Source organism: Arvicola amphibius, chromosome 4 (assembly GCF_903992535.2).
Source record: "Arvicola amphibius chromosome 4, mArvAmp1.2, whole genome shotgun sequence".
NCBI classification, from domain to species: domain Eukaryota; kingdom Metazoa; phylum Chordata; class Mammalia; order Rodentia; family Cricetidae; genus Arvicola; species Arvicola amphibius.
Window position 1 is genome coordinate 85,723,484 of NC_052050.1, and position 525,114 is coordinate 86,248,597.

The following is a 525,114-nucleotide window of genomic DNA, read 5'->3' on the forward strand; positions in this document are numbered from 1 at the left end:
TGATCAAGAAAATACAATGCCCGTCTGAGTCCTGGTATAGGCAGCACAGAGGCTTATAGACCCTGGGGCCACGCCGCCTGAATTGGAATGCCAACCCTGACCTGGGCGTAGCTCCCTGAACCTCAGTTTTCTCAGTTGGGATATGGAGTCATTATATATCACATCCTGATGAGGGTCATTGGAAATCAAATGGAATTAGTGGGGACAAACCTAAAGCATGGAGCAAGTACCGTGTAGGCCTTTAGCACATACTATTTAGGATTTTCATGAAATAGGCAATGATTTGAGTTAACATAGCAAACTTTATTTGAGGCCCTTGAGAGACCCATGAAACTGCTAAAGATGATTTGTGCCTAGCACAACAGCTAATCTCAGAGGAAGAGATGTTACTTAATTTCCCGTAGTGTTTACTGTGTTTTGTGTTTCATAACTCAATGCCACTTCACATTTCCTGGGAATTTTTATTTGGCTTACTCGGCTCCGATTTCATAATGCTTGTCCTAGGGAGCCCACAACATGGCAAGGGCTGGGGGTAGGATAAGCCCAAGCTTGACCAGCAGACCAGAGGCTCTCAGCTGGTGACCCTGGGGAAAATGCACATCCCGTGATCTCACCAAAACCTCCCACTCAGACCTCAGGTGGATCTCAGGTCTCTAAAGCAAGCATCAGAAGACTTGCCAGGCAATTTTTATAGAAAGGTGGGCCCGAGACTGCAGGTGGACACTGGAAATGCTAGATTTACCATAAATTGGCTATTTGAGGACTTTTAGAATAAAAGGGAACGTTTGTGTCAGGCTCGAAGTGATCCCACATAGCACACAGCATCAGGATGTGGTAACTCTTCATAATTGTGACCCATCTCCCCTCCCCCACCTTAGCTCTTATCTTGCTCCCACACAGCCCAGTCTTGCGGAGCTATGTGTGAGTCAGAGCACATTCTCCCAGCTCTGGGCTTCTGAATGAACTGTGGCTTTTCATTTGTTTTTCATTTTATTTTGGACATTCTGAGTCCTTCCCTATGCCAACCACTCTGTTAAACATCACCTTATTCTTAATTACTACTGCTAAATTTTCCAAGCATCCTAAAAGATGATGAACAGCAATGCACACCCATTTCTGTCCTAGCTGAGGTAAATATTCTGCGTCTCTTTGTTTCAGATCTCTTTGTTCTAAGAAATAAAACTTTATAGATATGGTAGAATTTCTTTCCTTACAATTTTTGCTAAACCTTAGCGGACCTTTGTCCCCTCCCATTTTGATCCATTTTCTACAAATGTGGATCTTCATCAAGCACATATATAGAAAGGTTTGCTTTATCCTTTTCTCTATGGTGAAAAACACAGTATGCAATCTGTGTCCTTCGCAAACGTGTGTATGTACCATACTGTTTGCCATCGGCACTCGGCTGGATGGTGGATGTCTAGGAGGGTTTCTCTTTGATGCTGAAATTTCATGTCCCCCCCCCCCCCGACAGGAATTCATTCCCCCTCCAGCTCCAGGCAGCTGTCAGTCACTCCAGCGTTTGTTCCTATGAGTGTCTGACTATGTTGGGTAACTCATCTGTGTAAACTGTTCGGCGCCTGTCCTTCTGAAACAGGCCTGTTTCACTTATCACCAGGTCCTCAGCACGACACATGGGACAGAGTCTCCACTTTGTAAGGCTGAGTCACATCCGCCCATGTCCACTGCAGTTTCATTCTCAACAGCCAAGGGCTGGAAGAAATCAAACTGTCTCTTGACCGATGAAAGGCTAAAGATCAGATCACACACACAGTGTGTATATAGGATTATTGTTTCCCCTTTCTCTTTAAGTTTAGTATCTGTCTATAGAGGTGCTATTGTTTGCCGTTCATAGATAAAGGCAAGTTGTCTGAACAGTAACTTCTTGGCTTAAATAAAGTCTTTGAAACCCTGTCTAACCATCGCAGTTCCACTTCCCGGCAAACCAGAGTCCCTTCCCCACTCCTTTGGCCCACATGATGACCAATGTCACTGTATCAACCCTGCTGGTGACCTGTCTGTCTCATTCTGCAGGGTAGAATTGACTCCTTGCCCAGCCTGGTTGCTAGCACTAGCACAGCGACTGGTACCTCACAAGAGAGCTGGGAGATGTTTTCGGCGAATGCTGGAAGCAAAGGGCATATCCACAGAAGGGGACTCTGGTAGCGCTCCTGCAAAGCCACCTGTGTCTGCTTGGGTACAAATAATTTTATAAGCATTTTACTGCACTTGCATTTTGACTGCGACTCATCACACAAGCTCAGTGTCAGATCAGTTTTTCACAAGTTTTAGATTTTGGAGCATTTTGCATTGGAGGTTTTCAGATTAGAGAGGCCCAGCCTGGACAATGTGTCTGATTTGTGTGTTAGGTACCCTACTAATTCTATGAAGTGGAAGGATAGGGGAGTGAGAAATAGGAGCTTCAGTGCAAGATAACACAGCATGAAATAATCGTTATGTCTCCAGGAGGACTTGAAGAAGCTGCCCTGCACTTTGAAAGCCCCCTCTCTTCTAAACCAGGCTGCCAGTTGCAGCATGGCTTCTGCAGACAAAACGAGCTCAGTGCCTACTCTTGGAGGCAGCGTGTTTATTACTGAAGGACATTTAAATGGAAAACAGCCCAGCAACCGGAATCAAATGTGTCCTTGGGGAAGAAAGTGGAATTCTGGGCTATGCCACACCAGTAAGGCCATGAACCAAAGCCTCAATTTCATGGGCTCCTGAAGGGCTGCTCATGGAGAAAAGAGGAAATTATAAAGTCACAACAGAAGGCTGAAACTGAAGATTAGCCTCGCCAGAAGACCCAAAATCTGTCCAGAGCTAGTAAAAACAACTCTTGGTGCTTTGCAAAGTCCTTAAGACGAGGAGTAGAACTGCCCTGTCTTTCAGCGTGGGATGCATACTGCTTTCTTTCCAGACCACACATGTGGAAAGGGAGAGGGCCACTTGAAGAACTATAACAAGCACTACTTTCATGAGGTGCTCAAGATCACTAGCAACAGTAACAGAGCATCACCGGAAGTACCTGCTGCCGGCAGGGGAGGAGGCCACTTTCCCTTTGTGGCCTTTCTTTCCCAACCCTAACCTTCAGCCTAATTGAAAAACCCATGCAGATAAATCCCAGTTCAGAAACATTGTACACAATACTGTGTAAGTGCTCCTTGACCTGTCAAGGTCATCAGACACAGGGGAGCCCAGGAGATTTCTTCGTTCACATCTCTATTACTGTGATTAGCACCCAGGCCAACAGTAACTTGTCAGAGGAAAGGGTTTATTTCAGCTCACAGCTCACATTCCATCATCAAAGGAAACTAGGGCAGATCCCAAAGCAGAAACCTGAGGCAGGAACTGAAGCAGAGACCACAAAGGAACTCTGCTTACAGCTTGTTTCATTTGAGTTGCTCAGTAACGTTTTTATACAGTTCAGGACTGTCTGCCTAGGGATGGTACCACCCACAGTGGGCTGGACTCTCTTACATCAATTAGCAATCAAGAAAATGCCCACCACCACACCCACACACCAACCCAATGGAAGCATCCCTCCAGATGACTCCAGTTGGTGTCAAGCTGACAGAGGCTAGCCAGCAGAGTGATGAGGACATGGGATGTAGCACCCGGGAGCCGAAAAGGGAAGGTGGGTAAAAGCTAGAGAAATCTGAGTAAAGTGTGGATTTCAGGTAATATTAATCTACTAATACTAACTAATCTAGGTGTTGTAAAGGGTGCTGATAATGAGGGAAAGTGGTGGCTGGACAATGCACACCCTTCACAAATTCCACGCATTTTTAAAAAATATTATTTATTTATTTATTATGTATACAATATTCTGTCTGTATATATGCCTTCAGGTCAGAAGAAAGCACCAGACTTCATTACAGATGGTTGTGAGCCACCATGTGGTTGCTGGGAATTGAACTTAAGACCTTTGAAAGAGCAAGCAATGCCCTTAACCACTGAGCCATCTCTCCAGCCCAATTCCACGCATTTTTAAAACAGAAAGTTTCTTTTAATGAACAAGCTGAGGTGGTAAAACTCTATTGGTCTTTGCTATAATATTCTTTCAAGTTTGTTGTAGACTCAAATGACACCACAGAGCTCTGGTCTTCTAATCCTGCCCATGTCTCCTTTCCAAGGCCAAGGTTCTCTACAGGATAGACCACAGGTGCTGTCTGTAGACTCAGGGAAAGCCCACTGGCGAGATCATTGTGACTCCATAGTCACCTTTGTATTGCTAATGTGCCTCCAGCTTCTCCTAGAGCTCAGAGCACCTACTACACCTCCATACACCTGACTGTGAAACATGCCTCTTGCTCTTTATAATGGACTCTTTGATCAGAAGGCAGCACTTTATTTATTACTACCCTCCCATTGGGACTGGTACATAGCAGACACTAACCATCGTCCATCCATCCATCCATCCATCCATCCATCTATTTTCCACCAATAGATCCACCCATCATTTTATCTCTTCATTCATCTACCCAACACTTACCTATGTGTCCATCTATGCATTCGTACACATACCCATCTGTCTTCTTACCACCTATCCATCAACACACCCATCCATCCATCCATCCATCCACCCACCTACCAGATAACAAATACTTCCTAGGGTCTTCACCATCACCTTTCTCTAGGCTCTGTGGATTGAAAAGGAAGCTATACACTAGCTATACGTTCTAGTGGGAATCATGGACAGTGGCAATAAGCAAGCTGGTGAGTGAGAGCCACTGACAAGCTACTCCGTGAGGTTTCCCCAGGGAGACAGGAACAAGCGTCTATCCACCACAGACAGGGTACCACAGTAAGGAGTCCACCCAAGTCCTGAATGGAGGAGCAGTGAGTTTACTGGGCTTCTTGGAAACGCTTAGGTGAGAGGTCACTCACTGGGGTGGATGACCCCAAAGCAGCTGCACCACCTGAAGGTTTCACCCCCAGTGAATGAGAACTTCCCTGCAACTGTAGATATGGCATCTCCCCTTTGGTGACCTTTTCAGATTCTATACTCTATCAACTCCTAAGACCATACGCAACTAGGGAAAGGAATATCCAGCTATCTGGAGGGTGCTGGAGATAGTGACTGTAATCTCAGGTGTGGGGCTGATGACTCCCCTTGTCTGGGGGAAAGCCAACAGGTTGACTCTGAAGGCTCTCTGCCAGCAGTCCCAGTACTGGGACAGAGATGGCCCTGGGTGCTATGCTTAGGGGACAGTGTTCCACAGTAAAGGTAAACAGAATGGTATCCCAGAGGGCTGCTTTAAAGGGAATATCCAGATCAACTCACAAGAAGGTGGTATTTGTTGTTTTTGTTTGTTTGCTTGCATTGTTGTTTGTTTTGTTGTTAGTGGCGCTGGTTGTTCTTTTTTTTTTAAATTAGGAAAATTTTTTAAATTTCTTTATTTTTTGAGACAAAATAATCCCATCATTTCCCTATGCCCTTTCCCCCAAGCCTTCCCATATTTCTCTCCCTTGCTCTCTCTCTTTCTCAAATTTATGGCCTCTTTATTCATTAATTATTGTGACATGTATGTATATATGTGCATATATTTATTTATTTATTTATTCATAAATACAGTATGCTCAGTCTGTGTAGTGTTACTTGTATGCGTGTTCGTATTTGAAAAGGGCTGACCATTTGGAATTGGGTAACCAAGGGGTGTCCTTAGGTTTTTTTCACAATTTTATTGGTTAATTTTGTTATTTGACAATTTCTTACATAATATACATATACATATACATATACTGTATTCTGACTGCTCTCCCCCTTTGTTCCTATCAATCCCTCCCCATACATTCTTTTCCTGGATTCCTGAGTTTGGGCTTGGGTTTGTGACTCATTTCATTTAATCTGGACTATCTGTGTGGCCACCGAATTGGAGCTGCCCACGGAAGCCTAGAGAAGTTATTGGCAGCTACACAACCAAAGGAAATGCATTCCTCTCTCCCTGGATGAATCAGTAGCGAGCAGTTCATCCCTGGGTGGGTGGGCCTCCTGAGGCCTTCCTCCATCCTGACTGTTAGCAGGCCCATTTTGTGCAGCCCCAGAGCAGGCATCCCCAGCTCCCATGGGTCTGTGATGACAATGGCTGTCTTCCCACGGAGCTGACAACCCACAGTCCTCCCTGTCTCCCAGCTGTCGCGTTATTTTTTTCTGCTCCTCCTCCACAGTGTTCCCTGAGCCTTACAGGAAAGGATATGAACACCTTGCTTAGGACCAAACACTCAATTGTCAGGTATTCTCAGAACTTTGTGCACCTTGTGTGTGAGTAGATCTTACCCAAGGACTCCCTGTAGACACTTGCCTCATGTATTCATTTATTTATTTATTCAATGTATTTATTGGCTGTCTGCTTTCTGTTGGGTACTGTTCACATCTCTCAGCAAGGCTAAACACAGCTTATTTTTGCACTAGTTAACATTTCTTTCCTATATTGAAAACAGATTTTTTTAATACAATATATCGATTACAGTTTCCCCTCACCTAACCCTTCCCAGATCCTCCGCACCTGCCCTTCCATCTGAATCCATAAACTGTTTCTCTCTCTTTAGAAAACACAGACACCTAAAGAATAATAATAAAAATAAGAGAAAGCAAAACCAAACCTGAATAGGACAAAACAAACAAACAGACAAGAGGCAAATGCTAGAAATAAGAATCCCAGCCACACAGGAGGAGGCAGGAAGGCCTAAAGTGAAAATCATCTTAGAGTGTTTTGAGGAACAGAAAAGAGCAGAGCCAGCAGGACCAGATTGGGGTGAGAGTGGGGGTTTGGGAGATGGTGAGGATGTGGTGAACTCAAGACGTTTGGTGATGGTCACATCAGATTTGGACTATCAGTTCCTTATCTCAGATTTGAGGATAAGAAACTGCTTATCCTCAGTTTCCCTACCAGGAAATGGAGAGGGAAGCAAGTCTGAGTTTGACAGAGGAAGATCAGATAAAGTGATTCAGTAAGATTCTTGTTACAAGACAGAAGCTGGTGAACATGACTCCCTTTCTTTTCTTATATTCAATTAAGAAGTATGATGACATTAGGTTAACCCATCAGAAAGCTCTCTTGCTCACCAGTGTTTGAAAATGTCCTTAGTAGGCACAGACTAGTGACTGTCTGTGAGTGTGAGGCTAGCCCGGTCTACACAGTGAGTTCCAGGCCAGTCAGGGTTACATAGGGCAGGCAAGAATCGTGTGGTGAGTCTCAGTTCCTCATCTTGTTTATCTACACATTGACATTTCCCTCTTACAACAATAACAATATGCAAAACAAAAACTAAAACAGCTTCACCCTTGATGCTCTCAGAAAGCACCTTGGCTACCCTGACCACCCTTCAGGCGAGCTGACGCCTAAGCAAGCAGCAATGTCCCCACAATGGCTCCTCTGGCTTCCCCACTGGGCGTAGAATCCAAGGCTGGTGAGGGAGCTGAAGACTGACAGGGACTGAGGACAAGGCCAAGTCTTGCAGTGCAGGATGCCTTATAGACATCTTTCTATCCCCCACACACTTGGGGAGGAGCCTGCTTCGGGAACACGTGGCTCACTTCTCTGTTTTCGCGTACTTCTATTTTGTTTTTCTTTTCCTTAAGGAAAAAAATAAAAAGAGATGGAAGGGCTAGACAGGTGGCTCAGCCATCAAGAGGACTCACTGCTTTTGCAGAGGACCTGAGTTCAAATCCCTAGAACCCACTTAGCAGTTCACGGTCATCTGTAAGTCTATAACTCCAGTTCCAGGAGATCTGACACCCTCTTCTGGCCTCCACGGGTACGCACGCACACACACACACGCGCACACACACACACACACACACACACACGCACACACACACCACACACACACGCACGCACGCACACACACACACACACAGAGTGCACATATATACACGAGGGAAAAACATTCCTACACATAAAATAGAAAATAAATAAACAAACAGAGGGCCAGTGAGATAGCTCAGCTAGTAAAGGGGCTTGCTGCCAAGCCTGATGACCTGAATTCAATCCCCAGGACTCACTTGGTGGAAGGAGAAAACCGACAAGCTGTCCGCTGACCTTCACATTTGTGCTGACATGTGCCTGCACATCTACATACATGCACTCACGTGCACACACACGTGCACACATCTGTGAATCTACACATACATTAACATAATTACACAGCACCAAAATATGTAAATAAGTATATAATAAAAAGAAAGATAAAATGTCTAAACGGGTTTGAGGGGTGCCAGAGTGCTATGTGGTAAGGAGGTGGATGGCTCAGAGCTAGTTTTTGCTGGCCTAGAACCCAGATTGCTGCTGCATTTCACTGGAAGGCCACCAGAGCAAGCCTCTTTTCCACTCACACACATCACACATGCTCTTGCACTCCCAGCAGGCCATAGTTTCACTTCACACCCAGCCGGCAACCTCAAGAAATCGATTTCTCAAAAGCTAGGGCTGGATATGAGTCACAGGCAATTCCGTTTTGTTTGGGGTGCAAGACTTCCTACTAGTTGGCACTAGAGAGGATTAGTGAGAAGATGTGGTCCTAACCCCAAGGGAAATCCCCCACAATTGTATGACATCTTGGGAAGAACATGGTCCCTGTTCCCAGAAAGGATGTTGTGCCCCCAGCCAAAGGTTTGAAATGTGGGGGCCCGGGGCTTATGGTGTGCAGCTGAGGTAGTAGGGGGGGGGTGTGAGCAGCATGGATCCTTTAGAAGAGTCTGCAGGGTCACAGCAGAAGGGGGTACTAGCATCTACATTCAAAGTCAGGACACGGGAAGGAAGCAGGCCATTAACCTTTGGTGTCACACTTGATCCGAGGCTTCCAGACTTTCCCTGGGAGTAGCAGGCTTTGAAGAAAGGGCAGGAGAACCCCACAGCACCTTCCAGCTCTCCTGCCACCCCCTCCGTCCCCTCCCGTAGAACCTCAGGCCTTGGAGGAAAGGGTAGGGACTGTCACTCCATGCTCTCCTTTGTCCCCCATCACAACAGTCATGCCTGGAAGAGAATGGAGCAGACATCCTCTCCTCCATGCATCATGGTAGAGGAGGATATGGGGCCTGCTGGGGAGGTGAGCAGCCATAGGGGCTGATCCTAAGATTCCCTGGGAGACGTGGACTGCCATGAAGGCTCTGACCAGACCTCCTCTGCTCTCCTTCCTTCTCAAGCAGAAATGCTTCCCTCTGCCTCCCGCCATCCTGATTCCTCAACTCACAGTGTGGAATGGAGGGCAGAGGAACAAGGAAGGTCAAGGAGTTTAGAAAGCAGCCGCAGCTCTGGCCATGCTCGCTGCACCCAGGGGTCAAGTCTGTTGGCAGCATCCCTCCTAGGCCACCACAGAGGCACTCTCTGGTGATAGTGAGGCCGACCTACCTGCCCAGCACCTCTTTGAGGAAGCAGAGCCCTGCCTGTCTCCACCACTGAGTCACAGGGTGGGCCGAGAGCATTGCACCAATCCTGGCAACAGGATAACGCAAAACAACACCCCTGTCTGGTGAAACCACAGGAAGACAGAAATTCAAACAGTCACCCGTCAACACAAGAGGCCTTCCTGGGCCCAGAGATCAGACAGACACCTGGGTCTAATTGGAAGGGGCAAAGAAACATTGAAAATAGATATTCTTAGCCAAAGGTTTGCAAGAAAGAACTTCTCCCAGCTGTATCCTAGGGTAGACACACACAGTCTTGCTCAGTGATAGACACCCTCCATTTTACAAGGACAGCTGGTTACTTACAGCAGAGTGCTGAACCCCAGAGTGCACTGGCCACTATGTATTCTAGGAGGCTTCTGAAGGGGAAAAAAGGGAAGAAGAAGGTACACACAGTAGACATTATAATATAAACCACTTTTGCCATGGGAATTAATAGTCAGGATGATGGGAGCCTGTGGGTGACAGGAAGTGGCTGAGCAGATATCTCTGAAGAAACTTTCTTGTACAGGGGTCGTGGTGGCCCTTGAGCAGAGCTGCGGTCTGACAGTCTTGGGGGTAGCCACTTTTTCCTTACAGCTGCCTACTTCGCTCCCTTTTGTCTGAGGGCTGGCAAAAGGTACTTGGTTTTGATTCCGACAAAGCTCACGGTGAAAAAGACGAAGCACGATGTCTTAGGAAGGCATTTCTAGAACAAGGCTTAGCCGCAGCAGTTTATCCGCTCAGATAACCTGCGAGAGCCCGGCACCTCGGCTGTTATTAACAGAGGCGATGTCATTTCTTCCCAGCAGAGGGCAGAGCAGCTTCTCCGTTCTCCTCACCGCTCGGCCCCACAGCTGAAGGAAATGCTATGGAGGGAAGAAAGGTTGCAAAGCTGAAAGAGCAGTTAGCCTACGAGCCTTCAGCTGGTCGGAGTGTGATAAAGACCTCAGTGTTTCTTTTTGGACTACACCATCACATCACGGATTGTACTCAGAGACTGTAGGGATGTTCTCTGGGGCTGAAGCATCTTGAAGGGCCCCCGTGGCCGTCTCTCATCGATGAGCCTAGGGAAGTGGCATCAGGCATCTCTGAAACCCTGACTCCCCACTCCTGCCCCAGGTTAAAGCTTATTTGTTCATGCACTGTGGAGATGCTTGTGTCGCTGTGTGATCTTTGGTTAAAGCGGAGTGGGCTTCTGCCCATGTTGTGGATCCCAGCGCGGACTGTGGAAGCACCGCTTCCGGCACCATGTGCTGCTGTTTGGACCACTCGTGCAGGACCACACAGTAGTCTCCGTCTCAGCGACTAAGTCAGTTCCACTACAGGAAGGAAGAGGAGAGGACTCTGGATTTCACTTCCAGGATTCAGAAAGCACCCAAGTACTGTGTCTGCCTTCCCGTTTTAGAAAAACCCTGCCTTCTAGGGTCGCCTTCAAACCTCAGTTCATCTGTGCTGGGAACAGAAAGGCTCCTGCCAAACTCTTTACCCTATGGGATAAGAAAGACATCCTCTGTGGCCCTGCTTTTCCCTGTGTTAATATCTCTTCTCCCCTGCTTTCTGCCCGCTGTCTCTCTCTTTCTCTAACCTTCAGGTTGGTTCCTGTTAGTCCCAAAGACGGGAGGGGTAAGACCACCACCCCAAATCATCATGGCTAAATCAATTAAAGAAAACAGTTCATTAAAGCAGGCTTTAAAATTCTTGTACACGGGCTGTCCCCCTCCTCCCCAAGACAGGGTTTGAGAGGTCAGCTTTGGATGTGAGGAAGACAGTGTTTTTATAGTGCAGGAATAGGGGGTTTCCAAATGGGGAATTTGGAGGGCAAGTTAGCAGAACCTTAACGTACCAACTTAGTCATAACAGCCTTCTGAAACAAAGACGTGATTTCAAGATGGTCATAGCTAGGTAGTGATAACAACCTTTTGGAACAAAGGTAGGGCTGCAGGATGGCTATAAACAACTTTTTGAAACAGAGCTATGGCTGCCATTTCTTGAAACGGGGAGTTCAGAACCATTTGTAGTTAGGTTACAGGTGGGGCATAGCCCAATCCTCGAGAAACAGAGGTTTAATCATAATCGGGAGCAAACCTAGTTTGTCCTTGCTCTCAGATGGCTTTGAAGCCTAAGATGGAGGCAGGCTGGCTCATCAGTTCCCTCCCCTTATTTACTTCTTGCTCCCTCCAGGTTTTGAGATAGCACAAGCGTGTCTCTCGAGTAAGAGGTTCCGCTCAGCAGAAACTCGGTTGATTCATGGTTGGTCCTGCTCTTCTCAGCTAGTCAGTGTTTAATTACATCTAGGACACCAGTAGACTGACTTAGTTAGGCATTCCCAAGAATGGGGAAATTACAATGATAAACGGTAGTGTTACTTTCTCCCAGGCACTGAACTGGCACCCAGGTAGCTTCTGATCTCACAGCAGGCGCAGAGAGGGGACCCTCAGGAAGTCTCCAGGGTGGTGTCACTGACTGAGGTGTCTTTTAGCCTGTTCTATAGAGTGAGTTCCAGGTTAGCCAGAACCAAACAATCTCCTCCCCTCTGTCTCTTTCTCTCTCCCTCTCTCTCTCTCGTGTGTATTCCATATTTGAATCTGGCTTGCTCTACTTCACATAATCTCTAGCTCCATCTATTTTCCTGTGAATGTTGACACAAAAGCAGAAGGAAGAATTGTTTGGGGGCTGGAGAAATGGCTCTGTGGTTAAGAGCACTGACTGTTCTTCCAGAGGACCCAGGTTCAATTCCCAGCACCCACATGGCAACTCACAACTGTCTGAAGATCCAGTTGCAGGGGATCTGACACCTTCACACTAATGCACATAAAATAAAGTTAAATAAACCATAAAAATAAAAAAGAATTGTTTGTAGGGAGTGGGGAGAGACGACCAACAAAGGAGATGACAAGGGAGGGCAATGGGAGTCCAACAAGAATAAAGTATAATGATAACTGTATTATAAAATGTTTCAATGCCATTTCTCTGTATGCTAACCAAAATTAATTAAAATACCAGCAGCAGCAACAAAAAAGTCACAGCTCCAGGGACAGCTGCAGGGTCTTTTTCCTCTCCCCCAGTCCCTCTAGGGGTCCTCACTTTGATTTGTGGATCCTGGAATCTCAAGGGAGAAGCCAAGCCCACCCTGTGGCACCTATCTGACACCCTCCATAAAGGAACGAAGAATGCACACATAACTTGGAATGTCCACAAGTCTGAAGCCATGATGCCCATTTCCTGGGAAAGGGAGTAACATTTCAAACTAAACCACAGACACTTAGGTCTCATTTGCATGGGACCTCAGGTCCCTGCCCTGTCATTCAGCCAGTGGGTATCTATGGACAAGTCACTATCTCTCTTGATTCTGTGTTTATTTGTCTGCAGAATGGAAATAAATTAGTGTCTTCCTGCAAGCATGGATGGAATAGGAGCCTAGTGAGAACACAGCTTAGCTGTGGCCAGTGGCCAGTGTATAGCCATGTTACTGTCACTCCTGACCATTACAGACAGCCCAGGGCTGCTCTCTCTACCTCAAAGCCTGCACATGAGACTTTGGGTGTCTTTACCCAAATCAAATATGAGTGACATTCTCAGGGTGCCTTTAAGACACGAAAGGTCTATGCCACTCATAGATTTCCAACTTAAATGCACTGATCCCTCATTATTATTCCAGCAAAATCAAACTGCTGTGGACAAGCAGGGCTTGTCAAGGAGCAATTGCTTGGCGATTTTCCTTTTGTTTCCGAAGCAGAAGCAGAGTGAGATGGAGAAGGGAGACATAGGGAAGATAGGGAAGAGCTCACACTCCCCACCCTTTTCCCTTTTCTGGGTGTAATGTTCTCTGCAGAGTTGGGTGGCTGCCTCAGAGCCAACTCAGCACTGTCCTTGGAGGGCAGGCCACAGGGATGGCACCTGAAGGCTGGGGGAGGGAGAAATGGAGTCAAACTGTTCTAGGCAGAGGATTTTGGAAGCCACAGGGCCTACGATCCACTGCTAAATAATTCTACAAAAGGGGTCTGTCTGAGAGAGAGAGAAAGAGAGAGAAAATATGAACTTCCAAAGTGGGGCGAGCACTTGCATTAGAATTATCCAAGGGCTTCTTAGAGACGCAGGTCTCCATCATCCACAGAAAAGAACACGCTCCTGTGATGAAGCTGGGGGACAGGACAGCACGCTAAGTGAAATAAGCCAGGCCCAGGAATATAAACCCTGAATTAGCTTTCTCACACGTGGAATCCTGAAAGTCAGTCTAGTGGTTGAGGGTAGAATGGTGGGTTCTGTAGGCTGGGGATGGAAAGGGGAAGCAGAAGTTGCTCAGATCTAGCTAAGGGGAATACATCTAGTGTTCTGCTGCCCAGCGGGGTGGTGAAGGTTAACAGTAACACTTTCCTTTGTTCAAAACAGCTAAGAGAGAGGCTATTGATGTCCTAATCCCAAAGAAATGATGAATGCTGGTGACAGGCATGCTAGTCACCCTGGTTTGGACATTACATAAATTGGATGTGTATCAACATCACATTTCATGCCAGGAACACAGATATTAGGATGTGTCATAACTCAATAAAGATGCAGATCCCAAAGTCTCAGACCCATGGAACTCAGCATCTGAACATGCCATGGGCTGGGGTGATGCTGGCACCTACACTTGACTGGTAGACCAGGTGCCTATGCTGGCAGGCATCAGCAGATGCAGAAATGGCTGACAGGAAATCTACACGAGACAACCAGAAACCATGCGTTGTCATTTATTGGCTACAGTATCCAAAAGAGCCCTATGCAAGCCATCTCTAGTCATAGGAACACTGCCACAGAGTCCACCCGCCTGGCTCTTAAACCTTGATTTAATTCATCACCACTCGCTGACAAGATAAAGTTGAGCACATCACTCAGCCTCTCTGGCCTCAGTTTCCTCAACTGTGAAATAAGCTAGCAATAGGCTTGTGTCCCTAGAAGGATCACCTTAGACCTCAGACACACACACATGAATGGCTGCTTAGATCGCCACCACTGAAGCCTGCCTGGCTGTTGACTCAGAGCAGGGACCTCTGCTGGGTTGTCCTTTGCCCTTCACCAGTCTGTCCCCTAGTATTCTTTGTTCCCCTTCACAAGGGAACCAGACACAATGTAACTAGTCCAAGGTTAAAGAAAAACACTGGAGATCCGGAGTTCTTGGTTTTTCATAAAATATTTAATGTCCTCCAGTGTCAGGCTCTATTCTAGGCATTGGGGGTTTTGTGGTACAGAGGGTAGACAGTTTCTGGACCCGGGGCAGTTCTGTGTAGTTTGGGACGGGTTGGAAGCAAAATTGTCTGCACCCAATGCCCATAGATCTAATCACTCTGTGTGCTGTCTCCTTGATGAATGGTGGGCTTATTGTTATCGTTGGGCACATAGCTCAGCCAAAGAAATCCAGAGGCTAGAGTGGCCAGGAAAACCTGAGAGACCCAATGAATCTTGCTTTTCTATAGCTTTCCTCTCCCCTTTCCAGAGAGGCAGATCTTTTCCAAATGGACCTGGCCCTGTGGAGTGACTTCTTCTGCTTCTTCTATCTAAGTCCCCTGCCTATGGGGTCCCCAGACCCTGCCTTTGGTGGTGAGAAGAGACTGAATTCAGGGATGAGGTGCTAAGTTCATCGTGGAATTATTGCTCTGACTTGGAATTGCAGGGTCTCACAACATAAGTTAGAAACTGCAATCACTTTACAGACGCATCTGCTGCTCGATTCCCTACATTCTGTTGAGAGGTTGGAAAGAAAGTCAACTTCTCTCTCAAGCCCACATCTCTGGAGTAGAAAGGAGTGGGAACATGGGCTCCCTCTAGTGACGAAGTGCAGCATTTCAGCAAATGTCCACAAGACCACCTCTGTAGTCCAGAGAGGTGATTGCAATTTACAAAATGGCTACCCTGTGGTCTTCAGGGGCAGAAGCCAACCTATCTTAGAATACTCAGTCTTCTGAGGACCGTGACTCTAAACTCCATCTGTATACATCTGGTGTCTGGCTGTATGTGGTTCCTCCGAGCCCACCTAAGAAGACTCAATCTCCTCACCAACCTTCCTCTGGCAAGTAAAACACACATCACTCCATTTGCTGGTCTGATGGGCTGATCTTTGCTCTACTCACCCCTCACCCTGTCCAGAGTCAAGACAGAATTGGGTCGTTAACCCCATCTCCAGGCTCAGTTTCACCTTCTAGAAGGCATCTCATTGTATTTTTGGAACCACTTTTTTTGGAAACTCTTACCAACAGATGCCTCTCTGCTGAGTCAACAGACATCCAACGGTCGTGGGCACAGACCCCGGAAGGTGTCACTTTGAGGCAGTCTTGTGACCTCCTAAGTCTGTGCTCTCCTTTGTAAGTTGAGACTCAGAATTCTGTGGTTAAACAGACAAATATAGGGAAGTCCTTTTGGAAAGGACAATGTACAAGATGTACAAGCTGACGTTAGTGTTTTTTATTAGTTTCATAGCTCAGAAACCAGCAAGATGTTGTGTTATTTAGATCTAAATTAATTTCAAGAGAATGTGACCCCACCGTGTATGGGTGCCTTCTCTCCCAGTCATTCTGCAGTTGTGTCTCTGTGTGCACGTGTGTGCGTGTGTGTCTGGGTGCATGTATTTGTGTGTATTAGGGTATGAGTGTTCGGGGGACATGGTACATGGGTAGGTAGGATTAAGGGCTGTCCAGTCACCTACATCTCTGAGCCCCTGCTTCCACTGCTTGGCAGTTTCCTGGCTTTCTGTATATACTACTCTGTTCTCCATCAAGACATTCCTTATTTTCCACGTTGAAAATGGAAAACCTGACATGTCCATCATGTGTGGCCTGCTTCATGGGAGGTCTAAGGGAAAGGTTGTCATGCAGCCAATTTCAAGTCCAGTATTAGATAGACTGTTCTGCAAGGCCCTCCAGCTGCTTCCCGTGGTTTAAGGGCAGTCTCTATCACCTCTCTCTTCGACTCTTTCCCATGAAAAAAAATTTTATGAGATTCTAAAACAGGAGAAGTTACTTCTGCTGTATCTTTTGACACTCGTTGCTTATGAAGTGGATGTTCAGGACCCATACTTCAACCAAGACAACATTTCCCAAAGATCAGTTCAGACACAGCTTTCTCTAGCCCTTCTACCTTTTAAAGAAATATGTTTTTAGGGGCAGCAGAGATGTCTCAGCTGTTAACAGCACATGCTACTCTTGCAAAAGACCTGAGCTTGCTTCCCAGAACCCACACAGTGGCTCACGGTTCTCTGTCAGCTCCAGTTCCAGGTGATCCAGCACCCTCTCTGGCCTGCGTAGGCACTGTATGTATGTGGTGTGATTACATACATGAAGGCAGTCCTGCGTACATGTGGTATACTTACACACATGAAGGCAAAGCACTCATACAGATAACCTAAATATATCTTTTAAAAGTCTATTTCTCATCCTCCTATTCATGCATGTAATAGCCATAAGGGGTGAAAACGGACGACTGACAAATCCAGGAAGCCCTGCAGCAGCCTGTGTTGTACACATACTGGGAGAGGAACGTCACGGCCTCTCTTATTTCTGAATCATAGTGATTTCTAAAAGGCATTAGTTCCCTAGATGAAGAATAAGGAAACAGACTCAAGAAAAGTCTCAGTAAAGGTGTGTTATCTGAAGTCCTAGCTCACGTCTCTCTCTATCCATGCCGAAGCCAGAGGCAAGAGAAGTCTGGAGAATCCTTCAGATGCAATTGTGTATAGCCCCTTTGCCTATTCTGGAGCTCTAAAGTCCAAGGACATCCAGTTCTGGGGCTCCTGTCCAGAGATAGCTTATGTGTAAGTGTTGCAATTTATAATAAAATAGCCACACACTAGCCCAGAACAGAGTATAATCGAGATTTATTTAATAGGGGTTGAACTCACAGAAAGGGTAGCGATCCAAAATCCTCTGCATACGCTGGGAACTGGGAATGAATTCAGCAGCCAAGAGGTCCACACTTGCATTTATAGTACACGAGACCACACCCAAAGTGGGCTGGTATCTTAAAGGCTATTTGCTGAAGGAATTTTCACAGTATCTCCCCCTTTTGTCTAAAAAAGAAAGTTCCAAACCCAATACAAAACTATATAAATAAGACCAATTATCAAGTATAAAAATTAGAATTACAACCAACATAAACAATATCAAGCAAGAGACATATGCTAGAGTTTTAATAGTTATCCTATAAGAAGTCTAAGTCTTATATTAGAAATGGTTTGGTTAAGTCATGAAAGGAAAGTACTATGACTATCTAGTCTTCAACCCCATCAAAGACCTGAGAAGGGAAGTAATATTACTTGAGTAAACAGGAAGTGCAATCAAGCAACTTCCAAAAGGTGCAAGAAATGACAGAGACAACCTGCTGCCTGGTCAGTCACCCAAAGTTCTTCTGTAACATTAGGGCATCCATCTTCAGCTTACAGGCCCATAGTATCTGGCAGATTTTTCCATGAAGCAGAAAATTTGAAAGACTGTTTTGCCTCTATTGGTAGTTTGTCAGTCACTTTCTTTTGTATCCTACAGAATGTCTGGCAGACTCTTTCATGAAGCAGGGACACTGAAGGACTGTTTCACCTTCCTTAGGTAAGTTCGGCAGTCATTTTTCTGTGGGTCCTGCATGCCCAGTTCATACAGCATACCATCAAGAAGTTCAAGCAAGAGCAGTTTCTTGCCCAAATGAATAACAAACTCTATAAGGAGTCTCTTCAATGCCCATCATCCTCTTGAAGTAGACTGGTGCAGCCAGGAACAGATGAGTCTCATTGTCATAAAAAGTCCTAAGTTCTTAAAACATTTTAAATGCCATACTCTGTTAGTCTTTAAAATGTTTGAAGAATACATATCCATCTGAAATATATCTCTATACATCTAGAAAACCTAACTAATATGACCATAAGCTTGAATATTATAGATGACTATCTACTAACCTGTGTTTCTCAGTTATACGTTACATTTTAAGTGAGCTGCACAAACACAATATGTTAAGAGCAGAAATATACATATAGTAAAATTTACCTTAAATTTGTATCAATAAACCAAGATCCATAAGTATTCATCTTTATAGTATATCCCCCTTTAAATGTAAACAAACATTTATAAACAATCATTTAAAGAATTTGGGCATTGTTCTCTAGACTACTTCCTGCTGTTGATCAGGTCTTTCATGAGGTATCCTGTGTGGTAGGTCCATCTCAGCCAGCAGTTCTGAAGCTGTCATATGTTGGACCATCTAGGCCATTGTTTCAGGGAGCCTTGTATGATCAAACCATATTATCTGGTATGGAATCCACAGTTTTCTATCCTCTGTGGAAACAAAAGCAGAACCTCTTTTCCAAAGCAGCATATCCTTAGACCCAAATTTTGAAGTCAAGATATCATTAATATATATTAGTAGCTATTACCACCTTCATTTTACAGACGGGGAAGCTGAGACTTATGAGAGCTGTCTGAACTCACAGGGATAGAAGGTCAAGAAAGTGAGCTGCCTGCCATCCCCAGGAACCACCTTTTAATGTATGTATAACAATTTACCTTTAGAAATCAAATTTCTGTGTGCTGGATTTATTTCTCACTGGGTAGACAAGCCTATCCATGAAGAGGAAACAAGACTTGCCTGGATGACCAGTTCTGCCTTGGTTAATACAGAAACAGGAGCTGTCTGTATTCTGCAGGGAAGACCGTGTATCTGCAATCACTCAGGACGAGTCCTTTGTGATCAGCAAGGCTACAGGCTGGGTGGAGAAAACTGACATGATGTCACTACGAGCCCCTCCCACCTCTGAATCTGGCCCTTCCTGACACACATCAGTTTGGCGCTGGGCTTGAATTCTACTAATCATTTAGTTAATTTCACCATCTGAGGCACTGGGCACCATGACAAGGGGCTGGTTTCTCAAATCTGTAGTGGGCAATCAACCAGAGTCTGGGAAATTGGCAGTGCCTGCCTAGCATCCTACTCCATGGGACCCATGTAAACTCTGACTGTCTCTAGCTGCCCATCAGTTGTCCAGGACTCTGAGGCCCTCCAACCCCTGATGTAATTTTCAGAATGAGATGGATATTTAAAGGACTCTTAGTCATCTGATGAATAAGCAAACCCCCTTTGTCGGGTTTCCAGAGCAATGTTCTGATGAAGGGTTTGAGCTGCCTGTGCCTGGACCTTGTTCACATAACCATTACCCCCACCCCAACCCTATCCCCCACCCCCGTGAACCTTTCCTGGCAAGTGGCCTTGAGGGTGGAGAAACACAATCAGTCTGACCTGAGCACCTACCGTCATTACTCCTTAGAAATCTCTGGCACCACAGAAGATCTAGGGCCATTTGTGACAGGGTATGCAGAAAAACATAAAACTCAAATGGCCAAAACATCTGCACGCAGAGGGAAATGAGGCAGTTACTTGAAGGTACTCTGTTCAGGGCACCATCCATGTACTGCCACACCGTGACTCAGGACTGTTCTCATTTCAGCACTGGAAGTCCCTTGTCTTTGGATCCACCAGCCATTAGGAAACCAGAAGAGTTGGTCATGCCTGCTCTAGATTATTATTATTATTATTATTATTATTATTATTATTATTATTATTAGCATATAACGTAATGGGTTTCACTGTCATGACATCCTATGTGTCTACTATCACTACACTTCGTTATTTACTACTGTCCTTCTCTGTCCCCCATTTCTCCCTCTTGCTGGTTGCCTCCCTGTCTCAAATAGCGCCTCTTCTGTTTGCATGCTTGAAATAAGAAATTAAAAGTTTAAAAAAACTAGAGTAACTGAGCTATGTGAATGTAGATAATGAATGGTCTTCAGCTGTTTTCTGGTTTTGTATCGATAGGTTTGAGCCAAAGTCATCTTTAAAGGACAGAAGTCTATTTAGATCATGGTTCTGGAGGCTGGAAACCCAGGAACATAGCTCCATCATCTCTCTGACATGTGGTGAGGGCCTCAGGTTATCCTGCCATGGCAGAGGGTACTCCATGGTGAGAGCCGTGCCAAGTCAGGTAGCTCGTTGTTTTTTCTTTTAAAACCACTTGGTATAGCCCCTTTTGATATCAGTGTGGCAATTCCTCAGAAAATTAGGAAATAACCTTCCTCAATACCCAGCAATACCACTTTTGGGTATATACCCAAAGGATGCTCAATCGTGCCACAAGGACATGTGCTCAACTATGTTTATAACAGCATTCATTGTTTGTCATAGCCAGAACCTAGAAACAACCTAAATGCCCCTCGCCTTAAGAATAGATAAGGAAAATGTGGTACATTTACACAATGGAGTACTACACAGCAGAAAAAATAACATCTTGAAATTTGCAGGCAAATGGATGGAGCTAGAAAACATCATTTTGAGTGAGGTAACACAGACCCAGAAAGACAATTATCATAAGTACTCACACATAAAGCAAAGAAAATCAGCCTGCAAATCACAATCCCAGAGAACCTAGACAAAAATGAGGACCCTAAGAGAGACATACATGGATATAATCTACATGGGAAGTAGAAAAAGACAAGATCTCCTGAGTAAATTGGGAACATAAGGATTTTGGGAGAGGGTTAAGGGGAGGGGAGAGGCAGGGAGGGGACCAGAGAAAAATGTAGAGCTCAATAAAAATCAATATAAATAAATAAATAAATAAATAAATAAATAAATCACTTATCCTTACAGAGCCCCTTCTTGACCTCATCAAAATCTAATTACCTCCCAATGCCCCCCCCCACAAATTATTATTAGCAGTGAATTTGGGGCTTGAGGTTCTTTGGGGAGACACATGTAAACCACAGCACAGTGGCAAGTTGATTCACTTCTCAGGGGTGCCAAGTCCTTTGTGATCTGTGCTTGGCGTTGCTCTAACTGAGCCAGCCCCACAGATGATCAACACGTCAAGCACATTCCCATGAAGTTGTTTATATCTAGGCTGTGGGGACACCTGAAACTCAGGCAGAGGATGCTGAGAGAGATCTATTAACACAGGGTCGCTTATGCCAGCTTTACCAAATCCACTCACCTCCCTCTCAACTGGTTCCAAATGAGGTCCTACATCAAGGGTTCAATTAACCACACAATAACTTGTGAAATGATGGATCCATGGATAAAGACACTTGCCACCAAGTATTGGGATGGAGAGGTCAGAAACTAAAAGAACAAATCTGTAAAGATGGAACCTCACCCCATTTGGTAGGGGAAAGGCATTGGAAGGCAGAGGATCTTCCTGGAAGACCACTATTGGCTGTTTTACTGATGGCGACTTTCCAGAACCTACTGCCAGAGGCTGGGAGCCGTTGCTGCCTGTCCTGTCATTGGTTTGCTGGCAGGGACTTTACTCTGCCTATGTTTCCCTGGCTTCTTCTTTGCTCCACATGGAGTCTTCGCTCTCTTTTATTGGTTTCTCTAAACCCTATACCCATGCTTCACTGTGTGCAGCTCCAGATGTGTTGGATCTATTAAGGAAAGGGATAAAAAATGAGAGGTCATGTTCATCAGGGGGAGAAGACTGTTTTCTTTGGACATTACTACCCCAAAGCCAAAGGAACCATCTGAAAATTGATACTTAAATCAGACCTTTAATTAGTGAATGGGTGTGAGCATGCCTCTGGAGAAGGAAGCAGGTAGGCTGGTGGCTGTGGTCCAGCCGTGTGGTATTACATGTCATGTCAACTGTCAGGACTCAATTTCCTCTTCTGTAAAATGGGACCAGTGTGGCTTCAGTGAGACTTTACAGAGTATAAAGCCACAATGTCATAATCTCACAGACTGGGTAAGCTATGAAGAGGAGAGAGACTTATTTTGACTAATGGTTCTGGAGCATCTATTAAGGGGCCACATATGATGATGGCCATTTTGTTGGTAACATCTCTGTGATGCAGAGTATCATATGGTAAGAAGGGAGAGTGTGCACATGTTCTGTAGGGCTTCTCTCTTCCTTTACAAAGCCATTGATAATCAATAGTGGGGGCTCCACTCTGGTTTCCTTCTCAGATCACACCTTTAAACACCAAATATAGATTGATTCCCTGCTTCAGTTCACAGTGGGGACTCAGTTCCAACATGCGCTGTTAGGAAACAAACCACACCAGACCACAGCATTAGGCACGGATGAGGGCCAGACACCACTCCATTATTCCACGGTTCCATGGGTTGACTGATCCTGCTGGTCAGGGGACCATGGAAGGCATCATTTCAGGAAGGGAGCAGGGAGCATGAGTGTGGCAGCCTAATGAGTTGTGTGATTACAAGCGCCATCCATCCATCCAGATGCCAGCTCGGCATCTCTTCCGCCCTCAGCTTGTGCCAAGCACAGGGGATCCAGGCCGCAGAGGCTATAAGCCCACACCCTAGAATGACCGAAGGGGGTTCTTAAAGTTCTGATTTCAGAGCCCATGCCAGACACTCTGTGCACACTCGGCAGACAGCTCATCCCAGGTGACTGGGACGTCTGCTAGAGCAGGCCACCATGAGTGTGACTCTCAGAATTCACACATTTCTTAATTCTTGCGGTAAATTTTGCTTTAGATGGGCTGCGTTCGTTTCTTGTGGTGGCTGTGATGAATCCTTCCAAACTGAGTGACTTCAAATGACAAAGTGCTCTCTCTCTCTCTCTCTCTCTCTCTCTCTCTCTCTCTCTCTCTCTCTCTCTCTCTCTCTCTCTCTCCATCCCTCAATACTGAAGGACAGATGTCCAAAATCAAGTTTCCTTATCTCCACAGGATGCAGGACAATCTCTCTTGCTGAAGGCCTTGAAGTTCACGGACTCAGGCTGCATCACTTCCGTCTCTGCCCGATGCTCCACTACCTCCTCTCTCTACCTTCTCCTGTCAATCATGAAAACACTTGCCAATGGATTTAGGAGTTACCTGTATACTTAAACATGATCTCTTCCCGAACTGCTTCATTGAGGTTCACTCGCAAAGACTCCTTTCCCAGTACGTCTCCACTTTCACAGGCTCTAAGACATGTACACCATCTTTTGGGGGTACAATCCAGTGAGTGGAATGTGGGATTTCCTTGGAGATGTTTGCACACATGCATGGAGCTAGTGAGATGTGGGCAGGTCCATGGGCTCCTAAGGAGGTAGGTATATCAGGAACTGGTGTGGGCTGGCTGAGTTAGACAGGAAAAGGAGGAGGGGAGAGGCTACCGGTATTGTGTTCTAGACACACTGGCAGACCGCTGTGAATGTTGAACAAGATACAAGAAGAATATGGGAATAAACAACACGGTCATTCAGGAAGAGCAGGCTTCCAAGCGCCTGGGACACAGGACACATTGGTTTAATAGGAAAATATGAAGTGGCATCCAGAATCAAACTTTATTCAGGGAATTTGGACCTTGTATTTGTGTGACTTGCTGTCTGTCCAGTGGCTGAAGAAAATGGGGGAAATTAGTCTGCCCTATTAGGCTAATAGTGATAGAATCAGTCAACACCCAAATTGGTAGCCTTTGGTACCCTGTTTAAACCAAGGTTTCCCCATCTATGGTTGCACAATGAACCGCCACAGTGGGTCCATTCTTGGCACAGCATGCAAATGTGTATGGGAGAATACAGGATTGGACAGGACATGCCATTGATAGCAGTGTGGGGCTTAGAGACTCTCAGCATCTAGGGGCAATAGGAAGAGAAAGAGAAGCTTCATGGGGCATTTGTCTCTTTCCATCTCTGCCTGGCAGCTCCTGCAGTAGCATCCATCATTCGGGGGCTTAGTGGAGGTACAGACTTGCTGAGAGCCAAAAGCAGAGTGCATGTAGATCCCAAGATGAGATGCCTTGCTCTCAATGCAATGAGCCCTTAAAAACTCTGCAAACAGTGCTGATGAATTGCCCTTGGCTTCTAAGGCATCATTTGCTCACAATTATAACACGGAGAAGCTGCAAACTCCCATGGAGAAGGTGGAGCTGGTCCACCCTGGAGCAAGCAAAATCCCTCTCAGAGGCCCACACTCAAGCAGAACTGATTTTTCTGAAGCTTGGAAGAAAAAAATAAAATCAGATTTAAATCTCAGGAAATTGTTGCTGCTTTTTTAAAAAAAATTCACCTATGTAAGCCCATATTTTAAATGCTAATATTTGGAGCCTACTGGGATGCTACATTTATTTTCTCAGCACCTATGAGAATTTATTTATGAGAATTCTGGTCCTCACCTACTCTTCTCAGCTCCTACTCCCATTCGCACCCACCAGGGATGGTGCTGTACCCTAAGACATTTAGAACCTACAGCACAGCACACTCTCTCCCCACATCTCACTCTCCAAAGGCTTCTGCCATTTTTGCTTCTAGAGCTCCTGGAGGCTTTCTCCTCCCCCTAGCCTCCCCATCAGTCTCTAGCCGCATTGATTCCATCTTTTTTGGTCCTCCATGAAGTAATCACTGAGCCCCATGTAAGCCTCCACTTGCTTCTCTATCTATAAACGAGTATAATAAACAATGGTATCCAAATGCTTCATGAGTTTATAATATGATTAGGGTGAGATACCCCAAATCCAATACTGAGGGCTACATTGGGCCAGAGGGGGGGGGATATCCTGCTGATGTTTGTATTATGATCATGACTACCACAGAATTCACCCTTTCCTTCCTCTCAGTTCTTCTCTTAGGAGCTGGCCAGCAAGTCCTGGAGGTTCCTGTCCTGCTGACTCTAAAGCACAGAATATTTTCACTCCAGAATTACCCAGTTTTTCATTGGTTTGTGATACTAACACCCCCATTCCCTTCAAACTCTACAACACAAGATCCATATACGAAGGGGTTCTGTGGTGAGGATCCTTACTCCCTGGCTTATAGAAGGTGTTGAATAAATAAATGTTTATTGAGTGAACAAATGAGGGTAAAGGGATTGTGGGGTGTTAGAAAAGAAAGTATCTAGACCATGCTGGTTGTTAAGGGTTTGATCAAGTCATGGATTCCTCCTTCCCTTCTGGTCCTGGGATGTGCAAGCTATAACTGAGAACCTAACAGAGATGCACATATCTGCTAGGCCAGTGGCCGGCACCATGCCAGCTGCCAACAGAGCATGAGAAGTACTGGCTGGAGGGAGGAACATGCTTCTTGCAGGCTGTCCTCTCTTGCCAACATCCCCTCAGCAGGAGCAGAGATTCCTGCTTCTAGGAGATGAATCATTGTGATTATGAAAAAAATAACGCCATGCTCATCATTCTTGAACAGAGACCTCAAAACCCCACAGCAGCACCCTCTAGGAGGATTGTGTCTCGCCTTCTAGGGCCCTTCTGCCAACCTTCGAGATCCAGGGGATCTCATTCTCTTTCTTTTAGGTCCTGTCTCTGGTCCATCTCTAGAGGTCTTTTCACCTTTGTGACTCCTCCATGTTCCCATCGGTTTGCTGATTCCCACAGCCTCAGCTTCCCAAATCCCTACATAAGATGCTCTGTTGGGCAGACCCTGTGTTTAGCTTCCTGGCTGAATAGCAGCGGCACCACCACCCTGGCCTCCTCTCCCAACCCTGCAACTGTGACCATGGGGAAAGTGTTTTTTCAGGGAACATGCTTTCTCCTTGAGTTCACAACTGTGATGGGCAAATGCTTGCTTCTTCTTTTAGCAAGGCAAACATAGCTCACTAAAGGTGCTCTTCACTTAAATTTGGAACCCTAGTAAGACATGAAATAAAGGTGCATGCCTTTAATCCCAGCACCCAGGAGACTGGAAGACAAGGCAGGTGGATCTCTATGAGTTCAAGGCCAGCCTGGTCTATATAAGAATTCTAGGCCAGCCAGGAATACCCAGATACCCTGTGAGGAGACACACACACACTCTCTCTCCTTCCCTGACCCTCATCATATTCCATCTCTATTCCATCTCTAGACTATAGAACAAGCGATAATAATGCTGTCTCACATAGTTCTGATAAGGATTTGAGTTATGGGAAGTGAATACTCAGGGCATTTGCTCCGAGGAGGACTTCAGGGCATGGTGGTACCATTAAAACCCTCTGGAGGACAGCCTTGCTGCTCTTTTCATGTGGAAGGCACGTCCACCCTCTTAAACTCGCACTCAGAACCAGAGACTGCCTAGAGTCCCCATCTGCCTGTCCCACTTCCTCCTGGAGCCAGTGAATGAAGATTCCCATGGGTGGAGTCAGGTGGAGGGTAAGTCTGACTTCCTGTGTTCCCCTGGTAATGCACACCTGCCATGCAGAGGCTAATCTCAAGCCTGCTGGTGAGCTGGTTTCCCTTATGCTACCTGAGTCCTTGGCTCTGCTTCTGTCTGTCTTTCCTTCCTTCCTTCCTTCCTTCCTTCCTTCCTTCCTTCCTTCCTTCCTTCCTCCCTCCCTCCCTCCCTCCCTCCCTCCCTTCCTTCCTTCCTTCCTTCCTTTCTTTTTTCTTTCTTTTTGTGGTGGTGGTGGTGGTGCTCACATGCACAGGGGATCCAGTGGAGGAGGTTGTGTCCTGCTTGATCACTCTCTGCCTTATCCCCCTGAGATAGGATCTCTCAGGGGACCTGGAACTAGGCAGTAGCCAGCAAATCCCAGTGGTCCTCCTGTCTCTGTCCACCAAGGCTGGGGTAACAGGTGCACATGTGACCACGCCCAGCATTTTATTTGTGTGCTGGAAACCAAGCTCAGATCCTCTACTTTGTCCAACAAGTGTTTTTGGCCTCTTTGTCTCCAATTTCTTGCAGAATAATATAGTCCTTAAACATGATTTTTGTCCTGTTTTCTCCTACCATGAACTTAATGCTTCCTTCTCTACTAATGTTCTTGGCACAGGGAACACACAGTTTGCTTGTGGGACACCGCTGTGTGGGACTTTGGACATTGCTGACCTTTTCCGGGCCTGCCTCATTTATCTAAGACAGAGATCAAATGCATGATGCGTTGCAGAGAACAGAGAAGAGTCCAACTGCTGGAGTCTGAGCTGCCATTAGGAAAGATAAAATCCTGAGCTTGGCGATGCCCAGAAATTCTTGGGCTCTGCCTCTACACCCTGTATCTATTTTCTTCCTCTTCTCCCCACAACGGCTTTGTTTCTGTGTCCATTAACTCTTCCCACTCACCAAGCCCTCACTGTCTTCAGGGTTCTCTCTCTTCTGTAATTCTCTTACCCTTACTTAAAATAAACAGTGATTCTTGTAGTGGGTTTGTATGTGGACAGAGATTTCATCTAATACCTGCTTCCCACAGCATTCCCACAGGGTGCTGACTTGAACAGCATTCTTGTCCAGTGGTGAAGACATTATGGAGACATTCTGGGGAGAGGAGTGGGAGCGGTAGCAGTGGCAGAAACAGGCTGGTCAATGAAAACAACAGAAACAGCCCTGCAATTGGCACAGTAACCTTCACCATGTAATGTGGCAGACACTCCAACGAGCGTGTTTATTTTATTTAAACCTCAGAGCCCAAGCAGTAAGGACTAAGCATGGTAGTGAATCTCAGTTGTTGGCCTGTCTGTCTTGAGAGACATATGGAGAACTGGAAAAGCACACATCAGAGTGTATATAGGGTGCTTCCAGAAATGACTGGAATGTGGATAGGCCAAGGGCAGGGAAAGACTTGCTGTGCACCTAGGTGACACTATAGACTGGGTGACCCAGATAGAAATATAAGTAGAAGAAAAAGGATGCTTAATGGCACGTGCGAGCTCAAGTCTTCCTCAGAAGGAGTGTTTTCGTGGCTGACATCAGATACCGACTTCAGCTTCTGAATGGAGACTCCCACCAGCTCTTTCCTGCATGCCGGGAGCTCAGTAAATATTGGACAAGTGAATAAGTGAACAAAAGATTAAGTATCATTTACATTCCCAAATACTACATGTGCTATAACAAGGGTGTTTAATGCCTAAAGGTAAGGGGTAGATAATTAAGCTGCCAGGCACCAAAGTGTAAATGGTGGCATAGCATGCTAGCAAAGCCGGAGATACTGAGGGCTTAGAGAAAAGTTTGCAGACTGCCTCCCTGGCCTCTTCTTGGGGCCAAACTTTGTTGGTGACCACCCTAGGGGTTGAGGTCTGTTTCTTTAAGATTTACTTCCCTGTTACTCCCAGGAGAGAGAGACGAGGACAGTGACACAGAGCCTGCATTCTAGGTTCCGGTTTCTCTGGCATTCGGGTGCCCATTCATAAGGTCTTATCCAGCCTAGCCCATTCATAAGGTCTTATCCAGCCTATTGCTCTGGATCACCTTGCACAGGAAGGTCACACAGAGGAGGGGCCAGTACAGAGGATAAGGTTTTCCCAGGCCTGATTCAGAGGAGGTGGACTTTGTAACTGCTGTGCACATGTAGGTGCAAAGCATCTATAGATGATGCTCGTGGCCATGGTCTACCATAGTGACCTTCTGAGTCACCAAGAAAGTGAAGGGGAGCCACTGTGGAGCCAGGAGATGTCCCCTGAAGCCCCTTCTATCTCACACAGTCTTCTGATACAAAACATCACCCAAGCGTTTATTAAACAATGGTTCGACTTTTCGTAAAGCCTGCAGTTTCTGCTCGTAATATTGCATTGTCATCACCTTACTTAAATCTCTGCCGCCCTTTTGTGTTTTCCTGAGGTGAGGTGTGCCACTCTCCCAGCCCTGTAAGGCTGCAGGTACTCACGCATGCTCCGCAGCGGCAGAGGCTAAAATCCAGCTGATCTTTTTCAGATGGGGCCCCTGAAGCCCGGAAATGAAGCCACGGACCATTCTGAGTCAGGGAAGCACATAGCACCTGCTATCGATGGTCCTTCCATCAAAGGTGTAGCAATCAGCTGCGGGGGGGTGGGGCGGTGCTGCTCTGGCTCTCCACTTAGCCTGGCCTCTCTGCGATACAAATCAGACTGTTCCCAAGCTGCCTGCAAACTTTCCACTGAGCGCCTGGGGCAGCTGCAGCTTCCTGCTCTGTGGGGCATTCTCCTAGATCCAAATCAAGGCTCCAAGAATTGATCTATTAGCTTAACTGGGAAGGACAAAGTGGAAGAGTGAGCGAGCTAGCCTGTGAGCCTGCGGAGCGCAGGAGCTGTGGGGCCGTATTTTCTGCGTAGCCGTCCCTCCTTTCTGACTAGAGTATTAATTGCTACATTACCGCTGCCATGTAGGCAAGACAGTCAGCAAAGCCTGGGAGGGCTCCAGCTCCTCCCTCCCTGCTCTGCTCAATTTCACTCGCATCTCCGTCGTCTCCGAGTCCTAGGTACCCTGGCAGTGCCGTCCCAGACCTGGCATCCCGAGGTGCTCCTGTGGTGAGGACTTGAGTGGACAGAAGGAGGGGGTGGAGAGAGAGAGGGAGGGCTTGCCCTGCAGGCTCTCTGGATGCAAGAACAGGACTCGCTGCAGAGGCAGCTGTGCCGTTCCCGGAGACTGATTTCTGGGGTGCCTCCATCTCTCAGGGTTCGTCTAGACAGGCTCCAAGGTCCAGAGGCACACAAGCTGGGTGCCATTCCTTCTGGGCGCTGTCTGAAGAGCCTGCCTCACCTTTGCCATTATGAGTGGCTGCTCCAAAAGATGTAGACTCGGGTTCGTGAAATTTGCCCAAACCATCTTTAAACTCATCACCGGGACCCTCAGCAAAGGTAGGGAGACTGACTTCCACCATTGCGTCCTGCCTTGATGTGACGTGACTGGTCACTTTGCCTCAGTGTGCTGAGTGTGTCACACCTGGTGTGTCACTCCTGGTGTGCAGGAGTCTTGAGTCTCTCAGGAAACTGGGGAATAAGCGCCTGGGACCCGAGGCTGCTGGCAGCCTAATCTGGCCCTGGGCAGGTAGGCGCCCAGCCAGGGAGCTCAGGAGGCTGTAATTGCCTGGGACTTTAGAAATGGAGTTGGCGGGATGTGTGGCTGATTGGTTATAGATGGGCAGAGAAACGGAACCCTTCCCACAGTCTGGGAAGCGGCTTGGCTTGGCGTGACTGGAGTTTTAAAAACTTATCCTGGGAGTGTTGTGTTTTGTTGATAAGAGAGAGGTTTGATGCAGTGGCTTGCGAGTAATTCTGCACAGCAGAGATGCTCTAGGGGGACAGCAGGAGGTGGCCCTCTGGCTGGAGTAATTCTGCACTGGCAAACTCAGAATCCTGATCAGCCCGGCAGTCAGTGCCAAGGTTGCCGAGGTTGCTCTGTGGGGGGGGGGGGGGGGGGCTGTGCTCCTGGATTTATCTGCTGATCCACTATCTCTGATGACTGTTCCTCCCCATGTCTGATTTCCTTGCTTCTCCAAGTACCAAAGTGTCAGGAGGTGTGCTGATTAATTCTATGTGTGGCCGTGGAGAAGAATCAGGACTACACACACATCTTCAATCCCCAAACGCGGCTAGCCACACTGGTAACCCTCTTGACAAAAGGGAGGCTAATTTCTCAGGGACTCCATTTGATAGTTTGTGCTCGGGAGAGTGGGACGTGGAAGGGAATTCGGGCAAACTTTCTGGGCATAAAAATCTAAAGGGAGAACAGCAGTGTGGTGTGGTTCCACTGGCTGGAAAAATGTCTTTAAATATTCATGCTCTCTCACTGGAAAAATAAGTCTTTTGGTGGGGCGGGAGGGACACTGGAAGCTGCAAACTCCATATCAGGGAAGAAAGCCCGCAAACCCTAGGATTCGAGGAGGCAAAAGCTGTGGGTGGCCATGTCTCACGATGTTGCAGGTTCTCAGCTGCACAGGGTTGGCTGGTGTCGACTGTGTGGCCGTTATGGCGAGGATTGCAAGAGCCTCTTACCATCTCCTCTGGCTCTTTAATGACTCCCATCCTTTCCATGGCCCCTTCCTGAACTAGGACATTGTCCTCCCAGGATATCCCAGGGGGGCCGAGCATCTAGTGTTGGGGGTTAGGAGACCTTGGGCAGAGAACGGGACATGAGCAGAGCAGAGCTGCTGCGATGTTCCGTGGCTTCCCATCCAGGAGGAGAAAGCAGGGGGAAGAAACAAAGTTCTCCCTTTGTCCTAGGACAAGTAGGGGTGTTCTGGGGCCTCTGGGACCAAGGAACTGACAGGTGAGATAGCATCCTACCCCACCTCCACTCCCCGAAGTGCCCCAGAAACAACTCCAGCCCAGATAGAAGAAGCCTGTGTCTCTGGTGTTGCCACCTGGGAAAGCCACGGCCTCTCTGTGGCTGGTTTTTTTTTTTTTTTTCCATCTGTAAAATGAATTCATTACCTCCTGCTGAATGTTGTTACAAGGGTCCAGGAAATCTACACGTGGAATCCCTTCATGGAGTGCATGGCTGCATCCAGATATAAAGAAGTGGGTCAGAGGCTGTGATGGGTACACAAGTATATGATGAAGGAGCCAGCCCCAGGCCTTTCCAGGACCAACGTCAGAAAGCCTTTAGGTAACTGCAAGCGGGTCTATATATCCTAGACAGACACTGTGCAACAGAAGATAAACAGGAGAAGGTGAGTCAGCAGAGGAAAGAGTGTGTCAAAAGGACGTGTGTGTGTGTGTGTGTGTGTGTGTGTGTGTGTGTCACAGGCTTTTGGAGAGAGGAAAGATTAATATTTGAATAAGTGACTATGTAGATAGTCTCTCAATATTGATGTACTAAACACCTACCTCCCATGTGCCATGCTCAGACACTACACATGATTTCATGGATACAAATGCCCCTGCAAAGAAGCTGAGTCTGATGGGATGCAGATCCCTCATGGATCCAACCTAGACATCACACTGAGTGCTGAGCTGAACAGAAATGGGGGGTCGGGGTGAGCCTGTAACAGTAAACACAGAAGACAGATCCCGAGGCAGACTGGGGGGGGGGGGTCTTCTCTAAAATGTAGCTTCTAAACTGAGGTGGGAAAGAAGCAGGGTGTCATGGGAGAGGAGGGTCAGTGTTGGCAGAGAGTTGGTGGGTCTAGAATGGTGATTGCTGCAGAGAGGCCCGCTGTGCAGTGCAGAGACAGCACACACACACACACACACACACACACACACACACACGCACGCACGCATGCACACACACACCTGGTCAGAATCCCCCAAAATAAGATCCACCTGAGGTAGAAAGGACTTGGTTGGAACTTACACTGAGTCCCAAATGACTGCCTGGGCTTCCTCTGAGTTGCTTTAATAGCAAGTTTCCAATAGCTAAGACTCAGGGAGGCAGCACACAGCAGGCAGGGGGCATTGTGACTGATTTTTTACCTATACCCTTGGTCTCAGCTCTGCAGAAAGGGCCAAATGTTTACACAGCCCTGGCTCTGAGCCAGACATGTGCGGAGAGAGTAGCACTGCAGAACCCAGGTGTCGGTTAAATATTTGTTAAATAAGTGATGACAATGGGAACTGAGCCAGACCTGGAGCTGGATAGCTGAGAAGGGTCCTCACTGAGTACAGAATAAAGGCTTTCCAATGTGGAGACAATGTTACGATTCAGACTGCATCCTGTGTGGACACATTTTGTTTGCATCATGGTTTCCGGTCTTCATTCTGGTTTCAGAGGTCTATCACTCATAGCACTGAGTTCTAGATTTGCAACAACCCAACCGTCTGGAGTAGAATTAACCTCTGTCTTTTTCTGAATTGGGAAATGGATACATCTCTCATGCTCTGTGCTAGGGAGCCTCTCCCTGCTCCATGTCATTGGGAATGCCTGGGGAATGCAGAAGGAACAAACCCAGTCCCTCTGCCAGTTCCTGGCCTTGATCACCTTCCCTTGATGCCAACACCGACTTTTGCAACTGATCTAAGGTACCAAGAGGCCCAGATTTCCTACCTGCTGTGGAGACGACTCCTCAGGTCTCCCTACACATGTATCTATCTCACTGTTACGAGTTTTGCCCTCACAGTTCTGTCCACAATGTGTAATCTGTGTCCCTCTTAGTAGCATTTGAAAGGCTGCCTTCCCCACTAGCTTTACACTCTAGGAGGGCAAACCACACTCTCTCCATTCCTGCCGTAGCCAGGGCGACTGCAGAGCCTGGCTCATCAGCAGAATGGAGTGAGCGCAGTGTACTATATACTGCAGAGCCACCAGTCTGTGGTCTGGGGGATGCCTCACATGGGCACTTTCTGAGTGTCCCTGTGCATCACCTGCCCCACACTAGCTGAACTCTGTGCAGAGGCAGGGGCCTGGGCCACACAAAGCCTTCAGAGCTTTGCCTGGACTTTCATGTGGTCTCAAATGTCCTCAGAGACGAGCTGGGCAGGCAGACTTTTGGCACTCCCCCGCTTCAGCTCTGTTTAGATTTGTTTTAGATCTCTCTTCCATGATTTGCTTTTGCCTAAAAAACAACAACAACAACAACAACAAAAAAAAAAACCCAAGTTCTCCAGATGGGTATGATGGTATGTGTCCAATGACCCTGACTATTAGAGAGCCTGAGACAGGGGGATGGCTTGACCATAGGGATTGGAGATCAATCCAGGCAACTTAAGAAAACGCTGCATCAAAGTAACTCAGTAAAAAAAAATCACAAGTCACAAATGCAATGGGAGGCACCAGACAGGGACATTCTAGGACTCTCCACAGGGGCATAGAAGCTTTGGACTAGATCCCTCACTTCTGGCCTCAGTTTCTCAGTCAATAAAATGGAATCCGTACCCTCTGTTACTACATTTAGTTAATGTGGGTGAATATGGCTCTTATTAGCTGCCTGTACCCTTAGGGCTGTGAGTGCTCAGGGCAGTTTTCTCTCTTCTCTTTCTCTCTCTCTGTCTCTGTCTCTGTCTCTCTCTCTGTCTCTCTGTCTCTCTGTCTCTGTCTCTGTCTCTCTCTGTCTCTCTCTCTCTCTCTGTCTCTCTCTCTCTCTCCCCCCCTCTCTCTCTCGATCCCTAGGTCACTGGTGTCCAAACCAGACTGACTACAGTCCCCTGAGAACAGTCTGTGATGGCATCAGCCTGTCGCTTAAGCACCAATGATGTTTAATCTCTGTCCAGCTTGCTCTCCAAAGGGCCTTCCCTGAGCAAAATTCATACTTTTTTTGAAATTTTTTCCAGTACTTAGTGGTGTGTGTGTGTGTGTGTGTGTGTGTTATGTATGTATGTATGTATGTGTATGTGTTCATGTGCACATATGTGTATGCCACTGCATGTGTGTGGAGGTCAGAAGACAACTTGCATGAGTCAGCTCTCTCTTTTCATCATAGGGACCAGGGAATCAAACTCAGGTCTTTAGGAACCTCAGCAAATGTCTTTTCCTGCAAAGACATCTCACTATCCCATCAAACGGTATCGGAGCACCTCTGACCTTCACCCCTTTCTAGGAGTTCAGAACCTAACTCTCGGGCTGAAGAGATGGTTCAGTGGGTAAAGTACTTGACACCCAAGCATGAGGCCCTGAGTTTGGATCCCTGTGAATGTTGGGCATGGTGGCTTATGTCTGTAATCACAGCCCCAGGGAGATGGAGACAGGAAGATCCTTGGGCTTGAACCAGTCTAGTTGAATGGGTAAGCTCCAGATTCTTTGAGAGAAATTGGTCCTAATAATAAAGTGGCAAACAATTGAAAAAGACATTGGTTGCCAGTCAACTTTTGACACACACACACACATACACATACACACACACACACACACACACACACACACACACACACACACACACACACACACACACACACACACGGGGGCAGTTGTGTGACTCCCACAGCCTGGCCATCACCTACTGTATAAACCTAACCTCTGGCTGCATGCCAGGACAGACTCGAGGTCTGCGGCCCCTGCCTCTCTTTCTTCATTTCCAGCCTTGACAAAGAGCTAGAAATAGGGCAGGCTATACTCTGACTAGGGAGGCTCAGAGCCTCTTCTTTTGTGCATTGGAACTGATTTGCCCGCCAAAGCACAGACAACCAAGCCATGGTAAGCAGAAAGAAGGAATCTAATCCAGGAGAGTGTGTAGTAGGGCCCAGGCCACCCACGAGGCAATGGGACCAGAGGAGTCTGTGGGAACTGAGATCTGTGTCAAGGACAAAGCCTTGGTGTCAACTCCTCTCTCTTCCCACTTAGTCCAGGATGTTCCTGTCTACGCCAGGAGAGACTTTACTATAGATCCCCTGAAGACACGCTGTTCTTCCCTGTCTCCTCCCCACTGCTCTTCCATGTCCTCACAAGCTTGACCTTGGACCTGGCATGGGTTCTGCCTTAAGCCAGCTGGGCTTGTGTCCCAACTCTGTTGTCTACCATCTGTGTGAGTGAATGGCCCAAGGTCCCTGAGTGGGGAAGGTCCTTGCTTTTGATCTGAGAATAGCAAGGCCAACTGAGCATAGATCTTTTTTTTTTTTTTTTTTTTTAATTTACTGAGGATTGTGGAGTAAGGACAGCAGTTAGTAGGGAAGTGGCCTCCTTGCGGCTGCAGAGAATGAAGAATGAGTCCTCCCTTTGCTCTTGTGAATCTCCCTTGGCTGGCTCTAGCCCCAACCCTGGAAGTAGAAATTGCCATCGCTGTTTTATGGGGTAAGGAAGCTGATTAGTTAGGACACGTGGCCCAGGTGGGATTTGACAGTGGCAGAGCTGGCATTAGGCACCGGGTCCCATGTGGCCAAGAGCAGGCACATTCTTCTTCACTTATGGAGCTGCAGAAGGTGCTCCCAACCTGTGCCACTTCCCACCTTGTCCAGAAGACAGTCCCCCACCCCAGTTTCCTACCCGCTGTGTTAGTGAAGGTGTGGAGAATTATTGTAGCAGCTGGATCTCTTCAGGGCAGCCACCTTCATATTCACATTCAGGAGTTGTGATAAATTCAGGAGACATGACCTGAGTTAAAGAACAAGCTTGACAGGAAAAGGGACCACTTGCAGGTCAAGGACAGAAGATAGCCACGCCCATGCTCCTCAGCATCTCTGTTGCCTCTTGGAGAAGTGGGCGGGGCTAAGGCATGTGCCAGATGTTAGATGGGCTTTACACCAATGAGGGCTCTTCCCCACAACTTTATCTACAGAGAAATCATGAAAAGTACTCTTATCTGTTGAGGAACAGGCATGGCTTGGTGCTGTCGGTCATCTGGCAGTGAGGTGGTAGCTAGAGGTGGTAGCTAGAACTTGTCTGGGAAGCCCCTGGCCTTCACACTTGGGATCTGTGAAATATGAGAATGACCTCGACAAAGAAAAGACATTCTCCCTTCCTGAGGAAGCTCAGCCCCCTTACTAGGGAAAGGGAGTCCCTCCCACCGCTCCCCTGTTAGCTCACTGTCCCAGCAGTGTAGAAACCAGCACTAGAACCATGTTCAATAGCCCCACTCCCTGTGTCCTAGGAGCCCCAGTGTTGGTGCCTTGCCATGGGCAGAAAGCTCAACCACTGGGTTCCTGGATTTACTTATCTGCCAGGCCCCAGGCCAGAATGACCACACTGAGATCTGTACTTGCTTTGACTCTGTCTGCATCCAGTAGCTTTCGTTCTAACTGTCAGGTCTCCCATCCTTGCTCCTCTATAACAGGCCCATCACTCCACTGACCCATTTCTGCCGACCAGCTGCTTTCTTGGGTCCCTACAGTCAGATAAAAGTCAAACTCCCACCACTTGCCAATGCTGTCTCTTCTATGTTTTCTGGCCTCCCTCCCAAAGTACCCTAAAACAAGCAAGAATAATCTGCCCAGGGATGCTTAGCCTGGCAATGCCGTACAGACATCCTATTAACTTCAGGACCACGGGGGAGCGGCTAGTTTGTTGCAAATTAAAAGTAGCTGGAAATGGCCCTTATATAGCAGGAGGGCACTGTGGGCTGCTATGCCATGATACAATGAAGAATGGAGCAAACCAGGTCTTGTTTGACTCTCTAAGGCCAGAGGCCCCCAAAACCCCATTCCCTTCATTATAACCCTCACCTTCTCCAATCTTCTTAAGGTTGCAGCATCTTCCCTGAATGCTTCTGTCAACCCAGATCCTAAGTTCCCTAAAACAGTTGATTCCTAAGGGCAGAGTAGCACTGATACAATCCTGGATGGAAGCAATGTACAAGAAGGAAGCACAGATAAGATGCCAGAGACTGTGTTCAAATCTGCCAGGTCTGGCAGGCTTCCCTGGGGCAAGCCAACTTCCCATTTTGAACTCCTTCATTTATACCATGAGGTGAAGGACGTTCATGTCCTGGAGCTACTGAGACCGGATGAGATAACATAGAACACACACACACAGTGCCTGGCAAATAGCAGTGGCCTGATAAATCTCAAGATGCCACTTTTCTTTCCTCCTGTACTTCAGCTGTGGCCGATAGCAAGGAGATGTGAGGCCAAGCTGGCAGAAACAATGGCACATGGTTGAGGCTCTCCTTCTGGCTGCTAGATTAGCACTACCGAAGCCATTTCAGCTGCTCTCAATCACCTCACTGGCAAGTTCCGTAACTGAGAGTTGTCAGTAGCTGAGAAGATTCCTTTTACCTGGATGCCTGTGTGCTGACTGGCCACCCGCTGTGAGAGAATTAGATCCCCCCCCCCACACACACACACACTCGACTTGTGGTGCCTGGTGCCTCAGGTATCCACACCCCGTGAGAGTTGAACAAATGGTAACTAGATAGTGGCAGTATCAAGACCTGTACAGAAGGCCCTTTTGGGGATCTGGTCTTTGTCTGTGTCTTGGTACTCCAACTGCACAGGCTTCCTAGCTTCTGTGTTGCTTTGACAGAGAGATGGACCTGCGTGTTGTTGATGAACTAGGGTGTCAAGACCCTGGACCCGGCCTTGTACCCACCTCAGTTTTCTCGTGCTTGGCGCTACTGCTAGCCTCCTGGCAGCAGTCAGGACCACTTGTCCACGTGGCTGTCTATTGTTGTGCCTGCAGAGATGTTCGTGACAACTCAGGTGGGGTCAGGGTGGAGGAACCAAGGTTGCACCTTGTGTCCTTTGACATACAAAGAGCAACAACTTTGGAGCCGGGCATGGCCTTGAATCCAAACTGTCGTATTTTCTCAGTTCGTTATTGCTGCTCTACTGAATGCCACCAGTGGAGTGGCTGTAAGCCATTTAATTCTCCATTCTGGAGCTAATATCTGAGAATCGGGGTGACAGGATGATCCACGGTTCTATTGGGATCTCTCTGCAGTTGTCTGTGCTCCAACATCAGTGAGTGGGAGCTGGATGCCTGGCTTCTTTTATAAAGGCCCCACTGTCATAATCTAGTTGCCTCCTAAAGACCTACCTAAAGTTCTACCTTCTTCTCTGCAAGTGAAGTGATTTCACTCTTTATGCTCAATAAAACTCGTGTGTGTGTGCATGTAGTGTAGACATATATATGACATGAAGTTATATGTGTATCTATCTGATCAAAAGAAAGGGACTAGCAAGGGAGAGGAGAAAGTAGAGCATACAGGAGGAGTGAATATAACCAATGTACATAACATAACTATAATGTCAGCGTAAAACTCACTACTATGTAGAACACATATGCTAATAAAAATAAACCAATAATTATTTAGAATACTCACCACTAAATACCATCACAATGGATGAGTAGAGCAACAATTATGGTTTTTTTTAAAATGAGCTAAACCTTCAATTCATTTCACTAAATAATGACTTCCCTTCCTTGGGCCTCTGTGTGTTCATCTCCCAAATGAGGGAACTGCTGGTTTTAAAGATCTGTTCCAGCTTTGGAATTTAGCATTTAATACTTACACTTTAAGCAAAGACTGTTCGTGAGCTATCTGCCCAACATGCCCTGTGCGTCCTGCACCCATCCTTCCCCCTACCGTGCAGAATCTTACCATGCACAAAAACCGCAAAGGTGGAGAACTCACCTGAGCCCCATTTACAGAAATGGAGACCTAAGCTGCAGAGAAAAGAACATAAAATGCTCCCCTAAAGGCTCCAGGTTTGAAGTCTCGGTCCACAGCTAGCGTATGCAGCCATTGGGAAGTGGCTGGGTCATGAACTGTTAGCAGCCGTGATGGATTAAACCATGGATAGGGTCATAATTTAAAAGAATTAGTAAGGGGGTAACGGAAATGAGATTCATTTGGCTCAAGGAATGAGGTCAATGGGGACACTATCTGAAAGGTTTGTCTTGTTCCAGCCCGTTTTGTCTCTCTGCTTTCTGATCGCCTTGACATGAGTAGCTTCCTCTTCTACACCCTTCTGCCATGATGTTTTCTGCCTTATCACAGGGCATGAAGCCAGCTGGCCATGGATTGAAACCTCTGCCACCAGGAGTCAAAATAAATCTCGGCTTTAGATTGTTTTTCTCTGGCATTTTGTCACAGCAATAGAAAGCTGGAACCCAAAAGAGCTGCCTGTCGGTAAGGGGTGGAGTCAGACCTGGAACTCAGGGTTGTCTGTCTCCTAGTTCCAGTAAGTACCCCCCAATCTCTATCATGCATGCACACACACACACACACACATCTTAGAGAAGAAAGCAAGAGGCAACACATACTCTTACTTTAGAAATCGAGTTGTCAAAAGCTTTATTCAGACTAGAGAAGCACATTTCTAGGGAAGGCTGCCACCCTCAAAACCTGAGCTCCCCAAAGTACCTACTGGTTAGCTTCTGTGGTCAAATAACAGAAAGTGGAGGAGAACTGGCTGAGCAGCCAAGATGTCCAGGAGAGGGGAGAAAACACCACCCAGCAAGTACATTCAGCTCTGAGTCTAGTCTCACCGATTTCATTTCTTGCTTGGATGAAGTTGTTTGGAGGGAGAGAACTGAACACGAGTCAGTAAAGAGGTACAACCCGGGGGCTTCTCACCAGGAGGCTGGGGTTAGCCTACCCCGATTTTCCTTATGTAATCTTGTGATCAAACTGGGTCAGTTTGAGTGACAGTTTTCAAGCCACCTGTGCTTAGGAGGTCAAGCCAAGCCCAGGCTTCTTTCTCAGGATCTGCACCTATGGTCTTGGGACTAAAGGTCACTCAGAGCTGGGGATGTCTCTAAGCTCTGAGGCATATTGGATTTGTAGAGATTCACCAACTGGCGCTGGTGAGTTCTGCCCACAATTCCCAGGAACTGAACTGGTGGCCTGCCATCCCAAATGTGACAAAAATAAGAGGGAAAGGGATTGCCATCTTCCTCTGAGTGTTGTGGCTTTTAGGAGGAACTCTACACTTATCCCAGTTCCCCCTCAGGAGTTTTCTGCTCATATCCCCAAGGCTCAAGGTGCTTGAAGCATTTGCCAGAGTCTCGTAGATCAAAGCTGTGATTGTTTTAGAGGAACAATCCCCCAATCAAGCTTCTCAGCAGAGTCACCTCCTGTTGTCTCCATTAAACTGTGCCTCCATTAAAACTAACAGGCTGAAGTCCTAACCTTCAATGTGGTTATTTTTGGAGACAGGACCTTGAACGAGGTAGTTTAATGAGGTCACTCGGGCGGGGCCCTGATCCCAGGAGACTGCTGTCCTTATCAAAAGAGGAAGACACAGCAGGGCTGTGATGAAGTGGCCACCTACAAGCTGGGGAGAGAGACCTCATCACACACCAACTCCTCCGGCTTGATCTTGACCTTTGCCCTCCAGAATTGGAAAAATGTCGATTTGTTATTGAAGGCATCCCTGATTGGTGGTATTCTGTTAAGGTGGCTCAAGCAGATTAAATGCCGTTTTCTTACATTCTCTATTGTGATAAATATCCATAAAAATACATTTAATAAGCTACTTTGATGTGTACAGTTCAGTGGTTTGGGGTACATTCAAGCTGACACCACCACTGATGCCCAGAACGTTCTTCACTTTTGTAACACAGACTTCCATTCTCCCGGGCCCCGACCATCAACCATTCTACTGTTTGTCTTAGGATTCTTGTCTATGCTAAGTACTTTGTGTAAGCAGACTAGTATTCTTTTGTGTCTAACTTGGTACACTTAACATGTTTTCAGGATTCATTCATCAAAACACGTGGCCTGGGTTAGCATGTCATTCCTTTTGAGTAATGGAGTATTGTTTCATCGTGTGGCTGGGTCAGAATGGGCTTATCCACTCATCCGTCAGTGCACCATTCTAGTATTTAAAAATACAAAGCAGAGACTGCCTCCAATGGATTCTTGACAAACCTTTAAAGGGTTTATTTACTTTATTTTGCATATGAATGCCTGGATATATGTAGGCACACACCATGTGTGTAGGTACCCAAGTACAAAGTACCAAGACAGAGAGGGCACTGGGTTCCCCCTGGAACTAGAGTTACAGGTGACTGGAAGCCTTGTGATTTGGTGCTTGGGGCAGAACCCAGTCCTCTGTAAGAGCAGCAATCGCTCTTGACTCCTAAGCCATCTCCTCCAGCCCCCGGTTCTTGACATCGTTTGGGTGGAAGGCAGACTTCTTGCAACGGTATTTTGTGATTTGTTCTGTAGACCCTGAGTGATGCACCCTAGAAACTGAGCCATACCGCTCCTGCTGGAGTATCAACCAGCTTCTTCAGCCCCAGGGACCCCATGGTGACTGTTCTCCTGGCTGGGCTCTGGCCTTTCCGGAAACCCTCCCCACGCTTCATTCAGCCCTCTTCTGCCTCCCGTCATGCAATGCGGCCTCATTTGCCAGCACAGAGCATCTAAATACATTTCAAAACTAGGTATTAAAACTATATGCGCTTATGGTATAGAGTGATATCCTGAGGTTGGGTTGTGTATTCATAGTGAAGTGGTTGGTATAGTCTAGCTAATTACAATGTTTTTTTCTCACTGCACCATCAGCTTTGTGTGTTCAGGTCATCGAGTCTCTTCCGTAGCATACGAGACAATGTGACTCCCCATACTCCACACTACTAAGTAGATCCCCAGAACTTGCCCATTCCCACAAACCACAATACTCCCTTCATTTGCATTTCCCTACCACCCATGCTTGTCCACCAGAGACCAGTTCTGTAGGGTAGAGACTGTGTGGTGGCCAGCACTGTTTCCCCAGCACTTGGCCAACATAGCAGGTCCTAAGTGGAAGCTGAGATTGTCCAGACAGTTTAGAAGCCCAAGGCCCTGAGGATGTTACCCAGCCAGCTGGCTTTCTGCTGTCAGCAAAGCTGACCCTGGAGTCTATACCTCCAAATCTACCATCCATTCCCTGCAGGTTCTGCCCACCATACTGTTTAAAGGCTCCAGTCTCATTTCCTTGCCTTCCCATGTCCATGGGAGGAAGAAGAGAGGAGTCATGGAGACACCACAGAACCGCCATGGGAGATAGACATGAGGAAACTTTGTTGGTAGGCCACGACCTTGTGTTGATACATACATTAATGGAGATGGGTTAAATTAATATGTAAGAGTTAGTCAATAGGAAGCGAGAGCTAAGGAGGCAAGCAGTGTTTTAATTAATAGAGTTTCATGTGGTTATTTTGGTTCTGGTTGGTCAGGATGAACAAGCGGCTCCCTACTCCAACACATTGGCAAAACTGCCTGCCCTCTGGCTTTTAAGCCCATCAACCTGAGAGCCATCACTCCCTTAGTTACTGTAGCTGGGGGCAGTTTGATTGACTTCACTTTGAAAAGAGGCAGCCTCTGAACCAGGGGTGGAATGACATGATATCTACTCTGCTCTCTGCTCCATTTGGGTGAGAAGATCATCTCTGGAGATGTGAAGTCATGTGCAAATGTTTATGGAAGCTACAGGCACAGAATGTCCCTGCTCAGGTTTCCCTTTAATCCGCTGAATATCCAGGACCTTCAGGAAGCATGATTTTGGAATTCACTAGACTCCAGATCACACACCACCGTTTTTATTACACAATATTTGTATTACACCATTTGTAATACACAGCTTGTATTACATAGGGATGTCTCAGGAACCCACTCCTCCGTTCTGTCATCTACACAACGGGTACAGAGAGGACCATTCTGAAGGTCGGCTGAAGGAATGCACAAAAGTACTGAGTGCAAGGCTTGTGCCTTATTAGGGTTCATAAACAACAGTGTGTTCTTGTTTTTATATCTTGCTGCTGTTTGTGAGAACTAAGTATAAGTCTCCTGATGCTGTATTACTGTCAAATCAGGGGTTCTCTGGTCCCGGAAAATGACTGATTCACCAAAATGACACATGTGGGTCAGAAATTGGTCAGAGATTTGTCCACCATTCTCTTTGCCTTCCCTTTCTCTACATGGAAGTAGAGTCTCGTCCTTGGTTCGTAGAGCAGGAGAACTAATGATCCTTTCAGAGTGGTGTTAGCATCCAGAGCCTAACGGTTGGTCAACTCAGTGTGACGTTAGCATCCAGCACCATCCCTGTCTCCTGCACAGCCTTCAGCTAGCCTTCTTTCACTCTTTCAGCAGAGGAAGGGAAAGAAGAGTAAAGCCCCCACTTTGCATCATCCTCCTGGGGCTCAGAGATGCAGGTGGAAGAGTTCTGAGAGGTAATGCTAGGTCAGTCACCTGTAGCTTGGGTAATGTTCCCCTGGGGACTCTTTCCACAGGAAACAGGGAAATCAGCCTCAAATCGTACAGTCTCCTGGGCAGGGACACTCTGACAGAACAATCTCCCTTTGCAAACTGAAGGCTGGACCTGGAAGAGTTTCTGCTACTCCCTGTGGGCCTCTGACTTCCAGGGCAGCAGGATATAGGCAAAAAGCAGGTGTGAGACATTGTCCCCATGATCATTATGTCTTAGAGTTCAAAGCACAACCGTCGCATGCCTCTGAGAGCCTAAACTGGCCATGAGAGTGGGGTCAAGGCCAGAACAGCACAGTCAAGGAGAGTTCTGCTATCAGCCTCCTAGGTAGAGGTGAAGAAATTGAGGACAAAATGGGCAAGATCCTGGAGCTCTGTACCCTCAAAGCAGGGCCTTCTCTGCAAGGTGACTGGGACACAGGGACAGTGTGCTCTGACTCCTCCCACAGGTGGGAGCTCTCCAGTAGATGGCTCTTCACACCTCAGGCTCAGCAGGACCCCTCCCTCTTCAGCATCACTCTGTGAGCTTACCTGGGAAGGGACTCCCAAGTCCCATTTTCCTGGGCTCTTTTCTCCAGGCCTACACGTGACTCGCTGATTGAACTCAAAGCTTATGTCGTGTCTTAGTTATCTAAGAATGGTCAGCATGAAGCACAAGCTCTGGCACAGGGGTGCTCAAAGGATAAGGAGAGGGAGGAAGAAAGAGGAGGAGGGAGAAACAGAGGAAAGAGGAGAAAAGCATTAGCTCCTTCTACTCGAGTGGCTGCCTATAACCTCCACTGAACCCTTAGATAACCATAGCCAATCTTTCTCTCTTCCAACTATTTTTCTTAGATGTTCCTGACTGGAACTGTGAATCATCTTCTGTCCGTGACTTCAGTGTTATTCCCAGAATTACCCCTGAGCTCCAGCCCTTATCACTTCTTCCCCACCGCGGCCAGACAGGAGACTGTCCATCCAGCCCTAATGGAGAGATCTCTTCTAGGCTTATGGAAGACGTGTGTACTGCATGCTTTCATTCACAAGTATCTGCCGTGGAATTTTCTCAGTGTTTACTAAAGTGAAAGTTGGAAACTGGGAGGTGGTGGCACGTGCCTTTAATTTCAGCAGTTGGGAAGCAGAGGCAGGTGGATCTCTGTGAGTTTGAGGCCAGCGCGGTCTACAGAGCGAGTTCCAGGACAGACTCAAAAAGTTACAGAGAAACCCTGTCTCAAACATTCCCTCCCAATAAAAGAAAGTTGGAGATGATGATCTAAATGTCAGTAAAATAAATAGAAGCAGAATACATACATTTTCTTTCATCTACTGATAGAACCTCTGAACATTGACTTTGACTACACAGTACTTAGAAACGCTGAGTAAAGAGCTACAGGTATGTGCCTCATGTTTCCAATCCGTGAACAGATGTGCATGTGGAAAATGTAAATCAAAAAAGAAACAAACAACTCTCCTAGGTTTTAGTTGGGAGTAGGAGCGATCTAGGATTCATTCTTACATCATCTGAGTTCCTTCCTCTGGGTGCTCCAGTATTCACATCTATTGTCTTATTACTCTAGCTAAGATTTCAAGGGCTGTGTTGAATAAGAGAGAAGAAAGTGGATAATCTGTCACAGTCTTGATTTTGGGGAAATGCTGTGAGTTTTTTCACATTTAGTGTGATGTTGGATGTAGGTCCATTACATCATATAGCCTTCACTGTGTTGAGATAGGATCCTTATAGCCTTAGTTTCCTCAGGGTGTTTATCATGAAAGGATATTGGACTTTGTCCAAGGCATTTCTTTTCCTATCAATATAATCATATCATGTCTATTCTTTAGTGTATTCTGTGATGCAGTAGTGTATTCTGTGATGCAGTACATCTATTGATCTGAATACATTGAAGCAATCTTTGATCCCCAGAATAAATGGAACTTGAACATGGTAAATAATCTTTTGATGTATCATTGAATTTGATTTGTAAGAATCTTATTAATAGTTATTACTCCCATGTTCTTCAGGTAGATTTGTTAATAATTTTCCTTTTTGTTACATCCATATTCATATGGTTATCAGAGTAATTGTGGTTTTTGTAATATGAACTTGGTGGCATTCCCTACCATTCTGTTTTGTGGAATAGTTTGAAAATATTGGTGCTAATTTTTCTTTAAAAGTTTTATAGAATTTAGCTGTGAACTGCCTCCCCCACCCCTATAGGCTTGTTTTTTTTAGTTGGGAGACTATTTTATCACTGATTAAAACTTGCAGCTTGCTTTAAATCTGTTGAAGTACTTTAAGTCCTCTTGGCTGGTATTGGTGGGTTAATCTAGAAATGTGCTCATCTCTTTTAGGTCTTCAGTGTTTTGGAAGATAGATTTCCAGAGTAGACTAATGGGCCTCTAAGCATCACTGGTATTTGTTATAATGTCCCCCTTTTCATCTCTTTAATTAATTTGGGTCTTCACTCTCTCTATTTGGGTTGGTTTAACTAAAGGTTTGCGAGTCTTGCTTGTTTGTTCAAGAACAAACTCTTTGTTTCTTTGGGGTTTTGGACTGTTGTTCTCATTTATATTCCATTCATTTCTGGTCTGGTGTCTCTGTTGTCTTTCCATATGCATAGTTGGAGGTTTGAGCTCTAGGTTTTCTCAGATGTTGGGATGCGTCATCGAGTTACTTATCTGAGATCTTTCTGATTTTTTAAAAAAATACAGCTACAAATTTTATCTCATAGGACTGTTTTCATTGTATCCAATGGGTTTTGGTATATTGTGTTTTCATCTTCATTTGATTCTAAAAGTTTTATGTTTTCTTTCCTTATTTTTTTTTAACAATCCATTAATTAATTTTAAATAGTATCTTTTTAAGCCTCCATGGATTGAACATTTTCTGTAGTTTCTCTTCCAGTTGATTTCTTGTCTTGTTCCATTTTGATCAGATAAAATGCACAAAATTATTTTAACCTTCTTCTGTTAGGAAATTCTTTGTGTTCTAAAACATGGTCCATTTTAGAGAAAATTCTGTGGGCTGCAGGAAATAATGTATATTCTGTAATATTTGGGTGTAACATTTTGTAGGTGCCTATTAAATTCATTTAATCTGTGATGCCATTTAACTCTGGTAGGTTTTTTTTTGTTTGTTTTCTGTCTGACCTGGTATAAGTGGTTGTGGTCACCCATAAATATTCTGTGGAGATCAACCTGTGCCTTTATAACTAGCAGTGTTTGTTTTATAAAACTGAGTACATTTGCTTTGGTTGGTGTGTGTATTTTTAGGGGATTTCCTCCTTAAATTATCTTTTTTAACATAATATTTTTATTGATTATTTGGGAATTTCACATAATGCATCCCGATCATACTCACTTCCCAGTCCTCCCAGGTCGACCCCCCCCCCTTGTGATTTCCTCCCAGAAAAAAAAAAGAACAGAAAAAAAGAAAAGAGGAAAAGGAAAAGGTACCTAGTCCATTTTGTGTTGCCCATATACTCACTGGAGCATGGTCAAACTCCCAGTGGCCAGCCCCTTAAAGAAAATTGAATCCCTTCCCACTCATCCTGACCAGAAGCCATCAACTGTAAAGAGCTACACTTTGGCATCCTTGTTACAATTTGTTGTTGGTTTTGTTTGTTTGTTTGTTTGTTTTTGTAGGGGTTGCTCTTTCTAGACAAAAATCTCTCTCTATAGACCAGGCTAGCCTGATTTCTGAGTTCTGCCTCCGAGTGCTGTGATTAAAGGCATGAGCCACCATGCCTGGCTCCCTGTCACAAGTTTTAAGAGTTCTTTTCAATGGTTTCCTGTCTAGATTGATTTTTATTTGGGGGGGGGAGGGCGTTTGCAGAGTCCTTCTGTCTCTCATTCTCAACTGTGAGTCTGCAGACATCAGTATCACTGCAAAATAAGCTTCCCGGCATTTTATATGCAGCGGCAGCATGGAGCATAGACTTCCACATGGTTTCGGGTGACAGCAGGGACCACGGACATCCACACAACTTCCAGCGTCAGCACAGACAATAGACTTCAGCCTGGTCTCTAGAGGCAGTACAGACCATGGATATCAACACACAGATCATGGATACCATGATGGCCTTCAACAACAGCCCAGGCCACAGATATCAACATGGCCTCCAGAGGCATCCCAGCCCACAGACATCCACACGACCTTTGGTGGTAACCTGGACTATGGGTATCAACGTGGGCTCCTTTGAGAGTATAGACCTCAGACATCCATACAGCCTCCAGTGGCAGCATGGACCATACATATCAACATGGTCATTGGTGGCTGCATGGATCTTAAACTTCAACATGGCTTCAAGAGGTAGCACAGAGCATATGCATCCATCTGGTCTCAAAGGCAGCCCAGACCACAGACATTCACAAGGGCCTCAGGCCTTGACATGGTCTGGGGAAGCAGCATGGACCATGGACACCAGCATGTCCCTGAGTTGTAGCACAGACCACAGATACCAATATGGCCTCTGGGGTCAGTAGGGAGGGATCATGGAGGTCTTTTGAGGAGGCCCATTCCAGAGAATGTGCCTTTCTCTATCTAAGACATCTTGTAGTTAGTTGCTCAGAGTCAGGGCATTCATGTGGCTAGGGAGCATGTTTGGGGCAGAGCCCATGAGAGTTCCAGGCAGCTGTATATCACCCTCACAGCCCTACTTAGCAGCGGCAAGCTCCCCTGTCCACAGCAGCCTTCTTTTGTGCCTACCATCGCCATTATATCTCTAGTTCTGCCCCTCCAACACCAACACGCCTTTACAGTCTTCTATCTTTCCCACGTCTTCGTTACATATGTGTTCATCAAAGTGGCATTGCAAACTTTCAGTGTGCCATGAAATATGTGTGTGTGTGTATTTGCCCAAACACCTTTATATGCAAATACTCATCACGTTGATTCATTGGTCTGGCTCAAGGTTTCTGATTTCTGAAGCACCATAAATACTGGACAATTGCCAAAACTTATCTTGGAGATCCTGCTGTTGCCTGGAGTCGGGGTGATGCTGCAGCTAGGCAGGGTGTTTGGAGGCAGCATCTGAGCAAGCTTCATACCACCACATACTTCCCTACTCTCAATGTGGACCACCCCGAGAGACAGACACCAGGCATGACCACTATGCTTGCAGCCTGCAGGCAGTGCCGCATCCCTGAACTCTAGTTCTCCCAACATGGGAAGCAACCCAGAAGCTCCATGTTGCGGGCTGGCCCTCTGGCCAAAGGCTGGCCTTATTCAGTCACGGTGTGTCTTCTGTCCACTGTGACAAGGCTCCCACATCGCTTCTGTACCATCTATTGCCACACCTGTAGTTTCGTCATTCTCTCCCGAGGGCTTGAGGCTCTGTTCCACAATCTTTCCTTTCAATTTCATGAGTCTAAATTTTAAAAAAATAGGACCTTCATTTTTTTCTTCCTTTTTTTTTTTGAGACAGGGTTTCTCTGTGTATCTCTGGCTGTCCTGGAACGCACTCTCTAGACCAGGCTGGCCTTGAACTCACAGAGATCCTCCTGCCTCTGCCTCCCTGAGTGGTGGGGTTAAAGGTGTGCGCCACCACCACCTGGCTGACCTTCATTTTTTCAGTTGTTCCAGGGACAGATACTGTGGGTTCTGTAGATGCCTCCTCTGCTGCCACCTTGCTATCTCCTCTCAGAGACTCCACTGGACTCTCGGACCCCTCAGAGCTGCCATGAGGTTTGTGGTGGTTGCCGGTGGCTGTCGTCATCTGCAACCACAGCCGTGCTTCCTCGGGTTTTCATCCTCAGAGGTAATGAAGTGCTCCCGGGTCTGCTTCTGCATCCCCAGCTCCTTCACACGGTCCAGCAGCTCGTAGATTGAGTAGATATTAGAGTGGGCTGCCTCAAAGCACTGGATGTGGGCCCTGATAGCAGTTGAGTTGGTCAGCCTGTGCCTTAAATTATCTTCTTCATCTCTTCTAATTTTGACTTGATGTCTATTTTGTGAAATATTAGTATAACTATACCTACATTTTTCCTGTTCCATTTGATGACTAGAATTTCTTTTTCTATCTTTTCACCCCAAGTCTTCTTTGTCTTTGCCAGTAAGGTACAGTTCTTGAAGAAACCAACTGCTGGGCCCTATTTTCTATCCAATCTGCTGTTCTGTATCTTTTGATCAGAGAACTGATGTCATTGAGTTGTTATTGAAAGCTAGGTATTAATTTCTATCATTTTGTTATTTTTATGATGGTTGGTACTTTCCAAACCCTCAGTTGCTTATCTCTCTTGGTGTCTTGTGTGTTTATCACAGAAAGTCTTTCCTCTTTCTTCCATTATTAACGGTAACTTTGCTTGATTTAGTCATCGAGGCTGAAGGCTATTGCCTTTCAGATCTTGACATACATCATTTCATGCCCTCCTGACTTTTGAGAGTTTTTCTTGAGAAATCTCTCTTATTTTGATGGGGTTGTCTCTGTATGCGACCTTGAGTTTCTCTCCTGTCACGTTCTGTATTCTTCCTTCCTTCGGCATCTTTGGTACTTTAACAATAACATGAGCTGATGCTCTGATCATGCTGTCTGTTTGGAGTTCTAAGACTCTTAAGGCTAGATAACCATCTCTCCTTAGATCTGAGATATCCTCTGCTATGATCTTGTTGAACATATGCTGTCCACTCTGTATGACAGTGGCCTGGTCCTTCCAGCCCAACCCCATGAAGTCAGTCACCGTCTGTCCCTGTTTGTCCCTCTCACATTCATATTCTTGACCAGCTAAACTGGTCTCTGTGTCCTATGCTTTATGTTTCTGAATCTAATTCTCAAATGGTATACACACACATAAACATACATGGGGTGGGGAGATGCACAGAGGGAAAGAGAGACACAGAAAGACAGGGAGTGCGATTCTAGCGAAGTGTTGATAATCCTCAGTTAATCAGGGTGAACACTGCATATACTAATGACTGCAGCTATAGTCAGACATTTTCAAATCTAAGTGTTGATGGAAATGAGAGAGCACTAGAGTGTAGGGTCCAAAGACAAAGACTCTGTAAAGTTACCCAAGTTTCAGTTCCGGTTCTGTGATTGTTAGATACAAAGTGGTAACCTCAGGCAAGTGACTCACCTTCTAAGCCCTGGGCTCTTAATCAGTAAATATACCAGAGATGATAAAAAAAAAAACCCTCTGGCATATTCATTTCCTGCCCTGATGATGGAATGACTAGTTCAGAATTTTGCGAAGAGGCTGGCTGGCACAGCACCTCCCCCCCATCACTGCAAACTGTCTGCCTCAGTGTTCAAGACAAAAATCAAATCCTTCACCTGAGCCCTGTACTCTCTCTATCTCCCTGTGCTCTCTATCTCCCTGTACTCTCTATCTCCTTGTACTCTCTATTTCCCTGTACTCTCTATCTCCCTGTACTCTCTAGCTCTCTGTGCTCTCTATCTCCCTGTGCTCTCTATCTCCCTGTACTCTCTATCTCCCTGTACTCTCTATCTCCCTGTGCTCTCTATCTCCCTGTGCTCTCTATCTCCCTGTACTCTCTATCTCCTTGTACTCTCTATTTCCCTGTACTCTCTATCTCCCTGTACTCTCTAGCTCTCTGTGCTCTCTATCTCCCTGTGCTCTCTTATCTCCCTGTACTCTCTATCTCCCTGTGCTCTCTATCTCCCTATGCTCTCTATCTCCGTGTACTCTCTATCTCCGTGTACTCTCTATCTCCCTGTGATACTCAGCCCCAGATGACTAAATGCTGTGACTTTGGAATCTTTTGCCTAATGACTCTTCTGCCCCTGGTGGGTGAACACCGGAACATGGAAGCAGGTTCCCTTGATAGCCTTATTTCTAGGTCCTGCCATAGCACCTGGCAGGGAAGTGGTTAATGGGAACACAGAGCTCCAAATGAGAAACTTGAGGAGTTCAAACTAAATGGTTAGGAGAGTTCCTTCATCGGGTACGAGCTTGCAGTTTTGCTGAGGCAGCCACTCCATTCCCGCGGGTTTCCTCCAGGTGAGGCATCACCTTGATAAATTAGCTGTGGGAATAGGCATCCTGCAGGTGGCATGGAAATGCAATTTAATTTCCAATTAAGCCCAATTTCTGGGACAAGGGATTTGGCTGCCTCACACCGGGAAGATTATTTTGTCCAGACCTATCATTATTATGGATAATGATTCTGCCACAAAGTGGACTCTCAAAGAAAAAGTCCTTTGATTCTTGAGGTGGCGTGACAAGACAGCGGTAAGGGTCCCAAGGGCAAGATGGCCTTCCTTCAAGATCTCAGTTTGTCTGGAGATCGTCAAGAACTTTCAAGCAAAGACAGTCCATTGCTATGTGACTGACATTTTTAAGATGAACAGGGAAAGGAAGATGAGCAGGGCAGTGCTCGGCCATAGTCTCCAGAAGGAAGCTGGAAAGTAGCCAGCGAGACAAGGTGTGGCAATAGAGCATCCTCAGAGTGCTCAACAGAAAAGAATCTGTGTGGTTGGAGTGGGGAGGCTGACTTGCTGGGAAGGAGCAGGCATGTGTAGGGCATCTTCAATGCACTGGGGACTCTGCTGAATATTTGCACTCAGTCACCCTAAGCATGCTATAAAACAAATAAAGTGTCTTTCATTTCCCAGTTGAGAAAACTGTGCCTCGGGGAAGTGAAATGAACTGCCCAAGGCCGTAGACAAGCCACTCTGAATTCCTGGTTTCCCAAATTTTCTTCCCTACAAGCTCTATCACCAGAGACAAACACAAAAATATAGTTGGGGGCCCTACAAGTAATGTCACAGCGAGCTGGCGCTTGGCGCTGAAATTGTAGGGAGAACCATGCCTTGAAGAGACGCCCTGTGAGGGAGAAAAGAAGTGCTGTCTGCACCTTCTTGGTGCAATGGCCTGAGAGCAGGGCACCCAAGACCCAGGTCTGTTTGGATGTGTTCCCAATTTCCACACAAGAAGTAAGATCCAAGAGCTGACTGGAGCGGGCCAGCATGGCTGCAAACCTCAGATGGTGCCAGGAGCTTCATCGAGGATCCTGACTGTTCCCCACTAGTGTTTTTCCTGGTGACGGGAAATGCACTTTCAAGGGTTGGAAAAGAAATGCAAGAGCCTGAAGGACCATGGCTGGCATATTCGCAAAAAATTTAGTTGGATGCCGAGAAGATGTCTCCTAGCCAATTTTTTATTAATGATAGAGATAAGTATAAGTGATTATGCTGTCGACGACTGGGGAAATTCTAGAGGCGATTATTAAGTCTGTGGTTTGTGAACACTGACTAAATGAGGGAAGGGTCGCTGAGAGAAGAGCGGGGTCACTGAGGAAGTCCCATCAGATGCTGGCCCTCTGTTCTGCTTTGTAATAGTGGCCAGGAATGCAAGAATTCAGGAGATTGGAAAATGCCTAGGTTTCAAGTGGCCAAATGGGCCAGAAATTGTGGCTTCTGGTAGACTGTAGGCAGCCCCAGTTATTCTTGGCAGCACCCACCTTTTAAGTATTCATACTTGCGAAATATTCTCAAGTATTTCCTCTTTAGAAGAATAGGGGAGGGAAGCTGTGAGAGCCTGGGCCCTGTGGGGGCACCATGGAGGCAGCACACAGGCTCTCAACATCCGGCCTTGGCACACTTGGTAAGCGAAGAGATGGAAGAACAAGGCTCAGTAAAGCTATGCTGTCTAGTTTATTTTTTATCTCAGCTCTTCTACTTGCTAACTTCTAGGGCCAGTTAATAAATGTCTTCCTCGTGCCTCAGTTATCCCATCTGTGAAATGGAGATACCAATAGTAACCTGAAAGGTTCTGTTAGCGTTAAATGAGGCATATGCGGAAAGGCTTGCCGCCCCCCATCCCGGCACACAGGTGCTCCACAAATGTTAGTCCTTATTACTATTAGGGATGATAGATTGCCGCCTGGGGGAGTGGTTAGCTAAATATATCCCAGAATGGAAGGGCGGCAGCTTGGTCCAGTGAGTTATTCATCAGAAGTGTTGATATAGGACTGTCACTGAAGAGAAATGTGGAACTATGAGGGCTTTCTCCCTGGCGATGCTGCTGACAGAAGATGGGAGAGTTATTTCTCCTCTGACACTATGGGAGCTTCCTGCGGTGTAGGGAAGCTCTGGTGCTACACAGAGTTAGCAGGAGACTCCACAGGTTGCCCGTGCACTCACTCAAGATTGCCCTTTACAGTGCCTAGGAGAAGAAGACCCGTTCTGAGGACGCCTATGTTTAGTGAGCCTCTGATTTTATTCCATGTGCATCCTGTCAGGAGTGTGGGTTGCGTGGAATGATGGGGGTTATAGGGAATCAAAGTCTCGGTAATCCTCCTTTGACTGCAGCTTGGGAGAAGGAACAAGCCTGGGGATATTTCACACACTTGATTCTCATTCAGTCTGGAGTTCGCTGCTCCTCTAAAAACTCCCCCTCCACATCTCCCAACCCTTTAGCGAAACTAGCTGATGACACTGTATTTTATATTAGTAGGGAGGCTGGAGAGTTGGGTTGCCCAGGAAGGCCCTGAATTTTGCATTAAATGCATTAAATCTCATATGCAAATAAATGATCCAGGAAATTGCTTGTTGGTAAGGAGATAATCCAGCCATTGACCCTTCTGTAGTATCATGAACTGAGACACAGGCAATCCAGAAAACTAAAACCTCCCTCTGTGCCTCTGTAGGAGTCTGAAGCACTGTACAGAGGACAACTTTATATCTCCACGGTGGGGAGAGACATCATCCTTGTCTCTAGATGCACTAACCCAACCCCCTAAAGCTGTCTGTGCTCAGGACCTACTACACTTTTGAAAACTATTGAAGATCCAAGGAGTGTTGGTGTGGACTTGTTATAGCTCTTAGTAGTTGCCGTCTTACAAAGTGAAACTGAGAACTATAAAATATCCCGTTTCAATTTCTTCATTTAAAAATAATAATAAATCTATGCATATTACAAAAACATTTTATGAAAAATAATTTTATCTTATAAAATCTTATCAAGAGAAATCTCATAGTTTTACATTTAGAATATTTATTTTTGCTTTTAATTTTGTGTGTGTGTGTGTGTGTGTGTGTGTGTGTGTGTGTGTGTCTGAGTGTAGGCATGTATATCTGGATGCAGGTACCCTTGGATCCCAGAGGTGCTAGATCCCTCTAGAACTGGAGTTACAGGCAGATGTGAGCTTCTTGATGTGGGTGCTTGGAAACAAACCCCAGTCCTCTACAAGGGAAACACACGCCCTTAGCCACTGAGCCATCTCTCACACTTGTGTATTTTTTGAAGATATCTTTAATATCTAGTTAACCAAGCAGCTGGACACCAATCAAAGTTCTATATTTGATCGGTAGTGATAGGCATATCTTACTATCTTGATCTGGAACTTCTGACCACATGTCTTTAGGAGAACAAGTAAAAAAAAGATGTAATTTCTGTCTCAGTGTTCTTACCAAAGGGTCATGGTCCCATGTGTCTCCGGGTGTTTAAGGACTGCTGCCTTGTACTCTGGCAGGGGGGGGAACTCCATGCCTCTACCTCCAACATGCATTTGCTGCCTCTCTTCCACCTGCCTGTGAAGGGACCTCGGCTGGTAAGGATCTGGACAGCTTCACTTACTCAAGCAGCCTCTTCCCAAATGTTTCATAGAATTCAAATCCCTACAAATACAAAAGGGACTAAAAGGGCACTGGACAGTATAAGCAAATACCTATTTGCAACTGGCTGACCCAAGGGGGTTGACAGCAGAAGAAACTGGGGCTGAAATTCGTTGATTTAGAGAGAAACAGGAATTATTTCCCCAAATCACAAAAGTTAAGATTTCTACATTACACGATTTTAAATGTACTCAATTCAGGTTTCTTACCACCCTTAATAATGGTGGTGATGGGGCTGGGGGTGGAGCAAGAAGAAAGACAGCTCCTTGAAGGCAAGGATGTATCAGACTCAACTCTCTGTCCTCCCTGCCTTCCAGTTTTATAGAAAGCAGAGGAAGCTTTTCCCTCAAGAGCCTTCAGAAATGGAGGAGACTCACTTTCTTCTAGTAATGTCCTTGGCTGGAAAGCGGAAGCCGTCTGAGGCCTGGCACTACTAGGGTGCCTCACAAGGACTCTTTCTTCTTCAAATCAGAAGCTCGGGAGTCCTATTGCCTCTGATCTCCGTGAGGTATCTGATTTAGGAGAAAGGCCACCTGAAGAAGGGATCAGGCACACCTCTGCAGGTATAAGTCATGGCCCGTGAGAAACAGCGCAAAAATACAGGAAGCCCCCAATGCCCATTAGTAGCCACTCACTCAGGGTAGGTGAGGGCCCTCCGTTTCTCGGCCACCCATCGTTGCCAAGATCATCTTTCCTCTTCACCTAACTCTGCCACACTCAAATATCCATTATTTCACACACACCCTGGCCATGCAGTTCTGTGAGCAGATGGGTGTGTCTTTTGCTGGAAGAGGCCAGTCCCAAGGAAGTAAAGGCCATCATCACTAATGCACGGGGCAGGGGAAGCTAGGCATGCCTGCTTACTGATTCTATTGGAAAACTGCATAAAGCAACCCCTTAAAGTCAGACTCCTTGTTGGGACTTTGCTTTCTTTTTTTGAATTGAATTTGAATTTGGGAGTAATTATAGATTCCCATGTAGTTGTGAGAAATAATACAGAGAGATTCCTCCTAGCCGTTCGTGACTCTCCCCCAGGGGTAGCATCTCGTAAACTCTACCACAGTATCTGAATGTGAACTTTCCCGAGGACTCCCAAGACATTGCTGACCCCCAGACCAAGATGCTCAGGGTAATGACAGATGCTTGTCCTTGAAAGGAAGGGTCACAGCTAAGAAACTGGAGGGTGACAGTGGATGTCAGGGCAGCCCAGGCAGAACTATCGGATTGGATACAAGGATATAATGGTGCTGTTCACCTGCCTACTAGGCACCTATGTTGTAAGAGCATCCAAAGGGACAATGGAGCAACATGCTACACCTCGGGTCTCTCTTCCTGTTCTTTGAAAGCCCATGGTGCCATCTTGGGGGGCGGTGCTCTAACTCTGATCACCTTCAAGTATCGTTAACATTAAATGTGTTAAGTATCTAGCGCCTGTGTTCATGGGGGACATGTTGAAGCCATCTGCTCTATGGACTGCAAATTCTCATCCTGCTAATAATAGCCTTTCTTTTGTCCAGGGAGCCTACCTAATATTGTCTTTCAGCTCGACTCTGACAGGAGAAACATCCCCTCCCAGCCCACCCTCGTCTCCCTGAGAGTGGCCCCCTTCCAACATTCTCCAACATAGCAGTTCTGTATTGCTTTTCCGATTAACATCAACAAAACAGCATATAATCTTCCTATTACTCAGAAGTGAAAAGAACAAAAATGGGTGGAGGTAAGGAAGAAAATTAAAATCAGCCACCACGCCGCAGTTAATATTCGATGTGTTTGTGTTTATTTCCTCGCTGACTTGTGTTGTAGTGTGAATGAATATTCTTGGACTCTGTATCAGCGGGTTCTGCCCCATTGGATTCAATCAACTGCAGATTGAAAGTATTTGGGGGGAAATTGTGTCTGTAGTGAACATGGACGGACCCCTTCCTCATCATTATTCCCTGAACAATAGAGGATGAAAACCATTTGCAGCGTTGACATTGGTGTGGGTGTTATAAGTCATCCAGAGATGAAGTGAGGCACAGGGAAGGTGTGCAGAGGTTACACACACACACACACACACACACACACACACACACACACCGCTTTATATAAGGGGATTTCGGCATCTGAGGGAGTCCCAGACCTAGTCCCTGTAGTTATTAAAGGGCAGCAGTCATTTTGAATTTTAGAATACAATGTGTGTGACTTAATGTCCTTAACAAAAAGCAATACACCGAGTTGCTCTATGAATGAGAGCTCTTGTTTTGGTGACAACTTAAGCTGAATTTGACCAAGGACGACATTCTGGGTGCCATAGGCAGGCGTTTGAATGAAGAGAGAACTTAGGAACAGAGGCGACACTATTCTCCATCTGGGGAGTTAGTAGTGGCCTAGCAGATGACAGACATGAACTAATTGAGGACAGGGAGAGGGGAGTTGTAACTGGCTGTCCCTTTGTCCTCCGATGGCATCAGACTTCCCAAAGACATTGAACAAACAAAAGAGGAGACAAGAGGAAGAGAGTGTTGAGCAGCCCTGCCCATGACCCCTGCTGTGCCTGGTGACTTCCGCACAGACTGGATTGGTCTACCTCTGAGCAGCCAAGATGGATAGGGACCTGTTGAGTTTCACCATGGCAATAATGAGGAGGCCACCAGTCAGCAGGAAGGTGGGCCAGAAGAAGGAGAAGAGCAGGGTTTGGGGCCCATAGAGGCGCCGATACACAACGCTGGTCTCGACTTGAGGTGCAGAGAAGCAGTAGAAGGCATGGTGCTCATGGAAATTGGCTCTGACCTTCTCCACATCAGCCAGGGCCATCTGGTAGTTGTCCAGGTTGCTAGGGATATAGGAGCACTGTTGGGGGAAAGCAAGGATGCTTAGGTTCTCAGACACTCACTTCCAAGAGGCTCAGGTTAAGGCTCTGGGGTATGAGGGGAAAAAACCCAAACAAACCAAAAAACTTGGACTTGGGAGTCAGCCCCTGTAGAGCATGGTTGGTGTCTGTGTGTGGGTGGTGGTTTTGGAGCCGCTCAACATGATACTGCACACTTAGATGCCGGGCTCAATTGGAGTTCTGGTTCTGTTTGCTGTGAAATCGTAGGCAAATTCTCGTCCTCTCTGACCCTTTATGATTTCATTACTGAGATGTATCAATAGTGTCACAGTGATGGTCTAGAGAATCATGACTTAACACAAGTCCAGGGACAAGGGGTTTCTATAAGCGAGCTGGCGCAGGTAACAGCGAGGAGTGAAGCTAGGCAGGTAGCGTCAAGGCCCGGTGGAAGGGAGTGAGCCAGCTACACCCAGAAGGGAAGTCATCATCGCTCCTGTGGACCAGAGACACCACACCATCCACCAACACATCCAGAGAAGCCAGAAAACCCTATTTGATTGCAAACTCCCAGGATTTCAACGCCCTGGCTAAGATCCAAACAGAAGACTCTTTGAAGTCTAATCCTGTGCGAACCAAAGAAAATATGTTGGCAAGTAGCTCTGTGACAGACTCCAAAGAAATGAGAGAAAGTGCAAAAAAGAGCTCCAGGCGGGCAGAGCACAGCACACAGTTAAGTTCTGGCACTGATGGTTGCTATTAGGAACCTTCTGGCCTGTTGAGATGATGAGACCCAGCTGCAGAGACAGCTCAGCGTGGAGACCTGGCTTTTATCTTTCTGTGCCAGAAGAACTGGATATCGCCTGGATGAACCTCAAGAGATACTTTGCAAGGACCTCTCTACAGACCTGCAGGAGAATACCTCTGGGGTGCCCTTCAGCATAAACTCCTACCCTGTGGGGTACGGGCTCAGGGGAAGTAGAGATTTTGAGGGCCATGTTCTAGTAAAGTCATATCCAAGGTCAAATATGTAAACCTGAGGCCCAAGGGGCAAGTGTTGAGCTAGCATCTTCCCTAGGACCCTTACCTCCCAAGCCACATGCTCTGTGGGCACCTGGTCCAGCAGCATGGAGATGCTTCAGCGTGCTGCTAATGTCAGATAGGGAAGTTGCAAGCAGGTACAAGTCCTGAGCCAGGGAGCGCCAAAACTTCTGGGGAATCTGGCCCTCAGAGGTGCTGGGCACTGCAGGGTGTTTAGTAGCAGGACTGTCACTGGCTAACCTTGCCCACTGAGCACAGATTTCTTTGTAGAGACAGATAGGCCCAGGTTCAACCACAGCTTTCGAGATGTGTGACCTTGGCAACTGGTACAATCTCTTAAACCTTGTGAAGTCATTTTTAGTGGTGTCTGCTGAGGACATCCCTAGGGATTAAACTAGGAAACTTATGTAAAGCACTTAGTGAGAGCCCACATCTTGTAAGTTCAAAAAGTGGAATTACTATTATTATTATTATTATTATTATATTTATATTTATAATATTATAATTTTCTTGCCTTACCTATGAATTAGAGTAACTGAGCATCTTTTGCCTGCTCGCGGTTCCTCCAGGTTCTACACTCTTGATCTGTTTGTCAAGACCCTCACCAGCGGTTCCCTCTCCAGGCCAAGGCAAGGCCTGGGACCTTTTACCCTGTTCTGCCTGCCCTGGTACAACCATCACTGAGTTATCTCCATGAGTTGAAATGATGCATCCCTGTCTCTAATCTGAGGCTTCACTTTTGTTAGCGTGGACTGCAAAGAGCCCCCTCTCCTTTGGCTGAGATTCAGGGAAGGAGACAGAGCAGGTTGTGAGGAGGAATGAGAGAGAGCCTGGCATGTCCAGAGGCACGCTATCAACCCAGAGCATCAGCCAGTCACATTTCCTGATGCTGGGCCCGAGAATGAAATGTGCTTGGCCGTCCCAGCAGGGTAGGCTGCTCTTCACTCTCTAGTTGTGGTTTGTGGGTGCTATGGTTCAACAAGCCCCTCATTTCCTCACTGGCAAAGAAGTCATACACACTGTTCACAATCCCAGCAAGGTTTGGACTAACTTCTGGCTCATCTGGGCTGGCAGCCTTAATCCAGTGTGCCAGGAGAATGGTGCCATAGCCTTAATTTCTCATCTTTGAAAATGTTTTTCTCACTCCTGGAATAAATTAGAGTTTCTATGGAGGCCAAAGAGACAGCAGGAACCATTGGTGGAAGCTAGTCCTGGTGGGGCTCCAGGTTCTTGTCCCACACAGCCATGCTAACAATGGCTACAAGTCTGACTTCTGTGCGCTGCCACCCCTAGCTTCTGTGCTGGTAGCTGACCCAACATGGCTGCTGGCTGTCTTTCCAGGATCTCTTGAACAGTGACCTTGGGCCTGAAGTAGCTCATAGCAATAACATCTAACCTTAGATCATCTGGGGAGCTCCTCCGACTGATTATACTCAGGGGTTCTGTCTCGGCTGGTCTGGTATAGAACTCTGACTTCTTTTAAGTCTAGATGGTTCTCATACATAATCAAAATTGAGATGCCCAAATATATGCTAATATTAATTTCATAGTTATACAGGAGAGGTTCTCAGGAAACAGACCTTAGTCCCTTTCAGCCACTCCTGGTCACATGTCCCACTCCATCAGGTAGCATTTCTGGAATCAGTCTTCCAATCACTTCCTTTGCCTAGCCTTCTCCCCTATGCCTATGCCAGGTCCCACCACTGCTGGGCCTCCCTCCTCCCTGTTTCTGTCGCTACAGGAACTGCCTGTTTTGAAAAGTCTGACACCCATCACTACTCTGTTCCGGTCCTCACTGCCAGCTGGAAATATCACCCGCTTCCTTGAGCCCCATTTCTCTCTGCTGCTCTCTGTGGCACCCCACCCCTCACACAAACACCCACAACCCCCCCCACACACACACACAATTAATGTTCCTACATATGCTCTCTCCTCTTGAGACCCATGAGCCTGATGTGGGAAGGCTCATGGTTGTTGAATGAACAGGAAAGTGAAAGAAAGGGAGGGAGGGAAGGGAACCAACTTGCCTGTTCAGTAGAGAGGGTTGTGGTGGTGATGGGGGCTACAGGTTTGAGGGAAACTCTCTTAAATGTTTGTTATGGGAGTTGCTGTAGTCCAGGCTCCAAGGCGGCCCTGGGATTTATTCAGCTCCACTGTTGGACTCAGTTGGTAGAAGAAGTGACTTCTAGTGACTGCTTCTCCTCTCTGAGGGCCCTCCATTTGCCAACACAGGACTTTGCACATTTGCACACAGCACTGAACCTTAGTGCAGCAGTTCTGGGTATGACATTAGCACCCACCAACAAGGGTGGAAACTCAGACTCACAGGGCCTCAGCAACCTTCCCCCAGCTGTCAATGAGGGGCAAATTCAAACCACCCACATCTGTCTGATTCCAAGGCTGGCTTCTCATGCCAGCAATAAGACCCCATTCAGGTGGGTTAATATATCTTGGCTTTAGAAACATGGGCAGCTGGGGACAGCTCACAGATCTGTCAGGGCTGGTACCCAATCCCCTTTCATTACCTGTTGGTTTTGATCCTGAGTGTCCTCTGTGTGGTACAAAATGGCCCACTGGCCCACAACTGATACGTTGACCCAAAGGCATGGATACCGGGGCACCTTCTTGCCCTCCAGCTCATCGTGGTCCTTGACGTTGGCTTCAATCAGGTGACAGGTAGACTCTTGGGTCCACACACTGGGGAGACAACACACACACAAACACACACCTCAGAACAAGGGTGACACATACCCACTGAGAATCCTTTAGAGTATTTGGAAAGGCCCAGGGCTGGTACCTTCATCCTGCCACCAGCATGTAACGCTGTCTAGGTCCATGGCCCCAGAGTCCTGGACTATGGCGTGAATCACAACAATTTCAGACGAGTTGGCTCTTGGGATTTTTTTCTACATAATGGTTCTCTGCCCTTGCTACCCACCCCATGCCTAAGAACTTTTTAAAAAAGATCTCATGACTAAATCCCATTCTAGAGAAAGCAAGGCAGAATTTCTCAGGAGCTTGGGGCTGAGCTCTGGCATTGTTTAACATATTCATCACGGGACCATGAAGAGCAGCCAAGTCTGAGACCCTCTTCCCCATATCCTCTCCAAGTCACAGGTGTAGATGAAAACCTCAGATGGGATAGGTGACTTTTGTGGGGGAAACACATCACCTGAGGCAAGGACTGAGTAGCTCAGAATCTCTGCCCTTTCCCCTTGAAAACAAGGAACTGTGTGAGGGGCTTGATATAGTTGGGGCTGGGGGGCGACAGGCCTGCTCAGCAGCCCCTCATTCGGGTGGCATTAGGGCCTGGCCTGACGGTGACATTGTAAAGCAGGAAGGCAGAACAGGCCCAGGAGAGGTCAATAGGCTCTTCAACGCCTAAGCAAATGGATTGTGACTTAGCTGCCTGTATCCTGTGGGAGACCCGCTGCCGGACAGGAGAGGGTTGTTGGCAGCCAGAGTATGCCCAGAGGCCTCCTCAGCCAAGGCTGAGCTGAGAGAGCACTCAGGGACTTCACAGCTCTTCTTTAAAAGCTGAAGGGATGGCATGCCAGGGAGTGGGATGCAAGGGTATGGAGCACTCTCCAAGATTCCTGCCTAGAGTTAGGGGAACCAGATGTCAGTTGAGCAGAAACTCCCTATTTGTTGGAAAAACCCAGGCAAGTGGAGGTGTGCCCAGCAAAGAGGGAGTCCATCTAGGAGTCATGTGTGCAGACGGCTGCCAGTCTGCCGTGCCCATTCTCCCCAATGTGCCACACTCTCACTAGAGGGTTGTATCCTGTAGCTGTCACCACCAGGTCCGGGACCAGCAAGGCTCTTACTTGTTTGCTTCTCCAGCACTGGAACCTGTAAGCTGAAGGATGCGAACTGCCCTGTCTGTCCAGCTTGCTGAGAGGGGTCAAAGGTAGAGCAGGTAGAAAAGGATGGGGTTCCTCTAGGCAGTGGGGAGGTTCCTACCTTTTCTGGTAGAGAGGTAGCACAGTGGTACCCAGGATATAGTAGGTGATGGCAGCACACACTACCATTGTCACCCCCAGGCAGAGGGCTCGCGTCTCTCCGCGCTTCTGGGCCATCACCAGCTTCTTCCCCATAGCCACTGGGGGCAGCAGTCATTTTTGGCACCACGGAGGCAAAGAGAAATGAGAATAGAAGGAAGGTCAGGTGAGAGGGAGGTGTTCAAACACCGGCATCGCTCTTATTCCGCATGGAGCTTGGCAACTTCCACAGGGCAGCACCCTGTGGTGCAGGCCCCACCCTGGCCCCCAGGCCATCTGCTAACACCCTATGATTAGTTTTTCAATACTCAGAACCCATTATCACCAATTATCTCTCTGGAAAACTGGGCACACTTGTCAGGGATTCCCCATGGTGATTTCTTCCAGTGAGCCCTCCGAGACTGCCGGGCGTTAAGGTTAGAGCGTGGGAGTTCAGAAGGGCGGGAAAGGGAAGCACCTGTTCCAGCAGGGTCCAACCCTGTGATTTGCCCCAGTCCCACCGCCTGCGATGTCCTGATGGCTCACCAGCCTCCTGGAGTGAGTTCTAAAAGAAACACCAGCTCCTGTGCTCAACCACGGATTCTGTTTAAATATAAAACGTAAGTGGGGATCTGGGATTCTGTAAGCTTAATGAGAATCTCCAACAGGAAGGAGGATGCGGACCTTTGACGTCCCTCATGGTCTAGACGGGAAGAAGTGTGTTTCTGTGATTTAAAAAAAAGGGATTTCAGTTAGACTGTAGAGAGAGCGTCCCAGTGAGATGCTAAGTGTGTCTCAGGACACCCTAGATGGAACTTTCTATGGAGAAAATTCACCCTAGATCTGGGCTGGATTTAGGAACATTGGAAAAGAGTTAAAGAAGAGCCTTGTGTGGCTTAACCATTGGGGTGACAGCCTCTTCCTTAGAAGGACCGAGGATAGAGTTTATTTGGGGGAGGGTGCATAGAAGAGAGGGTCTGAGGTCATCAGACATGAGATCAAGTCCTGGCTTCGCTGCTTAGCAACCACGTGACTGTAAAAACAAGAAAAATGGTACCCACCTCAGAGTGCCAGTGTGACCTACCAATAATGTCGAGCGTCACAAATTTGCCACAGTGGAACCCTTCATAAACGGTAGCTGTCATTAACTGGGGAGTCAAAAAAGCATGGAGCACTTTGCCAGGCCTATCTGTTGTCCCTCTACTGATGGACAAGTGACAAGACCGCTCCTGGTCCCCGAGCTGGCCACCGAAGTGACTCTCAGAACTGAGTCAACATGCCAGGTCCTCTGGTGCCAGAACTCAGAAGGGCGTCAGGGGAGGTAGGAGTTCCACCTCCCTATCCGTGCCATTGCAGGCTGCCCTCTGTCTCCCACCATCGCCCCTCAGCCCTGGCTTCCAGAAGCCCTTGTAAACTCTCTGGGATGCAGTACTCACAGTTCACTGGGTCTCCACTGGCAGATGGTTTCTCTCCACCCGGTTCCCCGCCCCCACCCCAAGTCAGGCTTTAGCAGGAAGTTTGGTCTCCCAGTTGGTCTCCAGGGAAGCAGTCTTCAGTTCCCGGCTGGGTCGAGCCTCCATGCCCAAACATGGTCAGGTCTGAGCACACAGCATGCCTCCGGGACAAAAACTCCACAAGCAGGTACAGAGCCCTGAAGCCCTCAGCTGCTGCTGCTGGGGACTCTGCCCCTGCATTTCCCTGAGTCTCCTGGGAAACAGATGTCAAGCAGCAAAACCCATTGCCCTCCTCATCAAGACCTTCCTTATATATACAGAAACGTTTCTTATACGCTTCATCTTCCATCTCTCCGGGTAGCAGGGAGTCCAGGAATAGGAAATGATCTTCCTCGTGTGGTGCAGGGGAGGGAGGTATAGGGGTTGGGCTTGTCACTAACTCTGGTCTATCCAACCCAGAGTAGCCAAAGCTTCCCTGCCTTTGTCACTGACATCCTGTGTGGCTCTGAACAAGTCAGCCTCTCTGGGCCTCCGTTTTCTCACTTCTATTATTAACGTTTTGAAAACTTAACTTTGTTCAGGATTGTGGTGCAGGTAGAAATGGAGGAATCCAGAGACGGGAGGACACCCCACCTTTTAAGGACCACTGGCACTGAGGCTGGGAGTAGGGAGCCCCCTGACTGCTTCCAGCCAACTATCCAGGTTCAGGATCAGTGCCGTGTTGGGAACCTCCTACAGACTGCCTTGGTCTCATAGGCAGACACTTGTTGCAACCCAAAAGACAACTGAACATCGGTACTGGGAGCAGACCTGCTTCTGCACCCCAGGACCTCACGAATAAAGACTAGAGTTAAAAGTTGAGAGCCAGGCAGTGATGGCACATGCCTTTCATCCCAGCGCTAGGGAGGCAGTAGCAGGTGGGTCTCTGTGAGTTCGAGGCCAGCCTAATGTACATAACTAGTTTTAGAATAGCCAAGACTACACAAAGAAACTGCCTTGAAATTTTTTAAAAAATAAGTAGAGTTGAAAAAGCAAGAAAAACAAGCCACACACACACACACACACACACACACACACACACACACACACACACACCGTGATGCCCTGATAGGCATCTGCATGGGACTGAGGACTGCAGACTAAATGGCTAGTCGGAAGCTAGCCCTCCCAGTGGCAAACCCCAGCCATCCCTGCCCAACAGGAGGCTGCTCCAACACCTGATATCGTACCTGTGATGATATGTTCCCAGGCAACTGAAGTTCTGTAGGTCACCTCTGGTGTCCCCAGCCCCAGTGCAGTGTGTGCAGCTGAGATGTTCCTGCCCAGTGAGTGCTCTCACTTCTCACAGAAGCCTGCTGCCTGATGATGATGAGGTGACCTGGGGCCCAGAAGGAAAGCTGTCACTCAGGACTCCTTGATGCTCTGGTGGCGAGCACCATCCCATCCTCCCTTTCTCAATGACTCTAACAGGAGAGCTAATCATCTGTTTCATGGGCCTCGTACCAAATGGAGATGTACTCGTGTGTATGTGAATGCATGTAGGGGGTTCCTGTGTGGTTTATGCATAAGTATGTGCTATGTATGTGTGGATGGATGTGTGTGGTGTGTGTGTTACATGTTTGGTATGTGTGTGGTGTGTGATATATTCATTCATGTGTGAATGCATGGAGTCTGAACACTGGATGTTCTGCTCTATCACACGCCACCTTACACAGGAAATTTCACAGAGCCTAGAGCTAGGAGGATGGGCAGCATTTTCCAGCAAGCCCGTGTCCCTGCTGCTTACGGTGCTAGGTTTACAGGTATGCACCTAGCTATGCCCAGGTTTTTACATGGGTACTGGGGATTTGAACTCAGTCCTTATGCAGGTGAGACTTCTTACCCGCTCAGTCCTACAGACAGGGATCTCTTAAAGTATAGGGGACAGAAAAATTAACAATGAGGGGGAAATAAGAATATGAGGTAAATCCTTAGGAGAAGATTTTTCCAATGATGGGCCATTGTCCCTTCAAGGACCAAAAGCTTTTTCCTGGAACCTACAAAATAACTCAGAAACTTCTCCCTTGGGAGAGAGATGTGGGCAGTAGATGGTTCCTTTATGAATGTCATTGAAGGGCCTGTTAATAATCCATGCAGTGGGTGAGGAAACTTTACACAGTTGGGATTTATAAACACTGTGGAGCTTCCCAATGGGTTTTTTTTTTTCCTTTTGGGAATAGAACAAATCAATGACAGCACCTGCTGCCCTCAGCTGCACCACAACCAAAGCACAAGGGCAAGCCTCGCTCCCCCTCTACAATAAGCTAGTGAAAATCTCGGATCCTAGCTGAGTTTGGGAGGGTCAGGGTTAGTATGTGTGACAGGCGGCCACAGGTGAAGGAGACAATGGTACCACGCCTAGAAAGTTTGATGGCTCTTGGAATGTCAGTGTGGTGAAATGTTGGAAATAAAATGGCCCCCATAGGGGGTGGAATTATTAGGAGGTGTGACCTTGTTGGGGTAGGTGTGGCCGTGTTGGAGGAAGTGTGTCACTGTGGGAGTGGGCTTTGAGGTCTCCTGTGCTCAAGCTGCACCCACTGTGACAGTTCACTTCCTGTTGCCTGTGGATCAAGACATAGGCCACTCAACTCCTTCTCCAGCATCATGTCTACCTGCATGCTGCCATATCTCACCTCATGGACTAAACCTCTGAAATCGTAAGCCAGCCCCAGGTAAATGTTTTCCTTTGTAAGAGATGCCGTAGTCACAGTGTCCCTTCACAGCAATAAAACCCTAACTAAGACGACCAGAAACCACGAAACAGCTCCAAATGTATCCTTCCAACAAACTCTGTGAGAGTAAGTACGAGGCTCACAGCAGTACTCTGAGGTAGAGGCTTTCTACCCATTTTTAGGGATGTAGCTGAGGCTCATTGGGTTAAGTTGCTCAAGACAAGTCACCTGGAACCTTGTTCTGTCCTTCTCCGGGAGAGAGATACTTGTGCCATCCACCCTGCATGACTTTAAAGACTGGGAGCTCATCTAAGAGCCTGGCACACAGTGTTGAGAGTGTGCTTTCCAGAGACAGCCACTCTGCATACCATCTATGCTCCCTACAGAGCAGTACTCATGGCTCTGCTTTAGCCTGGGTGGACCTCTGTCACTGCCCGCTCAGACAACAGAATATGCTGATGGGTGCACTCCCTGATCACCAAGGCTGAGTTTTGCTTAGGGCTACAGCATCCCCTGGGCACCCATACCTTAGGAAGTTGAAGACAAGTTGCCGGTAGTTAACATCTCTTTCCAGGCATGAAGAGTGATCACACTCAAAGAGGGCTGCAGTCCTACACTGGAGTGGAGTCAAGTCTGCTTGCTGAAAGCCTTGGACCACAGAGCAGGGACAAACTAACCCTCTGGCTCTCTCAACTCCAGATCTACAAATCCAAGAGCAGAGGAAAAGCATGGCTCATGCCTCTGGGTATGCTTTGAGGTGATTTGCTGCACAGTTGTCATAGCAAGCACATAGTCAGGGATTTCAAATGGGGTGGTCCCTGTTGCTGGTGGCGGAAGGACCATGCCAGTAGGGGTCAAAGTCTGAGATGACTGCACTGATGGCAATGCAGAGCTAGGAAACTCCAGTTCTACCCTCCCATTCACTCCCACCGCTGCATGTTTGGAACCAAAGGGCAGCCAGGAAAGGGTGTTTCTATTTACCGAGCATCTACAATGGGCCATGGTACAGGCTATTGGTCAGCTCTTCATGGCTGATAGGTTTGTTTTGACTCCTGTGTTCAGAGGCTTCAGCTCTGGTAGACTGGCTCTGTGGCCTGCAGGACTGTGGTGAGGATGCGGTGCAGACAGAAGCATGTGGTGGGAGGGGGCCGCTCACCTCATGAGGGACGGGATGAGGGATGGGATGCAAACAGAGGAAGGATCCAGGAGCATGGGGATGATACACCCTTCCAAAGCACGTTCCCAAAGGTCTAGCTCCCTAACATTTCCACCACCTCCCTGTAGCGCCATCTGCTGGTGACCAGGCCTTCAAACCATGACAAACATTCAAGAATCCAACCAGAATATAAACCTGTGTGGATCACAGTCCTCCCTTCTCTGAAGATCTGCTTTGTGCTGCTTTAGATATCCATTGTATAAACATGAACAGAAAATATTTAATAGAATGTTCCAGAAATAAACTATTAGTAAGTTTTAAATAGCTTTCATTCTGGTATACTGCTTTAATTACTAGTAGTTATTATCTCTGGCTGTGCCTAATTTATAAATTATTAACTTTGTCATAGGTGTGCAGGTATAGCGAAACCCATTCTCCATGGAGTTTGCTGGTCTCTGTGGTCTCAGGTGTCCAGGGAAAGTCTTGCAAAGTACACAAATACACATCCATTCCTCTCAACAATCCCCACAAAGACCTGTGTTTTCTGTCAACACACAAACCCGGTGATTTTCCAGGAGCCATGCCCCAGAATGGGATGTAATGGGACCTGGGTCTGAATCTATGCCCACTGACTCAACGGCCCCTCTGTCAGCCATGACTCCCATGAGAACGCTTGCCAAGGGGATCAATGTGTCTCTATGGCAGTGGCTCTCAACCTTCCTAATGCCGTGACCCTCTACTACAGTTCCTCATGTTGTGGTGACCTCCAACCATAGAATTACTTTCATCGTTACTTCGTAACTGTAATTTTGATACTGTTATGAATCATAAAATAAATATCTGATATGCAGGATGCTTGATATTCGAACCCTTTCATAGGTTTGACGTTCCCCCCCCCCCCAAAAAAAACAGTTGCAATCCCCAGGTTGAGCACTGCAGCTGGTGTGCAGTCCCCCTCGGTCTCTTTTCTAATTTGGCATCCGCTTATTTATATAAGTGTCTTTGAAGCATCTAGCTTCCACCAACCTTGGTGAGTGAGTCCCATAAACCAGCCAGGTCTGGAGCCTCTGCCCAGTGTGCATCATTTTCTTAGTGCAGCAAGCAGAGGGAAGCCAGTGGCCCCAGGACAGACATCTCAGGGTACCCTGTGCCTAGGCTCTGAGGACATTTTTGCTGCTCCAAATATGATCAGTCTCATCCTTTGTAGGAAGTCAGATTATTAAAACTACAAAAAAAGAAAAGAAAAAGAAAAAAATCATGTACTTAAAAGAGAGCACAGTGGTCTCCCCTTAGCCATGGTTTTGGTCTTGGCAGCTCCTCTTCCCCATGGCCAACAGCAGACTGAAAATACAACATGGAAATTTCCAGAGATAAATAATTCATAAGTTTTAAATTACTTTCATTGCCTTACATCATCATAATTGTCCTATTTTATTGTTAGTTATGGTTAATTTTTTTCTGTACCTAATTTACAAATTAAACTTTATCTTAGATATGTGTATATAGAAAATATTTCGGCATGCATAGAATTTGGTACTGTTTGCCATTGCGGATATCCACTGGGGTCTTGCAATTCATTCTCCACAAATAAGGGCAACAATTGCAAAATAAAAAATTGTAGAGGAAATAACTAGGGGAGAATGTTTGTAGCACTGGAAAGACAAAATACCACAGCTACAAAATTAAATGTCAATATAAGAATTAAACATTATGACAAGGCATGGCAAGCAGCCTGGGGTGGTTGCTCCCTAGGAAGAGGAACCTCTTTTTCCACCTTGTTTAACCATATATCCCTCAGCCCCATTTTCCTTCCTTCATGACCAGGTGTTTTAGCCTGTGGTGCTATTAACATAATGTTGTTCAACACCTTGAACACCTTCTTTGGGACAGGAAGAGCATGGCCAAATTCAGGTAGGCTGACTTGTAGTAATGGCTGTTCCCTGTTACAAAATCTCCCGTCTTTGTGGGAAAGTTGGACAACAAAGAGTGCAGGAAGAAGAACAGTGGCATGTGTCGATCCATGCACGTATGAAGGACTCATGTGCCCTCCCCTTCCATGGCATATGCTTTGGGTAGTGTCACATTGACCAGGACACGTCCTCCACCATGTCTCCACCAGAGCACAAATTCACTAAGACCAGAGGCTGTCACTTTTCTTATTCTGTATCAGATCTTGAACTCCTAGGAAAATACACCAAGCTCCCTGGAACTTTGAATGGCGGTAGTTAACTGATTGGAGAAAAATCCTCTTTCTTCGTGTTACAGAACGTTGTCATCATTTTTTGTGTGTACAGCAAAAACATCTTCCTAAGGATGTTGCAGTTTCCATTACGTGACTAGCTTAGGATAGGTGTCTTTTATGCTGCGCTGGTGGCTGTTTAAGGATACAGGAGTTGGAAGCAGTAACTTAAGGGTTTTGTTTTGGCTCACAGTTTGGGAGATTACAGCCCATCACAATAAAGAAAGCATGGCATCAGAAGTGACAGGCAGATGGTCACATAGAGGGCTCTGTCAGGGAACTGGAGAGAGATGAATGCTGGCACTCAGTTTTGTTCATCCTGAGACCCTAGGCTATGGGATGTTGCTCCATATATTAGGTGTGGGTCTTCCCCACTCTGTTTCTCATAGTACGCTACTAAGGTGATTCTAAATGAAGTCAAATTAACTATGAAGAGGATTCATCCCGGGAACAATGGTGATTTATTTCTTGTTAATGTCTAGTGGAACTCAGCAGGCACATTTAACCCTATACACCCAGGCCACACTCACACATATATGTCATTTCTCATGATTTGACGAACACAAAGTACAATGGATTACTTTATTACAGGACCCAACTCGGGGATAGAAATGAAACTACCATAGAGGGATAAGAAGTCAACACAGTGGTATCTTAGTCCATTTTTTAAATGTTCTATCAAAGCACCTGAGGGTGGGAAGTTATAAAGAAGAGATACATATCACTGAACGCTGAAAGCCTAAGACTGGGTGGCCCCACCTATGGGTCTATGACCAAGGCCTCCTTGCCTACATTGTAACATGGTGGATAGCATCATTGTAACATGGTGACATCATGACAGCAACGAGAAAGAGATGGAGAGGAAGAGGGGAAAAGAGAGAGATGGGGCCAGGCTTACTTTTTAAAAGTAAGATCCTGCCCTTGTGAGGTCTGTCTGAGGTTTGAAGAGAAAAGCGTGTGTGTGACCCCTGGTGACTTAATAACCTCCCACTAGACTGTATCTCCTACAAACTCCACCACCTTGGCATCTGCATTGAGGACTAGGTTTCCAATACCTTTGAGGGAATACACAGAACATACATCCAAGTTGCAACAGGTGGAACCTAAACAAACAAACAAACAAATAAATAAATAAAATGGATGACATGCCTGCTTCTAAGGAGTTGAAGCTTTTATTGCACATTTAAGAAAGAATACAGTAGACACAGAGACACCTGGAAGGATCCAGAGTGGACATGACCAGCAAGCTGACACAGGCCATTTGAGAGGGAATAGAGAGGGGAGAGCCAGGAGCCAAGAGGCCAGCAGGCAAAGAGGCATAAAGATAAAAGAACTCGCGTAGCCAAGATGGCTGAGCACCTGGGGATAGGGCAGCCCAGTCCTTGAAATGGAGAAGTTTAGGGTAGGGGGCCCCAGCCTAGTGTGAGCCACAGTGGGTGGGGCATGAACTTGCTGGAAATTGAGGAATTCATCTGTTATGATGACTTGCAGGGCTCCAAACACAAGCAATACCATGTTGGGACTCAGACAACAAAGTGGTTCTCTCCTCTTCTGCTCAGCAGTGGCCTCGGGCAGTGCCTCCCATTGACAGGGAACCCTGCTGGCCCCTTAAACCAGCCACTCCGTGGTGGCACTGGCTGGAGGTTCCTGCATCATGCTGATCCCCTGAGAGTCTCTGTGAGGCAGGGTTAGAGTCTAACAGATCATCGGGAGCTGAAAATCTAGGATGGGGAGAGTTTATACCCTTGCAGCATGGAAATACACAAACAGCACAAATGGAAGCCATTTCCTTCCTCTTTTCTCTTTCCTGTCTTTGGGGAGATGGTTCATCGTCACAGCACATGGTGAGCTTGATCTTGATCTTAACAGATACCTCAAGGATGATGTGGTCTTTGGGCAATGCTGAGGCTAAGTGCGGAGGGAAACCCAGAGGAGAGTGGAGGGACCCATGTGCCAGTCAGACCAGCATAGGGGACGGGGGAAGGAGAACTAAGTCTAGAATTAGTAGGAGCTTCTTGAGAGGGTTCTGCCTGATCTTACCCTCCTGAGGCCTTTCTCTGTCTCACCTGATCCCTGAGTTAGCTATTCCTGAATCTCCTCTCCCAGTCACTTGATCCTACTAGCTAGATGTAACTGGTCAGTAGATAGCAGATTTCTTCTGTAGCCTCTCTCTCTGCTCGGCTTCCAGGACTGAGAGACTGTGGGGGTGTGGAGCAGATCTGCAGGGCACACACATCTAACAGCCAGACTTCCCTGTGAGCTTTGGCATCATGAAAACCTACAAGCAGGATAGATCAAAGAGCCTGAGCCCATGGGGAATCTGCAGCCCCCAGAGACAGAGGTAAAGGTTGCAAGTTCTACAGGCTTGCATATCAATATTAAAGTTGTTCCTTTGTAGCCTCAAGCAGGTAACAACTAAGGAAACCTAGGTTACATAGCCAGGGCTTCATTGATATCTGCATAATATGTTTACACACCCCAGGTTATTTCTCTGTTAATAAAGACCAGGTCAGCAAAGCCAAGATTCCAGGACAAAGGGTTTCTACCGTTTTCAGATTATGGCATGTACCATGTGTTCTTTTGAATATACTTATATCAATTTATGTCCTTACAGTGTGGATGTGAGATGGGCCGATGTCACATCTTTGTCCCAAGGGTGGTCTCTGTACCCTCAGGTTCTACATTCAGGGACCCGGGCTGATAAATACTTTGAGGGTAGATATCCTTGTGTATGAACTTTGCATGGGCAGACTTGTTTCTTGTTATTATTCCCAAGTCCTGCAGTGCAACACCCTGGCAGAGCATGTACAATGTGCAGTAGGAGCCATGCAGGCAGGAAGCAGGGCCATTGCATAAGAGGACTGTGGGCATTTGCAGATTTGGCTCTCTGTGTGAGGTCCTGGAGCTAATCCCCCACAGACACTGAAGGATGGCTCTGCTTGACACTATTGCGCTTAGAAGAACCACAGATACTTCATGCCAGACTTAACTTGCTTTCTTTAAGCCACTAGCATCCATCCCTCTTATGCATATCAATAGAAAAATGTTTCATCTGTCCCCAAATTTCCTTTTTTAAAGGTTTAAAGGAAAAAAAAAACAAAGACAGTTTCCTCACCCCCTGTCAATCAGCAGGTCATTCTGCAGATCTATTCATTACCTACTCGTGGAAGGTCAGTCCCTGGCAGGTCCTTCAAGAGCACGCAGGCTGACCACTTTCTCTATGTATAGTGTTTGCACTCAGAGCTAACAGGTGCACATTTCAGGGAAGCTGGTGAACACAGAACAAAAAGAATATAAAAGCTGATCAAGTTCAATCAAGGATACCATTGTCAATGTCGGTGGAATATAGTCTAAAGATACAAAGCCTTTCTAGAAACAAATTCAGGAACATGTTGTATGCAGTAGACTGTGTAATTGTACATGTGTTCTCGGTTTAGAGGCACACTCATGCAATACTATCTTACAAAATAGTATTTCATGCTTCTGGAAAAGTCCATCTTCTGTGTATGCCTACAATATTCTCTTGTTTTCCTCTGTGAGACACGGTGACTGTTTTCAGTTCTACTTTGTAAACTACTCCTCGGTGACAATCTTCGAATGCCAAGCAGTTGCTCTGATCATTTCTGTCTGACAGATTCCTAACAGCAGGGATCAGGGGCAAAGAATACTGGTTTCTAAAAGGTTGCTGGCCCCTTGTCTTTTTCCAGAAGTACAGGTTCCAGTAAGACATGCGTTCTACTCTACCAGCGATCTAATAGAGCCTGGAGAGAATGGGGTAATTCAAAGCCGCTCATCTTTGAAGCATGGGCTGGAACTCAAGTCTGACTCTGCAGCCTCTCGGGACTATCAGAAGCCAACCGGGACTCCAGGCTGACTCTTAGATTGTGCCCTCACTTCTCTTCTGTAGATTCCTCTGTCACTTGATCTCTGAGCATTGATGTGGGTGTGGCAGGCTCTGCCCTAAATGCTGGACCGAGGCCACATCACTCAATCTGACCCCATGAAGTCAGCTCTTCAACAGTCCTCCTTTTCAAGTTGGGGACACTGAGGTAGAGGCAAATCCTTTCATGTCTGAGGGCATACTAGCTGGTGGCATACAGAACTCCTGGCTTTTGCTGTCTGAGAAGTCCGATAGAACATTCTTTGTTCAAATTTGCTGTGGATACAAGCTTTCCAATGCAGTAGCCACTACTGAGCCTTGATGTGTACGGAGGGAATAAATTGCATTTTAGCTCAGCTCAGTGGAAACAGCCACATGTGGCTAACGATTAAGACAGACTCTTCCGAAGCCAGGCCTTGGAGCCCCACCGAACCTCTGTCTGAAGTAGGATTGAGCTGACCTGATAGTTCTCACCAAGCTTTGAACCAGGCTCTATGCCCCAGGGCCGTATCTGGGGTGGGTGGTGCTGGCATGTTTCCCAGGATTATCAAAAGAGACACTCCAAAGAGACTTTTTAATCCCTTTTGTTATACATTAATGAAAACTTCTGTCTGTGATCCATAAGTCATAAAAATCACTCAGCAAGCTCCAGGCCTCACCCCCTCATCGTAAATACTGTTCTGATTTCCCTGAACATTTCTCTGGGAGTTCACAAAGCAAACTGGAGTCCTGCCTCCCCTCTGGGACCTTCTCTAAGGAGGCCAGTGGACAGGTATTGGAATCTGTTTCTTAAAAGTCGTCATTTCCTGAGTGCTTTCCTCATGCTGGGCACTGCGCTAGGCCAAGGACACTCTCACTATAGCCCTAGAACAAATGACCACACACCAAGAGGTTTAACCACAGAGAAGAGTCCTCTCTCAGGTCTACAGGCCAAAAGCCAAGATCACAGTGTGAAAGCTGTCCTGAGCTCTGCTGGGCGCTGGAGGATCCTTCCTGCCTATTCAAGCTTCTGGTGGCTCCTCTGCTTCCTTGGCTTGTGTCTGTGTCACCTCAACCTGCACCTCCATCTTCTCTTCTCACGGCTTTCTACTCTCGGTCACTGTCATCTGTAATGGTTTCAGCCACATGAGGCTGAACTTCCGGGTTCAGACCCTCAGGCGGAGGTGCCTGAATGTTCAAGCCCCGCTCCCCGACCCCCAAGACCCACGTGCGAGCATGCGTGGTTTACATCCACTATGACACAGCTAAGCCCTTGTGCGCATGTGAGATTACGTCCACTATGACTCAACCAAGCCCTTGTGCGCACGTGTGTGAGCCAGTCATCTGTGTTATCTGCACATGACATAGTCACACCAGCCTCCTGTGCGCATGCGCTAGGCAGCTTTTAAAAACCTGGACGGGCCGGCCGGAGGTGGCGCGCACGCCTTTAATCCCAGCACTCGGGAGGCAGAGGCAGGCGGATCTCTGTGAGTTCGAGACCAGCCTGGTCTACAAGAGCTAGTTCCAGGACAGGCTCCAAAGCTACAGAGAAACCCTGTCTCGAAAAAAAAAAAACCTGGACGGTCCATCTTTCTCTCTCTGCACATCGATTCCCCAGGCCTGTATGCAACCCCTCTAATAAACTCTTAAGTGGGTTTGTTGTGTGTTTCATGTTTCCTTCTTGCTCACGCCAGGTAATTTCATCATCTACTGGTTAGTCTCTTACACAAACACTTAGCATGAGACTAAAGATCCACCCATATCAACCAAGATGATCTCAGAGGACTAAAGGTGTGGCTCAGGTGTGTGCAATGCTTGTCTAGCATGCAAAGGCCTGGATTCAATTCTCATCATAGGAAAAAAAACCACTCAAAAATCCCTAACTATATCAGATGAGATATATATTAAGGTCTCATGGCTTTGAACATAATATGGGCTACCATTTGAAGGGTCACCATTCAAGCCACTACAGTCACCAATCCTAGGCTAGAGGTAATTTAGCCAGGTCAACAAATCACTGCAACCTCTTTCTGATTTTATGGCTTTGCTGAGTTGTCCTTCATATCTCACTCCTGAGAAGTCCAGGTTAGAGAATCCTGCCTAATCCCCCCAGAGGAGGGACCAAACTCCTTCCATCTTGTAGCTGCTGTATTGCATGGCCTTGAGGTCACTCTGGAGCTATCCAGCAGTTGACTAGAGCCAAGAGAGTCAGAGAAATAATGTGGGCCATTAAAGGTTTGGCACACACATTGACCAGCAAGTAGGAAACAGTATTTATCCTCATCTACCATTGGCAGGCCCTGGTCATGTGATTCCCATTGAGCTGCAAGGGGAACTGGGTAATGTAGGCCCTGCTGACAGTTGTTTCTCACAGGAATGGCTCTTGCAGATGTTCCAAGGAAAAGATGTCAGCTTTCATTGGCCAGTCAGCACAGTTGCATTTATCTCTTTCTTCCCTGTGTCTGCAAACCATTCTTTCATTCCTTCATTTCTGGAAGAGAAACTACAGGTCCAGAAAAGTTAAATGGTTTAACTAAGGCCACTGAGCACATCTCATGGGCTGGAATCCCAGACTAAACAAACAGAGAACATGGAGGACGCACTCTTATTCTGATCTTTAGTTCTGTTTCCTAACCAGCACCAAGAACCATGTGGCTTGTGCTGCTGTGTTGGACTTGGATTGTATCCCTTTGAACTGTGAGCCAAAATAACCCTTTCCTTTCTTAAGTTGTCTTTTGTCAATCATGTGGCCATAGCAACAAAAGAGTGACTAGGGTCTGGAGCAGTGGCTCCACAATGAAGAGGGCTTGCCGCTCTTGAAGAAGACTGCAGCTCCAGGACACCAGATGTTCTCTTTGGGGTTCCACAGATATTCCCACTTACAGCCACACACAGCTACACACAGCCACACACACACACATAGCCACACACAGCCACACACACACACACACACACATACACACACAGGTGCACATGCACATATATAATTTTAAAATAGAATACATCTAAACAAGAAAGAAATGTATTGACATGGACCTCTTGGCTTCTCCTATTCCAAATACACTGCCTCCAGTTTCTCCTCCTGCTCTCAGTTGTCCCTCTGGGAAGGAATGGGGAGCTGGAGCTGAAGAGGCAGGAGGCAGAAAGGTAATGCAGATCGAAGAGGGGGCAGCCGAAAGAGAATAAGAAATCCACACGGGCCCTATGTCCTAGAAAATTTTCTTGTAGTTGACACGTGAAAGTTTTGGAGCAGTTTTCACTAGGAAAAAAAATAGCAGAGGAGAAATACAAGGTGCGTAATTGTGAATTACGATGTTGTCTTCTTTTTTTGTGTGTCTATGGGAAAGCAAGCCCTTCATCTCTCCTCTGTTTAAACTCCTCTGGCAGGCTGAACTGTGCTTCTCGGCTCTTAATCCATACAGAGAAACTGGGCGAGGGGTAGAGTGACCACAGCCTCCCATAGTCCCTTCTGGTTCCATATCTTCATAGTGTGCTGTCTCAGTCACCCATAGTCACGTGATGACAAACTCCAAGATTTAGTAACAAAAATGGTTTGTGATTTTTCGGGTGGTTCTTCAGGTTGGTCTCCCCTTAGCAGGCTTTTGCCTTCAAATCTGCCCCACTTTCAATGAAAAGCAAATGATGCACAAGGACTATATTCCAGTGCTGACAGCACCGCAGGGAGACTCGCAGTTTAAATGGTACATCATCTATTCTATGAAAAACTAGCAAGAGGCTGATGGCTCCCAACACACACACACACACACACACACACACACACACACACACAGAGAGAGAGAGAGAGAGAGAGAGAGAGAGAGAGAGAGAGAGAGAGCTGATTATTCAAGGGCACAGAGGTGCCTGTCACCCTGAACTGCTCATTCTACACTGTAAACATACACAAATACTGTGACGAAGCACACACTCCAACTTTGGGGACTCTGTTGCATTGTGTGTCTCATATATGAGGCCAGGAGAAAAGAGGTAGCGGCTAGTTCATCTCCAAATATCTAAGGACACGAAGAACCAACGGAATAGGCTGAATGCCAGGCGCATCCTCCTTTGCTGGTTCTGTTTTAGGGCTCTCAAACGCAATGAGGAAATAGGAGCATGCCTCTAGGAGTGGGTTTCTTGCACTGCTCGGTCTCTGAATGCCGTAGGAATTGAGTGGGGAGAGGTAAGGGAGACTGTTGAAAACAGCTCTGAGCTGTGGCCCTATCCTGGGTGGAAGGCACCACTCAGCTCCCTCTACCCAGTGTTTGTCGTAGTGCGGGATTGATGATGAGGTCCTGAGCCTGACCACAAACATGCCAGAAAGGTTTGAATTAAAGCTCTCTAAAGAAGAAAACTCAGCTTCCCTTTGCGCTTTTTAAAACCTGCGTTTATTTTTCATTATAAATAGTTAAGTGTAGTCTCAAACTTTGACACAAATTAAAAATCATCTATAATGCCACTATTTAGTAAATGTGCTGTGTGCCTTTTAGAATCTTCCCTTCTGGAATAGTCTCCCACTTATAAATGGTTCTGTTCCGCATGGCTGCCATGGCAGAATATATCTGTCATCCATTGCTGCATGACAGAGCACCCCAAAACTTAGCAGCAACAATGGCTCATCAATCTGCTGGGATCAACCCAGCCAAGATGAACTACCCTACTGTACCAGCTACCTCCCTACCCATTATTTTCTCCTTTTTCTAGTCATATCGCTAGTGCTCTGCTGACCTCCCTTCCTTAAACGTCCTTCCCCCATGCTCCCTGACAGGGGTAAATATTTCTGTATTTGGGAGCAATGAGCAGGGAGGTGGACGGGACGGGATGGTAGCGCAGTTCATCTGGGCGAGGCTGATGCCCAGTGGGCTCACTCACACTCCTGCAGTCATTGCACGGGGGTCAGCCTCTTCTATGAGGGTGGGCTGGCTGCTTTCGGCTGGGCTAGGCCGTGGGTTTCCTGTTGGACTAAACAAGGCTGTCCTCATAGTGACAGGATCCAGAGGCAGTAGGAGAAGAGGCTAAACGTCCCTTCGAGGCCAACAAGCAGATCACGAAGCCAGCCCAGGAAGATCACCTGCGGGCAGAAAACCTGCACAGGGCAGCAGCTGTTTTTACCATCCCCCCCCCCACCCCGAATCAGTGCCACAAGTTCCGTGTTTGTTTTTAGAACAGATCTTCCTTATCAGCGCAAAGCCTTGGTGTCATGATTTTTAACACTTATATAATGATCGGGAGGCAAGCAGGCTACTGCTTATTTAAACATCTCTCTATTCTTTAAGCAAAGAGGAAAAATTACTTCCAATTTTCTGCTTATAGGTAGGACTGCAAAGAAAACCTGACATCGTTGTTTCTGTGGTTCTGATTGTTCCCCTGGAACTGGCTCTAAAAGCAGAGGCAGAAAGAGCAAATGGTATTGTCATTGTCGCTTATTTATTGGAATTTATTTATGCCCCGTGCATAAAAAGAATATATCTGTGGGCTCAATGATTTTTTTTTTCAGATTCTCCGTGCATTTTGTCTACCTGTGCTGGGACACTTTTCCTGGCAGCCTGGGCATGAGTATTGCTGCAGACTTTCCAGATTCCCTGCTTCCTCCTGCTGGCCTGATGCCTCTGGCCAGGGAACTGGAAGGAAGCAAACTAATGGACCCTACGGTCAGAATTGTGACCCGTATACCCTGACCCAAAAGTAGGGGACCCTACAAAGATGGGATATCTTAGGGTGGCTCTGGCATTCCTCCCAGCTGTTCATGAAGCTCCTGCCCAATCAAGATTCCAAGTGAGTTCATGGAAACCCCACACAATCAATAACCACAGGAAAGGGGTGCCCCCCTTCAGATGCTCACTTGGGTCTGAAGCATGGCTTACTCCCCACGTCCCGTGGCATCGACTACCAACAGCCAAAGATACTTCCTCAAAGATGATCTGTCCCCTACTTCCTTGGGTTTTAAAACACTAACTCATCAGAAGAGTGTCATGCTGTGTTCATGATTATTATGTCTTCCTCTTGGATAGCAAACTTCAAGGTTTTTTCGGATGATGGCTAGAAGATGGGCAGGTCGGGCACCACAAGTGAAATGAATGGTGGGAGAGAGATCTGAGTATTTCAGAAAACACTATCTGAGTGTTTTAGAAAACACTGGTTCAAATTCTAGGTGCTGGAGGCTTCTCTACCTTTGGGCCCAAGACACCTGGTTCCTTTGGCTGATGCAGACTTACTGAGTGGCTTAGCTTCTCCATGTTATTTTTCTCATTTCTAAACAATCATCAGAGCCACAAAGGGCTATTGTGAGGACAATGGCAACTTAGGACAGATAGTGATAATTGCAACAATTGAGTTTTTTAAAAGTCACTTGGATACAAAGGGCAAGTGGTCCGTTCAAGGTAGAATAGCTGGAAAGCGTTCAGTAAGGGCCAGACCCACCCATCCAGCCTGGTATCCAGAGAAAATGATACCCATCCCTTCCCTGGTCCATTCTTCCTGCTTGGCTGCAGAAGGTTATCTCATAATCTGTCTCCTTCCTCATCCCAAGGGCCATGCCTCATCAGGAGCATCCTGACCCAACAAGGATGCTGCTACCACCCATGTGCGGAGAAGCTTAGGCGCTACACATCAGTGAGGCCAGAAAGGAGACATGACTTCTTGCCTAAGTCTCTGGTGTGATCCTCCTTGGGAACCAGCTGCGGAGGATTCCTGGACTGGAGACCACAAACAAAGCTGCATGAACAGGGAACCAGCATAGCAACCTGAGCCAGGTGCCACCTTAAAGCATCCCTTGTTTGGTCCTGTATACTGAGAAACCTGTGTTGTTTCCTAGATCATGACAAACCTAGCCTGTGACAAAACCCAGTGAAGAAATCCTCAGGGTAGCTCAGCTCTGAGGGGAAGCAGGTGAAACAGCCTGGGGTCTGAGGGTTGCTAAGTGGGAAGCAAACAACTAGGGAAGAAAAGTCATAAGTTCTGCAATGAGAAATGCCAGGCCCAGGTCCCTATAAGACCTCTTCACTCCAGTGACAACCAATGCCTGTGCTTAACAAGGGACATGGATTTGTAGAGAGTAAGGACCATACCCACTTTTGTTGATATGTTTACTTTTCTTCTGTTGGGAAATAGAAAACTGTTGTCATTTTAAAAATACTGCAGAGGGGTTGAGAGACGAAGCAACTACCTATGACCTGCCCTTTGGGCATAGTAACTGCTTCCATATCTGAGGTTCTCCTCTAGCCCCACCCCTTCTCTTGCAGTTCTGTTGCTTTCAATGATCCTTTTTGGTTTTCTTAATTGAAAGGAGAAGGGGCCATCTCCTTTGACCATGTGACACATGGAGGCCAGATGGGGTGCAGAGGGGTGTCTCAATTGGTGTGTGTAATATCCAAGCTATACTACTTCAAGGCCAGTGCCCTTCAGTAATGACACTTAGCTCCAGGGCAGGCGTTCTGTACCTCTGATGCTGAGGCTCGCTCTGGGAAGTTACTTAACCGGGGTCTTGCAATGAGACAGCAGAGGTTGGGAAACAGGCTGACCTGGCTGCGGAGCCCATGGTCTTAATCCGCCTTAATCTCTATGTCTCCATGGGCTCTTGTGGTCTTCTTTTCCATCAGGCCCCTCAACTCTCTCAAAACTAATCTTCTACCCGTTCTTCTTCCACCATCCCATTCTCTGTCTGATATCAGAATGACTCTCTCTCTCTCTCTCTCTCTCTCTCTCTCTCTCTCTCTCTCTCTCTCTCTCTCTCTCTCTCTCTCTCTCTCTCTCTCTCGTCTTCCTGCTATCCGTAGTTCCACTTAAAGGCAGCTTCCTCTGAGAAGCCATTACTGGTTTACCCCCAGCCTGGAGGAGTGCCCTCTTGTGGCCCAGAGCTGAAGTTGTCTTTTTTCCTTTGTTTTCAGTAAAAGACTGTGGCGGCAGGTGGTGGCCAGGCTGCTTGTTTTCTGCTATCTCCAAACTCCTGCACAGTACCTGGGACGCCACAGAGACTCCATTTTTGTACAGACAATGACACTGGCCAGAAGGCATTAAGAGAGCAGGTCTTGAGAGTGTTCCCCCCCATTTTCCCGCTGCTTTTCTGGAGGGTGCAGAGTCATGATCTGCTCTCACCACCTCCTCCCATCTCCTTCAGCCTCTCCTGCCCTATTTGACGACCCAATCCAGGTTACCGCCATATCTGTGAGGGAGCCTGCTCCTCCAGCCCATGGTTTCCAAAGACTGCCCTGGCGTGCCCCAGTACTGAGAAAGAAGGGTCTCTGGCCACAGTTTCAGGGAGATAGCACCTGGAACAAAGGTGTTGACTTGCATGTGTTAATGCTTTGGGAATCAGCGCTCTTTACTTTTCACAGATATAGAACCACGCATTGCTTCATGATGTGATGAGAATCGCTCCAAGGAACTCACTAGTTTTGTTACAGGGAAACTCACCAAAGAAGAACACTTATACATAGTTTATAGCCCATTGAAAGTCTTTATTCCAGCCAGCTGGAACCACACCCAAGTGTTCAGAACACGGGGTTCTTTTTGTAAGGCAAAAAAAAGCCCCTCATCTTGACATCTCACTTGGCAACTTGGGGTGAGATACAGGGGGAGATGCTTTGCAGAGTAAGCAGTAGGTTTTACAGAGCCCAGGATAAGAGAATAGCTGGAGGGCATTCCACATTAATGGGCAATTTTAACAAAAATTAAGTTGGCTAGGACATCCTGACCTTTGGTTCCTAGAATAGAGTTGGTTTTCCATGGGATTCTCCAGCAAGGAGATCAGATTCTAGTTACACCTGAAATGGCCTCAGCAAGAATACAAGATGGAGGATCCTCTGCACTGTCTTACCTGCCCCCCCCCCCCACACACACATTCCACACTTATCCTATGGGCATTAGTCAAATCATTGACTGGTTCTGGTCTAGAGGGCATAGTTGGTCCTAAGGACCATTAGCTTAACTGGGTTTATTCTCTGTCTGATGTAGTTGGCCCTGCAGCTAAAGATGCAGGGTCTGACTGTTAGCGCATCAGGATAAGAATCAATGGTCCAGTTAATGCAGTAAAGTGGTCAGCCAAGGGGACCAGGTAAACAGAGACTGATACCAATTATCTGATCTATGCCTCCCTTCTTCCTTTTCTTTAACCACGGCAAGGTTTTCCCCAATTACAACTGATTGGTTGGCATGGAAAGAGCAGATTTCTCCTAAATCCACACACAATCTTCCTTGTTTCATCAAGAGAAGATCTAAGCTGCTTCAATTTTGCAGAACCATTTCACTAAGCAGTCTACTTGATTCTCTGGTCTGGATACAGAGTCCCCTAACATCCTTTAGTCCTGGTCGACTTGTTTACTTACTTCTCTAAAGTTTTTATCACTAACCATCAGAGTTGATGTCCTTATGTCTGTTATCCCTGTTACAGCAGCTCCATCCAGGAGTGGAGCAAGAATGGGCACTTTCCTGATGCAGCCTGGGGTCCATGCTAATGTGCGCTCTCCTTCCCCATTGTATAAGTCCATCTGGGGAGGACATGAACTAGCTCACATAGAAAGGACTTGTGTTTTGGAATGCCGTTGAGGAGGCACATTTAGTTAATCCATCTGAGCATGTGCACCAAGTGGTCTCAGGGGCCACAAATATCTCTGCCAATGAGAGGAGCTTCCCTGGAGAATGGAATAGTAAGCATTGGAGTAGTGAGGAGGCTTCTAGGTCAAAAGTCCTGGACACCAGGAAGATCCCACCTTCCTGTAGGTCCCCCAGTGTTAGCTTAGACCAATGAATGTATATGAACATAACCAGAAAAGAATGAGTCACAGTAGCTTGCCCCCAGGTTTATGGTTCAGGAGGTTGCCTATGGAAAGTAGGCAGTTTGGCCTGTGGCCCCTGGGATGCTGTCTTTCTGTCTAGACTGAACGCACTGCTCTGGTGCCCATTAGAAAGTTAATGAGTTTGCCTTTTACTCTTGTTGTTATCCTGGGCTCCAAGGGGCAGAACCATATGGAGCCCAGGTCCCGTCGATTTTTGGCTAGTTGGAGAGAAGGAAAACTTTCCTCTTTTTTCTTTCCAGCCTGGACATTCATTCTTCCAATGCTCCTTCTGCCTACAATAGGCACATTGGTCTTTTTCTAGACTTCCCCCCCCCCCATTTCTCCTAGTCTATTTCTCTTATTTCCTCTCTTGTCCATTTCTCTAGGCGCAGCAATTATTGCATGGAAGAATTTATTTCCCTGACTGTCTTCAACTGAATCTCAGCAATCATAAACTTTCTAAGCAATTTCTGAAAGTTGAGACCTACTCAGCCCATCACATCCCTTTGTAGCTACAAATACTCTCCAGTATGCTGGTCCCCTAGACTGGGTTCTCTCCACCCACCAGGTCGTGGTTGCTAGCTCCTGAAGTCACTTATGAAATAACTACTCTGAGCCTTAATATTAATTACATGCTCTTTGGACTATTAGCTCAGGCTTCTTATTAACTAACTCTTACATATTGAATTAACCCATTTTTATTAATCTATGTATAATTGTGAGGCTGTGGCCTACCAGTAAGATTCCAGCATCTTTCTCCTTCAGTAGCTACATGGTGCCTCCTTAACTCTGCCTACTCTCTTTCCATATTTATGTTTGGATTTCCTGCCTGGCTTTATTCTGCCCTTCCATAGGCCAAAGCAGTTTCTTTATTAGCCAAAAATAATAAACATATTCACAGCACACAGAGGGTAATTCCACATAATCCCTCCAATCTCTGGAGCTTTTTCCTTATGTCTGAGGATGACTATATGACAACGACAATATTAGTGGCTTGCTAGTTTGGGGGGCATCTGGGTCTATGAAAACAAACACCCAGAATGTCTGACAGATCCTTTCCAGAAACCTAGGGGGCAATTCATTGGGTCCTTGATGTTGGCCAAGATGGTAGGTTTGCTTAGTCTTTCTGATAATGTGTTTGGTGAAAAGTGTTCAATGACCTCTTAACTACATCATATTGGGATCCCAGTTGGGTTGGGTAAATGGGAAAGTGTGCTCTACTCTGGCCTCTGCATCAGGAAGTGTTTTGCTGCCAACTCAGAGCCAACTTCCTACTTCCCAGCCAGATTTGGTCTTATACCTTGGCTTTAAACAAGGGGACCAGGGATACCAATCATCCCAAAATCGACTGGTGTATATAGAAAACAGTTTCCAACAGGATGATAAAGGCCTGAGGCTTCTCTGAAAATATGAGTGTTTTGGGTATCTTCCAATTACATAAGTCACTGATGGTGAAAGAGACATATATCATAAATGGGGGTGGAGGACCGCCATTTCCTCTGGCCCCTCTAGTGTATTCTGTTAACCCAGTCAGAACATAAGGAGGAGGAATTTCTATCTCTTCTGACAGAGCAAGGAAACCTGTGGCACTCTTCAGCCTTTCCAAATGGACTAAGAAAACCCTAAATCCTAAAAAAGAACACAAGTTTTCAACCATGGGGATGGATGAAGGGCAAGGGTTAGTCAATGATCAGCATAAAAAAATTGATCAGGGTGGCTAGGAGAGCCTGTCACAATACTCCAGACTGTACTGACTGCCTGAAAGATCTCTGGATCTCTAGCCATCCTACCTTAAAAGAGGGCCACTCATTTTCACAGAATACAGAGTCTTACTGGAGAAATGAATACCATAATCATCCTGACCTAAGTTGTCTTTCTGAAAGTGTTTTAACATACACTTTAGAGGGGTTCTCAGGCAGCTTGCCTTTCCTCCCATCACAAGGGCAAGTAACAGACTGACTTAGAGAGCAAAGACAAACAATGCAGACACAGACAATAACAACCAGACAAGTCATGGGTGGCCACCAAGCATTCACTCATTTAACAAACCAGGGGATTAGCTCTGGGGATGTCTCACATAGAGCATGGGCACAGAATCTACAGTCTCTGACCTCCCATTTGGGTCCTATTTAAATGACACATTTTACAGACCAAACTTACCTTCAGAGGTGCTCAGAACAGATGGCTTTTAATTTACTTTTTTGGGTGGCCATGTTGGGGTGTCTCTGGAAAATTCAGCAGCAATTGTTGAGAAAGTATTTTCTTGAGGCCCTGGGTCATCCTCAGACCACATGTCCTCTAACACATATCACTGCCCAGAGCACTCTTCCCTGCTTCTGGGGGTTCCAAGGTCCCTACATGTTTGGGTCTAGTCTCTGGGATCTTGGTGGGACCTCCAAACTGTGACAGGGAGCTCGCCAGAGATGATCTCTCAGACACAATCCATAGTCAATTGAAGGTCTTTATTCCAGAAGACTGGAACCACACCCAAGTGTTTAGGAACCTTGCTGGGGCCCCCAAGTGTCCAGAGCATGATTTTTTTTCTTGAAAGCAAAAACCTCCAGAGGGAAGGGAATGGGAGGAGTGGAGGGAGGAGAAACTGTAGTTGTTATGTAAAATAAATTTTTTAAAAAAATCATGAATTTAAAAAAACAAAAGCAAAAGCCTCATCCTGGTATCTTGCTTGGCAGCTGCAGGGAGCAGAGGGGAAGGGAGGGTGCTTCAAGGAGTAAGCAGTTCAAAGCAAGCAGTTTTAACAGACATTAAGATAAGAGATTAGCTGGGGTAGGTTCTACACAAACAGGCAGTTTTAACAAAAGTTGATGAAGTTAGTTGTCCTTTGGTTCCTAGAATAGATTTGGGTAGTTTGCTATAGGATTCTCTGACAAGGAGATCATATTCTAGTTAAATATAGAATGGCCTGAGCAGGAATGCAAGATGGAGGATCCTCTGCACTGTCTTGTCCAGCCACGGTTTCCTCCTCACACAAGTGTGTTGTATACCAACCCAAGCTACAGCAGGTATTGGTCACTGGATGAATCAATCTATCAGGTTATCAAATAACCTCAAGTGAGCCTAACTATTCACCAAGTGTGATGTGCCTCTTTCCTGGAAAAGTAGTTATTAGATAAATAACATGGCATCTCATAATTAAGGAAAAGTAACTTGGAGAGCCTCAAGGCAATCAGGGGAATCAAGGCTTTGAGAAATCTCGTAGTAAGGAAACAAAACTAACCACTTAGTTGAGTGTTACCTCAGGGTGTGTGTGACCAATGGATATTTTTTTTAAAGACACCAACACGCTAGTGAGCCATGCTTCTTTGAAATACAGTTTTGAAAGCTCTGCCCTATGATACTGACAATTTACAGAACCTGCCTGTCTATCTCTGGGCTAACACTGTCCTGTCTCACGCTCTCCAGCAAGACCGCATACTTTCTGAGGGCAGAGCAAACTTCACAGAGACACTGAGAGGACCAGAACCTACTCTGTCACCGCATCCCTCTCCTGCAGAGATTCCTGACAAGCAGCTGCAGATCGAAGAGAGTAGATCATACGAGTGTTCAAAACACAGCCTCATCCTCAGCAGGATGGTGATGGTGACCTTCCCAGTGACGTCCCAATTAAGGAGTTGGCCCTCCATGGTGTGAGTATGGTTGACTCACAAGTGGCTCATCTGTGTGGCTTCAGGCAAGCTGCTTAATGTCGCTGAGCCTGAGCCAGCTTTATTTTCCTCTGTAGGAGGGGGAGAGCAAGCATTTCCTACTGCAGATAAACTGAGAGGGAGACCATGAACACAGAGCAAGTAGACATGAGCAAAAGAACACCGAACACCAGCTGTTGCTGATGTCACCTGGTTGAAATCAACTTGAAATCCCAGCAGAGAACATCGATCAGAGGAAGAGTTGGGGGTGGGGGATGGGGGGAATGTGAAGAAAGGATAGCAAAGATACGACTGTGGCTGCTGGTGGAAGTCACTGGTCCTGAGGGCCTGGCTTAAAGCAGGGCTCTGTGGTGTGGGAGACGCTTGCTGTGAGCCCAATGATCCTTGGGGACTCTCTAGAATTTAGTCAGACCCCGTTCTGTAATCTGTTACCCCCCCCCAAAAAAAAAATGCTTACCGAGGTGCTCTTTGTCAACTAATTCCTCAGAAGTCAAGTAGCTGGGATCTTTTGAGGGCACAAACAGAAGTATTCAGCACTCCACACATAAAGGGTGGAGAACATCACATCAGAACCACAATGGTGTTCTGAAGTCCCAGCAGATCCTGCAGGGTGGCCAGACTGAAAGCAAGCATCACACTCCCAATGGAGGCCTCCTCTCCCCCTCTGCCCACAGAGAATGCAATCGGGATAATTTTGTAGGGAGTTTTGTTTCATTTGCTTTGGTTGGCTTTCTGGGAAGGAGAATTTTTTTAAATGCCTCCTGGTTTTACAGAATACCTGCCCAGCTGGCCCTGAAGTCTTGACAAAAAGGTCTCCTCTGAAAAGTAAAACTGAAAGCTCAAGACAAGTAGAAAAATTGTGTGGGCTGTGGCTTTCTGTGTGGGTGATAAAAAAAAGATGGGGGGTTGTCCAGATGGGGAAGCAGGTCCAAGTGCTCTGTACGTGGCTCACTTAAACTCTGGAGGCACACTCACAGTCGGGAATGGTTATATTCAAGGAGCCGCGCCGTCTCCTCTATCACAGGCTGCAGGCCTCGTAAGTGAAAGGGGAGACCACTGAAGAGGGTGGACTTTGGAGCTGCAGAAGCAGGAGGGGCTGCGACACAAGACACTGTTCTAGGCACCCAGCAATCTTTACTGGTGCAGTCTCAGCCTGGCTACCAATGCAGCCAGGGCCACACGGGCGGTAAGAGGAGGATCTGTACTGTCGATGCTCCAGTCGGTGTATGTAGCACTGAGGTGACTGCCCGTGCCCACCACTGCATCTCCTAGACTGGCCTCCCACGCCGGGATGTCTCACTCACACCTTGCTTGGCCAGGCTTTGTTGTAGATGTACTCGGATTCACATGGGAACTCCCTAGGACTTGCCCTCCAGGGAGTTGAAACCTCACAACGCTGACCCCCAGTCTTTACCCACGCTCCGCTCCATCTTTTGTTTGGGAGCTTGCCTGATCTACTGCTGCTGGCAACCCCGCAAGCTGGAGCCACTCTTCCACCTGGCCTAGTTCTCAGCCCAGACCCTCAAGGGAGAGAGAGCCTATGAGCAAGTTGTGAGTCAGTCTGTATTCCCGCCTCACCTGGGCCACAGAACGGGCTGCCAGGCTGGGTGGGTACAGCTCTGAGTGATGACTCCATGCTGAGCAGAGGATGTCTGGCATCCACCCTGGGTCCCTTTCACTTTTCCCTTTGGGGCCTTCACTGCAAATAGAGTGTCATATTGTTACCCCACAAAAGGTTCACACGGGTTAGTCATGGACTGTCTGCTGTGTAGAGCTGGGAGATTGGTGACTTGCTTAAGTTGCGTACTTTATTGTGCCTCAATATTTCTCCCTGGAAATGGAAAAATAATGGGCCCTCCTTTGGGTGGCTGTGAGGCTTCAGAGGACTGCTATACAGAAAGCACTTTGACCAGTAGCTGCAGCATCAGCCACACTGCAGTGTAAGAACTACAGAAAGAAGGGCTTTTCTAGTGATATGTGCCTGACTGACTGCTTCCCTCCCTCCCTCCCTCCCTCCCTCCCTCCCTCCCTCCCTCCCTTCTTCCCTCCCTCCCTTCCTCTTTAGTCCCTCCTTTTCCTCTCCCCTCTTCTTCCCATCTTATCCCTTCCCCCACCTCTGCTGTGTATACACATGTGAGGATGGAGCCCAGGACCCAGTACATGTTAGACAAGCTCTCTACCACTGAGCTCCATCCCCAGCCCTTGCCTATCAGTTTTAAAAGCTGGTTTTGCTAATGGCTATATTTAAGTTCATGCTGCCTGCTGGTTCTGCGGGTCTTGTCCCAAGCTCCAGAGCAGCCCTGAAGAATTCAAACACATAATAGGATCACAGCCTCCTATTGATCACCTACTTTACCAGCCTACTGGGTGCAGGGTGAGGTGGGCCTTTCTCAAGGGATTATAGGTGTCATGTGGGTGCACCTGTGTGTCCTCCTTAGACCCTGCTCTGTGTGTGTGTGTGTGTGTGTGTGTGTGTGTGCTTCCTTCCTTTCTTTCTAGCTCATCTTCTCTTTGGACCAATTAAAAGACTGGCGTTTTAATAGGCCCTGTGGAGAGGCACTGCAGCTGTTTCCCCAGGCTGAGCTTGCAGCTCAGAGGTCAGGGCAGGATTAATCAGGCTGCTATAAATGCAAACAGTGGCCCACATCTCCTGGGTGAAGTGCTCCGGTTTGGGAGGAAGGGAGTAAATTCAATTATAATGGGAAGATACAATATGTTCAGATCAAGAAGAAAAGGGAGAGGCTGATGGTGTCAGAGGGCACGTGCCTGAGGATTTGGGGTTGGTTGGCTGGGTGTGGTATGGGGCACAAGTGAAACAGGCTTCACAGTGGGTAGGTGTGGCTTCCCAGTTAAGTATTTGAATTTTTTCCTGTGTGTGTGTGTTTGTGCATATATGTGTGTGCATGTGTCTTTTTGTATGTGTATGGCATGCGTGTGTGCGTGTGTCTGTGTGTGTGTGTTTGTGCATGTGTGTGTATGTGTGCGTGTGTCTATTTGTATGTGTGTGCATGTGTCTGTGTGTGTGTTTGTGCATGTATGTGTGTATGTGTGCATGTGTCTATTTGTGTGTGTATGTGTGTGTGTTTGTCCATGTGTGTGTATGTGTGCATGTGTCTATTTTTGTGTGTATTTGTGTGTTGGCATGCGTCTGTGTGTGTATGTGTGTTTAGGTGTAGTGCCCATGTGTTCACATGTATAGACCATGTAGAGACCGGAAGTTGACTTTGGATGTCTTCCTCCATCTCTCTCCACCTTATTTATTGAGACAGGGTCTCTAGCTGAACCCTGAGAACACCGATTCAGCTAGCCAGCCAGCTTGTCCCAAAGATTCTACATGTCTACCTCTCAGGTGTTGAGACTGTATTTTATGTGAATGATGAGGGTCCAAACTCTGGTTCCCTGTGTGGCAAATGCTTCATCTACTGAGCCACCTCCCTTGACTGTGCCACCAGGAACTTCCAAGTGCCGCATTGGGTGCTACATCGCTGGGTCTGTCAGGTTTTCCCTCAGAGCCAATGTGGATGGTCACTCCCCTAAAACCAAATGGTGGGAGACCCTGTTGATTCTGTGAAGAGCAAAGCCAACTCCTCTGCCTTAGCTAAGCACGCAGACATGTCACTTGGCCAAGAAGAAGGCAGCGAGCTCTTTCTGCTCCCCACAGGCCTCAAGTTTGTCTGTGCTTCTTACCTCCTCCCCCAAGAGGCAAATACAACCATGATGCCCATTTTACAGGGTGGGAAAGTGTGGTACACAGAGGAAGGAGAACAGCCACACAGCTTCCATTCAAACCCAGGGTTTGTGACTTCAAAGACCAGGATATCATTCACAGGGCAGACAGCCTGGGAGGAGTCAGTGTCTTTGTCTGTCTGTCTGTCTGTCTGTCTGTCTGTTTCTCTCTCTCTCTCTCTCTCTCTCTCTCTCTCTCTCTCTCTCTCTCTCTCTCTCTCTTGCTCTCTCTCTCGCTCTCTCTCTCTCTCTCTCTCTCTCTCTCTCTCTCTCTGTGTGTGTGTGTGTGTGTATGTGTGTGTGTATGTGCATGCACACATGCATGTGCAGGGTGGTGGTTCTGAGTCAACTTGAGATCAGCCTTTCTGGAAGGCTTCCAGAAGAAGGTGATTCTAACAGAAGGAAAAGTTCTGAAGGAAAGTCCCATGTGCCAAGTTAAGGAATTCAAACTCTATCCATCTTGCTTGAACTAAAGTAACAATCAGATTCACAAGAAGTTAACGCTTAATGGCTACCTGATAAGCAATTACTGTGCTCTAGATAATTTCTAGAGGATATAGAACTTCAAAAACTGACAAAAATGTCATCTCTGGTTTCTCCCAATTTCAGCCAAGGCAGACAGAAGAAACACGGATTATTAAAAATAAATATCAAATAATACTTGGTGTCAGTAAACAAATACCAAGCATCAAAACCAAGTACTGGAGAGCTGATGGGGACTCTGGATGGACAGAAAAGCCTCCTGTGACAGGTGGGACCATAGGAAAATGACAATGTCTCTAGGCAGAGTAGCCAAGGGTCAGAGCCCAAACCTCGCACCATGGGGCCTCTTTCTCAGCAGAGAGTTGATCCATGGGAGACACTGGGTTATGCTTATCGGATGAGCACAGGAGGGAGGGGAGGGAAAGAACACATGGCCAAAAAGCGAGATGTGAAGGGAAACTGGGCCCTAGGAACAGCCAGGCTCTCACCAGCCACCATGTACAGTATACTTGACTTGGTCCCCACCCCCACATTCGCTTCTTTCAGGTTTTAGCATTCTGGGGTTACACATGAGTCGGCTAAGCAAGCAGATGCTGTCCAGTGGGGTACTAGGAGAAAAAAAATAAGAGTCACCTTCAGGGGAGATGAAGGAAGCCTTGAATGCCAAGTCAAACAATTTGAGGCAACCATGATGCCTCTGAATGTCCCAGTGATAGTGTAAAGAATTTGGGAAAAGGACTGAAAAGATGGCTCAGCTGTTAAGGGCATTGACTGCTCTTCCAAAGGACCTGGGTTCAAATATGCCAGCGCCTATATGGCAGCTCACAACTGCCTGTAACTCTAAGATCTGACACTTTCACACAGACTTACCTGCTGGCAAAGCACCAATGTACAGAAAGTAAATAAATTTAAAACAAAAAAATTGAGAAAGGTTGATCTAGTATTTGAAGAGCAAAGGCCAGTGCTGTGGTGGGAAAGGCTGCGAAAAGATTCCTATTGCTTCAGTGTTCAGACCTTTTGGTCCAGAATTGGGTTTCTAGACTACTGATCCAAGTAGATCACAGATCTAGTGAGGGGGGGCAGAGATACAGACAGAGACAGAGACAGAGACAGAGACAGAGAGAGACAGAGAGAGAGGAGAAACAAAGAAATCCAAACACTTCCCAGTACCTATGGCTGCTGTCTAGAACAGAGAGAACTGAAGTGCAGCGCCCTCTAGTGGCCCAGAGCCTGACCTCTTACCCTTGCTCCCTTGCTCCCTTGCTCTCACCTTAGGGCCTACAGAGCTGTTTCCTCTGTAATGCTTTCTGCCCATTCAGTCACAGACCCATGGCTCAATGCTTCTCAGCTGCCTCCCTGGGGAGATCTGACCACCCTAAGTAAATATTCCTCCACCCCCTCTTGCAGTGCCCCTTCTCAGCCCCACACACCCTCGGCCTCACACCTCACATAACAAGTACCCGCACAGCCCTCCACACCTCCATAACCCTTGCACACTTGGCACACTTCAAACAGCGCCTCCAGCGTCCCCACACCCCACACTGTCACACCCCCACACAGCCCCCCACACACACACACCACAGCCCCACTTGCCCACACACCTCTACTTTCTTTTTGAGGACTCTCTACATTTCGCTGACAGTAATGTCCCCTTGTCCTTGTGAGATGAACCATAAGATCGTAGCTTAGATGTCGGAAGACATGCACGTCAGGCACCTGAGTGCTGTCCTGTGTAAACACACATGTGACACAGCTTAACTTAGGTGAGAGAATAGCAAAAATGTCTTATCACAGGAGATCTTAGCAATCTCATTGTTATTTTTTTCTTTCCTATTAAAAACTTTCACCTTTACACTTAAAAAAAAAAAAAGGTGCTATATCAAGTGTGAATTAGTAGCATTGCTTCCCTTTGAGGCCATGTGCTAGATGAATAAAGGTTACTTAACCACAAACAATACCAGGACCTGAAAGCAAGATGCATGCTAGGTAACTAGTAGGCGGGCATGCTGGTTAGTGTTTGTCAACTTGGCACAAGTTCCTGTCATCTGGGCAAGTCTGTGGGGCATTTTCATGATTAATGACTGAGTTGGGAAAAGCCTGTCCCATTGAGGGTGGTGCCACCCTGTGCAGGGGGTCCTGGGGTGCATTAAAAATCAAACTGAGCAAGCCATGGAAAGCAAGCCAGTAAACATCACTCCTCCATGGTCTGGGTTAGTTCCTGCCTTGCTTGAGTCCCTGCCTTGGCTTCCCTTGGTGAAGGACGGTGATCAGGGCATTCTTTCCTCCCTACGTTTCTTTCCATGGGAGTGTTTTATCAAAGCAATAGAAATCTCAATGTCACCGTTGGCAACACATACAACATGGATACACTTGGCAAAGAAACGATTTATCTTGGAGTAGAATGGCACAAAACCCTCATCCTGTTCCTTGGAATGGGACATAGTTTAATACCGAAGTTGTTTCTAAAGACCCAGGGAGCAAGCTAGGCCAGGTCCCCTTGTTCCTTGCGGGCCTGCACGTGTCCGGACTGGCTGGAGACAGGAGGCAGGGCTACAATGGACACTTGCAGATTGATCATGCCTTACTTTGTCACTCAATGGGGTCATTTCCTGTCATAATGAAACCTTTCTAAACATAGCTATGCACAATTAAAATGTCACAAGGCTTACGGTGCAGCTGTGCCATTACGGACAGAGCTCCCACCCTTAAGTCGGGATAGATGCAGCTCCCAACAGCCTGCCCATATCTCAGTCTCAGGCACGGCCCTTGGATTCCCTGAGCTTCAGCACCTTTGGAAGGTAGGATCAGTTGTGTCAGGAGCCTTGTTGCAAGGTCCTGCGAGTGTAAGAGCTGTTTAAAAGCCAGAAAATATCACTCAGTTCCTGGTGTAATTATCACACAAGCGAAGGCACCAGAGAAAGTGGGGTGTTGCTTACCAGACAACACAACAGGGGGAACTCTACCTGACTCCACCCACCCTGGGCCCCACCCCTGTTCAGAGTCACCACAGTGAATTGCCTTGGCCTCCATTTCCTTCTTTGCCTGCAGGATCCAAATCCAAACATAGCCAAACTGTCTTGGACTTTTCTAGAAGAAGAAAAAACTTTTAAGGTGGTGAGGGGGTGTGGAATGCAAGAGGAGGGAGAGACAGAGGAGGGGGGAGAGATCATTATCTATAACTCCCTCTCATAATCCACTTGAGCCCTTGATCCGGATGTGTGGTGTCTCCTCTTGGAGTAGGAATCATTGTTTTGTGTCTCTGACTTCTGCGAGTGTATGTGTGTATGTGTGAGTGTGTGTGTGTGTGTGTGTGTGTGTGTGTGTGTGTGTGTCAGGAAGACAGGTAGACATGAGGCAAATCTCCGATAAGGGCTTCTGGCACATAACAGGTGCTCAGCAAACAGTTTTGAATGACATATTCTATCTCTGCCCCTGCGTGTGGTTTGTAAATATCTTTTCTTTAGCAGACTATGATGTGACCATTCATCTGCTGCCATCGCTTCCCTTTCTTCCTGAGCAGATGCTGGTTGTTATGAGCAAGCAGTATGGGCCTTCAGTTGTCCTTCTGAGCACCAAGTAGGCCTGCTGCAGGAGAGTTGCGAGAAAGGCCCTCCCGCTAACCAGCTCATATTTTTGCATTTACCGTGTTTTCTAAATCCCACCAGGACTTTTGACAGTGGTCCTCAGGGATGTTAGAAGCGGCTCTGCTGTCCATCCCCAGACAAACTACCCAGGGTATAGCACTGTGGGAGGCATAGCTCCATCCTTCTGAACCCAGCTTGAGGATCCTCTGCCCAGGCTTCCAGGTTCTTTCTCTGTGGTGCACCCATTTATGTCTGGCTTAGATTTGTTTATTTCCCCCCCCCCCCTCCCTGATAAAATGTCCCCTGACTCCGTGAAGGACCGTTCCTATCTCGATAGTCCCTCTGTCCAGAAAGCTGATGTTGTGTGCCTTCTTTCTATAGTGGAGGAGATGAGGAGAGGCGGGGATCCTTCCTATAGAGGTGGGCAACTCCCCTCTTTCAGGATGGTGACAGCAGGGAGTTTAGGAAGAGCACTCCAGACAGAGGAACAGCCTCTGTGAAGTTCAAGGGCCAGAATGGACTCAGCTTGTGAGCGGCTACCCTACGTGTGTATGGTAGCAGAAGGGCCAAGAGCCGATAAAGCTTGTTTGGGAAACTTGGGAGGAGGCCAAGGTGAGAGGGAGGGCATTATTCTTAGAGAGACACAGCCTCCAGACACCTAAATGTCCTCACGTCCGTTCCCTCTCCCTTCCTGCTGTCCTGTTTCCCTATGACATAGCTTCTCTGTGGGAGGCTGGGGCAGGTTCCTAAGATCCAGGTTAAACTTTTGAGGCTGAAGACAGAGATGGAGCAGACCCGGACCCTTGACACATTGCAGATGGGGACAGTTGTCTGTTGGAGGTAAAGGTATCTGGCAGCTTAGATCTCAGTAACAGAGGTCCCTTTCCAGCTTGAGCAGGTTGGCCCATAGCTAGCTACACCATGAGCCCTGGATCAGGCAAGAGACCTGAATTTGCTGTGTCCTCCTAAAACTCAGTTAGGAAGATCCTGAAAGAGACTAGCCATTCTCAGCTAAGACATCCCGGGAGCCTAGGGACAGATGCAGCCCTGTCAAAACAGCTTCCCTCTTCTCGGTTTCGTCCTACAACCAGATGCCGTGGGAGCCCTGTGGGAGAGCCAGCTTTCTACGTTTAACATGGAGAACATTCAGCTGGCTCCTGAGTAAGCGTTTTTTGACAGTAGTAACACGTGTATTTTTGGAGTACTTCCCTATGTGTAAGATTGATTCTAGGTACCCAGAGCCTAGTAGTAATTCAATCCAAACCACAAACCCATGAAGTACCTGGAAGAAAGAGAAGAAGGGGGGGGGCAGAGTGGGAGGTGTGTCTCAAGAGGTATAAAATTTTGGTCATAAGCTTGTAGGACAGTTTCAAATACAGACTACAAAGAATGCCACTAATAAAGGTTACTTTAAATTATATCTATTCATACACACCAGAAGAAAAAGATACCTGAATTATGGTTCTCAGCAGGAAGGTCCAGAAAAAAAAATGGTACGTTCATAAAAATCCATTTTCTCTGGAGAGCAAGATTGTTCCTGACTTTTAATTTCTTCTCCCCACTTGTCCACGGCCTCCTCTTTCTCTACAATGAACATGTACTACATTTGTAACAAGAAAGAAACTCAATAAAAGTTATTGGATAAAAGAATAAACTGCCAGCACACATGATCTCCCGAGGAATCAGCGGGCCTATTCTTCTAGGTGACAGAGGACTTCTCAGGGCCCACAGTCAGCCAGTGTGAAACAGCTCTTGACCCATGGGTCACCTTTACAGAGGGCCACTGCCCCTTCAGGTGTCAGCTCCACCCAACCTCCATTCTCTGCCTTCTGGTGGCCCTGCCTCCCCTCCCCCTCATCTACTTTAGTAGAAGCACAGTCAGAGTTCTGAGCACAGTTACTCAAGCCTTTCCCCTAGCAAACCATCCTTGAGGGTAGCGTGGACTCAGCTTCTCGTGGACAAGCGATGATGAGCTCATTGGAGTTACCCACCCGCTGGAGCCTTCCTGTGTGAACCCCCTAGAACAGTAACATTCACCCCTGACCTCTCCTGCCTGGCCTATACACTGATTATACGTACACTGTCTTCTAGCTGACCCGGCCACTCAGCCATTATAAGACTTCTCATTTTCTCTGCCAGCCTAAACTCTCTCCTTTCCACCCTTCCTATTCCAGACACCCCAACTCTCAAAAACATTCTTATCTGTCCCTCTTCCTTTAATTTCTCACGTGCTATTCGTGTTCCCGTGACTCTAATTTCCTGCTTGGTGGCATCGCTTTCAAACAACCCCGTTCCTGCCTTTTTTCTACTCCTCTGGGCTGGTGTCTTTGTGTCCTATCTGCTTCTCCTTATTTTCTGTTCTGTGTAATAGAAGTCATACGACTTCTACTGGGGTCTTTAAAGTCTAGTTCCAAATCTAGTCGTCCTCCTATTTTAGAATATAGCACCCCCAAATTCTCTTTCCATCCAGAAAGTCCTCTAAGCCTGAAGGTGACTAGGCTGTTTTCTGCTTCGCGCTGAAATGGGGTTGAAGTTAGATGTCCCGTGAAATGAACAAAACGAAGTCCCTGCCTTCCGCATGGGAGTTGTGTGATATTTTCCTAAAGCTGTGAGCTTGTCATTGGTATGTGTGAGCTTAGTACGTATTAGCATAATTAACATGGGAGACCATATAATTTACTGTTTCCCCTGGGAAACTCTTCCCAGAAGAGGGTCTGTTCAGAGTCACAGTGCAATGGAGGCCTGAGCACTCAGGATTTGTGGCTCTGCTTTTCCCTTCACAGCATCCGGATGAACCCCACGGTACATTTTTATGTCCACTGATAGACGGGGGAGCCAACACTTAACACGGTTAAATCACAACTGCAAAATATACGAAATAAGCACCAGAGCTTAAGCCCAGGCAGATTTGCAAAGCTTCATCCTCTCTGTCTCACAGGACTGGGGCCACTGGCTGCAGAAGCTCGGCCTCTGACACCTTCCCCTACCCACATTATCTCAAGCCGACAGGGAGATGTGAGGCCACACTCAGCATAGTAGACTTTTCTAGTAGCCATGTTACAGAAGAAAAGACATGTCATTCTTTTAACATCATTTATCTAATCCAATAGATTTTAAAATAGTATCATTTAATCTGTAATCCATACGGAATAATAATCTGTGAGCTATTTCGCTGCTGACACTCCTGCTGTCTCCTCCTCTGCATCCCTTTCTCCTCTGTCCCTCCTCCTCCTCCTCCTCTTGGAATCCTGAAGCTGTGTCCTCTCTAGCGGGCATCTCAACCCAGTCTAGCTGTGTTCCAGGCCCCACCAGGCGGCTCCTACAGGGCCGCTCTAGCCTCCACCTGCTCCAAGCGAATTTTGTGCCTGCTTTCACAGTCACACTGCCCCCTGGTGGGCAGATGTCCCTCACCTGGAAAACAACAGATGAATTGTGTCTGGAATCCATAGATCGGCCTGGAAACTTGCCCCCACCCCCAGAAAAGAGACCCTGGGGTGGGAAGCACTGGTGTCAGGGGTCAGGCACACAGCCAGGCAATTCAAGTCAGTGACTCTACTGCAAACCTTGTCACACACAGTGTGCTTTTGTTTGCTGGTGACAAAGGATTTGATAGAAAGTGAAGTTTTCAGAGGTTTTTCTATCCGCTTACACCAGTCATGTAAAAAAGTGAGTTCCCATCCCCTGTTCCCTCCTTTGCTGCATGGTTGTGGGAAAGTTTTGTCCCCAGAAATGACAAAAACTCTTTTCACTTTTGGTTTTTTTTTTTTTTAAATGACTTCTTTCTGGTTTTGTCTCTTTAGCAGCTGACATAAGTATCTTAGGGGCGGGGGCATGTAGACACTACTGGTTTACTTCTTGTAATTCTAGACGCTGGAATTTGGTGTTTGGCCAGGGCTTGTTCTGGTTCATGACAGGGCCATCCTGCTTCACCCTGGTGCAGGTAGGTACCTGGGGCTCTTTGGTAGGATGTTAGCCACACTCCCCAAATGACAAAGGAGACCTCAGCATCCAGACTATTGCACCTACCAAGTTACCGCTCCCTCACTTGCCATCATTCATGAGGGGTGGGCCAAGCATTCTGGGTGAGCTGGAGTTGGGGGGCTGATCAGTAATTCAGGGGTCCAATTCACCAAGGCCCTCTTCCCATGTGGATGATTGACAGAGAACCCTTGTTAGAGATGGCTTGATTCTAGACCGCTGACTTACCCCACACTGAAAAGAGTTTAAACACAGTTTTCATCAGGATGACTGACTACATCACTCCAGAGAGTGTGATGATTGGCTTGGAGGGCTGGCAGAGGGAAGGAGAGACAGCAGGGCATTCACTGGCCTGGCTGTGGACGTGTTTTCAGCATCGTGCTGTCCTCTGGTCAGAGCTGAGACTTGCATAGACAAATGCTCCTTTAAAGACAATGTAATCTTTCCTGGAGTGGTTAAACATTTTAAACAGTAAGAAAGGGGCTTCATAACATGAAAATATGGAGTAATGTAAAACACACACACACACACACACACACACACACACATCTGAGGGCTGCTTTGCTGTCCATCGCTGTGTGCTGGTGTCTCAACCACACGACTTCTCTGGTCCTTAGCTTTATCATCTCAAACAGAGCAACGAACAGTCTACAGTTTCTTTGACTAGGGTGGGAAGCCAAGAGAAAGGAAAAATGGGCATCTAAGCATTTTAGCAGCTAGCTCTGGAGGGTTCCGCAGCTAAAGGGCCGTGAGCCCAGGCACAGGAGGAGGAAGACACACAACAGGAAGAGAGCTAGCTAAGCTACTAATCTGGAGGGGGCTGTGCAGCCGGGATTTATTCCAAAGGTGGTTAGTAAGCCTCCTGTTCAGAGCCAGGAAGCTGGCCTAAGCTGACTTGAAAGATTGGAAAGCGGAAGGACCTTGGAGATAATCCAGCCTGACGGTTCTCAAGACCAATATTGGTAGGAACACATGATATTGATGATATTCAACAAAACAGGCTTCTTGGCTGCAGGCTTCTCAGAATCTTTAATATTCTATGTCTTTCCCAGATGCCAAAGCAAACAGCGTTCCCCAAACTCACTTAATCATGGAACCTTTTCTTATCTGTTTTCTTCACACTATGTGGTGTGCACATGTGTGTTCACCATGTGAACTTCATGGAGGCTGGAGTTTGGCATGGCTATCTTCCTCTGTGTTTCCACTTTATTTTTCCATTGTATTTTATTTATTAGAACTGTGCGTGATTGTGTGACGATGGGGGGATGACGCCTGGGTCGTGATGGTGTGCACGGGTCAGAGGACAGCTTGTTGAGTCCATTCTACCCTTTCACCTTTCTGTGCGTTCCAGGGATTGAACTCAGGTTGTCAGGAATGTGTGGGCATGCCATTTCCCCACCTTTCCAACTTGTCTTTTGAGATAAGGTCTCTCCCTGAACCTGGAGACTTTTGCTGTGGCTGTCTGTCTGTCTGCCAAGCCCAAAGGACCCACCGTTCTCTGCCTTCCCAGAGCTGCAGTTGCAGACTGCACCGTATTGTCTGTTTCTCACATGGGTGCTGGGAATCGAACCCAGGACCTCACACTTGTGCAGCAGACACTTGATCTGCTCAGCCCCCTCCCCAGTTCTTTAATTTGAGATGAGCTTCAGGAAGCACATTTAAGAAATACTTTTACATCTCTGGCTTTTTACAGCTAGAGAAACTGAGGCTCAGAAAGGGCCACAGATGGGTTGGAAGTCTGCAAGGGCCATGGCAAAGTAAAGATGGAATTTTGACTTCATTATTCCCGTACCCAGGAAGACTAAGTCACACATCTTTGGAGGCTCCTCTGAGCCACCGCCCATGGGTTCTAAGTTGTGACAGATTCGAATTTAAATTGAAAACAGATAATCCCACTTGGCTCAGAAGAGCGAAGAAGGAGAGTGGAGAGGAGCAGCTTCTCTTGGATGGAGCATTTTCTCTTGGATGCCTCCAGCTTCGGCACCAGAGAAGTGGGAGGACCGATGGACTGCTTCCTTCTCTGGCATGCCCTTCAAATGGTGTGTTCACTCTGGCTTTCTTCTCCAAGAGCTTCCTCTAACGCGAATTCATTGCATCTCCCCTTTCATCCACAGGCCAGATGGGGAGCCGGGTGCTCCATAAATGTTTAATTGTCGCGCAGTGAAAATATTTGCTTTCTGTAGCCGTAAGCTGCTGAGCGGAGGTAGGGCTGTGGACCGGAGCTGTCAGGCTCCATTCTAATGAGAGCAGAAGCGCAGGCTGATTAAATCACATTCCCAGGAGGACGGGGGCACTCGAATAAATGTTTCATGTTGTTTGCATCATGCCATCAACGGTAACAGCTGCTTATGTAACCGTTACCAGGACAGCACACCACACCTTTCCCTGCATGGCCGCTATTTTGCATGACACTGGAACTTCTCAGATGTGCTGCATGGGTTTCTACTGCACTGACATGCTAGGCAGTGGAGACATGAGTGAGGGGCAGGGGAGAGCAAGACAGGTAGAGCCTTTTCTTTATAAGCAGTCCCTTTGGAGGTGTCCTTTTGGGCTGGTATACTGCACCTCAACTCACCACCAGAAGAGAGAGGCATTACCATTCCCATTTTACAGATGGGGAAGCTGAGGCCTCTGTAAATGAAGTAACCTACCTGAGGCCCAACTGTGCGTCTTTCATCAGCAAGCCACACAAGTCTGACTGAGAACAAAGAGTCATGTTCATGGGCTCCACACAACTCCTACCTGCTGGCAACAATGGGTACCAAAGCAGGTCAAGATAAGAGCCAGAGGGTTGCCAGGTCTTTCCAACTGGGCAAGGATAGCTGACAGTGAATCAAACTCTAGTCCTGACTCAGCACACTCTCGCTCTTCTCTTCAGATTACGAATCAGCTTCTAGTGTCCCTGCATCTCTCTAGATAGATCACAGCCCCTCTCATGACAGTAATGCCAACAGGCCAGAGAGCCTCCTGGGCCACTTACCCAGCTCTGGCGTTTGTAAGCTGCTCTTTCTAGGCTGCAGTGAGGCCCTTCCTTCTTAAAGATCCAAGGGTGCCTCTATGTTGTATGGTACTCTGGTACAGAGCCTCACCCGGGTAGGTGGGTCTCTCGCCCTCAGAGTCCAGCGTGCCTGAAGTGTCTGTTATTGCTGTTCTTGTTAGTATTGTTTGTATTTCAGAACTGAAGAGGAGTTACTTGCATTGCACGCACACACACACACACACACAGAAAGAGAGAGAGAGAGGAGAGAGAGAGAGTTTTAATATCATCAGTTGCATTAGTACAGTAATACAGCTGCTCTTTCCCTACCATTAATAACACTGTCATTTTCTAGCTCAATTTGGAAGTGCGACCCTTCTCCTCTTTCTCTTGCTTTGTCTCTACAGAAGTTAATAGTAGGACAAAATGAAGGGCGCCAGTTGAGTCACAGGGTCACATGCATTACTCCTGGATCTAAAAGTCACTGTGCGCTTTGACTTGAACCAGACAATGGCACTGAGACTCGGTATTAGCAGTCTGTGAAATGGAACGATTAACAGCATCTAGCACTTGGGTATCAGTATGCCTGAACCTGAGTCTTCAGGGCCTGGTGTGTGTGGAGCCTGGACACATGGGTGCTGATGTTTGCCAGTGTCTGGCTTTCTAGCAGGAAATGTTTCTCTATCTAGAGGTCCAGTGCTGCAGCAGGGAGCACTAGAAGGCACTTGCTTGCCCGGGCTCTGAGGAAGTTGAAACTGAGAGCTATCCCTCTATCCCAGCTCGCATAAAGAAATGCTCCTCTTTGCCTCCGGGAGCAGGGATCTGGGTGGAACTCACACATGTTCAGCTTTTAGGAAGAAGGAAGAGTCCTCCTTTTGGTCAGGACATGCACCGTAAAGCCAATGAGTGTCCTGGAAAGTAGGCTCCACGCTCCCTGTGGGCGATGCAGAAAGCAAGACCCCACAGCTCCAGGGAACTGGTGCACCTGCCAAAGGCTGCAGCAGCAGCAGCACAGCAGCAACAACAACAACAACAACACTTCTTCTGAAAGTCATGGCCTCAGTGAGGTTCTGAGAGACAACTCTAGGGCATGGTGCCTTATGACTGAACTGAGCTCCTACCTTCCCAGCCTTTCCTGTGGCCTCCAAGGAATAGGACAGAAAATCACCAGATGCAGGACTTGGACCAGGCACAATTTGCGTAGTTACCCTCAACCTCTTCTCTCTAGCTACAAGGACTTCATTAAATACCCATGACTTCCTATGGAAGTCATCTGTTCTCCCAACTAGGAGATGACCACAGAACTGAATGGACAGGTTTGTGTTTGTCAACTTGACACAGGCTAGAGTCATCTTAGAAGAGGGGACCTCAACTGAGGAAATGTCTCCATCACATCAGCCTGTGGGCAAGTCTGTGGGGGCATCTTCTTGACTAATGATTGATGTGGGAAGACCGGGTCCACTGTGAATGGTGCCACCCTTGGGCTGGTGATCCTGGACCATGTGAGAAAGCAGACTCAGCATACTCTGGAGAACAAGTTAGTAAACAGCATTCCTCCATGGTCTCTGCTTCAGTTCCTGCCTCCAGGTTCCTTTCTTGACCTGACCTGCCCTGACCTCTCTTCGGGCTGAATTGTAAGCTTTAAGATGACATAGACCCTCTCCTCCCCAGGTTGCTTTTGCTCATGGAGTTTTAGCACAGGACCGAAAGCAAACTGGACCTGTGGTGATAGTAGACTCTCAGTGCAGCCTGGACAGACCAAGGGCCTGCAAGAGAATTAACTCCTCCCCAGCTCAGAAAACTCACACCTAAGCCTGGGAGTTCCCAGCAGGGACACACAGGGATGTGCAGTTCCCCCGTGCCAGGTCTTCACCTGGCCAGTTGATGCTAGGCACTGGGGCTATGCTCAGGCCTCATCCAGGGAGCCCACACCCTTCCTATACTCCTATATGATCCCTACTCTTTACCCTCCTCATTCCCCATAAAGCATCCCCAGATGACTTTCCCTCACCCACCCCCTCACATCAGGGTCTAATCTCTAAGCCTGGAGCTGCAGGAGCCTCCCAAATAAGGCTGATGGTTTGATTTGGAATTCAACATTTCAGGGCACGGTAGAAGAAAGAAAGTAGATACATTAGGCTTACAAATGTTGCTCCTTTTTGAAAGTCCCACCTTCCTTTTCCACCTGAAGACTCCTGATGCTCCAAGCCATGTTCAAAACTGCCTTTCCCATGCATGTCCTCACACCATTGGCAGCTTCTCAGTTCTTCAGTGGAGAAGGTGGTGAAGCTCCAACAGCCCCACATAAGGATACTAGGCATTGAAAGGCACGTAACGGAAGCATCTGAGGAGGTGGGGCTAGGAGAGTGAGGATCCCAGGGCCAAGGACAGGAATGAAGAAGAGTTGTCAGGTATCTTCAGTGTGGTAGTTTGAATGGAAACGGCCCCATAGGGTCATAAGGATTGGCACTATTAGGAGGTGTGTCCTTGTTAGAGTGGGTGTGGCTTTGTTGGAGGAATTTGTCACTGGGGGCAGGCTTTGAGGTTTTAGATGCTCAAGCCAGGCCCAGTATGACGTTCTCATCAGGCTCTCTTTGGATCCAGATGTAGAATTCTCAGCTCTCTCTCCAGCCTACATTCTGGCATGCTTCCCATCATGATGATAATGGACTGAACCTCTGAAACTGTAAGCCAGGCCCAGTTAAATGTTTTCCTTTACAAGAGTTGCCTTGGTCATGGTGTCTCTTCACAGGAATAGAAATCCTAAAGAAGGCATCGGGTGTGAGATCCTGCTTCATCTTCCTCCTGAAACCTCACAGGGCACACCACTCAGTCATGCTTCCTGCATGTGTGCCTCTCCACTGTGACAAATACCTGAGATAGCCCCAGAGGGAGAGAGGCTGACTTCAGATATGGTTTCAGAGGGGTTTATAAGCCTATGATTAACTGTTTTATTTTTTTATCAGCGTTGAGGCTTTTGGAGAGATAGAGCACGTGCTGGGGAGTAAGAGAGACAGGAAGGGGCTGGGGTCTGCAAGTTTTGTCAAAGACACATCTCGAGTGATCTACTTTCTTACCACCAAGCCCTATCCTCCAAAAGCTCTGCCGTCTCTCTCTCTCTCAATAGCCCCTTGGACTGGACGGACATTCAGTCCTCCCACACAGGGGTCTTTGGGGGCTACTCTAGGTCTAAACAATAATGTGTGTAAAACTGGACCCATGTACAATGTGGTCTTTGGGAATTTTCAAATTCTTTTTACCCCCAGTTTTGAGTATGGTACTACAGGCCTGAAACACCCTCAGCAATTGGCCTCCCACTGAGCTGTATCTCCAATTCTGCTTTTTATTTTTATAAAAACAGTATGCTGTACCAACAAAGAACAAACAATCTGATTTGAGCCTGGTAACAGCTCCACCATGTCAAGGCTCCGCGATTCTGTCTGCAGTCACATCAGCAGTCACAGGCTGGCTGTGTCGGCTGCAGGCATCACAGCCTCAAACAGCCATCTATAAATCCAAGGGGGAAATGGACAGATGTCTCTCTCAGAACTGGGATTGACAGAACCCAGGATCTGACATATCCTGAACCAAAGGCTTATCTTAGGAAGCCTAGATCCCTGTTGAGTGGGCCCTAGTGGAGAATCGAGTTTTAAGGAGAGAGAGAGAGAGAGAGAGAGAGAGAGAGAGAGAGAGAGAGAGAGAGAGGTGGTCAAAAGAGTTATGAGAGAAAATGTGCAGATTCTGTTATATTCTGGGAATAGCAGCTGAAGCTATATTCTGTGTTTGGGCTGGGTGATGCTGTTATCACAGGATCTTGGTCTTTCCATTAACAATCTGTGCATTGTCCCAGAGGGTCTGGATTTAAGTCGTCTCTGCCTCTCCCTCCCAGGCTGGCTGAGCTCCTGCAAGCAGGCTTTTTTCCCACTCCTGGTCCCTCCATATCCCACCAGAAAAAAAAAAATGGATTCCAATTAAGGCACTTGAGGAAGGCAGCCTTCTTTCACGGGCAGTTGGGCTGGGAAGTGAAGCGTGATGCTTTCCAGTTCAGTGCAAGCCAGGAGGTTCCTCCACAGCTGCCGCTGCTGCTGCTGGTACCTAAGTTGCCTCCTTTCAGTGCTCTATACACTTGGGGGGAGCGTGGGGGGGTTAGATATCCACTCAAGTCCTTGCAGACCCCTAGCTGGGACTCCAGAAAGCACAGCACGACCAGAACACAGCTTGACCTTCCTTTCCTCTCCAGTTGTGTGGTGCAGCAATCCCAGGAAGGAGGTAGAGGAGCAAGCTGAGGTAGTCTTTCCTCTACCCGCCGACTCAACTCTCCCTCAGAAGAGAGGTGTCCATCAAGTCACCTCAGGCCAGGACGGAACACCTCACCTCTACCCCATCCCCAGTGGGGACGGTCTGTGAGCACAGATGGTGACTCCCTTCTCATACAAGCTTGAACACAAATGGTCTAAGCATCCCCTTCTCATACAAGCTTGAACACAAATGGTCCAAGCATCCCCTTCTCATTCAAGCTTGAACACAAATGGTCCAAGCATCCCCTTCTCATACAAGCTCCCAGGGTAGGGACCCTGGACGTCTGAAGCTCTGCTTGAGTTTCCTTAGTGTCAACCAAGGTTGGGTTCCTGGTCTTTGAGGCATCTGAGCCAGGCATTCCTGCCTGGTTTTGCCACTTGCCCGCAGAGCTCAGAGTTCTGTATCTATCCTCTCTGGTCCACCAGTTTCTTCCCTCTCCTTTCTTTCCATGTGATGCCTTGCTTTCCACTTCTACCCTGGGTCCCCTCACCCTGCTTCCTCCTGGACAGCTGTCCACTCCCTTCTGAGGCTTCTGCCTGGCAGGTTGGTGAGTACATATTCCACCACACAGTACAGAATCTTGCCTAAATCCTTTTCTTTTCTTTAAAAGATTTAAACCTATTCTACACAGCGAGGTACTGCGAATATAGGGTTTCTTCGCATGTAAGGTATGCAGGGAGTTCTGTGGAAACAGCAATATAGCTTGAGATCCAGATCTATCTTGAACCCAAGTTCTAGCAGTCGAGAGGTTCTCTCCTTCCTTTCCAAAAACCAGAATCCTTCCTACACTCATATATATGAATCCCATCTGTCCCAGCAGGCATTGATTTCAGGCTTTTCCTAGGAAAAGTCTAGTTGTGGCAAAACCACTCAGAGGAGATGATATATGCAAAGTATTTGGAGGATGCCTGGCACCTGACTGCTCCTCACTACATATTTGGTGAGTGAGTCATCTGGTTATTCAGAAAGGAAAACTCAGTGGATACGCTAAGCTCAGGGGGACAGCTGGAGGACTCCTTCCACTCCCCCCTCTTTCCTGTGACCTCTGCATCTCCATCAGACATGCCATCCACTGGTCTCATTACTTATACCTGCCTGGCTGACTGGTGGTGGATTCTAGGGTTTTGATCTGTAGATTGTCAGCCTTAAGCAGGGTAATTCAGTGGAGGAGGGACTAAAGAGTCGTGCTGTCTAAATTCAAACCCTGCTTGTGTGCTGTGGATTCTCAAACTATTTGCGGTATTTGAATTTATTTTTGTCTCCCCATGTTGTATGGGGATAATACATCAGAGCCTCTGGAGGCTTCCTGCAGTGAACTAACAGTGGATAGGTTAGAGAGAGGAGAGAGCATGCAGGTTTATCCAGCACACATAAAGTCACAGGAGAACAGCTACCAAATGCCCCAGTGAGGCTCAAATGCCATGCTGGTTAGTGTTCGCTTCACCATAACCACAGCAACTAGCAGAAAAGGTGTACTTTGGCTCACTATTTCAGAGGACTCCAGTCCGTCATGGCAGATACATCATGTGGAACAGTTTAGTACACCAGGCTTTCTTTTGAGTCACCAACTAGCTACCAAATCATGACACAGAAACTTATTATTAGTTATGAATGCTCAGCCTTATCTTAGCTCTTATTTCAATCTGTTTCTCATTGTCTACATTTTGCCTTGGGGCCTTTTAACCTTTCTTTCTGTATATCCGACTTTCTTGCTGTCTCCATGGCTGGCTGGCTAGCTGGCTGGTGGCTTGCCTGGTTTCTTCCCCCCTGGCATGTCCCTCTCTTTCTCCCTTGTCCTCTTCTTCTCCTTTCTCAAATCTAGATTTCTCCTCCTACTTATTCTCTCTGCCCACCAGCCTCACCTTTTTCTCTCCTGCCTTGCTATTGACTGTTCAGCTTTTTAGGAGACCAATTAGGTGCCTTAGGCAGGCAAGGCACACATATTTACATAATTAAACAAATGTAGCACATCTTTACATTTTTAACAAAGGCAACAGAAACAAATGTAACACACCTCCACACAATTAAAGTAATATTCCTCAGAATAAACAAATGTAACACATCTTTGCCTAGTTAAAATATAATATTCCACAACAGCTTAGCCCATGGTGACAGGGGCATATGGCAGAGGCTATTCACATCACTGTGGACTGGGAAGCAGAGAAGGCTATGGGAAACATGGCCAGCATAAACCCCAGTGACTCTCTTCACCAGCTCAGCCCCACCTTGTGAAGGTTCCAGAGCCTTCAGCACCATCCACTGGAAGACATTTCAGATCCACACCAGAGCAGGTGTTTATACAGAGCATCCTATGTAGGCGAGAACACTAGAGGAACATGGACCACAGCAGGTGTTATATATAGCATCCTGTGTAGGTTAGATCCGTAGAGGAACATGAACCACAGCAGGTGTTATATAGAGCATCCTGTGTAGGTGAGAACACTAGAGGAACATGGACCACAGCAGGTGTTATATAGAGCATCCTGTGTAAGTGAGAGCCCTAAAGGAACATGGACCACAGCAGGTGTTTATACAGCGCATCCTGTGTAGGCGAGAACACTAGAGGAACATGGACCACAGCAGGTGTTATATAGAGCATCCTGTGTAGGTGAGAGCCCTAGAGGAACATGGACCACAGCAGCTAATGGACAAGGCAGCATTGCTATGTGAATGACTAGACTGAGACAGGCCAGTCTGTGAACAAACAAGGGAAGGTAAGAGGTAGAATTTCCCCTTGAATGAAGATTGATTTCTGTCATTGTGCTTTATTCTTTGACAACTCCATAACTTCATACAATGAATTTTGTTCATTTACATCCCCATTACCTTCTTATTCCCTCTTTCTTCTGCCGAAGCCCTTTGTCTTCCTAAGAAATTCCTTCCTGCCTTTATGTGTGGTCTCTCTGTATGTGTGGTCTGCTGAGGTTAATTAGGGTTGCTTACATGAGCATGGTAAGGGGGTGGGGTGGGATGTTTACTGGGGCGTGGGCCATTTGTCAGGGGCTACACCACTGAAGAAAATGACTCCCCCCTCCCCACCAACTGTTAACTGCCAATAGACGGTGGTGCCTCTTGACTCACCCTCACCTATGATGTGAACAGAAGTTGACCTTTGGCATATATGGAGTGTCTCAGGTTTGCATTCAGGGTTGGCCTTGAAGAATAGTTGGAATATCTGCCTGTGTGTCTTAGTAGGGTTTCTATTGCTGTAATGAAACACTATGACCAAAATGCAAGTCGGGAGGAAAGGGTTTATTTGGCTTGGAGGAAGTCAGGGCAGGAACTCAAGCAAGGCTGGAATGGGGAGGCAGGTGTTGATGCAGAGGCCATGGAGGGGAGATGCTCACTGGCTTGCTTGCTCTGACTTGTTCAGCCTGCTTTCTTATAGAACTCAGGACCACCAGCACAAGGATGGCACCACCCATCAAGGGCTGGACCCTCCTGCATGGGTCACTAATGGAGAAGATGCCCTACAGCTGGATCTCGCGGAGGCGTTTCCTCCACTCTGATGACTCTTGCTTGTGTCAAGTTGACACAAAACCAGGCAGTACAGTGAGTGTGAGGGACAACTTCTGGTTCTCTGGAATCTTTCCTGTGTTCAATACAAGATTCCTAGGAAGGGTTTAAGATATCTGTGTTTCTTTTCAGGGTCTTTATGTGAGTCATACAAGAAAGTCTGTCTCTGTGCCTATCAAGAGAGAGAGAATAAAGAGGTGGCAGAGGAGGGGGGAAGAAGGCAGGAGACCCCGACTCTAAGACCTAAGATCCTCCTGGCAGCTCAGCACATCAAAGGCTGAACTTCGGATATTGCTTTGAGGGCCCAACATAGGAGACTCGAGTATCATAATTGTTCAATTAGTGTTGCCCAAGGTCTGAAACCAACTCCCAAATCATGTGGTCACCCAGACAGAGCCCATCATGTCTCTTCCCAAGGGCCCAAGGCTGAAAATTCTAAGAAGGAAGCCTCAGGTGTGATGTTGACCTGCATGGTCAGGCATGAACTGACCTACAGGCAGGAATCTTTGTCATGGCTGGTCCCTGAGGATAGAAGGACCAGCAAACAGAAACATGGGGTGACCAAGAAATTAAAATGACAAACCTCCTCCAAGAACAGACTAGAAAGAAGTGCCCAGCTCCTAGTACTCCCTACACTCCATGCAGTGGGAGCCTGTCTGGGCGAAGAGCCAACAACGGCCAGTTCCACTGATGACCAGCAGAGGGAGGCACAGGCCACGCGCTGGCCAAGGTCTACACACCAGCCTAGCTTTTTCCTGGAGGAATTTTACTGAAGTGTAGACTCCTGCTTTCTGTGTCTCCTTGTTCTGCCTACAGGGGAAGAGTCTTGGATTAACCATAGACAGATGCCACCCTTCCCCACCCCTAGGTGTTGTTCCAGAGTGACACCAACAGAGTCTAGCATTAATTGAACACTGATGATACTCAAGGCACCGTTCAAAACACGTGCTCATGTGTGCATGTACGTGTGTGTGGTGTGTGCGTGCGTGCGTGCGTGCGTGCGTGCGTGCGTGTGTGTGTGTGTGTGTGTGTGTGTGTGTGTGTGTGCGTGTGTTTACAGCAAACACAGTTGGAGGTTTCTAACACCTACCCCTCGAGGTGGGTAACTTTTAGCCTGCTTTAAAACTTTCCTTCGAACCAGATTGGAGCCTTGAACAGACAACTCTTGCTTCCATGTTCCTGTGGCCTCATATGAGAGGTGGACTAGAAGAGGTCACTGCTCCTGTTGATAAGTTTGTGAGGCCAGGAGTTGATTTGGGTGCACCGTGCAGAAAGAGGAAGTGTCAGGCTCGCTGAAAGTTCCGGTTCTGACTGGTTATGCCTTGATGCTTCTTACCTACTGCCTGTAGACTTGGAGATGAGAAGCCTTCCCCATCTGTCCTGCCTGCGCGTCTCTAGGAGAACTAAGCAAGGACCCCTATGCATGAGCAGGGCCCAGTGCTCAGAGGTTGTGGTCCACAGAGAATACTTGGAAGGCATATGTGCTTTCAAGAATTGGTACCCAGAAGGCTCCTTCATCTCTACATCTCCTAACTGCTTCTCCCTCCAGGGAGCACCATTGTCTGAGCTAGGCTACCTACACTTCCTGGGTGCATGCATGCACACACACACATACACTAAGCCAGACACACCATGCCAGACTCTGGGGCTAGGGCTTTCCCTCCACCTCACTCTTGCACCTGCTCTGTCCTCACTCCCCACAGATAGTCACTGGTGAAGCCCTGGCTGAACCCCAATTTTATATAAAGTAAGAATCGAGCTTCTGGCTGCACTGCAGAATTCCGAAGTGAGCACAGGGTAGGTATGAGTTCCTGCATTTCCCCAAGCTTCCCCTGGTAGGAATGAAAGCCCAAGTTATAGAGTCACTGCTGTAGACAAAGAGAAGGGGAAACAGAATTCTGCAACAATCAATTAAAGTAAGTGGGAGGGAAGGGTGATCCATTATGCAAATAAGCCTTGTCATTCAAGACTTAATTGACAGGCGGTAATGTCTGAAGCAGGTGAAGAATGTTCAATACTGGGCAAAGGCCTCATTCTCAAAGGTCAGCAGGCTTCCTACTGGGTCACAGGAGCAGTCACTAGGCTTGGGGCCAGAACTGTGGAGTCCACCTTTCCTACTCAGTGATTCTCAATCTCCTTGGGACTCCAAAGGCTCTGAAGGGCAGGTGACCAGGTTGCACCTTGGCACTGATTCAGTACAACATCTGGTGAGAAGGCAGAGAGTCTGTGTATGCCAACACATGCCCGGGCATGTAAGGCATGCACAAATGTGAATGTGAGCATACAGATATGTTCACATACATTAGTGTGAGCGTGTAGATGTGCTGGAAGACGTCCAGATCATGAATTTGCCTATAGGGCTTTTCCTTCACAGCCAGAGGACCAGACCAAAAAAATGGTCACCTGGCCAGCTCCCTAGAACCCACAAGCTTCCCAGAGCCTTTGTTCCTTCAAAACACACACACACACACACACACACACACACACACACACACACACACACCTGCTTTCAAGGTGCATCTCCAGGAGGGAAAAGATGCTTCCTCACCCTTGGCTAGGCTCACAGCTGAGGCATCAGACAGAGTAAAAGGAGAAAATCACAGCTTCTTAATATTGTTTCAAGAGTCAAGACCTAAAGCAGCAGGGAAAGCAGAATGTCCTTATAACAATCATGATGTGAAGACTCGTGACTTAAAAGGGTGGGCTATAATTTAGTGGTTTTAAAGAGGACTCATCAAGGCCTGTTTGGCCAAGTACTCCTGTGTCTCTGCATCTTCAGTGATGGAGACCCTTTCCTGGGGGTTGCAAAGAGAGGTTGACTCTTCAGAAAGAATATTAAGACTCACCTCCCAGTAAAGAGCTGACAGTCCTTTCATGGCCAGCTTCCAAGGAGGAGGTTGGGAGAAGGCTGCAGGGTGGCTTCACTTCTGGCGTTTTCTCAAATGCCAAGGGCTAAGGCATCCTGCTGCCCCGTGTTTGGGCCTCCCACATGCCAGCTCTTCATAGCTGTAAGTATCTGTTCAATAAGACTATCCTCCAAACAGATGCAGAAGCCTCTGTAGAACCCTGATCAAGAGCTCAGAGTCAGAGTATGGAGAGGAAGTTCACATAACCAAGCCGAGGAAAAAAGAGCCCAGATGTGAAGCCAGATGGACGACTTGAAAGCATTGACAGATGTCAAACCTCAGCAAACTAACTCAGGCGGAGGGAGGGCTGGAAAGACCACAGTCCTTCAGCATTGGCTCTGGAGTGAGACCTAAGTGACCACTCTGGACAGGGACCATGGCAGGAGGTGGTCCCTTATCCCTGGCCCTTGCTCTGTCTCTTCTCACTCTTAGCTGTGTCAAAAGGAGAGTGAGGCTCTTACCCACTCGGACTATATGGCACCCCTCCTCCCCAGTCCTCTGCTACTCTGCCAGCTCCGAAATTGCTTCCTTTGATCTCTGAGAGAACTTCTTTCGTTTGTTTTCCAGTGTTCTTGGATCTGCCCAGCTTAAAGGATGCCTTTACTCCCTTATGAGCCCCAGCCCTTCCTCGCCCTGGTGATGCCTGTTGATGATGTTGCAATCCCACTGGTCCCTGAGTGCTCTCTCTCATCCTCTTCCCTTGAGAGGAGGTTCATAACATCCCAAAGCCACCCACACCCCTTCCTACCCCAGGTCTTTGCACAGCCAGCCCCTCGCTCTTGAGCACCCCTGCCCCTCACTCCCACCTGTTTCTTCTTCCCATCTGTGGGAGGGCTGCCACAGGTGCCTCTGCTGCCTGCTCCCATCAGCATCTGGCACTGAGCAGAACACCATGGGGTCTCACGTGTCCGCAGTGTACTTCTGCACACCCTTTGACACAGTCCATACTGCACTGACCCCTTGGGTCCCTTTCACCATGCCCAGAACGCCTACTTTGTCGTCTATGTCCTTCTAGTATTCTATCTGGAGGGAAACTTTTGGTCCACCTAGGTTCTAGCAATGGGATGAAATGTGGTGAATTAATTGGCCATAGATGGATGAACACAAGGGGAACTAGTTTTGTTCACATGCATTGCGGAGTTTGAAGAGCTCGGATGGGGGCTTATAGATCAATGAGATGAAAAGGAAGTGGGTTAGGATTTCAGTGGGATAGTTGAAGGCTTGGTTACCCAAGTTTCTTGGAAGGTCAAGGTATTTAAAAAAAAACTTTCCTTCTGCAGATGTCCTGGGAGAGGAATTATGGCATATTAAACCAAAATGCGTGAAGCTGGCTACTGTAGGAAGAAAAAGCATTTTAACTAGCTATCAGTTTTAGAAATGGAAGGTCCCGCATGACCCTGGTTCTGATGAAGGTCCTTGACCCTGTCACTTCGGGGAGAACATGCAGCAAAGAAGAGAGAGAGAGAGAGGGAGAGAGAGAGAGAGAGAGAGAGAGAGAGAGAGAGAGAGAGAGAGAGAGAGAGAGAGAGAGATCATAAGGCAAGACAGACAGACAGAGGGATTGTTGGTCTTGTTCCCTTTAAGCCAACCCTCATTAGAGAATAAACTTAGGGTCCCATGAGAACTACCTCAATCTTTCAAGAGCAGAACACTGACTCTGAACGACCCAGTTAACACACCTTGAAGGTCCCACCAGGTCTCACATCGTCACATGGGGACAAAGCTTCCACCACATGAAGTCACTGGGGAACAGCCACATCTAAAGAACAGCAGCAACCGAGTTCCAGAAACACCACCCTGGACAGAAAGGAGAACCTCAGGGGAGAGGCTCACCCACAGCTCCTGTACCTCTGAGCCCTCACCTTAAAACAACCTCCATGCCACCTCGGTGTCTTCTCCCTGTCATTGTCACACCCGGGCATTCTGTCCTGGGATAGGAAGCTGCCTTTTCACTGCTTAGCACCTGGAGTCTTGAGAGCTCACACCGCTCCCCCTGGGGACCACAGCCACCCTTCAAGAGTGGGAGAGCAGGCATCCTTTGCCTTGAGGTGAGCCAATGAGCCAAACCCTGAGGTGCTACCAAGCCTCCTGGAGGCTCCAGAGTCAGGCTCTAGCCTCACACACAGCACACGTCGCATGCCCCATGTCCTTTCATACACCTCAGTGGCTTCTGCTGAAAGCTCTCTGTCCATGTACCATTGCCCAGTGTCTCTACTCAGGGTCTGTACTAGGACTCCAGTGTGGTTTGTCTCCTGCAAAATGCACATGAAGCCTAATTCCCATTATGACATATCGAGAGCCAGGATCAGGTGAGGCCATTAAGAGGTGATTAGAAAAAGGTTCTCATGAGTGGTCTAATCATTCTTGGGATTGATGGGCCATGTGGGGCTGCTATGCAGTCTGGTCAATTCCCTCCATCACTCTGTCTCTCCCCATGTGGTGCTTGGTCACAGGGCACTATCAGCGAGAAGGCTGTCACTGGATAAGGTCCTTTGGCCTTTGAATCATCAGACAAAATAAGCCTCTTGCCTTTATAACAGTCTGTGGTGGTGTGTTATCAACAGAAGAAAACGAACTCAGAGAACCCAGATCCAAGGCAGGGAGTGTGTCACTGCTGGAACTGCCTAGATCCCTTTGTCCCCTTCACCCTCAAGGTGCACAGACCAGAGAGCAGCAGCCCTGAAGCGACATGAAGCAATTGCAGTGATTTCTGGAGCATTGGGTCCCTTCCACTGCCACCACCACTTCCTCTTGTGTTTCTCTGCCTCCTGTGGTTCTCTTTCCACTTCTTTTGTCCCTTTCAGGAGCCATGGGAGCTGGAGAAAAGGTATTTGGTGTCTTCACTGTAGACCCAAGAACCTATCGGGAGCCCTGAATCCCCCCTCCCCTTCCTTTGCTCCCTGCTCCCTACCCCCTGCTACCAGATGGAAGTAAGAAGGAATTTTAATCTCACAAACTGAAGCTCTGTGAAGCTCAGAAATCAGGTGGGTGCAGGTGAAGGATGAAGCTGCAGCCTTGGCCACATGCCCAGGCCCTGGGCTGCCTTTGAAGAAGGTTCCTGTGCCACCTGCCACTACAGCTCACTCCCAGACCATGTCAGGGAAGCCTGGCATGATATGTGAGGGCAAGGGCCACTTGGCTTCTGTCCATCTGTCGCTTCTGGCTGTTTCTCAATAAGAGGCTTGCTGCTTGCTCATGTGAGAGGCAGGAAGTCAGGTTTGACTGCCTCGAGAGGTCTGCCTAAGCTAAGCTTACAGTGTGAGCAGTGCAGGCTGCTCAGGGGATGCTGGGTCTGGAAGGAAGTACCCCTCAGTGTTTCTGGGCTGGATCACCTGCAATGACAAGACAAGCTCCGGAGACTTACAGCTGCTTTCCCCTTGCAGGCTTTCAGCTCCAATCCATAGTTCTCTCATACAAGGGTACCCACCTGGGGCAGTCTCCCAGGTGACTAGGCCAACAGCCAGCCCACCCAGTCTGCAGGTGGGACTGCAGAACCTGGAGGGTTTATAGTGCTGGGAGTATCCCCTCCATTCTTCCACATGGCTAGGGTTTGCCTGACTACTCATAGAGAACAATTAGGGTGTCACAGGTCACTGTGTATCTCCCCTACATGTCTTCTGTTGACATCGTAATCCCAATTCTAAAACTTCAGAATGTGACCATGCTAATAGTGTTGATGAAGAGATAATTAGGCATGGGGCACATAGCTCAGTTGATAGCTCAGACCCAAATTCAATCCCCAGAAACCGTGGGAAGAAGGGGGAATCTGGGTGTTGACAACTGTGCTTGTAATTCCATCACTAGAGAGGTGAAGACAGGTGGATCCCTGGGTCTCACTGGCCAGTCTGCCCATCCTTTTTGTAGAATTTCAGGTCAATGAGAGACTCTGTCTCAGAGAACACAGTGAATGACATCTGAGTAACAACACCCTTTATTGCCCTATGGCCTCCACATGCACACACATGTGTACCTGCAACAAGAGCACATATGCACATGCTCACATGCACATATGCACGCATGCGCAAAAGGCAGTCAAGTTAAAATGAAGTCATTAGGGTGGGACTAGTACTGGTTTCCTTTTCAAATAGAGTAGAAAGACAATACACATACAGCATGAAGAAACCCTGAGACTCCAAGAGAGTGTTATCTGTAAGCTGGAAAAAAGGCCCGAGAAAGGAATCACCCACACACTGAACTGCCTCATACCGCAGAACTGTGAGCCAAGGTGACGGCTGTTGGTAAGCCATCCTGCAGTGGTATTTGTGATGTTAACAACCTATTACAAAGGATCAGATAACATAGAAAACAAAGAAAACTGTTCTACATCAAGGCTCAGTTATTTTACAGATTAGTGCACTGGGGGCTGGCCTGGACCCTCCCCCAAAGTCACATAGCATCTTAAAAGAAAAGAGAAACTAAAGTAAACTGACTTCTGGATGAGCCCACTTCCTCCGGGGGTCCCATGGGTATCAGGATGCTGAGCAGACAGACGGATGCGGCTTCCTAGAGAGTTTGTTTTTGTTCAAATGGCAAAACTGCAGCTGAGTGTGTATAACGTTAAAACAAGACAGTTAATTTCTGTCGGAGATGAAATTATCCCCTCACTATTTAGAAAACACTGCCCATAGCATTGTTGAAAGATGGTAAAGAGACTGCCTCTGAAACAGGGCTGCGTGCTCCAAGGCCCCCTTCTGGGTTTCTAAACTACAGGTGGAATGGGGTCCTAGGTGTGCTGTGTTTTTTTCATGTACATACATATGTACATATCACAAAGTTCAATTCATACATTAGGCACGGTAGGAGATTAGCTATAATTATTAATAAGAACATCCAGGTAGTGTTGTTTCCTGCCTTAGTCCCAGCACTCAGAAGGTCTCTGGCAGGCAGATCTCTGTGAGTTCAAAGCCAGCCTGGTCTATAGAACAAGTTCCAGGACAGACAAGGCTACACAGACAAACCGTGTCCCCAAACAAACAAACAAACAAGAAGAACAATTATAACAATATATTGTAATATAAGTTGTGTAAAGATATATAGATAGATAGATAGATAGATAGATAGATAGATAGATAGATAGATAGATATATGTATGTATATATGGTCTCGTTCAAAATTTCTTATTAGCTTAACCATTTAACCTAAAGCACTTTTAAAGTTTTCTTTGTGTATCTGAATAGCAGAAATCAGCACTCTTATTCTTTGGGGTTATTATTAGGTCAGACCATTGCACAAGTACTGTGATACCATATCAGTAAATCTGATAGCAAAATAATGCTTCTAGATGACGAATAGATAAGTAGCATATAATCCATGGAGACTATGGATAAATGAACAGAGAAAGCAACAAGAGATTTCACACTGTAGTTCATAAAATGTCGTGAAATGCTAAATTTGTACGTTATTTCTGGAATCTTCCATTTAATATTCTTAGACTAGGGTCTACTGTAACCATAAAAAGTAGAAGTGGGATTCCCCTCTGTATGCTGTGAATACCACTGGTTAATAAAGAAGCTGCTTTGGGCTTATTGCACCACAGACTAGGGCAAGGCAGGAGTTCCAAGCAGATAGAGGAGGAGAGAGTAAGTGAAGTCAATGAGAATGAATGAATGAAGCCATGTAGCCACTGCGGGAGACAGATGCCAGATGGAACCTTACTGGTAGGTTACAACCATGTGGCAATACACAAAATAATAGAAATGGACTAATTGAAGATATAGAGCTAGCTAGCAATACAGTTTAGTGATTGGCTAAGCAGTGTTTTAATTAATACAGTTTCTGTGTGGTTATTTTGCATCTGGGTGGCCAGGAACTAACTAGCAGCTTCTGCCTACATAGAAGTGCAGGTAAAACGGTATTACTATATTCAAGGGTCATAGTGTTTTTTTCATTTTTTATTAAAATTTTCCATCTCCTCCCCTCCTCCCACTTCCCTCCCCTCCCCTCCACCCATACCCCCACTCCCTCCCTCTCCAGGCCAAAGAGCCATCAGGGTTCCCTACTCTATGTTAAGTCCAAGGTCCTCCCAACTCCCCCCAGGTCCAGGAAGGTGATCAACCAAACTGACAAGGCTCACACAGAGCCCGTCCATGCCGTAGAATCAAAGCCCATCGCCAATGTCCTTGGCTTCTCAGTCAGCCTCCATGTCAGCCACATTCAAAGAGTCCGGTTTGATCGCATGTTCCATCAGTCCCATTCCAACTGGTCTTGGTGATCTCCCGTTTGTTCTGTCCCACCATCTCAGTGGGTGAATGCACCCCTCAGGGTCCTGACTTTCTTGCTCATATTCTCCCTCCTTCTGCTCCTCATTAGGACCTTGGGAGCTCAGTCCAGTGCTCCAATGTGGGTCTCTGTCTCTATCTCCATCCATCACCAGATGAAGGTTCCGCCTGGATGAAACTCCTCAGCATGGAAACAGGGATACGTGGTATTCCAAGGCCACCTCAGACACACAGGCAGACGTGGGGGGTCATAGTGGTTTGAATGAAAATGGTTCCCTTAAACTCATATGCTCATATACTTGTTCTCAGTCAGTGGAACTATTTGGGAAGGATTAGGAGGCGTGGCCTTGTTGAGGGATACATGTCACAGAGTGGAACTTTGAAGCTTTAAATTCCTCCTGCCATTTCCACTGTACTATCTGCTTTCTGTTCATTGATCCAGATGTGAGCTTTTTGGCTCTTAATTCAGCACCATGCCTGCCTGCCTGTTGCCATGTTCCCCCCTCATAATGGGATAGGTTCCTATCTCTCTGGAGCCATAAGCCCCAATCAAATGCTTCCTTCGCTAAGTTTGCCCAAGCCATGGTGTTTTATTACAACAATAGACAGGTAAACCAAGACAAGGAGGTCTGAGAAAGCTACAGACACAACCACAGTGGGCCCTGGGTACAGCATGGACAAGTTGGGGTTTGGCAGCCAAGATGCAAGGGTCTGTGGGTAAAAAATTGAAAATTACCAAGAGGAAGTTGTGACCATAGAGAGATTTTATTTGGTTGAGTGATGGGAAAAGATACAAAGGATTAGCATTCAAGTTCTGCTGCCACCTTAGATTTGTGGTGAAACTTGGACCTTACCTTGCTCACTTCCTCTGATATGGAGAAATTACCAATGTCTCAAGGAGAGTTAGCAGAACTAACTGAAATCACTTTGGGAAGCTCTAAACTCCAAAATAACAGGAAGTGGCAGGGCTTGTCCTTGGAACAGACTCCCCAAGGATGGTAAAAATGGTCCCATGAGACAGACCATTTTTTGTTCTTAAAAACTTGTGAGCTGATGCAGCTACGCCAGCCCCTGGCGTAGCTGCACGGAGACTCACGGAACACGTGTGACCAAGGCTGCGGTGAACAGGCGGTGTGGTGGCAGGTTAAAGGCACAGACACAGAAAATAGACATAAAGCTTTATTAAAGGAGAGAGAGAGAGAGAAACAGAAAAGGGGGAGAGACAGGCACGTGTGCACACGCGAAAAGGAGACAGTGAGAAGAGGGAAGATAAAAGAATTCAGGATGACTCTGAGAGACCAGAGGTCGCTGGGTGTGGGCGTGGAAAGGGGCGGGGACCAAAAGAATAACACCATTGGCAATTTGATATTTGGTAAAGAACCTGGGTTCCCCTGTCCCAAGCTCCATTCCACCTCTCAGGGTATGGGCATCCACTCCTCTGATGCCAGTGCCCAATCTTCAACCAGCCTCCTCCAGCCTGGGCCCCTCATTCCCAAGCCTGTCAAGGACTCCTTCCCCCCACTCCTGCCTCCCCTTCCTCATCAGAAATGGCACACCTGCCTTCTGCATGATTTCAGCCTGCAGCCTCCATTGTGTAAGAAAGGTGACTTACTTTATTTCCTGCACCTGAACATTAGCCTCCATAACTGTTCCTTCAGGTGCCATCCTGGACCAGCGGTGGCCTGAGGATACTGGTGGGGATGCCATATTCTAGTTCCTCTGTGCCTCTGAGGCTAGCTACACACAGGCCTGTGTGAAATCTGTAAGAGGCAGAGAGAACAGGGCACCTCAGCAGGGAAGCTTTGTAATTCAGACAACAGTCTGGCTCTGGGAAGCGAGAGCAAAGGAGACCTCTGATGGAGAGAAAGCTCTGTGCATACCCCTGCTGGGAGCCACAAAGCTGCCTCTGAGCCTGGGGCTGGTGAAGCCAACATGCATGGAATTTGTATCTGAATTCACTTTGGTGATAATGGCAGGCCATCAGTGATTTTTCTCTTCCTGGCTAAGGACTCACAGGAGGCAGAAGCATCTGCATCCCTTAGAGCCCCACTTGACCCTCCCCAAGGGATGGATGCCTGAAGCCGATCATAGGCTTGTTTCAAGGAGAAAATGAGATCTCCAAATGAACAGTACGGATTGTCATGGGTTACAGCAAGCCTTGCCGCTGCTCTGTCTTGACAGAGGAAGCAGCTCATCAGAGCTGGAGCTCTTGTCCTTTTTCCAAACCTTCCTTGAGTCCTGGTCAGGGTGGGCATGCAGAGTAAGGTGGTATATTCCATCCTAGTTTGGTTGCATGCAGGCTATGTGATCCTTCTTTTGATTCTTTCTGTTTCTGGGAGTGTCTAGCAGAACAAACAGCAAGAGAAGATCTTAGGGAATGAGCCTCAGTCTCTGCTGAGACTAGAAAGGAGGTCATAATCCCATCAGCCTTAAGGAAGATGGAGAAGTCATCAGAGCCAGGTCTCCAGGGTTCAGGAGCCTGATGATGGCTCTTGCTCCTAGAAGGGGTGCACTAACATTGTCAATGATGACATTGATCAAGTCGGTGTCCTATTCAGCTGAAGCTTTCTCTTCTATAAAGGACTCAGGGGTTGATCTTCCAGAACTCAGCCTGAACTTGGGCCTACATATCCAGTTAACAAAAGGCCTCCCTCACCTTTCTCATGTGTAGGAAGAATGCCTCCAAGGAGCGATCATCAAGCTTGGCCAAGTTGGGTTGTGGATACTCAGGATCCTTGCTCACTGTACCCAGCAGCTACTTATTTCTGCTTAGATTATCTAGAACTGACATCTCCCATTTGAGTCCTGTGATGTCCTCAATAGCACCCAGAGGCTGGAGATCTTTGTACTCAGAGAGACAGGCAGATTTCAGGTGAGATTTTCAGCCCAAACAGGGATCATGAGAAGCCAGAGTAGAGAACGAGTAGACAGAGGCTGGTCTGTGAGTACAGGCTTTCTGATATGATCATACTGTAGGGGACATGGACCCTTATGTCTTTGCATGTAGGAATCCTTTCTCAAAACCCCTGGGAAATAGTCATTTGTCCTATTCTTGGATACGGCTTCCCATAGGAGGTTCAACTGCTTTACACAGTCACGTGTCTAATGGTGAAAAATGTCCAGGCCAAATCTACTTTCTCCATATGCCCAAAATTCAACCTGACCCTTGACCTTTGCAGTACCTTCTTCTATGATCCATTTAGTTTCCAAGCCCTCACCATGAATTTGAACTGTGGGCCCATTTCAGCCCACTTTCTGTTGCTGTAACAATATCAGATGCTTGATAGCTTATAAAGAAACATATTTTGGCTCATGCTTCTGGATAAAGAGACTCCCTGGAGTGACTTACATCTGTTTAGAGTCCAGTAAGACCTTTGGCTGCTTTAAGTCATGATCAATGGCAGAAGGACAAGTGGACATGTGTAGAAGGGCAGCCTTACTGTATAGTGACTGATGAAATCCCAGAAGACTAGGCTGGGCATGCACATTATGAAAATTAACTAAGTCTTAAAAGACAGGCGTTGGTTCCTAATACGAGCTAATGACTTTTGGCAGGCCCACCATCTCTCAACACCATTGTATTGGGGAATGAAGGATCAGCACAGGACTTTGGGTCAACTTACTCACTACAAGGCTATCTACTTGGAATACTAGGCTAAGGCTCACTGGGATTTTTCCTAAAGGTAACAGAAAGGCTACTTGAGAGTTGTTTGGAAAAATCAGGTATTTTTATGTGGCAACAAAGCTCTCTGTCCCCAGCATTCTCAGGGTGGTCAATAGGACAACCCTTAGGCCTGGGCAGAGGTGCTCCTTCTGATGACCACATTGACCCTCTGTAGATGGAATGGCGGGCTGTGTCCTGCCACCCGGCTAGCTTTACCCAAAATAATTACACGGAAACTGTATTCATTTAAACACTGCCTGGCCCATTAGTTTCAGCCTCTTATTGGTTAATTCCTCACATCTTGCTTTAACCCATATTTAGTAATCTATATAGCACCATGAGGTGGTCACTTACCAGGAGAGATCTTAACCTGCATCTGTCTTGGAGAGGAGAAGCATGGCAACTGCCTGAAGCGTCTGCCTTCTTTCTCCCAGCATCCTGTTCTGTCTACTCCACCCACCTATATTCTGACCTATTGGGCCAAGCAGTTTCTTTATTAATTAACCAATGAAAGTCCTCCATCAACCCTCTGCCAGCTCCCTGTGCACTGGAGAAACAGTAGAAAGAACTAAGGGGTATTTTTTGCCCACGTGAAAGCCATGTATCCCTTTTATCTAGAACATACTCTGGGCACCAAGACACCTAGACCTGCTTAGATTGGTTTTCTGCATGTGTCTGGGTTTGTCTTTCTGATAATTAGCTGTTCCCATTGAGCCATGGAGGGGAGTGGATCTCAATATGGAATGTTATAACCACATACAGAAGGGACCTCTGGTAATGAGAGGAAGTGGAAAGAATGGACAGGGATCTAGCCAAATAAAAGAGGGAGGAGGGAGAGGGAGAGGAGGAGAGGAAGAGAGAGAGACAGAGACAGAGAGAAAGAGGGAGAGACAGACAGACAGACAGACAGACAGACAGACAGACAGACAGAGCTAGCTCCAAGTCACTCTCTACTCTCTGTACTACTATGTTCCAGTTGAGAAAATGCCCAGGAATAAAAAATCTCATGACCCCAAATATTGTTAGTGTAATAGTTTGTTCTGATTATCAGCTAGACCGGGTTGAGGATGGCCTAACTGATCAGCGAGGCAGGACTATGACTGTGTTGATAAGGGCATTTCTAGAGGATTGACTAAGGAGAGGGAAACCAACCCTGAATGTTGGCAGAACCATCCTCTAGACTGAGGACTGGATGGAATAAAAGAGAAAAAAAAGAAGGGCTCGATGATTTAGGCCATTTTTTTCTTCATTTACTTCCTGGCTGCCATAAGGAGAGCAGCTCAGCCCACTGAAGGATTGAATTGTCTGGGACCCTGGGCTTCCTACACCAACACTTCCTCCCGTAAGCTTTTGGTGTCAGGTGTTTGTCACAGTGACGAGTCTGACTTAGACACGCATAGCACGTCCTGTTTAACGAGCATTGTAATTGACTTCGTTTATAACTTCAGCCATTTAGACGTGTGGGGAGTGAGCTTCGCGACTCTTCTCTGCCGCTCTAGGAATGTATCAGAAACACCACTGGCTTGACACAAACACGAATTCACCCCTTGACAGAGGTGAGCAAGCTAACCTTCCTTCTGGAGGCTCTGGGGTAGAATCTGCATCCTGCCTTTTCTTGCTTTGGGAGGCTTCCCACCCTACATAGTGGGGACATCCTTGGTCTGTGGTCCCTTCTTCCACCTTCCTGGCCAAAGTCTTTTCATACTGCCTTCTCTGTGGTTCTCTCTCCTGCCTTTTGTGTCCACATTTTAGGACCCTTGCGGTAACGCTGGGCTCATACACAGCACTTTAAACACTCTTCTAAGGGAAACAGTCAGCATGTTATCAACCTTAGCTCCTTACAAACCCACCAGACCCTTTGCCCTGTCACCTAACATAGTCACGGGATCTGAGAATTGGGATGTCTACATATTTAAAGAGTGATTGTGCCTACCACGGCTTCCATATGTATTCTTGTACTATGCCCTGATGAAGCTAGGGAAATGTTAGGATTTAGATATTAAATGTCGCCAGAGGCTCATGTGCTTAAGGCTTGGTGACTAGCCTGTCGCCCTAACAATAAGTAATACAACTTTCAGGAGGTGGAGCCTGATGGGAGAAAGTTATCCATTGGAGAAATGCCTTTGAAGGGGCTACTGATATCTGGTTTTCATTTTTCTCTTGGTTCTCAGCAACCTCCTTGACACACGCTCCTGTCTGATGTGTTTCCTAGCCAAAGGTCTACAGATATTAGAGGCAACTGAGCGACGACTGGAGCCTTTGAAAATATAAGGCAAAATAAATCAATACACAAAAAACAGATCTCACCACAAAGGGGGTAAGAGATAGTTTATTCTGAAGCAAATAGAAATGACCATGACCTAAATACAGGGTTAGGTTATTCCAAATTCCATATTTCCACATGGATGCAATTCGAAGAGGTTTTTATAGTAACAGAAAAAAAAAGTAGAGAGATCAAGGCACTTTTCAAATACATTGGGGAATATTAAGCAGGCATCAAAGAGGGGAATCTCAGCTATAGGCCTTAATGCTATTTGATGACAACTTAGCCTTTGGGTTGATGGGACCACAGGTTTTGTTAAGCTAATGTATTCCAAAAGATTTGACCTGTTACTTACAGGCTGTTAGGTCAGACCCAGAGGTTGACAGGGAATGGCTAGTTGAGATATATAATCATCTTGAGATAGCTCAAGTTCCAGACCTGCATCAACCCAGCCTCTTCACCATCATTGACGTTTTAAGCAGTAAATCAGCCTGGCAGAAGGTTCGGTGGTAAGCGCAGCTTCAGCCTGGGAATTTTCCTCAAAGGATCTGATTATTGGAGCCATTTTCTCACAATAAAAGGAAGCTATGGTTAGTAAATATAGCTCAGATGATAAAATAGTTGTCGCATGTCTTAGGCTTTCTATGGTTCTGAAGAGACACCTTTGGGGAACTCTTACAAAGGAAAGCATTTAATTGGGGCTGGTTTACAGTTTCAGAGGTTTAGTCTGTTATCATCCTGGCTGGAAGCATGGCAGATGTGGTGCTGGAGAAGGAGCTGAGAGTTCTACATCCTGATCTACAGGCAACAGGAAGCAGCTGTGTCACTGAGCACAGCCTGAGCATAAGAGACCTCAAAGCCCACCCCACAGTGACACACCTCCTCCAATAAGGCCATACCTGCTCAACCACAAAGCCGTACCTCTTAACAGTGTCACTTCCTATGGGGACCATTCTTTTTTCAAACAATCATATCACACTAGCATGAGGACCTGAATCCAGAACCCACATGAGAAAGCTGGTCACCAGCACATGCTTGTCATCTCGGCTCTGGGGAAATGGAGATGGGTGGATCCCTGAGACTCTCTTATCTGTCAGCCTCACCTAATCAGGTGAAAACCCAAGCCAGGCAGAGGCCCTGTCTCAAAAATCAAGGTGGATGGTGCCTGAGGAGGAATGGTACTTGATACATGTGTGCGCACAACATGCACACACTCTCGCGCTCGCTCTCTCTCTCTCTCTCTCTCTCTCTCTCTCTCTCTCTCTCTCTCTCTCTCTCTCTCTTTCTCTCTCTCACACACACACACTTTTAATTGACTAAAAGAATTAAAAGCTGACTAACCACATTAAACTCTTTAAGGAATATCACTGGAGTCTGAGAATTGCATCTTCTTAAGAGAAAACAAAACAGCAACCTTCTCCTCAGAGTCCGCTTCCCTTATGCTTCAGGGCTGTCTGTGTGAGATGAGAGCAAGCCTGGGCACGGAAAATTGCATTTCTGATTGACGTCGTTATGTGGCTTTGGCTCCAGATGTAATATTCTTGGAGAAGAAATGAAGCCCGTTGCAGCATCCTCCACCCATCCTTTGCAGAGAAAAAACTGAATTGGGGTCACATAGTGGACAGACTGACCTTATCCCTTACAAATCCTCACTTCCCAATCATTTTTAGGAAGGTCATAGCTAGAACGATGCACGGCTGGGCATTATTAATTCACTTACTCATCAATTTAACAAACAAAAGTGTAGCCTCTATCCTGCATCAGGCATAGTATGTGAGCTTGGAGACAGAGTTGGTGACTAAGAAGCGGTAGTATTGTCTGTGCGAACATGACCCAAGACCCTGAGTAGACTCCTGAAACGATGGATTGTACTGGACCCAGAAGATACTGTTTTCCCTAGCTGCACCTATTATAAGCTTTAATTTACAAATTAGGGATAGTAACAAATTAACAGCCACCGCTAACGATAAAATGGAACAAATACAACAATCGACTGGGAGATAGCTCTATAAATGAGCTGTCCCTTCTTTGTCTGAATGTATTTAATTGTGTGGCCCTCGTCCTTTCTCTTGGTGGTGTGAGACGATACCATGACTAGAAACTAGATGATGTGATACCATGCCTAGAAACGAGATGATGCGATACCATGCCTAGTAACGAGATGATGCGATACCATGCCTAGTAACGAGATGATGCGATACCATGCCTAGTAACGAGATGATGCGATACCATGCCTAGTAACGAGATGACACGAGGCAAATGATGCTGGCAGAGTGACAGCTTCAGCTCTCACCTAAGGCTCACTCGAAGACAAGCACTCTGATACTGCAGTGGCCAATCTGATAACCGAGATGTGATAGCAATCACCAGTCAGCAGGAAGCAGACACAACCACACATGCTCAGCCACAGGATGATTCATTCTGGCGAGGATGAAGTGGACTGTGGAGAATTTCCATCACGCTTCTCATAATAACATGAGCCTATATACACAGGGCTTCCTTCTTTGGGGCGATTTTCCTCTTTATGTTTTCAGAACTTGGGCAGCTGTGTGGTAGCTGAAACTAGAGAGTAGACTCTTGGATAACTGCTTGACACTAGCTGCCATTAGCTAGCTCTGCCGCAGTCTGCAGAGGCCTTCCTCCCTCTAAATCTTGAGTTATATTTTCTTAATAATCACATATGCAATAGGGCCAGGAAAGAACCCTATTACAAGGAGAAGGCCTTGGCCTATCCTATTTCCTTTTGTATGTCTCTGTGCTCCATTCCTTGTGACAGTCAGGAAGCAAAGAGCAAGGGGGAGGGGCTAGGATCAACACAAAACAGATGCGCCCACACTGAGCTACTTCCTCCAACTAGACCACGACTCCTACAGTTTCCACCCAATAGCACCACCAACTGGGTACCAAGCCTTTGAAACAGGACTCAAAGGGAGGCTTATCATATTCAAACCTGACACACATAAAGAGAAGAAGGATTTGGGGCTGCACTGCTGCTGCTGCCCGCTGCCACCGCTGTTACTCCTTCCTAAGATCATTGCTGGTATTCATTGCCCACCCAAATCTCCACTTCCCCATCCATCCCAACACTATTTCTATTGACTCCCATCATCACCCCCACTCTACAAATGAATGAACATAGTTACAAACTGAGATGACATTTCCTTAAGACCACATAGGTCATAAGTGTTTGAACTTGAACACACAGAGACGCGTAAACCACTGGCTTCCTTACTCACGGGTGCATCATGCCATTGTGCACTCCCAGGCCCTGATCTGCTACCATTAAGTTCTCCCATCCCACTTTCTTCTGCTCCCTACACTCTTGAGTTTCTCGAGCCTAATTTGCAAGGCTTCAAGGCAGCTTATACTAAGATGAAGCAAATGAACGGACTGGGAGGAGGAGACAATGCTTGAGTCTGATGCTGCTAACTCAGCTCCTTTGCTGCACATTCCCACCTTCCCTAGACAAGGGAAGAAGTGTTTGATTTATCCAGCATCTGGGAAAGTGATGCCAATACCAGAATGCTGCCACCCAGCCATCTGTCCTGTTCAGTTCTGCATGAGCATGCAGGATTACTGGAGAAACTGACACTTAGCAATGCTGCAGCATACACACACACACACACACACACACACATGCATGCACATAATACAGACATACACACACATACATACACACAAACACACAGAGAAACACATATATACATACAGACAGGCAGGCAGAGACACACAGACACAAACCCTTTATTATCTTTGAACACACATCATAGTAAAGACAAGTGAGTCTCCCTGAAGCTCAACCATTCTTCACTGATGCGCAGGGGAAAGGAACTTTGGGGTTTTCTTCTCCTTTCTTTTGTCTGATGAGGCCTAGGAACCTTTAACTGGCATAACTATTTCTGAAGCTAACGCTGTTGAGGGGTGCAAGAAGCCCAGGACGGAGAAGACTGCGAAGGCTGCGGGAACTTAGGCACATGTCATACTCTTTATGTATTCCTGGAGCCCAAGTCTTGCTGTGTAATGTCTGTATCTCAGCCGTTGGTCTGTGCAGCTCAGGGCACAGCTCCTGAGTGTTGCCTTTTTAACTTCGGTCTTACCTACGGGTCTGGGTGAGATGGAACCTGACACATGTCCAGTCTCCATTTTTTCTCAGTGCTCCACGAAGAGGTGGAAATGAGTCCTCTCATGTCCTTCCCTGAGGATTATACACACACACACACACACACACACACACACACACACACACACACACATATGTATGTATATATATATATATATATATATATATATATATATATATGCCTTTCCAAATCTCAATCTCTGAATACCCAGGTATAAGGGCTCCCATGTTAAACTATGGTTTGACTTAGATTTGCTTTTATTCTTGACAAAGTTTTATGTTCCATCTTCTAATGCTATCCCTCCGTGCCTAGCATGGCATCTTCTCATAACATAGGAACTCAAAATTTGTGGAATTTCTCTGTGGTCTCCAACTCCAATGTCAGGAGAGCTAAACCTACCCCAAAGTGAACAAAGGGCAAGAATGGATTGGGGGGAGCATTGATTGCACCCAAGTGACTGACTAGATGTTGCTGAGGGTTCAAAGAGTGCCTGGAAATCTGTTTTCTGTTGCTGCTATCTCCATTGGTGGCCTTGCTGTCCTGAAGGCTGCTAACAATGCAGTCATTAGCAGCCCCCAGACTAGCTTCAGTGTTTTGCCATCCCAATGATATTTCACATGGCCACCTCCGGACATGTACCCAACCATAAGCCAATTATTATGACCACAAAAATAGATGCTATGATTGGCCATTTATAAGTTATGTCTGGAATAAGGGGATTCATTAAATTTCATCTTAGCCCAAAGGATAGAGAGGTGGTGGGACAGCCTCTTGAAGAACTGGAGAAGCATTTCTTACCTAAAGGAAAAAATATTGCGCATATACATATAATTCAGTTCTCATCAAATGTCCAAGGAAGGGTCCTTTAATTTTTCCTACATTATTAATTAGGGTCTATTTTAATCTGCAAACCCCACTCTCTTTTGTTCTCATCCTCCAAGACCAAGCTTGGAGGAGCCCTGTGGCAGCAGCCGCCATAAACACTGGCACCACGCTGTAGATAAGCATCAAAATCTGAGTTTCTATACAGAGAAGTTACTCTTCCCAATCCCCTCACCTCTAGCATCCGTGCTTATCAATGCTGTTACCAGAGCAGCAGATGTGACTGTAATGGCTGGTTTGTGACAACTCGACACAAGCTAGAGTCATCAGAAAAGAAGGAGTCTCAGTTGAAGAAATGCCTCCCTGAGATTCAGCTATAAGATGTTTTCTCATTTATTGATCAGTGGGGAAGGGCCCAGTCCATGGTGGGTGGTGCCATCCCTGGGATGGTGGTCCTGGGTTCTATAAAAAAGCAGGCTGAGCAAGTCAGAGCAAGTAGGTCAGTAAGCAGCTCTCTTCTGTAGCATCTGCACCAACTCCTGCCTCCAGGATCCTGCCCTTCTTGAGTTCCTGCCCTGACTTCCTTCAAAATTAGACAGCAATGTGGAAGAATAAACCAAATAAATGCTTTTCTCCCCAATTTGCTTTTTAGTCGTGGAGTTTTGCGGCAGCATTAGAAACCCTAACTAAGACATGACCGTTGGAGAACAGAAATCAGAAGCCCATCTGACAGACAAAATCCCAGGGGACCTCCTGAGTCCGCGATGTTGGAGTAATACAGCATCGCCAGACCCAGTCAAAGGAACATGAGTTTTAAAAATTCTCTTCCTGTATTATAAAAATATCTTCTTCCCATTCAGATCAACTCTATCCCATCACCTCAGCAACCTAATACTCCGCGACAAGACGCTGTGATCATTCAGCCGGCAGAGCTTCTACCAATGAGGCATTGTTCTCCATTCAGACCTCTGTGTTCTCAGGGCCTTGGTCCTTGCCCTTTCTGGGTTTCTTGTTCTTTATTAAAGTTGCGGAAATTCAGAAGATATCCTTTACCTGCTGCCGCTGTCACAAACTATGACTCAGTGATGGGCTTATATAACACGGCTCTATTATCTTAGTGATGCGGAGGTCGGAAGTCCAAAATGTGTCTCCCTGAATTAAAGTCAAGGTTTCAGCGGGGCTGAATGCCCTTAGGAGGTTCTGGAGAAGAATCCTTTTGTATAAGCCAATTTTTTTTTCTGTCGTGACAAAATTCCTCACAAAAGACAACTTAAGAATGGATGGTTTGTTCTGGTTTCCGGTTCATGGTAAAGAGGGTATGGCAGACAGTAGAAGGCTAGGACATCAGCCATACATCATTTAGTCAGAAGCAGAACGAGATGAATTCATTTTATCTCTTCCTTTCCATTTAATTAACTCCAGAACCCTGTCCATGAATGGTGCTACCCACTATGAGGAAGTACCCTCATAGGCACACCCAGAGGCATGTCTTCTGAGGGACTTTAAATCCCATCTAGTTAACAATCAAGATTTACCATCATGAGTCAATCATTTGTCAATCTGACCCCCAGACAGATCACATTTAAACATAATATTCTACTCACGGTCCTCAATGGCTCATGAGTATCTCCGAAGTGAAAAGTCTATTTAATTCATATCTAAGATTCCTTAAAGTCTTAACAGTTCTAACACTGATGAAAAGTTCAAATTGCCTTTGAAGACTGAAGGCAAACTCTTCACTGTGAGCCCCAGTAGAATCAAAACACAACTTGTATACTTCTAGCGTACGGTGGCACAAAATAAACAAACCCTTTCCAACCGGGGAAAAATGGAGAACAGCAGGAAAAGATTGGACCAAAGTCAAATGGAAACCCAGCAGGGCAAGCGCCAAATCCTGAATCTTTATGTTCAGCTCCTGGAGCTTTAGATGGTCTCATCTAGGTTCTTTGGGACTTGGCTAGCTTCACCCTTCCAATTCTGCTACATGCAGCATCTGTATGTAGCCTCTCTCTTGGGTCAGCTTCCCTCAGTGCCTGCAGCTTTCCTCAAGAGATGTCCCATGAGCCTGTTGTCTTCAGCATCCTAGGGTAGCCATGGCAAACTAAGCTTTATCTTCACAGCCTTTCAGGACCTCCCAGTAGAGAATCCGGCCCTGCTACAAATTTCCTGATCTAAAAGTTGTTTCAGAACAACTTCCTGACACCCGTTGGAAGCCCCTATAGCCCCTCGCTCTTGGATTTCGCATGTCTGCAAAACCACGTGGATGATGCTGCCGAGTTCTGCTATCACCTTGAGATGTAGCCTGCCTCTCTTGCATCGTAACTATAGGACCTCTGAGGGCTTTGGCAATCGAAGCTGGGAAAATGCTTCCCTACGTTGCTGTTTACGTATCCAGCTGCATTCCTAGATCAAGTCCACACCTTGCAATGAGTGTGCATCTTCAAAACTTGGAGCATTTAAAGGACGAGTTCTTGCTTTTAGGGCATCTTTCCTATTGTCTCAATATGGAATAGGAGGTTTCTGTTTAGTGGTGCTAATATATTTAATAATTACAGCTGCTTTCTTCACAACAGCCTGGTCTAAAGCTAAAACCTCTTACCCACTTTTTCTCCCCAAACTGCATTATTCTGTTTCACTGCAGATCTGTTTGCCAGTCATGAACAGTAACCATGCTATAGCCTATGCTCACATAACTGTAACTTAGTCTGTTACTTTGGAATGTAGCCTCACTCAGATTTCCAAGACAGAATGTAGAACTTCCAGGCAGAAAGTAGCTAGAAATGTATTTATCATTTGCAGGATGTAACATGATGTTTTTTTTTAATGGAGTTCCTTTTTCCAACATAATATTTTAATTGACTATTGGAGGATTTCACATAATGCAACCCTGCTCACATCCATGTTCCAGTCTTTCCAGGTCCAGCTTCCCTCCCTTGTCATCTTCTCCAAAGAAAGGAAGAAGAAAAGGAAAAAAAAAAACGAAACAAAAAGTACCAAGTCTTGTTTGTGTTGCCCATATACTCACGGAAGCATGGTCAAATATCCAGTGGCCAAGCCCTTAAAGAAAACTGAGTCCTTTCCCACCCCGCCCCAGCCGGAGCCATCACCTGTGAAGAGCTACACTTTGGGAACCCTATAAATCACAATTTTAAGGAGTTCTCTTCAATGGCTTGCTGTCTAGACTATTTTTCTTTTTGCAGGGTTGGGGTGTTGTCACAGAAGGCTTCCATGTCTCTAATCATAAACTGTGAGTCTGCAGACATCGCTACCACTGCAGAAGAGCCTGGTTGCACTTCGCAGTCAGTGACAGCACGGATCATGGATCATGGACTTTACCTGGTTTCTGGCAGCCATACCGACCATGGACATTAACACGGCCTCCGGCAGCAACATAGACCACAGACACAAACCTGGCTTCAGGAGGCAGCCCAGACCACAGACATCTACACGGCCTTGCGTGGTAACACAGACTACGAGCATCAGCATGGTCCCCTGCAGGAGCATAGACCACGGACATCCGCCTGACCTCTGGTGGTAGCACAGGCCGTGGACACTGACATGGCCTCCTGCAGCAGTGCAGACCATGGACGTCTATATGGACCTCAGACACCAACAAAGCCTGGGGCAGCAGCATGGACCCCAGCACATCCCCCAGCTGTACCATGGATCCCAGATACCAACGTGGTCTCCAGGGGCAGCATGGATCCTGGATGTTGTCTTTGGAGGAGTCTCCAAAATGAGCTGTTCTTCATCTCAGACATCCTGCTGCTGCTCAGAGCCTGGGTGACCATGCAGCTGGGCAGTGTATTTGGGGGCAGAGCTCCAGGCAGCTGTACACCACCCTGCTAGCCCTACTCAGCTCTCCCGGCCGGCTGCTGCAGTCTCTTCCCACACCTGAAAATACTGTTTTATCTCTACTTCTACCTTTTTCCACCACCAACCTTCCCACCTCTCCATCATGTATTTGACATGGCATTACAGCCTGCAATGTGTCACATAGTACATATTATTTTTTTGCCACAATAGCTTTACATGTAGATACTCATTGCAAAAAGTCATTGGTTTGGTTCCAGGTTTCTGGTTTCTGAAGTACTCTATATACCAGACCATCACTGAGACTCCTCTCAGAAGTCTTGCTGTTGCCCAGAGTCAGGGTGATCTGAGGACAGGACCCATGTGAGGTCCCGGCCACTGCACACTTCCCTGCTCATGGTGCTGGCCGTCCCAAGGCTCATCTGGCATGACTACGGCGCTTGCAGCCTGTGGGCAGTGATGAGGCCCCATGCTCCCCATTTCCTCAGAGCTGTGGGAGCATCATGGGCAGGCAGTTCCATGCTGCTGGCCAGCCTGCAGGTGGAAAGCCAGCCCTATTCAGTAGACACGTTTCTGAGGAAGCGTCTCTCTCCTACTTCCAGCAAGGCTTGCTCCATGCTGAGGTCCTACATTCAGTAATACCGCGTTCTTTGCAGCTGCTGTGCTCTCTGATATTGCTCCCAAATCCTTCCCCGTGGTGTCTCTAGTTTTGCCATTCTCTGTCAAGCATGCACGGGAACACTGGCTCTGCTCTGCCATCTTTCTTTCTGATTTCATGAAACCGCTTTTTAAAAGCATCTCTCCATCAGATCTTTCTATTTTTTCGTAGTTTCAGAGATACTGCGTGCTCTGCAGACTCCTTCTTGCAGCAGGGGCAGTGCTTGAGCTCCGGCTTGAGTTCAGCCACTATGGCTCCTCCATGGCACCTTCAGGGCTGATGGCAAGAGTGGGAAAGGGCACCGGCTTGGCAGTGGCATCTCTCACCTGAGCACAGAGCCCAACATGGCCACTGCGGATCATCAACTGCAGCCTGGAACAGGATATCTGGAGCTGGGATGTCCAGGAGAAATTCTACTAGGTTTCCACCTCTTCCTGACTGCAGGAGCCTTTTTGACTCCGCCTCTCCTCTTTAATGGAGTTCTTATTCCCTTTTGAAACCTCATGAGCCTGGCCTCTACGATTAGCATTTTCCCTCAGCTTTCTGATCTTTCAGTTTCCCATAAGAATGGTCTGTTCGCAGAGCGATGGTGGTGCACGCCTTTAATCCCAGCTCTCGAGAGGCAGAGGAAGGTGGATCTCTGAGAGTTCGAGGACAGTCTGGTCTACAGAGTGAATTCCAGGACATCCAGGACTGTTACCCAGAGAAATCCTGTCTCGAAAAACAAACAAACAAACAAACAAACAAACAAACAGTCTGTTCAGCTCTCCTTACAGCAGCCTACGGTTTCTGTAGCCTGCTCCTCCAACCTCTTCCATAGTCTTCCCACGAAACAGTTCCAAAGTCCTACAACCACACCCCCTGAGTTCTGTTAACAGTCTACCCTCTTGGTACTAACTTTCTATTAGCTGCTTTGCTCACTGCTGTGATGAAATGCTTGGCAAATGGCCACTTAAGGAAGGAAGGAAGGGTTTGTTTCAGCACATAATGTGAAGGTGTGAAATTTGAAAGCATGGGCAGCTGGTCATACTGCATCCACTGGCAGAAAGAAGGAGGAGGAAACTGAGGCCATTGCTTTGCTGGCTCCTCCTGTCCCCATTTTTATTTGTTCTAGGATTTGTTTTAATCCGTGTGGTAATAATGACTACTTTGAGGGAAGGCTTCCTCCTCAGTTAAACCTCTCTGGTGTTAACCTTTACAGACACACCCAGAGGTATGTCTCCTACGTGATTTTAAGTCCTGCTAAGTTGTCAATCAAGACAAACCACACAGATTTTTTTTATTTGATTTGCTTTGCTTGTTACAGCTTTCAGGAGTCACCTGTAGGTTATGACCCCGTTCCTCCATCTTCAAAAATAAGCATAGAAACTTGAAACTCTGGACCTCAGATTTAGAGAAGCTGTCTGTCTTCCTTTCCACATGTAAAGGGTTGTGATGAGGACACGGAAGAGCATGGGTAACCCAGAATGACCCCTCAGGTTCAAGTGGACTAGTCAGCATCATTAGTCCTATTGACAAGTCTAGTCCCCTAGTTCTCCCATGATAGCTACCATAGGTTCTGCAGACTGTAACGCTGGCATCTTACAAAAGATTCTATATAAGATTGTAAGATTCTATATACCATGAGCACTGAGAGAATTTTAAAGGAATCTGGATGTTCTCCAAAACCTATGCTGACACCAATAAAGCAGAAGTACAGAATTATATCAACAAAAAAGTAGAAAGTTGAAGTAAAGTATAAGGATGTTAGGGGAAAAAAATAAATATAACATTCCCTGGGGCCTATGTGACAAACAAAGGGCTTAAAGGGATTTGTGTGCCCAGTCCTTAGGAAGAGAGATTTAAAGAAGCTGTAACCTGAATGTTCCGTCCTCTACATGGGGCCTCCATTAGTGCTCCTATTCTACTGGGGCATTAAGATTCTCCTCTTCCCATCCCCTCAGCACTCTCTAAGACACAGATCATTGAAGACTCCCAAATCTATCAGGATTTAAGCAGTTGTGTCAGATTCATTATGGCAGAGCCTGAAATATTGGAAGGGATGTTGGGGACTTTGGGGAAATTAATTTTGAAACTGTAGCCCTGAATGTAGAGAGCTGACATGTCATTACAAACGAAGCAGTAGGTGTTCCTGGAAGGGCTAGACTAATGGCTGATGGAGAGAAAGTAGCGGCTGGAGGAAAGCCCCACCAAGTTATATTACCTCAGAGAGACAGCGAGGTATCAGGGTTGGCATTATTCTCACAGGTAACAGTGTAGCTCCCTTCCACACCATAAGCTATGTGCCTAATGCTTGCACATTCTATTTCTTACCTATCTTCTCTGCTGCTCAGTCTTGCATTTTCTGCACTGTGTTGTATTATTTTCAGTTAACCCTGTGGCTTCTGTTAGTTTCAAATACCTTTGAAGGTAATCATTGTGTCTTACTTCATGGGTGGAAGGATTTTTCCATAATTGCATTTCTCTAGGGTTTTACCACCATGGTTTATGAGTCAGGGCCCATTCTCACCATAAAGCTAGAAATGTCAAATTTTCTCCATGTCAGCCTCCCTTGGAGCTACAGTGAGCATTAATGAGCTAGGCTAGTTGATCAAGGTTTGAACTGGAAACAATGACCCCCCAAAATTAGGGCCTGTGTTTGTGAAAGAGGTAGCAGAGTATCTTCCACATTCTCAGGAGCAACACCCAGAATCAGCCTCAGCAATGTCGGCCATGCAGCTACCATAAACAGTGCCAGCTGCCAGGTGGGAATGTCTTCACGGGTCCTGTGGTAATATTTCATGAACTTTTCCTGACTCACAGACTTGTTGATTAGAGTGTCTCCCAGAGATCAGTGAGCTGAGTCACCTTACCTAATCAATCCCCTTTCTGCTGAGATGAGTCAGCATTTGCCTTTGTTGCTTTAAATGAAGACCCGGACTGAGCCAGACGGTCTCAGTTTTCCTTTGGAGTTAACTAGATTCACCTCACTTTGAAACCTTTAACACTTGTCACTTATTCTACCTGGGACAGCCGCTCCCCTTCCTTTTTCTCTTCTGCAATGTCTACCCAACCAACCAAATGTCAAGCTTGACCCCTCTTCCCATGAGAACTCTCCCAGATTACCTCAAATCTATATGCACCTCACAGGAATACCTGGCCCACGATTCTATGACCCTAATTAAAGACAGAAACTGCATTTATATTATGTCTTGTCTATTAATTTTGATGAGTGAATGATTGGATGGGTGGGTGGGTGGATGTATGGGTGGATAGAGGAATGGATGGGTTGAGCTATTTCAGAACAAAACAGTTTCCAGGGAAATCTCTACTATTAACACCTGGCGACAGTGGGGCATCTTACAAGTTTGTTCTCAGGAAGATCATTCTGGTCCAGAACCCACAGCATTGTGCTAACTTATTTTAATCAATTTTCATCTATTATGCGTCTCCCAAATGCCCAGGTCCTACATCATCTTAGACCCATATTTCAGACCTCCAGGGAAAAGAACTTCCTTGGCTGTCCTCCCCTATCGCTGCCCAGTCACCGAGACCCCTGGGCATTTAGAGGAACAGCTGTCTGCTTCTTGGGAGAAGAGTGGGCCACCTGCAAGCCCCTTGAATGGGCAGGTTGCTATGGCAACTCCTTAAGCGAAAGACCACCATGGGGAATAATTCTCAAGGCAACACCCATTCCTTTGGTAGTTTTTCAAGAAAAGGCAAGATGTAAATCTGCAAGGGAAAGGCCACTGCACACAAATCATAGCCAGAACGTGTGAGCAACTCTGCAACCAACGCAAGGCCTGGGCCCATTCTCTTCCGAAATTGGGGAGATAGAGCTGAGTCATGTAGTGATTCATAATACCAACGTGCCTGGTTTTGATACAAGCTGTCCTTTGCCCAGCATCTATTATCCATGATGTACCTTCACAGACATTTAAAATGAACTTCCTAGGGCTCAGGATGTAATTCAGTTTGTAGAGTGCCCTGTATTTGATCTCAAGCTTGGTGTCACAGGCCTCTAATTATAGTATTGGAAGAGTGAGGCAGGAGGATCAAAAGTCCACGTATACTGTGCTCAGCTATGGCTATGTGGTGAGTCCTGGCTATAAAATACACAAACAAAGCAGTGGCTAGAGAGCTGGTTCAGGGTTTAAGAGCACTTGCTGCTCTTATAGAGAACCTGAGCTTGGTTCCAGCATCAACATGATGACTTACAGCCATCTGTAACTCCAGTTCTTGTGGATCTGATGCCCTATTCTGGCCTCCTCTGACACTGCACACATGTGATAAACAGACACACATGCTGAAAAAGTACCAACACATGTAACAATTAAAATATATAAGCTTTAAAAAGATGAACACACACACATTTTATGAAACGAGCATTGTTGTTTCCACCCTACAGATGGGGATGCTGAAGTTCATAGCATTTTAGTGACCTAGTATAGTGATATTTCATTTGTATTTTTATAAGTAAAGCTTGCCGGAAGTTCAAAAAGTAAAACAGCCACACTGATTAGCATTATAGACCAGGTAGTGATGACACACATCTTTAATCCCAGTAGTCCCACTAGTTTGTCATAGAAACCTGTTGGTAGTGGCACATGCCTTTAATCCCAGCACTAGAGAGGAATATAAGATAGGAGGAGACAGCTCTCAGTCACTGTCTCATTCTGAGATTCCTGGAGGCAGGACTGCCATTACAGGCTAAGGTAGAGGTAAGAGCAAGTGGCTGTTTTGCTTTTCTGACCTTCAGATTGAACCCCAATTTCTGTCTCTGGCTTTTTATTAATCGTGCTGCGACCTAGCAAGCCACTTGTCCACCTTGTGGACTGTGCACATGTCCATGATTAGGTCAAGGCAGCAATTTCTCTCTGTGCTACTAACATACTAGTTGACAGTCACAGCATTCTATCAGAAGGCTTCCGTAGAGGTGAGACTCCAGCCTCTCGGACTTGGCTCCACGGTGTTTCTGTTGCCATCTATTTAAAAGGGAGATAAATTGTTGGTTGATCAGCTCATCCATTTACAGCAATTATGAACATCTACTGCAAATCCTGCACTTTGGACCCAAGTTTGGCACACTTGCAAAGTTACAGAACAGTTCTGCTGATCCCTTTGGGTTTCATGTAGTTTGTTGTCAGCAAAGGGTCCATGGAGGCTCAAATCCTCAGTTTGACAGTGTTGAGAGGGGGTCTGCAGGGCTGGGTCTATGAATCCTGGTGTGGAGCCTTCATGGATGAGTGAATGCCTTTCTCATCGGATCTAACTGCCTAAGTCAAGAGTTTTGCATGTGCTCATTTTCTCTTATTCCAACACGTGTTGAAGCTTCAGGTGGCCCACATCAGTTGCAACCATTTGACCTTGGACTTCCTAGTCCCCAGGACTGAGAACCAAACAAATCCTGTTTTTGTTGTTTGTTTCTTTATTTGCAAACCATTCCGATTCATGTATTCTATGACTGCGGCAGAAAACAGACGAACTCACCAAACTTCCAATCCTTTCCCAACTCCAAAATAGCCCTTCCTCTTCCCAAAAACACTTAGGCCTGCCTGCCTGCCTGCACCACCCCAGGCTGTGTGCATCCCTGAACACAGCTGAGACCAAGACGGACCACACAGTACACAGGACTTAGAACAGAACCAGGCATTTGAGGCTCCCAGGAATGCCTAGAGAGAAATAACAGGTTCCTTCTCCAGTTCTCACAGTGCTTAGTTGAACCACAGGGCAAAAACTGTTTAACCCCTTTGGGTTTCAGTTTCTCCATCTGTAACTTAGAAGCAAAAAGCACTGATTCCATTGTAATATAGTAATCCACTAAGAGGTTAGGGCTGGGTGCCTGTCAAGTGCCAAGTGGGCACAGCCAATGCAAGAAGAAGCAGTGTGCCAGGGGCTCTGGAATGAGAAAGCTCTTTCTACTTCCGTGTGAATTCTTCTGCAGATCCCAGAGCTAGAAGCAGTTGTGTGCCCTAGGGTCTCTGATCCCAGCTCAAAAGTGTTCAGTTAGGCTACCAGTGCTAGCTAGCCTTCCTTTCTCTTAGTCACCTGTGAGCACATCTTCTCATAATGATTGTAACATATTTGCTGGACCATGACTCTCTACCTCACCCCTTAGCTATTTTCTGCCCTCACTCCTGCTTCCACCAAGCCACTTACAGCTTTCTCTACAGTGAGCATCCCCTGAGGGAAGCGCTTGCCCCTTCTTTTCCTTGGGCCACTCTGAGTTGGTGTTCAGGCTATGTGAGGCTTACCTCTTGTAGGAATTCTCCCTTGGCTGTGCTGAGTCCCATCCAGTTGTAGCTGAGAACATCTTGTGATTCTTTACTAAACATCCACCATCGTGGCCATAGTTGTCTCCCCTTAAGGCCAGGGGATTTGGAAAATAGGACCACAGGGACTTCATCTTGTGACTACTGTCCCATCACCTGGCAATTGGCAAAGAGTAGGTGCCCAATCATTTTGAGAAGAGAGTAATATTACTGAGAACATGGTTAGGAAGATGCTTTTATGGCCTTAAAAATGTCTGTTTTTAAGAAAGAGCCTCATGGCCCCTACAGATAGGAGACAGCTCGGTCCCTGTAGTGGCATATCAGCTGTATTTTAATAAATAAAGACTGCCTGAAGATCTGAGAGCAAAACAATTCCACTGGTGAGCCTTACAGATCACATTATGGTAACACACACCTTTAATCCTAGTAGCCATATGACACACACTTTTAATCCTAGTAGCCACACTAGTTGCCATAGAAACTGGGTGGTGCCCACCTTTAATCCCAGCCCTAGAGAGGAACCTAAGAGGGAGGAAGACAGCTCTCAGACACAGTCTAATTCTGAGATTCCAGGAGGCGGGATCGCTATTTCAGACAGAGGTCGAGGTAAGAGCCAGTGGCTGGTTGTTTTTACTTTTCGGATCTTCAGGTTAAACCCTAATTTCTGACCCTGAAGTTTATTAATTGCGCTTCAGGTCCCCACAGCTGTACCCTGTGCTCTTCTGTTGAACACAAATGTTTCGCAGAAAGTAACATCGGACAAGGCCAAGACTGTGAGAGAAACAAGAGCATTGTAAAGTCGTATTTGAGAACAGGGGGACTGTCTCATCCTGAATCTGTGCTTGCTTCTGGCTATGTCCATGATGTGGACCTGGATGGAGAAGGGCAACTCTTCAGTCTTGAGTGTCTGTGACTATGTTTTATCTAAAGGAACCATCAGCTAAAATACCACAAAAAAAAAAAAAAAAGAATGTTCTAGTTGGGTGGCGACATGTTTTCCAAGGTCTATAAAGAGAATGCTATCTCTATCCCAGCAACTTCCCTGCCCAAATTTTAAGCAGTAGTCATGAACATGGATCAGCAATGGTACTCAGGCTGTCCTTTCAACCCAACAGACACCACTATGGTGCAAGAGGTCACCATCCTTCCCTTGTTTTCCCATGGAAAGATTCTTGGGGCCCCTGGTTGATGGCACTTGGGGCTGAGACCCCCACAGAGTTGGAGTCTGAATGTGGACCGGAGACTGTGGGGACTGGCTCTCCTCTGACAGTCGTTGGCTAATGGACCAAATCATTCTGACAGAACGCCAACAGATGTTAGCTGTGAAGAGTGATAAATTTTTTCCCCTCTCAGAGAATCTTTATTGACAAGATTAAAGTCCAGGGAAGGCCTCTCGTCAGCCACCAGAAGTTGCTGGTGTGTGGCAGCGGACACGTGCCAGGAATCCCAGGTGATAAAGGGGGCAATAAGAATCTCTAATCTCCCATAATTAGTTTCTTCTTGGAATGAAGACCAGACCATCACAGATGCTGTTGAGGGCCACTGACAGCTCTGAGGAGGCTCTTTAAGCCAGGTCTGATCAATGATGACTCCTGCCGCATCCTCTGCCCAGGCTGAGCTGACACTCAAGGCTCTAACTGTCACTCTTCCCCTTCAGTTCTCAGGACATCAAGACTGCTTTATGACTTGTTTTTTGATCAAATTTGTCCTCTCCTGCTTCTTCTTGCCCCTTCCCTGGCCCTCGAATGATAGCCTACGAGTAAGTGACCTGCTACTCTGTCAGTCCTTCATCTGCGTACTTTCTTGATGGCATTGCAAATATAATTGAATTTTCTGAAGGCTGTGCATTCCAATGAGGTGACAATCGAGGAAACAGCATGATTAAGGAACATCACTGCCACCCAGAATTCATCATTGCGTCGCTCACAGATGGAGTCGCTGAACTCTGATTATATTTTAGGAAATGAAAGGCGACAGATCTAAAACGGCCATAAAACAAATTAGGAGCTTTCTTGAGGGGCAGGATTATTAATGATTAAGTATATTTGGCATCAAAAATGTGTGAGTACTTTGGCGGCTTAAATTACACATTCACGCAGTCAACGTTTTTGCTGGTCTGAAAATTCTTTATTATTTTGGTCTTCCAATCACGCTCCCCTTCTTCCTCCAAGTTGATGATTTCAAAGAGCATTGGAAATAATCTTTTCTGACAGAGCGTTTTCTTTCAAAAGACATTTACATTCAGCTGCCATTAAAAGGGTATCACCCAGTTGCTTAGTTCTCAATTTCGTTTTAAAACAAAGTACTGTATTAAGGGAAGTGGCCTCTATTTCCATGTAATGGTCTTTGTCACTTCCTACATGTCGTTTAGTGCTGAGAGATGAAGGGAGACAACGTGCAATTATCTGAAACCTCCACACCACATGGGGGACAGATCTGCTTCCAAGTGCCGGTTGGGAAGGCAGTTGCCTCCTGGGCCTATTTGCTTTTTAAAGGACCTTAAGGTAGCCTTTGATACATTTCTCTTGAAGACAATAAGACCATTCTAGTCCAACAAGTAGACAGATTGTGGATTAGCTGTCTGCGACCTCTGCCATATAACATCCATATCTCCATGTGATCCTCTCCAGCTGGAGGTAGCTGAGATCCATGGCTTGCTTTTGACCGACAGAACATGACCAAAGTGATAGCGTGTCACTTCCATGGTCACTTGGAATGACCCCTATGCTAGATGATGCGTGCTAGAGAGGCTCCCTCTGTTGGTTGATAAAGTATGCAAGCCATGGTAAGAAGCTGTGGGCAGCTGCCCGGCACTGATTGTGCCCTCCAGCAAACAGTCAGTAAGAAACTGAAGACCTCAGTTGAACATCAAAGATAATGAGCTCTGCCAACATCCGGGGAAGCTTAGCACCTCAGCACCCCCAAATAGAGTCTATCAAATAGAATATAGATAGACCAGTTAGTACTGGATTATTATCTTGAGACTTAAGAAAACATATCTAAACTGTACCCCAAATCCTGGCACACAGAAACTATGAAATGACTTAGATTCGGCCAGGCATGGAGGCAGTGCGTCCCTTCGATCTCGGCACTTGAGAGGTGGAAAAAGGCAGATCTCTGTGAGTTTGTGGCCATCCTGGCTTACACAGTAAATCCAAGGCCAACCAGGGCTATACAGTGATACCCTGTCTTGCTCGGGAATAGCTAACCAATACAAATCAAACTGTAATTTTTAGTGGATTTTTCTTTTGTTTGTTATTGTCATTGTTTGAAGAGAAAGAATGTGAGGCTGGGAATATAATCTGTGAGGAACTGGGTGATGGGAAGAATATAATGAAGATATTTATGATAGCATAGGAAGGTTGGCTGGCCCTTCAGTCAAATCCTGGGGAAGCTGTCTTTCTTCCTAAAAGAAGAGTTCGTGTGTTTTGAAAAGGGAAGAGTATATGTTTCTCACCATACTCATTTATCTGTCTGTCTGTCTGTTTGCTTGTTTTTAATCATGGTTGACTCAGGGAACTGAATTGATTAACTAAAAGAAAAGGAGAGAAAGAAACAACTTTTTGTATATATATACATGAGACTTTACCAAGTTACATTAAGTTACTTCTTATTTTCCAAGTTACATTAAGTGTGTCGTTCTATTTTTGCTGCTGAATCATGATATCCTGGACTAATTACGAAGTTTACTTGGGTCACAGTTCTGGTTCGAGGAGCCACACCTGCGGATGGGTTCATTGTGAGCAGAGTCTTGAGGCAGTACAGGGTGTTATAGAGTGAGAGGCAAAGAAAGAACACGCCTGCGCCCTCTGGTCTCTCTACTACAGCCACAGGGGTCTAATCTCAGTCTCCAGTACTGTGACCTTGTCTGATTCCCATCACTTCTTAAAACTCTGACCTCCAGATACATAACCTGATTAAGTTCCTCTCCCTGATGCTGGGCATCAAGCCCCAGTGTGAGCCCTGGAGAGAACAAATTGTACCCGCAAAACAGGGATGAGTCATTTCAGAAGCCGTGGACAAGCCTAAGAAAAGAATAAAGCTTGTACCCCAAACCTAGTAGATTCCAAGTGACTTTGAGCAGAGATTACTGAATTTCATCATAAAGCTTTACCTGTGAGGCAGGAGACGTCTGGGACCCATCTGAACTGTTTCCTGGGAGCTGCCTTACATAAATTAAGAAGCAAGGACTCAGGTCAAAAGTTTAGAAAACTTCCCAGTGCCTGTTAGAGAAAGATACTAAATTTTACCTGATAAAAGTCATGATATCTTGTCTGTGGATTTCTTTTAAAAAAAAAAAAAAAAAAAAAAAAAAAAAAAAAAAAAAAAAAAAAAAAAAAACATGGTGAGCAGCTGGAAGCATTTCAGAATTGTGAATGTTTCCGTAGGTTTAGAAATCTTTAAGCTACACAATCCTGGAATCTCTACAACATAATTTTCAGGAAGCATTAGGAATTGATTGTTTTTATAGATCTTCTAATCTTCACCTTCCATTGATGTCTCTATTACCTTTCTCCTCTCTATACACTCCAGTAATAGACAAGACGATGCCAGTGTTGACAGAATCAAATGAAACTGCTCCAACAAACAAAAGAGAAGAAAAAGCTGTCAAAATATCAGAAAGTGTTGACTGTTGAAATACGTATAACCTTTCAGTAATATGACTTCTATAATATATAAACAAAAACTGAAAATAATGAAGAGATAATGGAAAGTTCAATAATGTTTTGAAACTTTAGTGCCCTACTTTCAAAAATTGGCATGACAGCAGGCAAGAAATAGGTTATTTAGACAACACTCAAAATATCTAGGCTGAACATTGATCTGTAGAATAGTATGCTCAACATTGGAAGCATACATGTTGTTCTTAAGCACACATCAAACATTTTATACATTATATCTAAACCGACCAAGAACGAAAATCTAAAGGTCAAGTGCAAGTGAACAGAGATGATTTCTGTCCTTGAGGGAAAGTAGGCACCATGAGCGACTGTGGGACAAGAATTAAACAGGAGATGAGCTAGAAATATTCTTAGAAATGGACTTATGAAGATGCACAAAATCTAAGCAGGCATTTAAAAGTATTAATAATTCTGAGTCTTCCTAAAGGAAAACTTCCAATACAGCTGGCTTCACTATAGAATTCTCCCAAACAGTTGAGAAAAAATTAGCACTTATTCTTCACAGACTCTTTTTATTCCTATTTAAAAATGAAAAAGGGAATATTTTCCAACTCTTACGAGGTCAGTAATGCCCTAATATCAAAGGCACAAAAAATTATGAAAAAAAATCCCACTACAACCAATATTGCTTATGAGCATCAAGGACCTAAAAATCCTTAACAAAATACTATCAAACTGAATCTAATAATCCTTTAGAGAGTGTAACACCATGACATAATAAATTTTATACCAAAAAATGCAAAGTTAAACATAAAAGTTAGTTACAACAACATTTAAGTGCTGTAGGGGATGGAGGAAATAGAAGAAACCTTCCAGGTTGTCATCTCAATAGCTATAGAAAACCATTTATTAGGTCAAATTCAACCTCCCTCTTTGATGACAACAAACACCAACAGTAGAGACAGGAGGACCCAGAGGCTCACTGTTCAGCTAGCTCAACCGAAGTGGTCATTACCAAGATGAGAGACCCTGTCTCAAACACACAGGTAGTAGGACATCAAAGGAACAAGAAACAGGGCTGGTTTCTGACCTGCACATGCATGTGGACACATGCACATCTGCACCATGTGTATATACACGTGCACTTGTGCATGTGCACGCACACACACACACACACACACACACACGAGTGAATTACTTGAGACAACTTGCATAGGCTAACAATTCTGGTGATTTGAAGTTATATGTCTGGTAAGAGTGACAATGAGAGGAGCAAGTGTCCAGATGAGTGGTTACATCCTGAGCCAGGAAGCAGAGAAAGAAGACTGAGTCCTGTGATAAGCTTTGAGGACATCCCCTTTTCCCTAGTGATCTTATGACCATTTCCAGGGTCTATAGCACATAGCACCTTCCAACATCACCCCAAGAAATGAGTCTTCAGTTTTTAGGCCCTGGAGTACTTTCCTTAAGACTCACATATAGACAAGTCTGAAGATTTCATTATCATAATTATCAGGACCAAGAAAGCTCATTAAGTTATATGACATGAAATTAATATATAATCAGTTGTATCCTAATATTTTAGTAACAAATAGCCAAATGTAAAATTGTAAAAGTGATTTCAGACAGAATAGTATAAAAAGAATAAAATCCTTATAGATAATCTTTTTTGCTCATTTATTTGATTTTGGTCTCATTAAGACAGGATCTCATGTTGTAGTTCAAGCTGCCTCCAAGTCACTGTGTAACCAAGGATGACTTCTTTCCTTCACTTCCTGTGTGCCAGGAATTGAGCCTGGGGTTTTATGCATGCTAGGCAAGCATCCTACTCAATGAGCCCCCAGCCCTAATGAATAATCTTGACAGAAATACAGATTGTAGACTCTAAAACTGATGGTTGAGGGAGGCATTAGGCTCTGAATTTAATCCTTAATACAAAACAAAAGGGAAAAAAGACAAGGGTGAGGGAAAAATGTGTGGAAGGAAGGAGAAATGGGAGGGAGAAAGGAAGGAAGGAAGAAAGGTAGGTAGGTAGGCAGGCAGGCAGGCAGGCAGGCAGGAAGAAAAGAAAGAAAGAAAGAAAGAAAGAAAGAAAGAAAGAAAGAAAGAAAGAAAGAAAGAAAGAAAGAAAGAAAGAAAGAAAGAAAGAAAGTTAAATGGAAGGGAGGGAGGGAGGAGGAAAGAAGGAATGGGGAGAAAGAAGAAGAGAAGAAAGAAAGAATTTTCTTCCAGAGACTGGGCGAGGCAAACAGGATGTGGTTTACCTTCCTGGGGAGGCATGAACAAATGAAACCCAGATAGGACACCAAAGACAGACAAAGAGAAAAATCAATCCAAGTTAAATGTGGTGAGCAAATCTGTTTATTTGGGGTCCCTCAGGAGCACAGGTGGGGGTTCCTTCTAGGCACACAGGTGAGGGATTGCTCCCAGGAGCATGGATGACTAACTGGCAGCTGCAGCACTGTAAAGTCCAGTGAGCATGGGTGATGACCTACCAAGAGACATATTCCTGGGGTCCCCTTCAGTTCACTTTCTTCCTTCCATGTGTTCTAGCCCCTCCTAGGATCATGTGCAGTGAGTGGCCAGGGGTACAGGGGAGGGAGAGGCAGTGGCTGGAATCTTAGGGGGGGACCTCCTGTGGATACACTCAGTGCCTCTGATTTCAACACAATAATGCCGGTGGGCAAAGGTCCATGACATGGGGTGGCTGCAAATTCAAGGCCAAACTGGGCTACATAGCAAGGGCTCAGAAAAGGAAACAAAATTGCATCGTTAATATGGCAATACCTAACATAACAACTGATTTATAAGTTCAATACTATCCCTACTAAAACCCCATGGCCTGTGTCTTTTTTCTTCTGTAACAGAAAGGGAAAAGCCATTGCTGGGGTGCATGTATGTTACAAGAGACTCTGCTACAGTCTGAGCTGGGTCTGTTGACCTGTGTTATATTAAAGGTCTAATCTCAAATGTTGTAATGTTGAACAGTGTTGGGCCCCTTCAGAGGGAATTAGGTCATGAGGCACCACCCTCCGGAAGAGATCTGTGCTGTTCCGTGAGAGCCCGTCATGTGTACCTGGGTCCTGCCCTCGCTCTCACCCACACAGCTCTCCGAGCTCTTTGCAGCAAGAGGCTCTCAGCAGACACACAGCAGATGTAGCCACCACGTTCTTAGACCTTCAAACCTGGGAGCCAAATAATCCTTTACCTTCATGTGCTGTGCAGTCATGTTGCCTATGGTAGCAAATAAAAGGGGACAAAGAATGACTGCAAAGAGCCACAGTAATCTTGACAAAAAGCAAAACTGCACCATCTCTGTGTCAGGTGTACTGACGTCAAACCGAGTGTGCAGTGTTCATCATCCTGAGCTCTCCCGGTGCTGCAATCAGGTGGGATAGCTACCCTGGTGTTTCAAACATAGAATCCAGGCTGGAAGTCTGGGTGAGTTATTCAAGGCCAAAGACCCCAGGAAGCCCAAATAGGGGTGCATATTCACCATTGCATGCGCTGACCCTCTGCCTGGAGCACTCCTGAGCTTTGTCAACACAGGCAGGAAGTAAAAAAAAAGCCAGGGACTCTGGAAACCTAACCTCAGAGGGGCAATAGTAGAGTCTTCATCCACCTTCATCTCCTGCACAGATCTCATGGAGGGGCATATCAAGCCTTAGTCATGTGTCTGGAAGTGCCTACTCCATGAATGGTGTCCTTTTCTGTTTAGCTGGTGTAGATATGACTGTCTAGATATATGTACCATGGGAAGCCCCAGGGCTCCATATTTGAGGGCCTTCCAAAACCAACCAGTGTGGTATTAGTGCCTGGACACATGTTCCATCTTGATGATCTGCTCTGTAGCCTTTGAGAGTGGCCCGTGTGACATGTAAGCACTGGGAGGTGCTGGAAACAGATGTAAAGCAGCCAGCAGAACCATCTGAGCCAACATGCTAACACTTGTCAGGGTGCTCATGGGAGGGGGACAAAGGATAAATTTTTTCTGCACAACAAGCCCTCAGGAGCTATCTAACAGAACACACCTTAGTTCTTATTACTATATGAACATAACTGCATAGTCCTGCGGAAAATATTTGAAAAACAGCTGCCTCTGGTTTAAGGCTATAAACCACCTCCAGCTATTCCTCTTCCCCTCCTCCTTACCCCATTTCCCTCACATACCAGTTATATAGAGAAGATGCTTATTCGCTCACCATTCGCTCCTCAGAGAAATTCCTTTATCTAGCAACCCAAGTGCCTGGGATGGGTCTCCTCATCATGTGCCATTTAATTCATAGAACACCTACCACAGACGAAGTACTATGGGGTTTGTAGAAGCTGAAGAGACAAGAAATGCATGCTCTCTGACTTCAAGGGGATTACAATTCACTGAGGGAAACAAGCTTTACATAGACACAAGTGTGGTATGGGAGAATGGTCTGTATTTTGTCAATTATATTTTAAATAAACACTGGTTGGCCAGTAGCCAGGGAGGAAGTATAGGCAGGACAATCAGATAGGAAGTAGAGGCAGGTCAATGAGAACAGAAGAATTCTGGGAAGGAGGAAGCCCATTCCTCCCCAGTCCTGTCCCAAACCACAGATGAAGGAAAATTACCCTGCTGAAAATGGTACCGAGTCATGTTGATGACATAGATAAGAATAATGGGCTAATGTAAGTTATAAGAGTTAATAAGAAGCCTGTGCTAATGGGCCAATCAGTTTATAGCTAATGTAGACCTCTGTGTGATTTGCTTTGGGACCTAACAACTGTGGGAACTGGGCATGAAAGAAACCCAGTCAACACAAGTGCGCGTATGCATGCACGCACGCACGCTAACACACACACACACACACACACACACACACACACACACACGAGTCAGCAATGAAGGTGATGCTCTCAATCTCATCAGCCCAGCAAAGCAGAAAGATGTTCTGAACTTGGATCTGGAAAAAACAATAAGTAAGAATTTGCTACTCATCCAGGTATGAGAGGCTAAAGAGAACATTCTACACTCTAGAAGTAGAGCATAGGCAAGGTTCCAGGAGTGACCCTTTCTTGGGAATGAAAGACCAATGCCTCTAGGCTACGAGATGAAGGAAGAAGAAAGAAGATGAGCAAAACGGTTGTTATGAACTCTAATTTTCCTAAAAACCACACGCACCATGGAGGGGTCTTAGAAGTTGATAGAGTTCCCATCTTAGAAGCTGTTGTTTGGAGAATAGTGGGGATATAACGGAAATGCAGAACAGGGTGAGATGGAGACTTCAGTGTTCTCAATAGAAATGACTGGGAGTGTCCAGTTGAGGTGACACATAGGGCAGAAAGAGAAGAAAGTGCCAAGGATGCACAGACTACGGCCTGCGTAACTGTAATGTAAGTCACCAAGAGGAGGCCCCAAGAGGAGGACTTAAGTTCAAATTCAGACTGACATCCAAAAGGATATGCCCTGTCATAGGGGACACATCAGTCTGGGACTTAGAGGGAAGGTCTAGAGTGGAAATTTAAATAGAGGTGTCATCTGCAAAGACATGGTGGTTGAATTTGAAGAGCAGGTGAGATTCTAAACACGACTGTGGAGTGGAAATATAAGACCTAGGAGAAAGATTTGAAAAAAAAAAACAGGCTTTGAAGCATAGAAGTTATCTCCGCTTCTATAGTATTCTATAGAATACTATAGACTGGTCAGTTAGAATAGAAATTAATTCTTACAGTTCTGAAGGCTTGAAGTCCAAGGTCAGAGTGTTGGAAAATTTTGTGCCTGCTCTGCATTCTGTCCACTAATAGTTACTTCTTGATAGGTCTTTGTACGGTGTAAAGGACAAAGCAACTGTATAGGGTCATTTAGAGGCATGCTAATGTCATGTATGAGACTCCATTGTAATCAGCTCCCAAGGGCTCACTTCAGGGTACCATCACCTTAGGAGGTAGTTTTTCAGTGTGTGGAGGTGGGAGGTGGAGGAACAACCATTTATCTATCCTCTATCCCACAGCCAGGAAGGAAGTATGAGAATTGGGCAAGGCAAAGAAGTTCAATGTTCCAAACAGAGTCATGTGCCCAGTGCTGCTGGGAAGTTGAATAAAACCAAGACTCAAAAATTGTTGGTGGACACCACAATACAAATGTCATCAGGAACATTAGAGAAGTTTTTCTGAGATGTGTTAATGAGCAGAGCTTAAGAAATGACTCCAATGTCCATCACTCCTTAAATATCTAATGCTGGTGGGAAGTTGAAATTTTAAATTTTCCTTTTAATAAAGGGATAGATTAAAATGCCGATGTGACATCTTAAAACATAGGACAAGAAAGAATAATGCACTGCGGGCACTTAAAAACACAAAAGGACCAAAGCTAAACCCTTAGCCAGTGCTGGGGAAGCTCGGAGACCAGGTAGAAAGAAAGCAGGTGCAGAGGCAGAGGTGGCATGCATAGTGCAAAGCATGCAGAATAAGATCCTGCCCATAGCACATGTCTCAAGATAAAGGAGACGTGTGGTGGGGGCCTGGGTGATCGTTCTTCAGAATAAGCAGAAATGTGAGATAGTCAAGCCTCTCACTAAGACGTGTGCTTTGGAAAGTAACTATGCACAGAGCCTGTGGTTTATTTAGATGTGGGCTTTCTGAGCTTTAAAGCAACCTTTCCATTCTAGAGCAGGGTGTTTGAGAGACTGACTTTGGCACTAGATTTTAAGTTGAAGCTTTACTGTACTTAAGCATTAGAACCTAGGAAAAAATATAAGCTTTTCATAAGTATTTGTAAGTTCGACAGATTAGATTTGCTGCAGTTACTTTAATTACTTGAGGAGATTTTTAAGCATTTGAAAAAAAGAATCCAAATATATTAAGTGTTTACAAATGCAGTTTACAATCTTTATAGCAATTAAATTAAGGACATTTGTAAATGAGTAGCAACATTCCTCAAAGGTCCCCTTAAAAATGACTGTTAAGATTTGCTGCACTTATAAATAAATGATAAGACTTGTAAGCTAAATTTCAAAGCTTATGGAAGAACTTAGGTCTGAATAAATTTGTAACATTAATAAATTGAAGATTAATTTTAAAAGCCAGGGAAACCTTTAATCAATTCTTTTGGTGTCTAAGAAATGCCCTTGAGGGCATCAAATTAATAGTTTTCATTATTTAAAAAACATATGCTTATGTTGAAAAAAATCCAGGGAAGAAATACAGTGAACCCTTTGACCCACTTCTTAGCAGGAGCATTGTTATAAGCTTCTAGGGTATCTTCCCAGAATTCTTTTTGCATGCACACATAACCGCTAATCTACTTTTACAGATGCTTGTTCTGCGTCAGATACTCTAGAGCTTCTCTGCCTAATAAGATGCTTACTAACATGTCCATGTCGTTCACAAAAATAAATATTAAAATTCCTCCCTCTTCACACCAGATGGGGCTCCCAGCCTCATCCCTGCCATTGGTCATGATCAGCCTCTCAGGTTACTGGTCACACTACCACTCTGTCTTCCCACAAACACTCTCAGCATAAGTGCATACAAACACACACACACACACACACACACGCACACACGCACACACGCGCACACACGCGCACACACACTGGTGACTTGTGCCTTCATCAATGTTCTAGTTTAATTTTTGTTGCTGTGGTGATTAAATCCCCTGGCACACAACAAACTGGGGGAGAAGAGTTTCTTTTTAGCTCTCAATTCCAGGTTAGGGTCCATCAGAGCAGGGGAAGTCAAGACAGCATGGCAGGAACTTGAACAGCTGGTTACATCACATCCATCCTCAGTTAAGAGCTGAGAGAAAGAGCATATGCATACTTGGTGCTCAGCTCACTCCATTCTCATACAGTTCAGGACTCCAGCAGCAAGGGACTGTGCTGCCCACAGTAGGCAGACCTTCTCATTCCTGTAATTAAGACAGTTCCCTAGAGACATTCTCACAAGCCAACCTGACTTAGACCGTATCCAATTGAGATGCTCTTCTCAGGTGGCTCCACATTGAGTCAAGCTGCCATGAAAACTAACCATTACACTTGCCCACTAGGCTTTTTTCTCTGACACTGGTCTAGTGCAGTGAAGATACACCATGTCCAAAGCAACTCTTATAACAGAAAGCATTTAATTGGGTGTTTGTTTACAGTCTCAGAGGCTTAATCCATTATCATCATGGCAAGGAGCATGGCAGCAAGTATGGTGCTAGAGCAGAAACTGAGAGCTACATCCTAGGCTTCTGTGTTTGTGAGAGAGAGGGGGGGTTGGGCCTGGCTTGGATTTTTGAAACTTTAAAGCCCATTTTCTGTGACGCACTTCCTCCAATGAAGCCACACTTCCTAATCCTTCTAATCCTTTCAAATAGTGCTACTCCAAGGAGACTAAGCATTCAACTATAGGAGCCTTTGGGGGCCATGCTGACTATTTTACCTATGTACCCCCTTCCACAGGCTTTCTGCATTATCCTGTCTTCTGCCACTTTATGAACACTCAGATTCTTACAGATACAGACAAGGATTCCAGGCTTGATCCTTTGTTATCCTCTTATCATCTTAGGTGCTTTTTGGATGTGATGACCTCCATCCCAGGAAGGACCTTAGAGTTCCTGCCAGATCCATACCACTGTTGATCAGTATCTCCTCACAAATCACTCAGAGAAGGACAGGCCACATGGTTAGCTGAGCTCAGTATGCAAAGAAAACACAAGTCACTTTGATTTGAAGCTATAAAGGATTTTAAGAGGTGACAGGAGATTAAACCAAGAATGGGACTCTGTGGACAGCTCAAGCCACTGGTTCATGAGGCTCGCCTTGATCAAAAGCATCTCAAGCTCTGAATGCTAAAAGAAAATATAGACCTGCCACTCGTACCACTCAGTCTCTCTCTCTCTCTCTCTCTCTCTCTCTCTCTCTCTCTCTCTCTCTCTCTCTCTCTCTCTGTGTGTGTGTGTGTGTGTGTGTGTGTGTGTGTGTGTATGTGTGTGTGTGTGTGTGTGTGTTCCCATGGATAGTGCCCCATTAGCCAGCTACGTAATCCTGGAAGCCAGGAGTCATCTGTCCCTCTGGCCCCTTGATCCAGTGCACCGCTAATTCCTTGGGTATGTCTCTGCTCCCAGATATCACTCACTCGCAATTATGCTAGTTATCACATGCCTGGCCTCCAGTGGCCATGGTCTCCTTCTGATCTATGGCCAGGAGTCTTTCTCTGGTTCCCACCAACTCCACCTTCCTCTCACTTTCAGTACAAGCTCTCTAATTCGGTAATCCCCAATGGGTCCAGAGACATTTGTGTTCTTACTACACCCAGAGAAGCTGGGATAACAGGTATGTGCCATGACACTCAGCATTGTTTTTCAAACTAGAAAACTATAACAATTATCCACTCTGCTTAAACTATTTCTGTCTTAGTTACATTTTTTCTACTGTGATAAGGTACCATGGTCAGGGCAGCTAGAGCAGTAAGGGTTTAATTTGGGTTTATGTTCTAGAGGGAAAAATCAGGCACTATCATGATCGGAAGCCTGGCAGCAGGCAGGCGGGTATGGTTCTGGAGCAACTGAGAGTTCACATTTCCAACCATGAACAGGAAGCCAAGAGGGTCTTTTGACTGCCCCCAATGACACCCCTGCTCCAACATGGCTACACCTCCTAACCCTCTCCAAATATCCTTGAATACTTGGGGACCGAGTACTCAAACGCCTAAGACTTAGGAGAGACGTCTCATTCAAACCTCTGCACCAGCACCAGTCTACCGTTGAATGTCTCCCCTCTCCTCCCACCCTACCTCCCTCCACCCTTGTTTTAACTTTGTGATGGTTGTTTCTGGCAATAGGAACGTCTCTGTTTTTATAATCTTGTCTTTGTTTCTTTTGTGGCTTTTGCGATTGCTCTTCTTAGGAGATTTCCCCCTACTCAATTGTAAAAGTACTATCCATTGTTTCCTTTCTATATTTTGAAGTCTCTGTCTTACTCTTTCTCCCCTCCCCGCCCCGTGTGTGTTTGGTCAGGCATGCTGATGAGCCAGTTACATGGCTTCACTTTTATTTTCCTCCAGATGACTAGGGAGCTCCCCCTCGTAGCATCCCTGGCTGATGCCCATTCGCCCTGAGGGCTATTTTGGTCTCGTCCATTGGGTTCCATTGATTTCTCTTTCCTTGAGTACAGTTTTCTGACTTGATTCAAGGGTAAAATGCAGAGTCCTGGGAAATGAATGTCCTTCAGTCAATCCTCCACAAACACGAATTCCATCAGGAGAGATTTTCTTTCTCTCCTAATGGGAGAAGGAGCTGACAGAGGCTCACGACTGTATTCTGGCAAGGTCCTGACTGTCATTATTTTAGGCTATTGACTGAGGACAGGGTTATCTGCCGAGCTGCTTAGAATCTTTAGTCTCCGAGTGTGGAAATTGAAGAGCCCAACAAAGGCTGCCCCATCCCTCACAGCTTGCTGAGAGACTGCGCTCATGGTGCTTATTCAAGCCTGTGGGCTCAGGGGTCCCCTCCTGCCTTCTTCATACTAAAGAGTCCCACATAGGCAAAACTCAACTCAGGGGTCTGTTTGCTCGGGAGACTGGAGGTCCTCTCTGTGCCCTTTGACAACCGCCCCCGGGCTCACCCCAGCTGCAGCACTTAGAACACATAGGCAAAGACTTAACCCCATTACACAATGACTCCTAGCCCCTTCCCACCCCAGACAGCCGTGTGCTGGGATCCCATTGGCTAGTGGGGTCATCTCTTAGTAGACTTGAATCTTCCACCTTGCACTGATCTTCACTCAAGGTCTCTTAAAGGAGCAGGTAAAAAAAAAAAAATGCTCATTCGTTTGCTGTACAAAAAGCAATCAAGACTGGCTGTAGAATATCCAAATGATGGAGTTGCTCTAGCTAGCCCTGTCTCCACACACAGGGCCTTCTCTGAAGAAAGCAGTGCCAGTTGAATGCCTCCTCAGTGTCTACAGAAGAGGGAACCTGCTTGCCCACCAAGGGTAGCTGATTTTTCCAGCACAAGGAAGGCAGAGGTGGGGCCGTGAGGCATAAGTGGTGGTTGGGCCAGGATGGAAAGACAGAGCTGATTAAAAGGCTACAGTCAACAGCCACTCTGCAAGGCTGCCTGCCTTGGCTATAATCCAGAGGAAAACCCCATGCGCAGTAGCTGGTCAGGACTATCCCTTTGCGCGGAGCTCCTGAGTCTCCTCCTCCCTCCTCCCAGCTTCCCCACAGAGGTCTCTTTCCCCATCCCCACGTCTCACTCAGGATCCCCCCGTGTCTCTGCAACCCACTCATTTATCACCTTTTGATGGGCTCCGCCAGGCAGGCCATGTCAGGAAATTTCTTGGTGTTCATTTTAATAAAACTTAATTATTAAGACAGGCTCACGAGTCATAATACATTTAGTGGCTCATTTTTCACTTCTCTGTTGGAGGCCTCCTGGCAGCCAGGTGGGAGAGAACAGGCTGTGGGGTGGGGGAGTGTCAGAACTCTTTCTGGGCTTTACCGGAGCAAGGCTGGGGAAGCAGCTTCACCAGGTTCACCAGGCCCTTTCCCTGCCAGCCCTACCCCCCTGCTCTTCCCTCCCAAGGGCTGGAACACAAACTGCACCGAACACAGGTCAGGAGACCTGGCACAAAGCCACTTTCTTCAGCAAACAGCTACATGGAGTTTAGGGGGTGATGTACATCCCCTAGGCTCCAGTGTCCCAGTCTGCAAAATGGGACTAGTTTCAATTCAAACCTGACAGGTCACAGACAGGTGGAAGAAAGCCCTGGGGACGAGAGAAGCACCCGGCAGGCTGACAGAAGCCAAATGACAGGTGAGATATAATTAGGAGCCCCACAGGCCTGAGGGGCTGCTCTTTTGGATAACGGAGGGATCCCCAATAATCACAATAAATAATAGCTAATACTTCCTAAATGCTTGCAAGAACAGGCTCTGCACCAAGGGCTTGACGTGCACAGATGGTTTTGGTAAACATCTCGGCTTCCCTGATCATTACTAGTATTATAAAATCAGCTCTAGTGTTAACCTCCCTCATAAATAAAAGCTTGAAGGCCCAGGAAAGGGAGAGGGATGTTTTTAAAGTTACAGAGCTGGGCCAACTCCAGACTCCCTCGGCTTATTGATGAGATCATGACCCTGGAAAAACCAGCGTGGGAAGCAGGGCTTTCTCCATCCTAGGCAGCCTTTCTCTGAAACCAAAGGAATGCAGCACTTGAATGAAGCGTGAGGCTCCAGCAGCCTGACATGAGGTTTGGAAGGGACACTTAATCCTGACACAGCCGTGCTTCTGAAAATCCGCAAGAGGTGGGTTTTCTATTGCTGCCACATTCACAAATCCTCAGACGGCATTACAGTCCTCGAATCTCTCTTGATGTCATGTCCTCAGCCCTGTGCCAAAAGGTACGAAAGGAACCAGGATGGTGTCAGCTGGCACAGGGCTGAGCAGGCCATATTCAGTTTTAAAATACTTGGAATGCACAGGCCCAGGACAGAAGGGGTGGCTTCTGCCCCTTGAGCACCTGGTAAGTGCCAGGCCCATCCAGTACCTGTCACATTGAATTATGGCTTCCACAGCAATCCGTGCCATTACCTCCATCCTGCAGAGGAGGAAACTCAAACTCAGAAGACATCGGGGACTTGCCCGAAGGCATGCAACCAGGAACCAGCAGGGTTGGGAGCAGAACCCAGGTCTGATCAACCCCCAAGCCTTTCCACCCCTCTCTGGCTTCTCTAAAGCATTCATCCTACATCTTCAGCGTAGCAGCACACTGACCAGCTACCTCATGGCTGGATTGTTGAGCCAGGTTGTTGAGAACTTACATGCCTTCTTGGTCCAAAGAGGGTCCCTGCTACATAGAGCCTCTAACTTCGTCTGCAATTGCAGGGAGATGATCTTCCATACCCCTGTTCCAGGAGCAAGCACACAGCTTCTCTTTCCTTCTTATTTTTTTTTTCTTTTTCTAAGTTAAGGGTTCTCACTGTTAGTAAGACAAGGACACAGAGAAGATAAAAATAACAAAACAAAGGAGAAAGTCACAAAGTTACAAGAAGTCCCAAAATATCTCTCTTTTCTGGATATTTCTCCCCACACAACTGGAGCAAGAGCTCCTTTGAGGGGCTCTTGCCTGTAGATCTTCCATAGCTCCCCCAAATGTCAGTTGTGATCATCTTGCCCAGCAGTTCTCAACCTGTGGGTTACAACCCCTCAGAGGTCAACTGACTCTTTCTTAGAGGTTGCCTAACACCATTGGACAGCACAGATATTAACATTACAATTCAGAACTGGTGAGGGAGACTGCTCTTTCGTTTCCCCGACTGCTCAGACCCGAATAATCACACAGAAGCTATATTAATTACAACTCTGCTTGGCCAATAGCTTAGGCATATTCCTGGCTAACTCTTATATCTTAAATTGACCCATTTCTATTATATCATATTTTGTCACGAGACTTGTGGTTTACTGGTAAGGTTCAGGATGGGCATCTTTCTCCTTCAGCAGCTACATGGCATCTCCTCGACTCCACCTACTTTTCTCCTCTATCTCTGTCTGGAATTCCCACTTGGCTATATTCTGCCCTGCCATAGGCCAAATCAGCTTTATTCATTAACCAATAAAAGCAACATATATACAAAAGGACATACCACATCACATAACACTAGCAGAACTACAGTTATGAAGTAGCAATGAAAATAATGTTATGGTTGTGGGTCGAGCATCACGGCATGAGGAACGGTATTAAAGGGTCACAGCATTAGGAAGGTTGAGGACCACTCATCTAGCCTGTTTCTACTTGCTTCCCTCCCCCTCTTCCTTGATGACAAACCCGGTTTTATTCAGGAATCAACTCCCCATGGAAGCAGACCTGACTGTCACCTCAGGACCAGATCCTGAGTGGTTCAGTCAGTGATGGGTTAAGAGGTGGCAAGTGGATCCATGCCTTGAGGACCAGGAGAAAAAAAAAACACAGAGGATTAGAACGTTACTAATGCAAGCTTGTTTTTGATATGAAATTTCAGACTGATAGATACTCTCATCTCCGATTAATGACACCAGTAGGTGGTGAAGCCTAGGGGCCGTGCTCTGCCTTTGATTCCGACATTCAGACTTGGGGTCTTGGAATCCATCCTACATTGATACAGACTTGCCCTCCAATCTGCAGCCCAGCCCCTGTCTTTTAAAACTAGTTTAGTTGCAGACACATAGTTAGTAACTGCAATATGAATCAAAACAACCCGTGTGTGTTTTCAGAAGCAGGCATCCTTTAACTTTGTTCATTTATCTTGTTAGGCTTTTGCTTTGTTTCACTTTTAACTTTTGGTCTCTGTACATGTGTCAAATCTCAGGTGGTAAAATGGTTCCCTGATATGTCTACTAGCCAGGAATTCTGACTGCTAAGGCAAATTCCGGTAAGATAAACTATTTCTGCTGACTTTGGCTTTGGGGATCCGGATTTGGCTTTTTTTTTTTTTCTCACGGAAAAACATTGTTATTTCACACACAGCGCTCTCCGCCACCCAGGAAGCAGAAGCACTGAAGGTGCTCAGAAGGGTGAAAATATTCTCCCTCCCTTGACAGCGACAACCAGCGTAAACACAGCTCACAAAGAGACCTTTAAAATGTGAGCTGTTTAATTAGAAGTAGCCTCTCTACAACACCCAGAACAAACTCTAAAGTAACCTGCTAACACCAAGCGATAATAATGTGCAAATGTAAAATCATAGATGGTAGAAATAAGTCGCCTGGTGTAGGGATGGCATCTGTGCGGGGACAGGGGGTATGCAAATGCCCTGTTTATTCCCCGTTCTATTTTCCTACAAACTGAGCGCTGCTTAATGAAACAAATTGGTAGCATGACATCACCTGACCAGAGATGAAGTCATTTCCTGTAAGTCCGCGGGATCTGGAAATTCAGTCTACAGTTTAATATCTCTCAAAAAGTAGCATTTCCTTCTAAAAGTCAGAGTGGAAGATGCCTTCTATGACCTTTGTTCCATGGTTTGGCTCTCAACTGTTTCCTAGATGGCCTAAATCAGAATCAATCACTCTCAGTTATTGGTCACTTCTTATTCCTTGATCAATGTTGAGTGCTGCCCTCTACAGGCCACTAGGAGACACAGCAACGGATCTGACAGCTGGTTCCTGAGCATTTCCATCCTCAACATCACAGCTTTGTAAAGTAACACTTGGAACAAAGGGTGACAAAAAAATGTCAAACGCACAGTTAGGTGTCTGTGGAGGTGATGTGCTTGGGGGCTTCCTGCGGGGACAGATTATGGAACTGGAGCTGCTGGGGTCGTCAAGCCTCCTGGCAGGTTGAGTCTAGTGCAGGCAGCACATCAGGAGAGCTCTTCAAGAAGGACAGAAAGGCGGCAGAGGCCAGATGACAGACGTCCTGGTGGGCCGGGGGACAATAGGCCTTTGTTCAAGCATGCCTTTGGAAGCTGTGATCTTTAGATACTTTTTGTGAGTTCTTTGCTACTCATGGTGCTACTGTAAGAAAGTTTGGTGGCCTGCGGGTCAGGAACAGATCATAGCGAGATGCAGGAGATATGAGTTCCTTTAATTTGACTCCTTTTGATAGACTAGAAAACCCAGAAACACTCAGCTGTCCCGGTCCAAGTCCCGTGAGGGTAACCACTCAGGACTTCCGTTCCGAAGCTGGTTTGGACCCCTAGGCGAAGGGATCCTCCCTTGGCCATTCTCACCAGGGCGTCTCACTCCCGGTGGCCCTGGACACTGAACACAGCCTGAGTTGACTGTTTCCTACAAAGCTGCGGGACTCTTGGGTCTACTCTTGCGGCATCTCCATATCAATTTCCCGTTACAAGACAAAATGCCGGTGTGTCTGAGACTGCCAGCACCTTGGGTTTCTTTTAACTAGGGCACAGTTATAAGCTCTGAAGTCCAGAGGAAAAGGTTCCCTGCCAGGTGTTAACTTTCAAGATTGCAGTGCATGGGGGCATCGGAGGTGCGGAAGGTGAACAGAAATGGCACGGACAGCTGAATGCTGCCTGCAAAAGAAACACCAGAGTGGAGATGAGAGTCTGGGTTTTATTTGTGCCTTTCAGTGCAGTTGATAAAAAGGGGAGGACGAGGAAGGGTTGGCAGCATTTTTAGGGCATTTGCTCCCAACGATTTTAGTCCTAATTTCTTTGGAGTGAAGAGTGCAGGCCACCTGTAAGGAAGACAGCAAAGCAGAGGAGGCACCATTGTGAGTGGGTGTCCCACTGGAAGCCAGCTCTCAGGGGCTCCTTGTGTTTGCTGCCTAGGGAAAGAAGTCACTAGTCGGGTACTGAGATAGTGATTGCATATTGCTTCCTGTATACTGCTTTATTTTCTTCCTTTTCCTTTCTTTTTTTATTTTTTTTTTTGGCTGAAAAGAAAACCCACAGGTGTTATAGTTTGAATATGAAGTATTTGCCTAAAGCAGTGATTCTCAATCTGTGGGTCACAACCTCTTTGGGGTTGAATGACCCTTTCATAGGGGTCACCTAAGGCCATAGGAAAACAGATAATTACATTATGGTTCATAACAGTAGCAAAATTGTAGAGATGGAGTGGCAACAAAATAATTTTATGGCTGGGGGTCATTACAACATTAGGAACTGTATTAAAGGGCTGAAGCGTTAGGAAGTCGAGAACCACTGCCTTAAAGGCTCTTATAATCTCCATCTGGTGGTATTATTCTGGAAGGTTCTGAAACCTTTGGTAGGTGGGATGTTGCTCAACAAAGGAGCTCACTGGAGGAGCTCTCTTGTGGGGTCCTGGCCCCTGTGCCCCATGAAGTGAATAGCTCTCGTCTGCCTGCCAACTATTCTGCCATCACTGTGCTCCACAAAAGTGTGTGGGACCGAGTGTCCACAAATTGAATGCTCTAAAACCTTCAACCAAAACAACCCTCTTCCTCTTTTAAGTTGTTTGTCGGAGGAATTTCCTCATGGTGAGACAGAATTAACTAATACAAAGATATTAGAGTTCCACTGGGAGTGAATTTGGGGTCTGGGATGACTTGCAGAAAGCACCGGATTCAGTAGTGTGGGAGATCAGGTGGCCTGACTCCTCTCCATCTCTCTTATCTTTTGCATAGGATCTGGATAAATTCCCTGGATCAAATCCTTTAAGATGTGCATACATTTTCCATTTGAATGTCCAGGGTAATATGCACATAAAATAGTAGAACAAACAGAGAAGCTAACGTAAGCATGTTTCCCTCCCACTTGTAGTATAGACCCGTGAATCATATCTCTTCTTGTTCATTCAGAAGCCCACCCAAGAGTTTGCACTGGGATGCATTGATGGATCCTTTAAATTTCCAGAACATTTATTGCGAGAAACACTCTGTTTGCACTTTAATGTTCAACTTCCCAACCTTACGGAGCTATTAAGCAGTTTTCTTCTTGACATTCAGACACTGTGTGCATAATTGATAAAGTCAAGACATTAAAAATTGAACCAACTAAAATCTCACAAACTTACAAGCATTGCTTACAAAATTATTTAACAACACTCCCCAACACTTTTAATTAAAATAATAAATTTAGTGTGTCAAGCCTCTCTTAAATGCTTCCAACACTTAAAAACCATCCAAGTGCACACAAAACATCACAGTGATTAAAAACTACATGTTTCTACTTAACGCTGAGAGCGCCCAGGCACGTGGGAAGATCATGACTGTGTATTAAGGGTGGGTTACTCTCAAGTTACTATTTTACATTCCATGTGATTGCTTCCCAGGATTAGGATGTCAAAACATGCAATCCTACAAATACAGATTACTTCTTGGAAAGGGCAAGTAATATCATCTGTAGGCTAGGGGTTGCTTATCCTTGTTTGGGATCCTGAAAAGTCTCTCCACATGATTGTATTTAAGCTGCAATGTGGTCTGACTAAAAATGCATCATCTCTTTCACATGGGTCTGTCTTCTTTTCCGTGAACAGAGGTTTTCTTTGAACGCATTTCATCTCCTAGGAAACCAGCAGTTTGCGGTACTCATGAGGACATTTGACTGCTTCTCCTGCAGCGTTATTGGTTCCTTTTTGTGCCATTGGGCAGAACTACTCTTTTTCTATTTTGTCCCAAACTATTAGATGTATTCAAAATGCACTCTTCCTTACAAGACAGAGCATAGAACCCTCCCAGGCGTAACACGCTAACACATATTTAATAGAGGGACTAGCATCATCTATGTATACAGAGATGATATTACAGTGGTAGAAAATGAAATCTTATCATGTTCATCATCTATAGCAACTGCTCTCTTGGGAACCGGTTGGGAATTTATGGTCCCTCACAGATTACACGTGTTTTAATTGATTAAGTTATCATTGATACTCTGTGAGTTCGGTCAGGAAAAACCGCCTCAGTCCAGTTTCTGAATACTTTCATAGCTTCTCTGGGTACTCCTGAGATCACTTTTGCTTCTGGTTACAGAATAACATCCCAGGTCTGATCTGATTTGACCCTGTGTATATCTCCCCTGTTTCTTTTGGTAGAGAAAAGTATTAGACACAAAATCTTGGCATTAGAGGCACATGGAGATAGGTAATGGACTCGGATACCATTGCCATTGATGCTGCGCTCACTCAGTAACAGAGATGGGAAAATAGTTAACTTGAGGAGTTCATATTAGTGACTGTAATTTAACTTCAACATTGCTCAATTAATGCTTCTCTACCATAAATATTTCTGATCTGTATTACCAGCAACCTACTCGAACAGCATCTTAACCCCTCATCCCAACTCCTCATTGTGTTCCACTTTTCTTGAAATAAAAGAAATAAAGATGCTTACCATAGTCACCATTTCTCATCAATCCTCAGGCCTTTTGAGTGGTCTGACGTGGCCAAGGCAGCCTGCATTAGCTGTATCTCATAACCCTCCCACCCACTAAAGGGGTAGATAGTTATTTTACGGTGACAGAAAGACTCAGTCCGTAGCGGATGTTTTCCAGAATGAACTAGACAGGCGTGTCAGGACTGAAATAGCTGCTCTTGTCTCTGAGTTCTTAAAGATAACTTTATTCTTTGTTTCTGTATAGTGTGAATTCCTTGAATCCGCGTCCCTTATTTACTGATAATTCGTTTTGCTTCCTGCTGATTCGATTACCAGAATGTAGCTGGGTGACAGGCTGTGAAACAATCTCTCTCTTTTAGCATTCCGTCTGGAATGGTGCATCAGGCCAGCTGAGAACAAACCTAGGAGATAGAAACCCCCTTAAGAGACCTGTTAGAAAAAAAAATAAAATAAAACAAACAAACAAAAAAAATCTTGAACTACCAGGAAACTCTCCCAGATGGTAAGCTTCCACAGTGAGGGAGAGCGCCATGCAGACTTCTGGGCAAGACAGGGTATCGGTGATGATATCTCATGCCAGTCCCTTCCTTCTATAATACCTACCTCCTAGACAAGATGCCCACTGGTGTGGTACTGCAACAACATTCCAGGGCTGGGGGCAACCAAAAGCTCTCTTGATTGGGTTTAAGGTAATCCACCACCCTAAAGCCACAGTCTCCAGACATTCCTATGTAATTTTTCTTTGGTGGGATTTGGGCATTGATGGTTTTAGTCCTCTGAGGGTTTCATATATGTTTGATCATATTCACCCCTTCCTCTATCTCTTCCCAGATCCACCCCCTTCTCTACCCACCCAACTGTGAGTCCTTAGTTTTTCTTTTTTTAAAAAGTCCTTCAAGACCAATTTGTGCTGCTCAAATATTCTTAGAGAAAACCGCATCTCCTCTCCCAGCAGCTAACAATTCTCAGTAACTCCAAAGCTAAAGGTGGGTGTGTGCCAAATGCCCCTCTGCTTTTGGGTTTTCCTCTGACTTTGGCTTGCCCAGGTTTTGTGCATTTCCCTTTTTTTCAGCCACTGTGAGCTCATATGTGCAACCCCTCTGCTGGGCCCAGATGTGTCTTGTTGTCACCCACTGTCTCTGGCTCTTACACTCTTTCCATCTCTCTTCTGCAATGACTCTTGGGCCCTGTGAGGCCAGGTGTAGCATACGAACATTGATAGCTTAAATCTCCAGCACCCGTATTCCATCTACTACACGGTGAAATTCAAGCAAGGTACAAGGCCAGGCTGAGAGTTGGGTGGCTTTTAATTACCTCAAAGTTATAGTAACATCTAAAGTCTTTTTTAAAAAATATTTTATTTATATGTTTAGATTATGTGTATATGTGTGTATGAATATGGGTTTGTGCACTTGTGTCCAGATGCCAATGAAGGCTAGAAGAGGGCATTAGATCCCCTGTTGTTGATATGTTGGCAATGGCCACTGATGACAGCGGCAATCCCAGCTTGACTGACAAACTCACTCCTCTGGTTCTCCCTGTCCATGCACTCTCAGCCCCCCTGACCCATCCCTGCTGTCTTGTGGTCTTCTGAAGGTGAACGCCTGAGAAGCATTCTGCCTCAGATCTCTAGGGGTTGTGGCAGCCAGGATGAGTCACTTCACAAACACAGTGTATTTTCTCCCAGGGAGTGGAGGTGGGTGGAGGCATTCTCTGCTCTAATAGATCATTTAGAGCCTGTCACACATCAGAGAGTCAAGAGACACTAACTAGGCACTGGCTTCCTCCTTAAGTCCAGGCCAGGATTCTCCCTGTTTCTTGTTTTGGTGGTGGCTGCTCACAGATTCTCCTGATCTGCGATCCCTGCATGACTATCCTGTTCCTCTCTTCCCCCCCCCCCCCCCCTTTGTTTCTTTTCTTCCTTGTCTCCTTTCTGTTTAAAACTAGTTCCCTTCTCTCCCTCTTCTTCCTCCAAGGTCTTTCTCTCTACCCTTCTCCCTCCCCACTCGCTCCTTCTCCTTCTTTCTTCTCTCTTTCCCCCTCTCTTCTTTTTCTAACTCTCCCTCCACCAGGGTTATTCTTCCTATGGACCCTTGCATCTTCCTTCTGCCTTCCTGCTCTCTATGCATCTCCTTCTCTCTGTCTCTTCTGTGCTCCCGCTCTCTGGCTCTGACTCATTTTACTTCTTCATCCACATCTGCTGCCACCTCGCCCTCCTTTGAAGTCATGTAGTGGAGTGGGGGACACCTGAGTTGGGTCCTCACACCCCCATAATAGTCTGATAGAACCTTCAGCCAAGTCTAGAAGAGTCCTGCCATCCCACCTTCCTTCACCATGAAGGCCTTGCTATTTCACTCAGCCTCCATCTTCTGCATTCCAAACTCCAGCCTACAGAACCTAGCTTGGGGCCCAACATGTAGACAAGCCTGGGGTTGATGTCCAGGAGTGAGATCTGCCAGGCAGTATACACACACTCACACACACACAGTCTCACACACACCACACACACACATACACACACACACATACACACACACATACACACACACTCACACACACACACATACACACACACTCACGCACACACACATACACACACACTCACACACACACACATACACAATACCCACCTTCAGGGTGGTGTGGGTTTGCGGGGACTATTCTGGAAACCACCTCCAGGAATATACAAAGGAGCTAGGAAAAGTCTGCTTCTCCACGGGACCCACCCTCCGCCTCTCAGGGGCTGAGCTTCTGTTCTCTTCTCATGGGCCTAGTAGGGGGGGCAACTGAGAACACAGTTCTACAGGGGATGGGGAACAGCTTGGGCACTGTCTCTGTGCCTTCTACATGCAGGGAGAGGAGAAAGTAGGGAACCCAAGGGAAGAGCAGCTCAACCCAGTCCAAGGACCCACATTCTGGGCCCCAGCTCCAGCCTCAGCTCTCAGGTCACAGGCATAGCTTGCTCAATGCTAGGATGTCCCCTGAGGACGACGTCATTACAGAAGTTCATCATTGTGTGAACATAACAGCACGTGCTTGAACAGACCTGGATGGGGTAGGGTTGTCATCTGATGTGGCCTCTTGATGCCGTCGAAAGATACGATAAAGAAGATGAAGGAGGCCACTCCTGCTGTAACTCAGAACACTGATTCCCATAGACTGTTTTATAAGTAGAGGGAGTCCATGCTAAAGTCATGATTAAAAGTGCAGTTCAGTAAATGCACAAGACAGACATGATCATTTATTATGACTAGCACGTGTTATGCACTGTACATAACTATGGGCACTATGCGGTTACATGTACATAACCATGTGGTTACATGTACATAACCATGTGGTTACATGTACATAACTATGCGGTTACATGTACATAACCATGTGGTTACATGTACATAACTATGCAGTTACATGTACATAACTATGCGGTTACATGTACATAACTATGGGCACTATGCAGTTACATGTACATAACTATGTGGTTACATGTACATAACTATGGGTACTATGTGGTTACATGTACATAACCATGTGGTTACATGTACATAACTATGGACACTATGCAGTTACATGTACATAACTATGTGGTTACATGTATATAACTATGGGCACTATGCGGTTACATGTACATAACTGTGGTTACATGTACATAACTATGGGTACTATGTGGTTACATGTATATAACCATGTGGTTACATGTACATAACTATGTGGTTGTATGTGCATAACTATGGGCACTAAGCTGTTACATGGTGAGCGGTATTACTGGTTTGTTGACACCGGTGTCACCACACACATGTGAGCAATAGGTTTCATGATGATGCTGGCCCCAGGTCTCTGATGGTCTTATTTTATACACGGTCCACAATTAACAGAAGCATCCTCATGCAGCTCACACCTATAATAGAGAACAGGCTGGAAAAGAGACCTCACTCCCTTCTTCCAGATTCAGTAGTATTGCCGAGACTGGAGACCTTCCAGTCTAGAAGAAAGGAGCAGAAGATGTGATTGGAATGCAGCAGACCCTGAGCTAGGCACATTTCCTCTGTCTTTTTATTGCATTCTTCCAGAAAAAAAAATGAAGCAGGCAAGGTTGATGAAGTTCAGAGAAGCTAAGTGATAGATCAAGATCACACAACATAAAGTGTGAAAGAGCTGTCCAGCTTGCTTTAGTCCTCTGGGGCTTTGAGTCCTAGCAAGGCAGCCTGTGGCCCTGACACACTAGAGGTGAAGCCAATATCCTTACTGTGATGCAGATGCAATCATCTATCCCAGTGGCTCCCAGGCCTACACTCACCGGCTGGCTGGCTAAAATGTCAACGTTGTTCCACGGAGTGCGTTTTTATGGCTCCCCTGCCAGCTTTCACCCCCATTTGCCCAGTAAAGCCACTGAGTATCCTTCCAGGGCACTATGTCTTTATAGGAAGGTGGAAGAGCAGGTCCCACCTTTCTCTCTGGCCCGAAGGTTGAGCAGCTCGTGGACTTGCTCTCTTTGTGACTAGAGTGTGCTTTGTGTAGAGCTAAAGGTGATGGCGGCTGGTCTGCCCCTCAGAAATGCAGCTGGCAAGTACCTGCCACCAAGATGTTTAGCTGTGCTGGCAGCTCGGGGATTTGATTGTTATGCATTTTCTGATATGTGATTCTGCCCCCCCCAACACACACACACTTAAAAAATTCTTCCCATCATTTCTAGACTTAATTTATGTTGCTTGCAATTAAATATTTTTTAAATAAGCCCAATTTATAAGCATTTTAAATAAGCAGCTGCATCGGACTGTCTTGCTAGGGTCTGAGTGAGCCAGACTAGGGTCACTCTGTGCCCTTGGCTTGCTGGCGTTTCTAAGTCCCCACTGACGAGCATTTCCAAACAGAGATACAAACTGCAATTTAGAAGTTGGTCAAGGTGAGACACGGAGCCGGGGAATAGAGAGAGACAGAGTCACAGGGTGGAGGACAGAGAGAGACAGAGTCACAGGGTGGGGAGATAGAGAGACAGAGAGAGCAGAGGCAGAGACAGAAAACTGAGCAGGAGTGGAAGGTAGATGTTTCTCTTCAACCTTCCTACCCTACATGGTGTCCCAGAAGCACACTCAGAAACTCTGCTGGGCAAATCGTGGTGAAAGCTGGCAGAGGGAACCTTAGGAGCACACAGCATGGGACCAGCATTGAAATCTTGGCCAGAGAGAGGCGGCAGGGCGGGGGGGGAGGGGAGAGGTTTCTTTTGATGGTAGCCTGGAGACAGATCTCAGTCTCATCTCAGGAGCCCTGCAGATGTTCACATCCGTCTATATTATGGAGGGTGACCTGCTTTGCTCAGAGACTCCTGATTAATTGCATCTAAACACATTACCCTCGACATATAGCCTGGTATAAGACCAGATGGCTGTGCTTCAACTTGTGCCAAGTTGGCACAAAAAATGAACCAACCCAGTCTACATGCCACAGGATAAAATTCACCATTTAACATACACAGCTGCATGTGCACAGGGTTGTGCAACATTGATCACCGTCAAGTCATAGGAAGCTTCTGTCACTCACGGAGGCGCTGGCCCTTCAGAACCCTGTCCCCACCATTCCTGTGTATTGTGCCTGCTGTGGCCCCTCTGTGCTTGCTGTGTTCTCCCTCTGCCTGAACACTGTTAATCTCTACCACTCCCCAAAAGTCACTCTTCTGTACTGGAGTCCCACATCCCAAGATACCCAGTCCCATGCAAAGTGAGTTAATCTTCCTACATTGTGTGGCCTCTGCTGCCAGCAGCATCTGCCTCCTAGCACACCCCTCAACAAGCAAAAAACAAAGAACAAGTCACCTTTTAATAGCGTCTGTTATTCGCTGTTATTTGTTTTTCTTTCTCCAACTGGAGACCCCGGGGATGACATAGACTCTTGAAATTGACATCGTAGTTTACTAGCCTGTGTGTGTTTCTGGGGACACAGTTCACAGACTTCATCAACTTTTCAGAGGGATTTGGTAAGTGTCAAGAACCATGACATGAGGAAGGGCTTCCCTTGGGGTAGAGAGGACTTTATTATCTTCCTGATACAGATGGGAGTTTGCTGAACAAACCTTGGGTTTGTCGGGGGCAGGGGGATAGGAAAATGGCACCAAAGAAAGCTTCCTTCATTCAAGAGTTTCCAATGTTTCCTTGTGAAACAGTAAAACAAAGCAAAACAAAAACAACATATTGTGTGTACAAGAAGGTGGACTGTAGGTGCACACATCCATCCATCCTTCTATCCATTCATCCATCATCCATCCATCCATCCATCTATCCATCATCCATCCATCCATCCATCCACCATCCATCCATCCATCATCCATCCATCCATCCATCAATCTATCATCCATCCATCCATCTATCCATCCATCCATCATCCATCCATCATCATCATCATCCATCCATCCATCCATCCATCCACCCATCCATCCACCCATCCATCCACCCATCCATCCCTTCACAGCTTACTGTATGCAGCCCAGGAGACACCAAGCCCAGGAGTCCACTACTTACTACATTACTTACTACAGCTCAGTAGTAAGCAGTCATTGCAGGCATCACGTGTCTCTGATTGGAGAGGAAGGTATTATAAAACAGGGAAAGGCTTCCAGGTGGAGGTGTGGGGGAGGTGCACCAGAATGTGCAGAATCCAGGACCAGAAAAAAATATTTGGTAGAAAGCAAGAAAAGGTGTGTTGAGTGTGTAGCCTGGGGGCGGGAGAGCATCCGTGTGAGCAGAAATGCCTTTAAGAACCCACACCATCAGGCCCCACAGCTCACTGAGGATTTCTCATTCTTCTCTGTGGACAGTGTGTCGAGGAGCCAACCAAGCCAGCATGGCTGTGCCAAGGCTCACAATCACAGTAGCTTAGCAGGAGACTCTCACTAGCAATGAAGAGGAGGCCTGTGTCTGCTCCCCTGAGCCTGAAGGGCACTGGTAGGGCAGATGGAAGACTGATCACCAGGCTCCACCATAGTGACTGAGCAGCCTGGGAATTCAGAAGCATAAGAAGAGGCTAAGACAGTTCGATCCATCACCTCAGCAGTGCCCCCGACAAATAAGACTGCTTGCCAGAAACAGCAGAGTTGCCCCGTGAGAAGGAAAGCCAAAATCGTGTGTCTTATGAGCTGAAAAGAAATGAGGTTGTCTGGTGGCTGCCAGAATCTGGTCAGGGCATGGTAGGGGTGGCCATCCTGGGCTAATGGCTGCTGTAAGGACAAAGGCCCCAAGCTGCTGGATCTTCTTCTTTCCATCTTGCCCTAGCCTGCACATTATATCCTGATCTTCTATCCCATATAGTATCCCACCCCAGGGTGGTTCTGAACAGACCACTACATAAACTGTCCATTATCTGGGACAGGGACTCCAGACCCAGCCCTGTGCTTGTCCCTGGAACATTCCCGAACATGCCTCTCTTGTGAATCACTTGGGAGATATATAGGCTCAAACATGGAGGAAGGTGCCTCAGAACTGCTGGAGCTGGAGCCCAAGACCAGACCCAGTCTCAGAAAGCTGGGTTAGTTACTGGGTCTCCATGAACCTTGGGAGGACCAGGGTCTTCTCTCTTCCTGTGCCAGAGCCATGCCAGGAGTCCTGAGACATCTACAACAGTCAGGAAGTATAAGCCAGGCTGTTACACACAGAAGAAGACAGGGCTCTGAGAGCCCTTGGCCCATTACTGAGGAGTTCAGCTACCCCTTACCCCTTGCTGGTGGAGGGAGTGAAGGGGATAGTTTTTCTAAATCACCTTTAGGCCAACACCAACATGTGAGAAGTGAATTTCTTCTTCTTCTTCTTCTTCTTCTTCTTCTTCTTCTTCTTCTTCTTCTTCTTCTTCTTCTTCTTCTTCTTCTTCTTCTTCTTCTTCTTCTTCTTCTTCTTCCACTTGGCATTTCCCAAGTGTTTGCCAATCAATTCCTTACCATGGCTGTTTGAGGCAGGTGACCAGCCATTCTTCTACTCTGAGGTCATGGCATTTGGCAGATGTTAGAAACCTCTAAATTGATACATCAGGAGCCATGATTAGTACTGCATGGCCGTGGGTCAGCTGATGAGTCTCTCCATTCACACTCTGGCTGCAGAGTGAAGATTTCCAAACAAACTCACACTAATGGGGAAGGTATTTGTTCAAAGACCTCTTAAGGCAACCAAAGTTGAGGAGATCAATGGCATTGACCAAGGGGGTGCTCTTGAACCTCAACCAGGCTTCTCTTCTGAGCATTCTACTTCTGTGAAGGGATAGAGGAAGCTCTAACCAAGTGGCACAGGGATCCTTTTGTGCTCAGAAAGTCATATGTAGCATGATTAATAAAAACCCAGACTGTTGGGTTCAACCTGAAGATCAGAAAAGGATAACAGTCAGTCACTGGCTCCTACCTCTACTTCAGTCTGAAATGGTGATTCTGCCTCCAAGAATCCTCAGAATGAGACTATCTGAGAGCTGTCTCCTCCAGTTTTATAATCTATTCTAGTGCTGAGGTTAAAGGCGTGCACCACTACCTCCTGGTTTCTGTGGCAAACTAGTGTGGCTACTAGGATTAAAGGTGTGTGTCACCACCACCTGGTCTGTAAGGTTGACCAGGATGGCTCTTTTACTTTCTGATCTTCCGGCAAGCTTTACTTATTAAGATAAAAATGAAGTATCACTACATAACATACATACCATACCATTTCATACCATACCATACCATACCATACATCTTAACTGATGTTGGTTACACAAATCCACAGGGAGACATGGCTCAGAACTATATGCACAACCAAGTGGGAACCAGCATCAGTGAGAGCTGAGCCTGGCTTGTGGTTGGTGCCAATGACAGGTCCTGATTTGACTTAACTACAGTATGCAAGATGCCATTACTCAGCAGCATTGCCTTTGAGTCTATAATCCTTTCAAAACAAAAATACTACTTAGAAAACTGCACAGGGCTTCTCGCTACTCCAAAAACTGAGATCCCAACCCTACCCTAAGGACTTCGGACTTTGTGCCTCCTGGCCTCTCTGCCTCCTCTTATCATTGTGGCCCTGCTCCATTACCCTTCTCTCTGCACCTGCATATATCAAACCCACCTCTTCACACTGCCTGGGTCACTGCTCCCCCAACCATCTGCCAACTTAACATACCCCAAATACTGTATTCGAAGGAAATTAATCCTTTTCAGGTTCTCGGGCTCCAGAAAACAGGAAAAATGTCAGGGCTGGTCATTGATGTGTGCCGATGCCAACAACACAAACAGGTGTGTGCGGGTGTGTAGTAGAAGCAATCAATAGTTAATGGGTGAATGAATGAATGGTTGGATGAATGAATGAATATATTGCACAATGGAAGATGACATTCCAACAGAAGTTAAGAGAAAGTTGTCTGGTATAAATCCCCAGCCAGATTTATGTTTCTGGTTACATGTGGAAACCTCCCTCATTACTAATGGCCTTTGGATTTTGTTATGAGTTGGGTCTCCCACCTTGAAGCGACCTCTGTGTGCTGACGCTAGAAATACACTTCCCTAGATAATTGTGAATCACTACTCTGGACAATCTGGCTCGTGATACAATATCAGTCATTTGTATTCTAGCTTGAATTCTGCATTAGTGCCAACTTTCTCAAAAAAAAAGTTAATCAAGGGAAAAAAGGAACATTCTGGGACAGAAGCCTTTTCGTGTACCCATGGTGTTGTACCTCATGGAAAATGAAGAGTAAATTTAGTCCAGCTCTAGAGGGAAAGTCATAGATGTGAAATATCTCAGTACTCTAAATCATGCCAGAGTCTTCCCAGATCCTCGAGTACAGTCCCAACTCTATTCCTCTCCCTGCTCACTCCAGAGCAACTGTGAAACAAGAGACCCAGTGTGACATCCCAAGTCCCTTTCAGCATTGGGCAAGGTAGCGCCATGAGAGACCTTGTTTTCCAGGGTTGAAAAATTAACTCTTTCTCTCTTAAGTTGCTTTGAGCCAGACAATTCATTCTATCAATAGAGAAAGTAATATAATATAGAAAATGGCACACAGAGTGGGGCTGTTGCTGTGATAAACCTGACTGGGTGGTTCTTCGGAAATATTTGCGACCGCAATGTAGAAGTGTTTGATACTTTAGGCTAGCATGTTGGAAGCAGAGCTTAAGGAACCATCCTGTTGAGAGCTTGGAATACAAAAATGCTGGGAGAAACATGGAAATCAAGACGTCTGGATCAAGATGTTTGGTAATGGAACACTAGCTCTATTGGAAAGTGAGCGGGTTAAAGACCACTATGTGATGTTTTGGCAAATGTGTATGTATTGACATTATTCTGTCCATGTTCTGAGAACTTGCATGAAGTTGAATTTAAAGTTGATGGACTAATTAATTTGTTCGATGGGGGAAATTTTCAAGACAGGGAAACATTCAGGCTGTGATATGGCTCCTGTTTACTGCTCTTATTCAAGTCTATAGTGAAAATAGCATAAAGGTTAGCTCACTAAAAATGTGCAGTTTGTAGAATCAACTAACCTGGGCTCACAGGGCTCACAGTTACAGAGACTGAACCAGCAATCAGAGAGCCTGCATGGGTCTGACCTAAGTTCTCCGTTATATTTTATGGTTGTGTAGTTTGGTGTGCTTGTGGGACTCCTAACAGTGGAAGCAGGGGGAGGGGGGGCTAACTCTTTGGCCTGCTTTAGAGACCATTTTTCTCTTACTAGGTTATCTCATCTAGCCTCAATATGAGGGAATGTGCCTAGTCTTATTGCAACTTGATATGCCATGTTTGGTTGATATCCCTGGGAGGCCTGCCCTTTTCCGATCTGGGGGAGAGGGGTGGGAGTTGCTGAAAGGCGAGGAGAGATAAGAAACTTGGGACAGGATGTAATATATGAAAGAAGAATAAATAAAAATTAAATGTGCAGTTTGTTGAGGATAAGAACCTGAGCAAGTTAAAAATTATAACCACGAGAGCTGCAAAGGACGCTGTAATTGTTAAAGAGAGCCGAGAAAGAGGCTCTAATTGTTAATGATCGATATCCTGTTCTGTCTTGGGACAGTACAAGTGTGGCTGGGGACAGGGTGTAAAATGGTACCCATCAAAGGCTCTAACTTTGAAAAATGCAAATTTATTTCAATAGAGAGAACTTGAACAGAGAATTCAGCTGAAGGGGTTCTCTGCTCCTTGAAAGCAATTGCCGAGGGAAGTGTTTTCCTAAGATCAGAACACAAAGCTACTAACTTGTGGTTCATTAGAATCAGGCTTCATCGCCCTCCTCTCTGTACCAATCCCTATTCTTCACACTCCTGAGAACCTAGCGGAGGTTGGCTGCATCACCTTTATGGTACTGGCATCACCATAAAATATTCAAGATTATAGGGAGGGTCACAGAGGGTTTTCTTAGAGGTATCAGACAGCAGCTGGGGTCAGGCAATGTATGTCAGAGTCGGAGTCTCTACAAGAAGTCCCTCAAAGGCCACCATGAGAAGCTGTGGGGGGAGTGTACCACAGAGACCCCAGGATGCTGGAGATGCTGGAGATGCTGGAACTGTAGAACATCTACCGGGCAAGCGGTGGGCATGTAGTGAAGCTTATCCAGGAACAAGGCTGTGTGTGCTACAAGTGGCAGTTCTGGAAGTAGAGGATATAGCTAAGCCATTTGGAGCCCAGGAGATTTCATCTGGAGTCCCGGCCAGATGCGATGGTTATGGAACTGCAAGATTCAGTGTTGTACCAGCTGGGTTTTGGTGTTGCATTGCTCTAACTAGACCTTGCTATAGCCTTCCATTTTTGGAAGAGAATGTTTACTCTGTGCCATTGTATAGTTGTACAATGTTACTTGTTTTTGATTGTATAGGAGCTCATAGTTAAGAGATTGCTTGTGTCTCAGGAGAGACTCTGCGTTTATACTTTCAGCATTAAACAATGCTGAAACTGTTGAAGGATGTAGATGATTTTGAAGCTGGACTGAAATGCAGTTTGCATTATGAGATGGTCATGGGCCTCTGAGAACAAAGGATGGGGATGAATGTTATAATTTTTCAAGTGATTTGTTTGAGTATCAAGTGGACAAGCGGTAGACTTGTGTTTTTCATTGCTGTCAAGTCGATGGGACCTAAAATCGTCCAGGAAATAAAACTTGGGGCATGCTTATGAGGACTTTTTCCACTTAAGATAAGCAAGGTAAGAGAAGATGAGCTGCCCTAAATGTAGGAAGCAACATGTCATGGACTGGATCCTGGCCTGAATAAAAGTAAGCTGAGTGATGGCATTCATCTCCCTCTGCTTCCTGACTGCAAGTGTGTTGGGACCAACTGCCTCAAGCTGTGTCACCATGATGGGCTAGTACCAATAGCCCAAATAAAACCTTCCACCCTTAAGTTGCCTTCGTTGGGGTGTTTTACAACAACAGGAAAAATAAGAAGGCAGTGTGCCACCACAGGCCCAAGGCACGGTAAATCTTTTGTCTTCGTAAATTGATTCCCTCAGGCATTGTTGTGACAGAGCCGACTAACACATACAGAAGCTGAGAAGGGTCCATCCCCAGAGCTTTCAGATGATCCAGTTGCTTCTTGCTGACTCAGACCCTTGTTTCAATCATGAACCACAGGCTTTATTAAGCCACTCATAATGTTTGTATCTGCATTCTCCAGCTTTAGGTTTGGGAAATCCATAAATGGGATTAGTGATGCACTGTTGCCTGGCCCAATAGGCTCTTTCTATGAGTTTGAATTAGTCTGACTCATTTGGTGCTGGGGAAAAGGGAGGTCCATGAATGAAATCAGCTGTTGGCAATGGCCTCTGGTTGGTGAATTCTTACTGTCTTTCTTTCTTTTTTTTTAAGATTTATTTATGCCGGGTGGTGGTGGCACATGCCTTTAATCCCAGCACTCGGGAGGCAGAGGCAGGTAGATCTCTGAGTTCGAGGCCAGCCTGGTCTATAAGAGCTAGTTCCAGGAAAGGCTCTAGAAACTACAGGGAAACCCTGTCTCGAAAAACCAAAAAAAAAAAAAAAAAAGAAAATAAGATTTATTTATTTATTATGTACACAACATTCTGCCTCCATGTATGCCCACACACCAGAGGAGGGCACCAGATCTCATTACAGATGCTTGTGAGCCACCATGTGGTTGTTGGGAATTGAACTCAGGACCCCTGGAAGAGCAGCCAGTGCTCTTAACCACTGAGCCATCTCTCCAACTCCCTTACTGTCTTTCAAGGCTCAACTCAGACAATTCTTTGGGAGAGCCTTGCCTAGTCCATTTGCCTTCTCATTTTTCTTTCCTAAATTAAATTATATGCCCCTCCTCTAAGCGGATGTCCCTTCCTATCTGAATGCCATTGACCTATCTCTGTCTTCAAATGTTCTCCTCAGGACCGTGAGCTTCTTGAGAGAAAGACTCATGCCTATCTTACCTCTCTCTGCATCTTTGGTTGGGGCCATCCCAGGACAAGTGAGGTCAAACAGGACCCTGAGCGGGACCCCAAGCTGAATGCTGGAGGAGGAAGTGGTTAAGAGATTATACACCACAGATGGCAGATGCCCCAGAAACTGCAGTGTGGGAAGCTGGTTGTAGGGATCTGGACTCAGGTCGTTTGCCTTCTTAAGCCTCCTCTCATCCCGGATCATTAATTCTTCATGAACTGTATCTCTTCTGCACTGCACACCAAGCTGAATGTGAGGCTCCTCTGCCTAGCATTCCTCCATCTGAAACAGCCCTGTGCTGTGGATATGAATACTAACGCACCACCAACATTCCAGCCCAGAAGTGAGCCCAGGACTATCAATTAGCAACTTCAGCACCAGGATGAACCTAACACACTCGGATGTTGTGGGTCAGCTCAGTGCAAGACGAGACAACAGAAACCAGAAAGAGCCCAATGGGCAACCATTGCCAAGGCCATCTTGTGGAAACAAGGAAGACTTCATATAGAGCACACAGAGGGGAGAAGCAGCCTGGATTTCCATGCTTTCTACTTTCTCCCTCGGTTCATGGGGGAAAAGGATGGCAGCAATTACTCAGCACTGGTAGCAGGTAGCAATTCTTCCTGGATCATTACTGCTGCTGGAGCTGCTGAATTCTCCTCATACCCCCCAAGTCCCGCCCATGGAAGTGCCTGGGCCATATGCACAGATTCTATGTTGTCAGCCAAGACAAAGGCTTTCCCCAGCTACTCTTCTGCGATGCAGGGGAGCCATTCTCAAGAACGGGAAGGCAAGCGAATGCCTTTGTCACCCCACTACTTCATGGTGATGCAGTTACCTCCTTCTTTTTCTCTAACTCTTTGTTCCCCTCTGGCTTCCTTCCCATATGCATGGAGAAGAGCTTGGGCCTCGAAGGCAGATAGAGCTGAGCTCAGAGCCTCACTCTGTAGATCACGTCAAGTTTGTGTCCAGGACAAATGCCATAATCAACCTGCATCTCATTTGCTAACCTACAAAATGGTGAAGAGAGCATTACCTGCCACGGGGACACTGCTGAGATCTCTGATTACTCTGGTGTGTGCCAGCAATGTTCCTTTGCCTATTTCACAAACGGCTGAACTTTAATTTCTGTTCCATGGTCCTATTTCTCTCAGTCATAGAGAAACCACAGTTAGTTTAAGATACCTGGTCTCCAACATTGCCTGTATATTTGGAGTACTGCAGTAGAGTTGGACTTCAACCAGACCTTTGCTATCTCTCTGTGACTTCTGAGCCAGCCAGTCTCTGGCTTAGGGGCATGATTCTTCTCCTTGCCAGATTTACCCAGAAGGGGCAGATCAAGACTTTCTTGCTTCATGCAGGCATGAAGCCAGCATCTGTGCAGTATTTCTACAGAGAGAGGGCTGTAGCTGGGAAATCACTCTAGCCAAATCCAGTCTTCGGGGTTCTTCTCTCAGCTTCCATATCCCACTGGAGGCTGTGCTTCCAATGTGCTAAGCAGACATCAACCCCCAGGCTCCTCAGACAGTCAGCAATGTAATCTCCCTCTGCTACTTTCATACTAACTGATAAGAGACTGTTCCAGGATTTTTATATCATGCTAAGTTTCCATGAGTCAAAACCCAAGAAAGTGACCCACTGTTTCTATGTCATGTCAGCTCAAGCAGTAGAAGCTATAGGTCTCAAGCATGGATCTGGGTAATTGGTTATAGGAAATATCAAATTCAATGAATACCTCCCAGCTTTATATTCCTTTGTTTGCACAGACCTCGTCCCAGGGTCAGGCCTCAGCACAATGGTGGTAGGAGTCCTACCATCTCTTGGCTGGGGCTGCTTTACTCCTGGGTAGCTGGGTGCACTGGGAACTGGAGCCTGCTGACAGTTTTAGTGCCCCGGTAGAGTGCTGTACACTCATCCACTTATAGCTGGCCTTATTACTAATCATCAGGTCCCCTGACTGCCTCTCCATCCTTCCTTCTGTGATCTCTTCCTCCTGGGTCTCCATTTGTAGAAGCCGTGGAAGCAAATACATCCTGCATTTGCCCTCTCAGGCTGTGGACATGGCTGCAGCCCCAGAACCCTAGGAATGTCCTGAGAGTGGGATCTGTCAATCAAAGGGTCCTGGACCCTGTGCCCTCGCTTGATTTCTATCCTTCAGCTCTGAGAAAATGCAGCATGTCTGCCAGTCCCCAGCATGCTTCTGCCTTCCAAGAGAAAAATCCAGTTGCCAGAGTGGCAGGAGGGGGAATTGGGGGCCCCAGAAACAGAGGGACTGAACTGCAGGGCAGCTCCACCACTCACGTCTTGTGTGACACTGGGCAGGCTAGCACCCTCTCTGCGTCTTAGGTACCTCATATACTAAATGCAAGCTAATGAAAGTGCTGGCCACATGGGGCTATTGAGATGATTAAGTGAGGTTAGGCATGTGACTAGAACATGGTAAGAACTCCAAGGAGGATGGCTGCCCTCATTAACGTAATGATTACATAACCAGGGAAGAATGATGCCAGGAAGTGAACACACTTGCCCGAGATGATGAGAGGGAGTGCACACACTTGGGGAAGACAAGAGCACACTGATTGTCTGCCATCAACACCACAGTCAGGGAAGGGAAGATGACCCGTGGCCTCCCTCACCTTTGCCCCATCCCTACTCAGAGTCTCATCCCCTGGCTCCTCACTTCCTCTGATGCTCAGCCTTTTTGTGCGACTCCTCTACCCTGGTTCTCACCTTTCTTCGCTGACCTAGACTCTGACTTCGGTGGTCTCAACTTTGACTTAACCATAGGATTCTGAGTAGGGCTGGCCAGTGGCCAGAGTTCGGCCATGTGTCCTGGATTCTGAGCGTTCCCAGGGGATGGCTGGGAGGTGACAGTTCTTTGTCAGCTTTTCACCCCCTGAGACCATGAGCAGCACAGTAAAGCACAGACCTGTCAGCCCCGAAGCAGGCTTGGCGGTGACAAGCAGAAGGCACCCACTAAGCATCCTCACTCGTATGTGACCAATGACTGCAGAAGGTTAGCACCAAGGTTATGATAACCTTAAGCCTTGACACCCTCCGAACCTTCCATAGAAGCCCTTGCATGCTGCCCTTGGTTAACCCTAGGAGTTATCATGTCTATTTTATACATGTGCAAACTGGGCTTTATAAAGTTGAAAAAGTCACATAGCTCAGAGACAAATGAATCGTGTACCGTCCTTCTTCCATGAGTGGAGTTTCTTGACCCAGATGTCCACAAATGTGTTTCGTGGGAGAGCCGTGGATTCTGTGCAGTGTGCATGTGTGTGTGCTCATGCACACATGGTTGTCCTAGGGGGAAGTATTTACAGTGTTTCCTGACACTTGATTGTTTGAACAGATTTTAATCTACCCATTTTCCCTCACCCATCCCTGGAGAGCCACCCTGTCAAGGCCCGTGAAGTGTCTACCCTGTTCCTAGTGTAGTGTGGGCACCAAGCCTCTGGGATCCAGGAATACCCCTCCCCCGCAGGATCTGGGTAACTCAGCAGTCTGCTGCCAGAGTCTCAGCTGCGTGGGTGGCTGCACTCTGTCTGAACTCAGCCGGCCTCAGTGGAGGCTGTGCTAGAGCATGAAGGGGGATCCCTTGGGGCAGTGCAGCCATCAGGACACGTGGCAGAGCCTGTGAGTCTGGGTGTCCCCAACTCCCTCTGCTTTTCCCTTGCAGTGCACATTAGTCCTGCTCCCAAGAGAACGTGATCAGCTTCAACAGATGAGGCCATGCTTGATGCGCAGGGACGCTGCCTATGAGGATGCTCGTCCTTATCCCAAGTGCTGTTCAAAGGTCCCTTCTTTTTCCTGCAGGAGACAGGAGGAATATATGCAAAGGGACCAGCAGGGTAAACTGAGGCATGGGGAGATGCTTTCTAAGTCAGGACTGCCATATAGCTCCAGGGATTCTCACCAGGCACTTTGATAATCTTAGTCAATTTCAGCTTCATCCTGTTCCTGCCAATGAAAGGTGGGGGATGGGGGACTCCCAGAGGTTAGATACTTTGCCCAAGGTCACACAGCAAATCTGAAACTCACACCCTGACTTGAACGTTGCATTCACTTCCCCGACCTGTGAAGGTCCACGGCAGCTGTACCATCAGTCTGCACAGGCGTATCCTGTTTTGATCCTCTGATCCCCTGCCACCCCAAACATCCTTCTTTCTTTCCAGCATGACCTGAGATTGTGAGGAGCTGATCTGCTGGATGGACAGCCTAGTCCTCAGCCATACACTGGCAGCTCTCTGGGTTTGGGGATTCTTGCTTTTGCTTACCCAATGTGAACTCATGCGATCAGGAGTGACGGGCAAATGATGTTCAGTGAACATGTGCAAAGTCAATGGCTGAATAACTCAATGAGCCCTCAGGTAAATGACAACATACCCACTGAGCGCTTTAAGAAGGGGACCAATGCTCTGTCTCTTATCGGTCTTGACCCGTCCTCATGCCAACCCATATGTCAGATGAGGACATGGACACCCAGAGACACATTGAGTAGAAAGGACTCAAGTGAGAAAGTCATCTTTCCATCTTGAGTGGTGTCGGGTTGAATAGAGGAGGCTCTGGACCAGGTTTAGCTTCATGGGTGGAGTAGGGATGGGGATGTATGCAAAGAAGGAGCCTCGGCCTTTGCTTTCTAAATCTCCCAGTCTATTTGAGGAGGCCTGACTTATGCATGCAGAACATTTGGGAAATGGCACAAGACAGCAGTGAACAGGCACTGAACCGCACATGATCAGGTGCCAACCTCATTCTCTGCCTTCACTAATCTCAGTCTTAATACCAGATGGGGACCCCAAGAATAGATTCTCCTACCCGACAGATGAAGAGCAAAGATGGAAGCCACGGGGAAAGCTGAGGCTTCCTCTGTTCTGTGCGTGGTCCACAGTGGCAGGAGCAGCAGGTGTCTACCCTCAGTCACAGGCTCAGCCATGTCTCAGACACCTCCTGAGGGCCTTGTGAGAAGCATCTCACCAACCTCACAGCAGCAGGGTGAGGGACATGTCCATATAATGTACAAGATGGAAGTAAGGCTCAAAGAAAGAATTCATCATGCCCAGAGTCACACAGCAAGGGGCGGGGTGGATCCAAGCCCAGTCCTACCTGCTTCCCCACTCCAGACACCTTGTTACTTCTGTTTGTGGTGGGAGGAACTGTTGCTGACCTGATGGACGGGAAGATGTGAGGTTGAGGGAAGAATGAGTAGGAAGGAAAGGAGAAGGGGACAAAGAGAGGCAAGGCAGACAACAGAGGAATGAAGTAAGAAAGGGAAGAGAGCAGGAGAGTGGGCAGAGGAGGGGAGAAGAAGGGGCTTGACGTTAAATATGCTCAGACAAGCAGTCACATGTTTTCCTAAGATCCCTATAGACCTCTGGCCACCCCACCCCTTCTCCCCATCCCAATAGCCTCCAGGAAATCCCCTAACGGAACACTGTTGGAAGCTCGTGTCTGAAGGTAAGCCTTGTTTCCAGAGCATACTGAGGATGTTGTCTGGACATGCTCAGTGTGACTTGGACATTAGGGACTTGTCCCTTGCAGTTCCAGCTACATGAAGTCCACAGTCAAGAGGTAAAGTCAGGGGAGTCTCCATCTTTGATCGCAAATTGACACTGTATGCGCACCCATCTTTTTGTGCAGGGAGCCTGGAGTGGATCTGAAATTTTTCTGAAAGAGGGAGAGAAGATAAAGAGAGAACCAGTGTTCTACCTTTATGCCTCATTTAACCTGAATTATTATCCTTGAGACATAGTCTCTGAATGCAGCCAGGCTAGGGGTTATAGCTTTAATTTGATGAATGGGGGCACACAAAAATTTAGTTCATACTAGGACAGCTGAGAGGAGAGTCAGAGCTGGAAATGGGGTATGAACAGGCGAGCTCACCTGAAGAGTAGAGGGACATGCAGACCTGAGATTCAAGTGAGATCAACAGGATGAAGCTGTCATGGTAGCCAGTACTTCTAGTCAGAGACTGCAAGATAGGTAACTCCTGCAGGCGGAGTGACTGATGGCCTGCTCCTTTGGCAGCCCCTCCTCTCCCCACATAGTCTGCTGTTGTGCTGCAAGTTCACAAGGGGCAGGAATGGGGGCTGCTTTTGCCTCCCTTCTCTCTAGTTCCTCATGTTCTTCTCCATGCGTTCCTCAGACTTCCTTGTGAACATCTTCCATGTGATATCTGCTCTTCTGTTGCACAGGAGGGTGCTGTGTGTGTGTGTGTGTGTGTGTGTGTGTGTGTGTGTGCATGTGCACGTGCGTGTATGTGGTGCTTATCTGCAGATACTACCTGCTCCTTACAGTAATATCAATAATTCATGGGCTATTGTGAGCATAGCTATTTGGTTGAGGGTAAATATGTCACAAACAGTTGTCAAATGAGTGAGTGAGAGGGAGGGAGCGAATCATCACTTGAGAAAGTGTACTTCTTCAAGTGGTCAAGAATAATCTAAAAATCGTCCATTTTCATTAATTAATTGATCACTGAGTGTGGTCGTTTGAATGAGAATGACCCTCATAGATTCTTATATTTGATTTCTTGGTACCTAGTTGGTAGAATTGTCAAGGTTTAGTTGGTCTGTTTTTGTTGGAGGAGGTGTGTTACATGGATTGGGCTTCCAGGGTTCAAAAGTTCACACCACTCCCAGTTTGCTCTCTCTCTCTGGTGCTTGTGCATAAGAATGTAGCTCTGCTACCTGTCTGTCTCCTTGCCTCCCTGCTGCCCTGCTCCCTGCCTCCCTGCTTCCCTCCCTGCTGCCCTACTCCCTGTCATGAAGGGCATAGACTCACCCTCTGAAACTCTAAGCAAGTCCCCAGTAAAGTTAGATAGGGAATAAGACAATGAGATCAAGGGCTTTAAGGTGGGAAAAGAAGCCTCAAGTGCCTGGAAACTCCCTGGGGCCAGGAGAGGCTCTTTCTAGGGCCCTGGAGAGGCCACTGCTAGGGACAGGGAGAGGCCCCTGATGGGGACCAGGAGAGGCCCCTGGTGGAGATGTGGAATCAAACAAAGGTAGGCTGTGGATTACCAGACAGAGAAAGGGATGAGGAATAGTCTAGGCAGAGGCTATGCAAAGGCCCTAGGGCAGGGCCCTAGAGGACACTTTGGGGGAATAGTGAGAGCTTGTGTGGCTAGATTCCCCAAAGGATGACCAATAGAGAGGGAGAATTAGTGGAAGAAGCCAAGCTATAAAAGGCTCAGGGTGTGACTTCATGTTATTCTCATGACCTAGAAGCAACCAAATGCAATACCTGTGGAAGAACTTAGCCATGGCTGGCCTGTAAAATGAATCCTCTGTAGGCTGCTTCTTCAGAGGGTTATATGGGGGAAATGAGAGAGGGCCTTTGGCAATCTCTCAAATTCTGCCCTGCTTATGGGCATTCAGGTCATATGACTGGCAGAGCCCCAAGGAGCAGTCTGGCATGTCTCCACGTGGCATCCCTGAAAAACTGGCTAAGACCCCTAAGAAGTACCATGCTCTCCTCAGCAGAGAGCCCCCCCCCCGTTTTTTGTGTCACACTAGACTAGTTGTCTTCTGGGAGCCCTCACTCCAGTCCTTCTTCTCTTTCCCCAGAGGATGGGCAAGAGGCAGGAACCAGTTCCTACATCCATCATTATCCAGTACCCCAGGGGAAGAAGCTCGGGCGAGTCTGAGACATGTGGAGGAGAACTGAGGCTTTGAATGGGGTGGAAGCCAGATGTGGCCTTTTCAGCCCAGAATCCTTGTGCCCTGGTCTGCCAACATGAATGACCCTAGAGACTACGAGACAGCCCTGGATAATAAATCCTAACCCCAAGTTCTGGCTGGAGGACTTCAGTCAAGTTCCTCATTAGAGACAAGCCTCAGTTTCTCTGCATGGTGATGGCAGGCCCGACCTAACTAGCCTGTGGGGCTTTTGTGGGTGCCACACGGGTCATGTGATTCCACAGCAAGGGGCATTGCAAACAAAAGGAGCATATAGTTCTGAGTGCACTGTCCCTGCTGTCAAAATAGGACACAGTTTGGAATCTGAGCAAGAGTTAAGTGCCGTGGAGGTGAAGCATGCTATTCCAAGTCCCTGGGCCAAGGTGCAGACCATGTGTGGCCCTGAAAGGCAGCTGATGGTCTGGGTGATGGGAGGTAGCTCTCCTTATTGTCATATATGCCTGGAGTCAGACTGCCTTCTGGTATGTGTGAGTTTATGTGTGTGTGTGAGAGAGCTGATGGCTTTTTGCACCGTGTGCACATGAGGATCTTGGCTGGGGTCTTACAGATGCACCCCCATGGGTGTATTATGGCTTGGAGTCTGTCTGTGTGCAGCATAGCAATGTCTGTGTAGGCCTGAGGGACCTGTGTCCATATGTTCAGGGTAGTATATATGTGTACGTGTTTATGAAGCCATATGTTGAGGGACTCTGTGGGCTCCAAACACAGCATGCGTCTGTGTGAAGCAGAGGAAATGACTGGACAGGGATCTGGGGAGCAGCCTGGGTTGGGGAATCTCACTGCAAATGCACACGGAATTCTCAGGGGAAGCCCAGACAGACAAGACGGACAGGCAGCTGGGCTGGAGAAGAGGAAATTCCTGAGTTTTCTAAAGAGACACACCTGCCATCAGTTGCCACCAGGAGGTGAGGCCGCAGGTCCCCAATCATTGCCTTTTCATTGGAAATCTGCGGTGAGGCTAGAGGAATCCTGTCACTCGAAGGGGGAGGTCATGGAAGAGAGACTGCTTTCTAAATCCTAGGGCACTAACTCAAGTGTCACCCTGCTTTTCTAACTGCAGGTGAGAGGGCAAACAGAAAGGAAGAGGAGACTTAGAAAAGGGGGAGGGGCAGCAAGGGCCTAAGGGGATCCGCAGTTACTTCCCTCTCCCTATTTCCTGTCACTAGAAATGAGCCAAGGACTTGGAGGGAACTCAGCAGAACCCAACACCTCCTAGAGAGTTTAGGGGAGTCCTTTTTAATGGGTGGGGTAGACTTTCCCTACCCCAGAAAGGCAAGCAGTGGTTAACTGATTTTTCTCTCAAGTCAAATGAAATCTCAACGCTCTCCGAGACACACACACACCCCTCTCACACATACTGGGGGACACCTGACCCCTTCCCAAACTGCACCCACCAGCCTGGGCCCTGACCGTGTCTGTCTGCCCAGGAGGGCATTCCCGGTGTCCCGCACAACGAGGGGCAGTGCAGTGCAAGCAGCAGGACTGGGTCCCCACCCCGCCCCTCCGCGGGTCCCCGAGGATGCCTCTACCACCCCAATCGCCCGGTGCGCACCCCGGCTCCGCTCCGCGCCAGTCCCCGGCGCCGTTCATTCATGATTGGTACTCGGCCCCTTGAGACCCAGCCCGAGAGCGGGGCGGAGCGGCCGGGCGGCAGCAGGGGCGGGCGGAGCGCGGCTCCCGCACCGCACGCGGCGCGGGCTCGGCAGCCTCGGCCGGGCGGGCACGCCGGCCCCGTGTCCAGCACCAGGCAGGCTTCGGGGCTCAGGGCTCTGCCCTCGCCGAGGCCAGAGGTCCGGTGGGGTGCCCGCACTGGGGGGCGCCAGCGAAGGCTCCCGCTAGCCGCTGGCTCTGGGAGTCAGTGCATGTGCCGGGCTGAAGACAGCAGCAGCCAGAAGCTCCCGGCACCCCGGCCCCACGCTCTCTGAATACCAAGCTGCAGGCGAGCTGCCCGGGGCTTTTTGCTCTCTTGCTTTTCCTCTCCTCAAATTCAGAGTGGGCAATCCACACCGATTTCTTTTCAGGGAAGGGGAGAGACAGGGCCTGGGGTCCCAAGTCACACACAAGTCTTCGCTGCCATGGGGGCCGTCATGGGCACCTTCTCATCCCTGCAGACCAAACAAAGGCGACCCTCTAAAGGTAAGTTCTCTGTCCTCCGTTTTCTCCTCTGGATAGGTCCGGGGGTACTGGGTGTTGTGTTGGGATGCAACGTCTGTCTCCTTTAGTTCCAAATCCCCTAATCCCCTAGCAGTAAAGGTTCTGGACAGCCTCTTGTATCCAAAGGAGTAAGAACCTCGTGGGAAGGTTGGTGTGAACACCCAGGGACAGCAGTCAGGGTGGGCACTGGCCCCCCTCCAGGGGCCGCTGGACCCTTCTATTCTGGGAAATATACGGAAGCAGTACGAGGCAGATTCACAGGTGGAGGAAGCTTCGTTCTCTGGGCTGGGCGGAAATGTTGGGAGGTTCTTCGTGCTCCCATGAGGGCTGATGTTGGTGCAACCTCGGGCATCCTGCAAGGGTGCTTATACTCATGAATGCCTCCTTGGGAATGGCCATGCTTTGCCAGGTGCTGACCTGAGAGCCTCACCATGAGGGAAGACAGTGATTTGCCTGTCCACCCTTAAAACCTCTGCAAGCCAAAAGGAATCAGCTACATCTAGGTGGCAGAACCCCCAGGCATGGTCCTGGGACACGGGGAGTCTACAGGAAGGAACACAACTCGGCTAGGATAAGGTGTATGTACTGCTGAGGTCTGAGGACTTCGGGTGGGGGAGGCAGAGATGGAGAAAACTGTGAAGAGGTTACTGGGGAGGTGCGGCTGGGGGGACAACACAAAGTTCACATAACCTGGGACCTTCCTGTCAGGAGCCTACTCCACAACTGCCTTTCTCCAGCTGTGGCATGCCCATCAGCCCTGGGACAGTCGTCAAATGTCCATGTGGAGTTGGGTGACCTTGTTGGGCCAAGGCTCACAATGCAGGCCTCTTTTTCAACAGACAGAAAGTTGTTTATAGGGATAAAAGAGACTGCAAACAATCAAGATAATGATGGGCTTGGTTTGTTTAATGCTCAAACGCCATTGCAGACAGCAGAAGGATTCTAAGCAGTCTCACACTCAAATGTCCAAGTTCTCATACTTAGCATATTCTGACTACAGGTGGGGGCACAGTGCCCACCTTGTGCTAGCTAGTGACCAGAGCTGTCTTGGGTGATAGCAGGCCCCAGCACACAGTGAGTCTCCTCGCCAGACCCGTTTCCTCTCATCTTGGTTGGGTTCACAGATAGAGCTATCCAGGAAGAAAGGGTCAGACGAGCTGGCTGAGCATCAGGGAAAGACAACCGCAGGTGCAGATCCCAGGTGAATGAGCCCAGGCTGGCATGGCAGCCCAGAATCGGAAGGGGCTTCTGCTTATTTGCTGGCATCTTCACCCTGTAGGGAAGGCAGTGATGCTATTCAGCAGCCCAGAGAAAGGCAGACCTTGGCGGAGGGTCTACGTGCTCTGAGCTCTGCCTCTCCTGGATCCCAAGGTGCTGCTTCACTGGGATGGTATTCAACACCAAACCCAAGCCTCCTCTCCCATAATGAAGGAGATGATGGGCAAGGACATGAGGTCCCGCCGGCCATGTAGGGGACTGTAGGGCACAGTTAACTTAGGTTTGTTTTTTTCCTTAAAAAAAAAAAATCTACAATGTCTGTATCTCTTAGAGAGGCAGGCAGGCATCACATTAGAGATCTGTGGCTACAATCCAGTGTAGTGTAAGTGCGAATCTCAGTCCTGCCACTTCAGTCTTGGACCATGGGAAAAATCTCACTTCCTTTAAGTCTCAGTTTTCACATACATCAACGGGACGAGAATGCTAGCTTCCCCGAGAAGCTGAAGGAGGTGGAAGGAGGGAGCGCCTCGTCTCACACGCTGTGCTTTCTGAAGCCACTAGAAGAGACTGTAGTAAGAGCAAAAGCATGGACGAGCGATGGCCAAGGAGACGCATCGAGTCATAGGGCTCTAATGTTATCCTCCACCAATTCCAGTCTCGCAGTCCTAAATCCAGGTCGCCTGGGGTCAGCGCCTGCAGGATTCCAGAGGGCACAGCACTTTCTTCTCTTTCCTAGGAACTAAAGAAAGAGGAGAGTGTATCAACACTCCCTGTGTGTGCCGCCATGGAGTGCCTGGCACTGTGTTTTATTTGAACATTCTCATCTGATCTTTATAAGAGCGGCAGTGGCTCCTGGAAAGTCCAGGCTCACTGAGTGGGTCCCCAAGCTAGCCCTTCTCTTCACAGCAGTAGACATCAGCTTGAACTGTCCACAAGTGCAACCATACACTTGTCCCCCAGGCATTTGCCCCCAGGACAGAGTCCAATCTCACTGTCCTGTACATCAGAATGAAAATCAGCACAAGACCTGTCTAGGGAAAGAGGCTTAAGAATATGAATATGAACAGGGTTCCACTGGGAGGCTTGTGAACAGGAATCCTATCTTGCCCTGGTCACTTTCTCCTTTAGTGTTTTGATCTCTGCAAATGGGAGGCATTCTCCTGGACATTTTTTTAGGTTCCATTTGGCTCTCAGATTCTAAAGGTTTTATTGTCGGTGCAGTCACTGGAGCCACCACTCTGATCTCCGAATTGCCAGACTCAGATCTAATTAGATGCAGTCAGGACAGAGTGGTGGCGACTTTCAACAGAAGAACCTGTCTCCCTGCTGGGTTCAAATCCAGGCTCCACCACGGACTAGCTGCATGACTAAGCCTTGTTTTCTTCCTCTGTGAATCAGGGACAGTAGTGGTTGCCCTCTGAAAATAGCTGTTGGTTTGCCTGTGTGTGTGTGTGTGTGTGTGTGTGTGTTTCAAGGGTGATGGAAGGCAAGACCCTGCACAGACCCTGCTACATGATCAATGGTCAGCAATGTCTAGGTCCTGTTCAGTGTGTGGATGCGCTGCTTAGGCATCTCAATGCCCAGAATAAGGCTATCCTACAAGCAGTCTTTCAAGCCCTTTCAAGCCCTGTACAGATAAGCAGGACCAGAAGCCGGGCACCAGGATGCTGAGCCTCTGCTAGGGCCCACTAACCTCTGCACTGTGGCTGATCATGGAAACACCACAGTTAACTCAGCCACAGCTCCAAGTGCTTAAAAACAACTTGGAAATACATGTGCGACTTTAAAACAGGGCAGCAATCCAGTGTGGTTAGTGCTGGGAAAAGAAAGTACCTAGCCTGACCTTGTGCTCGGAAAACATTCCCCCAAAGCAGCCGAAATCTGAAGTAATTTAAGAGCTTTGCCACTGAAGGAAAGCATAGCATTCGTTTTTCTGTCCTGTTTGGGATTTTGGTGTGTCTTTAATTGAAAATGGGAAAAACCTTGCCTGGGGGTTTCAGGCCTTGTCCCCAGTCCTAGGTAGAGTTTTTTTTTTTTTTTTTTGCCAGCAGTATCAAGAATGCTCACACACACACACACACAGACTCCACTGATATGTCTGAATGTATGAGCAAGGCTGGCCAGAGTGAGGGGCTAAGCACAGGACCATGCAGGTACAGCTGCAGTCTCTGTGGGAATCAGGAGACCCCACAAAACACTGGATAAGCCACATTGACAGAAACTGGCCTGTCTGCAGATAACTCCATGTTGCTCAGGTGACTGGTTTCCAATTCATCCATCCAAGTTCAAGTACAACATTCAGAACTTTGAGAGTCTGAACCGTGGTGCCCACTGAGTCACTGAGAAAAATTCACGACTATCAGATGATTTTTATAGACAGAGCCAAATACGAGAGTGGTCTTGTGGGTCCTAAATCAGAGATCCCTTTGGAGAATTGTAGAGGCACAGGATTCCTGATGAGCCTGGTTTTGAAGTGGTGGATGAGGTGGTGTGTTAATTCTAGAGAGCCCTGGAAGGCAACAATTGGCATGGTTATGAAGAGGCAGTGATCCCAAACCACACCAGCCTGGGCTCAGAAACCATTGCCAGAACACTTTGCCTTGGAAATACCCTTTTCTTCATCTCTGAAAGAGGAGTACCAAGCAATAGACCTGAGTGCGCCCCTGGGTCTTCTCATCTCAGCATCTCTCTCCAACACTTAAGTTCCATAAGACTCTGACCCCCAGTCCCTATTGCATTTATTGATTCATGTTTCACCCAGATTCCAAGAACTCACTCAGCTGTTTTTATATTCAACTATCCTTCTCTAAGCCACATAGAGAAGTGACTTCTCCCATCTGAATTCCCAACATTTGAAAGGTATGTGCTCTCCTGACTCACAAGTCGTGCTTGGAATCAGTCGATGGAGGTGCTAACCCTCCCCTCGTCACCACAGTACAGACTCCTTGGGTGCCAGAAATGTGTCTGACTCCTTCTTCACAGCCCCTGGCTCTGCACATAGTAGGTACTCAGCAAATGTTTTCCAGTGAAAGTTACTACCGAGGAGATGGTTGGTCTCTCATTATTTCTAAGAACTGCAGACTTCACAGAAAAAAAAAAAAAGTTAGCTTACCACTGGAATTTCAGTTACCAGTCCTTCTGCTTGAATGAATTCTGTTATTTGGTCTGTTGGCTTCGAATTAGCTTTGTCCATAGAGTGTACTGAATCTGTTTACCATTCAGCAAGCAAGCGCTGAGAACAGTGTTTCCACTCCGCAACTCCTGATATCCATAGAAGGATTGGGCAAAGAGACACGCTACCTAAATCTAGAGGTGCTTTCAGTCCAGTTCCAGGAACCTGGCAAAAACTAAGACCCCTTTGTCTACCTAGAAGGGCTTTGCCCCGTAAATGCTTTATAATTGTGTGAGTGAGTGTGCTCCTTAGCAGGTGAGGGAGTGATGGATGGCTGCACAAATAAGAGACTCAATAAACGAGAAAAATGAATGAAGGAGCAAGTAAATAATCAAATGAGCGGCGGAGGATGATGGAATAAGTATGTGATTAAATGACCGTATCCGTAAATGAATGAGTGAGTGCATGGTGAAGGATGACGTCCTGGGAACTGCAGCAGAAGACTGTCTCTTTATGAAGGACAGTAACGATTGTGCTACATCGTTTCTGTTCCTCAGCATCTCTCTCAGTTCATGGCGGCTGCTAACAACACAAGACCATAGGCTGAGTAATTTAAGGGAAAAAAAGAAGTTTATTTGGGTCCACAGCTCTAAAGATCAGAGGTGAAAATAGCCCATTGGTGACTAGTAGCCTCCTTGCTGGCCGAGTCCTGAAACACACAGTGGTACCAATGGGGTTTCTTCTCTTCCTTTAAAGCCTCCAGCCCTCAGGGATGGGGCTCCACTCCGAAGACCTTATTGGATCCTAATCATGAACCTCCCCAAAACTCTAAATACTAGAATTTAACTTCCCACCCTCTTAATACTTCATGATGGAAATTAAGCTCTTAACGTCAGCTCCAAGGAGGATGAACCATAGCAACTCCACAGGAAAATGTGAAGGAATAAAGGCACAGGAGACTTTAGTGCTGAGAGTCAGTAGCAAAACTTATAGGAAATACCTCCTAGAACACAGCTTAGAAGGGCCTGGGAGGTGTTGCTTACGGGTGGGTATGTAGTGTCTGGAGGGAAAGTGGAGGGAGAATAGGCATGTCTCTTGGCTTCAGACTTCTGCTGGAAGAAAGGCAGGGATTCTTCTCCAACGTCACCTTTTCCAGGTCCATCATTACCTGGTCTGTTTGTCCACTTGGCCAATCCCATAATTCTGCTCTAACACTGCTCCCTGGTGTCATTTCTGCCTAAGATCAACTCCAGCTCCTGCACCTCCCTCTTGTTTGGTTTCCAACCTGGGACAAATGGCTGCTGTGTCTATTTAGCATATCAAAGCAGACCCGGCCTCCAGATTCTTTCTGAGTCCCTCAGTCTCTACCAGTTCCATGGTCCTCTTGGCTAGCATGCCGGGCACATCCCCAATCTTCGCCTTCTCCAGGGCTTGGGCTGCCCTTCCCTATATGATCTAACTATTTCTGTTCTCTACTCTTTTTGTACCTTTGGGCCTCCTGGCTGCTGCACCTGGTCCTCCTCTCTTCCTTCTCCTCACATAGCACAGCTCGGTCTGGCCATGTCCACTCTGGACTTTGCCAGATATCCCTACCTCCCGCTGTGCTCTCCCACATAGCCATAATAAACCTTCCCCTCCATCAACCTAGGACGAGTCTCGTCCTCTCCTTTCCTTTGCTTTCTTCCCCCTCCCCCAATCTGGTGCTGAAATCCAGGACCAGTCATGTCCCTTTTCCTTTTTATTTCTTTATTTTTCATTCTCTTCCACCTCTATCCCCCAGTCATCTGGTAAACTCTTATATATTCTTCAAGGCCCCATCCAACATCACCCTACACTCCTGAAGACAGAGCACATATCCTCCTTCTCTTATCCCCCATGGCTATTGATGCTGCACCACACACACACACACACACACACACACACACACACACACACACATGCATGCACGCACGCACACACCCATGCACATACCCATGTGCACACACCCCATGAGTGCACACACGCATGCACACATGCACACATACACCCATACATATACCCATGTGCACAGACACCCATGAGCACACACACGCACGCACACATGCACACATACACCCGTATACATACCCATGAGCGCTCACACACACACACACATGCACGCACACACATACACCCATGCACATACCTATGCACACACACGCACACATACAAACACAAACACACACGCTTACACACACATACACACACACTATCTTGTACACATCAAGGCTATTATTATGGGTTTACACAGTTATCCCTCTGCCTGGCTCTCGGGGGCTGATTCTTATTCCAGAATCCCTGTCAAGCCTGACACCTGGTCTAGACTTGATGGATGTTGGCTGTGCGGAGGAAAGAATGGATGGGTTGGAGTGTGTGTGTGTGTGTGTGTGTGTGTGTGTGTGTGTGTGTGTGTGATGACTAAGGAGCACAGGAGTACTTCAGTGCAGAGCAGAAATCCAAGACCCAAGTCTGTGCCTGGGGAGAAGCCTGCAACATTCTGCATAATTGCCCCTGGAGTGGATGCTCCCATCCATCAGTCAGGGAAGGGACACAATTAGAAAGGAAAGAGGGAGAACAAGAGACCAAGGGTCCTGGAGCTTTCAGAGAAACTAGTTTCTGCTCTTCAGCTCCCTCCAGGTGTTATCTTAAGTAGGTCACCTTCTAGAAGTAGCCATAGTCAGGTGGGATATTGCTCTTTTCCCATGTGCTGGCTAGCCATGGCAGTAATATTTTGGATTAATTCTTACTATTCTGGTTCCTATTAAAAGCCTGTTCAGAAGCAGGAATAAGACCTCATTAGAATCAGAGTGCTGAGAGAGAGTTGCGTGACAGTTTGGACCACTGGGTCAAGGTCACAGTCTCCTCTTGAGTCGCTCTATTTGTAGGGATGCTGTACTCTATTCAACTGTGGCCTCGGACTTTATGCCCCAGGGACCTAGAGCCATTACAGCCATGGTCACTGACATTCTGGGTCATTTCATAGCCATTCCTACCTATGTGAAGTTGTCAAGTTCAGTCAGTAACAGAAATTCCCAGCCACAAGGTCTGAAAACATAGATCAGCTTTCAGGGCCAACACTAATACCCCAAACTGGGCCAGCCTCCACCAGATACCAGCACCTTGCTCTTCCCATTGTTAGGGTGCTTGGCCTTAACCCTGCAGGACAAGATGCTGTGGTAGTCCCCATTTTACAGGTGAGGAAACTGAGGCTCTAAGAAGGGGAGTGCTTCACTGAGGCCCAAGGGCCAGAAGACAGCAGAACCTGGGTCTGGCCAGTGGTAGAGTCCAAGCTTAGAAGCTCCATGTCAGTCTCCTCCCTCCTGGTCTCATAGCAGGAGCCCGGGGAACATGGGGGGCCGTCAGCATGGGAGTGTGGGTGTAGGAAGTAGCATTCAAGGATAGGCTGAAGTGTTTCATTAGCCATACTGAGCAAGTGAACTGCCTGCAGGCACCAAGAAAAATACTCTTAGCGTGTCTCAAACCACCCCTGGATCTGCTTCCATTTTCTCTGACACCGTGAAAGCTGGAGTTTGAAATGATTGGGGGCAGAAGGCCAATTAGCAAATTCATTAATAAGATTAAACCTCTCTCCTCTAATCATTTATGTGAGCTAGATTTTTTTCTCCCTTTGTTGCAGCCATCATGGCCTGTCAGGGAAGGAATCGAGGAACTATTTAAGCATCTTCAAGTCTGTGAGGATCTCAGACCTCCAGTGCAAGGCAGCCAATTTGGGGTTTCCCCATGGTCTAGGTGGGCAGGAGGGTTCAAACAGTTTCTGAGTGGTATCCATGTAGAACAGGCAGACGCAAGAGGCTGCTGTACATTTGCAAACACACAGCGTCCTTCTCTTCTGAACTTCGCTCAAGCCTGATCACATATATGTATGTGGCACAGACACCATGAGCACATACTTATGGTTTTATACTTAGACAGATCTGAATTCTCTGCCATGCACTTGCTTCATGACTCTGGCCAGGTCACGTTGTATACATAAGCCTTCATCACCACATAATCTAGAAAGCCGGGGCACTGATAGTAATTCCCTTCAATATTCAGAATTAAGTGGAATAATATGTTCAAGGTGTGATCAGCACACAGGAAGAATACAATCAAAGTAGCTCATTATTGTGCTGGTCAAAGTATGGCCTCAGATCAGCAACTTCACCCCAGATGGGAATTTTGTAGGAATGCGGAATCTCAGGCGCCATCTCAACCCTAGAAAATCCTAAGCTGTGTGTTAGCAAGATTCCCAGATGGTTTGTAAGTCCACTGAGCTTTGAGAAGCAGTGGGCCAGAACACGCATTGTAAAAATACATACATTACATGACCTAAGGGGATGCATCAAGCTGGAAGGGACCTCTGGAATCCTCTGGCTCAAGCTTCTTATTATGGCTGATAAAGATGAAGAAGGAAAATGTGCTGTCCTTAGTCTCATGACTTGACTGTCAGCCCGGCTGACGACCCTGGGTCTGCTCGTCTTCATATGGATCATTTCATTCCTGTGGCCCGAGATCAGCATTTCTGCAACTGAGAGTTTCTTGCTTTTTAATAAAGCAGGAGAGGAGAACTAGGCATACCCACTCATTTTTAGAACTTTATGCACATGTGTGTACCTGCATGATTTATGTGTTCCATGTGCATGGAAGAGACTGGGGAGGGCAGAAGAGGGTGTTGGAACCCCTGGAACTGGAGTTACAGCGGTTGGTAAGCCACCATGTGGGTGCCAGGAACTGAGCCTGTTAGTCCAGCCAAACAAGAGAATAGATCCTGATTCTACCAGCCATCCATGAGCTTTATCCCCATGTTTTCTGCCACCTGAAGATGCGATGCAGAGAGAGTCTGAGCTTCCATCTACCCTGTTTCTAAAACAGAGATCACAACAGAGCCTGGTGGCTTGCAACTAGAGATGGCATTGAGAATACGCAGAACCTCCACGTAGGCTGGCAAGATGGATGTATGTGCTAAGCCTTTGAGTTGGGATGTGAAGCCAGAAAACTTAATAGAAGTTAGTGGAGTCTGAGTGGATAAAGAAATGCCCTGGAGCATGAGAGTCAAATTCCTTTTGCAGGGCCCTGGACAGCCTCTCTCTGGGGGTAGGAACCACGTCTCTCCACAGTTTTGCTCTCTGTTACAGTCATGGTATTATCCTTTGTAGACAGGAAACAAGGGGCTTGGAGGGGGGCTCCTGAATGGCTGGTGATTAAGACACTAAGTCATCTTAAACCAGGACAGATTCCAAGGCAACATATTCCAGCCTCCGATCCTAAGGAGAGGCTAAGCACCGTGTTGCATGCTCAGTAGGCATCTCTCAGAGTGGTTTCAGGGGGCCCACTGCCTCCCTTCTTTCCTCATACACGATGAGAACTGGATTGGATTAGAACTCCAAGCCCCGTAGACCCTAATGTAAAATGATGTCATCTCTTAACTGCCCACTAACAGCTATTGAGACGATTCAAGACAAAAACAATTTTTTAAAAAAAGTCAATGAATATTTGAATTTCTTCCCATGATGACTACATTGGTAATAAATTTTGAATATAATGTGTTGTCAAAACACATTTATTCGGTGTCTGGTGCCTCTGCTTTGATGCTGTAGGAACATCTTGAATGTGACTTTTGTCATCTCCGTATTGGAACTGGATCAGACAACAAGAAGAAAGGTGCTCTGGACACCTGCTGTGTACCAGAGGCCGTGCAAAGTGTGGACAGAATAACAACAAGAGTAAAAATGGGCTAAATAGTCATTAGAGTAGAAAGCAGAGGAGCCGGGCAAGATGTTTACATGGCTCATTGTGCTCTGTACTAGACTAAGTACTTCTGATGCTGTAAACCACTTGAACCCTTAGGGCAGGGGTTCTCAACCTCCCTCGTACTGCTGTGACCCTTTAATACAGTTACTTATGTTGGGGTAACCCCCCAATGATAAAACTATCATTGTTGTTACTTCATAACTACAATTTTGCTATTTATGAGTCATAGATGTCTGTGTTTTCTGGTGGTCTTGGGTGACCGCAGTGAAAGAATTGTTTGACCCCAAAAGATTTAGGATTCACAGGTTGAGAACCACTGCCTTATAGCATCCTGAGGAGAGAAGTACTTTGTGCAGATACAATCGCATATACAGTAAATGCATGTAGATAAGGAGGCTCTGGAAGAAGTGACTTGCCCAAGTTCCCCAGGTGCCAGCAGAAGGACTAGGAGTTGCCACCAGATCTGAGTAAATCTGAAGCCTTTATCCTTGAGGTTCTTCACTCTGGTAGTAACAGAGGGGAGAGAAGCCATAGGTTGTCACTTAATACTACAGCAGTTTGGTTCTCTTTAAGCCTTGCAGTACCAGAGGTTGTAAACGCTAGTTCCAGACAAGAGGAGAATAAAGAGCATGGGTAGATGAGTTTTCCCTGTGTATCTGTGAGCTCTGTCTCCTCAGATTCATCCAACCTCATGTGGGAAACAGTCAGATATGAAAGTTCAAAAGGTAAAACCTAAATTGATAACACACTGAGCACTATGCCCAAGTACCAAGTATACATACAAATAGACGTGTAGATGCTTTCGAGGTAGCAGTAGTCACCCTGAAATGTTTTAAGGCACATAGAAGGATGTGTGGAGGCTGCATAAAATACTGCATGTTTTATATAAGACACATGAGCATTCCCAGGTCATTTCTATCCCTGGGTCCTGGAACCATTCCGCCAAGGCATGAAGAGTCAAGGGTATTCAGTTCACTCTTTTCTCATGAGTGGCTGAGTTAGGACTTGGACCCAATGCTTGGACTCAAGTACCTGTATGTTTAGTCACAGGGCTAGGCTGCATATCATGTGTCACACGTTTGCTCTATAGAATGGATGCCACTATGGGGATCCGCAGGAGGGAGGGAGCATTTCTACTCGAGAGGCAGAGCATGGAGAACCCAAAGATGCCCAAAAGGAGGTGGCAAGAAAGTTGAACAAAAGAGCTAGGATTCAACCCAGAAGGTGGGTAGGTTAGTGACGTCCTGAGAAGAAGGAACAATGTAAGCAAAGTGGTGGAGGCAACAGGGAAAAAGAAGGCATTGAAACCAAATGAGCTATCTTATGCTTTGGGGACTCAGAGGCTGATAATGGAATGACTGTCAGAAATAGATGGGAAGAGAATGGAAGCAAAGACCAGAATTAAGCTTCTCATATTCAAAAAGCCAGGTCCTGGAGCGTAGCAGACAGCAAGGGAGAAGAAAGGACTGTAGGAGGGGAGGATGGGGTTGTCTTTTCATCCACCCAAGACATTTCCCCATGATCACATTTACTCTGTCCTCCTCCCCTTTTTCTTCCCCCTCCTCTCCTCTAAGCTATTTATTTGTTGGTTATCTACTTGACTTAGCCACTGGCTGTCTTGACCTCTTGTATGACGATTCCTGTGAACATGCTTGTCTCTCTAATTCCAGCATCCTTCTTTCAAAACCTGGGCCTTCTTTCTGCCATTCTGAGCCTCTTGAAGCCTAGTCCGGTTCTAGGCACAGAGTTGGCACTTAGTGACTTGAAGTCGTATCTCAGAGTGATACACAAGGACCACGTTTCTAATTGCAATCATACGGCAATGACATTCAGCATCCCTTTGAGCCCCCATAGCATATACATAGTTAAAGACACCACAGAGCATTGTATAGAGCAGTGCTTCTCAATCTTTCTAATGTTGCGACCCTTTAATACAGCTCCTTATGCTGTGGTGACCCCCAACCATAAACCATAAATGAAAATAACATTGTTACTTCCTAACTGTAGTTTTGAACTGTTATGCATTGCAATGTAAATATCTGTGTTTTCTGATGGACTTAGGTGACCCCTGTGAAAGGGTCATGGCCCACAGGTTGAAAACTGCTGGTCTAGAACAATATAGCATATTGGAGGCCACATCAAATAGCTGAGAGTTGGTCCAGCCTTTTGGGTGAGGCAGAACTGAAGGCCCGTCCTTGTTAATTGAGTTGTTGGGTTCTTCCTTGTACATCAGTCTCTTTGTCTGTGATTCACAGTAATCATGGGACTCACGTAGCAGCTTGTTTCATGGACTGATGTAAATGCTTATGAAGCTGTAAGACAAGTGGTGATTGTTGATATCAGAGTAACAGTCATAGTGGTTGGAATGATTTTCAAGACGGTCATGATGCTTGTGGCTAGCCGTTGTTAATGATGGCTGTAGTTGTGATATTGGTAAAAACAGTAGTAATAGAGGTAGTGATGATGGTGGTGATGGAGGTGGTGTTATCAGAGAGAGGGATGAGTATTATAGGGATAATGTTACTGACGACGGTATAAGTGTTGGTGACAATGATATTATTAATGGAACTGGTGATGAGATGTGTGCTGTTTGTGTTGACGCAAGATGGCAATGTCAATAGTAATGGTGATAACTGTAGCAGGGTCAGTGCTGCTGACAATGAGGTGGTGGTAGGTGACGGTGATGGTGGTGGCTACACTGGTGATGTGGGAAGTAAGCAAGTATGAGTCATGGTGTTGTTGGTGGAGTGACATTAGTGGTGATGGTGGTGGCTACACTGGTGATGTGGGAAGTAAGCAAGTATGAGTCATGGTGTTGTTGGTGGAGTGACATTAGTGGTGATAGTGGTAATGGTGGATTTGGGGACAATCATTACCTTTGTACTGCGCTGTCTTGGGCTTCACAGGGTTGTTTGCAGCTCCCACATCTTGAGCCCCTCCTCCATATGTGTTTGTCAGAAGGAGGAGATAGTAAGACAAATATCTCATGCCTTGAGATTTCTTCCCTTACGCAGTTGTACTTCAGGATAGATGTCATCTTGACCGTCTTCTTGACACTCGCATTCCAACACACAGCACGACACCGTGCCCAGTACGCAGTCATGTCTGCAGTAAATATTTGTGCATTGACAGAAGATACTTGCAGAAGGACCCAGGCCGTGTTCTTCGACATCCTTACCAAAGTGAAGTGTCTCATTCCTGAGCACTATACAGTGGTTATTTTCTATCAGTTCCCCATCACCTCAAAATACACTTGCATTAGCACCAAGGCAGTCTGGGCCCTGCAACCACTCTTTTCTGGCAAGTCTGGAAAGCTATGCCCTGGGAACCCTTAGGTGTCAGCCTGGCCTGACTCCTTGGACCTCCCCCAACCCCACCGTAGCTCTGCACTAATTCTTTGATAGTTTATTACAAGGACCTGTGGAGAGATGGCACCCCATACCAGCCACTTCTGGAGTATCACTGGCTCCCTCCTTGTAACCTTGCTGTGCACCGGGAACAAGAGGTATACACTGATGGGAGATGTTTTTGGCATTCAGTCCCCACCCACCCTAGGAGACACTGCAGAAGTGCCTTCAAGTGCCAGTGGCTCCACAGTCCACCCTGTAGGCAAGTTAGAGGCACCAAAACACTACATTAATTGTGTATAGAAAAGAAAACAGGTCCTCAAGTGTATGATAAAGCTATGCCCCGATAACCTGTTTTAAACCAAAAATGTTATAAACATCAAAATGTATTGAATCCACTCAGCCTGTCTAACATCTCAGCTCAGCCACACAGCTCACTGCAGGGAGCTGGTGGTTTCCTCCCATGATCCGGAGCTGGCTGGGAGCATCTTGAGCTTGAGAGAGTGGTTTTTTTTTTTTTTTTTTTGCATCTCACTGGCTCATGAAAGATCCAAACTCAAAATATGGTTTCTACTGAATGTGTGTCACTGCCACCCTATAGCCAAGCTGACGAAGCACTGAGTCAAGCTGTTATAAACCGGGGTCTGCCTGTAACCACATGCTCATAGTATAGCATTTTCATGGGGTTTGGGGCACATAGTAAGGGCACAAGAAAGTGTAGCCATTGGGAATTATCATTTCTATTCTTACTGGAGAGATTGAAGTACCAACTTGTAAATCAAACCAGACCTTTGTGTCTCTAGTGCCATTGGCATGGCTGTCATTTGTCTTGGGTATCTGGCCCCATAATTCTGAACCCATGGGACCCTTCAAATAGATCCCATGTTATGAAGAAAGATGAGAATAAGCCTAGGCCTTTGGACAAGGGCTATTCTGCAAAACAAGGATTTGGCTACCGACTGGTCTTAGATGGAAACCATGCTGTGTCTTTCTATGCCTGTGTGGCCTTAGCTTACTACTTTGGATGAGTTTTGGTTTCTCCACGAGTCCCGTGAGGTTGGTAATACTGACCACATGGGCTCCTTGGGAAAATAAGGGAAAATGAAGTGTAAAATGGAGCTAGGGTGAGAATTCGTCTCTCAGGCAGCCCCGAACAGGAGGAAATGGAAAGACCAAAGTGGCTTGGGGACTAGAGCTGCCTGCAGCCTTTATATGTCCCTGGAATTGATTTACAGTTCCCCTAAAATCTTGGAACAAAACCAGGAAGGAAAGAAAGAAAAGGAGGAGGAGGGGAAGGAAGAGTCTGAAAGAGAAATTGTAAACACGGGGAGCGCGCATAACCGTTATCCACCCCAAGGAAGTGGTCCACATGGGAGAGATAATTGCTGAGTTTTTTATTTTACATGTTAGGAATGTACATGTTAACAGATGTAGAAAAAGGGAGCCAGGTAGACAGAACTCCAGCAAAGACATGGTGCAGGAGAGAAGAAGAGTGATGGACAGCTTACAAAGCACCAGTACACCTGCTGCAAAGGGTGGAAACTGAGGCAGGGCAAACCCTCGCATTTTTAATACCACACAGGGGCTCCATGCATAGTCATTCTTTAAAGGGCATTTGATGTGTGCACATGTGCGGAGAGACAACACATGCTACTGCGTGTCTAACAACAGACCCTGTGCTGGGCACTTCCCCTACATCGTCTCACTTAATGGCAGTGCTACCCCACGAGGCAGAGAGTGTTGCCATCTGTATTTCAGAGGTAAGAAATTGGAATCTCAGAATAGAGATGTGAGGAACAGTCTGAGGTCACATACCTGGGGAGGGAAGGAACAATGTTTGCCCCCTTAGATCTGAGATTCTGTACCTACCACCAAATACTTGGCATTTTGGGAAGATGAGGCTTGGGAATGGTGTTTCCTACCCAACCTGAAGGACTGGGAGGTCAAACACCAGCTCTGATTGCCAGATCTCCAGTTCCTTCCCTTTCCCTGGGCCCTCACATATCATTTAAATTGACAAGGCAAGAATCTTCTTTCTCTCCTATTCCCTCCTTTTCTGGCTGACTTCCAAAATTTTCAGGGAACCACAAACCAGCTCAAAAGATAAAGGCTTCATGAATCTCCCTGCCTAAGCCTGGCATCTTCATGCTCTCTCCATTGTTGTCCTGTCCCCACCATTGCTCTACCATGCCAGGAGACAGATGACAGATGCCACTATTGCCCCACCCCCTGATTCAGAGTCTCTCCATGTGATGACACGCACAGACTCAGAAGGCAGGAAGCTTTCATAGACTGTATGATCTTGGGTAAAAGCCTGCTATATTTGAGCCTCAGATTCATCATTTGTAAGATAAGGATGCAACCTCCCTCCTTGGAATGCTGCCATGGAGGATACCTCTTCGATAGTAGGCATGCATTTGAGGGTTAAGAATTATTTGTGTTGCTGAGGTTTGACCAGACTCTGAACTTGACACAGTCAGATTCCTCTACAATCACAAGTCTAACGACTGTAACAAATATGACAATTCTTGGCTTGTGTTGTCACCCCCTCATCCATTACTCATGGCAGATATTGAACAGCCATCACAGAACCTTTTCTTTCTGTATACAGTGTGACCTCAGGATCTTTCTTGACAGGGCTCCACGCAGATGCTACCAACTGGAAGAGAGGGCAACGTTATCTGTGTTACAGTCCTGATTAAGTACACATTCCCAATTCCTTCAACTCTGTACAAGCTGTCCTGTTGCTCTCTGCAACCCATGCTCCCTTGTGCATATGTACGTGCATGCATGTGTGCATGTGTGCATGTGTGTGGTGTGTAGAACTGCCCTTCAATGTTGTAAGAGCATTCTAGTCATGTGTGAATTGGTCCATTTGTACAAATTTCCCGCCTTTCAGAATCCCACCAACCACATCCTATTTGTGACTCGGGACCCGCAAGGAGTATCAGTTCACATCTGGGAGAGAGAGGCAGGTGGAAAGAGTGAAATCCGCACACAACACCCACCCTCAATCACCTCTGGGAGTGAGATAAGAGGTGGTGTGTGAATGCGAATCTGAACTCTTTCAAAATATTTAATGCTCAGATTGGCTGACAACTATACTCTCAGGAGGGAGGCGTAGAGTAATTTATACTTTAGACCCAACAGCCCTGGCTGCCATAACGAATAAACCTCAAAGTTTCAGTGGCTTAATTAGCAAAATTTTACTGACCATTCCCTAGGACAATGTCTGTGTCTTTCTAAAGCATGCAACTTTCTTCCACAAAGTGCCGATTCCCAGCCTCTTTCCATCTGTCATTCCATCAGCCCAGGGCCTCCTTCATGTTGAAGAAAAAGTGGGGAAATGGCACCCCATTTTATAACCACTTTTGTAGCCTAAAAGAGGCAAACATTACTTGGGCTCACATTCCACTAAGGGATTACACTTCCCAGCTCCATCTAGTTGCAGTGAGGGAGAAGAAGGCTGATCCATGCCCAGCCCTAGAACAACCCACCTCAGAGAAGCATATAGTGGGAGAGGTGAGCGAGACCACACACGCAGGTCTGCCGCAAACATTAGTTGAGGAAAGACCACTAAATCAGCTGGGTCCTGTTGGGGCTTTCCAGAACATGAGTTCAGATGTCATTTGGTCAGCCTGGATATCTCAGGAAGCAGAAGTCAACAGAAAAAGATTTACATCAAACCTCGTGGGACAAAAGGCCTATGTGATCTTACTGTTGAATGCCTCCATCCACAGAAGGAGAAGCAGCAGACGGCTATAGCCCAGCACCATTAAGCATCCCAGTGGTTCACCCAGCATCCCCATAAGTCTAAGACTGCACATTGCCTCAGAGAGAGGCAATGCTGGTCCTGGCAGCTTTGGCATCCTGGTTCTGTACGCTGTGTTTTCTAGCATGGTCTCATGATCTGAGTTAACGGGAGTATTCTCCTAACAGATGGGACCCTGCTGGATGTGCCAGCAAAATCAGGCTTCTGAATCTCCCGGCTGTCTGCCAGAGGCTGGGGAATTCGCCAAGGTAAATGCCACCTTGCGAGGTCTCTGGGAAGTGGCCAGGAGCATCTCCTGTGTAACACTCAAGCCCCTCACGAGGCTGTTCTGGCCTGCTATACACACTCAGGAGCCACATCCATGGCTCAACTCTGCTTCCAGCTGTAAGCTCTGGGAAGGAAGAAAGCAGGAAGGGGAGGAAACAAGAGAAACGCAACCCAGTCTTGGAGTTTCCCTCCAAAGCAGATCTCGTGAGAACCTCTCCGTACAAGACTTGGAACAAAGGAATGCTGGCGCTTTGATTATCGTATACGCGGCAGTTGTTGAAATGCCTCTGACACCCGCCAGCGCCTTAGTAAGAATTATAATTACATTGGAAGACCCCAGGCGACCGAGTAAACTGATTAGCTGCTTGTGCAGAGTTGATGGATTTTTTTTCCTCCCTCTGGGTCATAAATAGGACTGTGGGAGATGGTGGGAACCCTGTAGGTGGGAGTCGTCCAGAATGGAGCTGTGTACATCCAGGAAGTCAAATTGACTGGTGCTGACAGGTTCCCCTGGAGCCTCTGACACGTGCCCACCTGCCCCCAGAACAGGCTGCCTGGGCTCCCTTCCACCCAGGTTGTTGGTTGATCCTGTGCAGATCAAGAAGAGCCAGGTAAAATAGGCTGCTGGTGGCTGGGAAGCCCTCCCCCAGGAAAGTTGAAGCTTTCTGCCAGGCATAATTATTGTATGGATAATTACACAATTCAGAGCCTGCTGAAAAACCCTGGGCTGCAGCCAGAGTAGAGAGACAGGGTTTGGGGACTATGGCCGCTTGCTGTGTCTCAGAGTTGAGTCTGAAAGAAGAGAATAATCCCTCCCCCCTCCTAGGTATCCTACCTGCCAGGACTGCGGCTTGCAGAGTAGAAGAGAGGTAGAGGGTGGATGAGTTCCATCTTCCTCTGCCCATTCTCACCAGAGGTGGTGCCCAGAAAGACAACCCCAAACCTCAATCTCTCTTCTGTCCTCTCTTCGGGCACCCTCTTCCTGGGACACCTCATCCTGCCTGAATGCTAATGATACCAAATGCTAGCGCAGCACCTACCCGAATGCTAATGATACCGAATACTTGAGCACCAATTTTGCCCCTGGGCTTCAGCCACGCATCACTAGTGATGACTAGGTGTCTGCTGCTGAGGGTCTCAGGTTCACCAGGCCATGTCTGTCCTCCCTATCTTCTCATCAAGGAGCATCCATCCTCCCAGAACCCCAGCTAGGACTCAAGAATCTTTCTTACCTTCTCTGGCACCTGAAACCAAGCCACTATAGCTCTGTATCACACCTCCTTCTCCCTCCCTCCCTCCTTCTCTCTCTGTCTGTCTCTCTCCATATATATGTGTATGTGTGTTTGTGTGTGTGTGTGTGTGTGTAGATAGATAGACAGATAGATAGATATGGCTATATTAGATAAATAGATGATAGAAATTAGATAGATATAGATATATAATATTCTGTGTCTATAGCTATAAATCACAACCTGCCTTTTCTCTTCAGCTCCACCTACAAAGTCACCTTCAGGCTTCTTGGGCATCCATGGCTTTCTTGAAGTATTCCCTCTTCATTTTTTTCCATATTTTCTTAGAGATCAGCCTCCCAGTGACTCCAGGTCCGTTTTGCTGAATGCAAATCTGCTGTCTGTTCCTGTACCTGGCATCCTTTACCACCTGTCACCTGCAGCACCTGCTTTACCTCTTTAGGCTGTGCCTAAGGCCCTCCCCAATCTGCCTATGTGCCAGCTCAGCTGCTACATGCATTTCAGCTCACGCTATTGGATGCTACTTACCTCAGATTCTCATGAATGTTTTAGCCGTGCCTGAAAATTCAACGATGGAGTAGAAGACTCTAAGAGTGAACATCCTAGGCTCTGAAGCTTCCTACTATTGCTAGCCTTGTTGACCTGGGCCACCCTGTACTTCTTTCTTATGTTCTGTCACATAGAAATTGCAGCGATGAAAGAACCTATCACATACGGCTGTTGGGAAGCTTCAGTAACATAACTCCCATTAAGCACTCAGAACATAATTAGTGCATGGTAACTATGTCTTCGAGTGTTTGCCGCATATCCTGAATAGATGCTCGAGAAATGTCAAGCCCAGAGGAAATTAGATTCCAGTCAGTCTGCTTAACTTCTTTTCATGGCCATCCCAGGTGGTGACTCCCCATCCTAGTCCAGTGTAGGCCACCTGAGGCTTGGTGGACCCGATACAGTGAAGGCTTCTGTCTCCAGGTGGCCCCATTCTCTGAATTTGCCAAGGGGGCAGGGATTCCTCTCCTCCAGAACCCATGGCTTGGAGAAGTAGATCGTGGAAAGAAGGGATCGTCTACACCTCAGTTGGCTCCGTCTTATAGCAATAAAGGGCCTTCTGTTGGCAAGAGTGGTTGGGAAAGTTTCTGTCCATGATCTTTGCTGGACACTGAGGACCTGCACCCGCTCTGACCTGCCCAATGTGCTGAGTATCCACTGTGTGTACAAGATTGGGTTAAGACTCCAAGGACAAGAACCAAGCTTCTGGGTGTTATTAGTGGCTCCCGGTCTCCAATCCAAGGGTCTCAGAAGAGGGTGTAAGAGCCCACATCAGCAGGCTGCCTGCTACTAAGCCCATTGCCATCACTAAACAGTCAGGTGACCCCGAACAAACTCCTTAACCGTAACCTTGCTAAACCTGTTTCCTCTTCTGTAAAATGAAGAGATTCCTAAGACCCTTCCCTGATGGTTGGCACGAGGAAGGAGCCTGCAAAAAGCACCTGCACTTTAGCAAGGTTTCATGGTAGGAAACACTGCAGTGGATGTTGGAGGCCAGTCTCTGAGCAGGATGCATGCACGTTTCCCCACCTCAGATGCAGAGGCAGGAAGAAATACCTCCCTGCAAACTAGGCGTGCATCTTTGCTGATTGGCAGTTTTTCCTCGAGTTAATTTGGGAGCCTGTGACCTTTCCTGTCGTGTGCGTCTCTGACTCAGACTGCAATATTGCAGTGCCAGCCAAACATGTGACAAGCCCCTTCTCCTCAGGCAACTGAGGAGGAGCAGGGGTGTTCTGGTAGCTTCTTCTGGGGTGGGAGTGGGGCAGAGACAGCCGTCTGACTCCATGGAGTCTGTCATGGGAACAATTATGAAATGTATACCACGTCTTCTCAGCCAGGGGAGAAAGTGATAGTTCAGGCTATACGGGCTGGGTCTCTCTCCTGAGTCCATTAATTAGAAACCCACACTCCCGTACCCTGCTTCCGTGTCAGAGTCTCTAGGGAAATGGGATGGCTGAGAATCAGAACCAGCAGGGGTGCTTCTCTGGAGTGACACATTTCACATGCTTGATGATCCCCATGCACCACATCTCAGCTCAATCTGCAGTTTCCTACGAGTGGTCCCACGGAGGTGTAGATCTTAGCTACAGCTAGGGGCAAAAGCTGCCAGTGCAGCTCAGCTGTTCTGGGTCAATTGCTAGGGACTCTGTGTCCTAATTTGTTAATCTCAGTGGCTGCAAAGTGGGAAGATTCCTTCAGGACTGAGAACAGAGCCTAGCCATACTCACTCAGTTAGTCAAACCCGTTGTCTCTATCCATCCTCCCTGGCAACATGGCTTCTACAGTTGAATACTGTAGAATAACAGGCCTCCGCTGGTTATGTAACAGTGGTACCCTCTGAGAGCGTGCCCCCTGGAGACCTGGTGTGCGCGGGATGTTGCACTGTAAGTTTGCATTATTCAGACACACTCACAAACTCACCCCGTTCATGCACATCTCAGGACAACTGTATTCCATCTATTTGTTCTTGGGTTCCTAGTAACTCTGAGAGTTTTTTTTTAAAGCAAATGTGTTTATTTTAAGAGTCATGATGTAACTAATGTCACATAGCGTTCATTTTGGGGGGACAAAGTTGATATTAATAGATTTATAAATGAGCATCATCTTGCAATTATTTACATGAACATTTAAAAGGGTCATTCTTCTTTTCAGTTGCCCTTTATTGCACATCAGGAGGGTCAGGGCATGATATTTGTGAAATGGAGGATTTGAAATGGCTTGAGAGTCCTCTGGGAGTTGCAGGGTTTGACTGCCCAGAGATAGTAGATGATTTTGCCGGAGGACTGCCCCAGAGGACACCTACATCCTGCTAGACAATTCCACCCCGAGTGGCTCTGGAAACCAAGGCTCAGGATCCCTACTCTCTTTTCCCAACTATCCCTCCTGGCCTCGCATTGTTGTGCCCAGTCAACAGGTCCCGTGTGTTCAAGATAAGCTATATGTGTGAGCGGCTTCCCCAGGGAGTTGGATAGTGTTTGGAAAGCCTGCGAGAGCCTCACAGCATCCCCCAGTACCAACTAGATTGAAGCAGGGAGCTTCTGGCCACACTGCAGCTCAGCTGAAACCTTCCTTTTCTGTAGGGATAGGGCTGCCCTTCCTGTCTGGTACGAATGGTAAATGAGACATGTTGTATTGAGTGTTGGGGCACAATGTAGGCTCAGGAAAACTAGTTCCTCCCAGGACGGCTCAAAAACGTAACTACCAAGAAATACCTAAGTGGTTGATGTTGCTGGGCCTTGGAGAAGTAAGGCCTCTTGCTAGAAGAGCAATGGATGCTGGGCCGGCAGAAACTAAATGTGTCACTGCCTTCAAGGACATGAGGTTTCTCCAATCTGAATAATCATTATTAGCTGTCACTTCCATTCACATGATGCCTGCTTCTGTCATCAGTGCACCCCTGTGTTCTCTTAGGGACCCCTGCAATTGTTCGGTGGTTACCCTCGTTGTGTGGGTGGCAAACCTCAGACTTTTGCAGGAGATTAGCAATGCTGCCCAGAGTTACAGCTCATAAATGGTAGACACGGGATTTGAACTCATGCCTTAGGACTCTAGACTGAAGACTCTTGGCCTCCCAACCATATAGTCTTGCACTTCACCTGTCCACTCTTTTGTTCTTCCGAACTCAAAGCTTTCAGTGTCCTTTAACCTACTCCTTGGTCATTTGGCACCCTTCCTTGAATAGTTCTCCTGGGACTCCTGCTGGGTGAGACCCATGCATCACCAATGTCACTAGCTCAATGTGCAGTACTACAGGTACACTGAATCATGGGCTGGCACCTGGTACCCAGCACTTCCATCAAAATCTTGTCTTCCTCACTCCAGGTTTTTCTGATGTTAGTGAAGTGAGGACCACCTGAGGTGGCGAGGTTCCCGGGACGCTCAGGCCTCAGGCAAAACTTGGCACATTTCAGAAATGCCTACTTCAATTCATGACATAATGAGACCAAATTGTCCCCTGGCAAGTCCGCTAGTAACAATTATTCCTGTCTTTGGAGAGCCATCCTAAGGCAATGGGAGCTTCTGATCTCACAATCAGCACACTTTGTGATGCCGGCCTCCTCCTAACCAGACATTTTAATCATTTGCTTTGTGAAGAAGCAGGATCAGTTCCATTACCCTGGAGAGCGGGAGGATAGGAATGCAGCTTGTTTTCTCTGCCCATAGCTCAGCTCAGAAGAGCCAACAATATATGAGGCCCCCAGCTCCCCAGCCCCACTCCTCACAGAGGAAGCAGGCCCCTAAAGTAGATTCATCCCCCGGAAACCTCTCCAGTTACAAGCAACCCCACACTGCCCTGGCTCTCTCTGGATCCAACTCACACCATTTGCCACAGCCTCCTGGCCCCAGGCCACTCTCTGATGCCTCACTGCCAAGCCTGTGCACAGGCAGTTCTCCAGCCTGGAACATCCGTGCCACCTCCACCCTTCCCCATCTGCTCCTCTGTGGTGTTAGGGTTGAGTTCCTGGGTCACCTGCTGTAGGAAGCATTCCTTGATCTTGCTTTTTCTGGTCCTTAAGTGACCCTGATCCTAGGAACTGGCACCTCATTTTTCTTTGCTCATAGTCTGCACACTCAGATCTGGGTATACAAGCAATTTTGTTTTCTTTATTGCTAACAACTGACCTTAATTTCAGCATCAGGTATGTGTTCTTGTCAAAACAAGCGTGGAATCCTAGCAACTCAAGAGCCTCCCCTTCCTCCCTGGAGCCATACTTCCAGATGAGACAATGTCTTGCCATCTCAGGCACTGACAAAACATGGTACATGTAGGTGTTGGCATCTCCAGAGATGCCGCTTGTTCTGTGCCCATAGCTCAGCTCAGGAGAGCCAACAATATATGATGACCCATATCATCATAGACCCCTGGGGAAGTCTCATCATTTCAACTCAAGACCCCTTCAATCTGTTTATATATCTCATACTCTGACCCTTTTGGACTTAAGGAGATTCTGAGCTTTTGCAAGACAGTCCGCTGGTACCTCTCAGACCTGTTGGCATAGATACCGGTGTAGACACCACAGTGCTGTTAAGTGATGCCCCTCCTTTCTCAGACCCACACTCTATGCCACTATAGAGGTTATCTGCATTGTCCTGTCATGAGGACGCAGCTGGAGAGAAAAGTCATTCACTCTTCCAGTAATCCCAACACATAGCCTTCTTTTTTCTCTTCTTCCTTCCCCTTCCTTTCTCTCCCTTCCTCTTCATCTTCCTTCTCTTCTTTCCCTTCCACCTCTCTTTGTCTTTTCTCTTCCCTGCTCTCCCTTTCCCTTCTCTTCTTCCCAACCCCCAACTTAGGTGCATTTCTGTTGAGGGTCAGGGAGGGAATGGTGAGTTGGAAGTTTCTTCCACCACAATGCTTTCTAGAATCCGTTGCTTTTACACAAGTCCTTCAAATCCTGGGTCTTGGAATGCAGAGAACCGAGGAAATCAAAAGCCTCTCTAGCTTTGGTCTAGGCCTGCAGTTGTCCAGGTCTGTTCAGAAGTCAATAGGCACCTTCTGTGCTCTCTACTTTCTGAAGGTAGTCAGCGTAGAACTCCCTGCCATTGCCCAGGGAAACGGTGGGGGTGGGTGTCAGGTACCAAAGTCAAGTTCAAGCAGAAGGGCTTCTAGTGCTGGCAGCAATTTGGCTTTGTATTTGACACACTTATTGTAGTACCTGGACCTTGTGAGATGCCGATCTATCACCTTGTGTGGTGGATCAGTCACGCCATACCGCTAAGCCCAGATTTTCTCATCTCTAAAGTGGGAGTTAGAAGCCATCTACACAAGTCTGCAGTGACCGTGACCTGGAGCCACTCAAGTCTTAGCTCTTGGTCAGATAGAGCCCAGACTTTGAACCCCAAGATTGCTGTGCAGCAAGTTCACATTTCAGCTCCTGGACTGCGGGTCTGAGAAGCCACACAGCTCTCCCCAAAGCCAGGCTCCTCTAGAACAGGGCACATGCAAACACTCTGATAAAGAGTAAATAACTGTGATTCCAGCAGGGAGAGTTGGCGGGAGGGTGCTTCACTAGGCTGGATAGGCTAGCTGGGTTCAGACCCTCCAGTGTTTTCCAATTTATATGTTGGTTCAGAAGCACCAGGAGGAGCCTAGCCCTGTCCTGCCGTAGTGCCTCAGAGAGGCCACAGAGATGAAGTAGAGGTGGCTTGAGCCTGCAGGGCGAGGCAGGATTTTCTGGAAGTCAGGTCTCAGGTGTCACCCTCCCACCAGCCCACACTGGTGCCCCAGAGCCCAGTGGCACCTGTGTACAGTGGCTGTACTGATTGCCTCCGTTTCTCTGCAGTCTGATGAATGTGTTTCCCCCCTCGGGCAGTAGCTGCTTCATTTGTTTGTTCTTGTTCCTGTTTCTCATTAGCTGCTAAATCATCCCGATGGCTCAGCCAGCAGGGGCTGCAAAGACTGCAGTCCCAGTGCGGTCCCAGACACTTGGCAGGGGTCAGGAGCAGGGGTGCCTGTCCAGCTCTGCCTTGGATGCTGTCCCCATGCAAAGTCCCGGCCTGGGCTGCCTACTGCATTGAGCATTTGGGATTTCTGTGATGGATACTTGAGGAGGGATGCACTGTATAAGCAGAAGAGATTATTTAGCCCACAGTTCTGAAGATGGCCTGCTTGCTGGTAGAGTCCCAAGGTGGCACAAGCAATCACACAGAGAGGCAAGGGGTCTATATGTGTGTGTCCTCTGATCTCTCTCTCTCCTTATTCAATCAGGAGGCTCCATCCCGATGACTTATCTAGTCTCGATTTCCCACACAGGACTCACCACTGAGCGCCCCAATCAGATTATATTTCCATTCTCCCAGAGCTTCATAATGGGGAGTTTCGGAGGGAACAGATCACATCCAAACCCTTAATGCTGTCTTCCCCAGAGGCCCATTGAGGGGAAAATGTGTTATTAGAAAAAGGGCCAAACCTCCACTCTCGGGAACAAACAGAGCTCCGTCCCATCCTCCCTCAAGAGCTGTCTATTTCTGCCCAGGCTATGGCAACAGTCTTTCTTCCACTCCTCGGGTTGGGCAGGCTGGAATCTGACCCTGCCTCTCTTGTTTCCCTCAGTGACTGTCACCCTCGATGAACCCAAAGGACACACTAGCACGCCAGCCCTCCCTTGCCCCTTGCACTTGCAAAGGCCTTACTCAAATTAAACACCTGCTTTCCATGTTTATTCAAGAAGTGGGAATTAATATCTTGCTAAATCTAACTCAAACATAATTAAGAAGGTAAATCTATTTTTGAGGGGGAAAAAAATCTCATCGCTCATCTGCAGACCAAATAAATAAGATTCCACCACTCCCAGATCTGCAGCTGTGGGTTTGGGGTCAGGGTAGCAGGGCTGCTTCTCATAGAGGACAGACCCCCAGGGTGAGAGGGAGCCCAAGCAATCATCGCAGTTCCTACCCACCAATATCCCATGTAGGCATGAAATGAGATTAATAATAGAGACCTCATGTGTTGTCTCAGGCTTGCTCACAGCTCGGAATATAAACCGCGCAAAGGCAGGATCTGTCTCGTTCCCTGCTGCGTCACTGCCCTTCACACACATCAGACAGGAGCTAAGCCTTCGGTGAGGATGACGCAAGCCAGAGAGCGGCCGTGGCTTGTCCAGGGGGAAGGCTTGACTCAAGCTGAGGTCTCCTGGGTTCTCATCTACATGTTCTCTCTCCCAGATTCTGGCAAGATATTGGCTGACCATCTCATCCCACCAACATCCAAGGTCTGTGTGGCTTTGGACACAGCCTTACCTTCCCTACATCAGTTTTCCCAGCAGCAGGATGGGTATGTCGTTAGACAAAGGCCCAGTGAGCTACACTTGGGAAAAAAACAGAGCCCGGTTCCATCTTCCTCAAGAGCTGACAATGTCCTGCAAGAGCCTTTCCTCCCCCACCTTCAACATCTCCCTCTCCTTCAGATCCTCCCCTCCTCCGCTCTACCAAGGGATCAGTGGGGCTAAGCATGTCCCTGCTGTTAGCCCAAGTCCCTCTGACCCCAGTCAAGCTGAAGTGAAGAGAGGAAAGGGGCACAGCGTCCCTTCCTGCCCCCACACACTTGCGAGACCCTAAGGTGTACGCTGCCCCTGCGGTTTGGTCTGTGATTTAAGTCTCCTCTCCTCACCTGCAGTGCGCAGAGTTAAAAATGACCTTGGCAGGCAGCCTTGTGTAGCATCTGTCTAGAGCAGAGAGCAGTCTGAGGAAACCCACTCTGAAGTCTGAACGGCTGCTGGGGTGGGGAGGGCAGCCAAGGAGCGGGTGGCTTCAGAGATATGTCTCCAGGGCTATCAGCAGGATGGATTGAGGAAAGTCACACCGGGGCAGCCCTGCCGCGGGAAAATCATTGCTGGAGGAGAGACCATATCCCGCGGTTTCCCTGGAAGGTGGCTTTGCGAACTGAAATGAGGGTTCATTCCTAGGCCAGTGCTACCAGGGAAGATAGATTCCCAGGGCCACCTGTGCGCCACATGCTACCTCACTTGGATTCACTCAGAGATGCCACCTCTAGGCTAATTTGCATGTGTTCCTGTCCTAAGAAGGCAAGATGGTGCTGAGGGAAAGAAACAGCCTGGATTTGGGGACATTTGGCGTGGTGACTAGACGTCTGGTTCTGGCTTCTGTGTGTGACTTTGAATAGGTCATTTTACCTCTTCCTGTGTACATGATACATTAGCTATAAAATGAAGAAAATCAGTCCTAGCAGAGGGTACAGCTCAGTGAGTGAAATTAGGCTAATGAGTCAAGCCAGCAAGTTCTATCCTGGGCAACCAATGTCACCCCACTGAGCCTCAGTTCCCCTGTGTATGACACAGGCATCCCTTAAGTGCCTGCTTTCCCCTCTTCCCCCTCGGATTGAACATTCTCTGCTTGTCCTTGGGATCTGTTCTATGCTACCTTTCTACTGGCTGAGCTTGGAAGCCCAAGCTGGGAGGGCCCTGGCAATGAGCCCTCTGTCTCCTACAGCTGTTTGCTAAACAAAAACACCAGCAGCAGTGTAGAGACAGGAGTGTGCCATTGTCTGCTCCTCTGAGGGCTCCAGGGGGCTTGTCATGTTCCTGGGCTCCTTCAGTCCATCCTCTGTTGCTGGTTCTTTGTGGAAAGCCTGCCACCACTGCTGATGTATTGGGGTGCTCAGGCGCCCACTCTTTCTATCCTGGGGCAACTGCACTCTATGTGCTTTGTCTATACATCCCCTCCTCTGCATGGTCCCTTCATTACACTGTCCTCAAATTATCCACCATGAGTAGGTCATTGTGTCTTGCTGAGACCCTAACTAAACGAGCTGTCGCCCCTGGCCCCAGACTTAGCACCATTACTGAATAACTAACAGTGTTGAGTTCAGCTCTGTGGTTACCTCTCCTGGCCAGACAGCCCCCAAGCAACCACTATTATGGCCCGTCCCATTTACTGGGTAAAGAAACCTAGGCTTTGAGAATGGTTCTCAGTCGGGACTATCACCTCATGATGCGTGACCCCACGACAGGGTGAAACGGCTGTCCTCAGTCCCTCCTCTGGGAGAGCAGAGAAGCTAATGAGACCCTGTGCTTGAACCCCCAGGGCATGAACCTTCACTTCTAAGTGACCTTTCCACAGCCATTCTGAGGCACTTGTCAGACCAGAGCTTGACTTCATAGTTAAACAGGGGTTATAAAGAATTTTGCTTTGGTTACTGTTTGGAGGCTAAAACCCCGACAGTGTGGTACTGACTCTGAGGAAGCCCCGCCCCCGAGCTGTATCACCTCATGATGAGCGGCACCATGATAGGAGTGTATGAGAGATGGAAGGAGTTCGTGGCAAGGTAGGAAGCCAGAGGAGGAAACTCGGGGGTGGGGAAGAACTATGTTAATTCCTTCTAAGGACAGACCCTCAGTGACCTAATGCCCTCCCACCAGGCTCACCTCTTAAAGGTACCACCAAAGTCTTATCATCACCACTCCAGGGATAAAGCTTTGAACCCATGAATCCTGGGGACAAACTGGAGTTGTGTTTTCGTCTCTGCGGCCTCATCCTCCTCTGTTCTTACTGCTCCAGTGCACTGACCCTGACATTAGCATCCTCTGGGTTGAGAACCATAGGTCTTTCCACAACAGTTGCTGCTCCTCAGTCATCTCTTCCTCCACCTTTACCTGTACCCATACTGTCCTACTAGGGACAACCTCAGCTTGAGTTTTTGGTGAAGACAAACCATATTGAAATTAGAGGGCTCAGGAGCTTGACTAGCACATGGCTTTCCCAGCCTACACCCTGCACACAGACTAGATGCTGGTCTTCCTGGATAGCATAGAATCTGCTCCAAATGCTCTCCCCATACCCTGCAAAATTCCAGAAAGGTACTCCGAGGTACAGGAGGGAAGTTGCGAGGACCTGCACACAGTCCCAGTCTTGGAAATGGCAAACCGTGAAGGACTCCATCCTCAGACGGCAGTGCTGTGGGTGGCCTCCACTCCCATGATTCTACCTGGCCCTGCTATGTATCTACCAGGGCTGCAATTTACCCATGGTCTCACCAGCAGTCAGGATGCTCTTCAGATAATAATGGATGGGAAATTCAAAACATGAAGTCTTGCCTCCCCTCCTCAGGAAACCAAACAGTTCCCCCTCAGTCATTTGTTATGAATGGGGCCTGTTCATGGGCATCCTGAGGATCTAAACTAGCCCTCACTGAGTTCTGACTCCCACTGCACTTCATAGGTGTTCTTTCAAACCGGCCCTCTCTCAACCTAAGAAGAAAATGGAGTCCCAGAAAAGCCCAAGTGGACTAGCAGGCAAAAAAAAAAAAAAAAAAAACAAAACCATGAGCTGTATGGTTGAGACATGTGCACAGACACTTGTTGGCTCTGGTAAGACAGAACGTGGTGGTAACACCAAAAGAAGGATGGAACTGGGAGATCTAATGCTGCTTACTGAGCCATTTCTGTGTCCACCTTGAAATTCTCCCCCTGGACTCTGTCTGCCTCAGTGATCCCACCTATAGAATGGACTGTGGGACTAGATAATGCCACAGGTAATCGTAGGCAAATCCTTCAGCATGGTTCTTTTGGCTGTGTCCTTATAAGTCCTTATACCTCTCTGAGCCTTAATTTCTCCATCCATCACCAGCTGAATAGTGGTAGAACAAATCTTCTCTGAATCCCTTTTCTATTGCTGTAAGTGATTCTAGTTTGCATGTGACCTAATGCTCCCCATGACCCATGTCCCTCTTCTGGTGGGCAAGGCCAGAGACTTTCTTCTCAGGCTGATCTGCTTGCGCCCTGACCGTCTCAATCATTTCCCCAGCCTCCTGACTGTAAGACTTCCATCTAAACTCACAATAAGCTTTTAACCAGCCCCAGACAGCCAGTGATACCGGCTTCATCAATCCCCTGGGAGGGATTCATCTTTCTTAGCTGGATGAGTGATGTTCAGACTTGCCCGGGAATGGAGGATGAGCTACCCTGTGCCTGTCACCAGAGAGTTCTCTGCCTGAGACTTCACACCCCAGCCAGGCAGGTGATTGAGAGACTCTGTCATCTTCACAGAGCGGTGACAATGTCCTCCCAGTGAAGCCCCTCCCACGCGGTCTGAGGTCCTCTGGATGCTGCCACCACAGTGATGAAGTGGCAGTGACACTGGGAAGGGGGAAGAGGCTCGCAGCAGGGTAATCTGCCTGGCTCTGCCATTTCAGGTGTTTGGCCTTGGGGCAGCCTTCACCTGTCTGAGATGCACTTGGTTCATCACCCCAAAGCGAGATGGTCACGCCTACGCAATTCTAGGAGATGCAGCATGGAAAGTGCCTCAGACAGTGCCTGGCTGTGTGAGGCGTCCAGTAGCCCCTGACTCCCTTCAGTCCCCCAGCCCAGCGATACTGACTACATATCAGGCTGAGAAGAAGAGCTGGAGGAAGGGTCACCACCTCAGACTTACAGCCCCTGGGCTCCTCGCCACACACCCAAATCAGGCTGAGTGATGCTAACAGCGTATTTAGCCGTATCACACTGAACCAAGGCCCAAGCTTGAGGAACAGTGCAGTCTTGACAGCATTTATTAAACACCTACTATGCAGTAGGCTCATCTATGGCCCCATAGGGAGAAAAACAAATTTTGACATGTAGCATCAAAACTTTAAGCTTGTTTGGAAATCCAGCCCACGTGGGTTGTATAGCGGGACTGAGTTAGAAGCTCCCTGTGAGGCACCAGAAAAATCCATCATGTGAACTTTCCAGACTCAGTCTCTCCATCTAGATGTCTGATAGAGTTGCTTGGAGGGTGGCCTGAGAGACAAGGGTTTAGCTAAGTGCCCAGCTCACAGCTGTCAAATGTTGAGATTTAGTTTTGCAAAGGAAAGAAAATATACACAAGCAATCTTAGGCCATTCACGTTGTTATAACAAAATACTTCAGACCAGATAATTTATAAAATGCAGGTATCTATTGCTTGTAGTTCTGAAGCTGGAAAATCCATAATCAAGGCACTGGCAATGTCTGGAGAGTGCCTGGTCTCAGTGCAATGGACATTAATGTACCTCTGCTGTAAGGGCACTAATCATTTGTAAGGGCTACATCATCATCTCCCAGGTGACCCACATGACAACACAGCTTCAGTTGCAGTGTATGCATGGGAGGATACAAACATATCAGACCAAGATATTCTTGTATTCTGAGGTAAGAAAAGAAGAAAAGAAACAGGCAGTATTCATAGTTCTCCGAACAACCTAGTCCAGTAAATATCATTTGGGGCTGGGGAAATGGCTCAGTGGTAAGGCGTTTGCCTCAAAAGCATAGGGAACTGAATTCGATTCCCAAGAACCCTCACAATAAGCCAAGCCTAGTTGCATGCACAAGTTATCCCAGGGGTGGAGTAATGGGAGATGGAAGCAGAAGGATCCCTGAAGTTCACTGCACAGCTAGCCCCGCCCTCTTGGTGGAGATCCGAGCCAATGAGACACCCGGTGTGAAACAAAAGAAGTGTGAGGACCCTAAGGAACAACACCTGAAATTGTCCCCTGACTTCCTGCTGCACACATGTGAATGAATGCATGCATACACATACTAAATTTAAAACAATCGCAATGAAACACCACCTAAAGATTCATCTTAAAACAAGAGTTAAATATTCATTCTTAAGTAGCATGGGGGAAAGGTTTGAATCAAGCCATACCTCATTTGGCTTGACTTCTGCAGCATGATTAATAGGGCTACTGGGATGGATGTTTAAGAACCTTGTCACCGTCCCCTGTACGTCCCCCATCATTAGATGTTAATAGGGTTCTCTTCTGAAGCTTCTGGCATTTTTGCTACTCTCCTCTCCTTGAGTTAACTATCTTAGTGTGGCCAGCTACTCATCTGTCTGTGGTTTCCATCTGAGTAGAGAAGTCACCCAACAACATGTGACTGACTTGATGGAATTATGAGTGGGACATAGACCTTTCTCCATAAATTTCCTTTGAATCCCCACTGCTTCCTCATATGGTCCCAGAAACCAACAAGGAGAAAACAACAACAAAGCCATAGGTGAGATGAATAGGGATAAAAGCCAGTGCTAGCAGGGAGTGACACTTGAGTAGAGGCTACCTTCTTACTGGGACAGCTCTTTAGTGAATCATCAAATACAACAAGGAGTTTTTCTTCCCCTGCAAGTCTTATGTAGTGATGAGGCGAGCAGGCCTGCTTTTCATCCTGCCCGGCTCTCGCATGGCTAGCTTTACACACAAATTGTATTCTTTTAAACACTGCCTGGCCCATTAGCTTCAGCCTTTTATTGGATAATTCTCACATCTTGCTTAACCCATTTCTATTAATGTATGTAGTGCCACGAGGTGGTGGCTTACCGAGAAGATTCAGCATGTCTGACCTGGCGGCTGGCTCCATGCGTCTCTCTTGAGAGGAGAGGCATGGCGTCTGACCTCACTTCCCTTCTTCCCAGCATTCTGTACTGTCTACTCCACCCACCGAAGGGCTAGCCTATCAAGTGGCCAAGGCAGTTTCTTTATTAACCAATGAAATCAACACAGAACAGAAGACCCTCCCATATCAGTCTTATAGTTGCAGACTTAAAAATGATACTAATTGTCAGATTGAGGATTATAGTAGGAGGCTGCTTGTTTGTTCCCGGCTGCCCAGACCCAAAATAATCACACAGAAATTATATTATTTATGATACTGTTTGGCCAATCATGTATTGCTAGCTAAAATTAACCCATTTCCCATTTGAAATGGCCGTGACCTACTGGTAAAACTCCAGCCTGTCTGTCTCCTACAGCAGCTCCATGGCATGGCTTCTCCCTGACTCTGCCTTCTTTCTCCCAGCATTCAGTTTAGTTTTCCCTGCCTAGTTCTGTTCTGCTCTTTTATAGGCTCAAAGAAGTTCTTTGTTAATTAATGGTAATTGCAGCATACAGAGGGGAATCCCACATCACAGGATGAGTGACCAGACTTCCTAACATAGCTCAGAATAGAGATGTACATATACATTTAAACACTTAAAATATTGACCTTATTGATAACTTTACCCTTTTCTAATACAGATGTACATGTACACTTAAAATATCGACTTTATTGATAACTTTATTATCTGTGATTACCTCCTTCCAGATTTACAGACTATTTATTGTTTGCTAGTTTTGTTTTTATGTTATTATATTTAGTCCATTTATATTTAATGTGTTTACTGACATTATTGAATTTGATCCTACCACCTTGCTATTTTGCTTTCATTGTGCCAGGAATAGAACACAGGGCCTTGCACCTGCTAGGAAAGAGCCCAATCATGAAACTATATCCAAGAAATGACTGAATTGCAGGGGGAATGTTTTGCAGGGCTGGGGACTGACCCCAGGAGCCTTAAACATCCAGGCAAGCCAATGAGCCACATCATCACTTGCTGTTTGTTTCCTGTTCATACTACCTCTTCTCACACCATCTCATCTTTCATATATTTGTATTTAATTAAGCAAACATCTTTGTTATTATATTTTCCCCATGTTAGCTTTTCATTCACATTCTTGAATTACTTTCAGGGGTGAGCTTAGAAGTTACACTGTATGTCTTTAGCTCATTACAGTGTTCTGTTTTAAAATTTAAGGCAGAGTCTTGCACGGTTCAGTCTGACTTGGAACGCATGCTCCTCTGCCTCAGCTCCTGAGTGTTGGATTGTTAAGCTGGCCCTCTTATTGAAGAATGCAATAGCCTCCAATAGTTGCATGTCAGTGCTCCCCTTTTGATTTCTGTGCTATTGCTAAACATTTGGCACTAAGTCACTAGCATTGTCGTTTTTAATAGTCAATATTCTCTTACATTAACTCAGATATTTACCTTGTCTCCTTCCCTTCTTGTAATCTTCTGCTCTGGCTGAAATCCTTTTTGCCTGGAAATTCCTCGACGGCTTGTTTTCTACTGTTATCATCATGGCATTCATTGTTTTTCTTAGTTTTCAGCTCTCATTGTCTAAAACTTATATTGTAAACTATTTAATTGCAATTAAATAGTAATACTGGTGGGGAGATATTCCTTTCAGTTTAAGTATTCTACACTGCTTGTAGATCCCATACAAGTTAGCTGGAAAGTCAGAGCTAATAACTTTAGTCCCTCATTGAAATACTTTCTCTTTTCTCCATGTGATTTTTTAAAATTATTCTTTGTCTTTGGTATTGGACATTTTGCCTAGGGAGTGTTTAGTGGTGATTTTCTTTGTGTTTCTCTTTGGAAGGACTGGGTGTCCCAAATTGGCAGGTTGATGTTCTTTACTAGTTCAGAAACTCCAGGGGATGATTTTTCCAATGTTACTTGTGCTTGGCTTCTCTGTCTGCCCAAAGGACGACAGTCCTGCCTACGCTGGTCCCTTGCTGTGTCCCACATGGTGCTCACACTAACCATTTTAGCATTCCCCCTCTTTTCTCTTTGGTTTACTTTGCCGTTCATTGCTCTGACTCCAAATCACTGATGTTCCATACTCTTCTTATCCAGTTTGCTCTGAAACCCTTCCAGTAAGTTTGTACTCCCCCTCCGTTAAGAATAACTGCCAGCAGTTGAGTAGAAAGCTGTACTTCCATTCACTTTGTCTATCTTTTCTCTTTGACACAGTAATCATAGCTTGAAGTCCTTCTCTGGTGATTATCATTTGGGGGATTATCTGTGTGTCTGCTTTCATTGTTTGCTTCCTTTTCTCTTCCTCTCCCTGCCCTTTGAAGGCCTGGGAATTATGATGGCATACTAGATCTTGTGTCCATATGAGCTTCATGAGCTTTTGTGCTAATTCTCCAGGGGATCTTGGCTTTTCATCTGCTAGGAATACAAGTGACAGGGCAGTTACTGCAGTCCAGACTGCAAAGGGAATGGGCCGCCATTTCAGAGAGACGGAAGGCTAGCCCTTCATGTAGGTGGCTCTTCACAACTTTTCACCAAAGGCCTGGCTGGCTTCCGTTTCAAACTCAGTCTAAAAGATAGAAGGTTCAGTTCGGCCCTGTGTCAGCCATCCTTTTACCTCTAATGAAAGACAGAAGATAATTACGTTATAAACAGCTAAGGTTTGCTGTGACTCCGTTTTGGATGTTGCAGCATATGCAGGATTGGGTCTTTTGTTTGGCACTCCAATGAAGCAGCATATCATGACAAGAGCTTGTAGTTAAACAAAGCTGCACCACCAGCCAGGGAGTTATGGAGAAAGACGGACTTGGCTAGGTTCAATCCCCAGTGACCTGAAGACCTCCCGCTTAGCTCCATTTTGCTACTTCCTACTTGTGTCAGGCAGGGACCAACATAGGCTTCTGGAGAACACTTAGGATCCAAACTATAATGTGTCCTTGTGACATTTGAGCTTTGGTGGCTTCAAGATCCATTAAAATGTCTTAAGGGACAAACGGTCAAGTATGTAAGTCTACTGAGATTCTGTCTCCCACAGCCTGCCCCATGAAGTCAGAGGAGACCATTCTAGTCTCTTCCTCTAGATTCCCAGCAACCTGTGCAGCCTCAGTGCCCAGCTTTGGCCTGTGGGTCCCAACCACCATTGCTAGGCCACTGGGATTTGGCTCCCTAACTTCCTTCAGTCCATCTTGCCAACCCTGTTCAACTGCCAAAAGCTTCACTCCTCCTCCAGTGGTCAACCTCTGGCCTGGCCAGCATCAACCTTCAGAAAATATCTTATAGAGGAACATTTTTTCTAGCTATCAGAATTTTGAGAGGATACTTCTGCTGTTGTGGCCCATTTGATCAGCACTTCCACTGTCTCCCCAAACTTCTATTCTTAAAGGTTTTCTTTTTCCTTTACTTACAGCCACCGTGAGGGAGTTGGCCAGCCACCCCCTTCTGAATCACATGTGAGCTTAATACCTTATCTCATTTTTAACTCAGAAAGTTGGGCTTTCACATCATTAATTTCTGCATTGACCCCAGGTTATAGCTACATTCTTATTAATAACATATTTGTGTTTTGAATCACAAACCTCTGGTCTGGCTTAATTTTCCTCCTGACTAAGCAGCATCTTATAGAATTTTCTTTGTTGAAAGCCAGTTGGTAGTCAACCTTCAGTTCCATTTTGTGTAAAAAAAAGTGTCTTTAGTTTATTCTTATTTTTTAGCTCTGTCTTTACTAGTATACATTTGCTGGTAGTCAATTATTTTCTCTTGACATGTGGACAAACTATCTCCCATCTTCTGGGTTCCACTGTTATTGCTGAGCTGACAGCTGTTAGCCTACCTGCTGTTTATTTTAGTTAGCTTGGATTTCTTCTCTGTCACAGACTGTGGGAGTTCCTGGGCCTTCAGAACTGTGGTCTGTTGGTGCTGCTGGCTCACTCTCATGGTGTGCTATCCCCCTGGATGTGAGAACTTCACACAGAGAATGATTCTTGGATCCCTATCTTTGAGAATAACATGGACATTGAGTTAAGCTCCCACTTTTCCATAAGAGATTATGTTGGGATTGTTCAGTGACTTAACAGGATTGGAGCTACCAACTCAAATCCATTTTCAATTATTTTTTTTTTATTTTTGATTCCTTAGACAACAAACCCATGTAGTGTTTGCAACCAATTGCAAATTCCAGGAAATACAAATATCCTCTCTTCCACCACCTACCTGATTTCCAGAGTTTTCAGGATCAGAACCTGGGCCCTGGCAGTCCTAATGAACCAGGCCCACCTACCCATCTTCAATGAGTCAATGAAAGAGACAAATTGGTGGGGGGGGGGACAGAAAAAGTGGATTTATTCAATGTGGGAGGAAAGACAAAGAGGTCCAGTGAGATCCTCTCCATGTCCATCTTCAGGGGTCGTGACATGAGGTTTGCATTTAAGTAGGAGGCCAGAGGTATGCGCAGCTTAGCAGTCTGAGTCAAGCTGTGATCTTGCTATCACTGCTACCTCATCATCTCTGCTTCCATCTCTCCCTACTTGGTAGTCTGACAAGTTGTCAGCACTGAGAGAAAATTTTGGAAAACAAGATCCCCTTCTGGCTGGTATCAGACTTCAGCTGTCTCCTTCTCCCAACATGACACTCCTGGGGGAAATTCATGGAGACTGTCATTTCAATAGTCTAATAGCCAAAGAGAGGGCATAGGCATCTCTTTAGACAATCCCTGTTTCTCTAGGATGTTATAGGATCAAAGTTAGGGCAGCCAGATTTTCTGTGAGAGTTTGTGTGTAATTATTCATTCACCTTTAACATAAAGATCTAACACACAGAGATCTCTGTGGAACAGGTAGGGGGTATACCTACCTGATAGGACATAGATGTCACATCCGGGTTTCCAAGCAGCATAATCTCAGGCAGGACTAGAGGCGACCAGTGAATGAGTCAGCAATCCTTCCCAGCTCGCTATGTCCAGACAGTGGGTCTTCTGCACAAGTTCACCATCTTCAGAGTCACCCTTTTGCCCCGTACCTCTAGAGAAGGGACCTGATGCTCGTACGTCTGTCATCGTGACTGGGGCTAGAGACGCAAGCCATTCCCTGGGGGACTCACACTCCTGGGAACCAGCCCTCTGCCTCTGCTCCAATTCTGCTAGAGCCAGAAATCCTGTCATCATTAGTTCTATTCGCTCTAATGAAAAGAAATCCCACACGGGCTTTAAAAGCTTGTGCCACATCCCAGCCTGATTCGCCTCAACTTTCATGCACTTTTCAAAGAATCGGATCCCTTGATTCTTTTTCAGCGTGGTGATTTTAGACTCTGCATTAGACAGTGATAATGTTCAGAGAACATCTCTTCTCACAAACTATTTGTGAAACTAGTTGATAAAATCATTATCTACCTCTTAACCACAGTAAGAATATACTTAAGCATTTGGCCTGGTAACCCAAGTCTGTGGTCCCATCTAATCAGAAGGCTGATGCAGCAGGATCAATGATTTAGAGCCTGCCCGGATTGTGGAGCAAGTTCAAGGGTAGCCTGGCAACTTAATGAGATTCTAGCTCAAACAATAATAATAATAATTGAAAGGTTGGGGTGTGGCTCAATGCCTAGCATGTATGAAGCCTCTGGTACTTAGGAGGAAAAGACAACTGGTCTACCCTTAGCAGAATCACTGAACATTCAATTTAACAGTAGCAGTCCAGAAAGGGTGCCTTAAAACACTATGAGAATGCTTAAATATGCTCATGCTATGTTATTGTTTTGAAACATCTCTTGAATGATGAGACTTTCACAAAGTATACATACTACACACTGAAGGCTCAGGGGAATCTTGCAATAGGAAAACTCTATTTACCTTCATCTGAGATGATGTCTCCAAAACATCTATGACCACAGAGATATGAGACCTCAGAACAGTGATCATCCATAGCTGTCACTGGTGGTTTTTATTATCAGTGAACGCCAACAAGTGCTTTATAGCTAAAGTATCATTTATTCAGCAAATGCCCATCGAAAGCCCGTTTGTGCCTGTGAGAGTCTGTTGAGATGTATGGTAGGTATTGTTTCTGTCTGATTGAAACTCTGGGAGCTCTGGGCTTTCATGGAAGGCACTAAAAAGTGCTGTGAACACTGAAGCACCCCGGGTTTGGGGCACAGTTAAAGAATAGGCCCATAGCTGAGCCATAGCTATTTGGTCTCTCAGAAGAATGTATTATGTAAGTGTGCCGTTCTCTAAGACCGTAAGGAAGGTTAAGCAGAAACACCCTTGGTTACGGAAGAGAATCTGGGAAAAGCAGTCTGAGAAAGATGGTTAGGTAAGCTGTGGTGGTTGGAACAGGAGTGTTCCTCATAGGCTCATTTATCGGAATGCTTGGTGACCAGTTAGGTAAAGTGTCTGGGAAGGATTAGGAGGCGTGGCCTTGTTGGAGGAGGCGTGTCACTGGGGGCGGGTTTTGAGGTTTCAGAAGTTCATTCTGGGCCCAGTCTCACCATCTCTGCTTCCATCTTGTGGATCATATGTAAGATCTGGGCTCCTGCTACAGTGTCGTGCCTGCCTGCTGCCAAGCTCCCTGCCGTGATGATAATGGACTAAGCCTCTGAGACTGAAAGCGAGCCCTCAATTAAATTATTTCTTTTCTAAGTTGCCTTGGTCGTGGTATTTCTTCACAGCAGCAAAATAGACATAAAAGCAAATAGGTGGGTTTTAAGGATTACAGAACCTTTGTGGATCTGAGGGTTCTTCCTCAGACAATCTGTGCAACAGTGTCTGATGAGGTCCAGTTCCAGTAAATATTACCTGAAATGATATAAATGGTGGTGTGATCGCGGTAGTGGTGGCGACGGTGAAGGTGGTGACAGTGAACATGACGGTGATGACGGTGATGGTGATGATCTTAAAGATGGTGATCGTGGTGATAATCTTAAAGATGGTGATCATGGTGATGGCAATGATGGTGGTGGTCATGGCAATGATGGTGGTAGTCATGGCAGTGATGGTGGTGGTCATGGCAGTGATGGTGGTAGTCATGGCAGTGATGGTGGTGGTCATGGCAGTGATGGTGGTGGTCATGGCAGTGATGGTGGTGGTCATGGCAGTGATGATGGTGGTGGTCATGGCAATGATGGTGGTGGTCATGGCAGTGATGGTGGTGGTGATGGCAGTGATGGTGGTGGTCATGGCAGTGATGGTGGTGGTCATGGCAGTGATGGTGGTGCTGATGGTTATAATAGTCTGTCATGCTTTCTTTTCCTCACTTATCTCTGCTTGCCTTTGCTTTTGTTGTCTTTTAGCAGCATGTGTACATACTTACCCTTTGGGTTCATTATCTGAACCTCTCTGGCGCTTTGGCTAGGTTCCTCCCTAGGAAAGACTGTAACGTTCATTGCCTGGGCTTCTGCGATGCTTTCTGCGCCTGTCTGTCTAATCTCCACCACACCCAAGATCCCGTTATCATCTGCGTCTCCATCGGGAGGTGCTGCCGGAGTAGCCGTACACTCAGTTTGTTCCTAACCCCCTTCCAGAGCAGATACCATAGACACTTGGGTAACCACTGCAAATACACCATGTAAATATGGTTCCCTATCCCTCTAAAATAGCCACCATGTGACACCCGGGGCAGCATCAGCCTTGCCCTTCATCTCCCAGCTTCTCAGGTCAGGATTCAGTTCTTCATCTCTGGAATCCTACACAGCCCAAGACCAGACTCCACTGCCTTCCCAGTCATCCGCACACTCTCTCATGCTTGGAAAGGGAATTGCATATGCACATGCGCATGTGCTCATGACAGTCATGATAGGCTGGAGAGTGGCCCAGGCAGGCCTCTCTGCTATATTGAGCAAGGACATCGCCTTTTCTCTGCCTTTAGGAAGTTAGTAAAATTAGAACCATTTGTCAAAAGAAATCTCTGCACAGCATCAGGCCTGGGCGGGATCAGGCTGCAGCTCTTGGCACTGGAAAGAAATGAATCCATTAATTCACATATTGATTCCTAAAATATTTATTGAGAGTTTGCCGTGTGCCAGGCACTGTGCTGGCAGCCGGGATACAGATCTAAACGTAACCGAGGAAAATCAAGCTCTCGTTTCCATGGAACTAATACTCCACTGCTCTAATAGTTGGGGGAGGGCAGGCAAGCTAAGCAAACCAGTCAGTCAGATAATTTCAGCCAAATGATAAGCACGGTAAAGGAAGTGAAACCAGAGCACACAGAGAAGGAAGACGCAGGCCAAGCAAGGAGCTGCTACTACCACAACTGGCTAGGAGTGAGAATATGAGCAAAGAAATCAAGACCATGATGGGAACAGCCACTGAGACAATTTTCCTGAGCCAATGGGAACTCACCGACTCCAGACAGACAGAGAAAGAACCAGCATAGGATCAAACTAGACTCTCTGAACGTGGGTGACAGTTGTATGGCTGGGGCAAACTGTGGGGCCATTGGCAGTGGCACCAGGATTTATCCCTACTGCTTTTACTGCCTTTTTGGAACCCATTCTCTTTGGATGGATCCCTTTCTCAGCCTAGATATAGTAGGGAGGGCCTTGGAACTTCCTCAAAGTAATGTACCTTACCCTCTCTGAAGAGTGGATGGCGGGTGGGGTGCAGGGGAAGGTGGAGGAAACGGGAGGAGGAAGGGATCAGGAACTGGGATTGGTATCTAAAATAAAAAAAAAATGTTTTCTTTTAAAAAAAATAAAATTAAAAAAGGAGCTGCTTCTAATGTGGCAATCCTGGCAGACTCTCAGAGGAGGTTTCAGTGACAGGGAAGACCATGAATATAGTACATCTGGGAGAGGATTGAGGGTTTCTCCAGGATAGGCAGGGAAAGGAGAAGGGAGGGTTCGGCAGTGGTTGAACCACAGTAAACAGGGGTAGGGCATCCTGCAGGACCTTCTGGAGCTAAAGGAGTGGGGCAGGGTTCACAAGTGCAGCAGGAATCTGGTAGAGGACGCTCAGCATGGATAACAAGCTCCAGTTGAAAGTTTTCACTCTCCAGCTGTGTGGGAAAGGGCAGCAGCGCCTGAGAAGGTCTAGTGAGGCAATCAGGAGCTGTAAGGGACAGGGCAATGCTGGCCAGGAACAGGGCCAGCACTCAGATGTGCTGAGATTCAAGACACTCAGATCAACTGGTCTTGGAGGGCTCCCAGGAATGATGTCATCCTCAAATCTAGGTTGTTAGATATGCAGGGGATTCCTTCCAAGGGTATGCAGAGACCGAATGTTTCAACATGAAGCTGTTTGCCTATAGTGTAGAGGAAGAAGTTAAGATGAACACTCCACCCCACCATGGTCCTGACACCAGACAGCTATGGCGTGATGCACACATCAGATGCCTCACTAAATCCTGAACAGAGAAGGTACCTGGAACTTCTGTGATCTGCTCCCAGCCTAGAGGCTGCACACCTCTGCCTCACAACGACTCACTAATCACATCCCCAGCTAGAATGCTTACTCTGCTTGCTCACTTCGCAGTTATTGATGCTTTTTGTACAGGGGGAAGGATCACTGGGCCCCAGAGCTGCTGAGTCACTTGTCGTAGGTTATAGTGAATCCGGATTTAAGCCTAGGCTAGCCTAGGAGGGCTATTATTTAACACTCTTCTTCATAGCCTGCCCCCTATTGTCCATGAGCCAGCTCGCTAGAATGCTAGCTGTCCTCCAGGAGTGCGGTGGTGCAGGAGAGTTCACTGGTCCATGTCATGGGTTTCATCGTAGGATGTGTGAGGGTACCACACACTCAGAAGGATGGGGTAACCAGCCATTCCCAGTTACAAGTAAGCAAGGCTGTGGGAAGGGTGAGGTCCGGGAAGTCTGACTTGGTTAATCGTCTACCATCAGCTGGAACCTAGGAAGTCCTCTTGATGTTTATCAAAGGAATACCTGGCCGGGTAGATGGAGGAGCATGAGGTGACTTGCTTCAGAGAGAGTTTGGGCAGAGATTTTTACACTCAATACAATGCTTGCCTCAGTACAGGAGGGCAGCACAGGGGGACAGTGCCATGTCCCTTGCTCTCATATTCAAGTGTCTGGACTTGTAGGATAATGTCAGGTGCTAAGCAGAGCAAGTGTTGACTAAAGAAAGCAGTTCCACTAATCACACCTGTGGAAATGTCACCTGATGAGGCCAGGTCCTCTGATTGGTTGTGAACGCCCAAGTACGCAGATGCCATTCAAAGTGTTGATTTGTTTTGTTTTGTAGTCTGTGTATTAAGGCCACAGGTATCCAATATACTATATCTAGAACATGGGGCAAGCCTACAGGACGAGAGTTTGAGGCCCTTAGTCTAGGTAGAACGAGTAATGGAGGAGGGTGACATGGCACTGGCCCTGGGCTGGAAAACATTAGAAACCTAGGAAGGAAAGGATGGTCCCAGGAGCCTCCAAAAGGAAATTGCATTTTGTGTGCCCGCTTATCTGGATTGGAGATGTGCTCACTGCGTATTTTGTGGTTGTCACCTCAGGATTTTCGTTAAGTCTTGTCTAATGTTGCAGCCAGGCTTGCCATTCTGCGAGGGGATTAAAGGACGTGTCTTGTGTACCAAGTCCGATTAGGGCAATGCAGAGAGAGCCCTGAGGGCGGAGGGGGCCTGGAAGAGGAAAGGACCCGAGGAGCATCAGCACCAAGGCCATGGCCACGAGGCTCAGCCTCCTTCCCTGTGTGGAGATTTACCATCCTCAGCCAATTGCCAGGGTGTGCATTTGGTTTTTCTTAATCAAGACAGAGATTTTTCTTTGCAGGCAGGCTTCCCAGTTGGGAAATTCTTTTTATGTCCCGCTTAATTCCTTCTCTGCAGACAGAAGCCTCGTTTGACTCTGTTTGTTTCTTTCCAGTGTTGATCATTTTTCTCCCTCTTCTCCCCTCTCCTTTCACCCCACCCCTTCCTCCTCACCGTCCCACAGAGTTGGTGCTCACTGCTGTTTGGGGTGGACATTTAATCCAGGCGTGTTGCCCACACCCAGCACTGAGCCGGCATTTGCACCAGGTATTTAATTAAACCAGGGATTCCCGGGGGATCTGCGAAGCCGGCTGGCGAGGAGCAGGCTCCATCTCCACGTCTTATTTTGACAAGCACTGTAATTATCCTTCAGCACTGGCTGGCATAGGCAGAGTAACTTTCCTTCTGTGTCCCATCTTCTGTGAACAAGAATGCTAGGGTTCCTTGTGACCCTTTCTATAAGCGACTTGTGCTCCTCGACTCACTGATCAAGTGGGACCGAGACCCGTGCAGGACTTAGACGAGTGCGCATGTGCATGTGCGCTGGTGACCAGCAGCATCTCTGTCCCGCATTTCAGTACCTGAGCCAAGCAGCTTCCCACCAGGGCAGGATGGAGGGAGGGGTCCCCCAACCTCCAAGACTGTTATTTCTCCTCCAGTAGCCAACATATATGCAGCACCTACTGTATGCCTGCCAAGCATTGAACTTAACCATCTCAATAAATGCCAGATTATCATCCTATGTGATAAACAGGAAAATTGAGGTCTTGGGGGAAGAAGCCACGGGGTCTTTTGAGATGGCTTTGAGATTCTTAAAGAGGCCCACCATGAGGCAAGGCTGGTGTAGGCACAACCCACCCGAACCATAAAAACAGTTTGATTGCTCAATGCATACCAGACAGTGTGTGGTGCACACAAAGAGAACAATTAGCCCATGTAACTCTCAAGAGCCTGTGAAGTAGATGATGTTATCCCCATTTAATAGGAGAGCAGAGTGGACCTCACCACACCGTGTTCACCAGGCTAAGCAGCAAACACAGGGTCCCCAAAATGGGTGGGCACAGCACCGTCTAAGCCAGTGCTTCTCGAGCTTCCTAATCCTCCAACCCTTTAATATGTCTGTAGTGACTCCCCAACCATAAAATTATTCTCTTTACTACTTTATAGCTTAATTTTGCCACTGTTATAAATCATAACATAAATATCTGCTATGCAGATGGCCTCATGCAACCCCTGTGAAAGGGTCATTGGACCCCCAATGAGACCCATAGGTTGGGAGCCACTGGGCTAAACCAACATGCCAAAACTTTCCTCTGCACTTTTTGCTCAAGGACCCCAACTCCATTTTTCAAGAAGATTTGAGACTCCTAAAGAGTGTTTAACTTCTACCTTCCCTACTGTGTAGATCCTGTCCCCCTAGATGGAATTTCTTTTGCAGGAGTAAAGACAAAGGAATGGGACAGAGCTAGCAGTGTGGGGCCATGGTAGAGGACGCTGCAGACATCGCTAGGCAGTTCCCCGGCTCCAGCAGTCTGAATCCTGTCTTCATCTGTCTCCATTTAGTCCCATCTGTGGAAGACACAGCTTGTGAATGAAGTCTTGGGTGGTTTTGGTTTTGTTTTTTTCCCTCAAAGTCTTCCCCCAAAGTCTTAGCAACAAAGACCAGACCCAGCTCCAGCTAGTCCAGCACCTGCTGGCTGCATGACCTTGACCAAGAAGACTTGGACCCCAGAAGCCTCTCTTCCCTGCTGTAAAATCAGACTGGTACTGTAATCCATCACATAAGGCTGACAGGACAGAGCAAATGCATTCATTTCATGACCAGACTCTCAAGAAATGCTCAGACATGTTAGCTGCTGTCAGGTCACGTGACTGTTTCCAAGCCGGTCGACTCCGGTCAAACACATATTCTGTGAACTTGTGTCCATTGTGAGGTTCGATCAATGAGGACGTGGCCTCTCTCACTTCTCAGTTCCTTCCTGGCTTCCTCTAGCATCCTTCTTGTTTTATGGCGTAAGCATTGCCTGAACTGCCTGTTGAAAGGTTACAGGTCTGTGCTCAAGAGGTACATGGAGGTGGGTTGTCCTTTGGAGTCAGTAAGATATTTATACAGACGAGTTACTGATGCCACAAACAGGCAGACAAACAGCAGCACGGTGGGGGATCTAAGGAGGCTTCGGCGGCCATTGACTGATGGTCCCTGCTCAAGGGTTTCAGAGGAAGCAGGAAGGGTCTGTACCGTGTGATTGGTGAGGAATCCATGGTTCTAGTCCCTAGGAGTCCAGCAGTGCTCATCTCTGAGTGTCTGAGCCGATCTTCAAGATCCTTGTGAAAGATCCATGCAGCCTCTCCCTCTTCCTGCTTCAAACCCCTCTGCTAAACTTAATGTTAAAGAAGTAGTTCACAGTGGGGAAGTGGTGACTCACACCTAAAATCCCAACACTTGGGTGGCAGGAGGATCCCTGTGAGTTTGAGGCCAGCCTGATCTACACAGCGAAACCTTGTCTTTCAGATAAAGTGGCAAACAAACAAACAGAAAATCAGTTCAGTTGTTCATTGATACCAGGCTGTCTCGGATCCTGGAGGCAGAGGGGAGGAAAGGAGTCTGTTCATCTGAGGCCTGTGCACAGAATCAGCTATGGGAATCGGCAAGACAGACCTGCAGATAGGAATGACCTGGGCAGTTGCTGGTCTGGCATCTAACACCTGCTGTGCCAAGTCTTGAACTGTGGGTTAGGTACACAGCAATGAATGACAGCAACAAGGGTCCTATCTTCTCAGAGATGGGCATGGGTCCCAGTCGTTCCTCATAAACAACCAGGATGGTGGCAGAATGCCAAGAGGGAACCAGAGAAGGCCTCTCTGAGGACATATTTGAATCATCAGTAGGAAGGCGAAGTGAATGCAAAGACCTTGAGGAGGAAGCAAGTTTCTAGGGATAAGAAGGAGACTGGACAGGCTAGGATAGAGGGATGGAGAATGCAGTAGAAATAAAGAGGAAAAGTCGTCAGGGGTCCAGCCATAGAGGGCATGGAGCCTCAGTGAGATGTGTGGGTTAAACTGGGTTTCTAGCATAGGGCTCTATGAAGATTGGGCGGAGACAGATCTCTTCAGTGAGACAGTGTTTAAAGCAGACCTTCCATGTGAGTGGGTCTCAGAGGTCAGCTAGTCTTTGCCATGGCTGCTCCTCTCTGTCCCACACTCAGTTCTGGGTCTCCTAGGAAGGTTACAGACTTTCTGACATAGGAGGGGAGACGTCTTCAAGTTTGAAAGACTTGAATACCAAGCCTCAACTTCACCCACTCCTGGTGGTGTGGCTTATCCAGGTCAACTTCCTTCTCTGCATTTCTACAAAGTCGCTGCAGCACAACCCAGGCAGCTCTGACAGTAAAGATGAAGCTCAGCGGTTAGGTTCTTATCATCGAAACTGTTCTTGCCAGTCAAGGCAGGATGATGGCTTGGAATTCCAGAAGGTCCCTTCCTGCTTCTCCATTGGACAGGCACATCACCAGACTCACTTCTAAAAAAAAAAAAAACAAAAGGCTGGGATGTAGGTAGGCAAAGCAGCTCCTACTCCATCCAAGGTCTGGAAGACTCAAAGTCTTCAGAGCTGTTAGGGAAGCTACAACTAGCATCTCGCAGGCCCGGGGGCCAGCTGGGAACAGCCGAGCTTCCATCCAGCCCACCTGCACGTCTTTAAGAAGAGGCACTGGAGTGCTGACTCAGGGAGCCGCAACCCAAATGGTCCCAAGCCTGTGGTTATATTTTAATGAGCTGGAAAAGTACAGAGATCCTTGTGGACATCAGCCATGACATGCAAATCTAATAAAATAAAGCAAAATGTTTATAAACCTAAAAGTTGCTTAAAACCCAGGAAATGCAGATTGACAGAAAAGGCTGTAACTCATTATTCCTGGAAACCGTGGTCATGAATGACTTCCCATCTTCTCTCAGGGTTCAGTTTCCCCATTGATAATATACTAGGATTAAAGGAAATTATCTTGGACGGGGGAGATGGCTGAGTGGGTAATCCCCAACACCCATGTAAAAAGCCAGCAGGGCTGCATATGCTGTAACTCCAGCATTGGGGGCAGGGGTGAAGACAGGTGGATCCAGAGAGATTGCTGGCCAACTGGCCTGGCAAAATAGTGTACTCTGGTTCAGTGAGAGACCGCTTATAGGCAGTTAGGCAGAGAACATTAGAGGGAGATACCCGATGTCTTGTTCTGGCCTCTGTATGTAAGTATACACACACACACACACACACACACACACACACACAAAATCATATGCATGCACCATATTTAGGAAGGGAGGCAGGGAAGAGCAGAAGGAGGGAGGGAAAAGGCATTCCTTTTTCATCTGTCCTGACAGGATCAACTCTCAATTTATCCTGGTTGAGTCTACTCTGAGCAGCATTGTAGTCTTGAAATCCTAGAGACCATCTCTGTGAACCTTCTTCCTGGGCCCTGTTTAAGCATCATCTCTCAAGACAGCATCTACTTTCCTGCTAGACTGCATTAATTCCCTTCATTCCCTTCTAAACTTTCTGCAAATTTGATAGCATTATAGAAAAAAAAAAGCATTCTGTTCCAGAATTCCACTTCTTTAGTCCTAAACTAATGTTCATCATTCTTATCCAAGAAAAGAAGCCATTCAGAAATAGATGCCATTCAGCTTTGGTCCCTTTCCAAATCCTAGTGTTGAAATTATTTATAAATACTCTCTAATTTCTTAAACTTAACCGTTTTGTGCCTTCTCTACTCCTATAGATGATTCCATCCTGCCCTTGACCTCTAGGTAGACTTCTCCTTCAAAGCCTGACTCCAAAGTTTCACCCTGCATTAATCATCGTCTCTTCTGGGCTCAGTGAGCTTTGTGGGCAATACTCTTCACAGCCAGCGGCTCATCAGTGGCCTCTTGGGTCCTTCTCTCGGCTTCTGGGCTTCCAGAAAATACAAGAGAATCCTCTACTCATTTGCCACAGGCTGACCCAGCAAGGTCAGCAAGGTGTGCATTACCCCAAAATCTGCTACCTACATCCTAGAACCTAAGCACCCTGGATCAAATTGCAGACTGACAAGGAAGATGAGCAGGGGTGGGGGTGGAAGGTGTGAACAGGGGCTGGGCAGCAGTGATCTGTAAAAGACGTTCAAGCATGTTCATCTTCTGTTGCCTTCTCTGTCTGCTGTTTTGAGCTCTGTCCCCTGCATCCTGGTCCTCAGACCCTTTCTGACTCTCGGTGGTTGTGACTTTAGGGGCTTCTTCTCTTTTATTTTCTCCCTTCTCTCTTTCTGACCATTCTTTCTTCTGCCTCTTCCTCCCCCAAGCCTTCCCTTCTAGTAATCCACCCCTCTCTCTGGAGCCCAGAGGCCAGTACAAAGTCCTGAGTGAGATGGGCACACACCCACCATGTCAGCAGGACTCAGACTCCCGGCCAGAGCACGACCCTACAGTGGGTTTGTTTCCACTTAGCAAAGGGCGTCTGTAATGAATGTGGGCAGTGATTAAAGAGTGGGCGACGTGTTTATGCTCCTCAAGGGCTGAGATGAAACACCCATAACATTTAATGCGGCGTGTTGACATTTAAATGTCAATTAAAAATTCCTCGTTCTGCTTGGTTGGCCCCAGATTCTTAGACGAGCATTATCTGTGCCTGCCTCGCCAGCCCTACTGGGGGCTTTTGGCAAGCAGATGACACAATAGCCCCCGTGACTTTGACAACAGAAATAAGCAAAGTCTGAGCTGGTTGTGTTGCTGGGAGAGTACCAGGCAGGTACAAGGGGCACTAGATGGGACTGGGGGTGTGTGGGTGGGGCTGGTTGGGGCCTGTAGGAGTTTAGAGGCAGCAGGGGCCTTGAACCCTTCCTTCCACCCTTCAGAGCTTTGGCTAAGTAAGACTCATCTGTGCACTTAACTGCCGTGGCGTTTAATCTCGATTGCCAACTCAGCAGGATTTAAAATCACCTTGGCAACAAACTTCCAGGTGCTTCTGAGAGTGTTTCCAGGGCAGTTTAACTGAGAAGGCTTCCCCAAGGTGTGAGCAGCATGGTCTGTGGGCTGCGATCCTGGACTGGATAAGAAGAACAGAGGCAGAGCAGAACTGTGGCTGACTGTCTCACACTCCTGACATGCCTGCCCCTTTGTGGCAGACTGTATCCTCAAACCCTGGTCCCTCGAAACCCCTTTCTACTATAATAAGCTCTTTCTGTCTGATAGGTCACCATAGCAAGGAGAATAGTAGTTTAACTTACTGCCAGTAGCCAGGACCAGTAAGCGTGGAAAACTAGCTGGAGCACATGGGAGATGAATCTAAAGGTAGCCGTGACATTTAGTCTCTCTTCCTGCAGCCCAGACCCATCTCAGTCCATTCCCTGTTGCCAGGGACACCATATAACCGAGTGGTTGAGCTACAGAGGAAAGAGGTCTGCTTTGGCTAATGGTCTGGGTCCACGGTTAAAAGCCTGGCATGGTGTTTATCACAACAATGATAATCCTAACTAAGACATAGTGAGAGACGGAGATCATGAGAGGAACCTAGCTTGACTGGCTTTTACACCAAACCTTCTCTTGAAGTAACCCCATTAATCAGTAATATCTACAAATCACATGAAAAGATGAATAAACTCCTAAGGGCAGAGACTTAATCACCTCCTAAAGGCCCCACTTTCCAGCATCTTGTAATAAATATTAAATGGCCCTGTAGTGTGCGTGTGAGGAACAAATTACACTCACCCTAGCAAGTGCTGTCTGTGACTAGTCATCCCTCAATACACTGGCAATTTCCTGGGGTTCCATCAATCTCTGGACCACCCAGGTGCCTGGGTTCTAATAACCACCAGAATCCCAGAAGTGGTGCGTTATTTGCTTGCATTCAATATGTAGATGGATATTTATAAAGTGTCTCGGTGTGCCAGGGTTATCCTAGAAACAGGCTGCAAATTTGGAAGATGCCCTGAGACAAACAGAAAAATAGATCAGTGCAAAACACTAAATGAGATATAAGCAAAGAGAAGAGATGGGTCCAGCTCAGCTTCCAGGGCAGCATCCTTGGGGAAGGTGAATGATGCTGAGACATCCTCCGAATGAATATGCATTTGTAAGTCAGAAAACAGGCTGAGGGGTTTCTAGACAGGGGACTCACCAGTGTGGAGGCAGAGTGAGCCTTGGTGGACTCAGGGATACCTGGAGCACAGCAGCTTCTTTGCTTTGCCTGAGAACCTCATGGCCACACAAGGTTCTGCAGTCAACACAGGAGCTTCGTGCAGGTTAAGGCTTTCCCTGTTCTATGCTGTGGTGTTCCAGGGCTCTGACTTGCTTGATGCATGGAAGGTGCTTGGTAAATGTTTGTCCAGCAAGTATATGAATGATCTCTTGTCTGGCCTCATTTCCTTTGCCCAGTTCCCCAAGTCCATGATTCCCTGCAAGGGGTCCTTTTTTTGTAAGAGTACTCCTCAAGGCCTGGCATCCTATGAGTGCACTGAACCTCAGTCCCCTGCACACAGTCTCCCAGCCCCTGTACCAGTCTCATGTCTGAACATGACATGTTCCATTTTCTTATAAAAGCCCTTCCAACCAGGGGCACATTTGCATTACAAGTTTCCTGGAATTGTAATACAGAAAGATCTGTCTTCCAGAGCCCAGAGCTGTAAGCTGCAGCTGGAGAGCTAAGCCCCAGAAAGTGGAACACTGTCCCAGAATGGGGTTCAGGCTCTATAACAGCATAGAGGGGCCCAGACCTATGATGGTCCCTGCAATCCCAGTCACATCAGCAAAGAGGTAGTCATCTTCCTCCCCAGGAGTGAGGAGTCCAGCAGGTCTGATATCCAGATCTCTCTCTCTCTCTCTCTCTCTCTCTCTCTCTCTCTCTCTCTCTCTCTCTCTCTCTCTCTCTCTCTCACACACACACACACACACACACACACACACACACACACACACACACACACCTAGTTCCCTTTACACTCTGCCTTTCCAGTCTTAGACACTTCGGGGAACCTGTTAGGATGGCCAAGGAAAACCAGAGCCTCCCCTCCCCTCTTCCATCCACTGGTCGATCATGTCCTTATCCCTACTCCTAATGAGTCGCCTCCTCTGAGTGCAGTGCCTCACCTATTGATTTGGAAGGTACTGCTGCTTTCCACCTCATCTGGGACACAGTTTATACCACCCAGCCCCACAAGCTCAGCATGAAGTAGAAGAGGCTTGGGATTATTCTGACTTTGGATCAATTAGTTGCTCAGTTGATCGGAATTACACCCCATAGGCTGCTATTGATGGAACTACATGGCCTGGTACCCAGAACCTGCTGGAATCAAGCTCACCACCCTTGTCACAGCTTTATAGAATAGTATCTTCTTCCATAGAGGGCTTTCTGCCTTGCCCTGGTCCTCACCTTGCACTCTAGCTCCTGGCTTCACAGTGAAGGATTCCATGTGGATTCGAAGGACCCACGGTGTGGGTATTTGGCATGAATTATGTGATAAAAAATTATCTTTTGTGTCCCTGTTTGTTTGTTTTTGGTGCTGCAGGTGAACCCAGAAGAGCCACACACTTGCTGGGTTAGGACTCTTCCACTGAGCTATGCTTGCAAGTCGCTCACTGTTCCCTCTATCGTCCTTTTGTATAAAAGGCAAAGGCAGATGCACACATCTTAAGAAGGGATGTGTGTGCTAGTTCTGACATTTCAAAACTTGGGCACACTCAGAAGAATCCCAAACCATGTTCCTGCCACACATATGTATACCCACACAGAGATCCCTGACCCTCTTTTGATTTTTCCCCTTACTATGTGGCCTGCACTCAGAAGACTTCAGTTGTGTAAAAAGAAACTTATGCTGGACTTCACAGATTCAGGAAGACACCACTGTATCTCTTAGTAGCAAATTTTCATTTTATAATTTTAGATTTCTGTAGTTATATATATACCATAGATATAGTGTGCTTTCTATGACATAGTATGCTAGGAGTATTCAAATATTGTAGCCTTACACATATTATCTTACCCGTGATGTCTGGGAAGGTAACCTTGGCCAAACAACACTTATTTGAACAGCATCCATCCTCTGGTACGCCATCAATCTTCCTGTTGATCAGAGAAAGGTGTTGGCAGGAAAGAACCAAACTATGGTGCTGGCCATGGTCCTGAACTGGCATAGTGTCTAGAATTGTTGCAGACTAAACAGAAAACCTCTTAAGTCTGGCTCTTGCCTGCCCTCTAAACTAGTAAGCCATACTCTATTCAAAGTTGTGGCCTGTAGATCTGGATTCTTAAAAAGCATCCCAACCCCCACCCAGGCATGGACATCAGTCTGCTGTGCACCGTGCTCCTCCTTAAAGGGGGTAGATCTTGTCTGATCCTCTCCAGAAACCTGCATGTGGTTTGTCAGGATTTGTGAAGTTTATGATACTTTAATATCTGCTCACGTTCTTGCAGAACAATTTTCATAACTATTACTGTGTCCTTTTGAGAAATATATCAAGTTTCCCCAATTTATTCAACAAATATTTGTACCAGTTGCACCGGTTTTATTTCCACTTAACAGACTCAAAGCTGTGGGCAAGAAGGCTACAAGGTTTGTTTCTGACTGAGCTGGCAAGAAAGAGATTTGAGAGCTTGCTCTAGGTTACCAGTTCCTGACTTCTGAGCCCCCTCCATTTCTCTTTAGGACACTGTCATGAAATGACCATGAATGTGTGTGCATGTAGCTGGGTCAGGAACATGGAATGGGACTTCTCATTCTGCACTACATGTAGAACATGAGAGCTGTGTGTGTGTGTGTGTGTGTGTGTGTGTGTGTGTGTGTGTGTGGTCTCTGTTGTCCCTCTGCCTTTTCCCTCTCCCCTTCTCTCTCCTGCCCCCGAGTGCAGGCTGATGAAGAGATTAACATTCGAGGCACGTTTGGCTCCTTTCTGATTCCCATAGAGAGAACACAGCCTCTGCCTGCCAATTAGTGACGTTCGGATCTCTATTAGAGATGGGGACAGCTCGTTCCAGATACACAAATGTCCTTGTCTGAGAGCAGCAGAGGGCCAAAGCACCAGCCCCTTCTCTCCGCAGAGCCACAGTGGAGGTGACTTGGTCTCTCCAGTGTCGCTTTAACTAATATCAGAATCAATACCTATTTGTTAAAGCCTGTCCCTAGTCCTTCACGAAGCTCAGGGACAGACACTGCTTCAGCTTAAAGGAAATCAGATCCCAATAGAGAGTGACTGGGAAGAGGGGGGAAAAAAGTCCCAAACATGGCTCTTCTCTTGGCACTTTAAAATATGTTTATTTCCCCTCCCAAAAAAGTGGAAAGAAAAGGGACTAATATTTGATAAGCACCTACTGTGGGCCAGATACATCTCCCTTCCTACATTGCCATTCATATATAGTTGTATTCAAGTCTGTTAGTTTCATATAAGGATCAATGTGATATGCAAAGCAAGTATTCTAAGTAGAGAAAATTAAAATGTAAAAGTCTAACCCCATGTCTTTCTCCTGGTGGGACTGCGCAACCTCAAGATCTTCATCTGGAAAATGGAAAGAAATCACATCTGCTTCTGAAGATGGTGTCAGACGTCATCAGATAATGCATTTAAACCTACTGCCCCATCCGCACCTGACACAGTGACGTGTGAAGGTGTCTAATGTGTCAGGATGTGAGAAAAAATGGAACAGATACAGAGTGCAGTAAGCATATGGGTGGAGCACAGAAGAGGAGAAGCCTGGGAGAACTCCTCCTCCTCCGGGTCATGAACTGTTTGTAGTCATGTGTGTTTTCACTTGAGCTTATCATGGAGAAGGGGTCATCGAATTCTGTGGAGTCCCAGAAGCATTCGATGACTTCCCAAAGGCCACATAATAAGGAGTAGGCCTCGTACAGGGCTGAAGCCACATGTTTGTCATGCCCTGGGAAATCTCTCATGATAAAGAAACAACATTTGCTTCTCTTGGAGACCTGACTGTAAGACAGCAGAAAACAAGGCAGAGGAAGGGGGGCAGAGGTTAATGGGCCCCTGATTGTCAGGGCCAAAGCTCTTAATGAGAGTGGAACACCGTGAAATCAATGACCCATCCAGAGTCCCTAAGAAATTGAGATGGTTATTAAAATGCAAAATCATAAACTAGAAGAAGGATGAAAACAAGCACAAAGAATCAGCAAGGAGCGAGATGTGACATAGAGTACCAAGGGCAGAGTCAGCAGCCTCATGTTAAGAAAAGAACCTGATCCAGGGCTCTGTAACATGGGGCCTGGGAATAGCTGGTACCCAGAAGATCTGGAAACACAAATACCTGAGTTCCAGCTGTTCTTGAGAATGGGATTGAGACATTGTCCAGGATCACACACTGTGCAGCATACAGTGTAGCCGTATCTGAAGATGTATTAACTGTCTTGGCTAGGGTGTCCTTTGCCATTGATATCTACTACCTAGATACCCAAGACACTGTTAGTCACCCACCAGGAACTGCAAAAGATTATTCCAAGTGCCCAGTGTCACTGATTTATGAATGAATTGAGACTGGTATAGTGATACACACCTTTAATCTTAGCACCTGGGAGGCTGAGGCAGGAGGATCTTGAATCTGAGGTCAGCTTGGGTTACATGCTTCCAGGACTGACTGACTGTAATAGTAAAAAAAACAAACAAACAAAAATCAAAACAAAACAAAAAAGCTAGCATCATCAACAACAACCAAAAAAAAAATTGAGAAAAGGGATACAGGAAGTCAGAAGATCAGTGATCAGAACAAACATCCAATAGGAAGTCAGTTAACCATTAAACCAGGGAGTCCTAGGCTAAACCAGGCAGAAATTCAGAAAGTAGAAACAAACACTGAGCTTAGTTACAAGGTCAGAATCCTGTCCCTAAAGAAGAGAAGACCTAGATGCAATGGAGGACAGCTGGAGCCAGAGCCAGGAAGAAAAGCCTTTGGTGATGAGCTTGGATGGGGAATATCTGCGACAGATGTGGTTCAAGATGATGGTGTTCTGGGCAGATAAATTTGTAGGCCTTCCCTACCAGGAACTAACAATGAATTCAGGTGTTAAAATTTCTACCCTAGGTTCTAAGGGTCAGGGCAGGGTCACTTGGCAATGGTCACCTACGGTGAATGAGAGCTCCCTGAGACAGAAGGATAAAGGAATAAGGTGAGGGAGAGGGTGCTGGTAGGATAGCAGGGATCTGGCCGATCATTGCCAAGCAGTAAAAAGTAAGCCTTTCAGGCAAAACGACTGGAAGTCATTGCTTCCTGCACGGTTCCTAACTGCACAGTGTGGTCCTAACAACACCCCACTGTGAACCCAGCGGCCCCTAGAAGAGCCTTGCCCTCATCAAAGTGAGAAACTGAGTCAAGGTCAAACTAGACTTGGTGTGTGGAGCATGGGCCAAAGTCAGATCCATGAAGTTCTCCTAGGTTCATAGCCTACAACAGGTGCCACCTTCTACAGGTGTCTGCCTCCCTCACCTGTGAACTGGGAGCAATAGGGATTGGAGAGATGACTCAAATATGTAATATGTAATACGCTTCTGCAGAGGACCTGAATTTTGTTCCCAGTACCTATGTGGTGCCTCACAACTACCTATAATTATAGTTCCAGGGCATCCAATATCTCTTCTTGCCTCCATAGGCTCCTAAATGCATATGGTACACATTATACATACACATAAAAAATCAAAAAATAAAATTAATATTTAAAAAAGGAGCAACAGAGATCACCTTGGTGGAGCACTTAAACTTTAGAGGACTTAGCAAATCCTGTCATTATTCCCTTAGAACACTACTGTGTGTCTGCTGCAAGAGACCATTGATTGATTGATTCATTCATTCATTCATTCATCCATCCAGTCAGTCAATCAGTCAGCAGTCAGTCAGACAACAGCATTTGGGGGCATCTAGTGTATCTCAAACACCATGCTGAATAGAGATTTACTTCTCTTCTTTGTTTACTGAGTTCCTAGAGTTTGAAAGACATGTTGAAATTCAAGAACTTTATTCTGATACTAAAGTCCATCTCCTATTGGTGCCAAGGCTCATGCAGTTCCAGTGGCCCCAAGCTCACCCTCTCTGGAGACACACAACTGCTTTAACAGACCACTTAGACTGGGAGAGAGTTGGCAGACACCTGTGTTACGCTAACAACTTTTGTTCCCTTCTTTCTCCCTCTCTCCCTCTCCCCCCTCTCTGAAATTGTCTAATCTTGCTGATTTTTCTTTCCCATCCTGTATGGATTTGCAATGCTCCATCTCCCACCCCTCCTTTTCTGTTATCAGGATGGATTTTTAATTTCTACATAATTGGGTGAGCCTCCCCAGAAAAGACTGTGATACATCCCTTGCTTTCAAAGTGGGAAGCATCAAACTGCTACCATACTGGCACCCCTCCCTCAACATCCAAATTCTTCAGGGGACCTAGAGTGACCTCAGGAAGAGGTAGAGACAGTTCTTCAGAGGTGACTTGGGAGCTAGCATTACCTTCCTAAGATCAAGAGACCTTCTCAGGCTGACTTGTGTGGATGAGCTGCCTGGAATCTGAGCCTGGGGCACAGCAGGAGAGGAGCTGTTCTCTTTTCTCCGACACTTTCAGACCCTGCTCTGGGAAGCTTCCAGATCACTTCTGTTTCAGATGGCATGGTGGTGGGTGGGTGGGGGAGCTAAAATGACTTCTCAACATTTCTGAGTCCTGTTCTCTTCAGGTGCCAAATGGATGGTGATGGTGGTGATGCTCGAGTCAGCAGGTGGTTAGGCAAAACCTAGAGGGCACCAGAGGTGAGGGGTGGGTTAACAGTGCCTGCCACTTATTAGATCACTCTGATTCACACGAGGACACCGTCCCCAGTGAGTCTAGATTCCTGAAAGATGCTGGAAATGGGTAGAAAGAAGGAAATTAGAATGCAGGGCTGATTGCTCTTGTCAGGGCAGTAAAACACCTGGGCATTTGCATCCGTGGGAGCTGTTGGCTCCTGAGATAACCACTGTGGGTGACAGCAGAAGGGCTCTCTGGGGGCCCTGTTTCTCTCTTTCCAGTGTATACCTTGATGCTCTATTCTTCCCTGTGAGGCATGATGAAGCTGGGGGTCCACTCCCTTTTACCCCTCTGCTGCCAGTATGGACTTAGCTTTCCTTGCAACTGGCTGAATGATACTACAAAAGTCACTCTATCTCTCTGAGCCTCTCTAGAGTCTAAGAAACACCAAGCTCCCTTCTATGGCTATTGTACGAGAAAATTAAAGGAGATATATTCCTAATGCTAGTGCCAGGCAAGTTTTGGGTCCTTGATAAGTGACTGCTATTATAGTTTTCTTATTATTATTTCCATAATAACAATTTTAATTGTTGTCGGAATTTAAATCCACCCACAGCTTGGAAGAACAAGGCTCTCCTTTCCTTTCTAGGATTTTCTCCTTTGGAGAAAAGAATATACCATTGCTTCCCTACTCTCTCTCTCTCTCTCTCTCTCTCTCTCTTTCCCTGCCTCCCTCCCTGCCTCCCTCCCTGCCTCCCTCCCTCCCTCCCTTCCTCCCTCCTCTCCCATTCTGTTTTCCTGTTTGGAATGACTCCATAGGTTACAGACCCGGTTACAGACCCAGCTACAGCTGGGATTGTAAGCCTCCAGACCTCCCGCCTTGCCCCTTATCCCTCGCTCCCTCCAAAATCTTATCAAATATTAAAAGCTGTGAACGAGGAGGCCAGTTTTAAATCATTTTAATCACAGCATTCCTCAGCCTTCTCCAAAGGGCTCGGAGGAATCGATTCAGAAGTGGTAATTATGACTACAGCCCTGTGCCAGGCAGCAGGTCGGCATCGGAACACCAGCGACAGATGGCAGGCGCAACTAGGGAGGGCTCCTCCCAGTGGGGGCTCACGCAGGAGGTGCCTCATGGGAGGAAATGAAGCTATGTTGTCCCAGGTTAGGTGTCAAGTTTGGAAATGCACACCCAAATCTGCTGAAAATTAGCTTACTCTTCTTAGTTTTCCCTAGCGTAAGGGCTTTATACTACATCTAACCTCATAGCGATTATGAGAGGCATGTGCCATTATCCTGATGATAAGAGAGGGAACTGAAGCTGGAAAGTGTCCAGTGGTGTCCTAAAGACAGGCCCCAGCTCTGTTGTGCTTGGAAGCCTTCTAATTTGTTTCCCGAGACTTGGTCAGCCTCACATTCGAAGGTTTCCTGCAGTGTGCTAGAGGGGACACTGTCCGTAAGGCCATGCATACCTTGTCAGCCCAATTCATGTGTGTCTATGTGTGTATGTATGCATATATGTGTGTGTCTGTGTATGTGTATCTATCTGTAAGTGTGTTGTGTGCACATTGTATGCCTGTGTATACATATGCCTGTTCATGCATGCATGTTCAAAGGCCAGGCCAATTTCGGGTACCTTCCTTGCTCTCTCTCAAACTTACCTTTTGAGATAGTCCCTGGAGTCTGCCAGTCTCCATCCAATCCCGCCTTCCCATGAGGGTTACGGGTAAGTGTTGCTATGCCAGCTGAGGATCGAGACTCAGGTCCTCCAGCATGCACTTCACCCGCAGAGCCATCCTCAGCCCTATGTCCAGTCTTTACTCAGTCCTTCGTTGAAATCTCACTCTTTGTGATGACTCATCTCCCCCTTCACAAGATTGTCTTTGGGGCTCTAGCTAACTCTCGCTCTTCTCTGGCCTTAGGACTTATCCATTCTTTCCTGAACCCCCTTGGGTCACCAGCCCTTTCTAATAGCCACCACCGCTAGATGTCCCTCACCTTGCTGGACTCGGCTGTTGGCATCTCACGGACAACCCCGGCTTCCTCCAGTTCCTCAGATCCTCAAGCTGTTCCCTCTTGCCCCTCTGCTTTACCCCATCTTTCCTCATCTGGAACAGCTGGCACGGCCCCATGGAGACAGCTCTTTTTCCTGGAAAGATGGTGGCTCCTGATCCTCTGCTCTCCACTCCCACCCCTCCCTCCACTCCACCAATTCATACCGTATGCCTGCAGCTTTCCACCAATATAACTATCACCCCTTTGTAGGGGAAGCTGTTGAAATTCCTTACACCGGCTAACCTGGACGAGGACAAAAAAGGAACCCAATCCACTCATCAGAGTGGGAGCCCAGAACTTAGCCCGCAGCTGAGTGAGTTCTGCCATGCCCATGCCTCCTGGCAGAGGTTTCTGGAAACTTGGGGAACAGCTCTAGGTCAGAAGCTAGAGAATGGAGAAGGCCATTTGCATATAAAATACCCACGAAAATTATTCAATATCACAAGAAAGTGTATGTTCCATGACTTTTCTTGAAAAATGTACCTTTCTTGATGTATCTTTCATTTCCCCACATTTAATAGAGAAGTGAATACAGAGTGAATACAGAGAGGAGTTCACTTCGACTTTCAAGACAAATAGATCCTGTGTTCGGTGATAAATGGCAAGCAGACAGGGACCTGTGCCTGCTGGAAGGAGTCAAGGAGTGGAGGTTGGAGGCTCAGACTCACACACCCTCCACAGGCATGCCTGCTGCTCGGTGCCAGCCTGTGTGCCCTGGGGAGTGCAGAGTTGTGTGGCCAGATTTCCTGATTCTCAAGAGAAGCTAGAAACAGACCATATGTATAATGCCCCAAAATTTTAAAGAGTTGTCTTCACTAAACACACACACACGTACACACACATGTAAAAATCAAATAAGCAATCAAACATCTGTTGAGGTGTTTGGCTTCTTAGATTACAACTTCTACATAAATTCTCCCAAGGAGAAGAGAAAAATCACCTTGCAGGTGGATTCAAGAGGTACCCTTGACTCCCAGAATCCACCAGGTTCTGTGTACTTGTTTGAACCCCATGCCATCCTTTCTCAGACGCCCAGCGATTTCCCGAAGCCTTGACAAACCCACACCAAAGGAAAACCATTTCTAAGCCTAACAAACAGCCTTTAAAAGATCACAGAGAGCCGAACTCGCTAGCAAGTCATGCCTGTTTCCTCTCTGCCGAGGGATCAAATGCTTCCCATTCCAATGATTAATCGCCTCTTGGTTTTCGCAAGTTGTACAGTGTTATTGACTGAACAGATATATTCATTGTGCAGCTTCACTGCTGGAACACGGAAGCTCTGGGGTGAGGCGATGCTTGCCTGGGGCTTGCAAACTGCACACTATTTCTGTGCTGCCCAATTCAGCCCTTTCCAGATTACCTTAACCTCTGGCGCTAATGGAACTCAGCCACTCCACAACAACCATTAATATGGCTTCATTAATGGTTACGCTGCTGAATGCTCTGTGTATCATTATTATCATACCAAGCACACCACACACACACACACACACACACACACACACACACACACACACAGAGCTGTCCCTCGCTACCCAAAAATTACCTCTAGAATCCTCAAGGGTTCCAAATCCTGCAGATGTTCAAGTCCCTGTCAAAAAAAAAAAAAAAATGGTACATTATCCGCACATCCTCCTGGGTACTTTACATCATCTCTAGATGACTTCTAATTCCCACTCTCGATGCAAATGCTGGGTAAATAGTAGTTACACTGTATTGTTAAAGGAATAAAGACAAGAAAAGTCCATCTGTGCTCAGGACATATGCAATTTCTTTCTTTTCTTTTTTTTTTTTTTTTTCAGCCAGCAGTTGTTGCATCTGAGGGCTAGGAACCAGCAGATACTAAAGTCAACCGTCCTAGTGAGGCCTCTAATGCCCACTGACATATGTGGGAAGTCCCTGCCTTGGCTCCCTTTAGTGATGGACTGTGACCTCTTAAGGCAAATAAACCCTTTCCACCTTCGAGGTGGTGTTTTTTTTTTTTTTTTTTTGGCCATGGTGTTTATCACAGCAGCGATAACCAAACTAGACAGCAAGTGATGGGTTTTTGCCTTCATTCATTTGGTTTTTCAGAAACTTAAGTTAATTATAGTCTTCCATGAATCGTCTAGGATTCTGTTTGCGTGTGTGTGTGTGTGTGTGTGTGTGTGTGTGAGAGAGAGAGAGAGAGAGAGAGAGAGAGAGAGAGAGAGAGAGAGAGAGAGAGTAGTACCCTCATCGTTTTGTGCTCATGATGGAGAGGGAGATGGGGGTTGACTTTCGGCATCTTTGTCTATTTCTCCCCCACCTTAAATTTTGAGACAGAGTCTCTCACTCAACCTAGATCTCACTGTTTTGAGTAGGCTGGATGACAAGGGAGCCCCCAGAGACTTCCCTATATCCATTACCCTCAACACAGCATTGAGTTACAGGTGTGTGCCTCCATGCCTGACTGCTGCATGGGCGCTGTGGGTCTGAACTGGGGTCCTCACCCTTGTGCCACAAGCGCTTTACCCACTGAGCCATATCTAGGCCCGTTAGTGTTTTTCTAATGTGTGGCTTGTGCTGGAGTTGGGGCAGCAGATTCAGTGGTCATCTAAAGACACCCCCTCTTTCTGGAGCCTTCGAATATTCCTCTGGGTCCCTGTTGAACACTGCTCTGTGGGCTGCCCCGGATAGTGCTGCTCACACTCAATCCCGAGAGAGTCCCAAAGTCTTCAGAGTGACCGCTGCCTTTAGTTTAAAACTCTCAGTGACCTGACCGTTTGCAGTCTGATTCTATGTCAACTCTCTCTTCCTAGCTGTCTACATTAGGCGTCCACACACTCCAGGCCGAGGACTACTCAACCACTCCCCCATCTGTTTTTATATCTCCTACACACTGGGAATAGTTTTGCAATTTAAATCATTGAGGTTTTTTTTAAAAATCAAAAGAAATGGGGCTTCTTTTCATGTTTTACTATTCAATAAAATGCGGGAGTCAAATATTAGGGAATAAACCTGATTGATCCAGGGAGCAACAGAGTTGAGATCACTTCACACCCTTCTCCAGCTCTCCCATCTGGGCCAGGAATGTATCTTTTCAGCCTGCCTTATTCTCTGCATCCTTCTTTCTCCTCAGAGTCCACCAAAACAAAAACTCTATGGTCCACTTCATGGGCGGTCTCATGAGTGAAAACACAAACAAATCTCTCACAACAGAGTGCTTCATCACACTCTAAAAGTCCAAGTTGAGTTGAGTTCCAGGGTCCCTAAAATTTTAACCCCACAGCCCTCTTTCATCTACATGCAGCTATTCCTCTGACTTATACTCAATTCAGCAAGCCTTCACTGAACACCTACAGACTTTTCTTTCTTATTATCCCCTAAGCCAAGGTTTATTCAGCTTTTCCACTCATTACTACTCTTTGCCAAAGAAAATTTTATGGGACCCTGAGTATATAAATAGATAAACAAATTAAACATTTAATGATAACAAACCATAAAGAAGTTTATTTTAAAACACATATATGTTATCATTTATTTTATATGGAAGTATACTTGGGTACTAAAGACATGGATGTAGTTGTTTATTTTTACGTGAACATTTTACTCTTGGCTGGGTATTTGACACTGGGATGTGGAGCATCTTCCACAGTTTTCAAAATTATCAGCTTTTCAATTTTAGAATCAACAGTGCTGAGAATGACCCTCACATAAAGGCATAGCACAAAATGCAGAAGTACATTTAGAGAGACATTTCAAAAATTGATAAAAAGCTTATCCTAAATCTCAAATCAAAATTCACAGAGTATTTTCATGGAACTCTCTAGCAGCAGCCCAAACATCAATTTTCAAAATCAAACATTCCAGGGCAATCCAATCCAAAGGCATATTGACAAGACTTACCTGTTGAGGAATGACAGTGGGGAAATATTTAAAATACTTATTTTCCATAATTCATTCATTACATTTCTCCTGGAAGGGCAGACAACTCCATGTGTACAGTAAAAACACCGTGTCCATAACACGCAGTCTCGAGTCGGGCAGCGTTTGTGGCATTGCATGGTATGACAGCCTACACTATGGGGGGGGTGTGTGCTGTGTGTGCAGAAACCGTTGGTAAAGACGCACACTGCACCTCAGGTGGCTGCAACCAGACACACCTCACATCCATCAGACATTTCATTTTGAATATTTTTTGTTGTTTCACACTCAGAAAACGTTCACCATTGCCATTTTTTTTTACCCTATCTCAACTATTTACACAGTGCTTTCGGGGTTTTATGAGTCATATAGAGATGGCTAAAGCGTGCTTGAGGATCTGCTCACAAGCAAACACTGTAGCATTTTGTGTGAAGGACTTGAGCATCCAAAGATGTTGGTACCCGCAAGTTGTCCTCAAACCAATGCCCTGTGAATATGGACGACCCACTGACACATCTGAAACTGCGCATGGAAATAGGACAGAAAAATTGGGTAACTGCAGCAGAGACTGTGTGGTCCACTAGTTAGAAGTGTTTACTGTTTGGTGTTTGACAAACTTTGCTGAGCCCTGCCCTATGGGATGTGATTTTTAGCATCCCGCATTTATGCTTCCTGTGGAAGGGGACCAGATGTCTTTTTTACAGTTATGTTTACTGCTGTTAGGGCTAACGAGACAAGAGAGAGAGGAAAGAGGAAGAGAAATGGGAAGGGAAAGGAAGGGGGAAGGAGGGAGAGGAGGAGGCAGAGAGGGAGGGGGAGGCTCCAGTACCAGAGCCTTTGTGGCAAAAGGATTGTTACTCCCTGAGACCTTGCGGAGTGGGACCACAGATCTCTCAGGCAAGCTGAAGCAGGGATGAGACCATGAGCCCTGCACTGTGGCCACACCGAGAGCTGCAGTCCATTCCCCCAACCAACCTCATATTAAACTAATGCTGTTAATTTGAAGTTTATTGGTTTTACAGTCTTATTGGTATTTAATTTAGAAATTTGTTTCAGCTTTATAGCTGAATAGCACTAAAAGCATAAGGATTTTATACCTACGCTTTATGTTTGTACATATTAAGTAACATTAGGATAAAAAGTAATTTAAATCAATGCTCAGTGATGCTCAGTGAAATTTTCCTCTTTCATAAAGCATATGTTACTTACATTTAAGGAGGAAAAACAGGTATAAGACACATTAGCTCCATTTAGTCTTTATCTAGGTGACCTGAGTTACCCTGGCAGAAAAATCAATGTCTGCTATTTGGGTCTCTGCTCCGGTCTCAGGTGGGGGCTTGTCTAATAAGAAGCCAAAGCTTCAGTTGAGACTGAGTTCTCTGATGGGTTGAGGGCCACTTCATGTTAAGGTAACTAGACTTCCTCTGCTCCCATGTTATGCCACCTCACCACAGGCCCCCAAACACCAAGCCAAAGTGTCCACGTCTGTGAGACAGACACTGACTCAAACCTCTCTTCCTTATAAGCTGGTTTGTCCTAGGTAATGTGTCATAGTCACAGGAAGCTAACTAGCTCACGCTTCTATACAGCCTTCGTGTCTGCAGAACTGTCCATTCTGTAAGCGCCGGCATGCCGAGGAGGCGCAAGTTGTCCCCACTTCGTCTTTCTGTCTGTCTCCCTTCTCACGTGTTCTCTCCCTCTCCCTTTCTGGCTGAAGGAGGTGCAGCTTTTCCTAGTAAGTGTTTGGTAGCAAAATGCCGGCTTGACTTTTCATCCTGCCAGCAGACGAAGCTGCTAATGGCACTGGGCTATTCTCAGGAGCAATGTATCTTATTGCAACTTTTACATAGTTTGCGACGTCGTTTTTAACTGGAAAGCTTTATCTGGGTACCAAGCTCCTCGGTGTTAGCAGTTGCAGTATAACAAATCACCCCAAACGCAATGCCTTAAAACTGCAAGAATCAATTCTTTTGCTCACTGGCCTACAATACGTGCAGGGGTTGCCCGTAGTGGTTTGCATCTGCTCCATGTGAAACAGTTTGATGCAGTGCAAGTGGTATGGAACAAGATCCACTTTCAGCGTGGCTGGTGGTGTGTTCAAACAATAGAGCACATGCCTAACCTGCACAAGGCTCTAGATCCCTTCCCAAGCACTGAAAAAAAAAATGATGTTAATCGCAGGGCTTTCTGCAGAAGCTTGGTTCCTGTCTGCATACCCATCACCATAGTCTCTTAATTGAGCGTCGGAATTGATAGAGATCTCACGTCATGCAAAGCACTTACACAGTAGCTGCAATCTTCTACAGCCAGTACTGCAGGAAGCAAAGGAGGATCTGCATTCCATGGTGGCCTCGCATCAGAAGCCTCACATCTGCGCCTCCTCTCGTAGCTCGTTTCTGTTGCTAAAACAAGTGCCAAGGCTGGGTCCTGCACGAAGTTCTAGGGGTCCGAGACCACGATGCCGAAGCCAGACTCCACTGGCTCTGAAAGCAAGGGCTTTGTGGCAGAAAGAACGTTTGAAAATGAATGAAAATACCAGAGATCATTCTACTTCATATCATCCTGCTCTTATAATTAATCCAGGTCCAAGAGCTCTAATCCAGTCTTGAGAGACATAACCTAGTCTCTCTGGGAAGACATTAATCCATTCATAAAAGTGGAGCTCCTGAGGCTTAATTGTCTTAAAATTCCCACTACCTCTCAACACCATTACACTAGGAGTCAAATTGCAACATGAGTATTGGTGGAACTAAACCATATCCAAACCATAACACCTCGCTCTACCTATTGGTTCATGTAAGGGTACAGGTCTGTTCTCTCTCTCTCTCTCTCTCTCTCTCTCTCTCCTCTCTCTCTCTCTCTCTCTCTCTCTCTCTCTCTCTCTCTGTGTGTGTGTGTGTGTGTGTGTGTGTGTGTGTGTGTGTAGATGTGCATACATGTGCATGTGGAGACCAGAGGCAACTTTGGGTATTATTCCTCAGGTGATGTCTACTTTTTCTCATTGAGGCAGGGTCTTTCACCAGTCTGAAACCAGCCAAGTAGTCAAGACTATCCAGCTGGTGAGCTCCAAGGCTCTGCCCCCATCTCTGTCTACTCACTACTGGGATTGCAAGCATGTTCTACCATGCCTGGATAGTTTTACTTGGACCCTAAGGATCAAACTCAAAAAAAAAAAAATGCAAGCACTTTACCTTAAGCTATGCCTTTAAAACCCTGGAGTCAGATTAGATCTTAATGAAGTGTTGAGGTTCCAAGATCATAAGGGAGATACTATTTTAAGCATCTGTGTAAAATGCAGTTGGCTACAGGCAATGTCAGCACAGGTTTGAACCCTCTCCCTTTTCCCCACAGCCCATAATTTATTAGCTGATCAAACAAGTGACTACAGTTCTCCAGTCCTTTATCTTGCCTCAGATGTAACAAAAGAGTGTTAGCTCAGACGAATGCTATGATCACTGAATGAGACAATATATAGTAACCTGGCCTGCTGTTTGGCACATAGTACAGTTGTCTCTGAATACCAGAGGAGAAGTGGATCCAGAATCCCCCACAGATGTCAATTTGCAGATGCTGGGATTCCCTACATAAAATGGCATAGTACTTGTGTAGAATTTGAACGTATTTTCTCATGTGCTCCAAATCATCATCAGACATCTTGTGATGGCTAAAGCCCCGAAAATGCAATGTAAAGAACTGTAACCCTGTGTTGTTTATACAGTAATGAAGAGAAAAGGACTCTGTCCACATTCAGTATTGATTCAATTTTTTTTCAATTAGTTTTGACCTTCTGTTGGTTGAATCTGTGGATGCTTGCAGATAGGGAGGCTGAGAGACCATCCTGAACTAATATGGCCTGCTTTTCCTCTCTGCGATTTTGTCTCTTTCTGCCTAGACCAACTTGAAACAGCATTCCTAGGTGACTGACGTTGTAACATTTGACCCTAGAAATCATATCATTGTAGTCATAAACATCCAAGGTGTCACACAGGGAGTCAAGCATTGCTGGAGGACTGGTCTTTCCCAGAGAGACTTGTTTCAAAGTCTAGAAACCCTTATCTATGGAGGAGCCCAGCTGGGGTCTCGGGGCGGGGGGCAGACCTCCCTCTGCTGGGGTTGATTGAAGTGAAAAGGCCACCATATGTCTTTCCCAGAAGGTGACTGACTTCTTGTGTCCATCCCAGGTTCCCTGAGAATTTCCTGAAAGCCCTTCCGGCTAGCCCAGTTGGGAGTGTTAGCACATCGGATCCCATGCTTTCGTGAAAAATGTAAACACAGACCTGATTTTTCATTTTAAATGAAGCCAAGCATATTGCTCCCAGCAGATGCCGAGTGACTCAATCTGTCCTCTCAGCTTTGAAGAGAACTGAAGAACAACATGGTAAAATAAAGCAAACAGCACATTTATTGGTTGATAAAATGCTGTTTTAGTCTACCCTGGCATTACATGGTGATTGCTATGCAGCGAACATCTGTTATTAAATCCTGGCTTCTGTTGCCTGGATACATCGAGTCAAAAGCTGGAGCCTATGAGAAACCCATTTGTGTGTCTCTTGCATGTAAGTGTCAGAGCTCACATGATGCTGCCTTTGTCTTCATCCTAACTGAGTCTTTTAATCCGGGATGCCTCACTTGTTAATTCTCACTCCAGGGCAGTACTGTTTTTGTTTGATTAAAATGGGCTGAAGAAACAAACAAACAAAAACCCCAGTGTAATCTCAGGGACTCAAAGTAACCTGCTGTTGAATTTGGGGAGAAAGATGTGTGAATTTGGAAAGGGAAGGCTTTTTTTTTAACAAGTTTATATTAAATGACGCAATAATTCAACTCCTAGGGTCCTACCCTAAAATCAAAAGAGAGATAAATATATGTAGAAAGTGAAGGGTGGTCAATACAGTGCTATTTAAGGACAACAGAAAAGCAAAACTTTGAAAGTTACCTGGATGCATCCAAGTCAACCGTCGGCCATATGAGTTCATAGAACATATCAGTCCATCTCTTTTCCTATTTGACACACTATGGTTGCACATATTTATGAGGTGCACTGAGATAATTAATACATATATGCAGTACATAATGATTTGTTAGATTCAGTTAATTAGCATTTCTGTTCCCTCATGCATTCATCATCTTTTGGTATCTAGGACTTTCAAACTCTTCCCTTCTTGTTTTTCATAAGACACCGCATAAGCTGTGGTACACTGTCGTCACCCCTGCTATGCACAGGACACTAGAATCCATTGTTCTATCTATCTTTGTTTGGATACCTGTCATCTGACCTTCCTCCTTCTCCTTTCCTCGCTCCCTTTTCTAGTGCATCTAATCCCCTCTCTGCTGCTCAAAAACTCAACGTTTTGAGCTTCCATTTATGAGTAACAACACTCAGCATCTGTCTTCCCATTCCTGGCTTATTTCATTTAACATAATGTTCTCCAGTTCCAAGTACATCACCACAAATAACAGGACTTCATTGTTTTTATGGCTGAAAAATTTCCACTGTGTATCTACATCACATTTTCTTTATCTAATCTCTTATTGATTGATTTTAAATTGTTTACAGTGTGATGCTATCCTAAAAAAATTTGTCAGTGAACAACTTCGCTCAAGTCTGAATCCCTCTTTCCAATAAACTGCTAGACATGGAATTATCGGGGCTCAGCATGGGGTATGTTTGTTTTCTGCATCGCAGATGTGGCCTGAAGACTCAGCACATGCCTGGAGGGAAGCTCTCTAAACACGGGGAGCTACATGGTTGATGAAACCGTCTCAGTTTTATAGAACAGAAAGCTAGAGGAGTTGAGCAGACAACAGCAGAGCCGAGGGGCCTACACAGGAGTCTTGGGCACTGTCGTTCTGACGATATTGATTGAGGTGGCACTCAAGAGCTCACAAAACAGTCTGGCAGAAGGGGACAGCTGGCTCTTAAGGGACAAAAGAGGAGGGCAGGAGCTGAGAGAACTGGCTGGCTGAGTGTCTTGGAGCAAGCCAAAGCCATCTCTCTGGGAAACCTATCCATGAATTTAGACTACGGACTCTGTGACCCTGAACTGTTATGAAGCTTACTGTGCACATTAGGGGCTATAGGAGGAGACTTCTTGGGGGAAAACCCACAAAAAATAGGGGGTCATCAGGAGTGGAGAAAGACTCACCTCAGATCCCACAGTGGCCACCTAGGCTGTAGCCAGATTTGTCCCGCTCTGCCCAAGCTCTGATGACCCTGCAATGAATGTACTCAAGGAAAGATAGAAGTGGATCGGCCATGAGCAGGCAAACACCAGACAAACCCCAGACAAAAACAGATGTGCTGTCCACTGAGATAGTCACCCAAGAGTGAGCACCCTCAGCAGGAAGGAGGCTTGAGCTGAGACATGAATACTGAGGATGACTCAGTCGGGATTTAGACTAGGGAAAGAGGATAAAAGGGAGGCAGAACAGAGGGAACAGGGACTCTGCAATGGGAGCACCGTGGGTATGGGGCAATAATACTTTGCCAGGTGAAGTGAGCAATTTTGAAAAAAAAAAAAGTTGGGGTAAAAAACAGTACTTGTCACGCATTCTGTGCAGCAAGTGGTCACCAAATAGCAGGATGCAAGTAGCGGAGTTGACACCAGAGTCATCTCTGTCCTCAGTGTACTCACGCTTACCCTCCCGCCTTGGGCAGCTATTCCTAAAGCCTCAGCCACCTCAGAGGAAGAATGCACAGGCCTGTGCCTGGACTCAAGGCTCACTGGCTCTGTCACCTTGAGAAGCACCTGTTGCTGCACCTTGAACTCAGACAGTGACTCAACACCGTCGGGACAGGGCTGCATTTTAATCATTTAAAAATTCACCTCCACTCGTCATGGAGAGGGTGGTCTGTGGGTGTCACTTGGAGAAATCATGATGGAACATTTGCCAAGGACAGCTCCAGGCAGGCCAGACAATGGTCTTGTGTCTTTCCATTCAGTGTTAAGAAAGAACCCCAACCCCCACTCCGCGGTGCCAGTATTGCCAAGACATTTCAGGAGAGTTCTCATGCCTTCAGATACACAGGGCTGAAAGGCCATGAGTTAACCTCATCTCCTGGCTGTAGCATGCGTCTTCCCCTGAGGATCTGCTCCCCGCTGAGAGCTACTAAATCCTGAGACACCATGGAGTGAAGGCAGAGATTCTTCAAACAGCCCTGAGGGGTCCCTTAGGACCCAAAGGCTCCTTATTCCTAGCTCAGAGAAGGAATCGACTTTGCTTGGGAGGCAGGAAAGACTGCTGTGCTGGAGCTTAAGGTAGCTCAGAAAGAATCAAAGCTAGCCTCTCTACCCTTCTCCCACAACCCTGCATGCGGCTTCTCTGATCCCTGTCTGACAGGGAGGAGGCATTCCAAAAGCTCATTATTGGCTTATATACTTTGCCCCAAATCAGCACTTAAACACCCTGGGATGAATAGTCCTAAACGGGGAAGAATAAAAATAAAAAATGAAAATAATGAGTTTTCTTGCAAGTTCATAGATGTGCTTTTTTGCCTGGCTGGGATTTAGCCTTCTCTACTTTAAATTTGATTCTCTGAGTCTTTAAGGAAAAAAAAGCTCAATCTGCTGGTCATTAATCACTTGGATGTCCTACTTCCTTCACCCCGTGCCCTGGGCCGCCACCCAATCGTCCTTGCCTGATTGTGGGTGACATGAAGCTGTTCCCAGGGTTCAAGCCTTCTTAGAGACTCAGCTGCAAAGCTGCTTCTTTTGGCACATTAGCAGAATTGCCATCTCTAGCAAGTCTGAGTGATTAGAGCTCGCTCACATTAATTGGGCACCGCCTGGATGCACTCCGGATGCCTCGCTCAGCCTAATCCTTCTAAAAACCTCACAAGTCAGGAACTGTTAATGGCTCTGATTTCCAGGTAAAGCCTGGGCATGTTTCCACAGAACTGAGATCCAAATCCAAGCCATTTGATGCCAGGAGTCAACCAGTTCTCTGCTCCTGTGATGTGCTACACGGAGTAGACCAGAATCCTAGAGCTCTGTTGAGGTTGATGTCGACACAGGCAGTCCTAGGACTACGCGTGGCATGGAGACTTAGAACCACATCATGTCAGGCCCAGCTGAAAGAGCTGAAAGGTTGGTTTAGTGTGGAGAAAAGGGAGGTGATAGCAGGAATTGGGCAGGATAAGGAGGCATAGGACACTGACATTATAAAAGCTGACCCTCTTGGGTCTGGAATTCAAAGTCCAATGAGGTAAATTAATACCTATCTATGAGAGAAAGCTTTTACTTCCTCCAGAGATGTCCAAACAAGGATAGCGCTGTCTTGAGAAGTAGGAACCTCCCTGGAGACATTCAAGCAGAAGTTAGGCATCTTCTTGTGAAGATGGAATGGAGGGGTTCTCAAGGGTCAGGTGCAGATAAACCTTAAAGACCCCTTTGATCCTGAGACTAGGCAATTCTCTCATGATTCGTTTGAGTTGTAGCTCAATTAGCTCTATGCACATCATGAAAATGCCGGAGGCTGCGTCTCCTGCACAACCTCCAAATTCAGCCCTATGACTCCAAGTTGATGTTTCTCTGGTACCAAAACACAAAACTCATGGAAGCAAGTGATAGCCAGCTTTCGGTCACCATAACAAATGCCTGAGATCATCCTCTCATCTGCTCACCGAGTAATAAGGTTTATTTCAGCTTACAGTTAGAGCAATTTCAGTTTGTGGTCAGTCAGCCCTGTTGCTTTGGATGAGCCTCTCTCAGAAGGAAAGAGGGGAATCAGGGAGGCCTGAGATCTCAAAACCCCTTTGACTTCCTTGCTCATGTTCTCTCTCCTTCTGCTCCTCATTTGGACCTTGGAAGCTCAGTAAAGTGCTCCAGTGTGGGTCTCTGTCTCTATCTCCATCCATCGCCAGATGAAGGTTCTATGGTGATATGCAAGATATTCATCAGAGTGGCTATAGTATAGGGCCAGTTCAGGCGCCCTCTCCTCAGCTGCTCAAGGGCTGACTGAGAAGCCAAGGACAATGGCACTGGGTTTTGATTCTACTCCATGTACTGGCTTTGTGGGAACCTAGTCTGTTTGGATGCTCACCTTCCTAGACCTGGATGGAGGGGGGAGGACCTTGGACTTCCCACAGGGCAGGGAACCCTGACTGCTCTTTGGACTGGGACTGGAAAGGGAGGGGAAGGGGAGATGGGGGAGGGGGAGGGAAGTGGGAGGAGGTGAGGAGGTGAAATTTTGTAATAATAATAATAATAATAATAATAATAATAATAAGAAGAAGAAGAAGAAGAAGAAGAAGAAGAAGAAGAAGAAGAAGAAGAAGAAGAAGAAGAAGAAAAGAAAAAACCCTTTGAGGGTATTGAGGGTATTGTCCAATGATCTAAAACCCTCCCTGAAGCCCCACCTCTCCCAATCGTGCACAGTAGGGACCAGGCCTTCACCACCACAGGAGCCTGCACGCAACACTTACCCAAACCACATCAGATCACTCTGGATCCATCCTTATCAGGTGATATGCTTGAACTGCTGGCTAATAAAGCTAATGCGGTTCTGAGCTAAAGGATATAGATAGAAACTAACTCGTCCAAGATAGCAGAGCTAGTCAGTGGCCAAGTCATGTGAGCTTTGGGCTCCCATGTCTGAAATTGCCAGTGGTCCCCTCTTTCCCCAACCCCTAACCTCATAGAGTATCAGAACAGAATCATTCTTTGGTGGGTAGTCTTTCATCCAGCAGGCAATAGGATTCGCTTACTGTTATGGTTTCCTCCTTTCCCTTCTCTCCCCGCCCCTCCCTGGCTAGAGGCTTAGAGTTAGGGTTAGAGCTAGAGTTAGGTAGGGTAAGGCCTCCCCTCCCCTCCCCTGCCCTTCCCTTCCCTTCTATGGACACAAGACTTTGCTCTGTTGCCCAAGCTGGGCGGGATTTCACTAGCCACCTCGAACTCAGAGTCGATGCTCCTGCTCTGCATCCTAGGTCCGAGGCTGCTGCTGTAGCTGTGCTCTGTCGTGCCCTATCTGGTTATGGCTTTCTAACAGGCACTTTCCAAACAGATTGTGAGACCCATCTAGACCCAGGGGAAATGAGTTCCGTGACTCACTTGTGAATCACCAGTGTGGAAAGACTTGTCTTCTGGGAGGGAGTCTATCTCAGTGACTTTCCAGATGTGCAACTAGAGCTCTGTAGATATGACATTAATATTACTGAAAAGATTATGATGTGAGATCAGGTCTTAGCCATTTCCTTTATTAATAAAAAAAAAACAAACAAACGCAAGGATCCATGTGTGATGTGTATTATACACACCAGTGGGATGTGGTATGTGCTGTGTAGATGGATTGAATGACTGCTTATGAGGCTAACAGATGGTCCTCTCGCTCATTTCATTGGCATAGTGGTCATGAGCCGGTGCTTCTCTGAGGTCCTTTGCTAGTCTCTAAATTGAGAGAAATGTCTTCCCTACTAAGGCCGCCAGGAGAATGAGAGAAAATATAAGCAAGCAGGGCAGTGCAGGCTACTTCTTACTCCCTCAGTGAGCCTTGTCTGCCCCCTCCTCCATGTGCTGGAGCTGTTTTCAGGGTGCCCAGAAGTTACAGCTACCCAAAGAGACAGTTCTAGAACACTGGTCATCAACTCCAGACTGTTGGAATGTGGCCAATCATGGGAACCCGAAAAGAGCAGCTTTGCAGCGGACAGAGGAGAGGAGGTTCAGGAGGAAAGCCAGAAGCTAATAGCAGCCTCTTTCACCTTCCAGCCCTTGTTCATGTAGTTACAGGGCTGCACACTGCCTCCCAGGCCTGCTATGCCCCAGTTTATCAAAGCACAAAACAGCTTTTAGAGTAACCAGCAAACGTATTTGACAACCGACTTGGAGAGCTGTCAGCTCACATATCTTCTTAACTCCTGAGAAGTTATGAAGTGAGAAGGACCGAGAAAACGGTACAGTGGCCAGGAAGGTTCTGACTGTGGGTGGCAGTCTCCGCTGTCCTACTGGAGAACGAGACACAGTACACAGGCTGGAGGCCACCCCTGCCTGCCTCCAGGAGTTTCCCTGCAAGTTCAACACTGCTAAGCACATAGAATCTCTGGAGCTTAGGTTGCTTTTCTTGCACATTCATCTCCAAGCTAATTAGTGTGTGCACACACACGCACGCACACGCGCGCGCGCGCACACACATACACACACACACACACACACACACACACACACGACCATCAGCATCCAAATTCTCTCCCTGTCCACTGAATGACTTAAAGGGGATTTGTCTGACCTAAGGGGAGCCTGCCTCCTCCTCTGTGTTTAAATCTATTGTTCGAGACACAAAAAAGGATCTTCAGAGATGGGGCTCTTGAGACTCAATAACCTGGAAATCTTTCTCCAGCTTTCCCATTGCCTCACATCATCCCTGAGGCAAGGAACTCTGCTGAGCTGTTGGAGGAGGGCAGCAGAAAAGAAAAAAAGCAAACAAACAAATACTATCTGGCAGCGCTCATTAACGCTAATCCCACAGCCCTGCAGGGTAAAGATAAGTTTCCCTATTTTAACTTGAGGACACAGGTACTAAAAATGAATGTGTATATTGTCTGGGGTCACGACGGGCAGGTGGTGGACTGGAAAACCCCTCCCATCTACCCAAAAGATGTGCTCAAGGCTGAGTCAGCCCAGTGGGTGGAGAAAGGGTGCCTGAGGAATGGATGACTTTGGGGTGGATTCGGAGGAGAATCTGGAACTGGGGAGAAGAGAAGTGCTGCATGATATATTAGCGGTGTCTGCCATGGGCATTAGACCAAGGAGATCTATTTATGGGCTATCGGTGCTGTGCCACACTTCCGAGACACTGTGCTTCTTAGACATTGGGTTGTCATTCGCTGAACAGATAAACCAATGAATGGGTGAACAGTTACTTCTGTTATTTTATTTGAGAGACAAGGTGTCAGTCTGCAGACCAGAATGGCCTGGAACTTGCTAGTTAGTCCCTGCTGGCCTCAAACTGACAGGGATCCTCCTGTCTCAGCCTCCCAAGTGTTGGGATTAAGGGTGTCAGCCCCCACTCTCCACTGTGAATTGTTTCTTTAATGCAGAGTTTAGAGGAAGGATTTGAAGCAGGAAGAGAGAGGGGCTACTTGACCCTTTCCACGGGGATCCTGACGGTCAGAGATAAGGAGTGTGGGGTACCCTGGGACTAGAACCTGGAAACTCTTACAATGGTTAACCCTTTCAGAAGCCTGAGAGTCAGGAAAGGTTAGGGGTCCTGGGAATAATGGTAGATGCCTACATTTATCAGGGACCTGTATTTAGAACAGGTGAGCTGAAAAGATCAGCTTGAGGAGTCTGAGTGAGGCCTGGAGGAGCTGCTCGGGACAAGCCATAGACTGACAGCTCCTGGGACTCAGTAGTGGGAGGGGTCTCTTTCCCTGACTCGCAGGCGCCCTCCATTCCAGCTGACTTGCACATTTATTTTCAGCTCCAATCAGCAAAAATAGGAAAAGCCAGGTGTTGCCTTCCTTTGCTCCCCAGCGTCTGGTAACACGCAGAGACAGACGTTCTACCCCCATGGGAAGAACTGACACCACAGCAGAGTAGTCCTGGCTTTGTGGCCATTATCACCGTGGCTGCATTTGCCCCATGCTCTCAAGGCCCAGTGCTGACTTTACCCTTGGCTGGCATGAGCCTCTTAAGAGCTCTACAAGGTTGGTGTTTGTGGTTCTCATCGTGTACAGGGAAGGAGATGGATTCAGAACCAGTAAGTTAAAAATCCAGAATTCTAAATTACCTAAAAAAAAATCTGAGGTCAACTCTGGCTGTCTTAACTATGTACCTATTCTAAAAAAGCCGTATTATTTCCCATATGTGTAGGAACATCTGACTCAGTCCTTTTTCAATTGTTCATGTGTGCGCGTGTGCATATGTGTGTGTGTGTGTGTGTGAGAGAGAGAGAGAGAGAGAGAGAGAGAGAGAGAGAGAGAGAGAGAGACAGAGAGAGAGAGAGAGAGAGAGAGAGAGAGAGAGAGAGAGAGCATGTGTGTGATATGTGGTATGGGCATGTGTACCATGTGTTTAATGCAAATGTGTTCCCATGTACATGCAGGTGTGTGTAGAGGTCAGAGGTCAGGTGTCTCTCTATCATAAGCTCTCTCACTGAGCCTGGAGTTCACCGACTGGCTGTCCTGCAAACCTCGGGGACCTGCCTGTCTCTGCTCCCTGAATGCTGCACCCATCATTTATATGGGTGCTGGGAATCTGAACTCAGGTCCTCACCCTTGCGTGACAAGTACTGTACTGACTGAGTCATCTCCCCAAAGCTGATTCTTTGGGTTTTCAGAGAGAGGCAGAGAGGGACAGTGGTCCACCCAAGGTGAACGGTGTTAGAGGATGAACTAGGCCTGGAGCCCGATGGTTTAACAAGTGTGAGCCTTACAGCTTCCTGCACACTCCCTGATCACATCCCCTGACACCTTCCACTGCACTTCTACCCCTAGGCATGCTCAGTGCAGCTCCTCGGCCGAGTCTTCCCGATGACTAAATCTGTGAGTGTGTCACACCCCATCCTCCCAGCCTGTCACCTCCTCAGATGAAGCGGCTTAGCTCTGCTTGCTAGCGTCCCCTAGCCTCATTTCTGCCTATTACCAGACCCACCACGACAGTTGTGAGCCTTCTAGTCTGTGCCTCAACCCCAATGCAAAGATGATTCTGTCATTACGGAAGCAATCGGTACCCCCGGGAGCTTCCAGAACTCAGCTCGTGGTAGCATAGTGAACAGAGGGGATTAGAACTGAATTCATTCACCGGATGTGTATCCTTCCAGGCAGATAGGGTCTTTCTCCAGGTGGCCCATGGCTGATGCTCACGTGGGCCACTTTCCTCCCACACCATATCGTGGAAGTCTCTCAGTCTCGCTGTGCATCAGAGAGCTCTACATCCCAGCCTTCCCAAAGCCGGTACTTCCACATATCTCTTATAGAGTCTCTCAGATGCCTGGCCTTGACCCTGCTCTGCTGGAAAATGGAGAGCACACGGATGGTCAATTTACAGTCTTTGACGTCAGGTGTAGCTGCCTCGGTATTGGCCTTTCCCCTCACTGTTGGGCAAGCTGAGCAATGTGTGAAGATCTTTGGACTCTCATCTATAAAGTGGGGATGATACCTACCCTGTAGAACTGCTCTGGGAATAGTTCTGTGGATGTAAATGTAGCACAGTGCCTGGTACGTAGTAGGTGCTTAGTAAATCGTGGCTATTTACATCGCTTCTCTGTGACCTGCTGTGGCATGGCCCACACTCTGAAACTCCTCTGCCAAGACCTCACGAAAGGATGCTCCTCTGAGCCTGAATGGAACCTTGTGAGATGTTGCAGGAGGATGGCATGACTGTGGTGATGATGATGATGATGATGATGATGATGATGATGAGGAGGAGGAGGAGGAGGATGTGGGAGAAGAGGAGGAACGGGAGAACAGGTAAAAGTACAGAATCCTTAGTGAGTCTCAGTAGTCACAGAGCAGCAGTTTGTTGAAGCAGAAATGGAGTTAACTTCAGAGCCCAGCAAGGGTAATAAACTTGCCACTGTCTGCATGATGAGACCACTGCTTCATCCCTCTGGGTCTGGACCACAGCCCCTCATTTTCTTAAGGACTGTTGAGGGAGTAAATAAAGCTGTAAAGTGATTGGAGCAGCACTGTGCAGCAGAACCGACGTCATTACTTCCTAGAGGATGCCCACCTAGTCTTAAAGCCTCTTTCTCCATCATTAGAACCCTTCACACCTCCCTTGCTCTGCCATCATGTCTCCTTGACTCTGGCCCCCATCTTTCTCTCTGTCTCTCTCATGAAGGCCTGATGATTACAGAAGTCCGATTGCATAACCCGTGGGCAGAGCCTCCTCCCAGAGTCCTTCCAGTTGGCACTCCTGGCCTCTGACTGCATACGGTACCTTGTCTAGAGGTGCCAGGGGTTAGCGCCTGGACATCCATGGGAGCAGGGGTAGGAAGTGTTGAGGTCACCAAACTTATTGTTTATAGTATCAGAGACTGGGAAAGGCTCAGACAGAAAAGTGACAAACACCAGCCTGACAAAGAAACAGAGACTTTTCATGGGCTCCAGTGCTCCCTGGAGACCTGTTTCTTTGCCCATCAATGTGCCCTCAATCTTCAAGGGTCACACCTGCCAAGAGTTAAACTTTTCAGGGCCATAAAACAAAAGAGTGAGTGCCATAAAACCAAAAGTCATGAGGGACCTGAGAAGGCAGCCTGACATTGAGCCCAAATGAGACTGCTTCACCTATTACACAATAGTCGCTTCTCAGATGAGGTACAGAGGGGGCTGTGTAGTCACACAACTAATGTAAATCCTTTCTGCCCTCTGAATGGCCAGCATTCCTATGCTCACCATACACATTTAATAAACCCACTTCAGGGGCCACCCAGCCCACCCTCAGGGGAGCTTCCCATTCCCCTGTGGATTGCATGCACAATTTGTAGTCTTGCAAGATTTCACACGAAGCAAGTATCATCTTATGTTTGTGCCCATGGGATGCTGTACTCTTGTTTAATGTGACGGAGTGAGGGACAAGGCAGCCAAGCCATTCAGATCTTATTGTGGCAATGATTTGCATTTCCCTGGGGGTTAATGGTGTTGGGATTCCTTATACTTACTATATATATATATATATATATATATATATATGTGTGTGTGTGTGTGTGTGTGTGTGTGTGTGTGTGTGTGTGTCAGGAAAAAAGTGGCTATTCAACACCCCTCACTTCTTCATAGGTATTTTTCCTAACTCTGGAACAGTCCAGCAAGAGGAAACAGTACCTCCATATCACAGTAAAGTAAACTGAGGCCTAAAGTGAACAAGTTATTTCCAAATCCTCCAAAACCATGTAGCAAGAAGGTGCTAGAGCTTGTTTTAAGACCATGCTTCCTCCTTTTGATACTAAGCGCACCCCACCAACGCCATCATTGCACCTTATCATGGTGACATGCTTACCTGCCCTCTCCCTGTCCTACTCCGTGCATAGTGCTCTGGGAGCAGAGACTATGTCCTGGTAGCTGGCAGACACGTGACTCTATTAAGTCTTGAATGCATAGGGGCAAGGCCAAGGCTACTCCGAAAGGCACCTGGCATGAGTGGCTAGGAACACTTGATCCGGGCTAGCCCTCTGGACTGCCTTTCCTATGGTAGGGGAGTAGAAATGGGCTCCCCATTGAGTCGTGTGGAGGATTTGAACTGAGATTCTGCAGACCGTGCTGCATGTGTCTGGCAGGAAACTACACTGCAGCGTTATTAATGCCACATTCTATGAGCTATGGGCCAACACCAGGGAAGCTTCCAACATAATTCATGCCTTCTGCTTGCTTCCCTCCTAGTTGGGGAGATAAAATATGCTAGTGAGAACCAAAGTAGAAAACTGAAGAGAACGTAGACTACAAATGTTCTGTGTATATGTGTGTGTGTGTGTGTGTGTGTGTGTGTGTGTGTGTGTGTGTGTGTGGCCTATTCAGGAGAATCGAAACAGGTGGGTTGCCTTGGAGAAGGAGAACCAGGGTCAAAGCAGTCAAGGAAACGGGCTCATTCACTACAAGTGACTTAATTTGGACCACATACACTTGTGCACAGTGGAATTTGCCATGCATTTATTTTACTTCTTAACAGTGTCAAGCCAGATCAGTGTGGGCAGGAGAGTTGTCCCACAGGTAAGCTGGGGAGAAGGCACCTGCCAGCGACATCTGGCTCCTGCCTGCCAACTCATCATCTCCTGGAGATCCCACACTTAGGCATGAAGCAGACACTTCCGCAGGGACTCACTTCATCCTGTCTCAGAAATATTTCCCGTAAAACCTGCCACAGGCTTCCTGTGTTTCCAGCACCTAATGGACGTATCGTGAAAGGGGGACTCTTTTTAATTTACCCTGGGGAGTGTGGAGGCCGGGAAACACCACCCTTCCATCTCGGTGACAACAAACTCATTCTTCACTATAATTAAAATGTCACTTTGATAAATAATTCCATCAGCCCCCTTCCACCTATGAATAGCTTCCTGCTATAATTGTTCACATTCTGCTGAATTAGAAGTATTCAACAGAGAATTTAAGAGGTATTTAGGCAACAGAGATAAATCGGGTGTGTTCTCCTCTCTCCTACAGTCCCTCATTAAGTGAGACTTCATCCCTGGCTGGGATGTCCCTCCTCCCTGAGCTCTCAATCACTATCTCCCTGAGCAGAGAGCAGTGACGGGGGTGGGGGGAGACTCTGTGGAAGCATGGGCCTCTGGAGAAGGCAGGATTTGGGGATGCGTGATTGAGTCCTTCTCTTCCCAGACATTCCTATAGAAAAGAGAAAGGAGACAGGAACTGATGGAGAAAATGATCCCTGAACCAGACATGTGGGGAAAATGGTCCCTGAACCAGACACGTGGAACAGGCCTGTAGTCCCTGGTATGCAGGAGACTGAGGCAGGAAGGTTTCAAACTCTCATGGTCTGCCTGGGCTGTAGAGTGAATGCAAGACCAGCCTGAATATCTTCATGAAGTCCTGTACCACAATAAGAACTAAAAGAGGGAATGGGGATGTAGGTGAGTGATAGACACTTGCCTAGGCTGTGAGCCTAAAACATCCCATTAGCCTTTCTAGGCATCTGATCCATAGCAGAAATCAAGGTGCCCCTTGGGGAGTTTGAGTATCATTCCAGCCCAGTATCATTCCAGCCCAGTAAGGAGACATTGTAACGTTGTTTGAGGGGCTCCCCACCTTATGTATCAGGGATCTAAGAATCCTCAGAATGAATTCCCTTTCATGGGAATAGCTAAGAGTCCTTGAATACGCACCAGTAACCAGCATGGTATGGGGGATCCAGTGGGAGGGCTGTGTATACCTCGCTCTTCTCATTCCTGCTGGTTCTTCCTCCTTCCTGTTTGGCTTTTGCAAGAAACACAGAGCTGGCCACGGTGCACTAAGTACCACAGAAAGGATCACAGTCCAGTCCCTGAGTCAAGGAGAAAAAGCTGGCATTTAATCCTATACATCCTGAGGAAGGGAAGAGTCATACAGTTAAAACTGTCAGAAAGCCAGGGTTCAAAGGCAGCCTGCTCCTCAGATATAATGACTGTCACCATGACTACACGTGCTAAACCTAAACCTTAGCAACTGTTCACATTGGATGTGTCCGGAAGCATGTGGAGAGCACAGCCAGGTACCACATCATCATACGTTTTTCTTTTTTTTTTTTTATACACCCTCATGCGCAGCTGGGTCAACCCTAGTACCCAGCAGTCTGTCCAAGGTAGATACGAGTCAGGGGACTCTTGAAAGACTCCAAAGTCCAACCAGACATAACCCTAGACCTGTGGCTTCCAAAGGGTCCCGAGTGCCAGGTGTTCATGACAGTGACTGCTGGTGAATAGGAAGACTGGGGAACCAGGGTGGCAGTGCGGATGGAGGGGAGGAGCGCGGGCAGAGGAGGGAGGTGGATTTAGAAAGAGTGGGATTTCTGCTTAAAGGTGGAGTACACAGGATGATCCTCCCACCCCGATCATGTTGTCTGTAATGGGCCAGAGTGTATGGGTATTAGAAGTGGGAGGGAGAAACTAGGGTCTGTGACACAGCAGGATCAGCCACTCCATTGCTGCAGCCACTCAACCAGGCATTTGTATCCTGTCTTTTCAGAAGGGCAAGATGAGACAAATAGACAGAAGGCAATGTTGCTGATTGACACTGCTAACAAACTAGGAGGTTGAACCAGCTCTCTCTCGCTCTCTCTCTCTCTCTCTCTCTCTCTCTCTCTCTCTCTCTCTCTCTCTCTCTCCTTCCTTCCTTTGTTTATTTTGTTTATTTGTTTGTGTTTTGTTTTTGCTTCTCGAGACAGGGATACTCTGTATAACGACCCTGTCTGTCCTGGAACTCGTTCTGTAGACCAGGCTGGCCTCGAACTCACAGAGATCCACCCACCTCTGCCTCCCGAGTGCTGGGTTTAAAGGCGTGCGCCGCCACCACCTGGCAAACCAGATCTTTCATTCCAAGCAACCAGGCTCTCCGTGGCATCTCTTCTGGTGGTCCCTCTACATTTTGCAAATTTTGCAGCTTTGCACTGTGGAATTAGACAATCTATCTGACACGGGGAAGGGGGCTGTCCCCTGACCTAAAATCAGAGTATGCTCCTGAGAATGAGGTGGGAGGGATGCTACAGCAAGCAGCTTCAGCCAAGCTCATTCAGAGCCTACCTGAGATCCTGGGCTGCCTACAGAATAAATGCCAAGCTCCTCCAGGCTCCCTTCGCCATTGAAATGGGCTGCTCCTGAGGTCCCACAGTTCTGTACGTGAGCAAAGGAAGCAACATACAAAGGTTTCATTCATTCTCTTATGAGCAACAAAGAACCCATAACCCACACAACTTGTTCTAGAAGATGAAAATTCCCTCTGGCCCACTTCAGAACTTGTATGCTCCTCTATCCATCGGAATGCCAGCACACATCTCTGTGCAGATACCAACATGCTGTGCTCTGCCTAAGCCCAACACTGGCTACGAGGACTGCTCCCCGGGGGGAGGTCCAGTCACAGTTTGCAGCTAACTCCTGGACCAATGGCTGAGGGAAAAAGAAGCGACCGCACACTGCCAAACACTCGTTGTGGTCCACTGTTGAATCTGCCTCCATTTCCCTCAGCTACACAAGTTCCATGGGGAAACTGAGGCCCAGAGAATTCAAGTGGTGTGTCCAGACTCATAAAGCTGCTGAAAGAAAAAGCCAGCTAGGTTTTTTGAACCTAGCTGAGCCGATACCAGCACCAAAGCTCCTAAGTACTGGTCCATCCTGCCTCTGTTGGGGATTCATCCAAGGTCATCATTTGGACCCCCAAGTATGACCTGTTCAGTCCTATTTAAAGACCGGGTGCAGGACAGTCCTTTGCAGCATTGACAATCCTGACTCAAACCGAGGTAGAGTGACAAATAGGGACAGTGTTGCTCTGGCAGGTCTCCTGGGGAGGGTGGAGCTGTCTCTACTGTGGGTGGAGCCAGTCATGCAGCAGACCGTCTAATTGAAACGCTGCTAAGCAATGCCCCCCAAGTGAGCTCCCTTCATCTTTGTCTGCACAAAGTCTTCCCCCTGACACTGACCCACCCCTCCACTCTTTCTCGCAGGAAAGACAATCATGGATTTTTGAAATGAGAACAATCTGGAAGATAAATGTATTCATGAGCCCATAAATGGGCCATGAATCACTGGCCCCAATTACCGCCTTCACTCCTGACAGGATGAAATCCCCCTAGCACATTCTTCCTGTCAGAGAGACACAGGAGGCAAGGGCTCAGGCCACAGATAACATCATTATTCCACACCAGGCTGGTTTTCCGGTTCCCAAGCCACCTCCACTTCATTTGCAGTGCACTCCTAATACTGGCAAGAAGGGAAAAAGAAAGAATAAAGGAATAAAAGGGAGTGGGGGGGGGAGACAGAAGCTTCTATGCCAAGTGGTAAAGAAACTAGATAAGCACACTGAATCTGATTTCAAAAAAAGCTATTTGGAAACTCTGTCCAGAATCGCCTGGAATGGCCTGGCCTCCTCAGAGACATATCATCAACACCGGCCGCGCTGCTGCTCTCGCGCCCACTCCTGCCTCCCGGTGACTTGTTTAGAAGTACTTCAGCTCGGAACAAATCACAGCCAACTACACTCTCCCTCTCTCCAGCCCTTCAATCACTCCTAATCAGACCGTGTATTTTAGCAACAGAATCTTCCCTGGCTGACGAGCTCATTCATCTGCCTTCTGCCAGCTTGATGCCCTCTGCATGGGAGATGAGGGGGAGCCACCTGCTTCTTAGGCAGCCTGGGAGAGCTGAGAGGAGGAAGGCGCTGCAGCTCTCCCCTGCCCAGGACAGTGCTGAGCACTAATAGGAGTCCAGAGCAGCAGGAGGCCGAGGAGAAGACATGCTGTCGGGGGTCCCTGCGTGCTACGTTTCATGAACACCTGTACTGCGCAGGTGCCTGCCCAGTTCTGAGTTCAGATTCTCTCCCTGACACTCTCTAGCCAAATGGCCCCAGATGACTGACCTGGTCATGGGAGTTCAATACCATGCCCCTCCAAAAGGAGCAGATAGAAGATGCAAGGACCAGAGAAGAGAAGACTTGGCTGTAAGATTTCACCACAGCCCATATTGACTAGTCGTATCACCCTTCCCAAACCCCTAGTTTTCTAATCTGTAAAATGGTAGCAAGAGCACCTGCCTGTGTGGCCTCTCTCTCTCATGGGACTGTATGAGGATCAAAAGAGTAAAAAACATGTGGAAACTCCCTCTCAGGACTTGGCATGACATTTCATGATTAACAATCTTGTGTGCCTAGCATTCTACAGACCAGTTACACAAATCTGGTGCATACTCAGAACCAGGCTGGGGTCACCACCTGCTTCTCTCTCAAGCACCACCCACAGGCAAAGACACCTGCAGAGAAGACAGGCTCAAGAGACTTGAAGCAAAGGCTCAAGAGGAGCTGGTTGCAGAAGTAGAGGCTCTGCTCTTGTTCAGCTAAGAGCCCAGAGATGCCCCAGGAGTGCCTCATCTCTCAAGTGCTGTCTTCAGAATAGGGGGCCACTGTGCTATGCCTGGGATCACTAGACAGAATCACTCTGCAGGCGCTGAGGCTGAAACTGGAGAAGGAAGGCAACAGCGCCAAGGAGCACTATCTGAGTGCTCCCTCTGTTACCCTCCCTGTGAGCATCGGAGGCAAAAGTGAGGGAGAGAAGCAGAAAGCTGCAGTGTTAGCCATGCAAAGGTTGTCTGCAGATCCCCAGGGACGCCCAGCTTCTGAGGGCTACCAACAGCTCTGAACCACTCCAGAGGTGCAATGGTCCCCCAAGCAGGAGCCTAGCGGGACTGGGTCCCCTCCTTCTCCTGCCACACTTCTCTTCTGGATATTTTCTAAACATATGTGGGTAGAGATAAAATAGTGAAAATGAGCTTGCACAAGAGCCAGGCATACAGCAAGGGTTCAACAAATGTTAACGATGACATTTACTAAACGTTCTTGCATCCATCTCTGCACTAGCTGTGGCCCAGATGCTAAGCAGGCCCTTCTTCCCCAGGAATCCCTCCCATTGGTTTGTGTCTTCTACATCTCAAGGGAGATCAAAGCAACTGGTTTACCACTGCCAACATTTTTCCCTTAAGTAACAAATCTCCCATAATTGGAGGCAACCAGTAGAGCCTTTCTTGTCATAGGTGAAAGAGAAGGCCAAGGGCAACTCAGAGGTGCCCCTCCAGCAGATGCTATGCTGCTCTCCCAGCTATGGGCTGGGCGGGCATGTGGTGGTGTTGGGAGATGACGGCATTGGGAAGTCCCAGTGAGTGAGCTCAGGAAAAGCTGGAAGGCCAAGAAGGCTGAGCGCCTGAGCTCCCCATGGACATACTCTCCAGCCTGACCTGAATGAGAACACAGAAGATTTAGCCAGATACAGACTTGCCATATGAATATATATCAGCACATACCTGTCTTCGGAGCCATCTGCTTCTCCCCAAGCCTGCTCTGTCCAGGAGAAAATGAAAGCTCTTTAACTTGGTTCTCTGGGTCCTCGGGAATCCTGGGCTAACATTTGCTGGGAGTGTACTATGTTCCAGGCATGTTACAGACTCCAGCTCATGCCATCCTTATAAAACCACACTGTAAAGTGCTGTAATTGTTGCCACTGTAGATGAACAGACTGTGTCCCGGAGAGGCCAGTTAGCTTGCCCTAATTAGTTAGTGTTAGAACTGGGACTTGAACTCAGGATAACTAGTTCTTGACCTCAGACTTTGCTTACTTTGGTCCTGGCTGAGGCCTCTTTACCCACACTTTATGCTGCTCACCGTCTGAAATTTAGGGCAAATCCTATAAAGAATGACTTGTGTTTCCTTAAATGCTTTGCATACTGTATTTTGTTCCAGGGCCTAAACAGATACTGTTCCTTCTCCCTTCCCCTTTTAGATTTCGGGGCTAGTTTAGTTAGTTGATTTGTTAAGTTTATCCAAATCCTTTAAGATCCAGCTGAAATTTCCCCTACTCTTGGGAACACTTTGGCAACCCTAATCCTATAGACCGAGTTAGCCAATGACCCATCCGCTGCACACCATGCTCCTACCACCCGGACGGACAGGTGGGGTCACTACACTGCCCAAGATCTCCACTACACCACCATTCTCTGACGTCACACTCACTGCAGCCAGCTGAGGGCCCGGCTCGGTGCCCTGCATTCAACAGATGTGTATTATTGAAAGGACAGGATCAGAAAATGGGCAGAGCCTAAGCCTTGGAATTCAAAGTGCCTGGATTCAGGTCTCAACCCAGCTGCATGTTGGCTGTGAGAGCCAGAGAAGTTCTGCTGCCCAAAGCTCTCCTCCCTTCCCACGTTCCATTTCATATTGAACGGTACACTTCCCAAGGCCACTGATTGAATGAGGGAGGAAACTATGAGCTGCCAAGAGGTTCAGGATGCAGTAGGCAGACAGTCAGTGCTGGACACAGGTCCCTTCCAAATAAGACTCTAGCTTAGACCGTTTCCAACCCAGCTCTCCGTTCTCCAGCTGTGTGGCCTTACACTAGCCACTCGGTCTCTCTCTCTCTCTCTCTCTCTCTCTCTCTCTCTCTCTCTCTCTCTCTCTCTCATTCTTTATCTAGAAAACAGATTTGTTGTGTTCTTAGCTTCAGTTAGTATGTGAAATAATTGGTTTATTATCTTTATTAGGAATTGTTGATATATGGGTATCATTGTATATTGCTTGTATTTATTGCCCTCCCTTACCCTCTTTTACCCCTCTCCCTCCCTGCTGGTCCCTCTTCCTCCCCACAAATAGTTTTCTTTCTCTCGTGCAAGATTAACTGGTAGATAGATAGATAGATAGACAGACAGACAGATAGATGAATGATAGATAGATGAGAGAGTAGATAGATGGTAGCTAGATAGTTGACAATGGATAGATGGGCAGTTGATAAGTTTCACATATAAGAGTAAACATTCCATATTTGACTCCCCGACCCCACTGCCTTCTCTCGATCTTCTTTCTCCCTCCCTTTGGCCGTCTTTCTGCACATAGTCCTCCTATCTACTTTCTTGTCCTGTGTGTATAGTTGCCTTACTCTTTTAAGGATAACAAAGATTTATGGAAGTTGCCGAGAATAGACTTTAATTATTCCCACCACACACAGAGTACAAACCGTGAGTGAGAACGCATTAGCAAGGCTGGCTCAGCCATCAGACAGTACATCCGAGCGACATCATGGTTACCGTACTCTACGCCTGCTTTACCTGTCAATCAAAAGATAAATTGTAAAAGGTTACAAAGATTTTAAAGAGCACAAAGATGTCAGCTCCAGACATGCCATAGGTGACGTCTAAAAGCCCTTCCCCATGCACCCTCCAGATGAGCCCGTCCACAGGCCCAGGCTGTACTCTAGCTGCTCTGTCTTCTAAGCACACCAGCTTTCGATCCTGAGCTAATGGGGAACGTGGCAGCCACGGCTGGGAGTCACAGGCGTGTAGCAAAGAATATGGCTTCATGAAAATAACATTTGGAAGTAATTATGGGTGCGCTGGATCAGAACCATGGTCAGCTGCCAGGCCTCGCCGGAGACAGAATGGGGAGGGAGGCCAAGGGCCTGAAACAGCCACAGAAAGTCGCTCCCACAGTCAGGGCGGCCGCTCTCAGGCCCTATCTCCAGACCGGGTAGTTTGTCTGCTCTGGGCTTCTTTCCGTTTTCACACCCAGTAGGATGCTGGTTGCATTTAAAAGGCAAATGAGATGGATGGAGAGGGAATGAAATTTGAAGGCGAGGAGGGGGGCAGAAACAATAAATTCTTGAACAGTAGAGAAAGTGGAGCGGGGCGCGTTTACTCCTCCCTTCTGAACTGTTCTCTTAAACAGAGATGGGGACCTAGCCTCTGCCTAGGAAGCTCCATGGCACTGGCAAAACCACGGGGACGTGAGCTTTGCCCTTGAATAAGTTTATTTTGCCTCAAAAAGGATGCCTCAGTGATGTCAGTGGACATGGGCAGAGGAGCACCCTGTCTGGAGTCTGACATCAGACTTGTCCCTGGCAGAGATCAATGGAGCAGGCGGGAGATGGCAGCTGACATCGAGCCTCCAGTTATACCTAGAGAACTGAGCTGAGGCTCAAACCAGGTGATCCCCAGGGCCACCTGACCTCTTTCAGAAAGCAGGCAGCTGCCTGTGTGTGCATCTCAGAGCCCCAGGGAACCCAGAAGCTCCATCACCACCTGCCCATGATCTCCTGGTGCCTTTGGTTTATGTTGCTGTGTGAGCTGATGGTCTACCCTGCTTTGCTTTTATTCAGTTAGCCAGATGTAAGGGGAGGACCGAATGCATAGGCAGTGATCCAGGCCCACGGCAGGAGTCCTAGCCCCACTGTCCTTCTGTAGCAGGAGGACCTTCAGCCCAGCATCCACTCCGGGTCATGGAAGGAGAGCAGGTACACTGCAGGGTGTCAGAGAGGAGCAGGATGGATGGGATCCCGGACACAGAGGAAGCCCAGTAAACAGCAGTTTGGAGGTTTGATTTTGGACGGGATCTTTTAAGTTGAGCATCTACCCATCTGCTCTGCAGGCTGTGACTAGGAATGGGTGACAAAATACTTTCAAAGGGGACACAGTAGCAATTTAGGGTTTTTTTTTTTTAATTTCCATCTGGTGACTCCATGTCATTGCTATGAGTAAGCCTGACAAACAAGGCCAAGTTGTCCCTAAACTCAGGGTGGCATCATACCTGGAGTGCTCTGTGACTATAGCCACACCTGCACTGCTCCCAGGTGAGGGTCCTCACAATGGAGTCCTTGCTGCCTTTATTCATCTTAACCCCCTACAGCAAATGGATCCTAGCATTACCCTGACTAGAGAAGATGCCAACACACCAAGGAAAAGGGCTCTTCCTAGGCATGAAGCTGGGTACTGATTCTGGGATATGAGTTCTAACCTTCCTTATCCCAAAGCCAAGCTTCTACATTAGGTCCTGGGACCATTGAGCTTATGGTCCCTCAGCCCTGGAATGAGCCAGTCAGAGGGTGTTTGAGTGGGACATATCCAGTACTCCAGACAGACAGCTCTTTTCAGGGCCAGGGGTCAGCCCCAGACCGAAGAGGTGGTGACCTGTTCTAGGAAACTCTTCCAGCATATCACATGTAGATGTGGTTCTTTGATAAGGACCAAATCCCCTCTTGTTGCTTGGCAACGTGGCTTACAAGTCATAGCAGGGAAGCAGTTTATGGGAATTCAAAGTGTCCCTGGAGGTTCTGCTGAGCAGAAATGGTGCAAAAAGGAGCTGCTATGGGCCACATCGTGCCTCTGGTGGTGGTGAGGGCCACTAAAGCGACAACTTCTACTTGCTTTTACCTGGCAGTTGGTGGCTTTAAGTCCAGGCTCAGTGATTTCCATTCATCTCTTAACTGGCTTCACATGGAGCCCGTACTATGGAGCAAGGTCTGTGGTGTGTGCAGGGACCCAATGACAAATGAAATGGGCATCAACTCACAACATACCAAACTCACAGGGACAGACACTTCATAGGGTCACAACACATGCAACGGGACAGGATGCTCATGGGGCTGAGCTGACATCAAGGAAGAGATGTGCCTAAGTCATACAGGGCCAGAGGTCATGCAGGTGACAAGTAGCCAGACAGAAGGAGGAGGACGGTGTCAGGAAGGGGCAACTAAGCAAAGTGGTTGGGAGCAGTCCCAACTGGCACTGGGGCTAAGTGGAACTCCAACCCAGCCCTACTCATCCTGGCTTTGAATGCCCGGCAAGCAGACACTGGGCTCAGGAACATAGCCGTGCAAGGTAATGACCAAAAGATGAGAGTAGGAAAACATTGTGCTGTTGGAGGCGAGATGGGAAGATATGGAGAACAGGAAGTCAGCTGGAAAACTATTAAAAGAAGAGATGGTGAGGCTGGGAATGAGATGGAGAGAAAGGGTCACATCCAACTGGACACAATGGTGTGCTAGAATGAGGGCAGGCAATGGCACAGGTGACCTGCTCTGATGGACAGGGGGCACCGTCTGCTAAGATGGGGTGGTGGGAAGGGCAAGTCTAGAGAAATTCCTATCAGTGATAGAAACCCACTGAGATGGAGATTGTGGGATAGGTTGATCCATGGTATTTAGTGAAGATAGACTCTGGGTTCCCTGGAGTCATCAAAGCCCAAGCTAATGCCAAAGCCCACCGGGTAGCAATGCACAGGCCAGAGAAGAATGTCCACGGAGGAGATCTGGAGCAACAGGAGAGAAAGGCACCTGCAGCTTGGAGGCCAAGCAGAATGATGAAGATCCGGGTCCAGAGCCACCTTGATTTTCATTATACTGCATCTTACACTTGCAGAGAGAAAACAGAGAACAGCTGTGAAGGGCAAGGCATTGCATGATGGTGAGCCACTGTGGCCATTTTGTTCCCTAAAAGCCCAAGAGGTGAGCATCAGCACCTTAGGGAGATGAAGGAAGCCACAGAAAGATAGGCACACCACACACACACACACACACACACACACACACAGCCTTCCTCGTACCTCAGGAATTCCATGCTGGAGACCTTAACATCCCCTGCCCAGATATACACACTTTCCCAGCTACCCATCTGTGGGAATTGGATTCACAGCCCTGCCTCACAAGAATGACAGGGAATTGCAACACACATAGGTTCAGCCCCAGGAATGAACCTCTGTCTGGTCTTAGAGCCACCACAGTGATGAAGAAGTCCTTGGCAAACAAGTCTTAAAGAAAAGATGCTGTTTCCTTGTTTGCCTGCAGCTCCTCCTTCCTGATCACACTCGCTCCTCCTAGTCACTAGTCCCCTTCTCTCCATCTCCAGCTCAAGAAGCCACCAGGGCAGAGAGGGGTGCATGGGGCTAGGAGGAAAAGCTCAGGCATCTCAGGAAGACCTGGGTTTCATTTGAAGCTGTCGGGGGGGCAGCATTAGATGGACCCATCACTCAGCTTTCCGCTGGTCAGATGGGCATGAGAGTCTGCCACACGCTCAGCCCTCAGCCCAGAGGTCACTCTCTCCCCCCTGCCTCTTCTCCAACTCTGGACTCTGCTTACCCAAGCCCCCGCATCCTCCGATGGCAGCTGGCACAAGAGGCTTCTGGGTCCATCCTCCTTCAGGATTTTCAGTCCCTGCCCCCACATGATTTCGTCATATTTCCCAGTTTTCAATTTATTTGAGAGAAAGAAACAGAGTCTGCCACACCCAGCTTATTTTTATTTTTTTTATTGTGATAAGATCACAAGACAAGATGAGCTCATTTCAGAGGGTCCCTGACTTATGGGCGTTTGGGTTCTTCTTTTCTGACTATGATGTTTGAAAGCATCACCACGCAGTCACTCCACTTTGGACATGCTTTGTAACATCATGTCTGTGCCTCACAAGGTCTTCAGCCCTTGAAGAGGAAGAAGGTTTTGTGCTGGATGTTTTTGTATCACTGTAGGCTAGCGTAAGAGTTCCGGGTAGGTGTGTGGAGGCTGGGCTAAGCAAGGACACTTGGTAAGTTGGGTGTATTGAATGTATTTTCGACCTGTGAGTTTCCATTTGCAATGGTTTATTGAGCTGTTATCCTACTGTAAACCAAAGTACACATGTATTTTGAGTGTCAATTTCCATGGCATTGATGGCATCCAGTGTCCTCTAGCCACTACCATGACCCATTTTCAGGACTTTGTCACCTTGAATAGAAGCCCCATTCCCAGAAAGCTGTGATCTCCCTCCCTCCCTTCCCCCAGCCTCTCTGTCTTTACGAATTTATCTGCTCTTGATAGTTTATCTGCGTGAAATCACATGTCATGTACCTTCTGTGCCCAGCTCTTTTCACTTACCATAATGTGTTCAAGGTTCATCTGTTGTGTGGCATGTGCTAGTTCATCATTCATTTTTTTATGGCTGAATGGTACCCCAATGTGTGGGCATATCACATGTCTCTTATTTATTAATTGATGAGCATTTGAATTGTTTTGATCTTTTGATGACTGTACATAATGCTGCTATAAACATTCACACTCGTGTCTTTGTTTAACATCTCTCTAGTTCTTTAGGTAAAAACCTAGAAATGGTATTGCTGGCCATATGGCAACTCTATGTCTAACTTAATGAAGACCTGCTGGACCATCTTGCATTCCCACTAGGGGAGCATGAGTGTTCCTCCATTGCAAGCATGCTTGTGTTTTCATGGCCACTGTAGGTGATGTGAAGCCCAGCTCTTTGTTCTTGTTTAACATTACCAGGTAGTGGTCTCTTGAGAATCCATAAAATGAAATGATTGACAGCTTTAGTCATCCAATCAGTTCAACTAAAGAACAGGAGCGTGGGAGGAGCTTGAATTCCCATGACCCAGAAGTTGGCCAATTCCATTTCCTCGTTGTTCTGGAGCTACAGGCTGGATAGAGAGAGAAAAGTGGGTTTGGCGAGCCATGTGGCATGTCTCATATACACACATGGCCTCACTTAGTCCTCCTAACAGCACTTAGTGAAATTAATAGTTCCTCTTGCCAGCCAACAGTGAGGTCACATTCGCTGCAGCAGCCCCAGCCTCCTGGACTCATCTGCCCATTCCTCTGCAGCACTCAGCCGGGAATCCTGCTGTGTCAGCTGTTTCTACTTCCTCGCGTCTCCCACTTCCCTCTGCTAAAGAAAGCATGGCTGTCCAAGAAACCGCTCCTTCCCTCCACACAGTTCCTGGACTGAATCAGGTGCCCATGTCAGCCACTTGCTGCCATATTGTGGGCTCAGATTCCTCTCTGCCCAGCTACTCTTGGGATCTCCCTCCCCAGAACACACCTCAAGATCTTCTTGAAGGGGCCACTTGGGCTCCCTAACATGGCCAGGATGACCAAATCCCCCTTTAGAGTCTCCAAGGATCCTCATGACCCCCAGTGACAATGGGAGCTGGGTTTTTGTCCAGGGAAGGATCCACTTATCAGCCGTGCCTGCTCAGCCTGCTATCAGCTGTTGTGCCCCAGCTTTCTCTTGGCAGAATGGGATTGTGTCCCTAGTTCCTGTGTCATAGTGTAGCCACGAGGAGTGAAACAGGTCTCTCCCATTTAGTCAGGGTGAGCTTGTTCATCTCAGTAGTGTGTCTAAGATGAACATTTAGGGAGTGGGCAACTGGCCAATTAGGGATGATCAGTAGTCCACCCTGTCCTGGGGTGGAACTCCATCTTGCAGCAGGGTCTAGAGAGGAAGACAGATTCCATTGCGTCTAAAGTTCATTTCATTCACGGAAAAGAAAGTCTTCTGCTGGCTCCAATTCAGAGGGGCTCTTTTGTTCGCTGAGTAAGCTGTTCAACTTAAGATGACCGTGGAAGAATGCGCCAGGGATCCATATGGTCAGAGAGAGGGTTGCGGAGGTGAAGTGAAGGCCTCCACTAGGGGAGAAGACAGAGGTCCCTAACATGAAGACTTTCCAACTCTGCCCCATCAGCAAGGGTGTCCCTCTCCTCTCCCCAAGGAAACCTTGGGACCTTTGTCTTAGAAAAGAGAGTGCTTATGACTGCATTCACCTCGTTTTATGATTAGAGCCAGTTTCCACAAGGCGAATGTATTTAAAACAACAATCTGTCCAGCTGTCTCAGCAGCTGGAAGTCCTCGCTGGTATCATAGAACTGAAGCCACAGCATCTGCAGATTTGCATGTCATCTTCAGGCCACCGGCTGCTGGAGAGTTGCATCCTGGTTTCCTCCAGTGTCTGGTGCCAGCATCCCTGACTTGTGGCCATGTCACGGTCCTGGTACCTGCCTCTGTGGTCACAGTGCCTTCCCTCCATCCCAGTCTCCTCCCAAGGACTCTTTTTTACCTCCTGTTCTTGTCTAAATCATCTCTCATCTTAACTCCATCTGAAAAGTCCTTGCCACTGAATGTTCTGTTAGGTGGCGCTGGATCAGGACCTGGTACAGGGCCATAGTTCAGCCCATTATGGAGAAGGTGTAATGGAGAGAGGGTACATATGAACATAGAGAGCAGGCTGTCCATAGAGGCTGTGTCGGACGCAGGCCACACTCAGTATCACACCAGTACTGACACATGGCAGAGCTAGGACCACCCTCTTGGCCCAGACTAGAGCTCTCTCCACTGTAACACACGCCCCCAAGCTGCTTTGTTGACTTTCCGCGGCAATGGCCTATGATGTGGGACCAGATACTTTCTGGGGGCTTTTACTCCAAAGAGAATGCCGTAATGAGTAGGATGTCTTAGTCTTCTATGGGTTGCTATGACAAAATGCCTGATATGGGGTGAAGTACTTTTTTAAAAAAAGTACAGAGGTTTACTTGGCTCATGATCTGGTAACCAGAAATATCACACAGGGTAGCATCAGTAAGTGGCCCCGGCTGCTGTAACACGGTGGATGACAGCATATGATGGGGTGTAAGTACAAGCGATCACACAATACATGAAGGAAGAGAAGCCGGGAAGGCCAAGCATCTTGGGGAATGGGTTAGGTCTCTGGGGTCTCATTGATGCTAGGCCAGTCTTGGATCCAACCCAGTCCCACGAACTGGATGTCCATCCCTTCTGCAGGCAATACCTGCCCTGGGCCTACCTCCTTGCATTGTTCCACTGAGGTGTTAAGGCCCAGCCTGAGCTTTCCGGGGTTACAAACCATATGTGAGCCACAGTAAGGCATAAGGACAGAGACAGGACCAAGAGGAGCTGGGGAGAAGTCGTGAAGAATGACACACTTGGGGAAGTTTCATGGGTCCCTCTGTGAAGAACTGCTGGGGGTCACCGCGTGCTCACACCACCATGGCTGGGGGTCACCACGTGCTCACACCACCACGGCTGGGGGTCACCGCGTGCTCACACCACCATGGCTGGGGGTTTCTGTGTACTCAAATCTCAACTGCCTTGCCCAGTGACGGAACTCTCTGTGGATCCAGGGGGATGGACAGGGTTTGTGCTCTGGGCAGTGTTAATCACTGGGCCACCTGAGGCTTCTGTGGTTGCCCATTCCGTGGTTCTACCTCACCTATAGAGCCTTCCACCCCTCCTCTCTCAGGCCCCAATCACACTAAACCAAGAAGTCAGGGGTGTCTTAGCAGAGGGGTTCTATTTGTGGGTCAGATCCCTTTCTGTGCCACAGTGATTCAGGGTGCATAGTCAAACCGCCTCTCCTGTCTATAGAAAAAGTTGTTTCGGGGAGTATAGAAGTTTATTCCTCTCACACATAAAGGGGGTTCAGAGACAGTTGGTCCTGCTCTTCTGGGGGCCACTGTGTCATGCTGTAAGAATGGACATGAAGTCCATTGGCATAGTTGTAGGATCTCAGAAATTTACTGTACTCAGCTCCTCAGTTTGCCCATCCATAAAATGGAAAGAATTGTCCCCCGATTGGCTCCCAGTGTAATGGGATTCGTATACAGATGAAATTGGTATGTGGGAGAATTTTGCTCTGAGCAATGGCGGCTGCAACCATGCTGCCCACACTGCCCGCACTGCAGCTGATGTAAATGTGCCCTGCTGAAGGAAGCGGTTACATTTCAATGGGGACATGCCATCGCTGTGTTCCATCTTGAGTGGAGGCAGGTCAGCTTGCTCTGTCTGCCTGAATTTTCTAGTTAACATTCCTCATCTTTCCTCATCCACATGGAAGATGCCTGCATCCTCCTGTGCGGTGGCATTGTAACAGGGTATCCTGGGGATCCCCCACAATGCCACGGTCTGGGCAGGAGGTTGTTAACCGCGGTGTGTGTTTGCTGTATCACCTGCCGAATATGATACAGCCAAGACTGGAAGAGAGAGCTCTTGTCCCCACTGTGGCTTCTCATAGAGCAAAGCCAGAAAGAGCTCCCTGTTTTCCCATCACGTGGGGAGTTGACAGGCCACAAGCTGCAGGAACAGCACGAGGCCGTTTGTTTACGCTCTGCCTGGTAGCAGCTGAAATGTTTGCTCCTGTGAATTGCGCTGCCAGTTGCAGGCACAGGACAGGCATGTCTCTGAGTGGCCATCTAGACACCCCTCAAGGACCTGTGCAGCAGCCATGGGCACGTCACCTATGTGAAGAGCAGTCACATTGGCACCCTGTGTCACCGTCGTCAGAACTAAGGAGCCCAACTACTTGCTGGATTTCATCAGCATCTTCCCATGCAGTTTCACAGATGTGGGATGATGTGTTTGCTTTTAAAAGACTAGCTTCTTTTTATTTAAATGAAAAAACCTCTGACAACAGAAGAAGCCGAGTCACAAACTCTCACCGCAGTAGCTTTGTCTTGTGCAACTCCGTAGCAGCCCTGTCAAAGCGGCAAGCAGATCTGCAAGGCAAAGCTCTGCAGGAGTGCTCCTCAAGATGTGCTCCTCAAGGAGTGCTCCTCAAAATGTGCTCCTCAAGATGTACTCCTCAAGGAGTGCTCCTCAAGATGTGCTCCTCAAGGAGTGCTCCTCAAGATGTGCTCCTCAAGATGTGCTCCTCAAGATGTGCTCCTCGGCTGCTTCTGGAATTTTTCCTCAGCATGGACCTGTAGGACCTGTCAAGGCACTGTTTACTGAAAGCTGTTCCAGAGAAGCCGATGGCATCCTCCAGACATGCAGTGCACTGGCCCAAACAGCAACAGGACTGTAGGACAGTCTTGCAGAGTCACTGGAAGCCAGGCTTTGCAGGGCCCATCATACATTAATCAGTGACCTGTGATTACACGCTGGCTATCAATGACTACAGATGAATCTCAAGCCCCACCATGTTGACTTCATCCCACCTCTCCTGAGGATTATCTCCAGAGGGGATGTTCTGAACTCCTGGGCAGGCTCATTACCAAACATCTCTCCTCTTCTCCACAGCTTTGCCTGTGGTTCTTGTCTCCTGTGTCAGGAAAGCCCCCCACCCACTCCCATGAGTCGACATCTCTAAAGTCACACACACACACACACACACACACACACACACGTAATAGGTCACAAAGCCGGGTTTGATTCCAGGACTTCTGCAGCTCATCTCATTACCAACCATGGCTTGAAGGTCTCTCTACAGCAGCAATGTCAGCCTTTGCTTTGGGGGAGGTCATTCTCATTCTTGCTAGCAGAAGCGGGGTGATAGAGGGGTGGGGGTAGAAAGGGAGGTCCAGTTTTTGGAACAGTCACACCCAGACTTGCAGCATGAAAGTCTAGATTCCTAGATTGCTGCTCCATCCGGGCTAACTCACTGATACTCATTCTCTGTCCCAAGCCCTGGGACGTCTATGAAAGGTGAGGTAAGTCTCCATGGAAAACACAGTACCACAAAGTATGGAGAAACTGGGCGGGGCAGAAAGCTAGGGGCAGGGTGGGTAAGAATCATACATCTAACCCTTTCAAGCAGGCATCATTGGGACCCATTGAGTGTCACCAAAGGATGACAGCTGGCCACTCCCTTCTCTCCAGGAGCCATTAGCCATATGTCTCTCTTGAACCTTACCCACTCACCTCCCCAGGCTGGTCATCTTTCTTTCCCTCAACTCCAGTGTAAGTCCTTCAGTGACCAGCAGCTTTCAGAGAAAAGAGCTGCAACTTTGAAGCTAGGCTTTCTCAATTATATTGGCCAAAGCAAGTCATGTGACCAAGCACAAATTCACCGGGGCTTGCAAGGGGCAAGAGGTAATGACTAATGACCCATGAGTGATATGCCCATTTTAGGAATATTGGGAAGATCAATAATGGTGATCCATTGAGCATGTAGTCACAGCCCCAGCTGCTATGTAACAGAGAAGACAGACAAACTAAATCCCTCAGAAGGCTCAATCCAGGGAATTAACAGACCCTGAGCCAGCCACAGGCCTGGACTGAGTAGCTGCCCGGGCTTTGTCAAGCACAGAGACTAAGATACAGAGAGATCTCTGCACCGCAAGCTCAGGTAGCCAGGCAGATGCAGAGCCACAGCATGGATGGGTAGCAAGGGAGGAAGTACTGGCTGTCCCTGGAAAGCACCTCGTACAATAGGCCCTCAACTGCACCGCCCCCTGCATCCTTTCCCGTCTCCCAATCTCCTACTCAGTGGCAAGCTCAGGTCTTGAGTGGCCTGGGCCAGCCAGCTTTGCAGAATACCCAGTGAGCTCTCCGTGGGCTCCTGCTGGGCACAGCACAGGAAAATTAAGTGCAATTAGCGGAATGCAGCCATCACAAGCCAGAAGCACCATTCTCCCAGCCGGGCTCCATTTCGGCGACTAATGGAGAGATAGGAGGAAGATGCACGTCCCAGGCTGCAGAGCTGGGAGCCAGGGACAGCAGATGTATCCTCTGCACAGAGCTGAAGAAGCAACAGCTCCCCCAGGGAGCCCAAGGTCAGGGCCAGGCCAGGCCTCCCCAAAAATCACTCCCATTTTCCCCGAGTCTGAGGAGACGGAGACAGTCGGTTTAATGGAGGGGACTTCTGTTGTCATGGTGGCGGGAGAGGAGCGGGTGAATACCCAGACCCACATAACGACGTTAGCTTTGACTCTGAGCGAATGTGGCCTGTGTCACCGCTCGATCTGATTCTCACTGCCTCTTTGTTCATATTATAGCTGTAAGTTGTGCCTGGCCGGCTGCAAGCACATAGTTGACTCTCCTTCCCCAAAGGTTCGCCAAACTGCAGGACCTGCCAAACTCCCCCCGCTGGATTGCTGAAGGAACCTTGGCTTCCTCCAGGTTCCTCTGCCCCCAGGCTGGGTTCGGATCCACTCAATCTCCAAGCTACATAGAGATTTTTCTAAAAATTCACACCCAAACGTGTTTCTTCCCTGCTGAAGACTTCTTCAGAGACCCATCGAGTTCTCATTTTGCTGTGACAGAGTCTGGCCCCTTCCATCCCGTCCATACCTGGAAAATCCCTAAATTATCCCTTGTCCCACCTGCCCCGAGCCAGCACCTATTACTCCCACCCCAATATGCATCTCAGACTGGGGACATGAAACCAATTTAGTTCATTTTTGTTTCTCTCCTGCAAAGTCATAATATTCTAGCTAATAATTAGACAAAACACTAATTATGCATCTATTTTATGTCAGGTGTGATTTGAAGACTCTCTATGTGCTAATTTGTTTAATTTCTCAACATCCCATTAAGCAGATAATGTTATTGTCCCCCACTTCAGACAAGCAAGGCGGGAAGTCAAGTAACAAGCACAGAGCTAGCTGGCTGTGAGAGCCGGCCTTGAACCCCACAGAGATGGGAAAGATGAAAGATTAAGAGAACTGGAGGAAGGAAAAGGGCTAGAAATGACCCTTTGCTTCTCTGGGTTTGTAAAGTCATTCATAGATACATAGCAAGATGTTCCTGTTAGATTAGGAGCTAGGAGAAGACTCAGTGGACAAAGAACCTGCTCAGAATATGTGAGGTTCTGGGTTTGGGTCCCTAGCACTCACATGAAGGCTAACTATAGTGGCATGCATCTGGAACCCCAGTGCTCAAGAGGCAGAGACAGGCTGATAGGGTCCAGCTAGTCAGCCAGTCTATCTAGCTAGCCCATAGAGCTCAAGGTTCAATGAGAAACCCCTGTTGAAAAAAACAGAAGGTAAAGAAGAATATAGGAAGGCCTTGACCTCTGGCCTTCACATATGCAGATACAGGACAGAACACACACACACACACACACACACACACACACAGATATATACCCCCTGCATACACAGATGCATACTTAGACACACAAAGATGCATACCTACACACAGAGATGCATACTCCCCCGACACACAGATGCATACCTACACACACAAACAGATGCATACCCACTTACCCACATAAACAGATGTATATCTCCACACATACACACAAATGCATATCTCATGCACACAAAATAGATGCATACCCCCCCCACACAAACAGATGCATATCCCCACTCATACAAGCAGATGTATATCTCTACACATACACAGAGATGCATATCCCCCACACAAAACAAATGCATACCTCTCCCACACAGATACATCTGCCCACATACACAGAGATACATACCTACACACACACACACCACAAAGAGATGCGCACACCCCCCTACACACACACAAACGAAGGAAGGAGGAGGAATAAAGATGACAGACAAGCTCTGTGAAAGATGTCTTGGGGGAGGGATGAGGAATATGCCAAGTCAGCCCTTAACAGGGCCACTTATTGGTGTCACTGGCTCTTGGTGGCCCCAGAAAGAAAATAAGCTCCGTTCCTCAACAAAGCGCACTCCACCTGCCCGCTGGCCAGATGAGTTGTCAGATTTCTAAGCCATCATCAAATCCCCAGACAGCAGGCTTGGGAACATGTTCCCGTGGGAAACATGGCTCATCTGGCTAGGTCACACCAGATGGGGACAGGTGCTGACACAGGTGACTCATCCCGGGAATTCCCACAATCAAGAGGAAGGCTGGGACCCTGCTTGTGGGGCCTCAGACCCCATGGACACACTGTAGAGGTGGGCACTGGATTCCATGGGTCCAGCCGCAACACTGGTAGCCTCGAGTCATTTTCCGCTGAGGCTGTAACTTATAACGCCTGATCAGCCACACTGTTCATGCTCACCTCATACAGCTGGGCATCGTCATCATCATCATCATCATCATCATCATCAATGCCCCAGCAATGCTTAAACATGCATGGGCAGTCGTTTATGGCGATTCCCCAGTTGCTCTTATCCTGGGCAGTCATAGATGCTTGTATTATTGTCATACCCAGGGTCCCACAGTCTTCCTTTATGCTGTCTATGTTGTGTTTGGGGGGCCTTCCTCTTTGCTTTATCCCGCGCACTCCTCCAAGCAGTGCTATCGTCAGGCATCTGCTGTCAGTCATTCTCATAACACGGCCGGAATATCTCAAGTGCTGTTGCATCTCAAGCGCGGTTGCCGTATCCTGTAGTTTACTTCCTTCTGTAAACATCTCCGTTTACAGCAGGAAATAAGGAGCAGGCTACATACTACACTGGAAACCTAGTGCTCATTATTGCCTTCCTGGCCATTTTCCCTAATCCCAGACTCTGTTAAAGGACCAGATACATATTCTGCAGCTACTTACGCCCTGTATACATATCTGTGCTTAAACACAAGGCTTTCCCATGCTTAGTATCTCCCCCACTGGGAGGTTCCTGTCCTTATTCAAAATGGTGTTGGACACTAGGCCTTCAGATAGCTGGCTTCTTCTTCAGATTGGAGGGCAAGAAGCAACTCAGCAGGGAGGAACTTATTTTGTGATCACCCCTCCCCACCCAGGAAGCCTTCTGTGTGTCATTGGTCAGAGCTAGTCTTTCTGATTCCACTGCATGCCTGCTCTCATGGTCACATCTGTACCATATGTGGTCCTTCTGGAAGTTTCTAAGCCCCACGAGGGCAGTGCCTGCATCATCTCTGTTGGTTGTGTCTCCTCTCTGTGCCTGGTGGAACCCTCTGGGCACCAGCCTAGGCACACAGTCATGGTCAGTCACCCTTCCCGGCAGGACACACTAGACTTCATCTGTTCAGAGAGCACTAAACAATTGCACTCCAGCATGGCTCTTCTCTGACAAGCCTATAATGACATTTTAATGGCCTGAGCTCAATTCCCAATAAATTACTTAAGTTTCTGCAATCGTGGAGCTGGCGTTTTCATTAATACTCCTGATTAATTGCCTGTCCTAGAAAAGACCCATCGCTGTCCCAGCCGGGATCTCGTGAGTTCCTGGCACAGGGAATCCCAGTGGCCTGGGGTTTTCTACCGGGTTCAAACTTACCCAGTGGCAAAAGGAGACTGCTGTCACCTGGTGCCCTCTGCTTGCCGTGAAAACAGGGAAGCTCAAGCTCCAAGCCCAAATGCCATTCTGGAATTCAGACCTTGCCCTGCACATGCAAGGACCTTGAGCTACTCAGCCTGCCCAGGGGACCAGAGCGTCCATCTGTTGCAGTACTGAGCACCACGTTGGCACAAGCCCTTCCACACAGCCACGCAGATCAAGTGCCTGACGCGTGGTATCCTCGTTGAGCTTGCTGCACTGTTACTCTAGGAGCTTCCTCGGCCCTAAAAGAGACAAGACTGGGGTGTTTGGGGACAGGAACAGAGCAGTGGAGAGCTTCCAGTCTGCACTTGAACCTGGTTCTGCCGATGGCTGGATATGGAAGCTTTACGAGCCACTCACTTCTCTGAACCTTCCTCCCAAAGAGAACAATATATAGGATTCTGTTGGGTAGTCTGGGAAGCTCCTAGGACTCTTCAGTGTCCTTTTGTTTATTTATTCAGTCAATGTCCTCCTCAGGCCCCTGCCCGGCGGGGACAGAGCTGGCACTGGGAGTCTGTGGCAGTGAAGGCAAGGCCCAGTCTCCAGAGCTGAGTGTGGTAGCGGCTCCAGCCGGTGGGGACAGAAAGGGGAGAGGACAGACACATGTAGAAAGTCAGTCAGCATGAGCACAGGGCACAGAAGAGCCTGGGGTCTTCTTAGAGGCCAGAAAGAGTGTCTTCTTAATGGACATGAAAGACAAGAATCAGGCACAGTACCCAGACATGGTGGTGTACACCTGTGATTTCAGCACCCAGAAGTGGGGGCAGGAGGATCAAGAGTTCAAGACCAGCTTAGGTTACACAAGACTTAGCCTCAAAACAGAAAAAAAAAATCATTAAAACAGATTCATAGCTATGACTCATTAGAGAGAGGATGACCAAAGAGAACATGCAGAGTCAGGGGAGTCTGGTCGCCTGGAAAGGTGGTGTCTAAGGACATTTCTCATATACGGTGGGATTGGGGATAGGAGATCACTGAACTGAGGACCTGTGTATGGAAATATGTTCCAATCAGATGGGACAGTAGAGGTAAAGACAGAGGCCATAGGAATCTGGCTTAAGATGGTGGATGAAGATGTAGCATGACCCCGGGTGAGCATGGAGACAAAGTCCTGCTGAAGAGAGGGTACCAAGCCCTGCTGATTTCACACAGAGACACGTGGGACTGCCCCTTGTACTCGAACCTCCTGGGAGGAGCACTCACGCGTGCGCAGCACCATCCTGAGTATGAGTGTGAAGCCTCCTGAAATTACTCCAACTTTTAAATTATCATGACAAGGAAATGGCCATGGGTGGGGGCACACTGTAGCTGAAGAGCTGCCTCTGCCATTCCCGCGTCGGGGCTCATCTGGTCACCCGTCACCTGGTCTACTCTGTCACTTTGGTCTGACCATTCAGAGCTCAGAGGGCACCCTGTCAAGACCCCCTCTCCCTGTAGGAGCCCCCACAGAGAACAGACAACAAGCTAAACCAATGGCTTCTAAGGTCAACACCCTGCCTGGGCCTCTGTAGCCACAACAGTGTCCAGGGAGTAAGGATGTCCCAGGCAGAGGATGCAGCCAGAGCCACGCGGGATGCCTCATGAATTGGTTCTTCTGAGGTCAGCGGGCCAGGGGGAGTAGAAAATAAGGCTGAGGTTAAATGGTAGCATCCCAGGCCTCCTGAACACCATGACCCCTAGGGTGCCATGGGGTGCTGACTGCCTGCTCAGGAACACTATCCTCCACAGCCTGAGTTACAACTGCCAGCCTCCAAATTGTGTGGGCCAGAGGGGCTCCTAGTCCTGCTGGAGACAGTGCTTGTCTTACTTCTGCAAGACTGGACCAGCTTCTGGAGAGAACCCCGTGTAACATGGTCCTATCAGCCAGAGAGGCTGTAGAAGGGCAGAATGGCTCCTTAACCTACCCCAGACTCTGAAAAGTCCTGGAAGGAAGGCCGTGTTAACCGTTGTGGCCCCCTTCCCTAAGCTTAACCAAGAAAAGAATCCTTGTTTTGACTCATTGAACAATGCACTCTGGGAAATGCAGAGCGAATCTGTTTTCTAGGCAGGGAACAAAAGGAGGAGAGGGTCTCCAGAATATAAAGTCCTTCCTTCTTAGAGTGGCCCCTCGGGAGAAAAGGAAGGGAAAGCAAAGACAAGCTCGGGCCGGCAGAAGAAAAGCGAACATCTCCGCTGGTTTCATTTACATAAGTGTCCTTGGCAATTTGTCCCAATTTGTCTCATTACAAATGATGTAAACATCCGGCATAATCACAGACAAAACAGGACCAGTCAGTGCTGTCTAGCTATAAGCCCTGTGGCTGCGGGGACACACATGCAAGCCCTTTCCCTGAGGACCCCCGGTCCTGGGAGCAGGAGGACCCCAGGTCCACACAGTGTCCCCACTATCCCACCACTGTGTAGTCACAGAAGAGTGTGTTGAAGAAAGGAAAAGAAGGGAGAAGGGGGCAGGGTAGGGAGCTGGCGACATCCTCTCTCTTGTGTCTCCTTGGCCTCTGGCGCAATGTGGCCCAGACACTGGCAATTGAAGTTCTAATTCTAGTAATGTCACTCAATTTGTGTGATCTCAGCCCTGCGCTGTCTTTTGACTGAACCTGTTTCCCGGTCTGTGTGACATGACGTCTGGCCTGCCTCATACTACTGAGACATTACAAAACTGTTTTACTGGGACAGAAAACCTGTCCTGTCTCTCTTTGTAATCTCAGTACCTGGCACACAGTAGGTGCTCAATAATGAGCTGCTGACAGCAAAGATGGATGACAGAATTAGCAAGTGGTTCCGTGGGCAGTGACAGCTACCTACATCTCCTCTGTCCATAGCGAGACTGACATCTCATCCTTCAGAGCAGAGGGAGACCTTTGCCCCTGCAAACCCAGTCCCAGTGCCATGACCAGGAGAAGCATACTATGAACAAGCTGCTGGAGGGGATTATAGCCTGGCTCTGATTATGGGTCATGTGACCTATCCAGGTGGCCAAATGCTCAAAGGTCTCCTTCAGAGTCTCAGCCCCACTCCTTGTCTGTGGCCACCAGGTGGAAAGAGCTGAGGTATGGCAGAGCCTGCAGGTCAGCGGCATGTCAGGACACCCGTCAGACTAAAAGCATGAGAGTCTGACGGGAACCACTGAGCTCACAGCCAGCTGCGAGGTTGAGAGTCAGCCAAGGCTGGCTCTGCCTGAGGTTCCAGCTGAAGGTCCGAGCCCTGAGCACAGCATTGCCAGGTGAATATGGTTCTGTAGCCAGCTCACTAGGCAATCTTCCCAGGCTCCGAGAGACCGTGCGAGCACATCGTGTATGATTCCCTTGCTCCTCAGTCGTTCACTCTGTGGTCTCAGGAGATGCCATGTCTCTCTGCATTTGCTGAGGGATCTCTGAGAAGAGTTTCAGGCTGTGGTACTGACAACAGGAGAAAATTCTGCAAGCGTTTGACAACACACCATTAATACTGGCTTCTGCCCTTTATTTATTTACCTGTAAATCTTCGGCCCTCTAAGTCAGTGGTCTCATTTCATAGTCCTCTAATGGGGAGAGGGGCTGAGGGGTCTGGGAGGGACAGAGAGGAGGGGTGACCACAGGACCAGAAATACATCTTCAGAGAGCACAGCAAAGCCAAGCAAGCAACCAAATTCTTCCACCACTACAGCAAGGCCTCGTGAGCTGAGGTCTCCAGGCCTCTGTTTACTCCTCTCTAAGATGGAGCCAACACGCTCATGTTAGCCCAGGATCTGCCTCTTCCCTGGCGCATGAAGAATATGAACTGCGTTGTCCTTGGCCTCTTCTGACACCCATGCCACCTGTCCCCATCCTACAGCAGCTGGGATGGATGGTCCCATTCATGGCTCCGTGAGTAGGCTCTGGACTTTGGTGGACAGTACTCCCTTGACACTGATTGTTACCACAGGAAGGATACATTGTCTAAATTGATTCCATGAGACTTAAGCTCGGAAAGCTGGCTCATTGGCTGCAGGAAAAGCTTTCTCTTTTCTTGCTGAGATCATGTTGCTGTGCTATCCATTATGGTGGAGAGGAATCAGTCATCCCAGAAGAACACCAAAGTCCTGATCAAACTGTGCCTGAAGCCTTCTCTATGCCTGAACTGCCTGCTTCCGGGAGCAGTTCTCTGATGAATTCTCTCCTGATCAGATGGATTGTCCAGAGAAATAAAACTAATAATTATTACTAATACTAAAATCGACAAGAATTCAGCCTCCTGAACCCACTCCTTTGTCCACTGGGAGTTTGCTACAATGTTTCAAGAACTCATTTACATATGTAAATTTCCTGGCATAAGTTGACTCTCCGGGAAATATCTCTGACTCTCTCAAGACATTTAAATCTCAGAAGTCTAGGTGCATCAACGTGGATCAAGGGAAGCAGTAACCTGCATACTCTACTTCCTATAGCCTTCTGTTCCATCCATCCATACACTGCCCCACTCCCCACTTAACCAAGGGTGTAGGGGGAAAACAGATGTAGCTGCGTTGCCACCCTGCATGGTTTGAGTAGGTGCTAACCACCTGGGCAGCAACCATGAGGTTCAGCATGGTGACCGGTGACACTCCTCCCCCCTTCCTTGTCATGAATTGCAGAGTTCACCGAACACACACTGGGCTCCTGATGGACAACCCAAGGGCAAATGTGAACAAGACAGTAGCTCCTGTCCCCACTCTGTTCCTAAGCCAGGGGATTTGGGTTCTGATTCTGAAACTTCTATCCCTGGCCCCTGCAAAGGTCGGTTCCCCACGTCTCTGCTGGGCATGATGGAGAGCAGGGAGGCTCTCAAACCGAGTCCACTCAGAACCTCAGAATGCAACCGGGTTTAGAAGCAGAGCGCGGCAGGTGTGAGCGATTGAGAATCTCGGGAAGCATTCCTACTGACTGACGGTGGGCTCCGATCCAGTGAGCAGTGACTTACAAGACGTGAAGACATGGGACAGCTGAGAAAATGAATGCAGGGACTGCGGTGGCAACATCATCGAGCCGAGGATCACTTGAGGCCACCAGCTGGACAAGGCAAGCGTGCCTCTCCCCAGAGCAGGCAGAGAGAGGACAGAGTCCCGCCAACACTCAGATTTCAAACTCCTAATCCCCAAGACTGAGAATCAATGGATTTGTTATTTGGCAGCTTTGTTTTGGTTATTGGTGGTGGTGGTGGTGGTGGTGGTGGTGTTTGTGTATTCGTTTGTTTGCTTTTTAAACGAACCCAGGTCTCCATCCATAAACAAGAAAGAGGATCTTTGCCAGGGAACCACAATTCCCTAGTCCAAATGACTGTCGTTTGACGTTCGTGGTACTCAGGTTTTTGCATTGGAAGCTAGCGCACTCCTCTTTCCCCAGCTCTCTCAAAGACGGAAAAAAAAAAAAAAAAAAAAAAAAAAAAAAAAAAAAAACCTGAAACCCAAACTGCAACCAAGGTTGCAGGAGGACTGAACCTTGGACCAGCGCTGCAGGGTCCTCCAAACTGGGATGAGAGCGCCACCTTCTGGTGACTTTCAGAATAACACGGACCAAATGCCACAGGTTCTTGGCATAAGAAGGATTCCCAACAAGAGCTCTGAGCCTCTGTTTCCAGCTCTCCTGGATCTGGCCAGCTTTCAATATGCACCGGTCTCAAGGGGCCAACTCCCTGAAGCTCGTGCTGCCTGCCTCCATGACTCAGGTCCTAGGAACAGTAGCCCAGACCTAAGGCATCAATCGTGTTGGGTGATTAGTCATTTGGTCCCTCTCGTTTTCTGGACTGCCTTACCAAGTCTAATGCAGGCCCCAAATGGTACACAATAGAGTTGAAGAACTGAATGAAGCCATAGGTCCTGACTACCGACGACGCATCTTAGGCTGATGTCTCCTTCTTTCGCACATTCAAAATACCCTGGGCATCTGAGATGTGTAGCCATAAGTGACTGTCCTAGATGCTGGGGATTCAGAAAGGGCATGTCCTAGCTGTAACATTGTTACCAAGCTAAACGTGCCCCATCCAGTACCTCCTTTAACCTTCACCTCGGCAAAGTGGAAAGCCGAGGCTCGGAGGCATCATCCTCTGTCTGAGCCCCCCAGAGGTCTTCGGTACAGGGACTGACTATCAATCCCACTCCCTTGGCTTTTCTACTGACAGTATTCTGGCTTTCCAATGGGTAGGCTGGAGGCTGTTCTGTCCTCATCCACACCACCTGGACAACATCACTGCTCTAGCTAGGGCATCTAGGCACAAGCTACCACTGTGAGAGGGGAGCAGCTATGAGGGGTAATTGGGGGGGTTAACTATTTCTAGATAAAAAAAATTCCAATAGGAAAACTCCTGGGTACCCATAGGCATGGATGTTACCTTTAATAGACATGTCTCTGCCTTAGTCAGTCATTGGCTGCTGTAACAGAGTCCTTCCTATCTCTTGGGTATTTGTACTTAACGAAGTGTATTTGGATTATGGTTCTGAAGGTTGGGGAGTGTAAAAGCATGGTGCTGGATCTAGCAAGGAACCCTTCCTTGTTTTTTCTTCTTCTTCTTCTTCTTCTTCTTCTTCTTCTTCTTCTTCTTCTTCTTCTTCTTCTTCTTCTTCTTCTTTTTCTCCTCCTCCTCCTCCTCCTCCTCCTCCTCCTCCTCCTCCTCCTCCTCCTTTTTTTTTGCTTTTTTTAAAGACAGTTTCTCTGTAGCTTTGGAACCTGTCTTAGAACTAGCTCTTGTAGACCAGGCTGGCCTCAGACTCACAAAAATCCACCTGCCTTTGCCTCCCAAGTGCTGGGATTAAAGACGTGCACCACCACCACCACACAGCTTCTTGCTGCTTCTTAACCTCAGAAGGCATCACATGAACACACAAAGCAAGTGTCCCAAGTCAGGTCTCAATTCTTGTTCTTACCAAGATACTCTTGTCATGGAAACCCCACATTAATGACTGCATCTAACTCTAATTATCTCTCAAATAATTTGGGAATTAAGTTTAAAACACATGAGATTTAAGAGGCACATGCAAACTCTCCTAGTGGGTGTAGGAATGAGGACACTGCTGGATGTCCTTGTGCCTAAGGCCCCAGGGAAACTAATTCACTGGCCTCAGTTCCCAGTTGCTGCACCAGAAGGAGGAAATACTAGATCTAGATAGTCTTAGGATGAGAAGTCTGGGTGGGCACTGCAGTAAGGTAGCCACAAGCATTGCATGTGGTGACATTTATGTTTGAGGGGTAGTCCAGTGACCACTGCAGAACACCCACCTGACCTTCTGAGTATAGGTGGGAACAGGCCCACCTGCCTCTTGAGCAGACAAGGAGGCCAGACATTCCTCACCAGCTTCCCTTGTAGGCAGTCATTTTTGCCAGCCTCTCTTGTAGCTAGGATGTCTGTGTGTGTCTGAGACGTGAGGGCTTAGAAACTGGTGGCAGAGAATGGTAGGAGCAGGAAAATGGCAACCACAACCTTCCTGGGGGGTAATACGGGCTGCATTCCTGACTCTGGGCTTTGTTTCTTTTTTTTTTTTTCTGGCATTGGTAAGAACAGGAGCCGAGTCTCTGTCACTTCCCCACCACCCACTTTCATTTGTTCAAAGAAGGTAGTTGTTTCAAAGAAGATAGTTGGGACACAGCTGCCATTGACCCTGAACAGAATGGATGAGCAATTTATTCATCACTGAGCAAGGTCCCTTGCTGGGCTTCTCCCATCCAAGACTATTTAGACAATAGCAGAGACTCTGTAGAAGAAGCTGACCCCACCTCATGTAGCGCACCCCAGTGCCTTGTGTTTGTTCCTCCTAATGGGTGCAGCCAAGGGTGGGGGGTCTCAAGAGCTAGTTATTGTCAATGTTGCCCTATTTGGGCCCAGGAAGGGGCAGGGAGCCAGGAGCCAGAATAGGTGGGATCCTCTGCAAACATGAAAGAGTCCATGGGATTATTGGGGTGACAGGCTTTGATGGGTAGGTTGCCAGCTCCAAGGAACAGGAATGGTTTAGACAATGTCACTTCCTAATAGGAAACTCATTACTACAGAGAAAATAACTAGCATGTGACTTGCAAGAAGGCCTATTCAGTACTGTCTGACTAGAGGGACTGGATGGGTGGATGGATGGATGGATGGATGGATGGATGGATGGATGGATGGATGATGGATATGGATGGATGGATGGAGATGGATGGATGGATGGATGGAAATGGATGGATGGATGGTGGATGGATGGATGGAAATGGATGGATGGATGGTGGATGGATGGATGGATGGATGGATATGGATGGATGGATATGGATGGATGGATATGGATGGATGGAGATGGATGGATGGTTGGATGGATGATGGATAGAAATGGATGGATGGATGGTGGATGGAGGGCCAATGGTCGGATAGAGTGCTGAGTGCTCATCAGTATGTTCTCGTTCTCCTCTTCAGTGCAGTGAGACTTATGGACTGGTTTAAGTTCCGTAAGTACCTCCACTCAGCCCAGGTCAGAGAAGCAGGGGGCAGGTGAACTCTGCCTAGCTTAGAGCTACTGTAAGTCTTGAAACTGAGATGAGATATGGCCTAGGAGACAAGAAGTCTCTAATCAGAGAGGCAAGTGTGAAGTATGAACAGGCTCATAGGGAGTGGAGGCATGTCCCATGGTCAGGGGACCCATCCTGGAAAACATCTGTACTATGAAGGGGCAAACAGCTTCACGGTAAGGAAGGAAGTATGGTGAAGAGGTAGGAGGAGAGAAAAAGACTCCAAGACTGTCTTAGAATGTCATTCCCGAGTCTGATCTTGCCCCCACAGGCCCAGAAACTGAGGCTTGGAGGACACCATTCTGACTGGTGCTGGAGTCAGACAAGAGCATCCCTGGAGGATGCTTCCTTTCCCTGTCCAGGGTAGGACATGAGCAAAGACAGCTGCTAGTGTGGGTGAGAGGCTGAGACGCTGAGTTAGGATCAAATACGGGCTCCAGTAGTGTGTGCCTGTGGTCAAATGGCTTCCCTCTGTGAGCTTCTCGTCTATGAGCAGGGCAGGTGCTCGGCTTAGTGCGACAATGGCTGTCAACTTGCACATACAGAAGACAGCAGCTCAGTCTGTAGCAGACTCCAGTCCTAGCTGGCCAGCAACCTGGCTAAGCAGCTGCATCATGTGCAGTGAGGTCAGAGCTCCCAGGAGGGAGATCAAGTCCCTGGTACACAGCAGGCACTTAGTAGATGGTAATGGGGGGGGGGGTGCTGTCCCTACACAAAACCCTATGACACCATAATGGTCACCAGGTCTTGGCGACTGACCTTTGACATTCTCTTTATCAAAACTTTCAACAAAACTGGTTTTGGATAGCATGTACTACACACGCATTAGTATGTCTTAGTGAGGTACTCAGAACGTGACTGGAGGGTGCGCAGGTTCTGTTTGCCCTCCTTTCATGCGCCCTGTTCCTGTCTCCAGTAACCACTCTTCTCTGCTCAGGTGGACGGGCCACCTCTTTTTAGTCTGCACAGGTGAGCAAAGGCAGGTGGCATTATTACTTACCTTTCCTCACCTGCACAGGCTAATGGAGCGAGCAGCAGAGACTGGCAGAAGTAGATGACCCCACCTCCAGTTCTACCCACCTTGCTCCGATGAGATAATTGCATTCCTCTTTATGGCTGAGGAATTTCATTATGTACATATAGCTCGTTGTATTTACCCCCCTAAAGGTTGACAGGCACCTGAGCTGGTAACATTGCCTTAGCTGTGAAGTGTGGGCATGAGCACGAGCACCCTTCACAAGTGTCTGGCACACTGCTGACTTTCCTCAGGATGCAGCTCGTAGTGGGGTAGCTGGGTCATGGTAGATGCACCTTTAGGTTTTGCAGGAACCTTCAGCTCGTCGACCGTGATGGCTGTGTCCACTTCCATTCCATTCAACAGTGTGTGGGGTTTCTCAGAAACAGCTACAGTTCCAGAGAGAAGGCTGAGGAGACACAGGGCTTCCCAGCTAGAACAAACAGAACCATCTCCAGAGATGTCATTGTCCTCCCTCAGCACTCCAGGCCTCCACCTTGTGCCTCACGGGGCTGATTACAGAGCAGTAGCAAGGAGCAGGCTCACATTAGGGATGCAGTTCCTCCATCTTCCTCAGTGCTCAGCGCAGTCTGATGTCGCTCTATGCTCCAGAACGTCCCCTCCTGGGCCTGGAGACCACCTCTCCATTGTCTGGGCAATTCCAGTGATAGCTGGTACCTCGGCAGCTGGCCACAGCTGTGTGCCCTACCCATCATCTTTTGGGACATTCCGACAGGCCACAGTGTGCCGCCCCTTCCCAGCCCACCCTCAGGTCCCTGGCTAGTCAGCAGTGAGGTACAGTGAAGGCAGCCAGCCCCCTCCCCTGGAGTCCAGCCCAGCTCAGAGCCCAACCCTGCCTCACAAGAGCATCTACATTGAGAGCACACGATATACACCTGTACCGGGGGTCCTGGAGCCTGTGTCAGCTTCTAGAGGGGGAGGGGAATAAATGCAAGGGGTACAGACTCACGTGTTCCCCAAGTACCTGGCTGCAGAACGCAGTGACCAGCACTTCCCCCTCTCTGTGTCTCCCCTGAGTCTCTCCCTGGGTCTGCCCTGTCTTGCAAAGCTTAAGGCTTGGCCTGCAGGGAGGCCTGGGAAGTTTGAGGAGGAGGGAGCCGGTTCTGTTCTGTTGCAGCCTGAGCAAGCTCCCTCTTCCACTGGGCTCCTCTCATTGCAAAGACTCTGTCTGTTACACTAGCACCCGGGATGTGACCTGAAGTAATGACCACACCTGAGTGACAGAAACCAAAACCAGTAAACGTCAAGCCCCTCCCTCGAGCCCTAGCCCACAGAGGGTCCAGCTTCAGAGATGCCGTCCCTCCGGATCACCAGGGTGGTGATGGTAGGCGGTCAGTGGGGCCGACTAGCGGGTACAGAGGAAGAAATCCCTCAGGCTGATGTTAGAACCCCATCACTGCACTTCACAGCTCTGTGGCCTCAGGCAGGTCACATGACCTCTGTGAAATGACAAATGGAAACCGTGTCACTGATGCCACAGTGACGACCACAATGGCGGTTCAATGGGTCAACCAAAGAAGCAGCAGCTGCACAGGACAGCCCTCCACAGCGTCCCCGGCATGGGATGGAAGCTGCTTGGAGTCTGTGCCTGGATTCAGTCTGGTAGAGGCCATTCTGCTCCCTCTTCTTCTGTGAGTTCTGTGGAGTCATTCTCCATTGAAATCAGGAAAGCCAAAGCCCCGTCCTCCTGGAGGGGAAGTCACTTGCAGATCAGGCCTCCCCCACCCACCCCCCCAACACGCTCTAACAAGGAAAAAAAGGGAACAATGAACTTGGGGTGGTGTGGGGCGCCACCTGGTGCCCAAAGAGGGCATGGCAGGTTTGAGCAGACTAATTCTAAACTTTTGGAAAGCTTATAGAGTCACCTCTGATAATACCTCATAAAATACATAGATCGGAAAACAAGAGTGTAACCGAATCTGTCAGAAACCTTCCTGAGCAGGGCCAGCAGAAACCCAAAGACGCCAGGCTCCACAGTCAGGTCTTCAGGAAAGTGTTTCGGACCTTAGGGAGTGAGCGTTTCAGGCGGATCAGCCAGTGCAGAGGCCAGAACAGAATCACCATCTCCTCAACAATGCAGCACCATGACTGCTGACAGAGCATGCCTGTTCTGTCCTGAGTGACAAGTAACCTAGGTTATGTGTGAGCACCATGCCGCTACTGCCTTGGATACTGAGGAAACAGTGTGTGTGGGGGGGGTGTGGGTGTGGGTGGTGTGGGTGGTGTGTGAGTGTGGTATGTGTGTGTGTGTGGTGTGTGGTGTGTGGTGTGGGTGTGGTGTGTGAGGTATATACATGCTGTGTGTGTGGTGTGTTGTGTGCATGGTGCGACTGCAGTGTATGTGTGTGTGTGTGTGTGTGTGTGTGTGTGTGAGTACAGTGTGTGTGTGTGTGGTGTGTCTGTAGTGTGGGTGGTGTGGGTGGTGTGGGTGTGGTGTGTGAGGTATATACATGCTGTGTGTGTGGTGTGTTGTGTGCATGGTGCGACTGCAGTGTGTGTGTGTGTGAGTACAGTGTGTGTGTGTGTGTGTGTGTGTGGTGTGTCTGTAGTGTGGGTGGTGTGGGTGGTGTGGGTGTGGTGTGTGCAGTCTGTACATGCTGTGTGTGTGGTGTGTATGTGTGGTGTGTGTGTATGGTGTGACTGCGGTGTGTGTGTGTGTGGTGTATGTGAGTTCAGTGTGTGTGTATGTGGTTGTGTGTGTGGTGTATTGTGGTGAGTGTGTGTGTGCCTGTGTATGTATATGGTGTGAGTGTGTTTATGTGGTTTGTGTGGTGTGTGTGTGTTAATGTGGTTTGTATGTTGTGTGTGTGTTTATGTGATTTGTGTGTGTGTGTTTATGTGGTTTGTGTGTGGGGTGTGACATGTTACTTCCTCAGGCATCTCTGTTAGGAATTGCAGCTCTGATCGGTCATCTGTAAGCCACAAACTAGACTGTCAGATAACCTGCTTGGAATCCAGCTCTGTGATATGCTGTGTGGCCTTAAGCATGTTGCTTCATCCCTCTGACATTTATTATTATTATTATTATTATTATTATTATTATTATTATTATTATCTTCCTTCTCTTTCTTCTGTTCTTTCTGCTTTTGCTTCTGCTTCTTCTTTTTTAATATAAAAGGATCTGGAAGACTTATTAAGGTTGATATTTCAAGAGCTCCAAGTCTCTTAGATATCTTTACACTACCTCTTCAGAGGTGACCCCCTTACCTTCTGTGCAAACAGGCCCATGCCCATGTCAGCACCTGGAACACCCCCTCCACACAGCCATTTTTCTCCTTGTAGTCCGAACCCTCCAAGAGGAAGAAGGGGCACCCCAGCTTCTCAGCTTGGAACAGGGGCTATCCCCAATGCTCCCCTAATATGGTGGCTCCGGGGTCATGCTGGCAGGGTCTCTAACCCGCATTCCAGACCTCCAAGTGAGTGTTTTCCATCTTGGGTTTATCTATATTTGTTCGGGAGGACCGACTGCTGGTCCTCCCATGTCCTGTGCTAGCCAGAGCGCAGGCAAGAGGAGAAAACAGTGTTTAGGGGGCGGAAGGTGAGGTGTGAGCATTTCCCAGAGCCTTACTGCTCTGCAAACATTCTTGACACACACACCCCATCACCTCACTTTGACCATAGGAAAACTGAAGCTCACAGGTATGCGGCCACCCATCTGACATCAAGGCTTAAAGGGACAGAGCCAGGATGGTACAACCACCACATATACTCAGAGTGAAATGAGCAGAAATGAAAACACAACGAATCAGAACCCTTTTACGTGTGTCCCAGCCACATCCCGTGCACACGTACTTAGTGAAAACGGGTGTTGTTCTCTCGGGAACCACCAGCCCAGCTGTGACACTCCAGAGCTGTCCCTTCCTCCCAGCTCTCAGCACCCAGCAAGGCTTCCCATCCAGAAGCAACCACCAAAGTGCACAGGTCCCCTGACTCTCCCCCTAGATCAATTGCTCTGCCCTGGTGCCTACCCAACTCCATTTCATCCTGGGGCTTCTTGAAATCCTTCAAGCATTACTCCTTTTCACCCAAGAGTTTCACAATCACACTATGACATCGCTATAGAACTCATTGACTGATAATTGTACAAATCTCTGCTATACATTTCCCTTTACCATGTATTATAAAGGGAAATCAAGTTTGCATGCTAATGAGATGGACGTGCGCCTTTGTTTTCACGTGAAGAATTGAATCATGGTTGAGTAGTCAAGACTGCAGGACACTGCATTAGAGATGTGAGAGGCACATTTTATTTTATAATCGTGAGTGCAGAGGACATCCGTTAGCGTAAACATATATACGGTGGAGAAGTCTGGGTAGGGTCCTTTCAAAAAACTGTTGAGAATTCTCTCCTAAGCGTAAGCCAAAATTCACTGAATGCTTTTTGTTATAGATACTCCAGCCGCAACTCGTACAGCAGGTTTTGAAGTCAAGCACTCTAACACCACACAATCAAAAGATAATTCCAAATTGATACTTATATGCTGAGGAATGACAGTAGGAAAATATTAAGTCTTTTTTTCCTGTAATCAAACAATTATGTTTCTATGAAGCAGAACCTGCATATGAAAGATCCCATTGCAATTCGCAGCAGGCAATAATCTTGGAGGCACGCTGCATGCGCAGAGCAAGCGTATGTTAACAGGCCTCTACATAGCTTCTGCTTCTCCCTGCACCACACATGGATGAGGCCTGCTTGGAATAACCAGATCCATTACCTGTTGGATTTTGAATGCGTCTTTGGTCATTCTGTGCTCAGAAACATATATATATATATGGGCAATCCCCTCACTCACCAATAGCACTCCACATGGGGCCACAAGTCACAGTTTAAGAAGCTCGGGTGTAGTCTAACTTCAATAGACAATGGGGTGTCTGCCAAGCAAGAAAACCCATGCCCATCTCTGCTCAGGATCCTTCTATTGCTCTCTCTCACTCAGAGTGAAAGGCCCAGGCCCCAGGTTCTCCTCAACACCCACACTCCCCTGACCTCCTCTCCACAGCTCACTGCTTTCACCCCGTCCACCTTGGCCTCCTTGACAGCCCAGAAATGTAAATCCGTACCCCTACCACGGGGCCTCTTCAGATGCTGGAGCCGTGGCCAGTGCATTCTTCAAATAGGTGGACTTCTCTCCCCACACTCTTGATGCCCCCTGGATTTCACAATATTTAACGTAATATCTCCTTCCCCGTTGGCATAGTTCCTTTCAGCCCCCTCCCTTGCCCTTTCCTAGATGAACACGCTCTGCCAGGGCTATCAGGCCACCCAGTTTGTCCTCCTGACTGTCAGCCCCTGAATGGTGGGCTCAGAACAGGCATCCCATGAGTATTTGTCGAACACATCGATCCTCATATACCAGCCTGGGACTCTGGGAAAGAGCTACGTGTTCTTGCTCATCTTGGTTGAACTCAAAGCAGAGAGAAGTATCTGGGAGGTAAAGAAGGTTCCAGGGGGAGAAGTCCTTCCCTGAGGGATGCAGGCTGGGCTCAGAGGTCTCCCAGATTACAGTGTGCACGTCATAGAGCAGACAACCACTAACAGGCCTCAAAGACCAAGGCCACCTGTTCTGTGAGAGGCAGCCAGGTGACTTCAGGTCAGGAGAGTGGGGCGGAGGGTCTAGGCTTCCCTGGTCTGCTGGTGGCTTTATGCAATCCTGGTGCCGATGCTCAATTATGCCTTAGCCCACATGCCTAGCGTCTGGAGTCCTCTCTTTCACAGCTGCCAGCTGGAGTGGTCCAAGTGCACACGGGATGAGCGATGCCTCCAGAAGCACCTGGTAGAGCTTCCAAACTCACACCTTTGATGTTAGAGGCCCAGATCCGTCAGGCAGTTTGGCTTGGCAGTAATGGGAAAGAGGCTATTTTGTCATTTGAGTGGCAGATTCTGAAACCCTTATTAGCAACCATTGCTCTGGGTGTAGAGGATGAGGTTAAAGGTGACAATGAAGTGCTCTGGGCGCCTCTCCTATGCCTCCCTCCTCCTCCCATTGGTCAACCCCTCCAGTATCCTCGTCCTGGCGCCCAAAGTAGTAGTTCCTGGAGACAGACTGTACATAAACCGCCCTCTTCCTTCAGCCCCTGACATCTCACACAACTGTTTGTCATACTAGGATGTCAGTAGGTGTCGTATCCCCTAAGGAAGCATCCTGGGAGACTCCAAGAAACCTGTCCCTTGGCTTCCAACACCCTGCTCTCAGCTAGACATGTGCCGAGTCCAGTAATGACCAGCAGAGGGCAGCAGCAGCCTGGAGAAAGTGCTGAGGCTCGGGCACAGAGGATCACGGTCAGGACCAAGCCAGGTTTCTCTGGGGTCCAACACCTATGCGGCAGCTGCAGGCTCCCGTCCTTCTGTTTCTTCAAAAGATTCCACCCGAGATTCTGTTCAGCTGAGGTCTGTGTCCATGGTTGATGCTGCTACTGACATCATAAGAAACCCAGAGCCTTCTGCTCAGACGATCCTTCCAAACTGACAGCCAACTGTGTTTCTCCAGCAATGACTGGTGACAGCCGTCTAGGGTCCACTTGGGTAACCTCATCCACACTACACCAAAAACAAAAGCTTAAGAGTTGGCCCTATTAGGAGTTCTGTCTTGTAAATGAGAGTCAATTTTGAAATAGAATTGGCACTTCATAAATCACTGCTACATATAAAACATCCATCTGTTGGAGTCCTCTTAAATGTTTGGCTGTTATTAGTGAGGGGGAGCTGTTGCCATGGCACCCATATGGAGACCAGAGCACAAATTTTGACAGCTTTTTCTCTCCTTCCACAGTGATTTCTGGGGCTTAAACTCAGGTGCTCAGGCACACATCGCAAGTGCTTTTACACACAGAACCATCTCCCAGGCCCCAGAAGGAAAAAAAATAATTCAAAAAAACACTCCCAGGTTGTTAGCAGTTGAAGGCAGGATTTGGGAGCCAGACTTCTTCCTGCGTATGGATCCTATCTCCTCCACTATCTAAGCTGCTGTCTTCATCCGTGTTCTGTTGCTATGAAGAGACACCCGTGACTGAGGCAACTCTTATAAAGGAAAACAGCTGTTTGGGGCTGGCTTACAGTTTCAGTCATTATCATCATGGCCGGAAGTAAGGCAGCGTGCGGGCAGACATGGTGCTGGAGAAGTAGCTGAGAGTTCTACATCTAGATCCATAAGCAGCAGGAAAAGAGACTGACTTGGGTTTTTGAAACCCGAAAGCCCACCCCCCACCCCCAGTGACATACTTCCTCCCTCAAGGCCACACCTCTTCATCATTTCAGGAGTGCTACTCCCCGATGACTAAGCATTCAAATCTGTCTTGAGACTATGGGGGTCATTCTTGCTCAAACCCCCTCCGTTGCCTCGAGCAGTGATGGAACTCTCTAGGCATCCAGGCGGATGGACAGGGTTTGTGCTCTGGGCAGTGTTAATCACTGGGCCACCTGAGGCTTCTGAGGTTGCTCATCCCATGGTTCTATCTCACCTGTGGAGCCTTCCACCCCTCCTCTCTCAGGCCCCCAGTCACACTAAACCAAGAAGTCAGGCGTGTCTTAGCAGAGGGGTCCTATTTGTGGGTCGGATCCCTTTCTGTGCCTCAGTGACTGGGGGGGGGGGGGAACGTGTTTAGCAGTGCATAGTCAAACCTCCTCTCCCATCTATAGACAAAGTTGTTTCAGGGAGTATAGAAGTTTATTCTTCTCACACATAGAAGGGTTAGGAGGTGGTTGGTGCTGATCTGGTGTGGCAACTTCTTAAGATCTTGGGTTCTTCTGTCATCTGCTGGCATCATCCGTGGCTGCCTTTCATGGTTCAAGATGGTTGCTAGGCAGCCATTTCCCCAGTCAGGAGCTGGAGTAAAGCTAGCAGTGGTCCATTCCAGAGAATTCCAGGAAATGGGATCAACATGACTCGTTATGGAACTGGGGAACAGAGCGGTGTCAAAAGAGACTCATGTCATTGGTATGAGAACCAGGTTCATCACATGAGACACAGACCATGGTCCAAGAGCCAAGGCGTGGTGGGCAGAGAATCATGATGCTTATTAATCTATCAACAGTGTAAGGAGGCATTCAGGAAAGAGCACTGCCTAAGCCAGCATGGTGTAAGAGAGACATTGACAAGTTGTGGGACTGTGATTAAATAGAAGTGACTGTGTACCAGAGCCGCCATCTTGAATTGAGGGCATTTGTCTTACAGTTTTGACTCTGTGTCCCTGCATGAGGGATGGTGTTCCCAAATTCCAGACAGCTGTGTTGACTTAAAGTGAGTCCCATAGAGCAGACTGTGGACAGAGAACTTTTTCTACCAGCTCTCAGAGGTTGTGACAACAGAAGAGAGTCATTATTCCACATACACACAAGGACAGGGACTATAACACGAGGGACACAGTTTGCTAAAATCTCCCAGTGTGCACCAAGGAGAGGTTTGTTATGGAGAATCCCCAGCTCCATCTTTTGTAGCATCCCAACACACTCTCTAAGCTGGAGAACTGTGACGCTCAGCCTGGGGACCTCAGACAAGAGGAAACAAAGGAAAAGGTAAGCCTGGCATAGGAAGGATTGAGACTGTTTCTGAACAAGTGGGGCAAGGACTGTCTTTCAAAGGAAGGCTAAATGTCACCCAGTGATGCTCATTCCTTTTGGCTGGTACTTATGCAGAGGATTTTTAAAACTCAGCAATGGCTTGTTACTAAACAGTGAATATACCTTGATATTGATATTCCCTCACTCCCCCCCAAATCAAGCCAGATGCATCCCTACCTCTTAGCTCTCTAGAAACACCTTCTTGCTGTGGTTGTGTGGTTCCCTCTACCCAATGACTGTTGCCCTGTACCCTGGGGAGAGCCTCTTCTCTGACCCTGCCCTGGTGTCTCATGATATCTCTCTCAGGCTGTTGACTTGGTCAAGGTCAAGACTTAGAGAAACATGAGACAGCCCCTGCTTGGCCCCTGCCCTGATGGGAAGAGCTCTGCCAGATCCAAATTAGCTTAGATTCAAGGGGTTGCACCAACTCAACTCCAGAGGCTATGCTGGTCCCAGAGGGATGTGGCTGTCACCCTTCTGTGTTCTCTCTTGCAGGTAAGTCAGGTTCGAGCAGTCGAGGGGGCTGTACGATGCCACATTTGGCGGTGTGGGAGCCCAAGTCACCACAGTAAGACACCATGGCTTCATAGTATCTCATCTTTGCTGGGGCTTCTGTTCCAGGGGAGATTTTGCTGGACCTGGAAGGTGATGCTGAGCCTAGGGAGTCCCACTGAGGGTCCCTGGCCTTGGCTTGGGGAGAAAGAGGGATGGCTGGTGGCCTCTAGTACTTGGCCCCGATGTCTGTGCATGTGGCTTGCACTGGGCTGCCTGCTCCACTGGGGGTACGGCATCTACTCACAATCCACCACATTGACTCTGAGGAGCTTCTTTGGGCAGCTGCAGGTGGCTGAAACCTCCTGGCATGGGACAGAGGGGACAGGACATTGTCGGAGGCCTCGTCAGCCCTGCTCTGGAAGGCCCTCATCCTCAATGGCATGCAGCCTCAGCCATTTCCAAAATCATGGCATCCACTAGCCATGTCACTCCCTCCGGGTTCTGTCTCCCTCTCCACCACCTCTCTCACCCATCACCTCACGCCAAGGTTCCAATCAGTTGGGACAAGCTTTAGGCTCCAGTTACCAGTGTGGAAGGGGGAGAGAGGGTTGAACCGTGGCGTATTTTGTAGGGCCAAGTTTCCGTGTGACATTTGATCGCTGATACTGAAATGTCAGAGGCATAGGGTGCACCTTCTAGGCACAAGGAATATCCAGATGTGTGCGTGTGTGTGACCCAGGCTTTCTCCAACTTTCCAGAAGTGGATTTAACCCATCTTTCAACCTATGTTCTTTCTGAACATAGTTCATGACCCTGGTGTGGACCAGAGGCAGACCAGAGATGCATTTTGCATAAACGGGAAGGGAAACTTCCTTAAAGCACTGTGCAGATTCTTTTCCTCATATTTGAAAGGAAGAGGACACGTCCATCACTGTTCCCAAGGGCTCTTTAAAGCCTACAGTTTGGGATGTTGCCTTTAAACCTTAAACAGTTCTTTGGGAGCCTCTCAGCAGTGATTATAGATTAACAGGATCTAACGTTGGGGGTAGGGGGTAAAAGAGCTCAGGTCTCAGGTGTGAACAGGGTCTCTAAGCATTAGGGGTTGGCTATGAAGACCTGCGTCAAGCCCAGTCCTTCTGCGCAGCTCCCTTGGGAAGAAGCAGCAGTGGTCTTTCCGGCTGCAAGGCCATTGCAATTGTTACGTTTGACCCAAGGCTTCTATCATTGACTCTAGTGACATGAAGCCATGGGCCAGCATTCCTCAGGTGTGGGCATTAGACCATCAAACATTAGGCCCTGGGGTCCTCATGGGACATTCAGAGCTCTGAGAGCATGTTAGGGAGGACCCTTTCCATGACCAGGTCACAAACAAGCCTCCAACATGGCTTTGAATGGAAATCGAAGAGGACAAAGAGCGAAGGGGGCATCCCATCAACAGTGGTCCAAGAAAGCAGTGGTGGCTAACAGAGATTTCAGACCAGCTAGGAGAAGTTATCAGAGATAAGAGGCAGCGTGCCACGATGATGAAGGCTCGACAGACGAAGAAGACAAAGACAGATACTCATTGAGGAAGTGTGCCTAACAACAGAGCACCAAAATGCGTGAGGTGGGAGTGGATAACACGAGAAGCAGCAAACCCACTATTCCAGTTGGAAACTTTAACACCTGTCTCCCACAAATGGCCAGATCCCTTAAGAGAAACCAGAGAGGGGCGCAGTTGAATTGAATGATGCTGTCACCCAGCTGGGTGCAATGGGCTGCCGGGGACCACTCGCCTCACACAAACAGACTTCATGCTCTTCCCACTCACATGAAACAGGCATGAGGTCACATTCTGGGCCTTAAGACACATCTTGACACATTTAAAAGAAGATAAATCATATCACGTCTGTTCCCAGACCAGCCTAGAATTAAACTAAAAATCAATAGCAGAGAAATCCTGGAAGATCCCTAAATGCTCAGAGATTAAACAACACTTCGTCGAATAACACATGGGTCCAAAAGCAAAGTCTCAAGAGAAATCTACCGCTGTTTTGAACTAACGTGAGATGAAAACACAAGTTATAAAATGCTCACGGCACAGCAAAGGTGATGATTTGAAGAGAATTTGTAACACTGAGTGTGGCTTAGGAAAAATAAATTAAATATCAATAATCTAAAAAAGCAGAAAGAGATAATAAAAATTAGATCATACATCAGGTAAATTGGAAACAGGAAGTCAACATGAGAAAATTAATAAAATCCAAAGCTGATTCTTTGAAGAGGTTAGTAAAATCAGTAAGCCGATAGATAGCCCGGGAAGCAAGGAAGAAGAGAGGAGAGACAATGGTTGATAACATCAGAAGGGATTCCCTACAGATCTCATCGTATACTAAAGATGAAAGTATTGTAAATAGCTCCATGCCCACAGATTGTATAAACTATTTGAAATGGACTGCTTCTTTAAAAGATACAAGTCAAAACTTGTGTACAAAGATAAGCACAATATGACATTTAACTGTCAAGAAATTGAATCAAAAAGTAACTTTGCAAAACAAAAAACAGTCAGCCTAGATGGATTGTCTGGCTAATTCCACCATTTCAGGGAGAAATTAAGATCCTCTGGTCCTTTTCAGAATATGAAATAAAGGAAAAACATTTCTTGTTGTCACCATCACCTTAACATCAAAACCAGACAGGGGCATTAGCAGAAAACTACAGTCCAGTATCTTTCAGGCAGGTAAATAACAAAACATTAATAAAATGAATCTCAGAAAGTATAGGAAATATACACTTCAATAAAATGAGACTTACTCCTGGTGTGTAAAACTGATTCAGCTATCAAAAATCATTAATACAATCCATCACATCTACATAACAAAAGTATATCAATAGATGTGAAAAAGTATTTGACAAAAATTTAACATCTATTCATGATAAAGCTCAACAGGCTAAGGATAGAAGGAAGATAAAGAAAATCTATTTAAATAATATAACATGCTTACTATCATATTCGTATTGAGAAGCTAGATGCTCTCCTGCCATGGTTGAGAGCAACCTAAAAATGTCCCCCCCCCCTCACCACTCCTTTCCCATGCTATGTTGGAAACCTGGTCAATGCAATGGGGGAGGGGATAAGAAAAGGGAGGGTACAAAGGAGAAGTCGCAGCCATCATTACTCATAGAGGATGTGGTTATCTTTGGAACAGAATCTGAAGGAAGAAACAAAAATGGCGATAGCAAAGTTGCAAGTCAACAGACAAAGACCTCAAAGACAATTTGCTTGTCTATGCACCAAGAATGAACACGTGGGACCCCTTACCCCCCAAAAATGGAAGTGTAAATCTGACACAGTCTACATGAGGAAAGCCCTCAAATGCTGAATTAATGAGGAGACATGCTGTGTTTATGAGTGAGAAGATGTTAATTCTTCACAGCTGAGTGGGTAGGCGCTGTACAAGCGCAACAAGCTATTCTGTGAACATCAACAGACTTGTGAGGGTTTTTGTGTAAAAATAAAAGACTCAGAGCTCTCAACTCAGTATTAAAGAGCAACAGAATTGAAGAGGGACTCTAAGAGGGGCCAGGATGTACTACAAAGCTTCAATAATGAAGACACTAAGGTACTGGTGAGAAAAAAAAAAGAGAACTAGCTCAATGAACAAAAGAGAACACCAAGAAAAAGAAGTACATAAATGTCTATGGAGCAAGGGCAATGGGTGGAAAAGAGTCATTTCTGCAAATAATACTGGAGCCATTGAACTTCTACATGCAGAAAAAAATGAATCTAGACACAGATTTCATTCATTCCACAACAATTAATTCCAAATGGATCACAGACTTAGAGACCTAAATGTGAAGTTCAGAACAAAAATCTCCCAGAAGGTAACAACAGAGGAAATGTTGGTGACCTTGAGCACAGCAGTGTCTTTCTAGCCACAAAACCAGAGCAAAATCTAAGAAAGGGTTTGTAAGTGGGACGCCATTAACATTGAAGAGCTTCTGAGAAGACACAAGAAGACCAAGCATAGACTGGGAGAAGACATCTGCAGAAAACACATCTAATTAAAAACCATTTCCAACATACAAAGAACTCTTCAAACTCAACAACAAAAGAGACACTTAATTCAAATGCAAATGAAAGATCTAGACAGCTCGCCAGAGAAGGTCTACAGATGAGAGCAACCCCGAGACAAGAGTTTCAATCTCTTACATCACTAAGGGATTCACTGAGACAACTGAGGTCCCAACACAGTTCTTAGGATGCCCGAACTTCTGACAGTCTCAAGCTCTGATGAGAATGTGAGGTGACAGGAAGTCAATCACTGACAGAGATGCAGACCTGCATAGCTACTTTGGAAGGCAATTTCCAGTTCCCTACAAAGTTCAACACCCCCTTCCCATACATCCCAGCAAACCATCTCCTTAATGTTTACCCCCAGTGAACTTAAAACGTGTAACACTGCCTCGACCATGAATAAAGCCTGCTCGGAACTACTTAACAGCAGCTTTATACATAACTGAAACCAGCCGGGCGGTGGTGGTGCACGCCTTTAATCCCAGCACTCAGGAGGCAGAGGCAGGAGAATCTCTGTGAGTTCAAGGCTAGCCTGATCTACCGGAGCTAGTTCCAGGACAGGCTTCAAAGCTACAGAGAAACCCTGTCTTGAAAAACAAAACAAAATATATAACTGAAACCCTTTGAAAGTCTCCAAATGTCCTTCTGTGAGTGAGTGGATGGATGAACTATGGGTGACCCCAACACGGGAACATTCAGCACAAAATGATATGAGTTGCTGAGCCTGAAAAGACGTAGAAGACTCTTAACTGCATGTTGTAAGCAAAGGGAGCCAGTCAGAAGAGACACACTCTCCAACTACAACTACATGGCACCCTGAAAAAGACAAGACAGAGACAATAGAAAGACTAGATCATCAGAGTATTGGGAAGGAGGGGAGAATCGGCAGAGCATGAGAGATGAAGAGGCAAGAAAACCCTGCTCTGTGTCATCACAGTGGCGGTCCACAGAGTGTGACACACTGAGAAAGAGCTGCTGCAAACCATGACTTTGGTAGGGGTGCTTACAGGCTCAATTGTAGCAGAAGCACCTCTCTGATACAGAGTGTAATGTGGGTGTGGGTGTGCAGGGACTAGGGAACAGGGCACTTCATGCTCAGTTTTGCTACGAACCTAAAAATACTCTAAAATATTAACACATTAGTGAGTCACAGTTTTACAGTCATCCTCCTGATAAGAACTAAGAAATTTAATGAAGAGTCATTAAGAATATAGAATCAGAGCATATACATACACACACACACACACACACACACACACACACACATATATATATATAAGAAAGAAAATTGGTATGTGCCTTTTGTAAAATATTTTAACAATGCCTAGAAAAGTTGAACATGACCCAAGGTGAGCCAACAATATCACTGTCAAGTACTTACCCTAGGTAAATTCCTGAGAATATCCATTAAGAAGCAATAGGCTGAGGGTGTGGTTTAGTGGTAGAGCACTTACCTGGTGTGTGGGTGAACCCGGGTTCAAAGAGGGTGAAGGGCAACAGAGGGGAAGAGGGATGGAGAGGGGAAGGAAGCCTCAGTACCAGAGCATCCACACTGTGACACTGATTGTGTTTGTGAATGCCCTGCCTTGCTGAGCATACACCCCTCCCTCACCCCAGTAGCATCCTGTCATAACTGATGGGTACAACTGCTTCCAGGAAGCAGGGAAGTTAGAGAGAGCCAGGAGGAAGGTGAAGAGATGTTTCTGCATTTCTTTTCTGGTGGGCAAACCAGGAAAGGGATGGGTGGAATGAAGGAAGCCTGAGACAGAAAACACAGAGGCACAGTTAGTCTCGAGAGTAAGAAGGAGGAGCTGTCAACTTCACCAAGGTGTGACTATCACTTGATGCATAAAAGTCACTCAGACTGCCCCCCTGCCTACATTCCTAACACATCTGGGTGGAAATGCTATCTATCTCTAATCAGTTCATTGTAAAGAGAATCAGACTTCAAAGTACTGCTGATGATGGGCAGGGATGGGGTGGTGATGATGTTGATGGCAATGGTGTTGATGATAATGATGATGATGGTGATGATTATGATGAAAATGATGGTGATGATTATGATGGTACTGTTGCTGGTGGTGTTGCTGGTGGTGGTGGTGATGATAATGATGGTGATGATTATAATGAAGATGCTGGTGTTGATGGTGGTGATGATAATGATGGTGATGATTATGATGAAGATGCTGGTGTTGATGGTGGTGGTGGTATTATTGGTGGTGGTGGTCATGGTGGCCTTGGTGACAGTATTGGCGGGAGGAGATGAGAGTGAGGGGAAGAGCCAGAAGAGGCTCAGAGGCTGAGAATTTGGAGCACACTTTGTGCTCATGGCTCCAAGGTAGCTGGAAAATTGAATAAAATCAAAGGAGAGAAAATGGGATTTTAAGAACTCCTAAAAGTTATAAATTGAAGAACCTTTCCTGTAACGATTCAAAGTCCTAGGACTGGAGAGTGGCTTAGAGATTAATGGTGCGGGAGAATTGTCTGTAACATGTCAATCATGTTTTAAATAAAACGCTGATTGGTCAGGCAGAAAGTATAAGCGGGAAAACCAGAAAGGAAGTAGAAATGATGTAATGAGAACAGGAGAACTCTGGGAAGGAAGTTGATTCCTCCCACTCCTGCCCAGACCACCAAAGCAGCAGGATGTGATCTGAACCACTGAAAAAAGGTACTGAGCCACATGGCTAACACAGATCAGAAAAATGGGTTAATCAAGAAGTGAGAGTTAGCCAGTGAGAGGCTAGAGCTAATGGGCCAATCAGCTTTATAACTTACAGAGATCTTTGTGTTATTTCTTTGGGGCTTGCCGGCTGTGGGGTACCAGGGCGGGACAGAAACCCAAACAAGCAGGCCTGGCCCCCTCATGTTACAGAATGGAGCCCACGTGGATAACTACATCCACATAAAGCCTGAGAAATCTTTAAAAAAAAAAAAAGACTAGAGTAAAACATTTGGGTTTTCAGCCATACCAGGAAAACAAGCAAGCCAGCCCTTCATGTTATAGATTGACAGCCCTTACTGCTCTGTTGGGAACTGGAATCCACCTACCAGTGCCACATCAGGAGGCTCATAATGCTGTAACTTCAACTCCAAGGCACTCAATGCACTCTCTGGCCTCCATGGACACCTGCACACGTGTGTGCATTGGTGCAAATACTCCTAGAGATATACGGGCACATAAGTAATAAAGAAAACAAATTCTAAAAGCAATCAAAAAATCAAACTCCTGTTAAAAAAAGAAATACATGAGATCTAATTGAATTGTTGTAAACCTGTACTTGCTAAAGTATACAATGTTACTTGTTTTGTCATAAGACCAAATTCATGACAAGAAAACAGTTATTACCCCCAAAGTTTCTTCCCACCCATTTTTACTGCCTCTATCCCTCCCACCAAAGGGTAAATGCTGCTGTTTCTGTTGTCACTGTAGACCTGGAAATCTCTAGAGTTTTGTGTGTCTCCGTTGCTCAGTGCAACCAGTTTCTCCAATCCTCCCAGCCAGCTAACTTAATAACATGTTTTGGGATCAGTCTTACATGTGGCTGCTTCCCACAGTGTCCCATTGTGTGGACACACCATAGTTCCTCTGCCTATTCACCTCATCATGGACATTCAGGCTGTAGCATTTTGGACCACAACAGACAGAGCTACTGTGGCATCTGTGCATGGGGCTTCTGTGGACAAGTACCTTTTTACTCCTCCGGACAAATGCTTTGGAGTGCAGTGTGTGGATCATACACTCAGAGAAGGCTAACTTTAAAAACAAATGTCAACAACATGTTTTCTTAAGTACTTGCAGCCTTTTGTAGCCCCCCAAGACAACTCATAAATCAGATTTCATCCAAACTTTAAACTTATGCTCCCAAAACATCATTAATAAAAAGAAAAGTCACAGCAACTCAGGAGATGGCTCAGTCAATAAAGCGCTGGTCACACAAGCATGAGGTCCTGGGTTGGGATCCCCAATACCTATGTAAAAAGCCAGGCACAACTGCATCCAGTCGCATTCCTATTGCTGGGGAGGCAGAAAGTGGAAAATCCCTGCAGCTTGCTGACTGAATCCAGCTGATCTCAAGAGCTCCAGGTTCAGCGAAAAACCCTGCTCAGAAAAGTGTGAAGTGACTGAGGAACATACCTGACATCCATCAGTGGCCTGCACGTGTGTGTGTTTGTTCATGTGTATGCATGCATGTACACAGAGAGAGAGAGAGAGAGAAATAGAGAGAAGTAGAGAGAAATAGAGAGAAAAACATAAGATTCGGAGACTATTAGAGACTGTGAGCTAAAGTTTCTTCTAGGACTTACAGTACAAGACCATCTAACAGGACTGTGGAGACAAAGATGACTCACTTGCAGAGGCAGTGCCTGTCACAGAGAGGGATACAAATCTAAACCAAAGTATGACCTGGGTCACAATAAATCCTAACCTTATCCCGAGCTCCTCAAAGATCCATTTCCTCAGGGGTAGGGATATGGGTTCTAGAACATTATGAATATATCCCCAGAGGTTTATTTTTCTCCAGCTCCATCCAGAGTTGGGTCCAGGTAAGCAGCCTACAATATGAACCGAACAGGATTATTTGTTATGGGTTAGTCAAGATGTGAGTAAGAGGCTGAAACTAATGGGCCAGGCAGTGTTTAAAAGAATACAGTTTCCATGTAATTATTTCGGGTAAAGCTAGCCAGTGGCCGGGAGCCAGGCGGTGAGAAGCTGGCCCGCAGCTCCTCACTACACCAAGTGCTCTGATTAGTCTCCTATTCAACGCTCTCCCCTTAACAAGACTTCCTTCCTCTCCCCACCTCGCCTCCTTAGCAAATGGCATCCGTGGATGCTACAGCAGTCTCAGAGCCCTCGCCATCTATAATCTTCCACCTCCCCCCCACTGACTTTTTTCTTTTTATGTCTCCTTCCTGGACATTACTTATTCTTCACTCTTAAATATTTGCTTCTGTAAAAAAACAAATGAACGCCGGGTACAGATTTATAAAGAACGTTCCTGGAGAGGCGGCGGATTAATTATTCAGCATCCTCTCCCTTTGTAACTATTTATTGTCTCATATGCATTTATATGGCACCTATCACTGCGATCTCCCTCCATGCCAGAGACATAATTCCCAGGGACTGACTACTTGTCTTGAGATGCATATGTACTTTTTTTATTCCTGACCGTACCGGCACGTGCCATTGTTGGGTGTGTTCATGTTTTTAAATGTGAAAAATAATCAAATATAACTCGAAAGAGATTGTACAGTAATTCAAGGGGATATTAAACCACCAGGAAGTTAGTCGACAAATAAATAGGCGTTTGTGGCTGTCAGGGTGAGCGATGGGAGCAGGCTGGCAGCGGGGGAGGAGGGGCAAAAGCAAGGCACAAAGAACAGGGTGAAGCCTCTGCCTTTTACTGCTGAGCTGGTTGTGCTGGGAGAAGGGGGATTCTGGAGGACCAAGCGTAGGAGACCTGACACCACTAGATTCTACATGAGGTAGCCAGACATGGGGAAGAGCAACCTAAGATGAAAAGCAGTGGGCTGGGCGGAGGTTAAAAGTCCTGTGTGCTGACCTTTGATGTCATATTCAAGGGTGCTCTACTGGGACACTAGCTTCACTTACACCTCTATGACCTGCCTGGCATGCGTCACTTCCCTTATGTACCTCAGCTCTGCTCATGTCACTAAAATACCCTGTGGGAAAAAAACCAATCTGATTGGCCCATTTTACAGATGAGAGAACAGGGTTATACAACTTCCGGGTGCCCTCCCTGACACCACTCTGAACGACTCCACCTCACCCCTGCGCAACAAACAGAGGTGCAAGGGACAGTCCCTGCCTTCCTCGAGCTTTCCAGGCATGGGTGTGGATTCTGGAGAGCCAATCTGCCAGAATTTTGAACCTTATTAGGCTTTCGGGGACTGGAGAGCACACAGCTGTGGCAATGAAGGAATGAGGAGTGAGGCTTGCCTCCTCCCACCCCCAGGGACCGCTCACGGGAGTGCAGAGGTGGAGCTCCAGAAAGGCAGAATTAGGAAGGGCGTGGGAGAACTGCCCTGAGAGACGGAGGGGAAAGATCTGGGCCCATGGTTTTCCCCATACTACCCAAGAGGGATGGCAACTGGACTAGGAATTTGGCATTTTGCCATGGGCCACCATTATCCCATGGCATCACCTGAGCGCCCTTATCCCAACGTGGCTCCAGGCATCACCTGAGCGCCCTTATCCCATGGTGGCTGCAGGCATCACCTGAGTACCATTATCCCATGGTAGTTCCAGGCATCACTTGAGCACCGTTATCCCATTTGTTGAATGTTGCTGAGCATCAACCATGTGCCAGGTAATACCCCAGAGGGCAAAAGATAGCTGAGACTTAGCTGGAACTCAGATCACAGGCTCACTAAGAGGTAATACGTTCATAAATTGCACACCGAACTATTCTAGTCATAATAAAATCATGCTGTACATTGATGATGAGTATCTATTAGAAAAGGGGAGGGCTAGCTGGATCTGGGTCATTACAGTAGGAAATTTATATGTATATAACCCGTTACTCATGAATATTAATGCATTTAATGAGGGTAAAACATATTACTTAAAACAAAGCACTCGCTCCAGCTGCTGCTGGGTTTCTTCATTACTCTTTCCTCTGCAGATACTGTCCACACTTTACCTGTATGTCCAGGGTCTGCACATAGTTCGAGTCCATCTGTGGCCAAACTAGCTTAGCCCTTAGTTGGCAGAGACTGCAGCGGTAATTAAATTGCATGGTGATCTAAGAGCCTGTGAGTTCACATTTAGGCCCATGGCTTGTATTAATAATACCTGGTTAATGGTGTGAAAAGAACTTTCCCTTGTGCATTTTCAGACTACCGTAAGAAAGCGTCGCTTTGATACACAGTCATGACTTCCTGCTTTTGGAACTCTAGTCACCACATGCTCATAAAGTCCTGTCTCCTGAGCGTGCCCAACGAAAGCTCAGAACAGTTCAAACATGAACAGCTGAGGTCAACTTTATTTCGGTGATATTCACAAAGATAAGAATCCTTAAGTTAGCTGAGTAAAAGATTATTGAATAAGCTTGGTAACTGCAGTCAACGCAAAAGTTGAGTGTAGCGGACATTACCCTCATTATCTTTTAAATCACCCTTAAAATATGATATATGTAAATAAACCAACTCAAAACACACCCAACCAAACCATTTCCTTTCTTCCAACACTGACCAAAAACAAAATTCTTTTAAAAAAATTGCACATAAGCTGATGTTGGGGTTTCTTTGGGATTATATCATAGAGAAACAGCGTACGTTCAGTACACAGTCATGTTGATATTCAGGTCACACTCAGCCCAGTGAGAAGCTGTAGACAAGAGGCCAGAGAAGCCTAGCAAGGCAGGTGGCAACTCCCTGTGGAGCCTGGCTCCAGATATCGGAGTCAGTATGTCCCTGGCTCCCACTGCACTCTGGTTAAAGTCACATATGCTTAACCAACACCAAAGCGGTCCGGGGCCATGTGACGGCAGTTCTTACGTCTGCGGGCAGGAGAGCAGCTTCTACAGGAAAAGACTGGCTATCGGGAACACTGGAAACTCTGTAGATGATTTCCTCCCCCAGGTGCAGGTGCCCAGCCTGGTCTCGATGTGTCGGAGTAGAAGGGAGACTTGGCTTTCCCTTTGAGAAGAGCTGGCATGATGCATGCCTGGGACTGTGACCTTATTTCCACTCCAGTATTGATTGCACTGTGCTCGGAACCGACAGTCTGCTTGGGGAAACTTTGTTCTCCCAACTGTAACAAAGTTTAATTACCGCGTTCCTGCTGTGGGGAAAGATCTTATTCTAGAAACATCCCTCACAGACCCATCAGTCATCTTGCTCATTGACCAATGGTTTTGCCACAGGGCAGGAGATTTTTTTTTAAAAAAAATCTGTCCTCAGAAGAAAGCTTGTAGATTGTTGCCACGACAACTTTGGAAAGGACGTGGCGACCCAAAGAGGGGGAGTAAGGTCTGGTGTGAGAGAGAGGAAGAAGAGGGCAGAGCAGGTCTGTCCCTAATGGTCCTCATTCGACAAGGCTGAGACCTCCGCCATCTTGCCTTCCTGGAGTCTCTGAAGCAGCATTGCCCTAAGTGGCATGGCCAGTTCAGGTCTTGCAGTCACCAAGAACCTAGTCATGGGCCACGCCTGTAGTGAATGTGTGCACACACGAAGAGCATCTTGTCTGTTTCCCCAGAAGGAATCTCCATGCATGAATTAAGTATGTGAGAAATGAACTGGAGGCTGGGCAGAACAGCACATGACTGTAATCTTAGTCCTTTGGCTATCATGTTTTCCAAACCAGCCTGGGCTATGTAAGAAGAGCCATCTCCAATTTTTCCGCAACTCGCCTCCAGGAGAGGGTAAAACTGACTACATCTCGGGTAGTTATGATACCCTGGGCTGTCCCTAGAGCCTAGATTTCCCACATTCCCTTCAGCTGGTGTCTGCTCAGGGACCACCCATGGGAGACAGTATCGGTTCCTTGTCACTGTCAGCTTAAATGCCTATTTAATTTTAATGTCTATTGTAGAAGAGAGGTCAGAACTGTGGGCAGAGCACAGTTGAGTGATACCTCTGTTCCATGCGACATTATTGATGTCATACAGGGAGAAACAGTTGAGTCTCATGTACGCTACACTGTGCAAGATGGTCACATGTCTGATACTCTGCCAGGGACAGCCAAGAAGCTGTATTGCCCAGTCTCCAAGGAATTACTCCAGTTTTATACTCTGGCTTTTATGTAGCAATTCTGGACTCCAAGAGAGCAGGACACAAGTCACTAGTCCCCTTTAATGGCCAAACCCATAACCAGTGTGTTTTCTCAATGCTATATCCGAATACATGGCAAGAAGCAAGTTGAAGGTGGGAGGGTTTTTTTTTTTTTTTTGACCCATTGTTTAATAGGACACAGTCACTGTGCTTGGGAAAGAGAGGTAGTGCAAACAGGAAGTGACTGGTCACTTGTGTGCCCAATCAGGAAGTAGGGAGAGAGGAATGCTGGGCCTCTGTTCACGTTCTTCTTGGTCCTTCCTCAGTCCAGGATCCTAGCCTACGGGATGGTGCTGCCCACAGTCAGGGAAGGACTCCCCCGCTTAGTTAAAGGGCTCTGAATACACCCTCAAACATACTCTCAACAGTGTGTCTCTAAATCCACTTAGTGGTTGATGAAAATGTCACAGGCGGCCACACACTATGTCACTGTAATCTATGGTCCAAGGCAGCCACAGCAGCCCAGATTCCAGAGGGGCAGAGACTTAACCTTGGAGTCTGTAGCACCATGGAGTCTTGATCGTGAGTTGGAAGCTGGGAAGTAGGACAAAGAAGAGCTCCTTTCCTCTCGTGTCTGCCTGGAGTGGCAGATAAGGACAGTACAGGTGTCCCTTAGCTCCAGTGCACTCTGGAATAGACACGACCACAGCTTCATTGGGGCCACCCTTATATCCAATTTGGTAAAAAATCACTGGGTGATGCCGAGGTTCTGAGAAGTTCCCATAGAAGCAAGTCACTTCCATCCAATGCTGAGTTACCCACCCCACCCCATTCACCCACACCCACCTCCTACCTAGCACACTGTTGGGATACATACTATTCTCTGAGCACAGCCACTCGCAAGTGACCACTCTGTCCTCTGCCTGCTGCCCCACCTGGAAAGTGTGAGGTCTAAGGCTGCCTAAGCCTCCAGCCCCTCGGCACCCTGTGTTTCTATTTTCCACTGGAGGTCTTCCCAACTCTCTCGGTCCACTGGGAAACTCAAGAGCTTCCCCTTGTCTTTCTATCTCATTCCCTCTTCTCATTGATCCCCATTTCTCAGGAAAGGTGATAGGTACCATTTCCACCTTCCCATGCCTGTACTTAAGTTTTGGTTTTTGTTTGTTTGTTTGTTTGTTTTGTTTTTGTCTTGGCTTCACATCCTTCCCCATTTCTGGGTTCTGAGGCTTTTGAAAACAAAAGCCAGTCACACTTGCTGGTGTTTGTGCATTCTGCCTGTCAGATTCCCTGCCTGGGATACTCTGTGTTTTGAACTGGCCCAACTGAAAAGGGGAAGTAAAGATAGGGAAAAGACTATCTTAATAGGAGTCAGGGTCCAAGAGCAATGACAAACAACAATGGGTTTTTTTTTTATGATGGGGCTGTGCACATAAGTAGGGTAAAGGTTTAGAGACATGGGCAGAGAGGATAGGTTGCTGTAACCAGGAAGCCACAGCTGTCCTGAGACTGAAGGTCATAGCCCAGCGCGTCATACTGCTGAAGGCCAGGGCTGCCCAGCAAGTCCTGAGGCCTCAGTGGAATACTGTTCTTTAGTACCAGATTCTAACGAGGAGTGAGCCAGATAGCACATTTCCTACCAGGTCTTGGCAGGGATTCCCAGAGACTACATCCCCTTAGAATTCTAGAGGTCATGGGAGCTGAGAGACTTGGAAGTTTCTCAGAACTCTGAAGAGCTGGTGGGAGTGGAGAAGAAAGTTGAAGCTGAAGATTCCAAAGCCTGACAAGAAGCATACAGGATCCAAAGCAGGACAAAGGTGTGGGCAGGCAGAGGGGGACACAAGGGGGATGCGAGGGAGAAGGCAGGACCTGGGTCTTGATGTGAGCACCCAGTGTGTTTCCTGGGGGAACGAGAGGGACAGAGAACTGTCAAGAAGCAAAACACATCTGAAATCCTGCTTTACAGAGAGAAGGGCCATGGGACTTTCTGGAGAAGTCTCTCCTCTCTTTCCCCCACTTCCTATAGCAAGATGTCTCCTAAAAGCTTACGGTTTTGAAATTTCAAAACTTTATCAAGGTAAGGGCAGCAAGGACCAACAATTCAGGGAACGTTTGCCTTTTATTCATAACTGGCTGTGAACAAGACATCCAGCCTTTCCTGTCCTCTGTTCAGAACTGTGATCTTGAGAGAAACATTGTCCTGTCATAATTGCTTCCATTTTCTCACTTACTGGCCCATCTCCCTGACCTACCAAGGACTGTTTACTTGACCCCTCAGGGCTCCCAAGTTTAAATGATCAGAGTCTCTCTCTCTCTCTCTCTCTCTCTCTCTCTCTCTCTCTCTCTCTCTCTCTCTCTCTCTCTCTCTCTCTCTCCTTGTGCTGGGTTCATTCATTCTTCACCACAAGTCACAGGAGTGGTTACAAAGAAATGTGCTTATCTCAAGATGTCTCTGTCCTCACAAAGCTGTGGCCCCTCTGCTGTGAGGAAATACTGGCTTCAGTGAGCTCGGAAAGTCAGTGTGTGTCGTGGAGACAGATAAACACAGCCTTTGGAATTCCGGACACTGTTCAAAACCGTGGGCTCTAACACCATGTTTCCGAAATTCGATCATGTTTCTCATTGATTTCCATCCTGAAATTGGAAGTCTTTGCCCTCAAGACATAATAAAAGTCATATGGAGGAAAATGGAAAAGCCCCCACCCCCTTAATATTTAAAGGAGAATGATTTTTATACAAAATACTCATTTGTCTGCTTAAAAGAAATTACATTGTGGTGCCAGTTGGGGTTGAGACCATAACACTTTGATTTATGGCTTCTGGAAGGAAAGGCCCAGCTAATGAGATTCTCCTCAGCCTGGACTAGCTGGGTGGCAGCTAAAGACCTCAGGCAAGGGGAACAGGTTACTAGTGCTGGCTCCTGTCCCTGCTCTAGTGCTATTATTCTACACGGACCCAGATTTTAGACCCTCTTTGGTGTCTGACTACAGATGAGAGGCACCAAGGAAATCGGGGAGAGACAGGAGAGGGGATTCCTCCTCATGTGGTCCTTAGGAACCCACCACGGTGTAGCTCCATGCTCTTTATCAGTCTTCCACCCCACCCCACAGCTCCCTGTCTTCACCATGAGCAGAGGGTGTGCTGACTCCACCTTTGCTTGATGTCCTAGACACAGAGCCAGCACAGCCAGTGATGCACAAGGGATATGCACTTAGCAAAAGAACCAAGTGAAAGCCACACAGAGACTTCTTAGAGCCAGGTCCAAAGGAGGGTTCCCACGGCAACTAGGAGGTAGAGAAAAGAGAGGACCCAATGCTGGACATAATGTAGTTGGCTTTCAGGGTGGAGATCAGCTAAGGCTAGAGTCACACATGTGAGACATGTGGGAGTCACCTATATGAAGCACACTGTGAGCTACATATGAGTCTTGTGTGTGATGTGTGGTTGCACTTAAGTATGCTACATGTTCATGAACACAGGAACACATGAGTATTTATTCACACATGCACACAGACTCAGGTAACCTACAATGTCACATCTATCATAACTTCCTGTCTGTCCTAAGCCAAGGATGTCTGCCTTCCTGCTCTCCCCCACCCCAAATGTAAATAAGGAGATACCAGCTAGCATCAAGGTTCTTGGAACTGGAGAATCATGAATACGCAGCCATCCATGGTTTCTTGAGATATGTATGAGTAGAGAAGTCTTAGACTACATATCATGCAGTTGAATATAGGAATCTCCTCATCAGGATCCTCCCTAACTGAAGACATTCCTGAGCTTTTAGATAAGACCCCAAAGTCTAGTCAGGAGAAGACTCAACTCTACCATCAAATGACAACAACCACCGCTGAGCAAACACAGATTATGGGTCAGATGTCATGGCCCTGACACAAGTGTGCTAGAAGAGTCACTTCTATTTTTTTATAATTAAACTTGACTTCTTTCCTGAGCCTCTATCCTGTGGACATTTTAATCTAGAATACTTTGGATAAACCAAGCAGAAATTTTGTGATTTGCTCAGTGCTTTCTTTCCATGCTTTTCTCCCAGAGAATTTGCTGGTGTCCTGGCATTGGCACCTATTGGAAGATGCAGCCCTGTACACCAGTGTCAGAATTGGAGCATCGCTTCCTCCATCCCCCTCTGTGTTTAATAGCAAGGCCTTTTCAGAACTGGATGCTCTCTCTGACCCCTTCCCAGAAGATCCTCAGCTGCCAGAGGAATCTCCTCTCCAATACAGGTGATAGGACCACCTCCTTTCATCATAGAACCCCCTGAGCAAGGAGAGAGACAGGAGAATTATCACTAGTAAGCTGCACAGGAGAGAGGATTTGGTATGCACATCCTGAATTCCAAAGGCCAAGGGAGGGTTCCATTGTCCCAAGGCCACGTATGTGAGCCTTACGGTAGCCCTAGGGAAAGCAGGTCCAGAAACATACTCCAGCATGCCTCTCTCGCTCCTCTTTTGTCCAGACTCCCTCTTCCTCAGCCTTCAAAGAAGGGGAGCCTGTCACATGTGTCCTCAACTGCTCTCAGAAGCTCTGGTTAAGACATGTGCCTTACAAGTTGAGCAGTTCAGAAACTTGGTTTGGAAAACCAAGAACATGGGTTGCAAGGTCCATTCTGAAGTGCAGAATCTGGGTCTCGATCAGTGTTCTTTCCTCTTCTTGGGGTTTGTCCTAATAATCTTGTCCTCCCCTGAAGTGCTGTCACTACTGCAGGCCCCAGAAAGGTCAAAGGAAGAGAAAACACCAAGCAAAGGCACTCTGGTGAACTTCCCAATGTCATCCTGCCTCATCCTGTCTGAGCCTTGGAAAACCATGCCAGCAGGATGCTGCCAACCACACTCTCCAGAAGGACATGTAAATCTAGAAGCCACACAGACACTAGTAGAACAAGATTGAACCCTGCAATAATTGATTTTTAGATCTCAGCCTTTAGGTTGGTGTGGTGACAGCTCACATTTGTAGTGCCAGCACTCAGAAGGTCAAGGCCAGAGGATTACTATGAGTTCAAGGCCTGCCTGGGCCTCTATCTCAACAGCAACAACAACAACAACAACAACAACAACAAAATTTTAGTCTTTAAACCACCTCCTTGGATCACTGTAACTTGAACTTGTCAGGGTCACGTGGACAGATTATCCTCCCACCACATTGACCAAGGGGAAGAATGAAGCTGAGCAATGTTGACATCAGGACTTACCCCGACCCCTCCCGCCTCCCACTGGACACCATCTCACATGTCTGTACACTATGCAGCCATTGGGAGGGGTCTTAGCCCATCTCTAGGGTTTCTCCTTCAGAAGGCAAGGCATTGAGGAAATTCTCAGCATTAGCAGACTGTGAAGGACTTTCCAACTCCCACATGATGCTGGACTTCCTCCTTGGGAAATGTGACGACACCGTCACCTGGCTTCAGGTCATCTTCTAAGTCAGCTCCTTTCCCAACTGTTCCCAGCGGTGGTGAACGTCTCCACCGAGATCCTGGTACCCAAGCTCCAAGAGTCCTCTTGATGTTGCTCCTTGCTTCACGCACACCCAGCCAGTTGAAATGGCTAGTCTGCCTTTCAAGAGTCTGTGACAACCCTCCAATCAGCTCCTTCCCACCTGCCCAGGTCCCGTTGCTGTCACTGTCACAGCTGCCCAGGTCACTGAGCTGATTAGTTCTTGTTCTTCTCTATCCTGTCTCCACACCCTTCTTATCCCTTTCTCGTCTCTCCTCCAGCCCTGTCTATGTCTTTTCCAGAGACATCAGGGTTGGAGTCAAGCCTCTTGCACTACTCTGGTCCAGGACCTAGCCACCCCCTAGCACTGTTTTATTCAGAAGCTTTTGGCACGCAACTCATATGATGAAGAAAAGTAAAGCAGTGGCCAGAGAATGGGAGCGTGTGAGCTTCCTAGACAGGGGGGTCTTTCTGAGGGATGTCACTTTAGCAGTGGCCAGAGAATGGGAGTGTGTGAGCATCCTAGACAGGGGGTCTTTCTGAGGGATGTCACTTTAGCGGTGGCCAGAGAATGGGAGCATGTGAGCATCCTAGACAGGGGGGTCTTTCTGAGGGATGTCACTTTAGCAGTGGCCAGAGAATGGGAGCATGTGAGCATCCTAGACAGGGGGGTCTTTCTGAGGGATGTCACTTTAGCAGTGGCCAGAGAATGGGAGCGTGTGAGCATCCTAGACAGGGGGGTCTTTCTGAGGGATGTCACTTTAGCAGTGGCCAGAACACATGGCACATCCTCAGTAACATTTCCTTAACTCATTCACTTCCATAGTCTTATCAGAACCGCTGTAATGAAATACATGAGGCAAGTCACTTACAAAGATAGACGGGGCTTTGGGCTTGCGGCTTTACACTTCCCGATCCTAAGTTAGGCGGTCCTTGCACTGGGGACCTCTGGCTGGGGCCACACATTACACGGAGGAAGTGACAGAACAAACCACTCAAGCCAGGAAGCAATGAGGAAGAGAACGATCAGAGTTGAGGAAGATTCTGATTCCGCAGCCACAGCTCACTTCAAGGGCACATCTCCAATGACTTAAGGACCTCCCATTCAATCCCACCTCTCAAAAGCTTCCCTACTTCTCAGTAATGCCACCCCAGGGACAAGCAATGATACACGGGACATCTGTGGACATTCATCCACCAATAGCGTTGAAACTCTCACTAAGAGGAATTGGGGACCATTTCCTAGAAATCTTTCCCTATAGTTTCTGGTCTTGGGCACATGGCTTGAGAGAGCAAGCATGTTTTTAAATTATCCTATGCAGCAAAGGGAACAGAAGCCTCATGCCCCAGAAGCCTTTTCTACAAAAGGTCCTGGACTCAGATAATAAAATGGCACTTTCATTCTCATTAATGGGCAATTGATTTAAGGACCAGACCCAGTGGGTTATTGATCAGTGTTAATCATTAGAAAATGCCAAGTTAATGAATCTAGCTGCCAGGAGACGCCAGTGGGACTTGGGGAGAGCCAGTTAGACACATAACCTTGCCCGCTTCCAGTTATGCAGAAATCTGGATTTTTCTCGGGGAGGCAGGGTTCAGGTAGGAACAGGCTGAGCAGGGCCAGACAAGTCCTAAGCCTTTGAGGTATGCCTCAGATTCTCCTACAAGACTATTGCTACCTCATTTCTCAATCTAAATTTCATTTGAAAGTATCTTTCTATTTACAGTAAAACTGCAGGCTCTCGTGCCCTGCCTAGGTTAGCCCTGCCACAGCAATGGATTAATGCTATGCTAGTATTATTAACTAACGTTTAGATCTAATTTATAACACCTTCATTTTTACCTTTTGTCCTTTCTCTACTTCAGTCAGTGGTCCAGCCTTAGGCTTCTCCTGGATGAGTTTCTTTGCCCTTTCTTCATTTTTGCGACCTTGACAGTTTTCTCTTTTTCTTTTTCGTGTGTAAGGATGTTTTGCCTTCATGTGTGTGTGCTTGTGCACCAAATATGTGCCTGGTATCCACAGAAGCCAGAAGAAGGCATCAGATCCCCCTGGGGATTGGAGTTACAGAGGGTTGTGAACTGACCTATCAGTGCTGGGAGTTAAACCCGGATCCCCTGGAAGAGCAGCCAGTACTTTTAACCACTGAGCTAATCTCTCCACTCCTGACCTTGACAGTTTTAAGAAGGCATTCTGTGTAGATATTTGGCTTTGGTTGTTCGTTTGTCTCAAAGTACATTTCTTGATTTCTTGAGGCATCCATGAATATGTTTTGTTTGTTTGTTTAGTTTAGTTTGGTTTGGTTTGCTTTTTCGAGACAGGGTTTCTCTGTAGCATTGGAACTTGTCCTGGAACTAGCTTTTGTAAACCAGGCTGACCTCGAACCCACAGAGATCCACCTGCCTCTGCCTCCCAAGTGCTGGGATTAAAGACATGCGCCACCAATGCCTGATGCTGAATATGTTTTTAAAAAGCATATATCACTGTATACATTAATGGGATTCACACTAATGTTTCAACATATACTAGAGCATAAGGTCAAATCTACCCTCTCTCTATCTGCCTTCTAACTCCCTTACACTTTTCCCAACCTCTTGTCCCTCCTAGTCTACAACCAACTTCTGGGTTTTAGCTACATATGCTAGACAGAGAGATACAGACATCATACACAGACAGATACAGACCTGATATACAGACACATACTGACATTATACATAGACAGATACGGACACCATACACAGATACCAGACATTATACATAGGCAGATACATACATCATACATGGACAGATACAGACATTATACATGGGCAGATACAGACATCATGTACATACATATACAGAGATCATACATACAGACATAATACACAGATAGATACAAACATCATACACAGATAGATACAGACATCATCCACAGACAGATACAGACCTCATATAAAGACACATACAGACATTATACATAGACAGATACAGACATCATACACAGATATAGACATTATACCCAGATAGACACAGACATCATATACAGGCATCATATACATACATATACAGAGAACATATATAGATACAAACATACAGACATCATACACAGATAGATACAGACCATGCACAGACAGATAAAGACATCATATAGAGACAGACGTAGAGATCATACAAGGATACAGACATTATTCCCAGACAGACACAGGCACCATATACAGGCAAGAATATATGATCTTTGTTTTGGGGGGTCTGTGTGATTTCACTTAACACGATGTCCTCTAATTCCATTGATATTGTTGCAAATGCCAATTTTTAATGGCTGACGAGTAGCCCAGCATGTGTGTGTGCATGCATATGAGTGTGTGTGTGTGTGAGAAACATCTTTATTCTCTCTCACACACACACACACATTCATTTCTGAGTCTCTAGAATGATCACATATTGTGAACAACCCTGCAATAAACATGCACATGCCAGGAATTCTCTGCTATGCTACTTCATTTCCTTGGTGGTTGTACCCAGGAGGAATTCTGTAGATGGTTTGCAGAACGTCTCTCCACTGAGTTTTCTCTGAAATACCCATCTTGATTAATCTGAGATTTGGGAAGGAAGAACACAGAGGCAAAATGCCATTCATCCCACACTGTTTGCCAGGCGCACAGTCTTGATATTGACTCCCCTCTGCTGACGGTGACCTTGGACCCTGGTGAGGTAATATGTTCCAGTCAGTCTCCAAGGAAGTCATTCTACACAGCTCACAGGGCAGGAGTGAGGCTTCATTACCCACCTCACTGAGGGCAGAGTATCTACCTAAGTTTCTGGATTTCTGTTTGATGGCTTGCCTGTGTTGTTATAGGCTCGTGGATGATTACATTAATACTTAGGGCCATGATATAATACTATTTTACGTTGTTTGAATTATCCCACTGTAGGCTATAGAGAGCTCTTGCAGTTTGAACTTATGTCACTTTGGGTAACCCTGCCACTGAGGGGTGTGTGTGTGTGTGTGTGTGTCTGTCTGTCTGTCTGTCTGTCTGAGCACTTCCTTGCTTTCTTGCACCACACAATGCTCTAGGCGCCTCTTGCAAATTTTCTGCCTAATCCCTGGAGTCAGTCCTTTCTCCAAGGACCCTTTTCTCCTGCATTAATTTCTATCGTGGACTGTCATTTGTTTTGCTTCCTTTATTAAGTAAGAAGCTAAGCCATATTCATTGTGGAAATTTTTTGCAAGTATGTGGAGGAATAAAGATGGAAATATCCCTCATAACTCAAGGCAGAGAAAGGTATCATTGACATCTTGGAGCATTTACCCCAAGGGCCGACGGCCAAATGCGCTCTCTCTCTCTCTCTCTCTCTCTCTCTCTCTCTCTCTCTCTCTCTCTCTCACACACACACACACACACACACACACATGTGTGTGTGAGTGTTTTGCCTACATGTATAGAAGTGCATTGCATGTGTGCCAGGTGTCTACAGAGGCCAGAAGAGGACACTAGACCTCCTGGAACTGGGTTACAATGTGATGAGCTGCTACGTGGTGTTGGGAACTGAACCCAGATCCTCCTTAAGAGCAGCAAGTGCTCCTAATCATTGAGCAATCTCTCCAGCCCCTAGATGCTGGCTCTTGAGAAGTCCTTTCGTGTTTTCCTACTTGATCTCTGCAAGAGCTAAGTGTATCCCAGGGATGAAGAGATGTCCGGCCTTCTGCCCCAGTAGCTGTGGCTGGAAGAGTCAGGTGGGCCTTTCTGTTTCCGGGTTCTGGACACCTCCCTTACAGGCCCAAGAGGCCAAAAGTCAGGAAGAGTCCATTGGACTCTGAAGACAAGTGAACACACTTCCTTGTGACCCATAGCTGACCTGACCTTCCTGGTCTCCAAGGATTAAGTAAGATAATGTCCATAAACAGTGGACAAGAGCGGCTGGTAAATAAAAGCTGTTCTTATTATAATATTGTTAGTAGTAGCCAAAGAACCCAAGCACTTAATAGCCGAAGTTCAAGCATAAGAAGAAGGACAGCCCTCTGTGCAGGAGACTCTCTGCAGAGTGTCTTCCAGAATTGGCTAGGAAGGGGGAATAGCACCAGGTAAGAATCTTGAGCCCAGGTGACGCCTCTAACGTCTGGCATGGAATAGATGGCTTGCCTGGGCATAGGCCTCTGTGTCTGTCCTTGTCAGTCCGCGGGCTGTTATTTAAGCACCTAGTCAGTCCTAAGGAATCTCCTCCTTCCTGGTCATATCAGAAATCGTTGTTTGCCTCCAGTACTGAGACTGTGAACTGCGGGCAGACGGGAAAGGAAAGCAGTGCCACTGTCGTACTTGGCTCTGGAACCTACAGAGGGGAGGAAAGGTCTGTAAACATACAGCGTTATCTGCAGAGTCAGTGGCAGACAGCCGAGGGCTAGGGTCAGTCTTTGCCATGCTGTGAGGGCTGGGTGTCCAAGTGATTCCTGGAGTCTAGTTAGATGCACTCTACTGATGCTGGTGACTGGGCGACTGGACTTGGGGACTCCAGGGACTCTGGAGAAGCATAAGGCCACTTTCTGGCTAGATCGTCACTAGGAATTCTAGACAAAATTATTTTACTAGTCCTCCCTCTAAAGAGTACGTTTCCTGTGTCCCCCCCAAGCTGGGTCTTGTGACCTCAGCATCACAGCCCACGGCCACCCTGCAGAATCCACTATATCATCCAATTGACCAGCCCACTCATCTGAACCTGGGAGCACTGGGAATAAGCTGTCCCAGACCTTAGTGCAGGTCCTAGCACACAGGAAAGAGGTATGCGTTTGTGGAATGAATGCATTTAGGTAGTCCAGAATAATCTTCCCAGCTCAGTATTGTAAAAGAGATAAACATGTAACCAATATGATTTGGGGTAAATTGTCTCGCCTCTCTGAGTCCCGGTTTCACTTCCTGCAGAGTAAATACCATGACAGTTTCCCCTCGCTTCAGAGGATTAAATGAGATTGTCTAAGTATGTTAAATAAGATAACATATGTACTATTGCTCTCTACCACTTGAATGGTTCCTATGTCCTGGGGTTGTATTAGGCTGCATCTGGTGTGTTTGAACTGATAAATATAGTAGGCACTTAGCGAATACTGGTTTCCTTCCCCCAGAACTCACTGAAGGTTTATTTATTATGTATACAATATTCTGCCTGTGTGTATGTCTGCAGGCCAGAAGAGGGCACCAGACCTCATTACAGATGGTTGTGAGCCACCATGTGGTTGCTGGGAATTGAACTCAGGACCTTTAGGAAGAACAGGCAATGCTCTTTTTTTTTTTTTGGTTTTTCGAGACAGGGTTTCTCTGTGGCTTTAGAGCCTGTCCTGGAACTAGCTCTTGTAGACCAGGCTGGCCTCGAACTCACAGAGATCCGTCTGCCTCTGCCTCCCGAGTGCTGGGATTAAAGGCGTGTGCCACCACCGCCCGGCCTTTTTTTTTTAATATTTATTTATTTATTTATTTATTTATTTATTTATTTATTTATTTATTTATTATATATACAATATTCTGTCTGTGTGTATGTCTGCAGGCCAGAAGAGGGCACCAGACCTCATTACAGATGGTTGTGAGCCACCGTGTGGTTGCTGGGAATTGAACTCAGGACCTTTGGAAGAGCAGGCAATGCTCTTAACCGCTGAGCCATCTCTCCAGCCCCCAGGCAATGCTCTTAACCACTGAGCCATCTCTCCAGCCCCCTCACTGAAGGTTTATTTGCTGAAAAGATGGGTGGATGGATGCATGCTCGATGACGGATGGTAGTGGGTGGATAATGGGTGGATGATGGATGGACAAAGGCTGGACGGAGAGAGCATCCTTCCAGTAGCAGGGAACAGAGTAAGTGTGGAGATCCCACTGGCAGGGCAGAAGGTTGCACCACTTTGGAATAACTATCTTGGACTTCAGAGAGCTCCTGGGTAGGAAGGTTTAGCTTTAATTAAAGTCTCAGCACAGTGTTAAATGCCATTTTATTTTAGTTCGTAATTAACGCTAATGAGATGAGCAGATCACAAGCTGCACACGTTTTGGGAAAGGTGAAAAACAGCATCCGCTGTTGCCCACCCCACCGCGTGTGCTACGTTCAATTAAAAGTTTCGAGAAAATATTGCAACTGTGCTCCTTGTCTTTGTGGTAATGAAGCATATTAATTTGAGAGTGATGAATACAATATTCCACTGACTTTTTATTCCCTTATCTACAAAAGTTTAAAATAATGGGCCAATTAAATCAGGGGGAAAAGAATGCAGGGTTTGGCTGGGGCTCCAATTCAGCAACCCAACAACTGAAGGAGCAGAACTGTGAGGTTGCAACTGAGCCTGATTCCACCCCAGGATCACAGCTGATAGATACTAACTCATATGGACAGATGTGGACCAGGACAAAATATGTACTGTATCTGGATTGTATAAACTGCTTCTAGGCTACCCTACAGTCTTATTTTCTCTATCGGTTGGATGTGTGGGTGAGTGGATGGATGCATGCATGCATGCATGGATGGATGGATGGATGGATGGATGCATGAATGGAGAGTTGAACCAGATGACCTGCCAAGCTCCCCATGTTCCCAGAGTAGTAAATCAAGTATCTGTGTGTCTCAACTGACTTCCAAAACAAGGAAGTTAGAGGCAGAAAGTACAGGCAAGGCTCGGCTCCCTGACTCTAGAAGTTAGAAGCAGCATCTTCAATGCCGGCTTTTTCTCCAGCTCTTTACTCTGGGGAAACATCTGTTTGTTTCAGAGTCAGTTTGAGCTTGGCTGTGGCCCACCAGATCTTCCCTCTCTGAAGTAGAGGTTTCCTGAGTGCAGCCGGCTTCTGGAAAGGCTGACCCTTCCCTTCCACACATTGCATTAGAAGAGAGTGTCTTAGAGAAGACCTGTGAACCTGGCACGTAGCCCAGATATGTCCTTACTGACCTCTGGAAGGCTGCCCACTTCCACGTGTTCCTGTAGTCACTAACTGGACCTTGCCACTATGACATTTGAGGCTCTCTGTATTACATAGTATCAAATCTCTGTGTTCCATGGTTCCCTATACTCTGTGGACATTCTACACACACACACACACACACACACACACGAGCTACAAACCCATTTTCTCAGCCTAAAAATAAAAATCCTTTGTAGGGTCTATGGTACTCCGTACATCCGACCCTGCATGCAAAAGCCCTCACAGTTCTATCTGTTGCCATGGCTCCTCTTGTCTCCATCCACTCCTAAACACCATTTCAACTGCAGCTCCCACCTTCCTCGGGTCTTACATGAGCATTTGGTTGAATGTCCTTGCAACACCTCTCATCTAGTTAAAGCTTATTTATCTGCCATTCTTAACTCAAAACATCACTTTATGGAAGGCATCTGGATTTAAACTCTTTACACCAATTCCATACAACCTGTGTTTGTCCCAAGGTTTCTGTTGCCCCTGCTCTGAGTATCTTTCCTTCATAGACTTGTCACAGCCAATTATCACATTGCTGTGCTATTACTTGAGTCATGGAAGTCTCCCCCACTAGGCTGTTTGCACTAAACCATGTATCTCTGGTGCTTAACACAGAGTCTAGTTCATAAAAGATTCTTAGTACATAGGCACTGCATTGTGGATTAATTAATTAGTTAATGCCCAATTCAAAAGCTTTGCTCTTAGGCCAGAGAGATGGCTTGGCAGTTTGGAGCATTCTTTGTTCTTCCAGAGGACCAGAGTTTGGTTCTCACTACCCACATAAAGCGGCTTAAAACCACCAATCACAAGTTCAGCTCTTATGCATTGGACATCCTCTTCTGGCCTCTGCAGAAACCTACACAAACACACACACACACACACACACACACACACACGTACATACATACACATAAATTTTAAAAATAAATCTAATTTTAGAAAAAAGTTCTTCTTTCCCTACTTCCCTACACTGATTGCAGTGTTGGACTTCTTCATCCCAGAAGCACTTACTCTGTGTTAGGCCCTATGTTGGGAACTTAAACACCTTTGCTCTAGCTTGCTCTCAATCAGCTGACCATATAATTAGAGTCACCTGACTACTCACCAACAGAACAGCATGTCATGTTCTACAATGAACATAAGCTTGGGGCTTCCTGGAAACAAAAGAAAAACTCCTGTACCTGACAGGGAGGCTTCACAAAGAACACAGCCCCTAAGCTGAGCCTGAAAGGAAAAGGTGTTGGCTGAGAAAATCCAGGCAGACTTAGTGCTCTGGCTAATAAACCCACGCGGGAAACTTGGACGGAAGGCAGGGGCCAGTGCTGGGAGAAAAGCAGCCAAGGTGATGACTGAACCCAGGAGACAGGGGCTGGGCTGGAGAAGGGAGGCAAGAAGAAACAAGAACCAAGAAGCAGCAGCAGCTGAAGATAGCAGTGACAGAGACTAGGTAAAAGGGCCTGCCCGTGAGACCTCAAATTTGAGGCGTTTCTTCTGGAGACACTAAGAGAAGACTGTTCACATTTGAAGTGGGGGACTCCACATACCTCTTCCTAGAACCTAAGCTGTCTTTTCCTCGGGGGGGGGAGGGGCGGGCTCAGTGTGGCTGACCTTACTCATTCATTGCAGGGAGAATTCATTTCAGGGTGGGAAATTTTTTAAAAAGTGCAAGATTAAGCAGTGTAATCAGCTGCTGCTGAGAATTGGAAATGCAATAAATAATAATAGCGTTGAGAGCTGTTTTTAATAACTCACCGGCGTAATTTAGCCTCTGCTTCTCGGAGCATATGTAAAATATGTCAGATTGGGTGTACTGGCAAATGCCTCATTGCCAGCCTCTGAAGACAAATGTCTTCCCAGGAGGGAGGGGGGATGGAGGAGAACTCGGAGGACTCTGTTGGAAATGAGTTGCGGGAAGGCAGGCATTGTTCATTTGGACTCTGCTAACTCCACACTGTGACCTTCTGTCCAGGTGACAGGTCTCGATGGGCTGTCTTCAAAGGTGGATAACAGCAATACCTCTAGAGGACAGTACTTCTGATCTGAGGGACAATGAGTTGTTTGCGAACCATAGGGTCCCTGTTTGCATGTCATTGGCGTTCTTATGAATGGTCATCCTGGTTTGTCTGGTACAGCCGGTCCCTAGGGATGGGCTACCAAGGCAGTATTTGTCTTACTTCCTTGAGTTAGTGAATACTTCTGCAGCCACTGAAATTGGTTGTTCAAAATGCTTGAATTCTAACTGCCAGAAATTCCCCTGGACTGTCCTGTTCTCTGGGGTCCAAACTGTCATCATGGAACTAACTGGGAGTCTTCAACTCTTAGGGAGACAACCTGGCACCCTTGAAATGACATGATCATTGTCAGGCAATGATCAAACTTCAATCTGGCTGCCTGACTACCCCACGGGGTTAGGAAGTTGAGTGTAACACCTGATACTTACAGTCACCTGTCCTTTTGTCCCCTTCACAATAGTGACTTTGCTTATCAGGGACTTCATTCCCCAGGGGAGGAAACCGGAGCTGAGGTAGCTTTTGCAAGAGCTAGAAAATAAGCGTGCGCGGGGCCTTTCGGTTCCGTCTGACTTTCGGAGCCTAGGTTTTTCCAGCTATGCCACCCTCTGCTGCCGGTTTGTACAGTCAATGCGTTACTGGTATCCCGTCACTAGTCCGGACCACGCTATGTTTCTTCGAAGCTGCAGGTTTGTGATGTACAAACTGTGTTTTGCTCATTGACGTGTACATTAGCTAAATGGCTTTGGAGGGTTAATTGGTAATATTGAATGAATCAGAACACGCGCCTGGGAGGCAGTCACCCTCCTGGGCGTGCTCTGCAAGGCAAGTTCTCCCACCTCTGTCCATGTTTGGGGGAGGCGATATTCTGTGTTATGCTGCAGGGATGCTGTGTGCATCTGGGAACTGCGGCGTCTCTGTCAATTCCTTCCTATGAAGAAAGAAACGAGGGAGAAGGAAGGAATGTGAGAAGAAAGGAGGCAGAGAAGAGGCCAAAAGTTAATTAGCTTAAGCCAGATCGTAAAGCTAGGTTACAAATGTGTGCACTGCCATGGAATTTCTGCTGAAATTCTGACAGAGCCCAGAGCCCTCCTGCGAAAGCAGGGGAGGAAATACGGAAACAAGCCAGTGGGTATGTAAACATTTTTACCTGCTGGTGTTATTTGAACTGACAGCCGCCAAATTGTGCTCAGACTCACACGGTGATGAGCCGCTGATGAGCCCACACGAAGGCTGGGCACTCAGTGATGGTTGTTCCTGGTGCCCTTCCACGGTCAGTGAAGCAGAACTCTGCTCTCTAGCCTGTTTTAATCCAGACCCCACAGCTTTGCTTCTGGGCCTGGAGCCAAGGAAGGAAAAGCAGATGTTGAAGAAACCAAGAAGGGAGATGTGTTACAAGCTACAAGTTTGGAGAACTGGATCCTGACAATCCATTTCAGGGTTCACAGAACCCTGAAAGCAAGGCCCGGGGCCTTCCAATTTGACATCCCTAATGCATGCAATGAGATTTTCCCAGGGATTTTTTTTTTAACTCCAAGGGCAGAAACCAGCAGGTTTCTCTACAATGCCCCCCCCTTCCCTTCTCTCTCCTTGGTCTCCATGGAGCCAATTATCAAACAAGAAGATCCTAGTTGAGAACTAGCTAGTCAGTCCTGGAATGGGAATGGAGGGTAGGAATCAGGTTGCGGAAGAGTGCGGAGGGAATGAGAGAGGAGATGGAGGTGGAAAGCTAGGCCAGCCAGACTCAGGGAAAGCTGCCTATAGCAAGGCATCTCTTCTCAGAGCCAGGATTCTGAAAGAGGGCTACTAGCTGGGTGCAGCCTCTGTCTAAGCTGTAACATTACGTTGACATCAATGAGATCCAGCCTGATTGCTGCAATAATTAAGGCAACGGAGGAAACCGGAATAGAGTCAAGCATGCTGCCTGCTGCATGGAAGTCCTGCACAGTAGCTTCCCTCCCGTGCACTTGCTTTCTTATCTCAACAACAGATCATGTGGTATCCTAACTGAAAACTCGATTAGGAACCGTGGTACAGCATGTTCTCAACAAGGACTTATTGAAATGCAGAAATATGCAAACAGTTTTAAAGAGTTAAGCAGTAATTTACAAATTAAAAACAACCCTCCTAATGGGACTTTCTGACATTGTGGACCTTTTGGTGGATGTAAGGCTTCTCTTCCAGCCTAGCCACAGTGTAAAAGATATACCCAGAACTCAGGGAGACAGGGAACAACTGAGATAGGGAAGAAAAAGGGAGGAGGGAGAAGGAGGTTGGAAAAAAAGATAGACATCATTACTGTGTTATTGTACGATTACCACCATCGTTAGAAAACTAATTTGAACAAGCTCAGCCTGTGCCCCCAAAAGGACACCAAGCGAGGAGCTAGGCTCAAGAACATGGAAATAGTTTTCTCATTTTGAGTGGTGATGGGAATAATTATTATTTTCTTTTCTCTGAACCATAACCACTTTGCAGTTAAACAATTTGCTTTCGGGTCAGATCAGGAGCTCTCAGGTGGTGCTCCGAGGAATTCTTTCATTTCTTTTGCACCTTTTAAAGAAAAGAAAACTCCAGGTGCAATTATTGGCTTTATATTTATACCAACTGCAACACAACATTCCAGAAAATGAGGCTCCTAGCAAATTAGTTTATCCAAATGAAGTTTAGACAGAACCCTAGCAGGGAGCAGCCACTGGACAATCTGTCTCAGTGGCCCAAGAGCTGAGGAACCACCCAGAGAAGCCACATGCTAGCTGCAAGTCTTGTTGAGTCAAGAGCATACAGACTGAGTGGTGCGTGTGTTTTCAGTTACCCAAACGGATGGCTCCCTCCTGTGGGTCACTGAACCACAGGGTCCCTATGTTAACTTCCCATCACACAGCAGCCAGCTGGCTGAGGGGATGCAGATGTAACTTGCTAAAATAGAATTTGATTTCACGAGTGCTTGGGGCAGACACTCAGGCAGAGTTTAAGCAACAAATTATTCTCAGCTGAGAACATCTGCCTGGAAGGAAGAGTTGTGGCTGAAGAATGGAAAATCAACAAGCCAGAGATTTCCAGAAGAAGTCTGAAGTATACCCTTTATGTTCCCCAGATCAAAACCTGCCAACTCTACGACTATGACTTGTCAAGTCAGTTTTACAGATGAGGAAACTCAGGGACTGAAAAACAGGTGAGAGAGGATGTAACTCAGTCAGCCTGGCACCCTCTGCACTGCACTCTGATTCACTGTGTACCGGGGACTGGGACAGGTGCCCTCTGGCGCTGCCTTGCTTCATTATGGCAATGGTCTAAAAGATTCACTGTTCCTAGGGGATCCAAAAGTTTAAGTGAGATAGAGCTCAGTGGTACAGTGTGCACCCAGACTGTGTAAAGACATAGGACTGATCCGCGACATGGAAATAAGCAAGAGAGAGATTAAAGCAACTTGACTCAGGTCGTCCATCTCCAAGGAGATGGAGTTAAAATTCAAACCCAGGGGCTTGATAATTATTTGGCAGACATTTACCCCCTGTAAGTAGGTGCATATGGTCCCCAGGATTCCTAAGAATATGTCAGAATGTGAAAACCATACCAGATCCTGGCCTTTTGTGGTATCAGAGTAAAAAAAAAAAAAAGTCTATTACCTACAACTGATCGTCAGAGCTTTTCTTATGGGATCAAGCCTTTGTTTCTTATGGCAAATGCCTGCTAGTGTTGGTGAAGGATTGAAGAAGGCCAGCAAGGTGAAAATTCTTGGCTAAAAATAGTAATTTGGGATGAATTAATGAGAAAAGTGTCAAGTTCTGTGCATGCTTAGATCACCAGTGTAAACAGATTTACTTTATGATCCACTGGAAATAAGAGACGGCAATTTGCAGAAACGGGATTTCCCACGTGGTCCAGTGGGAGGGAAGTTTTCTCATCAAGTGGAAGGTGGGACTCTAAAGGGGGTGTGGGTGGGGGAGCTCTGCGCACGGTCATGCACGGTACTGAGACTGCGAAGTGAAGAGGTGGCTCCTAGAGTCAGTGAGTCATGACGATCTCACAAATGCCAGACCACAGGCGCCACGTTCACCTGCTGGGGATCCTGCAGTCTCGGACTTGCATGGGTGGAGCACCATCCAGGAGATCTGAGATGCACTCTGTTCTTCCCGGGCTTGAAGAAGAGTGCTGTGTGCACCTTGCAGTTTCTTGGAAGTTAATAGTTTGAGGTTTCTGCCGTTCCTAAAATTTAGAATTATGAGACAATCAACTTTTAAACTTTCACATGATGACGGTAGAGCAGAAAGTGGAGCCACCATGTCCCCCTTTGCACCATTTGTTCCCAGAGGATTGTGACAAGCAATTAAATCTGGTTCCATGCATCTTATAAATACTAAAAAAAAAAAAAAAAAAAAGGCTTACTGGGGGAATGGAGTGGAAATATGTGTGAAGTCAAATAGGGAAGAAAGAAGTGAAAGTGGGGGTGGGGCAGAACCCCAAGAGGGAAGGTAAGATGGAGCTATCTGCTCAGAGCTGTCATCTGAAGCAATAAACAGATGCACATGTTTGCAAAGATGAAGAAGGCAGAGGCAAGAGGGTCCAGAGCAGCACAGTCTTAGGGGGCTGAGAGTTACCAGAAAGGAAGCAATAAAGAGGGGAAAAGAGACAGGTGCAGACAAGGCTCAGGCTAGAGAAGCCAGAGCAAGGGGCTGGCTTACTGGAGACTAGGGGGTCTCCCACACTATTGTCATCTCACATGCCTGGATACCCTGATCCTTGTGGAGTCTCATACGCTAGCCCTCAGAGGGTAGAAAAAGATACTTCATCAAGAAGACTCTGCACAGGTGGATTGGCTATATTTCTGTCTGGATAGGTAGGATCTGGAAGAGAATCGTGGTGTCTCGTAAACCAGAAGTAGTGAGGAGAAATGCTCATTTATAACACTTGCTGTTTTTGAAGTATTGATGTTTCTTCCATGCCAACGACTGATTTTGTAATTTATGAAAAAATAGCTTTCGCGGCTGGTACAGGCAGGCTCCAGGGGCTGTGTTTGGACATGGTTTGGCTCCCAGACATTCAGGTACAAAAGGACAATGTTGAGGGAGTGGAACCTTTAACAGTTGGGGTCTCAGAGGCAGTAATTAGGTCACTGAGGGCTCCCCCTCCTGAATGGATTAATGCTGTCTGAAGAGACTGAGTCAGCTCTGGTCATAAAGGATTCTGAAACATTTTATTATTATATCAAGAGCAAACCTGGCTGTCCAGTCTCTTGTCCCAGGTCTTGCCATGTGGCCTTTCTTGTTTGCACACAGGCTCCCTGTCTGCTCTGGTCCCCTCACCGGAGTCACAGATGCAAATGACAAGAACTGTGAGCTACACAAAGCCTTTTATTTATAAAATGCCCCAGTTATTTTGTTAGAGCAACAGAAAATTGAACAGTACTCCACAATATCATTGTCCAGACACCGGTGAGACCAAACACAGACACATCAAACTGAGATATGTAGATTATTTTCCCTTTTAAAATAAAAAAAAAGAGCTGGGCGGTGGTGGCACATGCCTTTAATCCCAACACTTTGGAGCAGAGGCAGGCAGAGCTCTGTGAGTTCAAGGCCAGCCCAGTCTACAGAGCTAGTTTCAGGACAGCCAGGACTACACAGAGAAACTCTGTCTCAGAGAGAGAGAGAGAGAGAGAGAGAGAGAGAGAGAGAGAGAGAGAGAGAGAGAGAGAGAGAGAGAGAGAGAGAGAGAGATTGGTGTTCACACTTAGTTCTTGCTAATACTTTCCATTTCTACAGATATGTGAGAAAAAACTTCAATAATGGGTCATCCTTTAACCTAATCCCTTAATTCCCTACAGAGGCAACCAAACTTGTCAGTAATCCATTATATCTGTCTAGAAATATTTTATGTATCTGCCAGGAAATGTATATCTCTTTTCAACATTAAAATGGCAATGTGAAACAACTTATTTTTTCATGTAATAACATATTTTTAGAACCCCCACCCAAAGATACATAAGTGTGTGATATTGTTTTAATGGCTACAAAGTACACTTTTTCCTTGTGCCTATAGTGATAAGCATAGAAGATTTTGCAGTCCATATATATATATATATATATGTATATGTATATACATACATATATATGCATATATATATATATATATATAGCCAAGTGAGCAAAGAATATGTCCGTCCATACTGCTGCATGTAGGTATGCATCCCTACAAGAAAAATCTCGGGAGGAAAAAAATGTGTTGTTTTATTGAAATGTTTGCATTCCTACTGACTATCCAAGAGAGTGCCCAAACACTTGCCAACACAGGGTGTCTCCAAGATATGGCCCAGTGTTGCTTAGTACAGCCCTGCCCTCACTCTGTTTTCTCAGAGGAGGTCAGCTGATCCACAGGAGAGGAGACTGGGCCCCCGACGGAGGTGCAGGATTGTGCCAGAGGTTAGGTGTCTGTGGCTCTAAGTCTCCAGTCTTCCCCCTTCAGTGTGTTGGGTACTTTCCCCCAGCAAGCTTGCTGCTGGCATTCTGTGTAAGAAGAGACTGAAGTCTGCACGGAACCTGAACATTTAAAACATCCTTTTTTTTGCTTTCACATATTCTACCTCTGAATTGTCTCTTTCACTTCAGCCCTGGGATTACACGCTCAACCTGGCCCCCTTAACTCCTGACACAGTTAAGAGACTGTTAGGAGACAAGATGGGACTGGGTGTGCCTGGTTTATAACTTTCTTGGTGGTTGTTACCAGGGCCACTTCATAATGTCAGGGTTAGAATCAGCTGCATTCCAGGACCAGCTTGTCTGATTTTTGCACTGGAAAAGTAAAGACAAATTGTTGTGGGGGGGGGGGGGGGGATGAGTTTTTACCTCTGGGTCTGGGATCTGAAGCAATCAACGTCTTTGTCTTTAAAACGGTTTACACTGGCACACAAACCCCTGAATCCTTCAGAGAGTATGCCGCGAGGTGTTACCAATTATTGTTTCTCTCTGCTAGCAGATGTTTAGGGGCTGGTTAAACCTTAGGAGAAATTACCTTAGGAAACGGGGAAATAAAAGCAAAGATTACCAAGAAACGTAGAGATTGCAAGGTAGGAGGAGAGAGGTGGAGGGAGGAGTGGAAAGGAGGGAGGGAGAAAGAGAGAGGAAGCGAAGCTGGTGGAAATAACCGTACACTTGTAACAGCGGGAAAGAAGCGAGATTTTCCAGCTTTAAATGCCTGTCCGCACCCTGCTTGCCCACCCCAGATCGGAGATGTTGACAGAGGGCGAGTCGGAAGGGCTCCAGACCTTGGGAATAGTGGTGGTCGTGTGTTCCTCTCTGAAACTATTGCACTACCTCGGGCTGATTGACTTGTCGGACGGTAAGCAAGCCCCGGAGCTTCCCCGTTTTATACGAACGTGTTATCCGGCTTCAATAGTTGTAAAAGTAGTTCAGGGGGAAAAAAAATAAGCGGGAAGTGCGCGAGAGTCTCAGAGGATCTGATGGCGCCGGCTGCACCAGCCTTCCCTTAGCTGCCTTAGCGCTGTCCGTGGTGCTGAACCGTGCCGCGCCAGCGGAGCGCGTGTGGGTCCTGGTGTTTGCTGAATGAGCAGAGCATAAGGCATACTTCTCCTGGAAAGTGTCTGATAAATATGCATATTTTGGTAGAAGCCAGAGACTTTTAAAAGTCATTATGTTGTTGATTAACTTGCAGTAGCTGAAAAGATTATAGGAAAGTAAAATGCTAATCACAGCCCAACAATTAACTAACAAACGCTGGCTCCTTTCCCTAACCCTCAACCTTCATAAAGACTCTTGTTCTAAAGCCACTTCATGAGCTGTGGCTTTAATTCCAGTTCTTAATGAGAATGTAGCTATAAATCCGGGTCACCAGCATTGTTTATGATTGCGAAAGTGGTAGTGGTTTGGAGCTTTTGAGTGCCTCTCTTCTAGAGATACATAAACTACATAATAGGTTGCTTTTCAAACTGCAGTCTCTTGCATTGCTCTGCAGAATGAAAGAACTTGCTTATATGTGACTAAGTAATGACAGGGAGATGAAAGTGTTGATTACCCTGATGCTGCTGGTACAGTGTGTGTGTGTGTGTGTGTGTGTGTGTGTGTGTGTGTGTGTGTGTGTGTGTGTGTGTGTGTGTATGTGTGTGTATGTGTGTGTGTCTGTGTGTCTGTGTGTGTCTGTGTGTGTGTTTCTGTGTGTCTGTGTGTGTCTATGTGTGTGTGCCTGTGTGTGTATGTGTATGTGTGTGTGTATGTGTGTGTGTCTGTGTGTGTCTGTGTGTGTATGTGTGTGTGTATCTGTGTGTGTCTGTGTGTGTCTGTGTGTGTCTATGTGTGTGTGCCTGTGTGTGTGTGTGTGTGTGTGTGTTAAAGCACCAGACCATAGCCCTCAGACATGTGTCATTATTATGGTGTAACCAAAATTTTTAATGTTGAAGAAGATGAAATTTTAAAATACCTGGATTCAATTATCATATGCTACATACATGTAGCAAGTTGTCACATGCTTACAAACATGTACAGTTGAATTGAGAAGTTTTAAAAATAAAAGAATTAAGTGCCACATGAAGAAAAGTTAGTAGCAAGTTTTTCAAACTTAAGAGATATACCCAAAGTGTATGCAAATGTATTCAACATACATTCTCTGATAACTGCATACTGTGGGCAGAAGTTCTCTTCCAACAGGCATTGTATGACTAAACTCCATACAGGAATGAAATATTGGTTGTATACCAATAAGTAGTTTAAAATACCAATCACTTCTTAAGAATCTGGGTCTCCATAAAGAGGGTGGTGTTTTTAAGACAGAGTTTTTCTGTGTAGTCCTGGCTATCCTGGAACTCACTCTGCAGACCAGGCTGGCCTCAAACTCACAGAGATCTGCCTGACTCTGCCTCCCAAGTGCAGCGATTAAAGGCATAATGCCACCATGCCCGGCCCCTCCTTTAGGCTGGATACGGTGGTGCATATCTTTGATCCCAGCGCTGTAGAGGCATCTGCAGTTGGATCGCTGTGAGTCTGAGGCCAGCGTGGTCATGAGTTCCAAGCCAGCCAGGGCTGCAGAGTAAGACCTTGTCTGAACAGAAAAAAAGAAAAAAAAATCTTTCTAGTTTGCTTTAATCTCTCCTCCAAGGAATTTTAGAGCTAATTCTCTTAACTGAGTTTTGTGGATTGAGATGGTAACTAGACCCTGAGTCTGTTGTCTCTGCTTCAGCCAGCCCATATGACTGGACTGTGTTAGGCCTGTAAGTGGGAGTTCTTTCTCTAGCTAAAATGTAGTGAATCAATGGTTTTATAACCCTAATTTCCTGAGATGTTGAAAATGGAAGCACATTTAGAAATAGTTTCTTCCTCCTTAAAACACACGTGAAATCTAAAAATCTATACAAACAGTTCTGTGTACATAGAGAGAGGTGGCCGATTATGTGTACCCTGTCTAAGACCCAAGCTCAGCTGGCCCACCAATGCTAGCAGACACTTAATCCCTCTGCTGCACAACATATTCCAGGAGAACATGTTTCAGCCGTGTTCAGAGCTCCAGAGTAGCTACTAACTGATACTGCGAGTGCAGGCATCGAGGCTAAGTGAGGGTGATGTCAAATCATCCTGCTCTTCCCTTCTTGTATCCAGAAGTGTCCATCTACCTCCCCACCCCACCCCCACTAGTGCTTCTGAAGATTGTAGCTTTCTACTTTGCTGCTAGGGAGGATGTCAGTCATCCATCTGACGTTATAGAAATGGGGAAAGGGTAAAGTTAAAAAGTAGGGACATTGCATTTAGCACTATTGCTAGAAGCCCTACATGAAGGAAAAGAAGGGGTAAGCATTTATTCAGCACCTATGAGGCACCAAGAATAGTTAAGTGGATTTATGTGCAAGAATGAGTGCAACCTGCAGAGTAACACTCTAAGGAAAATAAATAAATAGTTCTGGAACGCAGATGTCATTGTTCCTTTTATATAAGAAGACAGATTGAGGAAACTTAAATAAAATTTCCAGAGATGCAACAACTGTGTGGTGGAAGTGCCTGCCTCTGGAGTTCCACCTTCTGCTTTATGCACCATCAGGGAGCTAGGCCAGATGAGGTCTGTGATCTGTCCTTAAGCCTATAGCACATATGGGTGCGTAGGTTAGAGCCCTCACAATAAGGTGCGGAATGTCATTTTCAATGTGTATACAACATTAGAAGCTCTGTTAACTTATGGGAGACAGTGCTGAGGGGGAAGTCTACTTCCAGGAAAGGGCTCTGGTATCCACGTAATATAGTCAGTCCAAGGAGAGTGGAACGCCTTTATAGAACCCTGGGATCTTAGTCTTATTCTTAATATAGTATCTTATGAGCAATGCAAGATAGTACAGAAATGTCAGGTACAGGGTCAGAAGGGCTGGGATCCAGTCCTGGACATGTCTTGCATTATTTGCCAGTTTCAACAAGCACCTTCTTCTCTCTCTCATTTTCCTCACTTTCCTCTCAAGAAAGAGAAACTATTACAATTGTTCTATTAATTTCCTAGATGTTGCATACCAGATTGCTACAAATTAGGTGTTTTGAAATAACCAACAAGTACCTTTCATGGTTATGGAGGCTAGACGTCCAAAGTCAAGGTGCTGGCAAACTCTGGAGTCTGGGGCATCTTGGGAAAGATCCTTCTTGGCCTCTTATACCTTATGGCACTACTTCTACACTTGTGGTTTTTAGCTTCTGGCAGCATGACCCCAATCTCAGAATCCACCTAACCTCTTCTCCCTGTGTGCATCTAGCTTTACGTGGTGATTTCCCCCTTTTGTAAGGACAGCAGCCATGTTGTGTCGGGGCCCACTCTAATAATTTGATTTTAACTTCATTACATCTGCAAAGACCTTATTTCCAAATAAGGGTTGGAGTTAGAACTTCAATAAGCCTTTTGGGAAGATACAATTCAATTTATAACAATTGGGGGTGTGTAATTCGATTCATAACAGCAGCAGTCATGCTCCTATAGCTGCATAAAGAATTAAATGAAAAACACGCGGGGAAAGGCCAAGCTTCCTACCTACAGCTGTGCTTTATCATGCTTAACACTGCTTTGACCTGAAAGCATCCCCCACCCCAAAAGAATGTTGTATTCATTAGGGGGAAAACATGTGTTGCTATGCTAAGTCCTTGAGCAGATTAATCATTTCCTTTGAATTTGAAAGGGAAGAATTGTTGGCATAGACGTTTTCCAAATAAGAATCCTAGAAACACCCTTTGCCCCGCATGCTGTGTCATCCTACACACTCCAACTTCTACTGCAGTACCTGCTAATCAGCTGAATTCGGCCCTGCTTCTACCTGAGGATTAGCAAGTGCTTCCTGGGGTGAGGTGAAGGCAGGCAAGCAGATTCTACAAGTTCAGAGAACTTCACCAGTTCATTAGCTGTCTCTCTGCTCGCCTGCTGCTTGGAGGGTCAGTCCTCCAAGCAGCCTTTGCTCTACTAGGTAAGATTACTATTTTCCCTCAGAGTCATTTCTAGCCATACCTATAAACCCTGCCATAGCAACTTCAAAAGGCATTGACTATTCCAGGTCGAGTGTCCGATTAAGGCAGCAAGGCATACATCAGTGTCTCCCAACAGGGTTCTCCTAGAGCTGTACCTTACATGCCTTACATCTGTCTGAGTTGCTCTGGAGGCTAAATCCATGTGTTAGTGAAAAGATGGAACACGGCTCTTAAGAACCTCAGTAACATACGTGCCTGGATTCAATCATTATTTATAGGTTTACCACATGCCTAATATTTCATAGATTACATATACAGTGTTTGACCTGGACCTCAGAACAGTTCTGATATTAAAAAGCTGTATATTGTTGATGAATCAAATTCATAGGTCTAAAAAACATTGAGACTTGAGCTCTCGTTTCAAACAGAATGACCACGAAGTAACTATTTCGATACTTTGGATCTCTTCTGTCTAAACATACATAGCCTTATGCTTAAATTGTGCCTGGAACATGCAGAGTTTCACTAATCCTCTTAGTGTGCATCTAGACTATTCTTCTTGGTGAAGTCCTCATGACCTACTAAAAGCCAGGTTTATAGAAAGCTGAATAATGGCCGCATAAGGAGACCAGATGTGAGCTGCTGGAATGTGCATCAGTTACCCTGACAGGAAAAGTTCGTTGTGGATGTAATGAAGTCAAAGGGCCTGAGATGCGATTCTCCTGGATTACATGGGTGGGTTCTAGATGCCATCACAAATGGTCTAAGAGGCAGAGACGAGACACAGACGGGTGAGACAGAAATGAGGATTGGGGGGATGTATCGGTAAGCCAAGGGGTGCTGGCACTCCCCTGGGACCTAAGTTGGAGAAGGCAAAGGATTCGCTTCCTGTGGAGACTTTCAAAGCTGTGGTCTTGCCAGCTTTCATCTCAGCATAAGATGTTGAAGCTCTGACCTCTGCTGCTGAGTATCAGATTTTACTAGTTTAGCCGTCAGCTTGCAGTAGTCTGTTGTGACAGCCTTAGGAAAACAACACATAGCCTTTTAAAGGATTTCTTCATTCACTATAATAGAATATGAAATAAAATACATATACTTAAAAGCTCAGGAATGGATAGACCTATTGATCGGGAATGCTAGTAATATAAGGACTCGGGTTACATTTTCTCAGCAGTTAGAAGAAAGACGAGAAGTAGCAAGCCCAACTGCCTATCAGCACCAACGTGGGGGACTGGAGAGATTTACATTAGTGGTGAAGGGCAGCAATAAGACAGCATATCCAGGGTGTGCCAAGCAAAACTCTTCATAATAAAATCTTACCCTTTCCCTGGACTGGAGAGATGGCTCGGTGGTTAAAAGTACCTACTGAGTTTGGCTCTCAGCACACACATCAGGCCGTTCACAACTGCCTATGACTCCAGCTTCTAGGGACCCAACACCCTCTCTACTAGCACATACACTCACACATGCACACACCACACACAGACACATGCACATACATGTCATTCTTAAACAATGAAAATGCATCTTATAAAAAAACTCTAATAAACAAACAAACACGGATGCATTTCTCTTCTGCAACCTCAGCCTAGACTTTCCTCTTTCCTCTTCTTCCTCTTCCTTTTGCTCATTTTTAGGGCTTCTGTAAATGTAGCCATACTTTAAACGGTGTGTTTAACCTTGATTGCTTGTCTGCTTGCTTTAAGCAGTGTCTATGACCCAACTTCTCCAAGATATGAGGGACAGGACACCTTCACTTCCTTCTGCATTTCCCATGATGTCCGCCAACCCTGTTCATTATATTGTCCTTTCACAAGGTCAGCATTTTGATGCACCCCCAAACATCCCTATTCCAAGGCAATTCCTGTATCTCATCCAGCTTGAGGGCAACCCCGGCTCCTGTTTTGGGGGGTTCCCAGTTCTGTCTGCCAGTGTCTCTCCTTATATGATCAGGAGACATCTCCCCATCTCCTTCAGCAGCAGAACTTCCTGTGTTCAGAGTCCTTCCAGCCCTTCCCATCTGCAGAGGATATTGAGAGCTGCCCAAGGCCAGGTCTTCTATCCTCCATTCAGCATGAAGACCCCCCAATATAACCAACCTGCTGTCTCTCTGCTTGCCCACAGACTCACCCTACAGCTGAGAATCCCCTGAAACCAGGGCAAATGGCACTGTGTTTGGGGAACCGGGATAGCCAGTACTTCACAGTATACTCTAACAAACACCAACGAACCTTGTGAATTTTAATTTTCTGTCCAAGATTGTAAATCCTGAGGAGGAAAAGAGAAAGGTGCATGCAAGAAGTATCTGAATTGGACCAGACTGACTTTCTTCAAAGAAATAAAAATCATTCAGTTCATCTATTTTAAGTCCCGTATACACACACACACACACACACACACACACACACACACACACACACACATCTGTACAAGCAATACATGAATGAATCTTTTCGGGAACTCCTCACCATCCAAAGTGAGATGTCCACTACAGCCCTCTGTGTGTCTGTCCCCTTTCTGTTTCCAGCCCCATGATGTATGCAGTCTGTATGCCCATCCTATTATTATCCCCAGGACAAAGTGATATTAAGATACTTGAGTTCAGATGCTAGACATCATGGGGCAGATAGCTGTTGGCGTGGGATTGACACCTGACATTTACATCAAGAAAAATGGATATAACTGTAGTAAAAGAAGAGAAAGAAAGCCACGGGTAAGTTCATAACGTTCAGAGAGAGAGAGAGAGAAAGAGAGAGAGAGAGAGAGAGAATAAAACATGGCAGGGATGAAAGAGACACATGGGTAAAAGTGAGAGAGGAATGGAGAGAGGGCAACAGGAAGGAGAGCCTCCCAATTCTTAAGCAAGCATGTGGCTCTCAGGTTCACTTAATGCTTGGCTAATTCTCTGTAATCATCACCCATCTGGAGTTAGCCTTCATTCTCCAGGAACTCCGCATAGCATAGCAGAATCGCAGCAGCCTGCCCTGTGCTTGAGGGGTGACTAGGATACAATTCCCATCAGACAAACCAGCTCTGCAGCTGAAGCCGAATGCGCACAAAGAAACCCTGGAGCGGGTCACTTGGGGCTTTCGTTTGTTTAGTTTGTTCAACACTGAACGCCACTAATCTGCTGTCCTTGACAGTGAGCACGTTACAGCACCGTTCTTTTACTTCCCTCAAGGCAACACGCAAACATTAGGCTGTGCGTAGGCTGCTCCTCGCCACCTCATCTCACCTCTCTGTGTCTGTTCTCTTCTTGGTCTCCAGCCCAAAAATGTCAAGTCACTTCCCTCTCCTAGGGTCCCCTACTGTGGTGGCCCTAGAGCTGGCCTCCCATTTATCCTTTCCTTGGCTTCTCTTTCAGTCTGTTGGTATCAGTACTTGCCCAGCCTATGTCCCCTTTTTCCTGAATTCTGGCTACTCTTGAGTTTTACACACACACACACACACACACACACACACACACACACACGATTCCTACTGAGCAACCATTTGGTCACCTATGAACCTAACATGTAAAATGTATTTTTCACGGTTTGTTGTTTCTTTGTTTAAATTATAGTCTTGGCATCATGGCTTGAAGCCATGGGCTGCCTTCTTCACATTTGCCTGTTTTTAAAGTTAGAGAGAAGATGGCAGACATGTCCTTTTCAGGAGTCAGCCTGCGCTGACTGAAAGAACGAGACGATGTGCTACACGCAGGGTCACGTGCCCACTCCTTGAGTTAAAAGGCAGGGTTTGCGTCCCAAAATTGTGTTTTCATACAAAGTGGATTTCATCTCCTTGAAACTCACTTTTTATATCTACAAAATGGGTAGAAAGTTATTGTCTCACATGGGTGTCATGAGATGGGTGTGAGAGGGTGAGCCCTGCGCACAGAATAGTGTGCACTAAATGTCACCTCTGAATCTGAGCAACAGTGATCTCCATGAAATCCCAAGTCATCCGACTGAAGGCAGATAAAACAGCTGGTGCCCAGCAGAAGAGGGGTGCAAGACAGCAATGCCAAGGCTGGAGGAAAGGGCCTTAGAGGGTTTACAAGAGAAAAAGAATGTGACTTTATTCTAACAGGTGCAATTACTGAACTTTCCTGTGTGTCAAGAAATACTTTAAAATGCATTACACATTTCACAGAGTGATGCCTCCATATCTTCAGGGGACTATGTCTGGACCCCCATGGATAGCAAAACCCTGAGATGCTCAGATCCCTTCTGTAAGATGGCGCTGGGTTTGCACAGAGCCTCCTTACAGCCCCCTGTGTGCTGTGAAACTTCTCAAGATGACTGACACTCTATCACAATGTGAATGCTATATAAAAATTATCCTATTCTATCGCTCAAGGAAGAATACTGGGAGACATGTCTGCACATTCTCAGGCAGGTGCATGAATTTTTCCAGATAATCTTGGCCTGTGATTGGCTGAACTACGGAGGACTGTTCCATCATTTTATCTTCGCGACTGTAGAGCAAACACCATCACTTCCCCCATTTCACACACGAAGCACCAAGAAGTGAAGCCACAGGCTTAGGGCCACATAGTTAAGGAGGCAGGAAGCTGGGACTCAAACTTAGAGGTTGGGTTGCAGAGCTCAGCCTTTCTAAAGAGAAGTACAACGATTGGTTTAACAAGAACCTGGTCCCCATCTCAGGCAGAATACAGCTGAGTTAGAGCTGAGATGCTGGAGCCTTTACTGTGAGGCCTTTATGTTGGTTTGACATGTGTATGTCACTCTCCATTCTGCCCAGTGGCTTCCTCTGGAAGGAAACCTGCAAGCCTACTTTATCCTGTAGACAGAAGGAACGATTAACTCGGAAGACTCATGAATGCAACCCAGCACATAGTAGCTGGTCTGTAAGTGCTAGAGCATATGCAGTGGACCCAGGTCTTAACCTCCATAATATAGGAGTCAGAAGCACCCTCAAAGTGAAGAACGTATGAGGAAGACTTCTGCTCCCAGGATTTTATCATTTAAATAAGTAAAAGAGGTACCGAAAACCCCAAATGAGCCCCTCAAGCTTCTTGTGTGGACAAGGTATGGTTCATAGAATGCCTGGCCACATACGACCTTAAAAAGTATAAATTGTAACAGAAATAATCCTAGAATGAGAATTTAAGAAAGAAAAAAATAGAACTAGACTAAGCTCTGCCATCAGTCTCTAGTGACTCTCTCTTCTGTGAATGAGGTAATATGGCTCATGTTCAGCATGTTGGAAGATTTAGTTGAAATACATTGACTGGATCCTAGAGATGTCTACAAATACTCCACAAGGATACAAAGAGAAGGATGCCCATACCATTTCAAGACATCTCCCAATGGCCATTGCCATCCTGTGGGTCATGGGCAGCCCCTGGGCACAACCAGACTAGCTCAGCTTTGCCGGAGTCTGAGAGGCCCCTGGAACCCAGAAAGCTTGTGCTCCCACTCCCCAGTCTCCTCTTCAGCCCCCCAAACTAGCCCCCAAGCTCCAGTGTGCAGAGGTGAGGCCCTGGAGGGGGCGCTGGAATGCCACAAGACCACACTCTCAGGAATTCAATATAGAAAACACATTAAGACCTGTTTACATGGAACTGCTGTTTATAATTATTGTTCCCTATGGGATATTCCCCCACTGCTTCCTCCAATCCTGCTTTAAACTGCTCAACTAATAGAGCTTTCCTGGCTTCCCCAGGGAGACATTCACAGGCACTAATAGAGCCATAATTCAAAAATTGCTTGATATACATGCCCTCAATTTTCCCCCAGAACAACCTAAGTGAAGATCCCCAAGCATGCAGCTCGCTCATTGGCCAGAGGCAAATAAACATGCCTGGCTTTAAATATACAGCCTCCTGTTCATCCAGGTCGCCACCAAACCACAACAGCTACCATGCTTTATCCTAAGAGAACCCTCTGCCACCAAGTGCAACTGGGAAGAAGCCAGCTGCTGGGTGGGACCTCCGGAGGCCTCTGGAGTCTGCAAACCTTTCCCAAAATACTTCAGGTAGAGCAAGGGAGTCGTGGTAAGCACCCTCCATGCCCCAGAGAAGCAGGGACTCAATGGTTAGCAGCTCCAGAGAAAATGGCTTTGCCTTTCTGATGCATGAAGAACAGGGCAGAAAAAGAAGCGCATCACAATGTTGCATCAATACATCACCACGATGTATAAGCACCACCACCATGCACAGTTACTAAAAAGTGTAATCTGCCTTCAGATGCCAGGGTGAATAATTACTCTGGTGAGTCTCTGCATCCCTTCAGCTTTCTGACTGCTGGCTTACCGAATGGCAAGATGGAGGTACTGCATCCCCACTCAGGATCACTGGGGCAGTAAAGGAGGATTAGCAAGCACAAGCGTATCTAATTTATCTTTACAGGCAGCTCTTCAGGAAATGTTCCTCTGTCTCTTCTGCTAACATCCGAATATAGTAGGAATGGATGCTTTGATAGGCTTGTTAACAAGTGTGTGAGCGCTGTACATTCCTAAACGTGCTAAAATTAGGTGATTAGGAGAAGTAAATTATTAGGACTGATTAAAATGAGGTTGACTTCCTCAAAATGAATACATTGAACGAAACTTGCTATCTTGAGAGGAAATTCATATAAATTGAAAATAGCATAGATTCAAATGACTTTAGAGACTGCTCTTGAGACAGGATTCATAACTGATTAATAAACTAAAAAGAGAGAGAGACCAGCACATACTGGTAAAGTAAAAGCCCAGTGTCCTCCTGGTCTCTGTGGCAGAAGGAAGTGGGGACCCAGAAAATGGAAGTCCCTATCCCAGAATGGGGGACTGGGTCCCAATCCCAGGTTTCCCATCCCACTCCTCTGTCCACCCGCTCACTCCTGGTAAGTGTTCTTTGCATTGTTGACATTGGGAACAAGACAGACAGACCATCTACACATTGTGTCTGGTTGATGGAGCCAGACTGGCACCTCGGCAGGGTGACCCCAAATGTCTATACGGTCTACTAAACCACCTTTCTTTGCACATAGGTAGACTAGAGGGACAGGAAAGGAACCACAGCCTATTGCCCACCCTCTGGGTACCATGCTTTGGAAACAAGTACCTGGGTTCTCACATCCATGACACCCCCCTAGAAGGCCCTGGGAAATGAGTGTCCTTTACAGATGAGGCAATGCTACTAGACAAGTGAAGCCACACAGAAGCCACACATGCAGTGTGTGACAGGGATGAGATTCAAATCATTTCAGTTCCTGCGTTCAGCCACTCACCTCTCCATTTTCTCCACCTTTCTTGATGCAAAATATCTGACGTCGAGAGCTTCCATCATCCAAAACACACTCAATAATACAAATAAGCCTCCACGGATGTATAAATAAAATTGTTCTTTGTAAATACATGGGCAAACCTCTTAATCTCCCTTTCCATAGCTATAGTACAGTGGCAGACACTTTTCTATCTGGAGGAAAGATGTGCATACATACAAGGACCTATGAAGGTCCCAGAGGTAACCAAGAAGTAAGATGCAGGCTCACAGGACAACATGAAGAAGTAATATGTTGGCCTCAGGTCTTTCATCCCTGTGGCTTTTGTACATTGACCTTGCAGGAACCACAGTCAAAAGCTTCCCAACCTACTGTAAAGAACCCCAGCCTGCTGCAAAATATCTCAGCCTGCTGCAAAGTATCCCAGCCAGCTGCAAAGTATCCCAGCCTGCTGCAAAGTATCCCAGCCTGCTGCAAAGTATCCCAGCCTGCTGCAAAGTATCCCAGTCTGCTGTAAAGTATCCCAGCCTGTTGCAAAGTATCCCAGCCTGCTGCAAAGTATCCCAGCCTGCTGGAAAGTACCCCAGTCTGCTGCAAAGTATCCCAGCCTGCTGCAAAGTATCCCGGCCTGCTGGAAAGTACCCCAGTCTGCTGCAAAGTATCCCAGCCTGCTGCTGAACCTCAGACTCTTCAGACAGATCAGGAACAAAAGGGAATCTACCTGTCATCCCACCAGGATGACAGATACTATTGCTAGAAAATGGAAAGAAGGTTGAAGTGCTCTCACCAAAGACTCCAATTTATCTTTTGGACCATTTTAGTCGGCAGTCTCACATCACGGCTACACACTTTTTCAGGAATATTTAGAGTGCTAATCTGTAAGAAAGATGTCTATTAAGAATAAATTAATAATAGCTAGTGCATTTTGGCTGGCAATCTTGAATGATATGGCCATCCTATAAAAATTCATGTGTTTTTAATGAGCCTGAGAGATGTTTCTCAATGAACCACAGATGGTTCGTTTTTAGTAGCCTACCGTCCTGGTGTGCTTCTTGGATGCCGTGAGAGGGTTTGTTTTGTTTACGAGTTACAGCCCATCATCAAGAGAAGCCAAGGCAGGCACTAAAGTGGAGACCACGGAGGAACACTGCTTGCTGGCTCGCTTCCTCTGGCTTCCTCAGCTACCTTTCTTACACAGCTCAGGCCCACCTGCCCAGGGATGGAACTGCCCACAGTGGGCAGAAGCCTCCTGCATCCATTAAGAATTGTGAGAAAATGCCTCACAGACATGGCAGAGGGCAGTCTGATCGAGGCAACTGTTTTAATTGATGCTCCCTCTTCCCAGGTACATCAGGTTGACTAATGCTGTCGATAACATCTCTAGGAAGACATTATGGGCGTGTGTATTTGAAACGGTGGAGCAGAACTACAGCCGGTCTCTGGAAACCCCCAAGCTCTTTCTAATTTTCAAAGTTCAGTGCATCATCCCTTGCCCCGTAAGGAAGGAACTGGGGCAATAGTTCCATTCTTCCTAGCACACAATGATCCCCACATCTTACCCCCGGGGCTGGTGGAAGCAACACTACATAAGCTTGACAACTAATAACCAAACTTTCATGACAGAGGGATTAAAAAACAATCCTCATAAAATTTGTGGATGTAGGGTATGAAATGCATTTGATGCAGCACTTTCCACAGAGAGACTCCTTGGAGGTTTTATTTCCTTTCCCCTTCACACTCAGAACCAGGAAGACCATGGGAAGTGCTTAGGTATAGGTCTACTCATAAACTGCAGCATTGCAGACTCCAGAAACACCATTCAAATGTGGCCTCTCTCTGAGGAGCCCTGGGAGGGTGGGATACAGTGGGTTATACCAAGAGACCTGGAAACAACCCCCTAGAGAGGGAAGGCAAGCAGGCACCAGAAGGAGGCAAGAGCTTGTGCGAAAGTGTGCAGGTGTCAGTCAGGGGGTCAAACTGTAGAAGCAGTGGAACCAGAGTGGGGGAGGGGAAAGGGAGCTGTGTAGAAATGTGACAAGAGTAGGAGAGAGAGAACCTGGAAGTCAAGCAGGTCATAAAGGAGCTTGCTTGCTGTATTCCAAAATATAGCCTTTCCTCTTCAGGCAATGGAGCCATAGATGGCTTTAAAGAGAAGGCATGGTCAGATATATCTCCCTTGAATGCATCTTATTTCCTTTGGCTCTTAGGCATCTGCACAGAATCCTCCTGCCCATGTCACACATGCATGAACTCAGGCTGCACACACACACACACACACACACACACACACACACACACTTCCCCATCTACTAACACCCATTCCTTTGAATTCTGAATTTCATCCCCACCATCACTTCCTTGAGGAAGCATCCCCTACATGCCACACCTTACCCTGAACCCAGTCACTCCCTCCTCTGTGCCAGCACCCCTCCTGCAGTACTTCCCAATGCTGTAACTCTTCACACCTGTGATCCTTAGGTTCTCTCCTTCATGTACCAAGTCATAGTCTCTGGGGACAAGACCTTGCCTGTCTTGGCTCACCAATGCCTGTCCATGGGGCTGGCACTTGCTAGATGCTCTACAGTTCCCTGCTCTTTATTGACTCCAAAAGATCCTTCTACATGTCCACACAGGTAGCCTACCTACCGGCAGGGTCCAACCTACAGCCTGGAGGCTGGCACACTATGCGAGTCTTAGGGAGAGATGCCAGGTCCTTGGAATTGAATCTTAAGAAGGCTAATCCCTAGTACTCAAGTTAGAAAATGTCAAAAGAGACTTTCTGAGTCTGTGTGGCTGGTCGTGGGGCCTGATGATCTAATGCATGCAGGAGTCCCATCCTCAGGGTTGCAACTGTGGCATGGCCCTCTTTCTAACCCCCATGGTTCCTGACATGGGACTTGGCATTCAGAAGGCACTCTGTGGGTGCAATTGGATACTAAACACCAAGCTCTGGGAAGACCCGGTTTCCAGAGAACCTGCTTCAGCTCCCACAGCAGGCTCAGGCAGGGAGCTTCTCCCATGGCCTCGGGAACAACCAGTTTTTACAAATTATCAACATCTCCCCATTAGCTGTTGCAATATTAAATTGTGTGACTGGAAATGAATGAATAATCCCACGGGCGAGTGAGAAAGACCAAGCGGCAGGATTTAATAACAAGTCCTGCCCTCTCTCCAAGCAGAAGGTCTCCCTAATTAAATATTAAAAATCTATCCACACAGCCACAGCCAAAAAAAATTGCTTTTTCAGCAGTGCAGCTTGGAGTCACCGCTCCAAAGACCCAGGTACTGCGAGAGTGACCTCCTGGGGACCAGCCAGGGCACCAAGAACCATTGCACGGTGAACAGACACTGACATTGCTCGGGTTGTGCCGTGTGACTGTGTTTCATCCTTGTAAGGACGATGAGAGGCGGATTATATCACATCAGCACGAGTAAACTGAGGCTTGGGGGTGGGGCAGTGACCACCACAAGGCCACACGGCATCTAGTGATAATGCGTGCATTTAATTCGTCGGATGTGGTTATGGGTTTTATTCCGTCTTCGCGGCAGTCAAGAATATGCCCTTGAGCACCCGGTTGTTCTGGGTTTGAATCCAGCTCTACTGATGGCTGTGTGGCTTTGGGCAAATCACCCTCAACGCTAAGTCTCGGGTTCTAATGAGAGGTAGCGTGTCGCTCCCAGGGTTTCAGGATGGTAACATGAGAAAATGCATGAGACGGGCACTATCGAAATGCTAATTACTATAGTGTCAGGAAGGCTAGCAATAAAATACTTCAATTGCAACCCCCATTGTCCCAGGAAGCCCTCCTCTGCATCAAGTTCCTACCTAGTCCACTGGGTAACACTTTCTAACCCTATGTCTATGGCACCTCCGCTTGTTATTTAGTTTAAATGTCATAAGAGCCTGGGAAAGTGGAGATTGATCCCACCCTTTCCTAGATGTTGAAGTGCAGGCTGATAAATGAAACAGGTGGCCGAGGCTACCTGAAAGAGGATCTCCAAGCCACAGGCTCTGCCCTTACCTGCCTGGCTTTCCACCCTGCATTGTAGAGGACTCCAGACTCAGGGAGGGCTCTGCCCCATCCCTCCAGGGTTTCTGGGGATTGGGGAACTCTCCACACTTGTCTCTGAAGTTTCTAAGCAATGGCTCTTATGGGACTCATCATATTAGAAATCCCAAGTCGTGGGCAGAAGACTTAGAAACCACACCTAGGCAAGAAAGACAGTAATAGCCATCTGTAACACTAACCCTCATAGATAACCATTCCTACACCAAGCCAGTAAGATACCTTAGCGAACACGGATAGAGTAATACAAGACTCGTGATGCCCTACGATGTGATATATACAGAGAGAAAGGAGACATGCTTCCTGTTTCGTGACATTTGCAAAGTACCGCCCATGTCTCTGAACCTGTTTTCCTGGCTTCGTACTTTCTTCGAGTTTGCTTCAATAAAAATCACATCTTTTTCTCGTGTTTAATCTCTTCCTTTTAATTACAACTATCAAGACCTGTTTCCCCCTGCAGGGTCATGAGGCAGCTAAAGTGAGAATAAAGGAGGAAGTTACTGATTAGCTAGAAAGAAAATCAGTCCTGGGAGATTTTTTTTTCCAGTCTTATAATATTCTCAATGCCATGAAGTCAGGTCTCCAGCCAAGCCTGAATCAGCCTTTGGCATTCTACAGAAATTATCAAGCCCTTTGGTGTTCTAGCTGAAACCTCAAATATCTTGGATTGTAGCTTTTATTAACTGAGAAAAGGAAATGGATGTTCTTCCCCTTGCCCTCACTTGCAGAGAACTGGGACCTAGAGGAAGGTCTCAGACCTGCGTGATTCATCAGGCCCTTCTTCGGCAGTGAGCCGGCAAGGGGGAGGGCGCGAGCAAAACCCATAGGCAGAGAGAGAGAGCTAGCCCCGGAAGACTATGAAGTTCCCGCCAATGGGAGGGGCGGTATAGATCCCGGCTCTCCTATGACTGACATCAGACCTCACAGAATGATTAACATTGTAATTCATGGCTCTCTCCTGGCTTCTCACCGCACACATGGTCCCACTCTGGTCTTGTTTGCTGTTTTGCTAGCCTGCAACTGCTAGACTTTTCACATGGCCCCTAGGTGCCGGGCAAGCCTTGCTCTCTGTAAAGCGCATCCTTTTCTTTTAAAGCGCATCCCGCCTGACCCCATCCCTGACACACTGGCCACCCGTCATATCCTACAGTAAGTCTGTTCCTCCTCCAGTCCATCCACCCACAATGCCCTTCTTTCCTCCTTGCCTGACCTTGCCCCTCCTCTGTATCAAGAATGCTACAGAGAGTATCTACTTCCACCCAGGAAGCTGAGACCTCCTTGGGGCAAGAAGCGTTCTTGGGTAGAATCATAGGACGTAAGTCAGCTGGGCCACCAGGGGCACACATCACTCCTGTTCACATTGGACTGGCTAGTGCCAGTCACAGGGGCAGGGAGAACATGGAGGAAGTTGATGAGCAACAGTGACCACCACACAGCATCATGGTTTGAAAAATACATTGTATTCAATAAAACCATCATAGACCAGAAGTCCCACACCCCTCTCTCATGAACTTTACCTAGTATCTTCTCACAAGAAAGGAGAGAGAGTGTGTGTTGTTTTTGTTGTTTTCAACAACAAAAAATTTACAATTCTCAGTGCAATTTATATCCATGGCAAAAAATAAATAAATAAAAATAAATTGTAAAAAAAAAGATCAAACAGGGCCAGCACAGTGATTCAGCAGAACTTGGTGCTAAGCCTCAGATCCCGAGTTTTAGTCTCTGTGATCCTCACAGTGGAAGGAGAGAAATGACTCCCAAAAGTTGTCCTCTGGCTTTCATACACACACCATGGCATGCAGGTGCTCACATACACACACACACACACACACACACAAAAAAAAAAAAAAAAAAAACAGGATGAAGGGAAAGACATGTCCCCACTCCAGCCTCAGAATCCTACGATGCAGTCTTCATAAAGAAGGGCTTTGCAGGTGCAGGCTGGGAGCCCCGGGAAGTCTTCACGCTGAGCATGGCTTGCAGCTGTCTCTTGTATGTGAGCCTTAATTTTCCAAGATGCTTCTAATCCAACTGAAGCTTTATGGTGAGCTTCCCTGAGGCCTAAAAGCTAAGAGGCCCTGCTACCTCCCTGTGAGGCATTCTGAAGGGTTGAAAATCTGAAGGCAGAGCCCCATCTGGAAAGTTCCATTAGAGCATCACTCCAGGACCCGTCATTACTACTACCTACCACTAGGCAGATTAAACAGCTTCAGAGCCCCGTGACCTGCTAATGTATTCACAGCTTCATGTGGCTAATTAATCTAGGCTCATCCGTCCTCATCAACTACAAAAGGCTTCCAGCCAACCCTCCCACTTGCTCCCTGGTTACTCATGTCTTATGAGCTCTCCCTAGGTCTCAGCCAATTACAACCCCGCAAAGACACTCAGTAGGAAGCTAAACCCCAGAGTTTTGCCTCCAAGTGGAGCAGTACCTTCTAGGTGCTGGGTCTCTCTCTACAGAAGTCCTCCTGACCTTCACAGACCAGAGACCGAGGTTCCTGTGATCTGTCCGCTGCTGCACTCTCTGACTTTGAGAAGACAGAAGTGACGCCTCAGGATCTGCTGAACTGGGATTCCAGGCTGGCTCTATCTAACCACAAAGTCCCTGTCTCTTTCTTCTTGCTGATGGCCACCAAGCTGCCACCCTGCCTACTGTGGCTGCCTTATATAAAACAGTGCCCCCAAGACCTGTTTCTCTCTTGTCTTGGAATGCCATTTATCTTCATTCAGAGCTCCAACACCACATCTGGATCGGATGGCCACTGCTTTTATTTAATAATATCTAGATTACATCTACTGGAGACTTAGAAATTATTTGGTGAGTGGAAAGGTGAATAAAGAATTAACAATGCCGTCCTTTTCAACACTGAGCTGCCAGAAAGATGTATCCAAGTTTCAGCTTCTGTGCCAAAGAGTCAGCGTAAAACCTTGGGCAAATCCAGTTCCCTTCCAGTACCCCAGTTTGGAAATACAGACAGTGGAATAAAAGCATTTCTCCATGGTTAGAATGTCCTGGATCTGAGACATGTCAGCTAAACCGAAGGCTGCTTTGATCTTCAGAAAAACAAAACAAGGGCAGCCATGCTAGATAATTGGCAGGAGTGGGGGGTGAGGGGGGGCAGGGAGGACATAGGAAGTGGATTCTGGAACTGAAACCTCCCTTCCTGCCACCGCAGGCTGGGTTCCCCAAGTTCTCAGGGGTAAAGAAGCTTGACTAGAGGACTCTATCCCCAACTTGTGGAGACAGACGGACCCCGCAGAGACTTGTGGGCTGGCTCCAAAGCATGTGGCCATCAAGCAGGTTTTGAGATTTGTCTCAGTTCCTCAGTCATCACCTTTGGGATTCTCTGTGTCTCCAGATGGAACAGGAATGAAAATACTTAGCTGACAGCAGACTAATGGTGACTGTATTGATGATATTGAAAAGCTACAGGGGGCTAAATGAAACAGCATAAACAAAACACCCATAATGCTAAGCCTGTAAGTAGTCTCTTTCCTCGCGGAACCTCAGTTTCCTCCTCTGTGAAATGGAATTAATATAGTGTGTCCCTCATAAAGCCTAACCATACTGACTCCAAACCCCATAGATCCGTCCTAGTTTTGATTCGTGTGCTTTAAACCAGTCAGAAGAGTGTGTCTCAGGCCATGTCTTGAGTCTATCCAGGGCATTCTGAATCTTGGTAGGGAACCTCCAAAGTATGAAATTTGGGCATATATCTAGACTGCCATCAACACCTGAAAGTTTCTTGGAAAAATGAGGCGTTGTAAGGCAGAGGAGAGGCATTGTCGGGGAGGGATTTCAGTTTTGCACAGGAAGTATGAATGAGTCACAATGAATAACTGCATCTTGTCCTTCCTGTGGAAGAGGTGACAGGAGGGTAGGGACTGTAGTTTCCTAGAGAGTGCATGCTCGGGCCAAACTGGGTTGTTGTTCCTCTGCTGCCTGCATTCCCACATGGGAATGGAGGCCTGGCATAGTCACCATTCCTAAGGACACCGACATCCCAAACTCAACATCCCAAAGTCTCGCCTGAAATAAACAATGCAATTCACATTTAAAAGAAGTAAGACAATGGTGATGACCTGGGGTACTGTGGTTTGTGAGCTAAATGGTCCAATTAAAGAATTAGCCGTTCAGTTAACACGACACTCTTGGTGGGTCTCGTGCCCCACTCCTGTAGCACCTCCCACTGAACAGACACTGAGTGCTTACTGGGTACTCCAGTCAGGCTTCAAGGGTGGGAGGGAATGGTGTCAGCTGGTGGGGCACTCTAGTAAATATGGCTTCTCACGTGGCTAGATTCCAAAGCTGTTGCAGAAGACTACCACAGGTCTGTGGGGAGCCACCTTTGAAGGTAAACAGGACCTTGGTGTAGACCTTTCTACGCTAGGGTGAATCTGGGCTTTGCCTGAAGTTACCTCAGCAGGCGAGTAGTGGGTGTAGTGTTGAATCTCACCGAAAGGGCCTCCTGCCCCCTGCCCATCTTCCTGTTTCCTGCTTCCTCCAGGACCATCTGGGAACCAGCCCCAGCCCTCCCCCACATCAAATCCACTCCTCACCTCTTGGTTTGTATTTCAGTCCATGAAACCTATTTTAACTTAAAGGAGATTTAAGTGGGACAGACCTCCCCCACCCTCACCCTCATCTACTGGGTTTCATTGGTAGGAGTGTCTTTGTGGTAATGATCTGAGTCCTGAAACAATTTGGGAAGACAGCAGGGCTTTGAAACTGGCTGTATTTCCTCTTTTTATGATGGTTCATTTTACATTTTTATTGGCTCTCTGCTGATTGCTCCTGCTCTCTGACGGGATGTGAGATGTACTGACATTTCTAGAGATCAATATATTAATAAATCACGAAGTTCATAATGTCTGATTTGCTTCTAAATGAGACAGAACTATTATCACCATAAAGTTGCACATAAAATATGCCCAATTGTGATGTATTGTGTAGTCTAAGCAAAGGCATTGAGTGAATAACCTTTCCCCCAAAGAAGGAAACAATCAAAGCTGAATAACTTCATTAATAATTCAAGGTGTGTCTGCCAAGGCTTCATTTATTAAGTGCACAGTTAAGAGGCTTCCACACTGAGTCCTGGAGAGGAAAATGGTACCTTGACATTGCCTTCTGCCTCTGGGCAGGCGCACACATTCTCGCACAAACTGACTGACTGCATCCCTCACATTTGGCAGTTCATGTGCCAGTGAAGGGTAATGTCCAATGGCCTTCTCCAGCTAAGAAACAGACCAAAATAATACACACAACGACTGTCTGGATTATTAAGGGCAGAGGACACGAAGCCTTGTGATAACTCCAGGGAGAAAGAGACAGGAAATTTTCTCGATGACCGTCAGTTATTATGTCTTTTTGCTAATGCTCCAGGCACTGTGCTGGTCTCATTACCCACAGATACCTTGCCCTGTTCCATGACCACCTTCAGTATTGATACTCTTTCATCTAGAGTCGTGGGTCTGCGAACAGCCATTCCAGTTAGTACAGACAATAGTCGGCATGCTAACCAGTCAGTGTCCAACCTGAACTGACCATATGACTGCCCTTTTAACAGAGTAAATCACAGAAGAAAATCCCCCTGTATGAAAAATGTCCATTTAATTAACTACATCCACCAGGATGCATAATCATGACCAGCACGGTATCTAACCATTGGATTCTGCTGTTGAGAATGCCCTTAAAATCACCACCATAATACAAGCCCAAGAACTGAATTATGCGTTTTGGCACCTATTGTGCACACAGTCATTGTACAGACCTTATCTCACCTAGATTTATAGCTACAAGGCACATATGATTATAACTCATGTTAGTCTAATAACCATCTACCTCCTAGGGACAGCGAGATGATCAGATCAATTCTAAAACTATTACTACGCTCTCTGAGTCCACCAAGCAAGGCACTTAGTACAGCAGACACTCTCTCAGCGGCTTTCCACTACTTCTCTGCTTGAGATATCTCCTAGGATGCGCGGAAGTTTATGTTTGCGCTAGCAACACGAGGAAGGCTTGTTATCTTGGATTACAAGGACTAAGCTGACTGAATGAAATTAGCTTTGATTCTTCAGCGCACCAATTCGAGAAGGTTAAACATACATACGCCACATGTCCTAAAATAGCAATGGCAGTGTGGTGGGAACCAGCTATCCTGGAGGACTATGTCCCCCAGACCAGAGCCACTTCGCTTCCCTTCACATTGACAGCCTGCATTAGGCCACGGTGGGAATAACGGCACTAAGGACATGGATAAGTGGGATCCTTCAGGCTTCCTTCCCTCCCAAGAGCAGCTGCTAGACATTTAAAGCCCTACCAAAGCTAATGCTCTGTTTGGAGAACATCTTCATTTAGCAAGATGTCAAACCTCTCAGCACGCTGAAACAGGGCTTGCCACACCTCATCAATCCAATGAGTTTCCGTCATGAGTCAATGCTACCTCATCTGAGATGAATCGTCTCAGACGCTCTGACTCTCTTCTTCAATTTCTCTTGGCCCCTTCAAGTCCCTGTCTTAAACTAAAACAAAGCAAAACAAACAACAACAACAAGAAAGACAAAACCCCGCCCTTCCTTCCTGGAGACCTTTCATTTGGAATGAACTGTCATTTCAGTTTCTTAGACAAGAGGAGTAACAAAAGCCCACCCATGTTTTCCCGTTATTTCCTGCAGAGATATCCTAACCCTTGAGATTGCTCTCCCGTACACAGGTCAGCCACGCTCATTAACGGGCTCGCTCCACGAGCTGGAAGATCAGGTCACCATCCCGCTGAGTCCAAAGGAGAAGCCTGTGGGGGCTTCCCCACTGCCTGCCCTCTGAATCCTGGCTGGTGGTAGGATTAGGGCTCAGTCTAACTAATTGCCCCCTAGAGCCTGCTGGAGCTACTAAACTGTCAAAAGTTTCATCTCAGGCACTTTTCCTAGACAAAATGGTCCACTTAAAACATCAGCTAGATACTTCTGCCTGTGGCCAAGAAGCTCCAAGGAGGCTGACAGTTCTAACTTGCAGCATAGCCAGAGGCTCAGCTGCAGAAGACTTTGCTTGAACACAAAGGGATGTGTTGGGCATGGCCAGCTCCTTGCCTAGAAGCACCAGGTAGAGTTCTAAAATTTAGCTAACTCTTTCCCCTTTGCTTTTCAAACGTGGTCAAAAGATGAATGAACGTAACATCCTTGTATAACAAACAGAATTTGGATGCCATGATGTGTACAGTGGCTGTGTGGACTTCTAATGGTCGTGTTAGGTTTCTGATAGGTAATTTCTGACCGTAAATGACCACCTGGCAAGAAGCTGCAGAGGACATTTGACACCCTCATCCTCACACATCAGTGCCTTGTGGACCAGAAGACCTAGTGTGCCCTCCCATTGGGAGAAAGGGCAATAAGTCCAAATAGGCGCCTCCTGAAGATCTCTCCCTTCATTTGACCCTCAGCTGCCATTTAGAAGAAGTCAAAGCACTCTGATGTCTCTATGGGGTTGTTTCTAAGACATGTTTTCAGGACAGAGGTGTAAATGAATGAGAAATGTATAAATTCAATTTGGCTTACAAAGAGCAGGAGGGGTTTCAAGATTAAGAGAACAAACGCTTGAAGCAAAACATGATTTGAGTTTTATTGAACCAAGAAGACTGGAAAAATATCTGGAACTCTCAGAAAATCTTTATCAGGCTCAGCTCGGGCACTCACGGGACTCGTTGTTAAGTATATAAAAATCAGAGCTGACGAGCTGTGTGCCCTGCGTGTGTCTGAGGAGATCTTGACTCACCTCAGGGCCTCAGCTGTGAGAATCTAAGCCTCAAGGTTTGGAGGGCAAATAAGACCTTTGCCCTCTCTGTGGTATGCAAGTACCAAGAAAGATCTTTGGCCCTGGTTGTTGGGAGAAGCCATTGATTACTGCTAACCTCACCCAGAACAAAGGGATATATCTATATCTAGAGGAGGGACGAGGTCACATTTGTGAATGCCAGCGTATGATCACTAATGCAGCTTCTAATGCACCTGGCATAATCCAGGGAACACTGAACCAGTGGGAAAATGATGTTAAGAGTGGAGTACAGTGCTCTGTACTATTTGTGCCCATTGTCATGTAAATTATTTACAGCTTTTAAAGCCTCCTTTTGAACATAGCCTCAACAACATCCCACACATTTTGACAAGTCCTGTCATCATGCTTTCCTGTAAAATAGCATGAGTGCTTCTGAGACACAAGTGATTTAGAAATTAATGTGTTGATAAATTTGGAGAATGAGGAATTTTCTGGGGGCATGCTTGACTCTGTGTTTGGAAGACTTCTTGGTGCCCTGATTTGTTATTGATATCATACTCCGGTCCGATCTACAAAATCCATCCCAAGTAACTTCAGTCCATCAGACCTCATGGAGACAAGCTCTAGAAAAAGATCAGCTTGGGTAAATGATCTATGTGCCCTGTGAAAGAATGCAGTCTTTGTGACAGCTGGGTAGAAACTGTTTGTATCAAGGAAGTCACGTTCGTATAGTGTGTCGCTCAGATCCCCTATGCTAGTATTGACATTCTGAGCTGCCTAGATTTATATTTACTCTTTGAAAATTTCATATATGCATTCAATGTATTTCTATAATATTCGTGCCTCCATTTCCCCCTCCAGATCCTCCCAGATGTCCCTTTTACACACACATCAACTCTTTTTTTTAAGAACCCACTGTGTCTAATTAAGGCTGCCCACATATTCATGATTGCAGGGTCATCTACTGTCATGTGATCACTGACCACACCCCTGAAGAAGACTGACTTTTCCATCCCTTGCAATCCTCAGCTGTCAATAGCTTGTTCTGAGACAGGTGCTTTAAAATCTCCAGTTATGATTGTGAATGTGCTATTTTTCCTTTTAGTTCAGCCAGGCTTTGGCTTTATGTATATTTGAAACAATACTTTTAATTCATACTGACTGGAAGTTGTTACATCCTCCTAAATGACCAACCTTCTTACCTGAGAAAACTCCTTTTTATTTTCCCCAAAGTTTCCCACCTTAACATCTATTTTACCTGATATGAACTGAGTCACTCCAGCATTGTTTGAAAACAGGGTTTCTCTGTGTAGCCCTGGCTGTCCTGGAACTCACTCTGTAAAATAAGCTGGCTTTAAACTCAGAGATCCACCTGCCTCTGTCTCTTGAGTGCTGGGTTTAAAGGTTTGTGCCGCCACCACCACCCAGCTAGCATTTTCTAATTTATGTTTGCATGGGGCATCCTTCAAGCAGCATTGGATTAAGGTATAGTTTTTAGCTGATAATCAGCCTCTCACATTGACAATTTTCTATTTATGTTCCTTTTTCGTCAGTTTGACTTTGGAATTTTCCATGTGGCTTTATTTATGTTTATGCTGCTTGGGATTTAAAGAGGTTCCTAAATCTGTAGCTTCTTAGGTTTCACCCATCTTTAAAAGTCCTTAGTGTCTCTTCAAATATTGCTTCATCAGCATTATTTGTCTCCTTCTTTTGGGGGAGTTTTTAATGATATAAATATGTATGTATATAGATATATAAACATACAAACACATATAGGTATATATAGGCAGAGACTGCTTATTCATTCCCAGCTGCCCAGACCCCAAATAATCACACATAAACTATATTAATTATAACACTGCTTGGCCAATCATTTAAGTATATTGCTAGCTAGCTCTTATATCTTAAATTAGCCCATTTCCATTATTTTGTATTTTACCTCGAGGCTCGTGGTTTACCAGTAAGTTACCCAGATGTTTGTCTCCTTACATGGAGTCTCTCTAACTCTACCTACTCTCTCTCTACATCTCTGTTCTGATTTCCCTCCTGGCTTTACTTTGTTAAGCCATTGGCTGAAAGCAGCTTCTTTATTAACCAATGGCAATAAGACATATTCACTGCATACAAAGAAAAATCCCTCATCACGTCCCCCTTTCTGCTAAATAAAAAGGAAGATTTTAATTTTAACATAATAAAATTACATAACAAAATGAATTATGGATGTTTGTCTTTGTTTAGAGTGTTGGTTACAAGTTGTTATAAATAATGGTCAAGAAAAAAGCTAAACAAAGGAGATTAGATTCAGAGCTCTTGTTTTGAAAAAAAAAAGGTGGGGAGTGCTGTGGGACAATGGCCTTGTACCCTGTAAAGATTTGTCACTTGACTAGTTTAATAAAATGCTGATTGGCCAGTAGCCAGACAGAAAGTGGAGGCAGGGTGACAAGAACAGGAGAATTCTGGGAAGAGAAAAGACTCAGTCTGTAGTCATCACCCAGATGCAGAAGAAGATGAAAATGCCTCACTGATAAAAGGTACCAAGCCATGTGGCTAACACAGACAAGAATTTGGCTTAATTTAAGATGTAAAAGTTAGTTAATAAGAAGCCTGAGCTAATAGGCCAACATTTTATAATAAATGTAAGCCTCTGTGTGTTTCTTTGGAGTTCAAAGACTATGGGACAAGGCAGGACAAAACCCTCTGTCAACATGTGTATATATATATTATCTTCATTCTCTTCCCGCTTCCCACTCTCTCTTTCCTCCTGTCTCCCCTGATGCGCCTACCAAATCATCTACTCTCCTTTCACTGTGTCTCATCTCTTCTGAACTTAGTCTGGTGTGATGGTGATCTGAGGTGAAATATTTCCCAATTCTACAATTCTTGACTGACATTTTGCATACATTCTGGTCCTCTGATGCGGATTCTCCAGCTTGTGGAATCTCCTTTCTTGAGCATCTGTCCTTTGTTATTTTTCAGCCTGTGCCTCATTTGTCTAATATTTGAACCGCTTATGTATCTATTGGTATACTCATCTATTTCCCTTAGGTCCTGTCTTTGATACATCTAACAAATTCTCCTTAAATCGTGAACATAATTTTTCTAACATGAAAAACATTTGTTTGGTTCAATTCAACTTCTGTGAGGTAACGAGGAAACAGAATCTTGGTCTAGACAGGGGTTGTACTGTTTTAAGGCAAGCTACACTCATAGCCCTCTCATACCTCCAAAACATGAGATGTTTTACAACTCTCTTTCCCAGCTGTCCTCTGCGAGAGCTCAGCTCACCTACAAAATAACCCCCTTTGTTCAGTCTCACAGCTTCTGTGCTTTCACAAATGCTGTTCCCTTCTCCCTTATTCTGTGTAATACTGCAGTAACAGGCCCTTGACATGCCTTTGTCAAAACCCATAGAACCATCAAGCACAGTGACTGTAATCTACTATGAAGAATGGACTTCCATTTTTACTAATGTGTCAATATCAGCTCATCAATCATTAGTACATTAACTTTACCAAATACAGACCTTCCAAGCACTTGTGCGCATGTGCATGTGCATGTGAGCGCGCGCGCGCGCGCGCGCGCACACACACACACACACACACACACACACACACTTACACATAAAGAAAAAATAGTTTTTTAAAATTTATTTTACATCCCAACTACAGTTTCTTTTCTCTCTCCTCCCACTCCCACCCCCTTGTGCCCCCTCCCCTATCTGTTCCTCCTCCTCTTCTATTCAGAAAAGGGCAGGTCTCCCATGGATATCAACAAAACATGGCATATCAAGTTGCAGTAAGACTAAGCACCTCCCCTCCCTGATAATAAGGTTGGACTAGGCAACCCAGTATGAGGACTAGGGTCCCAAAAGCTAGCAAAAGAGTCAGAGGCAGCCCCTGCTCCCACAAGAAGGCCAACCTACACACTGTAACATATAACAGAGGGCAGAGGGCAGTTCCATGCAAGCTTCCTGGTTGTCGGTTCAGTCTCTGAGCCCCTGGAACCCGGGTTAGTTGATTCTGTGAGCTTTCTTGTGGTGTCTGACCTCTCAAGCTTGTACAACCCCTCTAGAGGATTCCCCAAGCTTTGCCTAATGTTTGGCTGTGGGTCTCTGCATCTGTTTCCATCAGTCGCTGGATGAAGCCTCTCTGATGACAAATGGGATAGGTGCCAGTCTATGAATATAGCAGAATATCATTAGGAATTATTATAATGATTTTTCTTTTTCTTTTTCCAGTTATATTTGGTTCTATCCTAGGTCTCTGGGCCATCCAGCCTCTGGGTCCTGGCGCTCCACACAGTGTAAGGGGTGGGCTCACTCTCATGGCCTGTATTAAAGGAGGGACCAGGCATTGTTTGGCCACTCCCACCTTCTGCACCATCCTCACCCCCAGCACATCCCATAGGCAGGACAGACTATGGGTAGGTGAAGGTTATATGACTGGATTAGTGTCCTAATGTCTCCACTGGACATCTTGCCTGGCCACAGGAGATGGCCAGTTCAGGCTGTGTATTCCCTAGTACTAGGAGTCTCAACTGGGGTCATCCTTGTAGATTCCTGGGAGTTTCCCTTGCACTAGGTTTCTACCTTACCCTGAAATGACCCCCCTTTTCCAGTTGTCTCTTTCAGTACTCTCCTCTTCCATCCCCGAAATTGATCCCTCATGCTCCACTGCCACCAGTCCACCCAGGAAATCTATTCTATTTCCCCCTCCCAGGGAGATCCTTGCTTCTCCCTTTGGGCCCTCCTTGCTACTTAACCTCTCTGGGTCTGTGGATTGTAGCATGGTTATCCTTTACTTCACAGCTAATATCCATTTTATGAGTGAGTGCATACCATGTTTGTCTTTTTAAGTCAAGATTACCTCACTTAGGATATTTTTTCAATAGTTCCATCTATTTGCCTGCAAATTTCATAATGTCATTGTTTTTTTTTTTTTGAGACAGGATTTCTCTGTAGTTTTGGAGCCTGTCCTGGAACTAGCTCTTGTAGACCAGGCTGGCCTTGAACTCACAGAGATCCGCCTGCCTCTGCCTCCCAAGTGCTAGGATTAAAGGCGTGCGCCACCACCGCCCGGCCCAATGTCATTGTTTTTAACAGCTGAGTGATACTCCATTGTGTAAATATATCACATTTTCTTAACCCATTCATTGGATGAGGGACTTCTAGGTTGTTTCCAGGTTCTGGATACTACAAATAAAGCTGTTATAAATGAAGCTGAGTAAGTGTCCTTGTGGTATGATTGAGCATCCTTTGGGTACATGCCTAAGATTGGTATAGATGAGTCTTATGGGAGATCAATTCCCAGTTTTCTGAGAAAGTGCCATATTGATTTCCAAAGTAGCTGTACAAGTTTGTACTCCCACCAGCAATGGAGGAGTGTTGCCCCTCTTCCAGATCCTCTCTAGCATGAGCTGTCACTTGTGTTTTTGATTTTGGCCATTCTGACAAGTATAAAATAGAATCTCAGAGTAATTTTGATGTGTACTTCCCCAATGGCTAAAGATGTTGAATATTTCTTTAAGTGTTTCTCAGCCAATTGAGAGTCTTCTGTTGAAAATTCTCTATTTAGATTTGTACCCCATTTTTAATTAGATTATTTTTTTTTATGTGTAATTTCTTGAGTTCTTTATATATTTTGGAAATTAGCCCTCTGTCAGATGTGGGGTTGGAGAAGATTTTTTTCCCCATTCTGTAGATTGCTGTTTTGTCCTATTGACAGTGTTCTTTGCCTTACAGAAGGTTTTCAGTTTCAGGAGGTCATAGTGTATGCAATATTGGTGTTCTGTTCAGGAAGTTGTTTCTTGTGCTATCAATTTGCTGTATATTGCCCTTATTTTGTTTAAGTATTCCCCTTTTATCCCTGATCGCTCCAGGACTTTTATCATGAAGGGGTGTTAGATTTTGTCAAAGGCTTTTCAACATCTACTGAGATGATCATGTGGGTTTTTTCTTTCAGTTTGTTTATATCGTGGGTTACATTGACAGATTTTTATATGTTTAACCATCCCTGCATCTCTGGAATGAAGCCTACTTGATAGTAGTGAATAATCTTTCTGATATGTTCTTGGATTTGGTTTGAAAGTATTTTATTGAATATTTTTACATCTATGTTCATGAGGGATATTGGTTTGTAATTTTTTTCTTTGTTGAGTCTTTGTGTGGTTTGGGTATTAGGGTGACTCTGGCCTCATAAAATGAATTTGGTAATGTTCCTTTGATTTCTATTTTTTGGAATAATTTGAGGAATGTTGGTTAGCTCTTCTTTGAAAGTCTGGTAGAATTCTGCACTAAAACAATCTGGACCTGGACTTGTTTTGGTCAGGAAACTTTTAATGACTAGTTCTATTTTCTTAGGGGTTATAGATCTGTTTAAATTGTTTATATGATCTTGATTTAACTTTGGTAAGTGGTATCAAGAAATGTGTCCATTCTTTTAAATTTTCCAATTTCAATTTAAATTTTTGGATTTCCTTGGTGTCTGTTGTTTTGTCCCCCTTCTCAAAACTTCTGATTTTGTTAATTTGGATATTCTTTCTATGTTTTTAGTTAGTTTGGATAAAGTTTTAGCTATCTTGTTGATTTTCTAAAAGAACCAACTCTGATTGATTCTTTGTATTGTTCTCTTTGTTTCTATTTCATTGATTTTAGCCCTCAGTTTGATTATTTCCTGCCATCTACTTCTCTTGGGTGTGTTTGCTTCTTTTTGTTCTAGAGCTTTCTGGTGTGCTGTTAAGTCACTAGTGTGAGATCTCTCCAAGCTCTTTATGCAAGCACTTTGTGCTATGAACTTTCCTCTTAGCACTGCTCTCATTGTGTCCTATAAATTTGGGTATGTTACTCATTCATTTTCATTGAATTCTAGGAAGTCTTTTTTTTGTTGTTGTTTTTGTTTTTGTTTTTCGAGACAGGGTTTCCCTGTAGTTTCTAGAGCCTGTCCTGGAGCTAGCTCTTGTAGACCAGGCTGGCCTTGAACTCAGAGATCCGCCTGCCTCTGCCTCCCAAGTGCTGGGATTAAAGGCGTGCACCACCACCGCCCGGCTCTAGGAAGTCTTTATTTTCTTTCTTTATTTTTTACTTGACACATAGTCATTCAGTAAAGAGTTGTTCAGTTTCCATGAGTTTGTAGGCTTTCTGTTGTTTCTGTTGTTGTTGAAATACAGCTTTAATCCATGGTGGTCTGATAGGATGCAGGGAGCTGTTTCAATTTTCTTGTGTCTGTTGAGACTTTCTTTGTGACCAAGTATGTGGTCAGTTTTGAAGAATGTTCCGTGAGGTGTTGAGAAGAAAGTGCTTGGTCATTTCCCAGCTTCCCAGACCTGAATTATCACTCAGAAACTATATTAATTACAACACTGTTCGGCCAATAGCTTAGACGTGTTTCTAACTAGCTCTTATATCTAAAATTAACCCATTTATATTAATCAATGTATCATTAATTAACTAATTAATTAAAACCATGAGACTGTGGCCTACTGGTAAAGTTCTGAAGTCCTTCTGTTTTGGCAGATAAATGGTGTCTCATTGACTCTGTCTCATTTCTCTCTATATATCTTCCAGTCTGACTATATTCTGCCCTGCCATAGACCAAAGCAGTTTATTTATTAACCAATGATAATAAAACATATTCATAGCATTCAGAGGGGAAGCCCACATCAAGAAAGTGTATTCTTTTGTGTCTAGTTGAAATGTTCTGTAGATATCTGTTAGATCCATTTGGTTTATAACATCTGTTAGCCCCCATATTTCTCTGTCTAATTCTTTTCTGGATGAGCTGTCTGTTAGTGAGCATGGGGTATTGACATCTCCCACTATCAATGTGTGAGGGTCAATAGGTGATTTAAGCTTTAGAAATGTTTCCTTTGCAAACATGGGTGCCCTTGTGTTTGAAGCTTAGATGTTAAGAATTGAAATGCTATCTTAATGGATTTTTCCCTTAATCATATGAAGTGTCCTTCTTCCTCTCTTTTGATTAATTTCAGTTTGAAGTCTATTTTGTTAAATATTAGGGTCAGTACACCAACTTGCTTCTTGGGTCCATTTGCTTAGAAAATCTTTTTCTAAGCTTTTGCTCTGAAATAATATCTGTTTTTGATGTTGAGGTGTGTTTCTTGTATGCAACAGAAGGATGATCCTGGTTTCACATCCATTCTGTTAGCATGACCTTAAATCCATTTATTGGGGAGTTGAGTCCATTGATATTGAGAGATATTAACAACCAATGATTGTTAACTCCTGTTATTTTGGTGGTGGTGGTGGCAATGTGTGTGTGCATGTGTGTGTAAGAGAGAGAGTTTGTGAGTGTGTATGTGTGTATGTGTGTGTGTGTTTCACTTCTTTTGATTTTGCTGGTATGAAATTATTTATTTCCTGTGTTTTCGTGGATGTTGTTAACCCCCTTAGTTTTGAGTTTTCCTTCTAGCCTCTTTTGTGGGCTGCATTTGTAGATCAATACTATTTAAATTTGACTTTGTCATGTAATATCTTGTTTTTTCCATCTATAATGATTGAAAGTTTTACTGGGTATAGTAGTCTGGGCTGGCATCTATGGTCTCTTAGAGTCTGCAGCATATCTGTCCAGGCCCTTTTGACTTAGAGTTTCCATTGAGAAGTCAAGTGTGATTCTAATAGTTCTGCCTTTATATGTTACTTGGTCTTTTTTACTTTTCCCCTTTAATATTCTTTTTCTGTATGCTTAGTTTTTTGATTATTATGTGGTAAGGGGACTTTCTTTTCTGGTCCAATCTGTTTGGTGTTCTGTAAGCTTCTTGTGCTTTTATAGGCATTTTATTCTTTGTGTTAGAAAAGTTTTTTTTTTCTATGATTTTGCTGAAGATATTTTCTGGGCCTTTGGACTGGGTATCTCCTTCTTCTATTCCTATTATTCTTAGGTTTGGCCTTTCCATAGTGTTCAGAATTTCCTGGATGTTTTGTGTCAGGAACTTTTTATATTTAACATTTTCTTTAACCACTATATCACTTTCTTCTATTGTATCTTCCATGCCTGTGTTTCTCTCTTTTATTTCCTGTATTCTGTTGGTGATCTTGCATCTGCAGTTCCTGTTTACTTACCTATATTTTCCATCTCCAAAATTCCCTCACTTTGTGTTTTCTATATCACTTCTATTTCCATTAGGCCTTAAACAATTTTATTCATTTCCTTCACCTGTTTGTGTTTTCTTGCATTTCTTTAAGGGATTTGTTCATTTCCTCTTAAAGGGCCTTAAGATTGGATTTAAGGTCTTTTTTTGTGTTTACACTATGTTGTAATAGTGTAAATAGGCTTTCTGTAATAGGATAGGTGGCTCTCGTGGTACCATATTGTCCTGGATGTCCTTGATTGTATTCTTATTCTGGCCTCTAGTCATCTGGGTTTGGGATTATTATCAATTTAGGTGCTGATTTCTGAGTTTATCTTTGTTGGATGGATTTTTTTTTGGATGTTTTCCCCTTGCTTCCTCTTTCCTCTCTGGTCTTCTGGCTTGAGTGCCCTGTGACTCTGGTGACCAGCAAGTCTGGTCCAGTAGTATGTCTCTTCCAGAGTTTTGGTGGTTTGCTTGGCCTCTGAGGTTTTGGTGCTCCATTTGTTTCTGAGGTTCTGCAATGCTGGGAACTGGTATGGCCTCTGGGGTTCTGAATACTTGTGTGGTATCTGCAGTTCCAGTTACTTGGGACTCCTGGGGCTCCTAATACCCGTGTATTAGAGAAGGAGTTGTCTGCCAAGTTATGGTCTGGGATATGGAGCCCATGGGAGGAGATAGCATTGGAAACTGCTGGGCAGGCTCTGGGGTTCCTAGTACTGGCATGGCCTCCAATATGGTGGGAGCCTTCTGCCAGGGCTTGCAGGCCAGAATATGAAGACCAGGGAAGGGAGTGTTGTTGGGTACTGATGGGTGGGGCTCAAAGGGTTTGGCAGGTGGTGGATGGTGTCTTACCTGGGGTATAACCTCTGGTAGAGCAGGAACCTCTTCCAGCAGGTTGTAGGCCAGGACTGAAGAATTAAAAATTTAAATACAGCCCTTTAGACCTGGTGAGATGGCTCAAGGGATAAAGCTACTTATCATCAAACCTGATAGCCTGAGTTTGATCTCTGGGATTCACATGGTGGAAGGAAAAAAGCCAACTGCACAAGTTGTTCTCTGACTTTCACATATGTGCCGTGATGTTTACACAAGCACATATCCACACACACACACACTCAAATTCCACTAACCAAAGTGATCAAAGGGTCGAATACATCCAGTAAAAATGAACTTCTCCCACAGACACAGATTAGGAGGTGACGGAAACCCTGCTCTCTGTACTAATACTCTTGGGAACAACATAGACAAAAACCATTCCAGTCTGGGCTCATGGGGGTGGGGGAACTAAAACACACTGGGGTTGAGGACTGGACTATCTGACACACCTTTGGTCAATGGTGCTAGCAAGACAGGAGACAGTTCAAATAGGAGCCCACAGAGGAAAGCAAGACTGACCAGCACATAGACGTGAAAAAGCCAGCAGGAGGGAGCTAGACTCCCCCAGCTCACCTGCCATGGGGGATTTTCCTACAGTGTTTCATGCATGGCACAGTCAAAGACTTAACCTGCATCCACTCTGTCACATACCCCAATACGCTAATTCTTAATGTCAATAATATTTTTTCTTTTCTACATCTGAGTTGCTTATGACACTCAAGAAAGGAGAGAAGCCAAGTTGTGTAGCTTGTAAGCTCTATGAGTGCAGGAAACAGAACTGTAATCCATCGATGTGTGATGATAGATGCTTCACCAATAGCTGTCAAAGAAATCAATCACCATATGAGACCCATAGCTTGATCACAAAGAAGAGCGAGGTAATGGGGCCTTCTCGTGGTGGAGAGTGTCTTAAAAGCCACTCTTCAACCAAACCTGTGCGTACTTCCAAGAAGCCATTCACATCCGTGCATCCTCTGCCACGTGCCATCCCATCTCTCTTCAGGCTGCATGACTGCATGGCTCAGAGCATGCTGGATGAGCCCTGCTGGTAGCGTGGGCACTGGGAGGTGACCCAATGCTCGTGCCTGTTCTCACTGTGGGAAAGGGATGGGAAATCCAGACTTTGCTCTGCTGATGAGAGAGGCCCCTTGCGTAGGTCAAGCTGGATGGTGACCAGAACTTCCTCAGAGTGCCTGAGAAGTGACAATAAAATTTTGTTATGCTTTTTAAATGAATGGATTTGGTAAAATGTTTTCTTACTTTTTCCTAGACATCGCCTGGTGGTATTACCAGTATCAGAGAGGTAAAATAATAATAATAATAATAATAATAATAATAAGTCTGCACTAACTTGATTGTCACAGTTACATTACTTGGAAAGGAAGAACTTCTCCATCTTCTGCAACTATCTTCCTTATTCACCAGATTTATGTGTTTCTTATTAGCAAACTCAGTCTGTGTAGAAACAGCAAGGGATGTTCTCTTAGGGTTGAGGCTTAAGAAAACCCTTGTTCCTTCTAAGAGACTCCTATATTTTCCTTCCATGGTAATGAATACCTATTAAATAAAGCTCAGAACTGAATTATAGCTTAAGTATATTAACTGTTTAGAACAAATGATCTGAATTTCTCTGTTCTCCTCCCCTCCCACAACATGGTCCAGACCTCCAACAGAACCAGCTTTTTCTGAAGCAGTTTTTCTTTATCTGTTTTTATTTTATTATTTAGTTCCTATTATCTGCTTCAAGTTCTTTGTGGAAAAAAACTGGAATGCTCAAATAAAGAAAGAATAAAGGCCGATGGTGAAGACGTTAAGCAAGTCTGCATCAAGTTGTAGAGTCAGTGGTCTCCAAGTCACGCAGGCAGCTTAATGGCATTAAAAAGAGCCTGAGGTGAAGATGGGTGTGGTGGCGCAAGCCTTTAATCCCAGAACTCGGGAGGCAGAAGCTGGTGGATCTTCATGAGTTCAAGGCCAGAGTGGTCAAAAGAATGAGTTCCAAGACAGCCGGAGATATGACACCCTATCTCAAACAACAGAAAGAAAAGGGAGAGAGGGAGGGAGGGAGGGAGGGAGGGAGGGAGGAAGGAAAGAAGGAAGGAAGGAAGGAAGGAAGGAAGGAAGGAAGGAAGGAAGGAAGGAAGGAAGGAAGGACTCTAAGTGAATGGCAGGGGTTCCTGGTGACTCACTTAACCAGAATGTCCAGTCCCTGCTTGGCTCTGGTAGATGACACCCTGGTGAGAATTTGAGAATCAAGATTTTTGAGGTGAAGTAAGAAATATAAACTTTGTCATGGATTTCTTGTCTCTAAATATTAGCAATGCGTTTTAAACATACTTTATCTGTTTCATATAAAATATGAGCTCCTATGGATTTCTTACAAACAAAACCTTTCTTTGGACTACATTTAAGCTAAGGACCACTATTTTATAGCCTCAAAATGGAATGGAATGAATGGGTGGGTATAAAGTACAACCCAGATTACCGCCCCCCCTGTGCCAAACACACACACACACATACACACACACACACACACACACACACACACACACACACACACACTGGAGAAACTGTAGTCTAAGCAAGAGAGGAAATGGTCATATTTTAGGCCATGGCCTTCGTCATCAGCCAGAGAAGATATTCACTGCCAGATATGCCCCAGATGTGGGTCCTCACTGCTCAGTTTGGAGAGTGGACTTGTACAAAGGCGTGACATTTGTTAGGAGCAGGGGTACCTCCAGGCTGCTCACAAACCAGCTGACATTTTGTGCTCCAGTGGAGTAGAAGCCACTGTGGGGATATGTCCAATCTAATGACGGCCCAATCTAATGGCAGCCCAGTCTAATGGCAGTCCAATCTAATGGCAGCCCAATCTAATGGCAGAGTCCTAAACTGGCTGGAATCAAGGTCCAGCTTTTTCACTGTTGACCTAAGCGATCCAAGCCTCAATCAAAAGGAGTTAGTGACAGAGCTTGGGAAAGATCGTCAATAGAAGACCTTCGCATGCATGGACTCTGTTTATGTAAAAAAACACATAACTCACTGGAGATATGGGGAGCCTTGATACAACCATTTTTTTTCTAAGAGGGTCTAAAGTTTTCATCTATCCTATATCCAGAACCACCCCAAACCCTAACGTATTAAAACCCGTTTACTCTGACTCATACACTGTGCTGTCTGGGATCCTCCGCTGCAGCAGGCCTTACAATCATCCTTCCGGCTCACACTCACCCCCAGTAGCAGACATTCATCGCCTTGTGAGCCACTTGTAGTTAGAAAATCACCTTCTCCATTAAGATAACTGACTTCTAAATATCAGGCAGGGAGGGCATCAGACCCCTCACCCCCGACCAAACAGGAAGTCACATGAGAGCAGTGAACAGATTTCTACTAGAACGTTCATTACAAAGAGAAGATAACTCTCATGATCTCAATCAAGCAAATTTCCATAGCATTAACCACAAGATTAGTTTTGATTCCAACTCAGTCTGACTTAATAATTAGTTCATCATTCTCTTTAATAATGAAAATAATACAGCGAGCAGCACATGGGATTGAAGACTCACAAAGCCCGAAAGTGGTAAGGAGGCTCCTGGGTGTTAATTCTGGTTTTGTCGAACCAGGGAACTGGGCCTGTGTCCCCTCTCTACTGGTTCTGCCTAGAGACGTCCAGAGAGACCCTGTCTGGCTACAGAAGAGATGTGAAAATTACCCCTCTCAAGCTCCCCGTGCACACATGTATAGTGGCCCAGAACAAGCGGCTACAGGGTGGTATGAAAGAGAGGAATGTCCAAATGTGGGCAGGTCTAGACGGCTGCAAAAGCTGTGGACAAGTTAAACTATTGTTTTCCTGTCAAAGGCCGTGACTCATGAAGGTCACAGCGGCACAGGTTTGCCAAGGCTAAAGTCCGTCTCACACCAAAGACAGCACTGCCTCACGGTGTTTTACCTCCAAAGTCTTTCACAGAGGTTTTGCATGCATTTATGTGTATACTGGACTGTTATGTAAGTTACATTTTTTACTTAATGGTTTAAGCCCCTAGTATCTATAGGTGGCTACTTCTCTACATCTGGAGCCTCAATGACCAGAGTTTCTCCTGTCATGTATGTGGCCACAGACTCATTATTAGTGAAGGACAACGCCAGAAAGCCAAAATTTGGCCATCAGTAGCTGAGTATTCACAGCCAGAATCTCTTTAATCTGGAACTCAGTCCTGCCTCCCAGACAGCAAGCCTATCATTGGTTAATAGGAGTGACATCATCTTAATAAAGGCAGTTTAATAGTTACCGTCTCAATAATTAGCACTTTTTAAGCAAGATGATGAGAAGTGAGTGCTGGTTCTGAGTTGAAAAAAAATTCCTTTAATTGCCTACAAAGAAATTTCCTAAGTTTATAAGGAATCCAGCCATGGGGAGATTTTACACACACACACACACACACACACACACACACAGAGAGAGAGAGACTTTATTCTGGGTCAGATGAACATTTGGAAGAAGACACTATAACAACAAATCTTTCCTTTCTAAAATATAATTTTCTATTTTAATATCTATTTGGGTTTTTTTTTTTTCAAGACTGGGTTTCTCTGTAGCTTTGGAGTCTATCCCGGAACTAGCTCTTGTAGACCAGGCTGGCCTCAAACTCACAGAGATCCACCTGCCTCTGCCTCCCGAGTTCTGAGATTAAAAGCGTGCATCACCACTGCCTGGCCCTTATTTATATTTTAATATAATTTTGTTGATTCCTCTTCCTGAGGCTACCTGAGCATGTCCAGTGGGTGTTAAGGAGTAGTATGTGGAGTTTGTTATAAACCTCTAGAGCCCCTTCGGAAGTTTCTTCAGATACACACAGCTAAAGATACATGCATTTTTGTGCTAGGACTAACCTGCAACCGATTTCTTAGGATGAGTTGGAAATCTACTTTATGCTTTCCGCATTACACTTCTGGGGACCTCCCCTTTCCACTGGCCCTTTGACTTGCACAGAAACCTCCTGCATTCAGGAAGTTAGTCCTTAACTCATTAGCAAACCTAACAATAATTAAAGGCTCTGTAAGCATTATGAGGAAATTGGCCACTTGCCACAAAGTAACATAAACAGAGTATGTTTATTTATATTGAATCCTTCTCTGCCTCCATCCCAGAAGGATTAGGAGATGTGTATTGCCTGGCATGTAAGAAAGATAACAATTAGCTCCACTGCCACTCTATTGGAGATTTACTCTGACATCCATTACCGCTGGGGCCCTGCGCAAGAAAGAAATGTTGATGGATTTGTTTTGTGTTGGGATTTAAGTATCAAAGGAGAACGCGACAACTGCAGAGAAAATCTGGCACAGAGAGCCCAACCCTGATTACAGAGTGCCTACACTCATTGCACCTGCTCACCCTGTTCCGCCATGCCAACCAGCCCGCCTCCTCTCTGACTTAGTAGGGCAGCCTGGTGGGCGTGTTCCCAGCAGCCTGCCCATCTCACCCTTGTCTTCACCAGGCGGAAGTTGGAACTGCTCAGTATATGGATTCGCTGATGTCTGCGTGACAACAGCAGGCAGAGGAGGGCAGGCAGATGGTCAATGATCCTTGGCTGGAATAAATGTACAGAAAGCATTCCGGCAGGACCCAGGGGAAAGCACGCATCCCTGCGTGAGGCGAAGCTCCTGGAAGCGCCACTGATGGGTGAACTTTGATCCGCTTTGAGGGAAGATGAGTAGACTCGGCCCTTCATAAACAAACAAACAGTGTACCATTAGACTCTATTTCAGCGCACACAGTGTTAGACCCCATTTCACTTCACACACCATTAGACCCCCACTTCAGTGCACATGCTGGAAGTTGAGCCCCTACTATCCACGACCGTTTGTAGAGCCTTTCAAACACCCTGGAAAGGAAAACTTTATTTCTACAAAGGCACACAAATTGAAGTCAATTCCCTAGTACTTAAGGACATCTAGAAGATATTATAAAACAATGCCCTGTAAAATATATTTAGATTCCTTAAAGTCGTATTTAACATACCATAATTTGAGCGTCCTAAGTCTCCCTAGCATCTCCCTTGCTAGCTCACATGATGAAAATGTATCCTTTTAAAAATAGGTGTAATTTGTTCCCCCTTACTATTTGGAAGCTTTCATTCTGCTCCATTACCTGTGTCTCTACACAGAAAGCAGGGTCAGTGGGCATTAATTTGAATATGCAAAGAAGGCAGTTTGAAAAAGAAGCTTTTGTGTGGATGTGTTTGCACACTTCTACCCTCGTCTCCCAATCTGAGATTCTGATGCTCCCTCCCCTTGGTGCCTGTCACACCCTACAGTAACACAGTGCACAGACTGTGAAGCGGTGAATGGCTGGGGAGTGGGGTTCAAGGCCCAGGAACACCTGCAGTGTGACCCGGCCCAACCCCAAGTCTCAGTTCCCAGCATCAGCTCAGACCATGGTATGACAGAGACCAAGGAGGCCCTGCTCTGATGCCACCCCTTCTGCTTCCAGACAAGATCGAGGATGAACTAGAGATGACCATGGTTTGCCACCGGCCTGAGGGACTGGAGCAGCTGGAGGCCCAGACAAACTTCACCAAGAGGGAGCTGCAAGTCCTTTACCGAGGATTCAAAAATGTAAGATCCCCCCCCCCAAAGGCTCTGAGGCCTGGTGTGATTTCCCACAGAGCAAAGCTCTTTCGGTGCCAAGGGAGTCCCCTGTGTGCAGAGGTTCAAGGAGGCCACCACTATGAACCCGCACCTGGGAAGAAAGAAAACTTGCAGGAGGACAAGGTCTCAGTAGACAGGAACCTCACCTCCTGCACGGAGGTGCCACAGGGTGGGGTGGCCTCAAAGAAGCTCTCCCAGCCCAGGTGCTGACCTTAGCTTGACACTCACATTATCCCCTCTGTCGGGTGTCCCAACAGTGAAGGTTTCAAGCTCTACTGATTTGTGCCAGCGAGGCCCACGAGGGGTGGTATAGAAGCCTGAATGTCAGTCACGGGGTTCATTTCTCTGAAAGTTAGTCCAGTGGGACCAGATTTTCTTCTCCAACTGCTGGAAGCTTCTCTTTCTATGAGTCACACAGAGAGCCAGGTTCTTAGCAAAGGAGCATGGGAGGAAGGAAGTTCAAAACTGACAGACACAGAAGTCCGTGAGATCGTAGCTTCCTTGGACAGAGTCACAAAACTTAGAACAGGCTTAACCAAAATCCAAACCTAGACCTTTAGGACTCTAAAGCCAAGACTCTCCTGGAACAGTACCTGTGCTGTGATGACGTCCCCTCTCTTACTGAGTAGCTTTTCACGGTGGGGTTACCTCCCAGGTCCCTTCCTGAGACACCCAGTAGTACACAGCTCTTTGCGCAGGCTCTGCCCATGAGAGGGCGGGGGAGGGGGAACCTGTCCAGGCTCCACCCCCCAGGACAGACTCCCAGACCTTTCCCACTCACGCTCTCCGCTCCACACAGGAGTGCCCCAGTGGCGCGGTCAATGAGGAAACATTCAAGCAGATCTACGCGCAGTTTTTCCCTCATGGAGGTGAGTAGATCCTTGGGAAATAACCTCCCAGCATCCTCTCCAATGATCACCCTTCCCTTCCTCAGACTACTGTCTTCCTCAGGGTCTGAGGAGAACTTATGGCGAGATTCTTCCCTTACTACAACAATACAGAATTCTTAGGGGGGCAATGAACCCACTCCACAAGAAGGACTGGTAGTGCAGTATCAGGAAGTATCATGGCTAGGAAGCAGGTGTCGTGACCCCAGAAGGAACAATTTGAGTTTCAGAGACTTTAAGCAATTTACTCAGGATCACACAACTTGTGTGTAGCCGACCAGGAACAGAAAGCATTATGGGACAAAACCTTTGCCATCTTGGTTCGTTAAATTGCTAAGAAATTTTGTAAACAACATTAATAAATGCTACAGACGATAAAAAAAAAATCAATGGACCAAAATCAATTGTGGACAGTGTGACATTGTGCTCACCTATAAAGCCAAGTTACTGAGGGCACTGGACCCCCACCACCTGCCCAGTTTGGAAAAGTTCACACATCAGGAGACCCTACCTCTTGTGACTTTCTTGTGTCACCTGCCCACAGGTGTCATCTGGACAACTGCAGAACACCTCCTCTGGGTTCTAACAAGATACTCAAGTGTCCCACATCCTTCTTGGGCCCTGTCTACCATGGGTCTGTTCAGCCTCACACAGGCGTCCCCCTGGTGTGGGTCTCTGTGTTGGGGAGAAGTAGCTTTATGTCATGCTAGCACCAGGCTCCTAGTTTATGAACGCCATGGAGACGCCGTTTTTACTGTGTGGCAGGGAGGCTCCAGGTTAAAGCATCTCTTCACATGTTGCAAGAGTCAGGTCTTGCCCCATCCCTCTCTGCAGAGATGTGGAGTGGGTGCTCAGATGTTTTGTTAGATGTCTACAGGCACGACTATACAGAAACATCCTGGATCTGAGCTCAGCTCTCTGCTCACAAGGGAAGGCCCAGAGAAACAGGCAGGGAACCATTCTCAATATGATGAGGGAGAGAGAGCCAAGGACCTGCCTAACCTTTTTCTAGAACTTTAGCTTCTAGCCTAAACTCCAGGGGCTGAGCAAATGGGTCTCGATCATCCTCCCTCCCTTCTCTCTGGTCCCACCCCTGCCTGTTTTCCAGTGCTGTCTCTGCCCTCTGTGGAAACTAGCCCCCATCCCCGCTCACCTGCTTTTCCCTCTGCTTTGCAGATGCCAGCACGTACGCCCATTACCTCTTCAATGCCTTCGACACCACCCAGACAGGCTCTGTGAAGTTTGAGGTACAGTCTTGGTGTCTCTTGGTTGCTCATTGCCTCTTGCTCCAAATCTGGGGATCCTGGAGGAAATAGTTAATTATTCAGTTAAGATGAAAACTTTACTCACTTAACAAATATCGCCTGAGGACATAGAGGAGACTTCCTTCCTTGCCCTCTAGACACTGGGAGTGGGTTATAGAGACAACTTAAAAGCTAGCTCTCTTGCACTCCGCAGGCTGGGAGGTAGCCTCCGGAGCTAGCATTTTGCATTTATTAACTTGTTTAACTTTTATAATAGCACTATAAAGTGGGAGTTATATTATCATTGTACAGAAGAAGAAAATAAGGCAGAGGCCAAGTAGCTTTTCCAAGGTCAAAGAGTGTAAGTGGCCGGGGGGGGGGGAGGGAGGGGGGGCAGGAGTTTTGAACACAGGCAGTATGTTTCCTCAGCCTGGCTCAAAGCCACTGGAACACAACTGTTGCAGCCATGGGTGAGGATCGACAGGGAGAGCAGAATTAACTGCCTTGGGGTGTCCACACATACAAAGCTCAAGTCTTCCTCAAGGGGCATCAGAAACTGCCGTGGTGTGGGTATGGGGAATGATGACGGACGTTCTTTGCTAGCATCGCTGATTTTCCACTTAGCTGACGGGAGGGTGTGGAAGGCACCATTTCATAAAAAGCACCATAGTCTAACCTGGAGGTGAGGCTTCTCTCCAGCCACGCAGTGGCTCAGGGATTAACTTTTACTCTTGCCTTTCCACTTCTTAGGACTTCGTGACGGCTCTGTCTATTTTACTGAGAGGGACAGTCCATGAAAAGCTAAGGTGGACATTTAATTTGTATGACATCAATAAAGACGGCTACATAAACAAAGAGGTGAGCACCCAGAATAGAACAAAGAGTTCTTTAGGGCGTAGGTGACACCCATCAGATCTCATTACCCACAGCCCAGCCTGTTCCGTCTAATAAAACCATAGAAGAGGAAGACGGGGGAGGGGTAGGCAGCATTCTCAAAAAAATTTAATGAAAGAAATATCCCAGAGAATTTCAGAATCTTCACCGCTTGGATCTTAGAACCTCAGTGCAGGTGTTTAGCCAGTGAGCCACTCATGGTCTGTCTCCCAAGTCACCCGGATGTCTGCTGTAAACTGGTGTGCCTTTGGGGCTTGACGTTGACATCTGGGACATTTTGCGGAGCTCCTATATCTAAGACATAATGCATAGAGCTGTGGAGATCGTCTCTAAGCTTGATCTCAGCCCTGCAAGGTTCTCCTCTCAGAGTATACACACAGTCCAGTTCCCTGTTCACTCAGCCATGGGGGTCCAACACAGATCTAAGAATTCATTCAGTTCTGGGTGTTGGAGACCAAACAGTGAGAAACAGGACAGTGAATGTCCTGGAGTCATGCAGCAAGAGGAACAAAAGCAGCAAAATATAGGGCAGGTAGGAGTAGCAAGGGCCTCTCTAAGGATGCATTGCCATGCCAGGGCCAATCACCCATAAAAGCCAGGAAAAGTGTCCCAGGCAAAAGTCAGAGACACTAGAGGGGTTCTCAAGGAAAGTGGAGTTCCATGCAACCTCCAAACAGAAAAGCTTGCTGTTGGCTGCAAACTAGGGTATGAAGAAAAAGCCCGACAGGCTCATAATGGAGCCTGAAGGTTGTCGGACTCAAACACTGGAAGATTAGGGTAGACAGCCCACTCTGCCTACTGGGGGCTGCTGGTACGCAGCAGAGGTTTTGAGACACACCAGTACTAAAGGTGGTTCGAAGTCAGGAAAATTTGAATAGTTCCCTGTCACTAAGAGAAGTGAAATTCACACGAAAAGCTCAGGAAAAGTTTAAGCTCCTCAGAGGGCTTTCTGGTGACTTCTAAGAAAAACTCTACAAAACTGAGGCAGAAGGAACTTTCCAACTTTTTTGTTTTTCGAGACAGGGTTTGTAGCCCTGGCTGTCCCAGAACTTACTTTGTAGACCAAGCTAGCCTCAAACTCACTGAGATCTGTCTGCCTCTGCCACCCAAGTGCTGGGATTAAAGGCGTGTGCCCCCAACTGTCTGGCAATTTTTTTAAAATCTAACAATATTCTAACAAGGTCTTATAGAGGAGACAACTGTCCTTAGCTCTCATGATTACAAATACAACAAGTTTTATGTAAGCATTAGCAAACTAAATGCATCAATACATTAAAAAGTACAGTATCAGGTAACTAAGGAAGGTTTATTCTAGGAATTCAAGGTCGGTTTAACACTCAAAAACCATGCCATTCACAATATTTACACAATAAAAAAAGAAAAACTAAAATCCTAAAGCTAACATCTGCTTACTAGGGACTATTGCCAGGAATCCCCCCCTACATATTTACCCAAGAGAAATGAAAATGTGTAATTCCATAAATACCAACATGGAGATTTGCATGCTACCTTTACCCACAATAGCCCCCAAATTGCACGCAACCCAAATGTCTTTCAACAGGATGGCCGATAAGTATATTGTTGCTACCCATCCAGTGGGTACTCAACAGTAAGAAGAACTAGATCACTGTCACATGCAACAGTGGGCATGGTTTCTGTACCTGTTATGTGCATTCAATACAGACAGGCTCAGACTTACAGTATCGCTCCATTTGCCTCCAATTCTAGTAAGTGAAAATACCTTTAATGACCAAAGTTTCATCGGCCATGGCTTGATACGAGGGCGTGGCAGACAGTGTCGAAGCTTCTTCAGGAGATAAAAACTAATGCAGCTGTTGCGTGTGGAGGTGGCACAGCTGTGCCCATTTGCCAAAGTTTATGGAGCAGGACACTTAAGATGAGTGAGTCTTCTGTAAGCAAATCATGCTCCGATAAACCCCATTCTTTTTTAATATGTATTTATTTATTTTTATTTATTTATGTATTAATTATGTATACAATATTCTGTCTGTATGCCTGCAGGCCAGAAGAGGGCACCAGACCCCATTACAGATGGTTGTGAGCCACCATGTGGTTGCTGGGAATTGAACTCAGGACCTTTAGAAGAGCAGGCAATGCTCTTAACCTCTGAGCCATCTCTCCAGCCCCGATAAACCCCATTCTTAAAGCGAGATCTCATTTGAAGATAGGAGCACCGGGGCAATAGGAAGTGCTGCAAACGCGTTGAACGAAAAAAATTAAGAGCTTTGGCAATGCATATAAAAGAAAACAAGAATCCCATCTCACTTAAAATACACATCGCAACTTCTAAATGAAGTGCCAGGAAATTAATCCTAGCTCTCTAGTTAAAGGAGCCTGCATGGCAAGGAGCAGGTTTACTGCAGAAGTAATTCAGCATAGGAGAATACCGATTAAATAATTCATCCCATCAGCCCATCAAAAGACCAAACCATGTGATTCTAAAATCATATTCCATCAAGTTTGCCCTATGTTCTCGATCAGTTTTTAAACTCCTAATAAAACGAGACTAAAATACATCATGAGCGTAGTAGAATGTGCTCCAGCCTTCTGCACAGCTTTCCCCTGCGTGGTGACATCACAGACAAGCTCGGCTGCAGCCGAGATGAAGACCAGAGTGTTTGCTATTGAGCCACACCATCTGTTCGTACTTCTGAAAGCTCTTTAAAAACAATGGGTCAGAAGCACACATCTGGAAAGCTAGGGCAGCCTTTGCAAATGACATGATTTTCTTTTCTCTATTTATGTATTTGCCTGCAACAAGGTCTCACGTTGTAGCTCCAGCTACACCATGTAGGCCAGACTGGCCTTAAGTGCATGATGATCCTCCTACCTCAGCCTCCTTAGGACTGGGATTACAAGCATGTGCCCACCCCCTGTTCAGCCATGACATGATTTCATCCTTAGGAAGGAAAGAGACAAGAAAAACTACTTAAACAATTAGAACTCAGACCATGGCCTGCGATCAACATCTATGCAGAAATCAAGCGGGTGGCCCATGTCTCAGGACTATTTAGAAAGTTCAAACTGAGATATTCTAATCATGCAGCAGTAAAATGTAATGTGCATGAGCATTTAAAAAATACCCATAGTTTAGATGAAGAAAAAGTTTTCTGAAAAACTGGGGGGGGGGGGAGTCTATAGAAGACATCTGTCATTTTATGAAGAGAAGTTTATTATTAAGATGATGATATTGTAAAAATAGTTATTTGTCTTTAATTTAAAATTTATTTGTTTCTAACCAACATAAAATTATTGTTTGGGGAGAAAGATAGAAAAGTCGCCAGCTGAAGATAGAAAAGATCATTTTCAAAAAGTGGAAATAGGACTGTGACATATTATGGTATGGTATGTGAGGAGATGAGGGGGGACAGGTAGACTGGGGAAACAGAGGAGGAAGTTGGGAGCCACTAGTCACTCAGTTCCTAACAGAAAGAGCCCAAGGACCAGAATAAACAGATGTGGATAATGAAATAGATGACCCAGGAAAACTGGCTAGCTGTGGTGTTTCCTCTGTGAGTGCATGAATGTTCTGGATGTCACACATGTAAGTCAGTCATAGATACACAGGTGTATCTCTAGCTACAAAAGAGCCAGGAATATAGTGAGTGAGGCAGTGAGCAGCACTCCTCCATGTCCCCTGCTTCAGTTCCTGCCCCCAGGCTCCTGCCTTGAGTTCCTGCCCTGACTCGCCTTCATGGAGGACCGCAAGCTGTAAAATGAGGCAAACGCTTAGCCTCTCCTCAAAAGAGAAATAAGGTTACACCTAACTGAATCTGAATGGGAAAAGCATAAAAGTAAAACACAAAGAAAAGTATTAATGATGTCATTCTGAATATTTTCATATTTTTAACCTCAAAAACATGCCATCAGCAATGTTGGAAAGCAGGTTAAAAGATGTCAAAATGTCTGCAACTTATAGAAAGTGATGGTTCTTCTTACCAGGCACTAGCTAAGGAAGGTCTCACACCTGCTTCCCTTGCTTCTCCTTGGCATCATGTCTAGCACATGGTGCATACTTTAAAATTCCCTATAAATAAATGTATACATCCCACAAAGTATATAAAGAGCTCTCGCAATTAAATGAAAAATAAACACAACGAACAAAGTAAGTGAGCAAATAGTTTGTGCTAATTCAGTAAGAGCTAGTCAATGGGGGAGAGTCAGGGAGGGGAGCAGATCAAAATGTAGAGCTCAATAAAAAATCAATAAAAAATAATAAAAAAAAGAACTAGTCAATGTGTACGACAAAGCTCATGAAGAAACCAAAACTAGTAAAACAATGGAATTTCTATCACATTACAAAGGCTCTAGACTCTGAAAATTTCATTTTGTATTAATTAATTAATTTTTTCCCAGCCCAATCACAGTTTCCCCTCCCTCCTATCCTAGTCCCTCCCCCAGTCTTCCCTCTCTCCACCTTCATCCACTCTTCTTTCCTCTTCGGAAAAGGGCAGGCATTCCCCTGTATATCATCCAGCTATAGCATAGCAAGTTGCAGTAAGACTGGGCACCTCCTCTCCTATTAAGGCTGGATGACTCAACCTAGTAGGAGGAAATGGTCCTAAAAGCAGATACCAGAGTCAGAAACAGACCCTGTTCCCACTGTTAGGAGTCCCACAAGGAGACCAAGCTATACAACTGTAACATATGTGCAAATTTTTATTATGTTTAATCATGTAAAACGAATGGAGGGTTTACACAGTAACCTCGGAGGCCAGAAGTGGGTGTCAGATCTCCGGGAGCTAGAGTCACAAGCAATTGTGAGCCACATAACATGGGTGCTGGTAACAGAACTCAGGTCCTCTGTTACAGCAGGACACTCTCTTTACCGCCGAACCGTCTTTCCAGGCCCAGATTTCAAACACTCACTAAATAGCAGGTGACCATTTAAAATCACAGAAGATTAACAATTGTATGTAATTTCATGTTTTAAAAAATAAAGTACTAATATAGTATTATATCAATTTTATAAACATCTAAGTTCTTATATACATACTAACATGTATGATACTCTAAAATAAGATATTCAAATACTACTTTACACAATACCTAAAGAAAGGAACCTCAGATGGGTTTTGATGACATCTGGTCTTCAACCTTGGGTCAATACATTTTCCCATCACATTGTTGAACAAACTTACTAACTATTCCATTTTTGTAATGAACAAAGTAGACAGAATTATCACCATTAATGTCTATCAGACATCTCTAAATGGCAGAATTAAGGGTGGGGTGGACACAAGTGTGATTAAGTAGATTCCTGAGACAGCTTCCTAGCAATCATTCTGGAACATTCTTATCACATTTGCAGGCAATGAGAATCCCAAACAACCAAAACTGGTCCCTTCTTTGATAAAAAAAAAAAAAAAAGTTCTCAAGCAGGAAAGAGCTCAATGACCACATGGGTATAAAGTGCATCTCTTGAAACAGATATGTGGATACAAATCCATTTTCTAGTTCAATATGCTGGGGCAGTCCTGGAGAAATGACCACCGATCATTCTTTCTAAACACCTTTATCCAATTTAAAAAAAAAAAAAAAAAAAAAAAAAAAAGGACCCAGTCTCATTAGAGAGCTGTTTGTCTTGGAACTGGGAAAGAAGAAAAATAGAAAATGCCTGAATCCTGGTTGGGGCAGATTAAACAGCTACAGACATCAGCCTAGAGTTTTAATAAGCCAATACTAGAGCAAATTAATCAACAAAACAAAACAAAACATGATAATATTGGATTGTCACCAACAAAGCATAATAGATGTCCACGAGTTCAAAGAACTAAATGCATAAAAGAAAATAGGCATCTCTTGCTTACAGAAGTATTTCAGTACATCTACAGTTATTAATAACCTACTTTTAAAAAGCCTCAAGTGTCCTGTGGATGTTGTCTGTTGGCTCCCTTGTCCTAATTTAAAACAGCAACAGAATCATAGAGGATGTTTAATCCCTTATCTAAACCATTAACTTTTTAAAGGTAATATAGAATTGACATCAAACAAATATCATAGTGATCACTTTTGCTTTCAAGGTGTATTGACAACTCAGAGAGTTGACAGACAACCCCTTAATCAAATAATTACCAGTCACAAGACACAGCCACACCGCGTACCTCCCTGACGGTGCACTGACAGAACAGAACATCCATCGCTTCTACAAAGCCTTGCACCGTCTACAAAACTGAACAACATGCCCATCATGCGTGTCAGGGTCCTGAAAACATGAAGAACACACAGCTCCATGCAAAGTACAATCTCAAGTAGAAAAGTGCCAGTGGGAAAATGGACGAGATATGGATAAACTAAATGGTTTAGCTAGTAATATTGTAGCCATGCTAATTTCCTGGTTTCAATTACTTTCCTACGGTTTCACAAGTTTTAATATTAAGGAAAACTGGGTAAGAGGTATCCATGAGCCCTCCATATTAGTTTTGCAACTGTTCTGTACGTTGAAAATTATTAATTATAGGTTTAGAGAAATCCTCAAGTGTCCTGTTGATAATACTTATGTTAGCTACTTTTTTCTTAACTTAAAATAGCAACAGAACCCATGAGGGTGTTTAAAAGGCTAGCCTAAAGTGTCTTTAAGCCAGAATAACACTCCATTGTCTCAGTCTGTGAATGGGGAATTGGAATTCAATGCAGTCCCTCCCTGAGAACAAAGCAAGATGAGGTAACCACCAAGACATCTGAAGGGAGGGTGGAGTCCCCCACTTTCTCTGAGGAGGGGTTTCATCTTGTCCTCTAGCTCCCATTCATCTCTTTTAAACAGCTCTCTTAATCACTCTGGTTGGCACAAGGAGCCCTAAAAATTCCTAAATTCTGCCCCCTTAGAAGGTTTGACCTCAAGGTCCCAACATTGTGTGCCTCCATGTCCCCTTCCAGGAGATGATGGACATAGTCAAAGCCATCTACGACATGATGGGGAAGTACACCTATCCTGTGCTCAAAGAGGATACTCCCAGGCAGCACGTGGATGTCTTCTTCCAGGTACGTAGGCACCTGCGCACAGGCTTATCCTGATTGATAGGAGATGTTCTTGTGAGGCAGACCAGGGTCTGTTATGAAGAGAACAGAGGGCATAATGTCATTAACTATAAATGTGAGGGTCCATAAAAATTCTCACAATTCTCTCCTTGAGTAGAGAAGAGTTCATTCCTCACATCTCTTTACTTCCTGAGCACGTTTGTCTGAGCTGCAAAGAAGAATAAATGGAATCTATTAAACACTATTAAACCGGTAAAGCCAGACTGCAAGATCCTTATCTGGAGCATTTAGTTAAGGATGGGTGGACACTGCTCATGATTCAGTGGAGAAGTGGTGTCCTTAATTTAAAAAAAAAAAGTCTAACAATATAAAGTACTTCAAAATATGCCAGCTCACTCTAATCCAAGCCTCCCACTTTGCAACTAAGAAAAGAGATCTCTCTGATATCTTGAAAAATTACACAGAAAATCCACACAGAGATAGACCAGAACCTTCTGTACCCAGCGTTCTTTCTGCCAGATAGAGAGGCCAGCAGCAAGTGTGTGGAATGGGTGCTGTGGTGTGGAAATGGACTAAGTGTACTCCAAGATTCATGGGAGCCTGGTCGTCAGCATGGCAGTGTTTAAGGTCATGGAATCCTTAATGGATGGGGCTGATGGGAGGTGACTGGGTCCTCGAGACACTGCCTCAGAGATATGAATGCTGCATATGTAGTGAGCCAGAGCTGAATAAGCAAGGCTGGCCCTTCCTCACTCTCTGGCTTCCTGTTTGGCTGTGTGACCTCTTCTACCTGTACCCACTAAAATGACGCTGTCCTTCGTGAGGCTTTCACCAGACAGAAACTGGTGTCGAGCTCTTAAACCTCTAGAACAGTAAGAAGAGGCCTCTTTTCTTTCTACAACAACCAGCCCCAGCCTTTTGCTGTAGTAACAAAAACAGACTACTCCATGTTGGGATGCCTCCAGAACAATAATGTAGCAATAAGGTTAGTTCTGGGACCAATCTTTTGAAGTAAGGAAGCTCATGAGGACCATAATACTATAACAAGGAACCAACTAACTAGCAAAAGACCATTGTAACGCTGAGCTTAACACAGAGAAAATTCTGAAATGTGAAATTCCAGGTTCTTTAGAGACCTCTCTATTGTGTCTTTCAGAAAATGGATAAAAATAAAGATGGCATCGTAACTTTAGATGAATTTCTTGAATCCTGTCAGGAGGTAAGGGTGGATCTCGGGACACAATTGCTCTGGGCTTTGAGATCTGGAGCATGGAGACTATAGGGGAATGATTTGAAATCGTCACACACCTGCAACCCTAGACTCAGAAGCCCAGCATCTCCACGCCCCAGCTTGGCCTGCTCAGCACAGGACTGAGCAGATAGAAGAAGCACATGTCTAGGAGATGTGAAGGCCAGAAAGCCTTCATAGAATGAGATTTGCCAAATAGGTGAGCCTGTCCTTTTGGCTTGTCTCTGTGCCTGTTCCTCAGATGCAGAGGAACAGCTGGAAGACCTTCAACACAATTCTCAATCCAGTGGCATAGGGCTGCCTGAAGTTCTTCAAAAGTGCATCTGCAAACTACAATTTCAGACACTCTAGAAATTGCCATCATGATGCAAATACTCAGTACCAAGGCTGCTAGGAATTGCTCATGCAAAACCAGACTCCTTGTGCAGGTAGGGCCTGCACAGGTCGGAGCCCAGGCTTGCCTTGTGTACACTGTTAAGGAGACCCTGCACCGCTGTTCCCTGGATCGTGCTTTGGTTAAGTCTCATGAATAAATTGGCATGGCCGGGCACTGAGCTGGAAATAGTTGCTTTGTCTACTTAAAAGGTTTATAGTTCACCTCATTCCAAAAAAAAAAGCACAGCCTAAGCTCCCCTAATGCAAAGAACACTAACCAAGCTTCAGTCACTTGAAAACCCTCCGGGCAGATGCTCCCCCTGACAGTGTTCCAGACTGCTAACAATTAGGACAGGCTGACCATGGACGACTTTGTTTGTTTTTGGTTTTGCCTTTTTTTTTATGAGACAGGGTTTCTCAGTGTAATAGTTCTGGCTGTCCTGGAACTCACTCTGTAGACCAGACTGGCCTCAAACTCACAGAGATCTGTCTGCCTCTGCCTCTGCCTCTGCCTCTGCCTCTGCCTCTGCCTCTGCCTCTGCCTCTGCCTCTGCCTCTGCCTCTGCCTCTGCCTCTGCCTCTCTGCCCCTGCCTCTGCCTCTCTGCCCCTGCCCCTGCCCCTGCCCCTGCCCCTGCCCCTGCCCCTGCCCCTGCCCCTGCCCCTGCCCCTGCCCCTGCCCCTGCCCCTGCCTCTGCCTCCCGAGTGCTGGAATTAAAGGCGTGCACCACCACCAACCAGCTCGACACTGACCTCTTTTTACTGACCCTTACCATTGTCTTAGAGTGTCCCTGTTGAGCTTGGTGTTCACCCATTAGTTGTCTGGGGATCCCAAGGAACTTACTAGGAACCCGGAAGGAAGCACACTGAGGTAGAGAGTAGAATTGGATCAGCAGCAGCACCTGTGGAGTTAGAAATGTTTTAATATTTCATCATATGGGCACGCTAAGCAGCTGTATCTGTCATACCCATTTCAAGAAGAGCAGACGGGGCACTACAATGTTAAGAATATGGCTAACGCTACAATGAGTGACAGAGATGGGGTTTAAACTCTGTTGTCACACACCATGCCTGACAGAAGTGCTCTTTCCTGACTTTCAGATGAGAGTGATTTTTGGAGCTTGTTCCTCACACAAGAACCATCCACAGCGATTTTTATGTAACTCATTTTTCCACCACCTTGCCATAGGTGGATATTATATTCAACCATACTGTATACCCAGGGAAACTAAGACACAGACAGGTTAAGTACCACGGGTAGGAAGTGAAGGGTTCCGGGCTTGAACACAAGCTGCTCAACTCCAGAACAAAGACTTGGATCCTTACAATCAACTTTGTCTCTCTTGATTTTTCTCTTTTAAAAGTCTGCTTTCTTAACTTTAAACTCAGTGGGATACACACACACACACACACACACACACACACACACACACAGGGTCAGTTTCCTTGACTACTGCTTTAGCTAAGCATTGCTTTATATCTCACAAAGTTTAATATTTTATATTTTCACTATATTTTATATCATAATGTAGAAGTGTGGTATTTAATATGCAAAGATTTAAGAATTTTACACCAGAGCCCAGAAAAAAAAAGAGTCCAGAAAAAAAAAGAACTTTACACCTTTAATATTTATACCTTAGAAATCTGGGCAAGGTGGTCACACCTTTAATCCCAGCACTCGGAAGGCAGGAGCAGGTAGAGCTCTGCAGAACCAGCCTGGTCTATGAGTGAGTTCCAGGACAGCCAGGGCTGTTACACAGGGAAACCCTGCCAAAAAACAAAAAAAAAAAAACCTGATACTTGCTTATCAAGGCTAAGTAAAAAGAGAAATATTTTTTAAATCCTCAAATTGTTGAGATCAGAAGTAAAAATAATAACATCTATTGCCAGTTTTCTGATATTAAAAGATAATAATTTCTTCAGTAAATTTGACAATTTGCATAAGATGTATGAATTTCTTACAAAGTATATCTTATCAAAACTAATACAAAAAGAAAACAAAAATGTAAATAGCCCTATGTCCTAAAGACATTGAATCTGTAATTTAAAACTTTACCCTAAAGAAAATGACAGGCTTAAATAGTTTATATTGGTGCATTCTTGCAAACATTTAAGGAAGAAATGATATTAATCTAAAGGAATAGAGAATAAAAGAGGACCTTCTCAGCTTGATTGATGAGGCTATCACAGCCCTAAGATGGGATGTTGCAAGGTTGGTTTAACACGCAAGAATTAGTCAGTATAATTAATTACAATAATAGAATAAATGGGAAAATTGTGATCATCTACACGGATATGGAAAATTATTTGATAAAACACATTGACAGAGCATCTTAAAGAAAAACAACGCACTGGGTTCCACTGGGTCATTTTCCTCTCCTGAATGTCAAAGAGCTAGCTAGATCTTCGCCTCTTGTTCCCTGCGTGTAATGAACACCGCTGCAGATTTCCCTTAGTATGGGATCCCCATTCTTGAGATTTTCTTGAGTACTGCACACTCAGGCAAGAGCCTCAGACAGCTCTAACCATCTTCTCTCCCACCACTCTCTTCCCAGGATGACAACATCATGAGATCTCTACAGCTGTTCCAAAACGTTATGTAACGAAGGACACTCACGATCCTGCTCTCAGAGACACTGAACAAACACCTCAACGCCCTGATCTGCCCTTGTTCTGATTTTACACACCAACTCTTGGGACAGAAATACCTTTTACACTTTGGAAGAATTCTCTGTTGAAGACTTTCTACAAAACCTAGAATCGCGTGGCTCAGTCTCTGATTGCCAACTCGTTCTCCTTCCTTCTCTTGAGAGAGACGAGATGAAACCTGAGTTTGTTTCAGAAGCATGCCCATCTCTTCATGCTGCTGCCCTGTGGAAGGCCCCTCTGCTCAAGCTCAAACAGTAGTGCACAATTTTATGCTTACATGTTCCCGACTCACTGCCTCCAAGTCAGGCAGACCTGGAGGAATCTGGAAGCCAGAGGACCTGAGCCAAATGTCCACCATCCTCTGGTGGCCTCCCAAGCCAATGTGCCTGTTTCTCTTCCTCTGGTGGGAAGAAAGAGTGTTATGCAGAACAATTAGAGTTTATTGTGACAAGATTGGGAGAAGGCAGCACCTAACACATGTAGAATAGGACAGAATTATCAAGCATGGTGTCATCAGATGACCCAAACTGCTCATGTCTTTTGTTTCCAGAGGTAGGGAGTAATAATTCTCCCATACTAGCATCCATGCTCATAGAGCAAGTCTCTTAACAAGCCCAGGAGGGGAACCATTGCCCAGTGGTCTGGCCTCCTCTCCATTCATTCCCTGCTCAAGCCCACACTGCATGTCCCTCCCAGAACGTTCAGAATGCCTGTGAAATGCTGTACTTTTATACCCTGTTCTAATCAATAAACACAACTATTTCGTACACTCTCAATCATTTCTTCCATGACTCCGTTGCTCAGGAGAGGTAAGTTATGACAAGGGATAATTAGTCCATCTATTTGGATTACTAGTAACCATGGGGTTACTAGTACTTTCTTGGGGCCACAGTGTCATAGCCCTTAGCCCATCCTCAACAGCATCCAGTTAAAATGCAGATACTGTGACCATATGTACCTGCAACTCCAAGACAAAGCCTTTCACGACATCTCCTTTCTAACAAGACTGCCCCTCCCAAGATGGAAAGCCCAGAGCCCCATGTGTGACAGTTGGGGTTACAGAGCTGAAAAGAAGAACCAGGCCTCTCTGCTGAGGGGGTAGAGTCCAAAGATTGAGCAAGGAGTTTTATCTTATAACCATAAAATGATTACTTGGGTACACCATCATGTATATTATTTTTTCCAGTGAGAGTACATTAAAAATTTTTCTAACAACATCCTTGAAAAGATTTAAGGAAGCACTATTATCTGTCAAGGGCTGCATTACAAGTTTTATAGGCATTCTCTATATTTATATTCTCTATAATTCTTCCATGGAAGAACATTGCAGAAGGTCGGTTCTTGGCTTTGCTTTTGAGAACCCTGAAGCTTAGAGGGATAAGGGGACCCTTCCTCATACAGCACTCCCACTGTGTGAGAGGATTCCCCTTGATCCGAGAAACCGAGAACATTTCCCACAAATGTCGTCAGTTAAGAGAGACATGATGCTCTAGTTTAATCCCTGTTACAGTGACAATCGCCATGACCAAAAGCAACTCGGGAAGAAAAGGGGGTTATTTCATCTTGTGCTAAAGCAGGCACTGAGTCAGACACCATGGAGGAATGTTGTTTGCTGGCTTGCTTCCTTGCTCCCTCTGAAGCTCCAGTTCAGCTGCCTTTCTTAACCAGTCCAGGCCCACTTGTCGAAGGATGGTGTCATCCACAATGGGCTAGGCCTTCCTACATCAATCAGCAACCAAGAAAATGTCCCCCATGGGCATGCCAGAGGCCAATCAAATGGAGATAATTCTTTAACTGGGATTGCCTTGGCCCAAGTATGTCTAGGTTTGTGTCAAACTGACAAAACCATGACACATGGGCATTCTTCAAGGCCATGTATCAGATGAGGGAACTGGCAGACAGAAGATAGATGGCTCTGGCAGCTGGGGACAGGCCACCACAGCACCTGTGTGCATGTGTGCACAGCACCAGTCTGGGGGCCTCTGGCTATCTTCATTCACAGTTTGGTCCACAGCTTTGTTCCTCTATTTGAATGTCTTGGGTGCAGTCATATGACCCTATAAGACTGCTAGACATGTGACTTGTCCCCAGTCACACATCCTCCTTAACCCAAACTGAGCATCTATAGTCATGGCCCTTTATGTGGTCCATGTTACGTCACTAAGCTAAATGATATCCAGTGGTTCTCTGACCTAGCTGTGCCTCAGAGCCACCTGGGGAATTTCTGAAAAATACCAATGTCTTGGCCCCACCCAATGTCAAAAAGTAATATCTGAAGATGAGGCCTGGATATCAGCATATTTAGACACTGCTCAGAGAGTAGTCTACAAGGCTAAGATAGGAAACTGTAAATATCCATCACTAGAATGGAACTCTTGACCTGAACCACTCATGCCCATAACAACTGAGTCATGGTAGAATGAGACCTGGGTTAGGTCAAACTACATGAATCTCAAATCTTGTACTGGGAATAACAGGACATGAATACTCTCTTTTCCGGGCATGAAAAGAAAGAGCCATGCCCTAGGATATTCTGGTAACTAGGAATTACAAGAATTTTTTTTTGCCAACCAAAGGGCTAATAAAGCAGACACCAGTCATACAAGGTAAGGTAGAGGTGTAGTAATAAAAGAAACTGAGCCCCTAATGACATCATGAACCATCAAAACAAACTGTGCATTGAGCTTCAAAGATGCTTGCCCTAGATGCGGATGCAGTGAGCATTCCATACTATATATTATTTGAAATCCTAATGCAGAGCCATTATCCCAGAAGGATCTGGTCAGGATCTCTAATGGTGCCCTGAACATCTGGCTACTTTAAGGCTCTCCAGGTTACACCACTGTGCACCTAAGGTTGAAGCTTTGCTCTAGGCTAAAAGGAAGGGTTGGTACCTTTATCCCTGTGTTAACCAGGCTACACACCAAAGGCTAACATGAGCCCTGAGCATCCTGAAGATGTTCAGAAAAAAACTAGAGTGGGGAAATTCAGAACATTCCTGATATATAATCAGATTTTAATTAATAAAAGGCTGTTCTGAACTGGCAGCATATTGTGACACCGAGGGCACTAACCCTGTCTCAAGCTAGTCCTCCTGAATCACCCAGAAATGGTCACCATTTGCCAGTCAACTGTGTAGTAGCCATGGTGGCCGCCTCACCCATATTCCCACTCCCTCCACACTCACCATCACTGTGCAAGTATGCTCAACTGCTACCAACTAGAAGTGCCAAGACTTCTAGTGTTATGTCTCTGGCACAGATACGCTCTAGCCATGAGAGTCCCACTCTGCCTGTGGACAGGACAGGACAGAACAAATAGATCACCAGTGTCTGCAATGAGAGGTCCTAACCCCATGACCACTGGGAGTTGGTGGATTAATGCCCCACACCCATCCCCCTCAGTAGGGGATCCTGGAGGTCTCTTCTGTCTCCTAGCATCCTCAGTAACACTGCCCTCGATTTCCCACAGTAGTAATCTATACTCAATAAGATAGATATGTGCCCTGCTTTCGTGAGCCTTATATTCTAATAGGAGGAAACATAACAAAATTATTTTCTATGAAGAGAGTAAGGGTGCATCGTGATAGAGGCGAGGGTGGGTACTGTATACAGGGTAGGAAATGATATGCCTCTGATAGCAGATAGCTCAACTTGATGGTGCCTTCAACTAAGAAATTCTCTATGCAGCTATTTTGAGTCTTGTTATGGCTTGGATATGTCTTGAATGTGCCCCAACACACACCCAAGTAATTGCTTGTTGGGACTGTGGTCTACTATGGAAATATCAGGTGGCATTAGGGTCTTTAAGATGGGAAAGGGTGGACACAATAACTAGGTCACTTGTTGCGTTGCTCTTGGAAGGAAGGTATGTACTTCTCACAGGACCTTAGTTAGTTTTCGAGACAGGTTTGTTATAAAAGAGCAAGCCTGTCTGCTGTCCACATACTGTCTTCCGGTCTTAGTGCATGATCTTTCCTACCACTGATGTCATCTGCCATTGCAGCCTCACCATAGAAAGTGAATCAAAGGGCTCTCTGATTTGAGATTTTAGCCTTCAAAACTGTAACCTAAACAAATCTCTCTTTTTTTAGAAATGACCCAGCCTCCAAGATTTTGTTACAGGAACAGAAAGTGAACCAACACAAGCTCTATATCAGCCCTGTGAGCCAGGTAGCCCAGGAATCTGTTTTGCAGATGAAAAGATGATTCCTTGAAACACTGAGGTGGCTGCTTCCATAGCTGGAAGTAGGTTTAGCAACCTCGAAAATCCATGCCAGTTTTATTTCTGAGAGAGGCTGGAGCTCGGTCCTGGCTTTAATGACAAACAAACACCAGAAGGCGTTGGAAAGCAGCTGCCATGAAAGATACTAGTAAAAGCAGCCACAAAAAATAAATCCAAACCAAATCCCTCCTTTTCTATGGGAAATGAAGCCAAGAACTCATGCAAAGATGGTCATGTGTTTCTTGGAGCAGCTAAAACAAGATTTCGTTCCACATCAAAGCGTAGGATCAACTCAACTGGCAGATTGCAACAAGCTTTGTGCTCTGGTCTAGAACCTGGAGCTGGAGCCCCCTGAAGTCAGCAAACCTCCAGTGTTTGGGACTTTGAAGACCCATGAAATACTGGGGAGATGACGGCACTCCAGTTCCAAGAGTGAAGCACATGCAAGAAGAGTGAGCCAACCATTACCTCCCATACCCACGGCTGCAAGGACCAGCTTGGGAATAAACTTAAACAGAAACCAGTTTCAATGCTAGGGCTTTTGAGCAGAAAATGCAATTATGGTCTTCATTTTTCTGCTGGACAATGTAAAATATGCAATCTACAGTTGACCATTTGTCATCTGAAGGGCAGCTAACATGTAAATCAACATATGTCACAGGAAATGAAAGCAGAGAGATGAGGAGAAGTGGACTCTTTTTTTGTTTGTGTGCTTTGTTTTTGTTTTGTTATGTTATGTTTTGTTTTGTTTTGTTTGAGACAAGGTCTCACTGTATTCTCTGAATAGCCTGGACCTTGCTATGTAGTTCAGGCTGGTCTCAGACTTACAGAGATCCACTTGCCTTTGCCTCCTGAGTGAAGGGATTAAAGATATGTGCCACCATGCCCTGTGAGAAGCGGGCTCTTGATGATGTCACTGAATTGCTAGCTGAAGCTTCCTGTGAAGATGCATGCCCCTCTAGTGTTTTGGGGAACATGCACCAACAAGTACCAATAAATTCCTTTTTCATTAGTTTAGAAAGTTTGCTTGGATCTTCTGTAATCTACATCTTGGCATATGCTGATTTGATGGCTAGTCTTAATTGTTGATGTGATAAAATCTACAATCACCTGAAAAATAGTCTCAATGCATGATTGTGTAGATCAGGCCGGTCTGTGGGCATGGCTATGGGGGCTTCTCCTGATTACGTCAGCTGAGGTAGAAACACCCACCCACTGTGAGTGGCACCATTCCCTAAACAGGCAATCTTGAGCTGCATGAAGGTGGAGTCAGAAAGCTGAGCAAAAGCCTACACGTGTTCTTTGCACTCTGATGGTGAATGTGATGTGATCAGCTCACTCCAGCTTCTGCAGCTATGGCAGACTGTAACCTGCACCTACAGGCTAAAATATACTCTTACCTTCCTACGTTTCTTACTTCAGGACATTTTGCGGCAGCAGCTAGGAAAGAAGGAGCTAGGACACCATTCTACTCTTTCATATGACACATGAGACAACAGAACTCAACAGCACAGTAAATCTGGGCAAGAAAGTTCAGCTTCACATCCTTCCACACTTCTCTGCTGCCTATTGCGCACTCAGAATATAAAAGCACAAGTTACTCACTGCACACTTACCACCTGCTAAATAGTTCTCCTCCTAAGTTCCCAGCATTCCATCTTCATCACCTTGAGCATGGTTGTATAATTATCCCTGTTTACTATAAGGAAATCATGGCACAGAAGTTCCATAGCCGATATGATCGAATAAGTGGTAAAGAAGTGATTTTAATTCAGAACTTTCTTCCATTCTTAATCACTAGCCCAGGAACTATCAAGTTCAATGTGCACGTGAAGTCAAATAGATTGAGTGATGTCGCATAGGACACACAGTGTAAAGGATGCAGCTAAGACACAGACCTGGGGATTGCCACCATTTTTGGATTGTGGATACAGGGCTACTGGACCTAACCATTTTCAAAAGAAAACTGAAAAAATCTGGACTTGTAAATAAAACCTCCCCATTTTTATATGGATGCAGACCAGATATTAAGATACCGCACAGAGCAAACTAAACAAACTTAAGAGCTGAACTTGGCCTAAAGGCTACCAAAGTCTGCACTGGCTTCCTCCACTAACAAACGACTGTTACAAGCCATGATACTGCACGATTATCATCAGTGACTGAGAAATAGTGGCTCATGCCAGTGACTCTGTAATGTATTAACATGCTATGGTGGGCAGTCTGCATTGACAACTTGACTGTTTAGAACCATCTAAGACATAACCTCTGGACATGTCTCCGAAGGCATTTCCAGAAAGGTTTAACTGTGGAGTGAAGTCTGTTATAATTTAAAAAACGGAGCGAAAGAGAAAGATGCCATGCAACAGAGCTCATGTGTAGGGGTTATTTTATTGGGGGAAAGGGAATGCGAAAAGGGGGGAGGGAGGAGAAAGACCAACCTCTGGAGACAGGAGAAGCAGAAGAAAGGAGGGGGAGAGAGAGAGAGACAGAGAGAAAAAGAGAAAGAGGGAAGAGAGGTGGGCAAGGCCATGTAGCAAATGTGCACAGGGGGTGGTATTAGTGGCTACAACTGTGGACATGTTCTGTCAAGAACCCAAGGGCAGGCCAGTACAGATGCTAATACTCTCATACTCTTGCCGCCATAATGGACTGCACCCCCTTTAAACTGTGAGACAAAGTAAACTAGTCCTCGAGTTGCCTCTGTCAGATCACAGCAACAAGAATAACTAGTATGAAAAATTGGTACCCATGAGTGAGGCTGTTGCTATGACTACTGACCTTGTGGTTCTTAGGCCACTGAAACTGGTTTCTGAAAGGAATGTGGAAAAGTGGAGATGCGAGCTAGAAACTCCAAGAATCCTCAGTGTAAGCAGAGCTCACGGGACATTCCGGGGAGAGTATGGAAGACCAACATGCAGAAATGCAGACAGCGGAGGCCTAGTCATGGGTTTCAAAGAGGAACGACTCTGTTGAGAGCTCTGCTAGGGGCCTTTCATCTCAGAATCTGGCTGAGTGCTGCTGTGTTCTGAGAACTTCAGTGAATTCAAAAGTAATGCACAAAACTTTTTTTGGCAGAAATTTCAAGACAGCTAGCATTCAGGCTGTGCCATGAGATAATGTACTTTATATTGATAAATTGTCATGTGCTATTTAAGTTCACTAAGAAGTGGACTCTGCGACTGTTTCCAGGGTTGGGGGTGGGGCTGGTCAGGCTGGTCCTCTGGCACTCTAATAGGGAGAAGGAAAACGGCCAGCAACTAAGTGCATACAAAGCATTGTACTCTTCAGAACTCTTTGTAATCAAAGAAGGTAAAACCAATTCCAAAGTTTACCATTGTTTACCCCATGGTAAAAGGATGCCTTCAATGGGAACAGGAAGCTGGAAGCTCATCCGTGGAGAGAACACTCTAGTGGGAATTCTAACTACCTTCATCAGTTCCCCCAGTGAATTCTGCTGGATGTTTGTAAGCCCCCAAATTGATGATGTCACCTTGGTTTGCTCTCCCAGGTAGGCTACTACAGTTCCTTGTGTTGGCTGTTGTAAATTCCAGATTTGATGATTTCCTGTCTGTGGGCTGCTTCTGTCTACCTACTGCTTGCTCTTTGTTCTTTCACGTTTGTTTGCTGCCAAAGGTACAGTGATCACAGATCAGACTCCAGACTATACAGAGACTCCATGCTGATTCTCACGGCTCTTTTTCAAGTACACACTTGATGGAGGACTCTCATTGGTTAATAAAGAAACTGCCTTGGCTTTTTGATAGGGCAGGATTTAGATAGGCGGAATAGACAGAACAGGATGCTGGGAGTGAGGCAGATGCCTCGGGTCAATCGCCATGCCTCTCCTCTCTGGGTCAGATGCGATGGAGCCAGCTGCCAGGTCAGACATGCTGAATCTTTCCCCATAAGACACCATTCGTGGTGTTACACAGATTATTAGAAATGGGCTAATCAAAATGTGAGAGTTAGCCAGTAAGGAGGCTAGAAACTAATGGGCCAGGCAGTGTTTAAAAGAATACAATTTGTGTATTGTTATTTCAGGTGTAAAGCTAGCTGTGTGGGATCCGGGCAGGATGAAAAGCAGGCCGGCCTGCTCGCCTCTTCACTACACACACTGAGACGAACAAGCAGAGCAGAATATGAAGTTTTACTGTCTGCTGAGGGAAAGAGTATAGATGAGTATCCTAGTCAGTTTTAATTGTCAACATGACACAACTTAAAGCCATCTGAGAGGAGAAACCTCAGTTGAGGTATTGCCTGGATCAGGCGGTCTGTGGGCATGTCTGGGAGGGATTGTCATGATTATTACAAGATTGTCGTGATTGTTACAAGAAGGTCCAACATATATGTATGGATATATATATGTATATATATATATATACATATATGTGTATATATATATAATAATTGTATATATGCACATTTACATGTTCTAGCTAGCAAGCAAGGTTGCTCCATGGCTTCTGCCTCCATTTCCTTCCTTGAGTACCATCCCTAACTCCCCTCAAAGATGAACTGTGATCTGGAAGCATAACGCAAATAAACCCTTTCCTCTCCGAGTTGGTTTTCGTCAGTGTTCTCTTACAGCAACAGAAATAAAATGGGGAACAGTGAGCTTTAAAATGCAGACAAACTAGGTATGAAAGCAACTCCAATTGATAGAGATTACGTGGGGGAGGGGGGGCGGCAGTTTAACAGTTGCCCTGAGGACAAGACCCTACCCATGAAAGCTTTTGAAGACGTAAATTCATTTTAAAGGAGAGAACCGAAGCTGAGAATGTTCTTGAAGGCGTTTTCATGATGTAAGCAGCTACAAGCATTTTCTCAGACTGAGCTTGGGAAGCCCACGAGGGTCTCTGAAACTACGGTGCCAGGGAGCTCCATCTCATGGTGACGGCGGACTGTAACAATGCTGTCTACAGTTTGCATTAGCTTTGCAGGCGTGAAAGAAGTAAGCGTGAGACCGTCCGGCAGCTTACACCAGGTTGTAGCAAATTGAGGCGTCCTATTTCACGCAAGGGGGCCTTGAAAGGAGTTGAACCCTAGCACGCCAGGGAGACTACAAAATGTGGAAGATGGCAAACCATGAGACAGCCACGGAGGAAAGACGCAGGCATAAAGTAGAGCCGGCCCAAGAGAGAGGCTGTGTTTGCTACAGGGGCAGGGCTACCCAAAGCTATTGGAGCCCAAGGGAGTCCATCTTGAGCCGGTTGCCCAGCTGGATTTGGATCTTGCTTTGGTCTCAATTTTCCTTTTATTCCTCCACTCTCTCCTCTTAGGATGGAGATGTTAAATGGGAATATTCACTCTGTACCTTTCTAACTTGAACATACGTAACTTAGCTTTTGATTTTATGGAGTCTTACAGTTGAGAGTTTTGTCTTAAGTTTCAAAAGAGATTTTGGACACTTAAACACTGTTAGTGATGTCAGTGAGCATGAAGACTTTGGATTTAATGACTTTTTCACTGTTAGATGAAAATGAGACGTTAAGCTTCAGGGAAGAACGTTAGTATTTAAAGTGATTGTTTAGGTGTCAGATTCACACAGAGGAGAGATGCGAGGGCCAGACTCCACAGACAGCTTGACCGAACTTTGATTTACCTAGGAAACAAGCGTTTGGACATGTCTATTGCAGGTGCATCTAGAATATTTAACTGTGCAAAGAAACCCCCACAATCAATGTGGGTGGCATTGTCTCGTGGATTGAGGTCCCAGTCTGAATAAAAGGAAAAGTTAAAAGAAAAAGTCCCACTCAATGTAGTCTGCACACCCCTACCGTCATGCCTGGCTCTAAACCCTCCCTTGAGTTGTTTCTGTCCAAGTTTTAAGTCACAGCAACAAACACAAGTATAAACATGTCCAGAGCAGTCACCTGGAGTCACAGATAAACTGTTACGGATAATGATGGAAGCCGTCACCAATGCTGGTCCTATGGGCCCTAAAGCTGTGCTCATGTCTAGGATTTCTCTGCTCACGTCTCCAAACCGCTCCAGATTGCTCCTGGAATCCAGGTCCAATAGCCTACGAACCACATGTTAGGATAATCGCAGGAGCAGCCCCATGTACCCATAATTACCCTTCTGTATTAGTTCATTTTCTCATCGCTGTAACACACCCCTGACAAAAATCAACATGAGGAAAAGACTTATTTGTGGTTTATTAATAATTACTAATTAAAAGATCATTAATGTGATACAGTCCGTCGTGGTGAGGGCGGTTATGACAACAGACAGATTCTTAGCATGTTGGTGGACCAAGAAGTGACAAAGGAGGAAGCAGGAGCTTGGCACACTTTCTCCTTTTTTTCCTTTCTTATTCAGGCCAGGACTCCAGCCGTGGAATAGTGTTTTCCATGTTCAGGGTGTCTCCTCTCTCTCACTGAAGCCTCTCTGGCAGCATTCTCATAGACACAACTGGAAACGTCTTCGGGGTAATTCAAAATCTAATCAAGCAGAAAATAAAGACTAATTACCGTAACACAAGTGACGCGTGCTGTGCTTTCTTTTTGTGCCTTGCTTATTTCAGTTAATGTCCTTCGTATTCATCTAGCAATATGTTTTCATAAATGACAGAATCGCTCTCTTTCTGAGACTTTATAACATTGTCATGTGTGTGTGCCTGTGCCTGTGCATGTGTGTGTGCACATGCATGTGTGTATACATGTGTGCACAATGCATTATCTTCAGCCATTCATCATTGACAGATATATACACTGATTCTGTAAACATGGTAATAGGAGTGTGTCCTCAGATATTAATTCCATTTCCTCTATAAACACACTGTCTTAGTGAGGGTTTCTATTGCTGTGAAGAGACTCCATGACCACAACAACTCTTACTAAGGATAACATTTAAATGTGGTGGCTCGCTTACAGCTCAGATGTTCAGTCCACTATTACGGTGGGACGTGGCAGCGTGCAGGCAGACATGGTGCAGGAGAGGCAGCTGAGAGTTCTACATCTGTGCAGGCAACAGAAGGTGATCTCAGACCCAGGGTAGTAATTCAGCATATATGAGACCTCAAAGCCTGTCCCCACACTGACACACTTCCTCCAACAAGACCATGCCTACCCCAACAAAGCCACACCTCCTAATAACACCACTCCCTTTGGGGCCATTTCCTTTCAAACTACCACATAGACCCATAACTAAAATTGTTGAATCTTATGGTGGCTTTATTTTTACATTATTGAAAAAACTACATTTTTTCTATACTGATTGATTATAGTGTCTAAGAGTTCCCCTTTCTCCACATTTCCCCAGTACTTGCTATATTTATTTTTTTATTATGGCCATTCTAACAGGTTTAATGTTTCATTGTGATTTTGATTTGAATTTCCCTTATAATAAATGATGATTAGTATTTTTAAAACATCCATTAGTCATTTGTATATTTTTATTTTTTCATTTTATTTTTTAAAAAGAGAAAACGAACTGTATTTTTTTTTCATTTTACATATCAATCCCAGTTCCCACTCCCTCCCCTCTTCCCATTTCCTTTACCTCCCCCTACCCACTCTGCCCTCCTTTCCACTTCTCAGAGAGGGTAAGACACATTGCTTTGGGGAAGATCCAAGGCCCTCCCTACTAAATCTAGGCTGAGCAAGGTATCCATCCAAAAAGAATAGGATCCCAAAAAGCCAGTATAAGCAGAAGGGATAAACTTGGTACCACTGCCAGTGGCCCTGCAGTCTGCCCAGCCATACAACTATCAGCCACATTCAGAGGGACTAGTTTGGTCCTATGCTGGTTCCTTTCCTGTCTGCTGGAGTTGGTGAGCATGGGCACAGGAAACCACTTCCTAAATATAACACCAGTAACACAGACACTGAGAACAACAATAAATAAATGGGACCTCCTGAAACTGACAAGCTTCTGTAAAGCAAAGCACACAGTCAATAAGACAAAAAGGCAGCCTACAGAATGGGGAAAGATCTTAGCCAACCCCACATCAGAAAGAGGACTGATCTCTAAAATATATAAAGAACTCAAGAAATTAGGCATCAAAATTCCAAATAATCCAATTGAAATATGGGGCATAGAACTAAACTGAGAATTATTAACAGAAGAATCTCAAATAGCTGAAAGACACTTAAGGAAATGTTCAACATCCTTAGCCATCAGTCAATGCAAGTCAAAATGACTCTGAGATACCATCTTACACTAGTTAGAATGGCTAAGATCAAAAACATCAGTGATAACTTAGGCTGGAGAGGATGTAGAGTAAGGAGAACACTCCTCCATTGCTGGTGGGAATGCAGACTTGTACAACTACTCTGGAAATCAGTGTGACAGTTTCTCAGAAAACTGGGAATCAACCTACCTCAGGATTCAGCAATACCACTCTTGGACATGTACCCAAAGGATGCTCAATCATACTACAACAACATTTGTTCAACTATGTTCATAGCAGCATTATTTGTAATAGTCAGAACCTGAAAACAACCTAGATGCCCCTCAATCAAAGAATGGATAAAGAAAATATGGTACATTTACTCAATGGAGTACTACTCAATGGCCAAAAAAAGACATCCCAAAATTTGTATGCAAACAAATAGAACCAGAATATTGACATTATTATTCATAACAGTATCAAAATTATGATTATAAAGTAGCAACAAAAATAATTTTATTGTTGGGGGTCATCACAACATGAGGACCTGTACTGCAGGGTCACAGCATCAGGAGGTTGAGAGCCACTGTTCTAGACTGAGGGAGGAATTCCACAGGAACTACTCTTGCCGTTTCTATTAACATTGCACTGAAAGCTCTGGCTTGTGCACTAAGGTAAGAAAACAAACAAAGACAGCAGGTAAAGGATGGAAAACCGGTGAAGTACAAGTTCATTCTCTCAGATGGAATGAAGATCCTTTCAGAAAACCCAATGAAGTCTGCAAAAACAATAAATTCTGCAGCAATAACTGTGTTTAGTAAAATAATGGAATTCAAGAGCTGTATGCCAAAACTCAATTGTTATGTCTTTATGCTAGAGATAAACAATCAGGAATTAAAATTGGAGAAGCAACACTAATCATAATATCATTGCTATTTGCTGACAATTATCATTGCTAAATACTAACAAAAGTATTAAGAATCTGAACACACTCAAACATTTTAAAACTCTGCTCCTGGGAAATTTAAAACGTGTAATGTAATTAAATGGAGAAAATTAGTGTTCAAGGGTTGAAGGACTCAGTATTGGCGGTGTCGCCCCCAAATCTATCTGAAGAATCAATTCCAGCTAAAATCTCAGAGGGCTTTTGACTTTCAGAATTGAAAAATTATTCCATACTTCCTATAGAAGCTAAAGGGGTTACCTAAGCCCAGAATATGAACAGCATCAAAATGAAGTGACTAGCATCCCTTCATTTCAAATGTTGTCATTAAGCTGTAATAGTGGAGACACAGAGAAGAGTAGCTAAGACAGAAGCAGCACTGAGGAAATTGGAAGTCTATATGTGAAGAAAAGATACCGTATCTGTGAGCTACTTCTCTGTTGCTAGAATAAAACACCACAACCAAGGCCACTTATGAGAGATAATGTTTAGTGTGTCTTACAGTTCCAGGGGGAGAGTCCATGATAACGTGTAAGACATGGCCATGGTGGCCTGAAGCCAAAGCAGGGAGGCTGAGAGATCATATCTTCAACTGTAAGCAGGAATCAGAGAGTTTGAATGGGAAGTGGAGTAAGACTATAAACTCTCAAAACCTGTCCCCAGGGATGCGCTTGCTCCCTCAAGACTGCACCTCCGATAACCTCAGGACAGTGCATGTTCAAATACCTGAGCCTATGGGGGACATTCTCATTCAAACAACAACACCATATATAATACCATATACAAAAATTAGCTCAAATGAATAATAATCTTAAGCTTAGAACCCAAAAGTGTGTGTGTATATGTGTGTATGTATGTATGTGTGTGTGTGTATGTATGTATGTATTCACAAATGTACATATACATTTGAAAATGTAGGAGAAGCTCTCTAAAATCTTACATTACACAAACATCTCTTGTGCAGCACAATCCACAAATGTATGAGATGATGGCGTGAACTTTATCAGAGTGAAAATGCTTGCTCTCTGTTTTTTTGTTTTTGATTTTAATTTTTCTTTTTAATTGACATGTCACACTTGCATATATTTATGGAGTACAGGGTAATATTTCAATGCATGCGTGTACAATGTCTCCTGATTAAATTGGGGGTAATTAGCATCTCTATCTCCCCTCATCTCCTCACTTTTAGAACTTTTCAGTTCCTGAGAACATCTGCTGTTTGAATGGCTCTATGAAGAGAATGAAAGGACAAGCTAAATATTGAGAGAAATATCCGCACAGCCTGTATTTTATGTTGAACTCTCATCCAGAATTTGGAAAGAATTCTCACAGCTCAGTCAGAGAAAAAACTCCTTTTAGAAGAGCAGAAGAGTTGAAAGGTACTTCGTCTGAACAGAACAGAGGTTGAGTGTGAAGACTATTCTGTGATGCTCAGCACTGGGAAAAACAATTTAGAGTGGGTACCGCCATACACTCACCAGACTAGCTGTGGTTAAGACTGGTTGTACGCGGTGCTGGCAAGGGCATGGGGGAGCACCAACTTATTCTCTGCTGGTGGAACTGTGCAGTTCAGCCTTTTTGGAAAATGATGCCACCTGCATTCCAGGCAGGGTTTCACTCTTCAATTAGTCTTTTCTGTAAACACCCTCATAGGCATATCCAGGAATGTGTTTCCATGGTGATTATTAAAACTCTTCAGATTACCATGGCTGTTTCTTTAAAAGTCTAATGTGTACCTGCCCAATTATCAGCCATTTCACTCCTACATATTTACTTGAGAGAAATAGAAGCATATGTATTCACAAACAGTCATGATAGAGTTGTTTTTTGTGTGTATTTCTTGCTTCTCTTTATTTATTTATTTATTTAAAATTTCCACCTCCTCCATTCCTCCCATTTCCCTCCCACTCCCCCCACTCTTCCTCCCCCTCACTCTCCAGACATAAGAGAAGTCAGGGTGCCCTGCCTTGTGGGAAGTCCAAGGCCCCCCCCATCCAGGTCTAGGAAGGTGTGCATCCAAACAGACTAGGCTCCCAAAAAGCCAGTACATGCAGTAGAATTAAAATCCAGTGTCATTATCATTGACTTCTCAGTCCGTCCTTATTGTCAGCCACATTCAGAGAGTCCGGTTTGATCGCATGCTTGTTCAGACCCAGTCCAGCTGGCCTTGGTAAGCTCCCATTATTAGATCAGTCCCACCGTCTCCATGGGTGGACACACCCCTCGCAGTCCTGACTTCCTTGCTCATGTTCTCCCTCCTTCTGCTCTTCATCTGGGCTTTGGGAGCTCAGTCCAGTGCTCCAATATGGGTCTCTGTCTCTATCTCCATTCCTCGCCAGATGAAGGTTCTATGGTGATATGCAAGATGTTCATCAGTGTGGCTATGGGAGAAGGTCAGTTCAGGCACCCTCTCCTCTGCTGCCCAAGGACCTAGCTGGGGAAACATAATAGAGTTTTTAAGAGCAAAATAATTAAAAACATATCACAAATGCCTAACAACACATGATGCATAAACAAACCCATGGCATAATCAATGCAATGGAAATGGATTATTGATAAACAAAATAGATACCTCTCAAATTCAATAATACTAAAAAAATAATTTTTTGTTACCACTGATAAAGGTCTTCGTTCACCACCATCTCATATTGAGACTGAAAGTGGAGAAAACACTGGTTCTTGGAACTGGAGAAATAGACTGTGGGTAAAGAACTCACTGCATGAGAGTGGGATCCACTTGTGGATCCATGAAAAAGTCAGGAGTGGCAGTGTGTGCCAGTAACCTCAGAGCTGGGAAGGCAAAGACAGGTTATAGTGATGTTTTATTTGTGTTTTAATAAATAAAACTTGCCTTAAGATCAGAGTACAAAGCTAGTCACACTAGTTAGCCATAGAGGCCGGAGAGTGGGGGATTCACTCCTTTAATCCCAGCACTAAAGAGAAATATAAGGCAGATGTGACAGGAACTCACTATCTTTTCAGTCTGAAGATTTTTGTAGAGGTAAGAGCTCTCTACTGCTTGGCTGCTTTGCTTTTCTGATCTTCAGATTGAACCCCAATATCTGTATCTGTGATTTTATTATTTGTACTACATCTGGTGCCCAACTTTTGGGGCATGAATTAATGTAAAAGTCATTTGCCTGTAGCTTTACAGCCACCAGCACAGTCTGGGGCTACACGCAGCTGGAGTCACTACCCTACCAGCTAGGTTTTTCTTTCCTCTCTCCTGGCAGGCTCTGCCTGAATCCCCTTCTTGAGATGCTGCCAAACTAGGTAACTGCCTTGAAATTCAGCCAGGATTTTACTGTTCTACACAACAGCAATAAGTCTCATATCTTCAGCAGCAGCAGCAGCAGATTTGGTGAGAAAATTGGGAATTTGTTAAGGGAGGAATTAGTTAAAAGGGAGATTTTTCCCATATTAAAAATGGGAAACACAATTATAATAGATAAAGTTAGGTCTCTGTATGATTATGTAATGTATGATTTAAAAATGGAACAATGAAATGAAGTGATAACCAACTTATCTAGGATTGACATACTGTTAATTATCATTTTGATAATCCTTGTTGTTTTGATAATTCTTGGTTTATCTATTAAAAAGTTGCTTGATTTGACTGCCTTAGAAAAACTTTACCAAACAGATCACAGAGATATTCAAATCCATATAGAGAATTTAAAAGAGAACCACTTTCAGTATTGCATTATAAGGTTAGAGAGGAACAGTCTAAAGTTTTCAAACACCAACTTTAATATGTCCCGTAACCTTACAGGAATTGCCCAATGATAGAGGCTCTGTTATAGCTAACTGGACTACTGTGCCAATGTTAGATTTAAGGAGATTCAAGAAAGCAATAGTCTCATATGACATGCATTCACCTTTTGTAAAGCAAATGTTAAACTTGTGGTCAGTTTTTAATAGAATTATCCCTAAAGACTGGATAGACTTGGTTAAAGCTGTTTTAGAGCCTGATCCACAATTGCAATGGAATACATGGTTCAGAGAAGAGTCTAAGAGTATTGAACAGCAGAGTAAAGCTAGAGGTGGGGAAATCTCCCAAGATCAACTTCCTGGAGAAGGAGATTATGCTACTATAGAAAGGCAAGCTGTATTTGATGACCACACCCTGGATTTATACCACACTGCAGCTTTGAATGTTTGGCACATAACTAAAGAAGTAGGAAAGGAAACTGAGTCATTTACTAAAGTCGTACAGAGCCCAAAGGAAACCTTCATTGATTTCATACAAAGATTGACTTTAGCAGTAAATAAAATGATACCAAATTCAGAAGCTAGACAACTAATAATTGAATCTCTGGCTTTTGAAATGCTAATTTTCAATGAAAAAGGATAATTAGGCCATTAAAGTCAAGGTCAGTGCCTTTGGGGGAATGGATCCAAGATATAATAAATATTGAATCTCATGGCCATGATGGTGCCTGGATAAGAGAGGGGATTTACAGAGGTTTGAGAAAAAATCAAAATGACAAGTATTAAAATTGTGGCAAACAAGGTCACCTTTAAAGAGATGGTAAAAAGGGTATTTCTAGAAACAATGTTTTTTTCTGATATAATCCAAACAAAATGTTCCTCCCTTCTGAATTATGTAGAAGGTTATAGCAAAGATAGGTATGAGACTAATAAATGTAGATCAACAAGAGACATTTAAGGTAATCCTTTGCCATCAGGAAACTCTTTGAGGGGCCTCTCACAGGCCCCTGTGCCAAACTGTTCCAGTCATTTCCTGCCATCATAGAGTAAACTCCTTCCCAGAGCAATTAAAGAACCTAACACCTATTGTAAGAAACCAAGCTGCTCTGAATGCCAGAAGAGCTTTAGAAGTTAATACATAAATTTCAGGAGAAGCCATAAATCAAAATTGAAAAAGATTATCTTAGGAACCTCCCGAAAGTTAGGGTTGGGGAATGATTTTATTTTTGTCTTTTTAGGAAAATAAAAACAAACATCTTGAGGAATTTAAAGACCTTTGGACAAATAAGGATCCAAAGAAAAAGGAACTGCCGGGGAAAAAATTACCAAGAAAAGGAAAAACCTGACCTAATGCAACCTCTGAAGTCTCCAAATAGATGATGGGATCCCACAATGATGACTCCATTAGGCCTATGATAATAACACTAAGCTGAAAACACCAGCTAAAGATCAGCTTTGAATTACAAACTGCTCAGGACAATTTCAAGGTGGCTAGCTGAGATGATCCAACCTCATAGAATGCACTAACAAGACAAGCTCTGCACTTCCCCATTGTGCAGAGATTGGACAACAAATAACACAGTTACCTCTCCCAGGACTTGACAATTAATCCAAATTTTTCTTATCAGGATTCCCTAAAGATGCCATTGCCCCAGAGAGCAGGAAGTAAATTTAAGAACACAATGCCCACATTTCCAAGAGGTGGGGTGGGTAGTTTTTGGTCCTTCAGTGGTTTGTGGATATTTGTCATTGTTTAGGGGGAATTGGTTACAAGTTGTGATTGGTAATGGTCAGGGAAAAAAGCTAAAGAAAGAAGATTAGATACAGAATTCTTGTTTTGAAAAGAAAAAGGAGGGATATAGATGTGATAGGATAAAAGGATAGGTTATTGAATCTATTCTGTAAAGAAAAAAGGGAGTATATAGATATGATAAATAAAAGGGTAGATTATTGGATCTATTTTTTAAAAAAGGAACAACTAGTTTTAAATATTTTACACTGAATTGGACTTATGTATATTGTATACAAATTTTGTATATTGATACAAATCTGAGGTTTATTTTGTTAAAACATACTATACATTGTTCAAGGTATTGTGCCTATGCAGCTCATTTAACAATGTAATACAAATCTCTAGTCATTGAAAGCTATTATTACCAACTGTTTAGGATAATAAGGAAATGTAGGTTAGTAATTAGTTACCTATTACAATTAAACTTGTTGCTACATTAGGTATGTTTCCAAGGTCAAACAGAGATATCTTTTAAATAGACAGGTCATCTTCACACACTTCAGAGAGCTACAGAATATGGCATTTAAAATTTTTTAATAACATAGGTACTTTTTATGACAATGAGACAGGTCTGCCCTTGGCAGCACCATTCTACTTCAGAAAAGATAATGAGCATTGAAGAAACTCAACATGGAATTTATTTTCTTTGTGGCAAAAGCCAGCCACTGGGCAATAAAGTGTCCTTGCCTCAATTGCTGACTGTATGCTGTCCTAATGGACAAGTAGGACACAAAAGAGAGTGACTGTCAACATTGTCAAGACAAGGCAGGACAGTCCTTCAAAAATCTTGCTTCAGAGAAAAGTCTGTTGAATTTTCTAGGCCTTTAGGTTGGAGATGGATGCCCCACTGTTGCAGAAAAACTTTGGTTGACTGTCCAGGTAGCCAGATAGTTCTGTAATTTCTCACATTTTTTTGGTTTTTCGAGACAGGGTTTCTCTGCAGCTTTAGAGCCTGTCCTGGAGCGAGCTCTTGTAGACCAGGCTGGTCTTGAACTCACAGAGATCCGCCTGCCTCTGCCTCCTGAGTGCTGGGATTAAAGGCGTGCACCACCATGGCCCAGCTCTCACATTTTTTGGAAGCTGCTGACTTGTACTTCCTGCTTATTCAGTTAATATTATTTCTTTCTTGGGTCTCTGAGGGAGTTGAAGACTAGATAGTTATAGTTACAGTTTTCCTTATTTATGAGACTCAGAAAAGAAATTCACTAAAGAAGTGTAAAGTGTATAAGGTTAAGAGATATCAAAGGATAGTTTTGGATGGTAATGCAAGTTATGACAGAAAGTAAATTAGGCACAAGACTTTGAACTCACCAAGATAGGATAGATAATGTAGTATTTTCTCTGAATTTGTCAAATTCAAATGAACTAGACATTGTTAATGTACTTATTTCCTGTATATATTGTGAATAGTTATTGTACTTATTGATTATAGTATTAGTTATAGCTTTATTTTTATTTTAGACAAAAAGTGGAAATATTGTGATATTTTATTTGTGTATTAATAAATAAAGCTTGCCTGAAGGTCAGAGCGCAAAGCTAGTCACACTGGTCAGCCTTACAGGTCAGGCAGTGGTGGCACACACCTTTAATCCCAGCAGCCACACAAGTTAGCCATAAAGGTTGGGCAGTGGTGATGCACGCCTTTTATCCCAGACTAGAGAGGAATATAAGGCAGTATGAGATAAAAAAACTTGCTCTCTTTTCAATCTGAAGATTTTGTAGAGGTAAGAGTTCTCTGGTGCTTGGCTACTTTGCTTTTCTGGCCTTCAGGTTGAACCCCAATACCTGTCTATGGATTTTTATTATTCATGCTACAGAGGGGGATCTTTGGGCCTTGATGGCCAACTAGCCTAGCCAATCAGTGAACCCTAGATTCAGTTAGAGAGCCTGTCTCAATAATGCTGATGATGTTGATGATATACTATGCAATAATCCTTTTGTTCACCGCGAGCATGTATTACTTTAATTGGTTAATAAAGAATTGACTGACCGATGACTAGGCAGGATTTTGGATCAGAGAGAACACTGGACAGAAGAAGGGTGGAATCAGAGGGGTCTCAAGCCAGATGCAGAAGAAGCAACATGGGAAGTTAATAGATGAGGTAAACAAGCCTTGGGCAGCACATTGATGAGTAGAAATAGGTTGATTCAAGTTGTAAGAGTTAGCTAAAAAGCAAGCCTGAGCTATCAATTTAGCATTTATAATTAATATTAAGTCTCTGTGTGGTTATTTGGGAGCAGCTGCTGGGACACAGAGAAACTCCACCTACAATGATTAATGATGATGTTAAGTATATCAGAGGAAGACATCTGACATTGACCTTTAGCCTTCACATGCACGCACGCGTGCACACACACATATGTATGTACACACACACCCCACCTTCACATGCACACACACATGCTAATATAAATGTATGTACACACACATCCCACATAATTAAGAAGTGTTGTAGAATATTGTTTTAAAATGTGTTACATGTGTTTATACTGTGAAACATTTGTTTAATGATGCAAAGATGTGTTGCATTCCCTTATGTTGCATTGGTTTAACTCTCTGAAGCTGTGTACCTTTGTCTGAAACACCTGATTGGTCTAGTAAAGAACTGAACAGCCAATAACAAGGCAAAGGATAGGCAGGGCTGGCATACAGAGAGAATAAATAGGAGAAATCTGGGGGGAGAGAGCTCTGGGAGCAAAAGAAGAAGGAGGGGTACACTAGGGGCCAGCACCCAGCTACACAGGAAGCCACGTAGTAAGAGATAAAGAAAGGTATGCAGAAATAGAGAAAGATAAAAGCCCAGAGGCAAAGGGTAGACAGGATAATTTGTGTTAAGAAAAGCTGGCTAGAAACAAGTCAAGCTAAGGCCGGCCATTCTTAAGAAATAATAAGTCTCCGAGTAATTATTTGGGAGCTGGGTGGTGGGCCTCCCAAAGAGAAAAAAAAAACTACAGAAAAGTACTTTCATAATTAATGGTTCTTAAGAGCTTTCCGAGACAGGCATTCCTCTGGATCCTCACAAATCAGTCTCTCAGTGTGGTTAGGTGTAGGTAGAGGCTAAGAAAGCAACATGGTTTATTACTCACTTAAGAAGTAAGACTGTCTATGAAGGGTCATTTACAGCCAGACATTTATTCAATCATGTAGCAAATATTGACAACAAAATGCAGCTTCCAACGACTCAGCTGAGTAGAACATGGACTGACCTATACACTGTGTGCCTTGGCTACAAGGAGACCACAGTGGGCTCTTTTAAAGGATAGGGAGCAACATTGCCAATCGGGCCTTCCCACACGCCATGCTACCTTGACAGAAACGAAAAGACTTCTCTCGCAGCCTCGCAGCAACAGAACACCAAAGGGCAGGAGTTTCACGAAAAGATCCAGCTTGCCTTGGAGACACATGGTAAGCAAATAACAGACCACTTCTCTTGAGGATTTTTTTTGAATGGCAGGAAATGGAAGAGGGCCATCTGCGATGTCGAGGTTGATATCTCTAGACCCACTGAGGATCAGATTGTGGCTTTGTTCATAAAATCACTGAGTTACAGAGGAGTGGCCCATGGAATCCCCAGGAAAGGCTCTTGGCATCTGTGGAATAACACGCCACTCATCTGCATACGCAGCAGCCAGAGTTGCAGAATAGCGGTTCCTACAGCAACTCATCCAGAGAGGGTGAGGGTCCCAGAGTCCACTGTGCATGGAGAACCATGCTGTCCGGGTGCTGTTTGGTCACCCGAAAAGCGTTGCTGGATGGTCAGCAGTAGATTACTGATCTACCCGAGGTGGAAGTGCTCCGCGGTGACATCAAAGACATCGGCAAAGCTGCAGGTGCAGGCAGAGAGGCAGAAGGAAACACAGTATCTCCTTACGATACCCTGTACAGAGTGGAGCTGCTTCCAACCTTAGCAGAACGAGAGCATCCCGGGTCTTACGTGGGAGACATTAGCGTACCTGATAGAAGGAAACTCAAGGTGATTTAACGATTTAAGTTCCCAGTGAAGGAAAGAAAAACAGGACAGTGCTGGGCTTCCCCGGAGCGCTCTTCCATAGTGTCATGATTTCAGGGTGCAAACTCACAATCCAATCCTCAGGCGTGTCTAGTGACGCCGACCTCAGTATCGCAGGTGGCCCTCCCCTCTGTTTCTTTCCATGTTTTTAGCGTGTTTTTCCTAAGGAGATCCCATCAGCCATGGGAGGACATTGATCCGAGTGCCCTGTCCTCAGTGCTGCCACGCAATGCCGTTCTTCCCCAGGAACGCGTTCTTCCCACTCAGCAGAAGAAACCGCTGTAGACAGATGCAGGTGATTTTACAAGCACGGTATCTGTATCTTGAATAATTTTGATTTCCGAACATTCAGGATTTTATGAAAGTCAAGGGATTTTCTGAAATATCTGCTTAGTACTGTAACTAGTTAGGAATATTGCCATAGCTTGCTTCTCTTTAAGCCTGCTAAAACGTTACAAAGAGAAAACTTACCTTCTAAAGTAAGGTAAGTAAAAAGTAAGTAAAGTAAGGTAAGGTCCAGCAGTTCTCCACCTGTGGGCACAACCCCTTTGGGCTTCCCATATCAGATATTTACAGTACGATTTATAACACTAGTAAAATTACAGCTGCAAAGTAGCAGAAACGAAGTGATTTTGTGACTGGGGGTCACCACAGCATGAGGAACTGTATTAAAGGGTCACGGTGTTAGGAAGGTTGAGAACCACTGGGCTATAGTGAGACAAAAACATCACCTTTGCGTAAAAGTTGCCTCTCTGTGTCTTTGGGGAAAAAATGCTCACAAGCAAAACTATGATTCTTGAAAAATAAACCCTGTCCTTGGGCTGCCATCGCGGATGTTCCTCCTCTCCGTTTCTAATTTTCCTGTACATCCACAGTACCTGACGGGTGGGAGCGAACCTCAAACAGTGACTGGCTGCCAAGATCATAGTGTGTGCACGGCACGCATGTGTTTTGGGGACATAAACTTTGTGACACTGGAAAGAAAACGTGTGTGAATTCATGATGTAGTTTGAAAGACTGTATGACTTCTGTATTTGTAAAAAATGGGTCCCTTGTTTAAGCAATTCTTCACGCCTTGTCAGACAAGTTTGTAAAATCTGCGTTTCTTCATTTGTCATTGTGACTTCAAAGCCCAAGCAATTCTGAAAGCTGGGTTTTCATAAGCTTGATGACAAAATTAATTTGCTTCCAAATTTCCTATGAGCAGAAATGTAATTTGTTTATTCCATGTAGTGTGGGTATTCATTTATTTTGCTGCATTTGTTTGGTTATGAGGGAGAGGGTGCTACATTTGTTGGTTAATGTAGCATCTAAAGACTGAACTACATTCCTAAAATATGGGTAAAAAAAGGGACAAAATTCTGTAACACTTGGTCGGAAGATTTTTCAGGTAAAGCTATGTTGATATCTATCGAAGATATTGTTTAAAAATGTGAGATGTTTTTATATTCTAATTTTTCACTTGCGTATTGAATGATTTTTAATTTAAAATCAGGAGGAGACTGGGTCAAAGAGGTGATGACAGAGAGGGATCTGGAGAGACCTTTGAGGACAATACAAAGGATGTGGCGACTTGATGGGGTGAGGAATAAGGGGAGGCCCGGGTGAGTCTCAGCGCCCGCCCGCCCACCTTAGGTGCGAGAGGCTGGTGCTATTCTCCCTGCCGCCGCTAGATGGAGCAAGCTCCCCGCCGAAAGCACCGCAACCGCCTCCGGCTCTCACCACCTGACCAGGCGGCCAAAAGTAGGTCCGGAGCCACACCCAGCTCCTAACCTGCTCAACTCAAAGTGTGGACTTTGAGCCTGCAAAGTCCTGTGCTGACTGACAGGCTCGAAGTTTGGGTTAAGACTTGTTCATGGTGCGTTGACACTGAGAGTAACTTGTGAACAAAGGAACCACACCACTGTTGCGCTTGCCCTGCAAAGTCCAAAATCGGTCCTGCCTGGTACTTCCGGTTTTGAGCACTTGCACATGATGGTGATTCACATGTCCCTCCAACACCGCAGTGAGGTGAAGATGTGATCCTGTCCTAGGACCAAATGCTGGTCATGGGTGGTGCTGGGCCCAAAGCCATGCCTGAGATCCCTCCTACCTGGGAGACTGCACTGTACAGGTGGCACCCAGAATGCAGACCAAGGCTTCCGCCCACCGCAGCCCTGAGCCTCCTCCAGGTCCAGGTCCTCCTGTTTGAGATATCTCAGGGTCACGGGAACTCGGATTTGTGAAAGTGGGCTCGAGGATGGACTGAAGCTAAGACAGGCAGTCGGCAAAGCCCCATTCCTTCTGAGAATGGAAAACTCCTGGGAAGTTTGGAGGTGAAGCAGCAGCTCCAGAACCACAGTCTATGTTTGGACAGACTCGCAGCCACAATGGAGACCACAGAGGCTATCAGAAGGAAATGCCTGCAGGGCGGGGCTGGAGAGAGGAATGGCTGTTTCCCCAGCACACCCTTCTACCCCACTGCTTGCTCTTGAACAGGCACCTTCCTGGGCCTGGCTTCCATCAAAAGTAAACAGGATCAAATTCGCAGGGTTGCTGCAAAGATTAAACAAGTACATGTCTAGCAAATATTCCAGGACTTACTTTTGGGTTTTATCACAGAAAGAGTCTGTTTTGCAATGTCCCCTCAGGAGACTTTTGGGTGGGTGAAGAAGTCAGAGGTCTCCAGAGAGGGAGGCCTGACTGCTGAGCTAAGTACCTGAAAGAAATGTGGTCCAGCAGGCCAGACCAGCCTTGGAGGTGCTGACGGGTGGTCTGGAGGGAGGGGGGCACAGAGAAGATAACAGCAAATAAATGAATGCATTAAACGGATAAATAAATAAACAAATAAGGTTACTTGTGCCACCTGCACAGGTGAGTCAGACAGTTTCTGAGCTGTCACTCTGCCTCCCCAATTTAGTATTCCCAGAGGCTAGCAGGGCTCACAGCCCACTGTTATAGATAAGGGGTTTGCTCGCTCAAGGTCAAGAAGGTCATGCAAGAACTTGACCCAAGCCCAGCAGTGGTAGCACACACGTCTTTAATCCCAGCACTCTGGAAGCAGACGCAGGCAGATCTCTGTGAGTTCAAGGACAGCCTGGTCTACAAGAGCTAGTTCCAGGACAGGCTCCAAAGCTACAGCAAAACCCTGTCTCAAAAAAAAAAAAAACGCTTCCTGCTTGCAGCCTTAGTCTCTCTCTCTTTTCCATCTTTCTCTGAGAGGTAGCTTCTGCCTCTCCCCACTTCTTCTTCTCCCCTTCTCCCTTCCACCTCCATAACCCCCTGAATAAATATCCAGCCTCACTTTGGAAAAAAAAAAAAAAAAAAAAAAAAAAAAAAAAAAAAAAAACCAACAACAAACAAACAAAAAGAACTTGACCCAGCCTCCTACGTTTGTCTTAGCATTCACACTGGCACTGTAGAGTGGGTTTTTAATGCCCAGGGCATGAAAGATAGGGACAATAAAAGCAGAACACACCTTCCTTGTTTCTCCCTCCCCTTGACTCACGAGCTGCAAGAAGCTCTGAAAATCTCAGGACTGAAGGACCACAAGCTTCCCTCATCCGAGGGCCTTGCCTTCCTCAGAAGTAAGCCAGCATGGAAGGTTGTCCCTGAGCCTTTGGCGTGATAGAGGCCTGGATGCCAACCCCAGTGCTACATGAGGCTGTGTGTCCCAAGGGAAGTGGCTGTACTCGCCGGAGCCTGTCATCTACACAACAGGAAAGAGGGTAGAGAATCCAGGTCACAGAGTGCAAACGCTACCTTTACTCAGATGGGGCTCCGATTCCTAATTCGCATTCTTGGCCCTTTATCTATTTAGGCCTCAGTTTCCCCATCTGAAAAGGAGAGATACAAAGTCCTGCCTAAGGTAGCAATTCCATAACATCCTTCCCCGGAGAGGCTGGGGTGGCTACATCTGTCTGTTGTTACAGAGGCCACCCTAGAACCAAAGCTATCTTCTACCTGGTCCCAGAATTCCAGGTTCCACCCTAAACCCTGGGCAGATTCAGGGCCACCAAGCTCCTAGTAAAGTATGCATGCTGCCTTCAGCAAGGGAAGGCGGTGCTCAGGATGGACAGTGACACTCACCAGGTACATTGTGTGTGTGTGGTGGGGGGGGACAGGGGTCTGAGTTACTTGAAACGTGGGTCTTCATGACAGAAACCTTGCCTGGTGAGCTCAGAGCCTCCAATGAGATCATTTAATGCACACACAGCCCTAGCACCCTGCAAAGCACCCTACCCTTGAAACACTAGGCAAACACCAACCTCAGAGTCAAGCTATTGCAGATGGTGACACACCCGCCACCTTCCATGCCTTTGCGGCTCCCCGTTAGGTGAAAGACAGCTCCATTCCAAACCCAGCCACTTACTATCTTCCTGGGCCTCAGTTTCCCCATCTGTAAGGCTGCACTAGCAAGGACACTAGTGACAGTGTTCCAAGAAAGCACTTAGAGAAGTCCCTGGCACACGGGGACACTCAGGGGCAGGATAACAGGAATGCCACAATGACAGGTGCCATGGCTAACAGTGAAGATACCGCCCGAGAAACGTGGCTGACGGACGCTCAGAAGTTGCGTGAGCCTCATAGATTGTCCTCTCATGAACCTAGATGATATCAGTTGGCCGCTGTGTGTGCCTCCTGGGGCAGTGGCTGCCCCTGGTCACACACGGGGTGCTGTTTTACAATGGTTTTTATGTAAGGTGAGGGAGCGCACTTTAAAACGGTGATTAAATGAATGAGGGAGTAAACGGGCGCAACAGCGGCAGACTTTTATCGTCGTTATCAAGCGCTGTGCGGTGTACAGAGTAGATAGGAATCTGTTGACACCGGCTCCACGAAAGACGTTAAGTCAGACGCTGCATTGTGGCATGACGGTGTGTTGCCCCTAGTGTTGGGGAAATCCACACGCTCTAAGTGAGACTCCAGGATCTTCACAGCAATGCCTGTTCCCCCTTCCCGCCTGTCTGCATCCACCACACACTTCTTTAGATTCTACACACAGCTGGGCCAAGCCCGAGGCCTAGGCCCATCTTAGTCATCTCCCAGCACAAACTCAGCGGTGTTCACAGTCTCTTCACACGGCAGGCGCTCCTAAGCGTCCCTGGGGTCCCAGTCCCAGCTACACTGACTTTGGCAACACCATGGAGTGAACCTGATGACACTTTCATAACTTGGCACTTATTCCCTGAAATTGATAATTACAATTTGCTGGGAGCCAGGTTTCTCCCTGCCCTTCGGTGCATGCACACAGGGGACAGAACACGGGTCTCGGAAACTATCAAGAGGGCCTTCCATTTCCCACGCGCTAGAGCCCCAGGTCATGCAAGAGGTTCTACAATGGAGTCCCTAGGGGACAGCTAGAAGTTGCTGGATGGTCCTTGACATTATTGTCCCTACCTAGAGATGGACCTCAAAGGTGGTTTTCCATCCCTCAGCGAGGATGAGGGGGAGAGGAAATGTGAGGCCTCCGTTATAACCAACCAGTTTCCTGACCCATTCATGCTGGCTGAGAGCTGGACAAGGTAAGTACCTCCCCCAACCTAGTTCCTCCAGTGTGATGTGAAAGCAGGTACCTGGCCCACACTTCTCGACAGGATAAGGAATAAATACAGGATGAGGACCTAGGAGGAAGGCCAGCAGCACCCAGCAGCATCAAGAAATGTTGTTCTCGTCTTGCCTCTTACCATCTTCCATTTCCCATGTCTACAAGGTAAGCATGCTGTCTCACCCTCAGCCCACACCTCGCTTGAGTCCAAATGGTCTCTAGACAAACCCACAGGGGCTGAGGTCTTCGTAAGGACTCCGCGATGGAGCCCTTGCCCTCCCTCATGTGTGTCTCTTGTGTGCTCTTCCTGAGTCCTCCTCGTGGGTGGCCATTCATCATCTTCCTCTGTGGCCCTGCACGGCTAGCTGCTAAGATGGCAATGTCCTCTCAGATGCAGTCACACAAAGGCAGGAGTGGAGGAGATACCTGCCCTGGGTTGTAGTACCATGGCATCGCTAGGGGTGAAACCAGTGCTCGAAACCAAAGCAGGTATGGTGTCTAACGAGCTGCAGGTGAGGGTGGGGGCTGGCTTTCCCAGCTGCGGGAGCAAAATGCAGCTTGCAGCCTTTGGTAAGATGGCTCTACAGCCTGAGGAGTCTGCTTCTCAGGAAGACAACTGAGGGTCACAAGCACGAAGCTTGGGGGACCCTATGAATTGAGTCAGACAGAGGAACCAGGAAGACATTGTAGAGAGGTATCCCAGGAAAGGGCTCCAAGACATTCAACTCTAAATAAAGCTGCCCATTCTGCTTGTTGGATTGTGTGGGATAGGATTGTTTGTTTGTTTCAGACAGAGTTTTGCTGTGTACCTTTGGAGCTTGTCCTGGCACTCACTCTGTAGACCAAGCTGGCCTTGAACTGACAAAGATCCACCTGCCTCTGCCTTCTGAGATTAAAAGGATTAAAGACGTGTGCCACCACCACCTAGCTGGGATGGGATTTTTGGCACATAGCCCTAGCTGGCCTCAAACATGGAATCTAGCCTCCTGAGTGCTGGGGTTGGGATTACAGGGTGTCCACACCACACCTGGCTCCACACCTATCATCCTTTGGGAAAAGGCTGAAGATAGCAGAAGTGACTAAGATCAGGGTAAGGATTCACATTGTTGTGTTTTATCTAAACTCTCTTATGCACACCTTCTCAATTAAGCCTCTACATAGCTGATCAAGAAAGCTAGCAAAATTCCCCCATACAAACAAGATGGAGACCCCTCCATCTTAGGGTTTGTTTGCCTAAGTTCACATGGCCGTTTGTGGAAAGGTGGATGCTATCCAAGACCCTTCTTTGTCAACAGTCAGACATCTCCTAGGCTCCCCCTTCATTCCTGCTCACCCTAACCAGGAACTAGAAGGTCACAGTCCTGACCCCAAGGAGCAGGCTCACCCATAAGATCGGGTTACTGCTGGGAATTCCTTCTAGAGAGACGAAGTCTGGGGGAGGTAGACAGACATCTGCAGGGTCACATTCACAGACATTGCCAGGAGGGAGCCACATGCCTTACCGCCCAGCTAATCCATCTGGTGGGAGCAGACACAGACAGATGCTGTCATGATTGAGTTCCAGAGGCCCTCGGGGGCTCGCAGAACCCTGATGACAGCTGCCTTGCACAGCCCATCTGGGGCACTCTGCTTACTGTAACCCATAGCCCTTCTGATGGCCCTGAGGGCCAAGGGGTACCACACCCTGAGGGAGAGCAATGCCAAGGAGAGGAGGGTCCGCTCCATGGGGGCTAAGTTGAGTCACTCTGAACCCCACTTTCCCTACCCCTCCTTCTTCCTGAGAGACAAGCCAAGTGTCATGCAGGGAACATAAGAGGTCAGTATTCTGAGAAAGAAACCATGAGCCTCTAAGCTTTAGAAACAATAAAGGAACACACCCAAACACCCACCATAAACCCACAAGCAAGACAGGAGGCTCTGAAAGTCTCTGCGGCCTAGATGAAGGCCCAGAAAGCGTCCGTTCATGGCTTACATAAGGCTCTAAGAGGAGGCAAAAGCCCAAAGGCCCCAAGCCACAGTGGGCACACAGCACTCAGCCCAGCTTCCCCACCTTTCCCAAGAAGTGAACAAAAGTGTCTTACAGTTCTGTGGAGCCCGATACCTCTGACCCCAGGCCATTCATGAATTCTCCTTCAGTCACTCAGCCTCAGGCAACCTGGAGGAGTCAGCCACTGACTTGTAGATAGAGAGGAGTCTGTTTCTCCAAGAGAAGTGGCCTGGGCAGCCTGCTTATGGGGCTTCCTCAGAAAGCAGCTTTGCTGCTGGGCCTGGAATGAGGAGGAAGAGTGGGGCTGCTGCTCTCGGGGAGGGGGGGGAGGGGACCCTGGGCTGGACTGCTGAGGCTTCCCTGCTCTTAGACTGACCCAGAGAGCACTACATCAAAGAGAGCGTCCCATTGCTGTGCCCCATTACCAAGATGGCCTCCCCTTCCACACTTTGGTTCAAGATGGGGGACCAGGATTCTTACCCTTTCTCCACAGTCCTGCCACACCTCTGGACACATCCATAGAGGGTGTGCTCCTGAGGGCTCTATGAATGAGGGACCCTCCTCCTTCCCTTTCCTGCTCAGTACAGAATTCATTGCACTCCTCACTTTTTGCCTCTGCGACCTTGAACAGAGCTTGTGGACTTTTCCGAGTCGCAGCTTCCTTGTCTATAACATGGGAGGAAGAACAGTTCTTACATCAAAAGATGGTGATGTGTATCAGTGAGGCACATGTCCACAGAGGCAGGAAGCACTTTCTAGTGGTGTCCAGAGCAGGGCAGAGGGAACTGGGGAACAATTGCTAAGGGGTGCAGGGTTTACGTTTGGGCTGATGAGAAAGTTCTAGAAGTAGATAGTGGTGATAACGGCACAGCCAAGTACAGGAATGTCGCGTGACTCAGAATACACACGCTTTAAGGTGGTCTCCATGGTCTATTTTATATCATGCATGTTTTGTCACGGTGAAAATGGAGTCAGTGTGTCAAGTGAAGTGAGGGCTAGAGAAATGCCCACCAGAGACTTGTTCCAAAAGACCCTCCTCAGATTTCCATTTCCTTCCTTCCCCAGACTATCACACTGAACTGGAGGCGGTATGCCTTCCCACCCCGTTCCTGCCACTTTGTCATCACAGGGTAAGTGACTTTCCGGCTAATTTGCCTTCTCTGAGACACAGTGTTCATCCTATTGGATACATCCAGGTGTGATCATCTCTCCTCTTCTACTTTCCTACTCCTCACCAGCTTGGCTCAAGGTAGCTGTCCCCCTAGATGGCATCCTTCATAAAGCAGAAAAAAAGAATGCCTTAGAACAGGCTCAGGAGATACATCTGGGATCCTTGGCATTCAGGAGACTGAGGCAGGAGGATCACTAGTCCCAAGGCTATGTAGAGAGCTCATGTCTTGATGATGATGATGATGATGATGATGCCGCCAAGGGGCTCCTCCTAGTATCTTCTCACTGTTTCCAAAAACCTTGTCATCTCAAAAGATAAGCTTCTAACTATACTCTGGGAGCAAACACATTGCTATTATTTTTGTTGTTATTATTGTTATCATTACTTATAAATTATCTTTTCAGGAATGTCTGTGGAGTGATAACCTTAGGATACACACACACACACACACACACACACACACACACGAGAGAGAGAGAGAGAGAGAGAGAGAGAGAGAGAGAGAGAGAGAGACTCCCTCCAGAGTAAGAGGTAAGAGTTGGGTAGCACCACTGTTTCTCCAGACTCGGGGCTTCTCCTGTAACAGAATTCACAATGTGTATAAACGATACCTGGCCCTGTATAGACATAGAGGCTTGTTAGAGGTCACAAATAATGAGCTGCATATCAAGACTCAATATCTGTAACCATTACTACTTACTTGTCTTTTCCCCTTACCTCGTTCTATGCTCCATGAGGCTAAGAAGTATCCCTTATTTATTTTTTGTATTAAAAAAAAAAAACAAAACAAAACAGAAACTAGCACCAATGCTATTGGTTACCCTTCACAGCCTGATGGTAAGATCCTATTGCTGAAAACACCACGTACTTATGCCATCAAACATGAAGAGATCAATCTGGTGCTCAATTAGAAGCTTTACCCTTATTGACTAACATTCATTATTTTAGAAGGTACTACACATGATAGTGGGGGAAGAAGAAAAACATCAGTCTCACCCCACTATGAGCCCTAAGAGCTACCATAGCAACCTGCCTGAAAAATAGGCCCACTGATGCAACAGTGGCATAAACATTATGGAAGTAACCAACTACTTTTTTATTTGATTTAAGGAGCATGAGTTGGAACCTACATCTGACACCATTAATGAAATCAAGAACCTGAGACTAGATAGATCATGAGCTGGGGTGGGAAACCTACTATTATTTTCTGCTAAATGAAGAGAGCAGTATATTACTATACCCAAAGATCAGTGTATCTCTCTCAACCCTCGTCTCTTCTTGCAATAGATAGTAATTGGCACAAAAGTCCACGTTAAACAATGTGCAGAGAGCGCGAGACACAGAAGCACTCGTTCCTAAATGGGGTGTCTTTATCACAGCGTCCCCTCAGGGCTCCAAGCTATATGTGGCAGAGGAGGCAGAAAGAACATAGGAGTGAGAAGTGATGGAGGGGTCCAAAGAAATAGCATTTCCCAAACACAGCAGGGATGATGCCCATTGGAACTCACAGAGACTGTGACCGCATGTCTGAGATCTGAAGACATTCAAGCCAAGCAGAGTCCTAGCACTAAGAGGGGGAAGTGGGCATGATGTCTCATCCCTAGCCAAGAAGCTATTTGTAACTGATAGCTCTTGGGAGAGAGAAAATCTGTTTTCTTCTGTAGAGTGACACTAGTTATACCAACCACACTCACCATGATGAGTCAGAGGCCAGCACAAAATGGATTCCATGTTTTGGTTTCTTGGCATGTGCATGTACGTGCACACATGTGTGTGTGTGTGTGTGTGTGTGTGTGTTCTTTTTATTGTTTTTGTTTTGTTTTGTTGTGTTGTGTTTCTTAACAGAGAAAAGGAATGGAATTGGACCATTGTGGAGGGAAGAATCAGGAAAGTGTTGGGAGAAAGAATGTGATCAAAATACATTGCATGAAAGTTTTTATGATAAAGAAAATAATAGAAATAAGGAGTAAAATATTTACTAGATGAATGATTCAACCATGTATGAATGGAAAGAGAGACTTTGATACTTTTTTATTGTTGTTGGACCAGGAATTGAATCTCAGGCTTTGCACATGTTAGGCTAGCAATAACCCCAGTCCTTTTTAACTTTTTATATTGAGATGACTCTCACTAAGGTACCCAGGCTGGCACTGAACTGTGATCTTCCTGCCTCAGCCTATTGAGAACCTGGGATTACATCCTAGCACTCTTTTCCAGCCTTCCCTTTCATTCTTATAACATTGATAGCTCCTGAAAATATTTTAATCACTTAATTTTAGTGGCTTAGAGTAGTGGATAATAAGAATCAAATACTCTACTGTAGAACCTAGTTTTTGTATCCATGGCTGGGTCTGAGCATCTCTGCCTCCTGTCCTCCCAACTTTGTCTCATACCATCTCCACTCCCTTCTCAAGACCTAGTGGTGATTTGCCATTGAAACACATCCAACAGGATATTTGTTCTGGGTATCAAACCATACATTTCTAGCCACTACTAAATTAGCCAAGGTAGGCATTCATTCCTGTTGGGCTAGCAGGGAATCGGCATCAGACATTTAACAGGTTCTTGGTTAATATGTCCTTAATGAATGAATGAACAATCCAATTAATTGCTCTCTTTTTAAAATCAGCAGTCCTGAGCAATTAGTTAGGAAAAGATAATAAAAACCCTGAACTAATAGCCTAGACATTTCTTTTGTCTCATCATCCCCATGGCAACACAAAATCTTCGGGCTAGATTTGAAGTGACAGCCAGCCCTTGACTGAGATAAGAGCCCCTGTCAGCTTGCACAGACCCTATGTAGGATGATCACAAAAGCATCCCTGCTCCATAGCACTGCCAGCTTCAGACTGCGTCATCTCTTCTCCCAAACTGCAGAAGGTTGGTCAGTTGGCATCTTGATGTGAGAAGCCACCAAGGAACAACTGTATAGTGCAAAAGCTTTAGGGTGTGTTTTCTCACACTGAAAAAAAAAAGGAGCATGCAGCAGGCAACTGGAGTGGAAGGTCCTTAGGAAAGGGATCCTCATCTTTCAGTCACAGGACCCGTGTACTCAGTATCACATTCATTTCTTCTCGCCCTAGTTCTTCTGAAAGAGGCAAGCCTTTTATTCTCAACGAATAGTATGTATCTGATACTATCTGCTGCTGGCTGCCTAGTTTTCAAGAATCCTTTTGTTTGTTTATGCATATGTCACGTCAAGAGCTTTTGGTAGTCTATCAGAATTCATACACTGTGGACTGGAGGCTGTGGAGGGGCTGGACAAACAGTTCAGTGGTAACAATGCTTGCTGTGCAAGCTTGGAATCTGAGTTTAGACTCCCAACACTCACATCAAAGATACAAACCTGATCGTGGCCCTGAACGCATGCAATCCCAGTGCTGTGGGGGTCAGGGACATTGGAGTCACTGGAACTTGCTGACTGTGGTCAGAGGACTCGTGGAGATGGAGAATAATGGAGCAAGACACCTGCTGTCCTCCTCTGCCATGCACACACACACACATTTACACACACACACACACATACACACACACACACACACACACACACACACACACACGGCTCTGAAAAACAGAGACAGTAGCTATATTTGCCCATATTTGACCCAAGATCTCAGAGACACAGTGGTCACCTTCTAAGGGCTCGTCTCTCAGCATTCTCAGTCAGCAACCTGGTTTGGCCAGTTCTCTGAGAGCTGACCAGCCTTTGAGAAAGTTGGCTCACACCACCAAACTCCCCAGAGGCTTTTGTGGCAAAGGGATTAACTTTCCTTGACGAATTTATTCTGAGAAACAGACTAAAGCTACAACAAGAATAAGAACAAAGACAAAGGGAAGGAGGAGGGGGGAGGAAAAGAAGGAGGGAGAGAAGAGAGAAGGGAAGGTCAGAGGGTTGAAGAAAGATACAGGAAGGAAAACTGTATTACACACATGGTCTCTGCTGGTGTCTCTGTATCGCTTCCTGGGCTGAAACCAAAGCCAAGGGGGATGTGTGGCTGGAAGGGAGGAGCTGCCCCCTTGCTCCTCACAGGTCTTAGAACCCTTCAGAGACCTACCCTTTTCACCCCTGAAAACACATCTGACTGACCCCAGCCTTGTCTCCCCTGGAAGGCCCTTATAAACGCTCCCAAGCTCTCTTAAGTTTTTGTTTTTCTTTGGAAGGCTTCAGAGTGACTGTCCCCTCTGGAAAACTGCTGGCCTTCAGAGCCCATGAGATTCTAGAACCTTCTTTAACTTTTCACTGTAGGTCTCCCCACCCCAACTGCTGGGTCACCCCAACTGCTGGGTCATCTCCATTCAGTCTGGGGCTTTCCAAAGACAGTCAGCCTCCTAGGTTGTGTTCATAGGAGATTTCTTCCATTTGCCTTGTTTATATACTAGTCCCTAACTCTTTAGGGGTTACCTTTAATCTAAATTATAGGGGTGAAGAGTGGCCCCTCTATCTGGCAGGAATAGTTTTTTTTTTTACTGGCTCAATCAGTAAATTGCTGTTTATAGAGCAGAGTTGGGCCCTGGCCTCAAGCAGGTATTTTCCAGTTTAATTACATATTAACCTTAATGGTTACAAACACCCAAAGAGCATGGTGCAAAGTGAAGGCGTTGATGGTACAGGCCTGGGGCACCGGCGAGTGGATAGCCTGTGTTCTTGGGACTCTGACGGATCTGTTCAAAAGGAGAATGTGCACTGAGGCGAGCATCGCTCATGGTTAATCATCAAGAAATACCGATATTTGGATCCAATTTCTCACGTTCTTCGAGAAAGGCAGACATCAGAACTCCCCAGATACACGTATATTTTGATCCATTGTTTTAACCAACTCAAGCAGAGAGAGCCGCGCAAACAAGTGTAAGTAATTGCTCTCTGGTCAGAGAAAACAGATGTGCGGCCATTTTCCCCCTGGGCTTGTGCTAGGAGCCGAATGGCCAAGGAAAACACAGGAAAAGCGATTGAATTTAAATGCTGGACAAATGTCAAAGGATGTAACTCAAAGAATATGGCTCTAAACACTGATCATCAATCTGAAGTTCAGATTCCACCTGGATCTTCTGTGTTTGCTGGCCGCCTCCCTAGGAGGGAGAGAAAAAACACAAACTCATCCTTCAAGGTGAGTTGCATAGAAATCTTACTGTAGCTCCCCGAAACCTCTGAATCAGAGCTTAGCATAGCAAACTAAGGCCTCTGCTGGCGCCTCTGGCTTTACCAGATGTTACTGGGCTATCAGAAGTGTCACACCCGCCCGTGTCCTCATGCTGGCCCCTTCATGCCCACAGCAGGCTCTTCTTGGGACACATTCTTGCTCTCAGCCTCTGGCCTCCTGCATAGGCCATTCCCTCAGTCCATAAGGCTGTCACTCACCCTTAAGAACAAGTTCAGTTTCGGCCTACCTGAACCTTTCCAGTGTCCCCAGAGACCCCTCCCCCCCACACACACACATATGCACACATCCCTCTCTTCTTTCCCCTCAGCAACTTCTTCTACAATGGTGAGCTCTGGTTTAGATGTGGCTTTAGTGTGTCCCCATGGGATCATGTGCTGGGAGCTCAGTTCCTATTGTGACATTGTGGAGGATGATGTGGCCATTTAAGAGCAGGGCCCAAGGAACTTCAGAAGATGGGTCCCTCCGGAGGAGTCTGGTCTCCTGTCCTGCCTGGTCTTCTTCCCTTCTGCCACTGTTCCTGTCAGTGGGCTGTCACCATCGTGAGGTGACACAGGCAGGCAGCCCCACAGCTCCAGCACCATGCTGTTCGTCCTGCAGCTTCCCGACTTGTGAACCGATGAGCCTCCCGAGTACCCAGCCTCTGGTGTTTTATTACTGGGTTAGTAAGTGGTGCTTTCTCCCCTCAATGGCAAGTTGCTTGTCTCCAACCTCTACTCTTATTTGAGAGCCCTTCAAGAGAGGGTCTTCTTCACTATGACGTATACATCTTTGGGTTTTCAGCACTGGGCCCAGGGGCCCAGAGCAGATGCGAGTAGATGTTGACCTAATGAAGAAACCGCATTTCACTCAAAAAGCATTTTCACGCCTTGTGAGTTCTGGTGATCAAGACGGTTCACAACCTGGGGAGGGCACCCCACAGACCATCAGATGGGACAAGGCAGTCACTATGGAGGAGTAAGCATAGAGCAATGTGAACGCTATGTCCATGGGAGCAAGTCTCAGGTAGGCACCTGTTTCAGGGGCATCCCAGACTCTCACCCTGAGGCCTGTCTGCAGGCTGTCTGTTAAGCCTACAATGCCAAAGTCTTCCTAGTGTGAAGGCTGGGAAGGGGGTGAGGTCAGCCCAGGCCTCAGATTGGCATCTCCTTGGCTGTAGAGCACAGGAGGAGGGAACTGCCACTCTCTGTTCAGGGAACTGGCCCAGCTTCCTGGCCTTATGCCAGGTCTTTTCCCTAAAACTAGATGACTCACTTTCCCTAAAACCAGACCTGAAATCCAAGAAGTGGCCAAACAGAAGTCCCTCTGGGGTGGGGTATGTGGCCCAAATGATTATATAGCACAGAAGCCAAGCAGAGGTGGAAGGAGGCTTACTCTGAATGACATGTTGGGACACTGGGCCTAACAACCTAACACAGCACATCAAACAGGACTCCATTGGTGCTCCTCAGAGTCACGGAATACCCAGCCCCTACACACACACACACACACACACACACACACGTCAACAGAGAAACTTGTTCTCTCTGACCTCGGGCTCTGGTTCCAGGACCCCTGGAGATGGATTGTCCCAGGTTCACATCTGACATTACCATCCTCAAGATGAGTGGTTCCCACCACCAGCCTTGCCCACGTTCCCTGGTGGAGTAGCTGTCTGCAGACATAAAGCAGAGGGAACCTAAGCTGATATCTACCATTCCCCCGGGGTCAACATACCTTCCCCAGACCCTTCCCATCTCCCGACCCACCTGTTTCCTGATCTACCGACACAGATTCTTTGCTTGTCTAACTTTAGTCAGACACCAGAACCTTCTCTGAGGGCCTTCTGTGAAACTCCTTGTTAAGCCCAGTTTCGACAGGAAACATCCACCCTTGATGTCAGATCACCCTAGATAACCACAGATTCCTCCCCTTCCCCATGCCACAGGTGATGTCTGCTCAGCCTGACTTGTCTTCAACTAGAATCATGTCTGGTCAGTTTTTAAGGCATCTTTCTTACTCCTGATACTGTCTCTTAGGCATTTCACAGTCATGACCCTGTAATTCCGCCCCTTGGCTATAGACAACCTATTTGCCCATGCAGTGCTGGGAGCTGAGCCCAATCTAGCTTCTTCATTACAAAAACGCGGCCTCTGAATGAAGCTCTCCTTAACTTTCCCCCAGTGGGCAGCATCGAATAATTGCTTCTTTAACATTAAGACCCTTCTGCATAGAAGCGGATTGAGGCTGGAGTCACTTACAGCATTCCCAAGTGTATTTATACCTTCGGAGCCCACGTTTCACACCTGGGGCCACCCGTGTTCACCTCTGGATGCTGCGCTCTCAGCCACAGATTGGACCTCAGTGAGAACCACTCACCTTGGTCACCTGTGTGAACCAGACGAAATGAATTGAACTTTGAGACTGCTGTCCCACCTTACATGGGGATATTGCCCCTTCCCAGTAAGTCGGCCTGGCGCTGGGAATGTTATCAGTATGGATTCCTTTTCATTTCCTCTAAGCAAGTCACCTGGCTGCTTTTTGGTTTTCTAATTTCCTGACCCAGGGTCTGTGGGGGGAATGGGAATGAGCAGAGTGGGGAGAGGTAACTTAGGCACGGGCTTTTATAGCTGTTGAACGCCTATTAGCAAGAAGCCTCCAGTATTAAAACAATGCACCCTGAGTAGCAGAGGGGTGCCAGGCCTAGCTTTTGGCTTCCACTTTTAATAACTCTCTCCGTCCACACTTCCTCTCCTTGACCCCTTCCTTGTTCAAGTGCACCCCAAAGGGGGAAGAGACCCACATTACTCAGGGAGGGCGATGGCCAATTAAAAAGCCTTCCATTCATTCAATATCTATTGACCCCAAGCTAGACATCGGACTAGACTCTGGAGATTCAGGGACAATATGAAGAGCTCCTGACCCCTGACCCCTTGGTTGTCTCACCTGGCAGCTTCCTATAAAGGTAAGAAGGTGAGCATACAGGTACAGACATGAAGCCTTGCCATATAATGTGGTCATAGCATGACATGAACCCTGAAAACAGATGCAAGGGACGGTTCTGGGGACCCCACTGAGAGGATTAGGGTTACAGTGGGAGTGGCTCCTCACCCCGCTGGGGCAGATAAACCCAAGGAGCACACCTGGGCTGAGTGAGCTGCTTCCATGGAAATGGTCACTGAATTCAGACCGTGGTGCTGAGAATTGGGGGAAGTAAACGGACAGGCTCCAGAGAGGTGTGTGGCATGGTATGGGGCACACTGACCCCAACACAGAGTGGGGCCCCGAACCTTGATGCAGAGCCACCTCTCAGAGCGATGACACCTAAGACTGCTGAGCTTCAGTGACTTCCACCAGATACGTTCCAGAGAAGCTTCTAGCACGAGGGAGCAGATGGGCAAAGATGGGCAAAGAGGCATTCGCATCTACAAAGTGGATGGCTAGCATTTACTCAAGCTCTCCTCTGGGATTGTGGGAAGGGTGAATTGAGACCACAGCAATGGAAAGGCTCTGCCAAGGGTAGTGTGGTGTCTTAAGATGCGGACTACTGTGTCATCGGATACAGCTTAGGGCCAAGATGACGGCCATCCGAGGAGGCAGCTGATAATGGGCCATAGCAAAGACTCCACCTTAGAGGGTCACATCGCTAAGATGACTGTCGGGAAGACTGATATTATGGGGAGAACAAATGGACCAATGTTTTTAGGTGGTCAGAAACCACAACGGGACTAGATGTACACAGTGTCAGGAAACCAAGGGTTGTGCGGTAGCACCCTTCCCTGTGAGTACCGCTCTGTTTTAGAGACAAGGAAATAAGCCTAGGTGTCAAGTAGCATCCCAGCAGCTCACATTATAGAGTGAGCCTCCATCTGATCCACACAACCCGCCTGTGAGACTGGTACTTCCATCATATCAAAACAGATACTCAAGTAAGTTGAGCAGCTTGCCTGGCCCCACACAGGTAGTGAGGGTTATGGTTGGCATTTCCCTGTTGTCGAGGTAACCAGAAGTACTCAGCCTATCTTTGTAGGAAAATGTGTGCTGTTTTGTTTATTTGGAGATAGGAAGGTAACCGCTAATGTTGGACACAAAATATGAGAAACCAATAATGATGTCCCTCACCTGGAACTGGAAGAATATTCAAGGACTCTCTCAGTTCAAGTCAGGCCCTGGAGGAAGGCATTCAGTAAGGGTTGCCATGACTCCCGAGTACTCCCCTTCCTCTCCCATTAGTTGACACCATCAATTCAAGGTTAATGCATGCCAGGTCTTGGAGCTAATTATTCTACTATTCAGACATAAATTTCCCCTCGAGAATGGCTAGAGATGAGAGCTGGCGAGAGAAGGAAGGGCTGAGGAGGGACAGAGGCCACCTGACTCTTACAAATGGGATAATAATATGACACCCTCTGGGATGGGTTTCCCACGCCTGCTGCATGCTCTCCAGGAAATTTATTGGTTTTCTAGATAAGTCTCCAAGCTGACCATCACAGCACACAGCAATTTTGCCTGGATTTCTCAGCCATCGGGCTTCTATCCCCATCTGTCAGTCATGGAGGTTTCTAAAAAAACTTGCAGAAAACACCTCAGCTCCAAAACGTATTTACTTCCTGGTGCATGCAAGGAAAAGGGAAGGATGAACAAATAACTCACAGCCTCTGACTTCAAGGAGCTTTCAATACCAGGGAAGAGTAGCATGCACCCAACTGATGAGCACCCAACTATGTGGTGCAAAAGGAAGAATCATTTGAGTTAGGAGGTTCTGGAATAAAAGAGGTATTTGAGGTTTCTCGGAGAATGGGGAGTCCAGACAGCCCTTCCTGTGCTCTTCCTTGGTGATGGGACAACTTGCTTCAGAAGCAGCCTGAAAGGAAACCCTGAAGTTCCCAAGAAGAACCAGCAACTCCTGGCTCAGCTTGCTGTGAGCAAAGAACACACTAGGAGAGTGGACACGGGCTATGGAAATCTCACTTCTCCACCATGCCAGCTCCTAGATGAAGCCACGGCATTCCACAGTCTCCTTCCTATGGTGTTTGTGGAGTTCTTACATTGACTATTGTGGTAGTTTGAATGAAATTGGTCCCCATACGTCTACAGGGAGTGGCACTATTAGGTAGTGTGACTTTGTTGGACTAGGTGTGGCCTTGTGGGAGGAAGTGTGCCACTGTGGGGGGTGGGCTTTGACATCTCTTTTGCTCCATCTCCCTCAGTGTGACACCGAGTTTACTTCCTGTTGCCGGCAAGATGTAGGACATTCAGTTCCTGCTCCAGCAGCATGTCTGCCTGCATGCCGCCACGTTCCACCATGATGACAATGGGCCGAATCTCTGAACTGTAAGCCACCCCAATTAAATGTTTTCCTTATTAAGAGTTGTCATGGTGTCTCTTCACAGCAGCAGAAACCCTAACTAAGACAAACATCTTCCACATGCTCCTTCCTTCCACATGGCTCTACAACCTGCTCTCTAAAATGCAGATGGGTTCACACCATTCCCTTCCTCAAAGGCCATCCGTGACTTCTCACAACCTCTAGCAGGACATCCTATGTTCTATTTCATGCCACCATGGGGCTTCCACAGTGGCCTCCAATTTGGCTTCCCACACTTTCATTCTAGCGCAAGCTCATTCCCAACAAGCCCCCTTGTATCGTCCATACCAGCAGGCTCTGCTGCGCTTGCCTCACTTCAAAGCTTGGTCTTGCTGCCTTCGTCCCTCAGCTACCCTCACCTTTCCATTTATTCCAGGTGCCCCCAAGAGATCAAGGGAGCAGAACACTACGGCCGGAGACTAGAATGTTGGCATCAGCATGCCCCACAGCTGTAAAGCAGTGCCACCCCTGCAAGGTCTGCGTGGGCAGTCCTGGCTCCAGAGCTGTGAGTGCTCAGCCAGGAGAAAGAAGAGAGGTAGTGATTCCCGTTACACCTCTCCTCTGGGCCTGTGTTAGAAACTGTCGGAGCTGTTCTCACGGGTGGACTGGATTCCCAAGGTTGGCAAAACAATCCCTTTCTAGAGTTTCTTGACACTTCCCTGTTCAAACAGGGATTAAAGCTTCCCCCGGAAGTTGTAACCAAAAGATGATCGTGAGGATCTGAAGAAACCTCTGGGTTTTTTTTCAGATCAGTACAGTGGGGCGTGGAGGCTGGGATCGGAAGTGTAAATGGGGCTGTAACATGAGATAAGGGGCACACGTGGGGGTACAGGATCAAACCTGGGTCACACCTGGGACTGTGGGCTGGGTTCTGGAGCACACCTTGCTGGTGAGTTCACATCAGGAGCACACACAGGAGATGGGTGCAGACATGTTGAGAGATATGAATGTGGCTCCAAATGAGACAAGCCCGTTTCATCTTCCTTTCAAACAAATCAGAGATGAGGACACAGGTGTGCATGAATGCACACACACACACACACACAAACACACACACACAAACACATGCACATGTTTATACATATGTGTTTGTGCATACCATGTTTTATATCTACTCTGAGTTTTGTGTCTATTCAAAATGCCTGGTTTAAAGACGAGGAAGCAGTGTGGCTCACAGGGAGAAGCCCAGCAGAATAGGGACACTTCTACAGCCAGAAGGCCCAGGCAATCCTAAGGGGAAGGCTGGGAAGGTGGCTGTGGAGAAGGCGGGACATGTTTGGGGTCTATAGTTGGGGAAGGAGACCATTTATTGAGCGTCTTCCTCTAGCCTGGTGACAGATGTTTTAACACTTTTCTCACAATATCCCTGCAACAATCAACTCCCTTCTGCAAACTAGAAAACAGGTTAAGAGGCAGGGTCACATGACTAGGAAGTAGCAGAACTGATATTCACACACTTCCCAAAGCCCAGCTTCCCTTTCCTGCACCAGGGGTCTCTAACAGTGCTGGTGTCAGCATTCCTGTGGATTACAGGGTGTGACAACATCCCTGGGCTCTTCCCAATAGCATCCAGTCCTGACCATGGGACAACCAAGTGTCTCCAGATATTAATTGTAACATACTTACTTGGAAAGGTAGGCTTAAGGCTCCCTTAAGAACCACAGCTCTCCACCCTGCCATTTGTGATTCTACAGCCCTGGCAGACTGACCCCACCTGCCCTCTTCTTGTCTGCTTAACTGTGCTCCCATGAGCCTCCAGAGTGTTCTAGCTCTGAGAGTCAGGCTCAGTTAACACAGGGCTCAAGGGCTGACCCTGCTGTTTGCATCCCTCTGGGTGGTGGCCTTGACCAGTGGTGCCTGACCAAGAGTGTAAGTAGAATCACCTAGGAAATTGCTTCATCCTTTTGTTTCTTTCCCCGTCTGTCCTTTTGTGGTGTTCAAAGTAAACCTAGTTTTGTCCTCCCCACCCACCAGTCCTTCTGAGGCCCAGGGCAGCAGTAGTCCAGGTTTAAAAGAAAAAAAAAAGTCCATAGCCTAACATTATTAGAGCTCATCAGAACCCCTCCTTCTATTCATGAAACCACGGCCTTTCACTCGCGTGCAATTCCTCTCCAGGCCTGTCTGGGTACCAGACACCATTCTAGGGACTGGGGTCCAGAGAGAAGTTTTAGTGAATAAATGAACATCAGGAAACAAATAGAGAACCACACAGAGCAGGACCTACTTAAAGACAGCTTTGTCCATGTTCCTTGGAGCATGGAGTAGAGTGAGCAATTGCTGAGTGATCAGAGAGGGCACGAAGAGGGTTGTGAAGGAGTAAATAGGTGTGGCAGGAGAGGGCCGTGAAGTTTCTGTGTGCGTACAGATGGCAGGGTTTAGAGGGTATGCATGGGGAAGACGGCCTAGTATGTATGTTCACATACGTTGTGTCTATTACATGCGAACAGTATACATGTCCAACATACCTTCAAGTACACATCTGTGTGAAGAACCTAGTGGGTGTCTGTGTGTCCGGGCTGTATGTATTTCTGTATTATAAGTGCCTAAGCCAAAGAGGAGTATAGAATATCTGTGTGTTTGTGCATGTGCTTCTCCAAAAGAGGCCAGACGAAGCATACTCTTAATTTAGAAGTAGTGGGGAAAGAAGGATAGGCCTTCCAAGAAAAAGGAAGAGGTGGAGTGCTACACAGGCAGAGGTGTGGTTGGACAGGGCAGGCCTGGGTATGACGGCCTCAGGGTAGAAGGGAAAAGAGAGAGAGGAGGAGTCAGTGAAGGACCATGCTGGCACGTCCTGGTTCGATGTGGCCTCTTGTAGGATCCGAGGCAAGCATACCAATTATTAAGAGGTAAGAAGGATACCACCCCCCCCCCCGGGGCACAGTGCTGACCACGTCTGAAGGAGCTGTGTACAGATGTTCATAAAAGAATGCCGCTAAAGGCATCTTAACCGTGTGCTCCCAGACTGAGCTTGCAACTACATCTCTATTTGGCAAAAACAGGTCCCACTCATTTCTAAAACTTCCTGGGACTGAGTGATCTTGGAGGTGCCTCCTAAAGTGTCTACACTGCTCAAGACAAGCCTCTTGGCCTGAGAACCCCTGGTGCCTTTCACCCAGCCCTGACCCCTCCACATACTTGAAGCTGGGTATCTCTAACCCATTTACATCAGAACGTGAGAGGTTTCTACAAGACTCCAAATCAGCTCTCTGCCACCAAGTCAAACTGCTTCTTCCTCCAGCCACCCCCCGAGTCCACAAAACCCTGAGAAGCACCCCCAGGCTGGAAGCTCAGTGTGGCAGCCAGAAATTGGGTGGAGACACAGGCTTGGCAGTCAGTCTCACTGGATCTGTGTGCTTGGGCAAAGATTTTTTTTTCTCCCGGTCCTCTATTTCCTAAGGCAGAAATTGCAAAATTTCCAACAGCACAGAGATACGGTGATTTGTTCAACAAAATATGCATGCAGGTTGAGTATTCTTAATTTGAAATGCTTGGGGCCAGAAGTGCTTTGAATTTCAGGTGTTTTTTGTTTGTTTGTCTCCTTTTTAGATTTTGAAGCATCAGGATATCTTAAGGATGATTCCCAACTCTAAAGACTGCAGTCACTTCTATTTTAGAAATAGCTTGTTCAGATAAGCTGGGGTTTTTTTTGCATATCTATGTTTTTGCACACCTATGGTTTGGCAGTGACCCATCACATGAAGCAAGGTGTAGAATTCGCCACATGTGACATCATGCCAGCACTCTGATGTAATTTTGGAGCAATCCCAAATCAGATGATCACATTAGGAATGCACGCCCCCACCTCAGTACCTATTCTGCACCAGACACTGAACACAGCAGGGAGCAAAACAGATAGAGATCTTGCCTCCAAGTATTGTGGCTTCTAGAAAGTCGACAGGTGTGTGGGAAGTACCCTTAAATGCATGGGCACCAGAGACCACTTCTTAAATATAACCCCTGTAGCACAGACACTGAGAGCAACAATTAATAAATGGGACCTCCTGAAACTGAGAAGCTTCTGTAAAGCAAAGGACATGGTCAACAAGACAAAATGTCAGCCTACAGAATGGTAAAAGGTTTTCACCAACCCCACATCGGACAGAAGACTGATACAAAACACTGAAGAAACTGGTCTTCAAAGGAACAATAATCACATAAAAAATGGAGTACAGACCTAAACAGAGAACTCTCAAAAGAGCAATCTCAAATATCTGAAAGACACTTAAGGAAATGTTCAGCATCCTTAGCCATCAGAGAAATGCAATCAAAGCAACTCTGAGATTCCATCTTACACCTCTAAGAATGGTCAAGATCAAAAACACTGATGACAACTTTTGCTGGAGAGGATGTGGGGTAAAGCAAACACTCCTCCATTGCTGATGGGAGTGCAAACTGGTACAGCCACTTTGGAAATCAGTATGATGATTTCTCAGAAAATCAGGAAACAACCTACTTCAAGGCCCAGCAATACCACTTTTGGGTATATACACAAAGGATGCTCCATCATACCACAAGGACATGTGCTCAACTACATTCATAGCAGCATTGTTTGTCATAACCAGAACCTGGAAACAACCTAAATATTCCTCGACTGAAGAATGGATAAAGAAAATGTGGTACATTTACACGATGAAGTATTACTCAGCGGGAAAAAAAATGAAATCTTGAAATTTGCAGGCAAATGGATAGATCTAGAAAAAACCATATTGAGTGAGGTAACCAGGACCCCGAAAGACAAATACCATATGCACTCACTCATAAGTGGCTTTTGGATATAAAGCAAAGAAAAAACAGCCTACAATCCACAACCCCAGAGAACCTAGATAGTGAAGAAGACCCTAAGAGAGACATACATTGATCTACACAGGAAGGTGAAAAAGACAAAATCTCCTGAGGAAATTGAGAGTGTGGGACCACAGGGGGGGACAGAAAGGGGGAAGAGGAAGGGAGGGGAGTGGAAAACATATATAGCTCAATTTAAACAATAAAAAAGAAAGCCCACGGATGATAAACAATAAACCTAATTAGTAACTCAAACACGTAGAGTGATAAAATAGTAAGAAACAAGCATCAGGGGAAGGGGACAAAATGGCTAGGGTAGAGGATATTGGGATACATGATGGAGTTAGAGAAGGAACAAGTAGAAAGAAAGAAACGGACACAAATTTGCAGTACAACACTTTTCCTGCAGAGGTATGAACAAATGTCTACCCGCCCCAGACAGGGAACCAACGAAGAACAACAGCTTGGTGAATCAATGAGTGTTATTGGGGTTACTTACAGGAGCAAAAATGGCTCAAAGACAGCTGCACCACCAAAGTCCACCCCCAGGATGAGTGACAGCTGCTGAAAGGCGGACACAGGAGCACACGACGCAACCTGTTGGTGACTGAACAGACAGGAGAGTATCTCTCACACAACGCGGGTGCCTCCTCTAGACAGCTCATCTTCAACTCTTACAGCTTATATAACCCCGAGGAGGGTGAGGCCTAGCGAATCGGGTCAGTGACAGGGACTTCCTGCAGCTCTTTCCCTAGTAAGTTGAACCAGTTTCTCTGCCTTTAGGACATCCTGAGTCTTGATGAGTTTCCCTCTAAGATGGAATATTGTGTCTCAGGAAACTGCCACACAACTAATCCAGGCAGAGACGGTGTAGTTCAACTGGAAGGGGTGTCTGTTCATGCCTTGGGCAACTTTGTCTGGCTCCCGGATTCAGAGGCACATAGAACAGCCACTATCATTTGGCTCAGGCCGTCAGCCAGGCTCAGTGTCTTAGGGATACATCCCAGATCCCTTGGGGTCCACTCCTCCCACAAGAACCTGTCCACTATCCCCAGCCACCCTGCAGCCTTCCTGGTGACTTACTGTCCTCGTCATTTCCTGGTGCTACCCACCAAGACATATCGCGTCAGAAATAGGTGCCTAGTTTGGCACAGCGCACTCTCCAGAGATCAACAAATCCACGTACCACATCCAGTTAGAACAGCAAGGAAATCGTATCCACCAGTGTCCTGGGCACCCAACACACTAGCAGGTCCCAAACTGCTGGGGATAGCAGTTAGTTTTAGGGGTTGTCCAGAATCTGAATTTTAGCCTAACACCCGCCATAGAATGTATGACCTGCTTCTTCCTGCCAAATGCGTACGTTGAAGCCTAACCCCAAGACAATGGTATTAGGAGATAAGGTCTTTGGAAGGCTTTAGATATAGATGAGGCCATGAAAGTGAGGTACTTTCTTTGGGTGTTCCAAGAAAAGGAAGAGAGAGAGGTGTGTTCACCCTCCACGCCAACGTGAGGATGCAGGAGGGCATGGATCTACAAAGAAGAAAGGCCTTCATCAGGTACCAGATCAGCCAGCATGATGATCATGGAATTCCCAGCCTCGAGAAGGTTGTCAGTCAGTTAACCCACCCAGTCTGTAATATATTTTGTATTTTTTTAAATAGCAGCCACTGCATATGACGGTTTAACAACAAAAAGGCTGCACAAACAGAAAGTACAAAGGACAAAGGAGGCTGAGAAACAGCAGAAAGAACATTCTGTGGGAATACGCAAAGCTAGGAAAGTGTAAGACCTTGTAGGAATAAGTCACCTTCTTAGGAGAACACTGACTTGGTCGGTAGTTTTTGAAATCCTAAGGATACATGAAGATGTCTGAAGGAGAGCTTAGGAGATATATGGCCCTCCCTACATCCTGTTCAACCCGAACCAGTTCTATGTTTGTCTGTCTTACATGCTGGATTCCCTGACAAGATTTATTTTTGAAAATTAAAAAAATAAGGGAGAATGACATGGTTTCATTCTGATATCTGCCCAATAGAATTGGAATCAAAATGGAGTAGGATGCACTATTTAGCTTAAACCAATCAAGACGCGTCCCTGAAATCAGCAAAGGAGCCAAAACCATTCATACCAGGCTGGAAAGGAAAGGGTCACACTCCACAAAGTCTAGCCACAGATGTTCCAAGGATGAACGAGGTCCTCAGAATGTACAAATAACCACTGTCTAGTGCACTAGCGCTTGTATAGATGCTCAGGGTTGACCAACCATTATTAGATATGCACAATATGCCTGCGAAAGCAATGGACTGTGCACTAAGCTGCCCCAGAGAGCTAGGGCTGTGCCGGGAGCCTGGGCCTCTTCCTCCTCGTCCAGTGTTCACCCTAATGAGTATCTGGACATTTAGTGATATTGCTTCCCATCTGTGGGAATCTTAAAGAAGACATATGGGCTGGTGTCAAAAGTTAATGAGCTTCTAGTATCTACATCACAGAACATGAAGCACAAGTTACAAAGATAGCTGTGGACTGGTGTTTGGAGAGCCATTCTTCACATTAGCCAAAAGAGAGAAGCAACCCAGGGGCCAGTTTTGTATACAAATAGATAAACAGAATGTAGAATACACATACAAGAGACTATCGTTCAGTCTTGAAGAGGAAGGTCATTGGTACAAGCTACAGTGTAGAAAGAAATAAACCAGACACAGAAAAACAAATAGGTGACCCCACTGATAAGATGCACCCACAACAGTCAGATCCCTAGAGACAGGAAGCAGAAGGTGGGTGCCAGGAGTTGGGCAGAGGAAGGAGAGGCAGAGTTCCAGATGAGAAGATGAGAAGGCTCTAAGGGGGGTGCTGACTATCACACAAGTCAATGGACTTCAGGATGCTGCATTTTACACCTCAAACTGTCAGAGGTGATAAATTTTATGTTATGCATGTCCCCCCCATACTGGCTAGTTTATGTCACCTGGGGGACATAAGCTAGAGTCACCTCATTTAAGAAAACACCTCCCGACGACTAGGCTGTACTCGGAAAAGCCTAAGGACATTTTCTTAATTAGTGATTGATGGGAGAGGGTCCAACCCATTGTGGGTGGTGCTATCCCTGGGCAGGCGGTCCTGGGTTCTATTAAAAAGCAGGCTGAGCAAACCATGGAGTGCAAGCAAGTAAGTGGCACCCCTCCATGGCCTCTGCATCAGCTCCTGCATCTGGGTTCCTGCCTTGCTTGGGTTCCTGCCCTGACTTCCCTCAGTGATGGACTGTGTTGTGGAAGTGTAAGCAGAATTAACCCTTTTCTCCTCCAGTTGCTTTGACCATGATGTTGCAACAACAGTAGCCTACCTAAGACACCCCATCTCTCTGTGTCTCTGTGTCTCTGTGTCTCTGTCTCTCTCTCTCTCTCTCTCTCTCTCTCTCTCTCTCTCTCACACACATACACACACACACACACACACACACACACACACCACAATGATGTGTCGTTGGTGAACATGAGCCTAGCTCAGCCAGACCAAGAGCCTGTTCAGCATGTCTGGATCCCAACAAGAGAGACCCTGAGAGCAATGTGTTCTTAGCACATCAAACACATCAATGTGGAAAAAGGTGACCTTCATAATGGGCATCTTAACTCACATATACTTTGTATAATGTACTTTCACCCTACTTCCCACCATTACCCTCTCCTGTTCCTCCTCTTACTAGTCCCCTTTCTCTCCCCCAAATATCTCCCCTCTTCCTTCATGGCATACATATGTATGTTGTGTGTATGGATAACCTCGTTTCTACTTGTGACAGAAAATGCTTGATATTTGTCTGAACCTGGTTTGTCTCACTCAGCATAATGATCACCAGTTCCATCCATGTCCTGCAAATGGCATGATTTCATGCTTCTTTATGACCGAATAAAACTCTGTTGTGTCTATAGGCCATACTTTCTGCACCCATTCACCTGGTGAAGGACATCGACGTAGATTTCACAGCCTGGCTGTCGTGAATCATCCTGCAGTAAACATGGAACCTCCTGTGGTGTGCTGACTCACAGGGCTTTGTGTACATTGCTAGCAGTGGTCAGCTTGGTCAGATGGTGGCTTCAGTCTTAGAGTTTGATGGAACTTCCATCCTGATTTCCACAGTAGCTGTATATGTTTGCATTCCCACCACCAGTGTATACAAGGGTTCCTTCACACCGTCTTTGCCAGTATGTGTTATTTATTGCCAATTTTCATTTCTCTAGTGGCTAAGGATGTTGAATTGTTGTTGTTCTCATTTTCCATATGTTCATTGGCCATTTGACTTTATTCTAGCTGGGCAGTGGTGGCACACACAACTTTAATCCCAGCACTTGGGAGGCAGAAGCAGCCGATCTCTGTGAATTTGAGGCTAGCTTCATCTACAAAGTGAGTTTCAGGACAGTCAGGGCTACACAGAGAAACCCTGTCATGAAAAGAGGGGAGGCAAGAGGGAGGGAGGGAGGAAGGAAGAGAGAGAGGGGGGGAGGGAGAGGGAGAGGAGAGAGAGAGGGGGGGAGGGAGGGAGAGAGAGGAACTTTCTCTACTTTGTTCTTGGGATGTGTCAGTTCATTTCTTCACTGGATGAGGTGTTGATATTTAATTATTTTCAGTTGTTTAATATATTCCTGGTACTAAGTCCAGCAGGGATTTTGCTCCTCCTGGAGGCTGTCTCTTCACTCTGTTTTTCTTTGATGGTAAAAGTTGATGGATGTTAAAATTGTCTCACGTGTTCAGAATTGAGTTATAGAATCAGGATTTTTTTTCTTTATTTGGCGGTATCAGAGCTGGTATCAAATTTGCAGTGGTAAACAAAAGAAAAAGAGAGAACTTCTTTTCTCTAGTTTAGTTATATGCCAAACAAGGAACACACCCAGCCGCGGAAACCAACTCCCTAAAATTACCGGGCTGAGGTTTATGTACAATACCTTGGTGAATAAGCACTGATGGGAACTCACTGGGCTCCTCCGCCTTGACAGCTGCCTGTTGTCCCTCCCCAGAGTCTTTTGATCTTAAGGGAAGGGGAACTCCACGTAGGACCCTGGGAAAGGCAAACAAGGTTTAGAGATTTTCTAATTTGACCCTCTTGTCCTTATAAGGGACACGTGGAGGAAGTGACTGGCCCAAGGCCACATCCTTCAGTTCAGGCCACATCAGAACATGTCTGAATCAATGTCCTAATTATCCAACTGGACTTTCTTCTTCCCATTTCTCCAATTCAAGTCATTCTCTTAGGGATTCTGTCATCTAGACAGAATTAAGTGACCCTCCCTTCCATGTGTCCCAAAGACTTCAGTTCTATCATTCAAATTTCTCAACTTCTCTTTTGTTCACCTAAGGGTTCAGTGGCCTCATTTTCTCAATTCCTCCTTTCTCGTGTGTCTCTGGTCACAGAACTGCATCTTTTAAAACACAGGAGGATGAAGTGGTTGTGTGTATAAAATAGTTGTAGCTGACAAACTGGCCAATGGTCCATGCCTGACACTGCCTGCTTTTGTCTATAAAGTGTGATTGGCATTCAGTCTTGCCCATGTGTTCATGTATCACCTATGGCTGCTTTTACAATTCGATGGCAGAGTTGAGAAACTGTAAGGCCGTGTGACCCACAAAGCTGAAAAAAAAAGCACCTGACTCTTCTCAAAGAATGTTTGCTGATCTGGAAGTTCAGAGAGGTGAGTGTAGGGAAAAGGGACCAGCCCTTACCCTGAAACTAGAGCCAGTGAAAGAAATACACCCTGGCTGAAAGTCAGAGCCAAAAGGCTAAAAAGGGCCAGTGAAAGAAACACACTTTGGTCCTGAAGCCAGAACCAAATCTGTCCCTGACCAACTAAGCAGAAAATCATCCAATCCCTGAGCAGGAAAACCAACCAATCCCTGCGGAGAAAACCAACCAATCCCTGAGCACAATATCTAGCCAATCTGAGCTCAAGAGACTAAAATCTGACCAATTCTCACCCTGAAAATCTTCTCCCTGGGGAAGCTCTGCCCCTAAGAAACCCTATATAAACCCTGTACTTGTTCAGTTTGATGCTGTCTTCTTCCACCTTGGCAGAGGCAGCTGCTCTCCTGGATTCTTCCCTCCCAATAAATCTTTTGAGTGAGGTTTAGCTGAGACCGTCTTTCACTGGAATGGAGCCAGAGCAGGAGTGGAGCAGAGGGAGCAGGACTGTTAACACTTTCACTGAGTTGTTACACTAAGCGGGGCTGAAGCAGAAATGTGACAACTTTGCTGGGAAAACTTTTCCCCTGCCGGGGCATAGCTGTTACATTGGGGAAAACTCTCTCTGGAGCAGGGTGTAAGCGGCTAGCTTACTGTGATCTGTGGTTTCCTTGGTTCCTGATTGCCAAGATCCCTTTCTTTCCAAGCTGCAATGTTTACATATCTGCTTTATACTTGGACCTTAAGAGGCACCCATTAGTTACTTCTGAATGAAGGAGAAGGGAGAGAGAGAAGGAAGGAGGAAGGAATAAATGTTCCTCCAGCAGAAATGAGATTTAAAACTGAAGAAAGGATGGTGTGAAAGCAGAACAGAGGTCTGGATGCGTGTTTACAGGAAGGTGCTGCCAGGATTGGAAGCATACGCTGTCAGGATAGAGACCATGATCAGCCCCGTAATGTCGTTCAGTCTCTGATGCTTGCCCGGTGTGATAATTAATCGTCACTGTCAACGTGATTAAGTTTGTAATTACCCAGGATACACACATCTGGATATGTCTGTGGGGATGCTTCCAGGGAGGTTTAGCTGAGGAAGGAAGACACACCCTGAATAGGGCAACACCTTCTCACATGCTGGAGTCCTAAACTGAATAAAAAGGAGAAAGGCTACTGTGTGCCAGCCTTCGGGTGTGAACAAGTTCTAATGGCCACAGCCGCTACCCACTGCTGCCAACAAGCCTATACCACCATGATGGACTGCACCCTCCAAAACCAACATCCAAAATACACCCTTCCTCTAAGTTTCTCCTTGTCAGTTATCTGGCCCAAGGACAGTTGCTAACACATCTGACCTCAAAAAGGAACTGTGTCTCCATCTAGTTAAGAATGGAATAATGGTCAGGCGGTGGTGGTGCATGCCTTTAATCCCAGCACGCAGGAGGCAGAGGCAGGCGGATCTCTGTGAGTTCGAGACCAGCCTGGTCTACAAGAGCTAGTTCCAGGACAGGCTCCAAAGCCACAGAGAAACCCTGTCCCAAAAAAACAAAAAAAAGGGGGGGGGAGTAATGCCTCCTCTTTACTTAAAGCAGATTTGGGGAGACAATCAATTTGGGATGGGAAAAGAAAAGAAATAGAAGCTAACTAGTAGGGCCCAGAAACTTCTAATTTTTCTCTTGTCCTGGAGCACCCGGACTTGTCTGTAACCCAGCCATGCACATGTTTGTCTTCAGAGGTCTGAACCCAAGCCAGGCCTTGAGTATTCCCAGGCACTGAGAGAGCTGTTTAGGCTGCACCTTGAAAACACTGAAAGGTTAACCACATTGCTACACACACATCACATCGAAACCAACTCCCGCCCTGAGCCAAATTCCTGCCTCTGTCAGAATGACATGCCCCGCCCCCTTGTAGACACAGCAAAGTAGAAAAATCTCCTTTGTCTTTCTGTCCACCCCAAAGGCCACTGAAGGGCTCTAAATGTATGGTTCCCTTACAAGCGCTTGGGGTTCATCTCTGGCCTGGGTGCACCTTTCTTTGGGCCCCCAACTGATCCCTTTCAGGAATTCTTCTGCCACCATTTTGGGATCAATGAGCAAAACAAGTCAGCAAGAATTTATCTATCTATACATCAATCTCTCTATCACATATAGTTATATATATATATGATAGATATGCACACATATATGTATGTATATATGTGTGTGTACGTATACATATGTGTGTGCATGTATATATGCACATTGTATTGTATATTATGTATGCTATGGAAATAAAAAGAAGAAATGAGTGTTTCTTTGATGTGGAAAGTTATAGAAACCTGTCATGTTCAAAGCACTAAACTTGAAAATGCCAGATGACCACAATGGCTCTAGGCACACGCTCAGGTCTGTGAGTCATTAACAGTCTCTAGCAGAGGTCAGAAAATGGCAGGTGTGAGCCAAAGCCTGCTCAGTGCCTGGTTCTACAAGTAAAATGTAATGAAACAGTCTCACCTATTCATTTTCATATAACCTATGTCTGTTTGCATGCTACAGCAGAGAGGCCACAGGGCCCCAAAACCTGAACTATTTATTTTCTGGCCCTTAACAGCAAACATTACTGGAACTCGATTTAGAGCCATGCAGGCAAAGTCTGACCTAAGCTAAGTGTGTCCAAATGATGGAAAGCACCTGAAAAAATGGTCTCTGGGTTCAGAGCATGACCAGAGACCAGAAAGCCTGGCCTCCAGGTTTCAGTCAGCATGGTAAATCAAATAAATGCCAGTCAGAAAATTCAAGTTCAATAGAGCCACGCCATGTATTTAAGGCCACATCTAGAAAATTCCAAAGTCATGTCTGGACTGGAACCAGTATGATCAGGCGAAATGGCCCTGTAGGACTTGGAATCATGGAATAGTGTAGAGCGGCCTGCAAGTCTGCCCTGCTGGCTTACTGGACGGCTATAAAGGTGTGGCCAACTGGAAGTTGCAGCCAATTTCAAGTTGGCGACCTCAGAGAGATATCTAGGTTTCTAGGAGAGAGACCTAAGTCAGCTCAGAGAAGTTTCATCAGGTAGCAGCTGTGTGACCTCTTCTGTGGAGGAATGTTAGGAAAGGTGACAGACAGTAAGCATGGACCAGAAGAAAAAAAAAATAGAATTAACATCCAAAGGAAACTGAAAAAGGCTGTAAGGAGACAGAGCACTGAAAGGAGGGAGACAAATCCTATTTTCTCACTTGTAAGCTAAGCCATGCTAGAAGGGCTCAGTAAGGTGACAGAGAACAAACAGAATCCAGTTTTTCCTTTGTTGGTCAATTCATTCAGCACTATGTATAGAATTCTGTGCTGTGCATTAAAGAAGGGTGAAATTGAGCACAAGTTGTGCATGGTGTAGTTTATCCTATGACAGATACCAAGAGATGTCAACATGGGGTGTGTGTGTGTGTGTGTGTGTGTGTGTGTGTGTGTGTGTGTTCATGCGCATGTGTACTGGGTAACAGAACAGGAGAGATCCTGAGAGTCCTGCTGGAGCTGGCCCAGCCGATAAGAGGAAGAAGACAAAGAGTATTCCTGGCAGGGAAGCAGTGTGTTCAGAGGTGGCAGATGGTGATGAAGACATAGAAAGGAGAGATGGGGAGCTTTGGAGAGGCAGGCAATCAGCAAGTGTTTATGGCTACAGGCCCCAACACACACACACATAACACACGCACGCATGCACACATTCATGCATGCATGCACGCATACACACACACACACACAAGATAAAAGAGAAGAAAATAACCCATCAAAGGACGTTAAGGAGGAAGGAGGTCTGCTGGGAGAGTTTCAGAAAGCTTGCTGGCCAGAGGAGAAAGAGACTGGGTGAAGCTGACAGAATCAGGATCCCACCCATGCCTTGGAGGCCTCCCGATAAAGTCACATCTTCAAAGAGACTTTCTGGTTTTCGCCTCTCTAACATAACACCCCACCCCCCATCTCCCAACCTTCATTAGCTTAACATTTCTCCACAGAGTGTGTTCTTTCCCAACACTGCATCTCTGGATTTATTATGTTTATAGCCTGTCTGTCTGCACTCACCAGAGACCATGCTTTTGCAGCCGTGACCTCAGAAGAACATCTGACACACAGGAGAATTTCAATTTTTGTAGACAAAACAAAAAGAATAACAAAATTCCTATCTTTTTAAGAAACAGGAGCCTGGGGCTGGAGAGATGACTCGGAGGTTTAGAGCCCTGGTTACTCTTGCAGAGAACCCAGGTTCAATTCCCAGCACTCACATAGTAGATCACAATCATCTGTGATTCCAGTTCCAATGGACCCAACACCCTCTCTGGCCTCAGCAGGCACCAGGCACACACATGGTGCACAGACAGACATGCAGGAAAAGTACTCACATATACAAAATAAAATCTATCTAAGCAAAAGTCAAAAGTAAATAGGAGGCTTGGTGCCTGGCTGTCATTCTGAAGCGGTAAGCGGAAAGGAGTTGAGCTTCTTGCAGCAGGCACTTGGAAGTCAGTCTTTGAATTTGGCGTAGCCTAGTGTAGCGGGTGGACAGAGCTCTTTTCTGGGGAGGCACAGCCAAGGGTTAGAGGGTTCACCCTCACAAGCCACTCAGTGGGCTTCCAGGTCGGTACAGGCTACCTTCCTTCCCCTGCCCTGTGGATCGCGGACTACATTTTGATTTATGGATGATCTGTGAGGTCTGTAGTGCAGAAGATAGTAAAAAGATGCCCCTGGGCAGATCCCAGGGGAAACCTGTGTGGTTTGCCAGTATTTGATGACATTGGTGGTTCTTTTTCTCTAGTCCCTTAAGTATATAGATTCAGAATGTTTATGTTTGGTACTGAATGTATTTACAGAAAGGTATATATATATATATATATATATATATATATATATTAGAATTAGTTGTAGCTGTATAGCTCAGTGGTACCATCTCGAAGGCTGAGTTCAAATGAATTATCAAAAGGGAGAAGAAAAATAAGGAGGAAGAGGGAGGAAGAGGGAGATAAGGAGGAGGGAGAAGAAGGAAGGAATGAATGAATAAGCAAATAAATTAGACAAAAATATAAATATCAAATAATACTCTACTGTTGCCCAGGTTCACTTGCATAGCTTGACTGCATTCATTCCTTTCTTCACTGCTCTGTCGACTGGTTGGGTGGGTGGGTGGGTGGTTGGTTGGTTGGTTGGTTGGTCAGTGCTACTGGGGATTGAACCCAGAGCCCTGCCAGGCAAGTGTTCTACCACTGAGATACATCCCCAGTCTTAGCTTAATGGCTCACATATGGCCAAGGGGTTGACTTCAGCATGAGAGACATACCAGTTATTAAGATGTGACCTCAAACAGCACTCAGTTTGGTAACAGAGTTGAGAAGGTAATAGATATGGGCAAACCTGTGACTGTTGAGTTCAACCATTGCTGGCAGGAGCAATCGGTATATTCATAATGCAGTTGATTCAACCCCTAAGACCAAGTTCCAGACAGTCCTGGCTGTCTCTACCAATCCCTAGCTGGGTGAATGTGATCCACAAAATGAGAATAAAGAAATATGCTAGGACTGGCGAAATGGCTACATGGGTAAGTCCCAAGCCACCAAGCATGAGGGCCTGAATTTAATCCCTAGAACCCACATGGTGGAAAGAGGTTGTCCTCTAACCTCTACATGCCCACTGTAACACACATGCCACCCTGCCCCCACACGCAAAACAAATCAAAATGTAATTTGAAAGAAGGAAACAAGGCCCACGTGCCTCACAAGACTATGACACTGCTCAAGAAAGATGATATGTGTGGAGTGAAAGCCCCGAGAATAGCAGCCATCCATCCGAATGCACGGTATTCGGGTGAGTTATCAGTGTTCTGAATGCACGTGGGTACCAAGTTCACAAGATACAGGCTGACTCACCCTGCCCTTTGTTTTTCTGGGACACATTCTAGGAGGGTATGTGGCCTCGAGGAATGGAAGGTGGGTACTGAGAACTGGAACCTGTGAGCAGTCAGTCTGCATAGCTGGCCATCCTGAAATACCACTGACCTCAGAGATCCTGAGACTGGAGGTCACAGTCGGAACTAGGAACATGGCTGCCTGTCTGGGACCACTGGAAATCACATTGATTTCCCTACAAGCTCCACCCTTTTCTTCAGTCAGTCGAAAGGAAACCCAAGGTGAAGCCAGCACACTACACTGAAGCTTTTTTGAAACTGAAGATTAGATTTTATCTTATCACACACACTTTGTTAACTTCAAACCGGATTTTCCTTGGCTCCAGAATCAGTTCATTAATATACTTGCCGATTATTTGCATATACACTTACAAAACTAAGCAATGAAAGCATCAACAACCTGATTGGAAGATTGGTCATTAGACAGATGATAAGCAGATAGGTAATAAGTGATTAGATAATAGATAGCAGGAAGATGCTAAAGATACATACACAGATACATACAAACACATAAAGACAGCAACACACAGGATGCAGGGGTAGACAGGTGTAAGCTTGAATGGATAAGTGCTAAGCAGGATGGAGTTTATCGTCAATTTGGTATAACACAGAGTCACCTGGAAAGAAGGAACATCCATTGAAGGTCTTCCCACACTATGTATTTGTGGGGAGCTGTCGCTATTATTGGCTGATGGGAGAGAACCCAGCCCACTGTGGGTGAATCTATTCCTTAGGCAGGTGGTCCTGGGCTAGATAAGAAAGGCTAGGTAGGCTAGAGAGCAAGCTTGTAAATATTCTTCTTCCATAGTCTGTGCTCCTGCTTCCTGCTTTGGCTTCCCTCAATGATGGAGTGTGATCTGTAAACTGAGACAAACCTTTTCCTTCCCAAGTAGCTTTTGGTCATGGTGTTTACCACAGCAACAGAAGGCTAGAGAGGGCAAGGCAAACGGAGAAGATGCAGTCAGAGAAGACCAGTTTACTGAGCTCCTCATGCACCAGGGCTTCAGAGCTCGAGACTTTCCAACACCATGAAACAGCTGTCGCTGCACAGCTCTTTCTGCAACCCCGAGGATGGACCCCACTTCCCACCTAAGATGCAGCACCAGAGAGATGAAGCAACTAGCCCAAAGCTGTGCACTAGCCCGACAGGTTATTTCTCAAACCCTTGTTCCCAGTTACCCCCCCCCCCCTTCCCACAATGCCTCCCAGCTCTGAGCCGTCTTTGTGATTCTCAGGCCTCTGGTTATGTGAGAACTTCTTAGAAATTCTGAGAATTAGCCCCCAAACCACGGGTCATTCAGGTAGAACTTGAAATCCCTGTTCAGTCAATCCTCTTCTGGCCACCTTAAGGCTGCCAGGTGAAAGTGGGGTCACCCTGGAGATGTGAAAGGGCTTTCTCTTCAGCATCCACTCCCTCCCCGCCAGCACAGAGATGTTTGGGGGACTGGCCAGACTCCAGAGGAGCACTAAGCAAGTTGGTTGAGGGCCAGAGGCATCTATGGTACATTGTACCCTAAGATCCGCCCCTCCTGCCCACTTCCTTCTGCTTCCCGCAGCACAGCACAGCTAGCTCCTGCACCCTGTGAACGCTCCTCCCTCTCTCTGTTTATCTTACCTCTCAGCTCCAGGCTGGGCAGGGTCTGCAGGGGAGTTGACCCAGGGTGACCTTGACGTTGCCAAGAAGGAAGAAGGTACCTCTGAACATCATGCTACAACCTCAGCTCTCCCCCTGCCCCTGCCTCTGGCTCCCAGCCCTCAGAGGGTACCAGACCGACAGCCAGAGATTTCTCCCTTGAGGACAGATCCAAAAGCGATATCCTTGACCATTGGCTGCAATATGGGGAGAGACTAAGGGGCAGTGAGAAAGCACGCATGTGTACAAGCTCAGCTGGCCTTGGAAGAGGAAAACCTCCGTGGTCTCTGCAAGTTCCCTAACCAACTTTGCTGGAGACTTAAAGGAAACCTTGAAAGGATTTGGGAGACAGGAAGGAAGACAAGAAAGTCCCAGAGTTGCTCCCACCTCTTCTGAGCTTCACTTCCCCAATATTGTGTAGTTTTGTGTCTTTGTAATTGGATAGTTTGGATAGTCTCTATCAACACAGACCCGAGTCTCTGCCAATCCCAAACAAACTCAGTCAGAGCCAGGACTATGGCTTTCAGACATGAATTGAGTTGTTTTGCAGATGTGAACCTGACAATCAGAATCAAGTGGAATGCCCAAGTCAAATAACTCCCAGCCTTTGCACCATAGTAAAGGACTGTCCTCTGAAAGCAGAGCTTGTCATAGGGGTAGGGGCCACCCACTGATCTCTCCAGGTGTCTTTCTCAGCTGAGGTTTGGATCATGGCTGAAACGTGAACTCAGAATCAAACTTCTGGTGTCCCGTAGCCATAGCAAGAGCTGACTGATTCTCACAAACAACACAGGACCAGTCAGAGTTCCACCAAGGGAGGAGCTGGAGGAGTCCACGCCCACCTATACCTGGTTCAACAGCTCTGTCTTCTCCAGAGAGAGAGCCACTCCATCAGAGAGTAGATGCACACCTACATCTAAGGGGTCAGGGCTGAGATGGAAAGGACCCAGTGGACCCAAAAGAGTATGCCTTGCATGAGAATCCTGCTTGGGATCTTGAAGCACCTGCCATAACAGAGCCACAACAGCTGTCTGGTAAGCGAACTGCTGCCCCTAGTACTTGGAGAGAGGGCAGGAAGGAGCTCCAGATGTGAGTCCTGCTGGATGGATAGGGGTGGAAGAGGCAGCCTGGAATTTTCTGAGCCCTAACTATGCCTCAGGTCGTACAGGGTGATACTCCCAGTTAGAGTGCAGGAAGGAATAAAACCACCCAGGAACAAGCGAGGGGCCCAGATTAGAGCTCCCCCTGCCTGGCACTGAGGCTGCCATTGTTTGCGTCTCTGCTGCCAGGCGAGACCAACAGGCACAGTGGTTTTCTTGGGGAGGACCCAGGGCACTATGACCTTTCCTCACCTCACGCATGCCTCCCTGCCCATGACTGTAAGCATGCTGAAGTGACTGAGGGCGAAGGAGCATTGTGAGTGCGGAGGAGGCTGAGGGGTGACACACTCAGGCTTCATAGTGTTCGTGGAATGGAGGTGAAAATCTCGACATCAGGGTCATCTCTGCTTCTCAGAGCCAGTCCAGAAAAAAAAATGCTATGGGCCTCCCAGGTGACAGTCATGTCCTGCATCTAACCTGTTCATCCTGAGTGGTGCCAAGCAGGTCGCTTTCAGGGATGGGAGCAAGAGCTTCAGACAGGCATGGTTTTCATCCTGGTGATATTACGGGATCTCCAATGGGAGACATAGAACAGAGGGGGGTGGAAAGCAGGGTTTATTATTTGTGTTTATTCCCCTTTGTCAGGTGAGAAAACTGAGGCTGAGAAGTTAGCTATGACTAATGTCTGTCTAACTACAAGGTCCAGACTCTCCTCTACAAATAGAGATGAAGTTTCAGCCAGAGAGGTCCGGTTACAGCAAGAGTACATAGGCTGCCCCAACCCAAGCGACTCCCACCCACTTCTTGGGTGCAACTGATGAAGGTTGAAGGGAGCCCTGCTCAGAACCTCCAGCTGCCCTCTAATGGTCTATGATCACCTCTAAGTGCAGGCTCCAGTATCTGTATCCAAGAGGAAGGCTTGCGCCTCCTCCAAGACAAGAAGACAAATAGAGTAACTCAAAGATTGGCTCATCAGCCACATGGGCTAGTATCCCCCACTGGACTTTCAGTACCCCATCCCCAAAGTGGGTTTGACATAAGGAGCAGAGTCACATGTGATCCCATTCCATCTGGGGAACTGGGGACTTGCTTCCTCATGAAGTGTGTCCAAGCGTGTCACACCCTAGCCTCCTTCCAACTCACTTCTGCTTTCTTGGGTTCGGTTCTTTCCGTGAATTCCGAGCTCTCTGTGTCAGGCTGAAATGAGCAAAGGTGTCAGCGCTGTGCACCCTCCTCCAGAACACCATGATAGGAAAGTGGTGCTGGATATGACCGTGGTAAAGATCAAAGGCTTGAGAAATGCTGGTTCAAACAGTGCCCACTTAATTGCGGTGTGATCTAAGCCAAATTGCATCCTAAATCTGAGTATTTAAATCTGAGACTCCTCTCCTGAACCAGATATGAGTGGGTGACACGTGTGGTATGTCACTGCTCTTCCATCCGAAAATGAGGCATGCTCAGCCCTAGCAGAGCCAGCAGACAGGATGTAGCCACACTAAAGAGTCTGGCATTCCTTGGAGGAGATTCAGAGGCCCATGCTGCAAACATTGCCTTTCTAATAGAGGACTGGCCACTAGGAGATCGCTATTTCAAAGCACGCTTGAAACTAAAGACTACTTTGGCTCCCAGATATACTTGATTAAAGGTGGTTTCTTATAGAAGGTGGGGGTAAAAAATTAAAAATCTCCCTAAATGAACAGGGCCAGTTCAGGCCACAATAGGAAAAACCTGCAGATACCGAGGGCTTGGGGAAAAGACTAAGTTCGAGTGGTTTCCAGTGGCCATGGGCAAACCTCCATTTCTTTAACAGCTTCTAGGGGTCACAGTCTCCAAAGTCCACACTCTGCCAGAATCAAATGAATGTCTTCCATCCCCGCCCTGGCCTTGTACCATCCCCTCGAGGGGTGTCGGTGACTCACTTTCTTGTTACACAGGAGGTTCTGCTGCCTGGGCTCCTGATGTGGGTAGTGACAGGACAGGATTTACGACTTGCACCCCTCTGATGGAGCATGCACGTTTTCTGCTGGCTCACCTCTATCCCCTCCAGGCAGGACCTCTGCTGGTCCTGTGTTTGGTTTATAAGAGGAGCCCATTCACCCTTTAAAATGTTCGATAAAGAGATGGAAAGTGTGCAAGCCAGTCCATGAACCCTCTTAAACTTGATGCCAGGAGCATGGAGAGAAATAGGGACCAGAGAGGAACACCAGAGAAAGTACAAATATAGTCACATAAATTTAACAACATTGATTTTATAGTTGGCAACTTTGATGAGGGGGTAGATTTCAATGGTCATAAACAAGCCTCCATTCCTTTATCAGCCTTCAGAGCCCCTGCCCCCAGCCTCCTACATTCCATTGTGAAAAGGAAGAGGAGAGTCTACAAGAACTTATATTTGCCAAAGCAGTCAGTGTCAACTTTATAGCAGCAAAAACGTGGGAAATGACTTGATATTCATAGGTAGAACACAGGGCGTGCCAGTGTTTGTACATTCAGGGTTTAAGCCACCTTGTATCTTAAGGGCTGGGGAGGCGGGGCTACAGAAGCTGACGTGGAAAGATGTGGCCTACATAGAGATAAGCACGTTCTATGCTGCTGTGGTTAAGGGAAGGAGCTGGGTCAGTTGTTTACATTCAAGCTGACCCTAACTTGCTGTGTCATTCCTTCGTAAGTGGAGACTAGCCTTAATTACTTCAAAGACCTGTGAGGACTGCAGAGGTGCTTATTTAGCTCAGGCAAATTAGTAGTAAGTAATCAATGAATAGCAGCTATTACACTTATATGGGAAAAACAATAACAAAAGGACAAAAGCACCCCAATTTTCCTTTTTAAATTTTTATACAAAAACGATGTGTGTATTTGTAAATATGGGTATATGTGGGGATAAAAACAATTAACAACGGAGACATCTGATGCATGAGACTAACAAGAAGAGACAACAGAGGGACTAAAAACTTCCTTGGTTTTGTTTTTTTTTTTAAAAAAAAAAAGGTCTTTTTAAATCTACTTCATTTTTTTAAAAAGCGGTTTTAGGATTATAGTATGATTGATATACAGCTACCCCGACTCTCAACATCCCTCACCAAAGGGGCACATCTGTTCCCATCTATAAATCTGCACAGGGCTGAGGTGGGGCTCAGTGGTCGAGAGCACTGACGGCTCTTCGAGAGGGCCTGGGCTTTATTTCCAACACCCACATGCAGCTAACAGTCAACTCCAACTCTGGTTCCAAGATAATTTCATCCCTTCTTCTGGCCTCCACGGGCACTGTGTGCCCATGGTGCATAGACACACATGAAGGCAAAACACCCCTACACTTTATAAAACTGTAAATCTGCACTGGTGTATGCTGTGACATACACTTCTGACTCAGTGAACTTCTGTCCATTTTCATTTCTCTAATAAGGGGATACTGCTTGGTAAACAGCATATTATTTAATAACTAAATGGCTGGCTCTGACCCACAGCTCTAAATTGCTTAGGTTCTAGAAAGTGAGAAGACTCACGGGGGTTAGCACTAAGTAGGTAGCCCACTCCGGGATGGGGCCTGAACTTGAGGCCACCACTCTGCCATGTCACCAGCATGGCAGGTCCGAGGCTGCTCTGCTAGCTGCCCCTGACCTCTGAGAGATGTCTGACTGCAGGTCCCCCACCCAAGGAAGCCAGCCCTCTGAAGCAAGCTGTCCAATAGCCCTCTTGCGAACACTGGCACAGAGAAGCTTCAGAGCTCTGTGATCGAGTGTGAGGGCTAATGAGGATGGTGAGCATCTTCAGATCAAAGAAAGCACAAGCTGTTGCTAGTCTTGGAGGAAAGGGATGAGGCAGCCAGCTCCTGCTCAAACTCACCTCTGGAATTCACAAGTACTGTGTGCTTTCCCACAAGCCTGTTTCCTCATTATAAGACAGGGATAAGCCTGCCCACTATAGATGGGAAAGATTAGGTAAGAACACACTGCCTGAAAGTCCTGGGACCTGAACTAAACAGGACAATGTCTGGTTTGGTCAGCATGAATGTAGAGCTGGAGGAGTCAGGACAAGGACACAATAAGAACAGCCTGGGGCTCCTCAAATATACAGACAAATGTGCACCCCCAGACTGGATATGGGCACTAGTTATGAAAAAACCTGTATAATCAAGGATTCTACCTGTATCTGGGATGGATTAAAAATATTAGTTCCCAAATGACTGTACCTGAATGACGCTCAAGGAGCCGGCGCTAGAAGAAAACATGTACAAAGAGGCTGCTCCCATGCATGTTGGGAAAATACCGGGTCTGGAGACCCCTGAAGACAGTGAGACTGGAGGTAGTGAACCTTTGGACTGTCCCCTCATCTTACTCCTCCTCTCCCCAGGTCATTCCTCCTTCAGTCTCTCTCTGTGTGTGAATAGCTCCTTCAACATGAGCCACAACCTCTACCTGGCCTTTGTGTGTCTGAGCCTCCTCTCTCAAAGGTGAGTTGTGCTACCCCAGAATGGTCCAGTGATGGCCACTCTCATGTGGTCCTGATGGAAGGGCTCGCAGCAGCTTCCATTTAACTTATGGCATGCCAAAACCCAGTCCCTTCATCTCCCTGAAACACCAGAACAAGAACATGTCTGTGGTTCATTTTATTTTAAAGAATAGAAGTTCTAAAATGGTCACAGACAGGTGGACTTGTGTTTTACATAAGACACTGGGGTAGTGGCTCAGTGGTTAACAATGACCACGAGGACCAGAGTCCCACAAATGCGAGTGAATTTTGGAGCTGCCAAGTGGGAAGGAGATAAGAAGATTTATGAAGGTTTCTTGAGTCCCAAGTTCAGGGAAAGACCCTGCCTCAAAGGAATAGAAAGAGAAAAACAGAGGAAGACATCTGATGCACAGGTACACACGCCTGTGCATACACTCATATAACACACACAATCGATCAATCAATAAATAAAAAAGAAAAGATACTTAGAGGGTTGCCGAATTATCATGACAGTTTCATCTATAGCAAGTGGGTAAGAAAATTGAAAGGCTAACTCAATAGCTAGAAAGTAAGCAATGTCTCCTCTGGAAAGCCACCGTGTGTGTGTGTGTGTGTGTGTGTGTGTGCAACATGTACGCGTGCACATACCCAAATGCACACACACAGGGGATGTCAATCAAATTCATGTCTAACTATGTTCATCAATTTTTGAACATAGCCACAAAAGCAATTCTCTCCCTTCCAGGACGTGCATCCAGGGGAACCAGTTCAATGTGGAGGTCAGCAGAAGTGACAAGCTTTCCTTGCCTGGCTTTGAGAACCTTACCGCGGGATATAACAAATTCCTCAGGCCCAACTTTGGTGGTAGGTTCTCCTTTGTGACAAGGACATCAGTTCAAGAGGATAGGAACAGAGGCAAAATGTAGCAGAGGGCTTCAGGAGGCTTTGCTGACTCCCCCCCCCCCCCCCGACCGGCAGCTGTTTTATGAACTGGGAGGGGTGGATACGAACACACACTTGTGATTTTTTGTACTACCTCAGTGAAAGCTCTCTGCTCTCCACTTGCAAGTTAAAGCTGTTCTCTCTCCAGCACTGTGCAGTGCAGTGGTGGGTGCAGGAGCCTCTGGCAACCTCTGCCACACACTCTTCCTTCTCCCTACCTCCGTGGTCACCATACCAGGAACTGGCCTTTCTGCCTGTAGTCTGCCACCTACAATGGTCACCCCTCATTTCCACCTGGATCACCTCCTGGGCCATCTGCCTGCTCAGAACATAGGCACGTGACATAGTAGCCTCGCCTGACATCCAGGCATTCCAAGCCCTTCTCAGCCCAGCCTCTGTCTGCCTGTCATTCTCACTCTTCCACAGTGTCCCACAATACGGCTCCCAAACGCCCAGCAGCATCCTTAGCCTCTGACTACCGTGCCAATGCAGAGGCTGCTCATATGCCTTGAGTTACTCCACCAACTTTCCTCTCTAGAAACACAATTTCCCATCGTGTCTCTGAGAAAGGCTGCCCTCCTCAGAAAGACTCTCTCTGATTCCTCCACAGCCCACCCCTGAATCGTCACATTTCCTGTTAACTAGCTAACGTTATGTCCTTGTCCTTCCTGCTTCTAGCTTGTGATGGTGACAGTCTCTAGTCAGATCTAGGACAGCGAGTAAGTCCAGCTCCACTGGCGGTCAGACACCGCGTGGGGGTGCAGGTATGGGAAACTACCTTTTCAAGGTATTTGTTGGACCACAAAGAGTAAGAGCAGAGAGCAAAGCCGGAAGGGCCCTCAGGCCACAAGGTGAGGAGAAAAAGGCAAGGATGTCTAGACAGAGGTGTCTAGACAGAAGCATTGTTGGAAGCATAGAAGGGAAGGCTGTTGGGGAGTTCCGGAGCAAAGTCACCCAGCAGAGGAGGCCTCTGCCTCCGCTCATCTTGGATCCCTCCTGCAGTAGCGTGCTGTTACGCGCAGGTTTCAGGGCGGCTGACGTCTATGCTACCACTTATCTGTGGGACGTTAGAGCAAGGCTGCTGATCTACTATCACCACCAGGACCCTCAGGCAATCTCGCCAGCTCAGCCAAAGATCTGGGCCATGTCTGGTCCCGTGGTTAGGCTCTGTTCTCCACAGGCTCTGGGTATCCAGGCTTTACCACACACTAGCAATAAGCACGTGAATCTGAAGAGATTTGCCTCCCAAACAACTAAGTCAGGACATTACTCTTCAAGTTTGCACAAGGACGGGCCAACCAGAAACAGGGATGTTGTTCAGGGAGGTTGTTCTGAGAAAGGAGCACCAAGGGTGGGCTTAAGGGAGTGTGAGGCCCGGTTCCACCTTGCTTAAAAGGAGAGAAAGCGAAACACGGGGCCTAGCGACTTTATGCACTCCATGTCCTCAAGGAACCTGTCCTGATGGACGCCCTGTGGGTCAATGAATGTGCCCTTGCTTCCTGTCGCGCTTCTTGGCCACCAAGCTCCTTGGAAGACAAAAACCTCCATAGTATTTTCCAGGGCCCAAGCTGGGTAAAGCAAAGGTTTACAAGGGGGCACTACAGACACTGCCCACGCCGGCTACCTTTTTCCTAGGAGAGAGGTGCCCTCTGGTGGCACAGCTCACTTGTATAGTTTCAGGACATGATAGCAAGTTTGGGTCCATAAAACAGTCAAGACTGGCTGGGCTGCACTAGATAGCAGGGAAACTAAGCAAAACCCATGGTGGGACTAGAGCTCGTGTGTGCGTATGCTCCACTCTGCACTCCCCAGCAAGGCAGAGCGAGGGGACGCACGGCTTTCCTGTCCATGCTCCCCCATCCAGTCCTCTGTGCTGGCGCTTGCCTCAGCCTGTCTTGTGCAGCTATCACATAATGCCTGGCCCTGAGCAACCTAAACAAACTCAGATTCACGGGCTTAGAGTTCAGTATTGCAACGCCGGCACTTTGCCAAGACCCTGTTGTTTCGTCATCTCATAGTAGAGGTGAGGGAGGCTGAGGGAGATAATGGAGGGCTGGACTCACCCTTTCTAAGCAGCACCCACTCTGCTCAAGAGGCTCGAACCCTCATGGCCTAATCCCTTCTGAAAGCTCCCACATCTTAGTACTGTCACATTCATTTCCACATGAGTTTGGGAGGGGACAAACATTGGGAACTGTGACAGCGGGTTGCACACCATTTAACACCAGAGGAAGCTGCACAGAGAAGTTTAGCAATGAACTTGAGGTCACACCACTGCATGACATGCAACCATGGCTCTCTGACTCCAGACTCTTCTGGGGGCCACCTAGCACAATGCCCTTCCACTCTGTCCTCAAAGATTTCCCACCAAGCATTAACCCCTACCTTTCCTTCGTGCTGTCTCGAAAACGCCATTTTCAGTTTCCTGTCTACATTCTGTAGCTTGGTTTTCCTTTAATTATTAGGTTGCTCTGACTAGCTCTGACCAATCAGATGATTAGATATTTTTCTAATTTCTTTAGAATTCCATCTCCTCTCTTCCTGGTTCATTGCCACAGTCCCCTGAGGCTATCTCAGCTCTTTAATGCAAGTGAGACCTGCTTTATCCATCCTGCTGGTGAGCAAAATTGTCCCTTCCCCCAACCTTAGCTAGGATCACGGAAGAGAGTGAGGAAGAATGGGGAACCCTACGAATGGGGCATGTGCCAAAGCAAGGCGGGTATGATACCGGAAGCGATATGCAGGGAACCATCTCTGAGACTCCTGGAAGGAATAGGCGGGTGTTTTGCATACATTCCCTCTTGCTGCCCCTGGCTAAAGCACTGTGCACCTCTAATGTCGCTGAACCTCTGTCTCGGTTTCGTAACTTATCCCCAATGGCAGAGCGAGGAAAGTTCAGAGCTGAGATCTGAATTCACATGGCTCACAGTCCAGGTCCCTTCTTCCCCATCTCCATCTAAAGAGATGGGCCTGGCCTGGCCTGGTTGGCTTCCGAAAATAATGGCCCTTACGCTCCAGTCTTCAGAACAAAACACGATTCTCAGCGGTGTCTTTCAAACTCCAGGACTGAGGCTTACGTAAGATCAACCATGGTGACGTGCTTCCGACATTGTAAAACTTTAGAGTCCCAAAGAGGAAAGGAAGAAGGTGTCTGGGGTCAGCATGAGCTTGGCCACCATCAGTCTTCGATGTCATGTTTTGGTAAATTGCCTTAATCAAAGGAAAGGAAAGTCATTTGTGAACAATCATGCGAGCAAATCTCTGCCCCACCCTACACAACCAGCCCCCTGAGGCACCACAGGAAGAACCTTCCACACAAGAAGGGACAGGTGCTTTGCCAGCAACCTCTTTAAAATACACGTTATGGGCCAGGGAGATGGCTCGGCAGGAGAAAGTTCTTGCCGCACACAGCCTGACTATCTGAGTTTTGTTCCTTGACTCAACGTAAAAGCTGGATCTAGTGACACCTACCTGTAATTCTAGCATTTCTATGGCAAGATGGGAGGTGGAGGTAGACGAATGTGCAGGAACCCTCAGACCAGATAGCCTTAAAAGCTGAGGTGAGCACCAATTCCCACAGAGTGAGTGGGTGGCACACATCTCCCCCCCTCCCGGTCTCTCTCTCTCTCTCTCCCTTTCTCTCTCTCTCTCTCTCTCTCTCTCTCTCTCTCTCTCTCTCTCTCTCTCACACACACACACACACACACCAAAATAAGTAAATTAATCTTAAAATATTTTTAAATACCCATTAATTAATAATCGTGTGGCCTCTCTTATGAATCATGATGTCCCTGTGTATTTGTGTATATTTTTCATACTGAATGGTTGCTCCTGGGAAGATAAAATTAATTTTCTTATTTTTATAGTTCAGATTATTTAAATATTTCTAATACATGAATATTGCCTTTATAATTTTTAATAGTTTTGTTTTCAACCTACGAAGTAGGGCAGGGGGTGGAAATGGGTGGTGGGAAGGAGGATTTGTGTTTGTGTTTCTATGTAAGTCTCTCTGGCTTTTCTGCACTCTCAGGTGACCCAGTTCGGATAGCACTGACTCTGGACATCGCAAGCATCTCGAGCATTTCAGAGAGTAACATGGTAATTGTTACCCAATGGCATCCCACCATGGGCGCTCTCCTTGCTTTCAATGGTGATGTTATCAGATTACTCAGAAACAGAACAGCAGATGCCAGAGTTCTGTCTTCTAAGTGGAGATAGCAGAAGATGTTACTACAATGGGTTTTCTGAGTATCAGGAAGGAAACAGACTCAAAGGCTAGGAAGAGAGAAAATAGAAAAAGAAGTGAGTGCACTTACTGAGAAATAAAAATTGAGGGAAAGGAGAGAAAACATAGTTCAGAGGTCTGGCCTTCACGTGGTCTTTCAGAGAAAGGACAGTTGATGAAAACTAATGATCTAATGACCAACTTGAGAGGACACCAGAAAGATGAAGCCAGGAGGAAGGCAGTTTTCCAAGAGGCTCCTTGAGACATGATGGGTAAATCCTGGCAACTGTGTTCTTAGGCAGTGTGCACTTTTATGTTAAGTAGGCCAAAGCCCTGAAAGTGAGTTTTGGTAGTAGAAGTTAATATGTAAAATACATAATGCACTGGGTTCTTTCATTGCTGAGTATAAGCACCACACTAATAATTTAAATACACACAGACATACATACACACACACATACATACATACATAAATACATACATACATACATATATACATACGGGAGAGAAGGGAGTAAAACTTAATGCCCTTTCTTCTGTTTTTTTTGGGGGGGTCCTCCTTCCTGCTTCTCTCCTGCATCTCTTTCCTATCATTTCCATTTCTGACTTTTCTCTTAGGACTACACAGCCACCATATACCTCCGGCAGCGCTGGACAGACCCACGGCTGGTGTTCGAAGGCAACAAGAGCTTCACTCTAGATGCCCGTCTTGTGGAGTTCCTCTGGGTACCGGACACTTACATTGTGGAGTCCAAGAAGTCCTTCCTCCATGAAGTCACAGTGGGAAACAGGCTCATCCGCCTTTTCTCCAATGGCACGGTCCTGTACGCACTCAGGTGAGCAGGCATCGGGGACTCTGGGGTTGGAGGAAAAGGCACATATATCCTGGGTACTTTGGACCAGTACCAAAGAGCCGGTCTTAGCCCCCATTCATCACAAATTCCTCTGTTTTATACCCCCACACAACCATCCAGAAGGGCTTCTCTCAGTATAGCCTGGCACTAGTCACATCTTCTGAACAACTGCTGCATGCCAGGTCTCATGCAGTATGCTAAGGAAAACTGAGTAAGATAGTCTTGCTCCTGAGAGTACAGGTGTAAACAGAGGAAGTATTGGGTGCCAGGACCCAGGTTGGGGTGTAGGTTAATGGTTAAGGGCGGTGATAGAATATGCTTTCATAGGGTTGTGAACTGGGCCTTTAAAAGTGAGGAAAGTTAACAGACAAAGAAGAAAAGGTACTAGAGAGATGTAGCATGGGGACCTGAGATCTGAATCCCAGTGCCTGTGTAAAAGCTGAGCCCTAGTGGCATGCATCTATAACCCCAGTGCTGACAGATACAGACAGGCAGATCTTGGGACTTACTAAGCACACAGTCTAGCCCTAAGCTGCAAGCTCCCAGGTTCAATGAGAGACCAAGTCTCAAAAGAAAAGACTAATAGGATGACATTCAATGGCTTCCTGAATAAAATGCTTGCTGCCCAGGTGTAAAGATTAGAGTTCTAAGCCCTACCACTCACTCAATGACCGGAGGCATGACAGCCCACCTGTGCATTTGGCCTTTGAGAGACGGAGATCTCCAGGGAAAGATGTCTGGCTACACTACCCAAACCCGTGAAGTCCAGGTTCACTAAGAGACCCCGCTTCAATGTTTAAGGTGGAGAGTGATTGAGGAAGTCACTCAACCTCTGGCCTTCATGTGTACACAGCACATATAGGTGCCTGCACACCCTCACACATGTGTACCCACACATGTGAATATAAACACAAACAAATATACAGGTACATAAATACAAATAAATAGGATGGAAAAGTCACCGAGGCAGGTATCCCAACACTAGCCCCGACATGCACACAAACACACATACTACACGCAGAGAGAGAAGCGGAGAGAAAAGGAAGAGGAGGGAAGGAGGGCAAGGAAGAGTAAAGACATGAACAAACAAAGAAATCTATGTAAGGAATCTCTCTTCCACAGGATTCAGTAGAGCAGGATATCTCTACATCTCTGTTTGTCTGGGACATGTTTATACAAACAGGCAAGGCGTGGATCCCAAAGACTACCTGCAGCTACAGGCTACCACCCCAAAATTGCCAGGGCCTAAAATTCCTTCTGTTTCATGCAGCCCTCTCAGTGATTGGAAAGGAAGGGGGATCCCTGAGTGCTGCGTGAGGCAGCCTACACAGAGGTTTATCCTGTGCAAGGGCTGTGCACACTTGGACTCCCTGAGTCCAAGATCAACTCCCAGATCAACTAATAAATATGAATAGACTAACCTTTAATCACAAGAAAGACCTGAAGTTATAAAGCAAGGACTGGACTAACCAATAAATAGCATTTCTGGGCATACCTCAGCAACACTGAGTTTTACTGAGACCAGTACAAATCCCAACTCCTCTTTTAAGAAATCTAACTCTCCGTTGATTCCCATTCTACACATGTTCATGCTTCCATGGGAACCTGTTCACACAGGTGTGTTCATATACACTTGTGTACCTGGTGTGCATCTATTCCTTGTTATGGCATGTAGTGCCATCAGTCTGGGTAAGAATGTAAGAATTACCAATGAATCATAGTTTATGAATAATTTGCCACTAAGCTCCTTTTTATTATTGTTTTGTTTTGCTTTTCAAGACAGGGCTTCTCTGTGTTCATTCTAATTCTTTTTTTTTTTTTGATGCACTCTATTGTATGACAGCCCTAGCTGTTTTGGAACTCTCTCTGTAGACTAGGCTGGCCTCAAACTCACAGAGATCTGCCTGCCTCTGCTTCCCAGGTGCTGGGATTAAAGGCATGCACCATCACCACCATCTGCTACTAGACTCTTGTCCTAAACATCTCTGTGAACTTGAGCAAGTTACTAGACCCTCTGAGCCCCAGTTTCCTCAAAAACAAAATAAAAATAATAGCAGTTTTTATATCATAGAGCTATTCATAAGGTTGATGTATGTGACATCCTTAGCACAGAAACTGGTTTGCAGTAAGCAACCAGTAACCAGTGGTTGTTTTTTCCTGTCTCCCTTAAGAGTAGAGCTCCATTAAGTTGGATCCTATGCCATGAGCAAACACACCTGGCTCCTAGGTGTACCCAGCACTGAACTTCATAAATGAGGGACCTAGTTAAAAAAAATGTGTGAATGTAAGAAAGGAAGATAAAGGCCTGGCTTTTAAAATCTTTACTGTGAGGACTTCACTGATGTCTTGTTGAGCATCCTTGGGTGAACCCAAGAGCTGTGTGAGTGGCAGTACTTGGTACCCTCTGGGTTCTCTGCTTCCTAATCCTATCAAGGAGCCCAGGACACCTGTACCAACTGTGCCACTCAGAGCCTTGTCCAGTGCTCACTGTTCCAGGCCTGTAAGGGGATGTCATTGAAAAACTAAGTGCAAAAGCATCTCCAGAAAGAGGAAGTGGGCACAAAGTCCCACCCCTAACCAGGACGCTGTTTGTGATTGATAGCTGCTGGAGGGGGTAAAAAATCACTTTTCTCTAAATGGAGTGACATTATATCAGCCGTACTTCAAAGTAGGCCCCATATTCAGGAAGAGCTGGCCCATATAAAACAGCTTCCGTGGGGTTTTGTTTTGTTTTGTTCTGCACGTTTCGCTGTTGTTATTTTGGTTTGGGATTTGAGTGTTTGTTTATTTGTGAGATTTTTTTGAGAGAGAGAACGTGAAGTTGAGTGGGGAGGAAGTGAGTATCATCTGGGAACAGTTGCGGTAAAGGAAAGAATATGATCAAAATAAACTGCATGAAAAAAATGAATGATGACTCAGCTCTTAAGAGCACTTGCTGCTCGTGCAGAGGCTCTGGGTTTGGTTCCCAGCACCCACACGGTGACTCACAACCATTCCTGAGTCCAGTTCCAAAGGACCCAATGCCCTTAAACACTTAAAAGAAGTTGAACGAAGTTTAAAGTATGTTTATAAGACATCTTCAACACACTGGAGAATGTGTCTGTTCTGTAATAGTGTGGATGTTTGCCTCTGAGTTGCCAGCATTCCAGCTTCTTCCACTCTGGATCCAGCTTTAACTGGGTCGGATGAGTGTCACTGAGCCCAGAAAACCTCAGGAATGCTTGGGTGTAGGCTGGAAGCCACACGTCCCCATAAGAGACTGAGAAAAAGTCCTCTTGGAGCCGCCCTCGGGAAGAAATGCCATCTCTTCCTCATAACACTCTTTCTCAGCTCATTTCTTCTCTCCCCCCGCCCCACCTTTTTAGGATCACAACAACTGTCACATGTAACATGGACCTGTCCAAATACCCCATGGACACACAGACCTGCAAGCTGCAGCTTGAGAGCTGTGAGTACACATCCTCAGGGCCCCGGGGGACTTTCCTGGAAGACCTCCATCTCTGTTTTTGCAGAGTACCCCATGTCCTCGTACCCTTCTTCCTTTATGTTGATCCACCATAGATCCACAATGGCACTGAGCTATTCACCCTAACTTCCAGATAGATTCAGCTACTTCTCAAGGGAAAACTGTGTAACATTGTATCTTTGGGGAAGAACCATTCTACATTAGCACCAAATATCACCACCCATGCACAGAGAGATGGCTGAAGAAAATACTTTGAAAATACAGCTGATGTGTAGACCTTGGCCAGCAAACCACATTTATCTGCCAAGTCTGGCCCATCACCTGTTTCTGGAAGTAGTGATGTTATAACAGAGTGATGGCCACTCACTGGCAGATGTCTATGGTCACACTGTAATAACAGGATGGAATATTTATGATAGAGACTGTATTGTCCACAAAGCCTAAAATAATAACATTCTCCATTGGTACAGAACTTTTAGGAGCCTCCAAGAACTAATTCCGTGAATTCCAAGGAGTGTATCCTTTCCCAGACTTATATAACTGTGGAATCTTGCTTCATGAGTATTTCTAGTTTTTTTAAAAAAAAAATATTGACGAAAGTAGACCTAAGCTAGCTCCTGATACTTAGAACTTAACATGTTTTCTTTATGCCAGCTCTTGGGCTACTCATCCTCAAGGGTCTGTGATTCCAGGCAAGCTCTTGGTAACCATTCTATGTCTATGACCTTTATCCACACATCCATTCTTGCTCTACCAAAACCAAATGAACTCCAGATGCAGACAGCCTGGGCTTCATCAACCGCATTTGCATTTGTTACTAAACATGCCTCAGGCTACCCTTTGAAGCCCATAAGTCCTCAAAAGGTTTCTTTTTCTTTTCCTAATAGAAATGCACTGGCTTCTAGCCAAACCTTGCTATGCAACTACAGAGGAAGGAGGGAAGCTAGTTGGAAAATGACTATAGAAGGGACAGCTAACAATAGGATCTCTATCTGCCTTTGCCGTGGTCACCTTGCCCAAACCATTTTCCATCAGCAACCATGAAAATAATAATTAATATTAGAGCTCTTTTCCTAATAAATAATGCTGCTTCCACGTGCCACACACCCTCAGATACCTCCCAAGCAACCCATAAGTGTTGTTTCCCCCACCTTATGATGATAGAAATTGAGGTTCATCACAACTTAGCATTTTTCTAAAGGGATCTGGGAAACAGGAACAGTGGGACTGGAGCCCAGGAAGAGGGGCCGACAGTTCCAAGAGCTCTTTCACTGGCCAGAAGGCCCATGAAGATTTCCTCCAAGTGGCTTTCTTGTATGTGGTCTGGGCTGTCCGTTTCTCCTTAGTATATTATAATAAGGTTTTAAGCAAGTGTATGGGATTTCTAGGTTCTCTAGCACCAACTGATAGTCACCACTTTTCCCCAAACCGAGAGACCACATCATGCTTGTGGGATTCCCAAATCCTGCCGTATGTTAAGCCGAAATCCAGCATGACTATCAGGCGACAGTCTGAAGCTTCTTTCACGCCAGCTCCTTTCGGTTACTTAGGAGCAAGGCCAGTGTTTTTTCTTTCCCCTGCGTCTTAGGAAAATATTTTGACTCGGTCTAATACTTCAGTTCTACATATTTTCCCACCAAAGCCTCCAGCTAGTCTGGCTGGCTGGTTGGGTTCCATCTGCCTACCCCTCAGTCAGTTCACCCATTCAACAGCTACATGTCTGTTCTGTGATAGATGCTGTGGCAAATGTCTGTGCTGCAAAAATAAAACAATTTGCCAGTTTTGGAGAGGTGTACCACCTGACAGAGAGCACAGGACTTAAAACAATTATGAAAGAATAAAAGACAAGCAGCAAAAAGTAATGGCACCATGAAAGCCTGTTAGAGGGTCAGGGGCATCCAAGGGAATTGCCACCAGAAATCAGAGGGACCAGTTCCAATTGGCTAAGTGGACAAAAAAAAAGCAAGGCACAGTACCACAGAAACAAGAAGGAACAGAGCAAAGGTTAAGGGTTAGTAAGGAGCAAGGAGGAGTGGGGACGTGTGGTGGGTGGGAGGCACACAACGCTTGCCCAGCATGGAAAAAGGCCCTAGAGGAGAAAACCCAGATACTCAAATCGCTCACTGCTGTTTATGATGCAGCTGCCTCCAACACGTAAAAGATCTTATTTGGTATACGGAAAGCTTCATATAGTGCTGTGGGTAACCGAGCATCTAAATTATAACCTGAGAATTTCCTAGGATGGAAAGTGATGGTTCGCTCTGAATGGATGTAGGTCAAATCAGTTCCTCGGGATGGTTAAATAATCTCCATTGTTCCTTTGTATGCATCTCTGAACATCTCCAAATTTGGGCACCTGTGACAGGGAAATAATGCCACAGATATGAGTCATTAGGGCATCCAAGTGGAAAGTAACCGCAGACAAGCCTTGGGGACCACTGGGGACTCTGTGCTTAAGGGACCAAGTAGGCAAAGCCGGGAGAGAAGAACTATTATGAGGAGAAGCCATTTTCAGAAGTACACATTTAGTTACAGACTTAAGCAGATTAATTATCCTATTGATTCAGTACAGGCAAACCCTTCTTGAAGCAATGCAGCTGTTTGGTAGCAGAATGCAACTTGGGGTTATCAAACAGAGAAGCAATTCGAGTGTAGCACAATAGAAATAACTGCCCTCCGTGTGTCATGGCTGGGCTCATCCCAAATCCCAGGAGCAAGATTCGCCAAGAAACTTCAGCACTCTGTGTGCACAGACACCATCCCCGAGGGGCAGAGGAAACTTCCACAGAATGCTTATTAGCAGGCATTCAGGTAATAAAACCTCACTAAGGTTTGGGTTTTTTCCAAATATACTATCATTAAAAAGGAACTGATATTATCTTAATCACCCACATTCACCCAGGGACAGGGGACGGGAGCAAATAAAAACTGTGAGCCAGCCCGTACTAGAGCTGAAACCAAGTACCCAGGTAGAAACTTGCTCTCCTCATTTTCAGAGAGATGTCTTCTTTACTAGTTTCGATGGCCAGCTTCCACTCACTTTTGGAGGATTCCAGAGGAACACCCACACCCTTATCTGGAGCTCAAGAAGCTCAGGAATCATAAGATGAAGCCTACTAGATATTGACTTCCATAATTATGCTTCGTAGCCCAATATTGGTCCTAACATCAGCACCACAGTCTCAGCAACCTCTGAAGCAATGACCAGATTGCAACCACAGGGGCTGGAATCATGTGGCAACATCACTACCTATATGACTTTGGCTAACAAACCTCTCTGGGTCTCAGTTTCCTACTCCTTGAAATGGAAAAAGTAACCATACCAGGCTCAATGAGTTGCCTTCTATATAAGTTGGATTTATTGAGCTATAATGTATGAACCAGAAAATTCACGCATTTTTAAGAATGTGTTTCAAGCTGTATGTAGCCATTGTCAGGTTGCCAATTGTTGGAATATTCCCATCACCCCCCAAAGAGATCCCCTATGCTTATTGTCATCACCCCAGTTTCCTGCCACAAACTCCCAGGTGCCCCTAACTTACTTTCTGCCGCTGTAAATTTGTCTCTCCTGAACATTTTGTATAAGTAAGATCAGTATGATCTGTTCCCTTCTGCATCTGGCTTTTTCCACAGAACGCTGTGGCATGTTATCAGGACTTCATTCCTTCTGATTGTTCAAGGCTATTCTTTCCACCTTTTCTGAAAGGTTAACGGGCTTTGGGTTTAGCTTCACATCTGGCCATAAAGCTGCTGCGGATATTTCTATACAAGTCTTTCTGTGACTAGCGCTTCATCCCTCTTAAGTAAATACTTCAGAATAGAATTCTGACTCAAATGATACATTTATTATTTAGGTTTTTAGCTAGTTATTTTGTTTCCAAAAGTGCTTGTCTATTTGCATTCCCCCCAGTGAAGTTCCAGCTTGTCAATATCTTTATTGTTTTTCTCATCTCGTCCTTATTATTACTATCTTAACAAGTATGAAGCAGTGTGTGGTTTTGCTTTGCATTTTCCCAGTGACTGATGAAATTGTGTCTGTTATCTGATGTCTGTGCTTATTAACTATGAACACACCTTCTCTGCAAGGATTGGAGGAGATGATGTTGTAAGGCACTTAGAAACTGCCTACTAAGTAGTAGATGCTCCATTATTATCAACACCATCCACAGGTTTTGAGATTGAACTTTCCAGAGAGAGGCACAGGACTGGTCTTACTTACCTAAATCCTGAGACAGTTAAGAAACCCTTTAGAATCTGAGAGTTTTCACATATAATGGGCAAATGATTCCTCAAGTCTAAGGTATAGTATCTAGTAAAGAAGCACATTTTAGGAGAAAATGCTACTTCACCTATGTAAATCAATGGTGAGATCCATCACAGTTTCAGAAATGTAAAGACAAAAGTCTACCTTAAAATCAAAGAAACACAGAAATGTCTACTTCCTAGGCCTGTGAGAGCATTAGAGATATGTGTTGTGTAAGGGACAACATAAAAGGCTCATAAAAGGTAATTGTTATCACTACCATCAACTGATATTAGTAAAGCTAACATTTATCAAAAGCACATATTGACAGAGAGTCATAAAGTGGCTGGTTAAATGAATTTTTTATTTTTGCATTTATACTAATGAGAAATATGAATAGACCCCTTCCAAGTCTCAGACAACATCATGCAAGCTTAGACTGCTCGGAAAGACATAATCGGGCATGGGTCCCTCTGTGGCAGCATACTTAATAAATGTTATTCAGTAGTGAAGAAAGCCATTTTTATCACCTACCAGGCTTGGACAGTGCTTAGCAAAGAACTACTTCCCAACCAGTCAAACATGGTCCTAGCAAAAGATTTCATTCTGATGCACTTGAGAAACCTAGCCAACTTTTGCGTGGCGTACTCCTTTAGACTTAATACCATCAGGATAGAGCTCTTGCTGCACTCTGTAACATTTCCAAACCAGCTACATCTGCAATATCCTTGCACTGACCAAGGCTCGCTTTCGTTTGCCAGGGGGATACGATGGCAATGATGTGGAGTTCACCTGGCTGAGAGGAAACGATTCTGTGCGTGGGCTTGAAAGCCTGCGCCTTGCTCAGTACACCATCCAACAGTATTTCACCTTGGTAACCGTATCCCAGCAGGAGACAGGTAACTCTTGTGACCCATCCCACAGAATAAAAATACTTAAAGAAAAGGTTGCAGCCTGAATCCTAAACAGCATGTCCTCAACCTCTACTCCCGCGGAGTGCAAGCATTCTCTAGTGGTGTGGAGTAGGGGAAGGGAGACAGGCGCAGAACCTGAGCTTCTGTGCACTCTGCACTCAGGGTGGACATGGTCGGCTGGAGTGCAACCCTGAATCTTAGTTGGTCCCTCCCAGGGTTCTCTAATGACTGTTCAAATGTTCAAATGCAGCACTCCCTTGTGCACGAAAAGTTGTAGTGATGAGAATGAGCAGGTCTGCTTTTCGTCCCGCCTGGCTCCCGCACGGCTAGCTTTACACCTGAAATAACAACACACAAACTGTATTCATTTAAACATTGCCTGGCCTATTAGTTTCAGCCTTTTATTAGCTAATTCTCACATATTGCTTTAACCCATATTTAGTAATGTGTGTAGCACCACAAGGTGGTGGCTTACCGGGAAAGATTCAGCATGCATGACATGGAGGCTAGATCCATGGCATCTGTCTCAGAGAGGAGAGGCATGGCGTCTGACTAACTTCCCTTCTTCCCAGCATTCTGTTCAGTCTACTCCACCTATCTAAATTCTACCCTATCAAAAAAAGCCAAGGCAGTTTCTTTATTAACCAATGAGAGTCCTCCATCAAAAAGTCACTCATGTTTCTAGTGAACACACTGGTCAAAGAATAAAGTTTAAAAAGTGCTCACAGGTAAAGAAGACAGTAGCAATACTACATGATCACCTTATTAATGAAATTATAGAGTTATCTCTATAAATAATTCTAGATCTCTGGAAATTGGTGGTTGTAAACAGTTTTAGGGTTTTGTTGTTAGTTTGGTTTGGTTTTGGTGTTTCAAGATAGTGTTTCTCTGTATAGCCTTGACTGACCAGGAATTTGCTCTGTAGACAAGCTGGCCTCAAACTCATGTAGATCTGCTGTCTCTGTCTTCCTAGAGTTGGAAATAAAGGTGTGTGTCACCATCCCTGGCTTAAATAGGCATTTTCTAAATGGCATGATTTTATATACAAACAATGATATTTTCTTCTTAGTTCCTTATGGTCAAGTTAGGGATGCTTTGCCTTATAAATATGTCTACTTTTTAAAACCTTATCATGTACTCTAGTTGAGTCTAGATGAGTTTAAAATTTAAATGTATACCTAGAACAAAAGACAGGGAGGAAAGATGGCAGCTCTCTATTGTTTGTGTGCCCCATAGGTAACATGTGTGCTTGGGCAACTCCCTAAGCATGATCCTGAAGTGATACCTCTGAAATCAACAAAAAATAAACTATTGAGCCTGAATGGATAACCCAATATGGTTACCTTGTGAGCATGAGGAATTGACTTCAATCCCCATAACTCATTGGAAGAAAAAAATCAGGGCATGCCACTTGTAATTCCGGTGCCAGAGAGGCAAAGACAGTGGAGTTCTGAGGCTCTCTGGCCAGCACCTAGCCTACTTCGCAAACTCCAGGCCAATAAGAAATCCTGTCTCAAACAAAAAGGTGGATGATTCCTGAGCAACAACTTCCAAGACTGCACTCTGGTCTCCACAAACGTTTGCACACAAATACAGCAATATATACAAAAATTAAATTACATTTAATAGGCCAATTCTACAGTAATCTTGAAAACAATGGGTTGTCTTAAGTAATCTCCATTTTAGACGGGTATTTAGTAACAGCTTACCGTGTGAGTGCAAGGTTGAGAGACGCAGATTTTGCCCCCTTGTGGTTCACAATCTGGTGAGCTAGAGTTTCAGAATACTGGTGGTCACAACACTGAAGCAATGCCTTGATAAAGGAATGCATAAAAAGAAAAACTCGAATGTGGGGGTTAGGTAAGAGCACCCCTGTAAATCCCATGCCAGGCAACACTGAGGTCCTCTGTGGTAACCAGGGTGCAACTCAAAGCTGACTAAATTTTGGTAACAGAAGGCTTAACGTGATTGTGGTTCATGGGGCAACTCCTCTGCTATGTGAACAGTTTCTTACTTCATGTTTGCACTCTCAGGAAACTATACACGATTGGTTTTGCAATTTGAGCTTCGGAGGAACGTCCTGTATTTCATTCTGGAAACCTATGTTCCTTCCACCTTCCTGGTGGTGTTATCCTGGGTTTCGTTTTGGATCTCTCTTGATTCGGTTCCTGCGAGAACCTGCATTGGTAAGACGTCCCCTGGACAAGTTCTAAGAACTAAGTGAATCAAGGGCTTTTTAAAAGTCTATCTTTATGTTCACTAATGTTTGCAGGGTCATTGTAAGAGTTGGTATCTTGATAAATTCTTTTACACAGAGAGAAAAATGGGTGCAGAGATGGAGAGAAAGATAGCATCAGAAGGGCTGTATTTTTTTAATTTGTTTTATGGTGACAGATGAGGTGAGCGTGTGTAAACAGTCCGCTGCTCATTACTTTATTACTCACTGTCCTTCTCTAAAAGAACACAGAAGATGACCTATTTAGAAAACTATGTCACCTACATCTGTTGGAGATGAATAAAACAACCGTGTTGCAGAAGGTCACAGACTCTTTGAAATAGATCTGTACTGTTCGTGAGTCCTGGCCTCATCTTGTGGCCTCCTGAGTGGAGTCACCCAGCCAGATGATAGAGAATGATGGGGTGGGCAGGGACAGCCGCATGGAACAGCTCCTGCTTGTTTCCCCAGGAGTGACAACCGTGTTGTCCATGACCACACTGATGATTGGCTCCCGCACATCCCTACCCAACACCAACTGCTTCATCAAGGCCATTGATGTGTACCTGGGGATCTGCTTCAGCTTCGTGTTTGGGGCCTTACTGGAGTACGCAGTTGCTCACTACAGCTCCTTACAGCAGATGGCAGTCAAAGATAGGGTAAGGATTTGGAGGGGGTTGTCTACCATCCATCACCCGGGCCATGCACCACTCTGAAGAGGGGATCAGGGCTTGGTTCCCATCCCCAAAGTAATCCACTTTGTTCTAATGCATCGTACCCCTACTAAGGTGGGCACATTTGGAAGTCATGATGCCCCTTAGCCAGTGCTGTTCTTTTCACCAGATAAAATAGAATATCAAAATTGAATTTTCTATCAAAAAAAAAACTATTATTCATCTGCAACATGAAAGTGTAATTATAAGAATAAGCATTTAAGAAAAAGCCCAAGCTAGTTCCAGGATAGGCTTCAAAACTACAGAGAAACCCTGTCTCGAAAAACCAAAAAAAAAAAAAAAAGAAAAAAAAGAAAAAGCCCAATGTAAAACTAGACATACTTACCTGTTCACACATTTCAGATTAATTTGTGGTTATTACTTAATTTTGATGCAATTTTATATTCTTAAATTATACAAGTGTATAGAAGATATTAACTTGTAACAAAATCCCTGGGATTCTAACTTAAAACTTAGTTTTAACTTAACTTTGCTCCAGTGTGATACATTGTTTTCCCTTCAGCCAAAGTTATTTGAAAATTAAATTTGATGGGCATTAGCACACTGATGCTCAAACAAACAAATGATGGGGATCTGATTCAGGAAAGTGCCACCCGAAGCAGTGTGCTATTAGACCACAGGGACCTAATAGTGAGGAGACGGGCAACCAGAAGAGCCAGTGCCTTCGTCATTGTGTTTGGTTGTTGTGGTCAATCCAAGCACCAAAGTCAAAAGAGCATGTGTGTCGGCTGGAGGAGAATATGGATTTCATGTGTTCTCTTCCATGAAGGCTTCCCTAATAGCACACACAGATTCAGATTTGTTAGAATGATAGACGAGGGTTGGAGAATTCCCAAGGTCTTCTACCGAAGACTCCAGTGCTCACCTCTACGCCATGGACATAACAAGAGATGCACTGTGGAGTGTGTGCTGTATCCTCTACACGTCTCGGGGTATCCCAAGACTTGGTGATATTGAGCCATCATCCTCCTTATTTTATTACTGAGAAATTTGCCCTTCAAGTGGTGAAGCAACTCAGCCAAGACCCCACTTTCTGTGCCATTAGCACCATGTTGGACAGTGAAAATTCCCTGGATTTGCAGGGAGCACAGTCCTGTTCCCATGTTTGTAGCAAAGACCACACAACACAATGAGTTTATTTTCTCTCTTCTCCCTGGAACAGACTAGAACTTTACCAAGTACCTACTATGTACTTTACTCAATTTATGCCACTTAATCTTCCCCCTTAGTCTCATGAAGAAACAATTATCATTACCATGTTGCAGACGAGGAAATCACATCTTAAAAGGATTTCAATAACATTTTTCCAGTAGTAACAGATTGTTTGAGATTTAAGTCCAGGTCTGGTACCATCACAGCTCCCTGCTCTTCACAGTATCACCTGTGTACCTTACTGTGCTCTGTCTTCCAAGCTAACTTATTTTCTATGACCCAGGGGACAGCAAAGGAACCAGAAGATGTCAATCTCACCAGCCTCATCAACAGCTCCATCTCCAGCTTTAGACGGAAGATCAGCTTTGCCAGCATTGAAATTTCTGGTGACAACGTCAACTATAGTGACTTGACAATGAAAGCCAGTGACAAATTCAAGTTTGTCTTCCAAGAAAAGATTGGCAGAATTATTGATTATTTCACAATTCAAAATCCCAGCAATGTGGATCGATATTCCAAACTACTATTTCCTTTGATTTTTATGCTAGCCAATGTATTTTACTGGGCATACTACATGTATTTTTGAGATGACATTGAACTTTTACATTCCATGTCTTTAACAGAACGACATAATGATGTTAAAGACATTCTAGGACCTGTGTACACACTTCAGCCCAGAAAGCTTCAAATGGGTTAAATAGTGATTATTCTAAGTTGTGTAGAAGTCCTAGCCTGGCAGGTTCTGCTATGGAATCATTATAAAGCAAACTTTCTCTTCTTCAGTTTTGGACAGACATCCCTACAGAGCTCAAGATCACAGACCTACTTAGGGCTCTTTGCTCTTCGGGTCCCTGGTTTGCATTCACTGAATAAAAATATGTATTAAGGGATTTATTTTTTTAGAGAATTTATAGTGACATTTACTAAATCTCTGCCAGTGCTTATAAGATGAATGCTTGCCAATTTAGCAAACGACATTTTCTAATTTTTGTTTTGCCTTGAAATGATATGTGGGTTTATGACAATTCACTGGTGGTCACCCTACTGCATTAACTCAATACCAGTATTACTTAATACCACAGAAGAATTCTCCCCAAATTCCAGTAAGTCCTACTATTGAGAAATCAAATGTTAATGAATAAAATTACTGGATTTTATTTTAACATAAACATAAATCCTTTAGTATGGTTCCCAGGCTTGAGGGGCTCCTGGGATTTATGCCACTGTTACACACACTATGCTATTTTATTGTTATTCACCTGTAGTCCTCAGCTGTAAAAGCTCCTTTCCCTGGCTCTTTTCCCACACCAGGGAAACAGGAGGCAGTTTGGGCACTTATTTTAGGGTTCTTATACAGAATGCTGCCGCAAAGACTTGCTGGGTCAAGTCTCTCTTCTGACCACATTTGATCACATACTGGCGAGGTGCCAAGTAGACCAGGGAGCTCTCTGTCGACCTGTCATTTGTGTTGGCCTTGCTTCGGGGAACATTTTGTCAATGGCAGATCCCCTGTATCCTTCCGGGAGGAGTCCTCATCCCCGTGCTCCGGTGACCAGGCAGGATTGAGACCTATTAGATAAGGAGTCATATTACCCAGATACAAGAAGCTTCTTTGCCCCAATCCTTCTGGCTGGACGACTTTTTTATTTTTTGTCCATGTATCTTTACTTGCGCGTGTTCATTGCAAAGAGTTTGTTGGTCTGGTTTGAAGCCTCTGGGCTCTGCTACACTGTGGATACTGAGCCCTCACTGGGCCTCCTCTTGGATACCTTGTTGTTGCCCTGTATCATGGAGATCCTATAGCTTTGGATCTGCAGAACCAGTTCCTTCATGTGCTCCAGCATATCACAGACAGCCACAGATGGGGCAGATATCGGGGTGGGCCAAACCATACCCCTGGTTCTGAGCCTGGGTAGTTGCAGGGTTGGCCATCCAGCCAGTTCCTCATCCCTCAGCCAACCCCACTGCCATCACCACCAGGGTGAGCTCTCCAGTAGCTGGACTGCTTAGTGACTTATCTTGCATGCTCAGGAGACCACTGACTGTGAGTCTTGAATACTCCGAGCGATGGTAAGTCGTGTTGCACGGTCCTCATGAATTGTCTTTTCTGAGTTCAGCCCGTGTTACCCTGACCTAGAAACTCATGTGTGCCTCTCCCTCTGCTCCTGGGGACTCAGCTATACCTGGTTCTAGTTCAGCCTCAATTGTTTCAAAGACTCTCACCATCTTCAGCCCTTTAGCCCCCCTTTCTAATGAACGTGGAGTTTTAACTGTCCTTTCTCACACCAGAACTGCAGTTGGTCTTTCTTTCCACTTCCTGTACCCATGGGCTTCCCTTTTGATCATCATGGTATTTCTCATGATTCACTTCCTACAAGCCTGATTGCCTGGCACTTAACCAGTGTTTCTCCTTTAGAACTCTCTTTGCTCATTGGAATAGACTTTGAAACTATATAGCTGCCCTATTAGAGTTCTTAGTAAAATTTCTTCCTATTTTGTATCTGTCGTACACATCTTTAAGGGGAGGGGTTAGGAGACAGGAAATGTGGTTGAAGGACTCAATCATATTGGTGATTTTTTTTTAATAAAAATGTTTAAAAGTTCACTAAGGATGCATGTCAACTGTTGAGTAATAACAATTGTAAATATATGAAACTATAAAATAAACGCATCATATGAACAACAGAGTGGTAATTGGTGAGCAATGTTAATGTGTCCTGCATACAAAAGATGTGCACCAGAGTGTTGACTCAGGAGCCTCACAGTCCTCCATGCTGTGGCCCCTCCCACTCCAGATAGCACATGTACACAGTCACACACAAGGAGAAGAATTTCTATAGCGTGAGGGTTCACTTTGGGAGAGAAACAACCTTTAGATTTAGAACCACAGTGCCCTTTGGGTAGGAGGTGACAACATTCAAATCCCTAATAAAAAACTGCTAATTCCTTGCATCTGTCCCAGATATTCTGCCTGTCCTGAGTATTACCCATATGGACTTTATTCAAAATACTTAGTTTTTAGATGAAAATATTAAGAAGAATTTCATCAACTATCTAGCTGAACGCTAACTAGATGGGATAAGAAATATTCTAAGTCATGGAAATCCTATCTTTTACTATCTTGTTATTGAGAAAGTCAAAAGTCTCCAAGAAGAGTGTGCTGTAAATATAGGAAGGCATTCAATAGCAAGTAAATGTCATATGGTTCATTTCAGATAAAGGCAGAGAGAAATGAAGACACGAGACAGCAGAACAGAGCTGGAGAATGCTGCAGACCACAAGCAGGGGAGTCCCGTGGGAGGGAAACAGTGTGGGCCTTCAGTACCAGGCAAGGACTATGACCTAGCGTCAGGGACAGTTTGATGTCTAGGGTTGAGATGTAACCTTTCTTCAATGCTAAGTATTAGTCTTTTCAGGCTTGTTCTCAGCTGCTGGTCCATAGTAAATATTCATTAGTCCATGATACATTTTGCTGCAAAAGATCTTTAATTCTTAAAACATATTTTTTTGGAAGGGGAGTTGTTTTGTTTTGTTTTGTTTGTTTGTTGAGATAGGGTTTCTCTGTATAGCTTTGGAGCCTATCCAAACTTTATCCTACTCTCTCTGTAGACTAGGCTGGCCTCAAACTCACTTGCTTCTGCCTCCCAAGTGCTAGAATTAAAGGCATGCACCACCACCGCCCAGCTAAAACATATATATTTTTTAATTGACTTTTAAGGTACAGGTAACATGATTGTCCTAGTTAGGGTTTCTATTGCTATGACCTAACACTGTGACCAAAAGCAAGTTGGGGAGGAAATTTTTTACTTGACTTACTCTTCCATATTGTCATCCATAGTTGAAGGAAGTCAAGCAGGAACTCTAACAGGGCAGGGACCTGGAGGCAGGAGCTGATGCAGAGGCCATGGAAGGGGTGCTGTTTACTGGCTAACTTCCCATGGCTTTCTCAGCCTGCTTTCTTATAGAACCCAGGACCACCAGCCCAGGGATGGCATTACCCACCATTGGCTGGGCCCTCCTCACTGATCCCTTAATGAGAAAGTGCCTTACAGATGGATCTCACGGAGGTACTTCCTCTACTAAGGCTCCTTCCTCTGAAGACTCTAGCTTGTGTCAAGTTGGCACACAAAACCAGCCAGTGCAATGATCCAACATACGGTTGATATGATTTCTGCACACTACCAAGGACTTAAAAAGATAAACTTAAAATGAATAAGTTTCATCTATCATTAATTTTAAAATATAAATAGTAAAGAGTTGGAAATGGCTTCTCGTTGTTCTTCTTGTTCTTGCAGAGAATTCTGTTTCCACCGTCCACGTGGTGGCTCACAACTGGCTGTAAATCCCAGTCCCAGGGCATCTGATGCCTTTTCCTGGCCTCCCCAAGCACTGTAGAAACATGATGCACACTTAAACGCTCATAAAACACCCATATACATCTAATAAAAATAATTTTAAAGCCGGAAGAAGTGGCACATGCCTTTAATCCTAGCAATCAGGAGGCAGAGGTAGGCAGGTCTCTGAGTTTGAAGCCAGCCTGGTCTACAGAGTTAGTTTCAGGACAGCCAGGGCTACACAGAGAAACACTGTCTCAATAATAATATTTTTTTTCTGAGACAGGTTTTTCTGTGTTGCCTTAGATGTCCTGAAACAAACTCTGTAGACCAGTCTGGCCTCAAACTCACAGAATCTGCCTGTGTCTGCCTCTGGAGTGCTGGGACTAACTGCCACCTGGCAATAATAATAATTTTTAACAATATTAGGGTCTGGAGAGATGGCTCAGCTGTTAAGAGCACTTGCTGCTCTTGCAGAGGACCTAGGATTGGGTTCCAGCACCAACATGGTGCCTTGTAACTCCAGTTTCAGGGAATCTGATGCTCGCTTATAACCCCTGGAAGCACCAGCACCACATGGTACACATGGACACATGCAGGCAAAACTCTCATACATATAAAATAAAAATAAATCTTAATAAAAACATATGCATATTAAGCCCAGTATAGTGGTACATGCTGGATCTCAGTAAGCTGGAGGCCAACCTTCCATGCAAGTTCCATTTTAACCAGGGCTACATAATGAGACCCTGTCTCAAAAAATAGATATCAATATTTTGTAAAGAATATAAATATATAGTATGTATAGGTAAAGATAATATATATCAGATATGTTTGTGTGTGTGTGTGTGTGTGTGTGTGTGTGTGTGTGTGTGTTTGGTTTAAAAACCTTTGAGTCCAATTCTGGCCCAGACTTTTAAAAACAATATATAGGAACTGGAGAGATGGCTCAGTGGCTAAGAGCACTGACTGCTCTTCCATAGGACCCGGGTTCAATTCCCAGCACTCACATGGCAGCTCACACCTGACTGTAACTCCAGTTCCAGGGGATCCAACACCCTCACACAGACGTACATGCAGACAAAACACCAATGCACATGAAATAAAAGTAAATAATTTTAAAAATGTATAAGACTAAGAAAAGTAAAAAAATGTTAGAGATGATTAAAATTGTGAAAACCAAGCTGGGCGGTGGTGGCGCACGCCTTTAATCCCAGCACTTGGGAGGCAGAGGCAAGCGGATATCCATGAGTTTGAGACCAGCCTGGTCTACAAGAGCTAGTTCCAGGACAGGCTCCACAGCAACACAGAGAAACCCTGTCTCATAAAACAAAAAAAAATTATGAAAAGCAAGTCTGGGGGTTTTGCCCCTTGACATGCAAGGAGGAGTGGTTGTGTCTGTCACGCTTAGGTTTTCTAGAGTGGTTTTGTAAGGGACGGGCTCTACTGCTCACCTGGGTTAGTGAAACAAATACAAACAAATAGGCATAAATGAATGTATGAGAAAGTCTAATTGTTTAGAAGGAAGAGAACTTGCTAGTTAGATAACAAAATGCTCAGACTTGCCATCTGGAAAATTCCTTGGGAATAAACAATAAGTGATAACAAACAATCGTCTCTTCCCTTTGATTTTGCCATCAGCCCGCCATAAGCAGATGGCTTACTCTACCAGGTAATCTTGGGAGGTTTGTAGATGCAGAAAGATCCTTCTCGGTGATGAAGATTAAAGTCTCGAAGCGTGACTAACACAGAAGCAAATACTTATGAATATTCATGGCAACCTAAGAGGTTGAGCAGCACAACTCTAGTTTCTTTGGGCAGACTTAAAGTGTAGTGGCGTGGCTCACAGCTTTCAACAACCATCCATCTGGTCTATTTATGATGGTGCATTTCCAGAAACTAGAGAAAGGACTATTCTATTCATGCTCAACCTCCTTAGCTATCAGGGAAATGCAAATCAAAACAACTTTGAGATACCATCTTACACCTGTCAGATTGGCTAAAATCAAAAACACCAATGATAGCCTTTGCTGGAGAGGTTGTGGGGTAAGGGGTACACTCATCCATTGCTGGTGGGAATGCACACTTGTGCAACCACTTTGGAAAACAGTGTGGAGGTTTCTCAGGAAATTAGGGATCAACCTACACCAGGACCCAGCAATTCCACTCTTGGGAATTTACCCAAAAAATGCCCAATCATACTACAAAAGCATTTGTTCAACTATGTTCATAGCAGCATTATTTGTAATAGCCAGAACCTGGAAACAACCTAGATGCCCTTCAGTGGAAGAATGGATGAAGAAACTGTGGAATATATACATATTAGAATACTACTCAGCGGTAAAAAACAATGCCATCTTGAATTTTGCATGCAAATGGATGGAAATAGAAAACACTATTCTAAGTGAGGTAACCCAGACCCAAAAAGATGAACATGGGATGTACTCACTCATAATCGGTTTCTAGCCATAATTAAAGGACATCGAGCCTATAATTCGTGATCCTTGAGAAGACAATAAGAAGATGAACCCAAATAAAAACATACAGTTATCCTCCTGGATGTTGGAAGCAGATAAGATTGCCGGGCATAAATTGGGAACTTGGGGGTGAGGTGGGATGGGGGCAAGGGGAGATGGGGGGAGAAGGGTGTGAAGGGGAGGATGGGAAGAGCTTGGGGGAAGGGGATGCTTGGGATATAGGAAGGGTGGACATAGGAAACAGATATCTTAATTAAGGGAGCCATCTGAGGGTTGTCAAGAGACTTTACTCTAGATGGGTTCCCAGGTATCCAGGGAGATGCCCCCAGCTACTTCCTTGGGCAGCTGAGGAGAGGGAGCCGGAAAAGGCCAGATCCTATAGCCATACTGATGAATATCTTGCATATCACCATAGAACCGTCACCTGGCGATGGATGGAGATAGAAACAGAGCCCCACATTGGAGCACTGGACTGAGCTCCCAAGGTCCCGATGAGGAGCAGAAGGAGAGAGATCATGAGAAAGAAAGTCAGAACCATGAGGGATGTGTTCACCCACTGAGACGGCGGGACAGAACAGGAGATTACCAAGTCCAGTTGGAATGGGACTGATGGAACATCCAACCAAACCGGACTCTCTGAAAGTGGCTGATGGTGGAGGCTGACTGAGAAGCCAAGGACAATGGCGATGGGCTTGGTCTCTACGACAAGGACAGGCTCTGTGTGAGCCTTGTCAGTTTGGTTGCTCACCTTCCTGGACCTGGAGGGAGTTGGGAGGACCTTGGACTCAACATAGTGTAGAGAACCCTGATGGCTCTTTGGCCTGGAGAGGGAGGGAGTGGGGGTATGGGTGGAGGGGAGGGGAGGGAAGGGGGAGGAGGAGGGGAGGAGATGGCAATTTTTAATAAAAAAATAAACGGAAAAAAAAGATAGGGATATATCAGCTCTCTACTTGATTAATATACTGGGCACACCTGCATTGTATGTAATTGCATCTAGTCTAAGATATATATTTCCACATGTTGCTATTGTCCCACATAAAAACCGATAAATCCTGTAAAAAAAGAAACATATGTGCCATATGTTTTAGCAAAAATAACCTTAAATTTGTATCAATATAAAAAATTCACACCAATTTAAAATATTTGAGACTTTTTAATTTTAGTTTAAAAGTAGATTTAATCATTTCTATATCCCCCTTTTTTCTTTTCAGAATAAGATCCCTGAATTTAATCTCCTTTTCAGCATTTTGCTGACCATTACCAATAACAACTTGGAACCCAAATGGTAATTTTGATAGATAATCCCCCTAAATGATAATAAACATCTATAACCCATCAAATAAGAAAAAAAACCCTTCCATCCTACCTTTTGGGAATGTGAGTGGCATGCTTTCTAGACTGTTTCATGATGTCTGGGGGTATTGGAATCTTTAGGGAACCCTGAAAAGGTAAGATAATGGTCAAGTCCTGAGGGAGCCAGCTGTTGTCCAATCTTGGTGTAATGGAATAATGCAAGGTTTACATGAAGTTCTGTCTGGAGCAATCTGTGAGACTGAACCATCTCAGCCATCAGTCTTGAAGCTGTTCTGCATGCAGAACTCTGAGGAAATTGCAACAGAGGCACTCTCAGAGGTTGGATCACCTAAGTCCAAAGTTTTATATCTAAACTACTTTCTAACATAGCTTGCATTGCCAGCCTAAAAATACCATTTTACATCTTAAAAATATTTTTAATAAATGACAATTTGTTATATCTCAAAAAAAGAAAAAAATGAAAAGAAATTTAAAAAACAATGTCTGTATAGTAAAATGTTTGTTTACATCCCTATAACCACTGAGAGCCTATGAATTTGTAAGCATGCTGAAGAACATATAGAAGTACAGATTCTTCTGTAAGTGAAGACAAGCCAATGGCCAAGAGATCTTGGAGGTTGTGTGGTTCACATCTTTATTTCATGGCCTGATTCATTTTCAAATGCAGGCAGGTGGATGTTGTTATTAAGATCCTCAAGAAGGTCTAGAGAGATGTTTTACCATGCAGACATAAGGATGCATATTCAATCCCCAGAACCCTCACAAAAAGCCTGGCATGACCACATGCTCTTATAAACCCACCTCTGTAACGTGTAGTGTAGAAATAAGAAGATTTCTGGAGCTTCCTGGCTACCAGCCAGCTCCTAGTTAGGGGAAAGACCATGTTTCAAGGGACTAAGACAAAATGGCAGAGCAGGCCACTACACATGCACACATGTGCACACACACATGCATACACACTATACACCATACACACATACACTACAACTACACATAGACACTCACCTACATGTACACACACACTCACCAAGAGGGATGGTTGTGATCCTAGTACTGGGCAAGGGGAGACAGAAGCCAGTCTAGCTGAATCAGCAAACTCCAGGTTTGTGAGACACCCTGTCCAGGTTCAGTGAGAGAGACCCTGTCTCAAAAAAGTAAGGTCTTGGAGAACAATTGAGGGAGACTCCCAACATTGAATCTCTGGCCCGCACGTGTACACATGCAAACATATTTATACTCTCACACAAATGCATGCACATACACACATAAATATATGCACATACATACACATACAGACCAAAAAAAATTACAAAGAAATAAGATTTCATACTTCATTGCTAGAATTTCCTTCTTCATCTAGTCCCTCTTTCTACTTTTTAAGGTTTGAATCTGAAATGTTCCCCCAAAGGCTCATGTTTTGAGCATTTTTTCCCTATTTGAGAGGCTGGGAAACCTTTAGGAAGTGGGACTTAACTGGAAGAAGTGGGTCCTAGGGGTGGCCTTTTAAAGGTTATCATTGCCCCTAGTTGCAGCCTGCTATCTACTTTTTGTTTTGGAGGGTGGTTTTTTTTTTCAGTGTGTTTGGATGTTTTGTGTGTGTGTGTGCACGTGTGAGTGTTTTTGTGTAAATATGGAGGCCAGAAGAGGCCACCATATTCCCCAGAGCTGGAGTTACAGACAGTTGAGAGCTACCACAAAGATGATGAGAATGGAACCTAGGTTCTCTTGAACAGCAGCCAGTGTTCTCTACTGCTGAGCCATTCTCCAGCCCCTGCTCTCTACTTCTTGGTGCACTATTGCACTTGGAGCCCTGGCACATGCACTGCCCACCACCAACTCTGCCTTCCCTTCTCTACCACGAACCCCCTAAAGCCATGAACAAAAAGCAATCCTTTTCCTCTTAAATGGTTTCCGTTAGTTATTATAGACTCAGCCACACAAAAGTAACTAATACACTACTGTTAGTCAACATGCTTGGAAGCTTCCTTTTATCTCTTTTCTATACAATTGTGTAGAAAAAAAATGTAGTAAGTTGGCCCTGCTATCCTGAGAATGCTGTTTGTAGGGTGAGCCCTTGGCTGACATTGGAAGTTTCCATCATCTTCCAGGTGATGAAGCAATTTAAAGTACCTAAGTCATCTGCCAAAGGCATGAGTTGCTCTCAGGAGTCCAGAATGTTGGTGCATGGTAGGCGGAAGTGCTATGTGGCTAACATCTGGCACAAGTCAGGGACACAAAGCCTAATGAGCATCACAGGGGATACCATCTAGTTGCCAGAATTCTTCACCAGAGGAATTAAGCAGGTACTGGCTGATTCTACTATTGTGTGTGTGTGTGTGTGTGTGTGTGTGTGTGTGTGTTCCTGTTTCCTCCAAATTGTGCAACATGGTTCCCTTTGCTGGCTTTCCTGTGAATCTTCTTGCTTAAAAAAATTATACCCATACATGCAACCATATGCTGAGTCTTTTGGGCTCCTCCTCAAAAATCCTTCACCCTGGAGGTGGTGAGGACTTGGGCACACATGCGTTGAGCTATGCTTCCCAAATCTGACTAACTGTAAAGCCCACCATATATATGTATGTTGCAACTTTATATGCAACAGATCCCAGATTCTTGACCTACACCAGTTGGCTCAAGACCTATGTTGTTCAAAGCTTTCAGAATGTGTGTGTGTGTGTGTGTGTGTGTGTGTGAGTGTGTGTGTGTGTGTACAGATGCCAAATGCCTCTGTATGAAAGGAAAACAGCTGGAAGAGAAATATTTCCAGAGAACTTTTCAAGGAAGGATCATGCAGTCTGCCTGTCACATAGAAGCATCTAGCTGAATATATGAATCATGTATAGAGCAGGTGGGAAGCAGAGTTTTTGTTTTCCTTTGTCTCACTGAATCTTCTATGTCAGTGTCAAGAAGGAGCAGGTAAATGCCTGTTTCTGAAAAGGCAACAATCTGACAAAATGGCATGCGATGACAAAGCTGCTTGAAGAGCGAGGCAGGTAGGCATACAAGGGTGGAGCCGCTGTTCACTGCCGTCTCCAGTGTTTGAGTCACGGAGATGGAAGTCAAGCGAAGAAACAGGCAAACATCCCGGGTGAGCAGAAGTTAGACTCCATGCAGCCAGTTTGGCTCTTACAGTGCGTGTGAACGGCAGTTAGCTAGGATACCTCGTAGATCCCTCTTGAGGAGGTCAAGTGTACGATTCCAAAGCCACCTTTGAAAAAAAAAATGACAGGGGTGTTACTAACTGTGAAGAAGGAGTGTGGCTGAGAAACATTCATCCTTCAGATCTGTGACAGAGGAGGGAGTCTCCAGGCACTGATTCCTTTCTTATTCTTACGGTGTTCGGCCGTCTGACCTCAGTTCATTCTGTACTTCACCAAAGGCAAAGGCCTCGCAATCTGGATTGTATTGTGTAGGTCATCTTGTGAATTTAGACATTTGTTTAATGTCTCAGATATTACAGGATGCTTTGAAGCTGGCCTTTGGGGTTGAACACTTTCACAGACAACTTTAACAAAAACTATGGATCTGTCCTCATAAAATCCAGGGCTGAGGTACTGATGATGAATAAACAGATTCTGAGAGAGAGTTCTTCGAGAAGTAGGCAGATATGCCCCTGATGGATTTTGCTTTTCAATAACAAGTTATTGAACCAATTCGCCAAAAATGTATCTTGAAGAATCAAAAAAGCTCTCATTCATAAATCAAATCGCGTCTATGGAGCAGAACAAAGGAAGCAGAGATGATGACGGTGGAAACGGATAACCACAGGTGTCACCGATAACAGTTAGACTCAGATGCCGTGGCATTTAAAGCCGCAATCTTTAGAATGTAATAATAAAGTGAATTTTCTGAACGTAAAGAAGTCCCGGGAGAAATTATCCATTTAGAAGGATATGAGATGTGTACCTTTTCTGGATTTGTACATTGCTTACATCCTAACAAAACGTTCTAATCCATTTCACAGTGGGATTCAAAGGCAAATTCTCCACAAGGGAAATAGAAGTTTGTTTTTTATCTACTGTAGTAATTTAATATAATTTATCAAGTTATTTTTTTCCCCACAAAGAATTCAGCTGCATACCCTTTCACACTTATCCCAAAAGACTAATCCAAGCTTAATTTAGTATAGAAGCCCAGAAATGAGAGTCAGGAGACCTGGACTCTGCCATTAACTTAATCTCTATTTGCCTAAGTTTCCTAATACGTCAGATGAGACAAAAGCATCCCCCATCCTATTTCACAGGTCTGTGGCAGGGTGAGAAACGAGATTTAAAATACGAAGGTGTTTTAGAAACGTAGCATAAATCATATAAATTGGTCGTAATTAATTGGACGTGTGATCACACACATTAATCTCTAGAATGTTAGACTTCAGAGATAGCTTGGACATTATAAAGTTCAGCTTATTGGCCATATGAATAAACGAGGGTCTGAGGTCACGAGATACATCCCAGATCAAACGCCGCACAACCAGGTCAAGAAGCGGCGTCACCTAAATCCAGTGTTCTTTCTATTAATTCCCATCACCTCCCCCAAACAATTCCCTGCATATAACTCATGCTCTGCCTACAAAGAACCAGGGTCGTAAGACTGAAGGCAGTATATCAGTGTGAGGAGGAGCTACAACCCCATGGAGACAGTGCAATTATCCATTACCTGTGGCTCCACAGTCCCTCTCAATCTGCCAGAGCCATCCTACCCCAGAAGCCAGAGGTATCTCTGGACTCTTTGCCATCAAACACATCATTCTTCTTCCCAAAGGAATTTTAAAGATATTTTCTTTTAGCATAGAGGAGCTAGCTTTTCACCCTTTGCCTCTAAAAGAACCTGCACAGAGATCACAAAGATATCTTAGACCTGGCTCCAAAAATACAGTTTGCAAGAACATCCTATTTCATTACCACAGAGGGAAAAGCCTAGGAATGCTCAGCACTGTGCAGGTGATTGTTTCAAAGATGTGTTTGTTGTCTGCGCAACACCAGCAATGAATCGTTTGCATTCTTAAAGGTAAGTTGCATGTCCTGACACTGCAAATGGTGGAAAAGGTATTTCAAATTATCTCCCATTTGCTTACTGTATTAAACAAGAGAGTACATAAAAGGCAATAAAGTTATATCTTTATCAGAAAAAGCATATGGTGCATTGGCAAGCACTGTACTAACGTGCCATTGTCTGCTCAAAGTTTTATAATGTTTTCCAGATAGAACACAGGCATAAAACAACCCGGATGCAGTTTGCTGAGGGAAAATATTAAGAATGATCACCATAATGCAGTCCATCAGCGGTTTCTCATTTTGCTTCTTCTCCAATATTTTAGATAGACTTGATGTTATGAGTTACATAAAACAACAGTCCAGGGTGCAAAGGCACTAGTCAACAACAATTTATTAAAAGTCAACCACATACCAGAAGCCTCCTCTGCCCTATCTCTTGTTCTGACTCTAACCCTCTAAGATAGACACCACTGACACATTTTGCAAACAGGGAAGCAGGAGCAGAAGGTTATATACGTGGGAAGTGACCGTGCTGGGATTAGAACCTCGTCTGTTAGGACTAGGATTCTATCCATACCCAATTCTTGAAAGTTGTTAGAAGTCTCCCAAATATGCATAGGAGTTAGACAATAATAAGAACGAAAGGGAGACAAAGAATAGGAGCACACCTCCTTCTCCTCCCTCTCCTTCCTTAGACATGCTCACTGAACTTAAAGGACCCAAGAAGTAGTTCATCAGGTTGACATGGAAAAACAGAGACTGAGGAACTCAAGCCGTAGACTGGAGCCATTGGTCTGAGTCCACTTGGGTTTATGTCCGGGTCCTGCCCTTCATCACAAAGTTGTGCGGCCTGATTTAACCTCTTTTAGCTTTATTTCCTTCTCTGTAAAGAAGGGGGCACACCCTCACGGGCTTCAGTGATACAACGTGTCTGATGCGAAATGTTTGGGACACTCCGTGCATGCTGCTCCACAGCTCTGAGCAGACTGCTGGGTGCGTGGTAAATGATGGCTCTTTTATTGGGACTTTTGCTGTATAAAAATAAAAGACACATTATCGGTAAAACAAAACAAAGCTCACAGGTTCCGGTTTAACTGGTTTTTGTTGGCATCTAAGGGCTCCACTCCTCTTGATTTAAGAGCATCTTAAAAACAAAAAGTGGGTATCAAGCACCAGGTTCCTATTTTCAAAACCAGATGCTCTCTGTTTTTGAGGCTCAGCAAACACTAAAGTCGGTCTGACAGCCTAAAATAAAACCCATTTGCTTTTTCTTGACAGCTGAAGTAGAAAATTAGTGCCGCTCGCAGTGAGAAGAGTTCCCAGAATTTCTAATTAGTATGTCAGTCTCAAAACTGCACATCCCACGCCTTCGTATTTTTACATAATAATCTTTTAACCCTCATTCACAGCATTCCCAAACTCTTCTAAAACAAACAGATGACATCAAAAGCAACAACAAAAGTACTTACTAGCTCTACTGAAAATAGAACAGCAGCCTGGCTACATGCAAAGTTGAAATGGGGTCCAATTCCCATGAACTTTTTTCCCAAGGAACGCTAAGAGACTTGTAATATTTTTTTGTTTGATTTTTGTTTTGTTTTGTTTTGTTTTGTTTTGTTTTTGAGACAAGGTCTCTCTATGTAATCCTGACTGTCCAGAACTTGCTACGTAGGCCAGTCTAGCCTTAAACTCACAGAGATCCTCCTGCCTCTGCCTCATAGGTGATGGGATTAAGACATACTCCGCCCTATCTGTCCAATCTTTTTGCTTACGCCTTACTGCAGGAGAAGAATGCAGATGTCCTTAGAAAGAAAGCACTTGTTGTTAGTTTGTTCTTGGGTTACTGTAGTAAAATACCCAAAGCAGGCAAGCATTCTGGAGAAATGAGGTTTATAATCAAGGATGCTGGAAGTCCAGACATCAAGGTGAGGCTCTGGCAAGGTCCCACCTTGGCTGTATCACATGTGGTAGATGGCTAAGGTAGGAGCACCTTTAAGGAACTAGATCACATCATAAAGCAGGAAGTGCCGGGCTGTGGTGGCACCTGCCTTTAATCCCAGCACTCAGGAGGCAGAGGCAGGAGGATCTCTGTGAGTTCAAGGCCAACCTGATTTACAGAGCTGGCTCCAGGACAGTCAAGGCTGTACAAAGAAATCCTGTATCAAAACAAAGGAAGAAAAACAAAACAAAACAAAACCAAAAAACGTAACCAATCAAACAACCAAAACAAAGCAGGAAACAAGAGGGTGACTTTGCTTGGCCTTACTCTTATTAAAACCTGTTCTCATTCCAGCATAAGACTCCTTACTAGTCTCCAAGAGCAGTTTCCCCAGTTTATCCAAGGACTTCCGATCAGGTTCTTCTGTACAAAGATCCCACCTTCCAACACAGTCACACTGAGGTCTTGCTTCCAATACACAGTCTTTATGTAGGGTCAAAGGGTCAACTGGAGCAGGGAGTCAACCAATTACTGAGCACCCTGACTCTTGAACCCAGAGCCAGTGAAAGAAACACACCCTGGATCTGAGACCTGAGCCAGGGAAAGAAACATCTTTATCCCTGAACCCAGAACCAAAGAAACACTCTGAAACCAGTGGCAAAGACAAACACTTTGTCCTTAGAATCAGAGCCAGTGAAAGAAACACACCCAGGCCTTAAGATTAGAGTCAAAAGGATAAAAAAGACCAGTGAAAGAAACACAGTTTGGCCCTGAAATCAGAGCCATCTCTGCTTCTGACCAACTAAACTAACCAAATCCTGAGTAGGGAAAACTAACCAGTCCCTCTTTTCCCTGAGAAAACTCTGCCCCTAAGAGACCCTATATAAGCCTCTCTGTCTGTTCAGTTGGAGATTGTCATTTATCCTTCTGGCAGAGGCAGCCACTCTCCTGGACTCCCCCTTCCCAAATAAATCTCTTTCTCGAAAGAATCTTGATCTTTCATTAAAGTGAAGAAAGATCTTCACTTTCCCCACACTTAACCCATATACAAACCATAGCACTTGAAAATACCCCGTGTAAATGAAGAAGGGGTGGCATTTGGGCAGGGAGGTAGGAAAAGGAAATGAGGCTGCTGGCTGACAAGAACCAAGGTAAAGTTTTGCACTGAATGTTCAAACCTATAGTTTACAATAAGCCAAACAGAAATCGTTATGAAAGGTTTTGTTAAATATCACCTACCAAGCTGAGTCCTGAGAGAATTAGTTTTGTTCAATTTTCAGTTTTCAGGAAGGCATTTTTATATTTCCTGTGCAGTTCATGTCTTCTGTTTCATAAACCACAGTGATGTAGGAGCACAAGAGAATTCTATTAGAACTACTTTGGTACTGTATGAAACATACTTTGGGTAGTACTGAAACACAGTCTTTGCTAAAAAATGTATTTGGGACCAGATGTTTTTTTGAATGTCTAGATACTAAAGAGATACTGACAAATAAGTCTTTCTTAAAATGTAATAAGACAAAAGGTACACAAAAGCTACAGTCTGACTTTAAGTCTTTGACCCCTAACCTGGACTTGGTTGCATCAGAGGATGGAGCTTGACGGTGACCCTGATGCAGCCTATAGAAGACTCCAAGCCCAAGGCATGGTAGGGCTGGACACCTATTTCGCTTTGACAAGTGGTACCATGGAATGGAGAGATGCTCAGCAGGTAAGAGCATGCCCTGCTCTTCCAGGGAATCGACTTTCAGTTCCCAGCACCTACATGAGACTACCCAGAAGCCACCTATAACTCCAGTTCCAAGGAGATCTGACTCTTCTGACCTCTACAGGCACCCGCACTCAGAGGCACATGGTGCCTCCCAACACACACATGCACATTACCTAAAAATAAATCTTTCTTTAAGCAGAACCACCTGTATTTGGTAATTTGCACAGTTGTAAATGAGACTCTCCCCTTCTTCCTCCAAGTGACATTGAAGTTTGCTAGCACCGCCATAACAAAGTTCCAAAAAATAGATAGCACAAAGAATAGAAATCTATTATCCCACAATTAGTTCATCAGTTATGATGGCTTACAATTATCAACTTGATAGGACCTAACTAGGAGACAAGCCTCTGGGTATGGCCCTGGGAAGTTTTCTGCATTAGGCTAGTCTCTGGGTCTGTGTGTGTGTGTGAGGGATTATCCAAATGATGTGAACTGAGGCGAGAACTTCTGAATGCGGGCACAGCAGCATCTTGTGGTCTGGTCTCTAGGGTCCTGGACTAAATAAAAAAGAGAAACCCAGGGACTTCCTAGCCACAGATGCACCATGTCAGGCTACCTCAAACTCTGGTTGCCTCAACTGTGAGCCAAAATAAATCCTTCCTTCCTTAAGTTGGTTCTATCAGGCATTTTGCTACATCTACAAAACAAGTGTCTAATACAGTAAGGTAGAAGTCCATGATCCAAGGTGTTGACAGGGTGGGTTTCCTCTGAAACCCCTGTTCTTGGCTTGTAGGTGACAGAGTGTGGTAGTTTGAATGTATTTGACCCCTAAAATGCTCATAGGGACTGGCACTATTGAGAGATGTGGCCTTGTTGAAGTCGAGTGTGTCTCTAGGGGCGGGCTTGTACTTAAATTTCCTCAGCGTCACAGTCTCCTCCCTTTTGCTTAGTGATGAAGATGTAGCCAGCAACACGGCTGCCTGTGCACTGCCACATCCCACTATGATGATAACGGACTGAACCTCTGAACTGGAAGCCGCCACCTCAATAAAATGTTTTCCAATAGAAACCCTAAGACATTGTCCCTTTCCTGTGTCTTCAAGTTTTTTCTTATAAATTTATTCTATGTCTAAATATTTTTGGATTTGGACCCATTTGAATACCCTCATTTCCATTTAATCAGCCCTCTGCAGGCCTTCTCTCCGAATACAGAGTCTGAGGTCATAGCGGTCAGGCCTTCAGTTCCCAGTATAACTTCTCTCATTGATCTCTCAAAAGGGTGAGCAGTTGCCTCTGGGTCCTGTTTAATTTTCTGTGTTGTAAAAATAAGAAGGAAAAACTTGGGTCCTCTGCTAAATTATCTGCTCCCCTTCCTACAAGCCAGGTTTTCGTTTGTTTCTTTTGCTGTCATTTTCTGTCTGACCATTTATTTAGATCTTGTTGTGTTTTCCCCAGCTTAGAAAGTCTCTATTCCTCAGCCTTTCACATCACTCCCTTCCTTTCCAGAGAGCAACTTCTTTACAGATTCCCAAGGTCCCTTTTGAAGAGTCTTTGCCTACTGAGAGACCTGCCTGACTCCATTTTGAAGGCATTAGCCATTATGATGTATTGTTAAAAATAAATTTCTGTCTGTTTCTTGGAACCTGACTCACCCCAAACCATAACCTTGATTTGTTTTGGAAAGCATTCAAACCCTTCTTAACCCATAGTGATAGCCAGTTGTTGTTGTTGTTGTTTGTTTGTTGTTTCTTTGGTTGGTTGGTTTTTGTTGTTATTGTTGTTTGTTTTTTTATTTTTTGAGACAAGGTTTCTCAATGTATCCCTGGCCATCCTGGAACATGTTTTGTAGTCCAGGCTGGCCTTGAACTCACAGAGATCTACCTACCTCTGCCTCCTAAATTCTATTATTAAAGGCTTGGATCACCACATCCGACTGACTGTTTTTGATTGGTTGTTTGGTTGGTTGGTTGGTTTGGTTTTTGAGGGATTTTTTTTGTTTTTTTATTTTTTCTTACTTTCTTGTTGCTCCATTTCTTCTGTAAACCTGCTTTGCAATTACTCATGATTTTTCTCTTTAAAAAGGCCCTAAGAAATGGGCTCAGGGCTGCTTTCTTTAACCCAATTTAGGGGGCAGTCACTAGCCAGTTCTCAGGGACACTCCAATAAAAGTCAAACTTGCTTCAAATTTGGCTCTAAACTGCGGTAGTGGTCATATTCTCCCAGGTAGGATTAACACTGCCTAATCTTTCTTTTCCAGACCCAGCAATTCCCTTTCTCATCATATTGCAGAGATTTAAAACCCACAGCATCCCAATACTGTTGAACGGGATAAGCTCTCAGAGCTGTAACAAAGAAGGCCATTCAAAACAAGATGGATGTTATGATAGTTTGACTGTAATTGGCCCCCATAATCTCATAGGGAGAGGTACTATTAGGAGGTGTGGCTTTGTTGGAGTGGGTATGACCTTGTTGGAGGAAGTGTGTCACTATGAGGAGGGCTTTGAGGTTTCCTCTTCTCAGGATACCACTCAATTTTTCAGTTGACTTCCTGTTGCCTGCAAGATGTAGGACTTTCAGCTACTCCAGCACCACGTCTGCCTGCATGCCGCCATGCTCCCCCCCCATGATGGCAATGGACTGAACCTCTGAAACTGTAAGTGAGCCACCCCAATTAAAGATTTTCTTTATAAGAGTTGCTGTGGTTGTGGTGTCTTTTTTTTCAGAGAAAAAAAATCCTAGCTAAGACAAAAATGTCAGTCAGTCAGGGGTCCTGAACCTTAGAAACCCCTTACCCCCACCTTTACTACTATAAAAACCAAACTCAAACTGAACTCGGGGCTCTCCAATTATTCCAATACGTTGGACACACGGAGAGACCAAGTTTGAAAACTTGAATAAAGTAAAGGCTCTTTGCTTTTAGATATGGGACTAGGTTTCCTTGTTGTTTTGGGGGGAACTTCATGGATCTGGACATAGCAGTCCTCAGGGGTGGGACAGTATTTGTCAGCAGAGGCCTCTACCTAACACATCCAGGGCTATTGTTCTTAAACTATGAATAATGGACTTTGGCAGCAGCTTTCCTCAGAACTGGGTCCTAGCTGGAGGGCCTGGTAAGTTTCTATGAGAAAAAGCAAGAGACTTTCCCCTGCCTTTTAAATTACCTGGTTATAGGATAGAAATCGTAAGGTTAAAAAAAAGTATGGAAAGTTGCTCTTTTATGTAACTGACCTTCTTGGAGCCTATGTGTTTTAGGGACAGATAACTTCCCAATAAGGCCTTTTATAACAGAGTTTTCATTGCTTTCAAAAATATTAACTTTCACCGTTCTTCCGGGTAAATCTAAAGGACCCTGCAGTTACAGTTACAATATCCTAAAGATTTAGCTTCTCCATAATAATAGGTAAGAGCCTTAGCATTGCCATGGGCCAAAACTATATTATTTGAAATGAAAGCTCTCATAAATATCCAACTATGAAGTCACTATCTATCAACTGCTGTTATATAAACAGGATGACGTCTCCCATGCGTCAATATTGGAGCTGCCACAAAGAGTGGTTTTGTGTCCAAAACTCACAAATGAAACAAGCTCCTGCTCCATCAGCCAGTTTTGGGAAGCCAAGTTTGGTTTGGATAGTCACAGAGTAAGAAGATCCAAGTAAGGAGGCTTGGTAGGACCCAAGTTCTTCACACATTTCCATTTTGCCAAAATGGTGGGCCTTTGTTGGCCTTCATAGCAATAGACTAAATCCTTCGAAAGAGCAATGCAGTATCCCGCAGCCCACTGATTCCTTCTGCTTCCTGAGTTTTCTCCATAAGCCTGGACAGAGAAAACCCGGGATGTCCAGGGCCAAACACACTTGCCTTCCCTGTGTGGCTCTCGCAGCACAGACTCACTTCTCCAAGTTCTCAGGTGCTTGGTGTAACAGCTTTGCTCAGAGCAGAAATGCCAGTTGGAGATAGGTGAAGCATTCTGCAAGGAACACTGCTCCAAGCAGTGGGAAAACATCAAACAGATGCGCTTCTAGGAACAATGGTTACAATAATAACTTCTCCCATTTCCCATTCCGGATCCTGGAACACAACAGCCATATGTGTATGATAATCTGTGCTCACATCATAATTCCCTTTTTTCAAGTCTGAGATTTTTAAGGAGTGGAGTACCAAGATAAAAAAGGAGGTGAAAAGGAAGAACATGCCTGCTTCTAGGTATGGTGGAGGCAAAGGTTTACTTTTATCACAACCAGGGACAACGGGGACATCTGGGAGAGTCCAGAGTGAGCACAGTCTTTAGCAAGACTGTATGGGGGGCTGGGTGGAGGTGGGGAGAGGAGAGCCAGAAGAGTAAAGGGTAAACAATAGGACTGGGTAACCAAAATTGCTTACAGTAGTGAAGAGCAACTCCAGCAAGAGCAGCCCAGCCCCAGGGCTGGAGAAGTTTAGGGTAGGGAGTAGGGTATTCGGGAGGCTGTACCCGGTAACTCTTACAGTGTAGCAGGTGGACACTGAAGAATACTGGGAGAACCTAGCAGCCAGAGCCACTTGGATCTGTCAAATAGGCACCTCATCTGTTTGCCCTGGGTTTGAGACCTAACCCTCTGCAAGATACATTACAAGACTTGCAGAAGATGCCAGGGATTATGGCTAATGCTAAACCTATACAAATTATTTTCTTCCAATACATACCTGTGACAAAACTGATTTTACAAGTTAAGTTTAAGAATAACAACAATAAAATGGAACAACTATTGTTAGCATTGCAGCGTGGATGGAAAGGTATCCTGGAAGTCAGGAGCCGAGGCACCCTACAGTCGCTGGAAGTGCCCTGGCAGAAGTGCTAGAGCTTTGTTGGGCCCTGGAATGGGTGGGGATGGGGTGCAGGGATGGGGTTGTGCCTCAAGGCAAGTGTAACAACTCTGCTCAGGCCTGTTCCTCAGGGGGACAGTTTCCCCAGTAAACATGGAAAGGACAGACAGTTTATACAGAGGGCAAAGGTGTGATTTGTCTTGAGTATGGCTGGACTGAGTGTGCAAGGGGTAGGGGAAAAGAGGGGCACATGGTGGAGTCTGGAACGGGTGGGTCGTTGTTCTTCAGATGTAGTCATCTTTATTTCCTTAAATGGATGCATTGTTTATTTCCTTAAGTGGATGTATCTGCCATTATTCAGCTACATGTTCATTTTTCTATGGCCTGTTCTTGATAGCAAGAGCTGCTCAGAGAGTCCCCAAACAAAGGAAAGGTGGCAAAATGTCCTGTTCGGAATTCTTGGTGAGTATTGCAACTTCCTCCCCTGATGCTGCCAGTCGCCCAAGTCCCCTGCCTAAGCCCTCAGCTTTTGACCATACTTGGGCACAAACCCAGCTTGTGGCAGACACATCATCACCCCTCACCTACAATCTATAAAACCTTCCTGTCCTGGATCACACAACTTCTCTGGCCTCGTTCTCTGAGACCAGTGGACCTGCCCAGGAGTTGCTTTGTTCAGTAAACCTACTGTTAGACTTTTTTCAGTTCTGCTTAATCTGGCTCACTGCCTTGCAGAGAAACTTCCGGGGGAGGGGTGGCGGGCAGAGGGCGCAGAAAAATCTGTAACTTATGTGAAGAGAATATCTAGACACAGACCGCACAGTGGAAAGATCAAACAGAGAAACAAGGAAAAGGTAGTCATCCGAAAGCTAGGGAAGGAAGCCTCAGGAGAGCCTTGGTCTTGGATTCTTCAGTCTCTAGAATTGTGAAAGTGACCTTCTGTCAAGTCACCTGACCTGTGCTACATTATTAAGGCAAGCCTGGTGAGCTAATATGCTTATCGTCCTACATAAGTCTTGGTGATCGAATTATCCCTGGGCCCAAGTCAAATAACACCTTTCTCCTTTGCATCTCTGTACCTCTAATGTTGAGCTCAAGGATGAGCCTCCACTATAGCCTCAATGTGTTTGCTGAATGACTGGAGGAATGAATGAACCATTTACTCCCCTCATGCAGAGGGCATCTTCTAGACATTACTTCCAGAAACTGGAAAGCAGGCTGGGACAGAGTAACCATGCCCTGGGGGAGTTTAGCGCTATCCAAGGGAAAAGAAAGGGGAACCCATGGCACAGTTCCCTCTGCAGCAATCAGGATTTAGAAAAACTGAAGCATTTCCCCTTAACACGGATCCGTGGTTCTTTCAAATACATTTAATTCTGCACATGGAAAATAATGGCATCATTATTTAATCCAGAGTACAATAACCACAATAGATTGCTCATGCGGGTGCACGAGTTCCCTGCAGAGAATTTAATGTGCATGTTGCCTTTACCCACATGTACAGCCAAGGCAGTGTGAGTGGGGGGGCCAGTCCATTTGTGTGGCCTGCAAAGAGAATGTGGACGCCGTTGGTTGTTATAACAGCAAAAGGGGGAAACAAAGGAAGCCCAGGGGTATTGCTGTAACTCCACCTAAAACGAATGCATACCTGTATCCTCGCCCTCTGCAATCGTCCGAAGAAATATCTGATACCGCCGAAAGACTGCTGCCATCCCTGGTAGATACCCATCAATTATTATTAAGTATTGCATGGTTCAGGTCAAGATATAATATGTCTGAGAAAAACCATGGCACCTCCTTTTAATCTTGCGTAGAAAACAATTAAAGTATATAAAGCACATTATTAAAATATGTAAAATTTATAATTTAATTATAAGATTGCATGGCTTTATGATCTAATAGTTCTGCTGTATTTTGCATATTAGTGAACAATTGCTTTCTTAAAGCACACAGTAGAATCATTTACTTGATGCTGGAGAATAAGTTAATTATGGATTCCCAGTATATGACTAATGGATTTAATAATCACTTTACTGTAGAATTAACTTATACTTCCCTGTGCTTATAGCACTAATGATGATATTCATAAAAGTTATATTTTTTTAAAAATGTAAGATTGGCACAAAAAGGGAAACCAGCGTATAACTTGGCTGTAGATCGAGCAGTTCTAAATAGGTAGTTCTGAGGCGTCAAGGCCCCCTCCTCACCCTGACATAAATCATTCCTGTCCTCTTTACCCCTCACCCCCGCCACCAACTCTGCCTCCATTGGCTTTATTAAGGGAATTTATTTTATTTAAGGGAAGACGAAACGCTTGCCAGATGCAGTCAGTGAAACTCCTGGGTGTTTTTGCAACCTCGGTTGTGAGTTGCAATGTGGATTTTTTTTCCCGTCCATCCTCTGTATGGTACACTGAGGAGACCCAAAGACGCCAAGAGCACATTGGGATGACCCAGGCCCTCTCTTTGTCCTAGCTTTATTGGTTGAAGCCACTCAGTCTTCTCCTTCATCCAGAACAAATTACTCTAGTAAAAAAGAGAGCAGGAGTGGGCTTTGTTTAAGGGAGACAGTCCCTACTCTGTCTTTCCCATCTTTTATCCTTTGTTACCATTACTGTGAGCACCCCTGGTGCCTTCATCACCCTCAGGACCACTCTTACCACCACCATCGTGGTGCCGTCACGATCATCTGGTTACTCTCCCTCACAGAACTTAGCTGATTTGATTCCTAGCTCTGCCAGCTTACTAGCTGGGTGACCTTAGGTGTGCCATTGAACCTCTCCAACCCACTTCCATACTTCTAAAACAAGAAAACTGATTCCTGCACACCCCATCCCAGCTCTGGATAGAAGTGTCCACTGTGAAGTTCTCATTGCAGGCAGTGTATTGCTACCATGTTTTCTCCTACCCCAGCAATGGATGAGCCTCACAGTTCCTCCATATAATATCCTACTGTCCCTGGCATTTACATTGCCTTCGGATTTTAAAAATCCGGAAAGCAACGTAATTAAGGCTTGCTTTATTGCACAGGACAGTTCACAAAGCACATACTTGCTAAACATGAGCTGATAAGTTGATTGAAAAGTATAGATTCCTAATTTTACAGCAGAAGTGTTTGTTCTTGCTGTGGGATGGCTCAGGATCAGATAGGCTTTAGCCAGGAGCTTGCTGGAAAAGCACAATCGACGTTTACCTGAGCCAGGATGGGCCTTGACAGTGGCTCTTTGGGTGATGTGCATGCATGCGGTGTCTCACCTGGTTGTAGGCTATTAATAAAAAAAAAAAAGCTAAAGGTTACAGATGAAGAGAAAAGGGCATGAAGTTGTGTTGTCATGGTAAAAGCTAAGGCGGTCTCTGGGACACTTGGTTTGAAACTAAGAAAAATCACGCTATGCTCATACAGTTTTGTAATGGAGAAAACAAATGCTTAAAGCCAGCAATTTCTAGTGCCAAGAAAGAATATTACTATTATGCTTTTCTCCTGAAATACCAAGACTCACCACCTCCCATTTGTCTCCACTTCTCTCCACTTCAGCCCCATATTCTCTTTGTCTGTCCAACCTGTCCCACCAGCAGAAAGCAAACTAAATGCATTTAGCATTGCCTGACTTTCACTGCTCCTCTGACTTCTAGGCGTCTTTTGGTTTTCAAATGTGAAATAATACCTAAAATGTCTTAGATTTATACACTCCATTATGCCTTACAAAAGATTGCATGCACTTATTTCATAAAGATGAATCATGTCCTCGGAAAGAGAGAGTGAAAGAATAGGAAGAGGAGATGGGCTCCGAAGTGAGGCTCACCTGGGCACAAATCTTGGCTCTGCTAAGATTTCAACCATGGGCAAATTATTATTTAGCCTCTCTGCTTGTATTTCCTCATTTGTCAAATGAGGCCTTTAAACAGCTACATCGTAAGCCAGCTATTTGGGTTAGGGCTGGAGCTGTGAGGCACTGAAGGACGCTGACTAGCCAGGGCTTGGATGTCGGTGCATGTCCTCAACTGCTCCCATTTAGCCTTTCTCCCATCCTAATTCATTCTGCACCCCATGTGTCGTCGCTGTTCTTCTGGAGGCTGGCAACGGGTGGCAAGGGCAACCTCTTCCTTTCCTCCCTATCTCTGAACCTTTCAAATCCCTCTGCAAAACCCGCTACTTATATGAAGTATGCAGTGGTATTTGATACCTAGATCCCGAGTGATCAAACAAGACATGACGCCAAATCTAAGAAAAATGACACTCACCCTCTGAAGAAAACCAAAGTCAATTCCCCTCCCTCCCGCTTCCTGAGCGTCCCTCTTTTTCTCTCTATTATCTTACCTCATCTATCACACTTAGGCAGAAATCCATATGTCTAGCTTAAATCACTGTTTCTCAGGCAACAGCTAGGCCACTTAGCAAGAGTCTAAAGCAAGCCAATATAATATTCTCAGAGTAATATTCGGCCAAAGGTTACTGGGCCAGAGTAACTTAATTATTCCAAGAGGACTCACTTTTACTATAATTATCGATTGCCATGAACTAATGAAAAAAAAAGATGCTATTTATTAAGTGTCTCTAACTCCCTTAGAAGCTTTTACATATGGATCTCATTTCATCTTCATCACAACTCTGCAATCAGTTTTCTAATTTAAAGGAAATTTCAAGATCAGGTTGGTGAGATTACCTGAGGTCACCTGCTGGGGCCGTCAGAGTCACGCTTCAAACAAAGCCAGAAATGATTGTGTTTTCTTGCTATTACCTGCAGTGTAAAATTTACGTTGAGCTAGGTGATGTGTGTGTTATCTGAAGGTTGTAGGTTCCAGATAGGTCATTGTTTCCACAGAAGGAGCCCTCACTTTGCTACTCAGGGGATGAAACTTGACCACCTGCCTCCCGGGATTCTAGAAAGAAAACCGAGGCTGAGCTGGCCCTGGTTAGGGACCCCCCGCCCCCGGCTTTTGATATAGTCTGCTGAAATGGCACATTATCCTGAAACACCTCCAACTTTTTGTTTTGCCTCCTTTTCATCTCGGGATGTGCTACCTGCAAAGGGCTCTTACTTGTCTGTACTGTTGTTTTCAAAACATCTTATTTGTCTCATACCATAATCCTACCTCCAGATAGTTACATCGTTTTCAAGTCTTTTTATTCAGGTAAAATAATGAATCTAAACACCTGGTGTCTTTATTTCTCTGTCCCTTTAACAAATTGTGTGTGTGTGTGTGTGTGTGTGTGTGTTTATTCATCTACCTAGTAGCTTTTAGATGTCTATAGTACAATGTGGCTGGCCTCATGGCATACCCCAATCAAGATTTATGCATCTGTGTGTCCCCATCCCTCCTTCTCAGCTGCTGCTTGGTTTGTTGTTGCTTCCCCGCTCCAGCGCTGCACGAGTTCTCCCATTTGCGATGGAAAGGAACTGTCACCTCTTCTCTTTGTCCTTGCTAGTTTTAATGATTCCTTCACTGTCATTTTCATGGGGTTTGAGGAGAGAACAGGAAGGCATGTGAGAACTCTTTTTTACTAAAATCCTTATGCTCACTTAGCACCATAGCATGTTCAATAAAGTCCCAGGTCCTCAGACTGAACAGAGGCCAATTAGGCAGGACCATAGGTAGACTCTGGTATTTCATAAGATATATTATATATGCTAGTCTTTTGGCTAAGACAGAGGGAAGGAGGGAGGGGAGGAGGAAAAATGGAAATTCATTCCCTAAAATAATTTTTTAATCACATATGATAATAAACTTTATACTTTAAGTAATTTTTCTTCATTAATATGTCCCAGGCTTCACTATTAGGTAATAAAGCAATTCTATTCTCATACAATAACTGTCTTGGGATTTGGCTTCCAAAGCCACCCAGGAGGCAAAATTCACAATTGCACACTGTCAAGAGCATAGTCTGTTTTAAACCCAAAAGCTGTCCCTATGAAACTTGCATCCCAGAAGAGCGTTTGTAAATTTTTAAAGTATCCTATTTCTCTTCCCGAGACTTGGAATCTGATACCAGCATTGGCTTCAGTGTAACTGTGTCAGATCTGTAAACACGTTAGAGGGAAAGGGGGCGGCAGAAGAGCGCGCATGGGCGTCTTTTTTCTCTGAGAAGCAGAGATTCAGGGCTGCCATCCATTGCCTTGGAAAAGAACGCAGTGGCAAGGCAGTGGGGTTCAAAGCCGGGTGATGAGCTTTGTGAAGTCTCTGCTGTGCACGCTGGCTGAGATTATTTGGGGTGGGGGCGGGGTGATGGTTTGTAAAGTATGACTTAGAATTCTTTTCTGGCCTTCAAACTCTCTGTCTGAAGTGTGACCAGGAAACATCTGTGCCCATCCTACCCCCCACCGAAACAACAACAGCAGCAGCAACAACAACAACAACAACACAAAACCCTGTGAGAACGTTTGTGTGAACAAGGAGAAACACTATCAGCAGCATGAAACACGGAGACTCTGGGAGTCAGGTACACACAGGACCCTCATCATTAAACATAAACACACAGATCTTTCCTATGCTCCTAACATCGACCATGAGTGTTGGAGACATAAAAGCCCACTGCCAGCTGGGCCGTGGTGACATGCACCTTTAATTCCAGCACTCAGGAGGCAGAGGCAGGTGGATCTCTGTAAGTTTGAGGCCAGCCTGGTCTACAGAGTGAGTTCCAAGACAGCCAGGACTGTTACACAGAGAAACCCTGTCTATAAAACTAAAACCACCACCACCACCACCACCACCAACAACAACAACAAAAAAAAAAAAAAACCTGAAGACATAGTACATAATTAAATGGGTGAAAGTTGGCTTTGGTGCTGATAGTTGGAAATGGATATCCTTTGAAATAAGCACGTGTGTGTAGGTTGTGAATACTCATTGCTTGATAACATACAGAGGGGAATCCCACGTCAGATAAGTGAGAAGAGAGATAATACATCAATGAGGAATCATTTACACTAATTTGCATCCACTAAAAAGTCTTAAGGGGCTGGAGAGATGGCTCAGAGGTTAAGAGCACTGGCTGCTCTTCCAGAGGTCCTGAATTCAATTCGCAGCAACCACAACCATCTATGATGAAATCTGGTGCCCTCTTCTGATGTGCAGGCACACATGCAGGCAGAACGCTGTATACATAATAAATAAATCTTAAAAAAAAATAAAAAATAACAGAGAAACCCTGTCTCGAAAAACCAAAAAAAAATTAATTAATTAATTAAAAAAATAATTTTATGTCTAAAAAAAAAGGTCTTAAGGAGACCAAACAAAGTTCTCCATAAGGCCAGATTTTCCTTAAAAGGATAAAGAAAGCAAAGCAAACATAAACTTCGAAACTCATCAGGAAGGATGAAGAGAAACAAAGCGATGACAGCAGCAAATTTCACAGAGAGGCTTTTACAGCCCTGTTATAGTATAATTCATTCTTCAGAACCAAGGCGCTCCAATCTGCTACAGGTTCTCCAGGGTCCTAGCACTTACCCTGTGCCATTCTAGAGAGCTCACCAAATACTTCAGCCTGGAGCTGGAGACAACTGGTAACAAAATGGGGTAAGGTCTACACCTGGGATCCATGGATTATTTCTCTCTCTCTCTCTCTCTCTCTCTCTCTCTCTCTCTCTCTCTCTCTCTCTCTCTCTCTCTGTTCCTCCCTCCCTCTTGCTCTCTCCTCCCTCTCCTCTCTTCCCCTCTCTGTGGTTTGGTGTCTCTATTTCTCTGTCTCTCTCTCTGCTTCTCTCTCCCCCCCCCCCCCCCACCCCACGCACCGTTGTTGTGAATCCACTGGGAGAAACCAAAGACTTAGGTTCAGTTTGAATTTAGGGCAAATGAATGTATTCTGATTGTTACCAAAAGGCCAAAGTGCATGTCCTGCAGAGGGAGGTTTAAGGTTAGGTGTTTTTGCTTTCTTTCTTTCTTTCTTTCTTTCTTTCTTTCTTTCTTTCTTTCTTTCTTTCTTTCTTTCTTTCTGAGACAGAGTTTCTCTTTGTAGCCTTGGCAGTCATGGAACTCACCCTGTAGAACAGACTTGCCTGGAATTCACAGAGATCCTCCTGTTGCTGCCTCCCCAGGGCTGGGATTAAAGGCAGGAACACTGGCCAACATAATAAACAGGTTTTACAGAAAGAAAGGCAACTGCTGTGACTTCAGGGTCCATTATCCTGTCCTTATCTCACCCTCAGGCCACTAGGCTCTCTCCAAGCATTCCAGAGCAAAAGGCCAACAGTCCTTAAGGGATGGCTGGCTCCATACTGTCTCTTTAGTCATCACAGGAGACCTTCGTAAATTATTACTCAGATCTGAGCATTTTCATGACTAGGATGGGCTAGAGCAGCTCATTTCTGAGCAGGCAAAGGCCCAGGGCCCTCAGGTTAGGGCTGGCTGTCACGTCCCCACACTCTAACAAACACGTCTTATGGCCGTTTCACTTCATTTTCAAAAGCTGGCTTCATGCGCCATTTCCCCTCCCTCATTTCTTTCTGATAAGGGAACATTCAAAGTTACAAAAAGCAGATTCTCAGCATAAAATAAGACTTCATCAGCAACCTTTCCTGAGTAGTAAGACCAGCCCATCCTAATATAGCCTCAGGACACAGGGCTTGCAGGGCATCTCAGAGAAGAATGTGCTAAAAATCAAAACTTCCAGAGAATTACATGGTTTGCATAGTTTGGGTGGGGAGAATGCTTTTGCTAGCGATCTACATGTTCAAAATAAAATCTTGAATTAGTCCTAACTTGTTATTGTGACTGCGTTCTGTTGAAAGAAACAGGCGTCACATTGCCCAGAGGGACAGAACCACAGCAATACATGTGGTTCCATGGCCTCTGACAACAGTAGCATATTTATCACTAATGACTGCTCAGGAGGCTACGTTGTCCTTGCAGGATCCACTTTTTAATTAGTTAACTCACTAGAGTTCACCGATGAAGCTCAGCAAGTCAGTTTATGGAAACTCTCTACATTCTCCCTCTCCCTTGATCCATAACTTTGCCATGTGACTTGTGAGTTCCTCAGACTAAGAAGGGTCTGAAAGACAGCATATATGTTAATATGTGTTTTATATAGATAGGGCATTTACAAAGATACCAGTGATACCAATACAATGGGCAGAAAGAGTGCTGAATGACAGACACCACAAGGATTCAGTCTTCCGAAGATGAAACTTAGGATGTTTGAGTAGTGGATTTATTTCTCTAAAAGATGCATTTGCCTATTGTCAAAGGAAGTAAGACCACGAGGAAAACTTGATATGAATTGAGAGAGACTTGAAAATTATCATCCAATGTATTATGTGGGCTTGCTTGGCTCTCGATTCAGACAAACCAGGTAAATATAAACTAATTGGAGAAATTTGAGCACTGCCTAGCTATTAAATGATCTTGCAGAAAGTTTTAAGGCCTACAGCACAAGTACTATATATACATATATATGTATATATATTACTATATAGATATAGAGTATAATATAATATATCATATATATGCCTTAGAAAATCCTTAACTCTTAGGAACATACACTAAAGTATTTTAAATGCCCAGGAATTGCTTGATGATAAACAAACAGGGGATAAATTTGGATGTGTTAGCTCTCAGTCACTAGGACAAAATACCTGAGGGAATAAAGAAGGAAAAGTTTATTTGGGCTCCGAGGCTAAGAGCTTTTGGTCCATGGCTACTTCAGGCCTGTGAAAGCTTAGTCCATCATGGAATGGGTATGGTCTTGAGGAAGCTGCTTACTTCATGGAAGATGGAGGATAAAGATAAAGGGGAGGGGTCAGGGTTCTAGTATCCCCTTCAAGAGGAAGGTCTCAAAGGACTGAAAGACTTTCAGTCAGCTTCATTTAATAGTTCCACCCCCACCCTGAATCATGCTGATGATCAAACATTTAACACATGCTTAAATGGATATGTCCCAACTGCACAGTCCCAAATAATCACACAGAAACTTATAGTAATTATAAACTGTTAAGTTATAGTTAAGCTTATAGTTAAGGCCTATAGTTAAGGCTTATTACTAACTAGCTCTTTTATCTAAATTAACCCATTTCTATTAATCTATGTATTGCCACATGGCTGTAATTTTTTTCTGGTCTGTTGGCATATTGTTTCATGGGTGGTTGCTCTCATCTCTCTTACTGCTCCTCATCCGAGTCCTCAGTTTGATTGTTCCACCTAACCCTATCCTGCCTGGCTATTGGTCAAGCAGCTCTTATTATTAACCAATGGGAACAATACGTATTTATAGTGTACAGAAGCATACCATTTTATTTCCACCTTTCTATCTAACCAAAAAGGAATGTTTTGACTTTAACATATTAAATAGCATATAACAAAACAGTTATCAAGTAAGGATTACAGTTACAATATCTTATCTGTTTGTATTTGACAAAATTAGAGAAAATATTCTACTATCTATCTTGTTGACTCTGAAGCTTTATATCAAATTTACCTTTTTATCATAACTAAGAAAAGCTATAGCTATCTAACCTTCAGTTACATCCAATCCCGAGAAGGAAATATTACCTGAGTAAGGAGGGCATACAAGCAAGTAACTTCCAAAAATGTAAGAAATGACGGAAACATCTGGCTGCCTGGACAGTCACCCAAGTTTCCTCTGCAATGTTGAGGCATCCATCTTTGACCTATAGTCCTAGCATATCTGACAGAGTTTCCTGTGAAGCAGGGAATTTTGAAGGACTGACCTACCTTGTCTTGGCAAAGCTGGACAGTCGCCTTTCTTGGTGTCCTGCTGGTCTAGTCTGGGCAGCAACTGTCAGCAACTGAGGCAAGGGCAGTTTCTTTGTCCATGTGGCTTGCTTTTGCCATAAAAAGAACAAACTCCATATGGAGTTTCTATGATGCCTATCACCTTTTCTGGAGTACCAGGACCAAACATGTCTCACTGTCATGAAAGGTCAAAGTTGTTGAAACATTTTAAATGCCATATTCTATAGGTCTATCTATATATACCTATCTATCTGAAATATATCTTCGTATGACTAGAAAACCTAACTAGCATGACTATAAGTTTGACTATTACAGATGACTAATTATATTGTTGTAAATCTGTATTTCTTAATTATATATTATATTTTTAATTGAGCTGTATAAACACAATATCTTAAGAGTAGAAATATACATACAGTATAACAAAATGAACCTTAAATTTACATAAATAAACTAAAATTTATACCAATGCAAAATACTTTGAGAAAATGGATGTTTTCTGGATTAATGTAGATTCAATAATCTACCTTTTTCTCAATCATTTCTATGTCATATCCCCTTTTCTTCTTTTAGAAGGAGATTGACTATGACCAATAACAATTCATTACCAACCCCCCCTTAAATGAAAACAAACATTCATATTTTTGGAATTATATTTCATTCATATTTGGGTGTAGTTCTCTAGACTAGCTGCAGATTGGTGGATGCTGGTAATCTTTGAAGGACCCTGAGAAAATCTAGAATTTTGGTTAAATCTTGACAGTTTGTGAGGCTGCATTATCTAGCCAGTTGTCTTGAAGCTTTTCTGGATAATAGATCAATTGGATCATTGCTCCCATAGGAGTCCTCTCAGGAGAATCCCTTCCTTGATCAAGTCATATCAGACTGGAAGAAATTCACAGCTTCTTATCTTCTGTGGAAACAAAAGCAGAACCTCTTTTCTGAAGCAACATATCTTTGACCCAAATTTCAAAGTCAAGGTTTTAAAAATATATAGGTTTGTTTAGCTTAGCAGCCTCAACAATCAAATGTCTCTCAGTGGTTATCTTATTAATAGAAAAAAACAAAGGAAACACAATAATATACATAATCCAAATTCTCTGTGTAGTTTCCATCTCTCTGTGGCTTATTACATATTTTTTATTTCTTTGTTCCCTTACAGACTTTGCTCCTTTTAAATCATTTTTTAAAAATCTGTGACTGTTTCTACCATTTCTCCTCTTTTTCCCAAGCCTACATACATTTGAAACATACTGTGACCCATTTAGAGACTTTTTTGTCTGACTCTGTCTTTATTGTGTATTTCTAACCTTTTTTGTCTGTATGAGTAAAGCAAGCTGATGCTCACAGCTCAAGTTCAAAGGCAGCAGCTGAGAGAAGCTGTACCACAGCCTGTTTAAGAGGTTGCAGGAACTCTCCATGCAGCTTAGCTCAAGCTCCCATGCTCCAGTTAAGGGAAGCATTTTTGTGTCATGGATTGTTTGAGAGACATGAACTATGAAGTTTCTCTTGACTTTGTTTTGGTATGAATAGAATCGCCCTTTTTAAAATCTCTTTTAGGTCTATGTAGATCCATGCCAGATGGTGGGTGCCATGTGTAAATGAAGGTAGAGCTTTTGTGTCCTGACTGCATGGTCCCAAATAATCACACAGAAACTTACATTAACTACAAATTGTTTGGTCTATAGTTCAGTGTTATGGGAGGTCCTTCTGTCTATGTGTTGCTTTTATTGATTAATGAATAAAAAACTGGCTTGGCCTATAGCATGGGAGGAGGAAGGTAGAGTCAGAAAGAAGCGATGGAGCCTCCGGAGACAGACATGCTGAAGGTAGGCCACGACCTCATGATAATATATAGTTTAATAGAAATGAGTTAAATTAATATGCAAGAGTTAGCCAATAAGAAGCTAGAGCTAATGGGTCAAGCAGTGATTTAATTAATATAGTTTCTGTGTGATTATGTTAGGTCTAAGCTAGCTGGGCAGCTGGGAAGAACAAGTGCTCTTCTCCTACAAAGTGGCACCCACATGGCCAACTAAAATCCATGTAAAAACTGAGAGAGCTTGAAAAGGAATTCTAGACACAAAAATAGAGAGTTTGACACAGCTTCTTGCTGTTTGCTGTCGGCTTTCTGCACCTCCTTTAAGAGAGATTTTCCTGATTTAGTGGTAGCAATAAGAAAAAGCTGTACTGTTTTGAAATGCCTGCTTTCTGGGCCTCACTGGCAGTGCAACATCTGGCTCTTATGGGAGACTGAGCATTTGGATGGGGTTTGTGAGCAGACTGCTACAGATTGCTTAATGGCAACATGGACTGGCTGTGTGCCTGAGAATGGGGCTGTGTGCATGACTCTCTGAGGCGTGAGCAGCTCCACCATGCTGGACTGGATGAGCAAGCAGGATATACTGTTTATATTATAGTAATGGTACAGCTTAAGTTTTAGATTGGGCAGGCAAGCAGGAAGTACCATATATACCATAGTAATGCCATAGCTTAGATTTTTAAGAAGTGCTTAGCATTTTAAGAAGTGCTCCTGGACAGTAAAGAATTGCAGATACACAATAAAGACAAATTCAGATGGAAAAGACCTAAATAGGTCACAGTGTTGGATAAATGTATGTAGGCTTGGGAGAAAGAAGAAAAAGAGTATAGAGAGTCATAAAAGGAAGTTAGTGGTTTTAAAAAAAGGTAAAGTCTTTAAAGAAACAGATTATTGATAGTCATAGATTAAAAGGAGTAAAGAAAAATAAGCCACATAAAAATGGAAAATTCACAGTGTCTGGATTTTATTTATTATTGTATTATATTTGAATTTTTTGACTGTAAATGAGCTAAGTACAGAGAAACATTTCATTGTATTGGCTGCTAAGCTAAACCAGCATATATATTACAAAGGTATCATACTTCCAAATTTGGGTCTAAGGATATGTTGCTTTGGAACAGGTTCTTCTCTTGTTTCCACAGAGGATGAGAACCTGTGGATTGCTTCTAGACTGGTGTGGTTTTATGGAACACAACCCCCTGATAGATCGCTGTGAACACCCCAAACATTACTTCACCCAACTGCTGACTGAGATGAACCTAGCACATAAGATACACCATGAAAGACCTGATTAATAGCGCTCCCAAAAAGCAAGTAGCAGTTTGGATAAAACTATGCCCATATTCCCAAATATTGTCTATAAATGTTTGTTTACATTTAAAGGGGAATATGCTATAGAGATTTGCATTGGTATGGATCTTGGTTTATTGATACAAATTTAAGGTCAATTTTGTTATATGTATATTTCTGCTCTTGATTAAGGTATTGTGTTTGTGCAGCTCATTTAAAAATGTAATGTATAATTAAGAAATATAAGTTAATATATAATCATCTATAAAAGTCAAGCTTGCAGTCATGTTAGATTTTCTAGATGTGTAGAGATATATTTCAGTTAGATAGGTATTCTTCAAATCTTTCAGAGACCTTCAGAATATGGCATTTAAAATGTTTAAGAACTTAAGACTTTTCATGACAGTGAGACACATCTACTCCTGGAAGCACCAATTACTTCAAGAGGAAGATGGTCATCTAAGAAGCTCCTTATGGAGTTTGCTAGCTATTTGGGCAAGAAACTGCTCTTGCCTAGACTGCTTAACTGAACATGCAGGACCCACAGAGAAATGACTGCCGAACTTGCCTAAAGGTGAAATGGTCCTTTGGAGTTCCTGCTATGTAAAAGAGTCTGCTAGATATTCTGCAGGACACAGAAGAAAGTAACTGACAAACGACAAACTGATAATATAGGCAGAACTGTCTTTGAAATTTCCTTCTTCATGGAAAAGTCTGTTGGATACTATGGACCTGTAGGCTGAAGATGGATGCCCCAACGGTACTGAAGAACTTTGGGTAACTGACCAGGCAGTCAAATGTCTCTGTCAATTCTAGAGTTTTGAAAGTTGCTTACAATGTACTTCCTGTTTACTTGGGTAATGTCATATCCTTCTGGAGTCTATGATGGAGTTGAAGAATTTACAGTTATAGTTTTAGTTTTCCTTAGTTACGATAAGAGAAAAAGTAGATATAAATATTGTAACTATAATTCTTATTTGATACCTGTTTTGTTATATGTAATTTTACTATGTTAAAGTTAAACCCTTCCTTTTTCTTTAAACAGAAAAGGGGAAATGGTGTGGGAAGTCCTTCTGTCTATGTGTTGCTTTTATTGGTTAATGAATAAAGAACTGGCTATAGTATGGGAGAAGGAAGGCAGAGTCAGAAAGAAGCCATGGAGCCTCCAGTGACAGACATGCTAAAACTTTGCTGGTAGGCCACGACCTTGTGGTGATATACAGATTAATAGAAATGGGTTAAATTAATATGTAAGTGTTAGCCAATAAGAAGCTAGAGCTAATGGTCCAAGCAGTGATTTAACTAATATAGTTTCTGTGTGATTATTTAGGGTCTAAGCTAACTGGGTGGCCGGGAAAAACAAGCACCTTCCTCCTACAGTTTAGGCTTATTACTAACTAGCTCTTGCACCTAAATTAACCCATTTCTATTAATCTATGTATTGTCCCATAGCCATGGCTTTTACTGGACTGCTGGCCTGTTGTTTCATGAGCAGCTGTTCCTCTCTCTCTCTTCCATCCCTCCTCATCTAAGTCCTCAGTTTGACTGTTCTGCCTAACCCTATACTGCCTGGCTATTGGTCAAACAGCTTTTATTATTAACCAATGGAAACAATACATATTTAAAGTATACAGAAGCAGCCCATAGCACACATGGATCTTTGGGTGTATTTATCCAAATAGCTCCTCAATATGTAACCAGTTTCCAATTCTATTGTCAAGTCATTCCCTACATGGACATCTCATCCTCCTTGGACCCTGAAACCCAGTGTTAGAGCTTCCTCCACACAAGTGCCTCCTTGCATGCTTTAGTCTCTGAAACCCTAAGACCAGCTAGCTTCTCTTCATTCTACCATAGATGCTCTTCTCACACCTATTGGGCATCAGAATTCTAGTCTACATTTTTATCCAAGTTCCTGGGCTCTGCAGGCACACTGGGTTTATACCTTGACAAGAATACCAACTAAATAGGTCAAAGCACTAATAGACACTCTCCTCCCTCACTTAGCCTCTGACATCCCCAAAAGACTACTCTCATGTGTAGGTATATTCCTTGCTCTGTTGAAACTTTTTAAAAAAAATGTTTGTGACCCAGTTCACATAAATAGATATCTCTTCTATGATTGATTGGTCCACAAGCTAAGGTTTTGCTACCACTGGTGTGGGCCTTGCTTTCTCCTATCTTGGGGCTTCAGAAGTAGTCCGAGTTAGGTGTCTATAACCCAACAACTTTACCACCAATCATGTCCTTGGTGATCAAGAAACTGTATGCTCAACCCATGTATAAGCCTAACTTGGTGAGCCTTTTTAGAAAGTTTTTCAGTCAGGCAGTCCATCTTGTGAGGGACAAACTGGGAGAAAGAAGAAAAGAGATAGAAATGCTGAGGATTTGGCTTTCTTGGGCCCTGTCTTAGCTAAGGTTTCTATTGCTGTGAAGAGACACTATGACCACAGCAACTCTTATAAAGGAAACCATTTAACTGGGGTGGCTTACAGTTCAGAAATTCAGTCTTTATCATCATGGTGGAATGTGGCAGTGTGCAGGCAGGTATGGTACTGAAGCTGAAAGCCCTACATCTTGACCTGCAAGCAACAGGAAGTATCCTGAACCAGGAATAACTTGAACATAGGATACCTCAAAGCTCACTCCATAGTGACATAGTTACTACTTTCAACAAGGTCACACTTCCTAGTGGTGTTACTCCTTATGATCTTACAGGGGTGATTACATGATTACATTCAAACTACCACAGGCACCTTTATTTTTTCCTTATAAGATTATTCTGGTTAGCTGGGTATTCTCACAGTAGATTTGAGACATCACTGCACATGTGGAAAGTGTTGGTCTTTGTTTCTAAGAAATGATATATTTTTGCCTATTCAAGGACTATTACTATGCAAAGTAATATATTTTATATAATATATAAGAATATACTTATTACTATTACGTATGTAGTTTAACATAATTAGATGTATGTTTTATTTCAAATTAGTTTTACATTAAAACAATTATTGTTGTTATATATTGATATAATCTAAATTAACTTCATAACCTTTTAAAATAGGGACTTGTAAGGCTGGTGTGTCTATTCCTGGGAGGAAACATTTGTGCATAAAATAGACTTTTGCTATCATAACTTTTTCTCTAAACTATTTAATCCTTGAATTTATACATTTTATATACTCCATTTTACTTTAAAGACACTTAGTTTTTAAAGGTGTGTGTGCATGTGTGCTATGGCTTAGTCAAAACCATTGTGTAATAACAATAAGGGGTTTTGTTCATCTTTTCTGATTGGCCTTTTCCCCAGTTTCACAGAGTTCCCATCTTTAATAAGAATATGAATGAGACATAATCAGATCACATGGGAATTTTTCATTACAATATGCATTTTTCTCATTATAAAAATGAATGACACTGTGCAGGCTCCATCACTTAGCTGGTTAAATTGCCTGTCGTGTAAAAATGAATGACACACATTTCCTGACTTTTGTTTTATGCTGTACTAGAAATTGCACCTAAGGCCTTGTGTGCAAGAGGCAAATGCTATGTGTTAAATCCCCCTCCCTTCTTTTTGATTTTGACACTTCTATCACTATGTTATCATGTATTTAGCTATAGTTATGAAAAAAGTAATGAATACAGCATGCGAATCTATCCACATTTTGATTCTACAGTTTCTTTTCCCAAACACTGTCCTCTACTGCTTCAATTCATGTAATCATTTACAGCAATTTAATAGTGCTTATTAAAGTCTTTGTATTGTAGACTTGTCATCTTGATCTCAGAAATAACAGATCAGAACTTAGAGACACTGGGTGGATTTCCTAAGGAGTCAGAAGTATGCTACTCTGACAAAGTATGTTCTCTGACAGAGCATAAAGATCTAAAACCCACCTTGAAGGCTAGCTTGCAAAACAAAAGATAATTCCGTAATTACTAAGGGTTTTATTGTTTCTCCTTTAATTGGATTTTGTGGTAGAAATGAATTAGCTGACATCCTGGAACATCTTCTGTGCTAATGTTAATGGCTTTAGTGACATAATTCTACCTTAAATTTTGTGCGCGACAAAAGACATGGAGGCAAATGTGTATTTTGTTGACTGACAATCATAGAAAGGAGAGTTCATTGAAACAGTAATCTTAAGCAGTCTCATATTTAAAGGTAAAAAATAATTTGATTTCTGTTTCTAGACTTTGTGGTGAACTCACAAGAGAGCCAGCATTCTCTGCCATTTGTTTTACAAGCCTATATTTATGTCATTTCTCTTCTGGAGATGAGAAAGAAAAACAGTAAATACCCCAAACTCACATAAGCATTTCTCCTTCTAGAGTCTAAAACTGGAGCTGGCAGAAATATGACTTTAAACAATAGTTTTCAAAGGTGTTTGGGATCAACAAGTCAGGCAAAGGCAGTAGATAATTAGAATGGGATATTGTCTAGCATATGTGTTAGGAACGTAAGAAAAAAATATTGGTGTCTGGAATACAGAGCTAAGTGTTAGAATGGGGGACTCACAGCTAAGGTTGGTATGAAAAACCTCAGACATGGATGTGGAACTTAGGAAACAGAAGTAAGAGACTTGGAGAAACAAGGATGAAAACTAGAAAAACAAAGAGGAATCTCTAGGAATCTCATACACTGAGTTCTGAGCAGAAACTCCGAACCTGCTTCAAAAGAAAATAGGGCAAGAAGTTGTAGAAGGAGCAGCGGGCTGCGTCCAGCCACCCGGCTAGCTTTACCCAAAATAATTACACGGAAACTGTATTCTTTTAAACACAGCCTGGCCCATTAGTTTCAGCCTCTTATTGGCTAGTTCTCATATCTTGCTTTAACCCATATTTAGTAATCTGTGTAGTACCATGAGGTGCTGTCTTACCAGGAAGGATCTTAGCCTGCATCTATCTCGGAGAGGAGAGCTATGGCATCTTCCTGAGGCATCTGCCTGACTCTGCTTTCTTTCTCCCACAATTCTGTTCTGTCTACTCCGCCTACCTAATTTTCTGTCCTATTAAAGGGCCAAGGCAGTTTCTTTATTAACCAATGAAAGTAACACATAGACAGATAACCCTCCTCCATCACGAAGTGACTGCTGAGAAGTTGTCCTCTGACCTACACACACATACACACACACCATGGCATGTGCATGTTCTTTTTGCCACAAATAAGTCTTTAAAAAGAACAACAGGGGCTGGAGAGATGGCTCAGCGGTTAAGAGCATTGCCTGCTCTTCCAAAGGTCCTAAGTTCAATTCCCAGCAACCACATGGTGGCTCACAACCATCTGAAATGAGATCTGATGCCCTCTTCTGGCCTGCAGGCAGACACACAGAATATTGTATACATAATAGATAAATATTTTAAAAAATAAATAAATAAAAAGAACAACAGAAGGATAAGCATACCAAAAATTTCAAGGTTTAGAAGTGGAGTGGCAGGTATGAGGATTCATGGACAATGGAAAAACTAAGAAAACCCAGGGTCAAGAGTGGATGTCGCGACAGTCTAGTAACAATGATATGCCTTGGATTAGACCTGTCACTGAAAACAATTACAAAAATGGGACAATTATGCATTAGGACAAATTGTGCATATTTTGTTTTATATACTAAATAGACAAATGTGCACATATATTTACCAATTATAACACAGCTACATGTACAATACTATACCAGACTACATTTACCTACCTAAGACACTAGGGAACCACCAATGAAAACAATGTTTATTTGGCCACAGTCTTGGAGAGAATAAATGCATCGTTCTTGCCTCCCCCCTGAGCATTATCTAAGTGGTAGCAAGAAGCAACAGAGGCAAATACCAGGCAGCCGTGCCAATACACTAATGGTAGATAGATATTGGAGCTGGGAAACAAAGGCCTCTGGGATTTGAGGCACAAAATTCTACAAAGAAGAAAAGTGAAGAGGTGTGAACTTCAGAATCTGTTTACAAAGTCCCTGCCAATCATCAGTTAACTCCTAAGACACACAAGCAAAGATAGAGACTTTAGGAAAGCCACCGTAGCTGTAGCACCTGGAGAATGGAGGGAAGCTTTTAGCAGCTGCACAATGCTATTTCCTAAAGCATGGAAGGAAGCTTTTAGCAATTCCTTAGTGCTGGGAGATTGATCATGTCCAGGCTCTTCAAGGTAAATAGTCCAGAACATTAGCTATAAGACCTTGCAAAGATCATTACCTAGGGGTAAGGACAAGGTGAAGCAACCCAGGCTCAGAATGCCTAAAAGCAAGCATTACTAGGGTGAAGGTGAGATCTACTCACCTAGTAACATAAAAATGGAGAATGCATCCGGGCGGTGGTGGCACACGCTTCTAATCCCAGCACCTGGGAGGCAGAGGCAGGCGGATCTCTGTGAGGTCGAGGCCAGCCTGGTCTACAAGAGCAAGTTCCAGGACAAGCTCCAAAGCTACAGAGAAACCTTGTCTTGAAAAACAAAACAAAACAAAAACCAAAAAACCCCCCTCCAAACAAACAAACAGGACAGACTGAAAGAGAGAGACAGAGAGAGGATGCTGATATAGCTAAATCCTCTATAGTTTTTCTTTCATGCTATATGAATTAGACAAAATGTCAAGACGTTACACTAGGGGAATAGCTAACACAGAAACAGAACAGGGCTAAATACCAAAAATTGCTTAAGAACTTTAAATATGATCAAAATATTAAGAAAATAGAGGGTGGTGGTGTGCAATACTTTAATCCCAGCACTCAGGAGGCAGAATCAGGTGGATCTCTGTGAGTTCGAGGCCAATCTGGTCTACAGAGCAAGTTCCAGGACAGTCAGAGCTACACAAAGAAACCCTGTCTCAAAAACAAAATAATCAAAATAAAATAGAGAAAAGCAAAAGGATTTGATCAGAGCCTTGGAACTTATTTAAGTAGAAGGACCCAAAGGAAAGCTTTGGGTTTGAAAGTGTGACCAGTGACAGAGGTAAAGGGTCACACAGCAGTCTCTGTACAGTGGGATTGAGTCTCTACCCATGGGCAGCAGATCAGTAGAAAATACTCAACTTAGAGCTAGTGTGTTAAGTTGGGAGCTAGCCTCCAGCCCCGAAGCCTGAGAGCTGTACTGGTCTGGACTCCAAATCCCAGGATGCCAGGTCCTGACCGCTCCCTGGGGGGTCAGGACCACTCCCACAGAGTATTTAAGTGAAAGGCCAAAAGAGGATCTCGTGGTCCCCCTTCCTTCCTCCTGGTTGTTACCTTTGCGGTCTCCTAGTTCCTCTTGTGCCACCTGACAGTGCAGAACTCCCATTAAACCTGGCTTGTTTTGATTTGGCTTGATTGGGAATTTGCGTTGGCAGAGAACTCACATTAGGAAAAATTCCTAACATCATGTGTATACACACACACACACACAAATAATACAGACAAGAGTGCAAGAAACGTGAATGAAAATTCATCAAAAATTTTTAACATACATGGACTTGAACTTACATAATGCAAGAAAGAACAGTATTTAAATACTGGTCAATGGTTTTCTTTTCTCTTTCTTTCTTTCTTTCTTTCTTTCTTTCTTTCTTTCTTTCTTTCTTTCTTTCTTTCCCTTTTTCTCAAGACAGGGTTTCTCTGTAGCTTTGGAGCCTATCCTGGAACTTGCTCTGTAGATCAGACTGGCCTCAAACTCACAGAGATCTGCCTACCTCTGCCTCTTGAGTGCTGAGATTAAAGACAAGCACCACCACCTCCTGGCATTTGTCCATATTTTTCAGAAGCTGATGAAAAATGTCAGATCACATGAGAAAAACTATGAAATTTTAAGCAGGATGAACATAACACATAGAATTAGTGACAAACTCAAACTGGTTGAGAGCAAAGAGAAGGAAAAAAACCTTTAAGTATTAGAGCATATTATCTTCAAAGGTGCAATAATCAGATTGATGGCTGACTTCTACACTGGAATAATGACAACCAGAAGACAATGGAAGGTCATTTTTAAAATGCCAAAAGCTTAAAAAATTAAAAGACTAATATGGAATTCTATACCCAGCAAAACTACCTTTAAAATTGATGAGACAAAAATGCTTTCAAATTAACAAAAAGTGAGAGAAGTTGTTGTCAGTATACCTAAACTGTAAGAAATATTAAAGGAAAATTTCCTCCAAAT

At 46.0% G+C, this 525,114-nt stretch overlaps 3 protein-coding genes across 9 annotated transcripts; 2 read left to right on the forward strand and 1 right to left on the reverse strand.

Moving 5' to 3' along the window:
* The first annotated feature begins 29,778 nt into the window (after positions 1–29,778).
* On the forward strand, positions 29,779–397,288 carry Kcnip1 (potassium voltage-gated channel interacting protein 1). 7 transcript variants are annotated; one of them, XM_038326715.1, is made up of 10 exons: positions 187,548–187,612; positions 202,278–202,286; positions 212,982–213,013; positions 382,882–383,006; positions 383,839–383,908; positions 385,103–385,173; positions 385,921–386,028; positions 392,962–393,066; positions 394,220–394,282; positions 397,241–397,288. In XM_038326715.1, exons 1-10 carry the CDS (start codon positions 187,548–187,550, stop codon positions 397,286–397,288), a joined length of 696 nt encoding a protein of 231 aa, XP_038182643.1. The 7 variants fall into 7 exon arrangements, with proteins under 7 accessions (XP_038182640.1, XP_038182641.1, XP_038182643.1 ...); XM_038326712.1 differs by lacking the exons at positions 187,548–187,612; positions 202,278–202,286; positions 212,982–213,013 and adding exons at positions 29,779–29,866; positions 377,665–377,697; XM_038326714.1 differs by lacking the exons at positions 202,278–202,286; positions 212,982–213,013 and adding an exon at positions 377,665–377,697 and having other exon boundaries at positions 187,548–187,608.
* Kcnmb1 (potassium calcium-activated channel subfamily M regulatory beta subunit 1) lies at positions 57,627–64,355 on the reverse strand. Its single transcript, XM_038326718.1, has 4 exons — positions 64,325–64,355; positions 62,872–63,010; positions 61,437–61,608; positions 57,627–57,893 (listed from the first exon to the last, which is right to left on the reverse strand). The coding sequence occupies exons 2-4, from the start codon at positions 63,003–63,005 to the stop codon at positions 57,627–57,629; spliced, it is 573 nt and encodes a 190-aa protein (XP_038182646.1). The 5' UTR covers positions 63,006–63,010; positions 64,325–64,355.
* A 65,532-nt stretch (positions 397,289–462,820) lies between the features above and the next one.
* LOC119813434 (gamma-aminobutyric acid type A receptor subunit pi) lies at positions 462,821–482,203 on the forward strand. The gene is made up of 9 exons (XM_038328748.1): positions 462,821–462,873; positions 463,618–463,736; positions 467,845–467,912; positions 468,658–468,875; positions 472,259–472,341; positions 477,364–477,501; positions 479,550–479,702; positions 480,203–480,390; positions 481,901–482,203. The coding sequence occupies exons 1-9, from the start codon at positions 462,821–462,823 to the stop codon at positions 482,201–482,203; spliced, it is 1,323 nt and encodes a 440-aa protein (XP_038184676.1).
* The last annotated feature ends 42,911 nt before the right edge of the window (positions 482,204–525,114 follow it).

What these genes read in the sequence shown, in the direction of transcription:
- Kcnip1 (XM_038326711.1), top strand. Translation starts at nt 343,141, where the DNA reads ATGCCTGTCCGCACCCTGCTTGCCCACCCCAGATCGGAGATGTTGACA. An exon ending in GCTGATTGACTTGTCGGACG is followed by an intron (nt 343,289 to 382,881) that starts GTAAGCAAGCCC and finishes TTCTGCTTCCAG; the next exon opens with ACAAGATCGAGGATGAACTA. An exon ending in GCAGTTTTTCCCTCATGGAG is followed by an intron (nt 383,909 to 385,102) that starts GTGAGTAGATCC and finishes TCTGCTTTGCAG; the next exon opens with ATGCCAGCACGTACGCCCAT.
- LOC119813434 (XM_038328748.1), top strand. Translation starts at nt 462,821, where the DNA reads ATGAGCCACAACCTCTACCTGGCCTTTGTGTGTCTGAGCCTCCTCTCT. An exon ending in CTGAGCCTCCTCTCTCAAAG is followed by an intron (nt 462,874 to 463,617) that starts GTGAGTTGTGCT and finishes TCTCCCTTCCAG; the next exon opens with GACGTGCATCCAGGGGAACC. An exon ending in TCCTGCGAGAACCTGCATTG is followed by an intron (nt 479,703 to 480,202) that starts GTAAGACGTCCC and finishes TTGTTTCCCCAG; the next exon opens with GAGTGACAACCGTGTTGTCC.
- Kcnmb1 (XM_038326718.1), bottom strand. Translation starts at nt 63,005, where the DNA reads ATGGGGAAGAAGCTGGTGATGGCCCAGAAGCGCGGAGAGACGCGAGCC. An exon ending in CTACCTCTCTACCAGAAAAG is followed by an intron (nt 61,609 to 62,871) that starts GTAGGAACCTCC and finishes TTGTCTCCCCAG; the next exon opens with TGTGTGGACCCAAGAGTCTA. An exon ending in CTCAGGATCAAAACCAACAG is followed by an intron (nt 57,894 to 61,436) that starts GTAATGAAAGGG and finishes TTCCCCCAACAG; the next exon opens with TGCTCCTATATCCCTAGCAA.